The sequence below is a fragment of the Mustela nivalis genome (assembly GCF_964662115.1).
Source record: "Mustela nivalis genome assembly, chromosome: 12".
Taxonomy (NCBI): Eukaryota; Metazoa; Chordata; class Mammalia; order Carnivora; family Mustelidae; genus Mustela; species Mustela nivalis.
The window spans coordinates 55,834,149-56,410,864 of NC_139031.1; the positions used below are offsets into that span (position 1 = coordinate 55,834,149).

At 36.7% G+C, this 576,716-nt stretch overlaps 2 protein-coding genes, 1 long non-coding RNA gene and 1 pseudogene across 10 annotated transcripts; all 4 read left to right on the forward strand.

Annotated features, from left to right (window-relative positions):
- Positions 1–44,365: 44,365 nt before the first annotated feature.
- Positions 44,366–48,714, forward strand: SOSTDC1 (sclerostin domain containing 1). The gene is made up of 2 exons (XM_082692519.1): positions 44,366–44,738; positions 47,274–48,714. Exons 1-2 carry the CDS (start codon positions 44,534–44,536, stop codon positions 47,687–47,689), a joined length of 621 nt encoding a protein of 206 aa, XP_082548645.1. The 5' UTR covers positions 44,366–44,533; the 3' UTR covers positions 47,690–48,714.
- Positions 48,715–82,962: 34,248 nt separating this feature from the next.
- Positions 82,963–385,808, forward strand: CRPPA (CDP-L-ribitol pyrophosphorylase A). Of its 7 annotated transcripts, none has more exons than XM_082693007.1 (11): positions 83,036–83,473; positions 101,260–101,536; positions 120,722–120,871; positions 186,982–187,086; positions 194,383–194,428; positions 199,921–199,962; positions 219,238–219,335; positions 246,054–246,146; positions 246,630–246,722; positions 269,026–269,157; positions 382,695–385,808. In XM_082693007.1, the coding sequence occupies exons 1-11, from the start codon at positions 83,229–83,231 to the stop codon at positions 382,797–382,799; spliced, it is 1,386 nt and encodes a 461-aa protein (XP_082549133.1). In that variant the 5' UTR covers positions 83,036–83,228; the 3' UTR covers positions 382,800–385,808. The 7 variants fall into 7 exon arrangements, with proteins under 7 accessions (XP_082549135.1, XP_082549133.1, XP_082549131.1 ...); XM_082693005.1 differs by lacking the exon at positions 382,695–385,808 and adding an exon at positions 289,628–289,801; XM_082693009.1 differs by lacking the exon at positions 199,921–199,962 and having other exon boundaries at positions 82,963–83,473.
- LOC309845414 (heterogeneous nuclear ribonucleoprotein A1 pseudogene) lies at positions 160,354–161,618 on the forward strand (annotated as a pseudogene). The gene has a single exon. The product of its transcript is annotated as a heterogeneous nuclear ribonucleoprotein A1 pseudogene (transcript).
- A 49,914-nt stretch (positions 385,809–435,722) lies between the features above and the next one.
- On the forward strand, positions 435,723–493,497 carry LOC309844634. Its single transcript, XR_014300795.1, has 7 exons — positions 435,723–436,195; positions 436,397–436,503; positions 447,726–447,794; positions 448,609–448,720; positions 450,096–450,144; positions 485,519–485,554; positions 493,146–493,497. It is a non-coding gene; the product is annotated as an uncharacterized lncRNA (long non-coding RNA).
- The last annotated feature ends 83,219 nt before the right edge of the window (positions 493,498–576,716 follow it).

The following is a 576,716-nucleotide window of genomic DNA, read 5'->3' on the forward strand; positions in this document are numbered from 1 at the left end:
CCATTTTAGATAATAACTACAATTTTTTATTTACACAAAATGAAAATGAATGAAATATTGAGAATTCATGGAATTCTCTATGAGTCTTTCATGTTACTGTAAGTCTTACAGGAAGAGACACTGACTGCCTTTGTTCAGGACTACATTTTAAATTTTTATAATGAACACACTTGGAAGATATAGTGTCTATCTCCTGAGCAAATTGTGGGTGTGTTTTGGTTTTTTTAGTTTTTTCACTAAGCAGCATAATAAATTCAATGTCTCCTTCCCTTATAATAAAGATAAGATCAGGCAGACTTTTACTGTCCAGTATAAAAGATTTAGGTTTTCTAAGTTTAGCATTCCTCTCCTCTAACACAGTCTACTGTGTATGACCACATCACCTGGCCTGCTTCTCATTACCTTTTGGAAATTGTGGCTGAAGGATACCCAGGCTGTGCTGTTACTGTGAGTAGTAAACTGTCCTTAGTCTCTGACCCAGAAGTCTCATATCATCCAGCTACCTATGAAACTGTTGCTTGCTAACAACTTGTTTCTGCCTGTCTGGTTTTGTCTTCTTTTTTTTTTTTTTTAAAGAATGGAATGCGTCCTTCTATTTTTTTTTTTAATATTTTATTTATTTATTTGACAGAGAGAGAGAGAGAGATCACAAGTAGCAGAGAGGCAGAGAGAGGGAGGGGAAAGCAGACTCCCTGCTGAGCGGAGAGCCCGATGGGCTCCATCCCAGGACCCTGGGATCATGACCGGAGCCAAAGGCAGACACTTAACCAATGAGCCACGCAGGTGCCCCGGAATGTGTCCTCCTAATTTGTTCTTTAGCTTTCATGTTTCTCTTTACCATCTCGTGAACTTCCATCTTTCAACCTAAACTACTGGGTTGAATTGTTGCATTATGTTCCCTTGTAATGTTTCTTATGGTTTATTTATGCATTACTCTGCTGATGGACATTTATGTTGTCCAATTCTCTTTTCTTTTTGCTATGATAACCAATGCTATAAGAAGTGTCTTTGTACTCCTGAGTATTACATTAGGTGAAATTCTTTGATAGTATTAATGAGTCATATATTTGTTTCTTTCTCTACAGGATGGTATTTTGTTAAATTTTGCCAATCTAATTGGAGAAAAATTTTATCTTGATGTTTTAATTTGTACATACTTAGTGAAGTTGAGTATCATTCAAATGCTTATTGGTCTTTTGTATTTTCTTTTTCCGTGAATTGTGATTTCATGTTAATTGCTTAACTTTGAACGTGAAGATTGAAATGACTGAAACCCACACTACGAGCTAGATCTATGGAATTTCCCAGTTATTTCTTAAAGTCACCCAATGATTCAAGTCATCTTGTAACATCTTGCACAATTGTCTTCCCTTGCTCTCTCTCCCTGGCTAATGTCTGCTGCTTTCAGAATGCTGAGATAAACATTATTTCTCTGTCCCTGAAGTACTCTTTTACTGATCCCAGGGATCCATGCCCAAGATGCTATCACCTGATGTTCTAAGTGTTGCCATTGTTTAAATCATCCGTGGATTCTGAGCTAATAGGGAAGCATCACTCTCTCCCCAACCCCATGACATGTTTTGTCACCAAAATTCTGAAGGAATTTTGCCCATATTTATTAGTTCTTGAACTCTCACAAAAAAAGAAAAAAAATAGCCATTTACGGTTCTGCCTTTCATACCTTATTTCCTCTCAAAACCCACACACAATCCTCAAAATAGCTACCTGAACAGGAATAGGAAGTGGTTCAAGTTTGGAAACATTTCTATACTCTCTGGAAAACCTTAAATCCTCTAGATGGGACTATAACTTCATCAAATAGTGTAATTTTCAATTCCAAACCTGTGCTGATTTTGGTGTGATTTTACATATTCTCCCACAATCATTGGGTCCCATGTCTAAGCTCTATCCATGCCCTCACATAGCCACCCTTTGACTATTCGTTGTGCCTAGAGGAGCATATATGCCCATCAGGGTATATAGGTATAGAGTGTGGAAAAGTGTAGGCTCGTCTAGTTGTCTAATGGGGTGGGCAGGGTTGGAGGTGGTGAGTTCAGAGGAAGAGTTGAACAGGGGCTTTTAAATCATGGGGCCTAGTACAGAAGACCTCATGCCTGAAATTAGAAATTGTAACTGGGTGGAAAGGTTATACAATTCTTTAAAATTAATTTCTATTGTAGGATTTCATTGTGTGATATCATTAAAATTACTAACTGTTCCCTCACTTGGTTCAGTTTAGACTTCTTGAGTTACTGGTACAGAGAAATTTATCCTAAACTGGCAGAGAAGTCTTGATAATACTAGCAGGAATGCTGTGTTTTGTCACATATATAATATCACAATTAGACATTTGAAGCATAAATTCTCTCTCTATATAAATGTGTGGGGATTATGTGTATATATGCACATGTATGTATATGCGAGTGCATGTATGCATGTATGTGTGTGTACATATACATTCACACACATGTATGTCCATGCGCACACACACACACACACAAACACATAGTAGACAACCTCTACAATATCCCCGGTGATCCCTACTTCCTGGTTTTCACATCCTTGTGTAACTCCCTTCCCTTGCACATGGGTCAGATTTATGGGCTTCTGATACATAGAATATGGTAGGTGGATAGAATATCACTTCTGAGATTAGATTTCAAAAGGACCGTGGTTTCTGTCTTGGTCCGCTCTCTCTTGTTCTCTGGCCTGGTCTGAGGTAAAGTTGCTGTCATGTTGTGAGCTGACCTAGAGAAAAGCCCACATGACAAGGTATTGTTGTCTCTAGCCAAAAGCTGGAGAGGACCTGAAGCCTGCCAATAGCCATGGGAGTCATCCTGGAAATAGACACACCCCCACCAAAGCCTTCAGATAACTATAGCCCTGGTCTGGCTTGTAGCTTTGTGAGAGACTCTGACCCAGGGGCACCCAGTTGAGCCATACCCAGATTCCCAACATTCAAAATGGAGATAATAAGTGTTTGTTGTTTTGTTTTTAATTCTGAAGTGATTTGTTATGCAGTAATAGATAACGAATTATATATTTTAATGTCTATTTTTTATTCCATGTATATTAAATATGTATATATGAATTTAAATTACAAGTATGAAGAGATCTAAAAAGCTATCTTTCTAGTTGAAAAGCTATTCTTCTTAAAAGAATTCTTGTACCCTGTTACCATATGTAGTAAAATCTGACAAAATTTCTCCTTCTGACAATTTCCATATTAATATTTAAATCTGGAAAGCCAAATTTACCCTTGGAATGTTAGCTACATGCAACCACATGTTTAGTTGTAAAAATAAACCTAACTCTTTTATCATAATAGCCGGTAATTTAGTTGAAAGATAATTTTAAAAATATTTATTATTAAACAACTTAATCTAAGTTGTGTTAACTTAAAAAAAATCATTAACTGAATGAATACTATCAGCAAGTCAATAAATATTCTTTCATTTCTTTATGAAAACTTTTTCAAATGTGATATATACTTAACAATGGGACAGTATTAAGTATTATTATTTTGTCAACTTTGGGGTGTTATTTTGGGGCTCAGTTTTCACTTCTCAACATAATAGTTTTTTCCTACGCTCTTTCTAACTCAAGCATCTGAAACTGCTGAGATTTTCTTCATAGTCCCATAACTTTTAAAGTACATTTCAGGGGTTGCCTGTGCTCAGTGGGTTAAGCATCTGCCTTCGGCTTAGGTTGTGATCTCAGGGTCCTGGGATCCAGCCCCGCATTGGGCTCCCTGCTCAGCAGGGAGCCTGCTTCCCCCCTTCTCTCTCCCTGCTGCTCTGCCTACTTGAGATCTCTCTCTCTGTGTTAAATAAATAAATAAATAAAATATGTTTTTAAAAAGTACACTTCAAAATGAAGACTCAGCTTGGAAGTCATTTTTTCTTTAAGGCCTGGATTAGTTTTGCATAATAAGATCACTGTTAGCAGTGGCATCCAAAATTCCTGGGGACAGATTTTTTATTGGTCTTGTTTACATACTTACAGTGACAGAAAAAGATTCCCAAACTAGCTCCAGGAAGCTTGGGATACCATGTGTGGCCAGACTTGGGCCATCAAGCCATTTAAAGAGCTCTTCTTTCTACATGAGGAAGCTATTTTAGATGACCCGATATCCTTCATTTATGCACTCATTCCTTGAGTCAGGCATTGAAATTGACTGAATCCCTACCATAAATCACATACTCTGCCAAGGAACAGAGAATGTGAATTAAGACACTCCAAAGAAAGGGAGTTATGAAGCAAATAGTATTAGCTCCCATAGCTCTAAACATACTGTAATTGTGTTTGGTTCTGCTTGATATTGGCTGGCATTCAAATGGATCATTAAAGATGTTACTATTATTTGCTTAGAGCCTGAAGTGTTTCAATTACCCTTGTACAGAATTCCAAACTGTCTTATTGACTGTAATAACTGTGTGCTCTTTATTGCCTTTATTCAGTTGTAAGGTTCATATTAATGATGCTTTCATCACCAACTTTTCACACAAAACAAATAGGAGACAAAGGTTCAATAATCATTTTAATTATAGGCACTACATTTTGGAAAGTAGTTCAGAAGAAATCTTTTTCAGAAGAAGTACAAAGACATGAAGAGGTTTTTTTGCATTGCAAGTTTAATGCTTCTAAAGTTTTAGAAAATAATTTTCATTTCATGAATTCATTTTATGTTATAACAAAGAAAGAAAATGTGTTTCCACCACTAGGGTACAGTTTCCAAGAAGTTTAGCAATTTTTCTTAAATTCGGATAGAAAAGATAGACAAACAGCTCACTTAGTTTTGTCCAATTCTTTACCCTTTACCTCTAGTGATCTTACTTATGCAGTAAGCAGCAGAAATCCAGCTCAATGCCATCAGACTCCTACTATTTGTATAGGTGATGGCTGTGAGTGACTTTTGCTAGCATGAACTATTAAAAACAGGGGAGCGAGGTAAAGGGAGTGAGAGAATAGAACAAAGGAGAAGGAGGAGAGAGAGCGCAAAAGGGAAGAAAGACAGAAGGGGAGGGCTGGAGAAAAAAGAGAGACAGGGTGAAGATAAGAAAGAAAAGAGGAAAAAAATGTAAAGAAGCAGGTGATAGAGAGAAGGAAGAGAGTAGCAAAGGATGGGACATAATTGTGATTAGGAATTATATTATTGTCTTTTGATCACCCACATCTTACCTTTTGAAAGGCGGTGTCCTTCTTTGGGGGCACTGCTTTATCCCTGATTGTATGGCCCAGCTCTCAAACCTCTCAAAGCTCCTGGCATCAAAGGTGGGCCTATAATCCAAGAGACACGAAGCAGAATAATTACTCCTAGGTTTTCCCAGTTGGAATTAGGGGGAAGGATGCTATGTGGTATACGACCCAAAGTTAATATTACATGTTGCCTTAATATCTAAAACTGGGAAGGCCTAAAATGACTGAACCACGTGCTCCCTCCTTACTCTCTTCCCACAGATAAAGTCTCCTAGCCAAGTGATGCTCCTCATCCAGCAGAACAAATACAGTGCATATCCCGGGGTAGCTGGTTTCACTTCTCTGCCAGCCAAAGAGTTATTGAAACAACCCAATCACATCCTTGTGTGGGAACCAAGGCATCTCATCCTCTGTGCCAAGTCTGCCTCCTAAAGGCTCTGGCTGTCCACTCTGTTCCAGAGCACAGCCCCTATGGAGTCCTGCGTGGCCTGCAGTGTCCTCCTCCCCTGGGCTGTGAGGGCAGGAGATGAAGAAACTGCTGCCAGTCACATCTCTCCAGAGTCAGGTGTCATGCGTTTGGTCATCCCCAGAAGCCTGGGGTGGAGCTCCTTCCCTTCCCAACAATCTGAAAAGGAGTCAGGGAACTGGGTGCCGCCAGCCATGTTTGCAGCCATGTAAAGGGGCTGGGCTGGGCATGAAAAGCCAGCACATGACGAGCAGTAGAATTGGGAGAAAATGGGTGAGGGATGCCTGCAGATTTAGAATTCCTGGTTCTGTCACCACCGAGGTTCTGACTTCCTAGCAGTTTTTCCTCCTTTTTTTTTTTTTCTTCTTCTTCCCCTTTCTTGTTGGTGTTTCTTCCAATGACATCCAAGAGTTCAGATGGATGCAAGCAGCAAGGGAAAAGAGGGGGAAGAATGAAAAGAAAAGAAAGAAAAGTGGTACATGGTGAGTTGTCTTATCATTAAGCTGCTAGCCAATGAGCCTAGAAGATGCTATTGGCCATGTTTCTACATAGAAAGTGGATTTACAATAGAAGAGAATAAAACTACCATACAGAGCAAGAGAAGGTCAAGTCTAAAGGTAGTCCACCATTGTAGCTAACTCCACACCTGCTTGTGGTTGACTGCAGTTCAGATGCAAGTCAGTTTACTTTCCTTCTGCTTTAAGCTAGTTTGCATTAGATTCTTTACTTTAAATCAAGAGTCCAACCATGTTCGTTGATGTGAAAATATTATCTTGAGGGTGAACCTCATAATGTCATGTCATTTTCACATCTATGGGTCATTTCTTGGGTCTACATCTGGCCCACACTGACCCTAATTTTTACTGTAACACTTGCCCAGAGCTTGTGTCTACTGACCTCTGCCCCTTCCCTCCACTAAATTAATTAACCAAAGGTAAATGTGATATTATTTCTGGTAGCCTTGTATCCTTCTCTTTCTCTCCAAAAATCTACATTACAGTAATTGGATAGCTGCCAAGAGCTTGAAGTACAGCTGCATTTTTTAATTAATTAAATATCATAATCCTGTTTGCAGCTTCTATCAGTAACTGGAATGAATGTTATAGAAAGAGCATTCACTAAAAGGAATGTGTTGTGTAATCTAATGTATGCTAAATGTAGGTGGTCTGAAAACTATTTCACTGCATTCCTACTTTTGCTCATAAACTTTAAAAAATTTGTCACTACAATGTGAGTGCCATTCAACGAAAGGAAGTCAGCTAAGCCCTTTATAAAACATTATTTTAAATACTCTTTTCTACATTTTCCAAGGCAGATTGTATCGTTAGTTAATCCGTCTACCTATTGTAATAGTAGGTGGTAAAAAATGTCCTGCATCCTGTCTCCATACATTCTTTTTCAATTTCCCTTTGTTGATTTTTGTTATATTTTTATATCATAGCTTTAGTAACCAGGATGTCTTCAGGTGAAGAAAATCCCTTCTTTCCGATCTTTGTCAACTACAAGTTAGTGACTCAAAGTATTACATGTGCACTCCCATAATTGTTTATCTTGGTGTGGCCCATGCTGAATATTAGTGCTGCTATCAAAATTATTCTGTTCTCTGACATGATCTCTTGGTATTTCTTGGTTATGTTTTCTCTAAAAGTTCAGGAATTGCTTGTCGGAAATCCCTTGACAAGAAAATTTACCAAGGACGTTACTACATTGGTAAGCTTGACAGTTTCTTTGCTAGGAAATGCTAGCTTCCAGAGCTTAACTTCTTACCCTACAGCTATTTTTTCCTCTCGTGTCATTGTCTTCCTATACTATTCTGGTTGAATAAACCATTTTTTATTAACTTCATTTTATTACTTTGATAGGGATCATACCTAAACTGTACAGCTATGATAACATAACACGTTCATATTTTGTACTAATTAAGACAATTTAAGAAACTATTTAACTGGTAGAATGACCTTGAGGCTCTCATGTAGAACTCCACCTAGGAGGGACCCACTGGAAAATCACAAAGTCCAGCTATGGCTTTTTCCTAGGGCAGCTTCCATACCCTGGATCGTATACTGTTTATGTGTAAATGATTTTGGTTGTTGCTTCCAGTAACCCTGAGGGTTGGTCCCTCTGATTCATCATGGACAAGGCCTCTAGCAGACTCATTGTCAGGGACAGGGACCAACTTTGGAGTAAAGGGATTATCATCGGTTAGGATGTTTTGCATTATAGTATCAGAACCCTAAGCTTTACCTGTTTAAGCAGCAAGGCACTATCTTGTGTTCATGAACAAGAAGTCCAAAGGGAGATCAGTTCTAGGTTCTAGATAGTCAGGGCCAGAGTTCCAGATCTCTGCTCATTTTAAATCCTGCCCTCCTCTAAGCTGGCTTTCATTTTGGGTTTTCAGTTAGCCTTTCCCCTCACGAGACAGTAGGACCATCTCCAGGTTTTACAGTCTGACATGCCGCTATTAAGAGGAAGAAGAGGGCTTACTTCATGTTCGCCTTACAAGAGGCGCAACATTTCCCTAAGTGCTTCCCTTCCATGTATCCTTGGCCAAAATGGAGTCACATACCCACCTAAAATCAGTCTCTGGCAAGGGGAGTGGTATCTCTATGACCGGTAGATAATCAAGATCCACTCTGATGTATTCTCCGGCTGCCCTGCCAGGTGGACTCATCCCTCACTTCTCTTGGAAGCAGAGTTCACACCTATCAGCCTGGACCCCCACATAGATGCACATGGACGGCCTCCCCCACCTGCTAGAGCTTCTACACCACCCGCTGGGCTGCCCTTCTTCACAAGGACATGATCTTCCCGTGGCTTGAACTCTGACACTGCACACTCTTCCCATCTATCCTCCCCCACCCCCTGGAACAGTTCTGGCGATGTGCCAAGGCTCTGAATTCCCTGTATGGGTCGGCTGTGTGCGAGGACACCTTCTCCACCTGCTTGGGCTCTGACACCTGCACCCTCCTTCATCCTGTGGAGTCTGACTTCTTGCCAGCAGTGTTCTGTTCCAGAAAGAGTTAAACTTTGCTCAATGCAATTTTTATAGCAGTCTATTTAAAGAATAACAAATAGCTATCTATTTAAAGAATGGCAAATAGCTATGTACAAAGTAAAAAAAAAAAAAAAAAGCAATGAGATTTTTCCACTCACAGAAAAAAAAAAAAAGAAGGTGTCAGAAGAGCAAGCTGTGATAGTGTGTGCACACTGTTGCTATAGTAGAGACAGCTAATAAGTGTGGTTTTCATAAATTAAGAAAAATAGATAACTACTTCCCCCACCTATCAGCAGTATCTCAAGTTACAGAAATGGAGAGTAGCAATTTCAAATGACATTTCAACTCTTCAAACTGGGTGGTGATCCTTGTCAATTGGAAATGGAAGAATAAGAATGTGGTCCTGTTGTTCCCAAAACTGAATTTAAAATAAAACAGTTGTGTTTTAAGAGTTAACGTCATGGTAGTCTTGATCAGTCCCCAGCATAAGTACATTGCAAGAAGGTAACTTTGAGTGGCAACAAACCTTCGATTTACCTGCAAGATTTCCACACAGGCTCATTTTATGGAGGAGAAGCCTGAGGCACAGAGGGCTAAGTACCTGGTTCAGGGGCCACAGCAGGTGAGCGGAAAGCAGCCTGATTCCTTTGCCCTTCTTTTCTAGAATGTGTGCTGATCTGTGGGAAAAATACCTGACTGCAGTATTATCTTGAATAGGAGAAAACTGGGAAGTAACGCTAGAAGAGAGAGGATTAATGAGTCATCCGTTCTGTGGAAATGAAACAGCTGTTGAAGAATGAGGCAATCGAGTCGCCTTTATTGACGGGGAAAGATGTTTAGTTTATCACACAATGTTTGCTGTAAAAACTGGGTGGAGACCATCTATAGATTATAAAGAGAGTATTTGTATAAATCCATAAATGCCCGAAGCAGGGTAGAAAGATTCTAGCCAAAATGTCCACAGTCTGGTGGACGGTCTGGGGAGGAGAGCATGGGATGTGAAAAGAGCAATGTTAGGGGATGGAGTTGTAGCAATGGAAAGGAAAGGTCGAACAGGTCAGCTGAGGAAGAAGAATGCTCAGGAGGTCTGTGCTATTCAGAGGATGGGGCTTGATCCCACAGGGCAGAGGCAAGGGCTCTCCTATCTCGGTTTCATGCAGGGAGATCAGCTCCCAGGACCAGCTCCAGGGTGGTATCAGGCATATCTAGGCCAGGTGTGCTCAGCTGGGTCTCTCATCTTTTCAGGGTTAACAGGAACCCTGTGCCTACCAGCCCATCTCAGGTAAATGGTACACAGAGCTTGGGTCCGTGGAGGGTCCCTAACCAGATGAAAAAAGCTCAAATGGGTCCCAGGGACCCAGGTGTTCCTTTTGGACCTTCTGTTGGGGATTGGCCAGCCCTCGCTCATGGAGGGTCTACTCAGAATCTTCTCACCTGGCTTCAGGAGAAGTTTAGGAACCTCCATCATGTTCTGGGGCAGTGACTGGTGTGGGGGGCCTCACACAGCATTGAGACTCAGTTCTTGGCCGGTGGTGGGGTGGAGCAAGTGGTCATGGTTAATTTGTCAGTCTCTTGCCTTTGAAACTTGTGTCATTCCATTTGAGAGGTCATGTTTTCTTTCTGACAGTGAGGATCAGTTTCCAGAATTCTGGGTCAAATGGGTAAGCCTTGAAGCCCTTCTGTCAGAGTAGCTTCTTCTGTTTTCATATCAGTCATCAGATGATGTTACTTGTCAACATATGAGTAACACGGGGCCTCCCTGATGGAACTGAACTGCACAAGGGCAGATACTGTCCCCATGCAGCCCAGATTCTGAGCCCAGGATCAGAGAGGGAAGACAGCCTGGATCCTCCAAGTGGCTTCCTCTAACTCATCACAAGGTCCACAGGATAGTTGGGAGAGCTCTGGGACCTGGTAAATGGGGAAGGTCCCCTTGCTTGAAGTCTCCATTGCTACACTCTGATGGTGGCCCCAGGGTGGGAGAGGATAGAACTCCAAGGCTTCCCCCAAGATGACAGGGTCGTTATCCTCATATGGTTTCATCTCTTAGCAAATTCGCTATTCAGTTTCAGTATTTTCCTATATCAGTCTGTCTGTTTGGCAAATATCAGAGACAGTTTGGGTAGAATTTGATGACTTCTGGAAGTTAGAAACTCAATGAAATTCAAATGGAAATAGTTTTATGGAGAAAAAAATCCAATTGGGATTGTGTTAAATTTATAGGTTAATTTAGGGAAAATTCAGATCAATATAAATTATTGTGATTTCCCACCCAGGTGCTGGAGCATGAAATCTCACTTGATTTGAAATCGATATCTCAGAGGGTTAGATCATCTTCTTTGCTCCTCTGGCTCCTACCCCTCTTTTTAAAATTTAAATCCGACTTGGCTATTTGTGGTTAAACATCTGATATTGGGCATAGTCCATGACAGAATTTGTACTTGATCTTATTGGGGTAAGTCTTCTGGAGCAATTTGAGGAAGTAGTGATAGCATTATACCAAAATCTTTGGTGAATCATTTGACTCTGGAAGTTTCTTACGTGGTGATTTTTGGAATAATGAAGGGCAAGTCAGCCATAGGTGTTCTGTTAAATAACGTTACTGTTAGCTCTCTTCTTTCTGTCCACCCTTACTTCTCATGAGAATTTTATTTACCCCAAAATACCTGCTTAAGCTCTCCTATATTAAAATACTGTTTTAAGCCCTAGGAACTTAAATAAAAAATAAAAATCTCATTATGATTACATTTTAGTGAATACAGCTCAGAGATACAACATGATGTATCTTCGTCCATAAATGTGTCTGTGCAACATGGGAAGAAGTTGCCTCTTTCTTAGTGGAGGTATAGCACCATTTGGGCTATGTGTCATATTTCTGGCCCTTCCCCACTTCCTGGCATCTGGCTCAATTGCACTTCTTTGCTCCCTTCTGAATGAATGAGGCCAGGTGACAAGTAACTGCCGATGAGTCGTAAGTAGAAATAATTTGGGTCACTTCTGAGTGGGAGCATTTAAGTGGCGGTATGAGATCGTCCAGGACACTTCTTCTGCTGACATGAGGGAGGGCGCGATTGTGATGGTGGCTGCTTCCTCAGTCGGGGCTACCGATGACTGCTATACAAAGAGACCACTTCTCCCTTACCTACTCCCAATGGGCGAGAGGTTGGCTGAGACATTTTGAGATACTGATCTGAGATTTTGTGGTGGAGGCATTGTTTGTTACTGCAGGATAGCTCAGCCTATGCCCACTGATACAACACATTTAAAGGAAAACAAAGTGGAACATTTTATATGAGGACCTGCGAGCAGTTAGGTGCGAAATTATACTTGTACAGCATAGGTAGGCAGATAGTGATCAAGCTTTGTACAGTATTTCTTCCACTAGATATCACTGGAATCATCTAGTAACTGTCTCTTGTCCTTTCCATTTTCCTGTTCTTGATCGCTGGCCCCACATTCTGCACTCACATCTCTGGGTCCTTTCCTATTTAGTGCCTGAGACCGTCTCTTCATACACTCTGTAACACTGTTGAATTGAATCTGGTTTTGACGTTCTATTGTGAATACCACCTATTTCTGGTTTCAGTCTTTCTATACTCTACATTGTGCCAACTACAACATGAAAGTCTTTTTTTTTTTTTTTCAGCCGAAATAGTTCATTCAGTCTAGATGGCATGTTAATTCACTTGAGCAAGCTAAGGTGCATGGGTGGGTTCCAAACCAAGTTGATAGACTTAGGCTGACTAACATTTCCAGCATTATTACTTTATTAGTAAATGATATTTTAGTTATCTATGTTCAGTCCACTTTCCTCCCCAATTTAAATGAATGGGGATGGGTAATAGTGGTGGACCACTTAGGCAACTAGAACTCTGGGGCATGTTATGAGGTGGTATTTTTCAACATTGGCTGTATGATAAAATCAGGAGATCTAAAAGATCCCAGAGCCCAGGAAGCACCCCAACCAGTTGCAGAGGTATCAATGAGCCTAGGACTTGGCATCAGTATTTGTTAAAGACCACATCCACCCCTTGACTCCAATGGGCAGCTGAGGTTGAGAGTCACTCCTTTAGACATTAGTGCTGGGTTGGATGAAGGCAGGTAACCTTTGTAACTAGCAGCAGAAGGGCAGAGAGGAGAACACTGCCTAAAAGATAAAGTTTTGCAGGGCCTCCCAGCAAAGACTGACCTGTTGTAAGTGTTGTCCCTGACGTGCACTGAAGCTGGACTTAGACCCACATGAAGACGGCAAGGATTCTGTAATCCCTGCGGGCTTCTCCTCCGCTCTTCTGCTGAAGCCAGAGCAAATATTTAAGAGTCATATCTAGGGGAAAGGAATCACACTGCAAAGTCCAATGAGAAAGAGAGGCAAAGCCTAAAGTATGAAACACGGGGAAGACCCTGGAATGGAGTCAGGAAGCTGAGCAAAGGTGAGAGGGAAGGATAGAATTCCAGACGCAATGGTACAGCTGGGCTGGAGGGACCCAGCTCATGGCTGGGCCAGCTACCTTCAGAGAGTGTGCTGAGCTGGGCTGGGAGGAAATAGCAGATGGCATGGGGCAGATTTTGAAATAGAAACCAATCCTTAACAAGTAATAAAAACAGCCTTCTAGCAAAATTGTTTCTGTATTTATTCTCCTTGAATAATACAATAGGGCTATATCACAGGGCTTTTTAGGCAAAGAATATTTTTCATTTATGAGAAAAAAAACCTCAAGCAGTTGAATGTCTCATAAAAATGACACATCTTAGAGAGAAAGTAACCAGGGAGTCCACCTAGATATTGTACCTCAATAGAATTCTACTAGGGTATTTTGGGGAATAAAGGTTTTATGCTTTAAAGATGTATGAAGATATTCTGTAGGCTGGTTCAGCAGCCACTTCCATGCATACATGCTTTTCCTTTCTCTCCCCTGACATCCTTTTTGTTCCCTGGCATGTTCTCTCTTTTTTTTCCTCGTCTTTTTCTATCCGTCTGCGTTTTTTCAGTCCCCTGCCTGCCAGGGAGACTTCACCCAGCAGATCAGCACATTGGGCAGCTCTTGCCCTAAGCTCTGCTCACTTAATCCATTCATCAGTACCACCCTTTCTGGCCAGTTGGGTGTCTCCTCTAATCTCAAATTCTTGCCTAAATCCTGTGACCTCATTTCTCTGGGCCTTCCACAAGACCCCCGAGAAGCCTGAAGCTGCAACTAAATCTTCCAGGACTCCTTGCAGAGACTTAATAACCAGTGAAGCTTTGTTTAGCATTCCCCAGAAATGAGTCACTTGAGCCCTCCATGTTTGGGGAAAGCTCCTGCTTGCCTGCGGAGGCACATGCTCTGTGAACCTGAAATCTACAATCCCCACTTGAGAGCATCATTATTTCCTCTCCTTGATCTTCTTGCTTTGGATCTAGTAGATCATCTCCTTGTTCTATCTGTTCCAGCGACAAGCAGACCCTGCCAGAAATCTGTCTGGGCATGATTCCCTTGATTCTTTGTCTCTATATCCTATAGTGGGGGGGAAAAAAAGCGAGGTTTCAGGTAGAAAAGGTTGGGGGATAGCTCCCACATTCATTCTGCCTCTGTGTGATGAGGGAAGCTGAGGTAAGAGGGAGAGAAAACAGAACCTCTCAGAATCCTTGAAAGCAAGAAATCATTGAAAAACTTTTCATTATTATAAGAGTATTGTATATTTTTAAAATAAACAAAAAGTTTTGCTTTTTTTTTTCAAGTTATGCTCCAGTGGATTTTATATTGCTTAACTGTTAAAAAAAATTTTTTTAAAAGACTTCATCTACTTATTTGACAGAGATCACAAGTAGGCAGAAAGGCAGGCAGGCCTGGGGTAGGAGGGTGGGCTGGAAGCAGGCTCCCCGCTGAGCAGAGAGCCCAACGTGAGGCTCGATCCCAGAACCCTGGGATCATGACCTGAGCCAAAGGCAGAGGCTTAACCCACTGAGCCACCCAGGTGACCCAATTGTAAAAATTTTTAAAGGAATCTTATTTTTCTCAAAATAGAGTCAATTTTTTTAACGGGTCAGTATAAAATTCCTTACTTGGTACACATCTGTTACAAAATACATCATTCAGTTCCTAATGTCCTATCAAAGAAATACTTTATAGATGGCATTTTTTATGTCTTGTTACATCAAGACACACAGTGTCTTCTGACCTGTTTTTGGTGATCCTTCTTTTTTTTTTTTTCCCCAAGAGTTAATTTATTTATTTAACAGACAGAGAGAGAGAGTGAGAGCATAAGCAGGAGGAGTGGCTGACAGAGGGAGAAGAAGGCTCCCGGATGAGCAGAGAGCCCAGTGCAGGACTCCATCCTACGACCCTGGGATCATGACCTGAGCTGAAGGCAGACGCTTAACCAGCTGAGCCACTCATGTGTCCCTGTTTTTGATGATCCTAGGAAGGATCTGCAGATTCAGGAGATGCCAGTCAGATGATCCCATTGTAACATTCTTATCCACCTTCCCCCTAAAGGTTTAGAGCCTTTGATAGTGCCTAATTGCTTTATTCCATCAAGGGTTGCAAAATTATGACTTTTCTTGCAGTCTTTCCGTATTTATTAGCTCTCTGTATTTATTAGTTTTATAAATAACTTTCTCTTGTCAACGACTTGTTACCCAGAAAGAGAGTTCAAACCAGCACAACAGAAAAAATGCTTTATCTTTTTCGATTTATTGATTCATTTTCAGAACAGTGGATTGGTAGTAGAAACCTCTAAGGATGTCCAGTGAATTTTTGTTAAGGTTTTAGTATGACTACATGGATTTTCATGTATTTCAATCCACTGTGGTCATTGTTATTTTTTAATCTAGTCATTATAGATCAAATAACAATATACTAAGCTTTTCCAAATTTTCTTATCTGGTGGGCATACGCAGATGACACAGTAGAAATCCTTAAGGTGACCTGTGGGTCAGACTATGATGAATAGGGATTGGTGGGTGCCTTATGTTTATGAAAATGGGCTTGGGTATGGTAAAGCTAATGAAAGGTTATGGTAAAAGGTAATGGACCTATGGGTTTTCACCATAAAATTCTTTCAGCTTTGCTGTAAGTTTGAAATATTTCACAATTAAAAAAATAAAAACTGGCAAGCCTGGGTGGCTCAGTTGGTTAAGCAGCTGCCTTCGGCTCAGGTCATGATCCCAGAGTTCTGGGATCGAGTCCTACATCGGGCTCCTTGCTCCGCAGGGAGCCTGCTTCTCCCTCTGACTCTGCCTTCCACTCTGTCTGCCTGTGCTCGCTCTCTCTCTCTCTCACAAATAAATAAATAAAATCTTTAAAAATAAATAAATAAATAAATAAATAAATAAATAAATAAAAACTTGGCTAATAAGTTAATACTCTGAAATAAATAAGTGGGACTACATAAAACTAAAAAAAGCTTCTACGCAGCAAAGGAAACCATCAACAAAGTGAAAAGGCAACCTACAGAGTGGGAGAAAATGTTTGCAACTCATATCTCTGATAAGAGGTCAATATGAAAAAAAAATTAAAGAACCCACACAATTCAAAAAAGCCAAATAATCCAATTTAAAAACGAGCAGAGGAACTGAGTAGACAAGTTTCCAAAGAAGATATGTAGACAGCCATCGGGTATAAGAAAAGTGTTCAACAGTACCGATCCTCAGGGAGATGCAAATCGAAGCCACAGTGAGAGGGGCGCCTAGGTGGCTCAGTGGGTTAAAGCCTCTGCCTTCAGCTCAGGTCATGATCCCAGGGTCCTGGGATTGAGCCCCACATCAGGCTTTCTGCTCTGCAGGGAGCCTTCTTCCTCTTCTGTCTCTCTCTGCCTGCCTCTCTGCCTACTTGTGATCTCTGCCTGTCAAATAAATAAATAAAATCTTTAAAAAAAAAAGAAGAACCACAGTGAGATTTCACCTCACACCTGTTAGAATGGCTATCATCAAAAAGATAAGAGATCTCAAGTGTTGGTGAGGATATGGAAACAAGTTAACTCTTGTACACTGTTGGTAGGAATGTAAATTGATGCAGCCACCACGGAAAACAGTATGGAAGTTCCTCAGATTAAAAATAGAACTACCGTACGATCCAGCAATCCCACTTCTGGGTATGTATCCAAAGGAAATAAAAACAAGATTTTGAAGGGATACCTGCACTCCCATGTTCATTGCAGCATTAATCATAATAACCAAGATACATAAACAACCTGAGGGTCTATCAACAGATAAATGGATAACGAAGATGTGCTATATATATATGCCATGGAATATTATCCAGGCACAAGGAAGAAGGAAATCCTGCCATTTGGGATAACATGGATGGACCTTGAGGGCATCGTGCTAAGTGAAATAAGCCAGACAGAGAAAGACACATGCTTCATGGTGTTGTTTCTATGTGGAATCTCATAGAAAGAGAGTAGGAAAGTAGTTACCAGGGCTGGGAGATGAGGGAAACGGAGAGGTTGGTAAGAGGTACAGACATTCAGCTATAAGATGAATAAGATCCGAGAATCCATATAACATGGTGTCTATAGTCAATAACACTCTATTGTATAACTGAAATTCGCTAAGAGTAGAATTTAGATGTTTTTGCCCTTCCACCACCACAAAAAACGTGAATGTGTGAGGTGATGGCTGTGTTAATTAACTTGATGGGGAGACTCCTTTCAAAATATATATGTATGTCAGATCATTCTGACATTTGGTTTAAATATCTTACATTTGTGTTTAACAATTATACCTCAGTAAAGCTGGAAGAAAAAGTCTCATTTAGTAAATGTATTGAAAGTTGTAGCATCACACAGGAGAAAAGGAATTAAGGAGTTTTTAGATCTTGAGTATAAAGGAAGATGTATAGTCTGTCTTTCCCTTAATGCATTGACATTTTTTCACAGTGGCACTCACACATCTACAATGTCTGTTGACCTCTGATATGTGACATTTTTCTCAAATTAAATCAAGACTATTTAGCTATGCAGGGATAAAAGAATCTTGATTTGTTTGAGAAACACATTTTGAAAAGTTATGATGAAGTTTAATGGGAAACATACTTGTATAGAAGCCTGGGCATAAGGTTGAAATTGATCATCACATTGTTTGTTTAGAAAAGAAAACATAACATTCAAAGAATATGTTGGAAGCATTGGATTTCTTCACATGAGAACACACACATTGAAAATGATGAGGCTTGGATAAAGCATAAATTACAGCTCTTTTTTTCCTTGCTTAGAAGTGTTGAGCTTTAAAAATATGCATATATTATTGGGTATTCTATAAATCAGAATATTTTTGCATAGGAAAATACTTTGGGGAAGAAAAGATATAAAATAATAGAAGCATTTCTTGAATAATACTAATGATCAGAATCTGACAATTATTCTTCAAATGGAAGAAGAAGACGACAGACAATTTCCAGCAAGCCAAATACATAGATTCTAGGCTGTAGCCTATCATTGCTTGCCTGGGTGGTCTCCCATTTCCAAGAAGAGTGAATCGCTGAACTTCATGATAGTCATGATGTATTCTGCACCTAAGGGGCCTCTGTGTGTGGGGTGGGCCGAGAGGAGAGAGGATAACTTTGTAAAATGTCATAGAAAGGGGTCAAAAAAATCATGGAAGAAACTTTATAAGTTATATAAACCAACCCATTTACCCCTAAGAAAAACCACACCTAAATTCTTCCAGACAGATTAAAATCTTTCTTATTTTTAAAGACCTCCTGAGAAGGAGTTTCCATTTCCTTACTTTAGTATCTAACAGGCTTCACTCTCAAGAACACTGCTCTCTTGCCTATGTTAAATCTTTCATGGTACTGCCAAGATTTTATTTGTTCTTATAATTTCCTCTATGTGGAAGGAAGACAGCCGACTGAGCTTGCTTCAGGAACACTTTGTCCCTCTGTTTCCCTTGCCGCCCACCCCCCGGCCTTTTCTACACTTATAATTTCTACCTTCTGAGGCAGGGATTGCAATGCCGTTAGGGATGAGGTGGATAATATCTAACTTAAAGGATTTAAGATTGTAGGGAGTGTGGGGCACCTGGGTGGCTCAGAGGGTTAAAGCCTCTGCCTTTGGCTCAGGTCATGATCCCAGGGTTCTGGGTTCAAGCCCCGCATCGGGCTCTCTCCTTGGTGGGGAGCCTGCTTCCTCCTCTCTCTCTCTGCCTGCCTCTCTCCCTACTTGTGATCTCTCTCTGTCGAATAAATAAATAAAATCTTTAAAAAAAAAAAAAAAAAAGATTGTAGGGAGTGGTGGCAGAGTGGAGAACCAGTGCTTCTTTGAAGGCATTTAATTGCATAGTCATTATATGCACATTATATGACTTTGGGGTAAATTCTGCTTACGAGCTACACTTATATCCTTGCTTTAGACCTTCCTGAAAGGGTAGAACATGATAATAAGATTGCCTTTGACTGTGTCTACAAGTGGAAAATTGAGACTTGGTTTAACTCTGGTGAAAGATGTTGTCTGTATGCTTCAGTACTCTGAATACTCTCACTATAATATAATTTCTTCTGGACACACATATTCTGTAGGAGATTCTAATGTACACATTAGCTCCAAGATGGCCCTCGGTGATCCTTGTTGCTTGGTATTCATATCCTTGTGTGCTAGCGGTGTGTGACGGCAGGATATGGTGGAAATGAGGATGTGTGCCTTCTGATGCTAAGTCATGTAAGTCATGTGCAGCTTTCCTTTCGTCTCTTAAGTCACTTGCTCTGGAGGTCACTAGAGCTGTACTGTGAGGAACCTTCAACAGCCCTGTACAGAGAACCCAAGGTCTCCAGCCAACATTGGGATGAATTTGCCAGTCTTATGAGTGAGCCACCTTGAAAATTCACCTGCCAGTTCCAACCCAGCCTTCATATGCCTGCAGGACCAGGCGACAGCTGACTACAACTGAATGAAAGACTCCAAGTGAGAACTGCCTACAAAATCCCTGAGTTCTTGGGCAATGGAAACTTGAGATGTAAGACATGCCTATCGTTTTAAACCACTCCATTTTAGAAGACATTGGTTGGGCGGCCGTAGATGACATGGCAAGTAGCGTGGGTGGATTTAGAACCATCCTTCCACAGCAGCGTCTATTACTCAAAAGGAGGAGAAAACTCATAGGAGATGAGGAAAGAAGCCAATGTCTAAGTAGCTGTGATTTGTAAAAAAAAAAAAAAAAATGCTATCTGATTTCTCTACCACAAAATATGCCTACACATCAGATACCACAGTTACTTCAGTTTTATAAGTATGAGACTCCATGAGACCCTGCCGAAATCTCTTACAACTACACCACAGTCCAAGCCCCTCCCTCCCATCCATTTTCCTTGCCTCTCTCATTCATCTGAGGTGGGACAAGCATTAGGGTTTAAGAAGCACCTCCTTCCCCTGTACCTCTCCAGATTCCCCTCACAGGTGTTATTGCCTCAAATTTATCTCTTGCCTCAAATTTATCTCTTGCATATTTAGTTCTGTCTTGGCATCTGCTTCTTAGAAGGGATAGACTAGCATGTACCGTAAGCACAAGGGGTGTCTGGGATGACGGCATGACAAGAAGATGTCATAAGCAAGCCTAGAAGGACTTGGGGAAGATTCAAAAGATAAGTAAGAGGTTGTATAATTTTGGTTAAGCAGCACTGGTGCTGTGCTTAGAAACAAATCAAAGATTATTTATGAGGACGTTAAGAAGAGCCCTATTAGCAATGGAAGTGTGATCTGAAAAATGAAGATACATAAGGATGGGATGTGTGGTGTTCCGTCCGATAAAGGGAGGTAGATTTAGGCATGTGAAATAAAGAATACTCACATGTATTCTTGGGTGCCTGGCTTCATCTTGCCTTTGGCCCACATCTGACTTGAACTGTGGCAGGGGTGGACGATTCTGCACAAGCTCAGACTTGTGAAGACAGCATCCTTCACAAGAAGAAGGAGAGAAGAAGAAGGAGGAGGAGGAGAAGGAAGAGGAGGAGGAGAAGGAAGAGGAGGAGGAGAAGGACAGGGAGGAGGAGGAGGAGGAGAACAAGGAGGAGAGAGGAAGAAGGAGAAGGGGGGGAGACAGTTTGCCTAATTAAATTTGAATTTCAGATAAATAATGAATAATTTTTTAGTCTAAATATGTCTCATGGAATACATATAATAAAGAAGTATTTACTATTTATCTGAAGTCCTAATTTAACTTGGCATCTTGTAGTTTACTGGCACCCTCTAGCCAGGAAGTTCTTCACTTTTCTGTCTGGAGCTTTTTTAAAGCCACAGGAACTTTCTCAACCTGTACCTCGGCAGCCCAGCAGTGAAAAGGTTTTGATGTCCCAGCAGGAACCCTCAACTTAATGGAGAACCAGAGCTAAGGGTTCAACACTCAGCAGCTGTCCTTCCAATGGAGAAGGGAGCTTCTGTCTGTTCCTGAGGTCCCAGCAATATGGAGTCTCTGCTTCCCACAGCAGCAGTGTCAGGAACACGAGTCTGTACTGGCCTCTCCTTGTCTTCTCTCTCTTCCTGTTTTCTTCTGCTTCCTGTGACTGCCTTTCAAATAAATTTAATTCCATGTCTTAAGATCTGCATTGGGGGGGAATCTAAATTAAAATAACGTAATTATGGATAAAGGCGAGTAGATGCAATCCCATTTTCCAAAAATAATTTCCAACACCCATAACTTTGAAAACGAGTTTGCAGAAATAGATCGTTACCTAATTATATGAAGATATAATTTTAGATTCTAGTAAATAAAAAATTAGGCAATTTACATTTCAGGAAGGGACATTTTCCTTATTCAACTGTAAATAAAATAAACCACAATTAACTTACGGTTAAAAAAAAAAATTCTCATGAAAACACGGACCCACCAGTATGTAAAAAGTCAGCAACTAAAGCAAAGCAAAAACATTTTCTAGCATTTGCACTTTAAAGGCAGTACGAGTTTTGTTTAAAGAAGTGATAGAAACAGTTTGTAAAGGTATCTCTGGTGAGTTTGGGAAGTTTGTGATTATGAGCTCTCAAGTACTTCTGGTCATCGGTGTAAATATTGTGATACTATTGAAGAGTTACGTTCGTTTTTGGCAGTGTTTTGCGTTTCATCACAGTTTTCCAGTGCCTTCAGTCTCCGTGAGGTTGGACATAAAACAATCAATCATCCGCTTTTGGCTGTTTGGCTGAGACAACCAAAGGCTTGTTCTGTCATGAACTGAATTCATATATATTCATGAGGCCCAGAGAAACACTTCATTGTTTCAGATTGTTTTGTTATTTTAGAATAAATCATAAAGACACCCTCCCACCCATCGCTGGTAAAGAAATATTTGTCCTATGATCCTCACCTTTGTGGTTTGCAGTGTTTTAACTTGCACAGCTTAGCCCACATTACATGTTATTTTTTTTTTTTTTTACAGTAAATTGCATACCTTTTTTAAAAACACCATGCCTGTGTTCCCTGGTATCAGCAAAACTGAGAAACATCCAAAGACCGAAATGACATGTGTCCGAAGTTAGAATGATTTCATTTTCCCAGACTGAGGGAATTCATGGAATAGTAAATTTCTTACAGGTAGATATTGTGTAAGTTTCCAAACTTCAGCAATCTCAAACTTTTTGCCCCTCATTCATTTGTGCAGAACCTTCCAAGAATCAGTTGTAATTACATAATTTTGTATTCTGCCAGATGTCTGCGTGAACGTCAGTACGAGCCACACAACACCAGCAGCATGAAAACTACTTGCTGAGAAAGCTATTTTAACACCTCTGATTAACAGAAGAGGAGGTGGGTAGTTATATTTAAAGCCACCCAAATTCCTCACATTGTCTGTCTTTCCAGATTAGTCATCCTGCGCTGTAAAATCTTGTAAAATCGAGGGAAATAAAATCCAGAGACAGTGAATCCAGAGACATAAAAGCCGTTGAACACCCTTAATTGCCACCAATGGGGTTCTCAGAAGAGACAGTTTATTGGATCGTCCCTTTGAATTATGAGTTCAGTAATCAGACTTGATTCAAACAGTTACTGTCTTGGCTTCTAACAATGGCTATTTGTTTAGGTGGCACAGTGCCTATTGAAGACTTAGTCAAAGTCTTGCCATGGGGATCAACAATATTTAAGAGGACAAATGGTAATATAAATGTGGCTCCACACAGGGCTGGAATCAGACGGCTCGGGTTGAAATCCTGGCCGCAGACGTGTTAGCCGGTGAAAATCAGACAACTTACTTGATTATTTACCCTGGATTTTCTCATCTGTATAATATAGATTATAGTGTTTATCTTATTATTATGTGAATATGTGCGGGCCATACAGTAAGAATCTGTGCATTTTAGCTCTTGTTTTTATTCTTATCAATTGGTGTGCTTCACTGCCAAAAACAGCCTGCTCCAACTGGATTAAACAGAAAAAGAATTTTTTTAAAGGAGACCGAGTCGTTCAAATATTTTGGACGCATAGAGAATCAGACTTGGAAGTGACATTTAGGGGGCAACAGTCTACGTCATGATGTAGAGCTGCTGGAGGGCACATTCTTGGGGCTCACACAGGAGTTTCACAAACTGTGGAGCACAGTGCGAAGTGAAAATATGAGGTGTAAGGCCACATGTTCAAAAAGGAGTAAAATTTCCATTGAAGTCGCTGAAATATACAGCTCTCTCCTTTTTTTTTTTTTTTGGCAGTCTCTCGCACAACCCATCACAGTGGGATTTTTTGGTAGTTCTTACTGGATTTTGTTCTTGTTGCTTTTGTTGTTATTTCATGTTATTCTGATCAAAGAAAAACTAATTTTTTGAAATTCTTAATATGAGGGGCGCCTGGGTGGCTCAGTGGGTTAAAGCCTCTGCCTTTGGCTCAAGTCATGATTCCAGGGTCCTAGGATCGAGCCCCGCATTGAGCTCTCTGCTCATCGGGGAGCCTGCTTTCTCCTCTCTCTCTGCCTGCCTCTGCCTACTTGTGATCTCTGTCTCTCAAATAAATAAACAACAAAAAAAAAATCTTAAAAAAAAAGGATTATAAAAAATAAAATTCTTAATATGAATTTTATTCTGCCTCATGTTGTACTTTGTCAGTCTTAAATGCAGATACAAGAGCATTTGACTCATGCGCAGATGACCAAAACCACCACAATCCAAATATCATGACCTGTGTGTGCCTGTGTTTTTCATTCTTACCAGAAGAGTAGAAACACTGCCCCAAATTAACTCAACTTTTCATTTCACTTCTTGATATGTGGGCATTCTACCAAAGCTCTCTACCTGTGGCCTTCTGACGAGCAGGAAGAACTGATAAGAAAAAGAGACATGGGTTGCCCCATTTGTCCCTTTTCTTCTGTATCAGCCTTTTCAGTGTCATAGAGTTGGCGACCACAGAGGAATAACATGAGTGAGAAAAGCTATGAGAATGTTCCTTGGCGGTTGTATTTCTTGGAACAACATTGCCTTTTTTTTTTTTTTTTTTTCTGTTTTGGAAGTAAGATCTGGTTCAAATGGGGAAGTGTGGCCTCTCAGGGCTGTCAGCTCTCTTCACCCCCACACCTATCACCCCATGGTAGATGTGAACTCGTTCACTTTGTCCTTGCTTTGAACCTTGCTGGACTCCTACACATCGTGGGTCTGTGGACTGCTGTGCTTACTGGGTCAGTACATGCAATATGCAGATAGGCGGTAAGGAACTGTGGAAGACGTGTATATTGTGCATTATTACATGTAGCATAATCTGGTTGGGGTATTCCTTGAAAGGTTTTATTTTTAACCCAGAAAGACATATGCTTTACTGTTTCAGTGTTCTTTTCCAAGAAAGTAAATGCTCGTATCAGAAAGTGCATCTACTTGAAGAAACTCGTATTAGGCCACATGAGGCTAAGTGGGAGAAAGGTGTATATAAATCCATCCGTGTCCTCTTAAGTGCAAAGATCCTAAGGACAACTGTCATCTAACAGAGTATGTTGCTTGTGATCCAGAACTAAAAAAAATTCACTATTGAAAGAAATTGCAGGAGCTTAAGCCATCTTTGTTATCCCATAAAGTCAGTTGCCAAGGATCTTCTCTTTTGAGCTGTCACCAATATAAATCCTCAGTGTACACTGATGAGCTGAACTCGAAAACAAAAACAAAAACAAAAACAAAAAAACATGCCTCCCTTCCAATAACTAGGCTTGAATACGCAAAGTCATCATGATAGGCTGTCCTGAAATCTGAAATTCATTTTCAGATTTAATTTTTTATTATTTTAGTCTCATATTATTCTTTCAAGTCTAATTTGTTCTTTAACTTTTAAGGCACATTAATTTTGGTGCATAATATATTTCACTCTACCTGATGTATTATTCAAATAAATTATGTTAAGAATTTCTTGGCTGTAAGATTTTGGAATATTAATCTTCCTTTCTGCTTTGTTTCACTATTGTAAGGAACCTTTATGTTTTGCATGCTATAACAAAATGCTACGTTAAGTCAGAAATATACAATTCTTTTTTTCAAGATAGAAATACTATGGATAAACTGGCTTCTCTTTTTTCACTAGTATTTATCAATTCAGATGATTTAGATGAAATTATATAATACAGATACACACACCGCCCACTGGGAGCCTACTTTGTTACCTTATTTCTGGTGTGTTTTTAGAACTGACATAAGAACCTATTGCTCAATAAATATTTGTTAGGATATATAATTCTATGAGGAACTTATGAGCAACCTGATGAAGGTATTAATCTACCTCATAATAGATAAAGAAAGGTAAAGAAGCTTCTCAGTTTGGGTTACTGACATTTTCAATCACATTTTAAGAAAATTTTTAAAAGGGATTTTTAAAAAATTTTAAAAGCTCAAGAATTTGGAGAAAAAAAGAAACTTCTTTGGAAAAAGGGTCGTATGGGCATTTTTCGAAACTGAATCATGAAGTTATTAAGCACCACCTTGATAGTCTGTCCACTAGTTCTGCCCTTAATCCTCAGGTAAACAAAATATAGCTGGGCTCATGATGGCCCGTATTAAATTTCCCAGACCCTCTTGAAGCTAGATGTGGCCATGTGCCTGGATTTCAAGACCAATGAGATATGAGCAGAAGGGATGTGTACAATCCAGATTGTTTTATTAAAGGTAGAAGAATAAAAATCAATCTTATACAAGTGTTTGTGATTTTGAATTTATAGTATTTATGGCCACATTTTTGTTCTAAATAATGAAATACCCAAGATAGAATGTTTTGGGAGACAAAAATATGGCAAGAACTCATTAATGTTCTAGTGAGCCAAATTATTGTAAGATGGGAATAACACACATACATATATATGTGTGTGTATATACATACACACACAGAGATATGTGTTTGTATATGTTAGTTATAATAATTAAAAATTTATCTTCCAAATAATTTGCCTCAATTCTCTACTTGGTTTTGGAGCTCCAGTTTTCATCAAACACTTGCTTAGGCTGTCTCTGGCCTTTCAGGATGCTTGGGTGCTGGAAAGGTGGTTCTGGAGAGTTTAGAAAATAAAGCTGATTTCCTCTAGAACATGGAAAGACTTAAAGAGATTATTAAGAAAAACAAGTTACAAAATAATGTATTAAGTATAAATTCAGTTGAATAACAAGTATGGTAAATATATTTATATATAGCTTATTATGCCTGAATGCAAATTCATGTGTATTTGTCCCTGTGAATGTATAAATTAATAGAAAACGCTTTTAAGGATATCTGGAAAATTATTTATAGGAGTTACCACTGGAGAAGGACATGCATTTGGAAGGGAGGAAGATGAAGGTGAAATTTAATTTTTCAGTCCCTATGCTTGTTTGAATGCTGTATAAAGAGTATGCATTGAAATTATTCATGGAGTTTATATATGTGTCTGTGAGGTGAAACTGAGATATATTATCAAAATTAAATATGTATAATATATATACTTATTAAATATTTATATATTTATATAAGACAAAAGTAAAAGCAAACTCAAGAAGGCTTAGTTTAGTTATGTTGCCTGGGGAAAGAGATTTCAGATTATTTTATTTTTTGGTAAAAATATCCCTGGTTTAACTCTTGGTTCAATAACTTGCCAGCAACAGCTAATGGGTGAGTTACATGCATTATTTGAAAAGCATGGATTATAATGTAACCTTGAAAGTTGGATGTTAGTATTGTATGTAATATCACCAAACCATTCATGCACCATTGCCTGATGCATTAGAGGCACTCAGTAGATGCTATTCTTATTGAGATTATCCCTAAATGTAGCAAACTGGAATGAAATTTTTTAAAAAAAATTTTAAAGATTTTACTTATTTACTTGACAGAGAGAGACACACACAGCAGGAAAGGGAACACAAGCAGGGGAAGTGGGAGAAAACAGGCTCCCACCAAGCAGGGAGCCCCATGTGGGACTCGATCCCAGAACCCCAGGATCATGACCCGAGCCAAAGGTAGCCGCTCAACTGATTGAACCACCCAGGTTCCCCTGGAGTGAAATCTTTTTAATATACCACAGTTACAATTTCATTAAGCCAGATAACAATTATGATGAAGGAAAAGATGAAGCTTGATAGGAAAAATGTGGGCAATTTTTTAAAAGATTTTCTTTATTTATTTGAGAGAGAGAGAGAGAGCACAATTAGGGGAAAGGAGCAGAAGGAGGAAGAAGCCAACTTTCCACTGAGCAGGGAGCCTAATGTGGGACTTAATGCCAGGACCCCGGGATCATGATTTGAGCCAAAGGCAGTGAATGAACTACCCAGGCACCCTGTAGGCAATGTTTTAGAAATGAGCATACTTTGTAAGTGAATTCAGGAAAGTTACAATTAAAAATGCTTTATAACATACATAATATTATTTATAAGTTAATTTATAAAGCTATGGATCACATAGAAAATAAAATGAAGGTGTCTTATTCATAATAAGGAAACCAGGAAAGACTTTAAAAAGAAATTTTTCAATCCTAGACAAAGAAGAGAGAACCAGGAAAGACTTTAAAAAGAAATTTTTCAATCCTAGACAAAGAAGATCAAAAAAAGCATTGTTTAATCTTCTTAGATTTTATATATGGAATATATATATATATATATCATTAAAGTAAGTAATTCATAAATTATATAAAATTCCTAAAAATCTGGTATGTTCTAATATAGTGTTATCAGTCATAATTTAAAAATGTATGTCATAGAAATATTTGTCAGTTGCATCATTTGTGTGCGTGTATGTGTGTGTAAACTCTCACCAGATCCTTAACCAAGTCTATGTGTAAGTCTTTTGCCATTTACAGTTATTGTTTTACTCTGTTACTTTTGCAAATGTGCTCCTGACAAAATGCTTCATCTTTGAAGAGGTTCCTGGAAAAGAGCCTGACCAGTACTGTAAAATAGAAGATTCCGAGAACTTTAAGATCATTCCACTGAACTGGTTAGAGAATTTCTAAAACGCTAATGGAAAACTGATTGATTTATAAAGCTGTTAACCAAAGATGAAGCAAAACAAGAATTAATTACGTAAGATGAATGAACTGATGAAAATGTTACAATTTTTATGACTTCTTTATTTAAAACATTACTGGCTCATTAGTGCTTTCCTTTCCAGACTTAGAGTACTGCTTTTTCTATTCTCTTTTAAACTACCTGTAACTTCCTGTTATTTGGTAAAGTATCTTTGCAACCAAAGTTAAAGTATTTATCTTTTTCTCCCTACCTGATCCTTCCAGAATTCAGAAATCCTTATTAAATATTCTTATTTTCATGACAATAAATGTATTTGCATAAATTCGATAAGCATCTATTTTCCTTGTAACAAGACACAATTGGACAAGTCCTTGGCTTGGATTCCTAGCCTAAAGAGGCGTTTGAAAGTCCCATCTGAGATGCCTTATGAAAAGTTCCAGCAACGCAGATTTAAAAGTTCCCACATGATCAAATCACTGTTCTTGTTGTATTTATGTAAATACTCAAGCAAAGTTTATTGAAACTACACTGAATTTGCAAACAAATCAGTGTTACTATGGTTATCTTTGATAGAAATGAAGATATAAAGAGGAGAAAAATTATGTCTCAGTAATACCCTTTTGTGGATGTCAGATTGTAGCACTCTTAATTGTCTTTGAGGTTTTGCTTTCTACCTGTAAACAGGACCGAATCCTAAATTCCTAGGATTTCCTCTAATATTTGCCTGGAACATTCCAAACTAACATTTGGAACTTTCTCCCACTCTTTAATTTGGAATCCTTATTAAAATAAAACTGTCATTTTCCTGAAGCCATCCAAGGTAAAGCTAGATAGTCTGATAAAAAAAAAAAATTAGAGAAATCAGCACAATAGTTATGTGTGGACAATCTTCATGCCTGTTGCTATGAGGCTACTTAGTAAGATCACCAGAGATATTCATACTGCAAACTAGGGAAATCTGTCTGATGATCACTGTTTGCCTTCACTCAATCTCAAGATGCTTTGGAATTTTCTGAGATCTAGACGTTTTCTCAAGCAGGTGCTGTCCAAAGTCAGAAACAGAACTTTTAATTTGTTCAAACTATTAACCTTTGTTTTTCTTTTGTTTCCGTGGAAATGTATCTCATTAAAGTACCTGACTGTTCACATTATATAGAGGCCTATTCTACGTAGAAGCTCATCTACAACTCTGTCCCTTGAAATAAAATATCCTCATATTCATTCTGTCCCAAGTAATCACGAGGATGTACAATTGCTAATATATCACGTTGTGCCGATGTAAATAACATTTAAAAATCACAATTCATTTGAGTTATTTGATTCTTTAAATCTTGGCTCCTGGGGAATCTCTGCTCTGGGGAATTTTTTAATCCCTGGCTGTTGTTCTTAGAGTCATCATATTAACCTTTCTGGTGTGTTGTATACTCTTGGGGGCTTTAAATGTCTGTCGGCAGCAGCTCACACACCAAATGGTATCCATCAGGACTGAACAACTGGATGAAATCAACAATAACCACATAAATGATGAAGATGGTGACTACATGGCCCTCCGGCCTGATGACTCAATGATGGAAACAGCGAATATGGGCCTCCTCAGCCTGGTGACATCAAGGGTGCTGACCAAGAACAACGATTAATGCTGTTCTGGTTGGTCATATTCTCAGCTTGCCAAAAAGGGGAGAACCATTAAAATAAAAACAGAGACCAACCTTGAAAATTCCCTGAGCCGACAAAACCAGTGTGGTCTCACAAACAAAGCTTCATTTAGCCTATGTTCCAAGACTAATGTAACCTAGGCTATTTCTTGCTGATGCCTCTAAAAATCAAAAGCGAAACTTACACTGCTTCTCGGGCCAATACGAGGTTACCTCTGACCAATTCCTATCATTTAAGAAAATTCTAATTATTCTAACCAATGGCTGTGAAAAATAAAGTCACTGCTTCCTCACTATGCAAGCTGCTTTATAACAAAATAGCCCCAACGCTTCTTCTGCGTTTTGGTTTGAGTGCTCCTCCTTGGCAAAATGTCTTTTCAGTGTGTACGCAACAAAATTTCACTAATTACTACTTCTTGCTTCATGGGTTTCACTTTGGCTATTTCGGAACTTTTGACAGTTACCCAAAGGAAGTGGACTCTGGAAGATTGAGACCCCAAGGTGTTGGCTACCGGCTGGAAGGCATCTACGCCGTCCTCACAGGTGGGCGACAAGCCCATCCTTGAAAGGGCAGTTGGCAGGGTGCGGGGGTGTGTGTGATTCCATCCCTGTGTCTCCCATATTTTGGTGACAATTTGACAAAGCAATTTTAAAGCACAGTTGGAAGACTAAGCAAACAATAGCCAACAAATTGTGGAAAAAGGAGAAGAATGAGAAGGAATTTGCTCTGTTGGGTATTAAAACATATTTTAAAAGCCTCAGTGATCCCTGGGCGTACTGTCATAGGGAGAGAAGGAAAGTTCAATGACACAGATCTGAAGGCCAAAACAACTTCCTGCTCAGCTAAATATTTAGTGCACAATTGTGGGACAGCAGTTTTGTTTTTTGAGATACTCAGAAAGTGAAGGCAATGATATAATTTGTGAATATCAGGATCCTGTCTGGGAGACTCACTGATAATCGGGTTTCTAAAAAAAAAAAAGAAAGAAAGAAAGAAAGAAAGAAAGAAAGAAAGAAAGAAAGAAAGGAAACCTGGATAATTTAAGGCCTCATAAAAGTGTCCATCAATGGAAGCAATTAGGTTGTTGATGTAAGATCTTCTGGGATGAGGCTATAAGCCCCAAATATATAAGATATAAACCCTATACCTTTAAGAGTCATAGAAAAGCTGGAGGTGGGCTGTTCGCTCTGCTATGACAAGCCTCTGGGTGGAGGGTCACCTGCAGCCATGAGTCCAGTGTGGAAACCAAGAAAAAGCACGCAGATCTAGTGCATCTGCTCCTGTTCCGTGGAGCTTTGCATTTATGGATAGTTGGCTAATTAAATCATACTTATGGTATGTGTGAGGAAGAGTAGGAATATGAGGCTTATTCTCTTCTGATTAATCTGTAATGCTCCTGAAACTCTGAAATGCTAAGGGACAAAATCCATGGAAAATTTAGGTGTTCAGTAGACTTTATTTAAAAATTTACTGAGGGGAGCCTGGGTGGCTCAGTGGGTTAAAGCCTCTGCCTTTGGTTCAGGTCATGATCCCAGGGTCCTGGGATCGAGCCCTGTGTCGAGCTCTCTGCTTTCCTTCCTCTCTCTCTGCCTGCCTCTCTGCCTAATTGTTATCTCTGCCTGTCAAATAAATAAATAAAATCTTTAAAAAAAAATTTACTTAAAAAAATTTTTTTTTTTTCCAGAGGGGTGCCTGAGTGGCTCAGTGGGTTGAGCGTCCAACTCTTGGTTTCAGTTCAGGTCATGATCTCAGGGTACTGGGATTGAGCCCTGATTCCCTGATTGGGGCTCTACACTCAGTGGGGAGTCTGCCTGAGATCTTCTCTCCCCCTCTCCCCCTGCTTGCATGCTCTCTCTCTCTGTCTCTGAAGTAAATAAATAAATCTTTAAAAAAAATTTTCTGGGCAGGGAGGAACATAACAAAAAATATCACTCCTTGCACCCTATCCCAAATAAACCTTTCGTAATAAAGTCTGTGAATCAAAAAGAAATAAAATGTACATATATGTTTACCTGACTCTGGTGATAGGGAAAGCCTCTATAAGCTTGATGATAAAGTCAAAAACCATAAAATAAATGAATTATATATGTGATCATACATACCTCTGCCCATACACAGAGATTAAATCTTATATGCAAAAATCATATATGACTGCCCAATGGAAGTGGCCTTTAAGCAGAGTCTAAGACCAGGATCCATGTGCAGGTAGTTCATCTGGAAATGTGGTCCCAGACAGCAGGATGAGTGACAGAAGAAGGAATATAGATCAGCAGAATTAGTGCAAGCTTACATAACCCAGTTTGCTACCCTCTATGTGTTGGATTACTCTATCCCTAGCGATGTTCTGAGAAGACTCCAAATATCCACTTGAAGGTAAAAGGAAAAAGTTCCACTGCCCCCAGACCTTCTTCATCAAAGGTGACAGTAACCAGACATTATAGATTCCTCCACATTTTGAGGTTGCAAAAATGAGAGTGCGTTTCTAGGGATCCACTACTGTGAAGTAGTAGTGGAGCCCAGAGCAGGAAGCAAGAGGTTTGGGACAAGGGGTTTCAGGTGAACGCCCTCAGGCTATACCCAGGGAAGCTGGGTGTGGTCAGCAGGGAACTGGATTCCACCACAGTGGCTGGAATAGGAGAGGAGCTGAAGCCCAAGATGGCGCCCAGGACAGCTCAGAACAATGAACAAGTAAAACCATCAGCGTGATTAAACGGCAAACGAAAAAAACTGAAAAAATACTTCCTATTCATGATAAAGCATTAATAAGTTCACAGGTAAAAACCTTTCACAAATACATAAAAAGAATAAAGTAAATGCAATTTAAAAATGAAGAGGCAAGTTATCAAGAAAGAAAGCTGATGCCAAACATGAAAAATGGTCCCATTCATTGAGTTTCAGAGATGAAAATGTGATATTTAAGATACACAATTTTTACCTATTAAATTGGCAATTCAGTAAAAAATTATTCTTCTCTGTTTTAGGATGGATTGAAAGAAATGGGCACTTTTGCATATGGTTGATATATACCAATAGAATATTTTTGATGAGTGACTTGGCATTATTCACAAACGTGCTAAAATGGGCACATACAATAATATAGGAGCCATTCTTTTTATTATAGTTTCAGAACTTAAACTAAATAAAAATATGGAATAATTTAAAATAGCCAATTAATCAATAAAAAAAATCTGTAAGTGCAAAAGAAGTGCTATGAGCAAAGAAATGAAACATGTAGTATTTCTTCCCCATTAAATTTTAAAATATTCTTTATCAATTAAATATCTGGGATTTTAAAAATTGGCAATGCTAAAGACTTTTAAAGATGGAACTTCTGCACCACAGGTTAAGTTTGTACATGAAGCTCTGGAAACCACTGGGCATCAGGTCCTGAAAATCATGGAACCTATTTTAAGGAAACAACAAGAAATACAAATACTTATGCTCAAAGATATTTTCTTCAGTGTATTCAAATTATCAAAGAATTAGAGACAATTAAAAAATGTCCGTTTGAAATACAACTACATGCATGAACGTTAAGGATGAAATACTAGAGTTTCCAGGTTAAGACAGGCACAGTATAAAATTCCTCATCATCGCTGCTTTAAGTTAATGCTAGCGCAAAGTTTTAACCAGAAGGAAAATGCCGATATATGATGGGAAGAAATATAAAATATCAAAAAGACAAAAACAAAGTTATCATGATTGTCAGACAATGTGATTACCAGGAAATACTGAGTCAACTAAAAAAGTATTAAACAGTATTAGTACTGTGGTCCATCACAAGATCAATGATCAAATTCTGTAGCTTTTCAATCACATTGTAAGAAACTCATTTCAACCGCAGTCTAAAACTTAAAATAGGATTATGACAACACTTAAAAAACACATAGACCAATGTGAGAAAACCCTAAAACCTGGTGCAAGGACAGAAAGAAACAGAATACGTGGGCAAAAACTTAAAAAATAAAGGAGGTGGGAGGTGACGGGTAAGTGTATGGCCTTGACCATGGTGATAGTTTCATAGGTGTGCACTTCTCTGCAGATCGTCACATTGTATGGGTTACCTATGTACAGCTTTTTAAAAATGTCAATCATCCTCAATAAAGTGGTTTTTTTTTTTAAGAGAATAATTTGTGTCTTTTTGAAGAAAAAGAACACTATTGAAATACCCTGACTCTGCCCACCCTTTCCCTCTTCCGTCCCCAAGAGGAAAGCTAGGATTTATGTAGCAAGAGTTTTCCCCATATCACCTCTATTTTCTCCCCCTCTTGGTCTCCTCTTCTCGCTCTCCAGTTCTCCCATTCCCTTATTTCCCTCATTTCCCTGTCCTTTTCTGTTTTTCTTTATTAGTTTCTCCTTCCATAGAGGGGATGGTTGAACCCTCTGGTTTGGCCCAGCCTTGATTTCAAGCCTGGCTTCTTCCCTCCTCAGTCCTCCGTTTGCTTTGAGTTGTGTTCACCCTACACTAAATATTTCTGAACTTAAAATTCTTCTACAATCCCTCACAGTTATCTATCTAAAACCCCAAGCCAGTTGGTGTCATTTCTTTGCTCCAAATTCTTCTAGGGGTCTACACTGACTTTATTATTATTTTTTAAAGACCTTATTTATTTATTTGACACACAGAGAGAGAGAGAGAGCACAGAGGCAGGAGGAGAAGCAGACTCCCTACTACTTACAGGGCTTGACCCCAAGACCCCGAGATCATGACCTGAGCTGAAGGCAGACGCTTAACCGACTGAGCCACCCAGGCGCATCCACATGGACTTTAGAATAAGAGTCACACTCCTGAGGCTGACAAAATAGGGTTGATCATACTCTTGAGGTGCTTCTTTCTCCTGCCTCTCTTCTAACTCACCCATGGGAGGCTTTTCAAGCCAAGCAAGACAGTTTTGGTTTCGAAAACGCGCTGTACTCTGTCACACACTATTTCTTCTGTCTAGAATACTGCAACTTACTTGCTTTTTCTTTTGCCTGCTTCTGTTTATCTTCCCAGCTTCACTCAGAATTCACTGCCCTGGGAATCTTCCCGGTCCTCGCCAGTGGCTTTGAGCTCTACTTCTAGTCTTTGATTCTCTCCTCCCCTGACTTCGCTCCTCTCTGTAATTAAATGTGTAACTGTCTTTATCTTGCACCGTGAATGGAGGGAGGTAGCTTCGTTCTATCACTGCAGGGCAAGCCACAATCTCTCGTTCATCATAAGCACTCAGTCTGTGTTAGCTACAGCGATAAATGAAGGGGAACAAAGAAAGCAGATTATAAATCTCACGGGGGAGAAAAAAAAATAACTCATCCCTTTGGCATTGATAAGGGAAAATCAGTTTTTGGGTCGAGCATGGGGAGGTTGGGCAATGAGGATGAGGGTTGGAGATGTGAGTTCTTGAAAGGCTGTAGGCCTTGTTTTGAATCATAGGATGATTTCACTGGATCAAAGAGTGGTTTGGCAAGCAGTTGTTAGAGGAACACTGAAACAGTGCCAACATTTCTGAGCTGATCGACTCCAGAGTGAATAAATTTTAAGGAACTGTAATTACCACGTACATTAGCCACCTTTATAATTGGAAAGGTAAAATAGCACTGAAACAGCGCTGTAAATGACAACTTTTATGTGCTTAAGGGTTGCCTTTCAAGGCTCAATCTTAGGAAGATTTGATCTGCAGGGATGCGAGTCTTTCAAGTGTCTCAGCCTCCGACTTCCATGGTATTCGGAGACAGTCACCCCAGGGCGTGGCTGTGCACAGTTGTATTTTGTTTTGCTGAACTTCTGAGGCTAGCCAGACTCCTGGGACTACCAAGTATGGCAACAACCCCAGCAGGACATTCAGATGGCCACTAAGCAGTTTGCAATGTCCTGGCAGGAGCGGACTTTTCCCCAGCCTGTTTTAAGTTCTTCTTTGGCCGTTTGTCAGAGGAGCCTTGTCTCTCCAAGCACTGTCAGGCCAATAGCCCCCAACTGCTATATAAACAGGCTGCAGAATTAGACCTGAAGGCAATCGCAACTTAGTTGACATAATAAAATTCTAAGCCATAAGACATTTTAAGGATCTTCTCTGTCTTTCCTTGTTGAAAGCAATTTTAATCAATGCTGCTTAATCAGAGAATAATGGTTAAATTGTTTCCATGAGATTTTTAATTGACTTAATCTTTTGCCAACCTTAACCCAGGCTAAAGCCTTCAGTAAAGATTGCAAAAGTAGCAATTAAAGGTAAAAGCAATGGCAAACAAAAAATTAAGGGTCATAATGCAGGCATGGCTTTTCCATAAAGAAATTATTTTTTCTCTTCAAAATAAACTATTAAATCTTTTCTTTTCATATTATGTGTTCCAAACTATGCCTGATGTCAGTGTGAAATCAGAGTGATATAATAGATCCTTAAAGTAGTAAAGGCATGGTTTATTGTTGTTGGAATTATATTTTAAGAGAGCAAATGGATATCACAAAATTCCACATGTAACTATGTCAAGATAAAAGAGCACTATTTCAAAAGGGAATTTTCTCTTGGATCAGTGAAAAGAAACTATCCTCTTGGGGATAAAAAGTCTCCAGAATTGCAAGTTGAAAAATATCAAAATATATAAAATAACTTAGTATTTTGGAAATTGCAAATGTTTATGAAGATGGTATGAATTCCAAGGTAGGAGGTTAGATGTGTGAAAATATACACTAAATACAGAAAAATAGGTATGCATTTCTTTATACTTTTAAATCAATTTAATTTAGAACTCTGACCCTCATGTTCTTGACCAGAGCCAAAAACTGACTGAGTGACCCAGGCAGCCCATCAGCTAACATTTTTAAATGAGATATTCAGATACGCATTTTTAAAAGATTCTGCTGGATCTTCTTATGGAGACTGCATTTTAATGTGATTAAGAATGGAAGATGAGAGGGGCTCCTGGGTGGCTCAGTGGGTTAAAGCCTCTGCCTTCGGCTCAGGTCATGATCCCGGGGTCCTGGGATCGAGCCCCGCATCGGGCTCTTTGCTCAGCAGGGAGCCTGCTTCCTCCTTCTCTCTCTCTGCCTGCCTCTCAGCCTACTTATAATCTCTGCCTGTCAAATAAATAAATAAAATCTTTAAAAAAAAAAAAAAGAATGGAAGATGAGAGATCATTCATTGAAGATGTTAGTTACAGCAGCCCAGGCAAATAATGATGAAACCTTGAACTAAGCCAGTGACTATCTAGGCAATAAAAAAAGGGGATGTTGAGAGATGTTTATTATTTGGTTTCACATAAAACACAAGGCGTACGTTTTATAAACTTGTGGAAATATATCTACACAGTAGTTCATACTCCTTGGGAATTACTAAAAGTAAGGAATTAGACTTAAAAAAAAAAACCAAAAACCTAGGAGCAGGACTAGATGACAGTGGATATGTAAATCACAGTCTTAGTGCTACTTGAAAAAGATTTCTAAGCCAAGTTCTATCATTATACTCTAAGAAAGCACCCTACTGAATTTGCTGTCAATCACTGGACAGATTTCTTGAGCTCTGATTCTAGTTATTTCTTAGATTATTTCTTGAGTTCTGATTCTAGGTGTCAGATTTCCCTTGGCTTCTGACCAGCACCCTAACCTCATCTTAACCCAGTCTAAACTCATTATTAAACTCTAAACTCTTCCAATCCTGGTTCCCTCAGTTCACCTCAGTCTTCCTGGTTACCCAGCTTTAAGACTTTGTTTTTGCCTTTGTCTTCATTTCCAACCACCTGCAAACCTACCTCCTCAGTGTCTTTAACCTCTGTCCTACCTTTTCCTTTTTCCTTCCAAGTTCAGGATTTTATTTTTCACCTGAGCTCTTGAAATAATGTGCCCCCTTCCTGTGTTCCAGCGTAACTCTACCTAACCCATCTCCTACATTGTAGCTAGATTCAGTGTCCTGAAACAGTGCTGGCCTTGGCCTTCCCCTGCTTCCCAGGGCTAGTGGACATTGCAGTTAACGAGATCACTTGGGAAACTCTTTGTTATTATCTACTAAAGCTGAATATTCAACACCCTCTCATCCATTTCATGACCAGATTTATATCTAACAAAAGTGTATATCCATGGATGCATCAAAAGACAGGTACAAGAATGTTCATAGCAATTTTATTCCTGACATCCACAAGCTAGAATCAATCCAGTCTAAACTGGATAAATAAATTGTTGTTGTCTATGCAATGTGATAGTACACAACAATGGTGAAAGTCATTTTTATATCGAATACTGAAATAGACAAAATTAATAACTGGTTTCAGAAATCAGGATAGTCATTTATTTTAGCATGGAGGAAAGAGGTGGTTACTAGGAAAGGGGACAGGAAGGGAACTTCTGGGTACCAGAAATATCAGTCACATTACCTGGGTGTAAGTTACACAGTGTTTTTACTTTGTGAAAATAAAAATAAACACATACATACCATACACGTCCTTCATTGGTTCTCCATTGTCTACCAAATTATATCCAAACTTTCAAACCTGCAAAGCAGGATTGTAGTCAATAACCTGCTCCAATCTACCTTTCCAATCAATGTAGTCCCGCTCATTTTCCGTGTTCCCTTGGATCCAGCTGTATGGCCCCTTACACCGCAGCTCATCTGTACGTAACTTAGAAGCAAATTACTTCATTAAAAATATCAGAATTGAAAAAAATTAAAAATTAAATTAAAAAATTTTAAAAGTAGATCAGAATTGAAATCAGAAATTTCTGCAGCACCTTAATTTCCCAGAAAAGATTGCAGGGGTGTTGAGCCAACTTTTCTACTACATTCTTTTTGTTCTCCAGTTTTCTGACATATCAAGGAACTACAAACTACCAAGTCACTACTAGTGATGGAAGGACCTAACCAATTTAGGCTCTGCCAGGAGGCCTGTTAGTACCTGAATAAGAGATTCCCCCAGAAAGAGTGAAGCCATACCATGGGCTGCCAGGGCTAGGAGCCTGACGTGGCTTCTGGAATGGAGGATGACATGGAATGCTCCTGAGGTTAGTGGGCAACAGTCAAAAGCACAGTGATCAAAAAATCTTGCCTCAATCTGGGTCAACACTGATATCTATGAGAATCAGACATGGCTGCCAAAGTTTCTAGTGAGTGAGGCTATCACTGTAGGTAGTAATTGTCATGTCCATCTCCATGGAACTTTGTTCCATTTATCAGTCACTGGAAGACATGGAGAGTATCCAGACCCTAGAGAGAAATAAATACAAGAAAAGAAAATGGGTTCAGGTTTGGGCCAACTGAGTTAAGCTTTAGGGGCTGGCTGCCATCAGGCTGTGCAGACTGGAAGATCGGGAGAAGAGTCCTAGTTAAACAGATTAGGCAACTGTAATGAAGACCAAGGGGATAGAGGACAGGTGTATTCTAGAGCACTGCATCTCAACCTTCAGCATGTATTACAATGACGAAGAGAGTTTGTTAGAACACAGATTACTGGGTTCTGTGCCAGAAGATTCTGACTCAGGGTCTGAGGTCAGGCCCAGAATTTGCATATCTAACAGGCTGCCAGGTAATATAGGGTTTTAGAACAACTATCAGTCTTGTGGAACAAAACTAATTCTAGCTCCCACTAATGGGGACAGGCTATTTAATATACTACCAGCTTCGGTCACAGTGAGTTCATGGACTTGTGTGAGTGCAATCAATGCACAGTGAGAACATCAGTTCCTGCTATGGGAGGTAGCAAAGGCCAGTGGGAAGGATGACTTAGTACTCTCTCTAGTTTGTACAATTGTATGGAAGACCCAAATGTCTTCAGCTGTTCCCTAGAGCTTACATGGGGGTTTTCCTTAATAGTAGCTCGCTGGCATTTTTAGGACATTTACAGGAGAATTTGTGTAGACCTATAGTTTATAACCCAGGACTATTTTACACACCAGGACTATATTTGGCAATGACTGAAGATACTTCTGTTGTTCGCAGTTGGGTGAGGGAGGTGCAGTTAGTGTCTGGTGGACAGAGCCCAGACATACTGCTGAACACCCTACAATACACAGTCATTTGGCCCAGAATGTCAATAGCGCCAAGTCTGAGAAGTTCATCTAGAAATATATCCATTGGAGTTGGAATTTCCACTTGGGTTTTATTTCAGGTGACACTGGGCATTATGTCAATGAATGTTAACACTTCATTGAATGAACACTTCATTGTCAATGAATATTAACATTTATTCTGCAAATAATACCAAAAAACATTTAAACAAAATAAAAATAAAAAGACGACTAATAAAGGTGTTAAAGGAGGAAGGAAATCGTACAGAAGGATCAAGTTAAAGGGGAATTCCTTTAGTGGATTTCTAAATAGGAGCTTTTGGGAAAGGGGAAGCAGCAAGTTCCATGTCTCATTCAGCTTTGCAGACTCCGGCCTACAGCATCTTTGACAAATATTGGCTCAACACATAATGATATGAAATGAATAAAAGATGTTGATCCATGCTCTTTTTAAGGATTTTTATGTTCAAAGTTTCTGTAGTAGTTTTATTTTTCTTCTAAACTAATGATGGTCAACTATTTTGCCAGTTAACAAGCTCTATCTTATTAACTGGAACTCTCTGAACATAGTAATCCACAGAAGACCAGATAGAGCTCATTGTTGCTTTCAGTAAATATATTTTGTTTATATTTATTCTGGTTCTTCCCCTGTCAAAGAAAAAAAAATTGGTCAGGCTAATTATTTTTAAGCAAAAAATGTTTATACATTTTTTATTATTTATTTAATCAAGCTAAACAATCCTTCCTTTTAACTTTTGTTCTCCACCTTAAATTGAGTTAATTGTATTTGTTGGAGACCTCTCTAATCTTTCCAAACTCATTTTTAAATTCAAAGACTCTAATGAGAAACAGTACTCTTAAATTCATGTTCAGTGACTGTTTCTTCCACATTTCTTCTGGGCCAGGTTTTGCGCTAGACACTTTCATGTTTTTTATTCTTCATGAGGTAGGTATGTGTGATCATGTTTTACACATGAAGCAACTAACTTAGACAGTGTCAGGAACTATACGTTCAAAGAGATTATGAAGAGCAGAAATAAGATTCAAATTTAGATTTTCTGACTCCAGTGCTAGGAGTCACATAAACAACAATACTATTTAGAGCATTAAAGTTACTTTCCAGCTTCTGCACATCAGACCAATAGCAGTAATTCTTTATTGTTATTTGATAGTTAATAACAGAACAACATTGATGCCCAGCTGAGGACTGGAAAATAGGTTTCAAAGCCCCAAGAACGAAAGTTGCCCAGTCACCATATTGAATGGTTTCAATCTAAAGCTTCTAAGGCTCTAATGTTATTCACACAATTAATAATTACTATATCTGCATTTTTAAACAGATAATATCATATTATCTATGGATGTGTAACAAACTACCCTCAAACTTAGTTTAAACAACAATTATTACTTATAGTTTCTGTGAATGCCTCTGGCTTAAAGACTTTCATAAGGTCACAGGGCCCATGCCAGGTCTGCAGCCTCACCCGAAACATTGACTTTAAGATTTGTTTTCAGACTCACCCATGTGGTAGTTGATAGAATTCAGATCCTCATGGTTTATTTGGCTGAAGCCTTCATTCCCTTGTTGGTAAGAGACTTCCATTCCTTGCCACTTGCCACAGCTCTTTGCAGGAAAGCCTCCATCATGGTAGTTGGTTCCTAGCAAAGCAGGAGAGAGAGCTAGAGCAGGTAAGGAAGCCTGAAGTCACAGTCCTTTGGTAACCCAGTCGTAGAGCTCATATCTCATTACTATATTATGTTCATTAGCAGTTAGTCCCTGGGTCCAGTGCACACTCAAGGGGAGCAGATTGCTTCAGGGGTGTAAATACAATGAGTAGAAGGGTTTTAGGGGCCATCTTTATGATTGCTTGCCATAAATATTCACCAGTGTCTGAGCATGTGAAAGCATAGTTTTTCCTATTTTTCCTTTTTAAGATTTTATTTATTTATTTATTTGACAGAGTAGGCAGAGAGGCAGGCAGGGAGAGAGGGGGAAGAAGGGTCCCCGCCGAGCAGAGAGCCATCGGGCTCTCTGAGCAGGGCTCAGTCCCAGGACCCTGAGATTATGACCTAAGTCAAAGGCAGAGGCTTAACCCACTGAGCCGCCCTGGTGCCCCTCCTCTATTTTTCTTGAACAACTAATTTATCCATTTATTCAGCACTATTCACAAGATAAAAGTCATTCTTGAATCACAGGGCTTTCAAAGCCATCAGACAATTTAATCACTCTGGTACAATGGCTGGGCTGCTGACTGCAGACTCGAGGAGGTAGACAGCAAGAAAGCTTCCTTGGTCCTAGTTCCACCAAAAGTGACACTTGAAGGAAAGACTGTATTAGCTTACCATGAAGGGAATGAGGAAAATATTCAAGGAAGATCTTCCAGACAGAAGGAGAAACGTGTACATACAGGGTTTTGGAGATGAAAAAGAACATAGCTTCTCAGGGGAATACTTTCTTAATCAATTATATTAAATATTTTACCCATAGAGTTTGTGGTTATTCCTAATGAAGTAGTTTTAAACTGGATAGAAGAACTGTTGATATCAAATTTATGATTTTTTTCTATTTTATCAAAGTAGTTTTCTAATTTGGTCCCCAGGAATGTATTGGACCTAAGAGCTCAGAATTTTTCCTGTCCACATGCACCAACTCTATTGCTCTTGTCCCTAATTTGCTTCTGCCTGAGGTATTATCAGGCAGAATTCTAGGTACAGATTTAACAATTATAAATAAATTCAGTCAATATGATTAACCTACCATAATAAACTGCAAATTATAGTATCTTCTCCTCCTCTCACTCTCTGTGTCTCTCTCTCTCTCACACACACACACACACACACACACACACAATAGTAATGGGGAAGAGATTAGATTACTTTGACCCTCTTACTTCCTTTAGGCATTAGGTCTACTGGTCAATTACTTCATGTAATTAATAGTAAGTACCCTGATAAGTAGTCTAAAACTTCTTCTGTTAGTATTTTAGGAGGATGCCTGTTATATAATCGCCATGTGCATACAGTAAACTGGTATTTTATTTTTCAGAAAGGATATTAGAACAAATGACTAAATTAAGACAGAGATCTAATTATTATTAAGCCATAGACATTAAATTGAATTTTTTTACTTCAGTTTTTGACATTTTGATTATGTAGAATTTTGAATATGCAAGAGTAAATAAACAGAGTATCCACCATCCAGCCCTCACAACCATATGGCCCGTCTTGCCTCACCCACAGTTCTAACTAACCCCTACCAAACTATTTTTGAAACTTATTCCAGATACCACATCATTTCATCAAAGAATATTTCAGTATAAATACCTCTAAAAGAGAAGTAGTTGTTGATTTTAAACAACAAAATCACGATAATACTTTTCTTCTAAAAAACTCTCATAATTTCTTAGTATTATTAAATAATTAGTCTTTTATTCTTAATTTTACTTTCTTTTTATAGTGAGATAGAGAGAGAGATAAACTGCAGTTCTCCACTAGGGTGATTTTGGCCTGCAGGGGATAGTTGGCGAAGGCTGGAGACATTTGTTGTTATAATGGTGGGGTGAGGCTCTACTAATGGCATTTAGAGGGTAGAAGCCAGGTGTGCTGCTAAACACTGGAAACAGCCGCTCACAACAGAGAATTATCTATCCCTCATTGTCACTAGTGCTACTTGGTGACATGGATGGATGGATGGATGGATGGATGGATGGATAGATAGACAGATAGATATGATATACCAAATCTCCATGCTATGAAGTCATTTTAGTAACCACACGAAGGGCAAAAATAGACCTAAAACTGAAAAGAGGATTCAGGGTGTGTAATTATTCCAATCAAAATGTCCCATAAATCAGATGAAATTACATGATTTTTTTTAAGTGTTGGAGAATTGCCGTGTAAATGGCACATCTGTTGCAGATGTAGATACAGAAGTTCAGGAAGGTTCTAATTTCTTATGTGGGCAGGAGAGTTGAAGGAAGCAGTGAACAAAATACTTAGTAAATACAGGTAGAACGTGTGTTCTGCAGCACATGAAAAACCTAGCAAAAATTATTTTGAATCTGCTTAGCAATAATCTGTCAGAAATGGCTTTTTTCATGAATGTTCATGATTGTGACATATTTTTCAGATGAAAACTGATAGTAGTTACTTGAATGCAGAAAGGGCTGTGCTCATTACACAGAACCCCTGGCAATAATTTACCTAGCAGAGCAGCAGTTTGTGCAGATCAAAGCTGCATTATTTAAGTGTGTCCAGGGGGCAGATCTGAGCTCCGTATGCCTTATACTTTAAAGGGAAAAATGTATACATATATTGGTTTGCTTCTTGAGAAACAAAATATGTTTAATAGGTGCTCCGTGCAAGTCCCACAAAACTCACACGAATTCCACCTAGTATCTGGGACAAAAGGGCTCGCTACCCTTACTCTACTCCGTACTCTAAAATCTGAGGGGGGAGAACAGAACAACTGTGGGAATGTAAATCTCTTCAAAATGCACAGCAGTGTATTCTCATTTAAATTAAACCCGAATGCGAACTAGATTCAGGAGAGGAAATGGCAGGGGAGATAGTCTGGAGTTGCTATACAATGTGCCTGCCTGCTTCAGCTCCCAGAAACTGATGAAGCACAACTCGGAAATTTCAGGCAATTTGTATACCAAGCTCCTCCTTTTCTGTAGTCTTCTCTTCCATTGGTAAAATTCTTTTGCAGGGTCATGTAGGGATCCCACCCCTTCTCTGTGTTTTCACTCTGAAGCTCTATACAACTTTACACCTGAATGAACGCCAAACCTCACTGGATATATAAAGGGAACCTTGAGGAAGAATTTCACAGTTACAGTGCAGAAGCAGAAGGAAAGGAATTAACCAGCTCTCCAGCCAGGCAAATCCTCTCCTCACCATGCTTCCTCCTGCCATTCATTTCTATCTCATTCCCCTTGCATGCATCCTAATGAAAAGCTGTTTGGCTTTTAAAAATGATGCCACAGAAATCCTTTATTCACATGTGGTTAAACCTGTTCCAGCATACCCCAGCAGCAACAGCACGATGAATCAAGCCAGAAATGGAGGCAGGCATTTCAGTAACACTGGACTGGATCGGAACAGTAAGTGTCTTTTACTTGCCTGGTTTGGCTTTCTCTCTCTTTTTTTTTTTTCTTCTTTGGTAGCATTAGCTTACATTCCTATAGAATTGTTTCATTGCTAACTAACCTGAACCATGTATATTTTGCTCAACAATCTGGGAGTAATCTACTGCATGTGTAGATTGGCATTCTTCCCTACAAAGTTAATATAACTAAAACAGTGGTTTGATAATGCAGGCGTGGACTTAAGTTCTATCAGACATCCAAAAGAGAAAATGTTTTGGGAATTAAACTGTTGCTTTTTAAGAAGGGTGCAAAATGAGAATTTTTTTTTAAAGTGTGGTTCTAGATACTTTAAATTTAGGTGGTTTTCTGTGTGTTTTAGGACACGTACAATTGTGGTAAAATGTGTAAACATAACTAAGCAGAGTATGTATAGGAAATCACAGGCTTTCCGGAAAAAAAAAAAAATGGCTCACACAGATTTCTCAAATATGTTCAGTGAAATAGTTCAGAGTTTTGATGATGATCAGTGTAAAAGAGAGATGTAACTAAAAATACTGGAGAATCATATTTTTCTAAGATGTTTACTTCTTAACCAGATCAAGATTTGAGTAATTGTTTTATTTCTATGAAAGGCTGGGGAAGCTTTTGTAACTTTAGAGATTTAAAATAATAACAGTACAATAATATTTTGTACAGTGAGGATTTGTTTTCTTTTCTGTTTGCTCAGCTGACACCCTAATGAGCCACTAGTTAGAGGAATTCAAATTTTTTTCTCCTAACTTTTGCTTCACTTCTTCCCTTCAAGAAAAGTCCACATGCTAACAATCAGGTCTTAAGAGAGACACAGAGAAACAGTGCACAGGAAATCTGACACACATCTTTTGCTGCACTTCAACTCCATTCAACAGCTCAAAGTAGCTCTGACCTTTGAAAAGTCAAAGCAAATATGCCTGTGAATGTCTTTCGAAGAAAACCAAGGTGTTTTCACTTTCATGAAGAGAGTTGCTTTTAGGTACACAGGAAGCATCTCATTATTATTAGATTACTGAGCAATGTGGTGGGTATGCATTGTCAATGAGCTGTCACTGTAAAAATGCCCAACGTCTATGCACAGGGGAACAAAAAGCTAGGCAACCCAGAATCATCTCTGGTTGTTTCCAGGTGCATTCCTAAGGCAGATGCAGGAAGGGAAGCTGGAATCAGTCACACAGGCAGAGCAAGCACACTGACCAGCCCATTAGTTTGCTCTTTTCATTTTCCTCCTGCACTGTGTACGGATGTATGTGTATCTACAGAAGTTGTTTTACAACTACTACATCCCTTTAGGCTACATCTGTCACCTCAGAAGTACTGAGGCAGAGACACAAAGTATAACTCCTAAGTCAGTATCTCCTTCCAATTAGCTTTAGATTTTCCACTTCAGTACAAGGCTACTTCAGTGTTTCTTACAGTTTTTATCTTTCGAATTTCGGCAGTCTATACTTAGAAACGTTCTTTTTTTTCTGGCTAACGAGCTTTGATTTCTTTTCAAGTTTCTTACAGGCAATTCTCCTGGAGTTTAGGTAACAAAGCAATGGAAAGGAAAACTCAAATATTTCAAGATTAATTTTTGCTTTAATTACAGAAGGCACGTAATCAGAAACAGCCAATTAGAGAACATCCTTACCAAATTCAAATAACTAAACAAAAAGTTTGCCATGACCAATGTTCAGGAAAGGAACACCATGGTTCTTTTCGCAGTTGTAAATCAGACATGTTAGGCATTTTTCTGCCATAAAATTTGTGGAAATGTAGCCAAGTTGTTATGGCAACCATACGTTCCTGATTTGGGGGTCTTTTATATTCTTCAAATTTTGAGTTGTAGTGACATTTTGCATTTCAAACATTTTAATATTTGTTTTTAAAAGATAGCTTGGGAATTTATGTTTAAGATGTAGAGTTATTAAGTTTGATATGCAAAATGTCAGACTTTGTACACATATGTATGTATGATTCTCTGCAGATGAATTTTTAATTGAAACAAAATATTGTAGGGAGCATATGCATTATACACAATATTTAAATACTTTCCACATTTTCCCAGTAGATTAAAAAAAACTTAATTAAAAGCACTTGCAGATATTAACTGATATGACCTGTGAGAAAAAGAACATTAAAGTATACTATTTTTTAGATTACTAAAAGTGAATATTTTACACAAGTGTAAGAATTGCTTAAGCCTTATTGGGGAGTAAGTTAAAAAAATGGGGTTTTCAAATACTTTAGTAAGCAGTCAGCGAATATTATCCATGAAAACAGAAATCAGGCCTACTTTATTTTGTTTCAAAAAATGTATAGCCATGTAAACCGATCATTTTCATGAAAGTCTCTCTATAACCCCCCAGGCAGATTTTTACATTGTGAAAATAAAATAGGGGTTCGCTTTCTATTTAACAATTTGCTATGCTTTGGATACAATTTTTGTCATTGCAGATTACTTTTTTTTTTTTTTTTAATCAAGTGTTCATTTGCTTCTTGTCTTTAATGCACATTCTTTTCTTTTTCCTGCAGCTCGAGTTCAAGTGGGTTGCCGGGAACTGCGTTCCACCAAATACATCTCCGATGGCCAGTGCACCAGCATCAGCCCTCTGAAAGAGCTGGTGTGTGCCGGTGAGTGCTTGCCCCTGCCGGTGCTCCCCAACTGGATTGGAGGGGGCTATGGAACCAAGTACTGGAGCAGGAGGAGCTCCCAGGAATGGAGGTGTGTCAATGACAAAACCCGTACCCAGAGAATCCAGCTGCAGTGTCAAGATGGGAGCACACGCACCTACAAGATCACAGTGGTCACCGCTTGCAAGTGCAAGAGGTACACTCGACAGCACAACGAGTCCAGTCACAACTTTGAGAGCATGTCGCCTGCCAAGCCCGCCCAGCACCACAGAGAGCGGAAAAGAGCCAGCAAATCCAGCAAGCACAGCCTGAGTTAGAACTCAGACTCTCCCAACTAGACTGACTCGTAACCATCTGCTTTACAGATTCGACTGCTTGGAAGACTCGAGCCTGCCATTGCTATTTTGTTACTTGAAAATATATGCTTTCTGCTTTGATCAAACCCACCAAGCTGTCCTAAGTATCAAGACCTTCTTTGGTGTAGCTTTTCCCTTTCAAAGTTTTCAAGATGTATGCATATCCAGGAGGGCGATTTGCATTTAAATCCCAGGCAACCTGCAGTTTTAATTCCCCATGGTACTCAAAAGACTGGTGGTACTGTATACATCACTGAATCATTACTTTTTAAACAGAAAATGGCATCTCCGTCACCCTCCACACCCCAACCCATCCCCCACTCCCATCCCTAACAAAACCCCTTCAAAATTAAAAAGTTAAAAAAAAAGTTGCCACGAATCTTCACAGTAACACTTCAGAAAGGTGCTTTTTCTTTTCTTTTCTTTTTTTTTTTGTAATCTCCGGGGGAAGAGTTTAGCAGCCATGAGTGATTTCCTTTGAAAGAGGGCAAGATATTGTGACATTTCACTTCAGAACTCAGCCTCGTAGCTTTTGACAGTCTCATAGTATGAAATTATACCCTGCATGCTGACCCTTGCTTAGAATGGAATGCCAGAAATGCATGGCAGCAGCTAATAAGTACTGATGAACTATTTATTTGTCAATGTTATTATTTAATGAGCTTTCATGTGATTTTTTTCAAAATGTTAATTTTTTATGTTTTGAAGCTTTTCCATGGACCTAAATATTTTCCTATATGATTTGTGATTGATCTAGGAATATGAGAATATGTGTTGTAGATATGTAAAATAAATATTTTAGTCTCCTTATTACATATATGTTGCATCATCAACTTTATCAATAGTATGGATCTTTTTAAATCAATAAGATGCTTTGTAAAGCTGAAATATGTAATACTTTTTTGTTTAATCTGTGCAATCAGAAGGTGATTTAACCTTCAATTCCATCAGTTTCTTTGAACAAAAATAAACACTGCTAAAAGCTATTGTCCTTGCCTTTAACATGTATGGAAAAAGTACATGTTTACAAAGATTAGAATATATGTAGCAAGGTAACTGATTTTTTTGATAAGGCACATTTTAGTTTTGACAGAATGCTTGGCAGAAGAGAGAAGAGAGAGGAAGAGAGACAATCTTTTCCATAAAGGGTTGATTTAAAAAGTTAGGAGGCAGAGTTCCTGGGTGGTTCAGTTGGTTAAGCATCTGCCTTTAGCTCCAGTCATGATCCCAGGGTCCTGGGATCGAGTCCCATGTGGGGCTTCTTGCTCAGCAGGGAGCCTGCTTCTCCTTCTCCCCACTCTTGCTCTCTCTCTCAAATAAATAAAATCTTTAAAAAAATTAATAAAAATGTTTTTAAAATTAGGTGGCAATCCAGCAGTGAGTTGTAATGAGAATATCATATTTGCATACGCCCAGGAGGCCAGGTCTGCTGCCCATTACAGTCACCTGGGCGAAATAGTGCAAGACCCAGTGTCCAGGCTGTCATCCAAATCACATCACAATTTCTGGCGCTAGAAATCAGATATCAGCAGTTTTTAAGGTTTTCCAGGTGATCCCAACATGCAGCTAAGTTTGAGGAAAGAATTGTGAAAAAATCGCTTGCATGGCCCCCCAAACAACAAAGAAAACAACATAAAAACAGCAAAGAAAACAAAAGCTAATTTTTCAATGTTTTCAAGTCTGGCATGTTATAATATTAAGCAACATTACACAGCCTTGACCATACACACACACACACACACACACACACACACATACACACACACGACTGCTGTGCCAATTCATTCAAATGATTGATCCCATTGCTTCAAATGAGAACCAAAGGGGCTTGGTTATGTCCTGATAAGATCTTCTTGGTTTTCCCTTTTGGATCGTGAGCATCAAGGGTGCTTGGTACTCTTTTACCAGGTTGTTCTCTTTGTAATTGCAAGTTTAAAAGTCACTTGTATATTACACATGGCACAGTGAATTAAATAAGGACATTAATATTTTCCCTCTTCTATAAGAGGTAGGAGAGTCTCAACATATATAAAGACAGAAAACTTCTCTAATTTTATAATAATGCTAACTATTGTACCATTAGAAAAAGTGACAATTCATAGTCTACTATTGATTTATCTTCCAGCCTTATTATTTCATAGTATATCATCATATTAATATTTGAGACATTCATAATAATTATATCATAGGTTGAATATTCCAAAAATACATTGTTTTATATGGGTATTTCATTTGTTTATCATTGCTCCATATGGAATAGTTAACATAATAGAAATTTAAGACACTTCGGCCATTTCTTCTGTCTCAACTTAGTAGATGGCCTTAGAATTAATCTTAAAACTTAGTGTGTTCCAAAATCTGAGGCATAAAATGAATTTGACCTGACAATAGCTTTTCACAATCAAGAAGACTATATTTTTGCCCTTTAATCAGAAAACACTTGAAACCAAAGTTTTGATGATAATAAAATGCTAAAATCATCCCTGATTGGATGGCTAATTGTGAATTGGTAAATTAATATAGTAGGAAAAATGAAATGGAATAAAAGAAGATTATAAATAGGACTTCTCGGGGTACCTGGGTGGATCAGTGGGTTAAAGCCTCTGCCTTCAGCTCAGGTTATGATCCCAGAGTCCTGGGATTGAGCCCCACATCAGGGAGCCGCTTCCTCCTCTCTCTCTGCCTGCCTCTCTGCCTACTTGTGATCTCTGTCTGTCAAATAAATAAATAAAATCTTTAAATAGGACTTCTCTAGTCTCAGCTAAGTGAAGAATTGAATGTATTTCTCCTGGTCACATTCAATTTACTGATCTTTTCTGGCCTTGTTGCATTGATGATGCATTCATTGCCTGGTATTTGGCATCAAATGAGAGGAAAAGGTCAGCAATCAATAAGAAAGGCCCAGGATACAATCAAGCTTTCAGAGAAGTGCAAATTAAAAGTCAACAGAAAGAGTAGCTTTATAGTTATTATTTTAAAATGCTAAAAAGCACTTGCATATGAATTGCTGATTATATTTCAGGTTTTTTTTTTCCTCTGGTTAACTCACAAATTCCCATCTGATTAAACTCTGCATAATTGTCTTCTCGCCTTAGTAACTATCAGTTCAAAATGGTGAATTGTGATAATTTTAACAGAGTCTGACCTCTAGTTCACATTCTTAATATCTATCCATAACGGAATTTTGTTATCAAATTTATTTTTGTCACTGTGAATAAAGGACTTTTTAAAGAGACTCAACAGATAGAAGATAGATATTAATATTGATATGTATACATACATTAGATATATAGATAGATGTCAATAATAAGAATGAAAGAAAATTAATAACACATATGCAAATAAATAATATATATTGTGTGCTATACCCAAGTTAAACATGGACATACATAGAGCTTTTGGAAATATCTAGTGGCAAAAAAAAATATTTTAATTACAAATCCTTTATATTTATTCATTTATGTTAATTATAAGTAACTGCTAACTGACAATACTCTATTAACCATGTTTATTTTACCATGTATTTTTTGAAGAGTAATGACAATTAAGTCACTTTCTTTTAAATTAAAAAAAGACTGAATCTTAATCTACTTCAGCCCAATGTCAAATTAGTAAGGTTTTACTAGGAGATCTTGCTTTATCATTCATTCTATCTGCTACTAGAACTAGTATTTTTAAATTATGTAACATGACATGTCTATTTAGCATGAAATTTACTTATTTTTTAAGGTATTTTTGTTGGATAAAGAATCTGGGTTCATCAATTCCCTCCCCCAGCAATTAATTAATTAATTAGTTAGTTAGTTAGTTTGTTTGTTTGTTTTTAAGTAGGGTCCACATCCTATGCGGGACCCAATGTGGGGCTTGAACTTACAACTGTGTCGTGGAGACTTGAGCTGAGATCAGGAGTCAATCTGTCACTCAATGGACTGTTCCACCCAGGTGTCCCAATATTTACTTTAATAGGTACTGAACAGAATGGTTGCACTAGGCAGTTATGGTGGAAAGAATAGTATTTAGTCAAAGCAAGACCAGAAAAAAAAATAAATAAATAAAAGCAGGGGCACCTGGGTGGCTCAGATGGTTAAAGCCTCTGCCTTCCGCTCAGGTCATGATCCCAGGATCCTGGGATCGAGCCCCACATCAGGCTCTCTGCTCCACAAGCAGCCTGTTTCCTTTTCTCTCTCTGCCTGCCTCTCTGCCTACATGTAATCTCTGTCTGTCAAATAAATAAATAAAATCTTAAAAAAAAAAAAAAGCAAAATCAGGAAACTTCCACACAGTTGAATAAAATTTATGTCTTTGAACATTTAAATTTAGTATGTGAAATATCCTTTTTTTGCTATCACCATGAAATTTAGGTACCAAAATCGAATTCATTGTAGATGGAATTAAAGCATTTGGATTTGATGTAATTCTTGAAAATGTTTCTTAACACTGAGGTGGAAACTCACCTTAAATTCAGCATTTGTATGCTTCCTCTAGTTATACAGTTCTCCTATAAAGTGAAATGCATGGAAAATCTTTGATAAAATCCTGTAGACACCCAGAAGAAATTCAGTGGGAAAATGATTTAGGACCCTCAGTGCTAGAGTATGTTCTTTTGTTAGAATACTTTCTTCCTGGGACACCTGGGTGGCTCAGTTGGTTGGGCGACTGCGAAGTTCATGACCCTGGAGTCCCAGGATCGAGTCCCGCATCGGGCTCCCAGCTCCACAGGGAGTCTGCTTCTCCCTCTGACCTTCTCCTCACTCATGTTTTCTCTCACTGTCTCTCTCTCAAATAAATAAATACAATCTTAAAAAAAAAAAAAAAGAATACTTTCTTCCCTCTTGGTCTTATTGGAACCTATTCCAATACAACTCTGTGTTAAATTAAATGAATCTAGATTTGTGAACTAAGTCGATATTTGGCCATTATTGTTACGTCCACAAAGAGAGACCTTCTAGAATAGACACCCCAGAAGACGTGCTCCTTGTCAGTGTCATTTTCAATTCCATTAGTTTATCCGTACTCCTGACTCATTAGCTAACATTGCATTTGGTGCCTTAGCCTGCACATTTTGCAAATTGTCTAGAAGAGCTACAGGGTAGCAACTACTACAGAAATCCCAAAGGAAAGATGTTTTAGCTTCCAGGTTCAAGAACTGATTAAAATGAATGCCAAACTGACTGCATAATTATTTCCAGTGCAAATTAGACTGAGTGATAGTTTTTCATCTGCATTGACAGACTTGCCGAAGGATTTATTTTCTGTTACAAAAGAAGAATGAAACAGTTTGGGAAATTTATTAAGGAAACTAAATGTTTTCCTGTGCATTTTACTAACTGCACACTAAGGATTACCTTGCATTATCGACTTTATTTTTTAGTGGTGGGATTAGGCCCTTGAATCTGAGACAGGGTGTCTAAACTGAATGACATTGTCAGTGATACCAACATATTCAACCAAAATTCATTGTTATTCAAACTGACATTTTACTATTAAAAGAAAAATATTAGTTCTTTTTTCAGTAGGAATAAAGGCTTTTGGGGGGCATTTGTTATTAAATTCTCCTAAATTAACCTAAATTTGGCTTTGAAAGATAGACTAATACAAAGAAACCAGGAGTCTAGTAACCAGGACTTTTAAGCAATCCATTATGATCTTTAATTAGCACTATATATTAATAAAGGTGTCCCTCGAATAACATGGGTTGGAACTGAGCCAATCCAGGAATACACGGATTTTTTATGGTACAGTATTATAGATGTATTCTCTCTTATGATTTTCTTTTTCTTTTTTTTCTCTTATGATTTTCTTAATATTTTCTTTTCTCTTGCTTACTTTATCATAAGAAGACAATATATAATTACATATACACAATGTGTGTTAATTAACTGTTTATGTTTTTCGTAAGGTTTCCCATCAACAGTAGAGTATTAGTAGTTAAGTTTTTGGATAGTCAAAAGCTATACATGAATTTTTTACTGGAAGAGGTTGACACCCCCACATTGTTCAAAGGTCAACTGTGGCTGACAATTTTTACTAACTGGAGCTCTCTATTTTATTTTTTTCCTTGTTTCCTCTCTTACTTCTCATTTGTGTGTGTGTGTGTGTGTGTGTGTTTTAATTCCTCACACTTAAAGAGTTAAAGAAATAACCAAATCTTTCTTGCTACGTACTTCCTTATTGTAAACCAAAGATAAAAATTGCCAGATGAATTTAATAATCTAGTGAAAGGTTGCCCTTTGATCTGTTTGATACTATCTTTCCAAAGAATTGATTAATTTTGTCTACTTTGTGTACTAATTAAGAAGACTTTTACATTTAACGTGTGACAATTTGACATTTTAAAGAAAGTAATAAACAATAAAGTTTTCAATTTACTTATTTGCAATTTTTTTATGTAGTCATTTTATACAAGTGACTTCAAGACATGTAAACTTGGTTTTAAAGTTTTTTTTTTAAAGAATATTTTATTTATTTATTTGACAGAGAGAGAGATCACAAGTAGGCAGAGAGGCAGGCAGAGAGAGAGGAGAAAGCAGGCTCCCTGCTGAGCAGAGAGCCCAATGTGGGGCTCGATCCCAGGACCGTGAGATCATGACCTGAGTCAAAGGCAGAGACTTAGCCCACTGAGCCACCCAGGTGCCCCGGTTTTAAAGTTTTTATTTAAATGCCAGTTTGTTAACATACAGTGTAATATTAGTTTCATTTATACAATAGAGTGATTCGATACTTCCATACAATGCTGGGTGCTCATCACAACAAGTGTGTACCTTAATCCCCATCACCTGTTTAACCCATATCTCCACCCCCTCCCCTATGGTAACCATCAGTTTGTTCTCTATAGTGAAGGGCTGTTTGTTGGTTTGCACCCAAAAACACTTTTTCAGTTTGTTCTCATTTGTTTTATTTCTTAAATTTCACATATGAGAAATCATATGGTATTTGTCTTTCTCTGACGGACGTATTTTGCTTAGCATAATACTCTCCAGAACCATCCATGTCATCACAAATGACAAGATTTCATTCCTTTTTATGGCTGAGTAATATTCATTGTGAGTGTGTACACACGTGTGTGTGCCACATCTTCTTTATGTATTCAGCAATTGATGGACACTTGGGGATGTTTCCATAATTTAACTATTGCAGATAATGCTGCTTATAAACATCGGGATGCATATATCCTTTTGAATTAGTATTTTTGTATTCTTTGGGTAAATACCTAGTAGTGTAATTGCTGGATCATTGAGTAGTTCTATTTTTAACTTTCTGAGGAAACCCCATACTGTTTTCTAGAGTGGGGGCACCAGTTTGCATTCCCACCAGGAGTGCAAGAGAGTTCCCCTTCCTCCACATCCTCACCAACACCTGTTGTTTCTTATGTTGTTGGTTTTAGCCATTCTGACAGGTGTGAGGTGTAGTTTTAATTTGCATTTCCCTGATGATGAGTGATGTTGAGCATGTTTTCATGTGCCTCTTGGTTGTCTATAGTCTTCTTTGGAAAAATATCTTTTCATGTCTTCTGCCCATTTTTTTAATTGAATTATTCATTTTTGGGGTGCTGAGTTTTACAAGTTCTTCATACTTTCTGGACACTACTAATCCTTTATCAGATTTGTCATTTGCAAATATCTTCTCCCATCCTATAGGTTGACTTTCAGTTTTCCTGATTGTTTTCTTTTCTGTGCAGAACATTTTTGTTTTGATAGTCTCAGTAGTTCATTTTTGCTTTTGTTTCTCTTGCCTCAAGACCTATCTAGAAAGAAGTTGCTATGACCGATGTCAAAGAGGTTACTGCCTGCATTCTCCTCCAGGATTTTGATGGTTTCTTGTCTCACATTTAGGTCATTCACCCATATGAATTTATTTTTGTATATAGTATAATAAAGTGGTCCACTTTCAGTTTCATTCATTGCAAGTAGCTGTCTAGTATTCCTAACACTGTTCATTGAAGAGATGGTCCTTTTCCCAATGGATATTCTTTCCTGCTATGTCAACGATTAATATTCCATATAGTTGTGGGTCCCTTTCTTGGTTTTCTATTCTGTTCCAGTGATCTATGTGTCTATTTTTGTGCCAGTACCATGCTGTTTTGATCACTACATCTTTGTAATATAACTTGAAGCTGAGGTATGTGATGCCTCTAGTTTTTTTTTTTTTTCTTTTTCAGCATTTTTCACAGAGCTTTAACTGTGAAAAATGCTGAACATGTGAACTTGTAAACAGAAGACCTGGGATATAGTTTAGACTATGCAGCTGTTAATTGGTTGGGTGAAATTATACTTATGTCTTAATGTTCCTAGGATTCAACTACTTCATCTATAAAATAAGGGAGGTGAACTAGATAATATCTAATGTGCCTTCCAGTCTAAAATATTCATATTCTCTTAGCCCAATTTGTCCATATTTTTCAGTCACACTGACACTCACAAAAGCAGATATGATGCTATTCTTTGGTTCTGATGATATTTTCAGTTCACTCAATTGTGAAGTTTCAGAATAAGATTTTAGTCAGAATTGTTATGGAATTGATACATTCCATCATAATCAGTACCTTGTAAATGCAAGCAATGTAAGATGAAATTGGGGACCCAGCTCCAGGAAGGCTGAGGCTATAGTCTGGTACTGGGCATTTCCTACATTTTGTCTAACCTTGAGCAAACACCCAGGACAGATTAAGGACCAGGGAAAAAAATGAGACAATTTTGCACAAAAGGTATTAGAAATTTGTTCTTCAAAAAAGACTATTGCTATTCTATTGCCTACTCATTTCTAGAGAAAATAATAAGAGAAAGTGGTTACAACCTATACGGAGAATTGGGTTTTATTGTAAAATAATGACATTATGTTCTTGTTGACAGTTTTCATTTTGAAAATCTTAAATATGAATACATTTTGTGATGTATGTGGGATAGTGATATTTCTGGTCAAAATATTTTGTAATATTAGTATTTGTTGAAAATCTAGTCTATGTCAGGTAGGTTCTCAGAACACGTTGGTGGACAAATGGCAATTTAATTAAGAAAATAACAAGTGCCCTACTGCAAAATGCAGAAGTAATTATATATAATCTCATTTTGAGCAACATTCATAGGCAACACTGAAATGATCCATTACTTAAATTGCACTCTCTGGACTTAAAACAGGATGAATATATTTAAGAAGAGGATGCTAACCTTGCCATGAAAATTTGTGGTAGACTATAGCAAACGGTAGAAGTATACTGGAAAAAATGTTTTTCCTTATAATTGTCAGGTCTGTCAAATAGAGCTGAAGCTTTTATTTTTAAGGAAACATAATCTTAGCATTAACTTTCTGAAAAGAACCTATCTTCTTATATAAAGTTGTTATAAATTTTATAAAGATTTTTCTCTTTAATTTTTTAAATTTTTAAAATTTTATTTATTTTCTCTTTAATTTTTTTTAAAGATTTTATTTATTTGACAAGGAAAGAGAGAGCACAGGCAGGGGGAGAGAAAGATGGAGAAGCAGACTCCTTGCTGAGCAAGGAGCCTGATGCCCGGCTTGATCCCAGGACCCTGGGATCATGACCTGAGCTGAAGGCAGATGCTTCGCTGACGAGGCACCCAGGTGCCTCTCTCTTTATTCAGATATTCTTATTAGCTGCTTTTTCTAGACCATCTTTTTCTCAACACTGATATTAAATATAAAAGTTCCTAATAGTGTCTATAAATTAAGTGGAGCCATTTTATTGCTAATGATAGCACAAGTAAAGGCAATAGCTATAGATAATTCTAGCAAACCACATATTCAGATATTTTTTCATCTAGGACACCAAATATTGCTTGCACCTAACATTTATATAGAAATGTTAAAATAATCGTAAACTTTAAGAGCAATGTAACTGCAATCAATTTGCTTAGGAGAGGAGGAACATGCTGATTGGCCTGGCTGAGTAATGATAAACTTCCAGTGAAGCAATCTCCAAAAATATGGAGACTTTTATGGATTACAGCAGATGATTGCAGTGATATCATGCAACCCATACTGATATTGCATAATTTAAGCTGGTTCTCAGACATTAACATATGTTCAAGGGTAATAATATTTTAAAGACTTGAATTGCATTTGTATAAATGTACATTATATCCCCATTCCTCAATCCATATAATGGGGGGAAATCCAAGAGAATGCCTCTGGCAGATGTTGGAACTGGAACAAGGCTCTTTTCTGATCATGGTGTTCTTTTGGAGTTAAGATATTTATGATTCAGTAATATTATTAAGCTGAAACAGGTGTGCTTTCTGGACATTCTGGGTTAAGAATTTTCTATTGTGTTTTATTGTGTCTTTTATTACCAGTAGTCATGATAAGTACCTTCGATGGGAAGATGACCACAACGCCAGGACAGCTGTATGTGGAGCTGAAATTAAGAGCTGGAAAATGCTGATGACAGGGGAAAAAGGCTTGTAAGGACACACAATCAACACCATAGCATGGCTTTGGAATGAGTTCTGAAAAGCCAGTCTCTCAGGACTGCTGCCCAGAATAGGAACCTTCAGACACTGCTCAAGGCCATCAGAAGACCTGCTGCTCTCTGTCCCTGGTGAAAACAACAAACAAACAAACAAACAAAGCAACTATAAATGAAAGAAAATCCTCTCTCCAGTTCTTTTGTAACTACTGATACCCAGTACTTTACTGTAGAAGATCATTTCCATTTTTAAATTTTTTTCAATACTTTAAAAAATTTTGATTCAATTAGCCAACATGTATATCATTAGTTTTTGATATAATATTCAATGATTTATTAGTTGTATATAATACCCAGTGTTCTTCACAGTATTTTTTAACATTTTTTACCTTTCTCGAATACAAACATATCTGGAAGAGAAAATACATCAGGGGAGGGTTTGCAAAGTCAGTGCCTGGAAGGACCAGTGGCTTGGGAGTAAGACAAGGGAAAATAATGAGGATGTTAGAAAAATGGCCCTTGTAACAGAGTACTCTGACACACAGCAGGAAAATTCCACCAACAGTACAAATACTTTATATGAACTTTCTTAATTTTTAAATACTAGCAGTAGACTTAAAAAAAAAAAAATCCCTACCTGCCAAACTATGTGTACCAGTCTACTTGTTAGGTTTAAGTTTTTAAAGCTGTTTAAGATCAGTTTAAGCTGGTCTGTGGGCCATATGGGGCTACTTAAAGGATCTCTCAGGAGTTAAGAGACTTGGATTCCAATCTCAAAAGTCTACTATTTCTGAACAGCTAAATTATATACTTCTTGAGATCTGAGTTAACATCCTTGGCATCCCAAAAGAAAACAGACAACACACTCAGAATAAGTTAAGGTGGATTTATTTACAAGGGGACTAATTGTAAAAGTCTGGATGGGATGTAAGGAAAGCACAAGGCATAGTGGGGGATCACAGGGCCAGCACCAACAAAGTTGTCATAAACCTAGAGACCAAGAAGAGAGGGAAGGATGAGGTTATTGGACTCTGGCAGGGGAGGGAACACATTGAGAAGAATAGTGGACTATGGTCAATCTGAGGAGTTGGTCAGAGGATCCTGCAAATCTAGGGAGCCAGGGGAATAACACTTTGTCACTCTCCATTCTCCTTACTTTTTCTGATTGATCCCCTGCTAAGGCTCTTCATTGGCAGTCTCCATTGGAAGCCATGGGCTTGGAAGTGGTGAATGTTATCCATATAGTTAGACCTTGGGACAGAGAGCAGGGTGAAGGATAGAGGGTAGATATGCAGAGCAAAACATAAGCTGCCTGGCCCAGTCTCCTCAGGCATACTTTTCTTTACAACGTCTGTAACAGTGTACTAAATTAAGCAAGCACTGAATTGTTATAGACTCTTTCTTTGTTGGGGCACCTGGGTGGCTCATTTTAAACATTCAACTCTTGATTTCAGTTTAGGTCATGATCTCAGGGTTGTGAGGTTGTGTCCCATGTCAAGATCCATGCTGGGTGTGGAGCCTACCTAAGACTTTCTTTCTCCCTCTGCCCCTCCCCATCACCTCTCTCTCTCTGTCAGAAGAAAGAAAGAAAGAAAGAAAGAAAGAAAGAAAGAAAGAAAGAAAGAAAGACGAAGAAGAAAAATTTTTCTTTGTTTTTCATTTCTAGAATGTAGATACTAAGATGGTCTCCAAGGTCCCTTCCACCATTAATCTTCCCATTTCATTATTTTATACATGAGATGAGAATCTGAAAGAGACATTTGGGAGAAATCCTGAGATTTTAGATGCCCTAGCTTAAGGTTAGATATCATGTAACTCAAGAAGCCAACCAACCTAATAAAGCCAGAAAGATACAAAATCTGAGAAATTTTTTTGAGAAAATCATGTGGCACATGAAAAACTGGGGCATATTTACTGTAGAGTCTTCTAGCTTCTGAGACATTTTCATAAAGTTACTTTCTATGGATAGAGTCGGGGATAATTTTTAGATCTTTATTTTTGCTATTATCATTGTTATATAGTTTAATAACAACCAAGTCATGAGGACGTCCAGTCACAGGTGAATGATTAACTATAAATCAATTTTTTTAGCTTATTTCATGAAAGCCATTCAAGCTCTGAAATAGTCTATCAGTCAGAAAAAGAAGAAACCATCAATTCCATTAATCCCTTAGAAATTAACTGAGAATGACTCACCAAGTATGATAATGGTTACCCAATGGCATTATCTAGAATATCAATATATATTATGTTAAGCCTGTTCCACAGCATTAGAAAATAAAGCATTTGAATCTGGCAGTGTTTTAGCTAGGCAGCCATTGTGATCTATGGTGAGAAGAAACCTTCAGAACTGAAACTATAAGTTGAAGGTCTGTGGATTGAAAGAAGGCTGGCTACATCACCCTGGCATGATTTCAAAACGTGTAACTCTTGCCCATTCACATTGTACTCTCCAGCACTCATCAGTGTAACCCATGAACTCCACAAAGTTATAGAAGGATATCATCATGGTCCCATATGCAGCTAGTCTCTTCCTTTGGGACGGAGATGATCATATCACAGTTTCACAGAGTGGGACGGATCCAGGGAATGATGGCAGCAGAATGCCAAGACACTTTAAATACACATCAAAGCCAATTTTGAAACTTGGCTTAGGTGTGGAATGATGGGAAATGAAGCACTTGGCTTTTAGAATTTCAAAGACTCACTTTAAGAGGAAGCACTACATAGATAAAAGACGATGAGAAAGAATGAACAGCTGTGCCAGGCTTTGCTTAGTGGTTACACTGCCTAGCACAGCCTTTAGATGTACAAAGGATAAGAAACAGTGCCAACTTTGTAATTTCTTCTTCACCTACATCTGAATGCACAGCAATAACATCTGTAACTGGAATAGTTCCCCGTTCTTCTTCTTCCATTCCCTTACACTTGAAAGGCCATATGTTGGGTTTAATCCACTAATGATAATATTACTCGATCAAACAAAGGTTGTAGAATGTTAGCGTCCTAGGAATGGGAATATAAAGAAAGATTAAATGGGGAATCCATTTAAATTACTTTTATTTTATGTTGTGTATTGTTAGATAGTATTGCGTTATAGTTAAGAGTTAAAGTACTGGAGTCATAATACCTGGATATGAATCCTGGCCTTGCCCTTAATAGTTTAGTATTTAAGCAATATGTATCTCAATTTCCTCCTCTAAAATGGGTAGTTAAATCTGCCTTAAACAAGTTTCTGAATGTAAGGGTTCACAATGTTTGTTGTTACTGCTAATATTATTGTTATTATTGTGTTTCTTAGTTGAGATGAGCTTGCTGAGTGGGGGTGAATGTAGACCTGAGTGGGGGTTTCTTTTCTAAGTCCTTGATCCAGAAAGTAGACTAAGAGTAAGGCAGGGGGAGATATAGGAAAAATGGATGAGTTAGTAAAGTAGAAGAATGCAAGGTTAAGAACAGAAACATTTTTGGAAGATACTCTGGTTTGATCTTATTTAATTTTAAGTAAAAATGAAAAGCTCTGGCATTTTGATAGCTTTCAAAGAAGGAGCGTATGTATGCTCTCTCAGTCTCTTACTGTCAGTGCCTTTATCCAATGCCTTTTTGAATCATCCTAAGTTTGCTTTTCTTATGTTGTCTTGTGTTGTCATTTCCCATTTATTTCATGTATTTTTTGACACAAAAGTTGATGTAGGAAACATTTTCATGAACTTATGCTCCTTTTGCCCCTATTGTTAATCCTGAAAACAACTGGATTTGCTTACTTTACCAATATGTCACTCAAGGCTTTCTCATTCATTTCCTCAACAACAGAAATCGTAATTTTCCACTTTATTTCTGATTTTTGTAATTCCATTGCAATACATCAATCCAATTTCAAACATTCAGACTATTGCTATATTCTCATTTCTCTTCTTATAATTTATGTTAACTGATGACTTATAACTCTCTAAGGTCATTCTCTAAATGTTTTGAGCATGCCTCCACAAGGGGAAAAAAGAAATACTTCGAGTACCTTAATCCAACACATGTTTATTTAATTACAAATTACGCAAATATATAATCTACATTATAAAACAAATTTAAAAACAGGAATAGAATTAAATGAGTTAAAATGAATACAAATTGTTTTTCCTGTAGCCCAATGGATCATTAAAACAATAATTATAAAAATAATAATAGTGATAATGACAAAGAAGAACAATAACACGTGAACTTGCCTAGATTCTCTGAAAATAGTAAATGTCATATAATTTTGGAAAACTGGTGCAAGATTTCATAGTATTTACTTAATCTATACTTCTAAGTGTTTCTTGCACATTTCTCAGTCCTCCTTTACGACCCCCTTAAAAGGCTCTAAGCTCTTAGTAATTGTATTTTATAAATTATCATCCTCTTTGACAACCTGATTAACCTCTCCCTTATTTACTAATTTCTTTGTTAACCATATTTTCTTCTAGATGCCAGGAAAATTTTATAAGGAGAAACCCAGAAGACAATGACATAAATGGAAGTAAAACATTTAACACCATTCTGAAAAGTAATGGCAAAATTCCAGGTTAATGTGCCTGCTGTATCTGGAAGTATGTCTTATCCTTGGCCGCACAAGAAGATATTTAGAAGGTATCAATAGAGGCTTTGTTACTAAAGATTCTTTCAACATAGTTTACTGGCATAAAAAAAAAAAAGTGATGAAACTTTTTTTATAGTATATGCTTAATATGCCTGGCAAATTTGTTTTATATCTCTCAGAAACATTACGTTCCTAATTAATGCTTATATTTGATATGGATATGAACTCTCCATTTGTGTCTTTTTTATATGAAGAAAGGAAGAAACATGAGAAACATTAGAATTTCCATTTCCATAGGTGAAAAACTTCACTTTTTATATTATTCTGTACTAGGAATAAAGTACGACTTGGTCATTTTAAAATAGGAGTTAGAGGGGCACCTGAGTGGCTCAGTGGGTTAAAGCCTCTGCCTTCAGCTCTGGTCATGATCCCAGAGTCCTGGGATTGAGCCCTGAGTTGGGCTCTCTGCTCAACGGGGAGCCTGCTTCCTCCTCTCTCTGCCTGCCTCTCTGCCTACTTGTGATCTGTCTGTCAAATAAATAAATAAAATCTTTAAAAAAATAAAATAAAAGAGTTAGATATTGATCATTTTTTGGTCTCGTTTTGTAGTTGCTTTCCATTGGTGAAACTATAAGTTACATACAAGTTATACCAGCTCTGATTACTAAGCTATTTCTATTATCATACAGCACATAAACCTTGGATGAACAATCCAACTCTTTCGAAATGGAAATAGAAATCATTCTACAGAATGCCTATCTCATCTGTTGCAACCACATACTCGACCATTTAATTGCACGAGGTTTTGTGTACATCACTTTTTCCCCCCTTCAATTAGATTGAAATTTCTTGAAGAGGTAAACCATGTTTTATACCATCAGCATAGTTCTTATGTAATAAGTGGGTAGGCTCCTGGTGAGGAAGAATTCCTCTTGTTTTTCCAAACCAGGGAATTCCTTAGTGGATGAAGGAGTTGGGATTGACTATTGCTATGAGATAGATAGAGGCTGTTGAGACCCTGTTGACAAAGCAAGATGGCCAGAAGTGCCACCTCTTCTTCTTGCCACCATGGGAAATGTCTCCCAAACTGTTGCAAGAAGGCGTGGCTACAACTCCTCCCTCCTGCTGATGGTAGGCCTTGCACAATCCCTGATTCCTGGCTGGTTGGGATCTCACTGCAGCAGACGAATGCTACACAGATGGCTGTAAATTAATTAACAGAAAAACAAAAAGTGCTGGTGAGGTTTGTTGGAAGAGGCCGTTCGGTGCGAAGATTGGATCCAGTCTCTGTCAAGGATTTACGGAAAGTCTATTTCATGTGGATGGTGTTTCCCCCAATGTTTCTTATTTCTTTCCAGCTTTCTCCAGGCTCATTATTTCAGCTCATTATTTCACACTTGCAGTTCCCATCTACATTTCTTGATTCTATTGTTCAGTCCTTTTGAGAGGTGAAATCAGCATCTCAAGCAGATTTTTGAAGCCCAGACAGATGACTAATTACAGTGTGTATACCCTGCTCTTAACACAAGATTCATTGTCTAATAAACCAGAAAAATCTTAGCAATGTGGATAAAACAAAGTAGGTTTTTGTGCAAGTCTAACTGACGCATGTTCTCTTTGATATGGTTTTCTGCATCAACATAGGGTTAGTTGAGTCAGGCAGTAGTATTTTGATTTTTTCCTTCTTTTTTAGTCCTACACTTATTTTAAGGATGTTCACACAGAAATCTGTTTTCAAACCATAACCAAGAAGGTGTCAATATTGCCATATTGTTTTAATTCAATGAAACCTGGGAGAGTCTAGACAGCTCTTCACTGTAGCCCTTACTTTCTACAACATGTTATTTCTTGAAACAGTTGTCTTTTTCTACTAGCGATGAGACCTAAGATCTAATGGGCCCTAAGAATGGCCTAAAGTGAGTAAGTGGATTACTCCTACACAGGATCTGGTCTTTTTCTGGAAAGACAAACAGGGCACATAAAATGTGTTAGTAGTAAGATTAGAAGGGTAGAAAGGATTCCAATCTGTAAGACATTTATAAAAGTCATTTTTGAGCTAGTGGTATGCTCCATGACCTCATTTCTCTGGTAGATCTAAAAAGACTTGTTGATTTTTTAGTTTGTTTGTTTTTTTCCTATTGCTAGAGGAGAATATAATCTCTAAGCTCTTCATATGCTGAACTGTAGGCCTGTTTTTAAGACTCTCTCTAGTTATAACTTGGATAAGCCTCTTACCTACTGGGGCGTCTGGGTGGCTCAGTGGGTTAAGCCTCTGCCTTCAGCTCAGGTCATGATCTCAGGGTCCTGGGATCGAGCCCCGCATCGGGCTCTCTGCTCAGCGGGGAGCCTGCTTCCTCTCCCCTCTCTCTGCCTGCCTCTCTGCCTACTTGTGATCTCTGTCTGTCAAATAAATAAATGAATCTTAAAAAAAAAAAAAAAAGCCTCTTACCTACTGACAAGTCGCCCTTGCTGTGGCACCTGCCCCTTTTACCATCTTTTGGGAAACATGTGGTAATCAAGCTATGCATACCTAATGATCCTGTGTCATTTAATTATCTCTTCAATGCCACTCCATTACAACAATCACAAAATTCCAGTGGCATAAAATAGTAAGCACTTATTTAGATCACATGTCTAAGGATTTTCTGGAGGTCAGTTGATCTAGATGGGTTTTGGATTAGCATGGTTGAGAACAGCTGGACTCATTTCTTCATCTGGAGGACAATGGCAGTTGACCTGATAGAGACTAGGCTCAGCTGGGGTAGTTGGGTTCTGTTCTTCATGTCTCACAGCTTCCTGCATGAACCGGCCAGCTAGCTGGGTATCTCATGGAGAGGCTTGTAGAAGAGGCTCGAGTAAGCTCAGTAGCACAGGTACTTCTTAAGCCTTTGGTCACTCATGTCCTCCTACATTCTATTTTCTAAAGAAAGGCATATAAGTAAATTTTAAGTGTGGGGAACTATACTGTGTTTCTGTACTGGGGGAAACTGCAGGTATTTTGCCAGAGGCTACTGATAATCTAGAAGGGGTAAAGATTCAATGCAATTAGTAGAATGTACTACACATACCTTCATCTGAATCCAGTCTATCTCAGATCTTGGAACTCTTCAGACTCAACCCTCCTCAGTGTATTTGTAGTTGTTGAGGAAGAGCATAGTAAATTTGAACTGAATTTCTTTCAGTTTTCATTTATGTACTATAAGGTACCTATTCTTTAGATGAAAGACTGAAAACTGGATTACTCTTCCACATGATTTTGTTAGCTGCATTTGATAAAAAGAAGTGAACAAATAAAAAGATCATCTGGGACACCTGGTTGGCTCAGTGGGTTAAAGCCTCTGCCTTCAGCTCAGGTCATGATCCCAGGGTCCTGCGATCTAGCTCCACATCAGGCTCTCTGCTCAGCAGGGAGCCTGTTTGTAATCTCTGCTTGTCAAATAAATAAATAAATAAATAAACAAACAAACAAACAAACAAATAAATAAATAAATAACAATAAAATAAAGTAAAAGGTTTATCCAAGAAAACCACTGATCCGTAGAACTGATTTTGATCAGACTGTGTAAAAAAGAGAACAAATCCCATCCCAAAGAGAAAATCTAAGCAATATTTTACACTGACAAAAATGATTTATTTTATTTAAGAAAGGAAAAGGATGAAAGTGTTTTGGAGGGCAGTCAAGTAAAAATATGAATTGTATAGTAATGAAATAGAATATTCAATCTGTTCTTGGCAAAACACATTTTATACAAATCAAATGATCATTTAACCCAAAGTTTTAAAGAAATAAAGCATATATCCATTTATGAATCCCAAGAACACCTTTTTAGTTTTAGAGCACGTACTCTGATTTATTAAGGTTGCTGTAACTTCAACTATATAAGGAGAAGCTGGAAAAAATGAGACTAACATGCTCTCTTGTGCTAACATATCCATATTCTGTCAAAGCGCTATCATTTATTCCATTGCATGAGCTATTTGTGCCTTCAGTCAGGAGATCTTTTTGCAGGGGTGTCTTTCGGCAAAATTGTGAAATGGGCTAGAAACTGCTTTGGCTTTTACAAACCTGAAACATGAATGAAAAGCCAATAGTCACTTGGGTACCTCTAACACCTATGAATTAAATGTACTCAGCCATAACTTCTTGAGTGCCTGCTAGGTGCTCAGTACTATGAAAGGTGCAGGATATACACTGATGAACAATTCAGATATGATTCCTCATTTGCATACTCCTGGTAAAAGTGGAAATCGGTTTAACTATTTTGGAAAACCGTGTGGCATATCTACTGAAGTTGAACATATGCATACCGGATGGCCCAACAATTACAGTGCTTCGTGTATTTACCACAGAGACGCATACATGTGTTCACCAAAAGACGTGTTTCTTATGAACATATATTTATAGCAGTATTATTTGAAATAGTTCCAAATAGAAATTACCCAAATGCAAATCAGCAGTAGAATGGATAAATGGTGGTGTCTTCACACAAGTAATAACCTAGAACAATAAGGGTGGTTTATAACTATACAAAACAATATGATTCTCATAAAAATTATATTGAACAAAAGAAGCCCAACTCAAAATGGTACACACCACATAATTTTATTGTTAGTAAGTCCAAGAAGAAGCAAAAGAAATCAGCTTTTAGAAGTCAGAAACATTCACCTTTGGAGTGTAACAACTTAGAACAGTACCAAGAGTCTTCTGGCATGTTGTTAAAATCTTCTGTTCTTTAATTTGGGTACTTGTTATACAGTTGTGTTCAATTTGTGAAGGTTTGTCGACCTCTGCACTAAGGATATGTGTACTTCTCTTCATAAATATTATAATTTGATTTAAAAAATGTTTCCCTCCCTAAGAAAAATGATCACGGGTAGTTTACAGTTTAGAGTGGCAAATAAGAAATTTTTTAAAAAGATAAATAGCAGAAAGTGCAAGGAAGGAAGTGAAGAGAGTGTAGCAAATCTTAATCAAGTATCTACAATTGGGATAGCACATAAAACAAAGCAAACGATCCTTTGTTTTGTTGATGATCCCTTGTTTGACAATGGAAGTCAATATAAACAGAACATCTGGCTATTCAAAAGTGCCATTTGCCTTCTGGTACTAAGAGTACTCATTAAAAGGGAGGTGCCCCATCTCTAATGGAAGATGTTGTAGACTGGTCAGTGGATTGTTGTGATTGTTCAGTAATGTGTGATTATGCAATGCTCCTTGCATATTCCTGGTTTAAGATCTCTAATTATTTTGTCCAACGTGCCTATGGCGTCACTTCCCCATTCTGCTAGCATCTGTTCTCTTTTATATCTCCTCTGCCCCAGAGGAGGTACTGTCAGCATTTGAGGACTTATAATGGGATGGGTGACATTAAAAACATCTGGGAAGCTGGTACTTTGGCTTCGTTGTAGATAAGCATAATTTAGACCTATTAATTAATTAAATTTTGCTAGCTGAGATCTAGATATTGCACAAATGTCTTTTTTCTTTCAGTTTTCAAAAGAATTTTTTTCTTGACTATATTCTTTGGTATCTGTAAAATCTATTGCATATATTTAATAATGAGAGTAGCATCTGTCACTTAAAAAATAACTCCACTGTATTGTAGTAAATGAATATTTATATATTAAACTCTAAATTAAGTTCTTTTTGAGCCTAATTTAGTCATCCACCCAAAAGAAGTTTAATTATGCCAATCAGCCAGTGAAAATCCCTGGCATCTTAGGATAAGAACATGAGTCAATAACTAAGACTTCATCATCACTTTTTCTCATCATTAATGTGTGAGCAGGAAAAAAAATCTCTTTTTTATAATTACAACAGTTTTAAAAAGCACAAAATCTGTTTAAAACATGCTGTTAATATGTAACAGGCTAAGCAATGTCTAAGAAATGTAATCCTCATTAGAAAAAGATTCATTTCTACTACTCTATGCTACCAAATTTCTTGACTTGGTCACCAGTCCCCTACATGTTGCTTACTGTCAGTTTATATTATCTGCACGAGAATCAACTAATCTTGGCAAATTGAATTCTCAAGACTGGTAAGGAGATAGCAATTTAAAGTCCTCTTTGAAAAGAGCTATTTTAAGTCAGCTCTTGGATCCAACTACAGGATCTAACTATCTAGTTCTTTTTACCCAGGACTTTGCCTCTCCTCTCACTCCTTGACTTTTTGGTCAATCCATTCCTTATTAATGGACTCACCAAGTGGTGGGCAGGCTGAGAAAAGAGAAAGAGAAAGGAATTTAATTGGTCAATTGTGTAAATGTGCACAACTGTGAGACTCTTAGTATTCTTATTTTATAAACCTTGTAGAGATAAGTTTCAAAAAAGTGAAATTTAACAAAGTAAGAAATTTTGTATCTGAAATTTGAGTCTTAAAGAAAGCATATTTAAACAGTACCAAAAATGAGATATTTTCTAATCTTCAAGTTCATGATACCATTTCTGAAAGTAAAGATAATGATATCTTGAATGGTTAAACCACAAAATTCATTATATAGCCTCTTTGGTTTTTGTGTAAAATAAATTTGGAAAAAGGTGTAATTGGTTCAAAGAAAGATCCATCCTTAAGAATGGATGTTCAAACAGTGAATGCTTTTTTTCCTTTCCCTCAAACATGAAATTGTGGTCCTTAAAAAAATAGAAGCTTAGCTAGAACTGGGTTTTAACTGAAAAGATGTCCATTATTTATATACATTTAAAATACAAATACATGTACATGTAAATGCAGGACAGTAATTGTAATGTTATTTGAATATGGGGAGGTACCTGAAAACACTGGAAAAGAATTTAGCACAAACTCCAGTTGTTGACTTTTATTGTTCAATCTTTTCTATAAAGACAGAAATTGGGGGGAACTTTTACTGAACTAAATCAAATTAATGGTTTTTAGTTAAGTACACAGAGTCTTCATTCCAAGTTTAATTCATTTTCCAACAAGTGTATTTTTGAGCACCTGGATATATCAGGCATTTCTCTAGCCCTGGAATTGCTGTGGAGATACAGATAAATTCTCTATCCACAGAGATTTCATTATGGGACAAAATGACAAAGGAGCACCATTATGGAGCAAACTCGAAGGATCATGAACAGAGAATAGAGCAGAAAAATTGCCTTGCTGATTAACTGCCAAACTACCAACACTCCTGTGGGTGGCAGGTTGATTGCCTAGGCAGGTATAAATCAAGCATTCTCTTCAGTACATGCTTTGCCTTTTTACTGATAAAAAGTGCTTGGGGGGGGGACACAAGTTGGTACTGGTTGGAACCCCTCAAACACCACAATCTTTTTATTCAAAAGCACACGCAGGCTTGAAAACAGAAGGCCACCATTCTTTAACCTCCCCATCCCCCCCACCCCACCACCCCCGGCTTTTTTTTTCTTTTCTTTTGTTTTCTTTTTCTTTCTTTCTTTCTTTTTTTTTTTTTTTTTTTTGAGAATTTATTATGAGAAAAGCATTGTGTTAGATCCTGAAGGGAATGCAACAAAAGCATGAGGCAGGCAGGGAGGAACCTTTCCTTCCACTTGAGCACAATTTAGCAGAAGATGATAGAAACCACAAAAATAATCACCAATGTTAGTGTAGAGTTTACTTGAGAGCTTATGGCAAAATTTCATCTCTAAGACTCACATAAATTTTGTTCTGAAAACTATCCTGTGAGGTAAGAGAGGAAAATGATATTATCATGGCTCATTTATGAAGGAAGAAACCGAGCTCTGCCAAAATGAATGACTTTTTCAAAAATCGAAGAGCAAGGGTTGAAGCAAGACTTACCTTGTTCCTTCTTATTTATGACCATTTATGTGTCAAACCACATCTTGCTCTTTCCCATAAGAATATTAATGATATGCAGACTCTCATTCATTCATTTATTTGTCTATTTATAGAACACGTTCTATTTGCCAGCCCCTGGAAGACGTCTCCGGGATACAAAAGTGAGCTATTGTCTGCTCTCACGGTGTTCCCACACATTTGAACTGCACTTTATCTCTTAAAAAACTCTTCATGAAAAGGATACCGTCATCCCTACATCCTCCGTAATACATCATTATTGGTTATATTTTGTCCATAAAGGAATTTAATAACTCACCTAAAGTCATAAAGAAGGTAGGGGCCTAGAAAGATCCAGTCATTACGTAAGTGTTAAAATGAGTACAGAACTACCGACCACTGGCTTTAAATTTTGTTGGACGAGTACCTCTATCACTAAAACATTTTGAGCATGCACTAGCAATATATACATGTAACACATTTTTAGCTAAGATACAACTGCTGTTATACTAATGTTACTACATTGCAAAACTCACAAAAAATAAAATTTAAAAAAGATGAAAATGAAAGCAAATGCAAACAGAAGCTTTAGTATTTACTTTCTGGTGCCTAATGGATGATTTTGCACAACTTTGAGGGTATGCATACCTTTCTTTGGAGGTCCTTATTTATAATAGATGATTATAAACAAGTATTAAAAGGGGGCAGTCAGCATGGGTGAGTGGTACAATGGACAAGGTATTGTACTGAGTCCTAGGCATCTTTTAGACTATGAGTGAATAATCAGCAATCTAAAAAAAACCTTGATCTTCAGACTCTGGTCATAAACGCCTCTATCAAACACTCAAGAGATACAAGTTTGTTTGTTTTGTTTTGTTTTTAAGATTTTATTTATTTGACAGAGAGAGAGAGAGAGAGAGAGAGATCACAAGTAGACAAAGAGGCAGGCAGAGAGAGAAGGGGAAGCAGGCTCCCTGCAGAGCAGAGAGTCCATACAGGGCTCTGTCCCAGGACCCTGGGATCACGACCCGAGCCGAAGGCAGAGGCTTAACCCACTCAGCCACCCAGGCACCCTTATACAAGGTTTTTATGTTCAGTTCTGCTAGTTTGTGTCTCAGTTGTGCTTCTCAGCTTGTTGATAACATGACAACGAAAGAGTTTGAATGCTAATGATTATAAGCAAGAAAATTTTGAACGAATGGATCTCCGTCCCAGAATCACAAAAAGGAGAAATCGTTAGATTTTATTCCATTCATGGGACAAACTTAATTAAAAGGGGAACGTTTGAACCAGCAACATTTTATTTCAATGTCCAACTAGCTATTAATATAATTTGTGCTGTTGCAATAACTATGCTACGTTATGAAAATATTTAGCTATCATTCATGAAGGAGAGATCACTTTCTCTCCCACAACAAACTCCTTAGTGGAGCTCCATTTTAATTACTTTTTAATAATTTGAACACAATCTTCCTTCACAGAAAACAATTTTCCACTTCCAACCTAGGGTACAATGCAATTTTTTAGATGTTAGCTCAGTGAATAGTTTTTACCAGGAAAAAGTAAGCAAATTTCAATTCATCCTTTCTTTGAGGGATTTAAAACATGTGATTTAGGCGTATAAAATCAGTTTTATAAAATCCCAAACCTAATATACACACACAAAAACTCTCGCAGCCTTCTAAAATTAGTTAACAAGCAATAGAATAATAAATGAAAGTTTTTGTCTGTACCACTGCATTACCCCACTTTAGGACGCAAAATGTGCAGTGTATTTCCTAGGCCCTGTGTCTCCTGAAATTTTGCAACACGGTGGCTTTGGTCCCTGGGTATTATGCTAGGACAAGCTAGGAAATGAAAGTATTGTTTTTGTAAAGGGTACTGATGTCTCTGTGTTATACCAGGGATGTTTGGAAAAAAAAAAAAAAACAATTGAACATGTTTAAGACTTTTAAAAAACTTTTTTCAAATTGAACAACAAAGGCCATTAAAAATTGAGTCACTGTGAAATTTGGGACAATATTTCATCATGAACGTGGAGCTCAATTTCAATTTATTTGTAATACACTTCTATTCAAGAAGAGTTATGGTGGCTTATGTCAGACAATTTTTGAAATGAAGATTTAGAAATAATAGAAAATGTTGAAGTCAGGTAAGAAAATGGGGAAGTAGTAATATTTGGAGAAAAAAATTTAATTTATGTTCTGGAATGATGATGTAAGGGCCATCATTCACAATGAAAAGAAATCTTGATTTCTAAGGCATCTTATACTTTTCTATGCTTCTAAGCTTAAAAACTTAGCTCATCAAATTTTATGAGTGTGTGCTGTAGGAGATATTGCTTATCATTCACTGAAGAACAGTTTATTGTAAAATTTGGTCAAGATCGGTAGTAAAGAACTGAACTTCACTATGAAAAGTACTGAGAACAACCTGAAAACCTTGACCTCTTCTTTGGAGGTCTGCATAGTTTACACAGCCCTAGCATCACAGCCCACCACATCTTTTGTCAAGTCACTAATGTCAGGCTCCCCGTCAGCAAAAAGGCAGCAATGATCAACTTCGTTTCACACACACAGTTGTGAGATCTGAAAGAATTATTGATATAAACACATAAAACTGTCCTTTGCAGGCAATACCTATAATTAGCTGTAATTACTCAACAAGGTTATGGAACCACAGAGAAAAAGTGGACCTCTCCCTTGATTCTGTGGTCAATCCACCACGCCAGCGAATCAGGTTTTCTACCTTTGTGTATAATCTAGTACAGTGACAGCCAACAGAGGTGCTTGTAATTAGAACTTTTAAGCTGTCCCTTCAGAATCCCATTCAGCATTTGCACCTGTAAAAGTCCAACAGATGATTTCAATGTGTAGCCTCTCTGAGAACTCCTTATCCATATTTTTGCCAAGAAGGACGTGGAACTGTTTTTTTACCTCCCAAGTTTCTAGTTCATCAGCTGCTGTTGCCTTAGCAGCCGTTATTACGATGGGGGTCTCTGGTTCCACATGGAGTAGGATCAGAAGTTTGAATAGAGCCAAAGTCAAAGTCATCCTCCCTCTCTGACACCATCTGATTTTCCCCATCTGTTGACCGTTTCTTCCACTGTTTCCTGGCCTGACACATTTACTCATAAACTTGCCACTTACTCTTCAGAAAATTTGGAACTGGGGACCAGGCTCTCAGAACTGCTGAATCCAGTTCTAGTCCTAAAATATGAAGAAGCAATTCACAGTTCAAATGTGGCATATATGATTTGAAAAGAGAGGTCTAATTCAGAAAAACAAGGTAGCTGAAATAGGATCCCCTGTCCATATGAAAAAAATTAGGCACGTGCATTATTTTTCTCCAAGTGTTACCACCAGGGTGTTGTTTATAAAAAATTGAAAACCAGGGAGTCATTCCAATGAATCAAGTTTGTGCATCTGTAATAGATATTAGATGCTTTGGCCCTCTTTCCAAGATAGTGTAGGTTTAATATTTAGAAATTCCTGGTTGACTGAACCTCTAACTATAGCTGAAGAAAATGAAAACCCATATCATTTTGTAGAAATAATTTTTTTTTTTTTTTTTAAGAATAAATGGTCACAACAGATTGTAATAGAGCTTACAGTTTTCAGTTTGGGAGTAAAGAAAGTCGCTTTCCAAATTGTTCATAGACTTCCAAAGAATTGTGTTTGTCATCTCTGTTATTGCAAGTACTTCCTCATATTTTTAGTTTTATTGGATTCTAAATTAAGAACACCATTAACACCATTTGAAATAGTTTTAACTGATTAAAGTTGAATTTAGCACTTGTGATTAAAATTTAAAAAGTGAAAGTAAATAAAAATAATGAAAAACTGTCACCATCACCATTTGCCCTATTATAAAGTGCTAGCTGACACAGTAGGGTTCTGAGGAAAGCTTCTCTTATGAGAGAGACCGAAAGTTGTCAGATCTTGGAAATCAGTTTTTGGACTATCACTTGGTATGTGTAACAATAGGGACTTCATTTAGTAGTAGAAATGATTTCTTTGGTACATGTTCACTTGACTAACACTGTAGCCCTAGTTTTGACTTTTAGGATGGTAGAAAGGATGGTTTTGGACAGTTATTGGTAGTTTATAGTAAAATCAGTAGGAACAAATTCCAAAGAGCAGATAAGGCCATTGGAATCACCCTGCATTTCTTTGACCCTTTTCTCTCTTAGAAATTACCCTTAGAGTCCTCTGCTCTGTTGTAGCCAGGAATCTATGGAGTCTGTAAATTTGAGTAGATGTTACCCTGATCTAAAGACATATGAATCCCCGTAATGGGTGACTGCTGCCTTTAGAAGGTTGTCTGCAAAGATGATCATTACTAATTCCTCCTTTCCCTGTGTATGCTATTCTTTGCATCAAGGTATAGATCCATTTCCCCTTTTGTTGGATTTGGGCTGGTCTTGTGACTTCTTTTGACCAAAAGAATGAGAAAGAAGTAATTCTCTGCCAGTCCTGGACATAGAATCTAAGAGGCCTAGTGCAATATACTTTTGATTTCTTAGAACCCATTTGCTATGTACAGAAGGCAAAGGTTATCATGTTAGAGAAAGATCACATGAAGGGAACTGAGATGCCCCAGCCAGTAGCCCAGCACCAAGGCCCCAAACCTATGAATGAATCCATTTTTGGATCCTTCCACAGCCTCAGTTGAACTTCCCCGGTCAACCCCAAAGGAGAGGGAGATGAGCGTCTTAATTCAACCCAAGCCAGATTCCTGATTTACAGAATTGAGAGCGATATAATGGTTATTTTAAGACTCTGAGTTTAGGAATGGTTTGTTGTAAAGCAGTAGACAACTGGAAAGAAAGTTCTAAAATAATATAGTTCTTGTTCTCCAGAATTTAATCTGATTTAGCAATTACATAGCACACTTATCTTTGACCATCCATTGAAAATAAAGACTAGTAAGTGGATAATCTTTAAGATTAGACTCGCACTGACCTCATGCGTAAAGTTTGTTCCTTGAGTTCTTGTTATTTTTTCTAGGCCTTGGAAGTTTCCGGAGTTAAAAGAAGATGTTTTTATTTTTATTTATTTTTATTTTTTAAGTATTTATCTCTGAGCAGGAGAGAGAGAGGGAGAGCACATACATGCACATGAGTGAGGGAAGGGCAGAAGGCTGGACTCTTTAAGCAGACTTCCTGCTGAGCGTGGAGCCCAACATGGGGCTCAATCCCCCAACCCATGAGATCATGACTAGAGCTGAAACCAAGAGCTGGATGCTCAGCAGACTAAGTCCCCCAGGTGCCCCAAATATCATGTTTTTAGATTATGATTCTGATATTTACTAAAATAGGAATGTCTCAACTTTTACTAGTTGTCATTTCCCAAGATAAATGAGAAGATGAGATTTTCATCACTTTGAGATCCAGGTTTAGTTGGGTAGAATGGCCTTAGTGTCACAACTCGAACAATCCTTGATCTTAGCAGCAGCCGCCAGTGGCTATGGGAGATAAATTAAGGCCAGTTTATAGAACATCCCAAGGAAACCCAGGCATCAGAATTCGTAGGCTTGACCCTGTGGTGGCATCTGTTTTTATGTGATTAATTTTTTTGGAGAAGTTATCCAGCCAATTAATTGGAAATTAGCCTTTTGGTGACTTGAGACTTTCCATTCAATTTGGGGTCCTGTTTCACCTTATACCAAAGAGATGGGAAATTGTATATATGTTTTTAAAGATTTTATTTATTCATTTGAGAAGAGAGAGACAAAGAGCACACACAAAGGGAGAGAGGCAGAGGGAGAGGGAGAAGCAGGCTCCCTGCTGAGCCAGCCGGGAGCCTGATGTGGGGCTCATTCCAGGACCTGGAAATCATGACCTGAGCCGAAGGTAGACACCTAACCATCTGAGCCACCCAGGTGCCAGGATGGGGAATTCTAAGCAAGAAGAAAGTTGCCAGAAGGTGGATACACCCCATGAACAGTAAGGCAGTTCTTCCAGGCAATAAGATAAATTCAGAATGGAACCTTCCCACAGGATGGCGCTGCTAGTCCTGGTCAGGACTGGCAGGGTTGGGCCCACAGGTAAAGTCACAGATGAACTACTGGTCAGCAGAACTGATGGTGAGATAGATACCCAGTTCAGGAGATAGTGGGGAGAAAGGGAAAAGGATCAGGAAGGCAAGGTGCCAGGAGGGCCAACGACATACATAACAGAAATGTGAACATTTGCCCAGGACCAGTGTTGGCTAGTTTGTGCATATTTTTGTTATTGTACTATAGCAGTTAATAATAATCATGGGTTTTTATGAAGTTAGGAGAGATTAATTGCTAAGGAAAGATTTGACAAAAGGGGAAGTGTTTTTCCTTTTAATCTTTTGTCAAGGTCTTGAGGTCTTTTAAGAAATGAATGATAGAAGAGCGAGAAGAAATATGAAGTTGGGGTGAGAAGAATGAGTGCAAATTTTAAATTGAAATTTTTTTTTCATTTGGGAATAGTTTTAAGCATTCAAATGTTTCTGAAGACTAAGTGAAAATTGGTCTTTATGCATTTAGGTTTATATCCACTAGCACATTTAACATTCTTCCATTTATTCATTCATTCTTTCACTTCTGTCTTAAACCAATTAGCAGTAGCCATGGTCACAAATGGAAATACTTAATTTTTCTATTTAAATTATTTCTATTCGCATACAATATAAACAACAGAATGACCTAATTTCTCCCCCTTTGCGATCTGCCGCAAGTTATTTCTACATGAAACATTGTCTCTCTGTCACCACTAAGTGCTTCTTGTCTAAGCCTGTCTAGGTTATTGTTCTAACTAGAATTTCCAGCATCTGCCCAAACTCTGCATCCTTCTTGTCCTCCTCCTCCTCTGCTTCTTCTTCTCTTCATCTTTTTCCTCTTTTTTCCTTCTTCTCCTTTACCTTCTCACCTTCTTCCTTGTCACTAGCCCAGTAAGTACCCCAAGCTAGAGAGCAATGAAGTGGCACTTTTTAATTTAATTTTTTTTTTTTTTTTTTTTTACAAAAATTAGAAGCTTGTTTCGATCCTCATATTCTTTGGATGTCACTGAAGAAACTGAATTACCAGTGTCTCAGTCTTCCTTCTCTCCCTTAACCTGGCTATCCCACTGGTCTCTCTCTTCACCTGACCATAGTCTCTTTTGATGTGTTTAAGATTTGGTATCCCTGTGGTTAAGGGATTATTAGGCAATGATGTCCCACATTCAGACTCTATCAGACAGCTCATCTCCTGTCCTTATTCCGTGCTTTTTCAGGGTGGTGGTGGTTGTGGTCATAATGCCATGTCCAAATTCTTACTCCTCGGAAGATAGTATTAATAGAATTTTCTGGAAGCATTAAAGCTTATTAAAAAAATATTTTGGGGATGCCTGGGTGGCTCCATCAGTTACACATCTGCCTTTGACTCAGGTTATGATCCCAGGGTCCTGGGATGGAGCCTCACATCGGGGCTCTTTGCTCAGCAGGGAGTCTGCTTCTCCCTTGCCTGCCACTCTCTCTGTTTGTGCTCTCTCTCTCTCTCTGACAAATAAATAAGTAAAATCTTAAAAGATAAAATTATTTTAGTAATGAGTTGCAGTTAAAATGTATAAGGATAGCTGCTGTTAATGTCTCTCCCGTATAAAAGCAAATCCTCCTCTTCTAGCTTTTGCTCTTCTTTGATGATTCTGATTATTCTTCCCTTCCACAGATTATGAAAAATAGTCACGACCAATTCTAGACTAGTCATTTGTTTTCTAAACAAACTTTTCAAAGATATCTCCCCTCCCACATTCCTTATGTGTAGAGATCATTCCCCTCTTTTAGTTTCTGAAGTTATGTGGCACCCAACAATAGAATTGTACCCTTTAGTTCTGTGTCCAGAAGCAGAATTCCAGGCAACAATTTCAATTCTGCTTAAGTTGTGGTCAAAGATATGGCCTTTGGTAGCTCTCAGAGGTAATTTGTTTTTAAATGACAGTTCTATAGAAATATGAGGCAGATAATTCCGTTCTCCATTTCTCTAACATCATTCTCCCTGCTACACTTAAATATTTTTCCCTGGTGTTTTTCTCCTTATAAATTAACAAGGAAATAAAACACAACTCTTTTAATGGATTTCTTAAGCAAGTTTTATTTGGCATGTTTAATGTATTATATGTCCTTGCTTTAGGTCTTGAAATTAAATGCATTGAATATAAAGCAAATTGGGGTGTAATTTTGTAAAAATCTGGGTTTATTTTTATTTATTTATTTTTAAAGATTTTATTTATCAAGAGAGCACACATGTGCACGAAGGAGTAGGGAGAGAGGGAGAGGGACAGCAGGGACCCTGACCTGGGGCTCCACTCAGGGCTCCCACCCAGGACCCTGAGGTCATGACTTGAGCCAAAGTCAGATATTTAACCAACTGAGCCACCCAAGCACTCCTTAACTGTAGGTCTAGTCAATATTTACATAGACTCACCTAAGGGAGAATTTAAGAAAAGCAGATTTCTGGGCCTACTCCAGATCGATTGTATCAAAATTTCTGTCAGAGAGTGCCAATAATACATTTTCTAAGATTATTATATGATCTATAATACGTAAATGATATTATATAAAATACATAACAAATACTATATATGTTAACAAATGTCTTGAAATGATTCTTATGTCAAGTTAAACTTTGGTAGCATTAATGATATTAAGTTTATCGTTCAGTCCTAAGACTATTTATCAGTTTCCTTTCTTAGCTATAATAGGAAAAACAAAGTAGACAGTGGAGACAGCTGAATATTTGCTTTGTGAGAAAATGAAAGCTGGTATTCTTGTTGTCGTATGGTGTTTAGTTTGAATTATCCACAGAAAGGCCTCATTGTGGAGCATCATTTTTTTTAATGTATAAAAATGAGTTAAAGGTCAGAGGTTAATAGACTACAACATAAGACAAAATGGCAAAACAGGAACTGGGATTCATAGACTGATGGAAATACTGGGACTGGCCCATGGTAGAGCAGTAATACATCCTGTTTGGCTCCTATTTCAGCAGTTAAAGGGTAAACCATTAAGCTGTTCATTAGCCTTTGTGAGCAACAGCCCAACTAACCTCTAGAAATGCTTTTAAAATGCTAAGTATGGATAGGGAGGGGGAATGATTGGCAGTGATAATTATGCTTGGATTAACACTAAAAAAAAAAATAAACTCAATCTAATCTAAAATTTAGTAGTAATCATAATAATGTCCCTGAGATACTCTTCCAGGATACACTGCTAAAGAAACAAACAACAAGGGGGAGTTTTAGGCCTTTCAGATATGAAGATGAGAGCCACTTTCATCCAATGGGCACTTCTATACACATTAAAAAAATGAAGACATTTTAAGGTGAGTTTATTAAATTGTGGTACACATTTAACAAAGCTATGCTTTGAATATTTGCAGTACATTGAAACACATTTTATTATTCACAGGATAGTTAAAGAGTATGTTAAAAATCATAGTGTACTGAGAGTGTAGTTATGGGACATAAGTGAAGTCAAATGGACAGTGTTTTCTTTCTTGTCACATCACTTTATTTCTACCATGTATAACTTCATTTGAAGATTAGCATCAAGTTAGAAGTTTGAAGGTTTTCCTGAGTATAAAACTGTATTAGTTTCCTGTGTTTGTTTTAACAAATCACAAATATAGTGGCTTAAAACAAACAAGTTTATTATCTAAGTGTTGTAGATGTGAGCAATCTCAAAAATGGGGTGGCAGGGCTACGTTTTTCTGGAATTTCTTGAAGAATTTGGTTCCTTGCTCTACCCAGTTTCTAGAAGCTCCTGGAATCCTTGGCTCATAGCTTCCTACACTCCCTATTACTGTGACCTACAGTTCAGTTCAGTCCTCACACTTGTTTCTTGGATTCTGATCACTCTCTTTAAGGACACTTGTGATTATATTGGGCACACCTGATCACCCAGGATACACTCCACATCTGAAGGGCTTTCATTTAATTACAGCTGGAATGTTCCTTTTATAAGGTTGGGTAACATATTCACAGGTTTCAGGGTTTAGAACATGGGCAAGTTTGGGAAAGCATTATTTTTACCTACCATAGACGCCCAGACCGAAAACGACTAGAAGAATTTTCCCCTTTCTGTGCTCTGCATTGTGATATGGTTGGGGTTTATTTTCTCTAAACTTACCAGCTGACCATTGTTTACTGTAAAGTGGTTATTACCAATGGGTCACAGAGGTTTTTATTTTCCAAGGTAGGCACTTTTAGCTACTTGTTGCAGAGAAGATAATTTCATAATGTAGCTGTTACAACCTGGTATAGGACTACATGGAAACTACCTTTTTTTTTTTTAACCTAAAGTATGCATAATAAGGAACTAATTTTTTATATCTGTATAAAAAGATAGAGGAAAAAATGTTGCTTCTGGGGGCGCCTGGGTGGCTCAGTGGGTTAAGCCGCTGCCTTCGGCTCAGGTCATAACATACAGTATAAAAGCTCTAAAATTCATAGTGAACAGAGCAAAATTTATATATTTCTCTAAAACAAAGCTAAATCAATAAAACATGATTCTTCCAAAAATTTGTAAAGATTTAATTATTTATAATACATAGCAATTGATATAAGACTTTTATTACTATGCTTGCTTTTTTTTTTTTTTTTTTTTTTTTTGCTGAAGATTAAGGAAAAATAGGGATGCCTGGATGGCTCATTGGGTTAGGTGTCTGCCTTCGGCTCAGGTCATAATCCCAGGGTTCTGTGATGGAGCCCCGCATTGGGCTCCCTGCTCAGCCGGGGGTTTGCTTCTCCCTTTCTCCCTCTGTGATTTCTCTCTCTCTCTCTTTCTCCAATAAATAAAGGAATCTTTAAAAAGTGAAAAATAATTTTTAACTTCACTATTAGATTAAGAAGGGAAGCTAAAATTAATATTAATAGAAACAATTATTTGATTTGCATTTCCTCCTCTGTATAGATTCCTTTATTCATTTACCCATTCAGTTTGTCAACAGGCTTTGGGTGTCTAGTATAAGCCAGACACAGGGGTGGTGGTGGTGCTACCAAGTTAAGTGTATTATGAAGCTTATTTTCCAGCTAAGAGTCAGTGCTATGATAAACTGCAATTATAATGGAGCTAAACACTAATTATAATAAAAGTACTTTCTTGTTACTTTTTATTGAAAGTACTTCTATATTGAAACTTGTGTGCTGAAAATACAAGTGTACTGAATGTATTAAAAACATGTTCAGGGACGCCTGGGTGGCTCAGTGGGTTGAGCCTCTGCTTTCTGCTCAGGTCATGATCCCAGGGTCTTGGGATCAAGCCCAGCATTGGGCTCTCTGCTCAGCGGGGAGCCTGCTTCCCCCTCTCCCTACTTGTGATCTCTCTCTCTGTCAAATAAATAAATAAAATCTTAAAAAAAAAAAAAAAACCCATGTTCGGTCACTGATAAATAAAAGAAAAATTATATTTTAATTTAAACTGGGGAAAACGGGTAAAAATACTGTGTTGGAATATTACAACCTGATAATATTTTCAGCACTTAAAAGATTCCTTTTTTTTTAAAACAACCTTACATTAACTATTTATAGGTGAAGATTAAATTAGCAAATATTTAAAAATAAATATATTTCAATCATGATAAACTGACTCAATCCGCTCATTCAATACATATTTATTAAACTTTATTTTTAATTCCAGGAGCTGAGCACAAAACCCAAACCAAAAAATTAAGTATCCTACTCTCATGGAGTTTACATTCCAGGGACCTAAAACAATGGGCTCTGACATTGCAAATACTGAACTCGATTTCTCTGGTGAACACGACCAGCAAGGACAGAACTCAATAAGGGCATATATGCTCCAGGCCTGGAATCCCTGAACTCTGCGTGCAAGGGCCTGAAGGCAGCTCTGCCATTAGGTGTGCAATTTTACACAAGTTATTTCAATAGTACCACCTTTATCTTTCTCTGTAAAAAAACCAAAACAAACAAAGCCCCAGTAATAGTAGGGTTCTCCTGGGGATTAAATGAGCCCCTGTGTGTGGGCTTGTTCAGCGATTATTGGTATCATTGCTTTGCCTCTGTGGGCCCATTAGAATTAGCTGGGGATCTTGAAAAACAGGCGAACACTCCGGCCACACCGCGGACTAATTAAATCCCAGTCCCTGAGGGTGGGACCTAGGCGTCAGCACTTTCTGACCTCCCCAGATAGTTGCAGTTTGCAGACAAATTTGAGACCCGCAGCAGTCTGGTTTTAAGTAGATGTGGTTCATAATAACATTTGTCCATCCACCTGTCTTTCCTGAGGGGGACTCAGGAAGCCTCACGAGCTTAAGCACAGGTAGAAATTTCTCTGTCCCAGCCCGTGACTTGAATGCCAATGTCTCCAAGGGGAGAGGGGCTGGAGGGCGTCCCGACCTCCACAGCCTACGCGTAGCTGTGAAGTTTCCTGGGGCCCGCCGGTGTGTACCGAGGGCTGCGGCTTCCCCCTGAGGCGACTGCGGGGCCCGCCAGAGGAGCGAGGAGGCGCGGAACTCAGGCCTGCCGGGGGCGCTGGGCTCGGAGCAGAGGCCGCGGACGCGGCCAGAAGGAGCTTGGCGGCTGGACCGTCCCCTTCGAACACGCCGCGGCCTGGCCCTCGCGGCTGCCTGCGCTCTCCGTCCGTGGGCGCCGTCCCCGCTCACCCGCTCTTCCCCCTTTTCCCCCCTGGCCCAGCCGCGGGCCCGAGCACCCGCCGGGCGCTCTGGCCCAGGGCCAGCCAGGCCTGCCGCGCCGCTCGCCGCCATGGAGCCCAGGCCCGCCGCACCGGGGCCTTGTCCCGGCGACTCCCGCGTCGCGGAGGCGGCGGCCGCGGCTTCTCCGCTGCACCCGGCCGAGGCCCGGGTCGAGCCCGGGCGCCGCGCTCCCAGCGTGGCTGCCGTGTTGCCGGCGGGGGGAAGCGGGGAGAGGATGGGCGTCCCCACCCCGAAGCAGTTCTGTCCCATCCTGGAGAGGCCGCTCATCAGCTACACCCTGCAGGCCTTGGAGAGGTAATGCGGCGCCAGGCGCGCCCCCGGTTCCCGGCCCGGCCTCCCGCTCCCTCCCCGGCCCGCCTAGGGCGGCCCGCGACACCTGCCCCTCGTGGTGCCTTCGCGCGGGCGCCTTCTCTCGGCGGACGGCGGGGCCGACTCCACCGGCTCTGTCCCGCCGACGCGGGTCCGGGCTCGCTTGCCCTTCAGAGATGGGCGGCTCTGCCCCTCGGACAGGCCGGCAAACCAGCGGGGCTGCCCCGCCGCGGCAGGCCTTGGCGGAGGGGGTGGGGGGAGCCCGGCTGGCGGAGCTGGACTGAGGAAGGAGAGCCTGGCCTGGGACTAAGAGGCGTTTCGTTTCAACAGTAGCCCCAGTGTGGCCCTTTGCGGAGTCTCTCCTGCCTGTTTGCCTCTTGCTCTCTCTCAAGCACTCCGTGCATGCGTGAATTGGAGTTTTAGACGAAACTTTACTTTATCCATTCATGGGTAAACGCCAGCTGAGGATCTCTTAGGGCCCCGTGTTGGTTACGAAGTGTTGAAGGTGGGCCGAGGGGCAGGATTTAATCCCAGCTTTTCAATGGTGTATATGGATTTAAGAGAGCGAGATTCTGAAGTTAAGGCCAATATATGCCCTATACAGTTACAAAATGCACTGACGCGTAGGGGAAAGGGAGAGGGAATGAGGGTAGCGAGGATTAGGGGAGCCTCAGGGAGGTGAAAAGGGGGCTTGTCACTTATGTGTTAACACCCAGTTATATGACTGAGCGTGCGGTGAGGCTGGAGGGGTGGAAAGAGGGCAGTTTCGAAGGTCCACAGACGTGCTGGAAAGGGTGCTGAGATGGCTGGAAGCCAGTGTGTTGTGATAGGATGTTAAACCTTGAAATAACCTTTGTAGCTCAAGAGAGATGACCTCTTTTAGCTTATCATTTGGAGGTGGCTATTCAGTTGCTACTAATCAAAGGACAGAAGCCCATTTTTCCAGAAAAGATCTCTCTGCCCCACCATGCTGTACACACCACAAAAGCCCAAGGGCCCGAGTTGCTTTGTGTATGGTTATCTTCCTAAATGTTGGCGTTTGGGAAAAGGAAGCATGAAGAGTCCTAATCACCCTTGATTCACGTAATCAGGCCTGTGGTTCCATCTGAAACCCAGACAAACCCTGAAACAGCTCCAGATGCTTCCCCATTCTGTAGTCTACCTTTTCTCTACGTATGCATCATGTAACTACAGGGATTGGATCCTAGATCTTGTGACAACATAGCTCATTATGTAGGTGGTATTACGGGACACAATGGAATCTGGCCCTCAGAATCTAACTGCTGAATTACCAGGTGTAGCGAAATACAGTGTTTTTTACATTTAATTTTCCTTCCTGTGAAGGAAATTAGCATTATTAGCATGTTCGCATCTTCTGAGGGAGCCTGAGATAGGTGGTTACTGCAAAAATCTTTAAAAGAATTTTCTAGAAAGGCCTTATTTATGGAAGATGGGGAATACAGTTTTCTTTTAGTAACAGGAGTGATACAATTCTAATAGCAACTGCTTAAATCTCCATTTTGAAATACTCCGGGGCGTTTTTTTGGTCACTGTTACAATGCCTGAACTTAAGGAATGCTTATATTTGGGTTGTGTTTCAGGAAGTTCTTGGAAACCTTGCATTACAGGGGTTTAGGTATGGGTACTTCTGAGCCATTTCCTAAACGAAGGGCATTCTCTTGACTGCTAATAGACTTCCTAGAGCATGGTGCTAAAAGACCCTAGGTTATTTCATCCCCCTGAATTATTCAGGGTCAAATAAGGAAAGGAAATGGAAGCATAAAATGTTGTAAAATTCTTGCCTTTTGCTCTTTGGTGAAATTATGCATGTTTACCATTACTGTAGGGGAAGAGCAGCTCTCATTGTCCCAAATAAAAGCTGTAATTGGGTATCACCACTGTCTTGTCATTTCGTTTATTTTAGGACAGTGTCTGCGCTGTGAGTATGGGTTGTGTATGAAATTTCATTTCAAATCTCTTTTGTCCTTTGTAAATTAAGATTTTCCTTTCTCAAACTTTTGCCATCTTACCAACAGAGGTTGCTGTGAGTTATCTTTATTTCTTCGTTAATCTTGAGTAAGAAAGATAGTGATGGAAAAATGACCCTTACGGTGTGATCTGTCTTTCAGAATTTTGAGCCAGTATAAAATTACAGGGAATGAGAGATTTTGCCTCTGAAGTTTGGTCCACAGTTCTTCAGAGTCCAGAGTGCGAACCATTACACTATGGAACGGGTCCACAGTTCTTCAGTTGAGATGGGGAAATGTGAAGAAATGTAGCTAGTCTTGGTTTTAGTTAAATACTTGTTTAGATGGCATTATTTCCACTCTTGCATTTTTCCACCCAAAAAGACTACACAAGGGAAAATGAATGTAAGAGGTGCTGGAGTCCATAAAAGATGACAACAAAATGTTAGAAGAACAGAATGGTAATCAGTCAGACTGACCAGTCCTAAGAAAGTGGGAACAGTCCCAAAGAAGCATGTTGGTTGAAATCCCAGGATCTTGGAAAGGTTCAGGAATTAGGGGTACAGGATACTTCTGAAGGTGAGGTGGACAGCTAAAAAAAAGCCCCCAAACCCAAAAACCCAACTGGTTGAAACCTTTGAAAGAAGCATTTAAACTCCGAGATTGCTGTCAAAATCCTGGAGGTTTATTCTCTGACTCCGCACAGCCAGTGGCTGAGTAAGGGGTTCCATGACCATAGAGGAATTAAGAGCAAAGATTCTTACGTGGAATGGTAAGATCCTTAGCGTCTAAGGTTAGCTCAAGGGAGTTTCTTCTCAAAGAACATGGTGTATATTAAAGTACCTGTTCTTCAGTCACAGAAAAGAACTCTTTTTGCCCCCATTGTACTAACAAGAATCTGAGGTCAAGAGTCCTATGCCCTTATCTAACTATTGATTTGTGAGCAGTTTCTGAAAGAATTACTGATTTAAGAAAACTTAGGTGACAATGGCATTGGTGGCCTAAAGCTCTGACAGTTAAATTGTAAAATACACTTAAAATTGATCCACTCAATTATTTTACTATCTAAAAAATGTATTCCCAGGTCTTAGGTAGAAAGTAAAAATTCCTGCCAGCAGTCTTACTTCTCTTTTCAAATAATTAAAGAAACTCTCAGAGTGGTGAGTTAACCTAAACATAGCGGAATGAATAAAATGACAACTGTAAGAAAAGCGAGCTAATGAGGCAAACTTGGGCTTTTGCTGCTTAAGATTCATGGTGGAGTGGGCTGGGAGTGGGAGTTCCTCTGCTGATACATTTGAACAAGGTCTCTCACAGCCCCTCTCTATAGTTGGTGAGGTTACTTGTTTCCTGAGATAGGAGAACACTGCCCAAGAGGACTTGTTCCTTGATACCGGTTCAGTGCACATCAAAACATTATAATAAACTGGCAGCCCATATAAATCTAATGGAAGAAAATGGGCTGTCCCACCAATAAAAAAGCACTGCAAATTTTTTATAGTAATGCCTATATCATTGTATATTAACATGTTGGCCTTCTATTTCTAGTTTGTCTCCTTTAATTTGGCTAATGTGCATTAGTCAGCATAAGTGTGGTAACATCGGATAAATTAGAAATCTGTTTTATTGATTTATATGTGTTTGTCTTAAGTAAACTCTGATTTTTGTGGTTGAGTTGGGTTGCTTTCTTGACACTTGGAAAATCAGTGCAAGTCCAATTTTAGCAACTTAGACTCCATGGTATGTGTGTGTGTGTGTGTGTGTTGATTTTGGTTTAGTCTGTGTTTTTAAATTGAGGCAAAATTGACGTATTACCTTCAGGTGTACAAAGTAATAATTCTATACTTCTATATATATTTTTTTGTTTGGTTTTTTAAATCTACTTTTTTCATTACAAGTATAATTTTACTATTTTATTATTATTATTTTTTAAAAAAGATTTTATTTATTTATTTGACAGAGATCACAAGTAGGCAGAGAGAGAGGGGGAGGCAGGCTCCCTGTTAAGCAGAGAGCCCGATGTGGGGCTCGATCCCAGGACCCTGAGATCATGAGCGGAGCTGAAGGCAGAGGGTTTAACCCACTGAGCCACCCAGGCACCCCGCAAGTGTACTCTTTAGTACCCATGACCTGTTTCACTTATTCTCCAACCCATCTCCTCTCAGGTAACCATCAGTTTGTTCTGATGGTTAAGAGTCTGTTCTTTTTTTTTTTGTTTAACCTTTAATTTTTTATTTTTTTTATAAACATATATTTTTATCCCCAGGGGTACAGGTCTGTGAATCACCAGGTTTACACACTTCACAGCACTCACCAAAGCACATACCCTCCCCAATGTCCATAATCCCACCCCCTTCTCCCAAACCCCCTCCCCCCAGCAACCCTCAGTTTGTTTTGTGAGATTAAGAGTCACTTATGGTTTGTCTCCCTCCCAATTCTTGTTTTGCCCCTCTCTTTTTTCTTTTTGCTTGTTTGTTTCTTACATTCTACTTATTTATTTTTTATAGATGTTATTTACTAGAGAGGTGGAGAGAGAGCACAAGAGGCAGAGCAGCAGGCAGAGGGAGAAGGAGAAGCAGGCTCTCTGCTGAGGTGGGAGCCCAATGCGGGGCTCCATCCCAGGACTCTGGGATCATGACCTGAACCAAAGACTGAGGCTTTAACCAACCGAGCCACCCAGGCACCCTTTACATTCCGCTTATGATTGAAATCATATGGTATTTGCCTTTCTTTAACATATGTCACTTAGAAATATATTTCACTCTTTAGCTCTGTCCATGTTTTTGCAAAATATCATGATTTCATTCTTTTTTATGGCTGGTTAATATCCGTACGTGTGTGTGTGTGTGTGTGTGTGTGTTTGTGTGTACCAGTTCATCAACTGCTTTCATAATTTGGCTATTGTAAGTAATGCTGTGGTAGACATAGGGGTGCATGTATCCCTTTGAATTAGTGTTCTTTTTTTTTTTTTTTTTAAAGGTAAATAGCAGTGGTATGATAACTGGATCATAGTGTAATTTTAGTTTTACTTTTGAGGAACCTTCATAGTGTTTTCCACAGTGTCTGCCCCAGTTTGCATTCCCACCAGCAGCGCATGAGGCTTCTTTTTCTCTACGTCCTAGTCAGCACTTGATGTTTCTTGTGTTACTAATTTTAACCATTCTGACAGGTGTGAGGTGATATCTTGTGGTTTTGATTTGCATTTTGCAGATGATGAATAATGTTGAGCATCTTTTCAAGTGTCTCTTGGACATCTGTATGTCTTCCTTGAAGAAATGTGTGTTCACGTCTTTGCATTTTTTAATTGGGTTATTTGTTCTTTGGGTGTTGAATTTTAGAAGTTCTTTCTATGTTTTGGATACTAACTCTTCTACTGGTTATGTCCTTTGCAAATATCTTCTCCCATTCTGTAGGTTGATTTCTGGTTTTTTGTTTTATTTACTGAGGAAGGGGAGAGGAGAGGGGGAGAGAGAATATTAAGCAGGCTCCACACCCAGCCCAGAGTCAACTTGGGCCTCAATCCCAGGACTGTGAGATCATGACATGAGCTGAAATCAAGAGGTGGACTGTTAACTGAGCCACAACTTTTAGGTTTGTTGGTTGTTTGCTTCTGTGTAGAAACTTTTTATTTTGATGTAGTCCCTCAACTCAGCAAATATAAGTAGAATAGTGTTGCCATGGCCACTGTCAGATTACTGCCTGTACTCTGTTCAAGGACTTTTGTGGTTTCAGATCTCACAATTAGGTCTTTTATCTATTTTGAGTTAATTTTTGTGTATGGCGAAAGTGGTCCAGTTTCATTCTTCAGCATTCCCAACATCATTTGTTGAAGAGACTGTCTTTTGCCCATTGTATATTCATTCCTCCTTTGTCAAAGATTAATTGACCATGGAATTGCGGGTTTATTTTTGGATATTTTGTTCTATTTTATTGACCTATTTTTTTTTTTGACCTATGTGTTTTTATGCCACTACCATACTTTTTAAAAATCCTTTATTTCTTTTTAAATTTTTTTTTTAAGAAATTTGTACACCCAGCATGGGGCTCACACTTATAACCCCAACATTAAGAATCACATGCTCCACCAGTTTAGCCAGCCAAGTGCCCCCATACTTTTTTAATTACCACCACTTTGCAATATAACTTGAAGTCTGGAATTGTGATACCTCCAGTTTTGTTTATCAAGATGCTTTGACTATTTGGGGTCTTTTTGGGTTCCATATGAATTTGAGGATTGTTCTAGGTCTGTGAAAGATGCTGTTGGTATTTTGATAGGGATTGCATTAAATCTGTAGATGGCTTTGGGTAATCTAGATATTTTAACAGTATTCTTCCAATCCATGTACACGGAATGTCTTTCCATTTCTTTGTGTCCTCTTGAATTTCTTTCACTAGTGTTTTTTCAGAGTACAGGTCATTTACCTCATCAGTTAAGTTTATTCCTAGCTCTAAATCTGTGGCTAGGACTTCCAGTACTGTGTTGAATATCGAAATGCTCTTGCATCCCATGCATATACCCCACTGATAATGGTGTATGATTTTTAAAAATACATTGTTGGATTTTGTTTGCTAGTATTTTGAGGATTTTTGCATCTATATTCATGAGAGATACTGCTCTGTACTCTTTTTGTGGTGTTTATATCTAGTTTTGGTATCAGGGTGATAATGGCCTCATAGAATGAATTTGGAAGTATTCCTTCCTCTTGGGTTTTTTTTGAAATACTTTGAGAAGAATAGGTATAAAGTAGAATTTGCCTGTGAAGCCATCTGGTTCTGGACTTCCATTTGGGAGTTTTGTTTTTTTTTTTTTTTTTTTTTGATAATGGTTGACTTCCATTGCTGGTGATTGGTCAGTTCAAAATTTCTATTCCTGCTTTAGTTTTGGGAGGTTATATGTTTCTAAGAATTGATTCATTCTAAGTTGTTCAATTTGTTGGCATATCAGTTTTTATAATCTTTTTAAAATTACTTGTATTTCTGTGGTATTATTTCTCTTTCATTAGTAATTTTGTTAGGGTCATTCTTTTTGTTTTGTTTTTAATCTTCAGTGAGTCTTGCTAAAGGTTTATTTTGTTTATTTTATTTTATTTTTTTCTAAAGAACCAGCTCCTGGTTTCCTTGATGCATTTTATTTTATTTTATTTTTTTAAAGTTTGTATAGTATTTATTTCTTCTCCTGTCTTTATTTCCTTTTGCTAGATTTAGGTTTTGTATGTTCTTCTTCTAGGTCCTTTAGGTGTAAGGTAAGTTTTTTTGATTTCTCTTGCTTCTTAAAGTAGGCCTGTATTACCAGAAACTTCCCTGTTAAGAACAGCTTTTGCTGCATCTTAAAGATTTTGGAGTATTGTTTTCATTTTCTTTAGTTGTCATCTACTTTTTAATTTCTTTGTTTCCTGGTTGACCCATTCATTGTTGTGTAACATGTTATTTAATCTCTATGTGTTTGTGGTCTTGCCAGATTTTTTTCTTGTGGTTGTTGACCAGTTCCATAGTATTGTGAGAAAAGATGCATATTATAACTGCAATCTTTTTGTGTTTGTTGAGGCTTGTTTTAAAGCTTAATATGTGATCTATTCTGAAGAATGTTACATGTTCTCTTGAAAAGATTGTGTATTCTGTTTTAGGATGGAATGTTCTGAATATGTTAATTTCATCTGTTTCAGTGGGTCATTAAAAGTCACTCTTTCCTTATTTTTGGATTATCTGTCCATTGATGTCAGTGTGGTATTGAAGTCCCCTATTTCTATTGATTATTTCCTTTATGTTCATAATTATTTTATGTATTTGAGCACTCCCTTTTGGGTGCATAAATATTACAATTGTTATGTCTTTGTTGGATAGTCCCCTTAATTATTATATAGTGTCCTTCTTTGTCTCCTGTTATAGACTCTGTTTTGAAGTCTGTATTGTTGGATACAAGTATTGCCTCCCTGGCTTTCTTTTGGCCTCTATTTGCATGGTAAATGTTTCTTCATCTCCTCCGTGTCAGTCTGCATGTGTGTTTAAGTCTGAAATGAGTGTTTTATAGGTGGCTGGTAGATGGTTCTTATTTTTTATCCACTATGTCACTGTATGCCTTTTGTTTGGAGCATTTAGTTCATTTATGTTCAAAATAATTACTGATAGTATTGTTGTCATTTTGTTAATTGTTTTGTGGTTGTTTCTACAGATTTTCTCTGATCCTTCTGTTGCTGTATTTCATGGTTTGTTGGCCTTCTTTGGTGATACACTTGGATCCCTTTCCCTTTTTTCTTTGCATACGTATTACCTGTTTCTGATTTGTGGTTACCATTAGGTGTGTGTTTAACAACTGTGTATAGCAGTCTATATGAAGTTAATGGTCACCGAAGTTTAAATCCATTCTTTACTCCTCTTCTCCTATGTTTCAGGTGTATTGTGTCATATTTTACATCCTTTTTTTCCCCCATTAATGCAATGTTTAATTTATACACTCATGAATTAAGTAAAATACATCAGACAGCAAATTTTGAAATTTTAAAATCACCACTGAAGAGAGAAGAGAAATTTTAAAATCACCACTGAAGGCCCATGTAACATGCCAAGGGAGAGACTTTTGCTAACCTGATCTCCTATACTGCTTTTAAGTCCATCAAGCAGCTACTGGTTTCCAGGAGAGGAGAGGGAGGCCAGGAGAAGCCAGGTGACTTTGGCCAAGCGGTGCAAACCAATTGTGTTCAGTGAGCCACACTGCCATCAAAAGTCAGAAAACACTCTGAAGACAAGGAAAAGCAGAGAATAAAGTTGTGGTGATTGTGAAAATCATCCCCACAGATAGAAATATGGTGTGATGTTGTGACTAAAAATTGAGAACACTGAATCTTAATCTCAATCTGTGAATAAATCACAATGGAATGTTTAGATAACTTTCTGCCATTTCAAATTCTGAATGCTTTGGGGAGGGACATTTTTGTATTTCTATGGCCATTATAGAAAATCTTGGTATTTGGTTGGGGCATAGAGATCCTAAAAGCAAAGAACCCCCCCCCCCCCCACATTTTTGTTTGTTTGCTTGGAGAGGGAGGTGGGGGTAGATGTTGTTAATATGCAAATCTTCAACAAAATGACAAATGGGCATAACTAGTTAAGCATACTTTTACTGGCAAGGGGAGAGTTTTTAAGTGTTTTTATGTGCTGGATACATTCCCTCCTCCCCCCAGATTTTCAGTTTCTTCTTGAGTGAGTCTTTTTTTTTTTTTTTTTTAAATATATAATATATTATTTGTTTGAGGGGTATGGGTCTGTGATTCATCAGTCTTACACAATACACAGCACTCACCACAACACATACTCTCCCTAATGTCCATCACCCAGCTGCCCCATCCCCCACCCCCCTCCCCTCTAGCAACCCTCCATTTGATTCCTGAGATCACAAGTCTCTTATGGTTTGTCTCCCACTACATCCTTTTATTTTATGAATCCCTTGACTGTTTTTTGTTTTTGTTTTTACAGTAAAAGTTATTTTTATTACTTTATTGTTTACTTTTCATACTGCAACTTATGATCTTCCCTTTCACCTGGAGTCCCTTTTAATATTTATTGTAGTGCTGGTTTAAAAGTCTTGAACTCCTTTAGCTTTTATTTGAGTAACTCTTTCTCTCTCTTTTTATTCTGGATAGCCTTCCTGGGTAGAAGATTCTTGGTTGCTGATTTTTCCCTTCCGACACATTGAATGTATCCTGCCACTGTGTTTTGCCACAATATCAGTATAGCCTCAAAGTTTCTGCTGAAAAATCCCCTGATAGCCTTATGAGTTTTCCTTTGAATGTAACTTTCTTCCCTAGCTGCTTTAAAATTTTTTTCCTTTCACTACTTTTTGTAGTGTACTTTTAAAAAATCTTTAAAATTACATTTTACTTACTATATGTTTTGATGTGGATGTATTTGGGTTGAATTTTTTTGGGTGGGTGCATGGATCTCTTTGCCTCCTGAATCTGGATGGGTTTCTTTCCACAGGTAAGGTAAGTTTGTAGCTATTATTTATTGAAATAAATTTTCTGCCCCCTTATTTCTCTCTCATGCGAGATCCCTGTAATGCAGATATTATTATGCTTGGTGTCACAGAGTTCCCTAAGACTGTTCTCAATTTGCATAATTCTCTTTCCTCTACTTTGCTCAGATTTGGTTATTTATGTTCCATTACTCTTCCATGTTTGTAAATTATTTCTCTGCTTCATCCAGCCTGCTATTTATTCCATCAAGTGTATTTTTAGTTTCACTTACTGTGTTCTTGATCTGTGATTGGTTCTTTTTTATCTGTTCATGGTCTCACTGATGTCTTCCACTCCTTTCTCAAGTTCAGCAGGTATTTTTATGATCAGTACTTTAAATTATCTTTTAGTCCTATTACTTAAATCTGTTTTGTTTTGGTTTCTTGCTGTGGTTTTGTCCTGTTCTTTCATTTGGGAAATATTGCTGTGTCTACTCATTTTGTCTGAATTTCTGTGTCTTTTTCTCTGTGTTAGGAAAGTTAGTTACTTCTTTTGCTCCTAACAATAGTAACCTTATTAAGAAGAGGTCTTATAGTGCCCTGTTTCCTTATAGTGTTCCCTGTTTGCCAGGTCCTGGTGCTCTAGAAACTGTCTCCTATGTGTGTCATGTGTGCTCTGCTATTGAATCTTAGCTTCTTTTTCCTTCAGTTGTTTCCAGAGGCCCTCTCTGCCTGTCATGGGCAGCAAGGTGTGCAGTGGTTGGCTTGTGAATTGAGACTTGCCCCTGCAGGAACTGAGGTCCTGCAGAAGCACAGGTCAAGAGATGGGGTGTTGGCAGGGTTTGTACTGGTCTTTTGGGGCGGGGCGGGGGCGCCACAGTGGGATGAAGTAAGAACGATTGGAAAAGGGTGGGTCTGCTGAAATGTGTTGGGGTGGCATGACATGGTGGGGCTTTGGGCAAGCAAGTTAGAGTCTGGGGATTTAAAAAATTTTAGGCTTTAAGTCCTGGTTTTAAGAACTGAGGGAAGTTGGGCCATTTCACATTCAAAGGCAAGTAGTAAAGAGATGCATCCTCCCATTGCATGGGTTGCTGTTGTGAAATCTGTTTTTTGCCCTTCTCAGTGCCACCAGCTCCCTCCCTAATACAGGCAGCAAGGTTCCTTTTGCTCTCAGACTGTGTTGGCCCTTCTTACCTTCCCTGTGGCCTCTTCCCTGCCTTTAGTTGTGAAGTTTGTTCTGCCAGCTTTCCAGTCACTTCATGGGTCATTTACACTGATTGGGTTGTTAACTAGTTGTTGTTAACTAGTTGTATTCGTGGGATGAGGTGAACTTAGGGTTCTCCTACTCTATCATCTCCTCAGATGATAGGTGTATTTGTGAAAGTTGATGAACTCATGGCTTATTAGACTTTCTGACTTACTGGATTGTCTCTGATTTTCGATTTTTTTGTGTACTTATTCTATCATACTCTTTCTGAAAACCCCTGTAAATTCTATGGAGAAACACCTAAATGTAAATTTAAATGAGCTGTATTGATTGCTGGAGTTGAGCTGAAAGTCAGAATGGAGTAGGGAAGACTGGAGAAATCTGTAGACAGGATTGACAGGTTTTAGTGACTAATTGGATTAAGATTCAGAAAGAAAAGGGCACTCTAGGTTATTATAGTTGAATGAGCATGTTCAAATACATGAATTTGACATTAAAGAATTTTCTTAATGCTTCATTAAGAAAGGGGTCAAATCTGAATCAAGGGAAGCAAGCAATAGGCCTATATAATGTATTAAAAATACAATAGAACTGTGTTTTGTGTAGGTCAGATGACTAGATGTTTTTGTTAAATTCCCGGTGGGAAGGCCCCCATGGGGCTCCTTCAAGAAGAGATTAGGACTGGTAGGTTGGGCTTGTCATCTAGGAATCCTTCATGGGCCATCATAAGGAGACCTGACCTTGTGAGGGCTGTTAGGAACCAGCCCCTTCACATCCATTCTATACTTTGTGGCTAAAATATGAGGGTGGGTATGGAGGGATGTAAATCTACCAGTTATGGCCACAGGACAGTCCACTGACCTAATTTCTGTGAACACTGTCATGGCAGTCAGCCACAATCACCACTGTCCCTCGGAGCTAAATACCTACAGCCTGGTAATAACCCTTTAGAGAATTTAATAGGACCTGATTTTCCATCTGTTTGTTTAAAAATCATTTGTTTAAATCTTCTGATTTCAACTGATCATATTAAACTGCCCAAGCAGAATATTCAAAGTGATTTTTTACAAAACAAGAGACCAGCCAAAAAACAAGAAAGCAAGAGAGCTGAAAATTTTCCTCAAAATGTCTATAGGTGTAATGGAACTCAAGGTTAGATTTTAAGTGTCCATAGAATGTGCTAGGAAGGAAATAAGAGAACTTGATAAAATCCGTCTATAGGAGTTCAGTGTGGACTTGCCTTCAGCTGAGGAGGTCAACCTCATTCATTTATTCAGCAAATATTTGTTCGGTAGGCACTGCGTGAGGTAGTTAAGGTTTTTCTCAGTTGCATGATTCTGCATTAGTAAGCTTTAATGCTGTAAAAGACTCTTAATTCTATAACTAGAAAAGAATGTGAATAAATCCTTTGAAATATAAACAGTACTTAAAAAGGCTTGTAAGTGCTGGGAGTATGCTTGGATGCTGAACAAAATAGCATAACAATGTCATCTCTTGAGAATGGTTTAAAACTATGTCTTTTAAAATTTTTTATTGTGACTTGTTTAAAAGAATATTTTGCACAATGACTCCATTAAACATGTGCTTAAATACACATATGTGCACATATTTGAAAGGCTTTCAAGAAGGCCTGTCCTTACTATTTACTGTGCATTCTAACTTGACGGTTCTGTTAATTTCTATTTCATTTAACCAAAAATGTTAATCTAAACTCATTAAATTGACACACTAATAGGCCTTAATCTGAGAAAGACTAGTTTAAAACACTTTGCTCTTCAGAGTCTCCTATAACTTTTGGAAATAGTCAAAGGCCATGGGTATATCTAATTATTTACATCTATTTTGACTGGCTTTGTTTGGAAATTAATTATTTTATCGCTCTTTGAAGGCATTCTCATAAAATTGGAACTTGTCTTTGGGAGTTCATTAATTCATTGACTCATTGTGCAAATATTTGAATGACTATTTAGTCTAGCAATGTCTTGCCTATCTCCCTCTTATTCAATATTAAGATTTAATTGAGAGTAATATTTGTGAAAAAAAGCAACATGAGGCCTTTACAGTTGCTTTGGAGCTATTTTTATGGTAAAATTCACTATGAAAAGAGATGAATAGCATAAGGTACAAGTTAAGCTCTTGACTATAGAATAGTCTTGCCTACTGATTAACTTGAGCATGTACTTAAAGGTTCTCTAAAAAAATGAAACCAAAAACTTTAATGTGATGTCATATTAATAAACTGAAACATATTTGATCACTGTTAATAATTCTTTCCTCTAAACTCAGATGAATCGTAGACCATTATGTCAAATACTTTAAACGAATCCATGAATAGAGAAAAGGCTTAAGCATGTAAACTAATAATTTATTCCTTTCTAGTTATTTAAGTCTTCTCTATTCATGGATTCACTTAACAGATATTTAGTAACATATGGTCTGTGAGGTCAGGAATTCTGCCAGTCTTGGTTCATTATTATATCACAATTGTCTAGTATACTGCCTGGCAAATGTTAGATGTTTATTTTTGCTTGAAGTACAGGAAATTACAGGAAACTCGACATTTTGACCACAAATGCAACAATATTATATGGTTCATCACTAATAAGATGAATGAAGTGCTAGAGACACAGTAGATGTGGACATGCTCTTTTTGCTCCTGGATTTTGCCACATCCTTCTCAGAGACTATTAGTACATTGGCAGTACTATGTGCTCCAAAATCAGACTTGGGTCTACCCAAGTCCTTTCATTTCTTAAGTGTGAGATTATGGTCAGGCCACTGCTTCTGTGCCATCTATAAAGTGGTGATAATAGTGACTTCTTGGAATCAGATAGATTTTGCAGGCTAGTACTCAACACAGTATGTGTCACCTAGCAAACCATCAGTCGTTGTTGCTGTCAATATTACTAATATTGATTGGTATAGAATGTGCCAAGCTATAAGGCGTAGGCTCCGTTTGCTATGAGTTGGCTTCTTAGTGAGGGAGATAGAAAAGGCAAACTGTAGAGTATGATGCTAAGTTTCTCTAGCGGTAAGAGTACACTGGGAGGGGAAACCAGGGATGCTGCCCCCCAGAATGACTACTAAAGCTTCCTAGGGTAGCTATATCTGAACCAATAGGTAGGTGAACAAGTGGGACTGAGCCTCCCACTATCCTCCCAACCCAGGATTGGTGATAGGAAGTGGAGGAGGTAGTATAAGCAAAGACTTGCGTGTGTGAGAAAATGCCCTCTGAGTAAGAGGGGTATGGGAAAGATGAAGTAGTGTAGGAATAAGTGGGCCGAGGTCAGATTTTGAAGGGCCCAGCTCAAAAATGAGCAGGGGGTGACCTTCAGTTTGCATGTGAGAAAAATCCACCGGGAGTGGTGAGAATGGGTTGTGTTGGGATAAGATGAGAGAGATAAGCTAAGAGAATGGTGCAATAAACGGGGATTAAGTGCCTTGATCACAGCTGTGTCTGTGAAGACAGAATCTTGGGAAGCTCCACATTTAGGGGACACGAACTGTCACTTGTCACTTGTAGAGGGGCTTTAAGTACAGTGTAAATTCTAAACTGGCAAGTATGCTATGATCAGTTAGGTTTGCAAGGGAAGGAATGGGGGATGGATGGGCTACAAACTGAAGAGCAACCCACCCTGAGTCTTTTTTCCTAATTCTTTCTATTGCCTGCCCATAATAATCCATATGCGACTCTGGTATTCTGTGAATATTACTGCATTGTCTTAGTTTACTTGTGATTGAAATTCCCCACAGTGTCTAACAAAACATGAATAACCCTGGCCTTAGAGCAGCCTAATGTTCTAGAAATGAAGGTAAGGAGTCAAATGACTCAAAACGCAACCACATCACATAGGGAAAGTTAAACTCATTACTGAGTTTTTGGAGCTAGCCAGGTTACTGAAGAGCTTCTTGCATTTTCATAACCCTTGAGACAATACTGTGTTGTCAGATTTACACTCTTTCTGGTAGATAAGACTGACCATGGTCATTTACCAACCAATTAGTGTTTATTTGGTACTAGATGAAAAGCAATGGGCAAAACAGATGTCCTTGCCATCATGGAACCTACCTTCTGGAACACGGAATGTCTTCTTTTGATGAAGAATGGTAAAACTATTTAAAGTACTGAGTGTCATGCCTATATCATATTATAATTATTTCCCATTTAAGTGATAGTAGAGGAGGAGGACTTACAGGAGGTTAAAACTTCACTAAGGCTCAAACCATAGTAAGTGGTTAATCTAGGTTAGCTATTTTATATTCTGTCATAATTGATTTGTTTTGCCAATCTTACTAGGTTATTATCTCTAATTTATCCTTTAAATGCCATCTACAAGCTCAGTTTGGTAGCCAGGCTGTAATCACTGTATTCCCCAGAATGCAGCAGCAGCTCCCTTCTATCTGGTCTACTTGCATCCTTTCTCTCTACTAAATCTCTTCTCCACCTTGCAGCAAAAGTAAAATTGAGGCTCCTAAATTAGTTTACTATTGCTGCTGTTAAAAGAAAAAAATAGTCCATGAACTAAGTGGCTTAAAGCTACATGAATTACCTTGCACTTCTGTTAAGTCAGAAGAGTCAAAAGTTTGAAATAGGTTTCACTGGGCCAAAACTTAAAGGTGTTGGCAGTACTGTGTTCATTCTGGAAACTCTAGGGGCAATCCATTTACTTGCCATTTTCTAGTTTCTGGGGGTCATTCACATGGACTTGTGGTGGTCCTCTATCACACTGAGCACTGCTTCTTTTAATTCCTCTCCTCTTTTGACTCTTCTGCCTCTTGTTCATGTGTAAGGACTCCTGTGATTATGTTAGACCTACTCAGGTAGTCCAGAATGATTCTTCCATCTCAAGATCCTTAACTTAATCACTTTCATGAAGTTCCTTCTCTGTGAAGGGTTATAACTTCACAGGTTTGGGGAATTAGGAGGTGGTCCTCTTTAAGGGGCCTTTCTGTCCTAAAACAATGCCTAGAACATTTGGGTGGGTGAGGTTTTCTTTTCTCTTCTTGTTTTTTCATTTGTTTGTTTGTTTGTTTGTTTTTTAAGGTATAAATGTCCTCTCCTGCATAAAGGTTTTCTGTGGTTTTCTATTATAACATTAAAACCCATAACATGGTCTGTGATGTCCCCATGGCCTAGCCCAGTCTTGCTCTTGCCTGGACCTCCAGCCTCTTCTTCGGCTTCCCCACTAGCTTAAAGGATGTGACTCCAATGGTTTCCTGGCTCTCAGGAGGTTGCCATGGCCTTTGCTTCCACCAGCCTTTTGTACCCCTTTGTATTTCCCCTGCCACCACTCACCGTCTGGATCCTACAGCAAATTCAGCTTCCTTAGGGAGTATCATCCTGGCCTTCCCTGTACTGGTCAAAAAGTCCATTTGCTTGCAATCCTGGAGCCTGGCTTTCTTTATAGCACTTGATCACAGCTTGTATTTGTTCTTTGATGTTCTTTGATCCGTAAACTCTGCAAAGGCAGTGTTTATTTTCATTGTGTACTCAGTGCTGATCATTGATTCAGTGTGCAATAAGTACTTATTAAAGAAATGGACTTAAAATGAAAAGGCAGTGTGCCTATAAAGTAGCTCTTAGTGTGTTCATCTCTGTACTATTGTTGTAGCCACAGGCACATTGGGGTTTCGGATTATGGAAAGGGTTGATTGAATAACTGAAGATTGGAGTTTAATAATTGAGTAAATCAACCGAATGTTCATATAAACAAAGTTAATTTCACTAAGTAATTTTCAGACCCTTCCATTTCGTAAAAATGTGCATAAGACTTGATCTAACATGAGCATGTAGCATGTCATAGTCTAAGAGTTCTTCAAAAGATGTTTTTGAGTTCTACTAAATTTTAAAGTGACCTTCATTCAGAGTTGATAGCATGGGTCAGAGGCAGTTTGCCTGATTTGGGCCTGTTGGCGGTGGAACAGAAGAGTTTAATGACATTAAGCTCTGTTAGCACTGCTGTTCAAGAGAAGTCAGCCAAGATGTAACACAGTTGCCACTCAATGCCGTGGACTGTGAGAGCAATAGGTCAGCGAGTCTTTAGGAAAATGTTGTACAATAGAAGAATGGCTCAATACTTGGTATGACTCAATAGGTTAATTCTTTAATTTTATATTTTATTACAAAGTTTATTATTTTGAGTCCCACTTGTATTTATACAGTCTTAGTTGCCCTATTTAAGCTATAATGTTTTACCTTGATGTAGGCAAAGTTTGTGTTAGATAAGTGTTCCAGCTTTTTAAATAATTTTATGGACTCAAGAGACAGACTTTTGAGATTGTTCCTATTCTATTGAACAAATAATTTGGAAAGAATAAATTTAAAGGCCTATTACTGTATTCTTTTTTCTTGATGTACTGATAGTCTAATTCAAACTTAATTACTGAGAAATCTGTATGTGTTGTATGATATCTATATAGACGTAATGTTTTATAGTCCATAGCGAAATTATATCTGTTGTTATATAGAGTATGAAATATTCATCAGCTTCTTTACTAGACCTGATAAAATGCATCAGACTGATTTACTTTAGCGTTCAGTTTTCCATACCCCTAAGAAGTTACAGTAGTACTTATTAATTCACTTTCTTACTAGCTTAACTCGTATAAGTCCCAGTTTATGTTAAATGTATGCACATTTTTCTTTTAGGGTATGCTGGATAAAAGACATTGTTGTGGCAGTAACTGGAGAGAACATGGAAGCGATGAAAGGTATCATTCAAAAGTACAAGCATCAGCGCATCTCCCTGGTTGAAGCTGGAGTGACCCGCCACAGGTCAATTTTCAATGGGCTAAGAGCACTGGCAGAGGACCAGCCCAACTCTAAACTCTCTAAGCCAGAAGTTGTGATAATCCATGACGCCGTGAGACCATTTGTCGAGGAAGATGTCCTTTTCAAAGTTGTCACAGCTGCTAAGGAATATGGGGTAAGTGGTTAAACTTCTGAAAAAGGATAAAAGAGACAAATACTGTAGTAAGTGTTAATTTGTTGGATTTTGACGAAATCATATTTAGATGTCTGTTTGTTTAAAATAGGCATATTGACTTAAAGACATAATGCAAAATTTTTTAGGAAGCTTGGCGTATTCTGAGACTGTACTAGAACTTATATTTTCTTATAGTCCCTCATTGTAACATGAGCTTTTTTACTACATGAAGACATGTAGTAATGTCTTCAGAGTATAGTTTTGAATGTACACTGAAGGAATGAGAAGCATTGTGCACTTACCTGAAAATACCTAAGGAAACTCTCAAGTCTAAGATGCACATAATAATAAAAAGTCTGACTCATCAAACCCAAATTGTGTTTTGAGTTTTCGGAAGTGGTTTACTTTCCAGCCAGACAAGATTTTCACACCCTTTAAACTAAAATGTTTTAGGATGACACAGAATTCTGTTCTAATTCACCAGAACATAGGATAGCCAAAGCCATATTATAATCTCTAGAACATCTTTGTTTTGTTCTTATATTACTAGATAAAATCCTAAAAATAAGTTAATAGGTTTATAGTCTAAATTGGAGACAGAATGAGAGTTGCTGTACACACTTGGTACAGCATGATAGCAACAGGCTATGGAGTGGGACATGTGTAGGCCCAGTTCTCAGGCTTTCTAATTAGTGGTATATGAGCACCTTGCGCAACCTCTTTGAGCCCCTTTGCCTTGTAAAAGTACAGATGCTAATCCTTGCGGTTTTTTTAGGTGTTGGAAATTAGGTGTTAACTGCTCAGTAGAGTGCTAAGTACTTAAAAATGAAAAGGTATTAAGATGAATTACAGCATCTAGGATTGTAGACAAATGGAAGGAGTCCTCTAAGCCTTCTTTGCCATGTGGGTGGTGAGTTAAAAATTACCCATCTGGAAAAGATAGTGTGATTTCTCTTTAGTTTCCTATATGCAACTGCAGTCTCTTCCTCAGGGAATTGTTGCTAATGTAATCTCCTCTCCCTACAACATGAATTCCTTTTAAACCTGTATAAGAATTCTTTAAATCAACAAAAACCTTTTTCTTCAATGTAACTTAAAAAAGATACATGGAATGTATCTTGATGGAGTGAAACTTGAGATAGAGGTTATATTAGGTGACCTCAAAACTGGATTTGGGCTCCTTCCTGTTCTGCAGGCCCCTCAGCCATGCTAGAGGCCATGTGATCAGCTAGAAGTGCCCCGAGGAGGAATGAAGCAGCACAGGATTTAGAACTTTGAGGAAGTAGAGAGAAACCTGACAAATTTCTTAAGCTCCTAGGGAGCACTAGATAGTTGGGGCAGATAATTAAAAATTTATAGTACCTGGTGAGTATAATTAGATGCCTTTGCCTTTATTACCTTTTAGGTAACTATTATGCTCACTATAGAAATTACACATTTGGAATTTTTGGTCAGTTGCTCTTTTTGAGGTCTTATTTCTAAGCTTGTCAGTAAAGTGACAGTTTTGGTAGTAGGTCTGAAACTGAAGAGGACTCTCCTCCTGCTGCAGTTATAAGCCAAGATACCCAGTATAAGTGGTGACTTAATGAGACATTAACATGTATAGCAGTTACTGACTTTTTTGGTTGCAGATTTGTGGGAATTTTTGACTATATTTATAATTAACATTGATCAGAATAACTTATGTACTATGTATATGATTAAAACTTACATATTTTCATGAACTCACGGAAAATTTAAGAAGCTAGTTTTAAGTGGAATCTTCACAATTTATTTTGGAGCTTTAGAAACCTGGTGTCTGCTAGAAATAATATCTTGTTTTGATGGTGTTAGGGAATAAGCTTTAAGAAAGTAGAGAGTGAGTTTCATACAGATACGTGAAATCCTTAACATGCTCTTGGTGTTAATGAAGGAACCAGGCACATGTTAGACTCAGAGAAGCACACCTTTTTGTGAAGCAATACTAAAATGAACTCACATAGACAAAACTGTATTTTTTCCTCCCCATGTGAGGGGTTTCAAACCTCCACTAGGCAGAGTTTATTTGCATCTTTATATGCAAGAATGATTTTGCATTGTTGTCAGTTACCTATAACTTGCGAAGTTTGTAAAAGAGCTCAAAGGCAATGGAATGTTACATTCAACTAATCCAGAAGGGTTGTCTCTAAACAATACATAGTTTTACACTGAAGATACTCAGTATCTCTTGGTTATCCTAAGTTATAAAGGTTAGGCTAGTAACCTAACAACCTTATACCCAGGTATTACTTCATGCCAGCACTTTCACACTGTTTTAATTTCTAATCGTAAAAACTAAGTGGAGTTGAGACTTGGCACTTCGTTGTTGAAGTTTTGTGTTGGAAAGGAATGACACCTTCTTAGCCTATAGGCATTAAATTGCCCAAGACTGGTCTGAATTGGATACCATCCCAAGGCAAGAAAATGGTGAAGACTTCACTTAGTCAGAGACACTAAACCACTTGTTTTCCATGGCTTCTTGAATTAATTCTCCTTTGTTCCCTTAAATTGTGTTGCATAGATTCTTAATGGATTCTCTTTTGTTCTCTTAGCTCTCAACTTTGAGGCTGTACCCAAAGGTCAGACAGCCCCTGAAGGGCATACATGTTAAAGGGAATTGTGAAATTTTAACTTCTTTGTTTAAAATATGTTTTCAAGTTGGAAATAGATTACCTCAGAATACTAAGATGTCCCAAACTAAGGCTGATAATTGAGTTATCTGCATACAGGAACTCAGAACTGTCACCAGAACTCAGGTTATATTACCTCTGTAAGCTTTGCTTCAGGGTTCCATGGAGGGGAGAAGACTTTAATACAGCTAGCAGGTAAATCCTTTCTGGGTTATTTCTGCCTTTCATATTATCACTTGCTGGGGTATAAATTTCTAAGTTTATAAGTATTTTCTCTTTCCCAGTACTTTGATAATATATCATTGTGTCCTGGCTTTAATTTTGCTTGTGAGAAGTTTGTTGACCAGTATACTAGTGTCCCATTACCAGTCTTATTGTGTCCCTTGAAGGTTACCTGCCTTTTCTGTCAGGCAGATTTTATTGTTATTTATTTTATTCAAGTTTTAATTTAAATTCCAATTAACGTACCGTGGAATATTAATTTCAGGTGTAGAATTTAGTGATCCATCACTTCCATACAACACCTGGGGTTTATCATAACAAGCGCCCTCCTTAATCCCTATCACCCACTTACTCCCCCAACCCTCCTCCAGTAACCCTAAGTTTATTCTCTATAGTTAAGAGGCTTTCCTGGTTTGTCTCTTTTCTCCCCCAGTATGTTCACCTGTTTTATTTCTAAAATTCCACATATGAGTGAAATCATATGGTATTTGTCTTTGTCTGATTGACTTAGTTCACTCTGTATAATACTATCTAGCTTGATCCATGCCCTAGCAAATAGCAAGATTTCATTCTTTTTTTTTTTTTTTTTTTTTTTTTTTGGTTGAGTTATACTCCATTGCACATATATACCACATCTCCTTGATCCATTCATCAGAAGATGGATATTTGGATGTTTGGGCTCTCTCCATAGTTTGGCTATTGATAATGCTGCTATGAACATCAGGATGCATGTTTCCCTTTGAACCTGTATTTTTGTACTCTTTGCATAAATAACTTGTAGCATGAGTGCTGAATCCTAGGGTAATTCTATTTTAAACGTTTTCAGGAACCTTCATACTGCTTTTTTAGAGTTACTAGCTCTAAGAGGTATCTACATTTCTCTGCAGCCTTGCCAATACCTGTTGTTTCCTCTGTTGTTAATTTTAGCCATCCTCGAAAGTGTGAGGTGATATCTCCTTATAGATTTGATTTGAATTTCCCTGATTATGAGTGATGTCAAGCATCTTTCTTGTGTCTTTTAGCCATCTGTATGTCTTCTTTGGACAATATCTTTCCAAACTTTATCTCTCCTTCTATTATGAATGATAGCTTTGCTGGATATAATATTCTTGGCTGCAGATTTTTCCCTTTTAGCACCTTGAAGGTGCCATGCCACTGTCTTCTGGCTTGCCAGGTTTCTGTGTGGAGATCTGTGGCTAGTCTTATGGGTATTCCTTTGTAAGTTAAGGACTTATTTTGATGATTTGCCATTTTTTTTTGTTTTTTACTCCATTTTGCAAATTTACAGTATATCCTGATGTGGCATGTTTTTGTTGATTTTTAATAAGAATTTTCTGTGTCTCCTGGATTGGGATCTCTGTTTTCTCTCCTGATCAGGGAAGTTTTCATCTATTTCTTCAAATAAGCCTTCTGTCTCCTTTTCCCTCTCTTCTTCCACTGGGACTCCTATGATATGAACCCTACTATGTTTGGTGGAGTTACTGAATTCCCTAAGTCTACTCTTGTGATCCATAATTCTCCTCTCTTTCATTCAACATTGTTTATAGCTTTTATCCTCTATATCACTTACTCATTCCTCTGCTTCTTCCATCCTTGTGGTCATTACATCCATTTCAGTACTGCTGTTTTAATTTCTGCCTGATTGTTTCTTAGCTTCTTTCTTCTCTGTTGTAAGGTTCTCCCTATTGTCTTCCATGTTTTTCTCGAGCCTTATTATGGTTACTTTAAATTCCCCACCAGTCATATTACTTGTATCTGTTTTGATTAGATCTCTGGCCACTACCTTTTCTTGTTCTTCCTTTTGGAATGAATTCTTCCATCTTAGCATTTTTATAGGTCTCTGTCATCTTGTGTGTGTTAGAAAAGCCTGTTATGTTGCTACTCCTGAGAGTAATGACTTTATGAAGAAGAGATTATATAGTTTCTAGGACCTGGTGCTTCAGGGAGTGCCTCTGGTGTGTATTTGGTGCTCTGTGCTCTGCTGCTGAGTTTTGGCTGCTCTGACCCACAGGTCAGTCATCTGCAGAGGCTCTTCTGGCCTGTAGTGGGCAGTGTTGGAACCTTGGCTAGAGTGTGGCAAGTTTAAACTAAATGTGCTCTGGTCTGCTTGTTAAATGAGACCTGATACTACTTCCACTGACACTGAAACCTTGTAGAACTCTATGGTTGGAAGATGTGATATGCACGGATGGAGGGATGGGCTGTGCTAGTCTTTTAGGGGGAGGGTCTTGCCATGCTGGGTTGGACACAGGTTTTACCTAGACGGGCAGTCACACCAGAGCCCGGGGGCACGGAATTTGCACAAAGCAGGCTAAACAACCAGTGTCTGGGCTGGCTGTCCTCAGTAGGTATCTCTGCATCTATGCCGAGGGGTGGAGGAGGGAAATGGTGCCCACTGGCTCCTTTGTCCCTAGAGAGACGTTTCTGGAAACTCTACCTCTCACAGATGCTAGAAGAGCAAACAGTTTCTCCCTTTGTGTCTTAGGTGATCCTCAAATCATGCAGTATTCCCCAGGGTTGTCTCCAGCAGCAGGGCAGTGCCCTGGGGCTCTATTCCAGCCTGACCTCTAAAAATGTCAGCTTTGAGCCCGTGCTGGTTGTAAAAACTCCAATCAGCCTGTCTAGTTTTTCCAGCCAGTGGCTTTTGGGAAATATTCTCCTCCTGCATTCCCCTCTGCATTCTTCTCTCTCTTTGAGCTCCCTCTGTGACCAGGGCTCCCTCACCTCTATAGTACTTATGAAGCGTTTCTTCCCAAATGACATCTCCACACTGTGTGCTTTCCTCAGTGTGGCTTCTTCTCTCACTTTAGTTGTGCAGTTGTTCTGTCAGTACTCAGTCAATTTCTTGGGCATTCAGAACGATTTGATAAGTACCTAGTTACGTTAGAGGGACAAGGAAAGTCTAGGGTCCTCCCAACGCATTGCTGTCTTAGCTGTGGAGTGTCTGTCAGGTGGATTTTATTTTATTTATTTATTTTTTTTGTCAGGTGGATTTTAAAGTCCCTTATTTTTCTCAGGTAATGTGCACTCCCTCTAATATGGGACTAGATAAGAATTTTTTTTTCTCTTGCTTTGGATTTATTCAGAAGTTTTGATTTACATCTTACCATTTCTAGAAACCTCTGTACCATTATCCTATAAATATTGACCTTGCTCCAGCTTTATCTTTTACTTCTACATCACTGTATGTATGGTAAACCTTACCCTGTCCTCTTACCACCTGTGTGTGTGTGTGTGTGTGTGTGTGTGTGTGAGAGAGAGAGAGAGAGAGAGAGAGAGAGAGAGAGAGAAAGAAAGAAAGAGAGAGAGAGGTTTCTTCTGGAGAACTTCAGTTTTCATTTTTTCGGCCCTAATGTAATCTCTTGTTGAAGTAGTCTTCAATTAAAAATTCAATTTCTAGAAGTTTGACTCAGTCCTTTTCAAATGTTATTGGCCTCCTTTTTCTTAGGATTATGTATTCTTTTTTCAGTGTTTAAAGATGAATATTTAATACATTATAGCTAATGTAATTTTTTGTAGTTTTTCACTTCATTTGTTCACTTGTGATTTGTTTTGTCTTCTGTTGAGTAAACTATATTGTAGGCCCATGTTTGGCAAGACAATGTAAGTAGGAGTCCTTTGGGCATGGGATGAGGATGTGTTTCTGGAACAGATTTGTGTTGGTTCTGCTGGGGATCCCAAGGGTTTTACCATTTAGGGATCTCTTTATGTTAATTTTTGGCTTGAGGTTTTATCCATCTTACGGTAATGTTAAGCCGAAACGTGAACTCACATCAAATTAAGGTAACAGGGAGATTCCCCTCCCTGTCAGAATTCCAGCCAGGACAGCAGAGAATTCTGTGCAGTGTTACTACACTGGATACTTGTACTTTGGGTGGTTTACCTTTTAAATGGTTACATGCATCTTTATGTGAGGGCCACAGTTCTAACTGGCCAAGCATGGGCTCAAAATGTCAGTCCTCATTCCTTCTCATTTGTTTAAACTAAAGCCTCTTACTAACCTAAAGTATCTCTGCTGTTTTCCTTGGATTCTGGCTCTGATGTTAGTCCTAGGGAGTTAATCAGTGAATCCTCATTCTGAAAAACTTTGTAAAGAAAAAAACCTTTTCAAGTCACACTGGGGAAAAAAGCTGTTAGTAACATTTTTCCTGAACTACTTAAAAAGCAAGATGTTTTGCAAGATAATTTGTCAGCCATTTTGCTGAAAGTACAAGAGTTTTACTAAGTATAAATTACTTGTATATTTCTGAATAATTAAAAGTCCAGAGGTGCAAAAGCAGTAACAAGGACATTGTTTTAAGAGAGATGTTGGCAGGGGCGCCTGGGTGGCTCAGTGGGTTAAAGCCTCTGCCTTTGGCTTAGATCATGATCTCAGGGTCCTGGGATCAAGCCCCACATCAGGCTCTCTGCTCAGCAGGGAGCCTGCTTCCCTTCCTCTCTCTCTGCCTGCCTCTCTGCCTACTTGTGATTTCTCTCTGTCAAATAAATAAATAAATAAATAAATAAATCTATCTTTAAAAAAAAAAAAAAGATCTTGGCAAAGGTAAAATAAGTTGGAACACAGGAATGTGAGAGAATCATGTTAGGACTTCTAAGCTAGCTATCATATTCGAAGAACTGCCTGGAATAACATGAATATGAAAATGACAGTGTATCAAGGAAGCAGCCTCCTTGAGATGTGCTCCTGAGGGAAGACACTTCCTTAATTACTTGCATGAATTTAAACCCTCTGTTTTTGTATTTCTAATCATGTTTCATCCTCTCCTCCCTAATCAACTTCTGACAATAACAGTCACATTTATTGCTCCTGCTTTTGCACCTTCAGTTTATTCCTGTGCACAGCAATCTCGTGTTTTTCTTCTCTAACTGCTCTGTCCAAACTCACCTGTGGCTTTTCAATTCCCAAATTAGATAAGCATTTTTAGTCTGTTGTAAAATAAGGAACTTGACTGGCTTTTATACTTGGTTCCTTGAAGGGATAATGGAAATAACTGGGATTTTCTGAGTAGTAGGATGGTTGTTATTTTTTATGAGTCCCATAGCACTCCCCTGAGTTAATGAGATCACTCAGGATGGAGCATGGTCACCAGAAATACTAATGATTTCTAATTACCAATGGTGATTGGAGATTTGAGGCTTTGAATCAGCTCTACCTCTGGGAGAGAGGAATCAGGCTGGAGACTGAATTCAACCACATGGTCAGTGATTCAGTTACTCACACTGCCAAAATGATATCCCAGTAAAAATCTTGGATGCTGAATGAAGCTCAGGGGGGCTACCTGGTTGAACAGTTATGTGCTGACAACATAGCAGCTGCTTATTCCACAAGGAGAGGGCACCCAGGAAGCTATGTTGTTCACTCTCTCAGACCCTACCCTATGTCTCTCTTCATTTATCTGCTCTGATAAAATATCCTTGGTCATAAATGTGTAATCTGAAGTAATTACAATAAAAATGCAGTCCTAATCATTTTCTGGAGTTCCAGGAGTTTTGATGTACCTCGGTGGGGGCTGTGAGGACCTCCTGGACTTGGAGCCAGTGGGTCAGGAGTGTATGTGGTGTGAGAATCCCACTTGTATCTGGTGTCTAGTTGTAATAGCAGTCTGGTTGTGAACTGTGGGGGTTGTGGCTGATAGTAGAAATGAATTGTATTATAATACACCAGTGTATACAGAATGGCTTCATTAATTTTGACAGTTTTAACCAGATCTTCCTTCTGCAACTTTCTCTACCTTGTCTTCTGTGACTGTAGTCTTTACTACTTTTTTCTTGACTGCTTTTTTCAGATCCATCTTCCATAAACATTCCCTTTAACTTGTATTATAACTTAATAAAGTACTTCTGAGCAATCAAAATCATGCCCACATTACTTAATTGAAAAAAATGACATACAGTAAAATTTGCTTTAGGGAAGGTGCATAGTCTGAGTGTTTATAACTGTATAGAGGATTGTAATCACAATAGAACTTTCTCAAACTACAAAGAATTGCTTCCTGGTGCTGCTTGGTACTCAGACCCTTGCTCTGTTCCTAATCCTTGTCAACTACTGATACTGCTGTTTTTCTCTCTTCCAGACTACTTTATGAAAAGAATGCTACACAATATAACTTTGTGAGATGATTATTCTACTTGGTAAAAAGCATTTACATGTAACCATTTTAACTACTACTTGACATGTTCTTTCCAAAATCTCTCATGCTACACCTTCTCTGCTATAATTCCAGACCTTGTATGTTCAACTTCCAACTGAACAGAACCACTTAAATTTGCTTTTTTCAGCATGTCTGAGATCATGTGTAAGTCTGAATTCATTAATTCTCCCTGATCTCTTTCCTTGAATTAGCTTCTGGATACAAGGGGGGAACCATTGATTTCCTGTCTTTCCCCTCACTCCTAAGAGGAAATAACCCAAGACTTGAAGTTTAGAAAGATCGCGGTCTCCCTGGTTTAATATGTGGAGTACAGGAGGAGATTGAGAGAGCTATCATTAGTTTGGGATCTGCAGTATTGTTCGCGCTGAGTGATGAAGGTCTATTTCAGCCAGTTGAAACAGAGAAGTAGAGATTGGGAAAAAATGTTGAGGGAACTGGATTGGCCGGACCTGATGGGACAATGTGAGTCATAAGGTAATAAGACATGTGTATTTTTGTATGCTTCAGTTTCTCTTTGCCATTCCCTGCCAGTACACCTGATTTTCTTGTGCTCCTGACCTCCCTGCATCCTCCCAAGGTTTTGTGAAATTAGTTCAGACACTGAATTGCTTGTCAAAACTCAGCAGACCTGCTGACTGATGGCTATAGTACTTAAAGAGTTTCTTTTTAAATTGTTTTTTTTTTTTAAAGATTTTATTAGAGAGTGAGTGAGCTCACAGGAGCAAGGGGGAGGGGCAGAAGGAGAGGGAGGAGCAGACTCCATTCTGAGCAGGGAACCCCAGTGCTGATCCCAGGACCCTGAGATCATAACCTGAGCCCAAGACCGATGCTTAACTGACTGAACCACCCAGGTGCCCCTAATTAAAGAGTTTCAACTGCTTGTGAGCTAATCAGCACTTGACCAAGGTACATCTTACTGCTTACCTCATGAAAGAGTCCCCTATGCTTTATATTGGATGGTTTTTCCAGTATTTAAGGCAAAAGGGGTTTTTATAAACTTGGAAACCTTATTATTATTATTATTATTTTCTATACCTGAATATGGAAGTGGCACAGTATTCCCCAACCTTGGCACAACTGACATTTTGGGTAAGATACTCTCTGGGGGCCTATACCATGTCCTGTAGGATGGTTAACAACATTAGTTTTTAGTTAGAAAATCTGAGTCCTTTTCTGAAGAGAAACAGCGTGATTTAATAACCAGAAACTCTGACATGGGAGGGGGGTGTGAATGTGTGGGCAATCTGTGTTTTATAACAGGGCTATACTTAGTAATGATTAAAGAGCACTTCAGAAGTAAAAGTTATTATGTGTACATCAGGAACAATATACTCATTGATAACCCAGTATTAGAAATTTATGGAAAGTATTTTGGGCTTATTTTATTTTTTTTATTTTTTATTTTTTTAAGATTTTATTTATTTATCAGACAGAGAGAGGGGGAAGAGAGCAAGCACAGGCAGACAGAATGGCAGGCAGAGGCAGAGGGAGAAGCAGGCTCCCTGCCGAGCAAGGAGCCTGATGTGGGATTCGATCCCAGGACGCTGGGATCATGACCTGAGCCGAAGGCAGCTGTTTAATCAACTGAGCCACCCAGGCGTCCCTTGGGCTTATTTTAAAAGAGCTGAAAAATGACTTGACAGGTGATGATATTTTCCAAACAAAGTATCATAAGTAGAATTGACCTTGGCTAATAGTAACTTGTGCTGGCTTTCTACTGGTTAGTTTTGAGCATGATCAAATGTGTTGAAGCTCAGAGTTCAGTATTAGGTGGGTGTCAGGTAATACATGCTCCTGGGCTATTGGATTCTGTATCTTACTGGAGGGAAAGAAATATTGGTATTAAGTGCTACACCTAAAGAAGCCATTTAATTTGGGAAAAGCAGTGAGTTCTGATTATCTAGTGGGAAAGTTGAGACTTACTTTCACAAAAGTTGAAGTGCCAAGGGCACATGGTGAATTACTCCCTGATTACTATGGAATGAGGTAAAACTTGATCTGTTCTTGAAGTTGAAAAGCCCACTACATGAAAAGGGTTTTTTTTGGTTTGTTTGTTTGGTTTTTTTTTTGCTTTTTAAAAACTACTATCCTGTATATTCCATGTATTACTCTCAAAGTTGGAAGGAGCACAGATCAAGGAACTATGGTATATCTAGGGCTTAAAATGCAATAAAGCTTATTAAACATTCAGAACATTTAAGAAGAACACTTGAGATCATTTTAGATATAAGTTAAATGGTACTACTTTGATTTTCATGAATTAAAGTTGAATATATCAAATGAGGGTCTTATTTTTGCTGCATATCCTTTTTTAGGGGCACTTGCAGTGATGGAACAATTTGTACAGATTCTTATAATATGCTTGCATTTCTGTATTGAATATATTATTTTTTATGGAAGGAGATTGGAGGTAATCTGTTATCAAACTATGAAATAGTCAAATTCTCAAAATGGCCAATGATTACCTTTGGAGATGGGATTGTGTAAACATTTATTAAGTAGTCTTGGAATAAAGACAACTCAGCTAAATGAAATTGTACTTATATACTCAAGATTTCTATAGTGCAGTGTCATAATTAGCTTGAGTACAGATATGTGAATAGGAATGCATGTCAGTACCTGCTCTGTGTATGGATAATTATTGTTTAAATGTGCTTTTAAAAGTAAACAAGAGGTGGGGTTCATTTTTCCACATTGTTTGATTTGTATCTATGATGATATCCCTGCATTAACATGTGGAAATACTTGGATAGATTAGCTTGAGAGGCAGGTAATCAGTGTGGTGCTGAGCTGTTAAGCCTCCATTCAGGGCTTATTAGGCTAATTCCAAATGAGACAATATATTGGACAAATTCAGACTTCTGCTTCATATAACAAACTATCCAGATGGCTCTATTCTAGAAGCAGCTAAATGACTCTATCCATACTTGTGTTTTAATTTTGAACCTTTAAATTTCAGAAAAGATCAATATAACTGATGATTTATATCTGAATAAAAGTCTCTTTCTATGGAAATAGCTGTGGAGTACATGCCTGGCAATTTTAGCATCTTTCTTCTCCATTTGTTTAAACCAAATAGCTGCGTGAGTGGTAATTAGAAGAAAAACAGGGTCAGCCAAAGAGTGTTTTTTTGTTTTGTTTTGTTTGTTTTTACATGTGACCCTTTTCCTGGGCATTTTATTGTAAGCCAGTAGTGACTTTGTATTTTAAGTGGTCTTCCTATTGTGTTCCTTGATATGACATCTCTAGACTTCCATTAAACCAGAACCTTACTAAGTCTGGAATATTACATCCGAAATGTGGATGGGTTTTTTCTCTTGAGAAGTTTTTAGTAGTCAAAATGAGAGTCCATAAATCCCCTTTTTAAATTTCTTAACAGTGTAACCTGAAAAGTGCTTTGGACACCTCTAGATCTACCACCTGAACATTATAGTCATTTAAAAACTATATCCCGCCTTAGGGTGCCTGGGTGGCTCAGTGGGTTAAGCCTCTGCCTTGGGCTCAGGTCATGATCTCAGGGTCCTGGATAGAACCCTCATCGGGCTTTCTGCTCTGCGGGAGCCTGCTTTCCTTTCTCTCTCCGCCTACCTCTCTGCCTACTTGGGATCACTGTATCTATGTCAAATAAATAAATAAAATCTTAAAAAAAAAACCCAAAAAACTATATCCCTGCCTTGATCCTATTAATTTTCCCCATATGTATAAACATCCTGAAATTTGTTTTTCTTCTTTTTTTTTTTCTTGTTGCATGTATCCCTAAAGGACATATTAGGTTTTTATGCCTTTTAATATCCCACTATCAAGTATAAAGTATAAAGGTCTGTATGCTTTTTAGTTTCCCTCTCTAAAGTATAAAGTAAAAAAAAAGAAAGTGTATCATTTAACTTCTGTTTTGCTTTTATTTTGACAGTACTTTTGCAAAAAAATACATTTAGGAAAATTATTCATATGAATCTTTGCCGCTATTATGTGTTCATGATCACTGCTTTATATCACCATTCATCTATTTGTGGTTGGTGAACATGTTTAATTTTTGCCAGTGTAAGCATTGTTAGCATGAACATTATTATTGTCCTAAGTACATGAACAAGGATTTCACTAGCGTCAAGATAAAATGCATTTTACCATTTTGATCAGATGATGCTAAATTACTTTCTGAACATGTACTAATTCCCCTTGATAGAGTATAACAAGAGTTTGAGTTAAAGCCATATCCTTACCAATTGATTCTGTTAGACTCACTTTTTCCTAATCCAGTTAGTAGGAAATGCTTTCTCTCGGTAGTTTAGTCTTTTGTTAATATCTTGGGTAATTTTTCAAGTACTTAAAGATTTATATGTTCTCATTGATTTGCCCATGAGAGTCTTTTGTCCCTATTTCTGTTTTTTTTTTTAAATTTAAATTTTAGATACATACATGTATTTCTCAAGTAAAAACTGATTTCTAGGAAATATTTCCATATTGTACATACAAATACTCTGCTAGTTATATGCCTCATAATAATTTTCTTACAATTTATTTTAATGTAGTGAAAAACACTGATGTCTTCTCTTATGGTCTTTGTTCTCTGTATGAGGTCTGAGGGAGGAAGGATGGGTACCTGGGGTTCAGATGGTGGCTTTGGAAACATTGAAATATATGCTGATGTGGTTGAGTTTGAAGGTAATGGGGCTTGCTGATGGATTCAGTTTGGAATATGGGAGGAGAGAAATCAATGATAAGCAAGGTATTTGACAAGAACAGCTAGAAGAATAGAGTTGACCTTTATGAAAATAGGAAGTGTATGGAAGAGTAGGTTTGGATTGTGTGCTATGTCTGAAATAAAAACTTATCTCAGTATTTTATAGTTGAGGTGTATCTCTTGATCTGAGAAATTAAATAGGGTATTTGGTTATGGAAGTCCAGAATTTGAGGATTACATGGATGGCTGTATAGATTGGGAAGTTCTCATATAGATGGTATGTGAAGTGTTGTGGCTCGATGAGGTCACTTACAGAATGAGTGTAGCTAGAGAACTTTGAAGCCCCAGCATGGGAACAATTGACTATTTAGAGTGAGGTTTTAGAGTGTGGGAATGAGGTGGTTGAGAATGTTTCAGAAAGCCAAGTGAACAGACGTTCTTGAGAAGACTGAGCTCTCCATTGAATTTGGCCATGTGGGGATCATAGGTGATCTTGGTAAATATGTCTCTATACATTTGGGGAGACATAATCCTCATTTGATTGCAGAGAACACGGGAAGAGGCAGACATTGCAGTACTAAGTAGTACAGGTAACTTGGCTGCTTCAGCAGACTTTTGTTTGAAACTGACTAGGAGAAATGTGGTCCTACTTGGAAGACAGGTGTGATCAGAGGAGGAATGACTTGACTGGAGAGGTCCTAGAATGTCTGGACAATAATGAATATAGTTGAGAGAAGAAATGAAAATTGATCAGGCAGCATAGAAGGAGTATTGTTGCTGTAGAGAAAGACAGGAGAGGGAATGAGTGCCAGACAGTAGGTAGGGATGCTGGCTTCTGCAAAGGAGCTTGGGAATTTTTATAGTTCGCAGAGAATACATTTTAAACTTTGTTGTTAAATCATACATGTTTTCTTTCTGACACTACTGTAAATAATTTTGTTCTTTTCCAGTGCTTCACCGCTAATGTAGAGATAGAAGTGATCTTTTTTTGTTTATTCCTAGTTTTTTTTTTCTTTTTTAAGGGAATTCATCAGAATTTTTTAAACAATATTGTCTGTAAATGGAGATAGTTTCACTCCTTTTGGATACCTTTATTAGTTTTTTTTCTTTGACTAATTTTTCTGACTAGAATTTCCAGTACAATGTTTAACAGAAGTGGTGACAGTGGATATATTTCTGTTCCTGATATTAAAGTGAAAATACAGAGTATTTTTCAAACATGATGTTACCTGTGGGTTTTTCATAATTGGCCTTTATTGGCTAGAGTTCTATTCCTAATTTTGTTGCATTTTTTTTTCATGAAGGAGTGTTGCATTTTATCAGATGTTCTTTCTGTATCTTTTGATGTGTTCTTGTTTTTGCCCTTTATTAATGTGATAAATGACATTGATTTTTGGTATGTTTAATCAGTTTTGCATTCATGGGATAAATCCCACTTGGTTATGGTATGTAATACTTATTATATATTGCCAAATTTGGTTTGTTAGTATTTTGTTGAAGATTTATGCCTCTGTATTCATCAGGGGTTTTAGTCTGTAGTTTACTTTTTTGTGATACCTTTGTCTGGTTTTGGTAATACTTACATTACAGAGTGAGTTAGGAAGCATTCTCTGCTATATTACTTACTGGAATAATATGAGGAATTAATATTGAAGAGGGTTTTTTTTTTTTTTTTTTTTGGTGTGACCAGAGAAGCTGCCTGGGCTTTCCCCCCATACAAAATAAAAATTGCTAATTGTGTTTTCTTACTTGTTACAGGTCCATTCATATTGTCTGTTGTTGAATCAGTTTTTGTAGTCGATGCCTTTCTAGGAAACCGAAATTTCATCTCATTTGCCAAAATCCAGTTGTTCATAGTTCTATATTCCTTACTTCTGTGAGGTTGGTAGAAACACCATCACTTTGATTCCTGATTTCACTAATTAGAATCCCCTCCCCCTCCCTTGGTTTGTCCAGTTAAAGGTTTGTCAATCATGTTAATTCTTTCAAAGAACTGATTTTGAATATTGATTATTTTTTTCTATTTTTATATTCTACTGCATTTATTCTAATCTCTATTTACTACTTATACTTGATTTAGTTTGAGGGTTTTGTTGTTGTTGTTGTTATTGTTTCTTTCCAAAAACTCAAGGTAGGAGGGTACCCTTTAATGTAGAAGGTTTTTGCCTTGAGAATGTCTCTATACATAGACATTCACAGCTATGAATTTCCCTCTTAGAACTGTTTCAGCCGCATGCTGTGTTTCATAATGTATCTTTTCATCTCATTATCTTCTATTTTCCCAGTTTCTTCTTGAATTCATTATTAGTATGTTCACCTTCCACAGTTTTGAAATTCTGACATGTAAAAGTTTTTTGACAGATTTTTTTGAGGTATAATTGGTATACAACATAAATTGCAGGTGTACAACACAATGCTTCAGCATTTGTTCACATTCTGAAATGATCACCAAAATAAGTTAACATCTGTCACCAGACATAGAGAATCCTTTCCTTAGGATTTTTAAGATCTCTAGGCAACTTGATACTATGCAGTATTAATCATAGTCCATGCTGTACATTATATCCCTGGGATTAAGTTGTCACCAGAAGTTTTACGTTTTGGCTACTTTCACCCATTTTGCCCACCTCTGTCCTCCCACTTCTGCCCACTACCAATCTGTTGTATCTTTGAACCCCCTCCCCCCTTTTTTTGATTACATATGTAGGTGAGATCATAAGGTCTTCTCTGACTTGGTTCACTTAACACATTGCCCTCGAAGTCCATCCATGTTGTTGTTGAAAATACTTTCTTTGTTGAAACAAGTTCTTTATAGCTGAAAAATATTTCCTTGTGGATATATGCAGCACCTTTCCTTTATCCATTCATTGCTTGGTAGACCTTTACGTAATTTATTATTTCTGTATGATGATAGTCTCCCTCCCAATTTCTCAGACTTACTGTTACTGTATCCTGTGACTTTGCTGATCTGTTTCAGTGAAGTCGTTTTCTCCCCCTACCCAGTGAAGTCTCCACAGTCCCTCACAGAGGGTGTAGTCTTGGTGGTGAATGTAGCTAGGCTGGAATGAAAGTAGTTTAGTAGGGTTCCTTTTGTCTTTCTTTGTTAGTCTCTTACTGTATCTGATGTCACACTTAACTGATAAACTGTATTCATTGCCTGCAAATTGATTTCTTTTCTTTTTTCTCCTTCCTTCCTTCCTTCCTTCCTTCCTTCCTTCCTTCCTTCCTTCCTTCCTTCCTTCCTTCCTTCCTTAACAATTCCTGAGGTATAAAATGCTCTATACTCTGATTCAATTAAACTTTGGTTCCATTGCAAGGATAGTTTTTGAGGTCAGTATTGGAAGTTTGCTCTGATTCCATGGGGTTGTTGTTACTTTTCTCTTTCTGTAGTTCTCTCTGGTAAACTAGCTTGCCAGCTGTTGAGGTTTTTGCTGTTTCATAGCTACCATCTTCCTCTTAATTGTCTAGCACGATAGTCTCTGTTTCTTCTTCCAGGGTACTTAGATTTAAACTTGGTCATTGTCGGATACATACAAGGTGAGTTTTCTTCGGGGGAACTTGATAGCTCTATTCTTGCACCCCGTCTCTCTCCCTATAGAAAATTACCACACCGCTGCTTGGTGGGGCATGATGCCCTGTTTTTCTAGGTGACACTCCTATTTCATGAGCAGCGTGGTCCGTAGAGACATTTGAGGACTCTAACCTTTTGTTATGCTTCTGGTGAAAACCTCTGCCCTATGTGAGATTGGTTGTTAAGGGTTTTCAGGGCCCAGGATTCATTCTGTGCTTACGATGACTGGGTTAGATACTTTACTTGGGAGTGGAGCCTGTGTAGTGGGAAGGGAGTCTCCAGTCTCTTGTCCACAGTTGGCTTTAATTTAGCCTCTGTGACCTGGAGCTGAGTGGTAGTGGGAGAGAAAGGCCCCATCTTTTCAAGCCGTATCTACTCCTTGTGGAATTTCCATCACACTGAGCTGGATGGATGATTAAGGAAGAAATAGATTGCGGCTTTGAGTACCACAAGCACTATTTTTACCAAGATTTAGTTGATATTCTTGAAAAATGTTTCATCTGCTGCATGCCCTTCAAGGATTTTAAATGGTTGTTTTAAAGTATTTAAGTATAAAATATTAAGTAAAAATAAGTATTTAAAATATTTTTCACTAGTTCCTTTGCTGGAGAGAGTCTGCTCAAGTCCTCATGCTGACATTTTGTGACTCATTCTCTCTTTCAAATAGATTTGCTTCATGGCTTGGTATAGAATTCCAGTATTATGTATATATAGTTGCAATATAAATAGAACTTTTACCTTAAAAGCTGTGTGTGTGTGTGTGTGTGTGTGTGTATGCATGCAAGTCTGTTTCTTTTAACTTTTATTGATATGTGTCAGGCTTGACCAATTAGGTTTTCTCCTTATTTATCTTTCGCCTACATGGACATCTCTCCCTCCCTGTCAGCCCTGGCGATCTCATTTTTGCTTTTATTTCTAGGCTCCAAACTCCTACTTGAGTCCTTGGAAATGGTGACAGTTTATAAACTGTCTACTTGGCTCACATATTAGCTTTGATTTTCAGCCAGTCGCTGGGGTTATATAAGCTAGTTTATAGGCTGTCTATCTTGCACAGATACTGGTCTTCTCCAGACCAAATTGGCTGTGGCTCATTGATTTGATGTGCTGTAATACCTACGTGTTTGTTACATGGAAGATAAGAACTTTTGGAGGTGGTTCCTTAATGGCCTACCACAGAAACTGTGTTTTAAAGCTGCTTCTCCAAAGCATTTGTCTGGTAATGACCTTCCAGGCTACAATGAAACACTGCTAAAGATGAAAGGGATAAATCATCAGGTATCAAGGTGCCTTTCTGTTTTGTTTAGATGCATCTATAAAGGAGACAGCTTTTATCAGAGCAATTGAAATCAGTCATTACTTTATCTGAGGGAATGTTGCTCTGAGAAGGTTTGAAAGGTATGGTTTTTTAAAATAGGAATTAGACATAAATTTGTTGTTAATTAGGCTCAGTCTCATTTTGGGGATCTTAGGGAAGAGCAGTCTTATTCCTTAATTATCTGTGTTGAAAGTAAAACTTTTGAAGTCACACTAATACATACTGATGTGTAATCCATGTCCGTTTTTTTGCACAGTAACTCTTCCTTCACCCTTCTGCCTTCATGGAATACCCGCTTGGATCTCACCATTCTGATCTAGTATTAGATTTCAATGTCCACTTACCAAAAGGATTTGTGAACCTATAATGAAAAAAAAAAATCTCTATCTCTTATATAGAACTGTAATATTAAGAAAGAGGGTTTTGATTGTGAAATACTGATTTATGAGCCAAATCAACTCTTGTTTAAATATTTTCTTGAGGTTATTTGTTCAAGCCAGGAATAAAATCTCCTCAGAATGAGGGAGTTCAGTGTTTGACTTTGAAATTTGCTCCAGGTGAAATAAATGTTAACTGGATCTCTGTTTGTTCTTCAGGCAGCAGGAGCAGTTCGACCTCTTGTATCTACAGTAATCAGTCCCTCTGCAGATGGTCACTTAGACCATTCACTAGAACGTGCCAGACACAGAGCAAGTGAAATGCCACAGGCTTTTCTGTTTGATGTGATCTATGAAGCATATCAGCAGGTAAGAATCTTGGTTTCTGAAAATGGCTGTGTGGGGGGTCTGCAAGAATATTCCCCTTTCTGGGAATTTGCTGGAAGATACTGCATATAGTTGGACTCAAGTTAAAATTGCTACCAGTGAAGTAGAGAGACTTCACAGCTGAATCATAGGAGAAGCACATGCAGAGTCTGGGAGAATCCATGTGTCCTCTTGCTTAGGTTCTTGGCTTCCCCTGAAGGGTCACACAAAGCATCTTCTTTCCCACCAGCTATGAAAATTCAGCAGCATGTGGGTGATAGTTCTCTCCGGGGAAGCCCATTAGAGACTAGTGTTCGGGGTATGACTTGGGGTTGGTCATAGGCATCCCCTGTCTTAGCATCTACAACAATTTCAGATTCCTGGAAGGAAAGCAGGTGTCTAACAGTAGCAGTGTTGTTTATGCAAATAGTATGACCATAGTGAACCACACTTACTGTTCACTGAGAAAAACTGCATGAGCCAATTTCCCATATCTAGGTGGAAGGGTAGTCTTTCTAACCATTTAAGGCCTGGATGGTAAGTTACCTGCACAGCTATAGATACCTTTAACATTTGAGTTCACAAACCAGCTTCCTTTAAAATCTCACATAATCACTTCGTGTTTAGATTATCTAGATAATTTTTTTTTAAATTTTAATTTTTTATAAACATATATTTTTATCCCCAGGGGTACAGGTCTGTGAATCACCAGGTTTACACACTTCACAGCACTCACCAAAGCACATACCCTCCCCAGTGTCCATAATCCCACCCCCTTCTCCCAAACCACCTCCCCCCAGCAACCCTCAGTTTGTTTTGTGAGATTAAGAGTCACTTATGGTTTGTTTCCCTCCCAATCCTATCTTGTTTCATTTATTCTTCTCCTACCCACTTAAGCTCCCATGTTGCATCACCACTTCCTCATATCAGGGAGATCATATGATAGTTGTCTTTCTCTGCTTGACTTATTTCGCTAAGCATGATACGCTCTAGTTCCATCCATGTTGTCGCAAATGACAAGATTTTATTTCTTTTGATGGCTGCATAGTATTCCATTGTGTATATATACCACATCTTCTTGATCCATTCATCTGTTGATGGACATCTAGGTTCTTTCCATAGTTTGGCTATTGTGGACATTGCTGCTATAAACATTCAGGTGCACGTGCCTCTTTGGATCACTACGTTTGTATCTTTAGGGTAAATACCCAATAGTGCAATTGCTGGGTCATAGGGCAGTTCTATTTTCAACATTTTGAGGAACCTCCATGCTGTTTTCCAGAGTGGCTGCACCAGCTTGCATTCCCACCAATAGTGTAGGAGGGTTCCCCTTTCTCCGCATCCTCGCCAGCATCTGTCATTTCCTGACATGTTGATTTTAGCCATTCTGATTGGTGTGAGGTGATATCTCATTGTGGTTTTGATTTGTATTTTCCTGATGCCGAGTGATATGGAGCACTTTTTCATGTGTCTGTTGGCCATCTGGATGTCTTCTTTGCAGAAATGTCTGTTCATGTCCTCTGCCCATTTCTTGATTGGATTATTTGTTCTTTGGGTGTTGAGTTTGCTAAGTTCTTTATAGATTCTGGACACTAGTCCTTTATCTGATATGTCGTTTGCAAATATCTTCTCCCATTCTGTCAGTTGTCTTTTGATTTTGTTAACTGTTTCCTTTGCTGTGCAAAAGCTTTTGATCTTGATGAAATCCCAATAGTTCATTTTTGCCCTTGCTTCCCTTGCCTTTGGCGTTGTTCCTAGGAAGATGTTGCTGCAGCAGAGGTTGAAGAGGTTGCTGCCTGTGTTCTCCTCAAGGATTTTGATGGATTCCTTTTGCACATTGAGGTCCTTCATCCATTTTGAGTCTATTTTTGTGTGTGGTGTAAGGAAATGGTCCAATTTCATTTTTCTGCATGTGGCTGTCCAATTTTCCCAGCACCATTTATTGAAGAGGCTGTCTTTTTTCCATTGGACATTCTTTCCTGCTTTGTCGAAGATTAGTTGACTGTAGAGTTGAGGGTCTATTTCTGGGCTCTCTATTCTGTTCCATTGATCTATGTGTCTGTTTTTGTGCCAGTACCATGCTGTCTTGATGATGACAGCTTTGTAATAGAGCTTGAAGTCCGGAATTGTGATGCCACCAACGTTGGCTTTCTTTTTCAATATCCCTTTGGCTATTCGAGGTCTTTTCTGGTTCCATATAAATTTTAGAATTATTTATTTTATTTCTTTGAAAAAGATGGATGGTACTTTGATAGGAATTGCATTAAATGTGTAGATTGCTTTAGGTAGCATAGACATTTTCACAATATTTATTCTTCCAATCCAGGAGCATGGAACATTTTTCCATTTCTTTGTGTCTTCCTCAATTTCTTTCATGAGTACTTTATAGTTTTCTGAGTATAGATTCTGTGTCTCTTTGGTTAGGTTTATCCCTAGGTATCTTATGGTTTTGGATGCAATTGTAAATGGGATTGACTCCTTAATATCTCTTTCTTCTGTCTTGCTGTTGGTGTAGAGAAATGCAACTGATTTCTGTGCATTGATTTTATATCCTGACACTTTACTGAATTCCTGTATAAGTTCTAGCAGTTTTGGAGTGGACTTTTGGGTTTTCCACATATAGTATCATATCATCTGCGAAGAGTGATAATTTGACTTCTTCTTTGCCGATTTGGATGCCTTTAATTTCCTTTTGTTGTCTGATTGCTGAGGCTAGGACCTCTAGTACTATGTTGAATAGCAGTGGTGATAATGGACATCCCTGCCGTGTTCCTGACCTTAGCGGAAAAGCTTTCAGTTTTTCTCCATTGAGAATGATATTTGCGGTGGGTTTTTCATAGATGGCTTTGATGATATTGAGGTATGTGCCCTCTATCCCTACACTTTGAAGAGTTTTGATCAGGAAGGGATGCTGTACTTTGTCAAATGCTTTTTCAGCATCTATGGAGAGTATCATATGGTTCTTGTTCTTTCTTTTATTGATGTGTTGTATCACATTGACTGATTTGCGGATGTTGAACCAACCTTGCAGCCCTGGAATAAATCCCACTTGGTCGTGGTGAATAATCCTTTTAATGTACTGTTGAATCCTATTGGCTAGTATTTTGTTGAGTATTTTCGCATCTGTGTTCATCAAGGATATTGGTCTATAGCTCTCTTTTTTGATGGGATCCTTGTCTGGTTTGGGGATCAAGGTGATGCTGGCCTCATAAAATGAGTTTAGAAGTTTTCCTTCCATTTCTATTTTTTGGAACAGTTTCAGGAGAATAGGAATTAGTTCTTCTTTAAATGTTTGGTAGAATTCCCCCGGGAAGCCGTCTGGCCCTGGGCTTTTGTTTGTTTGGAGATTTTTAATGACTGTTTCAATCTCCTTACTGGTTATGGGTCTGTTCAGGCTTTCTATTTCTTCCTGGTTCAGTTGTGGTAGTTTATTTGTTTCTAGGAATGCATCCAGAATGCATTTGACAATTTCTTCCAGATTGTCAAATTTATTGGCGTAGAGTTGCTCATAGTATGTTCTTATAATAGTTTGTGTTTCTTTGGTGTTAGTTGTGATCTCTCCTCTTTCATTCATGATTTTATTTATTTGGGTCCTTTCTCTTTTCTTTTTGATAAGTCGGGCCAGGGGTTTATCAATTTTATTAATTCTTTCAAAGAACCAGCTCCTAGTTTCGTTGATTTGTTCTATTGTCTTTTTGGTTTCTATTTCATTGATTTCTGCTCTGATCTTTATGATTTCTCTTCTCCTGCTGGGCTTAGGGTTTCTTTCTTGTTCTTTCTCCAGCTCCTTTAGGTGTAGGGTTAGGTTGTGTACCTGAGACCTTTCTTGTTTCTTGAGAAAGGCTTGTACCGCTATATATTTTCCTCTCAGGACTGCCTTTGTTGTGTCCCACAGATTTTGAACCATTGTATTTTCATTATCATTTGTTTCCATGATTTTTTTCAATTTTTCTTTAATTTCCCGGTTGACCCATTCATTCTTTAGAAGGATGCTGTTTAGTCTCCATGTATTTGGGTTCTTTTCAAACTTCCTTTTGTGGTTGAGTTCTAGCTTTAGAGCATTGTGGTCTGAAAATAGGCAGGGAATGATCCCAATCTTTTGATACCGGTTGAGTCCTGATTTAGGACCGAGGATGTGATCTATTCTGGAGAATGTTCCATGTGCACTAGAGAAGAATGTGTATTCTGTTGCTTTGGGATGAAATGTTCTGAATATATCTGTGATGTCCATCTGGTCCAGTGTGTCGTTTAAGGCCTTTATTTCCTTGCTGATCTTTTGCTTGGATGATCTGTCCATTTCAGCGAGGGGAGTGTTAAAGTCCCCTACTATTATTGTATTATTGTTGATGTGCTTCTTTGATTTTGTTATTAATTGGTTTATATAGTTGGCTGCTCCCACGTTGGGGGCATAGATATTAAAATTGTTAAATCTTCTTGTTGGACAGACCCTTTGAGTATGATATAGTGTCCTTCCTCATCTCTTATTATAGTCTTTGGCTTAAAATCTAATTGATCTGATATAAGGATTGCCACTCCTGCTTTCTGATGTCCATTAGCATGGTAAATTCTTTTCCACCCCCTCACTTTAAATCTGGAGGTGTCTTCGGGCTTAAAATGAGTTTCTTGGAGGCAACGTATAGATGGGTTTTGTTTTTTTATCCATTCTGATACCCTGTGTCTTTTGACAGGGGCATTTAGCCCATTAACATTCAGGGTAACTATTGAGAGATATGAATTTAGGGCCATTGTATTGCCTGGAAGGTGACTGTTACTGTATATGGTCTCTGTTCCTTTCTGATCTACCACTTGTAGGCTCTCTCTTTGCTTAGAGGACCCCTTTCAAGATTTCCTGTAGAGCTGATTTGGTGTTTGCAAATTCTTTCAGTTTTTGTTTGTCTTGGAAGCTTTTAATCTCTCCTTCTATTTTCAATGATAGCCTAGCTGGATATAGTATTCTTGGCTGCATGTTTTTCTCGTTTAGTGCTCTGAAAATATCATGCCAGCTCTTTCTGGCCTGCCAGGTCTCTGTGGATAAGTCAGCTGCCAATCTAATATTTTTACCATTGTATGTTACAGACTTCTTTTCCCGGGCTGCTTTCAGGATTTTCTCTTTGTCACTGAGACTTGTAAATTTTACTATTAGGTGATGGGGTGTGGGCCTATTCTTATTGATTTTGAGGGGCATTCTCTGAACCTCCTGAATTTTGATGCTCGTTCCCTTTGCCATATTGGGGAAATTCTCCCCAATAATTCTCTCCAGTATACCTTCTGCTCCCCTCTCTCTTTCTTCTTCTTTTGGAATCCCAATTATTCTAATGTTGTTTCGTCTTATGGTGTCACTTATCTCTTGAATTCTCCCCTCGTGGTCCAGTAGCTGTTTGTCCCTCTTTTGATCAGCTTCTTATTCTCTGTCATTTGGTCTTCTATATCACTAATTCTTTCTTCTGCCTCATTTATCCTAGCAGTGAGAGCCTCCATTTTTGATTGCACCTCATTAATAACTTTTTTGATTTCAACTTGGTTTGATTTTAGTTCTTTTATTTCTCCAGAAAGGGCTTTTATATCTCTTGAGAGGGTTTCTCTAATATCTTCCATGCCTTTTTCAAGCCCGGCTAGTACCTTGAGAATTGTCATTCTGAACTCTAGATCTGACATATTACCAATGTCTGTATTGATTAGGTCCCTAGCCTTCGGTACTGCCTCTTGTTCTTTTTTTTTGTGTTGAATTCTTCCGTCATGTCATTTTGTCCAGATAAGAGTATATGAAGGAGCAAGGAAAATACTAAAAGGGTGGCAACAACCCCAGGAAAATATGCTTTAACCAAATTAGAAGAGATCCCAAATCGTGAGGGGGGAGAAAGGGGATAAAAAGAGGTTCAAAAAGGAAGAAAGAAAGAAAAAAAAGAAAAAAAAAAGAAAAGAAAAGAATTAAAAAAAAGAAAACAAATAAGAAAAATATAAAAAAGAAAAATATATATATTAGATAAACTGGTTAAAAAACGTTAAAAAAAAGGTAAAAGTTAAAAAAAATATTTTACCAGAAGGCGAGAAAAAAAAGACAAAAAAATGAAAAAGAAAAACATTAAATTAACTGCAAGACTAGAAAAAAAATCACAGGGAAAAAGCCATGAGTTCCGTGCTTTGCTTTCTTCTCCTCTGGAATTCTCCTGCTCTCCTTGGTATTGAAACCGCACTCCTTGGTTGGTGAACTTGGTCTCGGCTGGATTTCTTGTTTGATCTTCTGGGGGAGGGGCCCGTTGTAGTGTTTCTCAAGTGTCTTTGCCCCAGGCGGAATTGCACCGCCCTTACCCAGGGGCTGGGGTGAGTAATCCGCTTGGGTTTGCTTTCAGGAGCTTTTGTTCCCTGAGCGCTTTCCGTAGATTTCTGGAGGACGGGAATACAAATGGCGGCCTCCTGGTTTCCGGCCCGGAGGAGCCGAGATCCCAGGGCCCCACTCCTCAGTGCGCCCTCAGAGAACAGCGCCCAGTTACTCCTGTCTGCCTGACCTCCGGCCGCGCTCCGAGCTCATCGAGCCTGCGACCGGTTCAAGGTAACACCGAGCTGCGAGCTTACTGTCGGCTCTGTCTCTGTAGCCGGCTTTCCCGTTCCAATACCCACAAGCTCTGCGACACTCAGACACCCCCATCCTTCTGTGACCCTGCGGGACCTGAGGCCACGCTGACCCCGCGTGGGCTTCGCCCCGGTTTAGCCTCTGGAGCGATGTCCCTCAGCAGAACAGACTTTTAAAAGTCCTGATTTTGTGCGCCGTTGCTCCGCCGCTTGGCGGGAGCCGGCCCCTCCCCCCGGGGTCTATCTTCCCGTCGCTTTGGATTCACTTCTCCGCCGGTCCTACCTTTCAGAAAGTGGTTGTTTTTCTGTTTCCAGAATTGCTGTTCTTCTTCTCTTTGATCTGCCGATGGATTTTCAGGTGTTTGCAATCTTTAGATAAGCTATCTAGCTGATCTCCGGCTAGCTGAAGCAGTCTCAGCCTGCTACTTCTCCGCCATCTTCGCAAGCGGAAATCTCTAGATAATTTTTTTTCTCATGTTCTAAAAATCTTTGGGACCTTTTACTGACATTTATTGCATATTTATGGTTTAAATAGTTACTGATTATTAGGTATTATGCTTGTCAGAAGCTTGCCAATGAAATAAGTTAGAACTGTTTAAGCTGACATTAAACAATCAGTGGAGAGTTTGGAACAGACAGATTTGTAGTGGTGAAGGTAGTGGTAATAGGAATATTGACATTTATAATAAAATAATGCCTCTTACTTTAGATAGAAGGTGGTCACATCCATAATAAATTGACTCAATCTTAATTGGTTAGTTTTCAAATGAGATGATGTCAATAGAAACCATTTTAATGGTATGAGTAGCCTGCACGGTTTATACTGTTTTCTTAAAATAATGAATTTGGTGTATTGGAATTTACCTGTATATGGTCATAATTATGTCAATGTTAAGCTATCATAAATATTTTTAAATTTTATTTTATTTAAATTCAATTAACATATAGTGTATTACTAGTTTTAGAGGTAGAGTGCAGTGATTTGTCAGTAGGATATCACAACCAGTGCTGATTACATCACATGCCCTCCTTTAAGGCTCCAATTATTTATTTAAATACTGTATTTTATAGCCTAAATGTTGCCGAGTTAGACGATAAATACCGTATTGCCTGAAATTTTTCATCCTTAAACACCTGAAGTTACCACCTCCCATTCTTCTTAATATATTTTAGAAGATAAATTGAATATAGTCTCATGTTCTGCACATCAGAGAAACATTTTCCCATAGTTTTTGCTGGAGAATTAAGTGCTAATGTACTGAGGTACTGGTTCTCAAAGTATGGTTCCCAGAGGGCATCGGTGTGCTTTGGAACTTAAGGCTCCACCTCAGACTGGCTTAATTAGAAACTATGTGTATGGGCCCCAGTAATTGTGTCTCAGCAGACATCTCTGCCATGGGATCCTAATGCATACTGCAGTTTGGGAACCACCTCCCTTAGACATTCACTGTACATTCACTGTATGTAACTAATTAAACAATTCTTCTGCATTCTAGGGAGAATTAAAAAAATAGTAATATATGATAATTATCTGTGTTCTATGGCTCAGATGAGGAATTCTTAATTATAGGATTGTTTTTGAAGGTTTTGCTATAAGATCTTTAACTTTTTCCCCCAAGGTTTTGTTAAAATTCCAGCTAGTTAACACCATGCATTGTTAGTTTTAGGTGTAGAACTTGGTGATTCACCATTTATATAGAACACCCGATGTTCATCGCAGCCATTGCCTTTCTTTAATACTCATCATCTATTTAACTCAACCCCACCCCCAGTAACCCTCAGTTTGTTCTATGTAGTTATGAGTCTATTTCTTGGTTTGCCTCTTTTTTTTCCTCCATGTTCATTTGTTTCTTAAGTTCCAACTATGGGTAAAATCATGCTATCTGTCCTCTGACTTGACTTCACATAATGCTCTAGCTCCACCCATGTCATTGCAAATGGCAAAATTTCATTTTTTATGGTAATAGTCCATTGTATACATATACTACATATGCTTTATCCATCAATTGTTGGACTTTTTGGGCTCTTTGCATAATTTGGCTATGTAGATAATGCGGCTATAAACAGTGGGCTGCATGTATTCCTCTGAATGAGTATTTTTGTATATCTTTGGGTGATTACTTAGTAGTGCAAATGCTGGATCATAGGTTATTTCTGTTAACATTTGAGGAACCTCCATACATTGTCCAGAGTGGCTGCACCAGTCGCATTCCCGCCAACAGTGTAAGAGGGCTCCCCTTTCTCCGCATCCTCTCCAACTATCTTTTTTTCCATTGGATATTCTTTCTTGCTTTGTTGAATATTAATGTTCATATAGCTGTGGGTTTCCTTCTGAGTTCTCCATTTTGTTCCATTGATCTATGGGTCTGTTCTTGTGGCAGTAACGTACTGTCCAATGACTCCATCTTTGTAATAGAACAGGAAGTCCAGAATTGTGATGCCTTCAGCTTTGCTTTTCTCTTTCAAGATTGCTTTGACTATTTGGGATCTTTTGTGGTTCCATACAAATTTTAAGACTGTATCTTCTAGCCCTGAAAAATGCCTGTGATACTAGGATAAGGATTGCATTAAATGTGTAGATTGCTTTGGGTAGTGTGGACATTTTAACAATATTTTTCAATCCATGGGAATGGAATATCTTCCCATTTATTGACTTTCTTTCATCAGTGTTTTATTGTTTAAGAGTACAGATCTTTTATCTCTTGGTTAGTTTTATTCTTACATATCTTACAGTTTTTGGTGTAATTGTAAATGGAGCCAGTTCTTTGATTTCTCTTCCTGCTGCTTCATTATTGGTGTATAGGAATGCAATAGATTTCTGTACATTGATTTGTATCTTGTGACTATAATGAATTTGTGTATAAGGTCTAGCAGTTTTTTTGTGGAGTCTTTCCCATTTTCCATATAGAGTATATCGTGCTATCTGCAAATAGTGGAATTTTGACTTCTTCCTTGTGGATTGGATGCCTTTTATTTATTTTTGTCTGATTTCTGGGGCTAGAACTTCGAGTATTATGTTAACTGTGGTAAGTAGATATTCCTGTCTTGGTCCTGACCATAGAGGAAAATCTCTGGTTTTCCCCAGTGGAGATGATAGTACCTGTGGATTTTTAATATGTGGTCTTTATGATGTTGAGGTATGTTCTCTCTAGCCCTCCTTTGATGAGGATTCTTTATTATGAATGGACGTTGTACATTGTCAAATGCTTTTTCTTCATCTACTGAGAGGATCATATGGTTCTTATCCTTTTATTAGTGTGGTGGACCATGTTGATTGATTTTGGAATACTGAACCACACTTGCAACCAAGGAATAAGTCCCACTTGCTTGTGGTGCATGATTCTTTTAATGTACTGTTGGATTTGATTTGTTAGTATTTTGAGAACTTCTTCATCAATGTTCATTTAGGGATATTGGCCTGTAGTTCTATTTTAGTGGAGTCTTTGGTTTTGGAATGAGGGTAGTGCTGGCGACATAGAATGAGTTTGGAAGTCTTGCTTCCATTTCTGTTTTTTGTGTAACAGTTTGAGGAGTCTTTAAGTGTTTGGTAGAATTCCCCTGGGAAGCCATCTGTTCATGGACTTTTGTTTGTTGGGAGATTTTTGATCACTGATTTAATTTCTTTGCTGGTTCAGATTTTCTGTTTCTTGCCATTTCAGTTTTGGTAGTTTTTTTTTCCTAAGAATTTACCCATTTCTTCCAGATTGTCCAATTTGTTGGCATATAATTTTTCATACTATCCTCATATAATTGTTTGTATTACTGGGGTGTTGGTTATTTCTCCTCTCTCATTTGTGATTTTACTTGGGTCCTTTCTCTTTTCTTTTTAATAAGTCTGGCTAGGGTTTTTATCAATTTTAATAGTTTTTTCAAATACCCAGCCCCTGGATTCATTGATCTGTTCTTTTGTTTTGTTTCTATATCACTAATTTCTGCTCTAATCTTTATTATTTTCCTCCCTCTGCCAGCTTTAGGCTTCATTAGTTATTTTTCTAGCTCCTTCAGGTGTATGGTTGGGTGGTTTGAGATTTTTCTTGTTCATTGAAGTAGGCCTGTATTGCTATCTACTTTACTCCTAGGGTTGCTTTTGTTGCATCTCAAAGGTATTGGGCTGTTGTCTTTTAATTCTCATTTATTACCATTTTTTTTTTTTTCCATTTGGTTTCCTGGTTAACCTGTTCTTTCTTCAGTAGCATGTTGTTTAACCTCCATGTATTTGTAGTCTTTCCAAATTTTTCCTAGTGTTTGACGTGAAGTTTCATAGCATTTTTGTCCAGAGAAGATGCATGGTATGGTCTTAATATTTTTGTATTTTGAGCTCTGATTTATGACCTAGTATGTAATCTGTTCTGGAGAATGTTCTATGTGTACCTGAACAGAATGTGTGTTCTGCTGCTTTGGGATGAAATGTTCTGAATGTATGAAGTGCATCTGGTCCAGTACATCATTCAAACGCATTGTTTCCTTGTTGATTTTCTGCTTAGGAAACCTGTCCATTAATGTGAGCTATTAAAGTCTCCTAGGATTATTGTATTATTAATGAGTTCTTTTATGTTTGTTATTGTTTTATGCATTGTTTATGTATTTGCTTGTTGGGGCCATAAATATTTACAATTGTTACATCTGCTTGTTGGATAGTCCCCTTTATTATGATACAGTGTCGGTTTTCCTCTTTTGTTATAGTCTCTGGTTTAAAATCTACTTTATCTGATAATAAATATGGCTACTTGGGCATTCTTTTGACATCCATTAGCCTGATAAATTGTTCTCATCCACTCACTCTCATTCTGCAGGTATCTTCAGGTCTAAAATGCGTCTTGGGTAGACAGTGTATAGATGGGTCTTTTTTTTTTTTTTTAATCCATTCTGACAAAATCTATCTTTTGATTGGAAAGCTTAGGCTATTTACATTAAAAATAATTACTAATCAGTATTTAATGCCATTTAATATTTGTTTTATCATTGTTTCTGGACATTTTCTCTGTTCCTTTCTATTGTTTGTCATTTTTTGTCTTTGTTGCCCACTCACAGTCCCCTTTACTACTTCTTGCAGGGCTGGTTTACTATTTGTGAATTCCTTTAGTTTTTGTTTGTCTGGGAAAGTTATTATCTCTCCTTGTATTCTGAATGTAACTGTGCGGATAGAATATTCTTGGCTGTGGATTTTTCCCATGCAGGCTGTTGAATATATAGCATGCCACTCCCTTCTGGTTTGCCAAGTTTCTGTGTAGAGATCTGTGGGTAACCTTATGGGTCTTTCATTGTAAGTTAGGGACTTCTTTTGTCTTGCTGCATTTAGGATTTTTGTCTTTACCACTATATTTTACAAATATGTCTTGGTGTTGGCCTGCTTTTGTTGATTTTGCTGGGAATTTTCTGTGTCTCCTGGATTGGGATGTGTTTCCTGCCCCAGATTAGGAAAGTTTTCAGGTATTTCCTCAAGTAAATTTTCTCCTCCCTTTATCCTCTCTTCTTCTTCTGGAGCTCCTATTATAAGAATGTTAATCTGTTTGATGGAGTCAGTGAGTTCTCTAAGTCTATTCTCATGATCCATAGTTAGTCTTTCTCTTTTTTGTTTAGCTTCATTATTTTCCATTATACTGCCTTCTATATCACTTACTCATTCCTCTGCTTCTTCATCCTTGCAGTTGTTACATCTACTCTGTCTTGAATCTCAGTTACTGCTTTTTTCATTTCTGACTGGTTGTTTTTTAGCTCTTTATCTCTGTGAATAAGGGCCTCCTGAAGCCTTACATGTTTTTCTCAAGTCTGGCAAGTATCCTTATGACTATTGATTTAAATTCTTCATCACGTGTATTACTTGTATCTCTTTTGATTAGATCTCTGGCCCTTTTTCTTCTTCGTTCTTTTGGGATAGATTCTTCAGTCTTGGCACTTTGTCTAAGTCTCAGTCATCTTCTCTGTGACAAAAAAGCCTGTTATATTTCCTGCTCCTGAGACACCTCTCAGGAGGTGGTATAGTGTCCAGGGCCTGTTACTTCAGGAAATGTCCCTGGTGTGTGCCACATGCACTCTGCTGTTGTGCTTTGCTTCTCTGTTCTTTAGGCCACTTGTCTGCAGAGGTTGTCCTTGCCTGTAGTGGGCAGTGTTTAATCCTTGGTGTGAATGTGGAATTTTAACTAGGTGTGCTCTGGTTTGCTTGTTAAATGAGACGTGGTGGTGCTTCTGCTAATTATGAAGCTTTGTAGAACTCTGTGGTCAGAAGACCTGGCCTATGTGGAGATTTCTGCTGATCTTGTAAGGAAGGGGCCTGCTGCACTTGGACTCAGGCATGTTTCCTTGAGAAAAGTAGAACAGCAGAGTGGTTTTGCTGTAAGTTCTTAAGAAAATGGACATAAGTGCATACAAGGACTCTTAAATACTTCAAATAATTTGCTCTTGGGTTTATATAATTATACATGTTTTGATTTTCACAAGCTAATAAAACAATACTTGAACACTTGGGAAGAAAGTGAAAGTGAAAAAAAAAAAAGGGCCATACTTAAGTTATAAAAGAAATACCTGGGGCACCTGGGTGGCTCAGTTGTTAAGCATCTGCCTGCAGCTCAGGTCATGATCCCAGCCAGAGTCTTGGGGTCAAGCCCCATGTAGGGCTCCCTGCTCAGCAGAGAGCCTGCTTTACCCTTTCCCTTTGCCTGCTGCTCAGCCTGCTTGTGCTCTCTGTCAAATAAATAAAATCTTAAGGAAAAAAAAAAATGAAAGAAAGAAATAACTCCTGCCCCCACCCCCAGAAAACAAACCCATCCTGATTTTGATCAAAATGAGTAGGTTTTAACATGAAATAACTACAGAGAAAGCAAAAACCCACCGGAGAACTCCTATACAAGTGAACTGATTAAAGATGAACATTTTGAACTGTTTTTCAACTTCTGCTATATTTTGCGGAAATGTATTAGTAAACATTGAATATATATTTGATACTGGGATGCAATATTGACTAAATAGACTTTTATGAATATTTTTATTTCAAACATAGCTTATTAAAGCTGAAAAAATGAATAAATTTTCAAGATTATTTCCCAGCACCTTTTTTTTTTTTTTTTTTTTTTTTTTTTGGTAGAGAGTCCTTCCCCATTGTGTAGTCTGGCTCTTTCTTCAAAAATTGACCATATATACCTGGTTTTATTTTTAGGCTGTTTGTATGTATTTGCTTTTATGCCAGTACCATACTGTTGATTACTACATCTTTGTAATACAATTCTAAGTCAGGAAGTATATTACCTATGGCTTTGTTCTTAAGATTGCTTTGGCTGTTCAGAGTCTTTTGTGGTTCTGTGCAGATTTTCAGAATTGTTACTATTTCTATTAAAACTGCCATTGGCATTCCGGTAAGTGATCTGTCAAATCAGTGAAATCCTTTAGATTATATACATATTTTAACAATAATCCTACTAATACATGAACACAATATTTTAACATCTGTTTTCAAATTCTTTCATTAATGTCTTAACGTTTTTGGTGTACAAATGTTTTACCTTTTTGGTTCAATTTATTTCCGAGCATTTTATATTTGATACTGTAAATTTTTTTTAATTGAGATAATTTCTAACAGGAAAAATTGATTGTGATTTTTGTAAATATAGTTTCACTGAATTTTCTCAGTTTTTTTGGAGTCTTAGGTTTCTTTATATAGTACCCACAAAGATCATCAGTTTTCCTTCTCCAATTTGGATGCCCTATTTCTCTTGCCTACACTTGGCTCGGCCTTTGAATACTACATTGAGTAGAAGTGGCAAGATTGTGGGTATCCTTGTTTTGTTCCTCAATTTTGGAGGGAAAGCTTTCAAATCATGATAGTATGTTGTTAGCTGTGGGCTGGTCATATATTGGCTTATGTTATGTTGAGGTAGGTTCCCTGTACACCTACTTTGAGACTTTTGAATTTTGTCAAATGCTTTTTCTGTGTCTATTGAGAGGATCATGTTTTGTTTTTTTATTCTTAATTTTCTTAATATTTTATACAACGCAGAACCATTCTTGTCTTTATGGGATAAATCTCCCTCAGTCATGGGTATATGATACTTTTATGGATTGTTGAATTTGGTTTGCTAATACTTGAAGGATTTTTGCATTTGTGTTCATTAGTATATTGGTGTGTAATTTTCTCCTAAAGTCCTTGTTTCGTTTTGATATGAAGGTAATGCTGGCCTTATAAAATAAGATTGGAGATATTCTCTCCTGTTTTTTTAGAGTTTGAGAAGGATGGGCATTAATCTTTTAAGTATTTAATAAAATAATCCAGTGAAGCCATCTGGTTTTGGACTTGGGTTTGCGATCCTTTTGATTACTGATGGATTCTCCTTACTGAAAATCATTGTTAAGATTTTCTGTTTCTGGGGCACCTGGGTGGCTCAGTGGGTTAAAGCCTGTGCTTTCGGCTCAGGTCATGATCCCTGGGTGCTGGGATTGAGCCCCGCATCCAGCTCTCTGCTCAGCAGGGAGCCTGCTTCCTCCTCTCTCTCTGCCTACTTGTGATCTCTATCTGTCAAATAAATAAATAAAATCTTTAAAAAGAAAAAGATTTTTTGTTTCTGACTCAGTCATGCATAAATTCCTAGGAATATATAACCTACCATTTCATTAGGTTGTACCATTTTCTGGCATATAATTGTTCAAGGCGATGATCCATAGTCGTGTTATCATTTAACTGTTTTAAGTTATTTTGCTTACAACTGAGACTTCTCTTTTCTTGATAAGTGTAGGTAAAGGTTTCATATTCTACTTATTTTTTTAAAAAACCAGTTCTTGAATTGATTTTTTCTATTGTCTCTGTACTCTATTTCACTTACTTCTATTCTGATCTGTGTTATTCCTTCAAATGTTGAACTTACTCTGTTTCTCTTTCCTTGAGGTATAAAGTTAAGTAGTTATTCTTGTTTCCTTTTTTAAAAATTTTTTATTCTTATTTTTTAATGTAGGAACTTAGAATTGGTTTTGCTCTACTCCCTAAGTTGTATTTTGAAAAATGACTGCACTTGCTGTGGGACTCATGAATGCGTGCCCTGTTGGCTATCAGAGCTTCTAGATGTTTTGGGGCTCCATATGAAGAAGGAGCTGAAAAATTTTGGGCATCCAAATATGTGTACAAGCTTCTTCTATGGAGATTCTGGTGACTCTTTTATTGTTGGAGCAGTCCAGAGGGTGGGTGTGAGGGAAATGTCTACTGGCTTCCCAGTCTACAGAAAACAGTAGGCAGTCTGTAGGTGTGCTATATTAGAAATCAGATTGTCCTTAGGCACAACTGGTAAAGTTTGCAGTTAATTCCTATCTTCCATCTTTCTTGAAATGAGTCCTTCCCTCCTCTGTTTTCTGTTTGATATAGATGGGGTTAACTGCAGTTGGTGCTAACATGTACATGCCTGTTTAAAAAACAGCTGTTCAATTTGCTACAGTGTAGTGTTCTGGGTCTTGTGACCACAAGCTTAGTTGTTCAGAGTTCAGTGTCTCCGGATATTGTCTGTCAGATGGGGTCTTAAAGATGTGTGATCAAAACCCTTGCCCATTAGGGAGAAGCTGTGGGTTGGGAGTATCCCCCTGATTATATGAAGCTTTGTTGGGTTGGGAATGATTTACGGTAAGTTTACAACTTTTCTGACTCCTTTGATGTAAGCATTTTTCTTACTTGACCACTATGTAGAAGTCACTCAGCTGTGTTCTAGATAGCTTTCAAAAGACATTGCTTCTGGTGTGGCTATACATTTGGTACATCTGTTGGAGGAGGGAAACTCAGGAGTTTATTTTGCTGTCCTGTTTGACTCCGTCTGTGAGGATTGCACTCTAATGGGGAGAGTCTGATCTTTCTGCATTCCTCTTAAAAGACTCTTAGTGACTATGTCAGGCCCACAATGGTAATCCATAATAATCTCCCCATCTCACAATCATTAATTGAATCATACCTGCGAAGTCCCTTTGACGTATAAATTACTGTACTCAGATTCTGGGAAAGAGGACACAGACATCTTGGAGGGGACTTAGTAATTCTACCACAGAAGATAAGGAGGACAGAAGAGAGGTTGGCCATAGGGTAATGTCATAGAAGCCTTGTGAAGAACATGTTTCAAAATTGAGCATTTGCAGTAAATGCTGCATATTGATTGGTTTAAAAAATAGAACTGATTATAAGTCTTGGCAGTGTGAGCTTACCACTGTGAGATGACAGTGGTCAATAGGGAAGCCTGTGTGGATTTGGTTTACTAGAGAAAAGGAGGGCCTCCCTTTGGAGAAGCTTCCATAAGTATTGAACAGAGAAATGGACGGGGTGGGTGAAGGAGGTTATATATAAATTAAAACAGAGAAGGGGCTGCTGGGTGGCTCAGTGGGTTAAAGCCTCTCCCTTCGGCTCAGGTCATGGTCCCAGGGTCCTGGGATCGAGCCCTGCATTGGTCTCTCTGCTCGGCAGGGAGCCTGCTCCCCCCTTCTCGCTGCCTGCCTCTCTGTCTACTTGTGATCTCTGTCTGTCAAATAAATAAATAAGATCTTTTAAAAAAGTTAAAACAGAGGATATAACAAACTGATATTCTGACGGAATGATTTAGAAGGGGGGGCAAAAAGTGATGCCATATTGAGAGGTGATAGGGTATAATGTATTAATGGTTTGGAGTTGATCTTTACTAGGAAAATGGGTAGTTTATACACAGGGACAGGAAGGAATACTATGTGTATAAAGTTGAAAAGAGATATAGTGAGAGGGTGTGAAGTTTGTCTACTCATTTATTTTTCTGATAGAGGAAGTAAATCATCAGCTGACAGGGAGGTAGGTGAGATTTGAAGGCTTGAGGAAAGAGAAGGTTGGGAATGCTAATTATTTGTTTTTATTCTCTTCTATTTAGCATAAAATTAAAAAAAAAATTGTCCCAAGGGGAAAACAAATAGATCTGTTTTCCAGGGCTATTTCTGGGTATTTCTGGAATAGTGATTAAAAGCTTGCCTTAAAAAATGTAGAAAGCCTTTTTTATCCAGGGTTTAATTTGTCTTTGTGGAACTCATGTAGAAAATGTATAATATTATCCTTTTATGGGGAGTTTAGCAAAAATTGGGCTGTTGTTACTAAAGTAATATAAAATTCAAACATGTAGAAGAAACACCTCTTAGTAGGATATGAAAAAAGTGGAAAATGTGAAGGTTGAGGTTATAGATGACTTTCCCAATTAAATGATACTGAGAGGCCATTGGTGTCAAAATGATATTGTGTATTTCACCTGCTGGGCTATTAACCCCCCCCTCCACCCCCATTTCTGCAGTCTGCTCTCCTTCCTTCTCTCATTTGAGTTTCCTCCTTTCTGGAACTTGACTTTCTTCCTGTCTTGCTACATATCTTTTAGATAATGCCTAAATTATTACTTAGGGAACCCTTTTCCTGTCTCCCCCACTCCCATACCCCAAATAGATTAGGCCAGCTCCCTACAAGTTTCCTAGTGCCCTGTTCTGTTTTGGGTTTTTTTTTTCCCCCCTGCCCAGATCAAAATTAAAATGGAAAATTACCTGGGAATTGGCATATAAAATGTTTAACTCCCCTGCTAGATTGGGTCCTGGGCATTAATCTGAGTTGATAGCACCTTGCCTGGTATGTTAGTCCCAAGTAAGTATTGGTTGATTGGAAAGGATATCCCAGAGTGTGTGTGTATATAGATACACAATAAAAGTCTATTTAGTGGTTCTTCTAGACCACTTAGTCGAGATATGAACAGTGTTTCCACTGTTGATTGATGTCCCTGTGCAAATGGCACCTCCTAAGAAGCCTTCACTTTACTCGTGTAAAATAACCTGCTCTATCATATACCTTGATTCTGTTTTACTTTTCTTGATTAGCTACCAGTATTTTACATAATTGTGTTTTTGGTAAGTACTTGTGGCTTCCTGATGATGGTATGCGAGTTCCATGAGTGCAGGATCTTTGTCTTTTAGCACCTGGAAAACTTCATGGCTTATACTAGGTTCTTAATACTGTCCAGTGAAAGAATTTCATATACATACCTATGTATATGTAGATAGGTAATATTATGTTGATACTAATGTAAATGATGTGTTGAGATGGAGATAATATATATGTACATACTTCTGTATTTATAAATGCTTCCTGAAACCATTAAAAAATTCATCTGAGGGCGCCTGGGTGGCTCAGTGGGTTAAGCCTCTGCCTTTGGCTCAGGTCATGATCCTCAGGGTCTGGGATAGAGGCCTGCATCAGGCTCTCTGCTCAGTGGGGAGCCTGTTTCCCCCTCTTTCTCTGCCTGCCTCCCTGCCTACCTGTGACCTCTCTCTCTCTCAAATAAATAAATAAAATCTTTAAAACAATTCATCTGAAAATATAATATGGGGGAATATTTATGTCTAAAGTTGGTGATTGGCAGCATTTTTGTAAATGTGAGCATCTCATGCTATGTTTCTAGAAATCAAATAGCAGACTTTTGTTAGGAACTTTAAAGGTCACCTAAAGTTGTGGTTTTGCAAAATTTAGTGGAACATGAAAATGCTCATGATTGGATATTGATGGGATAGGATATAAAGTTATATTCTCTACATATGGTACATACTTATACTTATGTTTAAATGTAGGTGTGTGTCAGTATGTAAAATGGAAAAACAAGTAGAACATATGAATAGTGAAATGTGTGTTTGGATTAGTATTAACTTAAAGCTCATTAAAAACCTATAGATATGAGTTAAGATAAATAGTTGCATATTTGTTATTTACTTTTCTATGTAATTAGGTGCTTACTCCTTGGTTCTTAAGATCCTAAAATATATTTCTTAGGAATATTTAATGACCAATTAGGATGTTGCTACAGGAAAACTGGTAACTTGAAGAACAAAGAAACTCAGTAGTAAATGATGCTGTCTCCAGGAAAATGATGAAAATTTCATATTGGTCCAGAGAATTCTCATTAGATAACATGAAATATTTTTGTGCAGCTTTATGAAATAGATTTTCCTCAAAGGAGTTTTTCAAACTGCATAAATCCATTGCTTGAGAATTGGTGTAGATCATATTCTGAAATGATATACATACTGTGTTTTAAAATCTCTTTACAAGCCTGGCCTTATTTCTAACAGTCCAGTTTTTAGGTTTTCAGAGAACTTTATTTTGAGAGAATTTTAGAAGGTGATTTGTTCTCATGAATATGTACATACATGAAATACACAGCAGGACTCAACCAGTGATAGGTGTCCTCTGTGGTAATATGTACTTTTTGGTTTGTAACGTAAACTTTACTCAGGAGACAGTTAATATTCAACTATTATAATGGAGATTGAAAAAGCTCTATTATATTAAAAAGTGTTCTTTATCTAGAAAGGTTAAGAAAAACGTTAAGAAAAAAAATACTCAATGGGAAAAGAAAATCCTTTTGCTTAAGTCTCTAAGTACAGGATATAATAACCATAAAATTAAGGGAATATAATAGGAATTTCCTGCTGTAATACATATCCTGTACTCACACCCTACAGGCAACAGAATAAATAAAACTTATACCTTATACTAAGTGCTAACAAATGTGGGCTTTAAATGCTAAGTTGCCCAGAAACTTATCAAGAAGACAGAATTTTGTTAAGAGTGTCCTTTCTTCATATCCACGGCATTGGAATTTTTGGAAGTTTTACGGCTGTTTTTAGAGTTGCCCATTTGTTCTCCCTTATCTCTAGTGTACCAAAGGAGAGGGCTTTGATGGATGTTGACTTGGGCCTGGATTGAATTAAGAGGTGATCAGGAAGAGCCTCAGAAGGAAGAGTCTTGGAGGAAACCTCACGTTACATGGGGGTTTGAAAGGAAAAGTAGGAAGGGATAAGAAAAGGGCATCAGTCGTTTAACAAACAGAAAACTGAGGAAGGGATAGAAATTAAAAGATCCTCAAGGGAACATGCACAAAAGAAGAATATAGGAAGAAAAATGCATTGGAGCGAAAGGATCTAAACATGAAGCATGCGGGGTAGGAAGGAACTGACTTGACTTGTTCACTGAGAGTAACTGCCTACCATCAGTTTGCCTCATGAGTGTTCACTGTTAACCACAGTAGCAAGTTGCACATCTCCATCACTAGTAAAACCATGATCTGTGCAGTGTGAATAGTACTCCAGACAAAGTAAATCCACAATCCTGCTGTGTTGGGAGAATTATCAAACACTTTTCAAATTCTGCTTCTCCCCATTTGTCTTATTTCTCTTGATTTTTGTTGTTGTTGTTGTTTTTCTCCTTCACACTTGTATTTTTTTTCTTCTACTAATTCTTCTAGGTAGGCTCATAATGCCTTGTCATTTTTCTGGTCCCATTTGGGCAGTTTTGGAAGTATTGGGAAAAGTATTCTGACCTTCTCTGGGACCTGCTTTGAGAAGAATAATATCCTACATCCAGAAAGTAATTTCTTAGGTGTTACTCTGAAACTAATTTCTCTCCCTTCCTTTTTATGTATGGAGACCATTATATAAATGCTACACAATCTTGCTTTTTTCCTGTATTTCCCTTGATATAAAACTGCTGCTTCAAATTTTAATTGGTAAATATCTTGACTTAGCTCTTACTCTCTTAAACATGGACTTTAGGGGTATGGGGGAAATCTTATGACAGTTTATCTCCTGCCTCTTCCACCTTTATTAATGTTTCACATCAGTAAGCACCCCCAAGTGATATATATAACCTGCCAGTCTGTCCGCGTTGCTCCACAGCTGGAGGACTTCATGTGGCCCTTGATGGCCACAGCATAAAGTACCAGCTCCTTAGCAGGGCCTGACATTATCTTTTACTGCTCAGACTGCAGTCTGCGGGGATCTGAGACTTGTGGTTTCCCTACTTGATATGTACATTTTTAACCTACCATCTCTTTTTTTGTTATAAACTTTCAAATTATATTAAATAGAGAAAACACTTCTACTTTGGGCTTCACCACTCTCTTCTCCTCCTTTACTGAACCCCTGAATTCCTTATAATTATCTCATGTATTAAAACCATTGAAATTTGTACCTTTGCACCCCAACATGTTTTAATATTGAAAATAGTACTTAATATGTATTAAAAGACAAATCAAAGTACAATTTTTTGAATGTTTCAAGTTTTTATTTAAATTTTAAGTATTGTTATATTAGTTTCAGGAGTACAATTTAGTGATTCATATAAAGTACAAACTTCTGCATTCCATCTTTTTTTTGTTTGGTTTTGGACCTTAGATCTATAAGATCTATAGAACTGAGTTGATGATCTGACTTCATTTATTGTTGGCTGCTCTTGTTTATCTGTGCTAGCCGCCATTTTAGATTTCAGATTTTTTTTTAGGATTTTATTTGTTTACTTGACAGAGGCAGAGTGAGAGAGGGAACACAAGCAGGAGGAGTGGGAGAGGGAGCAGCAGGCTTCCTGCTGAGCAGGGAGCCTGATGTGGGGCTGGATCCCAAGACCCTGAGATCATGACCTGAGCAGAAGACAGAAGCTTAATGACTGAGCTACCCAGGTGCCCCTAGATTTTAGATTTTAAACTACTTTTTCTTCACCTAAAATCACAAGATTCCTTAAGAACTTCTGTTGAATGTTTTTCTTTTTAATAACTGTTATATATATTGTTAAAATGTATCTTGTTATGCTTTCAAAATTGCCATAAAAGATTGACTTTTACTCAACATTTATGAAATCATGCATGTTGAAGAATCTAAAACTTTCTGATTGCTTGATAACTTTCCATCATGCACAAATGGCATTTTATCTTCGGGTATCATCCAGCGGCGAGCCCCTCCATTGCTTCCTATCAAATATGCAGAAAAGAATGTTTTCATATATCACTTTGTGTCCTTAGTACAAGAGCTTTCTTTGGGATATATATATCAAGAAGTACAATTGGGAGGTCACAGGGCAAATGCCTTCTTATTTCAGTAACCTATTACCACATTGCTCTCCAGAATACCTGTGCCCGTTTAAGAACCCATGAAGTGAGAGGACACGATTATAACTTTAGCCACATGTTCTATAGTTTTAACATTTGAACTATTTATTGACCTTTATTACTTAAAAAAAATTTTTTTTAAAAGATTTTATTTGAGAGGGAAAGAAACAGTGTGTGCATGAGCAGGGGAGAGGGGGCAGAGGGAGATGCAGACTCCCTGCTGAGCAGGAAGCCCAGTGTGTGACTCCATCCCAGGACCCTGGGATCATGACTTGGGTCGAAGGCAGATGCTTAACTGACTGAGCCACCCAGGCGCCCCAACATTTATTACTTTTATATAACTTTGAAACTTTAAGTTTCCACTAATTGGAAGTTTTCATTGCAATGGTTGGAAGCTATATATCATTTTACAGATCAGGTTGATGTCTTTAAACAGTGGGTTGTTTCACTCATTAACATAATATGGCTTATTTAGATATTTCAAGTTCTTCGAAGGATTTTTACTTCGCTCTGTATTGTGTATATAAGTGATTTCTTAGTTTATTACAGCTAATATATATAATCCATCTTTCATACTTTATAATTTTTATTTGCTTTTGGGTGTTATGTTTTCTCACAGTCCATTTTGGTAGATTGCACTTAAAAAAAAAAAAAATCATTGAGCTCTGGTTTTAAATTTTATGTGAAGTCTTCCAAAGTGTCTTACGTAAATGATGTTACTTGTAACTAATGACAGATATCCTTCGAATCCTTAGTTTATTGTCACTTTTTTTTAAAAGACTTTATTTATTTGACAGAGATCACAAGTAGGCAGAGAGGCAGGCAGAGACACAGGCAGAAGCAGGCTCTCCACCGAGCAGAGAGCCTGATGTAGGGATCGATCCCACATCCCTGAGATCATGACCTGAGCCAAGGGCAGAGGCTTAAGCACTGAGCCACCCAGGCGCCCCTTGTTGTCACTTTGGTCAGGACCACTGGTATTACGTTGTAGAAGAGCAAAAAAAAAATGAGGTTATGGTTTTCTGGGTTCTATTGTTAAATGGACTTCATCTTATTTCTTCAAATCTTTGCTCTAAGTTTTTGGTTGGGAAGTCTCTAATCTCTTTTCCAAGAAAGTTTATTTCTTTCGAAGTTTCATAGGAAGGCATTACATTTTTTGAAAAATTATTTTTTTGTATCTTGTAAGATCATCTTGTGACTTCTCTTGCTAATTGTGAATTCCCATGGTAAACTTACTGATATTGAGCTATCTTTGTGATTCTGGAATGAACAGTACTTAATAGTATTTTTTATATTATTGGACTTAGTTAACAGGTATTTTATGTGGGATTTTTTTCTGTTTATAAGTGAAATTTTCTTATCTTTCTTATGTTGTCCTTACTTGATTTTTGTAGAACACTGTATTTCAGGAGATGGGTCATTTTTCCTCATTTATTCTCTGGAATAATTTTTGTAAGAAACAAATTTAATCTTCAAATTTGGATAGACTTCCTAGTAAAACTGCCTAAGCTTGGAGAATTTTTTTAAGGGGGTGGTAAGCTTAGGAGAATGGCATTTTAGTGGTTATTAAATTAACATTATAATTTCTGTAATGGTTATTGAATTATCTAGGCTTTCTTCTTTGAGCTCATTTGACACATTATGTTTTTAGAAATAGACCTGTTTTATTGATAGGATTATTTATTGACATATTGATTAAATATCTGTAAGACACTATTTGTTTACAGACTCCAGATTTTCTTTGGGTACCTGTTTATTCCCGTTTTATGCCCTTTTAAAATATTGGGCTGGTTTTTTCATTGTTCTCAGTTTTTAAATATTTTAAATATCTCTGAATATTTAACCCCTTACCAGATAACTTGCAGACATTTTCTCCCCTCTCATGGACTGCCTTTTCACTTTTATCGTGTTGTCTAATACAGAAGTTTAATTTTAATATGGCCTAGTGTACCTATTTCTTATTTTACTGCCTGTGCTTTTGGCATTAAATCCAATAAATCATTGCCAAAGTGAATGTCATATAAAGTTGTCCTCTTAGAGTTTTACAATTTTTATTCTTATAGGTAGGTCTTTGTTTCATTTAGAGTTTTTGTGTACGGTATTAAGTAAAACCCTACTTGATTCTTTTGCGTGTGGATATCCAGTTTTCCCAGTGCTATTTGTTGAAAGGTTGTCCTTTCCCAATGAATAGTTTTTGCTTCCTTGTGAAAAATTAATTTTATATAAGCAGGGGTCTATTTCTGGGCACTGTGCTGTATTCTGTTGGTCTATATGTCTTTATGCTTAGGACCATACTTATTTAATGACTGTAGTTTTACAGTAAGTTTCGAAATAATTATGAGATGTCCAACATTTTTTAGTTAAAGAATGTTTTGGCTACTTAGACTAATAAACCACTAATACTACAGACATGAAGCATTTTCTCTTTCGTTCTTCTGTCTTCATTTTGAGGCACAGTGCCTCAAACCTGGTAGGTATTCGATACATATTAATGTGAGAATTTAAAAAATTAGAGGATTTCTTGATAATATAAGATTTGGAATGTTCTTACAGAAAAAGGAAATTGTTTTCCTTATGTACTCTGGAATAGAAAACTGGACTTAATGTGGAAACTTTATAGAGGAATACTAGCAAATTTTTTCTTATTCTTACTTGTTTTTCTTATTCACACTTGTTTCTTAAGAATCATGTCTTAAGATATGAACTGCTATTTTTACATGCGTTGTATAGTTACAAAAACAGTGTAGATTGGAATCTAATTGCAAATGTCCACAAGAATAAAAAAAAAAGATGAGGCCAACAGGGGACCCCGAATTAGACTGGCTAGAGTATATTAAAATAAAAAAAAAAAGGTTCTGTTCATCCAGAATCAAATGATGACATAAATTTCAATCACATTTTAGTCTTGCAACCTTTTTTGTTACTTTGTGTAGTGTAGGCATTAACATCCAGGTGGTAGCTTAGCAGCTGATGGCCAAAATAAAACTAACTTCTTTGGTAGATCTAAGAAGCTTGAATCCTGTTTGAAGCTCTTTTACTTCAGAAAAACTAGAGAGTGACGGAAAAAGTATGGTGAGCTGTTTTGAGAATACATTTTCTAATGAAGGAATATGGATTTTAAAATCTTAGAATTATATTCACATCTTTTCATACCCTATGTGTATTTTGTTAAGCAGAGGATGACTTCATAAATTAATTTTTGTGTGTATCTAAATTAAATAATACTCATCCATGGTAGGTATCCATATGCTTGTTTGGTTAAATTGGGAACTCTTATTTATTTATTTGGTTACATTCATCAAAGGAGCATGAGTGAGATTTGAAAGGCTGAAGTGAAACAGAAGCCATTTTTCCTCCAAGGTCTTTGCCTTCAGACTAGGGGACCAACAGACAGATGATGCCTGGTGGGTTCCACCCTGTCCTTCCCATCTCGGTCCACCATCTTGCTCATCCTCATGATGGCTAGTCATCAGTGCTGTTTAGCAACATCAGTCTTGGTTCAGCAGATCCCCTGAGGCAGGGGTTACACAGGAGCACCTGTTGGTCACAGACCTTTCCTCAAAGTCCCCCTTTGGTGTCCAGGTAGGTTTGGTTTGCCAGATTGACAACTTTATGGTGACTCCACTTTTCCTTCTCTCCATCCTTTAGTCTGTGCCTTCCCCAGCAATTCTGACAGCTTGTAAGTTCTGATTCCTTTGTGACAAGGGGTTAGATCACTTACAGTACTCCTGTTCCCCAGACTAACAAATACTATAATTCAGGTGTGGAGGTGTGTCCACACTTTCTCTGCCTATCTGAGGTACAGCCAGCTCTTCCTGAGTGGTGAGCACTGCTAAATTTTCTTACCTTGTTCACAAAAGAATACATTTTTAGAAGACACATAACTCTTTCACAAAAATATCCTGTGGTGTTTGGTGCCAGAGTAACTTGATTTTGTAATACAGCTTCCTTATTGTTTCACAAAGTTTTGCCACAAGAACTAGAAGGAAACTTTTGCTTTCAAGTGGTTCCCACAGGGTTGTGGTTAATTGGTCTGCTGCCTAGAACTTTGAAGTCCTATATAACGACATAAATAAGATTACTAGCTATGTAATATTAAAGTTGGCATGTTTAGGAACAACCTTTGTTACAGAGAATACTCCCAATCCAAGTGAGTTTTGTGTAATCCATCCCTTCGAACTCCATGTCCTTTTAACATGTACTTAAACTTTATAGATTTTAATACATAAAAATAGTGACACATGATTTTAAAGTTTGTTTCATTTTATGGACATGATTTTTTTTGGACTTCAGTATCTTGAGAGTATTTTAAATTATGAGGTAGGAATGTGACTTTGGGGAGGCCATTTCATATGTGGTTGAGTAAACTTTTTTTTTTTTTTTTTAGTTCTTCTTTTTAGGACTAGTGGAAATCTGATTTTTCCCCTGAGAATATCTTGGATAAGGGTGTGTCAGTGAAACTTAACGTGTACCATTGAATGCCAAGATGACCATACGTTTCATAAACCTCACAGTAGGTGGTCTGAAATATTAAAAAAGGGGTAGTTCTGTGCTCAAAGTATTGTCTAGATTCTATATCAAATCATAATCCAGAGCTTTTGCCTCGTGCTAATGGCAGAATAGCTCAAATGACCAACCATCATGTACATAAAAAATAGAAGCTGTGCTACCTGTATGTATTAAGAGATACAAATAGAGATCTATCTGTGTTACATGTACCTGCATTATAGATACATTTGTATGAAGGCAGTCAATAATAACTAAAACTAGGCAGGAAGTAGAAGAGATTCAGCCCTTGAAGGGAATCAACCCTGGGTAAGATCCACATTTACATGCAGTGCCACTTAATTATCTGCCAACTCTAAATCTACTTTTCACTGTTATGCTACATCCCATGGGCATCCCTCCTTTGCGAAGACAGTTTTAGTTTGCTCAGTGGAGGGTGCTGAAGGGACTCTGTAGGAGGAAGGTGTTTTTCTTCCTAATCCTGGTATGCTTGCATTCCTGCTGGCTCCAGAATGGCCATTAGCATGTGTGCCTGCAGCCCTGAGCGTTACTGATTCCCTAGCAAGTTTCTGATGGTAGTTGGGGCCCTCATTCACTGCCTGCCAGCTTTGTTTGCTGACATCCTAGTGGAGGTTTTCCCATTGGCCAGCCTCAGCGTGTGGTTTTGTGCCTGCCAGACTTACTTCCCTAGCCCAGCAGTAGGCTCCATCTTGGTGGTCCCGTGTGTCATGCTCTGTTGATCAGCCTTCAGTTCCTGGCCATCTAGTCATAGCTCATGGTTTCTGCATCCCAGCCTTGGCTTGCTGATGGTGCACTATCTCTAACCCAGATCAGGCTGCTAAACTTCTTGACCATCCAGTGGGCTGCAGCCAGACCTTTTTAAATGAGGTTTGAATTTCAGTATTGGAGAGTGGGGGCCCCTGCTTTTTGTTGGCTCCTGCCTTGGGTTTATTTACTCATTTTTTTTTACAGTTTTATTCATATCATATATAATTAATACTTTATATTAAACCTTTCCTGTTCAAATTATGTGTAGTGTACAAGTCCTTACTGAAGAGTGAACGATATAGTCCTTGTTGTTTACCCTGAGGCCACTTCTTCATCCTTGTAGTGGCAAGGAAGAAAGTTACAATTTTTGTCCTGAGAAGCCAGGCCCTGGAACATGGGGCTCTCAGGGCACTTGGGAACTGAAGGAGTTTAGAATGGCCACAGAGGAGGGGGCGGGACCATACATACACATAACAGCTTAAAGCCTTTGCTGACTCCAGAATTGTGTATACATGGGGCAGTATTCCAAGGGACCTAGGGGGGAAAACATCAACTGGAACACTGAAAGATGACCAGATACTTAAGCAGGCGCTCACCCCAGAGAAGACAGAGTTAGTTGGGGGCTGGAGTCCTGCCATGTTAAAGGGAGATAGTAAATACCTTTGGATTTTCATTAATACAACAGAAGGACCACATCTTAGGAGTAGAGCCTGCTTACCAGGCAATATCACCACCCTTCAGAGGAAGATGAAAGAATCTATAGTCTGTAACACATGTCTACAGTGCCCACTATATAGTTCAAAATTACTCTATGTTCAAAAAAAAAGGTGATTCATATTAAGAGAGAATCAGTCAGTTAGAAAAAGACCCAGATGTTGGAAACAGTAGTATAGGATTTCAAAATAATAATGTTGGAAAAAAACCGACTCTATAAGAAAATCTTGACGTAATAGATGAGATATGATGAATTTCAAGACAAATACAGAAATTATAAAAGAGAATACAGTGAAAACTGAGGACTGAAAAAACATCCAGGTTAAAATTTTATTGAAATCTATGGGCTCTGGTCAATATGAACTGAAGAATGGAGTGAACTTGAGAACAGAATGTGTTCTATGATACAGGGGTGGAAGCTGCCCGTCTTGTTATGGCCCGGGCACGAACCTCAAACCTAGCACTTCTATGTTACTGGGTAGGTCAGAGCAGTCAGAAGACAGCCAATGTATTTACAGAGAGGCAAAGCCAGACTTTGCTCCCCCCAAGAATTTGTGGCTGTTAATCTATCGCAGTCATCCTGTCATAAGAGTAAGAAATGGGGAAGACAGCTGAGTTTTTGCTAGTTTTAGCAACTTACTCATTGTGTTTAGTCAGTTGAGATACTTCTTGGAGTCTTGGTATTCTTGTCCATGAAAGGGAAAAATACTGAAAGTAAACGTCTAGAAGTAGTATACAATTAATGAAAGCTACATATTATGAGCAATTTCATTGTTTTTTGGTTCAATTGCTTCAGTCTCTACTAAAGTTCACATGTAAATGTGGTTAATTATGTAAGCTTTTTCCTTTGTTCCATAATTTTGAGATGGGCTTGGAAGTAATGTAGAGTTTTTTCTGTGAAACTTTTTTTTCTGGTTTCAATTTTACTTTAATATTGACAATAGATAACAGTATTTAAGTTGTTGAACCAGCCATTATAACTGTGGTCTGAAATTTTTATCTAAGATGATGTATTAAGGAATATAAACATAATAGAGGCAGTAGTACTTCCTTGAGATGATCACAGTGAACACAAATCTTGGTACGGTAACACTAAATCAATCTGGACCTTGAGCAGGTGCCCACTCAGGCCACTTTTCCTGTGGATATTCATTCTCTTTGCTGGGCTCACCTGCCTTGCCATTCTGGCATCCTAACATACCTTTCCTGTACAAGCCTGCTTGCCAGTATCGGAAGGAATCAGAAACAACGGTGACATTGGGAGTCGAAAAATGCCTTACCTCTATTTCTAATTCTGTGTCCTTGAATAGCTATGCATATAGCTTTTAGTTTTTCTGGGCCTATATTCACACCTATAAATATTAAGGTTTGGACTAAATGTCTAAAATCTCTTTTGACTCTGATTTTATGGTTCAGAAACCGGTAAAGGGCTAGGCATGGCAGTGATTACCTATTAAGAAAAACTGACTAGAGGTTGAAAAGATGCCCAGTGTTCATTTGGTTGGTGACAGAAGCCTAAATTAGTATGAAGTATTAACACCGCCCAAACACACTGAGCTGACGGAATGATGCAGTCAAGGTAAATGAGAAGTTGTAGTAGTAAAGACTTTGTCACGTGAATCATGACAAGGTGCTCCAGTTTGTGTTAGAGAATAAACAGTTGCTTTGAACTAGATTTCACGCTTTATTTCAGACCACTAATTTCAAAGACTTATTTCAGTGACTGAAATACTGGTCTCAGAAAGCTCTAGTAATAACTGATCTTCTAGCTTACAGAATTAAAACAGATTTAGCCACATATTTCTATTCATTGTTAGATTTGTTACAATAGCAATTAAATATTAAAATGCATTATTAATTGAACAAAAAAATTAAATCCCTATTGCTTGATTTAGAGTTGCTTGCCTTTTTCTTTGATTGCAGTTCTCATTTGGGTGTCTGTTGTGTGTCAGCCTATTTTCCTGCAGCATGTATTGTCATCTGTGCTCTACTGCTCTGTTAGCTGGGAGTCTGTATAGAGCGGAGACTGACCAGGGAGAAGTGTACCTGTGTTTTTAAGATTATTGGAGACGGATAGAAAGTGTCCTTATCTGTCTCACTCTACAATACACTTAACTGGTTAAATTAACACACCATTACCCATTCATACAAAAGGAAAGGGAAACTACTAGTTCACAGAGTACACACTTTATGGATGCAGAATAAATACTATGTGATACATTCCTGTTTTGTAATTAAGAAGTTAAGGTATGGGGCGCCTGGGTGGCTCAGTAGGCTAAAGCCTCTGCCTTCGGCTCAGGTCATGATCCCAGGGACCTAGGATCAGGCCCCACAAATTGTGCTCTTTGCCCAGCAGGGAACCTGCTTCCTCCCTTCTCTCTGCCTGCTTGTGATCTCTGTCTGTCAAATAAATAAATAAAATCTTAAAAAAAAAAAAGGTACTTGCACAGGGTCAAAATCTGTTAAATGGCAAACACAAGATCCAAATTGCAGCATCATTATAATAACCTGTTAGGTTTCCTGAAATTGATAGTTAAAACAATGTCATGCTTTATTCTACTACATCCTGCTTATAAAAAAGTATAATTACTTATACAAATATCTTTTCAACAAGATTGGCAGTACAGTGTAAGGACTGGAGTATTTCCTTAGCTAGTTAGTTGGAAGTATATTCAGCAGTTCAGTTTTTATTAGCATATTGTCTGTCTTTTTATCTCTGGTTTTCATCTTTTTGGTTTAACTTTGTGGGTTAGTCTTGATGTTGAGTATGTTTTAGATATACATGCCTTAGGGGAATAAGTGTATTTGAAATGGAAGAAAATTGGATGACTAACTCCATTATTTTCTGATAGAATTCATTGAAGGAGGTTCAGGAAACAGCCTATTTGTGTTTAATGATACTAAATTCCTTTCTTGGGAACACACCTTTTTCTTAACCATAATGGTCTGCAGAGTAATGAGAAAACTGCAAGGAATAAATGTTTTATCCTCCAATTCTAAGAATAACTAAAACTTCTAAAATGCTTTGGTCAGGGTTTTTTATTTTTCCTCAAGGTAATTGGAAGTTTCTTTAGATGTTAAAAAAAAAAATGTGCAAAGCCTGCCTTAATCTGATGAAGATAGGTTATATCATTGGTACAGTCTGTGTGTTCCCTACCACAAAATATTAAATGGAATTAAGAGTATAAGGAAGTTAAACTTTTTCCCTTTCATTACAAGCAGGCTAGTCTACTTACCTACCCAATTTCGATGTATTTGGGAATGCATAAATGCCCTTTGTTTTCAACTGTCCTCTAAATCATGTTACATCATGTCCTGGTAGTCTATAAAGCAATATAATAATATGTGAAAAAAAATCTTAAAATGTAGCACTCAATATACAGTTCAGTAAATTTTACTTTTTTTAAAAAACTTTTTAAATCAACAGAATAGGAATCATACTTTTTTTTTTAAGATTTTATTTATTTATTTGACAGAGATCACAAGTAGGCAGAGAGGCAGGCAGTGAAGGGGGGGAGCAGGCTGAGCAGAGAGCCCAATGTGGGCTTTGATCCCAGGGCCCTGAGACCATGACCTGAGCCGAAGGCAGAGGCTTAACCCACTGAGCCACCCAGGTGCCCTAAATTTTACTTTTTATATTCACCATGGCTTTATTTATTCAGGTGAAGGGATTTATTAACGTTTATTTCTAAAAGGAACATGTTTTCTCACATAATTTTTCAAGAGGAGTTGTAACTATCAAGTTGTATAATTAAAATGTCCTCTTATTTTCAGTAAGACATGGTAGAAGCTTAATTTACTAAAAAAAAAAATTTATTCTCATCCAATGTAAATGATAAACAGCATAATTATATACCCCTCCTATTCCCAGGGTAGCTGCTTGCTTCTTGATTCTATTTTCTGGAAGATAAAACAGTGATAGCACTTAAAGTGGTATTAAGGTTTGGTAGTACTGTTTAGTATGCACCCAGGTAAAGTAAAGCCTGAGAAGGCAGGAACAGAAACAAACTAGGAGATCCCAATTAGAGTTCTCAGGTTTCTCTTCTGTAATTGCCATCGTAAGTGCTAGGCTAGAAACAGGATGATATATTTGTTAATGCTGTTGTTAATATACTGAAGCCAACCATGAAAATAGGGACTATCACAGTAATAAAAATCCACAGATTTTGAAATTATGCTGCTGGGTTTGAATATTGGTTCTTAATCTCTCAATCTGTGTCCTTACCTCATTTTCTTCGTGGTTAAATAGATAGTACTTAAATCCCTATCTCAAAGGGAACCTTGGATGAGCTAACCCATGTGAAATTTTCTAGTGCTTCATGTTAGAAGTGATTGCCCACTGTTAGGTGCAGAGATTCCTGAAACTCATAGCCTGAAACAACAATTATTTATTCTTGCTTCCTGTCTTCAGACAGGCTGTTGGTTGATCTAGGCTGGGCTTGACCAGATTGTTGTTGCCATGTCTGGTATTTTACTTTTGGTTCCTTGCTTGAGGGCTATAATCAGGTTTGTTCTACATGTGTTTCTTGAGCCCAGGCTGGGGGCGAGGGGCAGCAGCTATCTTGGAGAACTTCGTATAGCACTGGCAGAAATTAGATGAGAAGTGGAAAGATGTGATTCTTCATAAGCAGTAGGCATGCACCTCTCACAATGACATTTCCACTCCTATTCCCTTGGACAAAGGAAGCCTTATGACCAATCACTGAATCAGTGCAGTGAGCAGGACACTTCACACTTGAGATGGTTGCAAAGGGATGTGTATATCATTCTACTACAGGAACAAGAAAAAATTATGACCAATATTTACGTCTTCAGTAGTCAACAAATACTAGATGCTGTTTCAGCCTTTCTTTTAAAAATTATTTTTAACTTCTTTAATTTTTCTTCTTACCATAAACTTTTTTGCTTGAACAAAATAGGTGCTGAACCCGTAACATTCCTGTGGTATTAGCAGCTTTACAAGTCTGACTAGTCATGTATCTTTTTTGCTGCTGACACAAGTGCTTTTTCTCATACTGGGGCTTAATTTCATCCTTTAGATCACAGCTTAAGTATCAGCTCCTTATGAAGCCTTCCTGTCTGTTTTCTCCTTATTTTCTAATTCCCTTTTTAACTTCCTTTACTTTGATCTATAATAATTTGGTTTGTGTACTTGTTTGTTACCTTTATTCCCTGAAATTACATTGTCCATGAAATCAGGGACTTTGTCTTGTTCATTGTGTTTGCTTCAGAGATCTTGGTTGGTTTTGATAACTGACAGTTTTGACCAGGGCCATTTTTCACTTGCTGTGCTTTAAAGTATTCCTTTTATATTTTAAGTTCACTAATAAAGAATGAACCTCTAGAACCTTAGGCCCCCATGCTTGACCCCAATACAGCAGAACCATTGCCCCGTGCATTCCTGCTCTCTACCTGTGACCATGCTGTGAAGCCCTGAGTGTGCTGCATCATTTCTAAGTCTTGTAAGTGATATACCTTTATTTTCCCCCCACTGTCCTGGATGCTTGATGCTGAAGGGTATCTTGGAATTATAGTAAGAACTGTCAGGGTTGGTCCAGTCATAACACTTTTGGAGACAGGAGATGTCTGTGGGAGGCTTCCTGGGGCCCAGGTGAGCATCTCTGGATATTGGTAGCTGATAGCATTACTATCAGTAGGCTGAGACTGGCACAAAACAGAAAGAATAATAAAATTGAAAGAAACGATAGAAGAAGTTTATATTTTTAGTTGAAATGAATTATCTTTGCTCTTGTCTCATGTTGGTATAGCATTTTACTACAAGCATTTATTAAACAACACATTAGAACACTGAAATATACAGTGGGCTCTGAGGAAGCATTTCTATAGGGAAGTGAATTTAGCAACACCTTAGCAAAACCTTTATATCTTGATGCAAAGGATTCAAGGAAATAAATTGCATTCTGGAAAGAAATAACCTGTCTCTAGCAGCAGTTGCTTATACTTTTAGAAGGTGGATTTCTGATATATAAAATGGGCTAATTCTACATGCTTTATAAGTCTTCCAGGCCTGCGAATGACATAGTTTCCAAACTATAGACTTGAGAGTTGAGTGCTGCCTGCAAATATGTGGGTGTCTCCTACATTTTCTTATAATGGAAATTTTTTTGGCATTAAAAACAAACAAACAAACATGTTCTTTAACAACAAAAGATTCAGCAATACTGGGTTCTTCGTATTCCTTTGTGCTATATTGTCATAGAGATGACATCTTCATACACTGTATGCCCTTCAATACTCATTTATAATTACTGTTCTGTTTAAATCAAATGCGAGGATACAATATACCTGTCTTTTTTTTTTTTTTAGTAAAGACTTCATTTATGAGAGAGAGTGAGAGAGAGCGAGCGAGAGCGAGCACACGAGCAGGGTGAAGGATAGAGGGAGAAGCAGATTCCCTGCTAAGAAGGGAGTGTGATGTGGAACTTAGTCCCAGGACCATTGGATTTTGACCTAAGCTGAAGGCAAATGCATTACTGACTGGGCGCCACCCAGGCCCACCCAGGCGCCCATACTTGTCTTTTCTATTAATTTTTGTATGTAGTTACTTTTATTCGTTAGTGTCTATTTTTTCAAGTTAGCCTCAAAAACTCTCTTTGACATTTCTTCCAGATCATGCTGGCTAGTAAAACATTGTATTACTGTTTGCTTCAATTTCTGAAGGAGTATTTTGTTGGATATAAAATTCTTGGTTGACAGTCTTTTTCCTTTCAGTGCTTAGAGTATGTTCTGTGATCACTGCTTTCAGGGAGTTCATCAGACATGCTTCCTTTGGCTCATTAAACATGTTTAAAATCAATTGAATCTTTATATAGTAAGTCCAAAGTCTTGTCTGTCTCAGGGCAGTTGTATGTTTTTTTTCTTCACATATGCTCTTGTTTCTTGGCATGTCTCCTAATTATTATTAAAAACTGGCCATTTTTAGTAGTACGGCAATTTTGGAAGTCAGACCCATTCCCCTAGAGTTTGCTGTTGAAAATGCTTGTGTCTATCATGGATTTATTAAATGACTTACCTGAATTCTGTAGTACATATTTTCTTCTCTACTATGTCATATGTAGCCAGTGAAGTCTCTGCTTGGATAGTTCAGTGGTCAGTTAATGGGAAGAGAGTTCTGTAAGTACCTGGAACAAACCATGTTCTCTGCTTTGCCTGGTGTCTTTGTGTGTAGAGGCACATTTGCTATGCTTAGGAAAATAGTTCACAATTCTGGCTTCATTCTCACTTCCTGCTTGTGAAGCACAAGATGAGTCTGAATTAAGAGCACAGGACCTTCTCAGGTCTTTTGTGGGCTTGTGGTCAGCCCTATGCATGTTCATGGTCTTTACTAGATACCTAGGAGTAGCATTTGAGCTTTTCAAAGCCTTATCTGGGTATCTCATTCTTTAGCTTTTCCTTTTAATGGTTCAGGTTAGCTTTTTGTTTGCCTCAGTTGTTACCACCAATTTAGGCAGCTGCTGCTGTAAACAATTACTGTTGATACTTTTTAGCACATGCTTGCAGGGAACACTCACTTGGAAGTCTGACTTAAGTCAAAAAACAAACCAAAACAAACCTTGAAAGTTGGTTTTTTTGTGGGACTTGTGGACAGGCGAAGGGATGAAACTCTGACCGCTACTTGGAGATTAGGATTTGGAGAAGCTCCAGTTTTGTTCTGTGTTACCCAGTGGCTGCTAGCCTTCTGTTTTTCACTGTGGACGTAGGCTGTTGGTTTTTAAGATGACCATGATAGTCAGAGTAAACTGTGAAGTTGGGGTTGGGGAGAACAGGGTAGGTTAAAAATGGCATGCCATTCACTTTCTGTTCGTTTGTTTGTTTTCTTTCTTTCCTTTTTTAACCAAGCTTCAGTGTTAGCTACAGGAACAAACATTCCATAGACTTTCACATGGCTTTGATTAATTTCCAGAGTTCTGAAAAAGTTTATTTTTGTAATATATTTCAATGTTCTTGTTGCTTTTATGGAGAAAAGAATTATGGTGTCTTCAACAACTGTATTTATTTGATTTAGTGCCCTTAACAAATAACAATATTACTTGATTTTTTTACCTGACTGCTGTTTCAGATGTCTGAGTTTGAGTGTCAAGTCAAATATGGAACCAAATATACCATGGTTGATTCTTGATGATATACTTTTTATTTGACATATCCATCATGTTCCTTATTAACTATATTTTGATACTAAACACACATCCTTTAAATGTCTTTTCCTTTAAGTTGGAAATCTATTTCTCTAAAATTTACCTTTGTGCTGGTTTTGCCTTTTAATTACCATTAAGGAGATCTGATTTGCCTGATTCAGTGGGCTGGGGATTTTGAGTGTATTCTGTAGAAAAAGACTGAGTGAAAATGCTGAACTTGGAAAGGTAAAATCATAATTTTCTAACCTGTGTTCCATGGAATATTCTTTAAGGTAAGTAAGTTTTTGGGAAAGAGCCTCATGGTAAAATATATTTGGGAAATAATAGACACAATATCCCCTATCTGAATATTTAAAATGGGTATTAGTAACCAAAGACTGTCAAGAAGTTGCTGAATTTAAGGTAGCATTTCCCAAACTTATTTGCCTAAGGAGCATTTTCTGTGAGTAATACCCTGAGAAACAAGTACATTTCTACACAAGAAACCAGTGCACCTCTAAACAATAATATTCACTTATGTTAACATTCTATTTCAACTGAAGTTACAGAGAAGATCTGCATCGGTGAATAGAGGTGATAAGTTGAGATAAAGGCAATTTTACTTTGCTGGAGAAAAGAAATGTACTTAGTTTGGCTAAGCTATTTATTAACCATACTTTTTCTGTAATGAAGAGTTAACAAATTGACAGAACTAAACTTTTATTTGTGCTATATAGAACCTTAAGAATGCAGTGAATTGGTTCTTCTTGCTTCAAACAGTTCTAAACATATAGAAATTTTTAATGTGTGTATATATGTGATGGCTTAGTGCATTTTATTGTCTTTAAGGTAATATGATTTCATAGACTTTATCACTTGGAAGAAAGAAAGCTACAGGAAACTGAAATAGAATATTAAGCTCCTGATTCTTGGTGATGGACAAGTGTAATACCTGCAAATTGAAGTGAATGTATTGTTTTTTTTTTCAATCAAATATTAAGTATATACAATCTGAGGATCTGACAATATTCTGAAAGCAGAATGCATGAATTTTTAAGGAATATTAACCCTTCTCAAGGTCATCCAAAAAATAGAAAAAGGAAATATTCCAAACATATTTATGAGACCAGAATTACCCTGATACAGAAACCAAAGATGCCAAAAGAAAATCAAATTGTAGGCCACTATCTCTAATAAACATAAACTCAAAAATTCTGAACAAAACATTACCAAACTGAGTGTAGAAACATATTGAAAGGATTCTTCACCACAGTCATGGAGTGTTTATTCCAATGACGGAGGAAACGATCACCATCTATGATTGAGTCCGTGTGATATAACACATTAACAAAATGAAGTATAAAAATCTTGATCAACCTCCATTTTTAATAGTCAACAAAATAGAGGGTTTATAGAGGAGATCTACTTTAACATAATAAAGGCTATAGATGACAAGCCCAGATAAATCATACTCAGTGATGAAAAGCTGAAAGGCTTTCCTTTAAGATCAGGAAAAAAAACAAGGATGCTCACTATCCCCACTTTCATGCAACTTAATTTTGGAAGGTCTAGCTAGAGCAATTAGGCAAAAAGGGGCGGGGGCATCCAATTGTAAAGGAAGAAAATAACTCACTATTTGCAGATGACATGGTATATGTAATAAACCCTAAAGGGTCTACTGAAACAGAATGAATACATTCAATAGTTAAAGAATTCACAATCAAAACACAGAGACTTGGTTTCTATACACTAATAACGGAAAATTCCATGTACAATTGCATAAAAAGGAATAAAATATGCAGGAACAATTTAACCAATGAAGTGAAAGACTTATGTATTGAAAACTAGGATAAAGAAAGAGATTGAAGGAGGGGGGAGAAGTCAAGATAGCGGAGAAGTAGAAGGCTGAGACCACATCAGGTAGTAGGAGATCAGCTAGATAGCTTATCAAATCATTGCGAACACCTACAAATCCAACAGGAAGTCGAAAAGAAGAAGAGCAACGATTCTAGAAACAGAAAATTGACCACTTTCTGAAAGGTAGGACCGACAGAGAAGTGAATCCAAAGCGACAGGGGCTCCCAGCAAGTGGCAGAACAACAGAGCACAAAATCAGGACTTTTAAAAGTCTGCTCCACTGAGGGACATTGCTCCAGAGGCTAAACCGGGGTGAAGCCCGTGCGGGGTAAGCATGGCCCCATGTCCCTGGGGTCACAGAAGGATCGGGGGCATCTGAATGTTGCAGAGCTCGCAGGTATTAGAGCGGGGAAGCTGGCTACAGAGACAGAGCCAAGGAGTGAGCTCTCAGCTCAGGGTTACTTTGAACCGATCACAGTCTGGGTGAGCTCAGAGCCCAGCAGAGGCCAGGGAGATGGGAGTGATTGAGAGCTTTTCTCTGAGGGCGCACTGAGGAGTGGGACACCGAGCTCTGGGCTCCTCCAGGCCAGAGGTTGGGAGGCCGCCATTTTCATTCCCATCCTCGGGACCTCAACGGAAATCATTCAGGGAACAAAAGCTCCTGAGAGCGAACCCGAGAAGATTACTTAGCCCTGCCCCTGGTAAGGGTGGTGCAATTCAAACTCGGGCAAAGACACTTGAGAATGACTACAACAGGCCAGAAGATCAACAAGAAATCCAGCCACGACCAAGTTCACCTACCAATGAGAACAGCAGAATTCCAGAGAAGGAGAAAGTAAAGCATGAAATTCTTGGCTTTCTCCCCATGATTCTTTAGTCTTGCAGTTAATTTTTTTTTTAAATTTTATTTTTTTCTTCAATTTTTTTTTAACTTTTACCCTTTCCTCTTTTAACGTTTTTTAACTAGTTTATCTTAACAATACATTTCATTAAAAAAAACAAAACAAACAAAAAAAAACAAAAACTTTTTTCTGCCAGTGGAGGCCGCCGAGTAAGCATCGTTAAAGTCTCCCCTCCCACCGCCCTCATGTCTAAGTCAGAGTCTCCCAAAGAGCCTGAACAGCTGCGGAAGCTCTTCATCGGAGGTCTGAGCTTTGAAACAACCGATGAGAGTCTGAGGAGCCATTTTGAGCAATGGGGAACACTTATGGACTGTGTGGTAATGAGAGATCTGAACACCAAGTGCTCCAGAGGCTTTGGGTTTGTCACATATGCCACTGTGGAGGAGGTGGATGCATCCATGAATGCAAGGCCACACAAGGTGGATGGAAGAGTTGTGGAACCAAAGAGGGCTGTCTCAAGAGAAGATTCTCAAAGACCTGGTGCCCACTTAACTGTGAAAAAGATTTTTGTTGGTGGCATTAAAGAAGACACTGAAGAACATCATCTAAGAGATTATTTCGAACAGTATGGGAAAATCGAAGTGATTGAGATCATGACTGACCAAGGCAGTGGCAAAAAGAGGGGTTTTGCTTTTGTAACATTTGATGACCATGATTCTGTAGACAAGATTGTCATTCAAAAATACCATACTGTGAATGGCCACAACTGTGAAGTAAGGAAAGCGCTCTCTAAGCAAGAGATGGCTAGCGCTTCATCCAGCCAAAGAGGTCGAAGTGGTTCTGGAAACTTTGGTGGTGGTCGTGGAGGTGGTTTTGGTGGGAATGAAAACTTTGATTGCGGAGGAAACTTCAGTGGTCGAGGTGGCTTTGGTGGCAGTCGAGGTGGTGGTGGATATGGTGGCAGTGGGGATGGCTATAACGGATTCGGTAATGATGGAAGCAACTTTGGAGGTGGCGGAAGCTATAATGATTTTGGCAATTACAACAATCAATCCTCAAATTTTGGACCCATGAAAGGAGGTAATTTTGGAGGCAGAAGCTCTGGCCCTTATGGTGGTGGAGACCAATACTTCACCAAACCACGAAACCAAGGTGGCTATGGTGGTTCCAGCAGCAGCAGCAGCTATGGCAGTGGCAGAAGGTTTTAATTATTGCCAGGAAACAAAGCTTAGCAGGAGAGGAGAGCCAGAGAAGTGACAGGGAAGCTACAGGTTACAACAGATTTGTGACCTCAGCCAAGCACAGTGGTGGCAGGGCCTAGCTGCTACAAAGAAGACATGTTTTAGACAATACTCATGTGTATGGGCAAAAAAACTCGAGGACTGTATTTGTGACTAATTGTATAACAGGTTATTTTAGTTTCTGTTCTGTGGAAAGTGTAAAGCATTCCTACAAAGGGTTTTAATGTAGATTTTTTTTTTTTGCACCCATGCTGTTGATTGCTAAATGTAATAGTCTGATCATGACGCTGAATAAATGTCTTTTTTTAAAAAAAACAAAAAACAAAAAACAAACTTTTTTGAACCTTCATTATTATAGTCATATTTTATACTTCAATGTATCTAACTTTATTTTTTATATACACATAAGTTTTTTTCTTTTAAAAAAATTTGGGGTACAACTTCTTTCATCTATTAGATGAAAATATGCACTAAATCTAGCTCTGGGCTTGTTCTAGTCTCCAGCCTGAGCAAATTCTCTCTACTTTCTTTTTCTTTATTCTCCCAACCAACTTACTTTATCAACTCCTTTTTTTAGAAATTAAAGTTTATTTCATCTTTTTTTTTTATTAAAGATTTTATTTATTTATTTGACAGAGATCACAAGTAGGCGGAGAAGCAGGCAGAGAGAGAGAGGAGGAAGCAGGCTCCCTGCTGAGCAGAGAGCCTGATGTGGGGCTCGATCCCAGGACCTGGAATCATGACCTGAGCCAAAGGCAGAGGCTTTTAACCCACTGAGCCACCCAGATGCCCCTTTTTTCCATCTTTATAGGCATATTCCATCCCTTCATTGTGTTTGCCCTTATATATGTTTTTCATGCTTTAAAATTTTGGGAGGTAGTTTCTTCTAAGAGACCAAAATACTCCCAGAATTAAGCAGGTGACCCTGTTCTAGTCACCACTCTAATATATGTATATATATATATTTTTTTTTAAATATATTTTTTCTTTGTTTTCTTCTTTTAATTTGTTTTATTCTGAACTTCTTTTTATCCCCCCCCACCCTGGCCATTTGGGGTCTCTTCTGATTTGGTTAAAGCACATTTTCCTAGGGTCTTTGCCATCCTTTTAGTATTTTAATTGCTCCTTCATATATTCTTATCTGGACAAAATGAGAAGGCGGAAAAACTCACCCTGAAATAAAGAACAAGAGGCAGTACTGAAGGCTAGGGACCTAATTAATATGGACATTGGTAATATGTCAGATCTAGAGTTCAGAATGATGATTCTCAAGGTTCTAGCTGGGCTCGAAAAAGGCAGGGAAGTTATTAGAGAAACCCTCTCTGGAGAGATAAAAGCTTTTTCTGGAGAAGTAAAAACTAAAATCTAACCAAGTTGAAATAAAAAAAGCTATTAATGATGTTCAATCAAAAATGGAGGCTATTACTGCTAGGTTAAATGAGGCAGAAGAGAGAATTAGTGATATAGAAGAACAAATGACAGAAAATAAAGAAGCTGAGCAAAAGAGAGACAAACAACTACCTGACCACGAGGGGAGAATTAGAGAGATAAGTGACATCATAAGACAAAGCAACATTAGAATAATTGGGATTCCAGAAGAAGAAGAAAGAGAGAGGGGAGCAGAAGGTACATTGGAGAGAATTATTGTAGAGAATTTCCCTAATATGGTGAAGGGAACAAGCATCAAAATCCAGGAGGTGCAGAGAACCACCCCCCTCAAAAACAATAAGAATAGGTCCACACCCCGTCACCTAATAGTAAAATTTACAAGTCTTAGCAACAAAGAGAAAATCCTGAAAGCAGCCCAGGAAAAGAAGTTTGTAACATACAATGGTAGAAATAGTAGATTGGCAGCAGACTTATCCACAGAGACCTGGCAGGCCAGAAAGAACTGGAATGATATATTTAGAGCACTAAACAAGAAAAACATGCAGCCAATAATACTATATTCAGATAGGCTATCATTGAAAATAGAAGGAGAGATAAAAAGCTTCCAGGACAGGGGCACCTGGGTGGCTCAGTGGGTTAAAGCCTCTGTCTTTGTCTTAGGTCATGATCCCAGGGTCCTGGGATCGAGCCCCGCATCGGGCTCTCGGCTCAGCAGGGAGCCTGCTTCCTCCTCTCTCTCTGTCTGCCTCTCTGCCTACTTGTGATCTCTGTCTGTTAAATAAATAAATAAATAAAATCTTTAAAAAAAAAAAAAAAAGCTTCCAGGACAAACAAAAACTAAAAGAATTTGCAAACACCAAACCAGCTGTACAGGAAATATTGAAAGGGGTCCTCCAAGCAAAGAGAGACCCTCAAAGTAGTAGATCAGAAAGGAACAGAGACAATATACAGTAACAGTCACCTTACAGGCAATACAACGGCACTAAATTCATCTCTTAATAGTTACCCTGAATGTAAATGGGCTAAATGTCCCAATCAAAAGATGCAGGGTATCAGAATGGGTTAAAAAAAAAAAAAAAAAAAAAGACCCATCAATATGCTGCCTACAAGAAACTCATTTTAGATCTGAAGACACCTCCAGATTTAAAGTGAGGGGGTGGAAAACAATTTACCATGCTAATGGACACCAGAAGAAAGCTGGTGAGAATCCTTATATCAGATCAATTAGATTTTAGGCTAAAGATTATAATATTTGATGAGGAAGACACTATGTCATACTCAAATGGTCTGTCCAACAAGAACATCTAACAATTTTAAATATCTATGCCCATAACATGGGAGCAGCCAACTATATAAACCAATTAATAACAAAATCAAAGAAACACATCGACAATAATACAATAATAGTAGGGGACTTTAACACTCCCCTCACTGAAATGGACAGATCATCCAAGCAAAAGATCAACAAGGAAATAAAGGTCTTAAATGACACACTGGACCAGATGGACATCACAGATATATTCAGAACATTCCATCCCAAAGCAACAGAATACACATTCTTCTCTATCTAGTGCACAAGGAACATTCTCCAGAATAGATCACATCCTGGGTCACAAATCAGGTCTCAACTGGTATCAAAAGATTGGCGATTCACAGACCTCTACCCCTGGAGATAAAAATACATCATATGTTTATAAAAAAAATAAAAATAAATTAATAAAAAAAGAGATTGAAGACATAAATCTTTCCATTGAAAGATTTTCATGCTGATGGAATAGAAGAATCAGTATTGAGGATGTCCATACTAAAAGCAAAGTACAGATTCTGTGCAATCCCCATCAAGCTTCCAGTGGCATTTTTCATAGAAATAGAACAAATTATCCTAAAATTTGTACAGAACTACAGAGGATGATGAATAATCAGAGCAGTCTTGAGAAAGAACAAATGTGGAGACATTATGCTTTTTGACTGCAAACCACATTACAAAGCTTAGTAACTGAAACACTGTGTTATCAGCATAAACACATAATATCAATATCAATGGAATAGAGCCCAGAAATGGATACATGTAAATGGTCACTTTATGACAAGTCAGGAACATAGGGGGAAAGGACAGTCTTTCCAATAAATGGTATGGGTGACACTAGGCAGCCATATGTATAAGGCTATTGATAGATTTAAGATAGAACTAAGATAATTTAAAACTATCTTGTACCAAACACAAAAAGTAACTCAAAAATATGCTAAACACTTGAACATAAGATCTGAAACCATAAAACTCCAAGCTAGTCTCAGTGGTAGGCTCCTTGACATTGATCCTGGCAATGATTTTCTTGGATCTGACCCCCAAAATAAGAACAGACACAGAAATAAGTGAGACTACATCAAACTGAAAATCTTCTACTCTGTGAGGGGAGAAGACAGACCAAAATACTGCCTACTGAATGGGAGAATGTATTTACAAATCATGTGTCTGATAAAGGGTTTATATCAAAAATATATAAAGGTGAACCCCTACAATTCAAAAGAAAAATATCTTAAAAAATGGGCAGATAATCTGAACACATTTTTCAAGAAGACCTGCAACTGGTCCATAGGTATGTGAAGAGATGCTCAACATCACTAATCAGGGAAATGAAAATCAGAACCACAATCAGTTATCTATCACCTCGCACCAGTCAGAATGACTAGTATCAAAGAGCCAAGAAATAACAAATGTTGGTGAGGATGTGGAGAAGATGTTCTCCTCCTCTACTGTTGATGGAATGTAAATTTGTTCAGCCACACTGGAAAACTGTATGGAGGTTGCTCAATTAAAGAAATACCACGATTCAGCACTTCTGCTTCTGGATATTTATCACAAGGAGTGGAAAACCTTCTAAAAGCTATCTGCACTCCTACATTCATTGCAGCATTATTTACAATAGCCAATATATGGAAACAACCAAAATGCCTATAGATGGTGAATAAAGATAGTCTCTTTCGTGGAGTCTTAAAAACAAAACTCAAGTTCATGGTTACTGAGAAGAGATGAGTGGTTGCCAGAGGTAGGAGTGAGGATTGGGTAGGAGAAATGAGTGAAGGGGGTCAAAAGGTAAAAAAGAAAAACATTAAAAAAGAAAAGCCCTAACGATTAAATTACTGTTTTCTCCCTCAAAACACAGGAGGGAGGAGTTCATCAACAAAGCATAGGTAAAGAGTTACATATTTATGATTGTTAGAAACAAACCTGCAACTTATGAATTGTGTGCAAGAGTATTACGACTTAATCTAGGTGTAGCACTTAAGTGCTTCTCCCAGAATTTGAAGCAAGACTGGTGGTATTGTGTAGTCTGTTCAGATTGTTCTGCATTTAATTGGCACAATGAAATATTCAGGATAGAGAAATCCTTTAGTTAGAAGTTAAGGCAGGGTTCTAGAACCTCTCAGGAGACTGAATAAAGTTTAAACAAGGGGCGGGGGGACTCATTAAAAAACACTCATAGTATCCTGGTTGAATTGGAAGATGTTTTCTCCCCCTAAGTGTTCTACAGTGAGTGTGGTTAATTGCTGTCTAATGTGAAATACACACGTGGTTTTTAAAAATAGATGAGAGAAGTTAGAACAGGAAGCCTCTTTGAGCTTTCTGGAAAACTGAGAAGAGACTAACATTATGCAGAGTGTCTTAGCCTGAGGTGAAAGCAGTGCACGTTGGGGAATATGGCCTGGCAGTTTATAGCAAGTTAGTGATGGGACACACCCTGTCAGCTTATGTTGAATTTCCACTTCTGTGTAAAGTAAGGTTGAATTCGTGTATGTTGCACATGGCACCTTTGTTGCTGAGCTTAAGAACTTCTCCCTCCTCTTTAGTGCATATATTGATAAATTATATGTGGATAAGGGTACATATATAATGATATAAATATAGTGACAAAAAATTCAGGATGGAAAGCACTTTTTACCATAAGGAACATTTTGAATGAAATGAATATATGAAAGAAAGAGCATTTGAACCTGGAGAGAACACGTGCTTATTTATCTCCAGCAACTACTCCCTTGGAGTTTCTTTCTTTCTTTTTCTTTTTTTGGCTGCACAAGATGCACTCAGAACCTTGGTGTTCATGGTGCTTGTTAGTTCACACCATTGAGTCCTGGCCACCTTCCTTTTTTTTCCCCAAGGCTGTGATCTATTTGAAGATAATAAGTTTCACCTGGAGTGAACTGGCGACCTCCCCACTCTGGGAAATGAGAAAGGAAAACTCTTCCCGGTGGGTGATTGAAAGGATGCTATGAAATATTTCTAAGCTTTCAGGAAAAATGTGACAAAGTTAAAACATGAAAATGAATTGGAAGGTCCTATTCCAGGCACTTATTTTCACTTTATTTTAACCCAGAAAGACATCAAGATTCAAACTCCTCTTTTTCTTTGACATTGCAACAAGGCAGAGAGAAATGGTACTGGCTGGGGAAAATAAAAACGGCTTTTTCATGATTTGGTAGTTTTCAGGCACTAGACAAAATTGGTCCCAAATTGGTCCAGTTTAGAGTTAGGTCAGGAAGGATGTTTTACATCTGTTTCTGTGTGTATGAGTGGGCAAGAGATGGTCTGTAGTCTCCAGTGTTACCACTCTGAAATCTTTCATAAGCACCCTTTGTGGGAAAAAACCCCACACAACAGAATCTCCACAAGATTGGGAAAGAAGTCTTCAGGTATGTTTTGAATTTCTCTCTCTCTCTTAACCTCAAAACATAACACATGCAAAATTAATGAAATATATTTAACATAGTTTAGTCACTTTGTTCTAGGAATTTTGCTCCAGCTTTTCTGTGGTCCCAATGCCTACAAATTAAGATAATTTTAGCTCATAATGAACTTGATGACTCTTCTTCTTATATGAGTATTCTCTAGAGATATAGTACTTCTGTGATGGGCTTTGTAGGGCAATCTATTTTGATCCTAGGACATCCACATTTTGAGAGATTTCTTTCTTTAGCCTCTACATATGTTTCCTCCTACTCTTGATATTTCCACAATGAAAACTAATTAGCTTTTTTTTTTTTTTTGGTTTTGTTTTGTTTTGGTTTTTATTAAGCCTCTGTCTGTTAGATGTCTGTTTAATATCATGAAAATCCTTTGGGGGAAATAATGCTTTTGCATACATTGAATAACGGGAAATAACTGTCAACACTCAGGGAATAATAATTATTAATCAAGATGGGAATGCAGTTCCTTCAGAGGACTGAGACCTGGGAGCAGGTAGTAGTCCTATATTTTGTTCTTAGTGCTGTCACCAAACTTTTTTCCCCTCTAGTTTTTCTTGATGAATAAATATTCTAATTTAGCTAGGAAACAGTATTATTAGACCTTTTTTTTTCTTTTTTAGCATAAAGACTAAATTTCCAACAGTTTTTGGACAGACTATCCTTTTATGTTGCTAAGTCCACTCTGTGTTACCAAAATGTTACTCTAAAAGGAGTAAGTACTATTCCTTGTGATGTTGGTTGGATAGTAGATGTGTTCTGTATATGTTTACTTAGAGATAAAAAGGAAATCCTAGGAACCTCAGATAACTTAAGGTGAGAAGATATTAGCAGTGTTCATGCCAATGTGAAGCTGAGACTGCCGACTTCACATGTATGTCCAAGAAGAACTAGGGTGCACTCTTGCAGAGTTTCATTCAAATATTCATCATTTTGGTTTGGAAAAGGTTTTTGGATAATTTGGCCATAGTTACAAATGATCATCAGTGGTGTTCTTGTGGTTACACAATCCCCAGTTCTGCGGGACTATTTTGAGGTAATTGCCTATAATAAGAATTCTTACTCTTGCTGTACTTTCGCAGTGTCAAGGGAACCTCTCTATCTCTTGTTTTTGCAAAGAAGAGAGACTTGATGTGGTTTTTTTTTTTTTTTTTTTTGAGACTTGAAGTTTTTTAAGAAAGATCTGTGAGTTTCTGGAAAAATACAATTGGTAGCTATAAGTTGTTGAGACCTTTGTTAGGATCGGGTTTTTTTGCTTTATGATAAGTACTTTTTTTTTTTTTTCGCTATTACTCTGCTTCATTTATGAAGCTCAAGTTTCTTGTAACTTGAGCTTTAGTTGCCATAGTTCTTTAGCCATAAGAAGAATATGTGCCATTGTAGGCTTGGCTTCCTTGTCCAATTTACAGGTTCTTTTTTTATGTTGTGCAATTTTTTTTGCAGGTGGAATGTTATTTACTCTGCTTTATTCACCCAGATCATAAGCCATGGATCATCTGACAGATGGGCAACTCTGGCTATACATCTCCACCAGTAGACAACAACAGAATGGGGTTGGGAAGGGAAGAAATCACAGGAAATAAAACAAGGTTGTTGTTGCTTTAGCTAGGACTGTGGATTAGATATTTCCTTAAAAACAAAAAATGAGGGCAGAGTAAGCGCCCAATATATGTACTATACTCAAAACAAGTTCAAGTATACAGTATGTCATTTGATGATTTCCTAATCATGGGAGTAAAAGCAGACAAATGGAGGCAAATATTGAAAACTAAAAACCTCACATTCTTGTAGGCATTTCCACTACTGAGATATAAATGAGGAGGACATTGGAATTGTAATTCGACAACTCGGTTGTTACATTGTGAACAGATTACACAAGGAAAATGACTGTGTAATGGAGAATGTACTAGAGGCAAGGGCCAGTGCAGTAGTATATGAAATGCAAGGGTCTAAGCACATCAAAGGCTGTGTGAAGGTCTGGAGCCCTTGCTGTTTGCCAGTGGCATACTCTGCTGATGCATGATGCAATCTATAGAACATGCAGGGAATGTGCAGAAAGTGATCTGCTTACTGGGCTGTGTTTTTATTGCCTTGTTTTATACCTGTTGATAAATAAAATCTCAACTTCTTGTAGCTAAGGGGATTTATTAAATTCCTTAGAAGAGGATGTTAGCTATTATAGAAGAAATACTACAATTGAGGTGTTCCTAGATAGTCTTCTAGTCTTCCCAGATGATACTGCTATAATAATTTCTTTCCAGTCTCTAGCTGTCTGTGCTATGAAGTTCATTCTGCCCAGGGTCCATAATTAAGCTCTCTGCGGGTGAGGGACAGGTATACAGGTCTTAGTGTGTGTGTGTGTGTGTGTGTGTGTGTGTGTATATATACATGCTCAACAAGCCTTTTGTGGATGTGTGTGTTAATATGCATGTTTGGTATAATACCTTCGTTAACATGTATTTGATAAAGACAATTAGGTATTTAATTTTTTTTCCATCATCCAGCTTATATGGTGTAACATAATGCCAGGGCATTTGAGATCTTCAGTGTGAGCTTTTTTTGCTTGCATCCCTGTCCTGATCCTCTTCCCTTCCCTGCTATTATTGTGTTTAATTTTGTGTTAGTAATTTTCTTGCCTTTCTCTATAGTCTTAACACATAAGTAGAGTGCCCAAAAATTGCTTGGTTTTGAATATTTTTATGAAGATCATCAGCATGCTCGCAATATTTCGCTATGATTTTTTGTACAATGTCTTTGAGACTCCTGTTGCATATATTTGTGGCTTATTATTGGAGTTGCTTATTATACTATAGACTGCTCATTGAAGTCTTCCTAGCTTTTGGTAAATTTGAAAAAAACTTTTCAACAACTTAGTTTGCCATTGCTATATCATGGGTGTGTAATAAAAATTCCACAAATGTAGTAGTAGTTCAGTGTTAATTAATTTACACTTAAGTTTCTGTGGGTTAGCTGGGTTCTGATCTTCAACTTGACTAGATAGCTCTGTTTTGGGGTAGCTCTGCCTCACATTGCTGGTGTACATACATAGTCTGAACAATTTCCCCTTCTTCACCCTTCTTTGACCAGCAGTTTATCCAGGTGTGTTCTTTTTATGGAGATGCAGAGGTACAAGAGAGTGGAAACACCCAGTGTTTCTTAAAGCTTAGGTTTGGAACGGGGACACTGTCCCTTCTGCCTCCTATTGGATAATGCAAATCATATGACCAAACTTGCAGTGAATTAATTTTCTTCATCCTCAGGCTTTAGCTATCATGGATCTGTTTTGTGTCTCTATAGTTTCTCGCCCTCTCGAATGTCATACAAATGGAATCATAGATGTGTAGTCTTTTGTATCTGACTTATTACAGTAAAGCATAACAATTTTGAGGTTCACTCATGCCGTTGCACAGATCAGTCTTTTGTTCTGTTTTATTGCCGAATAGCTTTTTGAGGGTTAATATTCACCTCAGTGACCTACTCTTCAGGAAGGTTTAATTCCCAAACTTAGTTATGACTTGTATTATGATATAGATCCGAAAGAACAGAGCTCATTAAAAAAAAAAAAAAGAAGAAGAAGCTACAGAGTTTCATAGATAATGTGTTACTTAAGAGTTAGCACTGGGGGAACTAAATTGCAAAGTGAAAGACTTGTAAAGGTGTTAAACTATCATGGGAAATATGAGAAAACTAGAGACCAGGCTGAAGATGCTAAATTTTTACAAGGAGTAGGCCAGAAAGAGACTATTGGGCAAGTTGTGTAGAAGGTGGATTAATTTTAAAACTGTACTTCTGGTCAGTAAAGGACTTTGGGTAATATCTAATTTATGTTTAAAGCGGATTGTCAAAGTTTTGATTGTTTACCCTGAACTCAGGTTAAGATTTTGGCAACTTACACAATGTGTCAATTAAAAACAAATAACTAATCTCTTGAAATGATGGATGATTCTTTTCAGCTCTCCCAGGCTATGATATGTGTGGGATCTCCTTGTGTTAAAATTACCTGTGTGATTTTCCCCATCCTTTCTCCTCCTTCTCAGTACCAATTCATTTAATGCCTGGTAAATTTTCCACAAATATTTGCTTCGTAAACGTATAGGTGTCCTTCAGCTTTTTCTGATCATCCCTTTTCATGGTTCCCCCATGAATGTTTGGTATATACTTACAACTTCTTAGAAGTATTTTTACTAGGTGTCCTACAGGTAACTTATATCTAACTGATGCCATTAGCTTAAGCAATAGACCTACTCTTTTTTCTCCATCTTTCAGGTTGGGTAACTATGTCACCAATTCTGTAGCTACTGGAATAACTTGTGGTTTTGGATTCTCCCTTCTATTTCCTGGACTTATAATCACAATCTCTTGACATTCTGGAAGCAGCCTTGTAACAGTTCTCTTCTGCATAAATTGAGAGCTGCCTTGTGTCTGGGGTTGGATAGTGATAATGATTCACATTTTCCCCTTAGTTTATATTGGGGCTAGATATTGGATGTGTAATATATCCAGTCAATGTGTTTCTGGGTAATATTCTAATCTTAATTTTATTGCTTTTAATCAGTTTATTTTTCAGAAATGATCCATAAGAGAGAAGAATAGAATATCCCAATGAAAGTTTTTAATAGTGTTTGACAATATTTGATTGTGAAGGTCAACAGAATGGCTAAAAATACGGTTTTAGAATTACTGGTGAAACTCATTTTCCCATGTTAACTTTTCTCCCCATTTAACCAAAAGCCAAAAAGGAAATAACATCTTCTAGGTGGTGGTCAACTGTTAAGTTTGGTGTCTTTAAGTTCATAAAGAATTTCCTTTGGGTAAGGTTGGCAAAAATATAATAAATTGACACTTTTGTTTTTCAGTTGATAGATACTTGAAACCTCTTAGGAGTATAACTTTATGTAAACTTACTTAAAAACTTGTGCACAAAGAAATCCTGTCCTTAGCCAGGTCATTTGTGTTTTGTTTTCTGAAGCATGTGAGTGGCTTCTATATTATCAGCCTCATATGGGCTTAGTCTGAAATTGCTTATTTATTCATAAAATGATCTGATAAATTGTAAGAACCAAGCTTCTTGGATAACTGTCTCTCATGCAATTTTAGAATGCATTGCATAATTCAAACAATAAATGTATGCAAAATGCTTAAAGTTTGATTTTCAGATGATAAATGGAATGCAGGTGTTCATTGTTTACCTAATTGTAAGATAGGCTATTTTGTTTCTACTTGAAACATTCTGAGCATGGATCTGTAACTGCAGAGTGAGAAACCTGTGCAAGCATGTCTTTGATTGAGTTTCTTTCTAATGTATATATTGTTCTTTGTTGGGCAAACTTCCCAGGCTGCCTTGCAAAAATAATACTGTGAATGATGTTAAAGCTGGAAGGATAGATAGGTAATTGGATTATTTGTAGCCATGGACCATGACATGATTACCATAAAACAATGGATCCAAAGTTGGATGTGTGTTATAAAAGTTCAAACTTGTGGAATCCTTTCCCAGAAAAATAGCCACATTATACACAGAAGATTTTATTCAGAGGTTTTTCAGTCCCTCTGAGGCCTATTCATTTACCTCATGTTAACAACTTTGCTACATTCTCATATACTGTTTATGGGAATATAAATTGAAACCACCTTTATGGAAAACAATTTGATATTAAAATGCATACTCCAGGGCGCCTGGGTGGCTCAGTGGGTTAAGACGCTGCCTTCGGCTCAGGTCATGATCTCAGGGTCCTGGGATCAAGGCCCGCATCGGGCTCTCTGCTCAGCAGGGAGCCTGCTTCCTCCTCTCTGTCTCTGCCTGCCTCTCTGACTGCTTGTGATCTCTCTCTGTCAAATAAATAAATAAATAAATCTTAAAAAAAAAATAAAAAAATAAAATAAAATGCATACTCCAGCTTCTGGGTAAAGATAAATGACTGAACACTTAGATAATGTTGATCATTTTTGAAACCCAATTTAAAGCTACTAGAAAGCCAGGGTGCCTGGTGGCTCAGTCAATTAAGCATCTGCCTTCGGCTCAGGTCACAATCTCAGGGTCCTGGGATGAAGCCCAGCGCTGGGCTCCCTATGCTTCTCCCTCTCCCTCTTCCCCCTTGTCCTCTTGTGCTTGCTCTCTTTCTCTCAAATAAATAAAATCTTAAAAAAAAAACCTATTAGAAAGTGATTAAAAACATAGACCCACAAAATAAGGAGAATAAGAGGGGACAATGGTAAACAAATACCCTATACCAAATAGCTAGAAAGCAGGTAAATTAGTAGTAATTGGCACAGTAGATATGATAAGGCTCAATTAGAAGAATAGTAAGAAAAGCTAGGAATTAAAATTATCTACAGTAGAGTTCTCCCAAAAGTTGAGGGTCCAGCAGCACATTTAGAATTGAGTGGAGGGGGTACAAAATATGGAGGGTTCACTGGACACTGTTAGAGAGGCAGTCTGGTGTATAACTCATTATTTCCTCTCCATGACCTACCCCTAAACAAAGGATGGTGGCGGGGGAGGGGGGGAGTGAAGTATTCCCTGTGGCTGGGAAAAATATTGGGTACAGTTGAGAAAATGAGCACTTTGCCTAAAATAGTGACTCACAGACCATGTGCTTAGTACTGGCTAAGTAGGAAAGGCCATGGCCCCTTATCACAGCAGCTGGTATCATGGTAGCTTTGCTTCCATCTTGGCTGAAAATTGGAAGAGTTTTTTTTTTAGAGAGTCTGTCCAGTCTACAAATAAAGACCTAAAAATACTAATTTCAGAGGTTCCCCTGTAAGCATCTTAACCCCATCATGCTGCTATGAAGCTTACTGTTCACAAACTCTAACTCTGCCATCATTGGTTAACAGCTCTTGAATCTTCCACTCTTAAATAGAGGCTGATGAGTATTACTGGACCATCTAGAGAATGTGCTTAGTGTGGAGGATAGAGACTGAGACAGGGAAGAGTAATGTAGAAGATGCAGCAAACAGGCTGGGAAACAGAAAGATTTTAGAAGTTAATATCATTACAAAGATCAAGTAATTGTAAACAGGAAACAAGTTCACAATGCTAAAAAAAAAATTAGAGAATAAAAGATCTGGGATAAAAAGCAAATCTGAGAAACTCTTTCCCAAAGGACAAAAGGATGAAATACAGGAAAGAAGAGAAAATTAGAAGTGCAATCAAAGAGAGTCAATATTCAATAACAAAAATTGTCAAGAAAGAGAAAATAAAAGGGTGGAAATGGCAGAGAAATGAGGCAGTAAAAAATGATTTAAAAACTTAACTCTTAGGGTCTCTTTCTCAGAAAGCTATTAGAGGATTTTTTTTTTCCACAAAAATGAGGTAGTCATTGAAGAAAGATTCCATGGAATACAGAAGATAAGAGACCCATGACAGAAGGGAGATGTAGATTATTCCCACAACGATGGTATAGGAAGATTTAAAAATCATAACTATGTGAGTGGCAAAGGACAACCAGGCCATGTTGAAAAAGCTCAGAAGACTCCAAGGGGTGATTACTTCAGGAATATAATATTGGTGAAGTGTCTTGTGTCTAAACATCTGAAAAGCAGAATTAAACAAATACCTCAGTGTTAGCTGTTGAATGAGTCCTAAGTATCTGGAAAACGAAACACTTAGTTTAGAAGATAAGTTCTAATTCCAGGGAAGACAAAGGCTTCTGAAAAAAAAAAAAAAAAAAAAAAAGGAATTCTAATCTATGACTTACCTGGGAGGAATGTTTATATAATGATGTAAACACTCAATACTGACTTAACCAAAATTATGACATTGAATGGATGGGGAATAGTAAGTATTAGTGTGTATCGTGGTGAGGTTAGGAGGATGACAGAATTCTTCAATAGAGAGCCAATTCAGAAGACAAAGAAGCAGCATGCCAAGTATGTTCAGAGATGCATTGTGATAAGCAGGTTAGGTGACCCCAGTTTTTCAGTCCTTGGACACTGTTATATTTATGTGCCCTTGCCACAGTCTCTTGGTGAGTGAAATCGATTTTCCTGGTTGGTGATTCTGGATTGGGCCTTCTAACTTGCTTTGGGATTTTTAGCAGAAATGATGAGGTAGAGGCTTAACTGTGATTTTCTGTTAAGCTTGTGGTCCTGCGGTTTCAAGTACGGCAGTATGAGGAAGGCATACACTGGTTGGTTGTAGCCCTTCCAGTTTGTCTTGCAGAGGGTGCCCAGTAGGCCGGAGCTGCCACAGCCAACTCTCAGCAGCACAGCTAGAAGCACAGTTGTCTCTGCCAACTCAGAGTGTTGTGAGTGAGACGGAAGCTATTACTGCATACCACGGAGGTCTGATACTTGTTCCTCCGCAATTGTTGACTGTTAAAAATGGAAACAAATAATAAATTAATCAGTTGAAAGAAGGAGAAGTAATTGCATCTGGGGACGACAAATTACAGTGAAGAGGGTGATGTAAACTTGTAACGAATCTTGTAGGGATATTTGGTTCTTCAAGCCATGTACACCTAAAACTGATAAAAATATAAATTGAAAACTAAGGGAATGAAACAACAGGATTAATCGATAGTTGAAGTTCATAAAGGAGATCCAGTAGGTAGATAATGGATGGAGGCAGCTAGGATGCTACTGATAAATTTTTAATGCCTTCAGTTGTACTTCCCTGATTTTTTTTTTTTTAAGGGCTGTCTAAGAAAATAGAGGTTTTCCAATCAAGATCACATGGTAGTTTTATGGTGTTGGATGCCTCAGTGAGTCAAAAGGGCAAGATTAATGGGCGAAGAGAGTACAAGAAATGATAGATTGGAGGTTCTGGTCAGAGACTTGAATTGAGGAAATTAAACATGTCAGAGGAGCTACAGATAGGGGTGAACTCAAATTGGCAGGTGGCTGCCGAAGGGGAGGAGATAGGAATGGGGGCCTGGCAGAATGGGTGGAGGTGAGCTCGAGGCACGCAGATGAAAGGCATGGCATAGGGAATATAGTCAGTGGTGTTGTTATAGTGTCCTGTGGTGACAGATGGCGGTTCCACTTCTGATGAGCAGAGCATAATGTACAGACTTGTCCCATCATGGTTGTGAGCCTGAAAATAGTGGAACATTTTGTGTCTGCTGTACTTGAATTATAAAAGAAAAAAACAAAAACAAAACAATTGAAATAAAGAACGGATCAGTAAGGGAAAAGGAAAAAAAAAAATCAAGTTTGTAGGGTTGGCTTGGTAGGGGAAGCCCGGAGTGGATTCCAGGCTATTACTGTCACACTCAGGGAGGAGCTGCAGCCACCCACCCAGTGGCTGGCCTGGTCAGTGTCACTGCCACCTTAGGCAGTGAGGACAGGACCCACCAGCTGCCGCCGCCACCCTGCTCGGTGCTGCCTAGGAGCCCTGGCAGCATGGGCAGTGGTGCAGGGGGCGGCGGCGCCTGGCAGCCGGGACAAGGAAATAATCCCAATGAAGGTTTGGGGAACAGTAAAAGGGTTCAGAGTAATGGATATGGTTTCATCAGGAATGACGACACCAAGGAGTTTGTATACCAGACTGCCATAAAGAAGAACATGGGCAGTACCTTCGCAGTGTAGGAGATGTAGAGACCGTGGAGTTGGAAGATGTCGAAGGAGAAGAGGGGCAGGGACAGCAAATGGGACCGGCTCTGGTGGCGCTCTGGTGCAAGGCAGTAAATATGCAGCAGACTGGAATCATTATAGACGCTATCCATGTGGCAGGGATTGTCCACACAGTTACCAGCAGAATTGTCAGAATACTGAAAGCCAAGGGGTGGGGTGGGGGGTGGCGGAGAACGAGGGCTAGGAGAGTAGGCACACTTGGGTGGGGGTGCGGGTGTTGCCCACGGCTCAGGCTCTATCGCAGACAGTGGTTCCCATCTTACTATGTATGGGGAGACCCTGTGGGCACCCACCCCCTGTATTCCGGCCCTGCTGGGCAGGGAGAAGTGATGGAGGGTACTGGGACAGCCAGGGCGCAGGAGAACAAGATTGACCAGTGAGGCAGAATGTGTATTGGGGTCATAGACCGAGATTCCGCAGGGGGCTTTCTGGCCAAACACAACCTGGACAGGACAGCAATGAAGAACACAAGGAAAATCAAGGAGACGAGACCTATAGTCAGCAGCCACCTCAGCATCTACTGCTGCAACTTCAGCTACTGATGCAGATTCCCAGAAGACCCTGAACCACAGGATGACAAAGAGACAAAAGCAAACCATCCAGTGGCTGCGGCTGAGAGTTCCTCTTCTCCCGAGGCTGAGCAGGTCAGGGCTGAGTAAATGCGGGCTTACTCTATCTACCTTCATCAGGTTTAGTGATCCAACACAGAGAAATGAAAACGACACTGAAAAAATAAAGTTAAAAAAAAAAAAGAAATGAAGATGAAATTCCAGCAATAAGAAATGAACAAAAGACAGAAGCTGAAGACCTTAAGTCCTTGCTTTTTGCCCAGTGACCAGATAAATGGAACTGTCCGCATTATCTCTGCAGTGTAGGATTTTTATGACTTTTACCTAAAGATTTCTGTTTTTTGTAATGACAAATGTGTTTTTTTTTAAGAATGCCTTGTTTTTCTCAATATCTCTTTAAAGATTTTTAGTTTCATCTGGTCAAGTTAAGATTTTTAAGAACCTCACTTTTAATTTGTAATAAAAGATGATAAACTTTTTTCTTTTTCCAGCCAAAAAACAGCAAACACCTGTTAATAAAAGTGTTTAATAATTGTCAAAACCCCCATGTTTCTAGGATTGATTATAGTAAGTAGTTGTTCAGGTGAAGATAAAAGGTCAAGGAAACTTCTAGAGAATTTGAAACTTTTTGTGTGTAAACTTGGAATTTAGCCAGTGTAATGTCAGTTGTTGGAACAAAAAGGAAGACTGATCCATCTGCCTAAAACTGCAGAGCTGTGAAGTAGTGAGAGATGATAGTACTAAGAAGATCAGAAGATTTTGCCAGATGGCATAAATTCTGGAAGGATAGGTCTTTTTCATGGAAGAACAGTGGAGATACAGAATGTTAAGTTTGACTTCAAGCCCTGTCAGTAAGTGGTGGTTGGGAAAAGCAGTAGATACCTCTTGCAAATGATGTCAAGCAATTGATATACCTTCAGCTCTAGGGGGTGAAGAACCTGTTACTTAATGAGTTTGAGTGTACTTCAGCGTGACAGAATGGTATAGTAGAAAGGGTAAGGAAGGAGGTTAACTGTGGGGTAAAGATCCATGAAGGACTGAAAAATACGGGTGGTTTATTACTTTGGCATTACTCATAAAACTTTACTACACACAGAAGAAAACAGTAAAGCAGTATATACATAACAGAAAGCTTCAACTAGGTGTGATTTACAGAGTACTTTAAAATGGGTAGAGAATATCCATTACTGTAATGGTCACAATTGAGAATTCATAATGGTTATACACACTTTTCTTTTTTTTTTTGTTTCTATCTTTAGTTTCCCAACTATGATTTTAATTTTCCTCATATTTCTTAAAGACTTTTTTTTTAAAGATTTTATTTATTTATTTGACAGACAGAGACCACAAGTAGGCAGAGAGACAGGCAGAGAGAGAGAGAGAGAGGAGGAAGCAGGCTCCCCGCAGAGCAGAGAGCCTGATGTGGTGCTCGATCCCAGGACCCCGGGATCATGACCCGAGCTGAAGGCAGAGGCTTTAACCCACTGAGCCACCCAGGTGCCCCAATTTTCCTCATATTTCTTGATGGAAACAGGGTGTAAGGGAAAGCAGAAGGAAAAGATCAATACACGTGGTCAGAGCTAGTCCAATATTAGGATAGAGGAAATTGAACTTAACATAAACATTAGGTGTTATCGAAAAGCTTCTGACTACTTATTAAATCCCAGTTTGTATAGTTAACTATCTCAATTCATAATCAGTATCCGGTTTATCAAGGAATAGCCATAAACTAGACACTAAACCAGATACCCCATCTATCTGTTCCTTTGAATAATTCTCATTCTCTGTTTCTCCAGATGGAGCAAACTGAGGAACAGACTACTTAACTTCTCCGCAGCTTGTCATGTGGAAAGATCACAGTTAGGATCCAACTGACTCTATTGACTTCAGGGTCCATGCTCTTCAATACTTGGCAATAAGGTCTCAACTTCATGAGAGTATACATATACTTCCATCCATTCAGCAAATCCATTTAAGGACTTGTTATAAATTTTAATGGGCAGTTTGCAAATTTCTTCAAGCTGTTAAAAACAACAAATTGAAAATTAATACTTCACACATACAGTTCATATTTCATGATATAGTAATACACATAAACTATTATTTTCAAATTCGATGTTTAGATGTTTAAATGTTCCATAACTTAATTATCACCAGAATATCAGATTGATTTATCAAAAGTATTTAATACATGTGTTTTGGAAACAAAGTCCTTAACTTGGAAGCGTCTATTTCTTGGGAATACTGATGTTGTATGTAACATTACACTACATAAGTGTTAACATGAATTTTTTTGAGTAGCTTACACAAGGACAGCGTACATGTACCAAGGATAAAAGGAGAGCCTGAGTGTCAATTCTGTTCCTTGTTCTTCCTTCTTAGAGGCGGTTTCCCCTGAGACCTTCCAAAGAGATTCTATTCATTCTTAAACTGTGCCTATGCATTTCTTTCCATTTGTAGGTACCCTTATCAATCTGCCATGTACATAGCAATCATCTTGAGACTCTACTTCACTACTGTGTTAGGATATCCCACTTTTTACAACTTTTTATATCCTAGGTCTTCAAGTGACTCATTACCCTTCTCAATTTTGTGGAGCACCATATCCTGAGAAAGAGTGCATGGGGAAACTCCTGTTTTCCTATGACTGTAGAGAGCTTAGAGACTGTCACTCCTTTCTAAGACCAACTAAAAAGTTGAGTACATTGAAAAATTGGCAGCTCTTTTTAGATCTGTCAGAAGTGAGGTCACATTTTAAATTTCATTTAAAATATTTTGAACTAAACACAAATGAAAACACTTGCCTTGAAATATGCCAGGAGCAGTCCTTAAAGGGAAATGCATAGTGTTGAATGTACACAGTAGAAAAGAAAATGCATCTAATTAATAATCTAAAACTCTGTATTAGGGAATTAGAGCAAATAAATTCCAAAGTAAGCAGAGAAAAATGGTAAAAATATAACAGAAATGAATAAAATAGAAAACTAAGACAAAACCCCAAAAGCTGTTTTTTTGGAAAGACTAAGAGAGTATCCTTACCACACAAGGAAGAAAATATTCAAATTATAACCCACACAGGAAATAGGGAACATCTTTATAGAATTGCTAGAAATTATAAGGATAAAAGAAATAATATGAACAACTCTGTCCTCAAAGTTGATAACCTAGATGAAATGGAATGATTACGTGAGAGAGACAGTCTGCCTAACTCACATGAGAATAGACGAACTGAGTAGGCATATGTCTATTAAAGAAATAGAATCAGTAATTTTCTAAAGTAGACTGAAGTCCAGATGCTTTTGCTTATAAAATATAACAGATGTTTAAAGAAGAAATTTCAATTCTCTATATTCTCCCATAGAGGATAGCAGCAGAGGAAGGGATTGCCAACTCATTCTGATGCCAGACTAATTGTAAAAGCAAAGACATGGTAAGAAAATAACAGCCCACTGTCATGAACATAAATGAAAAATCCTCAAGAAAACATTAGCAAGTAGGTCTGACAATGTATGTAAAGAATTAAAGACTTTAGCCACCTGGGATTTATTCCAGGTATTGAGGGCTAGTTCATCTTTTAAAAATCAACTACGGTACATCACATCCACAAGCTGAAGAAGAAAAACAAAATATTTCAATAATGCAAGAAGAGTATTTGACAAAGTCTAGCTACTCATGGTAGAATCTGAGCGAACTAGAATAGGGGGAGCACTTCCTCAATTTGATGAAGATGAGGTACAAAAACCTATAGCTGACATCTATTCTTCCTTCCTTCCTTCCTAGATTTTGTTTTTATTTAACACTGAGAGACAGCACAAGCAGAAGGAGCAGCAGGCAGAGGGAGAAGCAGGCTCCTTGCTAAGCAAGGAGCCTGATGTATCAGGGACTTAATCCTAGGACCCTGAGACAGGACCTGAGCCAAAGGTAGATGCTTAGCCAACTCAGCCACACATGTGTCTCAATACTATTTTCTTTTTTGAAGATTTATTTATTTTAGAAAAAGCATGCACACGAGTGGGGTGAGAGGCAGAGGGAGTGGGAGACAAGCAGATTTCCTGTTGAGCGGGGGGAGCCCAGGTGGGGCTCGATCCCAAGACCCCAAGATCATGAGCTGAGCTGAAATTAAGAGTCAGATACTAAACAGACTGTGCTGCCCAGGCACCCCTGCTAACATCATACTTAATGATAAACTAGAAGCTTTCCCACCAAGATCAGCAACAAAGCAAAAATGTGCTCATGCCATTCCTTTTCAACATTGTATTAGAATTCTTAGTAATAAGAAAGGAAGTAAGTACTCTGATTGGGAGAGGCAAAATAAATCTTTCTTTGCAGATGACATAATTGTCTTTGAAGAAAACCTGGAAGAATTAAAGTGGAAATAAATGATTGTAGAAAAGCTGCATAATTAAAGGTTAATAAATAACAGTCCACCGCTATCTTACATAATAGCAAAGAACAGGTGGAACTCGAAATTAAATGTTTCATTTACACTTAGTGCTCCAAAACTGAAATAAAATACTTAAAATTCTTCCCCAATACATATTAGATCCATAGGAGGAAAACTACAAAACTCTAAGCAAAATAAAAGCACTGAATAAATTGAGATCTAGGGCATGTTCATGAATGGGAAGACTTAGTATTACCAAGATGTCAGTTCTTCCAGTGTGGCCTCTAGATTAAAGCAATCCCAGTGAAAAGCCCAGCAAGTATTTTTTGTGGTTGTAAACTGATTTTAGAGTTTATATAGAGAGGCAAAAGATGCAGAACAGCCAGTGCAATATTGAAGAAGGATAAGGTTGGAAGACTGACTACTCAACTTCAAGACTCACTGTAAAGCTACAGTAATCAAGACAGTCTAGTAGGTAGAAGAAAGGAGAGACACATGAGTCAGTGGAACAGAGTATAGAGTCCAGAAACAGACTATATAAATGACAGATTTTTGTCAAAAGTGCAAAAGGAAGATAATGGAACAAAGGTAGTCTTTTCAGTAAATAGGGTTTTAACAAGTAAACATTCACATAAAAAAAAAAAATCCAGGCACAATTTATACCCTTCACAAAACTTCAGAAGGGATTATAGACCTGAATGCAAAGCAAAAACCCCACAAAACTCCTAGAAAAGAGAAAACTTAGATGACCGTGGGTATGGTGATACCTTTTTAGATAAAATGCCAAAGGTGTGATCTATGAAATAATTGATAAGCTGGACTTCATTAAAATTAAAAAGTACATGATTTCCGGAAAAGGCAAACTGTGGAAGCAGGAAAAAATTCAGTGGTTATCATGGGTTGCAGGCAAGGAATAGGATGAACAGGAGGAGTGTGGAGAATTTTTAACACAGTGAAAGTGCTCCTTATGGTACCGAAATGATGGATATACATTGTATGTTTGTGCCAACTCATTAAACTTAAAAATGCTGAGGGGATCCTAGTGTAAACTGTGGACTTGGGGTGGTAATGTGTGTGGGGTGTAAGCTCACTGATTGTAACAAATGTACCACTCTGGTGTAGAATTTGAGTAGTGGGGGAAGCTGTGTGATGTGAGGGTAGGGGACATGTGGGAAATACTGTGCTTCCTGTTCAACTTTCCTGGGAAACTAAAACTGCTCTAAGACAAAGCCTATGAAACTTGGAATGAAAAAGAGTGCATAGGAACTAAAATTCTGTTGAGTCCTGCAGTGTTTGTGGAAATCCATATTCTATACTCAGGTGATAAATAAGTTTTTTTGAAGTACAGTTTTATATTGACAACAATTATCTTCAAAATTATGGAGAAACTGCTGCTTTGTTTTTTTCATTTTCATTGTTGCTATTAAAGCTCAACAAATTTGGGTTCCTGCTTTTTAGGAGACTTTGTTTCTTTTAATTGGGTTTGGTGTATTTTCATCCATTAGCTTCTAGATTCGGTGAGACTTTTTAATTTGGAAACTCATGTTCTTTATTATTGTAATTTTTGGGGAAATATTTGGTTATTTCTCCTACTTTTTATGTTCTTTCCTTCTGGTTTTTCTTTTTTCTTTTTTACATATTGGACTTTGTGGTCACTGTTTTTTTCTCTATTTTCCACCCTTTTAAAGAACATCCTATTTTACGAATACTAACACTTTCTCAGTTACCATGCTGAAGTCTTTTTTTAACTGCAGAATTCCTCCAAAAGATTTTTTTTTTTTCCTTTTTGACCTTATATTTCATGTTAGTCTTGGTTTCAGTTAAATCTGAGTTTTCTGGTCATGTTTATGTATTGGACACTGATTAGATTGGTGGGTTATGTAGGTGGAGCTGTTTGACTTTGACTTTGAGATTAACTATATTTGGGGAACTCTGACAACAGTATCCTTAGAGCTTCTTCCTGGGAGGAATATTGTTTGGCATTCTTTCAGGCTACAAGTTTAAGGGCACAGAGGGTTCTTACTATCAGTGTGTGTATGTTATGTGATCAGTGATATTACTATAATTCCCACGGTAGATGATAAAGATAAAAATTTCCAGCAATTACACACTCACAGTGACTTCTTCTTTTAAAATCTATTGTGCTAGTTGTTTTCTGTTTGTTCCCTATGTTCAGTTTTTCTCTTGGTTTGCCTGCCTTTGTGTTAATTACTCATTTTTAAATAATTCTATATTATCATTATTGATTTATTTTAAACTTAAAAATGTTTACTATATGCCTTGAGCATAGAAAGTATATGCAGGCAGAGTCACCTTCAAATAGTAATATACCATTTATGAGCCCCTAGTAGTACACTACTGAAGGGGAGCCTGCAAGGGTGTAAACACTCCTGTTGAGTATGTGACCTCCAGCAATTCTATATTCTCGAGGTCACCTTCATTCACTATTTAGCAATGTGTTGAAATTCTCCATTTATTTCTTTTTACCTGCTTGCGTGTCATCTGCTGTCTTGTTCTTGTGCTGTTAGTAGGTGAGCAGGTGATGGCATCCTCTTTGTCCTTGGTAGAGGCATGCGTTTTCTTAGATTTATGGCTACTTTGTCACCTTGTGATCTCAGCTACAGTGGGTTCAAGAAAAAGTTATGCTTTTGTAGTTTACATGATTTTTCTTCAGGAAAGAAGAGTACTTTTTCCAGCTTTCCATCTCTTACACAAAAGTAGAAATAATGGCCAGTGTTACTGAGAAATGTAGAAATTTAGAATTTGGTAGGTTATTAATTATGTATTTTTTGAACTTACTGCAGAAGTAAAAATTTTATTATAGAAATTATCAAAACCTCCACAAATAGTTGTAATAGTAATCTATACAATAAATGACAAATTCATGGTACTCTTTCTGCCAAGATTGCTCAGCCTCTATTTTCAGTATATATTTCATATATCCGTCACTCAACATTTTCTGTTTCCCATTGGCTCTAGTGACTTGTATCCTAAAGACTTCATACAGTTTGTGGGCTGCTGCTATCAACATATGAGTGGCAGGAGTAGAGCATCAAGTAATTCTCTTTTCACCATCTAGACAGGAGGAAATACCTGTTCCTGTGGTCTCCTCTCTACATGTACTTTGTGAGGATCTTTAAGGCTTTCCACGAATGTGTTAAATATCTTGGCTTTGAAAAGAGTCAGGAAAAGGGTTATTGCTGGCCATCCTCAAGATTTGACCATGTGTTAAAGAGAGCATTCTGTTGACTGATATAGATCTCACATACTGCTAAATGAGTCTGTACAGATGGTAGAAATACAAAGAAGAGGGTTAGCATTTGTCTTACTTGAATATAACAAATGTCGATAATACTTATTTTAAAATTACGTTGTCTAAGAAATATGTGATGTTAAGTAGTGTATCAGAATAGAAAATTTAAGCCGAGAGACCATTCTGGTCAATTTGGGACTATGTATATTGGGTGGTTCTATTTTCTTGTCCATTACTTTGACAACCCATTATAATTAGAACCTTAGGATATCTAGTACAGCAAAATAGCCCTGGCAGTGGGTGCTGAATGTAATACTGATATTTGTGGCCTTGATGCAGTCTTTCTCACCTGGGTATGTTTGTTCTAAAACATAAATCTATCAGATGTCTGAAACTTCTCTGATTATATACCACCTTTTTCCTTAAGTTATGCCTCTCTCTAGTTTTATTCAGTCTGTAGAATGAGATCTCTGATCTCACACAGTATTTTGTTTCCACGTCTACTTGTAGATATTTTAGTGTTGCATCTATCATAGCCTTTAGCAAAATATTTGTTACGGATCAGCTTCCTCTTTAAGTTTTGAGTCCTTGGGGTGCCTGGGTGGCTTAGTCAGTTAAGCAACTGCCTTTAGCTCAGGTATGGTCTCAGAGTCCTGGGATTAAGCTGAGCTGCTCATCAGCCTCCCTGCTTAGCAGAGGCTACTTCTCCCTCTGCCCCTCTCCACCACTTGTGATTTCTTTCACTCTCTTTCTCCAATAAATCAAATCTTTTTTTTTTTTCCAATCTTTTTTAAAGATTTTGTTTCCTTGAGGATCTAATAGACCTCTCATTTATCTTTAAATACTTCTGAGTATAGAGCTTGGACATGATTGGTACCAGTATTGTTCAGCTGAATTGTTTTGATCATTTAATAGTTTTGTTTAAAATGCTTGAAAAAAGCTTTACTAAATCTACGAGAGACCTTAACATTTTCTTTTAAAGATTTACTTATTTGAATGGGAAAGGGAGGGAGCATGTGCACAAGCAGGGAGAGGGCCACAGGGAGCTGATCTCAAGCTGACTCCCAGCTGAGCATAGAGCCCAATGGGGGGCTCGATTTCATGACCCTGAGATCATGACCTGAACAGAAACCAAGACGCTAAACTGTCACCCAGATGCCCCAGGCCTTTCTATTTTTGTCTAATAATGGCATACTGAACTGTTTTCATGTTCAGAATCAAAATATAAATTTGTAAAACAGGTATTGTTATGTAAAATATTAAAATGAACAAAAGCTGTGACTTGCGAATATCTTAATATAAAAATAGCATCGGGTTGGAGTTCAATGGATACATTTATTTGTCAGATAATATCCTGATATAAAAAAATTTCAGCCATACTTGCAGGCATTTTAGAAACAGGTTGGGAAAGGTAGCTTATAATCAAAAAAAGTATTCTGTTTATTTGGCCCCTGAAACTATTGAGTTTCAAGTTGAAAACTTAAGTTTCAAGTTCAAAACTTAAGGTTGCAACTTGCCTACTTCCTGTATCTTTTGACATTTCAAGCATAGGGACAATTATTATGGAACCTGATGTATCAGTAGTATCAGAGTTTGTGAGTTCTCTAGGCTTTTCCTTTTATATATTGATATGAAATAGAAGTTTTGCTTAAAAATGTATTTAAACTTTTTTTTTTCCTACCCAGTGTAGTGACTATGACTTGGAATTTGGAACTGAGTGTTTGCAGTTGGCTCTAAAATATGGTCATGTTAATGCCAAACTTGTGGAAGGATCACCTGACCTCTGGAAGGTAAGGAAGTTGGCATTTTACTTTGGATTTTGGCTGTGTTTATATGTAATTCCCAAGATACATTCTATAAGCATAAACACTTTCCAGGTGCTTAAGAAAATAAAGAAATGTATAAAAATGCTTGGTTTCATACTGAACCAGTATTTTGAGGTATAAGGATCCATATGTATGTATACTTTAAAGGTATTGAGAGTTTTACTGGGTTTCCTGAGAATCAAAGTATGTATCATTTCTATTTCTTGGTTTGCAGAAAATATACTTTGAGATAATTTATTCAAACAGATTCCATTTTAGCTGATAAGATGGTTTGATTCATTTTTTTTTTTTCTTTTCTCTCTCTATATTCTTATATTCGGTTTCCTTAAATTCCATTGGATTGAGGATGCAAATCAGCTTTTCACAGTAGCAAGCTTTCCTTCCAGGTCCTGAGGAGGTGGTAGCTCCAACTTAAGTGGGTTCAGGAAATATCTGCAGAGTCCTGACTTAGTGGGATGGGTGACTGGACCCACTTGGTAGCCCCAATAAGGTGTTAGGCTCTTGAATGTAAGAAGGATTGACTCTTTTTTTTTTTTTTTTAAGATTTTGTTTATTTATTTATTTGACAGACAGAGACCACAAGTAGGCAGAGAGGCAGGCAGAGAGAGAGGAGGCAGCAGGCTCTCTGCCGAGCAGAGAGCCCGATGTGGGGCTCGATCCCAGGACTCCGGGATCATGACCTGAGCCGAAGGCAGAGGCTTTAACCCACTGAGCCACCCAGGTGCCCCGAAGGATTGACTCTTGATGACAAACTTTTTTGTTTTCGAGGGAATGAAGTGATTGTAGCACTATCCTACTAAAATGTCCAGTGGACGCTGGAGTGTTTCACAGTGTGGCTTTCCTTTGTTCAGGAGGTAGAAATGTGTTGAACAGTATATTCTGAAATAGGGTAGGATATTTTTATTGCTGCTTTTGAAGTAAGGAGTGAAATCTTTATAATGCTTCTACCTAAATCTGATAAGTTAAGATTCATCCTAACTCTAAGATGATAGGAGTCCAAAAACACATTTCCTCATTGACTTAAAAACAAAACAGAAAACCCTATAATTTTATTAGGTATTCGATACAGTAACATGATGGTCCTTGCTGTATGCTAAGATTGTCTCGTATATACTTAAAATGGTCTGAAATTATAAAATACTGGTATGCCTGGATTATTGCCTGGTAGAGAAGATTCATGCAGTATTATTATTCTTTTAAGGGTAACCAAATGTCTTCATCCCAGCAGGCAAACATTTTATTCATTTTGTGTTTCCTTTTTTGTCTATGGTTCAGATGATAGTAAACATATTGTAAGGATTACAGTGTTTACCAATTAGGTGTTTTGTTACAGATCCTGGCTTGCATCTCTGTACAGCCCCTTCTGACTGTGTGCTAGACTTACTTAGCAGACAACAGGAGAGGGAAGTGGAAACTCTCAGACAAGTTTTATTGCTACTTACATGTTCATTTAATACTCCATGGCCTCATTTTTGATGTCTTAAGGGTGTGTGTGGTGATCTATTTCTGTGAGTGTTCAGAGCCTTTTTGAAATTTGTCAAGCCCCCTGAGATGTGCAGATGAGAGGAAAGTAACACATTGCTCTTGAAATTTTCCACTTGTTCCTCACAAATTTGAATTTTGTTTTGGATTTTTTTTTTTTTTTTTGAAATCTTCCTCTTTCACTGCTTTCTCCAACAACACAGTATTACTTCTCACGTCTTGGTGCTCTGCTTCCCTTTCATGGGCACCAACTGTCTGTGCTCTAAGGCAAGGGATTGGCTTTCCCAGGGCGTCTCCTCCTCACTCTGGTAAGTCATTTCATCACGCCGTTGTGGGCTGGACAGTGTCCCCTTTGAAGGAATGTTCAAGTTCTAACTCTGGCACTTGGGAATGAGGCCTTATTTGAAAAGTGTCTTTACAGATCTGATCAAGTTCAGTTGAGGTCATATTGACATGGAGTAGGCCGTGAATTCAGCATGTAAGAAATGCATGAGGAGGACAGAGAGAAAGGGAGAATACCAGTGACAATAGAGGCAGGGAATACGGTGCTGTTTCTAGAAGCAAGGGAAAGCCAAACATGGCTGGCAAGCACAGCAAAGTAGGAAGAGGCCAGGAAAAGTTCTTTTACATACAAAGCCCTGCAGATCCCTGCTTTGAGACTTCTAGTCTCTACTAGTGTGAGAGAACAAACCACCCAATTTGTGGTCCTTCCTTACAGGAGCCCTAGGAAATTAGTAAACACTCCCCACACTTAGGCCCCTGAGGGATCATCATTCTAGTTTCACTTTAGGGTGGGTAGGGTGGGGTGGGGTGGGGTGGGGTGTAAAGAAGCCTTATTCTTTACAATGTGTGCATAATGGGATCTTGCATTCTAGGAGGGCAGGTAATGCAATGGATTGGGGAAAAAGTCTTTCAAATGGCAGATAGGAGGTCTTTTTTCTGATACCTTATTTTTTCTGACAATTGAGGTGAAATTATTTTCAGTTCAAGTACTGTAGTTTTAGGGTCCCTGTTTCCTCTTTCTGCCTCCTTTCTTCCCCCACCCCCTTTTCTTCTTAGCTATTGGTATAGCTCTCTGAACCTTCTTCAGGACCCTGTATGAATTGTCTTCAGTATAGGCTTCTCATTTACTTTGTGGCCTTGGCGTTTTGTAGGATAAACTTACTCAGTTTCTGTTTAAACCAAAGCAATGGAATCTACACTAGAAAGTAGTGTTCAAATTCTATACTAATGCGAAAGTGCTACCATTTTTTTAAAATTGAGATCTGAAAAAGATTTAGTACAATGCGGCTAAAACCAGTACTGGATTCAGGTCACTGAGCCAACGACCTGGCTCATGACGCATAAATCTTGAAATGGTAAAAAAAATGGGTTTCGGGAGACATTTTACTACCATAAAAAGTAAGATAAGGAAGGATTTTGAAACACAGATCCACGATACCTTCCCTTACCCCTTAGAAGTCAGGGAGTTAGCCCACACAGTGGTGTGAGGAAAGACGAGAATGTCTCATGCCAGTCTCAAATAGGACTATTTGAATTGCCACCAGAAATCCTGGGAAGGTTATTTAGTATTTTACATACTCTTTTGTAGAAGTAAGTGCAAGAAGTAAATGTTCACAGTTATGTCACATCTCTTGCAATGGCTCCTTTGGTGTCTGGAGGGAACCTTAACGGCTTTAAATCACCATGCAGAGTAGAGGACATCCCTCACTCCCCATGACAAAGACTACCCAATCACAGAAGAGAACAGGACTGATTTCTGGGATAGGAATTGGCTCTCGTGCTTTTCCTGAGGGGTGGTGCCTTGCCAGACATTAGTGAACATACTGTTAATTGACAAAATTTCATCCAGTGGACATAAAAACTTCCATTCCTGTCATTTATAATTGTACTATATTTTTGCCCCAATATTCTTACATACTTGCCCACTTTCTACACTATACAGAATTGAATAAGCCTTTTGTTTCTAAATGTTACAACTATCCTTAAGGCATAAAAGATTTATAACCAGGTATTGAAAAAATTAAACTGTGTTCATTGTCTGAAAATACTTGTTTAGGAAGAGTTTCTGAAGTGTTTCAGTCATCACATGTTATTGAAATAACTGACTTTTCAGGAATCCTTTTGATGGGAACTTTTTTTTTCTTTTTTTTTAAGATCCAAGTGTCATGGCATCCTTGTTTAAAAACAAAAACAGGGACGCTTGGGTGGCTAAATCAGTTAAGTGTCTGCCCTCTGCTCAAGTCATGATCTCAGGGTCTTGGGATGGAGCCCTACATCAGGCTCCCTGCTTGGAGCCTGCCTCTCCCTCTCCCTCTGGCTGCCACTCCTCCTGCTTGTGCTTGCTTGTGGGCATGTGCTCTCACTCTCTGACAAATAAATAAATAGAATTAAAAAAAAAAAAAACCCAAATAGTCTCACTTCTTTTAAATCTCAAAAATACAGTGTGGTAACATTATTTCTTTTTAGAGATTTTTCATCCAGTCTAGAGGAAAGAAATATTTTCTAGATAGACCTAATGGATGAAATGGAAATAAATAAAATAGATACTTTCCCAAATATAAATCTGTATCTAATAAACATGCTCTACTTTTTTAAAATTTAGGATTTTCTGACTTCTGATTATTGGAGCTACATACTCATTTGCTCACAAGTAAAAAACAGGAAAGATGGGGACTAAGTGTTGTGCGATTCGTGTAATGTGGTGGCCAACAGAACGAGGCTCTGAAAAGTCTGAAGTTACTATATTGTCACCACAGAGTGACCCAGGTAGGTGGGATAGTGTCCTCTGGAACCCACCTTGAGGCAGCTGAGGGAGGCCTGGCCTAAGAGACAGAAAACTCGCTCTGGCCCCGAGTTCCAACTCTCTCTTGTATTGAATACACTTTTCTTTTAGTTACACACTTGACTCAGATGAAATACTGCAGAGAAGCACAAAGAGACAAAAAGTGAGTTTAACTAGGAGACAGGAAGATGGGGACCCTGAGCCCTGGTCTTTCTGTGGCTCCTGAGCCTGTACTGAGCAATGTGACTCAAGTGAATCCGAGGATTGAGGGCTTTCTTCTGTCACTAAAGGGTTGATTTTTTTTTTAAGTAACTAATTTTCATAATGTATTGCGCAAGGTCCAAGGAAAACTACAGATCATACTGACAGAAGGAAATCAACTTCAAAACTGATTTAATAAACTTTTGAAAATTAAAAAAATAAGGAAAGGGCAACCCATATTACTGTAAAATTTTGACAGAAAAAGTGGCAACTCCTCAGTTCAGAATTGCAACATTTTCCAGTACTGTTCCCTTTGAAGTGCATTAACTGTTTCAATTAGGAAAAAAAAATAAAGCTATTTTTAAACATTGTACTTCACCAGCTTGTGAGAAACATTTTATACTTCATTTTTGTTAAATCCGTGTTTGGTGAGAGGTGGAGTTGAAGTATTAAATAAGGCTCTATGTAGAAGATATTAGTAAACAATAAAAAACCTTTAATATAATATATGTATAGTAGGTATCTACAGCCTACAAGAAAAAGTAGACAAAAGAAAATTTAGGATGATTTCCTGTTTATACAGTTAATAATTTTTTAATAATAGTGGAGAAAGTATCTTTAGGTGATGTAAGTATGTATCTTAAATAAGATTGATTGCAATGCAAAACTGTTAAGTCTTGCAGGAATACTAGAAAAGGAAGTTTAGGATTTGAGACCAATTTTTCTTTAACTTAAAAAAATTCATCATTAAGATATCTTTGGGAAAAAAAGGAGAAGGAACTTTCACAGTTCCTCCATATTGTGATTTTGAATGCAGTTTTATTCCTCATAGCAGAAGGAACACAAAATGAATAACGGTAATTAGGCCTCTTCCTATTTCAGTTTTGAGTTTACCTTATACAGCAGAAAATTTTTTTAAAAAAGATTTTTATTTATTTATTTGACAGAGATCGCAAGTAGGCAGAAAGAGAGAGGAGGAAGCAGGCTCCCCGCTGAGCTGAGAGCCCGATGCGGGGCTCGATCCCAGAACCCTGGGATCATGACCTGAGCCGAAGGCAGAGGCTTAACCCACTGAGCCACCCAGGTGCCCCAGCAGAAAATTTTTAAAGAAAAACACTGTTTTCTTATTTGAATTACAAATACTGAAGCCTGATTTCAGTGATCTAGTTAACTTTGGGTTTTCAAGAAAACTTAACCTGATAGAATTTTTATAAGATAATTTTTCTACCAAAATATTGTTTCCACAGATTAAGGAATTTTGTTTATTCTTTTCATTGCTCTATTCTCAAAAATTAGAACAGGACCTAGAACAGAGTAGTTATTTGATAAATTTGATTGAATGAATGAATGAGATCAGTAGATTGCTTAATTGGGTGAAATACATAGCATGGACCTTTAAATGTCTGTTTTCTACTTTCTATCCAAGTACTGGAATTACACTGTGGATCAGTAACTATAGTACCAGTTTTGGTTCTCATGTGCTTGTTTTGTCAATAATATAACAAAGTTATACGTGACTTCAATAGATTAACTGAAGGCTACTGCAGTTTTCTACCTAACTATCTTGTCAAATTTTTGTTCAAATTTTTGAGTGCAGGGTGGGGAGGGGTGGAGGGAGAGAGAGAGAGAGAGAGAGAGAGAGAGTTAGTTAGTCTCAAGCAGACTCTGTGTTGAGGGCAGAGCCCGTTGGGGGTATGGGCAGGGGGCGACTTGATGTCATGATTCTGATATGAGGACCTTAGCTCAAACCAAGAGTTAGACGCTTAACTGACTGAGCCACCCAGGTGCCCCAGTTTTCTGTGTTACATGTTAGCTGTTACTTAAATTGTAGACTATAGGGTAATGTTTTCCACCAGGATTTATCGGCTAGGATAAAGGCATAGCAGGGGACTCTAGTTTGGGTAGAAGTTCCCTGAGCAACCTGAACCGAACAAGGTTTTTGTACGAGACTAGTTACGAGATAATCTGAAGGGAAAAAGTGTACATGAATTATAGGCACAGAAATGTACTCACTTGGTAAGTACTTTCCAAAGTGGATTTTTAGACCACTTACATCATAGTAGTGTAGTATCTTCTAGGTTTTCCAGTTCTGACATAAGAACTAATACTGCATTGCCAAAAACCTGACATATTCTGTGCTTGAGCTCATGGGATATGTTCTGGGAAATCTCTGCCCTAGGACTACGGCAGGTTACAGTTAGAAGAAGGATGTACCTTCTACATCCTTCATGAAAGATAATGATTGCTCTTATGTACATGAAGGCACACTTTAGTCTCTGTCAGATGCACGTATTAATAAAAAACAGGAAGGATGACCTTATCTACATAAAGATACCTATCTCCTTCAATTCAGAATGAAGTCCCTCTTGATATGAATTAATCTTTGAGGATTATCTCATTTCAACTAAAAATGCGATTTAGTGATTTTTGTTATACATACTTTTTCTTCCTTCCTTACAATATACACCTTGACTATTAAACAGTAATAACCAGTAGTGCTAGTACTCTTATTTAAACACTACCACATTATCTTTGAAATAATACTTATATTAATAAGATTTTGGTAACCACTGCCACATAATATCTCAGTTTAAAGATCCAAAAACCAATATTCAGCAATTTGCAGAAATTGAATGTATTTTTCTGAACTTGCTAATATTATAATTTAGAAATTGTCTGTACTACATGTTTATAGTTTCTCCAAAATAAATCATTTCCTTTGGGGCATAATTTTATTGCTCTCACATTCCTTCCTGCTCTGTTAAATCTAATGAGGTTTGTTTGTCCTTTAGGTGACCTACAAACGAGATCTGTATGCAGCTGAATCGATTATTAAGGGTATGTTTGGCCTTGTGACTGTCAGTTCCTGTGTTTCAAAAATGTAAGCCTGTTCAGAATTTCTCATGACATTTTAAATCCCAGAATTCTCAGAAGTATAAATGCCTGTAGGCCACAGAGGTCTGTGATTTGTTTTTTTGGAAAATAATTACATTTTATGTTTCCTGCTTGTGAAATATCATTTAGTTATGTCATATTAGTTTTAATTTTTTAAAGGAAATACTTAATTTATGAAAAGTATGGTACATTGACACTATTAGAAATAAAAAATGATTTTAATAAATTTAAGATACTTATTTTTACTAAGAGGTCAGGTTGTCCCCTTCCCCCTCCTTCCCATAATACCACCCTATCAATATGTGATGTAACATCTTTCATATGAAAGTATTTTTTCCCCCAAATACAGAAATAAGACTAGATGATATGTTAAATTCCTTTTCAATCTTGACAATGACTGCAGTTTTGTTTTGCAGTTTGAATACTGCATATGTAATAACCCCTTAATCCATCTCTAGGCCTCACAGCAACACAGAGGTAGTTTATGTAATAATCAACAAGTATTTGTCGTTGTGCTTAACACTGTACGGGGAATGTAATCATGATGCACAGGGGGCATTGATTATCTACCTTTGCAGCCTTCGTCTTTTCAGCCAGGGTTTCTGAACCCCAATACTCTTGGTATGTTAGTCCAGGTAATTCTTTGTTTTAGAGACTGTTTCGTTCATTGTAGGTTATCGAGCAGCGTGCCTGGCCTGTATTCACCAGATGCCAGAAGCGCTCTTTCCTCCCTCCTCCCCTCTGTTCTCCCTGATGTGACATCAGAAACGTGTCCTGACAGAAACACTGTTAAAACTTGTGGTCCTGGCATGAATGACAGCGTCAATCCTGAAGCAAGTGTGGGGGCTTCACAATCTGATACTGTTACCCTCAAAATAGATGAAGGTTAGCTCTGTGTGCTCAGGTTTTGACTGAGAGGTGAACTTGGCATTCAGACTTGGAAGTTGGAAAAAATGCTGAGTCTGAACTCTGAGTGCATCAATTTGTTAAGGAGGTTTTCCCCCAGATTTTGAATAATCAATTGGCTTCATATTTTCAGAGCTGAAATCTTTATGCTGGTCATGACATTGTATATTTGTGGCCTATCCTCAAGGTTTTTGTCCTTCAAGAATATTGTATTGCAAACCATTAATGTACCATAATTTATACATTCATGTATCTGTGTATGTAAACAGATCATCTAAGGCTATAAATCAAAATGTTGACATGTATTTACACATCAGCCAGGCATTGTATAAACATGACTGTGGAGAGGCTGGTTAAAACTATGATGTGGTTGGTTATGTTCTCAGCAGAAGCAAATAGAAAATGTGTTTGGTTTCCACATACAGTCATACCTTTGTTACCTAATACAATGGACTTGACCTACTTTGTGAGTTGTTGGTCAGTGCCCCTACTAACAATTAGGCACATGATATTTGCCTACAATTTATCAGAGCAGGCTTTTTAGAACATAAAAACCTACACTTTAATTGTACTTAAAATAACTGTAGTTTTGGAAATTGTATATGGAGAGAAACTGTTTTTCTTCTGTAATGTGTTTCAGTGTGCTGTTTTTAAGTATTTAAAAAGTGTTCTTTTATTCTTGGGGAAAGTAATCTGACTGGATATGAATGACTGATCAATTATCTCCAAAAATTTCCTCATGCTCTAGGATTTACATATCTAATAAGTTTCCAGGAGACTGTGATGTTGCTCATATACTTGGAGGCCACTCCTCTGGGACCTTCCCACTCTCACTGTGTGTCTCTGGATCAGCAACATGGTGAAGACCTGAGAATCTGAATGCAGATGTTTGGCCCCATCATATAAAGTCAGAATATGCATATTCTGATATGCATATTATCAGTTATCAGAGTTAGAGCAAAAACTCTGGCTGAGTAGTTTGCATGATAAATTTTGGAAACATTCCTCTAGGCTGCTCTTCAGTCTTTCACGGATCATTTCTTTTTACATAATATTTTTATTGCATTTAGATATCTAACTGTGCTTTATCAGCTCCAAATGCTTGTTTGCTTACCTGGGATTGCTACCTCCCTCTGTGATTTGCACTAATGCTATCTCAGATGGGAGAATCAACACTAGGCATAGACAAATGAACACCCTTGGATTTTTTAAAAATACAATTACAAAATAAAATACATATAGTAGATTGTCTGAGCTAGGTATTCACCACTTTGCCTGTTCCTACTAAATGTTCAAAGTATTTTTCTAGGCACTACTACAACGCAGTATTTATTGGGTACTTACTTGTGTCAGACATTGTTTGAAGCATGTTACATGTATCAGCTCATGCTTCTTCAAGTACTTAATGATGTAGGTTATGTTACCGTGTCCATATGATAGGATAATCGGGGGTTCTAAGCAATTACTGCTATATGAAGGATAGAAAATACATTCTTAACTCCAAGTTTCTGTCTTTGGTAGTTTATCTCTTTTTATCGCTATTACTTCTTTTTTTTCTTAAGCAGAGATTTTCAGATTGCCTTCTCTGAAATCTTTGAGCTATGTATGTTTTGAAATTTGGAATATTTATATTTTCAGAAGTTAACGCAGTACATAACATGTTAAGTCACATCAATAGTTGGATTAAGGACCGTGCAACATAAGAAAACTTATAATGCATGAACGTTTACATTCAGGACAGGAATAAAGACTATAGAGCCTCTAGCCCAAGTTCAAGTCTGATTTTACCACCAAATTTTTATATGAAAATAACTACTAAATTTTCTATTTAAAGACAGTTCTTGGATTTTAGCATTGCTCATAACTCAGTATAAGCCTCTTTTAGACTGATTCAGTGAAGGTGAGAGGATATCTTGTTTTTTCTCTTTCTTTTGTTGTCTATAGTGTTTAACACTGGGTTTAATTGAATGTAGTATATTGTAGGGTACAGCTACATTTTTTTCCCTTAGACTAAAAAAAATTTAAATTATGGGGATAGGTGGCTCTTTTCTCCCAACACACCACTTGACCTACTCCTGAGAGATGCAAATTGTGACCCGGCGTATCTGTCGCTATTATTATATATCTATTATATAATAGATATAATATATTATATATATATAATAGATATATATATTATATATCTATATATAATAGATATAATATATCTATTTATGTATCTATTTTTCAAAGATGATATAAATTAGGTGTAAATACTTTTGTCAAAGTTCAAAATCAGGATTTGGAGTACATGCCTTCCATGCCAGCTGTTTTAAATAGGTAACTGTCATCTTTTTACTATAATGTTGTAACAGATGTAATACTACTCCCATTTTGAAGCTGGATAAACCATGGTTTAGATGCATTATTTTTCTCTTGATCATACAGTAAGAGCAAGATGCACAATTTAGGCCCATGTGTGTTTTGTCTTTAAGCCTGACCTTACTCTAGGGCACGGCCACTTGGCACCTCTGAGTCATAAGCTACTCAAGCTGGCTGCTGTGCTGGATACTAGATTGGTTAGTGCTGTTTTGGTCAGTACAGCCAATGGCTTGTAGAATTCAGCCTACCCAGCTCTGATTCTGTTGCCTTACAACTGTCTGTACAGCTGGCCCAATGAGGAGTGAGCACACAGTTGTGACTGGATGTATTTTCTTACACTGCTATGCTAAGCACACGGTATAATCTTCTAGAGAATGTGAGAAAAACATAATACTGACACAGCAGATTTCCAGACATGCCTAAAGATCAGTAAAAATTAAAACTCAAAATCATAGATTCAGAATGACTGGTTGGTTGAGTTTTCTTCTTTGTTAATTTTGATAGTTGAAGGCTTATGTGGCCATAGCAGTCTTCGTTTTCCAGGATGAAGCTTTTTTTAATCTGGTGATCTGAGTGGTTAGTATTCTGTGTCCTTCCTGAGCTGCTTTTCACTTGAATGCCAATTATTTGTGGGTCAACAAATTACATTCTCATGAAAGTATTTTCTCGTTTAGATATTTTAAGGCTCTACAAAGCATTTCCTTGATAAATGTCATGTCTTGCAGGTGTATTTTGTTCTCCCAAATTTACTTGTCACTGGAACTGCATGTATGTTTGGATGAATCTTAGCGTTTGTTTAAGTCCATATCTTTTGTTCGGTATGGGAATTTTGATATAACTAACTTTAGGCAGGCTTTTGACTAAAATCTCTACATTGTGGTATCCAGCAAGTGTCAAAATCTGCCTTCTATTTTTGTGTTTGTAGATAAGTCTTATTTTGAAGCTTAATTTATTTTAGTATATTTATATGGATTTCCATCTATAGTGAAGTATTTGATAATAGGAAATGTATATATAAGGTAGTCTTATATTCATACAGTTGTCTGTATTGGAAAAGGTACAGTTAATCATAAATTTACTATGAGGTAAAACAAAGCATTTTTTTTAAGTTTTTATTTAAATTCCATTTAACTTACTGTGTAGTATTAGATTCAGGTGTACAATATAGTGATTCAACATTTCCATATATTATCTGGTGCTCATCACAAGTGTGCTTAATTCCCATCACCTATTTCACCCATTCCTCCATCCAGCTCCCCTCTGGTAACCACAGTTCTCTATAATTAAAAGTCTGTTTCTTGGTTTGTTTGCCTTTTTCTGCCTTTGTTCATTTGTTTTGGTTCTTAAATTTCACATATGAGTGAAATCATATGGTATTTGTCTTTCTCTGTCTTATTTCAATAGTATTATGCTCTCTAGCTCTATCTATGCTCTGTAAATGGCAAGAGTTCATTCTTTTTTATGGCTGAATAACATTCTATTGTATATATACCACATCTCTATGTATTCATCAATGGATGGACACTAGGGCTTTTTCCATAGTTTGGCTATTATAGATAATGCTGCTGTAAACATAGGTGTGCATATATCTTTTTGAATTAATGTTTTTGGACTCTTTGTGTAAATACCCAGTAGTACCATTGCTGAATCATAGGGTAGTTCAATTTTTAACTTTTGAAAAATCTCCATAACTGTTCTCCAGAGTGGCTGCACCAGTTTGCATTCCCACCAACAGGGCAAGGGGGGACGGTCTCTTTTTTTCATATCCTTGCTGACACTTGTTGTTTCTTGTGTTCTTGATTTTAGCCATTCTGACAGATCTGAGGTAATAACTTATTATGACTTTGATTTGCATTTCCCTCATGATGAGTGATATTGAGCACTTTTTCACGTGTCTGTTGGCTGGCCATCTAGATGTCTTCCTTGGAGAACTGTATGTTCATATCTTTTGCCTATTTTTTAATTGGATTATATATTTTGTGGGTGTTTAATAATTTCTTAATATATTTTGCCTACTAACTCTTGAACAGATATGTCATTTGCAAATACCTTCTTCCATTTCATAGATTGACTTTTAGTTTGGTAGATTATTTTCTTCGCTGTGTAGAAGTTTTTTATCTTGATGAAGTCCCAGTAGTTTATTTTTGCTTTTGTTTCCTTCCCCTCAGGAGAATATGCCCAGAAAAATGTTGTGACAGCTAATGTCAGAGGTTAGTGCCTATGTCCTATTCTAGGATTTTTATGGTTTCAGATCTCATATTTATGTCTATGATCCATTTTGAATTTATTTTTGTGTACAGTGTAAGAAAGTGGTCCAGTTTCATTCTTTTGCATGTTGCTGTCCAGTTTTCCCAACATGATTTTTTGAAGAGACTAGTCTTTTCCTCATTGAATAAGTCTTTTCTACTTTGCCAAAGATTAATTGACCATGTACTCATGGGTTTATTTCTAGGTGTCCTGTTCTGTTGATGTGTGTGTCTCTTTTTTGTGCCACTACCATGCTGCTTTGATGACTACACTTTGTCATATAACCTAAGGTTTGGAATTATGATCTTTGCTTTTCTTTTTCAAGGTTGCTTTGGCTATTTGGGGATCTTTGTGGTTCCATACACGTTTTAGGATTGTTTGTTCCAGCTCCGTAAAAATTGCTGTTGGTATTTTGATCAGGATTGCATTAAATATGTAGATGGCTGTGAATAATGTAGACATTTTAATAGTATTTGCTCTTCCAACCCATTAACATAGAATATCATTCCACTTGTTTGTATTATCTTGAATTTCTTTTATCAGTGTTTTATAGAGTATAGGTCTTTGACCTCTTTGGTTAGGTTTATTCCTAAGTGTCTTACTATTTTCGGTGGAATTACAAATTGGATTTTTAAAAAAATTTCTCTTTCTGATGCTTCATTATTGGTGTATAGAAATGCAGCAGAGTTTTGTACATGGATTTTGTATCCTGCAACTTTACTGAATTCATTTATTAGTTCTAGCAGTTTTTTGGTGGTTTTGGAGTTTTCCTATATATAGTACTATGTCATCTGCAAATTGTGAATGTTTTACTTCTTCCTTACCAATTTGGATTCCTTTTATTTCTTTTTGTTGTCTGATTTTTGTGGTTAGGACTTTCGGTACTATGTTGAATAAAAACAGTGCGAGTGGACATCCTTGTCTTATTCCCCATGTTAGTGTTTTACCATTAAGGATGATATTGGCTGTGGATTTTTCATAAATGGCTTTATTATGTTGAGTTATGTTTCCTGTAAGCATTTTTTAGGTTTTTTTTTTTTTTATCATAAGTGGTGTAGTTTGTCAAATGCTTTTTCTGAATCTTTTGAAATGATCATAAGGTTCTTATCCTTTCTTTTACTGATGTGATGTATCACACTGATTTGTGAATATTTAACCACCTTTGCAACACAGTAGTAAATACCACTTAATCATGGTGAATTATATTTTTAATGTATTGCTGGATTCTTTGCTAGCATTTTGTTGAGGAATTTTGTTTCTATGTTCATCAAGGATATTGGCCTATAGTTCTTTTTTTAGTGGTTTCTTTATCTGTATTGGTATCAAGATAATGCTGGCCTCATGGAATTGAATTAGGATCTTTTCTATTTGAACAGTTTAAGAAGAGTAGGTATTAAATCTTCTCTAAATATTTAGTAGATTTGCCTCTGAAGCCATCTGGTCCTGGACTTCTGTTTTTTGGGAGGTGTTTTTTTTCCATACTGACTGAATTTCTATGCTGGTTTTCAGTCTGTTCAAATTTTCTGTCTTCCTTTTTTAGTTCTGGTAGTTTTATGTTTCTAGGAATTTATCCATTTCTTTCTGGTTGTCCAATTTGTTGGCATATAGATTTTCATAATCTGTTATAATTGTTCAAATTTCTATGGTATTAGTTTTTTGCTCATTTGTGATATTATTTGAGTATTTTTTTTTCCAGATAAGACTTGGCTAGAGTATTATTATCAATTGATAATAATTGAAGAAACATCTCTTGGTTTTATTGATCTTTTTTTTTTTTAGTTTCTATATCATTAATTTCTGCTCTGAACTTTATTATTTCCTTCCTTCTGTGGGTTTTAGATTTTGTTTGTTCTTCTTTTCCTAGTTTCTCTAGGTGGAAAGTTAAACTTTTTGAGATCGTTCTTGCTTCTTGAGGTGGGCCTGTATTGCAATATACTTCTCTCTCAGAACTGCTTCTGCTGCATCCCCAAGGTTTTGGAACATTGTGTTTTCATTTTCATTTGTTGCCATATACTTTATTTTTTTTTTTTAAGATTTTATTTATTTGACAGAGATCACAAGTAGGCAGAGAGGCAGGCAGAGAGAGGAGGAAGCAGGCTTCCCACTAAGCAGAGAGCCCGATGTGAGGCTTGTTCCCAGGACCCTGGGATCATGACCTGAGCTGAAGGCAGAGGCTTTAACCCACTGAGCCACCCAGGCGCCCCTGTTGCCATATACTTTTTAATTTTTTCTTTTATTTCCTGACTGAACCATTCATTGCTTAGTAGCATACTATTTAACCTCCATGTATTAGTAGCTTTTCCAGATTTTTTCTTGTGGTTAACTTCTAGTTTCCTAGTGTTGTGGTCAGAAAATATGAATGGTTTGACTTCAAGCTTCTTGAATTTGTTGAGACTTGTTTTGTGGCCCAATATGTGATCTATTCTGGACAATGTACCAGGAACACTTGAATGTGTATTCTGTTTCAGGATGCACTGTTCTGAATAAATCTTTTAGATCCATCTGTTCCATTGTGTCATTCAAAGCCATTGTTTCCTAGTTGAGTTTCTGTTTGGATGATCAATGGGTTGTTAAAGTCCCTTACTATTACTGAATTATTGACTAGTTCCTTTATGTTTGTTTTTAACTCTTATTGTTTTGGTGCTCCTAGGTTGGGTGCCTGAATATTTACAACTGTGTTGTCCTCTTGTTGGGTTATCTCCTTTTATTATTAGATAGTGTCCTTCTGTCTCTTGTTAAAGTCTTTGTTTTAAAGTCTATTCTGTCTGATACAGTGTTGTTACTCTGGCTTTCTTTTTACATCCATTTGCGTGATCGTTCTCCATCCCTTCCTTTCAATCTGCAGGTGTCTTTAGGTCTAAAATGAGTCTCTTGTAGGCAGCATATAAATGGGTCTTTTTTTTTTTTAAGATTTTATGTATTTATTTGACAGAGAGAGATTGATGTGGGACTTGGTCCCAAGACCCTGAGATCATGACCTGAGCCGAAGGCAGCAGCTTAATCCACTGAGCCACCCAGGCGCCCGGGTCTTGTTTTTTTAATCCATTCTGTTACTCTTTGTTTTGACTGGAGCATTTAGTCCATTTATATTCAAAGTAATTATTGATAGACATGTATTCATTTCTGATTCTTGTGTTATATGGTTGTTCCTGAAGATTTTCTCTGATCCTTTCTTGTTTGCTTTCATGTTTTCTTTAATAATCTATTTGGATTTCTTTCTCTTGATATATGGTTACCATTAAATTTGTATATAACCTCTCCTGCATATAGCAGTCTATGTTAAGTTGATGGTTGCTTAAGTTTGAAGCCATTCTTTACTCCTTTCCTCCTGTTTTAAGTACATGTTGTCATGTTTTCCACTGTTTTATTTTGTGAGTTTCTTGACTGAGGTTTTTTAATTTAATTTAATTTTTTTTACAGAAATACTCATTTTTACTGTTTTGTGTTTCCTACCTTCAAACTGTCACTTGTGGTCTCTCCTTTTCCTTCAAGGAATTCCCTTTAATATTTGTTATAGGACTGGTATAGTGCTCATGAACTCATTTAGTTGTGGTTTGTCTGGGAAACTCTTTATTTCTTTTTTTATTCTGAATGAGAGCCTTGCTGTATAGAGTGTTCTTGGGTACATATTTTTCACATTCGGCACTTTTGACTCTATCCCTTCTGGCTTGAGAAGTTTCTGCTGAAAAATTCTCTGGTAGACTTATGGCTTTTCCCTTCTATGTTACTGTTTTTGTCTTGCTGCTTTAAAATTTTTTATCTTTTTATTTTGCCAATTTAATTGCATTATGTCTTGCTGTGGATCTGCTTTGTTGATTTTGTTGGGGTTATCTGTATGTCCTGCATCTGGATATCTATTACCTTCCCCAGATGAAGTTTTCAGCTATTTCTTCAAATTTTATTTTTGCCCCCATTCTCTTTTTCTTCTTTGACTCTTGTAATACGGAGTAATATGGAGTTACTGTGTTCCCTAAGTCTATTCTCATGTTACATAGTTCTTTTCACTCTATTTTGTTCAGCTTGATTCGTTTCCATTACTCTGTCTTCTAGTTCATTAATTTGTTTTTTCATGTAGTGAGTCCTTTATCTCTGCTATGTTATTCCTTATCTCTTTGTTAAGGGTCTCACTTGTGTTTTCCACTCTTTTTCTCAAGTCTAGTGAGAATCTGTATGATCCTTGCTTTAAATACTCTATCCAGTGTGTGACATATCTATTTCACTTAGATTCTGGCTATGGGCTTATCTTATTTCATCTGGGATAAATTTTTCTGTCTTCTCATCTTATCTAAGTCTCTATGCCTATTTCTTTGTTTTAGGAAGATCAGCTACAACTCCTGTTCTTGAGGATAATGGTGTTAGGAAGAAGATGTCCGGTAGTGCCCTTCTGTGCAGTATTTCCTGTTCCCTATAGCCTGGTGTTTCTATGAGTGTCTCCAATGTGTGCTGTGTGCACTCAGCTGTTTTGTCCTCTCTGCTTTATCCTTCAGGCCAGTTGTTTGCAGAGGCTTTATGTCTGCTGTGGGCAGGGTTTGTTTCCGGAACTGTGGCTTTTTCTAAGTAGGGGTGCTCTGGTCTGCTTGTGATGAGAACTGTTGTCACCAGTACTGGAACCTTGCAAGGCTCTGCAACGTTCCCAAGGGATTAGGCTGGCCTTCAGGGGGCAGGGCCCACTGTAATGGGATTGAGGCAAGTGAGACTGGAAAAGGTAGTTCTACTGAAGCCCAGGGGAGTTAGGGCTTGGTGTAAGCAAGTGAGGTATAGGTGCTGTGCTAGTTCCTATATGTGGCCCTGTGCTTATGCTGAGGGATGGGAGAGGGAGATGGTGCCTGCCAGTTCCTTTGTTCCAGGAAGGGTCTGTCACTGAACACTGCCTCTCTGGGAAGTGCTCTGAGATGAGCACCTTACTTCTCCACTGTGTGCCCTGGGTTCTCTTCAGATTGCTATTTCTAAGCTGTCTATGTTCACGGATTGTTGGTTTTTGCCTTCTCTCTAAGAGCGGCTCAGTGCCCTCAGGGCTCTATCCCAGCCACACTGGCTGACTTTTAAAACTCCAGTCTTTAAGCTCTACTCGTTGCCAGAAGTCATGAAATGGGTCCCCTCCTGCTTTCCAAACCAATTGCTATGGCGATTCAAAGCAGCATTTTACTCCTACTTTTCCTGAAGTAAAGAGTTGGTTCTGGTCGTTGTTCTTTATTATTTAACCCTTATAGGCTTCTGTAAGTGAAATTTAAAGCAAACTTTTCTAGAGAGTAGTGTGATTAATAATCTCAACAAGATACTGAAATTACAGGATAAGTTTATAAATAGCTACTTAACAAAGAGGACACACAGCTGGTTGAGCCCCCCTACCCCCAAGCCTCTTCTGCTTGCTCAGACGTACCCAAACCATTAAAATACTAACAGATGCCAGCAGTAACATATTTTATCTAGATTTACATATGACATACAGTCCCAACCAAAACTTAATTTAACATGCTGACAGATCCTATCTTGGCGAAAGGAGCAGTATTTTTAAATTTTCATAGTACCCCCATGGAATTTTAAAATAAGAGATTACATTTATTTTCTACCATCATCCTTCAACCAATCTTTTAATATATTTAATTTTGTGGCTAAAAGCTGTTTAAAAATTGTTTTATTCTCTCTGGATTATAATTGTACAAACCCAAGAAAGCTTTGTGCTATAAAAAAAGCCTCATGATGCCTCTTGTCATATGATGGTTTATGTAAACATGAGAAAACAGTGAAAACAAAATACTTTAATTTTTCAATGACTTTAGTTAATAGTAGTTAAAAATAGTTAATATTCACATAAAAAATGTTTCCTATTTGTTAAATTAATGGACTTTGATTTCTCAAATACAACATCTGTTGATTCAGAAACTTAGAATATTTTCTGAAAATAGTTTTTTTTTCAACATCATGGATAGAAAAGTAATTCTTTTATTATTAAGCATTTTTGAACAGGTAAATTATGAATCCCCATATGGCTGCCTTTGTTTGTTTGTAGAAAAGCATTTGAATCATTTTGTGCTTATACATTGAAAGTAGCTGAATGTACTTATAAATTGGCTCTAACTGAAAGAAATAAAATAAAATCACATGTGAATAAAATAGATTCAGTGTTAATGAGAACTAGGAAGACTCAGAACTAGAAAGACTCATTGTGATATTATGTGTTTTATGCATATGAAGAAACTAATGCCTTATTATTTTTGTGATTCATATTTACACTTAATATCATGGTAGTTTAAGTGCAATATATTTTTAATCTTCTTAATCAAATTGAAAGAATGAGAAACTTTAAATCAGGTTTTCTCCATCTGTAACTGGACAGTGTTCTGCATCTGTGGTATGTCTTCATCAGGTTTTTCTTGTTAAATATCCAGTGATGGCACCATTTATGTCATTAACCATGCTTTTTGAACAATGCAGTGTGACAGCTAAGATTTACGTAGAAACTATAATTTTTGATGTATCTGGCTTTTGACTGTGATTCTTTATTTTCCACATTTTCACATTAATACCATAACTTCTTTGTACATAAGTTTTTGTTCTTCACTGTCTTGAAAGTAATACTGTGAGTGTATCTTACGTGAATCTGTAAGAACATTTGCGTCAAGCTTTAATTAGTTAGAACAGGAAGGTTGCAATATAATTTAATAGCAGTTTGGTTTCCTTGGAATCTTACTGTAAAAAAATGTAAATTAGAAAGTTAAATATTTGGGTGAAGATTAGAGAAAGTAGAGTGCACTTTAGTTTTATAATTTCTTTTATTTGTCACTAGTGAGATGTTAATTAAAACATAGGGATGTTAATTTGTCATATTCAAAAACTTCTAAGGTCACAGTGAGTTACTAAGCAACTAGCTAAATAAGACTTGATAAGACAAAAGCCAGCCAATTATACTTGACTCTGATGGAGGTAGAATTTAAAACAAAAACTCCAAACAAGATGTTTATGCTTAAAGAACGATACACTTTGTAAATATACTGGTGAGTGATTAGGCTTTAAAAATTGTATTTCCTTTAAGTTAATTTCTTTTAACTCAGAATATATACTTTGGAAAACAATATATATATATTGCATCATTTACTTGGAAAATAGTAGTATGTTACATGTAAAAACATGTTCAAGAGATGAGGTGTCACGTTAATGCTCCTTACTTGTAGTTGTAAGGTAGGAAACTTAATCCTGATTTCAGTGACTCATTTAAAAATGTGGTGAAGATCTGATCTAACAAATCTTGAAAAAAAAAATCTCCCTGTGGGGGCGCCTGGGTGGCTCAGTGGGTTAAAGCCTCTGCCTTCGGCTCAGGTCATGATCCCAGGGTCCTGGGATTGAGTCCCGCATCAGGCTCTCTGCTCCGCAGGGAGCCTGCTTCCTCCCCTCTCTCTCTGCCTGCCTCTCTGCCTGCTTGTGATCTCTGTCTGTCAAATAAATAAATAAAATCTTTATAAAAAAAAAATCTCCCTGTGTATCATTACCAATGCCCTTCATTTGAAATATGTATAATCAACAGTAGAGATAACTTCTCTGAAGACCATTTTAACCTTTCAAAGTGGGTATGTGTGATGTCTTTTACAAGTCTCTCTGTATCATCCCTGTTGTCCACTTGTCCTGTAGACATGGCTTGTTGGTTTTTTTCCTTTATTGGCCATATGCTGCCTCCCTCTCTATTCTAAAATTTTCCTCTTTTAAGATGTTTAGGGAAATCTGAGGCCTTTTCCTATCTATTAAAATGAGACATGGACCTCAGGGCTCAGCAGTTGTGATTCTGTTTAATACTATTTTACAGTCTTTGCTGTGAGAGAGAAAATATACTCAGATTGGCTGCTGACTGAAGGAATTAAAAAGTGAATGGCAGATGACTGTCATTTTGAATGGTTTAGGACTAGAAATATCTTTTGGATGTGAATGATGTTGGATTTTATACAGTTGTTTATTTATCTAAGAATACTAAAATTTTGGCTTAAGAGGTCAGTGTAGTGAATAATGAGCCTTGATGAAGTCGTGGTTTTAAGATCTAAGAAAACAATGCTGACCTGGATTTTTTGGCCACTTGGTGGTGGAACTAACTGGTATTTAGATTTGCCTCTACTCGGCGATATTTGAAACCTTGTAAAACACACCATCCAGACCACTCTTGAACTGTTACTGATTATTATTTTTTTAATAGATTTTTATTTATTAGAGGGCTGGGGGAGGAGCAGAGAGAGAGGGAGAGGGACAAGCAGACTCTACACTGAGCGCAGAGTTCGACGTGGTGTTTGATCCCAGGACCCTGAGATCATGACCTGAGTGGAAACTCATGGCTGAGCCATCCAGGTGTGCTGAGTCCTTACTGATTATCCATTGTAGGCATATTTCTAGGTATTCCTTGGTCCTCTTAGTGTGTCTCTGAGTCTTTCATGTGATACAGAGAAGGGTGCACCTGTTAGAAAATTTTAATATTACTGTTTTTCTGAAATTCAATGGGAAGGCTCCAAATTTACATGTATTTTCTAATAGTTGGAGGAGACCCATATAGTTCATGTACACTAACAGGTCCAATGTTCAAGGACAATAAGAGGAACCTTAAAAGATGAGTATATTACATTATTATTTTTTAAAAGATTTTATTTATGTATTTGTCAACAAGAAAGAGCACAAGTAGGGTAAGGGATGGAGGGAGAGGGAGAAGCAGGCTCCCCCCTGAGCAGGGAACTCTCTGTGGGACTCAATACCAGGACCTGAGCTGAAAGCAGACACTTAAGTGACTGAGCCACACTGGCATCCCACATTATTAGTTTGACCTTATTCATAATCTTCTTTATATGGCATCTCCTACTTCCTATAAAGGACTTTGGAATAATACTGGAATTAAATATTTTTGACATATTGTAAATGAATATATTTTGCCAGACCACATACCCATGAGTATATTATATACTAGTTTTTAGACTCATTTATAAACTTAAAAATTTATACATGATAGCTCCCGTTTCATATAAAAGACTTTAGAATAACACTAGAATTAAACATTTGTTGACAACATGTTGTACGTGAAAATATTTTGCTAAATCATGTATCCTAACAAAAGGTGGTTAAGTTTTAGATTACAAAGCATATTAAACCAGGGAATTAGAAGTCCTGAAGAAATTCCATTGTACTTATGACTTCAGTGAAGCTTGAGAGAATTTCAGGAGTTTGTCGGATGAATCTGGTGATCTATTGAAAACATGGACATTCTGGCTATCATGCTAGGAGTCCTTTCCTGCACTTTCCAGGGTAGATGGAGTACTGATAATGTTTCTGCCTCTCTGCTACTATCAACTCTGTGAAGAGCAAAGAAATTAGCAGAGGCAGAGGACCATTTTCTGTTGAAAGGAAGAACTTCCATGTCTTTTCTCACTTTAATTTGGAACCAGTAGAACGTAGTTGTACCATACGAAAGTCTAGCACAAAATGACAACTGACCTTGTGAGAAGTTGTCCCCTATTTTATATATCTTCATGTGTTTCAGTAAATGCTTAATTGGTTTTGAGATTTGAGAATTTTGTCTCTCCGGTACATTGTGAACCACTGAGGCAGCTGACTTCTAAGTAAAATTCTATGTCTTGAAGCATCTGAATTAGGGTTCTGTTGTTAATAAATATGCAAATGAGACTGTGGGTTTGATTTTTTTTTTAAGATTTTATTTATTTATTTGACAGAGAAAGATAATAAGTAGCCAGAGAGGCAGGCAGAGAGAGAGAGAGAAGCAGGCTCACCGATGAGCAAAGAGCCTGATGTGGGGCTCGATCCCAAGACCCTGAGATCATGACCCGAGCCGAAGGCAGCAGCTTAACCCACTGAGCCACCCAGGTGCCCCTGTGGGTTTGATTTTGAAATGTTTACATGGTCTCTTCTGTAGTGGTGTAGCGTGGATAATATTGTTCTGTTCTGTTAGATAAGCAGCCAGTAGTGTAATCTTTTGTGACTGGGTAGGCATGTAACGAGCACTTCATTTCTACCATGTTTCAGTGACTCTGAGGTATAGTTGATTGCAAGCAATATTTTTATACTAAGGGGTAAAGATAAATGATATCAATAAAACTAGGGTAGAAAGTTTTATGATTTAGAAGCTTTATTTTTTCATTTTAAAGAGAGCGTGTGCATGGGGGTGTGGAGCAGAGGGAGAGAGTAACTTTAGCAGACTCTTTCCGAGTGCATAGCCCAATGTGGGGCTCAATCACAAGACCCTGAGATCATGAACTGAGCTGAAACTGAGATAGACACTTAACCAAGTGCACCATCCAGGTGCCTCTAAAAGTTTAGAAACTTTCATAAAAAATCAATTGAGTTCTATATTACGGCATAGAATTTTATTATAATTGTTCTTGTGTAAAAAGACATAGGATTCTGGTTCTGGGTAAGGTGGAACAAGAATACCCTTATTCTCCACTGAATGAACATGAGCAGAGTAAATAGAATAGGTATTTAGGTATTTGAGGTTATAAATAAAGTAATAGCAGGTAGAACAGTGAATAATACCCAACTTTCCAGTACTGTGTAATGATCAGTGAATATTATCATTTTGTTCCTCTGCTATATCCTGACTTGGATCCGGTGTGGCCCAAAGCTGCCAAGTGAGCATTGGAGTAGGCAGAGCCCCAAGAGAAGCCCCCTGAATCTGGCTACATAGGCAAGAAGGGATCTCCTAATGTTCCAATAGTGAAGATTACCTTTTTTCCCCCCCTCCCTCCTCTAATGATTATCTCCCCAAGCAAACCTGTGGCTGCAGTGGCACTGACAGTGGCAACAATGGATGCCCAGAGATTTATAAAATTCTGAGAGAAGTGACATTGTTCTAGCATCAGGATTGCTGTGGCTTGAAGAGGTGGGGTGAACACTGTTGCTGTTCTTGCTGTCTTTCTTTTGCTTAACTTCGCTTCTGGGTATAGTCGTGGGAGGTGTGCAAAGTGGGATAAAGTCCCAGCTCTCTGGTAGAAGTGCTGAAAAGGGGTACACTAGAGAGATGGAGTGTACAGGAGAGACTTATGCAAGAGAATATTACCTAGATATTCAGGATATAATCCAAGATGAGTGGGAATACAAAGAACTATGAAAATAGAAACTTAAATTGGGAAAGAACCATTTAGAAGCTCATGCTGAGATGACACCAATGTTGGGAATTACCTGGCAAATATTTTAAAGTCCTGATTATAAAGATGGTGCAAATAAGGGGAAATTCTCTTGAAAGAAAGGCATAGAAAATCTAAAGAAAAGCCAAATAGAAATTCTAGAACTGAAAAATACATCAACCAAAGTGAAAAACTTACCAAATGGCTTAATAACAGAATAGAGATATCAGAGAAAGTTCTAGTAAAGGTAACATAGATCATTGGAAAATTTTCAGTCTGAGCTACAGAAGCCAGAGGTTGGGGGGAAAAAGAATAGTGCTCCAATGTCATGCATTGCTGGTGGTAAGGTAAAATGGTACAGCCAAGCTGGAATGCTGTTTGAGAGTTCTTAAAGAGAAAAGTGTATATTTACCATATGAGCCAGAATCCTTTTCCAGTGCATTTACCCTAGAGAAAGGAAGCCTTACACCCACATAGAAAACTATGAATGTTTTATGGCAGTTCTGTTCATAATCTTCAGAAGTATTTAGCAGTCAAAATATTCTCCTTTGGATGAATTGATAAAATGTGGTACATCCGTATAATGGAGTACAACTCAGAAATGATACAAACTGTCAATATGTCAAATAATTTAAATCTCAGAGTAATTCTACCCAGTGCTGGATGATATTCTCAAAAGGTTACATTTTGAGTGATTCCATGTGCGATAGTCTGAAAGAGACTGAACTATAGAAACAACAAAAATCAGAGTGTGCCCACCTTGTAGCGGGGTGAATACAGAGATGACATGAGGGATTGAACAGCTTGGTATGCTGATGTGGTGGTTACACAAATTCATAATGTGTTAAACTTAGGGAAATGACACAGAGGTAATTGTAGTGCATACCCATGCAGAGAAAGTTAGGGATCAGTATATCTTCATTTGGCCCTGAAGGGTAGCATTTCTAAGATGTTATTTAAATTTCAGGAAGTTACACAGCGGAAACATGGGGCTTTTAATTAATGAAATAAAGTAAGTGTTGGAAGTTTGCCAGGTACTAAATTAAAAGCAATGAAGAAAAGACTATATTTTCCCCTACTATAATGTCATTTTTCATTAAAACCTCTTAGGCCTTAGCATTTGGAAGAGAAGGATTTGCTAGAAACTGCAGAGAATCTTTTTTATTCCATGAATGTATGAGACTACCATTTGACATGTGTGGCTCCAGTTAAAAAAGTGGGAAAACTCCTGAATTTGGAAATTCCTTATTTTGCTTATAGGTTCTATCAGCATGTGGAATGTTTGAGGTTTTCATTCTAGACCAGAGTGCCTGATTTGAATCTTGACTCTTCAGTTTGTTAGCTGAATATAATCCCAGGCAAACCATTTAAATCTTTATCTGTAAGGAGCACATGATAATTCTGCCTGCATCGTAAGATTTTGGTTAGAATGCACATTTATTATAACATTTTACATAATATTTGTGAATTACCCAGTGAGAAATCATCCAGTGTTTGGCTGAGTTACTCTGGTGCTCAATTTTTCTTACTGAAAGGGTGCTAATATCATTTATTTATTAGTAACAGCACTTTTATGAACTAGAATTTAAAGGACTCTGTGGTAAGTTGAATTTGTAATGCTTAGCACCCTGTGAATAAAAATAATGTTCTTGTTATCGATACTTTTAGCTTTTTACTTAATTTACTATTTTTTAAAATTATTCTTATTTTATTATTATTATTTTTTTAAGTAGACTCCACACCCACCAGGGGACTTGAATACAACTCCCTGCATCAAAGGTCAGATGTCTACTGACTAAGCCAGCTAGGCACCCATCGCCTTCCTCTTAATTTAAATGTTTAAAAGTTTACCTATTGTTTTAACAGTTTGTTAGGTATCGTTATGTGATATACTGAAGACCTTTATCTTGTCCCTTGATCTTATAGAAAGATACTTCCTGAATGAGTAAAACTATAGACAAAAGGACTGGTGTGTTTACATAAATATTTTTCTACTTCTGTTTTTTAAAACGTTTTGCTGTCAAACCACAGACAACAAAAATCCAAGCCAGATCTGTAGCTTAAAGAGTAATATGCTTATCTGTGTAGTATCACACAGATCACGAATAAAACTTTGCCACTCATACCAGAGGCTTTTTCTTTCAATTTTATCCAGTTAAAACCTGTTCCCTCTTCAAAAGTAGTAGCTATCAAGATTTTACAGCAATTTTCTTACTTCTTCCGAGCTTTATCACTCAGATTTACATTTCTAGACACTATGGTTTTGGTGTGTGTGTGTGTGTGTCTGTGTGTGCGTGTTTCAAAGTCCTGGTAAGTCTCACTTACTCTACAGGTTCCCCATCCTTTTATTCCTTTTATTTTGCTTATGCTTTGTCTTTTGCTGAACCCAACCTGTTTGATCTGTAGATTTTTGTCCTATTTTGAATTTTGAGGAGTATATTCTTGCATGGAGCAATTACACTTTTTTTTTTTTTTTTTTTTGGTCTTCTACAAAGTGACAGCTGGCTCTAGAAGCTTAATCAGATTTAGTTTCATCTCCTTAGTAAGACTAGAGGTGGTATGAGTTTTTAATTAGGAGATACCAAATGTCTAGCTATCTTTTATTTTCTGATGATAGCAGCCATTGATATTCATTGCCTAGATTTGTTATACATAGTGGGTGTGGGCACTGTAAATTATGTTGACAAGTTCAAAATCTACAAAGCCAGTGTTACAGTTCAAGCTATAAGGCTGGCAGGCCGCTGTAGAACCAGGAAAAGCCAGTATTTGGGTTCTAATATGATTAAGCAGGAAGTTCCTCTCTTACACCTGGCAGGCAAAATCTTTGTTCTATTCAGATCTTCAACTAATTGGATGAGGCCCATTCACATTAGGGAGCGCAATCAGCTTTGCTTACTTTACCAGTTTAAATGTAAACCATCTAAAAATACCCTCACAGAAACACCCACATTATGTTTGACTAAATAGTTGAACACCCCATTACTCAGTCAAGTTGACATATAAAATTAACCAGTATAGTCAATAAAGTAAAATCAAAGAGTACCTTATTTTTAGCATAATTACTATTGACAATTATATGTATACCTTAACCCTTTAAAAGTTCTCACACATGGGGATGGCATAATAACTGAAAAACTTGGGTTTATTAATTAATGCTTACAGCTTTTTAATACTAACCTGTAGACGACAGGTCATGTTCCATTGGAATTTTCTATTAAGTCACATTGAGTTGTGTGATACCTGGATACTGTATGTAAATAGTTTTCAATAAATACAAGTATGTGTTTTAAAAAAAGATTTTTTGAAGGAAAATTACCCTCAGGTTCAGGTATTGAAATACCTCATTTGCCTCATTTAAACCATCCTTTTAGGAAGATTTTAAGAAGATACTGTATAAAAGAGTGCAGTGACTAAAACTTAAAAGTTAATATTGGCAATAAGGTTGACAGGTCAGGTGTGATCTGAATTTAATTCCAGTATTTTTCTAATTTATCTTTGTATCTTTTTGAGGGGCAAGAACAAAGATTGGATTCTTGTAATAGAGTTTTTATGATTCCGGGAAGCAGAACGATTTTATGGTCCTCCCCCATGCTATTGTTGTGTTTATTTTAACCTGGAACAATTTCTAAGAAGCGGTTTACTAACAGTTAGGAAAACAGTAACATTTCTAAAGACTCCTGGTTTTTTTTATTTCATTATTAACCTCAAGGAAGTTGTTAAATTCTTTGCTTTGAGAAATAATAAATATTAATCATATTTGGAAAGTTTTATGCTTCATGAAAAAATGAATTTGAAATATTATATATTTTTTCCTCTTTCAGTTGGGGGATATTAGAATAAGTGTGGAACTAAAGGAGTTTGAATTTATTTGAGCCCTGCTTCTCTAGCTACATTCTTTTCAATTTTGAGTCTCCACTTGCTTTGCACAAGCATAGTCTCTGCTGTTATCTGTTGTTGGTGAAGATTTTAAGTACATTAACATTCCCAATTAGGGTTGTCTGTGTATGTTTGTGGGATTATTAGTAGACATCACATGAGAGAGATGCTTCACCCTTGATCTAATGGGTAAACTCATATGTGAATGATCAGTAGGTATCCATTTTAGTTTCAAGTTCAGGGATGAAAACATAGGACTGTTACTCAAGTTGTGTATTTCATTGTTATATATAAATACTGCATTTAGGGTAAATATTAAAACTTGAGAGGTATTAGTGGGATAAAATTGAGATGGATTTTAAAAATATATTATTGGTTTCAGAGGTAGAGATAAGTGATTCATCAGTCTTATATAATACCCAGTGCTCAGTATATCGCCCTCTACCCAGTTACTCCAGCCCCTCCCCTCTAGCAACCCTCAGTTTGTTTCCTGTGAGTAAGAGTCTCTTACGGTTTATCTCCCCCTCTGATTTCACCTTGTTTCATTTTTTCCTCTCTTCCTCTTTGATCCTATGAGTTGTTTTTTAAATTCTACAAATGTGTTTTTTAAAAAACGATTTTACTGTTTGAAAGAGAGAGAGAGTGCACACTTGTATGCATGAGTGTGAGCATGGGAGAGGAGCAGGAGAAGTGGGAGAAGCAGACTCCCCACTGAGCAGAGTGCTAGAGGACTGGGGGCTGGATCCCAGGACAGTGAACTCATGACATGAGCTGAAAGGAAGGGTCCAATGCTTAAGGGACTGAGCCACCCAGGAGTTCCCCCTCTCTTTTTCTTCAAACAAACACTGAGATAATTAAGACCACAGGGAACAATTGAAATGAGAGATGAGTCATATCTTCAGTCGACAAAAAGAATTTTAATTTGTAATTTTTGTTGAATCCATGTGATTGTAATAACATTTATTATGTGAACACTTATTAAGGATTTACTTGGAGTAGGCACTCTATGTAACTTTAGGTATATTAACTCATCTAAATATTATCACAATCTCATAATATTGGGTCCTTTATTCAATGTTTCCCTCATTTCTTTTATATTTATAAATTCTTTGTAGAAAGTTCGGCTCTACATAGAAATTAATTTTTCTATGAATATGTGAATATAATCATACATCAAAATATTGTTAAAATATGAATGTGCTATTTACAGAATTTTTGGATATTGAATTGGATTCCTATAGCATTTTAAAAATTGCATATGGCTTAATAATTTAACAAATATTATTGAATGCTGAAGAATTGCCTTGTATCTGTAAGTGATGAATGTTGCATATTTTTTCTTATATTACCTTTATAACATTGGGCAAGAAATTGTGAACTCCAGTGAGCCATGCAGGTCAGAGTAGGAATTGGGTGGATTTGGGTTCTTTAAAAAGTTTGACACTAGAAATCTCAAAGGCAATTGACTAACAAAACTTCTTTCTCACAACTCAGGAGTTGTTTCTGATGGGCAACTGGTGTTGAGAACCGTTCAATTTGGGAACTGGTGAAGATTCAACCTAGTGTGTAGAATGTGAATGGCACTGGATAGGTCGAGGATTTTATATTACTAGAGGAAAGGACATCTCAGTAGGGACAGTGGACACTGTAAAGAAAATGACAAGTCTGGCACAGACTACTGTGGAGTACAAATAACTGGGAATTACAAGACATTGGCAGACAGTGTAGAAATCACCACGATAAGAGATTTACCTTACTTATTTTTACATTGCCTTAAATCTAGGTTTTTAGGTTTTTTCAGTTGGTCTTCCCTGAATTGAGTGGTGAAATTATTTTTTATCCAGTTTCACTGAGATATAATTGACACATAACATCATGTAACAGGATGATTTGAAATAAGTATGTATAGTGAAGTGATTAACACAGTAAGATTAATACACCCACCACATCACGTAGTTAAAATGTTTTTTAAAAGATGAGTTTTAAGGTCTCCTATTACATGCATGTGCATGTGTGTGACACATACATATACACATGTACATATACATATACATTCTTTTTTATGCTTTATTTGTTTTGGAGGGTAAAATATTTTTTATTTTAGTATACTTTGAAACAAAAGATGAAAGAATAGTACACTTAACTTGCATTTGTCTTTCACCTAGATAGGCCAGTTCACCCATTGTTTATAGATTGTCCCCTTTGCTTTATCATGTCTATCCATGTTTTCTTTTTCTTGTTTAGCCAACAGAATTGGGATTTAGTTAGAGGGTGTTTGCTAAATTTATGGTAATTTGTTGTACAACAAACACAAAAATAAAAATATGCTATGTAATTCATGAAACTTCATGAGAAATAACAAATGAGAAATTACAGTAGAAATTACAAAATGTTAAATGAGAGGAAAAGTGAATGAAATCTTTTAAATGGAAAAAGAAATAATTTAAACTGAATGAAAATATCACAATATGTGAAATAAAGCTGAGGCTGTGAATTAGAGGAAAATTTGAGGCTTTATATGTAATCGGATAATAAAGGAAAAGCTGGAAGTAAACAATTTAAGCACCTTTTTCAAGAAAACAGCAAACGAAATCCAAAGATAGTTGAAGGAAGAAGATAATGGATAGTAGAAATTTAAGAACTAGAAAATAAACATACAAGAGAATCATCAAAGCTTTTCTTTGAAAATGTTAATAGAATTGATAAAGCCTTGGCAAGAGTGATCATGAAAAAAATTCTTTCTGTAAAGTCAGGTTCCTGGACTCTCTTACATGGCTTTAGGAAATAAAGTGTCATCATGAAGATTGGTATTGATCAAACATATAGCTAGCTCTAGCACCATAAAATATTCTTGATAAGTGGGAAGAAATAATACTAGGAGTACTATTAATTGGTGAGATTGTTAATATTTTAAAAGGTCTATTCTCCCCAGCTTTGTTAGGGAAATGATAAACTATCACTATATCAATGTTTATATACACCAAATTATATAACCCTGTCCATGAAGAAGCGGCTGGGTTAAATGTTAATCAGATGGGTTTCTTATTTAAAATTCAGCCTTTTTTCTTTATTCTTCATTTAATACCATGCAGCATCTTCTTATAGATATGACTTGCTTTTTTTTTTCTTTTTTTAAGATTTTATTTATTTATTTGATAGAGAGAGAGAGAGGGATCGCAAATAGACAAGGAGTCAGGCAGAGACAGAGAGGGGGGATGCATGCTCCCCACTGAGCAGAGAGCCCGATGCGCGGCTCTATCCTAGGACCCTGAGATCATGACCTGAGCCGAAGGCAGAGGCTTTAACCCACTGAGCCACCCAGGTGCCCCCATGCAGCATCTTCTTCACTGTCAGCAATATAGCAATTTCTTAGCCTTTTAGATCTGTCTACTATAGATGAAGGCTACATATCTTTTCAGAGTTTGCATGCAGGGTTAACAAAGGTGAATATTATTAGGTCATATGTTTTTTTTTTTTTTTTTTAAAGACCCCATTTATTTATTTGACAGAGAGAGATCACAAGTAGATGGAGAGGCAGGTAGAGAGAGAGAGAGAGGGAAGCAGGCTCCCTGCTGAGCAGAGAGCCGGATGCGGGACTCGATCCCAGGACCCTGAGATCATGACCTGAGCCGAAGGCAGCGGCTTAACCCACTGAGCCACCCAGGCGCCCCTAGGTCATATGTTTTTGAATCAGATCATGTCAAAGAGGTCTAACAAATTTGAAGAAAATTGGTTTAGCTCTTTTTACTTGTGGTAACACTTAAACGGGCAGGAACTTAATTATGTTTACCAAATTGAGAGGAATGCTAAGGAAATTGCAGTACTCACCCAGGGCGCTAGGTGGCACAGTGAGCTGAACACAGCAGCTATTGTCTAGCCAGGCAAGGGGATCTGCATGGGAGATGGGTTTTTATTGGATTCCTAGAAGACTCCAATAAATGTAGGAGGATTGAATTGTTAAGTCAAATGGCCATCACTTCCAGTTAGTCCTTTCCAAATGCATACTAAGATGGCTTATTTCTGTGGCTCACACAACTTTCTGGTTAGCTACCTACATGAAGTTGAATACATAACTTTATTGATGGGTGGTAATGGGTCAAGGACTTAGCAGTACAAACTCCAAGTGATTTCACTGGCATGAAGGTAAAACCTTCATAGTTAGACAGTTATGAATAGCAGTTAAGCCTTGATTTTAGTATACTAGCACTTTGTTCCATTTTCTGTTTGAAACTTAATATATATTTTTTTAAATCTCAGAAAGAATTTCACAACACATTTGCATAATTATGGACACAAAAGAAGATGAGAATCAAGTAGGCCATCATCTTGAAGAAATACTAAAAAATGAATTAAATGTAAGTATTCAAAAGTTGAGTTTCATGACATCAAAAAGTTGAGTTCCCTTTATTTCCCATTTTTGAGCTGATGAACTTCTTAGTTGAATTCATAATCGGGCTAAGGAAATGGAAGAAGGAGTAATAAGTGTGAGGAAGTCCATAGGAATTATTTGTAACTTTTACCACTAATGGCTTGGTCTATTTACTTCATTGACAACTTTTTGTCTTGAACTGTTTTGTTGGACAAAAGGATTTTATTTAAGTCATTTCCCTGTTTCTCTTAAAATATGTAACCATCTATCAGGGCTTATGATGAACAAGTGACAACCTTTCAACAGTGTACACAAATTCTACTTAAAAGCCAAAGGAAAAAGTTCATTTTAGTTAATTTTATCATGATAGTGCAGTTAGAAAGGGAACGGGCTCTGTTAGTACTGTCTGTGCTCAGATGGCAGCTTTTTTACTGCCTAATTTTCAAATAACTATAAAGTTTGAATTTAAAGTTTTAATTTGAATAAAACTTCAAGTACTTCAGAAAGCATCTGGCTTGTAGTAAATTTCTGGTGAAGATGAAACTGTAATAATTAAACTTTTGATGATGAGACAGATGTGTTTTAAGTAATGAATCCTATTAGTTTCCAAACTGAAGTCCTGATTTAGATATACGAACTGTAAAGCACATAGATCCCTGGAATATATAAAAATTTAGTGAACAGTAGTTTGGGATTAGTTCTGGAATCCAAATTTTTACACTTGATATTAGCCAAAAGGCTGAGAAGAGATAGAATCCAAATTTTTAACAAGGTCCTCCAGGTGGTATTAATGGCACTTGGTACAAATTCTACCAGTAGCACTTGGAGCAACAACTCAAAGCTGAAAGAAAATGATCACCATATCCAGTGTTTCCTAGGTACAAATGTTATACTACAATCTACTCTTCTTTATCACTTCTATCCATTGACTTTTTGGACATTTTCCCTTCATCCTTGGAAATTTTAGCATCTTGTGCTCTCTGCTTTCTTCCTCAAGTTCACCTGTTAAGAATCTATTCTTAAATTCCATTCCCTAGTTGCACAGCTGCATCTTGCAGAATATTTTACTGTCGGTAACTTTCCACTGTTTGACCCACTGAAGCACTCTTTCTGCCTCAAAAATAATCTTTTACCTTTAGGTAATCTCTTTTATTCTTTATCCAGTCAATGCAGAAGTCACTGAGATGGGACCGTGAAAGAATATCACTGGAGCTCTGGATATCAGTCACTCCGAAGTTTAGAGCGTTGGGTTTTTAAACTCTTGTTGAGCATCCAACTATTGTATTCTGTATGACTAATTCCTTTATTGATCTTTCTGGTATTGGACCCTGCAAGAAGTCCTTTTGATTACAATTATCATAGTATTCACTTTCTTTTGCTTCTTTTTCTGTATCTGTTTAGTGATGAAACACTAATTTAATACTAAATACTGTGTGTATTTAGGGATACACATAGTAGTACATGATTGGCCTGGTGTGATTTATTCATCACTCTGACCTCTTTTTCCTTTTTTTGTCCTTACCTTTTTCATTTCCAGAGATCTTCATCTTCCTACCCATTGGGTCCAGTCTGCATATTGCCATCATCTTAACAGTGTTGACAAAGTAAATACTAAGGCTATTTCTAAATTTCTTACTAGAATGTTTTGTCATTCCATATCTTTTGCTAACTTGCCCCTGCTCATATTTGAATTTTATTTTATTTTATTTATTTTATTATTATTATTATTTTTTGTTAGAGAGAGATACAGAGCGCAAGCACAAGCAGACAGAGTGGCAGGCTAGAGGCAGAGGGAGAAGCAGGCTCCCTGCTGAGCAAGGAGCCCGATGTGGGACTCGATCCCAGGACGCTGGGATTATGACCTGAGGCGAAGGTAGCCACTTAACCAACTGAGCCACCCAGGCATCCCTCATATTTGAATTTTAAAGGAAACTCGAGTTCACCATCTTCTCCCTTTCTTTTGGCTACATTTTGTTTTATACCCTTCCTTGCCTATTTTAGTTGTCATGTTCTAGCACTTCAGTGGATCATGGATCTTCTACCAATATCCTCAATTCCCTTGTCCTTCAAATGTACCTCCTTGGTTAAAACTTCATCTATTAGTCTAACTTTTAACTTCTTTAAGCCTTAACTTAAACTTCATACTGCTAGAGAAAATTAAAATACAGAGCAGATTGTTACCATTAAAAAATACTGGTCTCCATTCTCCAGGGGGCACAGAATATTTTAAAGCAAGTATACTATGATTGCATATTCAACTGCCCATTTCCTCTGTGAATATTTTAAACCTCCTGAACTTTGCTCAGGTTTTCTTAACCTCACTGTTGGTATTTTGAGCTAGATAATTCTTTGTTGTGAGACCCTGACTTCTGCCTTACACACTGTTTAGCAGCATCCTTGGCCTGTATTTACCAGATGCCCCTCGTTGTAGCAAGTAAAACATCTCCAGCTATTAGTAAATATGGCCTGGATGGGGCAAAATCCCCCTTTCTGTTCAGGAATGCTGGTCCAATCCTACTATCTTCACTGCTATTGTTAGACATGATCTTGTCTCCAACTTCAGAGCATAATTATGCACTCCCACATAGCAACATCCCTGTCTTCTTGACTCTAAAACTCTGAAGAGTCCTACATCAGTAGCAATCTTACTAAGACTGTTTCCTCTTCAGAGCTCTGGTTCCCCTCCCTCCGCTTATCCTATTGCCATCAATATCCCAGCATATTCAAGTTCCTTCCACTAACTGAAATTAAACAAAACAAAAAATCCTCTTAAGTCAGGTTACCCTGAAGCCATCCTTAATTAGAATAATTTAATCTCTCATTCCTTATTTCACTCTAGCCTGATTTCCAGTCCCACCTTCCGCAGGAGTTACTCTCAGCACGATCCTCAGTGACCCTTTGGGCAGTCCACAAGACATTGATCAGTCCTTACCTTGATGTATTGCAGCACTTGACCCTCTTGTCTAATACTTTCTTTCAGAAGGAATCTCATCCCATTTTTATAACATATTGTCTTTCTGAACCTCCTTTTTTGTTTGTGGCTTCATCTTAGTTTTGTTCATAGGATCCTGTTCATAAATTTTAGGTTTTTCTATACAGGTGAGCGGTTTTCTCTGTAAAACCATGATGATGGGTTCATATATTGTCTGCTTACTAGAGATAAAATCATTCTCTAGCCCTGTGTTTAATTATTCACCAGCCTGTGTTTCAGATCTGTAAATTCAATTAGAAGTTCCTTAGACCCTTAAACTTCCATGTTAGAGATTAGTTAATATTTCACAAATTCTTGTTCAAAGCAGTTGTCCTCCATCTGCTAAGGTTTCAGCCTCTGACATGTGTATGTTTTGCCTAGTCCCTTAAATCTGGTGTAATCTTTCACCCATTCTCTGTTTCACCCATGAAGCAAGTAAAATTCCAGAACAGGTTTTGTGAGACCTAAGTCTAGGCACAGCACAGCCAGTTGGCCTTGGTTCAGGGTCTTTAATTTGATTGTCATCAAGCTGTCCTCTGCAGGCTGAGGCTGTAATCTCACCTGAACCATCCATGTCCAAGTGGATCTTCTCCCAAGCTTATGCAAGTAGTTGTTGGCAGACCTCAATCCCTTGCCGTGTGGCCTTACCCACAGAGCTGCCTCACAGCATGTTATTCAGGATTGAAGGCATGGTCTTTTCCTAACTTGATTTTTTTTTTTTTTTGAGAGAATTTTTTTTTTTTTAAGGGATTTTATTTATTTATTTGACAGAGATCACAAGTAGGCAGGGCAGCAGGCAGAAAGAGAGGAGTAAGCAGGCTCCCTGCTGAGCAGAGAGCCCGATGCAGGGCTCAATCCCAGGACCCTGGGATCATGACCTGAGCTGAAGGCAGAGACTTTAACCCACTGAGCCAGCCACCCATGCGCCCCTCCTAACTTGATTTTATAAGTAACACCCTGTCACTTGTGTCCTATTGTCTTCATTCAAAGCAAGTCAATGTATCCAACCCAAACTCAAGAGGAGGGGATTCTGTGAGATTGTAAATATTGAGAGGTGGGGGAATTGTTTGTGGATCTTTTTTAGAAGTTGTCTGCCACAAACATAAATTTGTTCCTAAGTTAGAAAAAAAAATACCCACTACTGTGGACATTGTAGCCTCCTGTACATGTGACATAATACTGTATTTAAGTCTGAGTCTTATTTATTAGAAATCATTAACCAAACCAAACTATAATTCTTTAGTTAAGTAAATGGAAACCCAATCTGTTTGATATGAAAACTAGTCCTTAGAAATTGAGTTTATCAGATATTCTATATGACAAAGACCAAAGTTGATCAGAAACATATGAATAGTTTTCAAATCAGTGACCAACAAATGGAGCTGACTAGCCAAAACCAGCAGCCTAAGGACATATGCTAAACAAGGAGTGAGTTTAATCTCCTGAATTAATTATAGTTCTATCCAATATAAATCAGCCTAACAAATTTTCAAATTCCAATAGGGAAAATAGTCAATGACTACTTTGTTTAGATTTTTATGTTGATCATTCAATAATATAACCCTAGGTGCCCTATTGTGTAATCTGATAAAACATACTAAATATTGACTTAATTTTAAAAGAAACGAACCCAGAAAAGAGATAATAGTCTACACATATTGTTCACAGCTTCAGAAATAGTTTCTGAGCTTCTGCTAGGCTTCCTTTCTATATTTTTTTCCTTTTCCTTTGCCACTCCCTCCCTCTGTCACCCTTCTTGTTTGTTTGTTTGTTTTAAAGATTTATTTATTTTAGGGAGAGCACATGTGATCTCGGGGTGAGGTGACCAAGGGGAAATACCAAGAAGCTCAAGGATGAGCTCCTTGAGCATAGAGCCTAACAAAGGGCTTGACCTGATAACTCTAAGATCATGATTTGAGTCAAAATCAAGAGTTGGATGCCCAACCTACTGAACCATCAGGTGTCACTTATGATGATGGAAATTTTCAATTACATACTTAAAAAGAGAGACCATTATTATGAATTCTCATGTACTTATTACTTAGCTTCAACAATTACCAACGCATGACCAATCTTGTTTTCTCTTTACTCATTTACCACCCCCCAATTATGCTGATGAAAATTTCAGCTATCCTGTGTTTTCATCTGTAAATGTCTCAGTATGTATATGTACAAAAAAGATTTCATCTTTTAAACTGTAATCATAATTACACTCTAAAATATCTAACTCATGCCTTAATATCTTCAAATGTCCAGCAATTGTTCACTTTTCTCCAATTGTGCTATATATTTTATCCTTTTTGTTTCCCATTTTTTGGAATAATTGTATCTTTCAGTGTACCTTTCATTCTCTTTCAAAATTGTCCACAAACTGTGTACCTAGATGGCTCTGTTGGCTAAGCATCTGCCTTTGACGTAAAGCATGATCTCAGAGCCCTGAGATCAAGCCCTGTATCAGGCTCTCTGCTTCCACGGCTGCTTCTCCCCCTGCTGGTTATCTCTCAATCAATCAATCAATCAATCAATAAATTTGTCCACAAATAACCATTGATTTGTATGTCTCTTAACTTTCTTGTAATCTATAGCTTTCATCTCTATTTCTTTTCTTTTCTTTTCTTTTTTAATAGAGTAGATTGTCTTTTAGAAATGCCCACATTATGGGCTTTACTGATTGCAACTGCATGGTGTCACTTAACATGTCTGTCTGTCACCTGTATATTCTGGAAATTATAGTAATGTCTAGAGGTTTGTTTGGATTTGGATTAAAGTTTTTCTTTGGCAAAATTAAATTTTTTCAAAGGTGGTGATGTATGCTTCTCCCAAGAAAGTACATTAAGTTTGGTCTTTTGAATTTCTTTGGTGTATGCAGACATTAGTGCCTAGAATCATTATTATTAAAGCATGCAAAATGATATGAAGTAAAATTCAAGAAAGTGGAATTGTGACTTCTGCTCTTGAGGGTATCATTGGGGTTTTTATTCTTAAAGATTATACAGAGTCGTGATTTTAAAATATATTTGATGTGATTCAGTCCATAGCAGTTACAATTTTACTAGTGCTCAAATAGTCCAGTTTTGGCCATTCATTAGAAGCCTCTTCAAGTTAGCTTTAGTCCTTTTCTCATTATGCTAATATTTTGATAACTTTCCCACTTTCTGGTCTGACCTTGTGTTCTAGATTCACAATGACCTCTAGACTGATTTCCTGACCAAACCTTAAATCAACCAATTCTCTAGCTGGCTACTACTAAATTGGTTATTGTTTCTAGGTTTTATTTTGTTGAATAGAGGTAAAAAAACAGTTTCTGTCATTGGTAAAAATAAAACACATCCTTTTGGGGGGGGGTTTAATAAATTTTTTATTTTTTTATTACTTTTCAGTGTACTGAAATTCATTGTTTATGCACCACACCCAGTGCTCCATGTAATACGTGCCCTCTACAATACCCACCACCAGGCTGGCCCAACTACCCCCCACCCCTTCAGAACCCTCAGATTGTTTTTCAGAGTCCATAGTCTCTCATGGTTCATCTCTCCCTCCAATTTCCCTCAATTCCCTTCTCCTCTCCATCTCCTCATGTCCTCCATGTTATTTCTTATGCTCCACAAATAAGTGAAACCATTCGATAATTGACTCTCTTTGCTTGACTTATTTCACTCAGCATAATCTCTTCCAGACCCATCCATGTTGATATAAAAATTGGGTATTCATCCTTTCTGATGGAGGCATAATACTCCATAACATTGGGGTACAGATGGCCCTTCTTGACACTACATCTGTATCTTTGGGGTAAATACCCAGTAGTGCAATTGCAGGGTCATAGGGAAACTCTGTTTTTGATTTCTTTTTTTTTATTTTATTTTAAAGATTTTATTTATTTATTTGACAGAGAGAGATCACAAGTAGGCAGAGAGAGTGAGAGGGAAGCAGGCTCCCGCTGAGCAGAGAGCCTGATGTGGGACTCAGTCCCAGGATCCTGAGATCATGACCTGAGCTAATATCGAAGAGATTACTGCCTATGTTCTCCTCTAGGATTCTGATGGATTCCTGTCTCATGTTGAGGTCTTTTATCCATTTTGAGTTTATCTTTGTGTATGGTGTAAGAGAATGGTCAAGTTTCATTCTTCTACCTCTAGCTGTCCAATTTTCCCAGTACCATTTATTGAAGAGACTGTCTTTTTTCCACTGTATATTTTTTCCTGTTTTGCCAAAGATTATTTGTCCATAGAGTTGAGGGTCCATATCTGGGCTCTCTGCTCTGTTCCACTCATCTATGTGTCTGTGTTTATGCCAGTACCATTCTGTCTTGGTGAACACAGCTTTGTAGTAAAGCTTGAAATCAGGCAACGTGATGCCGCCTGTTTTGTTTTTCTTTTTCAACATTTCCATAGCAATTTGGGGTCTCTTCTGATTCCATACAAATTTTAAGATTATTTGCTCCAGCTTTTTGAAAAATACCGGTGGAATTTTTATCAGAATGGCATTAAAAGTATAGATTGCTCTAGGCCTTATAGACATTTTAATAATAATAAAACACATCCTTAATTCTTACTGATGTTTCCAACTGAAATTAGAATTGGGAATGCAGACTTTTTTTTAAAGGTGTGTTTTATCTCTGTCATTTTGTCTAGTGGTAAAATTTAGTGTTTTACATAATTTCAACATAACACATTTGATTTATTTCATGCTAATTGATTCCTGAGAATAATGTAAGGTATTTTTCCTCCACTGTCTTGAGGGTATATCCTGGTTAGGATGTACAATCAAATTAATGTGTTTTCCAGTCAATTCGAAATAGTACTTCTAATTGGTTATGATGCTGTCTGGATACACTAAATTATTTGGCTTATTTTCAGACATTAAAAGAAATTTATTTTATAATTTTACATGAACTTTTATCAAAATCAAATATATAATTATACTCAAAGAAGTCTAAGTTTTGTCACTGTCTTCTGTACCCTGTTGCTTTCCTCTTCTCTGGGTAATCAGTTTTTTAAGTTTTATGGTTTATTTCTTATACTGTTTATGAGTTTCTGTATAATGTGTATTTTTTTTGCATTTATAAAGATTTTCCTCCGTTCTCCTTTGGTGACTACCTTTATATAAATATTCCTGTGAAATACCTTTGTCTTTTATTAACATTAATTTAAATTCTTTTGGCTCTTGTCTAATCGATCTCCTGGCAGCAAGGAAAATAACTAGTCTTGCTACCTCTGCTTTCAGTATCCAATTTGAATTGATGTCTTTTAATTAACTACCAAGTGACACTTGTAAAATGACAGCAAGCCTTTTTTATTTTCAAAAAGATTTTATTTATTTATTTGATAGGGAGGAGAGATCACAAGTAGGCAGAGAGGCAGGCAGAGAGAGAGAGAGGGAAGCAGGCTCCCCGCTGAGCAGAGAGCCCCATGTGGGGCTCGATCCCAGGACCCTGAGATCATGACCTGACCCAAAGGTAGAAGCTTAACCCACTGAGCCACACAGTCATACTGTAAATGTTTATTTTTAAGAAGACTTAATGTTGGTACTTCGCAGATTATTTTGGTTCTCTGAAACTATGCTCCAGGAGATTTCTTAGGGAGGGTTCCTTGACACAGTATTCCAAGTTCTTGCATGTGAATAAAATTATTCTGTGGTTAAAAATGTACAAGTTGATTTTGGCTTAATGAAAACATTGGTTCAAAACTTTCTCCCTGAGCATCTTAAATATGGTTCTGCATTGTCTTCTATCATGAGTTGTTTGGATCAAGCGTGGTTAAAATCTGGTCTCTGCCTGGATGCCCAGTGAAATATTTTTTCTTTGAAGTCCAGTCTTACTAGAATTTTCTTACTGTTGGCCCTTTTGGGTTAATATTACTATATATACAATGTGTTCTTTTACAGTAAAATTTCTTGTCTTTTTATTTCATGAAATTGTGATGGCATTATTATATTATTTTTTTTCATTCTGTTACTTTAGTTTTCTTTTTTTTTTTTACATTCTTATTTATTTGCCTATCTTTATAACTATACTTTCTCTTGGTTTTTAAAAATTTTTTTAGCTTAAGTTTTTCATAATTTAAATTTTATATTTCTCTTGAGGTGTTGTTAGCTGTGATACTTACTTTCTTCTATCTTCTTCCTAATTTACCCTTCATTTCTGAAACAGTATTTTCTTATTTTCCAAGTTTCTTGTTCTAATTACCTTGTTTCTGATTTATTCCAATTCTGACTTCTGTAGTTTGTTCATTTTGTTTTAGCTTATTAAGTGTTGGGTTGTGGCTTTCACTTGTTTGGTGAATGTATTTCTGATGTGTGTGTATTGCCTGTAGGGACATTATTTGACGCCTCATTCATTCATTCATTTGATAGAAAATGCAAGCATGCAAGAGCTGGAGGGAGGGGCATAGGGGAAGAGAGAATCTTAAGCAGACCCCAGGGCCAGTACTAAGCCTGATGTGGGGCTCAATCTCAAAACCCTCAAACCCAGAGGTCATGACTTAAGCAGAATTTGAGAGTCAGATGCTTAACTGACTAAGCCACCCAGCTGCTCTATTTTATTTCTTACGAGATTTGAGGTCCTCTCTACTTGCCACTTTTTAAGTAAGAAATATTTTTATCTACTTTTAGGAGGAAAGGATGGGTCAGAATAAATTTTATATCTCAATGGCATATGCTTCTTATTCACTTGTTCAGGAAAAGATGGAAGAAATGGCCAGGCTCTTGATGAACTTCCATCTCTCTTACCTTTCTTCTTAACTTGGACCTTCTCTTTGACTTCTAATGCATCTCTGTCAATTTAGACATTTTGGGATGATGCTTTGACTCATAAAGTGCTTTCTTAGTTTGGGCTCAGACTCCCAGTAATCTCCAACAGAGTGAGAACCTTCATGTGGCTCCTTTGTTTTCAACTTTGAACTGGAGATTAGATGGCCTCTTTTGAGTTTTTCTGTTCTTTCCAGAATGGCCTGGTAAGCGATCCAGAGAGTACCTGATGATGGTTTTGTATTACTTTCTTTGGACTCCTTCTTTCCCCCTCCTCTTTGGTGGGGGTTTTTACAGTTGCTGGCCGTTTATCCCTACCCACTAATACTGGTTTTGTGGTAAATAATAACTACAGGTTTTGCATTTTGAAGTTTCTTGTACTGTCTATTTTTATGGAGAGATCTGTAGAGACTTGAAAATTAAAGCAACTCTTCCCAGAATCTTCCCTTTATTCGTTATGTGTGTTCTGCTTGTTATTTCTAATTTCTAAGCACTTAAGTTTATCTCCAAATTTCTAGTATTTAATTGATCCATAAGTATACATGATAACTTTAGAACTTTAAAAAATTAGGCTTGATTTGGAGTTAGGGATTTTATTCATTTAATAAAGCCAAGATGCACGTGGATGTTCAAAAGAAAGAAGTACCACCAATGGGGTGCTTAGGTGGCAGTCTGTTAAGTGTGGGAATCTTGGTTTCACTCAGATCATGATTCATGGGTGGTGAGATTGAGTCCTGCTTTGAGCTCCATGCTCAGCATGGAGTTTGCTCGAGATTCTCTCTCCCTCTCCTTCTGCTCTGTGGGTACACTCACTCTAAAATATTTAAAATACTTAAATAAATCTTTTTTATTCATTTTTTAAAAAGATTTTACTTATTTTTTGACAGACAGAGATCACAAGTAGGCAGAGAGGCAAGCAGGGAGAGAGGAGGAAGCAGGCTCCACACTGAGCAGAGAGCCCGGTGTGGGCCTCGATCCCAGGACCGAGGGACTATGACTCAAGCCGAAGGCAGAGGCTTTAACCCACTGAGCCACCCAGGCACCCCTAAAATAATTAAATAAATCTTAAACAACAGGTATTTCTCAAGCCCTCTTAATTGTAATTTACTCCTTTGAGGAGATATTTTGGACTTTTGTTAAACTAAAAGTTACTATAGAACTTATAAAGAAGAGTTTTGTGTGTCCTGTAAACTTAGAGGATCTTGGTTGATTTGGAAGGGGATGTCATTCTTTAACTGCTAAGTCTCTCCTGGCTTCTAAATTTGACTAAAAACCATTAAACCACAGAAGGACTTCACAAAATGTTTTTTCTCAATCAGCCACAACACTAAGAATTAGAGTGCCTTTTATGTGCCAAAGACTATGCTATGTACCTTAATCCTTTAAATTCATTTATTATTATTTCTACTAAATATTCTTCTAAGAAAGGTAAAATAAGAAAGGTAAAATATAAGAACTAAAAAATCCCAGATGCTTAACAGGGTTTATTCCTAACAGCAGGAAGAAGTCCCCTTATAAGGAATAGCTTAGTTTTATATATTTTTCTCTCCCATAAGGGAAAATTTATCTTGTGTCATTGTTCAGCCCATAACTTACAGGCAAACACAAAGCACCCCATTTTCTAATATCTTTATCTCCCAGAGTGCTTTTGTCTCATTCTGAAAAGAATGTAGATAAAAAGCTGAAGTCATCAGTGTTGAAATCAAGGAAACTATTGGGCAGATCAGTGGGGTGTCGATCTGCTCTGTACACAGTGGGAGGATTGTCTCATTGGCATGAAAAGGAAAAATGATTCTCATTGATATTAAAGGAAGAGATTGGGTCTGCGTGTTAAAATTATTTGTCCAAAATTTTTGAAACCTATGTTAGGAGGTGAACTATATGTCTAAATTCTAAAATGATATACAAAAAATACATGAAAGGGGTTGGTTTAAAAAATAAAATAAGGAACTAAGTAAGGACACCCTTCCCACCCTCCATACACATGAACATTTCACTCATACTTGAATTTCAACGCTTTATTATCAGGATTGTTATATTTCTTGGATTTCTTAAGGAGTTTGAAATATTTCCACCTACTTTAGATCTAGAGCTCTCCAGATGTACATGAGATAGTAGTGGAAGAGTCCGTTATCATTGTTTTCTAACTCAACAAATGTTGAAAAATAGTTTATGATACATACTGTGCTGAGTAGTAAAGGATTGATAAGTAAGGGATTAATAAGAATGTGGTCATTCTTCATTATTCCTTAATTCCCTAATTTACTTACCAAATAATACATGCCTGTTAAAATTTAGTCACTGGATATAGGGAGTTGAACTAAACAAGTATGGTTCCTTCAAGGACATACTGTTGAGTTAGGGATAACATAGAAAATGAATACAAAAAAATGTTTAGTTACTAATGGTGATAACTATTCTAAGCAAAAAGTGAAGTATGCTAATGTGAGAGAGAGCCCAAGAGAATCATTTAGATTGCAGGAGGAGGGCGGTGAGCTAGAATCTCTTGGCAGATGGAACATTTAGTTAAACGTGTAAGTGCGATCAGGAGTTAGCTAAAAGAAATCCAGGAGAAAGAGTGTGTGAAAGGCATTCAGAGAGTTTGCTGAGTGGGCTAAAAGAAGACTTGTAAGGTTCAAGTGGAGGTCAGAGTTGGCATGTGGGGACAGGCTCTGTGAAGGTTACCACCACCGCCAGTGCTGCTGCTGTTGTTACTGACGTTTTGTCCTAAGAGCAAAATGAACTGTTGGAAAACTTGAGCTGGAAATGACATAAACCAGTTATATCTGTAAGAAGATTATATTGACTATTGCTTCTTAAAGTAAAATTCTTTAGAAGATGACATGTAGTATTTCATGTTTTCTTACATCATATTTACCCCTACAAGCCCAGGTCTTTTCAACCCATTTTTCATTCATATAAGAAAAGAAAAGAGGTTCTTAAAAAAAGGTGCTTATCTTATATTTGGAACAAACAGGATCTATAGGAGATTTGCTTGTATTTGCTTATCCACTCCTTCCTGTTTCCTGGAGCACATAATTTAATTACTGTTCTGTGCAACCACCAATAACTAGCAGAGTACAACTGAGACCCATTTGTTTTCCTGGGTCTAAGGCATCCTTTGGTTTTGTTGAGGCTGTCTGTGATACCTAGTTTTATTTTGCCTAATGCCCTCAAGTTTATGTCCAGTGAATGTAGGGATCTGTGCTTTTTCTTACAGACCTAACTAGACTCAGTGTATGGCATACTAGTTTAACCAACATCAAAAATAGCAAATGAATTAGAAGGGCAGAAATTAAAGAAACAGAACAGATTAAGTCATTGCAACATGGTAAGACTCATTGAAAGTGGGGTTATTTTATGCTGATTTTGACATATAACACAATATTTTGTTTAAAGATAAAGGATTTGTTCATTTTTTGAAGACGAACACTGTGAAGTACAGTGAAATAACACTGTAAACACTATTGTGGGACCTCTGACTGAACAATACTGACACAATTAATTCAGTTAGAGTATGTGGTTTTGGTATATATACAAGACTACAGAAATTAGTTGAAGACCATCCAATTACTTTGTTTGAGTTTATTTGGGATGTTAGCCAGATTTCCTGATCAGATTTCCAGAGGTAAATAAAAAAAATGTTCGAAATTATTGGACCACCTAGTTGCTTGGGATGGTATTAATTATATTCACTCTGTATTGAATAAAATTAGCATTTTATAATTGCAACTGCTTGTCATAGTTTTAAAGTCATTATTAATGAGGGAGTAAGTATAATCCTCCTTAAATATCACTTTGTGTACTTTATATGCATATCTGTGTCTTTTGTCTTTGTGTATGTTTTTGAGTCACAGGCACATAATGAAATATTACCCTTTCTCAAGGAACCAGATGGTTAATTTGGGAAAATGCTTTTCTGCATCCTTGTCCACTTAAGAATGAGGTCATTGCTCATAAGTTCTAGACAACTGTTATGCTGAGTTAAAAACAAATCAAAACAATACCCAACATTTACTTTGGGGCATATATTGGTTAAAAATCAACTCTTCTAATTTGGGAAATTGATTTTACATACATACATGGTAAACATGTTTAGAAGGAAAGTCTTTATAAAAATCTGAAAAAAATGTTTGGGAAAGACTGTTTGGAGTGTAAGTTATAGCTTCTATACTTCATCCGTTGATATTGATTAATATGTACTTACTAGTTTTCTTAGGCTATTTTAAGTGAGATCAAATTTTAGAGCTTATTTATTGTGATTTCACTTCACTTTGATTTTTTTTGGTTCCAAATATAGGATACATGTTTTTAAAAAGTCATTTTATACTTTGAATTACTGTGTCTCCCCTAATGAGCTTAGAGATGAATTTCATTTCAACTATTTGCTTACAGTATAAGTCTACTTTGTAATACCATGAAGTAGTTTATTCTATTGTTCTGGTGGCTTTAGTTAAATAATGGCTCTGGGGTTTTTGTTGTTCGAGGGAAAATGAACCAAATATATCCATTTGAGCTTGTGGTCCTAATAAATTATCCATGGCATCTTGTTTCCAAAGCCTGGAAGTACTTGCCTGCTTAAGTTCAAATCTCTTTTTCTCTTGGATGGATATTATATCCTTTCAGTGACTGTTCATTGCCTGCGAGTTAAAGTCGATACAACTTGGCCAGTTATTTGATCTCTTTCACAGTTGGTACTGAACCTTTACTCCTTATGTTCTCTCCATTGTAGTGAAACATATTATCTTGCTCATGCCTTGAAATTCTGTCATTTTCTGTCCTTTTCACTCAGCATTCTGTTTAATTGTATTGCCATCCCTACTAGTCAGCTTCAGATTTCATTTGAGGCTCAGTTTAATGTAAGTCTTTTCATGAAGTTGTCCCCATTTTTCTCGTTCTTGGACTTCTTAAACTACTCATCAGTAGTGGTATGTCACTGTGCATGTTCTGTCTTTTATTGTTACATTCTTATACCCGTCTCTTTCACCATTTCTTTTATCACTGATCCTTGCACAAAGCTGTGTATATGGTGAGAACCAGATACATAGTTGTGGTTAATGGTGATAGGATGATGAACAAGCAAGCTTCGGGAAAACTTCTCCACCTGGACGTCAGCCAAATACATTTCTGGAGATAAAGAGGTAGCCGCTGGGTATCCATCAATCACGTGAGCTGTTGAGAGGAGTTTAGAACATAATGTACACCCAAGAAATTCTAATTGATTGCCCAGTCAGAAGACAACTATTTTCACAAAAGGAGGGAAGGGAAGGCCAAAGAGCAGATGTTGGAGAGGTGAGATGAACTGGAGTCAGCAGCAGTGATGAAGTTGAAGTTGGTGTCCAGTGGCCTTCTGACAGGAAAGAAGAGAGACAGAGAAAGTGAGTGATGAGGAAATGAGATGTGCAGAGGGCCTCTGAAGTGGGGTGAAGAAATAGGTCCATAAGCAACACTTTAAGGTTTGTTTTTTACAGTAGAAAATAGGATTCTACGTCAAGATACAAATCTACCTTTCTTTATTATCTGGGCCTATATGGCTTAAAAAATATCCTGAAGTGTACATGTGTTCACACCCTTCTGAAATAAGTCACACGATCATGTTTTAGTTACTTTTGCCTAAAAAGTAATTTATCTTTAATATTATAAAAGCATTTTGGACCTAGACACTAAATAATGTATATTCAGTAGTTGTACTTCTGCAACTTATAATGAAAAGTTGTATGAGACAGAAATTTTATTTTCTACATAAATATGGGAATTACACATCCCAGTAGAGAGAAAAATACAATAATGAAAAATTTTTGGCTTTACTATGTAGGATATGAAAAATTACAATGGTACCATTTGGATTGTACAAGTGTTGGAATGGTATTAAGTATTCCCTAAAAGTTAATCAAGTGGAGAGTTCCTCTGTGATAGAAGAGCATGTAAATTCACTAATCTGCTTATACATAATTGTAGCTGATAATGGTTTCTTAAGGTATATTTCATACCTAATTTAAAATGAAATAAAATGGAAAAGCAAGGTACAGAGCTTACTGAGCTGCAAATCTGGTTTTAATATATACCTCCTCTTTTTACTCATTTTGAAAATATACACCTGACATATTAGTGGTATAAAAATATTAAAACACTTGCTAAAAATAAATTCTGGTATTTCCCTTATAAAAAGAATGACAATATTGGGGCACCTGGGTGGCTCAGTGGGTTAGGCCGCTGCCTTCGGCTCAGGTCATGATCTCGGGGTCCCGGGATCGAGTCCCGCATCGGGCTCTCTGCTCGGCGGGGAGCCTGCTTCCTCCTCTCTCTCTCTCTGCCTCTCTGCCTACTTGTGATCTCTGTCTGTCAAATAAATAAATAAAATCTTAAAAAAAAAAAGAATGACAATATTAAAGCCTTAAAGTTGCTAGAATATTACTGCTTTTAGTATTACTTACTGATTCTCAAATAAGTGCTGAGTACCCAAAACTAGATTTCTCCATCTAATGTGGGATTTCACAGTAGCTATGCTTTTGACTTACTTGTATAGATAATTTTTTTTTTTTTATCTTGGAGGTTGGCTGGTGTTTGCATCATAGAATATGAGATAATATCCCTATCCTCTATCCACTAGGTGCCAGTAGTACTTTCCTATTCTACATGTGACAATTGAAAATGTGTCCTGACTTTGCTGACTTTTCTTGAGGATGGGCAGTTAATACAACCTGTTACATTTCATGAGTGCTCAAAGTTTACAGTGGGTTGGGAGTAAAGTCATAAGTATTGTATTTGTAATTTCTAATGAGTGTATAGTTACATGTAATAAACTATAGTGTTTAGTAGACTATTTAAATCATCTATAAAATTGACTTGAAATTTTTGTTGGTGTTGATTCTCATTAATTTAAATCCATATTTTGGCGAATATAGCTTGTACATACTTCATTAGTGCATAATTATATAGGAAATGGGCTCTAATTATACTTCTGTATACATCTGGACAGTGTCTATGTTACTTAGAAAAAAAGTTAAAATTTTGTAAAAGTGAATTAGATTGTGCTATGAATTTGGTTAAGAATTTGGAAAAAAACAGTTGAAGTAATTCTTTAAATTTACTCATGTATACTTATCATACTGATTAAATCAAGATATGGGTAATTTCTTTTAGAAAGTATGGAAATGCAATGGCTTCAGAAGAGTCAGAGTTAAAATTATCTTCTGATAGCTGTATGGAAGCACACTCTTGAGTATATCTACTGAAAATGAGAGTGGGCTTTTAAATTAAAGTGGGTTCAAGTTCTCTAACCTCTGGATCATTCAATGGTACAAACTGGTTTTAGCAGTATCAGCTGGAAGCTATCTAGAAATGCAGATTCTTAGATCCCCAACACACATCTAATGGAATAAAAATCTCTATTTCTAACAAGATTCCTGGGGATTCTTATGCATACTGAAATTGGAGAAACACAAGTCTAAACCTGATTTCATCTTTCCGGTATGAGTTAAGCTCCACAAGGATAGAAACTTTGTTTTGTTCATTGCCACACTCTCCATGTACAATCCATGGTCTAGCTCAGAGCCCTCAATAAATACTTAATGGTTGAATGACTGAAATGCTAATCTGTCAGTGGATAGGATACCCTCTTCTTGCCTTTTTTTTTTTTTAATTAACACAGAGATTTTTTTTTATGTAATCATGCCAGTGCTTAGCTTCCAAATGTTTTATGGATTATCAGGAAAAAATAAAAAGGTCATATTACTGCACATACCTTTTTAACGTATTTTTTGTCATTTACAAAATGACAGAATGGGTAATACAGAAAATGCCTGCCAAAGAATACTTACAAGTAAAAAGCAGTAATTTCTCATTTACTGCAAAATTGTCCATTAGTTATATAAAGCATAACATTCTGTAGTGAAGCTTAATGGGAAGAGAAGCTTGAGTAGATGTGCTTTTAGTAGCTTTACCTTTTTTACAGACACAGTATCCAGCTTTGGATGTATAATTTGTAAGGTGAAATGGGAACCTTGAATTTGTTGTGATAGTGCTCAGGTTTGTAAGGGTTGAGGTCTGTATACTCTATCCCACAACCTTTGTAGTTTTGCATCAGAACCATAATGGCCTTCAAAGGAATTTTAACAGAGGGGGATATATAAAGGGTGGACTTTTTTTTTTTTTTTTTAAGGTTTTATTATCGCAGTAATCACTTCTGCTACATTGCCAGCTACTCGGTATGTATTGAATGTAGTGGTTCAGATACCCATGACTCTTTTCCAGGATAAAGTCTAATAAACAGCTTTGGAGGAATTTTCTTCAAAATGTGGTTCCCTGTCCAGGACCCAGAAAAATGATCAGAGTTAGAAGATTGTGTATGGCAGCAATTAAAATTCTTAGTATTCTGGACTTTGTCCAGATGAGGTGTTTCCTTGAGCTGACTTTGGAATCTGTAGTATCATTCTCTTTGAGCACAGGTCTTTTGACTTTCATGATGAGGTAATAGTCACCTGGAATGAACAGACACCCAGTGTATTGTGGAGGTGAAGGAAATGGCCCTGGGGATCCAATAGACCTTAGTCAGAGTACTACCCCTTACTGGTTGTGTGATCTCAGACAGGTTATTTAAACTTTTGTGTCTCAGTTTTCTTAACACACAACCAGAGGATAATAACAATGTTACATGTGTATTCTTTGTGATTTCAATAAGATAATTGTTTAAAGTATTTAGTGTCGATTCTTAAAAGGGGAAAAAATCTCTAATGTAAGGTATAAAATGCCAAGGGGTAATGGAGGTATGGCGATGTGTTAACGTGCTATTTAAAAGTGGGAGTTAAATGAGAAGTGAGTGGAATAATTATAACAGACATTAAATATAGTACTATGTGCAGAGATGGTTATTTGTGCTTTAAATATAGCCAAGCAAACAAAGATGAATGACAGGACAGCACTCACACTAGACTTCATACTTTTGTAACAGTGATTATTGGGGGAAGTCCCTGGACTCAGGAATAGAGGTAGTGACCATTGCATTAATGGAGCACTGCAGAAGGACCTTAGGGGCTAATGTTAAACTTCAATCTTCATGCACTGTGGCTTTTAAGCTATATAAGCAAGGGAGTACCAGCCGTTCCCCTGATGTGATACGGTCCTGGGATCCAACATAATTGTGACATGGCAGAACCTTGGTTCTAATGCTGTTGTGTCTGCCCAGCATTTAGGACTAAGGGTAGGTATATCCAGCAGGCTAGGGTCCGAGCTTGTGAGCCAGCAGGCTCCTGGTATGGTGTAGCAGCTCACTGTTCGTGTTTGGAGGTCCATAGTTTACATAATATGGCAGAATGGTTATCTGATGATAGTGCCTTGAAGCTTTTTTCCTCTAAAGCTTCCCAGGAAGCTCACCTATAGTGAAGAAGTTCTGGAAAAGTTAATCCTTATATATTAATTAATCTTTTTATCAGTTCTGAAGAGTTTATTTTAATGATGAGTAAACTGAGCTACAGGGCTTAAGCAGTTCACCCAAAGTCACACAGAAAGATGGTTGCAAGGCAGGCTCAGTGGGTTAAGCCTCTACCTTTGGCTCAGGTCATGATCTCAAGGTCTGGGATCGAGTTCCACATCAGGCTCTTTGCTCAGTAGGGAATCTGCTTCCCCCTCTCTCTCTGCCTGCCTCTCTGCCTCCTTGTGATCTCTGTCAAATAAATAAATAAAATATTAAAAGAAAAAGAAAAGAAACCTGGTTGCAAAGCTAGATTCAGAGCTAGAGAGCTTGGCTCCAAAGACCATGTTCTTAACTGTAAAAAGAGTTTTAATGCTGAATCTTAAAAAAATTAAAAATAGTAAATGCTCAGTGTTAGGTGGACTAAAGCTCCACAAAAGCCTAAAAATAACCATGAAGTAAAGATTAATTGGTATTTCAAAAGTAGAAAATAATAAATGCTTATTAAATGAGTTTCTCAGGTGAAAATTACTAAAAATGGAGAAGAGGATCTGGGCTGGTAACTTCTGAAGGTCCAGGCACAACATTCGTACACTAGAGATAAACACATGGAGTGATGATTAGCCCAGTCTCAACAGTTACAGACAGCAGAAGATGCCTTTCAAAAATGTTCATTGGTTGGGGTGCCTGGGTGGCTCAGTGGGTTAAGCCTCTGCCTTTGGCTCAGGTCATGATTTCGGGGTCATGGGATCGAGCCCTGCAGCAGGCTCTCTGCTCAGCAAGGAGCCTGCTTCCTCCTCTCTCTCTGCCTGCCTCTCTGCCTACTTGTGATCTCTCTCTCTGTCAAATAAATAAAATCTTTAAAAAAAAAAAATGTGCATTGGCAGCGGTGCCTGGGTGGATCAGTTCTTAAGTGTCTGCCTTCTGCTTAGGTCATGATCCCAGGGTCCTGGAATCCCATCCCGCATTGGGCTCCCTGCTCTGGGGAGAGCCTGCTTCTCCCTCTCCCATTCTCCCTGCTTGTATTCCCTGTCTCACTGTGTCTCTCTCTGTCAAATGAATGAATAAAATCTTTAAAAAGAAATGTGAATTGGTAGTATAGAAAGATACTTTTTCCTTGGCTTGAGGTAGAATTGACAAATAAAAATTATATATATATATAATGTGTGTGTATATATATATACACACACATTAAGATGTACATACATACTTTGAAATGATCACCAGGGTCAAAGTAGTTAACATATCTATCACTTCATGTAATTACTGTTTTTTTTTGTGTGTGTGTTTTATTTATTTTTGGGGGGGTTGTCAGAACTTAAGATCTATCCTCTTAGTAAATTTCAGGTATACAATAAGATATTATTAATTATGGTTAACATGCTGTACATTAGACCTCCAGCACTCAGTTACCTTGCATAACTGAAACTTTGTACCATGAGATTGACATCTCTCCATTTCTTCCCCCACAGTCCTTGGTAACCACAAGCCTTTTGTTATTATTGTCCACAGAGTGGAAAGTGTATCTTGCTCTGATTTGCTCATTTATACTCACATTAGTTCCATTGCTTGGATGGGAGGGATGGGAGAAATTAACAGAATCAGATTCAGAGATAATCTAGCCAACATGTTCTTTGAAAAGAAGGTTGACTTTTCAGAAACAGTTTTTGGAACCTCTGACTCATGGGACTTGAACCAAAGTCTTTCTGACTTAGTTAAGCTTTAACTCTTCTTGAAATGGAAAACATTTTTTGACAACCCATCTCCTTTTCTAATAGCCATGCTTTAAATAGAATTTTCAGTATGCAGATGGTTGTACATTTCATTAATAGTAAATCTTTTCTAAATTCTTATTTGTCATGATGTAAGGAAAGTACTTCATGGTTTTTTGATTTTTGGTATACCTCTTTAATTTTACTGAACATACTGGAAGGTTGTTTTAAATTTTGTTAAATGTTCTTTGAACCAAAATATTTACAGAACAAAGAGTTCTTCTAGCCAGCAGGTTGTTCCATTTGTTGTGTTTGAGTGTGGAAAAATTAGGAATAACAGCATGAGATGATACCATAGAGCATTTTCATAAACAACCTAATAGCATTGTCTAATGTGGTCTTTGTTTATTAAAGGTGTCCAAGACTCCTTTGCTATATTTAGGTAAATCTCAGGGTTTTTTTATTTGTTTGTTTTTAGGGTTTTGTTTGTTTGTTTGTTTTTTAAACTCAACCATGGAAAATGTTTTCTGGTTGGGAGAAAAGGAGTATGACCCCCCCCCCCCCAAAAAAAATTACACTTAACTGAAAACAGTTTTTTAGAGTGTCAACTTTAGGAAGAAATCAATTGCAGTGTTTTTGTTTGTTTTTAAAGGTGGTAAAAAGAAATGCTACTATTTAATACTTGTATGTGCATTTCTGTCTTAGTTTGTAGGCCCTAGATCATGACCCTTTTATTAACTGGTTATAATTCATGAAATAATAGTAGAAGAAATATATTTAATAACAACAAAAGTTAACATTTGCTGGGTACTATGCCTGCATATATCTATATCTCATACTCTAACAGCTTATGTTTTATTTATTCCCTGTTAATTTAAGAAACAAAGCTTTAACAAGGAAGCAAGTATATACTGAAGTCAGTATGGGCTGAAGCCATCACAGGCAAGAAAGAGTCCAGTGTTTGTGATGATAGAAGACAGTGACTATAAAGAATATATTTTTTTGACATGTCGTGTTGATGAGTAAAGTTGGATGGTTAAGATTTGAACAGAATAAACGTAGATTATGGAGGACTTTAAGAACAATTTTACAATTTGAGATTTAATCTAAACACAGGTATATATGTCATTGTATGTTCTTAAATGTTTTCTGTTGAAAAAAATGAAATGAAGCTCAGTTTTAGGAGTATTAATCTTAAAATGCTCTAGACATTTATTGGACACTTTTTTTTTTTTTTTTTGAGAATGTATAAGATGCAAGTGCCATAGACTGAATGTGCTCTCCCCCACAATGTAAATGTTGCAGTACTTATCCTAGTGTGGTGGTGTTAGGAGGTGGGGCCTTTGGGAGATGATTATGTCATGAGGGTGGAGCCTTCACGAAGGTATTAGTTCTCTTACAAAAGAGACCCCCAGAGTTCCCTTGTTTCTACCATCCTGTGATGACACAGCAGGAAAACTGTTGTATTTGAATCACAAAGGGGATCCCTGAATCTACAGGAACCTTGATCTGGCTCATCTTCTAAACCCCACCCATGGATCTGCAAAACATTGTAATAGGGCAATGATAATTATCCAGACAATTCTTAAGTTATAATTGAAGGAAGAACACATTGACTCTGAAATCAAGGCCAGGAAGAAGTCAGAGAAAATCCTTTAAATCTTTGTGATACAGCAACAGAGGCAGGGAAAATTTTCAGTGCTTATCATGTTTTAGCTCTGCAACTTGTGAAAAAAAAATTACAGAACTGCACAATTCATACTAAAAAGAATTGCAGCACATGCCAATCAGATTTTAAAAATATATAAGAACATCAAGGCTTTCCCTACCCAGAAAATATTCTCATACCTTTAGTTCTATAGAATTCGGTAAAAATTTGAATTCAAGAAGGTTAAAAACAAACTTCAAAGATGGTATTGAAAGAGTTTAATACAGTTATCAGAGGAAATAAAATTAAGACTAGAGCAACACACTTTTAGAACTATTGAGCAGATGAGAATTAGAATACAACTGATAAGAGGTTATTATCATAGTGGGAAACTTGAGATAATTACAGAGTGCTCTAAGTAGAAATTAAAGAGAATAGATGTGAATGGTGCTTAAGGCATCCAACATATGGATAGTGCTTATTTTCTAAACTAGAAGAGTGTTTCCTTGAAATGACTGATTCTGTAAGACGAAATGGACATAGCCTTGGGAAAAATTTAGAAATAACAACTGCCAAGTAAGCATGTGCTGATTTTGGTTAGGATTTTGAATTTCCTCATAAAGAGTTCTTCAGATAAGGACCTAGGAGCAAAAACGCAAAATCAAAACTTAAAGAAAAACTCTACCTGACCTCTTGCATCTCCACAGTATTCGCTATCCAAATACAGTGAAGCTGTGCCTGTGAACTTTGGAGGGAATGCAAGTGGAATCCAAGAATATGACTGTCAGCCAAATTGTCTGTTATAAAGATGATGAGAGGAATAATAAAATACAATGTCTACATGTATTATTTGAACTCCTGATGTTGATATTGATCAGGTTACATAATGAATGGGGAATAAGTGAACGATAAATGGAATATAAGTTTCAGGATAGGACATAATGCTTGTGGATCATTGAACAGTGACTACAAATCTGTGAGGGGGAGAGTGAACCAAATGTTTATTCCCAAACAGGCTCTTCTTGGAGTCTAAAGGCAAAAACTCAAAGAACGTAAAAATGTCAACATTTTATAAAAAATAAAACCAATTACACAAACTCCTTGAAGATAAAGTTAATCACATGAAGAAGTGAATTAAAACGAAGAACTTAGAAATGGAGAAATTTTGTATAAAAAGTGTTTCAGGGTATAGATATGTCTACATTATGGGTATTACAGTTCTAGAATAGAATTTGAATCTAGTAAATCTTGTCTGGGTAAAAACAATATGATTGACCAGAACCAGGCTTGAGGTAGAAGTTAAAATGTGCTATTTGTTTCCCTCTCATAGAAGGGGGTCAACAAATACTGACAAATGAAATGCATTGCTATTCAAAATCCCAAGTCTTAATCTTCTCCATGTTCCCTTTTCTTAACATTTAGAAGCTTAGTTCTCTGGAAGTGAAAAATGATCTGAAGCTTAGCATCATCTTTGGGTTTACTCTATTCTTTTTTCATTCCTAACTAGTTAAAAAAAAAAAAAAGGCACGAAAGTCACCTCATTAGAATGCATTATTGCTTTTGTTTCTGCATCCTTTTCTCCTACTGCATATGTTAATATTGTGGGAATGGTGTTTATCTAACTTTGAATTTATTAGGTAGGTAGTGGTATTTTGGGATTTTTAAAAAATCTTTTCCAAGTTGTTGGTTTTAAGAACACAGACTATTTTTCTTGAAATGATTTTTTTCCTTTAAAAAAATTGTCATAAGTTTAAAATACCTATTAAGTACTTGCTAATGGTAAAAACAGGATGTTTTTGTACTCAAGGATCTCAACCCTGTCCTTAAGAATTTTCTCCATTTCAGTACTCACAAAGCTAAATATCTCTCATGTTCTCATCCTAGACCTTATTTCTGTATATGCAAACTAATTTTTTAATCAATCATTTTTAAAAATTCAAATTTCACTCATATTTGTTGAAGTTAATAACTGATGATATGATTATCTTGTTTCACATCTGTTAAGTCAAACTTGGCAGGATCTGAGGAATTATATGGTACTTGCATGCACACATTCTTGCTAATACCTTAAGTATTAGGGTAAGACCTTTTCTCTGTGGTCAGAGGAAAGATAATTTGTTACAGCAGTAGCATTAAGAAGAATAATGACAGTGTAGCAATGACTTTCTGAATTGCAGTTTCTACAGGGAAATGCAGTTATAACTAGGTGCAGTCCCAAAGGGGTGCATTAAAGAAGAATTTTGATATTGGGGAGCACTTGTATTGAGGGACTGTGAGCAAGTCAGCGCATTCTCCTCTTACAAAAGAGACATTGTCTTTATTATTTTGGAATGTCAAGCAGATCTGCCCCAGGGAGAGAGATGTCTCTACCTTTATTTTCTGGAACATAAGCAAATTTGCTCCAGGAAGAGATGTACCTATCTTTGCAAATCTGCCTGCTATGCAAACATCTTTGAAAAGTCAATCTGGAGTAAATTAGCTATTAATGCCTTTTAAAATGTTTGGGTATATGAGAAACCCTTTGCAAAATTGTCTCCCTGTAATATCTAGAAGATGTGATTCCTTGAACAAACTTAATGTTGCATAATGAAATCCAGTTTCTTCCATATTTTATTATCGATATATGGCTGATGCATATGGAACTATTTTGTTAATTTTTTTAATGTTCTCTCTGAAGTTTGTACTCAGTAACAACTTTATTTGTTTTTAAGATTTTATTTATTTGAGAGTGAGTTAGTGCGACAGAGAGCACAAGTGAGGAGGGGAGGGAAAAACAGTCTCCCTACTGAGCAGGGAATCCCACTTGGGACTTGACTCCGGGACCCTGGGATCATGAACTGAGCCGAAGGCAGATGCTTAATCAATTGAGCCACCCAGGTGCCCCTCAGTAAGAACTTTAAACTATAAGGAAAGTCTTAAAATTCATGAGCCAACTAATTTCTAGCATTGCTAAGACCTCAAAATCGTTACTTCCCCTTCTCTAATACTATGTCAAAACTGCATAAAATTAGGATGAATCCTACTTACTATGTAATGCTCTTAAAAGTACAGGGTTTAGGGCGCCTGGGTGGCTCAGTGGGTTAAGCCTCTGCCTTCGGCTCAGGTCATAATCTCAGAGTTCTGGGATCGAGTCCCGCATCGGGCTCTCTGCTCGGCAGGGAGCCTGCTTCCCTCTCTCTCTCTTTCAAAATAAAAAAAAAAAAAGGAAAAAAAAGTACAGGGTTTAATGTTTTACTAAGTGACAAGCTTTGTATTTTAGAACTGTAGATTTGAAAGAGTTGTAAGTGTAATGCCAGTGCGAACCATGGAAATGTGACTTTCTGGGGAATTACAATACTATAGATAAAAAAAAGTCCCTAGTTTAATAAGTAAGTTTTTGTTCATATTTGACATAAGAAGGAAAAAATGGAAGTTTATTAGAATATTGAGCTATATGGAATAAAAATGTTAGGAAAATTTTTCTTTTTTTAAAGGTCTTAATTGTTTGAGAGAGTGAGTGCAGGGGGAAGGAGAGGGATAGAAGGAGAAAGAATCCGATGCAGACTCGCACTGAATGGGGAGCTCTTATGAGGACTCTGTCTCACAACTCTGAGATCATCCCCTGAGCCAAAATCACAAGTTACCCAGGTGCCCCCAATTAGGGAAATTTTTGTAATATATGTGCTATTCTAATTCTAGTCTGGGACCACCTCTAGTAGTAATCTCTTCATCTTTCGCTATCAAGTTCAAGTCTTATTTCTCTGTCTTACACTATAATAATTTCTTAACAGCTTTTCCTGGTTCTAGTCTTTATAGATTTAGTTACATCTACGTAACTGTAGAATTTAACATGTTTTCAGAATCATCCAACAACCCTGTCTAACCAACCTTTTAATAATTATCCACCATGTTCTGCGATACATCCTTTGAATAAGAAAAAACAGTTACTTGGTTGTCCCTGCATATATCCTATACCTTTTTTTTATTTAAAACTATTTCCTTTAGCTATATCTGTGTTTACCAAAATCGTAATCATTAGTCACGGACTAGTTCAAATGCCTTTTTCTCAGTAGCTTTATAAACTTTTGCCTGAATTATGTTGTTTTTATATATGATTCTTGGCTTTGTGTGTCTCTAGCAGTTTTGTGCTCATTTTTAACAGTCATTTAGGTTTTGGTTTGGTCTTCCTATCTAGTTTATAAACTCCTTTTTCTTCTTTCTTTTTTTTTTTTTCCTCCTAGCATGTAGAAGTCACGTCTGGGGCTTTGTGTCCTGCGGGCAGAGATCTTAAGCAAATCATCTTAGAGCAATGCTATAATTATGTTTGTGTGAATGTAAGTAGTGAATTTAAATGATTGAAAGCACTTGAGCCTCTGTATAAGTGTAATGTGGAAAATAATTTTTTCTTGATTCTTAATTATTTGATTTTAAGTTCTGATAGATGAGTTCTGTTATTCAGTATGTATTTGGAAGTTTTGTTTTTTAACTTTAGAAATGGAAAATAATGTTTTCTAACAAGGTAGAGAGGAGGGATAAGAGAAGAGGGTGACATTTCTTTAGACACGATTTTCAGTCAGCTGGTATGAAGCAGGTAAGATGAAACATGTTTGAATTAATGAATAGTTCAAATTTTAATAGGTAGGACCTTATGGGTATCCTTTAAAGTTTTTCAAAAAGTGAAAACTAAGCTTGGTAAATGTTTTGGATGTTTATGTGAAAGTTCTCCATTTTTTCCCCCTTTAATTTTTAATTATCCTTGGATTAACTTTTAAATCATTTAAGAACTTGTTTTCACTTTTATTTTTCTGGTCTTTCAGGTTATGTCCTCTGATTTTGAGGAAACCCAGAGATTACTGAACATGCTCGAAGAGAGTAATCTTTCCATTCTCTATCCTGTTGTTGTTATTTCAGTAAGTAAATTAATGCAAATATTTAAAAAAATAAATTGAAGTTGACAGTCTAGTGTAGTATTAGTTTCAGGAATAGAATTCAGTGATTCATTACTTATATATAATACCCAGTGCTCATCCCAACAAGTGCCCTTCTTAATCCCCATCACACATTTAGCCCATCGCCACCCACTTCCCTCCATGCATGAACCCTCAGTTTGTTCTCTATAGTTGAGTCTTTATGGTTTGCTTCCCTCTCTTTTTTATTATCATATTTTATTTTTCCTTCCCTTCCCTTAAGTTATCTGTTTTGTTTCTTAAATTCCAGACATGAATGAAATCATATGCTATTTGTCTTTCTCTGACTGACTTACTTTGCTTAGCATTATGCTTCTTGATGCGTCCACATTGTTGCCAATAGCAAGAGTCTTTTTTTTTTTTTTTTTTTAATTTGGTTGGGGAGAGCAGAGGGAGAGAGAGAATCTTAAACAGACTCCATACCCAGCGTGGAACCTAATGCAGGGCTCAGTCTTACAACTCTGAGTTCATGACCTGAGCTAAAAAATCAAGTCAGTTGCCTAACCACCTGAGCTACCCCTTATTCTTTCTTTCTTTCTTTCTTTCTTTTTTTTTTTTTCCAAGATTTGATTTATTTATTTGACAGCTAGAGATCACAAGTAGGCTGAGAGGCAGGCAGAGAGAGAGAGAGAGGAGGAAGCAGGCTCCCTGCTGAGCAGAGAGCTCGATGTGGGGCTCCATCCCAGGACCCTGGGATCATGACTGGAGCCAAAGGCAGAGGCTTTAACCCACTGAGCCACTCTGGTGCCCCCTCCCCCCCATTCTTTCTGATGGATAGTAACATTCCACGTATAAATATATCAAATTTTTTTCCTAGTGCAGATTTAACTCTTCATACTTAGGCTTCCTTCCTTGAAATTCAACATTTTTTTTTAAGGATTTAAAAAAAAATTTTTTTTATTATTTATTCATTTGACAGACAGAGATCACAAGTAGGCTGAGAGGCAGGCAGAGAGAGACAGGGGGACGTAGGTTCCCCACTGAGCAGAGAGCCCGATGTGGGGCTCGATCCCAGGACTCTGGGATCATGACCGGAGCTGAAGGCAGAGGCTTTACCCACTGAGACACCCGGTGCCCCTCAACTTTTATTTTTAACAAAATTTCATCCTTGAGGAAATTTATCCAAGCCTCAAAGAAACTCTTCTTTATGGATTCTTGAGCTTACTTTCTTGCTATGACCTCTATGACCATGTTCCAGTTTTTTTTTTTTTAAAGATTTTATTTGTTTATTTGACAGACAGAGATCACAAGTAGACAGAGAGATAGAGAGGGAAACAGGCTCCCTGCTGAGCAGAGAGCCCGATGCGGGACTCGATCCCAGGACCCCGAGATCATGACCTGAGCTGAAGGCAGCGGCTTAACCCACTGAGCCACCCAGGTTCCCCCATGTTCCAGTTTTAAAACTGTTCTATTTATCACCTATTGTATCTCAACCTCTGTTCTTTGTATCTTTTCCATTAATATTTCAATTCAGTTTTCTGTTTATTCCTTTTGAGTTCTATTTTATATATCCCAGTAAGTACCAGAATTTTTCTTTTCCTTTTCTGGTGTTCTGTATTAAACTAAGGAAAAAGACAGATAAACCTCTAGTTAAGGAGTAAATGTCTCCCAGCACTACTTTGAGGATAGTACTATTATAAGTCTGTATACTATAAACATTGTAAAATATTTACTTAAGATTGGAAAGTTGTTACTACTGCCTGAGTAAAATTTGTTCACCCATTCTTTTCTCATTGTATATGAGAGTATGTAGACTCAGTATAGGAATATTAAAGTTATTATTAAACTTCATAGGAAAATGTCATTACAATACATCTAGAATCTGTATCCTTAGGATGAACTGAAGCATTAAAAAGGTAGAATAAGAAATTCTCCTTTTGGGGCACCTGGGTGACTCAATGGGTTAAAGCCTCTGCCTTTGGCTTGGTCATGATCCCAGGATCCTGGGATCGAGCCCCACATTGGTCTCTCTGTTCAGCAGGGAGCCTGCTTCCTCCTCTCTCTCTTTGCCTGCCTCTCTGCCTACTTGTGATCTCTATCTGTCAAATAAATAAATAAAATCTTTAAAAAATTTTTAAAAATGCTGCTTTCTTGGATTGACAGGCAAGTAAATATGTCTGGGTTTTTGAATTGTCCTGTAAATGATCATAAAAGGTATCATGCTATTGCTTTCTGATAGTACTTGCCCCCAAATGGCTAAAAGGACATATCAGTGTTCCTAGGACTTAAAATTGAGCAGAACCAGTCAAATATTCCCCAAAGTAGTAGTTTGTATAAAATATTATTATTCCAAAATACGTAAAAGACTTAAACTTGGATGTAAATATCTGGGGACATAATTTGCACATAATCAAGTGGAAAAATACATACATATATACATATAATGTCTGGGGGTATAAGTAAACACTACATATGTGTGTAATTAGGAAGATGTAATAGGAAGCTCATAGACTATGATGTGCCTACTTTGCTTTTATCTGAATTGATTTGCTCGAAGATTAAATCACATCATGGAAAGTTTATTTTTTGTTTTGTTTTAAGTTTTGTTTTTAATAAGGCTTTTGTTAAGCAATTCTAAATTCTGAGAATGGTCAAAGAGTTTATTTGCTTCCCTGGACAGGTAGGTTTTATTTACCAGAAAATCTAAAATGACATCAAAGTCATGGAAAAAATACATTCATTTTTATTTTGGAGTTATGTGATTCAGTAGTTATTGAACACATGTATTGTAAATGTTTAAAAACCTATTTGTCCCTGCTGAACTGTAGTACAATGGTCTTTTTTTCCTCAGCGAGGGTTTAACAACTTCCAGTTTCTGTCCATCTGCGCAGAGGAAGACTTAGTAGGAATCAGGCAGGTGCAAAGTAAAATTGTGCTTAATTAGGTGTTTGTGAGGGTTTTTTCAACTGAGAGCCTAGTTAAGGTGGTCATTTGCAGTGTGCCCATATTTCACTCTACAAGGACAAATTTTTGGAAGAAATGGGCCTGAAGTTAAGCTGGGGCATTTGTTTGGCAAACAAACAAACAAAAAAAACGAACAAAAAAACTTGATCAGGTTTTAAGTGCCAAAAATTGGTGGATGTCTGCCATGCTGGTGAAGTCCACATTATCTCTTATTTTCTCAAGGAGTTACAGAAAAATATTCTGGAATTATCTGTTAATTGTCATTCAGTAGTCATTTCAAAAGTACAGGTAACCTTCAACCTCATCTGGAACGTTTATCCCTTGGAGGGAGCAAAACACTTGTTGGTTTTTGGTACGCAGGTATTTAGCGTAATTAGATTTTATTTCAGGATGTTGATTGTCTGAAGATTAACTTCTCCTTGACTTTTATGAAACTGAAATGTGTTAGGAAAGACTGACTGTAGGAAGTTTCTGTTGTCCCGAGATAAACTGACAGGTAGGATGCTTCTATTTTAAAGTCTACTTAAGGGGCGCCTGGGTGGCTCAGTGGGTTAAGCCTCTGCCTTAGGCTCAGGTCATGATCTCCAGGTTCCTGGAATTGAGCCCCGCATTGCGTTCTCTGCTCAGCGGGGAGCCTGCTTCCCCTCTCCCTCTGCCTGCCTCTCTGCCTACTTGTAATCTCTCTCTGTTAAATTAAAAAAATAAAAACATAAATAAAATCTACTTAAAAGATTCACCATGAAAAGTAGAAAAACATAGGACTTTATCTACAAAAAGCAGCTGTTTATAAAAAAAAATCATCTGTTTAAAAAAGGAATATCTTTGCTTACTCTTATGAACATTGTAAGTTGTGACATGCTTCATTTCAAGTGGACATTTTTACAAAAAATATTTTTGGACATAAGTCTTGTAAAAATATCTTTTACAAGATATTGTAACAATATCTTGTTCAAAATTCTCTTTGGCACTGTTACTTCATTATTCTTAGTTTTTTTTTTAAGCAGTCTAACTTGGCCAAGTTGTCATTTGTCTATGGTGTTGAGTAGGATTTAAAGTTTACCAATATTAATTTGATCAAGTTGATAAAAGCCAAAGTTTTGGTAGATTGTAACTTAATTTTATTGTAGTTATATCAAATCATCAGAATTGTTCAAATTTCTGTGATCAGTTAGAGACTGGGCTAAAATAGATGTCATTCTTAAAGTTGGCAGATACATTTGGGTTGGGTCAATTTATGAATTTTTATTTCTGATTGAATTTATGTTTTAGGATGACATTTGTTACACTACGTAGCCTTTTAACTGTGAACCTTTGGAAACACCTAATCAGATAACAAGCATGTTCTGTACTAGGAAAATGCTCCTAACTTGAAAGAAAAAAAAAAAGTTTTTTTTTTCTTTTTTAATTAGAGACTGGCAAAAAGGAATTTTAAAAATATAGGTTCTTTCCTATGTCTTTTAACAAGAAAAACCTTATAAACATGAAAACCAAAGCTTTCTTTTGTTAAGCTAAATTGTGTAGGAATCACATTTTGAGAGCCCTTTCTAATGTCATTTCTGGTGCTATTTAATCTATCACTCATTATAAGTTATCAAGGAATCAAGGTTTTATCTTGAGTTGACTAAAGTTACTGTTTGCCTTCACTTTTTCACAGTTACCAGTGGGGGGATACACAGTTAGCACCTTCTTCAGATTGCAACTCTGAAGAGGATTTTCTGAAAGCTTTCTTTGGAATCACCTGATATAATAGCAATCAACATGGGGCATGTTCATTTCTTTATTTTCTACTCCTGTCATGTTCATTCACTGTTCAAATAGTGATGAATATTTAGAAAAACAGAGTAATATATTAAAATAGTAAAAGGTAAATTCATAGTTTCTGACATAAAAATCACTCCCTCCAGCCACCAAAGGTGGGGGGGAGGCTTTTACGTAAACTAAACAAGACTCAAAAGTGCTAAGAATCTGAATTATAGGTTCAGTTTTTTGCTTAGTAATTAATGATCAGGGCACTGTTTTTCTCCAGCATTGGAGAAGACAATATCAGGAAGCAAAAGTATAGCTGTTTCCCAGCCAAGATTATGTAAAACCAACTGTAAAACTTATAAAAAATTCCTTTCCAGGTGCAGAAAGTGAAAGATTTTAATTTATTTGGCTCTGGAAAGGTTTGTGCAATACATCCTTTCCTACTATTATCAGATGAGAGAATGGGCAGTTTATTCTTATTTAAAGCTTATTTTTTCAGTGAACAAAGCTGTTTCATATAATAGACACCAATGAAATGTTTAATTTTCAAAAGCAGAAATAAATTGGCAACAAACACAATTAGAAGTTCAAAGCTGAGAAATGAAGCAAATTCTTTACTTTTATTTGATAAAAATTTTTTTATCACTTCCTCATTACAAAATAATTTCATGGTAATTACCTGGATAATTACATAAGAGCTCTAATTTTTTTGGCTATGTAGACAAGAATTTTATTGGTGCTTTATGAGAGATAGGAATCTTTTCATGAATTTACTTTAGTAAAAAAACATAAATTACCATATGGAATTTTAATGCTTTGAAAAACATAAATAAACCTTCATAAGTGCCTAATTTAGTTCTAGTTACTGGGAAGTAGTTTATTGACATAACAGATCAGAATATATGATCTTTAAAATACTTCAAAATGTTTAATATTTGAACATGTCAGCAAATAAAAAAATAGAAAACCACCATCCATTGACACTTGATACTTCCACATCTGGGGAAATTGTCAGTGATGCAAATTATTTCCAGAAGTTTCCACAGCTCACCAATGGCAGAGCTAGGAACAGAATCAATCCAATGTGCAATGTATCCTATATATTGTTACTTTTATGCGTTCGTGAATGTGTTAAATAATATGGAAAAAGGTTAAAAATACACATACAGACATATATGTATTTAATATTCCTTCCTAATAAAGAACAAATGACAGTTGGAAAAACATTGATTCTTTCTTTTAAGTACTAATGGTTTCTTTCTTTGCTTCACAAGGTATTGAATTTAATTTATAAAAATCTGTGGTCCTGTTAAATTTTTTACCAGATCCTAAACATGTACCTTTGTCACCTTTTACTTAACTGTTTATTCTGTACAGTTGCTCCTGTTTAACCCTATTACTACTAGACTGAGAAAATTCGTTTTTAGGTCACAAGTTCTTAAAAAACAAAAGAGAGCTGGCTGTTGTAATTCTCCCTGGCATCATACTGTATTTACTTTTTATTATGTGTATCTTTCAGGCCCTTAGTTTGTGTTTAATTTTGAATAGATGTTTTGTGTGTGTGTTTGTGTGTGTGCATACACACATGTGTGTTTAGTGGCCAAAGAATGACCAATAGAGTTGGTCTAAATCCTTCTATTCCAGTCTTAACCATTTTGCTACTGTAGTTTTTACTTTTCCTTTAGAAAATATCTTACTGTTTACTGAATTTTTTGATATTTTGCTTAAGATGCATTAAGGTTTTCTATTTCATGGTGTGGATAGATTTAGTGGTAGAAATGCAGTCATTTCCATGAATTCTACAAATGTTTCCATTTGTTTTCTGGTAATACAGTCTAAAATATTTCCTGCCTAAAATAATAATAGCTCATTCCTGGTTTAAAATACCTTGAGAACCTTTTTGAAATTTTAGTTGTGTAGGGATTCATACTGAACTCCAAAATGAAGAATGATAAAGTTCTTGTATGAGATGATGAATAGAATTGTTTGTTATTACAAGTTTTAGGAGATCTTTGCCTATGGATAAATGGTTACTAGGAAGTTTTTGTTGTAGTATATTAAAATTCCCTGAGATTAATTGCATTGGGCATATAACTTATGTCAAGATATCGTTCTCCTGGGATACACCTTGCAAGTTTTAAGTGATTCTTGTAATGAATTATAGTTATTTTCATATAGTGATGTTCTAGCAGAATATCAAAAGGAACAAATTATGGAGTTCTTTTTCTAGTTTAATGAGTTAATTTTTCTTGATTAAGCATAGGGCTTGAAATTACTATTTATTTTCCTAATTTGGGAAGTCCACTGAATTCAGTCAGATGAACAAAATTGTTTATGATTTATTTTGCTGGTGCTTTCCATCTAAATCAGTTCCTTAAATGTAACATGAAATGCACAGGAACCAAATAATGAAGCTAGTCTTATTTGTTAGACAGCTTACGTTAACTTTAGGCCTAGAAAAGGAGTTGAGCAATTTTGATCATTCACTTTTTCAAAAAATAAACCTGGGGATTTCTCCTACTAGCTTTTTGTTTGTTTGTTTGTTTTGTATACTGGATTCTATTTTATAATTTTTTAAAGATTTTATTTATTTATTTATTTGTCAGAGAGAGAGAGAGAGAGCATGCCAAGTGCACAAGCAGGCAGAGTGGCAGGCAGAGGCTGAGAGAGAAGCAGGCTCCCTGCCGAGCAAGGAGCCTGATGTGGGACTCAATCCCAGGACTCTGGAATGATGACCTGAGCTGAAGGCAGTGGCTTAACCGACTGAGCCCCCCAGGCGTCCCTGGATTCTATTTTAAATAAGGGCCTTAAGCTCAATTGTGTTATGCTACTTCTTTACAAAAAGGGAACCAAATATGTTTTCACTATCATTTATTTTATAGTTACTTGTCATACTTTATACGTATTATGTTGACTTCTTGTATGGGTTAAAGTCAGGCTTGATATATATATATACATATGTATACATATATATGTATATACATATATATATATTAAGATTTTATTTATTTTTTTTTTAGATAGAGAACATGAGTAGAGGAGAAGGACAGGAAAAGGGAGAAGCTGATTTTATTTATTTATTTTTGATTTTATTTATTTATTTTTTATTTATTTTGTTTTATTTTTTTTTAAGATAGAGAACATGAGTAGAGGAGAAGGCCAGAGGAAAAGGGAGAAGCTGATTTCCCACTGATCATGGGGCTTAATCCTAAGACCCCGAGATCATAACCTGAGCTGAAGGCATGTGTTTAACCAACTATGCCACCCAGGTGCCATTGGGCTTGGTATATTTTTATTATACTATTTTACAAGATTGTATTTGTTGTAGAAAATAAATTATATTGTTACAAAGGTGGTATTTAAAACAAATATTTGACTATTGTTTTAAGTTTTAGGAGATCTTTGGCATAGTAAGGATGATATGCCTGGAATGGGGTTCAAGGTACAAGGAGTAGGTCTGAAAATAATAAGTGTCTATTTATCTTCATGTCTCTGAGCTTTAATTCAGAGTCTTTATCTGAAAACAGAGTGGGATGCCCTTAAAGCCATTTAAGTGACTTCTCTTTCTAAAAATATTTTCTGTTAGAACATGTTGTCAAGGCCTTTTGCTGTTCTATAACCTGTAATGCATGTGCCTTATGTACAAGTATAGGAGAGCAGTTCTGGTTATAGCAGTCATATTAAAAATGAATCAGGTGGTATAGAATTCCTACCTTGAGCCATTTTGAGAATTTTTTTTGAATTTTATTTTTTTTTCAGTTTACCAATATTCATTGTTTATGCACCACACCCAGTGTTCCATGCAATACGTGCCCTCCACAATACCCACCACCAGGCTCACTCCACTTCCAACCCTCCCTTTATTTCAAGATTTCTGGCTTATTGATTGCTTGATTCTTCTTCTTGCACCTGTCCCTTTCTTTCTTACCTTCTTTTGGTAGTCCACTTTTTATTAGGTTACATCCAAATCTTTCCTTTTTGCAGTTACTCTCCCCCGCCTTTTTTTTTTTTAACCCACTGAGCCACCCAGGCGCCCCATCCCCCACCTTTTTTTTAAATCTCTTTAAAAAACACTTGCAAGATTGCAAGATTAGTCTTCCTTTCATTTCAAAGAATCTTTCCATTTATGTCTATCCCAGACCCTGCCTTCTGAGAATGATTCCTTAATCATTAAAGCTCCAGTGCATTGTCTTTCCTATTCACGTTAAACTTATTTTAGGTGCAACATACTTAATGCTTTAGAGTGAACTATCCTATTATCTTGATTACCTAACTGATGACTTAATATAGATAAATATAACATTTGTTGAACATCTGTGTGACAAACATCTTGATGTATATATGTGCTATTTATTACTGTAATATTTTAAAAAACTGCATCTTTAAAAGAGTGTTCCATATTATCTTACTCTATTGGTAAGGAAATACTTTTATTTTCTTTCAAAGATGAAAGGTTTTCAATAACATAAGTTTAATCCGATGGCCAGTGTTAGCTTGGGAAGTGATCCTCAGCCTGGGAGTTGACAGCATATCTTGGTCATTGTTCTTTTCATTCACCACCTCCAAGTTGAGAGTTTTAACTACATCTCTTTGAAAAAAGGACAGAAATGGGGCACCTGGGTGGCTCAGTCCGTTAAGCATCTGATTCTTGATTTTGTGTCATGTCATGATCCCAGGTTTGTGAGATGGGCCCCTGCATAAATTCTTATGGTTCTCTCTCTCTCCCTCCTTCCACCCTTCCCCCTCCCTCTCTTAAAAAGAAAATAAAAAGGGTCAGAAAAGCCTATGCTAGGTAATCAGAAGAGATCTTGAAGGATATGAGCAGAGTCTGAAATTGGGAAGACTGAGCAGGTCCACATCTTTTAAGAGTAGGGAGAATAGCATTTCTCTATGGCCAGAGTAGCACATGGAATAGTCAGCATTAGAAAGCTGGTGGATCGGAAACAGACTGGACCACACACTGGGTAGGAAAAGGTCAATGTGGGCCTTGCAAGTTTGGATTCTAGGAAGCAGCCCTGCTCAGTAGAAACTGATGTGAGAACATTTGCATTTACATTCTGGATACAGCACAGAGAATAGATGAAAGTGACCAGAGAGTTTCTTTGAAGCATTTGGTTTAGTTAGGAGGCTATCACAGTAGTCCAAGAAATAATGATGGTATCTGGGACTAGGGTTGTTTTAGAGTGACTGGGCAGGAATTGTTGGAATCGAACTATATATTTAATGAGAGAGAGGAGGTATAATCTCAAATTTTATATCTTGTGAAACTGAAGGAATGGCTATAAGATATGGGACATTAGAGAAGGATCTTTCTGGTTTGTTTCTGAAGGTTGAGTTAGGCAAATGATTATTGCACCTTTGTTCACCTAGATAATGAAAAGATTCCACTCATATTAAAAAGCTTTTTATTCATCTGTGTGTGTGTTTGTGTGTGTGTGTGTGTGCGCGCGTGCGTGTGTACACACAGAATCTCTTATCATAAAGCCAACTCGGAAAGTCAAGCTACGTTCTTCCACGGCTTCCTTAATACTTGAGTTTTAATAGAATTCCAGTTAAAGGCATAATTTTAAAAAACCCTTCATATTTCAATGTTTTTGCCAAGTCCTACATAGATTTGTATAATGGATCATGTTGTTTTATGAAATCTTTCCTGTACCACCATTTCATACTATGCAAAGAAAAACAGAATTGAGAGAGCCAAATCCTAAGCACTAGACCACCAGGGAGCGTCGAAAAACACAACTGAAAACAAAAACAAAGATCAAAACCTTGTTCATGGATTGAAGCATTAATAGGCAGGAAGATGGTAAGAATATTATCAGGCCTAAATGCTATTCCTTTAGGATAAAAATTTATAGCCACCTAAAAATAGATTACTTAAGCATTTTCCTGGAAAGGCTGGATTGTTCTTTTATAAAGTATAGAAAGGTATTGGAATCAGTGCAAAAAGCTTTTTCATCCAAACATGCTTTGGCTTGAACCCTGCTTGCAGTTAAGTTTGTATGTGATACTTTTGGAAAGTATATTATGATTAAATTTTCAGGCAGCAGAGGTTTTATTGTATGGGATTTTGAAGCTTATACTTGACCTAAATGCTGGGATACTTGATTCACTGGTGCCTGCTCAGGTGGAATGCAGCTAGTATTGCCAAGATAATCCTTGTGCTGGCATTGGAAAACTCTTACTTGGAAATGACTGGACTGGTTAGTCACCTGCATGTTTCTTTTAAGTACTTCAAGTATTGTGCCATTCTTCGATTTTTTGAGAGAGAATTACAGATTCCAATTTTTTAGTTTACTCTTTTTATGGTAATGACTGAGTTCTGGATTTTTGCCCCACCAGTGAGAACTGTGATCTTGTGTGTTTTGCTCTTCCCATTTCTAAGAAATGGAACTCCCACTACATTTATAATCCTCAGACCCTCTTCTGCCCCTGAAAATGTGGCCTGCTAATTCTTATTATTAGTATAATTATGTTAATGTTGGTAATAACAGACACTTAACTGACTGCTTGAAATAATGAATCACAATTCTTTCCTTTTAATATAAATGATCCCATTTAATCCTTACAGCAGTCCTGAGAGTTGAGTATGGTACATGTCATTATCCCTGTGCTTATTTTACTTTACCAAATAATGTTTTGTTTTTAGAGATGTCAATACTTGCCCCCCTTGAGTAATAGAGACCTAAGTTGTTGAAGAAGAAAAGGATCTGAAAAACCACTCAGTAGTATGCTCTTACTTTATAGGAGATAATTGATGTCATTTTCTGTGCCTGCATTGAGATAATTTTTTTGTATTAGGGGTTGGCAAAGTTTTCTTATACAAAGCCAGATACTAAAAATGGTAGGCTTTTTGAGCCAATTTGGTCTTTGTTTCAACTCCTGGACTCTGCTGTTCTAGTGCAAAAGTAGTCATAGATGAGATGGAAAGGATAGAGTGTGTTTGTGTTGCAGGAGAAGTTGGTTTACAAAAAAAGGCAGGAGGCTGGATTGGCCCCATGGACTGTAGTTTCCTAGATTTTGGTTGAGCTTCTCAATTCTAAACTGTTTGCCACTGTTAATTAGTATCTTTACCTAAAATACATGTTAGGTGTTTCTGTAGTAGGCATATACTCTCGGGGTCATCGAGTCTCCTGCTTTAAAGTATCACTCATGTGCCAATTCATATGTTTTTATCTCCAGTCTAAATCATTCTTCTCGGTTTTGAGAGGAAGTGTTCAAGTTCATGATGTTTAAAAAAAAAAAAAATTGGAATGTATTGTCCTCCCTCCAAGAGCTGGGTCCCTCCCCGCAGTCTCTTTTTTGTTTCAGTCTGACCTCCTCATTGCTACCATGACAGATTTTGCTGATTGCTAATGAAGAGGTACTCTCTCTATCAGAACCTTCTGGAGGCTTCTCATCCCCTTACTGGACAAAGCTCAGTAAGAGCATAAAGACTTGGTCTCAGCTGGTTTTTCTTGCTTTTATCACCCTGTTTCTCATTGCCTCACCACACAGTTGGCCTTCTGCTGAGGAACTCTTGTAACCTGTGTGCCATATTGTTTGACAGATGTATGTTGATTCTGGTGAGTTTTTTGACCCAAAACACCATTTTTCTAGTGTTTCTCCTGCCTTAGAATTTTAGTGATCATATTTCTTCTTGGAATCCTTCCTTAACACTCCTGTGCTCAGAGTCTCTTCCCTTTTCCCAACGAGCATGTGTAGACATTCAGAAATGTTTATTGATTTGAACTCGCCTTGGCATTTCTAGTCATGATGTCTCCTACTCCATCCTGTTGCAGTGTTGCCTACCATAAATAGATGCTTTGTGGTGACTTGCAGGAATGAAGGTGGCTAGGTATGCATCTCAAGGAATAGCTGTGTTTTCTTAAGGAGAATAATACTGCATCTATCTGAGTTTTTAGGGTATTACTTACCATGTGTAAATTTAAACTATGAGTTTTATGATCTTGATTTATGTTATCCTTCTTTTTAGTGTAGTTCAATATTTTTCATGTTATCTTTTTAGAAAAATTGTGTTTCCATTCAGCAAGTATAATTGTTTAGTTTACATATATGTTTTTAGATTTTGTGAATCATATCTTTATTCTTCATGTTTGGAAGCACATCTTGTTGTGTCTAAGACTGATTATGTCTTAAGTTATTTTCTAGATTTATGCTAAAAAGTAGCATTAACCTTTGAAGTGTTGCTCATTCCTAAGAGAAAATCTATTTTTTCTCTTAAAAATTGAATTTGGGGAGTAATTCTCCAACATTTTTGGAGGAGACTTACCTTTTATATTTATTTAATTTTAAGTGGCTTACTAATATATTAAGCAAATTTTAAAATATGTGTTTATGATCATTAATTTTATTTTTTGGTTCATATGGATAGCATTGCCCAATAAGTTTAAAAAGAAATACTAAGTTATTTGATGAAGACAAAAGTTTGAAAGCAAAGAATATGGATTATAGTTGGAAGTTTCTTTTTCCTAGTCTATTTCTGCATTTTATTTGGATTGTGTGATACACTGATTGACTTCCTAGATAACTATAATGTTAACAGGTGAACTAGGGTTTTTTCTTAGAATCGATCTTCTTCAATTAAATGAATCTATAAGCCTTTTAAGTAAAAAGTTTGTGCACCTGTCATAAATATAAAATTGAAGAAAAAGTTACCTTCAAACCTGTAATAAATGTTAAGATTGCAATATATCAGTAGAATGAAGTTTTCACTCATTCTTCGGTATTTCTCAGTTTATTCTTAATCCATGTTGAAAGCATGTGCCAAGCAGATGTTTCTAGCTCCCCCTGGCCATTGAGTTGAGCCCAGTACACATATGCGCTGTGAGGGTGTACCTCCTTGTGCCATTCTGTGTTTGCAGACTTGCACAGGCCTGAATTTGGAAAAAATACACCGTGTCTTTCATCTTAGGCATTACATTTTTCATTTGTAGAAGTTTGTGTCCTTTTTACCCTTTATATTTTCTATTTCCCTAGTTAACGTTTGAATAAATGATAAACAGTTATGGTACCCATTTTAAGATCCTTGTCTGCTAATTGGCACATTGATACCAGCTCTGAGTCAATTTCAAGTGATGTATTTATCTCCTTTTTATGGGTACTTTCCTGGTGTTTTTATGCCTGAAAGAGTGTGTGTGTGTGTGTGTGTGTGTGTGTTTAAAGTGTGCTGTGTGGATTTTTAGTTTTCACCTAACTTGGAAAATTTTCCAGCTATATTGCTGGAACTCCAATTAATCTGTATTTTAGATTGTTTGAAGTTGATTCATATCTCACTAATGTTCTGTTTCTTTTTCTTTTTTTCTGTTTCATTTTAAATAGTTGCTATCATTATACTTTTAAATTCACTGATCTTCAACAATGTCTAGTCTGCTGTTAAGCCCCTCCAGTGTATTTTTGAAAAATATAAGATGATGATATTTTCATCTTTATAAGTTAGGTATAGGATTCTTTTACATTTTCTTTTTTCCTACTTAACACATACATTCTTTCCTGGAGCATTGTGAACAATGGGCCATAGTTGTAAATTTGTTTTAATGTCCTTTTTCATTCTAATAAATGTGTCATTAATGAGTTGGTTTTGATAGGTTTTTCTCCCTATGGGTCATATTTTTCTGATTTTTTGGACATTTTATATATTTTGATTAGCTATTAGAATTTGTGAACTTTACCTTGTTGGGTATTGGTTATTTTTTTTATTACTGTGAATATTTTTTAGCTTTTTTTCTGGGACGTGAATATTTTTTTAGTTTTTTTCCTGGGACACTGTTGGAAACTATTTGATCCTTTTAGGCATTGTTGCTATTTTTAGATCAGACTAATTAGTGTATTACGTAGGTCTTATATTCTTCACAACTGAAGCGAAACACTTGTTATTATTTTACCTAATGCCCTGTAAATTATGAAACCTTCTATCCTGGCTCATGGCTCCCACCATTATTCCTGACCTGGGGGGTGCATCAGGCACCATTCTATCTAGTCTCCTCCATTGAATTTTTCCCCCACCTCAGCTTGTTTTTATTCTCAAATGCATGCACTGATCAGTACTCTGCTGAATATGGGAGAGAGTTAGCCTGATAATCACCAGCCTTCTCCCTCTTCATACCTCTTTCCTCTCTGGAATTTTGCCTTGTGAACCCTACCCACCTAGGCTTTGAAACCCACATATCCACCTTTCCTTTCAATGTGCCATGGCCTGGAAACCGTTTTAAGGAAGTAAATTGCTGCAGACATAGGGCTCATCCCATCTGTTCTCATCCTTCAGAGCTGTCCCTTGTTGCCAGGTGTGTCATGTCTTAAAAATCTTAGTTTGGTTTAGTTTGTGTACTTAACTTATTTGTTTGAAGGGGAAAGGTAAGTCTGATCCCTTTTACTCCTACTTAGGCAGAAATAGAAGCTGGAACCATCTCAGTTTAAGAGTATTATGTTCATACATTCATACTGATCCACATTTTCAGAAATATATGTAAATAAGAAAAAGCTCAGTCGGTTTTAGGTCAGACTCTATATTAATTTTGTATATGAGAGATAATTTTTCTAGCATTTTTAATTGTAGGATTAAACTAGTAACATAACATTTAATCAGGAAAAAATAAATCCTTTTTATTACACAGACACATAAGTTAACGACCAAAACAATTAATGAGATAAATGATGAGCATGATATTTTACAATCTTCTTTTGTTCCAGGCAAGTACAGCCCATTAGCACTTTCTGCAATGATGAAATAATGTTTGATTGCTGGATTCATGTCTATGGTAACTACTAGCTACCTGTTGCTATGAGCACTTGAAGTATATCTACTGCATTTTCAGTTTTATTTGAATTTAATAATTTTGAATTTAAATGTAAATAGTCACATATAGCTAGTGGCTACTTTAGTAGACATTGCAGTTTTAGACTATGTTTTATTTGATCCCCCTTTATAATGGGTCAATTCTACTTTTTTTTTTTTTTTTTTTAAGATTTATATATTTATCCTTTGTGGGGAAGCGAATGTGCAGAGGAAGGAGAAAGAGTCTTAAGCAGACTTCTGCATTGAGCCCAGAGCCCAGCATGGGGCTTGATCCCATGACCCTGAAATCATGACCTGAGCTGAAGCCTCATTCTGATGCTTAAGCAGCTGAGTCATGCAGGTGGCCCAGGTCAGTTCTCTTACATGATGTAGCTTCCTGGAAAAAAAAAAATGTTCTCAGAAATAAAAGGTTAGTTAGCTCTATATTTTAATAAAAAATAGTCCATAGGAAAGCACCATTGATCTTCTAATTTGTTATTGGAAGCATTGTAATCGGAATTTTTGAGAATTGCATTTTCCCCTGAGGCTGATTTTTTGTTTTGTTTTGTTTTTTTGAGGCTGATGTTTTTAAGTTCCCTTAAATTAGCACAGTTTTTCTGTATCCTTTATATAATTAATGTAAGCTTAACATTATCAAATAATTCAAAAGAAATTTTGATAAGACCATAATTTCCTGTTGCTTTTCTTTATTATAGTATGAATTTCCTATTCCTGAAGTTGTTAAAAAAAAGCATTAATTGCTAAAATTATTAAAGTATTTTTGCCATACTTAATAAAAGACATAGGATGAATCTGTGGAGGCTATGCTAATATGTTTTATGTATATCATATACCTGTGTTTGATCCCCTTGATCACGTTTTTGAATACTTTTTGTTTTTACCATATAGTATTCAAAATACCTTATCTCCTGAAAATGTTTTTTATTGTTTTTGCCTGTTGAAGCATATTAAAAATGTCAAGAATCACTTGAAAAAGTAGGTATATAAAAATAGAACAAATGTTTATAAATTTAAATGGACTTTGTAGTGGTTAGCATTTATTTGTGAACTCCAAAGATACTCATTATTTATTCTTTAAACATACCATGTAATGCTTATTTAAATCACCTGCCTGCAGACAACCTTGATAATAATTATAGATTGTTGGTTAATGTGTAATAAGCTTGATCATGTAAAATAAAATTTTGACAAGTCATTAAAATATATAAAGAGGATTATGCCAAACTTAGTGAAGAACCACATACCTGGTTTTTGTAACTTACTTTAGTGATTTAATATGTTTTAAATAATACTAGTTTAGCTAGTCAGTGCTTCATATTAATCATTGTGCTTGCTGTTACCTTTTGATTCTAAAATTTGTTACAGATGGTACAGATGTTAATTGAAAAGATATATAATGTTTCAGGTAATTGTCCCATAATACAACAGTGGCAGATTTCTATTCCTAAAGGAGAAATACCTTGTGGAATCAGAAGAAAAAGATCATTTCTAAGCATGTTCTCAAACTATGTTACGTTTTCCTACTGCCTGTTTAAAAATGTGAAGTCATTTTGTTACTTTTTGATCTTTTAATAAGGATCTGAAACAAAATGGGTATACAAATATGACATTTGTCTTGATACTATAAAACTTAATTACTTTTTAATTCTTTGAATCAATAAAAATGTATAAATCTTTTCTATGGCTAATATTTTAATGTGAAATATTCTTTATTTACTACTTTGGTTAAATGCCCTCATTTCTCAACCCAATAGTTTTGCTGGTATTTTAAGATTTATAGATGAGTTGTTAAACATGTGCTCCGAATTTTCATGATAGCTTACAACTTTTAATGAGCTTCTATTCATCAGAATTATACATTGAATTGCTTGATGGTGTTAATTTAAATTTGTTCCAATATAGGGCACCTAGGTGGCTCAGTTGGTTAAACTGCCCTTTGGCTGAGGTCATGATCTCAGCATCCTGGGATCTAGTCCCGAGTTCCTGGTCAGACTCCCTTCTCAGTGGGGGCGTCTGCTTCTTCATCTCTTTGCCCCTCATCCCATTCATGCTTGTTCATACTTTCTTTTATTTTATTTTCTTTTTTTTATTTTTTAAAGATTTTATTTATTTATTTGATAGACAGAGATCACAAGTAGGCAGAGAGGCAGGCAGAGAGAGAGGAAGGGAAGCAGGCTCCCTGCTGAACAAAGAGCCCGACGCGGGGCTCGATCCCAGGACCCTGGGATCATGACCTTGGTTGAAGGCAGAGGCTTAACCCACTGAGCCACCCAGGCGCCCCCACACTTTCTTTTATTAATAAATAGAATCTTAAAAAAAAACTTGTTGTAAAATGAAATGATTCAACATTAAAAGTTCCTTTTTCTTTTGAAAAGCACAGTAAAAAATGAAAATACCGTTCATTAATTTTCATTAATAGAATCTATGTACTTCATAAATAGTTGAGGTGAGATGGAAGTTTCTCTAAAGTTATTTTTTATTATTAATTATTTTTATTAACATTTAATGTGTTATTTGTCCCAGGGATACAGGTCTGTGAATCATCAGGCTTACACAATTCACAGCACTCACCATAGCACATACCCTCCCCAATGTCTCCATCCTCTCCATACTCCCTCCCCCCAGCAACCCTCAGTTTGTTTTGTGAGATTAAGAGTCTCTTATAGTTTGTCTCCCTCCCGATACCTTCTTGTTCCATTTTTTCCTTCCCTTATCCCCAAGGTCCCCACCCTGCCTCTCAAATTCCTCATATCAGGGAGATCATATAATTGTCTTTCTCTGATTGACTTATTTCACTCAGCACAATACCCTCTATTTCCAACCACGTTGTTGCAAATGGAAACATTTCACTTCTTTTGCTGGCTGCATAGTATTCCATGCATGCTCTTACTTTGATCTGTTTAATATTGACCATTTTCATCTTTTGTTATCTCCCTGTATTTCTTTTGAAAAACGGTGTTGTGAGATGCTGGACCTGAGTCACACAATGTACTTTTTCTGTATAGATAGGTAAATAATTTTGCAGTATCTGTTGTGTGGATTCAGAGAGTCTCTGGTCTATCTACCAATTGTTTCTAATTTATTATTTGATAAAAACCATAACTTTGATTTTGACCATCCTTCCTTCCACTTTGGTGGGCATTAAGCAGTGCATATTTATATATATACTGGAGCTTCAAAAATTGACTTCTTATTCAAATAAACAAAGACTCTGTTTCCTCTCCTACCACAGTTCTTGATCCCCTTCTCTGGCCTGTTAACATGGGTTCTGGAATGAGGCAGAAGTGTTAAATGTGGGGTTGTGGAACATTCCTGAGGTTTTAAAGAATATTGTACTTGATATTAATTATTGTCCTTTAATTAATGTACCTGACCTCTGAGACAAATGAAAAATTACATATTAAAGTATGAAGAATTAATTGAAATTCATCTGGGGCCAAGGATATATTAAATGGTTACTAGACAAATATAAAGCATGTGTAGAACTGAATGTAGAAGACGTGAGGCACAGAGGAGCATTTTTCCAAACTCTGAGTGCCAGAAACGTTGCCCACCCACAAAGCCATGAAGCTACCCATATGTTAAATGTTGAAGCAGTTTACTAGTTTATAGGAGTCAATTTACTGTTAGAAAAAAATAAAATGAGAAATTCTTTTGGGAGGGGTAGGAAGATATTCTTACCTTTTTCTAATGTATGCATGGAAAAAAACCACTAGAAATGACATCCTAAGGGGGAAATACTGTAACGATAATTTACAAGTAGTGAATGAGTGAATAGTTCAAAAAGAGATCAAAGAATACCTACTTGATGCAGCTATAAGCAAATCTGCAGTACTCAACCTAGATGAGATGTTTTGCTACATTTCAATGGATACAAGAGTGTCCATGTTGTAAGTTTGTTTTATTAAGGCAAAAACGTTTACATTCTCTTGAGCTATCATGATCGTTTTGTAATCCTCTCCTGTAGTTATATAAACCTGCCCTGTCTTTAAAATTAAAATTGATTGCTTTATTGTACCAACTGAATTTTTTTCTTGGAACTCATAAGTAACTGGTGTATTTTAGAAGTTCAAAAATTAGTATGCAATGTAAAGTGTATGCTTAAGTTTCATGGTATTGGTATTAGGAAATATACCTTCTGAAGTGTTTCTTCTGTGTCGGCTCAGTGTAAGATCATTATTTTCTGTCCTTTTTAATAAACAAAACACAGATTCAGCACATTTTATCTCTTGAGCCTTCTCATTCCAATATAGTTTATTCTTGTTGAGAGTTTTAGTTCTACCACTTTTAAGCTCCCAAAGTTATTATTCATTTTAGGCTCTCTTTAGGATACTTTTTAAGGAAAATTGAAAAATGAGCACTGGCTCCTAGCTTTGACTTTGCAGAGAGGTTCCCCTGGCAGGTGCACTTCCTCCTAAGCCAAGTTCAATGGTACTTTGCAGGGCAGAGCTCCATTCCCGGCTGTATCCATCATTCCTTCTTCAGTTCATATGTTACTAGCATTTCCGTTCTTTAATTTCTGTGCATTTTAAATCTATAAGGAAGCTGTAATTACAAAGTAGAGTGGTTTCATCTTTTCTGATCCTTGTGCTATTTTTTCCATAAACCCATTCTGCAATGCCCTTTATTTTACTGTGAGATTTATCAGAGCTGAAAATTTTTTACGAAGACTTGTATTAAACAGGAAATATCTGTTTGCCTCATTAAGTATCTAGGCTATCAGTAAGGTTGCCTGGATTGCGTGCATTGCAAAACTGTGGGGCATTCCATTCACATCAAGTACGTTGGGTATGGTGGCTCCTGGCATTTCATGGTATCTAAATAGTACCGAACATTGCACAGGTGAAAGAGTTAAATAGTACTGTGAGACCTGGAGCACCAAACAGCAGTGTTGTTCCTTAGTCCATCTTAGTCCAGATGGGGTATTTAATGACTTGGCACTATGGGCCCAGGAGAGAGTCTTAGTCTCAGCCACTCCCCTAATTATAGATTCTTAACAGGACTGCAGTTTCATAAATTGCCTGGGGTTTGAAGAATTAGCCTGCCTTTTTTTTTCCCTCCCAAACTCACAACCAGGAATTTTAGCTTCAGGAAATTATTTTAAACTCACAAGACTAGGAGAAGCCTGTGGCACTAGTTTATGAAATGTCATAAAGCACTACAGGACAGGAGAAAAGGCAGAGATGGACATGTCTCTTCAGCTTCCGCTCTTGAGCTCATAATTTCACATTAGCATAGGGCCCGTCTTTTTTCCCCCTCTACTTTTCCTCCACTTTCTCAAGGGGGGGTAAGGAGATCACAGAAGGTGGTATGTGAGCCATCCTTCTAGAAGGCTCAGGCTACAAAGGGGAACTAGTATCTTTTTAACAGCTAATAGGTGTTTAGCTTCTAGGTCTCAGCTGGGGAACAACTGGTCATAAATTAAATTACCCTGAAGGAAAGTCTAATATTTATAGTTCATTCATAATTGTTCTAGTCTGGCTGTAGGTCACCAGTTTCAGATTATATTTGCTCTAAGTATTGTTGCATGGTAGAAAATCTTTGTAAGTTTTCAGGGAATCGCTGTTAGGGGAGGGTGTGCTGAAGGTCAGAGGGCACATTGTCTTCCACTATTTAGTAGATAGTAATGCCCGAGACCCTTTTTTGGGGTTCCGTTATTTATTTATTTATTTATTTATTTTTTGCTTTTTTGTCTTTCTATTGGTTTCTTAATGGATAGAGCATTTTCTTTATTGTCACTTTAGATTTTAGGAGGAGGCTACTGTATGTGTATGTCTTTGGTTAATTATAATGAAAAGGTCTGAGAAACAGTGAATGAATATCTACTGAATTAATATTCATACGTGTCCTCACATGATTTTCTTTTAAGAATGGATTTTAAGTGCCTTTCCCTGGAAAAGCAAAATACAGTGTGGTAGGTGAAAACTCATTCCCTTGTGTTACACAAAGAACATAGTAAGATTTTGTTTTGCATTTTCTAGAGGAAGGGAAAGGATTAGTATACTAGTTTTAAAATGCTTCTAGAGAATAAATACAGGGAATTGAACAAATTATAATTCTTGAGAGTTTCTTAAATTTGTTATTGTGAAAGAATACAAAAGTTTGAGTATAGTTTGTTCCTTGTATACATTTGCATCTTGTTTTGATACTATTGTGATTACATATTTTATGTCCCACAAAAGATGAACAGTACCATAAAACTTCAGTAATTTGAAGGAAGAAAGCTCACCCTGAGCTCCTTAAAATCTAAATGGAAAATAATGTTTAAAAAATAGTCATTGAATAATTTCAAGAAAAATGCTATTTAACACTGCTGAAAGTTACATATAAAATTCTGGGTTTACTCTGAGAAATAGATGATTTATTAGAAATTAAATTATTTGAAAGGGGTTCTTCTAAAAATCTTGAGTATAATAAGTACTCCCTTGAATTTTATTGATATTGGTAATTAACATATTTCTATGTAGCTTAGTTTCAAATAATAAATTGAACAAATGGTTGAAATCATATATTCATTATACATTTGGCTCTGACACAAGTGGAAATATGATATTAGCATTTTGTATTTTTTAGCATTGTGTTCTCACTGACTGCTTACTGCTTTTGTATTTGTAAAGGAGGATTCAGCTTTAATAAGGATTTATGGTTGAAATGCTTGTCTAGAAATTAACACAAACTGAAAAAATAATAACAAACTGATAAAAATAATACAATTGTGTTTTGAACTTCTTTAATGTTAGATTTCTCAAAGAAGGGTGGAAAGAATGGTATTCTAATGTTACATTTTGTATTATTTTACAGGTTTATTTTCTTGATTATAAATCAGTACATTTTGATCAGAAAGTGGAAAACCTAATGCAGATTAGGGAATATGCAAAGGAAGTGAGGAAAAGAAATATTTTATTATGTGGTCTTCTTATATATTATCCACAGGTAAGTAAAATTTTTTGTTTTGTAGACTACAGTTTGAATATAGGAAGCCCAATTTGTTGAAAGCAAAAAATAAATTAATGGTAAGAAAAATTTTGGCTGGAAAATTGTGTGTGTTCTCTCATAGGTAGAACCTCTTTTGAGGGGACAAACAAAAATCAAAACAAGTGTTCTGATGAAGAAAAAAAAAAGATGAAATTGGTGAATATCTTCTACAAGGTAGCCCACATGGGGCTGCCAGATTTATCAAATAAAAAAATACAGAATACTTGGCTAAATTTGAATTTTAGATAAATAATAAATCATTTTAATTATGTCCTAAATTTGGAATTTGAAATTAGAAATTCCCGTTGAACCAGAATTTTGTATTTAACTGTGTTCAGAACTCAGCCATTTGTATAATTTGAAATGGCTTATTTCTTTTATGTTGTGCTAAAGATGTTGGTGATCAGGTTTTTAATTACTTGAAAGCAATGCTTGACATTCCTGTAACAAGAGGGCATACTATTTAACAAGAGAAAAATTCTTACTGTCACTCTATTAATAGCAGAAAGTTAAGCTGAAGGCAAAATGAATTAGCATTATAGATTCTTAGTGCAAAGAAATGTTATTTAAATCAAACTATTTGGAGACTCTGTTAGGGAAGATGGATTTTCCCTTTGTGTGTAGATACCTTTTATTGAAATTGCAGAATGCTTTGTAGTGTTTTGGAGGTACCCCACAAGAATCAAGAAATTAAAATAGTCGATGGGGTTTTTATTGGTCTGGAATAAAAGTGATTTGGTACTGACCAAGGAATGACAGGCATTTAAAGTTGAATTGTTGATGAGTAACAGTTATTATTTGTGAAATGTTTAGGGTACCCTTTTAGCCTGAAGGCAACAACATTTCTTTTGAAACAAATGGATTTTAATTAAATATAAGGACCATCTTTTAGCCAGTTCCTTGGTTTTTTTTGAGGTGGTTTTCTCTGCTTCCACAATATGTGAGTATGACCTCTGGTTAGTCATCAGGAATGAGGCAAAGCTGAATTAACTTAGGTTCATGAAGTATAATATATTAGTTTAGTAAGGGCTATTGAAGTCAGGGCAGCCACGGCCTGAAGATATACACATACTTGCCCAAGAACAATGCATAACTGGAAGAGTAAGAATAAGAACTTTGGTCTGTATCTTTGTTCAGGAATATTCCATCTTCAATAGATTGTCTTTGGTTATATTCCAGATTACTGTGGCTGGAAAAATCCTTTCTTTCTCTTGTGCCATGTGAAGGAGTCATGGATCCACACTACAAATGCTACACTAGGCAGATACAAAAATAGTTCATTGAGAAAAATCTTAGAAGCTAAGAAATGGAAAAGCACATGCAGTCCCTGGGACTTGCTTTTTCCTGTGATTTAGGCTAAACTCAAAGGGTCTTTATGCACTGTAGTTGATATTCAAGTGGAAGAGTATGATCCCAATGAAGTACAGCATGCCGAGTGAGATCTGAATTTCAGATAAACAGTAATTTTTAGTACAAGTATTCTGAAATATTACAGGAAACATACTTGCACTAAAATTCTTCATTATCCTGCCTGAAATTCAATACACCTGGGCATTCTGTGTTTTTATTTCCTAAGCCCAGTAACTGCTCTGGAGTTCATAGTCACAGTAAGATTATTCATTTCTACACACCTGGCATTCTGTACACAAGAGTAACAAGGAGTTGTGTATCTCTATGACTGTGCACCTGTGAAGGCTCCCTGGTTGGGAAAGTGGCCTTGTTGAAAAGGACGAGCCTTTGCAGCTGACCATTTTTATTTTGAGCCAGTTTGGACCCGTTAAACAATCTGTCTACTTAGCCATGAAGATGATGACCTTGTGAAGCCTCCAAAATATGTCTTTCATCATTTTAAGAAGCAAAAATAGCTTACTTGGGTGTTGCTTTTCTTTCCTTAAAAGAATGAAGATGTCTGAAATATGTTAAGAATGTTTAAAATACAGGGTTTACTTTTGTCCTTAAGGACACAGGTGCCAGTTGATGCTTCCTAGGCTAATACATGTCCAGTGCATGATTCCACATTAAAGAGCACTTACCAAACAGTTCTGTGATATTCATCAGACAGGCCATTAGAAGGAGGCTATGGTTAAAAAATTGGGGAGGCATCAGTGAGTAGAGTTAAACGATGTCTTCCATGAAGGGTTTCTCACAGATTCTTATTATGCTGTTGAGCATTTCATATCTCCAAATTGGGGGCAGGGGGGATATCATTTTCCATTTTCTACTGTACCCTTTAAACGTAGGCAACTCAGGCTAATACTCTCTAAATGAAACTTGGGGACAGTCCTCATTAATGGGCTCTACATAAAGAAACCACTGCCTCTGGACAGTCTTTTACTTTTTTCTTTTTTTTCTCTTACTTTTACCTTTTACTTCAGTACTAATTTTTCCACTTAGTCAAATCAGTATCTTTAATTTTGAGTGCCTACTTGACCAACATTGTATCAACACTAAGGATATGAAGATTAATAAGGTAAAGCTGCTTCACTCTTAAGCAGGAAGCGTTGGTTTGTGTTCTCCATGGTGCGGTCAGATACAGTTTGTTATGGTGTTCACACATTGGACTTCATTCCCTAAACTAATCCATTGCTGGGATAGCCATTATGGTGTTTTCAAAGATAGTTAATGTGTTTCTTTTCAGTCTCTGATTAGTGAAACATAGATTAGTGAAATCTGGAAAGTTATTTAACCATAATTAAGAGCAGAGCATCAAGACAGAGCATCAAGAGCTTCTTTGGATAGGCTTTCAGTTGATTGGTGACCCCTCCTTGGATGAGGGAATACATTGGCTTCAGTGCCTGGGCTAGACATACTGTCTTGCTAGTTTCAAGAAGACCCACATTGTATGTGTGTAGTATCTCTGGTGATGTGGATGGTCTGGGTGGCTTGGTCGCTCCTTCATAGTATATGAATGTGTGTATATGATATATATACGTATATATATACATATATAATTATACAAAGATGTATATGATATCTATAGTTAAATAGAATTATGGGAGCTCTTTTTGTTTTAATACATGGTGCTGTTAAGTCTATTTTTTGTGCTTCCATAGAGTTTTACACATATGTAAGACTTTCTGTGTTTGAATTCATACTTGTTAGTTACATTTCAGTTTTTTTCTTTTGGGATTTATAATATAGCCTCTGATTGATTAGCTGTACTTTCTTCATAATGATATATTTTCAATTTGTATACATGTTTAGGGGAGAAATTGATTTGGAAAAGGATAAGGATTGACACCTTCTTGAATATCTGTAAATGTTTTGCAGTGTTGCCCATGATCAATTATTGGTAATTCTTTGGTAATTCAATTACCAAAAAATGCATCTAATTGTATAATGTTTCAACTCCATTTCTCCATATATTCTTTATTGATATAAGAAATTTCAACAGGTCCTTTGCTTAACTCGAGATATGCTCTGCATGTGTGCATTTTTTCTGGTCAGAGACATCATTTGTGAAAATACTGAATATGCTCCTTCCTTAGCTGTATTAATGGAGTAAAACAAAAATTGTTTCCAAAATTGACTTTAAAATATTGTGCTAGCCTCAGCTTCAAAAAGTTAATAATTTAAAATAGGCTCTTAATGGGTAGCTTAAACTTAGACTTAGGGATCAAGTGGCTGGCTTGAGCATTTATGTATAGTATAAAGTTTCCTGACTTAATTATCTAGTGCTCAATTTCTCAAGTTGTAAATAAATAAGGAAAGACTTGAAATTTATGCTCTAGACTAGAAATGTAGCATAAAGGTTGCCCTTATAATTTGTTGGATGAATTTTAATCAAATCCTGTTTCCCTTTCTAAAATAACTCTACAAACATAACTATGAATAATTAAAACTTATTTTATAGCTTAATCCTCATTAAGGATCTTAGTCCTTAAGTATTATTTTAAGATTATGTGTAAAATATTATTCTTCATCCTATTATTATAAGTTTGTCTAAGTCACCCTTGAAATCTGTGATACAAAATGATGTATTTGGGGAACCTGTTCTAATTATTTGAAAATCTGTATCTGAACAGTGAAGTTATAGACACTTAGTATTTCTGGCATGGACTGTTCAAACCTGTAGTTCAGAGCTTTCAGTTTTAATTTGGGTGAAGTTAAATATTTTTATCCTTTGTTTTTTAAGGCAAACATTTTACAAGGAGAGAGATATATTGTAAAATGTTTGCCTTAAAAAACAAATATATATATATATATATATGCACACACATTTAAAAAAAGATTTCTTATAATGAACAGTGATATTATATAAAGTATTTTCCTGAGTTCTGTGAGCCATTCTAGCAAATTATCAAAGGCAAGGAGGGGGGTTATGGGAGGCCCTGCTCTATGTATAAACTGTTGGTTAGGAGTACACATGGTCCTGACTTGGATTATCATGTGAACTGGAAGACACTCATGTGGGACTGAACCCTTAACCTGTATGGTCTGTGCTAACAGGTAGCTAGTGTCAGAACTGTTTAGTCTGGAAAAATAAAACTCCACACATTTGGTGCCCGAAGTGTTGAGAGTAGAAAACAGTTACCTATTTAGTCAGTATAAAACTTGATATATCTGTAATCTACTCACTGCCACTAGAGATCTTGGAAATTGTGGACATTCTTTCAACTTAAGTCCTTAGTGAAAATGTTGTGAATCCGAGCCCCCAGCAAATTAACAATGGGTGTATAGTATGAAAAATAAACTTTGTTGTTACTGTACTACAGCTTAAGCTATAGTGAGCATTTCACACCAATATCATTCCATTGGTAAGTGTGTTTTTTTTCTTTTTTGTATAGATATTACTCCATTGAATAATCGACCCAATTTTGCATTCAGCTTTATTTGTCTAGCTTGTTCACCAAGATATCATGAAACATCTTAGTAGATATTTTCCTGAGGTCCAGATTGAAGATTTATATACTTTTCTCTTGCTTGAGTAATCCTACTGTTATTCTCAGAGGAAGAAGTAAGTTTGTTTGGATGAACTTATATTAGGCCCAATTGATGATTGATTTTCAGAGGCCAGTGGCTTCTAAATACTGGTTTTTGGAAAAGCCCTTAGCTGGCAGTATTGTAGTCCCCTGAGGAATTTAATAAATATAGATTCCTAGTCTATACCTTAGAGAATCTATTTCAATAGATCAAGCTTATACTGGGAGCTCTATATATTTCATAAGCTCAACCTCTGTTGAAAGTTTAATGTAAACCAGATTTGGATGACTGACTTAGGTCAGTGGTTCTTAAGTATATTGACATATTGGAATCAACTATTGACCCTCTTTAATCTATAAAGGACTGTCACATCACTCTTGGATACCAGGTGGCAGTTATGGAATGTTCAGATGAAGCTGAGTAAGGGAATGAAGAATGACCATTTGAGAAAGTTTCTAAGCTAACTATGAGATCATCTCTTCTTGCTCATTAAGGACAAACATTCTAAGCAATCACATGTTATCTGGCTAATGGGTCAATTCTGTTGATGAAGGCTCTTAGTTTTAAACAAAATGTATCTGTAATTGTCTAAAAGAAAGATTTATTTTAGGGCATTTTGTAACTTATAGAATTTCTGAAGGGTCATGGAACCAAATTAGAAAATACCTAGCCAAGAACGGTGCAAATGGCAGAAACGCTCAACCCTTCTGGGACTGAGCTAGCAAAAGTGCCTTCCATTACTGACTCTGGGTACATGGAATGCTGGGGAACCACAGATAGAAACTCTGCCATAGATGATCCAGGAAACACAAAGTCTCTGTCTTAGACCTAGTTTCCCATTTCTGGCACCAAGCCAACCTTACTGCCACCTTTCAAGTCTCCTACATGTACATAGTAGATAGAATCTGTGGAATGTTGATAAAACAGAATCTTAGGAAATGTAGTTTCTTTTCCTCTGTGGTGTCTATAGCATGGAAATGAAAGTTGGAATTCATTTGGAGAAGGTGTTTGTTGAGCCGCTTTGCAGAATATTAGCCCCATCAATCTAGGTTATAAAATCTTGTCCTAGGTTGAAATCAGAGCACCGTTAACACATTATATTTACTATCAAGGGCTTGTAATTTGCCTGCATCCAGGATTTCTGTATTGTGTCTTACTATCCCAATTACGCATTTTTAAATAAAATTTTACACATGAACTTTTATGATAATGTATGAACTCTATAAGATATATAAAGTCCTTTAGCAGTTTTTCATTTAATCTATGCATTATACATGATCAAGGATTTAGAGATAGAATCACACAGGTACATGTTTAAAGAATTTTCCAAAACTGGGTAGCCTGGGTGGCTCAGTGGGTTAAAGCCTCTGCCTTAGGTTCAGGTCATGATCTCTGGGTCCTGGGATCGAGCCCCGCATCGGGCTTTCTGCTCAGTGGAGAGCCTGCTTCCTCCTCTCCCTCCTCTGCCTGCCTCTCTGCCTGCTTGTGATCTCTGTCTGTCAAATAAATAAAAAACAAAATTATTAAAAAAAAAAGAAAGACTTTTCCAAAACTATTATAACTGATTATTTCTTGGTTTAAATTTTAGCATCACTCCATGAAATTGAAACAACTAGCTATGTGATTGATCTTGAACAAGTGATAGAAGTTGTGTAGTCCTCTGATTATTCATTTATAAAATGCATAAGTCAAATTTTTAAAGCCTCCACTGGATAAGAAGATGAAGACCTAGGAGATGGGCATTCTCTGTCACAGGCACCATCACTGTTTCTCACTCTGACAGGGAAATTCTGAAACTGAGCCTGAATTTTCTTTCCTTATATGACCACAAACTTTACCCATACTCTTATTTTGTTGAGAAATTATTTTATTATAGTTCGTATGTTTCATTATGGTTCAGAGAGGAAATTTTTTCTTTTTTGGTTTTTATTTTGACACTTCAAAGTAAAAGCCCATGAGGAGAATGTCTGAGTCTATTCTGTTGCTATAACAATGCCACTAATTTGGTGGCTTATAAACAAAGAAGTTTATTTCGTATGTTTCTGGAGGTTAGGATTCTGAGATCACAGTGCCCACATAGTCAAATTCTTCGCTATTGCAGACCACCATTTTCTCATTGCATTCTCACATATCAGGAAGAGGGTGAGGCCTCTCTGGGGTTTCTCTTTATCACTGCACTAATCCTATTCATGAGGATTCCACTTTCATGACTTATTCCCCAACCAAAGGCTTCACTTTTTAATACTATCACATTGGGGGTTAGGATTTCAAGAGAAGTTCTCAGGGACACACACATCCAATCTGTAACAAGGAAGGAATCACCATCCTTGATAGCATGGCAGGGAGTGTGTTCCATTTTAGCCTATTCATTTTCCTATCTCCTTTCTTCTCTGAGCTGTGATTACCCTGGGTTTGATGCAGCGAGAAATGAGACTTTGGAAGCAACATTTGGCTTATTGAGTATTTTTCGTAAGATGAGGCCATTAGAAAAGACTGATGTATTTGACAGAAATAGAAGATCCAGGTCCTGGAGAGGTCAGGAGGTAAAGTAGATGAGCTCAATGACCTTCTTATTGCTCTTGGACACTACTTTTTCTTCAACTACAGCTATGGCTCTGGAAGGCATACAAACAAGAAAGAAAGTTACCAAAGCAGGTTTGTGATTCTGTGTTTTTTGTTTTTTTTTTTAAATAATTACTTGTAAAAGAGTAGAGAATTCTTCTAAAAGCTTTCAAAATAAGCTATGGAATGGTGAGATGAAATGGTTTGGCAACAGATTAAATGAGATAAAGCTGTGTAAATTGATTTTCTGTCAGAAAGTATAAACCAGATCTCTCTACTTGATGAGTTAAATATTATTGTCCTTCTCTATTGTCTGAATTTTAAATGTTTTGCATGTACTATAAAGGATGTCCAGAACACATTCTTGTCGATGTATCTTTGTAGTTAACCCCAGCTAAATTCATAATGAAACATTAAGAACTGCATGAACAGTCCAACTGCTGTAGGATACTTTTGTGCCAAAAGATCTGAATTTGTAGGATACAGGGATAGTACTCCTTCCCTTTTAAATACACCACATTCGCTGTGTATCTTCTGGGAGTGTCATCCTTTAGTGTGCCTATTTAGAGAATTGGCTATGCTATCAAATAGCAGAACATCATGTTTTTTTCTTTTTAATGATAGTCTTGGGGGAAGTTAGACTTAAAACTCTACTTTCTGCAATGAGCAATTACTTGTAGTTTAAATAGGAATTATTTACTAAACACAGTACTTATTGTGGCACCGAATCATGTGGCATGCACACCAAACATGGAATACTAAATCTGTTTACAGACACTCATAATACCCTGTTCAGAGCAATCAGGCTTTTTTGATGTGGGTATGTTTTTGAGACTAAATATTTTTCACTTTCAATATTGTTTTGGCTTCTAATGTTTAGACTTATTCATTCTTTGGGAAAAATTGAAAGTCATAAAATAAAATGTCTCTTTAAAATTGTGTGAGTTTGAAAAACAAAACTTTTTAGTTTGGGTAGCTTACTTATGAGACTCATTCAAGTGGCTATATGCTGTTAGACAAATGTAGATGAAATAGAGCATTAGATATGAACTTCTAGTACAGACCTCCCCTTAATTTTCTTGGAAAAGTGAAGCAACGTTACAAATGAAAGTGGCCATGGAAAATTAATGCACTTACTCCTTTCAGCAGTGTATTATTTAGCTATTACTGCATAACAAATTACCCCCCGAACTCAGTGGCTTAAAATAACATTTATTATCTCATAGTCCCTTTGGTTTCACCTTCTCTGGGTCTTTATCAAGACTGTAGTCACCCCAAGGATCCCTTGGGAATAATCTGCTTCCTAATTCACTTACCTGCCTGTTGGAAGGACTTGGTTCCTCTGAGCTGTTGCTCTGAGGACTCAGTTTTTCACAAGCTTGTGGTTGGGGGCCAGTTGATAGAGTATCTCCCAGTGTTACACATACAAGAGAGAGGACTGAGACAGATATCATCTGTACATATTATGTACAGAAGTTTCCTGTAACATATTCAGCAAGTGACATCCCATCACCTTTACTGTGTTCTCTCCATGGAAAACAAATGACTAGGTTCCAGCCATACTCAGGGAAGGTGATGACACAAGGACATAAATACCTAGAGGTGGTTATCATTAGGAGTCAAATCGGACACTGTCCCCCACAGTGATACCAGAGTGTTAATATTAAGTTTAAGAATTAACCTTAATGTAATGAACCCCATGAAGGGGTTGATAACTTAAATTGGGCTAGAAATGTTTAAATGAAAACATATATATGTGTGTGTGTATGTATATGCAGTACACATACACATATATATAATATCTAATATATGTACCTACACTAATCATACACACTTTGGATATGTGAAGAGAGTAATAACAGCTGGAGATGCTATAGGAAGGAGATGGAGAACCCCCCAAAATGCACATGTATTTTAATGTTTATAACTTTTCGAAGAGCTTGATTTAGGTCATATCCATATCAAATATGTTAGGAAACATATATTTATAGATAAGCTATCTTAGTTCAAGTTAGTGAATCTTGTATTACCAAATAATAGCTATAAAATGGTGGTATTGTCTTTGAAAAGTTGAGACCAGTTACATTAAGAACTTATAACCCAGAAGTGTTGTGTCTTAGAGGCTTGGAAATGAGTTTCTAGAAAAGAGAGGTACTGTAGAAAGCCTAAAAGACTAGAAATAAAAAGAATCCAATGAATCTGACATCCTATTGATAATATTCAGGGAAGACAGGTGTGTGGACTTACAGAAAATACTGAGAAACTTCAGAGAGAGTCATGATTTTCTATAAAAAAAATTCCCCTAGTAAAACTGCTATCTTACTAATATCAATGCCAAGTTGAAAATAAGACTTAATTTTAGTCTTTGTCCAAGTTCTGATATTTTGACTAATGAGACAAACAAACAAACAAAAAATAGGCACAGCAAGCAGGACGGAAGAGCAATCTAAATAATTAGTCCTTGGAAAATTGAGGGTTTTCTAATGTATGTGGCATTATTTCAGCCCTTTGAAATAAAATGTGTTGTATATATGTTGTGAGTTTTATGTAGACTTTTCCTTAAATAACATTGGAGGGAGATATCTTTCTCTGTTTATTTTCATTTTATGGAAGACTAATTATCCAAACTTCAAAAGCAGCTGTACAAAGAACTAAAATTGCAATGTTTAACTGAATCACGTGGAGGACATCCTGTGCCCACTGGTGGAGTTGAAAATAGCAAGTGGGGTGGGAAGTGAAACTCCATAAGAGAAATGCAAAATCAAAATAAGTATTTGAAGATTCGACATTCTCAGTCAATGGCGGTAACTCTGAATACTTGGAAATATTTGGGATGTATTGACTATTAGGTATTTCATATCATTAAGAATTAAAAGTAATATTTCTAAGAGACTATTAAAGGGCTGTTTTCCTGAATGAGAGTTGGTTTTATATTTTCTGCCTCAGTCCCTATTTTGGAATGAGGATATTTTGTAAACTGAGAACACGTGTTTATTGTCTCTGAGAATTCTGTCAGCATTTGATTTTGATCATAATGGAAATACAGAGGGACCTTCTCCACTGAGAGTCAGGGAGATATGAGTAATTTTTGGCAACTAGATTTGTGTATAGAAAATGGTAGGTTTATTAGTTTTCCATCCATCTCATTACTCTCCTTTGACAACTGCTAAGGAAATATATTTTAATTAAGCTTTAACTTCCTCTTACTGAATGCATAATGGCAATTATATACCAATGCTCTTAGGATATGAGTTGACAACAAACATATCTACAGTCACTTTTTGAATCTGAATTTTAATGGACAGAAAAAACAGATATTTTACTAAGATGCTATTCATGACTAATATTAGGCTTCTGTTATTGTTGACATTTTGTATGTTCCTAAACACAGTATCTTGCTGAAACCTTCTGTTTGGAAGATACAGAGGGAAATACTCTGCAAAGAGTACCACAGATAACGTACCACTTTTCAACTAAAATTACATAATTTAGTCTTTTGCATATTTATTCCTTAAAAAATTATTCTCAGTGTATATTTATGGCCTAAAAGGTATAAATCATATACTTTTTTTTTAAAACTAGGCCTCTATTATATGAACAAATTTTTTAAATGAGGTTGTTCAGGAGCACAAGAGATTAATTTTTACTATAGGATATGCTCAATTTTTGTTTACCAAAAGAGCTTTTTCCATTAAAATTATTGAATGAAAAAAGTTTTTTTTTAAACATATATTTGCAAGCTGAAATTGGGGTGTTGTGAAATGTATTAAAATAGGGACCATGAAACTAATCTATATACCTACCACCTACTGGCATGTTCTTAAAGTCAGTTTGCAGGTCTGAGCCAACTGTATGCTTTTTTTTTTTTTTTTTTTTGGTAAAAGTGTGTTTATTTGAGAGAGAGTGCTAGTGAATGCACACAAGCAGGGGGAACAGCTGGAAGAGGGAGAGAGAGAGAAACAGGCTCCCTGCTCAGCAGGGATCCCTTGAGGGGCTGGATCCCAGGACCCTGGGATCATGACCTGAGCCAAAGGCAAATGCTTAACTGAGTGAGCCACTCAGGTGCCCCCTACTCTCCAATTACTCTAGAGATAATAAACATTTGAACTCTCTAGTGAAAATATATGTTTGTGAAAAGATATAAACTTTAAATAACAACCTACATAAAATATTAATGTATGAATGTGTATATTTATGGTTTTCTGATGCATTTGCATTATACTCTGTTAGTTCTAGTTCCTTTGTAGTAAGAAGTCGGGTCATTTCTTTCTTGTCTACTGGGCAAATGTCTTTGATTCTGACTTGATCTGTTTGGTTTTGAATTTTAAATAGAAATAATAGCACACACTTGTGTTTAAAATATGCCATATTCTTCACCATCTTAATCCTCTTATCCCCTGATTAAATTTCTGACTTAATATTTAAAATGTTTTGTTGTAATTAAAGGATTTAGGTTCTTCGGAGAGGGTGGTCTCTTTCTCTCTCTCTCCAATCTCTCTCTTTCTCTCAAAAAGTCAAGCATTGACATCAACGTACCACGTTTTTTTCTGACCTTTATGAGTAGAAATAGTCTAAAAATGTAGATGGGAGATTATGGAAAATCTAGTTACTGAATTATCAATTCTGGCCCATTGGAGAGAATAGGCATATTCCCTAAATCTAATTTGTTTTATTTGGATGTTACATAAAACTTTCCTAAAATATGCTGATCAAAGCCCAAGAGCTGGAACATGCAATGACAAATATTTTTGAACCTTGGGATAGCAACTTTAATAATGAACACATTACATTTTTAACCTAAAAGTAACCAGTTTGAACAACTGTATAAACACAGTTGGGGAGGGTCTTAATGATTGTCAACAATGATCTGGCCAATAAAATTTCAAAAAAACCTCTATGTATATTATGTATATTTTCTAAATTAGTGCCTTCCATTTTATGGTTTGTTTATTCATAAACTATAAGGTTACCAGGCTTTGTCAACATCATAAGAAAGTGGATTTTCTTCACCAATCAAGTAAATCACAAGTGAATGCTTCCAACCATTCCTCAGATTTTTGCAGATTGTTTTAAAACCTTGGAAAGAAAGACAAGTTTTGTTTTTGTTTTTAAGTATGTACAAGTCCCTTTGTAAGGGGCTTTGAAGAGGTCAAATGATGGCTGAGATGCTTACCTTCAGGCAGAGGCTTCAATGAAGAAGCTCTGTCAGGTTAACTGAGTGGTAAAAATGTATCACTTTTGCTTTTTAGACCTCAGTTATTTCCCCACATGGGTGTTTCCAGCAGGTTAGCTCAGCAATAGCAGAGGCAACCCTTGTGGTAAATTCATGAAAATCAGTAATAGGGAAATAGTTGTTTTGCCTTCTTCCAGCAGCGCTGGTTCTAGGGAAGCCTCTACCTTTCTAGAACCCTGTATATTGCCCTTGAGACTACAGATCTTTTCAGCTAGTGGATCTTAGGGACTTAATAAGAAGGCATGTGTACTAAGACAAAATAGCAGAGCTGTGCTCTTGTCTCCGCCTTTGAGAATAGTGAACTTCATGGCTAGAATGTACAATAAAGGAAAATAATCAGCAGAAATTCCCAGAGCTTACCCAGATACGGTTTTTTAAAAGAAGTCTTCGAAAAGTTTAAGAAACTAAATTTGAAAAAAAAAAAAGAAAGAAAGAAACTAAATTTGCTTCTCCAGTAGTTTTCCTTATTTTTAGCAAGGCTTATGAATGAAAGGGGATTTTTCTTTCTATGGCATTTCATTTAAATTGTCTCAAGTATCCAAAGTTTGACTTAGATATGGTGGCTTAATTACTGCTAATTTAAGGCCTTCTCAGAGTTTATATCAGTTGGTGTTATTTGAATATTAATTTGATTGAGGTTCATTTTGTGTGTGTATCAATCTTCTTTATCCATTCATCAATTGATAGACACTTGGGTGGGCTACTTCCCTAATTTGCCTATTGTCAATACTACTGCAATAAACATAGGGGTGCCTGTATACCTCTGAATTAATATTTTTGTATTTTTTTGGTAAATAGTGTGATAACTGTATCATAGTCTTTTTTTAACTTTTTAACTTTTTGAGAACTCTCCATACTGTTTGTTATAGTGGTTGCACCAGTTTGCATTTCTGCTAACACTACAAGCGGGTTCCTTTTTCTCCATATCCTTGCCAGCACTTGCTGTTCCTTGTGTTGTTGATTTTGGGCATTCTAACAAGTGTCTCCTGTAATTTTTTAAAATATCAGACATAGCCATCAGCTGTTACAAGTTTATATTTCTTTAGTAAGCTCCATGGAAAAGATGGTCTTTATTCCAGTATTATTGCCAAAAGTCTTGGGTTTTGCTTTCATTAAGCTTGTTTATAAAACATGTCTTTATTTTCTGATCCAATTACTGTGGCCCAAGTGGATATCCATTCTTTTAAAAGGCTTAGTTAATATGTCTGCCTCTGAAGCCAGGTCAGCTCCCAAACGACACGGTTGATTACAAGGACTGGGTTCATGCTCAAAAGAAACTTGTGGAGCCATTTCACACAGATTGAGGAATAGATGATGGACAGACCCAAATTCTGTATCTGTTAATGCTATGGACAGTGTTTTTGTCTCCCCCAAGTTCACACTTTGAAATAGTTACCCCTAATGTGATGGTATTAGGCAGTGACGTCTTTGGGAGATAATTAAGTAATCAGTGTAGAGCTGTCATGAATGGAATTGGTGTCCTTATTCTCTGCCACATGAGGATACAAGAAGACAACAACATGCAACACTGGAAATGGTGCTCACCAGATACTGATCTGCCTACACCCTGAGCTTGGACTTGTCAGCCTCCAGAACTGTGAGAAATAGTTGTTTAAGCCATCCAGCCTATGGTAATTTATTATAGCAGCCTGAATGTTTCATTGTTTGGGGGTATTTTTCTATCTTAGTAAATATGTAAGATAAAGACACTAAAATATTTGTGTCCACATGATGTAAATTTGAGTGCTTGTTTCCTCAACTGTGGAATTACAGAGTATCATACAAGATTTTTAGAAGAACTTAAAGTACAGCTAGGCAGGCTCTTCTTGAAATGTTGCCAACCAGTTATTTTTAGCCCCTTGTGAAACATACTTTAAGTTATATATTACTAAAAATAGTTTCAAAGTTTAGAAAATATTGACTTGAATTAATAAAAACCATTAGCCACTACAATAGTAATACCCATTTGTCTTATGTTCATTCCGGCACGTTCCTGGTGGAGGAGGGAGAGAATAGGTGACAGACACTCTGAACATGATTCCTTATTTTTGTTGCAGTGGAAGGAAATGGATTGAAAACTGCTTTTCTATGTATCTATCATTCTTACCATAAGTGCCTTTTTTTTCCAGAAAAACAATGGTTTCTGTATATTTATGCTATTTATCATAATACTTTTGTTGCCTTTATTAAATTTATTTCTTTCCAGATGGGATTAGTAGTGAATATGTAATCACCTTGTCCTTCCACAACTCAAGTACTCATTAACCATCCTACTTCTGCACAGCAATTTAACACAATCTGGTGCACAGTGTTTTTTACTTACATATATTATCTATCTCCCTTACTTAAAATGGGAGCCCCAGGAAGGGTATGTGTGTGTTTATGTGCATATGTGTGTTTTGTTCTGGTCTACCAATTTATTTCTAGCATCTGTAGTAGTGCTGGAAATAAGTACCTTGATACCAATGCTGATTTATTAAAATGTAATGTGTTAAAATGTACATATACTTTGAGGTATTATCAGAATATCACCGCAAATATCATTCTCAATGGAGAAAAACTGAAAGCTTTTCCACTAAGGTCAGGAACACGGCAGGGATGTCCATTATCACCACTGCTATTCAACATAGTACTAGAGGTCCTAGCCTCAGCAATCAGACAACAAAAGGAAATTAAAGGCATCCAAATCGGCAAAGAAGAAGTCAAATTATCACTCTTCGCAGATGATATGATACTATATGTGGAAAACCCAAAAGACTCCACTCCAAAACTGCTAGAACTTATACAGGAATTCAGTAAAGTGTCAGGATATAAAATCAATGCACAGAAATCAGTTGCATTTCTCTACACAAACAGAATATCATAAAATTGAGAAATAGCCTTGTTTACTGTACTTCTCTCATTAGTGTCCATGCTATACCTGTTGTATTCCTGAAAGTGTAAAGCATTCACAGGAAGGTGGTTAAACCATATATAAGTGTTATCAGTTGAATTTATAGAGAGGTAAAAGTGAATACATTCCAACGTGAAGGTCAATGTCATTCGTAAGTAAGTGCCAGTTGGTTTATTCCAGGGATACAGAGATAGTTTATTCTTAAGCCCAATACACTAATTTACCATTTATTCAAACTAAAAAAGAAAAATATCTGAAGTTGGAACAAAAGTGTGATAAAATTCATCACCCAGTCATGATGAACTTTTAACTAACTGGAGGTATAGTTTCTTAACCTGATGAAGTGACTTACTGAAAATTTAAAGCAAACATCAAACTGAGTATGTATTAGGAATGTTGCATCTAAATTAAAGAGCAAGAAAAGCATAGCTATAATCACTATTCTGGTTGACTTCACCTGGATGTCCTACTGGAGCAGTAAGGCAAAAGAGAATAAAAGGTTAGAGGATTGGAAAGTAACAACAACAAAAAAACCTACCTGTATTTGTAAATAATATGTTTATCTCATTAGGAACCTCAATAATTTGTAAATTTTCAAATTTAAGAACTCAGGAATATGTGTTATATGATCAACATACTAGTAAACTTTTACTTCAACATGAAAGCAACAAACTGTTACAAACTTTAAGTGCTACCTTTTATAGACTTACACTAAGTAGGTATGTTCCCTTGATCTCTTCTTTCTTATAGAATCTCTAATGAGTATTTCATTGACCCTGAATTAATGTGTTTTTCTTCTTTCCTATAGAATCTCTAATGACTATTTCATTGACCCTGAATTAATGTGTTTTTATATATCTGTTCAATTATCTTCATTCTTAGCTCAAAAGTAATGAGGGAAAGATATTTAGAAAAACATAAGAGCACTAATTAAAAGTGGAGAACGAAACTCTTTTTGACCGAGAAGAATTCAGTACTAACCTTTCCCTGGTGAACTATTAAGCAACAACAACTTTTGATATCTACGTACTGGATGTTTCTGTTTCAGGTTTCTGCATGCTTTCTTACCACATTACCGTGTGAATGTTCATTGTCAGGTAGTTGCTTTGTCGCTTAAGGGAATTGGTGATATGCCAATTTATTAATCTTTCACAATATTAGGAATTTAAAAAAACATGCTACTTATATTTTGTAAAAACCCTTATACTGTTTTTTTTTAACAATTTTTCTGCAAGAAAACTTTTAAATGAATTATAAAACATCCCAAGATGCCGTAAGGTAATGCACCTGGATTAATTATGTGGTGTCTTCAAATCAGGTTAGTCAGTAACTTAAATTTTTAGTTGAAACTCTGTACCTTGAATCATTCTAGAATTTTTGAATTTGTAGGAATGTGAATGCCATACAGAAAATATTTAAGGTAGCTCATGTTTATAGTATTTCTTTCTAGATGCTCATTATATAATATAGCTAATCTTGTGATTAAATAACTTGATATAAAAATTTTTTTAAATACTATGTAGATGTGACATTTGTAGATGAACATTACCAATTTCTAGTATGAGGCAGTGCTTTTCAACATCCATGACTTTTAACAATTTTTTGTCACACTGAGGTATGAATTTAAATCACTGTAAATCACTGTAATGATGAGGAATGTGTTCTTAGTATTTAAGCATAACCATGCTGCTTTTTGGCAAAAGAATTCATTTGAAGTGATAGAAATCCATTTATTTGTAGAAAAATATTTATGTCCATCAAAGTAAATCCAGTTCTTTTGGATGTTTACAAATCTTAAGGTGATAGTTTTGGATTCATTTAGAGTAGCATGTCTGACTTGGGTCCATGAAAGAATCTGGAAACGTGGAATACCACCAATGAATCTGTCATAATGAAGACTTTAATCAGTGTAAAAATACTTCAAGTGAGAAAAATCATTACTGAAGTTTAAAAAAATTTATGCTTTGAGCATATACTTAGAAAACATAGGAATTCTCTATGGAAGTATGATTCAGAAGAATTTTATTTTTATGGTAATATAAAAATGATTTTCGTTTTTGTTTACAGAATTAATTTTTCTTTTCTGGGCTCATTTTACAAAGTTGGAACTTTGTAGAATCTGATTAAATGGCCTACTTGAGTTAACAGAATTGTTGGAAGATTTATGGCCTTCAAATAAATATTTTAGTTCTTTGATTAGTTCTAATCTATTTTATTGGAAAATTTCATCTTGTGATGCTAATCTAGATTTTAAAAATTAATTAGCGTTTTGGACATAATTTTTACACATAGCAAAGTCACTGCTGTCAGAGATAAGCACAGCCAGACATTAGGTAAAGCCATGAAAACAGATTTTTTCAGTAACTCCTGACAGTAGGAGAAATAGCTGAGCTCTGTTCTGATTTGTGCAGAGGTGACGGGGACTTTTAAAGGCACATGAAAGAGTAGGAAGGAGCAGAGAGTGGGTTTCAAGTAAAAAGTTACAAAGGATGTCAACATAAATGTGATTAGGCTAGATGTGTCTGCTTCTGGTGATCGTTGGGCTACTGTCCTCCCCCAGAGTCTGGGAGACCAATGATCTGCCCCTCCTGATGATTATTACATGGAAGAAAGGACTTGAGAGGTACACTCATGACTTGTAGGAGATGCACCTGCATCTCAAAGGGACAGAGAAAGGATTCTTGATTTTAAGCCCTTTTTAGTAAATGCTGCGAAGAGAGATCACGGGGCTTATCCTCTGGTATTGGTTAGAACAAGCGGTTAAATTCTACTGGTGGTGTTTTCTTGGGCAGGCATTTTAATAGGGGCTAGGGGTCATCCTAGGAATGTGGTCTTAATGCTGCCAGAAGCCATTCTAAAGTCTTAGCATCTCTTTGTACAGTGATGTGGGCAGGGTCTTAGGTACAGTTCTTATTACTTAATATATAAAATTCAAATGAAAAAGGATATTTCTAATTTTCAATAGAAATTAGAGTATTATTAATTTGACATCTAAAGGAATGAAGGAGCTATATTTTTCTGAATTGAAAGATTTTTTTTCATGACACAGTGTTAAGGATTACAAATATATTCCCCCACCCCATTTTTTTTCCTTTTGAGGAAAGTGAATCCATGTGATTCTAAACTTAAACCATATACAATTTAACCATGCCTGCAGTGGAAAGCCTCCTACCACCATGCCCTCACTATCCTAGTCCCCAACTCCCTCTCCTGACAGTACCATCTGTGCTTCCCAGGTGTGTGACTGGGTTTCATCACTAAGCATTCTGTGCCCTCAAGCTTTCTTCCTATTCACAATGGTGTGTTCATGATGTGGGTGTGTCACTTTTAGCATGTTTCCCTTACTCTGTTCCACCTGGGTTTGGGTAGGTTTTTGCCTTTTTAAAAAAGGATTTTCCCAGCTATGTTGTCAGACCAATAGACTTTCTTCTATATTTCACTGAAACATGATTGTCAGTATTTGAGTCATCAGCAGGCTTGGCATATTTTGTGTATGAAAATAGTGAACACCATTAGAGTATAAGAGACATTATGATGGAAACAGCAGCAAAACTCTCAGCGTAATTTAGTGTTTGCTGTCTTTGCTGTTCAGGGAGTATGTAAAGAGTGATGGCTACTTTTGTGTGACCAGTTTGATATAAAGGAAACAGACTTCACCTCATCAGTGAAGGGGACTCTTGTTGATAGTGAGTTTTAGAATTCTGGAGTCTCAAACCCGAGTGTCTGCAGAGATACTCTATATCTTTGAGTCTTTGAAGTTTGATCAGCCACATTATTTAGAAGACAGAACTGCATTTGTCTTGAATGAACTTTGTCACAGTATTTGTAGTATTCCTTCTACAAGTAGCATTACTTGTAGTAATACTGTAGGATTACTTCTCTTAAAATAACCCCACTAACTCTGATTATTTATCTTTTGCCCATGCGTAGCTGAGTGACACTGCTAAATGAAAGGCATTTGTTAAAATTAGCCTTTCATAGAGGATGGGAAGAAGACTTACAGTTTTGAGCATGGTATGCTCTAGGTACTTTTGTATACACTCTCACTGTAACTTGAGAACAGTCCTGTGAGATGGGTGTTGATACCTCCAGTATATACTGTTCAGGAATGCCAGATCTAGCACCTTAACTCATTATGCCATGAGCTAATGAGTGGTTGAATTGGGTTTGGACCTCAAATGCACCACCATGTGCCTTGCTCAGCAATGCTTCAGTAGAAGAGTTTCTTTTAAAAATTCCTCTCAAAGGAAAGCTATGTTATATTATTAACATTTAGTGGACTTCTGAATTATCCTAAAAAGCAAACTTCAGTTTTCTAGATTATTTTGAGATCCGATCTCTTCTTCTTGGCTACGGAGGGCATGTGGTGTATGGAGGTTGGCAGGGTCTTTCCTTGATGATATAGTGTGGAACTGGGAAGAACAAAAGTGATCCTGGCTTTGCTATTCTTATAAACCCAGAACCAGTCGTTGTCATCAGTCTTTACAGAGGAGTGAAGAGCAGGAATTGGAGCTGAAGCAAGTGGTCTATTCCCATGGAGTGGCAAGAGTGGATGTGCAGGGTGGTAGGGGCCTTGGAGAAGAGAGCCCAAAGGCAGCCCCTAGGAAAATGGCCTATCATGGAGAGAAGGCTTTTACACAAGAACACCTACAGCCTGGCCCCAGGGAAGAGGAGAAAGATACTAAAATTGCTTGACTATCTCAGGTATCTCAGAACTTTCTCAGTGTCTAACTCATGGCCAAGATGAAGCTGAGGACTTGGCAGGACTAGTTTTGCAGCCCGAGGTTGTAGGCTGAAGCCCTTTTCTGCTCTTCTAGGAAATGCCTGTCTCTGCATTTGGATCTGACATTGACAGTGGCATCATCAAGATCCAGAAAGATTGTTTCCTAGTCTGTGCTGCTTTGACCAGTGCAGGTGAGGCCATATTAGGAAGAAAAAAAGTTTCAATTTTTCAAAAAACTAGAGTAAAATTTTAAGTCAGTTTAAAAAAATAAACCCTGTTAAAAAGGCAAAGCTTCTATGAAATGCTTAGTTCCAGGAAGAATAATTCTTAGGTAGTTAATTTGTTTCACTGCCAGAATTGGCTTGGTGGGATACATTCCAGAGAGTACTAGGGAGCCATAACACTGCTTTTTAATAATGCTCACCTTAATTATCTGCTTATCTTAATTATCTTTGCTTCCAGGGATCATTGTGTAGCTTACTTTGTTTTGGGTTGGGCTCCTAATTGTATATTACAAAGAACATTGTAAACAGTGTTTTTCATGCTTTGCTTTTTTTTTTTTTTTTTAATTTGCCTCCATGATTCTTTGTGAGGTATGGTAATAATTGGTGTTGGTGAAGGAACCTATCAGAATGACCTGGGGAATTTTTCAAACTGCAGAAATCTCTACTCTTGAGGTAATATGCCACTGTATTTTTTTTTGTGTGTGTGATCGGAATTTCTTTTAGCCCCTTTTTAAAAAATTTTATTATGTTAGTCACCATACAGCTACAACATTAGTTTTTAATGTAGTGTTCCTTGATTCATTGTTTGCGTATAATACCCATTGCAGTGTATTCTTTACTTAAGAGTGCTCCCCACTGTGACCCTCCCCACCAAAAAAAAAAAAAAAAAAAAAAAAAAAGCTCACTGAAAGGAAAACAAAATGTTTAAACTTACAGAGGATAATTGTGAAAGTTTGTGCAAGTTTCAGAGTGTTAAGGTAGATCAAGTTACTGTTCAATCTGATCATGATTATCTTTAGTACTCTTTATCTTCACTCTGAAGAGAAAGTATAAGTATACCTTATATTCCTGGAACTTGAATTAAAAAAACAGACAAACAGAAAACCTCATGAAAACTGTAGTAACATAAAACACGATATAAGAAGTGAATTCAAAATTAGTTTCTTTGTCACCTAGATTCTTTGGGGGAGAGAAGTATTTTCCATAGATCTCTTTCTTTTCTGATACATGTAGTTTGGTTTGTGATGACAGAGATTCTAGCTCCATGATTTACTACTTTGTTTAGAAGCCTTGTAATCGTATTTAGGAAAAGATTAAGAGGCAAAGGAATGTGGATAGACATGGTACGGGAACTTGAAACTGGAAAATAAGTACTAACCAAAATACGTGTGGAATTATAACATCTCCTTGCGGGGAGAAGTAGAAAATGTCTGTCCGGAAAGACCCTCCTTTGCGGGCTCATTGGAGGGCTTCTGTGTGAACAGAGTAGGCACCATAGTTTAGAAGGAGCTTGAGGTAAGAGCCCTGTCTTATGCACTTGTAGAAGGCTTTCCTAGTGTATCTCAGGACAGTGGTGGTATATCTGGGACATAAAGGCCTATCTATGTTCATAGCCCTCTCTGCTTACAATGTAGCTTAAAAGGCCTACATTAGTTTTCCTCTAGGGCTGACAAAAGAATCCTCGCGTGATTTTTTTGTTGTTGTTCTTTTTTTTTTTTTTTTTGATTGAAATTTTAGGTAGTTAACATACAGTACAATATTGGTTTCTGGAGTGGAATTATGTGATTCATTGCTTACACATAGTACCCAGTGCTCATCAACACAAGTACCCTCCTTAATATCCATCATCCATATAGCCCCTTCCCCATCCACTTTCCTCCATCAACCCTCTATTCTCTATCATTAAGAGTCTCCTATGGTTTGTTTGTTTCTTGCCAAATAGAGTTGTTTATTGAAGTAAATTTACATTGGAGGTAAACAGCTTTTTTCTCTATCATACTATATAGAATATTCCATAAGTTTTAGTAAGTATTTCATGAAAAAGTCCCATAGTTAACTAACTTTAGAAGGATATTAAATTTCTGTAGCCATAAGGTTAATACAGAAAAATCAATTTTATCTTCATATGCTAAGAATGAAAAATTGTAAACTAAAATTAAATAATAAAACTCATTATAAAAAATGAAAAAGTAAATAGAAAAATGTTGAAGATCTCTGTACTTAGAATTACAAAATATTGAGAGAAATTAATACCTAAATAAATGGAGATACATAATGTGTTCATGGTTTGTCAAGATGACAGTTTTATACCAGAGGAGCAATATACTTGAGTGCAATCCCAATCACAATACCGAGAGTCATTTATTCTTGAAAATAGAAAACTGATTCTCAAATTTATATAGAAATGCAAGGGTCCTGGAATAGCCATAGCTTTTTTTAAGAGAACAAAATTGGATGACTCACTCTTCTATAAGGGCTTGTAAGTCTATAGAATCAAAACTGTAGAATTGGTGTAAAGAAGAGAAATGGAACAGAATAGTCTAGAAATAGATCCACACATAAATAGGCAATTGATTTTTACAAAGGCATCAAGGTGACTTAATAGGGAAAGGAAAATCTTTTCAGCAACTATTTCTGAAACAATTAGAAGGAGTTATCAGAAACATTGAACTTCAACCTCTTTCTTTCTCTGATACAAAAGGAAATTGAAGATGACCAGAAACCCAAGTATAAAAGTTAAAAACTAAATCTGTAGAAGCACACACAAAAACACAGTTCCATTTCAAAAACAATACGTCAAACATTAGAAACCGTTTATGAAAAGGGTACCTGGTTGGGCTCAGTTAAGTGTCTGCCTTCAGGTTAGGTCATGATCAAAGGGTTCCTGGGATGGAGCCCTGCATCAGGCTCCCTGCTTAATGGGGATTCTGCTTCTTCCTCTGCCCCCTCAACCCCTCCCCTTATTCTTGTGTGCACCTGCATGCTCTCTCTTTCTTTCTCTCTCTCTCTGAAATCTTTTTTTTTTTAAAGCATTTATGGAGGAATACATATATGTGAACTTCTATGAAGTTCTTTTTGATAGGTAAAGCTATGGTAATAAAAATCAGAGCTATGGAAAAAAGCAATGCATGGGTTGATGGAAATATTCTGTATATTGATGGGGAGGGTGGATATACAGTATTTGTCACAGCTCATTATACTTTATACTTAATATCTGTGTGTTTTATGGTGCATGATTTATGTCTCAAAAGTAGTTTCCTTACAGGGTACCTGGGTGGCTCAGTGGGTTAACGCCTCTGCCTTCGGCTCAGGTCATGATCTCAGAGTCCTGAGATTGAGCCCCACATCTGGCTCTCTGCTCAGCAGGGAGCCTGCTTCCTCACACTCTCTGTGCCTGCCTTTCTGCCTACTTGTGATCTCTGTCTGTCAAATAAATAAATAAAATTTTTTTTTAAAAAAAAGTTTCTGTAAGTAATTACTTATTAAATCATGCATGTTGCCTTTGCCTCTCTAAGCAGGCACATCTCTACCATTGTTTCTAAAACTTAAGGTGCCTCAGAGTTCTATTATATTAATGAGGGTTTTCCAGAGAAACTGAACCGATAGAAAATACATGGGGAAAGAGAGAGAGAGATTGCCACTTAGTTGTGAGAACCAGCAAGTCTAAAATCTGTAGGGAGGCCGGCAAGCTGGGCAATGAGGCAGGATTCCCATGTGTCAGTTTTGAGGTGGAACTTTCCTTCCTCTCTGAAACCTCAGTCATGGCTCTTAAGGCTTTCCAGTGATTGGAAGGGGCCCATCCACATTATGGAGGATAATCTGCTGTGCTTAATGTCAATAATGATAAATGTTAATCACATCTAAAACGTATCTTTATAGCCAATCTAACCTTAGTCCAAAACAACTGGGCAGGTCAGAGAGTTTTCCATTCCTTCTTCATAGATGAAGGATCAGGATCACCAAGATGGCATGATTGTCAAAGATGTGATCATTAAAAAAAAAACAAAAATCAAAAACCAAAAAACCATGCCAGGTGTTATTTGAGAAGCTTGGAATGCACCAGGGAACAGAGGAAAGGCTCTGAACTTGTGGAGCCTGCATTCTAGTGGATAGAAGACAGTAAAAATACTAGAAAATTCTGTAGTAATACAGAGAATAAAAATAATAAATGTTTGGGAAAAATAGGTGGGCTAATTTAGGGGGCACTGAGACTTTCCCATGGGGAAAGTTATCTCATGGGGTTTGCCTCATTTAGAAGGTGGCATCTTCAGCGGAGGCTTGAAGGACCCTCATGGATATCTTGGGACAGCCAGTCCACTAGAGGAAGCTGCTAGTGGGAAACTCCAAAGCGTCCTAACTAATGCTAGAATCCTGGTCTTACGTTGTTCATTGTTTAAGCCTGAATACTGAGCACACTCTTACTGCGACATGTGCTAGACATTGGAACTACAGTAGGAAAAACACATATTGTGCCAAGAAAATTCCTAATTTTTAATTTTCGTTATAGGAGTGGTTTTCACCCATGAGTAAGAAAGTCATTCCAAAGATCTTCAAATCTATTTTGTTCTCAGAATTTTCTGTAGATAATAATTATATTGCCTTAAATATATGTGTTATTGATAAAAAGAATGTGGACATTACTAAATTCATAATTATGTGTTATTCCGTTGATAAATATCAAAAGTTCCATTATGATCCTGCTGGGTGATATGTAATCTTTTGGCTATTTTGAAGTTGAAAAGGGCCCTCATTCTTGAAAATGTTTGAAACCTCTATTCTATGCCATGCATTTGCTGCATTAAATTGGCTCTAAAAGCCACACCAAAAATTTGCTGTTCATAAAGACAGGGAAGGCCTTTGGAAATTTTTAACTGGAGGAATAGCATGATGAGACCCATGTTTTGGGGAAGATATCTTTTCATTGGGAGGTGTCCAGAGGAAGTCAAATGGAGTGAATCAGTTGAGGAATGCTCATGGTTTGATTATAGTTTCTTGGTTCATAATGCAGTGCTGCACACTTCACTATAGTTAAGTCTTTGTTCCTAATGCTGGAAAGAACTTCCAATTCTAATTTCTCTGCAGTACACATTGCTTAACGCAGTATTTCCAAGTTACGGTTATCATCCGTTAGAAGTCAACAATTAAAAATTGATTTCTAGCTTAGTCAGACCTGGAACACTTGAAATGTTAGCAGCAGTTAAAACAGACCTTTTGAGGGTATATGTACATGCTAGCAGGTAGATGTCTTGTTTATGTGTCTGTAGGCTATTTTGACATTTATATGTTGGGATGAACTTTCATTTTATCCTTATGTTTAAAACTCTAGCTTTCAGAATCTGAACTTACTTACTTTAATTTGATCTTGATGGAGAACCAAAGAATTACTGTTGAGAGATTTCAGAACATCCACTTACTATCAGTAAAGGTCCCTCTACTGGTAAGTAATACCGAAGGTTTTAAAGTAGCAATAAATACTTAAGAAAATTCAGAAAGGTAGAAATCAGCATACTCAGATGTGACAGGGTAAATCATTCATATCTTTGTAAAGGATTTCCAAAGCCTGCATTTGATCTTGGATACTTTTACTTGGGGTTCTCCATGTGTTCTGTATTCTATTCCTCTGCAGTATTCTTTCCCAATCAGAAAGGCCATTCCTTTGTGATTACTACTCTGCTTCATTTCTTCACACTAACTAAATAGGCACTCTTGATGCATTATCCTATATCATGCTGTATTTTGATCTTTGATGTTGCTGTCAGACAGAATCTCAATATGAAATTGTAACAGTTGTTTGCATTTGTGTTTAATTCAACCTGTGTGGTACTGGCAACCATATGAATATTCATTCTTTGGCAGAACGTATGCTTCTGTCTTTGTTGCTGATTCAGATTTTCCATGCATCTGGGTATGTGGTGGTTCTTGCTCAAACATCTAGATGCTGTATTGCTAATGCTTCCACTTGCCAGATGGTAAATATATAAGCACAATTTTCCAGACGATTGTTGCCTGGGTAGAAATCTATGTGCATTCTGAATTTTCTTGTATTCATTTTTTTAATCACTCTGAATATTAAATCTCTCCACCACAAAAATGGCTCTCCTGTGCCTAACCCAGTTCTGTTAGTCCTCAGGATTCTGTATTTGCAGTGGTTTTATTCACCATTAGAGAATCTCTTTCCTTGTTAATACCCTTGTTGTTACTGAGACTAGTGAGATAGGCTCAGAAGCACTCGTGCTGAGACTGGCTCTAGTACTGATGCCTCTATCAGGTAGAGAGAAGTAATTGCCATCATTGAAATCTACTTAGGATTGTTGATGTGTGTCTGTTCACCAAGGGCCACGAGTTGCTGGACATACATGCCAGATGTATGCCGGGGAGTCAGTCACTGAGTCTGCGTTCAAACTGCCTTTCTTTTCTTTTGTTTTTCTTTTTGATTATTATGATTAGAGGACCTGCAATAATGGTCCTTTATATTTCGGAACTTGTTAAGGAACTTGTCAAGAGGCTAAAAAAATTTGATATATACTAGTTGATTATTTATAAATACATTTAGATTGAAAAAATGACAGTTAAAATTTCCAGATTATCTTTGTAAAATAAGGCTTTTCATTATGAACATTAAATTAGTTTAATGTGTACAAATGGGCATTTATTTTGAAATATGTGCATAAAAGTATATAATTCAATATAGATTATACAATTTTTGAGAAATTGGGTAGATGATGATGAAGAATTACATTATTATTTACTGAGGGGCTACTATGTTCTGACACTGAGTCTAGTTTGCAGGTTCATTATCTAATGTTAGGCTTACAGTGACCCTACTAGGAAAAGTATTACCGTAGGTATGAAAACTAAGGCTCAGAGTTTCTGTGACTTGCCTAAGGTTTTGCTGTAAGAAGAGACAGAATAGAATCACAAGTCTGTCTGATATCTAAGCCTATAATATAAGCAACTACAATACTGTATGATACATTGTTTTAATATATATGTAGTACACATATGCATAGGTATGTGTGTGTTTATATAAACAAAATAATGTTTTGGTCGGTGAATATGGTTTTGAAACCTTACTGTCATCTGTACCATCAATTATGCCCTCTAATAGTTGACCATCTGTCGTATACCACTGCCTCCTCTTGTCCCTCTTTGTATCACCACCACACATTTGTTCTTATTGCCCTGGTTGTAAAGTAAAACAAAACAAAGATTACTGAGGGGTTGAAATAATGACTTCATCCAAATCCTTCTTCTATCTTGTCTTGGCTTTGAGACAGATCCTCATTTACCTCAGACCACAAACTGGATAATATTATCACCGGAAATGTTTATTTCTGTGTATTTGCTCTTACCAACCTCAAGTGGGAATACACCTTAAGGTGTTTTTTTTTTTTTTTTAAATCTTCAATATAACTGTGTCAGCTATATGATCCCCAAACTCTACCTAACGCTGTTACTCCTATCTTTGCTTCTGTGAAGGTTTTCTTCTTCATCCTCTTATCCAGTCCATGTATCTTAATCATTACCTTCCCACTTCTTAGAAATTAATTCCTATTCATCCTCTTTCCCCCTCAGACTGCTGAATGATGTATCTATCAAGTTATGGTCATATTTCTCTTTATATGGAGGATTTGGTGTTTTTCTGTTGTTTTGTGTCTTTATTTCCTTGGTGGTATATATAATTATGTCAAAAACTGAAGATACTTATTTATTGTTGAATGAGTTGCTTTGGAACTTTTAAGATTTATTGAAAAATGAAATATCTAGAATATTTTAAAAAATTGATAAGCAGAAATTAGGCTTGAAAAGATTCAGGAAAATGCCTCATTTTATATAGTTTATCTGTTACATTCCTTCTGCAGGTGTGGGATATTAAAATGCTAATAAAATGTCTTTCTGTCTAAAGGAAACAAAAAACTATATGGGCTTATTGGGCCATAACTCAGAAATGTTACCATGAGGTTCAAGTTTTAGGAACAGAAAATCCCCTTGAAATTTATGTAGAGACTGGGCATGTGTTTTTACTATACCATGACTAATTAAACACATATGAAAAGAACACAAAGAAAGAACTTGGTACATATGCTTAATGGGCCTAAAGTAATGAGCTAGATACCCGGAAGGTAATACCTAAAGAAAGAAGACCTTATCTTCATAATTTAGTCTGTAAATTACTGAATATTATTTGGTGGTACATACTAAAATTATTTGATACTTTGTTTTTTTGGTATCATTATGAAATTGAAAGGGAAAAGTTTCTATTGAAGTTTTTCTTCTAAATGATTACTCAAAACCCTTTTCTGAAAAGTGGAAATTACAAAAAGAGGAGCTCACTTAAATATCTGCTATTTTTTGTACATGAAAATCAGTTATAAAATTTTGGTCTAAAATTAATATTAAAAATCTTTCCTAGATCTTTTCTGATAAGCACTTTTAGCAAACTTGCCATGTAAGTTTACTAATACTGCTAAATAGATTGCAGCCCTGAATGATGGCCCCAGGTCTTTGATATTTCCATTCTCTGAGTCTGTCGTTCAAGTGACTGCTCCTCTGAGTCCAAAAGTGTCCTCTGAGTGTGCCTAGGAACCTCAGGACCACCTTTTGGTCTTGCCCTTATTAGTAGTAGAAAACCAGTACTCAAAATTTTGGATAAACCTAGATTGTGTTGAACCATATCCTAAGGCTAAGACTTCTTTGGTAGTCATTACCATTTTTCCTTGTGTGAGTAGGCTATCATTGTTAACGTATTTGCTGAAAAATAATAAAGACATCATACATCAATTAATAACTTCCTTTTAATACCATTTTTTCCCCCAAAGATGACGATAGGTAACATTTTAGTGAGTGTCTACCTGGATAAATTCCTTTGCATTATCAAATCTGTCTGTATTTACACATGTATACATACATTTTTACATCCTGCAGGACCCTTCATGCTAATGTGTTTCAGTCAGTCATTTGTTTTAACTGCTATCAGCCATTTCTTAGCCTTTTGATTCTGGAGAGAAGAATAAGGTATGGGAGCACATGCCGTCATGCTCCTGTGTGTCTATTTCTGTGAAAGAGAAACAGTCTCTTCTCAGGAATGCAATACTTAAGATTCATCCCATGTGCGTTCCTCACTTTTCCAATGCCTTGGAGCTGTGCCAGTAGCCATTAAAGGTATTTCATATATAACTTGTCAAATGGAATATTTACTTTTGTCTGATTTTCAACCCTCCCAAGGAACATAAAATAAGTATTTTAAATTGTTCTCATATTGTAATTATTGTTCCCCTCCTAATCATCAACTGACCATGCAATAAAATTCAATAAATGATCCTTTAGAGTGTAAGCTTTACACATCTGTATTGGGAGGGGTCACATGAGTTCACTGAATTTTTTATTTCTCTTACGACCACCTTTGTTGGGCCACAATTAGACAATTATAAGAGCAAAGGTATAGGGTAGTAAAATGAGTCTTAGAACTTTATATATATCTTAAATTGTCTACATGATGTAAACCCAGTTATTTTACTTTGGACAGTCTGTCCTATTTATCTTAAGTGCAAAAAACTATATGCATAGAAGTGTCCTAAACATTGGAAATCACTTGAAAGACTCCATAGAAATGGTTAAGTAAATTGATATACAACCTGAATAGTAGATAATAGATTTATTAAAAATTGCTAATTACAGTTATAAGAAACATGGTGATATTTGTTATGTCAGGTAATCAACAATCAAAATTATATGAAAAGATGATTCTAGCTATAAAACCTGAAGCCATCTAGAATAAAAGAATGGGGATAATTTTTTTTTAAAAATTGAAGACAAAACAAAACTAAACCCACCTAAGCACTGAGAAAAAAAGACAAAGTTACTACCAGCAACTATCATATAGTGGAGACACAGACTGGGAAACTTTGTGTTTACTTAATGTTCTTTAAAACTATAATTATTTTACATAAAATCTATAATAACCAGCATGTGTATTTTGATTTTATCTCCCAGAGTCTCTTTGCCATTGAGAAGCAGTCAAAAAATTATTTTCCAGACAGTATCTTCTGATTTTCCACTAAAACTACTATGGTTGGTGTATTCATATTGTTTTTAGTTCATATGAGGCCGTTTACTTTTTTGTCAAATTTGATACTTGTTAAGTAATTGGGATATCAAGAAAATGTTAAGAGAAAAGCAAATTAGTTCTGCAAGTTAAATATGAATATGGGATGAGACTGCAAGAGCATATATTTTATGCATTGCCTGCTAATGTTTTATATTGTTTTGGTAAGCCATTTACAATATTTAACTGGAAAAAGAGATGATGTTTGGTAATAGGTTGCAGATCACTTTATGTGTGAGAAAACCTGAGGTACTTTTTTTCCTCTTGCTTGAACTGCTTTAATAATCAAGTGTTGATAGTAATTAAATTATGTAATGTGGATTTGTGCCTTAGTAACTATTAAATTTTACAAATCTGGGAACATCATAATATGGCTTTTAAAATAATTTTTACTGAATAGATGGGGAGCTTTAGATTTCTTTTTTCCTTTCTCTTTCTCTCTCTCTCTCTTTTTCTTCCTTCCTTTTTTTTTTTTTTTTTTGCGTTTCTGCAGTTTGACTTACTACACTGACTCTGACATAATCATTGTTTGCAAAAAAAATAAAAAATAAAAAAGTGTGCCTTGGTGGAGATATATATGTTATATATACGATAGTTCTTTTTTGATGAAGTACACTTCAGTAAGATGTTTTAGACAGCAATTTTGGTAATGGATTTTGAAATAATTTAGTAACAATAGGGACCTACCCTGCTAATGGGATAACTTAGTATTTTATTAGAAAACTTAATATTTGTGGGTAGTTATGCTGTGTGAAATGGATTGATTTAAAATGAGGGAATTGATGAGAAGAAATCATGTTTAGGAAATGAAAATAAATAGAAGTTCATTATCAAGTGTGTACAAGGTACTATGCATATGCATTGTGCACACTTTTGCTTGAAGCTCTCAAGCATTAGTATCCCTGTTTAACTGATGAGGAAACTGAGCCACAGGGAGTTTAAGCCGCTTGCCTTAGATCGTCCCATGTGTTCTTGGAACCTCCCATTGTACTGGAACAGGAAGAATATCCAGCCCTAAATAATGGTAGTAAACAATCATTGTAATTGTTTATTATATTACCCTGATTCATAATTCTTAGAAACGCTTGGGAGATTCTGATGGAAAGACTATGATGGAGGCAAATCATGTTTATTTTGCAGATAAACTCTACTATTCAAGGGCTTTTGTTTCAGAATTGTTCTCCATATGTTCATTACATCTAAAACTGAAGAGTGAGCAAAATATTTGTTGTGGTCTGGTGGTTTGCTGTCTACATCAAATCTATTCAAATTGTTAGTCTAATCTAATCATGACAATCCTATTTTCCATGCTGATAATTTGCTTAACAATGGGCATTGAAACTAATCCTATGCATTGAGACTTAAAGGGAATTCTACAGGATTATGGTGAAGTTTTCCTTGATCACAAGAAAAAGTGATAGAGAAAAAAGGTCTTCCTTCTTTCCCTGTACACTGTTGTGTCAAGATGTGGTTTCTATAACCATTCTAGCTGTCTTGATAGCAGTTTGTCAGTGGAGTTACCATTAAAGATCTCAAAGCAGACAGAGAACATTAACATTGGACCTTGGTATCATAGTCAAATTGCTGTATCGGCCAACTCTCCAGAAGGTAGTCTACATTTGATTTCTGTTATGTGACCTAATAGAAGTCTTTCTTATATAATATGACTGGAATAAAAAATATTTGTTCTTTGCACCAGGTACCTTTTTTTTTTTTGGCATAGTATTTATGGAGTTTATGGAGTTGGGCACTGCCAGTCAAACATTCTAAAATGTACTCAAATAAGTGGAAGATCTAGGGAGTAGAACATTGAGGCTTTACTTTTACAGACTGGTATGTAGGTGACTCTTGTTATTTGGTTTCCAAAAAATTAGAGAAGTATTGCTTGTTGCACCTTTGAAAACTGACTAGGTACCTAAAGATGCTGCAACATTAGAGGAAATGGTGCAAAAAATTAACAGTACTAGACCACCTTGACTTTTTTTTTTTTCCCCAATCCACAATAAAGAAACAAACATAAGCTGAAGAGTGGCTCATTTGAAAACCGAAGGGGGGGAAAAAAAAACATGACTTTACTTGGGCAGTATCTTTCTATGTGTGGCCTTAAAATTAAGTTGAAGGAGAATTTGAAAATTTGAAACTCTCAGGGTTAGAACAATTGAATTCTGTGTCTTAAAGTGCTGGCAGTGATTATAAGGTTGAAGACTTAGCAGGAGATAAGTTTGGGAAAAAAGACAAACCTTATTTCTCTGTCTTTTTTACAAGTACCTTACATTATCTTCTGTCCCACCAAAGGGACAGAGACAGGATTGTATGTTACATGCAATAGGAGGCAGTTTTTTCAGTTGGCTCATGGTAGAGACTATTCAGCTGAAGGTGGTGGAATAGATAGTTACAGAGCCCTGGGCCAGTGGGAGACCAGAATTTGCAGGCTTCTGGACTGGGTCTAAAGAAGCTCACTGGTTGTCATTGGAAGCCCCTAGGTTGGATCAGATGCAGATACACTAGAAGTTTTCTGGTTGTGTTTTTGTTTGTTTTGTTTTGTTTTGTTGTTGTTGTTGTTTTATGAGAAACATATAACCAAAGAAATGCAAGCTTGGTAACAGCCTGTGCCTTTTCAACCCATAAAGCAAGTTCACAGGCTCCCCAGTCTTCCAAGGAAATGAGCTAGTAAGTATATAGCTCCCTCTGCCCCCCAAAGGCATTCTTCACCAAACTTTGTTCATTGTGGCCACAGAGGAAAATGGATGAGGGTAAGCAGAAACGTGAGCTAACCAAGAACATATGTACTTACCTTGTCCAAGAACATAAGCTGTGAGGGTGCTGTGAATCAGTGATTACTTTGGGTTGCTTTTTATTGACCCCTTTACTTATATTTTATGGTTGCCTTTTTTTTTTTTTTTAATTCCACTGTTAATTTGTGTGTGAAAGTGAGGGACTGGGTACTTCATCATTCAGGTAAAGTTCACTAAGCAACTTAGAGCTACTGGAGATAATGGCTACCTGGAGATAAGAGCTACCTGGAGATCCTGCACTTAGACTTTGATGCATTTACTGGTTGAGACTTCAGGCCTTGTCCTTCAGGGAAGGGATAGAAACAGGCAGGGCTGGGCAGTTTGGATATTAAGGTATTGAGGCTGGGTATATGTATTGGTTAGCTGAAGGAATAGTTAACATTGATCGCTGACTACCCAATAACCATGATTCCCCTCTTCTTTTTCTAGTAGAACCGAAATTTTGCTCAGTATCTGTCCCTGTTGCAAAAAGTCATGTGTCTGAGAGAAAACCATGCAATTCTTTGTCTCAGAGATAGGCTTGTTTAAAGATAATGTCATATACCTTGTGGATGATTGCTTCTGGGCATGATTGAAGTCTGGCTGTGGGGAGGCAACCAGTTTTCAACCATATCTTCTTTATGCATTCAACTGTTGATAGACATATAGACCACAGTTTGGCTATTATGGACATTGCCAATATAAACATTGGGGTGCAGGTGCCCCTTCCAATGGCTACATTTCTGTCTTTGGGGTAAATACCCAGTAGTGCAATTGTTGGGTTGTAGGGTAGCTCTACTTTCAACTTTTTGAGGCACCTCCATACTAGGGGACCTGCACCCCAATGTTTATAGTGGCAATGTCCATAATAGCCAAACTGTGGTCTATATTTCTATCAACAGTTGAATGTATAAAGAAGATATAGTACAGAGGTGCCTGGGTGGCTCAGTGGGTTAAAGCCTCTGCCTTCGGCTCAGGTCATGATCTCAGGGTCTTTGGATCGAGCCCTGCATCAGGCTCTCTGCCCAGCAGGGAGCCTGCTTACTCCTCTCTCTCTGCCTGCCTCTCTGCCTGCTTGTGATCTCTGTCTGTCTAATAAATAAATAAAATATTTTTTAAAAAGATATGGTACACACACACACACACACACACACACACACACACACATTGGAATGTTATGCAGCCATCAAAAATATTTTTTCACTCTCTTAAGAGAAGTCTTTGGTAAAACATTCTTTCCCTGTTAGGCGTAAATAGGGAGATCTCCATTCCCTCTATGTCAACAACTAAAAAATAACCTCAAGATGAAGTCAACACTGTTGACAACAGATGGAATTTTGGAGAGAATCCTTGAGAGAGAGAACTGACACTCTGACTTGGAGTGTCCTCATTCTTTAAAAGTTGAGTGAGTTCATGTGATCTAAGATTTTCTGTTATGTGAATCACAAAGGTATCTACTGATAAAGCCATCCTTTGGCTATTTACAGGAAGTGGCATAAATCAACCTAAAGGCAATTTTTCATCCTCCTTTGACTCTGTGTCACTGGAGCAGTTTATGAGTATGCACTTAATAAGGGTAAAGATGGATTTGTCAGACCTTTTTTGTCTTGATGGTTTTCGACTTGAGTTTGAGCAGTGTTTTGCAAGGGGAGAGACATAGAAATCCAACAGGGTAAAAAGAAGAAAAACTTGGCACAAGTCACAAATAAAGTTCTAATTGATTAAAAAAGTTGTGAATCAGCACAGTCTTGATGTGGAAATTAGGGAAGGACTGATGCTTCACTAACAATAATCTTGGTTGTGAAAATAATTTTTTTTTTAAGTATCTGCTTTCTTGTCTTAAAATGAGAGGGCTGAAGTAGATGCTCTGTAAAGTCCCATCTACCCCAAATTATTTTGGTCAAGTTAATACTGGGGTTTTCCTTGTGATAATTTATGAAATACCTCATTTATTTAACAGTTTGCTACAGACGGCTTTGTTTCCAATGGGCTGCCGTATGATGTAATTGAAATGTTTATGAACCTTGATGACATTCTATACTTTCGTAGTTCTTAAATCATTTTCTGTTTGAACAAGGCATTTTGCTGTGGCTTGTTTACCAAGAGCCCCTTCCCTATCCACCCCAAAATAATTCTTATTAAACCTCTCTGTAGTTCATAAAACTTTAAAGTTTTAAACTTAAAAAAATTTAATACTAATGAAATTTATTTCAAGTATACCATAGTTGATACAATTTAACCAAGAAAAAATATTTTTCCTGTTACCCCTGTTAAGATTGCTTAACACCAACTTGTTGGCCAATTATAGAAGAATCTGATATAATGTATTTCAACCAGATGCCAAGAGATATTTTATGAAACAGATCCAGAGTATGGATTACCTATGTTTTTACTTATTTTTTGGTGGTAAATGTTTATTCTTCTTTATAATAACTGAACATTAGGTTTAAAGATAGAAAAATATTTTTTTAAAAGATTTTATTTATTTATTTGATAGATAGAGATCACAAGCAGGCAGAGAGGCAGGCAGAGAGAGGAAGTGAAGCAGGCTCCCTACTGAGCAGATAGCCCAATGCCGGGGCTCAATCCCAGGACCCTGGGATCATGACCTGAGCTGAAGGCAGAGGCTTTAACCCACTGAGCCACCCAGGTGCCCCTAGAAAGACAAATATTGATGAGAGTCAAAATTACACTATTCTGTTGTTCATTAGATATTAATTATGTTGTATATATTTATGAATTATCTCTTGAACAATTAAAAATTTGTATAAATTACTTACTGTAAATACAATTGTCTTAAACTATTTTTGTCAGTAGATACACAGTGCTTTTTTGTTTGCTAATATTGAGTATTTTTAATATTTCTAAAAGTTTTAAAGTATAAAAGTATCTTAAAAGCTGTTATATATATATATATATATATATATATATATATATATATATATATATATATTATTTATTTACATATTGGGGAATAGGAAGTACCACAGCCTTGCATTAATAATTTCTACTTTGAGAAAAGGGTTCCTTTATTTTCAAAGGGAATATCATTTTTAAAAAAAAAATACTCTGACAGAATTTGGATTTTAGCAGTGAAACTGTCAATGAGTTTGTATTTTTTATTATTTTGGTGCATTTGATTTCACAGTTTTTTTTTTTTTTATATATACCTTGAAGTGAGAGGTATAGTATATAAGTCCCATAAAGAGTAATAAAACTCAACAATTTGAACTGTTTAGAATCGCATATATTCTTCTACTTGTAAATGTGATTGTGGTGATAACTGATTAATGATAGGACATATTCTAAAATTCTAAGATGTTCCAAAGTTAGAACAACTTAATGGATATTAGTACATTTTAAATTCCTTTGGAAAGTATGTTCTTAAAGGTCTCTAATTAGTATATAAAGTTTTTTTTCTCTTTTAAGAAAAAGTCTAAGTTCAAATGTAGTGTTTTCTTAAGAATGATTCCCATATGCCTCAACCAATATTTCATATAATGTAAAATATGTTCAGTTATATAATTAGGTTTTTTAATCTTATAGAATTAGAATTTCTGTATCTTGACTTTAGTGAAGATCAAAACACTTAAGAAAAATTACCAATAAATTACCAATCCAAGTAAAGGCTTTGACTTTATATCATACTTTTCCTACAAAATTATATTTACAATTAGAGTGAAGCTTTTCTAATTATTTGTATCACATCTCTTCTTTCCATAGAAATAAAAAATGATGAAAGATTTTTCTTTTTACCTGAAACTGTGCCTTATGATGTAATTGAAATGTTTATGAACTATAATGACATTCTATACTTTCGTAGTTCTTAAATCATTTTCTGTTTGAACAAGGCATTTTGCTGTGACTTGTTTACCAAGAGTCCCCACCCTATCCCCCCTGTGGTTTGGAGACACCAGTACAACCTTCTAAGTCACATAGTTTTGATATTCTCCAGGAATAATACCTTAGAAATACTCTGCTTTTCACTTTTATGAGAAACCACGTGTAGGCATAAGTCCCAAAGGGTAGATTACTAGTTTATGAAGTAGAGCTTTTCTTAAATCTTTAACACAGACTTTGTAGCTCAGTTTTTCTTCAGAAAAAAAAAAAAAAAAAAGCTGTAACAATTAGAGAATTGGCATCATGTGGTGAAACTTCAATTTAAGAATAAAATTACAGAAAATGTTGTTAGAAATGTATATTCAAGTATATGATTTTGAAATAGATGCATATCTATTATGTGGTCGACACATAAATGCCCAGTGGTTTAGAGAAATCAGTGCACCCGCCATTATTGCAGTGCCTGGGTGACTCAGTCCATTAAGAGTTTGCCTTCAGTTCAGCTCATGATCTAGGGTCCTGGAATCAAGCCCCACGTGGGCTTCCTGCTCCGTGGGAAGTCTGCTTCTCTCTTTCCCCTCCTGCCCCTTCCCCCAGTTTGTGTGCTCTCTGTCTTTCAAATAGTCTTAAAATATATTTGCCACTATCATCCTCAATAAAGTAAGGATGGCATCTTCCAGTATAGTAGAGAGCATGACAAATACGCTCCCATATAGTACGTTGGTTGCTTTCATATATTGTTAAATAACTGAACATTTTATTTCCCTTAACATATTTTGTTACTAAGTGTTATAGAAAGTGTTATAGAAAATAGTATTTTAGGGAAAAAAATACCTAAATTGCTGGTTCCCAGGTCTGACTGTATATTAGGATCACCTGAAGGGCTGGTGAATAAATATTAATATCTGGGTCCTACCCTAAACAAATCAGAATCAGATTAGGGTCAGGCAGTCAGGTTTATTTCTGGAATTGCCCAGGTGATTCTAGTGAGCAGTGTAGTTTGCAGACTTGTAATCAATACACTGTAAGATTGGGGTGCCTGGGTGGCTCAGTGGGTTAAAGCCTCTGCCTTTGGCTCAGGTCATGATCTCAGGGTCCTGGGATGGAGCCCCGTATCGGGCTTTCTGTTCAGTGGGGAGCCTGCTTCCCCCTCTCTCTCTGCCTGCCTCTCTGCCTACTTGTGATCTCTGTCTGTCAGATAAGTAAATAAAATATTAAAAAAAAAAAACACTGTAAGATACTCATCAACTATTATATCATTTGGTTAGATTTAATGTGGTTTGATTCCATGACTTCCGTAGTTCTTAAAAACAAGTTTAAAGTATTGACCTATAATATTATGGTTTTATTGCTCATGTTCAGAAAGTATAACTTTCTTCATATAAATATATGCTAAAATGAATATAATTTGACAAAATAGAAATTCAAACACTTGGAAGGTAATGGATATGGCTACTATTGCTGCTCAGTCTTCGGGATTTTTTCTTTAACCATTCTCAATGTGAACGGCCTAAATGCTCCCATAAAATGGCACAAGGTTGCAGATTGGATAAAAAGATATGACCCATCCATATGCTGTCTATAAGACACTCATTTTGAATCTAAGATACATCCAGACTGAAAGTGAAGGGTTGGAGAACCATCTTTCATGCCAAAAGACTTCAAAAGAAAGCTGGGGTAGCAATTCTCATATCAGACAAATTAGATTTTAAGCTAAAGACTATAGTTAGAGCTACAGAAGGACACTATATCTTTTTTAAAGGATCTAACAGTTGTAAATATCTATGCCCCAACATGAGAGCAGCCAACTATATAAGCCAACTGTTAATCAAAATAAAGAGATATATCGATTATAATATGCTAATAGTAGGAGACCTCAACACTGCACTCTCAGCGATAGATCATCTAAGCAATCAACAAATAAACAAGAGCTTTGAATGACACATTGGACCAGACGGACCTTATAGATATAAACAGAACATTCCACCCTAAAACAACAGAATACTAATTCTTCTCAAATGCACATGGAACTTTCTGCAGAATAAACCACATACTGACTCACTGTCAGTCTTAAACGATACCAAAAGGGTGAGATTATTCCCTGCATATTCTCAGACCGTAATGCTTTGAAATTGGAACTCAACCACAAGAAAAAATTTGTAGAAATTCAAACACTTGGAAGGTAAAGACCATTCTGCTTAAGAATGTTTGGGTCAACAAGGAAATCAAAGAAGAACTTAAACAATTCATGGGAACCAATGAGAATGAAAACACATAGGTCCAAACCTATAGCATCCTGCAAAGGCAGTCCCAAGGGGGAAATACATAGCCATCCAACAAATAAATAGAAAAACCCTGACTATACAAATTAATTTTTACACCTTAAAAAGCTAGAGAAAGAACAACAAATGAAGCCTAAGACACACATTAGAAGAGAAACAGTTAAGAAAAGAGCAGAGATCAATGAATTAGAAACCAGAAATATAGTAGAGCAGATCAAGAAAACTAGAAGCTGGTTCTTTGAATGAATAAGATCAATAAATCACTGACAGGTTTATCAAAAAGAAAAGAGAGAGGACCCAAATTAATAAAATTATGAATGAAAGGGGAGCAATCATGACTAACACCAAGGAAATAGAAACTATCAGAAATTATTATCAACAATTATATGCTAATAAATAAAGCAACCTGGAAGAAATGGGTGCATTCCTGGAAACCTATGAACTATCAAGACTGAAACGTGAAGAAACTGACAACATTAATAGACCAATAACCAGTAATGAGGTTGAAGGAGTGATCAAAAACCTCCCAAAAGGGGCACCTGGGTGGCTCAATGGGTTGGGCCTCTGCCTTCGGCTCAGGTTGTGATCCCAGGGTCCTGGGATCGAGCCCTGTATCGAGCCCCGCATCGGGCTCTCTGCTCAGCGGGGAGCCTGCTTCCTCCTCTCTCTCTCTCTGCCTGCCTCTCTGCCTACTTGTGGTTTCTGTCTGTCAAATAAATAAAATCTTTTAAAAAAACCAAAAACAAACAAACAAACAAAAACCTCCCAAAAAATAAGAGTCCAGGGCCTTCCCTTGGGAATTTTACCAAACATTCAAAGGAGAAAAATGTCAAGAATGGTTTGTGGATAAAAAAAGACATGGGCAAATAGAATGAACGCTATTTACTGCACAGATGTAGGCCATAGTGTACTGGTTTCCCATTGATGCTATAATAAATTACAACCAATCTAGTGTAGTGTCTTAAAACAGCAGATTTATTGTCTATTCATTCTGAAGGTCAGAAGTCCTAAAATCAGTATGTCAGCAAGGTTTCATTCTTTTTCCAAGACTCTAGGAGAAGATCCCTTTTCTTGTCTAGCTTTTAGAGGCTGTTTGCTTTTGATTTCTGGCCCCTTCCTCCATCTTCAAAGAGTGTTATTACAATTTTTGTTTCCGTGGTCACATCTCTCTCATTTTCTCATCCTCCTACTTCCCTCTTAGATGTTCCTTTATTATGCTTTCTCTTCACCAAGATAAAGATGATCTAGGATAATCTTCCCATTTTGAGATCCTTAACTTGATCACACTTGCAAAGCTCCTTTGGCCATCCAAAGTAACAAGTTCACAGGTCCTGGAATTTGGGTAGGAATAGCTTAGGGAAACATTATTTCATGTATCACAAGCAACTGTGAAGTAGTATTTTTTCCTAAAACAGAGCCTTTTTTTTTTTTTTTTTTTTGCTTTGAACAAAGTATTTGAAAAGAAAGAAACAAAAAGAAGGTGCTGGAGTTTCAAAAGGAGCAGGACAGTGACAAGTGAGAAGTTGCTCAAGGACCCCTTTACCATGATTTTTATGACTTTGAATCTAGTAGAAATATTTTAATTCATTATTTCACATCACTTCTCTCATTGGTTTGTTACGCAGTTTGAGTTTTCTAAGAGTCTGACTTGAAATAAGTATTATATATGCATGAGACATCTCAAGATACACTCTATGGTTATATTTCCATACCCCTTTACGTCTTCATATTCTTCATCAATAACCAGATTAAAATTTATGGGGGTCTTGATGCCTAACCGATGTAATTGGTTACATCAGTAACTCTTTCTCTTCACATAGCAAAAGCAACATAATAAATGAACAATAAATGGTAGTACTGCTTATCCTTAAAAAGTGCCTATGCAGACATTGCATTAACATTTAATTTTTGTAAAAAAAAATTTAATTTTTGTTACATTGGTAGATTTGTGTATTTATTTGGCAATGAACATATGTCTATTGGATGCTTTTATGTGTCTGTGCTTTTCTTTTTTTAATGTTAAGAGGTAGATAAATGGATACAAAAATAGATCATTGATATTCTGCCCTCACCTGAATATGTAATACCCTATTTGGAAATGAACTTAAAGGCTCTCTAAGAGAGGTGCAGGAAAATGATTTTAGTTTGGAGGATACTACTAAAGGATATACAGTTTTTTATAATAGTGTATGCATGCTACATTTGTTTCTTAAAACTAAAATTATATTTCCCAGTAATTCATGTGAGAGTTTGTATCTGTATGCATGAATTATTTTTTAGTTTTGATATTCTACCAATTCTTTTTTTGAAATTCTAAGGCATTATAGACATCAGTATGACTTTTCAGAAGTTCTGCTCAACAACTGTGCTTCATATGGCTTTAGAATCATTAATAAACCATTCTGAGTTCCTCCCTAAATATCCCTGCCCATGTCCAGACGCCCGCAGACAAAAATCATTAGCAATTATACTATTCTTTGTGTAAGTCACTTCCATCTTTAATTGCCCTGAAACACATCCTACTTTGTTTCCTAGGTGACAAAATCTTCTAAGTAAACATCCTCTCCCTAAAGTCAACAGCGAGATATCTTCAGCCATAGCCAAGGGAAAGGCCTCAATGCTGTCTTCAAAAACATTCAAATGTCTTCAGCAAGTTCCAGTTAGACCTTCTCCGCTCTGCCCCCTGCCTTTTTCCCTCTATCCTAGGCAAAGTCAGAAGTGTTAATCTCTTTTCTGCTGTTTACACTTTACTGAAATTATCTCCTGGCTCTTGATTTGATGGGAAAAGTTGGTATAATGGCTTTACAGAAAGATAAAAAAGGAAAAGTTAGTACTTACAGTGCTTGGAAGAACTGCAGTTGCTAATAGTAGGTCTGCAAAAATTCTAAAGGGAAGATAGCTCTTCAGTTGATGGCCTATGTAAATGAAGGCCTGTTTTATAAAACAGCTGTGTTTTTAAACATTGCTATTTAAGCTCCTGTACTTCTATTTAAACAGGAAATATAGGTTTATGAGAAAAACATTTAATTGGGAGTATGTGTTTTCTCAATTCAGTACTCTAAATCTTTTACTAATTTGCCTTTGAACTTTTTGGTGTTGAAAAGTATTTGGTAGAAATGTATACATTTATTATTTTCTTCTCTGAGTTACTACATCGATTCTGTTCATTGGCTGGTTCATCTGGTTTATTCATGTGAAGACAACCTTCCACTGATTATCTCCAAATCTAACTGATCGTCTGATTGCCATAATCTTAGTTATAACTGCTTCATAGAATTAAGATGCTGTATGTTGCACAGAGGCTGTTGAACAAGAAATTCTCCGTCACTGCTCGTTTTTTTTTTAACATGAATTATTATCCCTCTCTTTAAAAAAATGAATTAATGAATGAGTTTGAACTCAATAGAACATATTGTATACTTTATCTTTTTGAATAATACTTTTTTGCTTATTTTGAAACTTATGTTCAATATCTATATGTTTGTCTGTAGTGTACAGTTCCATTAGTTGTAAGAAAGGTATCCAGGGCACCTGATGCCTCAGTTGGTTAAGTGCATGCCTTTGGCTCAGGCTATGATCCCAGGGTCCTGGGATGGAGCCCCAAGTCAGGCTGCCTGCTCAGCAGAAAGCCTGTTTCTCCCTCTTCCTCTGCCCCTCCCCACTGCTTGTAAGTGCTCGCTCTCTCTTGAATATACAAATACAATCTTTAAAAAAAAAAAAAAGTGTCCAGTAACCACTAGTTCAATTAGAATAACAAAACAGTTCCCTTACTTAAAAAATCCCTTACCTTGTCCCCTTTTAGACATCTTTCTATATCATTTAGCACATATCTCTACGACCAACACCTGGCAATAGCTGATTTCCATCCCTAAAGTTCTGGCGTTTTCGCAACGTCATATAAATGGGATCAAACAGTATGTAACCTTTTGAGTCTCCTTTCATTTTGCCTTACACATTTGAGATTAATTTGAGTTGCTGATTGTATTAAGCTTTTATTGTCAAGTAATATTGTTTTTTGTTGATTGTGTTTTGTTTACCATGTAGGAGTGTATTTGGTTTGTTTTAAGATTTTGATGATTATATGTAATGTCATCACAAATGTTCCTGTGCAGGTTTTTATGTGGTCAGATGTTTTAGTGTTTTTAGAGTAAATACACGAAATCAGTAAATCATTTCTGGGTCATATGAAAAGTGGATATTTAACTTCATAAGACTTGTTAAAACTGTTTTTCGAAGTAGTTCTACCATTTTCCATTATTATCAGGAGTGTATATTTCCAGTTGTTTCACTTTTATTCTAGCACTTGATGTTACCTGCTTTATTTTTATTTCAGCCATTATAATAATACAGTGTAGTGGCATCTCATGTGGTTTTAATTTATGTTTTCCTAATAGCTATTGATCTTTAACATCTTTTAATCTCCTTATTTGCTATCCATATAGCTTCTTTGCTGAATTGTGTTCAAACTTTTGGCCCACTTTTTGTAGTCTTGGTGCTTGTGTGTTGAGTGTTCTTTAAATATTCTTCATTAAAGTCCTTTGTCTGACACTTGACTTATCCTTTTTTTTTTTTTTAATCCCAGTGTGTGTGTCTTCTTGTTCTTACACTGAGATATTTTACAGAATAAATATACTGTTTTATATGAAATCCCAATGTATTTTTTTTTCTTTTATGGAGTGTCTTATATAAGAAAACTTTGTTTAATCCAAGGGCATGAAGATTTTCTCTTATATTTTCTTCTAAACACAGGTTTTAGGTTTTACCTTTACATATATGACCCACTTTGAGTAATTTTTATTTGAGACATGAGGTGTAGGTTTGGTTCTTTTTCTTTTTCTTTTTCCTTATATATAATAAAATCTACCACTATTTGTTGGAAAGACTATACTTTCTTCCTGGAATTGGCTTTGCTCTATTTTCAGATATAAACTGGCAATACTCATGCAGGTATTTCTGAACTAATAAGATGTTGTCTTGATTATCATGGCTTTATAATAAAACTGTTCATTCAAGATTCCGAATTTTATTGCGCCTTTTCAAAATAATTTTGAGTGGTCTGTTTCTTTTCATTTTTATATAAATTTTAAAAAGAGCGTGTCAGTATCTATAAAAATTCTTTCTTGGGTTTTGCATTCTGTAGATCAATTTGAGGAGAATTGATATCTTAACATTGTTCTAAACTGTGAACATCGTGTATTTGTACATTTACTTAGAACTTTTATTTAGCTTTTTATTAGTGGTGTGTAGTTTTCAGCATATGGATCTTAAGAAGTAATTCCTGAGAATTTCTTGGTTGGGGAGGGGTAGTGGTTAGGAGAGCTTTAGTGAGTAGTAATTAAAAAAAAAATTTTTTTTTCCTGGTCATTGACTATGTTATTGCATAGAATTATCACTGATTTTTTAAAATATATTCACCTTGTGTCTTTTGATATTACCTAACTCACTTATTAGTTTTAGGATCTCTTTTGTATATTACTTGAGATTTTCTGCAAAGGCAATCAAATCATGTTGTTTACAAATAGAAAATTATTTTTTTCTCAATGTGTACATCTTTTATTGTTCTTTCCTTGCTGCATTGGCTCAGACCTTCAGTCACTGTTAGAGGAAAGTTGTCAGCAACAATATCCCTTGACTTAGTTCCAGTATTAGAATGAAGGCGCTCAGGCATTCATTATTAAGTATGATGTTAGTTTTAGGGTTTTCATAGGTCATTGTATCAAAGTGAGGAAGTTGAGGTTTTTCAATTTTATTCTTTTCAAAGAACCATCTTTTGGTTTCATTGATTCTTTTTCTGCTGTTCTCTAATTCTTAATTTTTTATTAACCTCAGCTCTTTATTATTTTCTGCTTGCTATGGTTGTTTCACTTTTTTCTTTTTTCATTTTAAAGTGGAAACTTAGATTATTAAGTTACGACCATTCTTCTTTTCTAACATAAGCGTTTACCATTATAGATAACTATTGTCACTCTTTAAGCTTTGTTTCAAAAAATTTATTTTCATTATTTTAGTTCAAAATACTTCCTAATTTCTCTTGAGACTCCCTTTTTGGTTCATTCTGTGTTCGTAAATATGTTGTTTAATTTCTGGATATTTTGGGGATTTTCGGGGTGTATGTCAGTAGTTGATTTCTTATATAATTCTATTAGGATTAAAAAATATACTTTATGTGATTTCAGTCCCTAACGTTTGTATTAAGACACAGGATATTGTCCATTTATATGCAAGTAAAAGAATGTGTAATCTGCTTTTGTTGGGTGGAATGTTTAAGTTGGTTAGTTGGTCTTTTCAGGGCTTCTATATATTTATAGTTTCTATGTATGTTAATGTCTTAGTGAGCAATTTTATTTCCAAGTATAATTGCTCATTTGCCCGTGTCTGCATTTATCAATTTCTGCTTCATGGGTTTTCAAACTCTGTTGTAAAGAGCTACCAAATATAGCTCCATCTTCCTGGTGAACTGACTTTTACCATTGTATAATGCCCTTTTTATCCCTAGGAATTTACTTTTACCTAAAATCTTCTGTGTTTGAAGTTAATATTTTCATTACAGCTTTCTGTAAGTTGGACTTTTCATGGTTTATTTCTTTTTCCTATCATTTTACTTTTATCCTAACAATAAATTTTTAATTGGTTTCTTATATGCAGTATATTTTAATTTTTTTATTCTAATTTCATTTTTTTTTCTTTTACCTGTTCAAATCATTTGCATTTAGTGTTTTTCTCGACGTGGGTGAATCCCATTTATAATTGTTTTATGTTTGTACCCTTTTTTTTTTATTCTTCGACTTTCCCTTTCCTGTGTTCATTTGTATTGTTTCAATATTTTTAATACACCTATTTAATTATTGTTTTTTAGTTGTCTCTGAATATTTTTGGTTGGTTGATCATGACATACTTATTGTTCATCATCTGCTTAAGGTTGATGTTTTATCAGTTCAGATGAAATGAAAAAGGTGCAATCATGGATTCTCCTTAGACCTGTATGTTAACAGTTGTCCCATGCCTTGCACCTGCACACTGAAACCCTTCCAGCAGTGTCATAATTTTTACCTTATACAGTCATTCATACTTAATAAACTTGAGAAAAAAGTTTGTTATATATACCTAGGTGTTTACTGATTGTATTGATTTCCCTCTGATCCTGAATTCCAAGCTCATTGCTTCTAGTATCATTTCTCTTCTGCCTGAAGAACTTTCATTAGCATTTCCTTTAGAGCAGATATTCTATTCCTGAATTCTCTTTTCATTCATTGGAAAATGTGTTCATTTTGCCGTAATTTTTGAAAGGTATTTTTACTGGTTATAGAATTGTTAAATTGTCAGTTATTTTCTTAGAGCCCTTTAAACTGCATTCTCTTCTGGGTCTTTATTTTGTGTTAGTAAATCTGAAAGCATTAAATTTATTGTTCTCCTATATGTAATGTGTGTCATTTTTCTTCTGGCTGTCTCTCAGATATTTTCTTAATCTTTAGTTTTCACCTGGGAGATTATTTAGTTTTTACCTATGAGATGCAGCTGGTCATGATTTTCTTTTTATACTGTTTTGGGGGTTTGCAGGGTTTTTTAATCTGTAAAATATCTGTATCTGTATTTATATCTCTATATATGTACATATATATATATATATACACATACATATATATGTGTTGTGTTTTGGGAGATATTTATTGAAGTATAATTAACATAATATTAGCTTCAGATGTACAACATAATGATTCAGTAATTTGATACATTACTCAGTGCTTATCAAGGTAAGTGTACTCTTGGAAAGACAGAGATCACAAGTAGGCAGAGAGGCTGGCATAGAGAGAGAAAGGGAAGCAGGCTCCCTGTTGAGCAGAGAGCTAATGTGGGGCTTGATCCCAGGACTCTGGGATCATGTCCTGGGCTGGAGGCAGAGGCTTTAACCTACTGAGCCACCTAGGCATGATAAGGTACGTGTACTCTTAATCCCCTTTATCTATTTTAACCATCCTCAACCCCCCTTCCCTCTGGCAATTGATATTTTGTTTTCTGTATTTAAGAGTCTGTTGTTTGTATGTCTCTGTTCTTCTTTGTTCCTTGGTTTTGTTCTTAAATTTCACATACTATTATATGGTATCTGTTTTTCTCTTGACTTACTTTCCTTAGCATTATATTCTCTAGCACTATACATGTCATTGCAAGTGGCAAAATCTCATTCTTTTTATGGCCGAATAGTATTCCTTTATACACACACACACACACCCCCGGCATCTTCTTTATCCATTTATCAGTGAATGTATTGCTTGGTTGCTGCTATGTATTGATTATTGTAAATAATGCTGTAGTAAATACAGGGGTGCATATATCCTTTCAAATTAGTGTTTTCATTATTTGTTTTTGTTAAATACCCAGTAGTGAAATTGCTGCATCATATGGTTATTCTATTTTTAATATTTTGAGGAACGTCTGTACTGTTTTTAAAGTGATTGAACCAATTTGCATTCCCGCCATCAGTGCAGGAGAGGACCTTTTCCCCCACACCCTAGCAAAAACTTACTCTTTCTTGTGTTTTTGATTTTAGCTATGCTGACAGGTGTGAGGTTTTGATTTTATGGTTTTGATTTTCATTTCCCAGATGATCAGTGATGTTGAACATCTTATCATGTGTCTGTTGACCATTTGTGTACCTTTAGTGCAAAATATCTTCAGGTCCTCTGCCCATTTAGAATTAGATTATTTGGTGTGGTTTTTAAATATATTTTGGATATTAACCCTTTATTAGAAAAATCATTTACAAATATGTTCACCTGTTCCATAAGTAGCCTTGTTTTGTTGATGGTTTCCTTTACTGTGAAAAACTTTTTATTTGGTGCAGTCCATTAGTTTAATTTTGTTTTTGTTTCCCTTGTCTGAGGAGACATATCTAGAGGAATATTTCTTGGCTGATATCTTTTGCCTATGTTTTCTTCTAGGAGTTTTATGGTTTCAGGTCTCACCTATAGGTCTCACAGTAGTCTTTATTTTCTAAAAAAAAGTTTTCTTCGTCAGTCTTTCCTCCTGAAACTTTAAGGATACTTACAACAGATTTGATATTTATATTGCCTTACAGGTTTCTGAGTCTCTGATGAACTGTTTTAATTATTTTTTTTATTTGACAATTTTTTAAAAAAGATTTTATTTATTTATTTGACAGACAGAGATCACAAGTAGGCAGAGAGAGAGAGGGGGAAGCAGGCTCCCTGCCAAGTGGTGAGCCTGAAGCGGGGCTCGATCCCAGGACCCTGGGATCATGACCTGAGCTGAAGGCAGAGGCTTAACCCACTGAGCCACCCAGGTGCCCCTGATTTGACAGTTTTTTAATGGTCTGTTTTGACAGGAACTTTCTTCTCTTGACTTCAATCTGTTATTGAGCTCATCCAACCCAAATTTCAGTACTTAGCTTTTAAATTTTAAAATTCCATTCTTTTTTTTTTTTTTTTTTTTTTTTTTAATAAACATATATTTTTATCCCCAGGGGTACAGGTCTGTGAATCACCAGGTTTACACACTTCACAGCACTCACCAAAGCACATACCCTCCCCAATGTCCATTGTATATTTTATAATTTTTAAAACTATTTTTTAAAATTGTGATAAATATACATAGTAAACATTTACCATTTTAAGCATTTTTAATGTGCAGTTTGGTGACATAAGTACATTCATGTTGTTGTACAACCATCCCTGCCAGACATCCAGAGCACATTTGTCATCTTGCAAGACTGAACCTCTGCACCCCATTAAACAGTGACTCCCTATTCCCCTTCTCCCCAGTCCCTTGAAAGCCCCATTATACTCTCCATTTTTAAAAAAAAATTATTTATTTGACAGACAGAGATCACAAGTAGGCGGAGAGGCAGGCAGAGAGAGAGAGGAGGAAGCAGGCTCCCCGCAGAGCATAGAACCCGACCTGGGGCCTGATCCCAGGACCCTGAGATCACAATCTGGGCAAAAGGCAGAGGCTTTAGCCCACTGGACCACCCAGGTACCCCTATACTCTCCATTTTTATGTAATTGAATATTCTAAATACCTCATCTGAGTGGAATCATACAGTATGTTTTATGACTGGCTTATTCAGTTCACATAATGTCTCAAGGTTCACCCATTTTGAACTGTACATTGGAATTTGTTTCCTTTTAGAGGCTGAATGATATTCTGCTGTGTATATATGCAACATTTTGTTGATCCGTTCATTCATTCTTTGATGGACGTTGGGTTGCTTCCACCTTTTGGCTGCTGTGAGCATGGTTACACAAGTAACTCTTCAAGATTACTTTCATTAATTTGGGGCATATACCCAGAAGTAAAAATGGTAGATCGTATGTTTAATTATTTGTTTCACTTTTTGGCAAACACCCACACCATTTTCCCTAGCAGGTTCAGCACTTTGGATTAACACTAACAGTGCCAAGTGTTCCAATTTCTCTACATCCTTGCCTACACTTTTGTGTGTGTTTATTATCTATTTTTGATGACAGCCATCCTAGTGGATGTGAAGTCGTATCCTATTGTGATTTTGATTTCCATTCCTCTGATAATCAGTGATGGATGTTGCATATCTTTTCATTTGCCTATTGCCAATATGCATGTTTTTAGAAAATTATCCGTTCAAGTGTTTTGCCTTTTTTTAAGTTAGATTTGTTGCAATTTATATTTTCTCTGCCAAGGCCATCTACCATTCCTGTAAGAGTTTTTGTTCTCACTTCCTGGGGCATGGTTATTGCATCCACTTAAAAGTCTGATAATTCCACCACCTGGGTCATTTTGAGGATGGCGTCTTTGATTATTTTTTACTTTATCAGTTGGTATTTTTCTGTTTTTTGTGTGCTGATCTTATCAATAACGTTGATTTATTTTTTATAGTAGTCAATCCACCTAATTATTTTTAGCTTACAGTTCTCTTTTGCCTCTGGAGTGCTATGGTTTCAACATTCAGTTTAGTTTTTCAGACTTCTCTCTAATGGTATCAGGTCATTGTGTAGATGTGCCACCAGAGCCAACTCTGGTACCTGAGCAGTGTTCTCTTTATAGTTCAGTTTTCAAATATTTTGCAGTATGTATTTAATTGAGTCCACACATATGCAGTTCAGAATGTAGGCTTCATATGTAGATTTAGAGAATCCCTTTTTTGTACCCCATCATCATTGTTTCCCCTGTATTCCTGAGTCTCAGGGACTTCTTTGAATTTACATTTCTGAAAGACAAAAGACTTGGATCTCTGAGTTTTGGATAAAGGCAAGCCATTGTGAGAAACATGAATTTTGTGTATATTGTAAAACAAATTCTTGATGATATATCCATTAAAGCCTACACATGACTTTTTTTTAATGAGAATTTTAAGGTAAAAAATACCCCCCCCCCCAAATTGATGAGTTCATGTTTCACAATAATTAAAATAATGGAAAATTTTAAGACTGTCTATATTAGAGCAAAATCTGGTTTCGTATTAAATTTTAGATTTGAGACAAAGTATTGCTTTGGTGATGTCAGGGTTCAGAGACATTGTGACTGATAACAAAACTTCAACAATTTTAAGTCCAGAGTGACTCATAGTTACAGGCAAAACAATTTCTTCTAGTAATTACATAGGCATTCCATCTCTTCTATTCAACATTGTATCTTAATTGTGATCTTTGCATTTTCCTGATGTTTGAGAATACTGTGTAACTCCATTAAATCAGGGTTTTGTTCTCAGGTGGCCACTTATTTTCCCTGGAAGCATATCTTCAGTGTATCATTCACACTGCACTTAAGTATTTAAGCCATTGTCAGGGTTGTAGTTGCTGTTTCAGGGGTGTCTCTTCATTTCATTTGATTTTTCATTCTTGCCACCAAAAAACTCTCTGCCTCAGTAACCAGCTCATTATGTCTTATCATCTTAGTTGACTACTTTGTCTTTGTTCAGACTGACAGCCAGCTTGATTATTCATTTATTCAATTACATATTTATCTACTTCTGTTACATTCATTTTCGTAATGTTTAGGTTATATGAAACAATTTACATTTTTTGCATTTTTTGGTACAGTAAGGAAGGGTGCATAATTAATGAGATTTTATTGAGTGGAATCATTGTGACTCAGGAAGTCTCTGTGTTACTGATACTCTAATTCACTTACATCTGTTTTCTGAATAGTTTCAGTGGAGAAATTGCCTTTTCCTTGAACTAAGAACATTATATAGAATTTTAACCTTAAATTGTAAATATATTCAAATGGCAACCTGGTGTTGTTTAAGATGTTAAAGTGTGAAGTATGTTTATTAATTCAGAAATATATCCTGAATTTTTCAATATTGTACGCACTGTTCGAGACGTAAGAGGTAAAGTAGTAAACATAGTAGACAAGACCTTCTGACTTCATTGTGGTTCCATAGTATTGGGACAGACAACAGCGAGTACTGGAAGGTGAGGAGTAAGAAGGAGAAAAAGAGAGAATGAGATGGAGTTAGTGGCGTATAATCTGATATATTAAAATAGAAAGTCAGTCTCCAAATCTCTCCACTAATCTACACTTCCACCAACCGTGAATGAAAGTTTCTAAATCTTCACCAACCTCCCACTTCTGACAATATTCAGTCTTGTAACCTTTCCTAAGTGTAACTGATATCTTGTTTCACCTTTTCCATGTTTTTCCATGTTTTTGGACGTTGCAAATCTCTTTTCTCCAAATGCTTCTCATGCTACCCTTCTTTGGATATAAATCTTAATATTTATGTAGCAATCAATTTTAACCTTATGATTTAAAGCAACTTTTGTCAGGCTTAATGAGGTATAATTTGCATTCAGTATTATGCATTTTAAAATTTACAGTTTATTGAGTTTTAACAAATGTATATAATTGTGCAGTTACCATCAGAATCAGTATATCAAACATTTCTGTCATACCAGAAAGTTTTCTTGCATCTCTTAGCAGTCCTTCTGTCCTCTCACCTCTAATCCGCGACAACTACTGATGTGTTACCTTCTGTTAGTTTTGCATTTTCTAGGCTGTTTTATAAATGGAATCATAAAGTATATAGTTGTTTTTGAAGTTTATAAAGAAGTCTTTCCTCACCCGTATATAACAAAAGTTATGTATCCTCTAATATATTTTTTTTATTAACACATCAATTTACCTTCCACACTTAGCAACTTGAATCCATCAGGTCTCCAATTTTTATGTTTAGTTAAGAATTGAATTTTTTCAGAATATAGGGATGGGCTTGTTTCAGTACCATCTGCTAATTAGTATTCCTAAGGAAATGCAGCTGGGATTTTCATTGAGAATGCACTCAATATATAGTGTTACTTAGAGAGCATGGCTATATAGAATCATCTTATCAAATAACATGAAATATCTCTTTATTCAGTTCTTTATGCCTCTTAAAAAGCCTTTAATTTTTTTCCTATAGAGATCTTAAATGCTTTAATTAATTCCTTCATAGTGAATTGTTTTTCTTAGTATTGTGAATTGCTTCCTACATTCTGTATGTATTTATTGGTAAATCACAGGAATGCTGTTGATTCTTATAAATCAATCTTCTACTTGGCCTTAGCACTGAACTTTCTGATGAGTTTTAAGAGTTAGTTATTGATTTTATTGGCTTTTGTGAGCAGACCATGTAGTCTGCAAATAGTAACAATCGTATTCTTCCCTTCAGGCTGTTATATATGCTATTTCTTCTTTTCTGAAAATATTGATTAAGACTTGCTCAATTAAAACTAGTGATAAGAATAGAAATACTTATCTTATTCTCTATTATTTAAAAAATGGCATCTGTGAGCTTCACAGGGATTTATGCAACCAGTTTGAGAATCACCAGAGTTGTCCTGATTAATGTCTGAAATTAATGTCTGAAAATGATGTATCTAAACTAGTTTAAAATTTTAAATTTTGACTCCATAGTTGAAAATATATTGACAAAACTATAGAGAATTGTGTATTACTTCATGGATATCATGAATTTTAGTATGTTAGGAAATATAGTTAGTTGGGGAATTCTATGTTAGGTATACTGATGGCATACCAATACTTAAATTGCTGGGGGGGGGTTGTTTGTTTGTTTTGTTTTGTTTTTTTAAGATTTTATTTATTTATTTGACAGAGATCACAAGTAGGCAGAGAGACAGGCAGAGAGAGAGGAGGAAGCAGATCCCTGCTAAGCAGAGAGCCCAATGCAGGGCTCAATCCCAGGACCCTGGGATCATGACCTTAAGCTTTAACCCACTGAGCCACCCAGGCGCCCCTACATTGCTGTTTGTTAAAAGGTCTTCTACCCACCCCAGGATCCCTCATATCCTATTTAAAAGTTTTTCTAAAATGAATAGGGGTTTAGATTTACATGTTAAGTATCTTTTATCCAATATTGTCACACCTATTCTAGATCTGTATGATTGTCACGTACGATAGATAATGTGTTCCACAGTATGAAATATTTATAACCACACATAAATTCATAAAAGTAATTCATAAAAGAAAATCTACTTAGTGGTATTAATTTGTCTGCATTATCAGAATATGGGTTTACTCACCACTCAAATATTAGCAATCTCCTGTTTAAAAGACCTTCCCTAGAAATGATCCCTATGTCCAGATTTCAAAGCTAAAGTTCTTGGTCAACAGCGCAATCTCTACATGAAGAAGTATCCTCCCAGATTCCCTGTGTTATGGGATGTATGTGTCTTCTACTTTCTACCCGTTTTAGTCCCTGACTGCCCATTTCCCGTGTTGCAGTGCTACGCAGCTTCTGACTCTTGGCCAGTCTCCCAGGATGGAGCTCCTCTCTGCAGCTGCCTGGTAACCATTCTTTCCCTCTAGCAGCAGCTACAGTTTCGGAACAATGAGCGCCAAACTCCTCCATGTCTACTCTGCTCCCTTCCCTTTTATGGTTGTGGAGAAGAAATTCTTCATTGTCTCTACGGCCTTATCTATGTTGGGAGAGGAATTGGGCAAGAATCCCTTGTAGAATAGCAGCCTGACTCTGCCAGTCAGGTTGGGAGGTGAAGCAAGTGTGTGGGACTTAAGTGGCAATTTCAATAGGAAAGGAAGGAAACTATGGTGGTATATGTAACCTAGTTCACCTTTATTATCTGTTTAAATCAACTACTTGAAAAAATTATACTGTGTGTATCAAGAGGGTTGGTGCAAAGAAGGGGCAAGTGAACAAGTGTGCCTGTTAAGAGCATATGCTTCTTCTTGCGTGTCTTGGCAAGGGAGAAGTATGGAGAACCATGGATATGAAGCAGTTATTTCTAAGAGAAAATTCATCCTTTGTCCTAAACAGCTTTTCTTCAAAAGTACTTTTTGATTAGATTCAATTAGGGAGTTGGGGCATAAGCTTTGAGGTTAAAAATCAACCAGATACATTTTAAGCAAAAACTATGTAAGAAATATATATAAAAATTCATAAAACATATTTTATTGTTAAAATTTCAGTAAAATTTGTTTTTTAATTATAAAATGCTGGGCAGTCAGTTCTGCATTATATAAAAATAGAGGTAACATTTTAAATGTTTTGCTGATGCTATACAGGTACTTCATGATACGCAGTAGTGGAAGATTTAAAAACAATGTCTCTCAGCTAAAAATCTGTTCTGTAAAAATTTTCTAATGATCTTGGGTTGAAATGTATATTCTCTGGCTTCCTGTTCCTTAGTTGTTGGCTAATTAATTATATACAGCTTTAATTGCTTTCTGCTGCTGCAAAGGAAATGGGAAAATATGGGTGAATAATACTCTCAAAGAGATTATGTAAAGAATCAATTCTGTAAGTTAACAGAAATGATTATATTCTACTTAATGGGATGCTTGTGAGTTATGCTTCCATATTTTATTTGGTTATAATACTTAATTTAAAATTAGAGTCTAAACATTCTCTTTAATAATATCTGGTCATGAAAATGTAGAATTTTCTAAAACTAGTATATCATCATGTCTACCAAGAGAACCTAAATTATTTAGTAATGCCAACGTTTGTATTTATCTTTATATTACCTCAGTACAGTGGTTTCATTTGTCTGGGTCTAAGGAGGGGTTTTTTCCTTTCTTTTTTCCTGTCATCTGAGTAGACAAAAAGACCAGTTATTGGAAATAACCTGTTTTGCCAATCATTGAGAAGAAGCATTTTAATTTTATAATTTCCTTTCTGGGTCTAATCCTTGAGAGGCACCTTGTGAAGTGGTGATGCACAGTAGGGAGGGGATGAGCAGAGAGAGCTCTGGCTCAGGACCGGGGATTCTTAGGCAAGTGAGTCACACTGTGAATTAGCAGGACATTAAATGTCACTGAATTCACTTTTCTTTCTTGAGTTTTAAAACCTTAGTATTTCATGTTTAAACTTCCCACGTTTAAGTTAAGCATGCTTCTTTATGAATGCTTACTGTATTGTAAAAGGCAGTCATTTTATCACTTTATGAGAAATACTTAAGTAAATTCACTTTCCTGGCTCTCAGTTTTAGATTATGTTTAGCAATGTTCAGTTATATAAATGTTTGAGACAAAAGGTAGAGTTAGAGCGTATAGCTCAATTTTGTTTTCTTTCAACAAAATTTTTATTTCTTGGAGAATGGATTGGATTTTTTCTATCTTATGAATTCCTATCCCAACTTCATTTCTTTTTTGTTAATATAATGCCTGTACTTTTTAATGTGCCTCAGCAGCATTTTTATCCATCCGAATGATGGCTTGCCTTTTATAAATTAGGGAGTATATAAACCAGGTAGTAAAGTGGCAATAAGAGCAATAAGATGTAATTCCCGTGGTCTTTTTTTTTTTTAAATCTGTATAAGACCAGCATCATGGTACAGCTCTGCCCGCTAAGGAGTACAGAAAGTCATGTTTCTGGGAGTTGGAGTTTAATTTTTAAAATCTTAGGTCCTCGAGATTTCCCTTAAAAATTTGGCATACATATGAACATCAACCACAAGTCTTTAACTGTGTGAGCTTGTGATTTTATTTAAGAAGCCCCCCCCAGGGACCATTGGTTTGCCAGGTAGTGTCAGCCAAATCTTACTAACAGCTTGGGTAGTTATCATTACCTGTTTGTTGAGAAAACTTTATTTGCATTAACAGTTGTGTAAATAAAATAACACTGTATATATTTCTTTCTTTTCCCCCCTGCTTTAAGATGCACCAGTTAACCTTAACCTTCAGTCTGACTAAATTGAACAAGTGAATGTATTTGTATAGACTGAGGTTCTTTAGAATTTTAGATAAATTATTTCTGACTCATTGAAGTTAAAACTCTTTTTAAAAATATCTGTTTGTTTATGTATTTATTTATTTATTTTAGAACACTCTTGTTTTCTTAAGTGTCTAATTTCGTTGAGAATCTCCGCGTCCATTCTGATTTTGGTACCGTGTTAGTAGGGTGTGTGTGTATGTGTGTGTGTGTGTGTGTTTTCATTGGTCTTAATAACTTGTATCAGTCCGGATTCTTACTTATGCAGGTTGAATGAGACTGAAAATACTGGTGCTAGGTATGAAAGTATTTATACCTCTCAATTTGCAATTCTTATAGTCTTACTCATGAAATCTATTCCTGTATAGCACAGATTAGTAATGGTTTATATACAAGAAACATTTCATATCTCATCACGTAGTGTTTTCTGTCTGTTCGCTTAATCCTAAGTAGCTTCACATTAAGTCATTTAAAAAAAATTTATCTGTCATGATTCAAGTTGTAAGAGTATGTATAGGTATTAAAATGAACAGTTAACTTAGATATTCACCATAAATCCTCTGTTTTTCTGGTTCATACAAAGAGGATGTGGACCCGTGTTTGTACTGTTTGGCCTGATCTTATCATTTTCCCTAAACAGCATAATTTTGTGTTTTCCCACTTCACGTTCTGGCATGATGGTTGATGAGCATCCTTAAATGCCAAGAAACACATCAAGGAATAAGAAAAATCACTATGAGATTTTAACTACAAATCCTACAAAAAAAGGGAAAAGAGGAAAAGAAACAAATATTCAGTAATGAATATTCATATATTTACATGGTGCACTGGATATACAGTGTGGACTAACACTATGAGAACTATGCTTTTTAGCAGGGTACAGTTAACCAGGGAAGATAGCCATTGAATAAATAAAATAATAGGAGGAAGGAATAAGAAGGAAAGCTTCTGTAAGAATGTTCCATTTTAGGATAGGAGGTAACTAGATAAACAGATGGAAAATAAATAGACAGAGGGAAAAGCCTGAGGCAAGATATGATCAGTATATTCAAAGAAATCAAAGAAGTCAATGAAACTTAAGGATCCTTATCCTTGAATTTAAACAAAGGTGTTAGTGGCTCAGAGGTGACCTTGCTTGCCTAAGATAAGACAGCTAACAAGTAGAAATCCTTTTTTCTTACTTCTTGGAAAATCTCGGGCAGAAACTGTTTTTGGGTTGCACTTTGGGGGAAGCAGAAAATGTTTTACTCTTTTACTATATTTGAGATTATCAATCACCTTCCATGTAGGTAAGAGATGTCCAAAATAAATTTTAAGATATATTTCTTATGCTTACAGAGTAACAAAACTGAATCAAGTTAGCGCAAATCACTACAACAAATAAATAGATGGCAACAAATAAATAGATGTTAGTTTGTCCTTTGACCTAACGAATTTTCCACGAACTTGTAGAAGTTGGTGATGAAAGTAGGTTGGAAAAGATGGAGAAAGCTTTCTTTAAGAGATGATGAACCATCTTAGGACTGCATTGTTCTATTGAAAAAAAGCGACTAGAAAGGCATTGACAAAGGTAAAGAGACAGGAAGAAGCAGGACAACTACTGTCAGGGTTTGCTGAATTTCTCTTAATGAACAGTGAGACCCAGTCAAGCCCCATGGAGAGTCTTGTGAAGTAGTCCAAAGAGTTTAAACTTAGCACAGTAGATAGTACAGAGATACTGGAGGCCCTTGACAGGCCAACACATAGCTAACTGATAAGTAATGAAATTCATAGAGTTTCCTTTCCTTATGGTCTGTAGTTTAGGCTATAACAACAGTTTTGGAAACATTCATTAAAAAGAACTGTTTAAACAGAGAATTGCTTATCATTTACATCTAGTATCTTTTAAGAGTCTGCAAATAGAAACAGGCAAAGCAGGTATAGTTAACAAAGACTCTTGAACAGAAACATAGGCTTAATTTTGTACAGAAAAAAGGTTATTATAACCTCTAAGACATAGTGAATGAAGGGGGAGCCATAAAACTTGCATGTTTAGACAGAATGTGATCAGGGGAGTTTTGTGCTCTGTTTCAATTGAGAAAAATTTAATATGGGCTTTTGAAGCTTTTAAATGAAGAAGGAATGATGATGATAATGTAGCTGGAACCTCATGGCCTCCTTTGTTCTGAAGATTTCACAATGTGAAGTTAGACTGGGTCTGACCCCTAAGTCTCCAGAAGGCTTTTCAAGTAAGTATGCCTGGCAGGACCACTGTAGAAGTGTATCTGGCCAGGCTTACCAGCATGAGCCATGCGTTTTCTTGTTTGGGTGCTAGGGATCTTTATAGCAATCTGATTGGAGTATGTGTTGGAGGGGACAAGAGAGAGGGAGAGAAGAAAGCAATTATGGCATTTTCAAAACCTCATCCTAAGTATTTTCTAAGGAAATGGCTATTTTTGATTATGCATTTGCATGTGGGCTCCATCTGACAAAATGAACATAGGAAGTGAATTAATTGGTGCCGGCTCGTGTGTGATGGTCGTATCCGCGGATTGCTCCTACAGCACATCCAGTCATGTTGCTCTTCAATGGCGAGAATATGTTTATGGCATTGATCTAGTTCCTGGAACTGATGATGGCTGAACACATTTTAGAAATATGGCTCTTTCTTACATGTCAAAAATCAAGTATCTGGACTTAATTTATAAGACGAATTTAAATACACTATGCTCCTAGTACTATTGCTAGTTCATTTGTATTACTTAGATCATTTAATCTCTCAGTGTTCCTCTTTTGTCATATGTAATCATAAATAAAACTTACAGCCTTAATTAATTAAAAATATCCAGATGGTTGGGTTTTTCTTGGAGAGAGGATTTGAGAAGATACTTGAGAAGAATTGTCTGTATATCTTAAGGTAAGAAAGAAAATGATAGAAAATAAACTTCTGAAATCATTCTACATAAAAGTAGCTTCCAGAGTCTGCTCTATGTTAGGTTTTTTTTTTTCTGTTCTGCTATGTTTTCTATAAATAAGGCTCTGGCACTGCTATAGAAAATTGTATTTAATAACAATGAGTTACAATAACAATGAGTTAGTTTGAAATACATTATAAATTTCTCAATCACTATAATATCAGCTATGTTCAAAAAACTCTGCAAAACTGAGAATTTTTTTTGAGAAAAAATTTTAAAGTAAAACACTCTTTCTTATGAAGTTTTTAGAAACAAATTAAAGTGAACGTCCTACCACTGGGGTATTTGGTCAGTTGAATGATTGCCCACTGGAAAAACAAATTGGGTTTAGATCCCTACTCAGTGAGATTAATTACTAAGAGCAAGAATAATTAAGAGAAGCTTTTAAGGCTGACACACTTGAGTTCAAATCCTGGTTCATATCCTCAAATGATTGGCTTTCTCTCTCCATGCCCTCAGTTACCTTATTTGAGAAAAAAGGAGTTTAATCACATGAATGTTGTAATGATTAAATAAGATAATGTGTATAAATGTATTAACTAAATGACACACCACAAAATAAACATCATAACTATTCTGTGCCTTTGGGCAAAGCATTTAAACTCTTTGAACATAAATATCTTCATTTATAAGATGGGTACTACAGCCTCACTAGACGGCTACAATCAGAACACTGAGATGATATTACAAAAACTTTTTGGTATTGTCAAGAGGGAGAAATTGAGGATGATACCCGTGTTTCTGCCTGGACTTCTAGTTTATGATGGATTCTTTGACCGTAATTGTGACACAAGGCAGGAAGCAGGTTTGAGGGAACAGATGATGAGTTCTATCCTGGACATGATGAATTGGAAACTGAAACAGCTTTAGAGTAGCAAATCTCAACTGAAAGTCACATACAAGGCGCAGGTCTTGTTAAAAATAAAATGATAAGAATTTCTGCTTCGGTCATGTGCATACCTATTATGGGTAAAATGTTATTTTGCCAGCTGCCATGACTGAGTGACTTTTTCATAAATCTGTGTACCTAAAATGGACATTTTTAAAAAAGATTTTTATTTATCTATTTGACAGAGATCACGAGTAGGCAGAGAGGCAGGCAGAGAGAGAGGAGGAAACAGGCTCCCCGCCAAGCAGAGAGCCTGATGCAGGGCTCCATCCCAGGACCCTGGGATCATGACCAGAGCCGAAGGCAGAGGCTTTAACCCAATGAGCCACCCAGGTGCCCCTGGACATTTTTTATTACTACTCTTTTTTCCTGAGTTGGAGAAAATACATATATTCCCCTGTGAATGATCTTTGGTCTGGGCCTTTCTATGTTGTGATGGTTAATCAGTGTGCAGACCTAGTGGTGCCATTAGCTCTGCATGAATCACATGCTTAAACAAAAGTGAATATTACGTGTATTCTGAAATGTCATGGAATTTAGTTCCTCTAAATGACCTGATGTCTGGCATCACAAATTGATAAAGTATTTTAAAACGTAATTTTCACCTTGGAAAGGTCAGAATTAAATATATATTTAAATTATGTATTCAAACCATATTATGTAAATGAAGTCAGAACATATTTCCCTTTAACTTGATTAACATTCATCTTGATTGTGTTTAGGCCTGGGCTTATACATTTGATCTCACTTGAGGCTCTCTGTTGACCAAAGGCTTTACATGTGCCTGTCCAGCTGGTCATGTGGTTGATATTATATAAAAGTCAGCTGTATTTGGTGAAGATACACCAGAGTCATGTATTAAGATTGAAAGTCCAAAAGGCAGTGTGGATAAGGCTTAGGGTATTGAGTTGGAGCTAGACTTGAAGTTATGTCACAGTAAGGTTATGGGAAACATCACAAGGACATTTGGAGGTAAATATCTGATTTGAGTTGTGGCTCTGCCACAGACACTCGTCTGTCCATGGCCATGGACAGGTTGCTTAAAGCTCAGAACTTAAGTATGTTTTTGAAAGTGGAATAAAACTGGAATAAAAATAGTACTCTCCTCATAGAGTTGTTGTGAGGATTGGTTGTGTTATGTTAACATATGTAAAATGTGTGGTAAAATGTGAGAATAAGAGAAACTGTATCTGCTAATACTATTATTAGAATATGGTCATAGGTGTTATCTATGACATCTAGGACAGAGTCCCAAGGAAGGCAACATTTAAGGGATGGGTAGAGGTGTAGAGACCTGCTGAGATGTAACCATACATGTAGGGAAAATATCAGACAAGTAGAATATTGTGGAAACTAAGACAAAAGGACATTTTAATTAAAAAGAATTGGCTAACATTACCAAATACTAAAATGAACATGCAACCCCCCCCAAACAAAAGCAGATTGCAACATTTTGCACCTCCACATACCATTAGTTGGTTGTAACCATGTAATTAGAACCTACTGTCTGATAATCAGGTATTACATAGTGAAGGGTTTGCTCAAAGTTGTTTTTTGCAAGGGATTCTCAACAAATTGTCTAGATAAGTATTTCCATACATTAGCTTTACAAGGTAGGAAAGTGGACACCTTGACAAGAGCTGTTGGAGTGTAACTGTTAGGGACAAGTCCAGTGGCAGGAAGCTGAGTCTGAGCCTTGGGAAATTGGAAGACCATAGTAATACCTATGGAGAGGCAGGCAGGAAGGATGGGCCTGAGGGAGACTGGCAGGTTTAGGAAATTTTTATTATTCTAGGATGGGAAAACATGCTGGTGTTAAGGAGAAGTTAAGAAGGTGGCAATATGGGGGAAAGAAGAGATACTCACCATAAGGATGTCAAAGCAGTAGGATACGTAGTTAAGCAGTGAGACTTCAAGGGACAGTGATAGAAGACACTGTTGTGGGTAATGGGATACATGGAGAAGGGGTGGTTCTGGAGCAGATACTTTGTAACTTGGTACCAAGTTCAGGAAGCTCCTGATGGCTAGCAGGCTAGCAAGCTCCTGATGGCCAGCACTTTCTCTTTGAAATGAAGAGGCAAATTTTAAGAATTTCATAAGAAGTCAATATCCAACTGGGAAGCCTTGTACCACTTGGTACTCAGAAGTAAGATGTAAGAGTCGTAGAGCGAGTCCAGTTCTCATTTAATGGGGCTTACTTACTTAAACTACCAGACCTCGTGGTTTAGCTCTCTAATGGACCCTGCTGGTGCCAGGGCACAGCCGGAGCCCTTGGAGTGGTGTCTTGATAAGCATCCCCAAGGAGGCAAAGTCTGCTTTACAAAAGGCAGCCAGATTACGTAAAGCCATGAAAACAATACCAGAAATGATGCTGTAGAGCTGTCCGTTATGTCTTTCTCACTGCATTTAAAAATGCTAAGACATGAGTACTCAAAAATGACTTATCTCTTTACCTATTTATTTGTAATAGCAAAAAATTGCCTTCTTTGAATACTTTCCTACAGAAAATCACTTTTTCTTGATAGCCCTATTTTATTTTTTTTTAATGAATGAACTTTGGCCTTAAAAATAGAACAGAAACCTGTTCTATTTTCATTTCTGGAATTAATTACAAAAAATGCATAATTGAGACAAAAATGGAATTTTTTATTCTGAATGATGTCACCTTGAAAATTAGAGAAACTAGATTTTAAGTAACTAGTATTTTCACTGGTGTGTCTTTTGAGGAGCTGGTGTTCCATTAATAATTACGTATTTCACGTGTAACAAAAGAAATTGTCAGTCTTCTTCTTTTTTTTTTTTTAATGACTCAGAAGTTATACTCAAACTTCAAAGATTTTTTAAGGTAATATAGCCATTTTTGGAAAACATCAGCTTGTTGGGGTTTGCATTATATGGTTCTTTTTTTAGCATCTTTACATTCCTCTTTCTATAGGGCTTCCTATAGGAAATTTTATCATGTCCATTCTACATAAAAGGTTGTTTACCTTTGTCAGCAAATCATTTATTATTACAGACACAAAGCTAACTTTTTTTTTAATATCAGGTCTTACAAAATTAGCTCTCCAAAATCTTTATACTTTAGAAAATGAGTTTCTCATAATAAATATTAATATTTGCTAGTTTAAAAGTTCTGCTTTGAGGATTTATTTAAATTGGGTAAAAATATAATAGATATAGGAATATACAAATATTTGTAGTCTTGTAGTTTCTGATACTGTATCAGTCCACGTAAAGGCTAAGCTCCTCTAACAGAGACATCTGGAAGCAGCAGCTCAAATAAGACAGAAGTTTATTTCTGTCTTGGGTAACAGTCCAGGTAGATCATCTGGGTCTTTTAGCAGCTCTGTTTCATGCAGGTCATGCCTCTGGCATTTTCAGTGTGTAACTTCCTAAGTCCCTGGTTGCCACACCTATAAATAAAAATGGAAAGGAAAGAACATAATCCTTGGGCCAAAGACTTCCTTTTTAGCTAGTCAAATAGAAGTTGCTCACATTTTTCTTGCAGTCCATTAGCAATGAGGGATGAATCACATGGCCAAGCATGTACCAAAGGAAGCTAGGAAAAATGGTCAGCCAGCAGCCATGTCTCAGCTACACTTTTCTGCTAGAGAGAAGGAAGGAGAAAGTCTTTAGTGGACAGCTAACAATATCTGACACAGATACAATGAGTGGAAAAGAGAAACACTGTTGTGAGAGCAATATTCCACTCCTAGAGATTTTTGAAAAGTATGACTTTGGGTTGTCACATTAATAGTCCAGGTTACCCTGTGCTTTGTAGATTTGATTATAAACTGCAAAGTTCATTTAACATGTCTTATACAGAACCAACAAACCTCCTTAAGGAGAGAATAACAGTGTATCCTGAGATAAAAAGCCATGTTATACTGAGAATTTCACCTCTATCTATTTTATGCATACCTCCTTTCCAATTGCTTACTTTCCCAAATTAACTGTGCATTTGTAAATCTATTCATATATATTCATTTCCCCCATCCCATGTTTGGTATTGGGCTCCCTCCTACCTAGAACTTTAGAGTTCAGAAGGGGAACTGTATATGGAGACAGTCATGTATAATACATGAACTAGATAGGTAGCAAAAAGGAGGTGTTTCAAAAAGAAGAGATGAGCCTACTTGGGGGTGTGAACAATGACTAGAAGTATCAATATTTACAAAAAGGAAAATCACAGTGACGTGACAGGAAGAAAAAAAAAGTGTGTCCAAGGACATTGGATCTGGGGGACTGCAAATTAGGTGATAGCAGTAGAGTGAAGGGTTCATAAATGGGACAGAGTGTTCAAAAGGACCCTGGGTGCCATGCTGATATGTCATCATGACCTATTTGGTGAGTCTAAAGCCCCTGGAATATGAGACTGTATTTCTGGGATTTATGTCACTCTGGAGATGTCCTTGCAAATGGTAGTCTAGAATATTTTTTCTTTTTTCTTAACTTCAAGCATAAAACATATCACAATAAAAAATAAACCAGCTGATTTTTTAGCTCAAAATATGAAAATGCAAATTTCAGGATATAATAGTATTTTTTAAATCTGTTTTTCATTATGTAACGGAATAAAAGTTCAGTTTACATTTTAATATGCAATATGCTCTAAATCGTTTTTTAAAATAGTATATAGCAATACAATTGCATCCATCCTTTTTCCATGAGAGGAACACTTTATTTCTACATATAAAATGAGTGTAAAGACCATATGAGATAACTTTTGTTATACAGTCTCTGCTAATCTAGTGATATTAAACAAGCATTCTGTTTTGTATTCAATCATACAAAAGAATCAAGTATTGTATGACATGTTGAAAATATTTTTGAAATCGCATAAAACTTTCAAAGGAAGTTTGTATGTAATGGGTAGTCACTGAAGGTGTTCTAGCCAGAGAGTGATTTGCTCACATTGCTTTATAATTTATTTTTTTTAAATATAGATTTATTTATTTATTTGACAGAGAGAGAGAGAGAGGAAGATCACAAGTAGAGAGAGAGGCAGGCAGAGAGAGAGGGGGAAGGAGGCTCCCTGCTGAGCAGAGAGCTTGATCGGGGCTTGATCCCAGGACCCTGGTCGTGACCTGAGCCGAAGATAGAGGCTTTAACCCACTGAGCCACCCAGGTACCCCGATTATATTGCTTTATAGAAATATCACTTTCAAAGCATCTTGGTAGATGAATTGAAAATAAACTGAGATAGAAAGAGAAATGAGTAGAAAGAAGGTAAGGCCAGGTGAATGTGAGTGTGGGAGGAATGGGAGGGAGCATGGAAGATGGAGTCAGGAGACACCCACTAGGAGCAGAAAATAGAAGTCTTAGAGAATGAGAGGGTCAAGGAGGGGGAGGGAGTGGGGCTCTGGAGGGCTGGAATGGTGTGGGCTGCAGCCTTGCAGCCACTGCTGGTGGAGACAGTGTTGACTAGCGAAGATTCGGGGGAAAGGGAACATCCAGAAGGGAAGCTCACACATGTGTTTTGTTTTTGAAATTTAATTAATATTATCTTATTAATATAATGACAGTATTCATATGACTTGGTTTTACCCTAATGCTGACTTGTTGCAGAACATATTGTTTCCATGTGAGAATCTTCTCCCAACTCTTAGATGTCCTTCCAAGTACTTCTTTTAATTCTAGTTCCTTATCTTACTCATGTCTGTGTCTCCAAATCAGAATAACAAGAACATGCTTACAAGTCTCACTTCTTGGCTCCCTTGGGTGTTTTGGGGGAGCATTTGTGCCCTGAAAGATTTCCCAGTGCCTCAGAAAGCACTAGAAGTATTTCTTCTCTTTCTCAGAAGCTTCCTATGACTTGCTTTTGAAGTCTTTATGATCAAGAGAATTAATCTGAGTCTCTGAGGGCATTGGATGTAGAGTGAAAAACTTGTCTTTGCTGTTAACTTGCTGTGTTGTGTTAGGCAGAAGACGTCACCCTTTTGGAGCTTTATTGTGCCATTCGTAAAATGAAAGGTTTGGGTTTGATGTGAGTTTCTTAACTTTGTTGGTTGGCCTCCTTTCAGGGGATCTATGAGCTCCTTAAATAATATGGAAAATTCCATGTCTCTTTATGCGAACACTTATCTACAAGAAGACCCACAGATTTCATCAGATTCTTAGGGTTCTGGAGCCCCTCCCCCCAAAAAGCCAAAACAACAACAAAAAGCACTATCATGATCATTTGACATAATGACTGGATTTCTTGCTGTAAAATGTCCATCTTCTGATGGCAACAAAAGTACTCCACGTGACATGTTACGGAATTTTCTTAGCTGTAGACCTATCATTTTATGAGTTCATTCTTAAGTTATGCTGTACCTTTTAGTGCCTCTGTGACCATCCAAGATGCCACCAGTAATATCTGAGCATCTGGTTTCTGAGGGCGACGTTGGAGTGGGGAAAATCAAGTGAAAGTACAGAGGTCACCTGAGGAAGGATTCTGTGTGGTCCAAAGTTGTGCCACTTGATTCTTGAGACTAGGAACATATTTAGATTTTCTTCCTTTCACTTATGCAAGCCACAAAAAAGGATGTTAAACCCTTGGCACTGTCCTTTGACAGAGTTGCCAGTGTCTGTCCTAGACACAGAAATTGGCTGCAAACTACAAGTATGGCCAAAACTGGCCAAAAGCTTGTCTAACTCTGAGCAGTGACAGTTACAGAGATCAAGTGAGTGAGTTAAAATGAGAATGAGTGTTGACCCTACAGCTATTTTTAAGTCTGACCCTTGGCCAGTGCTCTAGTAAACTAACCCAAACATACTTTGTAAGTTCCAGATAGCATAAATATCTAGTGATTACTTTTCCCTTCTCATTAACTCAGTAAGAATATACAAAGTTTAACTTCATTTCTGTGTGCTTAATTTATAAACACTGGTTTAGTCTTTAAGAAATTTATGCAGGACCTATATTGCCCTTAATCATATTTATTTATGCTGTCCCCTCCCTTAACTTCCTCTTACATTTCTCCCATATCCTGGAGACTATTGCTTTCAAACTAACTGAGGTTAAATGACCCGTTTTTGTTCATTTGTTTGTTTATTGTAGTTTTCCTAAAAATTTAGGAAATTTTGTGTTTTTACCATACATAGCTGGTAAGGAACTTGTCATGTGACTCACCACATTAGATTCAGCAATGTTGGAACTGGTCCATAGCCTGTTGAGTGACGTGAGTCTACTGATCACCTGGCTGGAATTTGCAGGAATATGATTTGCAGGAATTTTTGCAGGATTGAAATGAGAGGACAGTTTATATATGTGGAATATGTATGATGGTGATTGCTGGCCCATGGTTTGGTAGAAGACATAATTAGGACAATGCACCCAAAGCAGCACTGCCTTAGTATTCAAATGCGATAACGTTTTTCAGATTCATAAGTGAGAATCAGTGGTAAAATATAAATACAGAAAAGCTTTAATCAAAGAAGCTACATTAAAAAGACTATTACGTTTTGCTATAAAGTCTCAAGAACAAGAAAATCACAAAATGTGATCTCTAATTTCTAAACTGGTTGACAAGTTAAAGAAGAAATTATTTTATTGGTGATGATGTATGTAATACTCAGGCACACATTTTTACTCTGGTGTGGCTGAAGCTAAATCTTGTTACTGTCAGTACTTGGACACGATATATACAAGCATCTCTTTACATTCAGCATGTAGTTCCACATACAATTCACAATTCACATGGGGAATCAAGTCTATTAAACGTAACCAGGGCTCAATAAATATATTTATGTTAGATTCCTGGACGTGAAAACCTTGAGTTCTGTTTCTGTTCTGTTTCGGCTCACTGCATTATAAATAGGAACAGGCAGGCCATGCCCCCTGCTCACATCAAATCAGAGCATTTGAAGTGAGATGGAAAGAGTGATTTTAAAGCAATTTAAAATTTAATAACTTTTGAGGTGTGACAAAGGATTCATTCAGCTTCAGTCCTAACATTTGGCATCCTCCACCTGGTGATTTGTCACCAGGATCACTTCAGCGTCTTCCACCTAACAGTCATCTTATCAATCTTTTTATTTATTTACTTATTTTGGCCATCCTATTACTATCAATAACACTCTCCTTAATAAGACAGAAAGAGTTTTTTTTTTTTTTTAATTTTATTTATTTATTTGACAGAGATCACAAGTAGGCAGAGAAGCAGGCAGAGAGAGAGAGAGAGGAAGAAGCAGATCCCTGCTGAGGAGAGAGCCCCATGAGGGGCTCAATCCCAGGACCCTGGGATCATGACCTGAGCTGAAGGCAGAGGCTTAACCCACTGAGCGCCCCAGAAAGGTGTTTGTTTTAATAGTTAAAGTAAGTTTTAAAAATTCTAAAGCACAAAGGAAGTTGCTGATTTTCCCCAAATTGAGGGGAAATAACACTACTACGTAAAACCTAGTTCCTAGGGCGCCTGGGTGGCTCAGTGGGTTAAGCCGCTGCCTTCAGCTCAGGTCATGGTCTTGGGATCCTGGGATCGAGTCCCATATCAGGCTCTCTGCTTGGCAGGGAGCCTGCTTCCCTCTCTCCTCTCTCTCTGCCTGCCTCTCTACCTACTTGTGATCTCTCTCTGTCAAATAAATAAATAAAATCTTTAAAAAAAAAAAAAAAACCTAGTTCCTAAAATATTCTGCTGAAATTGTACAATACAGTTTTTGATAAGTTTGTTATTAAACAGTCATTTTGCTCATTTAAAGTATTTATTCAAGTATAAAATGTTTTTAAGTAATGATGGCTCAAAAAAGCACTCTATTGAATTGCACCAGTTCTATTGTGTAGAATGTTCCAATGAGGTGAAATGAGCTTCTATTAATATTTGATGATTCTATTTAAGGCTAAATGACTAGATAGATGTATTTAGAACTTGCGGGTCTCCTAAAGAACTATCTCAGTTAGTAGGGATACTATATATTGTCTTTCTAAATAAAATTGTTAAGCTTGAATGCTGAATTTTGAAAAAATGGAGAATACTAGATAAAGGTCTTGATATTCTCAGTACTGAACACACTGCCTATACTTCGGGTGACATCATGTTTATTCTCACGGCTTCTATGACCTTAGTGAGAAACCAGTGGCACTGGCATGGGAGGGCTATCTGCCTGTTTCCGGTGCATTCCCTGCAGAATGCTCTTGTAGATCTGGCATTTCATAATATTATCATAGCCTTGGTCTGTCTTTCCATGCTGTGGCAAGACAGGATGCAGGTCTTTCAACTTCACCACTTCATGGCCTCTCTGGAAGGCATTTAAAATAGAGATTTTTAGAGGTTAATAATAAAAACACAAGTAAATTTTAAAGACCTAGTGGGTTTTAGCAATCGGTTTATGAATTAGCAGCCAGTCTAGCAAATAAAGGGGAGTTCTGAGGAGTTGTACAAAATGGAAGGATTTTATGGGACAGGACAATTAGCAAAAGAAAAGAAAAGATTGTTTCAAGGAAGGTCAACTTACCTTAGGGTAAGTAAAAAGGATCTCATTGGGTGGTTTACCTCATCATCCTTTGGGGGAAAGGAGAGGGGTCCCTATGACAGATGACCTCATTGGTGCTGACCAGAAAAATCCTGACTGACCTCTTAAGACTGTTTCTGTGGGAGGTTGAGATTGCAAGTAGGTTAGTATTAAGTAAGCCCTGGTTTGGTGACTTGGCCTAGTATAGGTGATTCCATTGGAAGCATGAGAGAGAGAGAGAGAGAGAAAGAGAGAGAGATGGAATGAGAGAGAGTGAGTGTGATGTGTATGTGTGTGTGTGTTCAAACAGTGGAATCCATCCCAGGTGAATCTGAGTCAACTCAGTTCCTTCCAGATCACCAATGACTTGGTTCATGGTGATGCGGGGAAACAAACCATATGTAGACCTATTTTTTTTTTTTAAGCCCATGTTTGTTTTTCTAAATTCTGGTTTTGTTGTGCATACATGAAATCATGATTTAGGTTTGCTCTTCATTTGCTTTTGCTTAGAGCAATGTTATCAGAGTCATCATGACTCTTAGAAAATGCTGCTTATGATAATGGAGGGGCTGCTGCAAGATTAGTTTTCTTCCTTTCTGGAGATAAAGTATAAAGGAAATAAAATGCAGGAAATTTTGAGACTTGTAAAGAGTAAACTTTAAAATTAAATTTCAGGGGTGCCTGGGTGGCTCAGTGGGTTAAGCCGCTGCCTTCGGCTCAGGTCATGATCTCAGGGTCCTGGGATCGAGTCCCGCATCGGGCTCTCTGCTCAGCAGGGAGCCTGCTTCCTCCTCTCTCTCTCTGCCTGCCTCTCTGCCTACTTGTGATCTCTCTCTGTCAAATAAATAAATAAATAAAATCTTTAAAAAAAAAATTAAATTTCAGGCTTTACTGACCTTAACACGTAATATTCATTTTTCTGGATACCAATTGCTTCAAGTCTAAAGGGTACATTAAGATGTTTCAGAAACTTCACTGAGAGGGCTTTATTTTTGTTTACCACTTAAAATTGTTTTCTTCTGTGCATGAAGTGAGACATTTTGGACGTAGTTATTGCTTATCTACTTGTTTCACTGTAACATATCAACTAGGTTTTTATTGTATTTGCCAGGTTTATTTATTTAAGAAAGCCTTAAAGGACATTTTTTTGAAATATTGGTTGGCAAGAAAATGAAAAACACCAACAATAGCAAGAGAATTGTCCCAACTCAGAGGTTTGCATCACTACGCTCCCTGAGGCGACACAGTGTTGTTACTTACTGGAAAGGTTAGAGAAAGAGCTGACAGTGGTTTGCAGATCAAATCCTACTTCACTTGGCACCTGGCCCCATTCTCTTGGGCACAGTCTGCCTAGTCTGAGCCACGCACTTATTGTCATTTAATTTAAGGTTTTTTAAATTAAAAAAAAAAAAAAAAACTCCAAGAAGGGCTACCCTTCCCTATATGTACACACAAAATTATTGTGCCCTTTTTGTGTTAATACCATAAAATATTAGAGAAAACATCTTCATAAGCTTTACAGAAAAACTTAGAGATTTCCATATAACGTATACGTCTTGCAATTTTTTAAAATTCTAATTTTAGCTGTTTTGTACTGCCTTTGCTCCATTCCCTTGTGCTGGCAAGTGTGGTGGGATTAAATTATTGTTAGTACAGCTGACCCTTGAACAACACAGGTTTGAACTTTGCGGATCCACTTATATACAGATATTTTTTCAATAGATACAGTACTGTAAATATATTTCCTTTTTCTTAGGATTTTTAAAATATTTTCTTTTCTCTAACTTTATTGAACGATTGTAGTATGTAATACATACAATGTAGAAGATATGCATTAATAGACTGTTTACATTCTAAATAAGTCTTCTGGTCAACAGTAGACTACTAGTAAAATTTTGGGGGAATCAAAAGTTATATGCAGATTTTCAACTAGGCAGGGGTTTGATACCCCTAACCCCCACAATGTTAGAAGGTCAGCTGTATGATGATTGCTATATATATCTATTATTGCTAATACATCATTAGGGAGAACAGATTATATTCATCGCCCATTGGACGGAAACTTAGTGTTTTATAACTTCTCTAAGATACAGAGATAATTGAAATGAATATTGTCTATCTGCAGAATAATAATTACTGTGTATCTACCCCTAGTACCCCAGTTTTACTTTATAATTGTACTCTAAATATTTTCTATTGGCCAGAAATGCATAAATATTCCACTGTTGATAAATAGAAAAGAATTAGTTTCAGACTAGAAAACACATCCTTCCCAAGTTTTTGTGGAGATTGTATTTTTTTTTAAGATTTTATTTATTTATTTGACAGAGAGAGACAGTGAGAAAGGGAACACAAGCTGGGGGAGTGGGTGAGGGAGAAGTAGGCCTCCTGCTGAACAGGGAGCCCATTGCAGAGGTCGATCTCAGGACCCTGGAATCATGACCTGAGCTGAAGGCAGACCCTTAATGACCAAGCCACCCAGGAACCCCTGAAGATTGCATTTTTAAGAGAAAAAAGCATGTATGTCCAACTATGCTGAAAATGTGTATGTGTAAAAATAACTTCAAACCAGTTATATAAGCAATTGCACTGGGGGAGATGCAGTGTGTATATAGTAAGCCTGACAGGATGTAGTATGAATGGCAAGTGGAATAGACGGTCTTTCATTTCTCTGTGGGGGGATTGAGAGATGCTTCGTGGAATGAATATCAACATCAAATGTACTAGGATCAAAAAATCTGAAAGACCACAGTTACATGAATGAGGTCAGGAACTAAACTGTCATTGTGTTAATTCATCTTTTTTTTTTAATTTTTTATTTTTTATAAACATATATTTTTATCCCCAGGGGTACAGGTCTGTGAATCGCCAGGTTTACACACTTCACAGCACTCACCAAAGCACTTACCCTCCCCAATGTCCATAATCCCACCCCCTTCTCCCAAACCCCCTCCCCCCAGCAACCCTCAGTTTGTTTTGTGAGATTAAGAGTCACTTATGGTTTGTCTCCCTCCCAATCCCATCTTGTTTCATTTATTCTTCTCCTACCCACTTAAGCCCCCATGTTGCATCACCACTTCCTCATATTCATTGTGTTAATTCAAAGGTATGAGGAACCTTGTGCATAATGGGCAGTAAATAAATATTTGTAAAATATGACCACATTTTGGATTTTTAACTATAGCAGAACTTGCATAACGAGAGTAGTAGGAGATTTTGTTAGGCAAGTAAAGACAAAAATGGCAGAAAACTGGAGTTACTATGTTACTATGCCTTAATTTATTCTTGAACAATGCTTTTTTGGGTCTGTAGTATGTGCTGGGATTGGTGGAAGGCACTGAAATAAGGCAGACACATTCCAACCATCAAAGAGCTTAGAGTACAACTGGGTTTAAGTAGAGGAAATTCAATTTTTTTTTCGCAAGGGAAGTTCTGTTGTTTAATTCTTGATTGCAGGTAATTAAGCCACTACTGCATAAATGGCATCTGTCGTATGAAGGCCATGCTCGGTAGAGATAGCACAGAACACAGGTATGTGTGATGACGAAGTCAGAGTATTCTTGGGACCACACGTATTTTTATCAGGTTACCGATAGAAGGTTGGATTTAGAAGGTGAATCCTTGAGTATTTATGAGGAGATAGATGAAAGCATGTGGCATGCCTCAGGTGAATGCTTTTCTGAAAACCCGGGGGTTGCCTCTTTATAGAAGAGGGTGGGGTGTCACTTGTGACATCATCCCAGTTTTAGGATTTCAGATGAGTGTAAAATTCATTGGCTTCTATTAAAATTTCTAAAATGGTTATTTAGGCACAAGATGCTAAGTTGCTTAAGGCTTTTGTCCTCAAGTTTTAGTACAAAGCGTGTTCTATTTTACTTTTTTTGGAGCCTTTATCTACTACGCATTCTTTGTATAGAAATGCCTTTGATGATAAACACAGATACCAACTGGCAGGATATAAAATATAAGCTTGTAGCCAACTTGGTAATCAAAATAGTGCCCCCCCGCCCCCAAAATATATCCAGGTCCTAAGTCCTGGAACCTGTGAATATGTTACCTTACATGGCAAAAGAAAATTAAGGTTGCAGATTCAAATAAGGTTGCTAATCAGCTGACCTTAAAGAAGGGAGATTAACCTGGGTAATCTGAGTAGACTTAGTGTATTCACGATAGTGTTTAAAAGTGGAAGAGGGAGACAGGAGAATCAGAGAGATGCAAAGTGAGAAAGATGTGACCAACTAGTGCTGACTCTGAAGCCAAAGAATGTGGGTAACTTCTAGAAGCTGTAAAAGGCAGAAAATGGTTTCTCCCCTAGAGCCTTTAGCTCAATGAGATCTGTATGAGTTCTGACCAATAGAACTATGAAATAATAAATTTTTATTGTTTTAAGCCACTGACTTTGTGGTCATTCATTATGACAACAAATCGAAAATTAATACATCAACATTGAATAGTGGTAAGGAACATTTGTAGCTTATTGTTTGAAAATGCTTGAAACAAAATGCTGTATATTAATGACAAGGAGTTGGAGAATAAAATGTCAAAAGTATTAGAATTTAATACCATAGTTTAAAATCATGATTTGTTTAATGTTAAGTGTGAGTGTAACTTTAGTAAAAATCTTAGAATAGTTTAGTTGTTTTGTTTTTAAATCCTTGCAAATGAAGCAAAAACAATTTGAGTCAAACCATAATGAAGTTTAATGGCATAATTAAGTGATTTTAAAAAGGAGATATACATATTTTTAAATATAACAGAATTAAAAATGTCCTGGTACCCAGATTAATTGGATATTAACAACATAATAAAGTACTTCAAATCTGAGGAATCATGTTTTTTATAAGTCATGATCTTGGTGAAAAGATTTCACCAATAAGTCATATTTTCTTCAAGTTCCCAAAATTCATAATGAAGTGTGTATAAGTGTCTGGGGGTGGGGGATGTGCTTTAACGAAATAAGAATCATTTTTTCTGGGTTGAAAATTACACCATAATGAAATTTCCCAGGAAAGGTTTGGTGTTGAGGCCAGGTCTCTCACATAAGCGATTAAATACATGACTATGTATGTTTCTGCAATTTAAAATGAATCATGTGCAAAATGCGTTTTGACACTTAAAGCAAATGTGCAGTTACTAATTTAAGAATTTTAAAGAGCCTCTCATGAAGATTGCCAGTAAAGAACTAGTAGCTGTTTGTCCTTTCAGAAAAGTTTTACTTATGTTTTGAAAAGCTTTATTTTATCCCTGTCTTCCAGCCACCAGTCTCTCCTAAGAAAACCTTGAATCTAGATTATTACAGAATATTCCAGGAATATCAAATACCAAATACTTGGTACTTCAGTGTCATAGAGTGCCTCCACATTTTGGCTAAATTTATGAAGTATGTTTCCAAAAGCTTAAATATTTTTAAGTTAGCCAGTAAGCTGCACTGTGGCTGTTGTATATACTATAATAGTATGTCCTATTTGGAAGGGACATTAATTTCTTCTACTTCCAGGTTGATATTCTCCTTAAGATAAGAAATTTTGTCTCAGTTCATAAAATAATATTGCTAGATTGATATTCAGTACATCTAAAAGTAAATCACACTTGCTACTTGTATTATCTCCTTGAATTTAAATTTACTTACCTCTAATTAGACCCTTAATTGTCCTTCCTTCTTTGTCGTCGTGTGCCTCAAATGACATAATATATTAGAAATGCATGTGAAATAACCTAAGACATGGATTCCCAGAATTCCCTACCCCCCACCCCCCACCAAAAGAGTTAATGACAACATGGTGAAATTTATTTGCAAAATTATGTTACTGCATTGCACTGATAGAGACTCAGGATTTATATTAACTTATAAAACATTGTGAGTAGTCAGGCAACAAAGAAGCCAATTTACCCCAGCATTTCCTACACTTAGTAGACTATGATGCCCAGAACATACAATACAAGTTACGTAACGTTGTTTGGAAAATACCTTCACACAGAATTTAGACATGAGGAAGCTGACGCCTCAGGCTTACAGCTTGGTCATGGGGCGGAAGGTACTACATCTTTACACTCAGCAGAATTGCCTTTATTTTCTTCTTTACATTTTGTAGATAGAGAACCAGAGAGGTTTAATAGGTTTTTTTATGGGATTAGGGATTTTAGAAACAATTCTTAGTATCTTTGATTGCATAACTTTTTTTTTTTTTTTTTAAGATAGGGATAAAGAAAAGTGGGGAGGGACAGAGGCAGAGAGAATCTTAAGGAAACTTCCCACTGAGTTTGGAACCCAACATGGGCTCGAACTGATTCACAAGACAGATCATGACCCGAGCTGAAATCAAGAGTTGGACACTTAATTGACTGAACCACCCAGGGACCCCTAATTGCATCTGTTTAAAATTTACTTATTGTTGTTACTATTAGTATCATCATCATTATATTCCATTTGATCCTAACTTGCCCGTTTTCAAAGTGTTTGTGATGACTCTAGTAGAAATTGTGTGTGATATTTACTTTATGACTGCATACTAATAATTTTACAGAACCATACTTGAGTCTAAAAGCATAATGTGATAGCTTTGTGGAAAACTTAATAGAGGTTCAAAAACTCTACTCATTTCATACAATTATTTCTATATATTGTGTGTTAATTCTGTGACACCTATTGAATAAATTGTATGTAAAGTTTAGTATATGTGACTATAAATCAACCACAGGAATCTTCTTCCTCTTGATTACGAACATTACTGTAATTATGTTTCCCGAGGACCATCAGTCCTATTCAAACAATAGAAGCCAGCAAGTTGAAGGCCTGATTTTGTGTGCTATTGTGCATAACCTTGTTTCTATGGATACTTAACTACTACTGAACTCCAGCTAACGTGAATCTCCTGCATGTCCGTAAGTTTCTGTGCTGTGCTTTTCTGGCCTTGGATTTTTACTGACTTGTGTCTCAAAATTGTTGCATAGAGAAGTTTTTAATTCTCTGGGTGTCTAACGATCAAATTTTTCCTGAATAATGTAAAGTTTTACCCTCTAAATACCCAGAAGCGTATATTTCAAACCCATTTAACCTTCAAGTACTTGACTCTCAGGGAGGAAGCTTATATATAGGTAAGGTTGTGTGTGTGTGCTTTTATTTCTAAGATGGGGATGACAGTCATGGTTCTGATGGTCATGATGTGGACTTGTATACTGTTTGTCATATGGCAGTGCTATTCTCAGTACTTTGTATTCATTAATTCAGCCAGTTACAAGATAGAGAATATCTTCTATTTTTCCCAACCTCACTTTTTAATCGTGAGCTTCAAATAGAGTATAAAACTGACAAGCCTACCCTGTTACAAATATTTACTGTAGTTTTTTTCTTGATCTATTTCAAGCACTTGTTACTCATTTTTAAATCATCTTGGTGAAATCTTACTATAATTTTTATTTGAGGAAGAAGAAACTAAGTTATAGCTGAACTAGGTTGAGATTGATTACTCTTTGCTCTGGTGATTTTATAATGCATTAATGTGCTAAAATCTAGAAGTACTTAAAACCTCATTAGAATTTGACACAGGATAGGATTTTGAATTATACATTATTCTCAAGAAGAGATTTATTACAGACCTATACTTATAATGTAGATGGTACATTTTGAATAGACTAGGAATGTAGCCAAAGATATTTAAAATACTAGTGTATGGTTATAATGTGGAAAACTCTTAGCACAGACTTTGTTTTTTGGAAAGGGGGACTGTTTTGAAACAATTGTTTTCCCATGACTAGCTCAAAATCAATAGTTTTATTAGCATTTATATTTAATTACCAGAATCTCAGTGTGTAGTCTTTCTATTACTATATAACCTTTTTTATACAATATAGAACTTAATTCTTAAAATTAGAAACCTTTTCACATTAAGGTCGTCCTGTATTTAAATTAAGATGAGTACGTGAATATTTTGTACTCAGTGGAAGATCCAGGCTTATCTACAATTATTCATACAAAGACTTTGCTGGCATTTTCTCATCAAACAATTTGAAATGTAGTTAAATAAATAATATTCCTAGCACTCTGATGATTACTAGCCTGGGGAAGATAAGAATTATAGTGAATGGTAGAATATATGATGCCTTTTTGGTATGCCCTTTAAAATGAAATATTTTAATACTCATATTTACATAGCTCACTTAAATCTCTTATGTTTAATATTTTAGATTTGTTAGTCTCTGTAAGAAAGTAAATCAAAAGTTCTGTACAGCTTTTAGCTCTTTTAGAGTTATATTTGCTTAACTCATTTACATATATTAGAGAAGACAAATACAGAAAAGTGGGTTCTCGGTGTTTTACATGAATTCAGACATCAAGTGTTGATAAAATATTTAAGAAATTGTATAATTAAAGCATAGGTGTCAAAATATTTTTTATGAATTATTATAAAGTAATTTTTCTTATAAAGGGTGAGAGAAGATAACAAGGGTTTTGGGTGCTCATCTCTACTATTGTAGCACAAAAGCAGCCACAGGCAAACTATAAATGAGTGGTTGGCCATGTTCCAATGGCACATTTCAAAGAGAAGAAATAACACTGATTTGCTCTGAGGGCCATAGTTTCCTGACCCCTAGTATGAGATCACAACTGTCATGGAAGGAGGAAGGTACAGGAAACAGAATGCAAACTTAACAATTAGGAAGGATCAACCCAGCGAAGGTTCTTCAGCTCAGGTCCACTGACGGGTTTTAGGCATTAACATGCAGCATGTTGTATGCTGGTTTTGTTGTGTTTTGTTTTGTTTTTGACTTACATCTCTTATTCCATTTCAGATGTAGAGTTCAATGTTTAATCAGTTGCTTATAACACCCAGTTCTCATCACGTCACTTGCTCACCTTAATGCTCATCATCCAGTTATCCCATCCCCCCACCCACCTCCCCTCCAGCAACCTTCAGTTTGTTTCCTAGACTTAAAAGTCTCTCATGGTTTGCCTCCCTCTCTGGGAGGACTTCCCATTCAGTATTCTCTCCCTTCCCCCATAGTCCACTGCACCATTTGTTATACTCCACTGCTTTCTTTTCCTTGTGAAATATGTCATGCCTGTCTTTACTGCCTGAGGCATATCCTACCTGAGGGTTTGTGCACCCTAAATGTTAAAAACCATTCTGTTTGTTGGGGCACCTGGGTGGCTCAGTGGGTTAAAGTGTCTGCCTTCAGCTCAGGTCATGATCCCAGCGTCCTGGGATCAAACCCCACATTGAGCCCTACATCAGGCTCTCTGCTCCATAGGGAGCCTGTTTTCTCTCTGCCTGCCTCTCTTCCTGCTTGTGATCTCTGTCTGTCAAATAAATAAATAAAATCTTTGGAAAAAAAAAAATCTGTTTGTTAAAAATGGCAGCAGTTTATAAATAAATGTGTCCCAGATTACTGAAACACATATGTAGGAAATGCTGAGAAATACTCCAGCCTCACCAAAGTTTTCCATGAATTAGAAAGGCTGTTCCTATAAGACTGAGATAAAAAGGATTATAAAAGGCCACGGTTTTGAAACTGCTCTAGGGAAAAACTGACAGGTTGGTCAGGGGCTTCTGTGGATGGTGAGGTCAGAAAAGAGTGTCATTGCTGCTCCCGATTTTTCAACTGAGGCAGTTCAACTTTATTGAGCATTTCAAGTCTCTGCCTGTTAATGTATATGAATAAAAAAATAAGATAAAACTTCTTAAAAACTACTGTATAATAGTAAATTGATAATATAAATATAGTATATATGTTTTCTTTTTTCTGTCCTAGCCTGCACAGTATTTCTTTGGATATACTTTATCATGGGCAGTAATTCTGCTTGGCTTTTTAAACAGGGTGTATGATAATGGCAAAATAATATTAATCTTTAATGAGGTCTGTGGGAGATATGGATGACCAGACTATGAGTCTGTTAAGCATGGCACCTCTTTGTATTTTGTTGCAGGTTTTCTGCTCTGGAAAAACAATGTAACTATTGATGATTAATCTTGGCATTCCAGTATAGAAAGTTCTGCCAAGTATCTAAATTGAGATTATTTAAGTAATGTTATTAACTCTTAAGCCATATAGTATTTCAGTCTGGGTAACACAAGAGATGCATTTCCCGTTCCTTCCTTCCTTTATTGATGAATTTTTCTTAAGTGCCTACTATATGCTAAGTTCCAGGGATCTGAAGGAGAATATATAGTTTCATTGCAAGAGAAAAAAAAAAAAAAGTATTTGGCTGCTGTATCACATTTCTATTTTGAATTATTTTAGTATTAATCCTATCCACTTGGAAAAAACTCATGATATTGAGTAATTTAATTTATAAGCATTAACTTCTTAAAATGTGATATTTGATCAGGACTTTTTCGAATCTCTCCTTTAAACCTTAAAATAATTCTGGTGTATACAGGGAAGGCTCAGGGGTGGACCTGTCAGATTTTGTTGTCTCTGTTTTGCAGATGATAAAGAAAATGAGAATGGAGAACCTTAATGAGATACCCAAGGGCACACTGTTCTTCCATCAGAGATCTACTAGATTGCCCATTTCTTCCTCCTCCTATTCTTGACTCCACTCTACTCTTCCTCTCCCTCAATTCCTAGGCTTGTGTCTTTCTCATATCTACTCAGATTGAATAGGCCCTTTAAAATGTTCAGTAAATGTTTTGACTAATGATTCTCACTCTCTACCACTCATCAAAATACAACATAATTTTAAAGAAGAATATGTGTTTTTAAATGTTTTCAGAATATATAGGCAATTTTATATAACTAGAGAGTATATTAGGCTCATCAAGTTCCTTTTATCCTTGTGTTTATGTTTTGATGCTCCTATAGGATTGCAGTTATAATAAGCTCACACACCTCATTGATGTAAGATAAAACATGAAGCACAGGTTAATACAGGTAAATGGAGACTTACGGCATAATTTGGATACCCCTGATGATCTCTTAAAAGCTTTAAAAGAGTCTAAAATCTACTTGGTTAATAGCTTTTGCATGTACTTCAAATTTATTTTTTCTGTTTTTCAGGCTCTACAGTTTCATGTTTTTCCCTCACTCCAAAATACAATACCTTTGCCAGTTCTACCCAAATCCTTTTCTTGAAAAATTATAGATAGTTAAGCTATAAATGGTTTTTCTATCTGAAAGATTATTGTAGGTGGTAAGTAAACAGCAGACATTCTCTAGAAATGATGATCTTGTTTTCACATAAATATGTTCAGTTAGAGAAATATGCCAGAGATATATGAATAGTTGGCATAGTTTATGTTCTATTAACCTTGCTTATTTTTATAGCATGTTTTATTGTCTTAAAATTAATGTTATCTATTTTTGGCCACTTCAAAAATGAATAAAGCTTATGTTGTAAATAGTTTTCCTACATGGTATTTTCTTGAAGTTTTAATAAAGCATTACTGGTTTAATAAAGCATTACTAGTTTAATCATCACTCACTGCTCATATTTTGTGCAAAATTATAATTGCAGGCATGTACTGTACGATTCATCATGGGTTGTTTATGTACCCCAAACAGTATGGTAATGAAAAAGCAAAGGTCATGGCTATCTCTAAATCTAGCTCAGAATTATTCATTAAGTTTATTCTCATTTTTGTGTACAAAATTCTTATAAAAAAATAGAACCACCAAAGCAGTGGATATATTTTTTTTTTATTTATTTGTTTATTTGACAGAGACATCGCAAGTAGGCAGAGAGGCAGGCAGAGAGAGAGGAGGAAGCAGGGCCCCAGCTGAGCAGAGAGCCCGATGCAGGGCTCAATCCCAGAACCCCAGGACGTGACCCGAGCTGAAGGCAGAGGCCTTAACCCACTGAGTCACCCAGGTGCCCCAGAGCAGTGGATATTCTAACGAAAAACTGAAATATATTGTCAGTGGAATTTGAAGGGAAAATTCAACCTCTCTTTGGAATAAATGATTGAAAAGTAAATTTAAATAATATATAGTGTTTGGGGTCCCCCCCCCCCATCAGACAGGTAATGTGCCAAGGTCATTACAACGTTTGAAGGAGGCCCATATCACACAAATGTGTGAACACCCAATCATCAAGCTTATGAACTACAAAAGGATCTACTGATCTTAATCATATGCTAATAAAGGGAGATTTAGCTGTCTCTAAACTTCAATCCTCCTTTGAGAATTTAATTTTGAATACCATGTCTATAGTATTGTTATCATTAAAAATATATACAGTTAATATATGAACCCATACATTTCATAAAACAATTTTTAAAATACAGAAGTGTAATAAAGAGAAAAATCCCTTTTTGTCCTCCTAGTCCCCTCCCTTTCCATGCTTAATCACAACAAAAAGGTTAAAGTATAGATCACTACAGTTGAATCTCAGTTATCCTTTCTGAAGTAGTATCTTAATCTTGTCTTCTGTAGTATAACATTTCAAGAAATTACCTTACAGATTCAAGTGGCACAAATTATAGATCTCAGGGCTCCCAGATATTGGGAATACATTTAAAGGTCTTAATCTAGACACAGATCTTAAACTAAAATGTATACACACATATATGAAGGTATAGGTAATGTGTAGATGTATCTTGTATATACGTGTGTGTATTATATATGTGTGTGTAGCAAATACATGGAAAAATCACTTCAGAGATTTCATGGAAGAAAGTAGGTATCCATTGGTTATTGGGCTGGAATGAGAGCTGGGTAGTGGAAACATAAAGCTGATAAATCAGAAGTATACATGTGTGTGTATATGTATATGTGTGTGTGTGTGTCTGTGTGTGCGTCCACGCGCGTATGTATGTCTGTATAATATAAACTATAAATTTGGGGCTCTATGTATTAATCATAAAACTTTATATTCTATGCAATGTTAATACAATATTTTTAATACATTAAGTTATTTATTATAAATATAATGTTATTTATGATATGTAAATATATATTACCCATAATATATGTTACTCTATATATAAAATCTTCCCATTACCCTCCTCTTATTCTACCCCAGTAAATAATGGATACCTACTTTGTTCCATTAAATCTTCTCCATATAATGCTGGTGTTTCATGCATTTGACACAATGGAGACACCATAAGAAAAAAAAAAAAATATTTGTCTCCAACACTATAAGTTCCTTAAGAGTAAAGAGCATTTGTTACTTAGCAATTATTAGCATTAATTTATAACTGTTTCAAGTTCTACTCATTTGAAGTCATTCTAGTTGGTAATGAGTACTTTTTGAACTTAAGAAAGAGTGGCGCTTAGAATCATAGAAAAATTATTTTTGAAATCCAGATGGAACTAGACTTTTACACAGGACACTCAGTTATTTGCTCTGTAAACTTGGAGAGATACTTAATTTTTTTAAGTTTATTTTCCTCATCTGTAGAGATAAAAGAAAAGTTATATCATGCAGTTATTAAGCATATTAAATGAGTTAATTTAAAACATTTGGTAAAAGTCGGGTAAGAAACCCTAGTTCTGATCTATATTGAAATATATTGAAATGATTCCTGTGCTTTAATATCAGTTACCAGTTTATAGCAAAATATTTAATACTTAAATTTTATACATATGTGGTCAAGGTGAATTAAGAATTTCATTTGCCATTTAATCTACTCTTCCGTAGTAATTGGCCTCAAGTATCACACAGTTTCATTTTTTATCTAAGAAGATAAAATTGAAGAGTGACTGAGAAGTAAGCAAAAAAGTATGAGAATTTTGGACACAAAAAAGGGGCCAGCGGAGGGGTGCCTGGGTGGCTCAGTGGGTTAAAGCCTCTGCCTTCGGCTCAGGTCACGATCCCAGGGTCCTGGGATTGAGCCCTGCGTCAGGCTCTCTGTTCAGAAGGGAGCCTGCTTCCCTTCCTTTCTCTCTCTGCCTGCCTTTATACCTAATTGTGATCTCTCTGTCAAATAAATAAATGATAAATAAATGAAATCTTTAAAAAAAAAAAAAAAAAAAAAAAGGAGCCAGTGGAGAAGAAAGCCATGTGCTTCTCAACTTTTCTTCTAGGAAGAAGATAGGGATACTTGCCTCTGCCAAGGACATGGAAGGGAAACAGTACAAAATACGTTATAAAGGGCACTGTAAGAGTTTTCATGCTTCAGAGATAAACAGATAATCATTGCCATATACAAGTTAAAAATAGTATGGAAATAGTTTTTCATGGAAGATTAACAACTGAAGCCAGAAATGTTTGTGGTTGCTCATATGGAAATTGCTTTGTTAGATGAATGTCCTGACTGGGCAAGAAGTAGTCAGTAATTTGTGTGAGCTGTTAGACTCAGAGTTCAAAATCCCGTACCGAGTGGTTCTGATTTCAGATGACGTTGCATATGTCGGTAGAATTATCATTTCTCTTTTGGCTTTTGAATCATTTAGGAACAAGATTTTTTTTTTTTTAAGAGAAAAGAATAACCTTCCCTCTAGCCTTGTTTATTATCAGAGTGTAACATTCATGTGCGCTTGCTTAAGTGTTCATAACAAGCTTGTAGATCCCAAAAGGAGCTGAAGAATAGTTTCTGGTGGTCTTTGACTGTGTAATTGCTGCCAGCTGAGGAAACGAAATTCCAAATCAGTTTCAGGAACTTTCACAAATAACACTTAACGTAATTATGAGGCATAAAGCTCAGTATATAGTTTATGTAACAGAGTCTTACCTAACCACAGAATAGTCAAAGAACAGTCAGAAGTCTTCACAGAGGTATATAGTAACATTTGGCTTGGCATGATACTTCTTTAGATTTATTAAACCTTCTGGTTGTGCATTTGAAATTATGCCTGTTTAAAACATCCTTGTATGAATTTTCTATTTTGCTGTAAGCATTTCCAGGAGCATCTAACAATAATGATAAAAAGGTGATCATCAAGAGGCAGAAAATCCTCCATCTTTGCTTAAGCATGTTGGAATAAAGTAGTTTTAAGATCTTGGCCAAGGACATTTAGTGTTATTTCTTTACTTTTCAAAACAGTGTATTCAACTTTTAGGGAAATAAAATTTTTAAAATTCAGATTCCTAGATGGGTATATTACTAAGTAATCATACTACAAAATTATTATTACTTTTCAGAGATGTTGAATACAGTGTTCACTTAAGTAGGGAACTTCTCATGATAACTTTGCTTTTATGGTTAGATTTCATTTTGTGCAACTTTTTAAGAACCATTTCTAATATTTTGACAAAGGGTAAATTTGTCCGTGTTGTGACTAAAATTCAATCATAATTTGCAAAAGCAGGTTGAGAAATGTCAGCATTGCCCATATCCTTCCCGTATACATTTCTGTATCATTTACTTCTATGGTCAATTTTACATATGTTAAAACTTCAGAGAATATTCTGGAGGTATTATCATTATGTACAGGCAGGTTTCATATGAAGAAATCATCCACTTTTTGTCTCTTTTTCTACACCTCCCTTGCCTCATTAAAAGATGTGCAGTCTTATCTACTTTTTCTTTTTTGAGTAGTATTTTCCCATTATATAGACTAGAAACTGGAATCATTGAGGAATTCTGAATGTTTTCTTTGCCATGTGTGTAAGACCTACATTGATCGTGTGCTCATCATTTTAGCCAAGGTCTCCCTTTATACCTACAAATAATTTCTCTCCCTACCTTTAATACAGTGGTTTTCAGCCTGAGGCAAATTTGCCCCCAGGAGACTTGTAGCATTACTATCTGGAGACATTCTGAGTTGTCATGACTGGAGGTGTGGTGCTGTGGGCATAGAGTGGGTGGAAGTTATGGATGATGACAAAGTTGCAGAAAGCATAGGACAGCCACCAGGGGGGCCTTCCTCAGCCCACAGAGAAAACCATACTAAGGTTGAAAACCCCTGCTCCCATTTCTTTTTGGTCATTTCTCCTCCAGATTTTTTTTTTTTTTAAATACTACTTTTGCTGCTTAAATCACCTGATGAGGCATCTTTAAGAGTATAATCTTGAGTATAAGATCTAAATTCTGTACCCTGGTTCCAAACTTGATCAAGTTATACATTCCAATGCTACTGCTGTGGGATCTTCTGTGGCCTTTGTTAGGGTGTTGTCTTCATAGTCGTCCTTCTCTGGCATGTATTTTGGGCCCCCATATCTTCACAGCTTCTCCCCACCCAACTCCTGTTCAGTGGTGCCAGAGAATTCTACTCCCTGCATTTCTGGACTCCAGCTCAATCCTGGAAGGTTTAGTTGACCATTGCAAGAAATCGTTCCAATGAGTTTATGCCATTATCTCTATCTAATTATTAACCACTTATTTTCTCATTTCTGTGATTATCTTTGCTTAAAAAAAATCCTTTCTATTGCTGAAATCCGTTTTGCAGTAATAATATGGAGTAGTTTCCCTTTTGAAACCAGAAGTCTCACATACTTGAGGAGCAGAATGAAAAGTGTTAGCCTCCTTGACTTTTTGCTAGATTTCGGAGCAGCCTGTGAGGCATTACCAGAGAATATTAAGATGTTAACCTTTGTATTATTCTTTAACTTTGTGACGTATGTTTCACCATAAAAATCTTTAGCGATTATAAATCTTTTATGACAGCACCTACCTGTTAACACATTGCTTTATATATCATGCTTCCCTATATAGCACTGTATATATGCACAACAGATAGTTACTGTGTCAGCAGAGTAATGGGGGCCAAGTCATCAAAAGTAGTACCAGAAACAAAGTAAACAGAATGCAGAATCTTGGCTATGGAAGATTTGTAGATTACAAGGGCTGAATAGATAAATATATTCATCTTTTTTGCTGAAAATTTACTAAAAATAAACCAAAACTAAAAACAAGATGTATGTTCCTTTCTGAAAAGAGGGAACCTGCCTATCCTTAAATCACAAACTTCTAGGAATACCTTCCAGATGTTATTCAGCTTGGACCTAATTTTAAAAATAGGATGCAGAGATTCATTACTTATGTCCCTTGGCAGTTTACAAAGGAAGAAAGTTTGTTCAAGGGAGTTTCCCAATTACTGCACTTGGCAAAATGATACTGGGTCAGTGTTAAGAAGTTCATACTTACCCTTTGAATATCCATTCTCCACTTTAGGAATGGGCAGTGTAAGACGGAAGGATGGATCTGCAGTCATAGAGTTGTTTAGGTTTTTGGGTTTTTTTTTTAATTGGTTTAATTCTGTCATAAGGATTAAATAAAACAAACAAGACAGATGGTGCTAGATGCCCATCTCCTCACTTCAGAAACCCAATTTTATTTGACACAGCAGTATCATTTCTTACCCATGCAGCTTGGGATGGTCTCTGTGATGTAACTGAAGATTTTCTAGACTCTTTATTTAAAGGGGCCCTTTTCTCTCTTTTCTCCTCCTATCTGGAAAATATCCAGTATGCACCATTAAAGGAACATAAATAATGCTGACTTCAAAAAAGAATATCATCTCTCTCTAGTAACCAAAATATCATAGCATATCTATTAGTTTTAACATTATAGTGAACTATTACAGGTTTTTTTTTTTTTGTTGTACCCAACTCCTATCAAAAGTTTGATCAGGACAACTGATTTTCTGGAGGGTATGATAGGCATGCAATAGGTACAGTCTGAGGTGACCTTAGGTAGAACGTGGGGGAAAAATTAAGTTCAGTAATTATTTATTTGAATGTTGTGTGCATACCATTCATTGGCTCAGGTCTTATGTGAAGCTAGGTCATTACTCTGCAAAAAATAGGTCCTGTGACTTAGAATGGTAATGTGTCAGAAATGGTGGAAAATTCTTTCAGCAAAGAGAATGTCCTTTCTGGTCCCTGGAATTACTACGTGTTGAGAATGAATGGGAGAGAAGAGGAGGGAGATGAAATGTAAATGTAGACTAGAAAAAGAGACAGAAAGAATTGCAGAAATTTACTAACAAATAGTGCCAGAAACCTAAATTTCCTTCCTTACACATTTTCTTTTTCATGCAAAATATGTGCTTCCCTTCACAAATATATGTTGGCTCCTACTCTGGTGTAGGTGTCACCAGAGACACTTTGGATGCAATGCTGAGGCTGAGCCAACAAGATAAAGTGGTATCTGGTATGAGCCTAAAGCTTCAGGCCAGGAGAGAATCACATTAACCAACACCATATTGGAACAGAGACAATTGCTAAAAAGGAGAGGTAACTACGAGAGCCGTTATGGATGGATTTCAACTCAGCAGGCATGTCAAGAAAGACTTTTTTGAGCAAGAGGAATGAAAATAAAAGGCACTTTGTCACCCAACCTGAAACCTCAAGGAAAGTACTGGTGGAAGAGAACATTCTAGAGAAAGGTTAAGAATGCCTATGACTGAAGAGAACTTAAACTCAAAAGGCTTAAAAATAGGTTAATGAGGTTAGAATGGAGAGAAAAGGAGGAACATAATTATAGAGAAGCACAATGTGTGATTGACAAGATGGATTGAGTCATTTAATGGATTTGATAGTACTAATTAAAATTGGATGGGTTGCTAAAACTTTGAACCTTTTGTTTTATGCTTTTAAAACTAAAACTTTTTGTTTTATGCTTTTACTCTCATGGCTTAGCTACAATAATCAAAGCAATATATACCAGTGTTTCTTATTTATAACTACACTAGAAGGCTGAAAATAATTTATATATTATACATTTAGTCATGAAGTAAAACTAATTATTTTCTGATGTCTACGAGTTGTTCATTACTGTTCACCTTTCTTCTACTCATCTTATCCTTAATCATAATAACTTTATTTCTATGACTGTCTTAGTGTTTTATAAATGAAACATATTTGGCACGTTCTTAATTCCATCCATTAGAGGAGACCCCTACTAAGGTGGTATGTTATATTGGTCTAATTTGTCCTGCCTTATAACTTGGAAATGGCAAAGTTTCTTCCTTTTCTTCATTGCCATGTCTTATGTCCTAGCCAGACTCTAGCTTTCTTGCCAACTTACTCCTTCAGCTCTGTTATTTGTCATCTGGTTGGTTGGTTGGTTTCTTTCTTTCTTTCTTTTTCTGTATTAGAAACCCCTTTTACCTGATTTACCATTTATCTGAAAGTCACAAATTAGTGCCAACCCAGGTTAGCAAACTTCTCATTTAAACACAATTTTGATTCTCCTAACCATAGATTTAATTTCTTAAAGTTTTCTCAATCACTTTGGGAAAAGAAGAGAAAATAGCTTTCTTGATCACTAGTATTGTTTGGAGGAGGTTGAGATGAATTTTAGTAAACTTGTAAGACTATGTCTCTATTCTTTTTCTACATAACCCCCGAGAACAGGAAGAGTGATTTCTGTTGTTTCTCTTGTTGCGGGGTTATGGCAACCTCAAAAATTGCATAAAATTATTATTCCTGTAACTGAAATCTTGACCAAAATTAACATATTTTGCAGTCTAAAAATGAAACCATTAACTATAAAACTGCATGAGCAAAATTTAATATTAGAATGTTAATTTTGTGTGTGTATATGTGTGTGATTTAACTCTTTTTGAACATCCTACAAATGTAGAGTCAAATTACTGGTTATGAGTACATTTATTAATATTTGTTGTTGAAAATTGTTTTAATTCAGAAATGTCAATACTTGGGGCGCCTGGGTGGCTCAGTGGGTTAAGCCGCTGCCTTCGGCTCAGGTCGTGATCTCAGGGTCCTGGGATCGAGTCCCACATCGGGCTCTCTGCTCAGCAGGGAGCCTGCTTCCTCCTCTCTCTCTCTGCTTGCCTCTCTGCCTACTTGTGATCTCTCTCTCTGTCAAATAAATAAATAAAATCTTAAAAAAAAAAAAAAAAGAAATGTCAATACTTTACCTGTCACTTTTCTAGACTTAATTATGACCATTTTATGGGTTTTTATTTGTCTTGCTTTGTTTTTGTTAATGTAATAATTATCTTTTTTATTATATTTCATCATTGGTTATTGCCACTATTTTGAGAGCTACCAAGTTTTGTGAATGGGGTCTTTGAAAATATTAAATTTTATAGTTGGTTATTGCTATTATATAGGAAAGTGCACATTATTGTGTGGAATTGATTTTATACCTAAGTACCTCCTGAACTCTGTGAACAGTCCACAGTTCTTTTATATTTTTAAATGATTACTTTTTATGATTAAGAAGGAGGCTACATTGTATCTTATTTTCCAGTATTTTACCCTTCTATTTATTGTTCTTGTTACATTAGCTAAGAAACCAGTACACTGACATAGGTTAGCAGTGAAGCAGTGACGTCAGTTATCCTTGTGCTTTCTTTAAGGTAATTCTTAAAGAAATTCTTCTCCCCACTTTTTTACTTCTTTTTGTTTTGTTAGGAATAGTTGTTGAATAGTACAAACACTAAATGTAATTAGAAGTTCACATTGTAGGGGTACCTGGGTGGCTCAGTTTGTTGAGCTTCAGACTCTTCATTTTGGCTCAGGTCATGATTTCCAGTAATGGGATCAAGCCCTTAGGGCTCCAAGCTTGGTGGGAATCTTCTTGAGATTCTCTCCCTTACCCTCTGCCCCACTCTCTGCCCCTCCCTCTGTTTGTTTACACACACAAGCACACTCTTTCTAAAATAAATAAATCTTTTAAAAAGTTCCTATTGTGGTTTCCCTTAATTTCATAATGTGTTAAATTACAGATTTTTATATGTTGAAACTGAACTAGAAACCTTCGTATAAATTCTTTTTTATATCATATTGTGATGAGAAAATTATATGTATATTATCATAACTTTGAGTTAATATAGTATGTTCACATGATTATTACTGTATAAATATCATTTATTTCTAATAGTTTGTTTCCCTTTTTATTATTATTATTATTCTTTTTTAGTTTGTTTCCCTTATAAGGAGGATCCTTTTTCCTTCTGTAATTTCCTGACAACTTAACATTGTCATTTCACTAGATTAAGTGCTCACATGATATGCTTCAGACTGTGGGTAAACATCTTCATTGCCGCTCTTTCCTGCATATGGGGGTTGAAGGATCTGCACCCGATTCCTGAGAATATAGTGCTTGGTTACTTACTTTTAACATTGAACGAGGATCTTTTTCTGCACCTTGAATTTGTTCTTTCTCAGCTTGAATCATCCCAGGATTGACTTCAGTGGAGCCCTACCTTGTACATTTTGGTTGCTGGTTTTTATTTCCATTCTAATGCCATCTCTCTCTTAGAAATTCTCCAAAATTTCTAGTCACATCATAGCATTACTCGTTATTCCCAAGTGTTATATATGTGTATTTGTGTGTGCATCTGTGAGCTTCCAAGTGCATTTCATCCCACCAACACCACTAGTACACATCTTTAGGGATTTTAGATGAGGAAGATGTGTTCTCAGGCTACCACCTTGATCAGCTTCTCAAAGATTTATTATAATAAGAAACCCTTACAAAAATAGTTTTTTTCTTCTGATATATTCTTAAATTATCATCCATTAGACAGCCTACTTCATAAAATTAAAAAGAAATTGATTTCTTCCTTAAAGGTGCACTTAGAATTTATAACACTTTCTTTGGGAGGGGTCCCCAAAGAGTCCACCATTATAATTCTTATTACTTATAATGAGTAAGTGTAATTATAAGTAATTACTTATAATGAATAATAAATGACTCTCATTACTTATAATCCCATCATTGAAAGGTCATCCTGTCTTGGCTGTTATCTTTCTCATATTATCTTCAAATTTGTGGTGATTACTCTCTAGTTGATTGATTTAGTTTATTCTTAATGAACATAGAAATGATTCTATTGGGTTGCATGAAAGAAATGAGCTATTTTTAGATGAATTGTGTTTTATATAGATGTCTCCAGAGTAAACAGAGGAAGATATGCTTGTCTGTTTTACAACTGGAAACAAAAAATAACTAAGTTATTTACTTAGTTACTGTATCTAATGTAACAAAAACTGTTTTATCTTTATTCAGAATTTTAAAAGATCAAGTTTTAGTTATGGTTTCAAAAAAAGTAACCCCTTTTTTTGTTGCTTTCTCTCCTTACCCCTTAGTAAAATAAGAGATTATATTTTATATGCCATATGATAAATTGTTTTGAGTGACACTTGAGAAGAGGTGATAAACAGTTTAATATCAAGATGAGTGTTAAGTCAGATTCAGTTTAAATTTTTTGTTTTGCTTATATTAATTAAAATATTTTGTCAGTATTTGGGTGCTGGAGAAAATTTATGTATTTGTCCCTCATTTGTCAAGCTATTTTGTAAAACGATGAAAGTTATATTTAAAGCAGTTAAAATCCCACAAATTCAGTATCACTTTTAAATCCAAATCCATGGATTTTTGTATAGTTTAATGTGGTGCAATGACTTCTTCCCATACCTCTTTAGCACCATATAGCTTGGCATACTATGCATATTAAGAGTTCATTATCATCATCATATTATATTTATTGGGTGGCTTAGCAAGTTGGGTGAGCTTCTGCTTTGAGCTATAAAAATACTATTTTTGAAAAATATCTTTGGCTTCTTGTGATTTTTAGGCCAGTAGATGTTGCTGGACAGAGCTCTGAGTTACCGGGGCTTTTGAATTGTGTTTTTTAACAAACAAGATAGGTCTTCATGAATTAACATAGTCTACATTTGAACTTACCTGAATTTGAGTCCCTTGTGCCTTACTATATTCACTATTCTTCCTCTATAACTTAATTAGATCTTTTGCTCTTTTATATCCTGTGGGAATTTGCAATGTATCAGACTGCAGGACACAACTATTTCTTTTGTCTTGAAGAAGAATAAGTATTTAGATTCTCACTGTCATTTTTTAGGGTGTTTTAATGCCAAACATATTAAAATATAGTATTTATCAATTATATTTACATTCTTCTTTTAACTATAACTTTTTTGTTTGTTTGTTTTGTTTCATGAGCCTATTTTAAATGACCAAACTAATGTAACTCTTTTGCACTCTGTTGTGTTCTCTTAGAATCTTATGGCTAGTGGTGCCTGGATGGTTCAGTGGGTTAAAGCCTCTGCCTTTGGCTTAGGTCATGATCCCAGGGTCCTGGGATCAAGCCCTATATCAGGCTCTCTGCTCAGCAGGGTGTATGCTTTCTCCCCCACCCCACCCCCATCTTGCCATGCCTGCCTCTCTGCCTACAGTAATCTCTGTCTGTCAAATAAACAAAATCTTAAAAAAAAAAAATCTTATGGCTGAAATGTTCCTGGTTGAAAACAAGGGCTATTTTACTATTCAATTAAATCTATTTTGTTTCCCTCTTAAAACATTGACTTTTTTTCCCTTTGATTCACCACATAATTAGTTGAAGGCAGAAAGTTAACATGCTATAAAGAGATGTACAAGAAATTATTACCTCAGAATGAAAATAATTATTATAAATTAGGCTGTTACTGTAGTATTTATTATCAAGAATATGAAAGACAAGCCCAAAGGCTTCTTCCATAATAATTAGACAGACTTCCCCTACCCTCTTTTTCCTAAACTTCACAAGACTTATTTTTTAAAATGAGTGGTATAATGTGTAGAATAATGTCATCATGAGTGGCAATTTTCATAGGGAAGTTGTGTGAATATATGTTTTTGTTTTTTTTCTGCAGTGCCGAGAGCTTATATCCAAGCAAAGTGTTCAAATCTAAAACGAAACAAATCTAAAACAAAACAAAGGCAAACTTTTCTTTCATCTTTTAAGTCAGGAAATATTTCAGTCTATCAGATTATATTTTTAGAAGAATAATGTATATAATAATTTCCTATCATTGAATTTGACATTTACTTTTAAATGCCTTTTAATATATTCCTATAAAGATTATCAATCAGTTTTACTTATATGAATTAGTGCTCACTATTCAGTAGTATCTCTCACTCCTTTCGTTGGACATGTGTATAATCCAGACTGACATTTTCTTTCTTATAATTATTACTCCTCTTTACTGGTATTTTAATTATTTATAGCCGCAAGCATTTATTTGTCTTTTAAAAGCCTTCCAATTCCAATCAGAATGAATAAACAATTAAAAGGAAGAAAGGTTTTGTAGTTCTTCTTTTCCTTTTGATTGTGTGTGTTCTATATAACACTTAAATTATTCTTTATGAAATTAGTATATCCAGGAAACTGGAGAATTACGCTTTAGGCTGAGTGAATGGAAAACATGTTAGTGTTTCCTTTGTAAGGTTTCCAGGATGTCACAGGAGATTTCTAATGTGCTGCTTCTTTGTGTTCTCCCTAGACCTTTTTCAGTTTATTAAAATGCTGGAACAATAATTAAAATGTTGTTTAGCTTTTCCTATGTTCTACACCTCACTGAAAACATGTCGGTAGAGAAAGCAAACGTTCATCAGGGCTCAATATAAAACAGATTCCGCAAGAGATTGTGCCAAATCCAACCAACCATAGCAGTCAAATCAATGTATGTTTTGTTTTAATTTTTTATTTTTGCCTTTGCTTTAGCAACTTGACTCTGGTATTGTTGTTCCTTATGCCTTATCATTTTATGGCATGATAGTTCCTAAAATTGACAATGTTTCCTATCTTTGCAGTGTATATGTTTGATGCTATAAACTGTAAGAGAAAATGACATTTAGACTCAGTAAATATTTGCTTTATGTCCTCTACATCTGTTTTACAGAACTCCTTTTTTTTCTTTTTAATTCTTCCATCAATACCTACTGAAAACCGCTTGCTTCTACCTTTTGTCTAGATGTTACAAATTCTGCAGTGTCCTAATTTGCAAGTTAGGATTTTTATTATTATTAAGCAAAGAGTTGTTCTTCTCTCATCAGTTTGTAGACACATCATAAAACATGAATTACCCTAGTGATTTTTTTTTCTTTTTTGCACTTGTGGAAGAAGAATATGCCTACTATGGAGGTGTGAGTGTATGTTAGACCACACACCCAACTTATTGCTGTTGAGTCATTTAAAAATCTCAAGAGGCATTATATTTTTTAATTTGGTATTTAATTAGGCCCTCTGAAAATAATGGATCTTATCTTGAAATTGTCATTAAGAGCAAGTTTTCTTGGATAATTCTCTAATGTTAAATGTTTAGACTCTATGGATTCTGATTCTGGCTTCAGATCTGAGTTTCTCGGTTATTATCTGTGTGGTGGTAGACCTATTATTCAACCTTTGTTGGTGTAAGTTTTTCAGTAATGGAATTTACTTCATAGGCTTTGTTCTATTTTCTTAATTTTAACCCCCTAATGATTCTGTGAGATATCCTGTTTTATACTACTGCTGATTTTTTTTTTTTAATAAAGATTTTATTTGTTTGACAGAGAGAGAGAGAACACAAGTGGGGAGGGGCAGAGGGAGAGGGAAAAGCAGACTCCCCTCTGAGCAATGAGCCCAATGTAGACTAGATTCCAGGACCTTGAGATCATGACCTGTGCTCAAGGCAGATGCTTAATCTGACCTACCCTGATGGTTTTTGACTTTTATGTTCATATTTACCTTTTCTTATTAACTTAAAATCAATGATGATTTTATATTCCTTGACCTTGTGTAAAATGAGAAATGCAGTATGATTTTCAACCCTGCTTATTACCTTTTCACATTCCAGTGCTCTACGATGCACTTTAACTATTTTTTAAATCTTATCTTTGCAGAGTAATTGTTATTATTGAAGCATTGCTTTGCTTCATAACCTATTAAAAGCAATTATCCTTATCTCTGTATAACTGATTTTTTCTTTTCCTATAACAATTTGTACATAGTAATGGATAAGTAGGTACCTTTTTCTTTTCCATGGCCTTTTTGTATCAGGTTCCATAATATTACACTCCTCTGATTTCTTTTTCTAAAGTGTTTCTGCTCTTTCTCAGCCTCTTTACTTCTGTTATATCCCTAACTGCTGAAGGTTCTTAGGACACTGTCCTATGTGATTCCTAAGAGTTCTCACTTACTCTTGGGTTTTAAATACCCTGCACATGTGTGCTTGACTCATTTCCATACTCCAAACTCCCATGTACAACTGCTTATTTGATATTTTCTCTTGGATTCTCCCTAGCATCTCAGATTTAACCAAACTAGACTTTATAACTCCCAGTATCCAAAACCTGATTCTGGTGAATCGAACTTATTAGATAGTGACTATTTATAATAATTGCTTTTTGTCTACAGTCTCTATTTTTCTAGTGAATATACTGAACATAGTGAACAAAACTCACTTTTGGCTAGTGCTTATTTGGGATACTTTTTTCAGTCACTTGACTTTTAGCTTCTTGTGTCCTTGTGTTTTAGAAGTGACTATAGAGCGGTGTTTAATTTATAATCCAACCTGAGAATCTCTGTGTTTCTATCAATGAGTTTAGTCATTTCCATTTATTGAAATTAGAAAAATAGTTGAAACAGGTGCTCCCACTTTTTTCTCTTGACTCCTGTCTGTTGTGCTTTTCTCATATTTTTTCTTACTGAGATTTTTATTTGGTTGCTTTGCATTTTTTCTCAATTATTCATTTTAACTTTCATCTTGAAATAATTTCAGATTTATAAAAATTTCAAAAAGAGTACAAAGCATTCCTGTACACCCTAGACTCAGAATCCCCAATATTAACATCTAATATCACCATAGTATCAAAATCAAGAATTAATTGATACAACACTATAAACTACAAATCTTACCAAATTTTGCTTTTTCTCCCACTGTTGACTTTTTCCTGGTTCAAAATCCAGTCTTGAAACATACATTGCCTATTGTTGGAACCACTTATTCGTCTCATTTAAGCTGGGATATATCAACAGTATTTGTCTTTTATGACCTTTCCTTTTTGATAAATATTGGCCTGTTTTGTTATACAGTGTCTGTCATTTTAGGTTTATCTGATGAGCTTTCATGATTAAATTCAGGCTATGGATTTTTCACAAGAATATCACTGAAATAATGTATTCTTCTCAGTGCATCATATCCAGGGGTCACTTAAAGTATTTAGAAACCAAGATCTGGGCACCATGGGTTTTCCTTGCACCTGGTATGTCATTATTTGCAATTCCTTTCAGTAGATATTACTGGGAAATATACATGTTTTCATATACTTACTTCCAGATCTATATATGTGTGTTTATTTATAATACATAATCTATCTCAAATCAATTGAGTTCATACTGACATCTCTGTTTTCAATTCAACATTATGGATCTTAATAGCTTCTCCATTTTCTTATATATAATCCCTTTCTCCACCAGTGAAGAATCTTTCATTCTAAGCAGTAAATTTCCTTCCTTTTTTATCCCTGGAATATACCCATGTGTAATTCCAGAAATGCCAATCCGTACCTCTGGGAATACACATTAGAATGAAAAACTATCTTCCAAAATTACTTAGTTTAATTATCTTCTTTGCCATCCTTTTTAGGTTGGTTATTATAACATGTTGGAGTTAATTTGATCTTGTTAATAATCCACTTTGGAAATCACCCTTCTGGCTTAGTTGATTCTAATTGCTTATTTTTTTGAGTATGTAGAGCATTAGTGTGGTTCTAAATGTTACAACTGTGCAACAATTCTATTTAATTTGGAGTGTTATCTTACAGTCTTCTGCTTAACATTTCTTGGATGGAAGGTGGTTCATTAATCAAGGTAGTTAAATCCTTCTTTTGTGTAATAACTCTGCATGGATGTATTAAGTTCTCTCCTATTTGTCTGCTGTGAATTTGGCTAGTTTATAGGGGACCTAATTCAGTGCTACCCTCACCTGTCAATATAGCAAAATCAACTTTCTTTTCATTTCTGTTATTTAATGGTGGAAGAAGGACTTTTGTGTCCTTTAACTTTTTCATTCTCTTTGATATTTCAGGAGCCTGTGTTTTCCCTTTTGCTTCTTTCCCCTTCACCACTTGGTTGACAGAGATGGCTTCTCTCTTCCTTTGTATGTTTTTCACCACCAGGAGAAGACTGCCACTTGGAATCCAGCATGATTTCAAGTCCCTTAAAACTGGTCATGCTGGTCAGATATGCACCTTTTCTTCCTATTTTCACAGTTAAGGCAGGCTTACCCTTTTTGGTGATAGTTTTATATCAGCTTTACATTCATCAGTAGCTCCCCTCTTCCTTCTAAGCTTTTGCAGACTACCTTTTGGCACCATAAGGCTTGTGACAAGGCACAGGAGTATGAGAAATTGCTCATTTACATTTTATGATTTTCTCTTTTTATTTTTTAACTTAAAGTTATTTTGAAGTTCAGAAGTTCTGTCTTCAAGTTACACTGAGGTGGTTGTATATGTGTGTGTGTTTCTGTGTATGTGTAGTTTTATTTGGTCTTCTCATTGTTCAGTTTTGTTTTTCTTATCAGCCTCTCTCTCTCTCTCATTCTCTCTTTCTCTTTCTCTTTTAAGGTATTGTGGGAGCTGCCTTTAGCTTTAGCTGCCTGGAAGCCCTAACTCTTTCTTACTCTATTTTCTCTCAACTGATAAAGAACACATCCTATTATTAGACATTTGTAGGCATTCTGAAATGTACTTTGCGTATGTAAGTAAAAATCTAAACTGTGTGTTTTTGGTATTTTTAAATTTTTAAATTTTTAAATAAACATATAATGTGTCTTTATCCCCAGGGGTACAGGTCTGTGACTCGCCAGGTTTACACATTTCACAGCACTCATCATAGCACATACCCTCCCCAATGCCCATATCCCCACCACTTCTCCCATCCCCACTCCTCCCAGCAACTCTTAGTCTATTTTTTGAGATTGAGTCTTTTATGGTTTGTCTCCCTCCCGATCCCATCTTCTTTCATTTTTTCTTTTCTTACCCCCCAAACTCCCCATGTTGCATCTCCACTTGCTCATATCAGGGAGATCATATGATAGTTGTCTTTCTCTGACTGACTCACTTTGCTAAGCATGATACGCTCTAGTTCCATCCACATCATTGCAAATGGCAAGATTTCATTTCTTTTGATGGCTGCATAGTATTCCATTGTAGATATATACCACATCTTCTTTATCCATTCATCTGTTGATGGACGTCTAGGTTCTTTCCATAGTTTGGCTATTGTGGACATTGCTGCTATAAACATTCGGGTGCACATGCCCCTTCGGAGCAACACATTTATATCTTTAGCATATATACCCAGTAGTGCAATCGCTGGGTCATAGGGTAGCTCTATTTTCAGTTTTTTGAGGAACCTCCACACTGTTTTCCAGATTGGCTGCACCAGCTTGCATTCCCACCAGCAGTGTAGGAGGGTTTCCCTTTTCTCCACATCCTCGCCAGCATCTGTCATTTCTTGACTTGTTAATTTTAGCCATTCTGACTGGTGTGAGGTGATATCTCATTGTGGTTTTGATTTGTATTTCCCTGATGCCGAGAGATGTGGAGCATTTTTTCATGTGTCTGTTGGCCATCTGGATGCCTGCTTTGCAGAAATGTCCATTCATTTCCTCTGCCCATTTCTTGATTGGATTATTTGTTCTTTGGGTGTTGAGTTTGCTAAGCTCTTTATAGATTTTGGATACTAGCCCTTTATCTGATATGTCGTTTGCAAATATCTTCTCCCACTCTGTCAGTTGTCTTTTGGTTTTGTTAACTGTTTCCTTTGCTGTGCAAAAGCTTTTGATCTTGATGAAATCCCAATAGTTCATTTTTGCCCTTGCTTCGGTTGCCTTTGGCAATGTTCCTAGGAAGAAGTTGCTGCAGCTGAGGGCAAAAAGATTGCTGCCTGTGTTCTCCTCAAGGATTTTGATGGATTCCTTTCTCACATTAAGGTTCTTCATTCATTTTGAGTCTATTTTCATGTGTGGTGTAAGGAAGTGGTCCAATTTCATTTTTCTGCATGTGGCTGTCCAATTTTCCCAGCACCATTTGTTGAAGAGGCTGTCTTTTTTCCATTGGGCATTCCTTCCTGCTTTGTTGAAGATAAAGATAAAACTCTAAGACCATAGAGTTGAGGGTCTATTTCTGGGCTCTCTATTCTGTTGCATTGATCTATGTGTCTGTTTTTTGTGCCAGTACCATACTGTCTTGATGATGACAGCTTTGTAACAGAGCTTGAAGTCTGGAATTTAAACTGTGTATTTTAATTGCTCTCCCAACAATTTCATTGATCTTAGAACATTTTGGTCACTTACCTAACACTTTTTATGCTACTGTTCTTAACCACTATTTTTATCTTTACTGTCTATTTAAATGTTACAGTTGTTGATTTTCTGAACACACTGCTTCCAGATTTATTTACTTATTTTAAAGCTCTTCAATTTTCCAAAGCAGTCTACCCTATTTGACCTTACTTTTGAAATTACTTTTCTTCCACTTGAGATACATCCTTTACTGTCAGAATATTTTTAGGAATAAACTTATATGAAGGAGTTCATATTTTATCTTCATTCTTGATATGTAGTGTTTGTGGTAGGAAGTTAAAAAGTATTCTAGGTAAACAGAATAGGGAGACTATTTGCTTTTTGTCTACAGCACTTTGCAAATACTTCATTGCATTCTTGCTTCCATTGTTGCTGTGAGGAAGACTGTAGTGAGTCTGATTGTTAGTCCTCTATCGGTCTATTCTGTCTAGCTGCTTTAAGATTGTCTCTTTATATTTAGGTTTCACAATTCATTTATTCATCTACTTGTTGAATTTCCTTTTTATGAACCTTGGAATTTACTGGGTTTCCTTTATGAATGAGTTCATGTATTCTGGAATGTGTTCTGGAAATTTTTTAGCAATAATTCTTATTTTTATTTTTCCCCATTGTCTCCATTCTCCCTTTCTGGAGTTCTGATTAAATATATATTGGGTATTGTTATCATATTTGTGAAATTCCACAACCTTCTTTTACACTTCCTATTTTTTTTCATTTCTGTTACGAATTTAGAGTCATTTCTCCTACTCTGCCTTCAGTTTCAATCATAGTCTTTTCAGTTATGTCTAATCTGTTTTCTGACCCATGCTTCCAGATTTTTTGTTTGTTTAAATTCAGTAATAGTTTTCATTTGTAGAAGTTCTATTTCTTTTATATTTCAAATCTACATATTTGAGAATATAGTTCTGCTTTTTCGTTTTTATGTTTCCCTCTTCATTTATTTGTTTTTTTTTTCCATAGTTTTAAGAATATTTTGTGCTTAAGAAGTTTAATGCTGGTTTTATTTTCATAATGAATTGGTCTTTTGTTTCCTTCATAACTTGTTATTATGAATATGTGTATGTGTTTGTCTGACTTAACTGACTACATACTACATAAAATAGACAAATGGGTGTCTGTTCACATCTTAATATATAGCCTACTATCTGGTGTCAGGTAATTTTTTTTTTTTAAGATTTTATTTATTTATTTGACAGACAGATCATAAGTAGGCAGAGAGGCAGGCGGGGAGAAAGAGAGGAAGAAACAGGCTCCCTGCTGAGCAGAGATTCCCAATTCGGGGCTGGATCCCAGGACCGTGAGATCATGACCTGAGCTGAAGGCAGAGGCTTAACCCACTAAGCCATCCAGGTGCCCCTGGTGTCAGGTAAATTCTTAAATAGTTGTTGAAAGGAGTCCTTATTCTCATTGTGTCATTGGTTAAGTAAGCTTTTTTTCCCCCTCATTTCATCATTAGAAGTTAAGTTTTTAAATACTTCCTGTTTAGAGAAAATCTCCACTGATTGGTAATTTTTAGAGCCCTTGCATATCACAAATGTCTTCTTTTTTATTCTTCTAACACTTAGAATTCTAAGTTAACGATCTTTTCCTTAAATGCCATTTTCTTGTGGTACTTAGCATTTCACAAAAGGCCGTCCTTGCCTATTGGAAATAATCAGTATTCTCTGTGAAGGCTATTGAATTTTTATATTTAAATTCGAAGGTAATATGTGAATATGACTTCTTTGGGGATTGTCTCTAATTTTGCCTGGCACTTAATGATACCTCTGTCTATAATTTCTGATGTTAAATTCAATTAAGGGATTTTTTTTTCTGCACCATTATGACTTCTGCAATATCTATTGTGTTTTCTCCCCAGATTTCCTTTATATAATTTTTAAACTAATGCCTTGACTTTTCATGAACTATTTCAGTCCTTTATTCCATTGAGTTCTAAACATTTTCAAGTTTGACTCCCACTAATTGAATTCAGCTTCATATAGAAGTAGGTTGTCTCCCACCTCCAGTGAGATTGCTAATTCAAAATACATTTATTTAATACCTACATGAAATCTCTTATGACATAAAATTTTTCCAGCTTTGTTCCCAGGCCTATGACTGAAGAATCTTCTTGAATCTTACTGTTGTCCTCACTTAGTAGGGTTACTTCAGAGAGATTTAATTCCAGTGATTCCATATCCCCCTAGAATATTATTTTGCACATCTGATTTTTTTTCTTTCTCCTCACTGGGAAGAAGCTTTCTAGGCAACTCCTACCATTTGTGATCTCCTCCATGAGACAGAACTCCACTCTGATGTAGGAGGGACTTTGCCAGTTTAGTTTTTTGGTAGTTAATACTGATAAAAAGAATACCAGTCTGGTCAGGATAGGACTCTATTTATAAATTGTGATTTAAAGTTTCCGTCTTGGGAGGCGGTTGAGTTTTTAATGTAATGGTAAACTTTCCACTTTACTGTGGAACTTGGATATTAAAATTTGGATACTAACTAATCACGCATTTAACCAATATTCAGGAGTCTAATGGTTATTAACTAGGTGTATTTTTCTTTTTAACTGCTCAAAACTATTCCAACAGTAATTCTCTCTCTCTTTCTCCTCTCTCATTCTCTCTCTCTCTCTTATACACACACGGCTACCGAGAAAATATGTTTGCATTGACCCTATTTAAGTTTCTCCTGTATGAAATTTGTAATTAAAATTTTGAATATAAATTTTATGGGAAAAACTTAGTCTTTCTGCTCTAAAAGAATTATCAATATTTTTGTATTAGTAGTTTTTCTACCCAGACCATCCACTCAAGAACAAACTCTTCTGGATAATCTTTCTGCCCCTCCTGTCACCTTTCATGCGTTATGGAAACAGTATCCATTCTTCACCATTCACACCTAGTATGTGTTGCTTTTCGCCTTATGCAGCCATCCTACCTCAGAATGTTCGCCTTGTCATCTGACTTTATCCCCTTGACTTGGGTATATTAGTGTAAATTTATCCGTGTTCCTTACATCTAACTTTCAGGCCAGTTTTTCTTTCGTAAAAGGGGGAATCATGTAGTGCAAAATTGTAGCTTTGACATCTTTCCAGTTTCTAAGTACAGATACAAGTTTTTTCTTATTTTTATTTTTAGGAAGTTATTCCCATAAGGATATATCCTTTATCTAAATACTTTGATATTTTGGGGCGCCTGGGTGGCTCAATGGGTTAAAGCCTCTGCCTTTGGCTCAGGTCATGATCCCAGGGTGCTGGGATCGAGCCCCGAATCGGGCTTTCTGCTTAGTAGGGAGCCTGTTTCCTCCTCTCTCTCTCTGCCTGCCTCTCTGCCTACTTGTGATCTCTGTCTGTCATATAAGAAAAAGAAAAAAACTGATATTTCATAGATGTCTTAATAGTCATACACAAAGCCAGATCTTTAGAGAATTCATTAGCAATTTAACCCAATTAGTATATATTTATTGAGTACCTACTATGAATTAGTACTTTATTTGAGGTTATAATATAATTTGGGAGAGTTGCCTTTTACTATCTGCAGTTTAGCTAAGAGAATAAGACTTATACATATGGAAATCTAATAAAAATTTTAGTAAGGGATTGTGAGACAGATTATGATAATGTAAATTACTGATGTTCAGTAAAGCAGATACTAGTCATCACAGCCAGGTTTTCAGAAATAGATGTGAAGTAGAAAATTGCTAGGAAATCATTTTACTAAAGAAGGAATGACTGATGGTACCAGTATGGCTACAGAAGTAGATTCTGTAGAGAAGTAAGAACTGTGGCTAGAAGGGTTAATTAGGTTGATTGTGGACAATCTTAAATGCTTAAGTGAAGAATGTGCTGAAAGAAACATGAGTTTGATCTAAGGGAAATGGTGTCCTAGTTGAGTTGAGAGCAGTACCCACAGGCCAGAAATGTAGCCAGTTAGGACATCCTAGAGGAATCAAGCTCCAGGATGATATGAACATAGACTCGGAGCAGTTGGAGTGTGACTGGTGAGGGACATCACAATAGGAAGCTAGGAGGACTTGGTAACTGCTGGGAGGGTGTGTAGGATCAAAACATTTTGCTAACTAAAGGGATATTGTAAACGAGACCACCTTTTCAACTTTATTAAGTTGTAGAATTGATTGTATGAATGATGTTATAAGAAAATAAAGTATGACAGTGTGACAAATCCCAAGTCTAGAAATAATTGACACAATAATGAGCTGCTTGTTTCTCATGGTAGACAGCTGCTTTTTGGCTGCCCGTGTTTTATCCCCCATACTCTGGCACTCAACACTACATGGTTTGGGTCTTTCTTATCTTTATTCTCTATTTCTATTCAGCAGAGTAACCATGCTGTGTCCCAGAATTTTGGACCAATTACTTTTCTTTTCTTTTTTTTATTTAAGACTTTATTTATTTATTTGAGAGAGAGCGAGCGAGCTTGTCCATGCATGCAAGCACTAGTGGGGGAAGGGCAGAGGTGGGGAAGCAGACTCCCCACTGAGCAGGGAGCCCCACATGGGGCTTATCCCAGGACCCACATCTTGGGTTTTTTTGTTTGTTTGTTTTTGTTTTTTTGTTCTTTTTTAAGATATATTTTTTTATATATATAGTGAGTGAGTGAGTGAGAGAGAGAGAACATAGCAGAGGGTGGGGCAGAGGGAGAGGGAGAAGCAGACTCTCCACTGAGCATGGAGCCTGACCTGGGGCTCTGCCTCAGGACACTGGGATCATGACCTGAGCAGAAAGCAGATGCTTAACCGAGCCACCCAGGTGCCCCCCAGGACCCATACCTTGAGCTGAGCCAAAACCAAGACTTGGACGCTTAGCTGACTGTTCCACCCAAGGGCCCCTGACAAATTCCTTTTTCTCTTAGCTCTTTCTACAGATACGTATTGAGCACCTATAGTATGGCAAGGCATGGAGAATAGAGGAGACTGCTGTGTGAGAATCATGTTAATAAGGAAAGCCAGGTGCATTTTCATAGTATTGTATTACCGAGGTATTTAGGGGGTCATAGTTTAACTCAAATGAGAAGGAAGCAAACGCTTTTTATTTGGAGAGGACTGTTTTGTTTTTCTCACACTCTGCCAATAAGTGCTTTTTCCTCAAGTTTTGAATTTTATGCACACCAAACATTCATCTTCATCTCCACTAGGGGGCAGTGTTTTACTGTTAGATTTTTTTTTTCCCCCCTTCTGTGTGAGAAAAAGGTATATGAATTTTTTGATTTGGTATTATCTTACAAATGTAATAAAAAATGTTAAAAGATTTCTAAGTATAATTTAACATTTTTACATATCATATATTCTGTATTTTTGTATATTGTACATGCTTTCTATAAAGATATGTAGATATAAATGTATGTATGGATATAGATTGTATACTTTTATTTTTTTGGAAGCTTTTGACATTTTCTGGCGTTTAAAAAAATTTTTTATTAACATATAATGTATTAGACATTTTCTGGCATTTTGATAATTTTTGCATGAGTTCACCAAAATAAAGATTGATGGCAGAAGGATATTAATGTCAAAATGAGGGCGACCTGGATTTTGGACAGTTTTGTAACTCATGGAAACTGAATTAGACTTTAGGAATGGAAGTTGCTGAGACAATGTACTGTTTACCTTTCAAAAAGGACTGTGTAATCTCCTGAGACATCTAAAACCTAAATATGTATATACATATATCTTAACTTTATAGTTTTCCTTTTCACAGAGGACATTGTGTTCTTTAGGAGTGATGTGTGTGGAGGATGAATATCTCTAAAAGATTTCCTTTCAGGTTGTCTATAAAGATTTGGACAGCAATGATGTCATAGCTTTTCCTGCTATTCTTTGAGAGCATATTCCACAAAATCCACATAAATTTGATCCTAACAGCATACTATAAATTTATGTCCCATTAATTCAAATACTGAGAGCTGTGTAGTACAGTAATATAAATAAATATATTAAAATAAGCCTTTTAACAAGTTCTTCAAGTTTATGTACACTGGGAATAGTTTTGCCCTAAGCTGTCCTTGAGAAAATGGAAGGGAGCATTTAGTGAGTAAGGAATTTTGAAGATGTAGGCATTATAGAAAATCGATGACTTATACACACTTCTGAGATGTAATTTCTCTGGAACTGCAGTCTTGTCCAAATAGTAATAGGTGATGGGAAGGTGGGAATGAAGAGCAACTATAAATTATGGAGGTTTTTCCTGTCATTCCCAATCTTCTATGAAAATAGTGACATCTCCTACTTGTCCTGATTTCCCAAATTTTGCCAATGGCTTAGAAGTCCCATGAGAATTTCTGCATCAAAACTCTAGGACTCCATTGAAGATGATAGACACATAAAACTGTCATAAGGAAACCTACCTATCAACCGGAAAACAAAACAAGTCACATACAAAAAACACTGAAGTCCAGGATTCAGTTGACAAGACTTAATTACTCTGGAGTAAATTTAGAATTACCTTATGTGTTTAAGAGAGAATATTAATTAGAGCTTTTGTAGTGTCTTTCATCTAAGCATAATATATGTCATCTTAATCTTGAAATGACAAGGGATAGAGAAATAGCCAAATTTGGTGTTTCTCGATAAAAGCCATGTGAATTCCCATTCTAAGTAATTCAGTTTGAGGGTATAGAAAACTTAAAAGAGCTATTATATATTTATATTTCATCTCGTGTTTTTCCTAATATTTAAAAAAATCTGACTATTGAGAAACTCTTCAGGATATGAATGAGCAATTGTTAATGTACTGAATAAAATTAAGTATAAACTTTTTGTTGTTTCCTTTAGCTTGACTTCCACAATGTTTTTCTTAACCTCTAAGTCAGCAGAAGAAAGCTAAGACCTTGTGAATTATTAATATAATTCTTTCTTGGACCTTTTATTGAAGACTAAAGTATTCAAAAAAAATGTGTTTTCTTTGCAGATTTTGAAGTTTTTTTATGGAGATGAATGTTTCCTGGAAATTTGGACAGTGTTCTGTATTATTGATTTTATGTGATAATAAATGAAATTTAGTTCCCAGGATTTAAACAGTTTGAAACTAAATTTTAAAACAACTTATTTTTCTTATTAGAAGAATAAGTTATGTTCATTATGGAAATTTTGAGAGTAAAACACAGAGAAGAAATGAGAACAGCCATGAATCCATCATCCAAAAGTAACTCTTGTTGGGGCCCACAGTTAAGTGTCTGCCTTCCGCTCAGGTCATGATCTCAGGGGTCCAGGGATTGAGTCCCAAGTGGGGCTCCGTGCTCAGCAGGGAGCCGGCTTCTCCCTCTCCCTCTGCTTGAGCTCTTTTGTACTCTCTCTCAAATAAATACATAAAATCTTAAAAAAAATAATTCTTGTTAACATTTTGATATTTCCCCTCCTAGTATTTTAAGAAATCAGGCCCACCCGTTCTTTATTTCCTTTCTGACTGGCTTCTATTTTTTAAATACACTTGTAACCAAGAAAGAACTTGAATGCTGCATTTTTGAGCTGGAAGTTATGTTTTTATTGTTTTATGACAGGATAGAGTTAGTATTTTTTTTTATTTTTGCCCAGTTTTATTGGGAAGTAATTGATAAGAGTTAGCAATTTTTAAGATTTTTCTCAAAAATTTGACATAGCTGTGAATAGGATAATAGGAAACAAGGCATTATGATGAAGATCTTTTAGATTTAAGAGATAATGCAGACTAACTCATCTTGCCTCACTAAATAGCCTTCTGTTTTTCCTTAAATTCAAGAAATGTATTCCTTTGAGTTTTATGTGTGATTATGTCAAAATTGGTGTGCTGCGTTTCAAGTTTATGCTCTTTATGGCTGGAGAGTAGAAATTAAAGTAAACCTGAAGCCTGGATATTGCTACAGTTACAGATAGGAAATGAACTGTTGATAAATTTAATTTTAGTAGATTTATTTTGATATTTTTTGTGGGAATTTGGGTGCTCACTTTCCCTGCAATATCTTTGTGAGGTCTAGCCTATCACATTGTTACGCCACAATGAAAATCAGCCGTGATTTCTTGTTCCCTCAATATCTCTTGTCCGTTCTGGACTTTGAAGTTTTTGCCTCCTCTTCTCATCCTTCCCCACCTCCTTCAGGCGTCATTCCAGCATCACGTGGTCTTACCACACTCTGAATTCCCTCATCCCTTTATGCCCAGCTGTAGCAATATTACCTCCTGGTTCTTTGAATATTTACATACATGATGTTGTATGTAATAGGTTTTTTTCTAGAAATGGGGTTGACTTTTTTTTTATGCTTGTTATTTTCATGTAGTAAACACTCCCCAGGTGACATGGCTAATGAGAGAACCCATATGTGATTTTCTAAATGTCCCAAACAGGTGTTTTGATGGTGGCAGTGGGGTGTAGCAGTAGGTAAGAAAGCAATAGGAAGTGGAATGGTAATGTGGCCCTAAGTAGGAAGATGGTTATAGTGGTAATTCACCATTTTTCTCTGTACTTCAGTTTGGATATATATGTATCTATTTTAACCTGTCCTCAGGCTCACTGATACTATTTTCTGCTCTGCCCATCTCATGTTAAACCAATCCATTATTAATTTCAAGTAGTATATTTTACAGTTGTAAATATTCTTTATTATAGATTCCCATGCAATGTTGAAAATAAGTCCATTTTTCATCAGTGTTTCCATCTCCTTCTCTTTTTTAACATATTAATCATAGTTATTTTAAAATCCTTGCATGCTAATCCAACATATGGATTACGTTTGGAAAAGATCCTATATACGGATGATTTTCTCTCAAGTTTTTTTTTTTTTTTCCTGTTTGCTGCTTCTTTACTCATCTAGTAAGATTTTATTATAAGCCATACTTGAGTAATAAAACTTTTTAAAGGTTCTAGCTTATTTTAGCTTCCTCCAAAGAATATTAAAAATTTGTTCTGGCAAACATTTCTATTATTGTGAGATCTACCTGATCTTCTGAGGCTGTTTAAACTTTGTTAGGGCAGGTTCAATTCCGTTTTGTCTTTATTCCCAGGCTGTAAGCATGACCTTTTCTAGCCGTCATCAAAAAGCCATGGATATTCACCAAAATCTCTTCATTCTCTCTGGACTCATATCTAACCTCCTTGTCCTCGGCACAGTGTGGCCTCTGAATCTTTGCCCAACTCCCCAGCTCTCCAGCAGCTCTTCTCTGCAGGGCCTCCTGAGTTCTTCCTGCAGAAGCCTGGCTTAGAAGCTGACCAAGGAAGGAAGGAGCACTTAGCAGATTTTTAGAACTTCTCAGTAACTCTCCATGGTCAGGGACCTTATCAGCACAAATCCACGCCACCTAACAACTTAACAACTCTAAATTGTAATCTGTGTCTTTTCTACCTGGAGAGGCTGTCATTCTCTTCTTCGGCTTTATTTCTCCTCTTTATAGTTTGGAAAAATTCTCTCAACAAGACAGCTGGGGTGAATGTTACGTAACAGGCTTTTCTTTCAAGGATTGCAGGCACTCGCAGGTTACTGTCCAAGAGCCGCAGCAGTGTCCCTACATATAGTAGATAATCAGATTGAACTGTTACGTGTGATGAGAGGATAAGCGCAGCTACTGTGTCACGGGTGAAGTTCGTGCACACCACAAAAATAGTTCTCACAACCCTTGTGAATAGATGCTTACCTGGTCTCTGTGGTTTGTCTTGTCTGATTTAGTCCCCACAGAAAAGTGGTGAGGCAACAAATATTGTTAACGTGGTTTTAGCTGAAAAAAAAAAATGGAGAGCTGTGAAACTTAAATAATTTGCTTGAAAATCGTCAAAACCTTTATTTGAATACCAACATTCTCATTCTAGAGTTGGTGCCCTTATCGATTGCATAATTTATGAAAGAAATAGTATAATTTAATTAAGGAATATACAAATGGGCTGGCGCATGTAAAATAACTTTGTAACTCAAGTTTTGCAATTCTGGCACAGAAACATCGTTAAAATCAAGAGAAATATTTTGATATTGAGCATATACTTTTTGACAAATAATACACTTCATATTATTCCGGATAGCAGAGAGTTCTCATATGCCCTCTACCTATCTCCTTATTTTTGGCAACTAAAGTCCATAGTTCATTCAGATTTCCTTCATTTTAGCTAATGTGTATTTTTTATTCCAGGATGTTATATTACTTTTAGTTTGTCACGTCTCCTTATGTTCCTCTTGGCTGTAACAGTTTCTTAGACTTGTTTTTGATGAACTTCACAATTTTGAGGAGGATTGTTCAGATATATTGTAAGATGCCCTTCTTTTGAAATGTGTGTAATATTTTCCTCATGATTAGATTGGGGTTATGGGTTTTGGGGAGGAAGACCACAGTAGTCAATGCCATTTTCATTACATCGTATCAAGAACATGTACTGTAAATATTTTTCAATATTCATGTTGACCTGGCTTTCTTAATTTTAACATTGACATTTTTGTTATATCATATTTGGAATACACAAAGGAATATATTTATATATACGTATATATACATATACACATTTTTGTGCAGCTAATCATAAAACGATCAGCTATAACTCTCCCCCACCCTGTTCCCCCACCTCCTCAATTAAAAACACTGGCTTTCATATATACTGGCAGCAAGAAATGATTTTTTAAAGATCTGTTTGAATTTGCCTTAAAAAAATTGAATTAGCAATGCTTTTATAGAGATAGTGAGTTTTGAGATGAGTTTGAACTCCATACATTTTTGAACACCTCTTTGTACAAAATAGAATTTTCTGAATATAGGTGGTTCTCACCATCTTGCTTAATCACTTTTTGAATTTCTGCATTTTTCAGAAATAAAATGATTGAGCTTAGGCAGAAAGGGAAAATAGTGGAATAGCATAGGTTCTTCTCACTGAATTAAACATCATTCCAAATGATGCCTATAGATATTGCAGAAATAAATTAACCTTTGAAAGAGCATTCTTAGGGGCGCCTGGGTGGCTCAATGGGTTAAAGCCTCTGCCTTCAGCTCAGGTCATGATCCCAGGGTCCTGGGATCAAGCCCCGCATCAGGCTCTCTGCTCAGCAGAGAGCCTTCTTCCCCCTTTCTCTCTGCCTACCTTTCTGCCTACATGTGTTCTCTGTCTGTCAAATAAATAAATAAATAAATCTTTTTTAAAAAAAGCATTCTTACATCCATTAGTGAAAGATATATAAGGTAGGGAGCTATCAAAATGAAAATAGAAGATTTGTTCTAAGATTTAGAAATACAATTTTTCTAGCCCTAGGATCTTAAAACAGATTTCCCCCTTCTTTGTGTGTTGCTCTGCTGCTTTCATTATGACAAGTATAAATTGGTTTCAAAGAGGCTATACAGATAGTCTTTTTCTGGGGCACCTGGCTGGCTCAATCAGATAGTCTTTTTCTGTTTATTTTTAAAGGATAAACTAATTTTCATCATCTGTTCTATGCTTCAATTTAATAAATGAGATGGGCATAGATGTGTATTATAAACCCTGCGTTATTGTAATTAACTAATCATTAAGAGTTACAGATTCATATTCAGAGTTCATTTATATTTTGTTCAGTTTAAGAATGTTCATTTATGTATTTATGAATGATATCTGCTCCTGTATAAGTGTATCACATTTTAAGCCCAAACATATTTGGCTTTAGAATGGTTACGTGTGATTTAGGTCTTGTGATATTAAGGAAACCAGTATAACATTTGAAATCCAGTACTGCAAGATGCAAAGTAGCCACCATTCAATCCCTTGTGGGCTTTCCCCAGGTCTACGCCTTAGAACACAATCAGGGAAATTGATGGAAAAGTGTAGCTTAAGCAGAGGTGGTCTCTCATCACCGTCCTCATAGATGGCGAACCTATATGCCTCTGTGCTGGTGAAGGTGTACTAGTGGAAATGTTTTGATAATATTCTTTGTACCATTGCCAGGCTTCCTGCCAAATATGCAAATAGGAGTAAGCAAAGTAACCCCAAAATGGTCAATGTTAAGAAACGTCTTAAACAGAAAGGGTGATGATATCTCTATCATAGCCTTTTTTGTTCTGAGTTCATTATAATTTATGGAGAGTGCTGCCATGTGGTGGGCATTGAACTAAGTGTTCTTTATTCAAAGACAAAATGAAAAATACTTTACATAAAGAAACTCATCATCTGGTGGAATAGATGGTCAACTAAAAAGACTATTAGAATTCAGTGTGCTGGAGGAATTAATAGCTATGGAAACAGAAAGTTGCCTCACCCAGCTGGCCTGGGGGCTGGGGCCCAGGTAGATTGCAACCAATGATAACTGAGTGGAACCACAAGGAATAACTAGGGTCAGCTAAGCTAGAAACGGTGTGAGATAGCTTTCCTGGCAAAGGGATTCGCTGGGGCAAAGGAATGGAAGTTTAGAAAAGTACCTTGTTTGGGCAATCTTAAGCAGTTCTGTGTGGCTTGGGGAACTGAGTGAGTATAAGGGAATGACAGGAAGAGGTTTGAAAGATAAAAAGGTAGAGTTCTGACTTGATCCTGAAGTTCGGAGGTAGCCTTGAAAGGATTTTAGGCAGAGTAGTGATCAGATCTCTATGTTAAAATAAATATTCTGACTGCTGTGTGGGAAACAGGGCAGAAGAGGACATGACTTCAGAGAGACTGTTTACAAGATTGTTCCTGTAATTTAGGATAGAGATGTTTTGCTGGCAGCACCAGTTTGAATGGAGTAAATGGATTCAAGAAATATTAAGAAGGTAGACGCAGTAGGTACTGGTGATACACCTAACACTAGGAAAGGCTATGAAGGATGATGTTGGCATTTAGAAGTTGATTACCAAGTCCCTCTTTTTGAACCTAGGAATACAGAGACTCTAAAGATAATTAGCTCTGTTTTGACTTTCCCTTCCCCTTCATCCCTCTCAAGAAACTTAAACAGTGTTAAATATATGTTGGAATAAACATATATTCATAGGCAATATGATTTCACAGGCAAAACCACATTTTAGCAACTTGTGAGAAACTCATTTCACTAATGTGCCTGACCTTACTTCACAAACAACAAGCCTTTTTTATTTTTCCTCTCAGACTGGTGTTCACAGTTTATAACAAAGTCTCTTATTGGGGAACACTCAGAAAGATGAAGGAAAGGCTTGTATCATCGATGAAATATTCACACTTGTATAAAGAGCCAGAGTTGGTCAGATACAGGATTAAGGGAAAATCTTTTGTTTCATGCTGCTAGCATTTGAAAGTGTGTCAGTGTTTTCCTGGTATCTGCAGGAGATATATTTTGTATATAATGAACAGTGCTTGTGAAAGCATTTCTCCTTTATTGGAGGGACCACATACATACCAGTGACTGGTCCGAGTTCCACAGAATGCCAAGTCCAGAGAGCAGGGGACCTTGAAAAGTGTCTCCCTGAACTCATAAAAACAGGAGGATAGTAGTTGAGATAGGCTGATTGGGAAGATGTTGATCAAAGAGTGCAAACTTCCAGTTGTGAGGTGAATAAGTTATGGGATTATGTATAGCATGGTGACTATAGTTAATATCATATACTTGAAAGTGGCTAAGAGAGTAGATCTTGAATGCTTTCACTACCCTCTCAATGGTATGTATGTATGAGGTGATGGATTAATGAATCTTTGTGTAGTAATCATTTCATAACACATAGGTATATCATAACATTACACTGTACACTTCACACTTACATGTTATGTGTTAATTATCTCTCTATAAAGCTGATGGGGAAAAAACCTAAAAATATTTTAAAAAACCCTAAAACCCTAAAAAAATATTAAAAGAGTAAAGAAACCGTTAAATTTAATGTGTGACATATTTTCTTTTTAAAATAATCATTGTTTAATCTTTTTTTATTTCCAGGATGAGCAGAAGCTACAAGCAAGTTTAAGGGAAGGAGCCACGATTATTACCACTTTAATCAAAGAAAGAAATTCTGGACTTGTTGGTCAACTACTGATAGCATGAAGAACACAGAGAAAATTACGTTGTGGGTTTTTAGAAACATTTACCTAGGCATCTCTGCCATTTTTCCCACCCTACTGCATATGGTAAAATGTTTAAGTTGTCCTTCATGTCTCACAATTTGTAGAATGTGATGTTTGGGTTATAGAAATGAATCTGTGTTTATATCTGTGGGGAAAAAACCACTTTTGTACATGTCCAATATAAATTAATCAGAAAATATGCAAAATAATAACCTTCACGTAATCTTCTGCAAAGGCATGAAAAATCAAACAGAAAATGTGATGGGTGAGCTAATCCTCCTAGGAATGAAAATTTAGAAAACTTCAACTATAATCTTATTTCTGTGTTAACTAGTAAATCACAGTATCATAAAACTAGTAAAAAAAATTTAGAATTATTTTTAATTCTAAAATTGTCCTCTTATCACGTGATATTTTGACTTGTTTTCTGATTTTTGACACCTTAAAAAAATAAAGAGATAACAGGGAACTCTAGTTCAAGTATTTTCACTGTTGGGCTCATATAACTCTAGATCCATAAAGGAGATTTAGTTCCCTCCTGCTTTTCTGTTTTAAAATTGTGTGTTTTCCTCGGTTTATGAAAAATAATTTTGACTTATTTTAAAAAGTTTCTGATTTTTCTGATTATACTTAAAAGAAGACCAGAAATCTTCATAAAGGTGAAATTATTTTGGTCAGTCCCAAGTTAGTCTTTTCTGAAAGGTAGAGAATCATAAATTATTTTTGATACAGATACTGCTGTCTTTTTTTTTTTTTTAATTTTAATTTTTATTTAAGTAGGCTCCATGCCCAGCATGGAGCCCAATCCAGGACCCGAACCCACAACCCTGAGATCAAAACCTGAGCTAGATCAAGAGTAAGACTCTTAACCGACTAAGCCACCCAGGTACTCTGATCCTTTTAAAGTCTTTTAAAATCAAGTTCTTACTCTTTCAAATTTCCACTGGTATGTACATGTTAAAAGTGTAAATGATTTTCCCTTACATTAAATTTTGCAAAAAAATGTATATACTATCATTAGCAATAGCTTTTATTCTATTTTTACATTTATAAAATCACATTAGGACAGATTCCAAGGCTTAGGTTACTTGTGGAAACTATAAAAGTTGCATGAGGTGTTACCAGTTAAAAATAAACTGGAAGAATTTCTATGAAACCTCTTCTTAACATGTTGGATGATTTTCCCTGTTTTTATCTAGGACCTATATTAGTAGGAGAGTTTATATTTTACATTTAAGTAATAGTAGAATATAATGGATGTAAAGTAATTTCTTCAGTTCATTCTCCTAAATGAAATGTTTTATTTTAGTGTAGCTTAGATCTAAATTCCTGGGCTTGCCACTTTTTTTTCTTTCTCTTTCTCTAGGGAGGATAAAAAATTATAAATGATTTAATTCAGAATTTTGATGGTGAAATATGTGGGCAATATGTAGATTTCTGCCTAGAACATCTGTGTCATTGTTAAGGTAGTGGGCTGAGTGTGTTGTGAAAAGGTCCACCCCTACACCTTCTGAACTCTTCAGGTGAAACTGTTTTAAGAATTTGGAAGTGGTTATAAAGGCAAATAGGAAAATATTGTCAGGGATTTAAAAAGAAAGTGGTTTTGAGTATAAGGCAAAAACTGTGTCTGCGACATAGCAAAATTACTATATGGATTGAGTGCTGGTTATGTTACCTTAAATTGCAAATTATTAATGGTTTGTTAAGCCAGACAAGAATTTATCTGGAAGTGATGACTAGTGACTTTACCCTAGGCAAAGGGAATATTTAGTATAATGAGATTTTAGGTAATAAAATATTAAACTATGACTGAAATAATCACTGTTGTCATCATCACCATTATCATAGCATTTGATTTTTTTCCTTACAGTTTACAAAGTGATTGTCAGCTTTGAAAATAATTTAAAGAAGTCTCCCCACATCCTTTATTGTGTAGGTGGAAATTGAGGTTCAGTGATCTTAACTACCTTGTTGAGAGCCATGTGACTGCCTAGTAACAAAAGGTAGAGATTAAACGTAGGACCAGTGAAAATAAGTTTGAAGCTCATCTCCCTGTTTAATTATGATGTTGGCAAAAGCCATCCAACTGAGAGGCTCTGGGAAGTAAGCCAGAGGCTCCTGATGAGCCTTGGAGGAATGGTCAAAGAAGGACAAACCATCCCAATGACCATAGGAAAGTTCTAAAGCTTGTGACTTTCCAGCCATCTTTCAAACATACAGAAATTTCAGGTAGGGGTGAAGGGAATGGAGAAAAATTTTGGCCAAGAGAGAGGGATAAACTCGTTCTTAGTGTTGAAGAGATCCAGAGACAACTTTGTGGTAAATTTCCATCACTGCTTCTTTCATGGGAACTGTCTATTTTCACCTTACTTTCTAAAATGTCTTTTAAAATAATGGTAAGTTATGCTTCAGCATTGCTCAAATTGTTTTCTACCTGTGCAAAATTTTGTGAATGACTATTTACTTTTGGAATGTTTGCTAATTAATTAAATGTAATTTAGTTAGACTTTTGTGGAATTTAACAGTGTGATCAGTGGTTTGGTTCATGACATATTGGTCAGAGGTACAGTATTTTTGTTGTTGTTTTGTTGTTGTTGTTGTTTTTTCATAAAACTGCTCAAGTTAAGAGAGAACTTGTTGCAAGTATATGAATTTGCAGGTAAGAATTAGACCCCTCTACTCTACCCAGAGCCGTTCTTACTGTGGTCACTTCAAACGTTTTACACTGGTTTAATGGGTAAACTCTTTTTTTAATGCTGGTTATCATTATCAAATTTTACTTAGTACATATAAATATAATGATCATTTTATAAATATCAATTGCAGTAGAATATTTTCTTATATTAAATCTGTAAATTCTATTTCCTTTTAAAGTTGAAGCTAATTAGGCTGAGGAAGAATAAATATTTGAATTAAAATGTTACATGTTACAGCCATTTTGATGAAGAGTGAACTTATTTTCAAAGTTTAATTAAAAAATAAACAGAATTGGGGCGCCTGGGTGGCTCAGTGGGTTAAGCCGCTGCCTTCGGCTCAGGTCATGATCTCAGGATCCTGGGATCGAGTCCTGCATCGGGCTCTCTGCTCAGCAGGAAGCCTGCTTCCCTCTCTCTCTGCCTGCCTCTCCATCTACTTGTGATTTCTCTCTGTCAAATAAATAAATAAAATCTTTAAAAAATAAATAAATAAATAAATAAATAGACAGAATAAATGAAAAAAATATACATGATTTTAGGATTTATTAGTATGGTTTAAAATTAGTGAATTAGAACCAGCTGTGTGGATAGTTTGGGCATTGTACCATTTATATATGTTCTTGTACATTTTTAGTTTCAAAATTGTAAAAGATATATTCATTTTTTAAGTGAAAAATAACACACTATTAAAGATTCTCACTGTATTCTTTCCTAACACAAAATATTAGTGATTGATAACTAAATGCTAACTGGTATTTTAAAATCCAATGGCAACTATCATTGATATTTAGTGTGTGTGTGTGTGTGTGTGTGTATATATATATACATATATGTATATATATATATTTTATACTAACTCAATTACAATGAAATAAATATAACATGTAATCTCAAAAAAATGACAATGTGATGTTTATATTACAGATAGAATTTGAGATCAGATTTATTATTCTGTAGGATATATTAAAAATCTGCAAAATCAAAGTCTCATTTAGATTTTTTTTCTTCTTCCCCTCATATTTAGCCTGTTTCCTAGCAGTTACAGTGGTCATTAAGGATATAAAAGCTCTCTTCAGTCACAAGTGGAAAAGAGTGTTGTGATCACGTAACAATGTCTGCATGGGCATAGTGGATTGAATCCTGGTTCAGAAATGTTATTTCTCTCCACTCAGCTCCCATGGGAGGAATGTATGTGCAGTTGTTGACTTTGTGATTCCTCGTGTAACCTGCTCTGACCAGTAGGGTGAGGCCGAAGTGGCTGTGCATGACTGAGCTTAGCCTCAAGAGACCTTGCATGTCACTGCTTGCTTCTTTCCACTTTCCGCTTTGCCCCCACCTTGCGAGAAACATGTCCTACCCGGCCCGGTGTCTCCAAAAGGAAAACAAAAGCCCCAATCAGTTGATCTCCAGCTATTAAATCAACCAACAGATGAAGAAGCCCACCTGAGATCAGCAGGGCTCCCTAGGCCAGTTGAGGTGACCTCCACCAGACAGGTGAGCTCAATAAATACTCCTTGTTTTTTGCTAATATTGAGTTCTGAAACTTTTTGGTGCATGCCAAGTGGAGTCAACGAGAGAAGCCCTGTGTAGGTGCATGATGTATTTATCCTTTAGAGCCTAGGATGTATCTGGAGACGCCCATGTTGCTAAAGCAGAGTGCTTATGAGGAGAATTATTGGTCAGAGTTGTGATCCCAAAGTATGAGAAGGTTCCGAGGGTTACCTCCTTCCCTTCTCAATACTTAGGAAAAGAGAAAAATAGACCTGAATGTTTTAGAAAAATATACAAAAGAGTCTAAATTTTCTTAGGCCTAAGATGATTTTGAGTTAAAATACAGGCACTTAAAAAATAATAAAAGTAGCTAACATTTATTGAATGATTACTATTGTTCTAGAAACTGTTTTTCATGCTTTTCATGTACCTTTGTTTTTTCTTTGTAATAACTTTGTGTACTAGGTACTATACCATTCTCTATTTAAGAAAAAAAGAGACCAAAAAAGGAAAAAAAAAAAAAAAAGAAAGAAGGAAAGAAAGAAACCATATTCAGACTCACCCTAGCAGCAAGTGGGAGAAATGAGATTCAGTTAGGCTTATCTCACTTTAGAGCTTATATTCCTAAACACTGCACAATGCAATATTACAAAACATGCTATCCTAAGATCCCTTAAAAAATGACCCCAAATATCTTTTTTTTTTCTTAAATAGCAAGAGAAAAAAAAAAAAGGCTCCATCCCACTGTCTTTCATTGTTTCTGTAGTGTTCCTTTCCTTTGCCCATCACTACCCGCAACCCCCAAACATATTTTGAAACATCCCTGGATCTGTATAGGCCAGTAAAATCAACAAGGACTTGTAGCGACACACAGTTGCTCTCAGTGCCATCTCTGTAGGCTCTAAAGTTGTAAGAGTTCCCTCAGGCAGTGAATGATCAGACGTACTTGAGTAACAAAAGTGTAAGATGAAAAAGTAGAAGTAAGTACTTTCTTGACGAACCAGAGTTGCGTAGAGCCATTTGTGTCCCAGCAACACAAACCAACGTGAAAAGAGAAGTAGAAATCCATTCTTCATGTTAATGGGAGAAAGGAAATTCTAGAAAAATGCCTGATCGTGACAAAAGTACGAAGCCTTCCCCTTCCATTAGACAGCCCAGAGCATATATCACAATTTTTGCTCAGTGGGAAGATTTGGGGGTGAATGCTGTCCAGTACAATGAGCTAGACCTGAGAGAGCCAGATTGTTTTCTCTTACCATCTGAAATCCTGGAATGTTTGATTTTTAAAAATGTCTTCACAGCTGAAATGCATGTAAATTCATTCTCTCCTTGGTTGAGGATGCTACCAGATAACCGGAGCAGTTGTTACAACATCTGGGTTTCTTTAGCAGCACAGATAAAGCCTGACTTGGCAAATGCACTTCTTTCTCCCAGTTTAACCTTAATTAACCCTTGCAGGGTCTCTGTGAGGTAGGTCTGGATCAACCTTGTGACATCACAGTTGCAAAAAGGCACGTGCAGAGTTTAAGGAACACTCGATGGCCCAGCACGCTGAAGGCCAACCTGGGTTTGGGAACGCAGAATTTCTGACTCTGTTGAGGACAGTTTCTCAGGGAATTAGATTATGACTAGGAACGGTTGTTCTTTACTTACGGTTTAAAAAAAAAAATGTTATAACTCTACATCCAGAATTTTACCTGGATGCATTCCCTCATTTTCCATTTTGCAAAATTACAGTTGAGCCCAGAGGCAAAAACTTCACCAAGGCATTCCTAGTGATTTTTGACCTGAGTGGAGACATGATTTGAGATTCCACAAAGAAGCCAATTTTGTAAGAATTTCCACTAGTCTGTAGACTGTAATAATTGGGTTATTTGGATAAGGTTTGGCAAAGCATCTTGAGGATTAACTGTCTGGAGTTTTGCCATTTTGGAGCTATCCATTTTGTTCTTTGTTCTACCTCATTATAAAATGGTCTATTGAAATTGGTTGGTTTGTTGGTATGTGAGGTTTTTCGTTTTTTTCCCCTTTCTTATTCTTTACATCTGCGCCCTTAATTTGGTTGAAGGCAAGCTCTTCAGTCTAAGTGGATAACAAAACATCCCTTTGCAGAGAAGGAAATGGATGATAAAATCTGCATGTTACTAATTTTTTCAATAGTTTGAAGGAATTTCTCTTCCATCCTGTCTGTGTTTTTAAGACCCTGTTAAGTTCATAGTTCCTTTTTCTTTTCTTGTTTGAATAGGAAATCATTCTCTTTAATCCCCCCTGAGTGTTAAAAATGTATTATTGAACTGCCCAGTTCAGGAATTCAGTTCCCTGTTATACTGAATGGAGGTATGTATGACCTGATAGTAAAAGAATGCTATTCAAAGACATTTCCGCCTGTTTGTTTCTTGGATCAGTTACTGTTCACATAAAATCTGGAAAGAAGCCAAAATGTGTAAACAAATTAAGAATTTTGAGTATCCCAGTGGGAATATCCGTAAATTCTACCATGAATCAGGAATTGAAGATCGGTGCAATATGCTTTCATGAGACAGCCAGGACGAGCAGTTATAGACCACATATTCTTGGCTTTAACTTGGGAATCTTAATGGATATTAAAAGATTTGGGTTAATCATGGGGTTATGCATACCACTACTTTTCCCCAAATGTATGTATGTTGCCTAAATAGAATTCATTTTAGTTTCACTAACTTTTAGTTCCTTAATAGCAACAAACTTTCAACTCTGAGGCTACTGCTTGATATTATTTTAACACATAAAATATATAATATGTGAATTATTTATCTTTATCACTAGTAATTAGTAATGCTACTCATCTGCATAGATCTGTGACTGCGGTGAATGGCAGTTTGATAGATTGGGGATTTTTCCTCTAGTGTTTTTTTGATATATTCTCTTCTTCCAACTATCTTTCTCAACATATGAATTGAAAATTGTGGTCTCTTTATTTCCTTTGACCCAGAAATAAAACTTAAATGTAAAACTTCCTCTTAATTTTAGTTTCCTTTAAGCTGTTAAAAGTTTTATCACCATTACGATATCTTCATTAATTTCTTTGATATTCTGTGTAGTGTGTGTGTGTGTGTATGGACATATATGTGGAGGCTGAGAATGTAGAGAAAGAGAAAAAAATGTAGATATGTTTTTCTCATGTCTATGTTTTTTTTTTAATAATAATTGTTTTAAAATAATTGTATGGTGACCTTATGTTTTGTATGCATGTGTAAAAACTTATAGAGATCACTGTCACTGATTTAGCAGAGTGTGTCTCAAATAGGGAAAATAGAGAAAATATATTGTACCTCCTCATACATAATAAATACATATTTGTACATAGTAATTTGCATTATTAGCAATACCAATTAACAATGCAGATTCAACACAATTTTTAAGTAATTGTATAAATTTAGTAATGGAGGCTTGACCTAGCCTCTGATGTCAAATGATTTTACACTCTTTTTTTTTTTTTAAGGCTTTATTTATTTGACAGAGAGAGATAGAGACAGAGCACAAGTAGGGGAGCAGCAGAAAGAGGGAGAGGGAGAAGCAGGCTCCCCACTGAGCAGGGACCCCAATACCCAATATGGGGCTCGATCCCAGGACCAGGGGATCATGACCTGAGCCAAAGGCAGACGCTTAACGACAGCCATCCAAGCGCCTCTACACTCGTTTTTTAAACCCACGTTGTTAAAATGGACTCGTGTGGTTTCCACCAGTTGCCAACCTGAGTCATAGTATCCTCCCTGCAATTTCATGAAAGCTCTAGAATTAGTCCCTTCGTTTCTTTTACTCTTTATTTTTCACTGTGTCGCCATGCTATAACCTCTCTTACTAGTGATGCTCATGAGACAGCCACTCTGGGCTCTGCCACCCCTCGTCTTGGCTCTCCCTGTGTGTCCCACTGCGGCCCCAGAGGAGGGACTGTCGTCGCAGGCAGGGTGTCAATCTTGGACATTCTCACACCTCACTTAAACCTCACTCTTACACTTACCCTCAGAGAGCTAGATCAGGGAGCGAGTCAAGAAGATAGAGGCCAGGGGCACCTGGGTGGCTCAGTGGGTTAAAGCCTCTGCCTTCGGCTCAGGTCATGATCCCAGGGTCCTGGGATCGAGCCCCACATCGGGCTCTCGGCTCCGCAGGGAGCCTGCTTCCTCCCATCTCTCTCTCTGCCTGCCTCTCTGCCTACTTGTGATTTCTCTCTCTCTGTCAAATAAATAAAATCTTTAAAAAAAAAAAAAAGAAGAAGATAGAGGCCAGACGCTCCCTAAAATTGCAGTCATCTTTCTGTTGCTGCATGGATATGTTCTGCTATGAGTGAAAAGCAGAGGTAGGTTTGTCACTCACATCTGGCCTGTCTCCCCTTGGCTCACTCTCAAAAACACTACGTTGCTGAAGGTTCGGGCTCCTTTACTTCTAGACCAGAGAGCAAGCAGTGCCTACCCTCTACTGCACCCCCACTTGAAGGACCTGGCTTATGTCATATCTCAAGATGAGACACTCTCTCAAGTGGGTGACAGCATGCTCATCCCCTCTCTTCAAGACAAATGGTCATGTGGCCAACACATTAACCAGAAAATAGTGTGAAGATTGATACATTTTTTGAAGTCTGGATTTTTTGAGTCCTAGCCAAAACTTGCAACACTAAGAAAATGATCTTTTTTCTTTTTCTCCAAAAATATCTCCTATCTAACTGGGAGAGATAGTTTATGAGACTTGAATAAATTAAAGAAGACCATTTTGAAAAGTGACACCAAGTAAGGGTGAAGTATGTAAAAGAAGGACTCTGCCTCTTTTTCTTTATAGAATCTCTGTCATCTTTATTAGAGCAAAAGAGTAGCTTATTCTATACTAGTTACCATTAAGTTGCATTTTAATCTTTTCCTAATAGTTTTTGCATATCTGACATACTTGTCATGAGAGCTCAATTAGCTCACAGCAGAAGAGCTTGAGGCTTCTACAGGCCAGCGAGGTTCCTAAGATCACACAACTCACAGGTTGCATGGCCAGTACCGAGATCTGACATGTTTTCAGTTTCCTCCACACTTCTCATTAATAGGGTTGAAAAATTATCAGTAACTATAAGAGATGTTGTAAATGACACTAAAAAATGACTAATAATAGATATGGTGATAAAAACTGTCGAGAATCTGCTTAATGAGTTGTGTTCCAGTTTTCATTTTGATTTCTTCTGTGGGCCTCAGGCCAACTGGCAGAGTTAGTCGTTAGCAACAGATGTGTGTCTCCTGGTGAGTAAGATGAGAACTACGCAGGAGACCAAATCCCGAGTTACGGAGTGTCTCTTATGTTCAAGACCTCCAGGTCCTATGGGAATTCTGCAAGGAAATAAAATAGGATTCCTATTCTCCATGGCATTTTCTCTTGAAAGGTGAGAAAAACAAATGAAAATTATGACAATGGAGAATATTGTAAAGGGAAGTAAGTGATAACATGGTAACATGGTATTTCATGTTGATAGGAGGAGAGAAACCTTGGACATTTGAGGTAGAAGATCCTTTGTTTCATGATGGCTTTTGTTATTAAGATTTCACTTGGGCTCCTACTTAATTTCTCCCCAACCTTTCAGGTAAGGCATCACAGTCTCTCTTGACAGTCTTCACATAGTACCAGTAGATACCTTCACTTACTGATTACATATTTTATTGAAATGTTCCCTTTATACAGCTCTGTCCACTTTTAAGATGTAATCTCCTTGAGGCTAAGCATTAAGTTTTTACTATCTGGTTAATTCCAGTTTTCATCAAATGTAACAATAACCTGCTAAGGTCCCTTTCAGGCATGAAATTTAATTTCAGTCTCTCAACAGTATCAACACTCTTTAATTAAGCCTTTATCTGTTGGGATATAAACCCTTGAGAAATGTATAGTCTTGTTTAGCAGGAGAGATGGAACACCTAGATCACGTGATCTCTAAGAATCCATTGGAGCCTCTGTAATGTGTTGGAATCTCAACTCATAAATTCATGTGTCTAAAAATACCTATTTTTTTTTTTTTTAATCAACTTAGCTCTGATTTCAAGCCTCAAGCCTATGGGGTTAGACTAAAAGTTGACTTCAGGGATCCTGCAGGTGCCTCTCACATCAGGGATATAGGAAATCCATGAGTCTCAAGAAACATCAGAGCATTATAAAACTGCTCCTCTGGTCCTGGTCCTCTGCTCTCAGTCCCCACTGTCCTCACAGGGTCAATAGTACAACCCCAGCCTGGGTCCCATCACCACCTTCCTGATCTCTAGACCTCTTTCTCTTCCTGCCTCAAAGTCCTTCCTCTGTTCCCCTTACCCAGGGATCGTTGGTAAGTCTAATGGAATTTGGTTTTTACAGCAGAACAGCAGAACCTGTAATTTTGGGTTCTTCCTGCTTTCCCCCTTTCCAAACTCCCTGCAGCAAGCATAAAGCCAAGGTACAATCTTTAAATATAAGTGGGAGGAAAAGCACAAAGAACAACATACAAATGAATTGCTCAAGTAATCCCGGCGTCCATATAGTAGGTATTAAAAGAGGGCTGCCAATGACAACTGCTACTTATTTCAGTGTCGTTGTCTGGTCTGTCCCGAACCCTCCTCACCCACCCAGCGAATATCATGTGAAGTTGGTCATATTGCCAATCGCTTACCGGAAATGTTTACTCTTGGATTTGTTACTATGAAGTTAAACTTAATAAAAAACAAAGGTTCTTTTTTCCTTCTCAAGTTTGATTTGTTCCCCATATTCACTTCTTGTCGATATGACTAGTGCTCGCTCTTCTCCCTCTTTGGGAGTTTTGGACTGTGTTGTTTAACCTTGTTCCACAGTTATCCTATGCAACTCTGTATCTTTCTTTGAATTATCCATTAAATCTAGGCTCATGTCTCCATTTCTGTCATCATTTCAGTTTCTGCTCTTATAAGCTACTCATGCCTTACATGCCACACGCACCAGCAGACCTCTTACCATGTCCTGGTAACGCAGTTCTTTTGCCTTGCACATTTTAACACATTGTTACTGCCTGACCTTCTCTGTTCTGTTATCTTTTTTTATTCACATTTTAATCATTACCTCTGCATCTATATTTACATAGTTCCTTTCTGGCCATTACAGAACTTACAGTATTTTACCACTAGACAAAAGTAGAGGATGTGTTTCACACACTTCTATTTTCCTTGAATCTAGAACAGTAAATGATAACAGGTGTAGCCATTACACTTGGTAACAGATGTAGAAACAGTTTGGCCATCAAACATACTTAATACTGAGTAAACCTCTCAGATTTTCTTTCCCTTCAGTAAGCCACATAAATGATGCTCTCCTCACTCTGCATTACTGACCCACAATCTTCAGGAATGTTCTGCCTGCTTCTCCAGCAAGCACACCCACCCTTTGTTCTTCACCAGGCCCCATCATCTAAATCCACCTCCCTATATCCTGTCTACTTCTGCTCTTTAGGCCCAAATGCACCTGCAGTGCAATCGGACCTGTGGGCTTCCTGAGCACATACCTGCTATCACTTCAACTTCTGTTCGTGCTCTCCCCAGGAATGTGGCTCCTGTCCTCTGTTGATTAATTTCCCATTCTTCCTTCAATTAACGGCCCTTTTTCCATTCTACTAGTATACCTTCTCTGAACTTTCCATTCAAAGAGGACTTAGAGGATATCAATTCCTAACACTCAATTTACATGCAGAGTCAGCTACACTAATTTATATAGCATTTTTCTCCTTGGTTTGAGGACAAACACCATATCTGGGTTTGCAATTGGTTGCTCTCCAAGGCCTACATATGCTTTGAGCACACAGTGAGCTTTTCGTAGACGTGGAGAGCCTTGACTTGGCTGGGGTTAATCATGAAACGGTTGTCTCATTTGCAGCTGTAACAGAAGTAACTTTTATTACCAGCTTTTTCAGGCACTGCGTTAGATGCTTTATGCACTGAAATTTAATTTCATCTAACATGTTCTGATGGGTAACTTACACTTTCAGTCTTTGCATAATTTTGTAATTAAACTCTTTTGTAATTTTCCTCATTAGGTCCTGTTACAGTAGTGTCTGTGATTTTTATTTAACAGAGAGGGCTTAAATGGTTAGGAATTTAACAACATTCTCCTAGGAGGAAAAGGAAAAGGACAGGAAGGCAGTCAGTTGTCAGATCATTTATGAGTGGCCCCTGTGCACTCTTAAGAAAAGTACTTAAAGTCCTCGATAACTGGCATTTGTAGTGGCCTTTTAAAGCTCAGTCTCCTTTAAAGTGTACCTTTTACTTCAATCTTTTCTTTAGGTGCACAAGTAATTCAAACAAGCTCTTGAAATCTTTTTATGGATCTGATGCTTTAATGGAAGCTAAGCTCCACCTGGTGGTAGGATTTGCGTTTCTTGTTCAGCTGCCATCCTGTACCCTGATTGTTTCAGCCGGAAAACAGAATATGTCCACATCTCTGTCTGTGCGTGCATACATGCTTATATACGGTAGTGTGTGCGTGTGTGTGTGTGTGTGTGTGTGTGTGTGTGTGTGTGTGTGTGTGTGTTTTGCAGACTTTCCTCTGTCAGAAAAGTTGTGAAATGTATTTGTACTTATTTTACTGACATTGACCTTCAAAACATGGGATTCAGCCCTCGATGATCTTCAGTGATTTATGATGTTCAGTCTCTCGGCAATGACTGTAATGATCTTACAATGAAAATCACAAGCCTAATCTTTCCTCTCACACATGTCTCCTATCAAAATTGTTTTCTGAAAGAACTTGATTTATGCTTTGATAGAGAAGGACTTTTATTTAAAGGTGTGTTGGAGTCAGAGGAAATCATAAAAATAAAATGGAGAAATGTTTGAAAAAATTAATTTTAAAGGTTTCATTTTCTTCTTTCTTCATATTTTCATATTGGATACACAGCTATGTTCTTTCTCCCAAGCACGTGAGAACATTGTTATGTATACCTGTTGTGTTGGGTGATGTTGGATGGCATTGAGCTCTATAAGGACTAGAAAACTCAGAATTTGGAATTAAATCCAGAATTCATGCACTGGAAGCCCTCCAGCTGGGCTTTACCCATGGGTACGGTTTTTTTTTTAGTATTTACATTAAAATATGAAATTGTTGCCTATGTTTGAAAATTGTAACGTTTCATTGTAAAAATTCAGCTATCTAACAAGAAGGGCACTCCACACCCCCCGCCACCGCAAGGCAAGTGATCCCAGGCTGAGGGGTAGTTACTCCTTTTTTACTGGGGCACATGCTCTCATCTTCCATAAGCCCTACAACTCCTTAATGATCAGATTTGGTCCTCGTCTTCACTGCCAGGCTTCTATAGGTATTAGCATGTGTGACCACTGTTGTTCGTTTGTGATGCCTCTCTGAGAAATTTATAGTCTAGTAGAAGGAGAAAGTGAAAAAGAATGGACCAGTAACCATAAAAACATGAAGGAAGCCACCCAGACAAAAGCTCAGAATCGTCATCCTACAGATATTACACATGGCCTCAAGAGTGGACTGGGGTGCTTCACATGTAAGATATTTGAAGAAAAGAAATACTTCCCCTAAATAGTGGCTGACACAAATTTTAAAGGTTTCATTTTCTTTAAAATACAAAACTTCTGGACTGGAAATAGCCAAAGCTATCTTACTTACTTTCACTTTGAGATTACTTGAGTTGGTTCAGGCACCATCAGATCCAAATATTGACTTCAGAGAGGGACCCGAACTCCCGATGGAGTGGCTTTGACAAAGGCACACAAGTCCTGTGTTGAAGGCTCAAGGCTAAAATCCAAGCTCCCACAGAAATGTATTTGCCTTCTCTATCCAAACAAACCGTCTCCTGAACAGTTAATATTATCACTAAGCCACTTGCCCAGTCTTCCTGACCTGGTCCCACCACTTCTTTGAATTGCATCTTGCACCTCCCTTTAAAGGGAGGGCCTCTTTGATGACGAGTAGTTACCACGTTACCACGACCCTCCCTAGTGGTGGTCCACCAGAGGGTCCCAACAGAAGTCCACATCCTAATCCCCACAACCTGTGTGTACATTACCTTACATTGCAGAGGACAATTAGGATTGGAAATGAAGTTAGGGTTGTTGGTCAACTACTCTAAATAGATTGTACTGCATTATATTTCGGGGGGTGGGGGTGGTGGCAGAAATCACAAGGGTCCTTCAAAGTGGGAAGAGAGTTCCAGGAGGAGAGTCAGAGGGAGGCTTGACAATGGAGGGATGGTCAGGGAGATGGATCTCTGCTGGCTGTGAAATGAAACAAGGGTCACAAAACAATATCCACGTGTCTTTTAGAAGCTGGAAAAGGCAAGGATATAGATTTGCCCTTGGAACCTGTAGAAATGCAGCCCTGCTACTGCTTTGATTTTAGCCTTTTGAGATCCATGTTAGAATTCTGTCCAATAGGACTGCAAGATACATTTGGGCTGTTTTTTTTTTTTTTTTTTAAGATTTTATTTATTTATTTGATAGAGATTACAAGTAGGCAGAGAGAGAGAGGGGAAAGCAGGCTCCCTGCTGAGTGGAGAGCCCGATGCGGGGCTTGATTCCAGGACCCTGAGACCATGACCTGAGTTGAAGGCAGAGGCTTAATCCACTGAGCCACCCAGGTGCCCCACATTTGGGCTGTTTTAACCCACCAAGTTTATGGTAATTTATTACAGCAACAATGAGGCACTGATATACCAACAAATAAGTTTTAGATGAAGTTTGCTTTCTGAAGTCTTTGTTATGAAAATAATGTTTTTTCAAGGTAGAAAATTACAGTGCTAAATCATAACTTTTATTTAATTTTTTTAATCAGAATTTTTAGAAAAATGCCAGATTCTTACCATTCCCTTCTGCTTTATCTTCTCTCAAGAATTTTCTTCTCACCCATTCCTTCACCCAAGGAGCAGGGGATGAAGATAAGATTAAAGAACCATGGCCCTCAGGTGTGGCAGGGTGGCAAGAAGGGGCTAGTAGGAGACATGGCAAAAAGAACTAGCAATAGGTAGAGGATATAAAAAAATAAACTTTCTTTTATTTTCCCCAAAGCTAGTATTGTCTGTTCATAGATCACTTTGCTTTAAAAATGACACATGGACAAATTCTCAAAATAATACAGGTGATGTTGCCACAGTTTTATCTAATGTTGGAGAGGCCACGGCCCAGTGGTACTGTAGACACAGGGTACTCGGGGATTCAAGTTTACACAGGTTTTTGAGGAAGTAAATAGAAGGGGTTGAGAAGGAAGTGTAGTTGATCTGTAGTGCAGAATTTGGAATTAAATGTGAAGGCTTAGACATCAGAATATTGAGGATTTGTCAATAGAAGTGGATTGAAGCACACATGAGGTATTTCTTTGTAAATACATAGCAGAATGTTCTCTCCCATTTTAAAATGCACTTCTAGCAAAAAAGAAATTTGTATCAGTACTCTTCAAGGTTTAGGATTGAAAGAGTGCTGAGAAAATAAAAACATAAATTCATATAGCTCTTTCAATGCCCCTACAGTTCACTTCCTTATGAATAGAGAATGTGTTTTTTATTATAATCTCTGTGGCCACACTATTGCTGTTTCTTTGGAGATGCACGATGTTTGTTAGGAAGATTTTCTTTTTCTGTTGCTTTTGAACCACAAAAACTGCTGACATTTTGCAATGCACTGAAAGTGATGCTGTGTAAGTTTCTCCGTGAGACGATGGCACGGTAAGACTATTTTGTGGTCTATATGATACTATTGATGGACATAGTGGCTGTCAGGTGTGTGGGGGGCAATGATGCATTTACATGTATTCAAGGAACAGAGAAGACAGTCAAGTCCCCACATCCAGTGATTCATGTAAACAGACCTTAGAGTATTCAGAATTCTATGCCCGATTTATGAGAAGATTGGCAATAACTATGAAATATTTAAATAACAAATAACATCAAGTAAATAGGCCAGAAAGCCATGACACTTTAAAGTGACTGATTAGATCATTCCTATAGAAAAATGGGTTTACTTCCTTCTTTGATCACCTGTGAAAGATTAAAACTCTTCTCTCCACACAGCTGTCCTTAGGGTTTTCTTTCTCTTAACTCATATTCTTAACACATTTTAAAATATTATATTGGAAATAAAGTATCTGTTAAGAGGTTTCTCACCCTAAGTTTACAAGTTTTCATGATGCCGTTTTCTGGAAGTACAACAAACTCTCATTAGTTAGGATCACACTAATTTAACTCATCATCTTGATATTGTGTCATTAAACATAACTCCTATATATAGTTGTTGCTCAGTGACTAAATGAACTAATAAATCAGTAAATCTGTCTTTTTAGTTCATTGGCACTTTCTCTGGCTTAGCCAAAACAAACAAACAAACAAACAAAAACACTAAATCTTCCGCTTTCCCATCTGGTCTTTGTTCTGCAAGTTTCTCAGAGTATAATTTCTCCAAGCCCAAGATAGTTCTTGATTTTGAGGTAAATATTTTTCAATATGGTCTTCAAATGTTAAGACAATTATGTAATCTAGTGCTTAGTCAGAAAAACTAAATTCTCTTCCCACTTAGTGGGGAAATCTAATTGAGAGAGCATGTTGGTATCCAAATGGCAATTTCTAAGGTATTTGTAAAGGTTTACGCATGATTTTCCCCTTAGAACTTGTTTCCTCCGACCCCATTGCTTCTATGCTAAGTTCTTTTTTTTTTTTAATTATTATTTTTTTTATTTTTTTAAGATTTTATTTATTAATTTGACAGAGAGAAATTACAAGTAGATGGAGAGGCAGGCAGAGAGAGAGAGATAGGGAAGCAGGCTCCCTGCTGAGTAGAGAGCCCAACGCGAGACTCGATCCCAGGACCCTGAGATCATGACCTGAGCCAAAGGCAGCGGCTTAACCCACTGAGCCACCCAGGCGCCCCTATGCTAAGTTCTATATAAGAACCTGTGAAGATCTTTTTTAAAATCTCTGGCGCTGAGATTCTTACACTTGAGTATTTGTACAGAAAATCAGCTGGGATCTTGTTAAATGTGTTGCTTATCAGACAACATCCCTAGAAATCCAGACTGAATAGATCTTGGATTGCGCTTTGGAAATTGTATTTGTATGAGCCGCAGGTGGATGTTGTAGGGGACATCCCAGGCCGCACTTTGAGAACTGCTGCCTTAGATGGCTCAGCACGCTTGTCTGGTTGTGTGGTTGTACAAACATCAGTGCACGCGCATGCAGTCTGGTCTACCAGTCTGCTACCATTTAGTTGTCCGTATCCTAGTATCTCTGCTCTGCCTCACACTGCCTCTTCACCCTTTCAATTATGTCATAATATTACAAAGTAAGCTTCCCAGGAGACTTACAGTAGATAAAATTAATATTATTATAGAACAGTCCTATAATTTTCCTCTGGGGTAGGCGACCCTTAGTTTTTGAAAAAGGCTGAGCTTTTTTTTCTGAGGTATAGTGGAGCTGGACTGCCCTTGGTAAGTATGTCCCTTGGGGATTCCTGCCTTTCTTTAAATTCCTCTCTTTCATCCTACATTGGTAGGGCTGTGTCTGACAAAAGTTTCTCTTCCACAATGCACCCTGAGACCTGTCCTAATTCTCACTCGTTTTTCCAAAACACTTCCATGAGCAGCAGATAGTCTGAAAAGCAAGTTAATCTGTTACAGGGTATAAATGGGAATTAGTAAGTATTGGTGACTCCAAGCATTAAACTGGGGCTACATCTTTACAACATTAAGTTATAGGTTTTGTGCTCACTCAGAGAGGTAAAGGAACAGGGGTTTTCCAGCTCAAGGGGCTTCTAGTGGTGGGAATTTCAATATGAAACCTTAAGACTGGGGAGATGAATTTGAGCAAATGTAGGGTGGGCGTGCTCTGCGTCCCTGTGCTGTGTAACTACGTTCTGCTCCTTTGTGCAGACGCTTTTGCTTCACCCTTGGGGCTGTAAGTCCCTCGAGGTCTCTCAGGTTCTATACACAGCTCCTCTACCACTGTGGACTAACAAAAATAATACATTGCACTACATCCCCCACCCAAGAGAAATTAATGATGTGTTTGCCTATAAAGTGAAAGGAACATTTTTCAAAAGCTTCAAATTAACACAAATTTATTGGGCATTTTTGTCTTCATAAACCGTTTGGTATTGGGTACAACACTCAGTGTAGGATATTATAGGCAGTGGTATTATATGATAGCAAATAACCATTTTCTGCTTATGATTCACTGATTATCAATTGTACATTCTTACTTTGTTACTTCTGCCTGAAACTATATACTTTTAAAATGGCTTCTTGATGCTATCGTTTTTCACTTGTTGAGTATCTGCTGCTACCGTGAACCATCTTCTAAATATACTTCAGGATGGGCAAAATCGAAAAGGGGGTACCCTTCTCCCAATTTCTTCTAGAGTCCAAAAGTACATGTTACAAAGACTGGAATTTGCATTCAAAATATACATAACTTGCTAAGTATTGTTACCCCAAGATGGAAGCAGTAGGTTTCTTGACGAAGTGAAACTTAGATCAAACATAATCTGGCTGCTTCTTAGGTTCCTGCTTTACAGGAACTGTTGACTAGACAATGTGCAAAGACCCTTCCCATTCAGGATCAAGAGAATCCTGAAGCCAGAGTGCATTGGAGTGTGCCTGGAAGGTGTTGAACTTTCCATTTACAAGATACCCACTAGAGGGAGTATAACATCATGAATATTTCCTTCCAGGTGCCGCCTTTCTGCGAAGCTTTAGGGAAAGCAAGATTGAAATGCAGTACCTAGAATTTATTTCACCCTCTCTTTACTATTTCTATCACTGAAATCTTATGGAATATTTTGATAAGCAAATATGTTTTTCTTAAGAAAATTTAGGGCAATGTACAGTAATGGAACATCAGTATCTTTATTGTATTTGTGAAAAGTTCAGAATTTAAAATCATGTGAGCAGAAAATCTACATCAGTTATTTGTGCCTATCCATGTAAAGCATCTTTATTCTACATTTGATTATGTTTCAGCAAATATTCTAGGTTTGTTACTTTATTTGCCGTGGATATGATTCCACTATTTACCTGTAAGCCTGCCACTTTGTTATAGCTTTCTCAAACTAAGATGCACTTTTTCACTGTATAACTTGTTTGATTATACAGTAACAAAATCTGATGTTTAATTCTCAACTTAAAAAAAAATCTATTTGTCTTGGGAAAATTAAAAATGAAAATTTCTCAAGGATAAAAAGTGCTGCCCATTCTTGTATGAACGTTTCTGCATTTACATCTTATTTTCTCATATTTCTGTTAAAATATCTTATTTTTTCCTAGTTTTCTAGGTAATTTGAAATATAGACAAAATTCGACACAAATAGCCAAGTTTTATTTTGAACTTTTTATTTCTGAATATTTGGAGAAAAAAATAAAAAGAATTTATAATTTCTTTGAAGCTCTGAACCTTAAAACATAATTTTAAAAGTAAAATATCAAAAACTCAGATGATAATAACTGTATTGGTACAATACATTTTAACTGGATTTATGTAATTCTCATCAAATTAATAGTATATGTGTAGTATTTGAGATACTTTTTAATTAAAAAAATTAACTTCTTAACATCTTAACTATTAGAAAAACATGTCCATCTGGTTTTATCACTCACCTTACTGTCAGCATCAGTGGCCAAAAGAGAGTTTTCCCCTAACCTCTCAGTACACTGAAAATTATTATTTATTTAGATTGCATTTTTTAATTTTCTTTTTCCACTGAAGTAAAAAACAAATAAATACCACCATTTTTAAGTGACATGTCAATGTGGAAATAGCTATTTTGACTTTACATTGCCTTTTAATAAGTTATTTGGGGCCAGGGTGACTTCTTGATCTCTTGATCTGGTTTTTTGTTCCTTTCATACGTTTGCTTCTATTCGCCTGAATGATGCTGTCACTGGGTCGACTCCCTCGTTACCTCACTGGTAAATGAAATCAATCTCCCAAATTTCTTCAAAAGTCAGGCTTATTCACTGTACTTTTATTTATGTTTAGAAATGTTTTTATAAATGTTTGGAAAAGTTTAGTATGAAATTAATACATACTTGTTGTAAACAACCAAACATATGTAAATGGTACTAAGGACAAAAATTAAAAGGTAAATTTTTTTCTCCATCTCTTAGACTTTGCTCTCACTATGTGGAATTTGAATCTTCCCAGATATTTTCTAATACATGCAATTCTGTATATATTACACATTATTAAACGTGTATATTTCCTTTCCTTTTTTCTTTCCTTCTTTTTTTTTTTTTTTTACAGAAAGGGAATCATATGAAAAATACTTTTTTCACTAACAATGTATTTTTAAGATGTTTCTGTGTCAGTACTTACAGAACTACTTCATTTTTTACAGTTCCATAAAATTCCATATTTAGGCTCCAGTTTCCTACCAATTGACATTTAAACTATTTCCAACATTGTGTTATATTATAGTGCAGCAGTGTAGGATTTGAACAAACAGTTTTGGGATCTTGTGCATTTCCTATTTTTTTTGTAATTAAAGTGCTATAGATGCTGAAAAATGGCTGGCTTACTATTTATGTTTTATTCATGGCCTATTTCCACAAAGTCTATAAGATGTCTATGTTTTATATTGTTCTGTATCTCTAAAAGGCATTTATTTTTAATCAACAAAGCATGTTGGATGCCAACAGTCAGAATTCAAAACAAGAAGTATTTATTTCTCAGAGTGTATCTTTACTAGAAAGTGAAAGGATCATTTGTCTTAATAATTCAGGTGGGAATGCTTATATAAAAGACTGGAGGAAAAATTCCCTCAGTAAATTATCAGAATCACTGTGACTTTAGGTCAAGTTGATCAAATATAAAATTAACTATTAGATGTTAATATGTTTGTTGTTATTTAAATGACAAGCATTGAATGGTCAGGTAAAACTGTCATAATACACTCTGGAGTACTCTAGTAATTAAAAGCAACAAATTATATGTACATAAAGCAACATGAATACATGGTAAGAACATTATTAATTATTAATTAAGAGAATGAATCAAAATCTGTATAAATCAACATTTGTTGATTACGAAGTTATAAATCAATCCATTTTACATTAAAATCACCACAAAATATTGTGTACGAAACAAAAATTCTTAGGAATTCAAGGCTGTCCAACATGTTGGTGTGGTTCTAAAAACAAAAGTGAAATGAGATTGAGGAATAAATGAAGGAAAATAAAACAAAGAATAAGCATTTTAACAATGTTTTCATGATTTGGGTGATACCAATATGTCTTTGTTGAAATCAGTGATTTCCCATGAACACTTTCTAAATTGTTCTGTTCTTTGAATGTTTTTGTTTTTCTTTTTTCTTTTTCAAGTGGACAGTTGGTGGAATGGGCAGGAAAGATGCAGTACTCACATTCCTCAAATGCAGTGACATGAATTAGTATCTAGCTATATTTCTGTGGCTGGAAAGATGGTATATTTCAGAGATGACTGTGGTTGGAGGTTACCTGTATTCTGGGTATACCTGGGACTTGTTTGAGGTGGTTAAATTGCTAGCAAGATAGGAGACACATGATTGTATTAAAGCTTTTTTAGAACATGACCCCAAATTCAGGATACAAGAATAGACCAGGTAGCTCTGTTGATACTCTTCTTCCAAGCTCTCTGAGGTGATGTTCCAAGAGATGGGACCCGGGCCTGTGGTGGGAAAAACTGTCTAACAGTCAAAGTTCAGAGCTAAGGGGAAATAAAGACTACATCAGGAGTGAATGGTAAAAACTGGAAAGCTAAAATTTGCATTGCATTCCAAATTGCCACACCTGGTTCTAACCAGGCAACACATAACTGTTCAATATTCACAACAAAGTCATGAGGTTATAGATGAGAGAACTGGGCCACAGAGAAGTAAAGTACTTGGCTCAAGATTATTCTATAGTGAATGGTGGAAATGATACTGAAATCCAGGATGATTGCTAAGAGGTCTAACGTTCTTACCCAGTATCGCCTATTTGAAAAGGATGGGGATAGTGAAATAACCAACAGAACCCATTTCACAGGGTAGGTTCCAGTGGGCTTGCAGAAGCAGTGGTGGAGACGGAATCCAAAGATGTTTAGGGAAGGCCTGATGGAAAGGGATAGAAGGGTCGGCAAGAAATCCTGAAGCCATTGTCTGGCGGGAGGTAAAGGGTCATGTTGTATGTCCTGGTCTTGCTGGGCAAGGCAGGAGCCCTGAAGGCTGGTCAGCCCATTTGTGTAATAGGAAGATTTCAGTTCTCTTGGTCTCTCAAGACTTAAGAGCAGATTTCTGAATAATAAGTTTGGCAGTGTGGAGGCAGCCAAATCAGGATTCTGGAAACGTGATATTCTTTGTTTTGGTGAAGTTGGCAGCCCTTTCTGTATCTTCTTTCTGGATGAATTAAAAACTCGAAATATCATGAGCCGGATGTTTGAATGTTTTTAAACCTTGTAATTTTGTGGATTGTTCCTGGCCCCTTTCCCCAGACTCCCACCCCAGTGATGTCACGAAGCTTGTGCGTTCAGTTTCTTCATTTCTATTGACCTTCCAATGAAGAAAGTGTAATTCGAGTTTGTTTTCTCAGCAAGGTGACGGCAAAAGCGTATTTATAGTGCTGAAGATTTTTTACTTTCTTGCAGACATCTAGGATGAGTAGGATATTTTAAACCTTGCTCTCCAGGATATCTCCCTTCTGCTGAGATAATAAAATTGATCAGATGTTTTGAGGTTAAATAAACTGTTGTAATAATCTGGCAGCTGCCTGCTGGCTGTGGTTTTCAAAAGCAATTACTCACTCTGGAGTCAACTTTGAACTCTACATTTTAATTGTAAAAGCTAATTGTGGGCTATTGCTCCTGATTGACCATTTGATTTGGCAGATGACGAAGTAAAAGGACATTGAGAAGGGAGGGGAGAGGAAGAGAAAGTAAAGTGTTGTGGAGCTCAAATTCCTGTTTATGTATGATTGTTTTCACACACAACACGTCGTGTGCAACCGGAGAAATGGCAGTTGGACTAAAAAGTCTCTGAAGCATCCGTCTGAGACTGGTCTGCAAAATCCTTATTTTTGGTTTATTTGCTTATTTCTCAATCTCCTCTCTCTCGCCCTCTCTCTCTCTCTCTCTCTTTCTGTGTGTGTGTGTGTGAGTAGAAGATGCTGCAAATGTTAATTTCTTAAATTTAATTCAAATGTGAAATTTCAGAAAGAATTTTCAAGATAATCATCGGGCATTGCTCATGTGCCTCATCAGGGGCTTTTTTCTTAGTTTTGGAGCTGCTAGTGGGTAGAGATTGCTATTTGCTTTCACCAAAACGTAGTTAACTATTTTATATCTATTCAGTACGAGGTGGGGATTATCAATATGAGTGTCCAAAAGGACAAATCAAACCTTTATGAAATCATTACTAATCTGTATTAGTACAGGAAAGACACCAAACATCCAAAAAGAAATATAGCTACACTGAAATTTGCATCCAGGACAATTAATAGCCTTATTAAATTGGCAAGAAAACAGCTGTTAGAATGAAGCCAAAAAGTGTGAGATTTTATATTTTTGCACTCTTGTCCCCATCTAAAAGCAAAGTCAGTCCTTTTAGGTTTATTTAGCGCAGGTGATACTGTGCATCTTATAAATATACATCCTATAAATTAAAAAGAAATATAGGTGTGAAATATATAAAATATATATATATATATATGAAATGCATACATGTAAAAGTCATATATCTATATAACTCCTTTGGACTTTACACCCTAATATCAATTGGCAAACTGTGCTGGGAATTTCCTGTGAATCTAGTAAAATGTAGATAGACTAAATTATAGCCAAAATGAAATGCATGGGTATATGAATAATTTTACACAATGTTTAAAATGCTAGTTACATATCACTGAGGAATCTAATTTATTTTTAGACTTCTTTGTGGAATGCAGATTTGGCTCATCACAGTTCTGTTGATATTTTCATTGACCTCATAAATATAACTTAATCTCTATGCATCAGCTTTCTGATCTGTAAAAATAAGATAAATATTCTTCCCACACACTTTGTGCTCAAATTCCTCTGTTGAAACAATAAACAGGGTTGTAATATATGAATTTGAGTCCTGCTTCACAATCCAGTGTTCTCTTTATCAACAACAAAGGGGGGCTGACATTTATTTGGTGTTTCAGTATCAAATTTGAAGATACTATAGTTAATGAAAAAGAGAAACATCTGTGTTGATATTATGAGGATTATTCTGAATTATGGATATCACTGGAAATGTCAATTGCCTGCTACGTGATTTCCGAGAGCCATTTTTATGATCTCAGTCTTCACAGAGGTCTCCTCGAGTAAAAATGACAAACCAAGGCAAGCCCTTAGATAGAAGACTTTAATTAAACACACTTAGTTCTTTTAAAATGTTTTACAACAGAATCTATTTATGCATTTGGACTCATAGACCTAGACTTTTAGCAAAATACTTTCTTGGTTTAGAAATTAGGAAAAAAGATGATTGCTCTGATAAGATTAAGGAAAATTCTTCTTTCCTTTGAAAGAAAAGATTGAAGAAAGAATTAAGCTTTTTTGATAATAGTAGAGGCAGAATTTAGAGAATAGTGGATTAATACTTTAGTCATGGGAAAGATTCACTTCTGGAGAAGGAAAAATATTCAGTTGCACAATTCTTTTTTCTTTTTTTAAAAACTATGAATTATTGAGGTAAATAGAATTTTCTCCTTTGCCGGTCTTAGGATGTAGGGAAGACATGTTTGAAATGACAGCTCTAGAGTCTGGATTTCAAAAACCAAGCAAAACCAAAGACTCTTCCAGCATGATGGTGTAATCAACATTCCAGAACACTAGTTCTGGAAACAAAAGATGGGATTACACCTCAGCTCTACCGGCTACTTTTGACCTTGGATATGCTTCAGAATCCTGATAAATCTCAATTTCCTCATCTTTACAATACAGGGATAATAATAATAATGCCTATAGTACTAGATTATGGTTAAGATTAAATGGGTTACTACAAACTGAGATAAAACTGCTTAATATGCAGTGGCTATTAGTCTGCTACACACTGTCTCTGTTTTGTAAATAATGGTAAATGGAGTTTCTGCAAAATAATCACAAATTGTAGAAATCAAAACACAAACTTATGTCTGATATGAAAAATAAAACAAATTTTCAGAAAAGTCACAAAGAAGTAATACATATGTTGAGTATATAGAAGGACTTCAGTTCTCAAAGCTTTAAGAAAAAGAAAATTGAGAATTAAGAAACTGTAGCTATAGGAATCCTCTTAACCCATTAACAGATATACACCATTATGAAAAAATTATCAGCATAGAAAAAACCTTTTAAAAAAGAGAAAAAATTTCAAACAAGAATAACTTCATGTCTTTGGGTAATTTCCTAGTCTTTCTATAAATACATCAGATTATGGACTAAACTAATGGAAAATGTGTTCCTTTTCAAGAAAAATGAAAGAAAAGACCAGAATTGATCTTGTTGACATAAATGGAAATTTTTCAAGGACCAGTGGCCGTTGGGGTTTTATTGTAGTTAAATCTCATACTGTTAGTTTCTACTGCAGGACTTTACTGATTTGGGGGACAAGATAAGCTATTCTTTTTTATTGTTTGTCCTACAGACTTTACAGTATCTCGCCACTAGTGTTCCCTGAATATCTCCCCACCACAGAAGACTGTGGTGTGTGTGTGTGTGTGTGTCCCTCAAGAGACTTCTGAGAATGGTGTGCGGGTCACTAACTACTACCTGCGGCCGATCAGGTTCACCGAGAGTGTTAGCCCAAGCAGAGGCACAGCGCAGTGTCTCCGGTTACTTGGTCCATCTGCTCTCAGTTCTGGGGGAGGTTTGATTGTGAAGACTGCATTTTGTTTTGCAGACATGCACTTGAGTCTTATTGAGATAATTTGCTGCAAAGAAACTCTGGCTACTGCTCAGGTGAAACAGCTTTCTTTCCATACGGTTTCACTTTACTGGAGGTGAGATCCAAGAACTGCTTTTTAATGGGAGAAGAAGGATTTCTCCAAGATGACTGCTAGGATTTCTTTGTTCAATCTACTCTCTTTCGTTTTGAGTTGATGGAGGGCCTTCAGATAGGATTCTTGTTTTACTCTACATGCTTCTTGTCAACTTTCTTGCCTTTCACAGTCTGACTACACAGGGACATTTACAGCCTTCCAGTGGAGTCTGCCAGACTTAGGTGTTATACGCCATACCTCCAGGGATCATTACCATATGGTATTTTAGGAGAGGACACAGTTCATTTCAATGCAATTCAAATGAGCAGATTTCTTTTCTTTATTGCACCACTGCATTTGGAGGCAATCCACCAGAGGCAGAGTCTAACTCTCAAAGGAATGCTCTGCCCACTCTGTCCATTTAACAGGACATTTGGCTCAAAAATCTAGTCGGTTGATCACACATGTGCAACAGATGTGTGAGCATGCGTAGCGAAAATAAAAAATAAAAAATCCCAGCAGTGTACTGTGGGAAATGTAGCAGAACTACTGGAAAACAGGACACAAAGAAGTCTGGTACTAAAACTTTGATTTTTGTTGTTGGAAGGGCAATGTTTCTTATTAATCTTTCCCTCCTTTCCTAGGAGGAAAAAGTGTAGGTTTCCACTATTATTTTGCAGTGATTATTCATGTAACACTGGTGAGGAAAATTTGTTCATTTCCACAGACCTCATCTTATGAAGATATAATTCTAAATATTTTGACCAGACTTTCTTGGGCCTCTGCTTCTCAGGAACTGAGTGTTGGCACCCTTCCACCAAAAAAACCACCCATTTACAAGAGAGGATATCAGAAATATACATCCTTTCATCCATGCCCCACAGGCTTACATGGAAAGAGAGAGCACCAGCTGTTTTTCTCATGGTGAATAAGGGTTACTTGGGGAAATCTCTCTTCCTGTTTTTATATGGACAACTAAATTGTTGCATAGCCAGTTAATTTTGGTTAGGTCAACAGCACAAGGTTAATTATTGGAACCTTCCTCTTTTGCCTGTGTGAGAGTAAAAGATTAATAGGGACCAAAAGAAGATAATGAAATATAGTGACTTGCTCTAGAAGAACTGTTTATTTGGAAAATATATATATATATATATATATTTTTTTTTTTTATATTCAGGAAGATTCTACACTTGCTTGTCTTTGTCTTCTAGGAAATAGTAGCAATTTGAAAACCCCAGTGCTAGGAAATTAATTGGTTTCAGAAAAGATTTTACATTATGTTAGAATATGTCATTTTAACTTTTTAATGGCAGCATCTTTTTTAAAAACCAGAACAACTGGCTAACCTATGCAGTAACTTTGAAATTGTCTTTTCTGGCAATCTTTTGCACCCCAAGTTGGCTTAAATAATTCTATATCTTTTTTTTTTTAAAAGCTCTGTTAAGATTTTACATTTTCTTTTTAACCTTCGATTTAATTAATGCATCAAAGAACACATGGGCTGATTTCTTTCACTATACCATATTTTGACCCAGCTGCATGTTATTATATAACCTCAGAATAAAACAACCATATCACGGTTGATATATTCTACTTATGTCCTTTGGATTTGGTCAGCATTACATATGGAAGCAGAAACCCACCCTGTATTGTTATAAGGATGGTTTTTCATTCATATCCTTGTTACTCTTAATAAACGTCCCAAAGAAAAATATTCCCCAGCAGCCACTCATAAAGAAGCAGAAAATGGCAAAACCACAGCATAGAAGGAAACCTATGTGAAAACACTGGTTGTGTCTTCCTGGATACAGAAAACAAATAGAGCTTTTGAAAGAGCTTGCCAATATATGCCTGCCAAATAAAATATTGTTTTATGAAGTCAGGAAAAAACTAATTTTAAAGGTTATTGTAGGTTATTTGTGGTCACTTCTGGTGTGCATACAACATGATGTCATCCTGAACTCTTCTCTATTTATATTTCAGTCTTAGAGGTCTTTTGTCTAAGACTCAATCTCAGCTACTAGAGACATTGAAAATGCTCTTATTCAATACTCATAAAAATCTAGACTGAAAAAAAAATTAGAATAGATGGGAAAAAGTCCCAGCCAAGCTAGGCAAGAAATCATTTAGGCAGATCTATCTTCTGAAATCATACCTACACTGTAGACATCTTCTCAGGACACATTTTCTGGAGAGCTTCTCAGATGCCTGGAAAGTAGCCATGTGTCCAAATGGTTCTGCTGGAAAATTATTGCCCTTTGAGTGGGGTACACGGGACCCTTGCCAGAGACATCTCATCTGAGGATGGGGAGCAAGGGATTCCTTGGCTAGTCCAATTTCTTTCTCTTCTGAGTGGACCACTGCTTATAATACCCAGATATCTTTCACTTGTTTACATGATCTCCTGCAGCAGATTCTTTTCTTCTCTATATCAGAGTTGGGTTTTTTTTCTTCATGGGAATTTTTTTGCTTGGAAAACCCCTCTTTGTTGAGGTAGTCCTTGGTGAACTAGGAAATGTCAAATAAATACTGGGTGCAGACAGAGTGGAAGGCCAGAAAGATGTTAACAACTGCAAATGGGGGAAGCTAAGAAGTCTCTTGAGGAAAAAATAAATAAAACAATGTTTGATATTGGAAAGAGCACATAATTTTACTAAAATATAAAAGAAAATGCACGTTTATAGTGGAAATATGACCTATAAAAGTTTTATCAGGATACCAAGCTGACATCATTTGCATTGTCTTTAAATTCATATTGATAAATTCAAAGAATGTTTTTAGAGCATCTTGATGTTCCAGGCATATTGTGTTGGAGAACAAGTGAAATAAAGCAGTCATAGTAGAAGATAGTCCAATGGAGAAAAACGAAAAAGGAAAGAAATACATGGAGTTCTGTGATGGAGGAGTTGTAATTTTAAGTTTGGTGATCTGGTGATACAGCGCTAAGAAAGTGACCTTTGAGCAAAACATTAAGCTGTGGAAGGGGTAAACCATTATGCTGCCTTCATCTGGAAAGCATGGTAGATAGAAATGGTGAGTAAAAATCTCCAAGGTAAGGGGACATATGGTGTATTCAAGGAAGAGCATGGAAGGCCAGTGTTATGGCTTGCATGTCTGTGGTTATATTAATTTCATCTGCATTTGCGTGCAAGTGCACACCCCTGCCCTCCATATGCAAGAAGGCACTCTAAAACGCCCAAGACATTTTGAGCAGATATACATTTCAATCACATAATTATGTCAGTGAAAGTTAAGGTGTACTATAGACAATTCAGGTGTAAGGAAACTGCTCTTTGAAGATATTCCCTTTACATGAGAATGGGACGCATCAGCCAAGCCAGTGAGGTTAGAGATGATTCTGATGTGTTTTTAATTGTATCATCACAATGCTTGTATTGTGCTCATGTTCTACAGTATAGTAAATACTCCAAACCCATAAATAAATTTCATCATGAGATTGACAATGATTTCTTACCCATCCTTTCTTTTTGGGAAACCTTGTCTGTAAAGTGATTTTCTCATCTCTCTACATAGCTTTGAAGATGATGGAAAACACAAAATTCATTCAGTTGATAGCTTTAGAGAATATATAGTAAAGAATATAAAGAGAAGATGTACTGTAACATAGGAATATGTAATGAGTTAGTAAACAAAATATAGGGAAGTCAAAGCTGTGATATTAGTCATTCCTTAATGTAATTCCTGACTTTACTGTATGCTTGTTTGTTTGCCAACATGGGGAGAGTTTTAGAAAAGTGTTGTTTGGGGTTTCCACGCTCTTGGGTTGCTTTGTATCAGGAGTAGTCTCTTGGAAAGAAAATTGGAGGGAAGACTCAATTAAACCTAACAATAAGATTGGAACTGCGCGGGCGCCTGGGTGGCTCAGTGGGTTAAAGCCTCTGCCTTCCGCTCGGGTCATGATCCCAGAGTCTTGGGATCGAGGCCCACATCAGGTTCTCTGCTCCTCGAAGCGCCTGCTTCCCCCTCTGTCTCTCTGTCTGCCTCTGCCTATTTGTGATCTCTGTCAAATAAATAAATAAAATCTTAAAAAAAAAAAAAGGTTGGAACTGCCTTTTTCCCCCCTCTCTCTCTCTAGTAGAAGCAAGAGAATACATTGGGGCCCTTGATAAGATTGATAATGTCTAGGGGATTGTGTCCTTTTGACAGCATTAATAGCAAACTACCCAAGGAGGCATCAGGTGTGTCGCTACAGAACAGATTTGCAACTTGTCATTCCTGTTTCTATGTGAAGAGAAGAGGAAAAAAAGAGGTTCTGTCCTCTAAGGTTTTCTTCAGTTGAAATAAATAATAATATAATAATAATATAATAATAATAAATAAATAATAATAAAAAATAAAATAATTAAAAATAATGATGATGATGATGATGACAATGAATAAAGACCAAGGGAACATTGTGCAGGGCTAACTAAGGACATAATGGGACTGACCCAGAGGTGTGTCAGATTTTCTCTTACCTGGTCCTGGATCACTGCAAGGTTCATTGAATGAACCTCAGACCTAGAGCATTATCATCTCTCTTAGAGTGTGTACCAGTTAAGGGGCAGTGCTGTTAAGATGGATGAGCTGCCAACTCTATGGCCTTGAGGATCTCCAAACCCGACTGTGCTCTGGCTATAAATTAGCTGAAATGATTCCAGGGACTCTCAGTTGCATCTTTCTTTTTCTCCTCTATGATTGATAAGCCAACTCAGCTCACTTAGGATGATGTTTATAAAATATTTTTTACAAGCTACTGAAAAAGTGTCCTGCATTTAGCCCTGGCGTTTATTTGGGTTCTCTTCTTGCAAAAAAAGATACATACCATATACCTAATGATATGGGATAGATATCTTGACAAAGAAGTGAAAATAGTACCTAATGGAGAAATAAAAGGCTGAGGTAGCCATTAGTTACATGAATGATAAATGTTCTGAACAAGAGTCATTTTGGTTTTGTTTTATGTATCATTCATTGTTTAGATGGAAGTGGTTCATTTTAATAGAAAAAAGATCACCTAGTACAGGAGGGCTTACAATGAGAAACAGCAGTTCTCTAACCCACATGTTTTTCTCTCCACAGTCCCATTCCAAAGAGGTAGCTCCTTGTAATTTTTGGTTTTGTTCTGCTGCATGTTTATTTTTTAAAATCTGAAACATTCATTTTCCTACACCTTTATCAGAGTATTTTACAGGATATATTCAGTACTTAAAAATGAAAAAGGAAAGAAATACATGGAGCTCTGTGATGGAGGAATTGTAATTCCTTAAAAGTTATTTGTGGCTCTGTCAATTCATCTTTTTCCCTCCCCCAACCCATGGCAACCACTGATCTTTTTTAATGTCTTCATAATTTTGTCTTTTCTAGAATGTCATTGAAATCATACAATATGTAACCTTTTCAGACTGACTTCTTTTACTTAGTAATATGTCTTTAAGGTTTCTCTAAGTCTTTATGGCTTGATAGTTCATTTCTCTACAGTGCTGAACAATGTACTATCAATTGGATGTTCCCCTATTTAAGTATCCATTCACTACTAAAGTACATCTTGGTTGCTTCCGAGTTTTGGTGATCATGAATAAACTGCTGTGCAATATGTGTTCAGGTTTTTGTGTGGATAAAAGTTTTCAACTCCTTTGGATAAGTATCAGGGATAGTGGGGCACCTGGATGGGTAAGTCAGTTGAGGCCCAACTCTTGATTGATTTTACTCTTGATTTTACTTGAGGTCATGATCTCAGGTTTGTGAGATCAAGCCTGGTATCTGGCTCTGTGCTGGGCATGGAGCCTGCTTAGGATTCTCTCTCTTTCCCACTCCCTCTAACTCTCCCACTGTGCTCTCACACTCTTTCTCTAAAAAAGTAAAAAATAAAAATCAATCAATCAATCAGTCATTCAGGGAGAGTGATGGCTTGATTATATGGTGAAGATATGTCTAGTTTTCTAAGAAACTGTCAAGCGGTCTTCCAAAGTAGCTGATCCATTTTATACTCCCACCAACAATGTATGAGAGTTCCTGTTGATCCACATCCACATATCGGTTGGTGTTGTGGGAATTGTGACCATTTCAAAAGTGAGCAGCTGTGTCTCTCTATTGTTTTAATTTGCATTTCCCTGATGATGCATGATGTGGAGAATCTCTTCATATGGTTATTGGACATTTGTGCATCTTTTTTGTTGTGGTGTTTCTTTTTCTTTATTTTTATTAGCAAATAATGTATTATTTGCCCCAGGGTTACAGGTCTGTGAATCATCAGGCTTACACACTTCACAGTGCTCACCATAGCACATACCCTCCCCAGTGTCCATAATCCAGCCACCCTACCCCTACTTCTTATCCCGCAGCAACCCTCAGCTTGTTTTACGAGATTAAGTCTCTTATGGTTTGTCTCCCTTCCAATCCCATCTTGTTTCATTTTTTCCTTCCCTACCTCACAAACCCCTCACTCTGCCTCTCAGACTCCTCTTATCAGAGAGATTAAATGATACTTGTCTTTCTCTGATTGACTTATTTTACTTGGCATAATACCCTCTAGTTCCATCCACATTGTTGCAAATGGCAAGATTTCATTTCTTTTGATGGTTGCATAATATTCCAGTGTGTGTGTGTGTGTGTGTGTGTGTGTGTGTGTGTACATATATAAACACACATACCACATCTTCTTTATCCAGTGATCTGTTGATGGACATCTAGGTTCTTTCCATAGTTTGGCTATTGTGGACATTGCTGCTATAAACATTCAAGTGCATGTGCCCCTTCGGAGCACTGCTTTTGTATCTTTAGGGTAAATACTCAGTAGTGTGATTGCTGGGTCATAAGGTAGCTCTATTTTCAACTTTTTGAGGAACTTTTATACCGTTTTCCAGAATGGCTGCGCCAGCTTGCATTCCCAACAAAAGTATAGGAGGGTTCCTCTTTCTCCACATCCTTGCCAGCATTTGTCATTTCCTGACTTGTTAATTTTAGCCATTCTGACTGGTGTGGGGTGATATCTCACTATGGTTTTGATTTGTATTTCCCTGATGCCTAGTGATGTGGAGCACTTTTTAATGTGTCTGTTGGCCATCTGGATGCCTTCTTTGCAGAAATGTCTGTTCATGTCCTCTGTCCATTTCTTGATTGGAGTATTTGTTCTTTGGGTATTGAGTTTGCTAAGCTCTTTATAGATTTTGGATACTAGCCCTTTATCTGATAGGTCATTTGCAAATATCTTCTCCCATTCTGTTGATTGTGTTTTGGTTTTGTTGAGTGTTTCCTTTGCTGTGCAAAAGCTTTTGATCTTGATGAATTCACAGTAGTTCATTTTTGCCCTTGTTTCCCTTGCCTTTGGTGATGTTTCTAGGAAGAAGTTGTGTGGCTGAGGTCAAAGAGATTGCTGCCTGTGTTCTCCTCAAGGATTTTGATGGCTTCCTGTCTCCCATTGAGGTCTTTCATCCATTTTGAGTCTATTTTTGTGTGTGGTGTAAGGAAAGGGTCCAGTTTCATTCTTCTGCATGTGGCTGTCCAATTTTCCCAACACCATTTGTAGAAGAGACTGTCTTTCTTTCTTATTTTTTTTTTAAGATTTTACTAATTTATTTATTTGACAGACAGAGATCACAAGTAGGCAGAGAGGCAGGCAGAGAGAGAGAGAGGGGGAAGCAGGCTCCCTGCTGAGCAGAGAGCCTGATGCGGGGCTCAATCCCAGGACCCTGGGATCATGACCTGAGCCAAAGGCAGAGGCTTTAACCCACTGAGCCACCCAGGTGCGCGAGACTGTCTTTCTTCCATTGAGCATTCTTTCCTGCTTTGTCGAAAATTAGTTGACCATAGAGTTGAGGGTCCATTTCTGGGCTCTGTTTTCTGTTCCACTGATCTATGCATCTGTTTTTGTGCCAGTACCATACTGTCTTGATGCTGACAGCTTTGTAATAAAGCCAGAAGTCTGGAATTGAATGCCACCAGCTTTGATTTTCTTTATCAACATTCCTCTGGCTATTTGAGGTCTTTTCTGGTTCCATTAAATTTTAGGATTATTTGTTCCATTTCTTTGAAAAAAAAAGGATGGTATTTTGATAGGGATTACACTAAGTGTGTGGATTGCTTTAGGTAGCATAGACATTTTTACAATATTTATCTTCTAATCCCTGAGCATGGAACATTTTCTCATTTCTTTGTGTCTTCCTCAATTTCTTTCATGAATACTTTATAGTTTTCCGAGTACAGATTCTTTACCTCTTGCTTAGGTTTATACCTAGGTATCTTTTGATTTTGGGCACAATGGGATTAACTCTTAATTACTCTTTCTTCTGTCTTGCTGCTGGTGTATAGAAATGCAACTGATTTCTGTACATTGATTTTATAGCCTGACAATTTACTGAATTCCTGTATGAGTTCTAGCAGTTTAGGAGTGGAGTCTTTTGGGTTTTCACGTAAAGTATCATATCATCTGCAAAGAGTGAGAGTTTGATTTCTTCTTCAGATGCCTTTTCTTTTTGTTGTCTGATTGCTGAGGCTAGGACTTCTACTATTATGTTGAATAGCAGTGGTGATATGGACAGCCCTGCCATATTCCTGATCTTAGGAGGAAAGCTCTCAGTTTTTCCCCATCAAGAATGATATTTGCTGTGGGTGTTACATAGATGGCTTGATTCCTCTTTGCCTGCACTGTGCAGAGATTTGATCAGGAAAGGATGCTGTACTTTGTCAAATGCTTTTTCAGCATCTGTTGAGAGTATCATATGGTTTTTGTTCTTTTTTTTATAAATGTATTCTATCACATTGATTGATTTGCAGATGTTGAACCAAACTTGGAGCCCTGGAACAAATCCCACTTGGTTTTGTTGAATAATCCTTTGAATGTATGGTTGGATCCTAATTGGCAAGTATTTTGGTGAGAATTTTTGCATCCGTGTTCATCAAAGATATTGGACTATAATTCTCCTTTTTGATAGGGCCTTTGTCTGGTTTGGGATCAAGGTAATGCTGCCTTGTAAAATGAGTTTGGAAATTTCTTTCCATTTTTATTTTTTGGGACAGTTTCAGGAGAACAGGCATTAATTCTTTAAATGTTTGGTAGAATTCCCCTGGGAAGCAGTCTGGCCCTGGGCTCTTGTTTTTTTGTTTGTTTGTTTTATTTATTTATTTATTTATTTTTTTGGAGATTTTTGATGACTGCTTCAATCTCCTTACTGGTTATGGGTCTGTTCAGGTTTTCTATTTATTCCTAATTCAATTTTGGTAGTTTATACATCCCTAGGAATGCATCTTTTTCTGCCAGATTGTCAAATTCGCTAGAATGTAGTTGCTCATATTATGTTCTTATAATTGTTTGTATTTCTTTGGTGTTGGTTGTGATCTCTCCTCTTTCCTTCATGATTTTATTTGTTTGGGTCCTTGCTCTTTTCTTTTTGATAAGTCTGGCCAGAGGTTTATCAATCTTGCTAATTCTTTCAAAGAATTAGATCCCAGTTTCATTGAATGAAATCAATGAAATAGAAACCAATTTGATTTTTATGATTTCTCTTCTCCTGCTGGGTTTAGGCTTTCTTTGCTGTTCTTTCTCCAGCTCCTTTAGGTGTAGGGTTAGGTTATGTACTTGAGACCTTTCTTGTTTCTTGAGAAAGATTTGTAATGCTATATACTTTCCTCTTAGGACCACCTTTGCTGTGTCTGAAAGACTTTGAACAGTTATGTTTTCATTTTCATTTGTTTCTATGAATATTTCCAATGCTATAATTTCCTGGTTGACCCATTCATTCTTTAGTAGGATGCTCTTTAGCCTCCATTTATTTGAATTCTTTCCATCTTTCCTCTTGTGATTGAGTTCTAGCTTCAGAGCATTGTGTTCTGAAAATATGCAGGAAATGATCCCAAACTTTTGGTACCAATTGATATCTGATTTGCTACCCAGGAAGTGATCTATTCTGGAGAATGTTCCATGTGCACTAGAGAAGAATGTGTATTCTGTTTCTTTGGGATGGAATGTTTTGAATAGATCTGTGATGTTCATCTGGTCCAGTGTGTCATTTACAGCCTTTATATCCTTGTTGATCTTTTTCTTGGATGATCTGTCCATTTCAGTAAGGGGGTGTTAAAGTCTCCCACTATTATTATATTATTATCAATGTGTTTCTTTGATTTTGTTTTTAATTGGTTTATATAGTTGGCTGCTCCTATGTTAGGGGCATAGATATTTAAAATTGTTAGATCTTCTTGATGGACAGCCATTTAAGTATGATCCTTCCTCATCTCTTATTACAGTCTTTGGCTTAGAATCTAATTTATCTGATGTAGGGATTGCTACCCTGGCTTTCTTTTGATGTCCATTAGCATGGTAAATTGTTTTCCACCCCCACACTTTAAACCTGGAGGTGTTTTTGGGTCTAAAATGAGTTTCTTATAAACAGCATATTGATGGGTTTTGTTTTTTCTATCTATTCTGATATGCTTTTCTATCTATTCTGATATTCTTTTATATGGGGCATTTAGCCCATTTACATTCAGGGTAACTATTGAAAGATATGAATTTAGGGCCATTGTATTGCCTGTAAGGTGACTGTTAGTGTATACTGTCTTTGTTTCTGGTCTACTACTTTTAAGCTCTCTCTTTGTTTAGAGGACCCTTTCAATATTTCCTGTAGGGCTGGTTTTGTGTTTTCAAATTCTTTTAATTTTTGTTTGTCCTGGGCCTTATTTTTTTTTATCTCTCCTTCTATTTTTAGTGATAGCCTAGCTGGATATAGTATTCTTGGCTGCATATTTTTCTCATTTTGTGCTCTGAATATACAATACCAGTTCTTTCTGGCCTGCCGGATAAGTCTGCTGCCAATCTAATATTTCCAGCATTGTATGTTACAGACTTCTTGTCTTGAGCTGCTTTTAGGATTTTCTCTTTGTCACTAAGACTTGTAAGTTTTACTATTAATGACAGGGTGTAGACCTATTTTTATTGATTTTAGGGGGGATTCTTTGTGCTTCCTGGATTTTGATGCTTGTTCCCTTTGCCATATTAGGGAAATTCTTTACTATAACTCGCTCCAATATACCTTCTGCCCTTCTTTCTCTTTCATCTTCTTCTGGGATCCCTATTATTCTAATATTGCTTCAACTTATGGTATCACTTTTCTCTCAAATTCTCCCCTCATGGTCCAGTAGTTGTTTGTCTCTCTTTGGCTCAGCTTCTTTATTCTCCATCATTAGGTTTTCTATATCACTAATTCACTCTTCTGCCTCATTTATCCTAGCAGTACGAGCCTCCATTTTTTTTTTTTGCACCTCATTAATAGCTTTTTAAATTTCAACATGGTTAGATTTTAGTTCTTTTATTTCTCCAGAAAGGGATTTTAATTCTCCAGACAGGTATTCTCTAATATCTTCCATGCCTTTTTCAAGCACAGTTAGCACCTTGAGAATCGTTGTTCTGTGCCCATATTGTCGGTATTTCCTCTTGTTCTTTTTTTTTTTGTGGTGAGTTTTTCTGCATTGCCATTTTATCCAGATAATGATATATGAAGGAGAGAAGAAAATACTAAAAGCATGGCAAAGACTCCAGAAAAATGTACACTAACCAAATCAGAAGAGGTCCAAAACCAGGGGGTTGGGAGGAGGGGAGAAGAAAGGGGAAAAATAAAAATAAATAAATAAATAAATAAATAAGAGAGGATATAAATAATATATATTATATATAAAATATATATACTATATATATAATATATAAATAAAAAAGAAGAGAGAATATGAACAGGCTGGAGAGTAGAATAAAGCCATGTACTGGATTTAGGGTATATTTAGATCTATTAGAAAAAATTGTATCCCAAAATTTTAAAGGAAGTAAACATACGTATTCAAAAAATAAGGCTAAATACAATGAAGGGTTAAAATATGACTATAACAATGAAGATTTAAACATTTTTTTAAATAAAGCTTTGTTAAGATAAACTAGTTAAAAACATTGAAAGAGGAAAAGTTAAAAAAATAGAATAAGAAAAATAATAAAATTAAGAAAATTTAACTTTGCAACACTAAAGGATCATGAGAAAAAGCCATGAATAATATGCGTTGCTTTCCCCTATCTCTGTAGTTCTGCTCTTCTCATTGACTACTGAACTTGTTCTTGGCTGGATGTTCTTGCTGATCTTCTGGGGGAGGGGGCTGTTGCAGTCAGTCTCAAATCCCTTTGCCTGGGGCAAAATTGCACTGTCTTTGCCAGGGGCCAGGCTAAGTAATCTGCTGTGGTTCCCTCTTAGGAGCTTTTGTTCCCTGAATGCTTTCTGCAGAGCTTTGGAGGATGGGAATGAAAATTGCGGCCTCCCAATCTCCCGCTTTGAGGAGCTTAGAGCTCAGGGCCCCAGTCCCAGTGCACCCTCAGGGAAGAGCAGTCAATCCCTCCCATCTCCCTGGTCTCTGGCCACACTCCATCCTCATCCAGCCTCTGACCAAGTGTTTCTGTCTCTGGCACACAGCCCAGTCTCCAAACCCTGCAGATTATTGCTGCGTGCTCCCATGCCACTCCCTTGGAGGAAGAAAGGGGAGAGGGGTGTCTCTCTGGATATTCCACTTCTAGGGTCCCTGCTCAAAGACCAGTGTCCCGACTATACCTTGGATCATGGTTTAAGGTAACACTGAGCTGAGAGCTCACTCCTTGGCCCTATCTCTGTAGTCAGCTTTCTTGCACTGATACCTGGGAACTGTGCCACAATCAAACACCCCCAGTCTTTCTGTGACCCCGTGGGACCTGAGCCCACACTGTCCCCACAAGTGCTCTGCCCCACTTAGCCTCTGGACGGATGTCCCTCAGTGGAGCAGACTTCTAAAAGTTCTTATTTTGTGTTCTGCTGCTCTACCACTTGCCGGGAGCCAGCTTTTCCCCCTGCAGTCTATCTTGCCATTGTTTCAGACTCACTTCCCTGAATGTCCTACCTTTCAGAAAGTGGCCTATTTTCTGTTCCTAGAATTGCTGCTCCTCTTCTCTTCTATCTCCTGTTGAGTTTGTACGTGTTCAGAGTGGTTTGATAAGTACCAGCTGAACTCCTGGGACCTGACGTCATTTCAGTCTGCTTCTCCTCCACCATCTTGCCTGCACTCTGATGTGGTATTTCTTTCTTTTTTTAACTTTTATTTATTTTTTTAAATTTCTTTTCAGTGAACTCATTGTTTATGTACCACATCCAGTGCTCCATGCAATATGTGCCCTCCATAATACTCACCACCAGGCTCACCCAACCTCCCACCCCCTGGCCATCTAAAACCCTCAGATTGTTTTTCAGAGTCCACAGTCTTTCATGGTTCATCTCCCCCTCCAACTTCCCCCAACTCCTTTCTCCTCTCCATCTCCCTATGTCCTGATATTATTCCTTATGCTCCACAAATAAGTGAAACCATAAGATAATTGACTCTCTCTGCTTGACTTATTTCACTCAGCTTAATCTCTTCCAGTCCTGTCCATGTCGATACAAAAGTTGGGTATTCATCCTATCTGACAGAGGCATAATACTCCATAGTATATATGGACCACTTCTTCCTTATCCATTCATCCATTGAAGGGCATCTTGGTTCTTTTCATAGTTTGGCCACTGTGGCCATTGCTGCTATGAACATTGGGGTGCAGATAGCCTTTCTATTTACTACATCTGTATCTTTGGGGTAAATACCCAGTAGTGCAATTTCAGGGTCATAGAGAAGCTCTTTTTAATTTCTTAAGGAATTTCCACACTGTTTTCCGAAGTGGTTGCACCAACTTGCATTACCACCAACAGTGTAAGAGGGTTCCCCTTTCTCTATGATGTGGTGTTTCTAAAGGTTCTGGCTTGTTTTTTAATTGGGTTGTATAGTTTCTTACTGTTGAATTTTAAAAGTTCTTTGTACTTTTTAGTTGTTTTAAAAATAAGATTTATTTATTTGAGAGACTGTATGTGTGTATGAGTGGGGGAAGGGTTGAAGACAGGCTCCTGCTTCAAGCTCAATGCAGGGCTTGACCTCAAGACCCAGGAGTTTCTGACCTGAGCTGAAACCAAGAGTCAAGACACTTAACCAACTGAGCCACTCAGGCACCACTGTATATTTCATAAAACATTCCTTCTCAGATTTAGCTTTTAGAAATATTTTCTCCCAATCTGTGGCTTGTCTTCTCATTCTCTTTACATAGAAGAAACTAGGTTTTTAAAATTAATTTATTTTATTTTAATGAAGTCTAGTTTATCAATTCTTTCTTTTATAGATTGTGTCTTTGGTGTTGTAGCTGGAAAATCATTCTCAACCCGAAGTCTTTTAGGTTTTCTCCTATGTTATCTTCTAGGAATCTTACAGTTTTGTGTTTTGTATTTAGATATGTGATCCATTTTTAGTTAATTTTCATGAAAAGTATAGGATTTGTCTAGACTTTTTAAGCATGGATGTCTAGTTGTTCCAGCACCATTTGTTGAAAAGATTATCTTTTCTCCTTGTATTGCCTTTGTTCTTTTGTCAAAGATTAGGTAAGTATATTTGCATGGGTCTCTTTCTGGGTCCTATAGTCTCTTTTATTGATCAGTTTGGTTATTCTTCTGCCACTATACCTGTCTTGAATCCTGTAGTTTTATAGTAAATCATAAATTGAGTAGTGTCAGTCTTCCAACTTTTTTCTCCATTTGGAGATTTTGTTGCCTCTTCTGGGTCTTTTACCTCTCCATATAAACTTAAGAATCTATGTATTGATAATCCACAAAATACCTTATTGAATTTTGATACAGATTTCATTAAATCTTTGGATCAAGTTGGGAAGGATTAACATCATAACAATATATCTTTTTATCCATGAATATGGGATATCTCTTCCTTTGTGTATTTAGTTTTTATTTCACCAGAACTTTTTTTGTCTGTTTGTTTTTTAAGTCCCACACCCAACATGGGGCTTGAACTAATGACCCTGAGTTTAAGAGTTTTGTGTTCTACCAACTGATGTAGAGGACACCAGCCTGGTGCCCCTCATTCATCAGAGCATCTTAGTTTTCCTCATAGAGATGTTATACTTTTTTTTTTTGTTGTTGTTATTTTTATACCTAAGTATTTCATTTTTGGGATGCTGATGTAGGTGGTATTGTGTTTTTAACTTCAGATTCCACTTGTTTATTATTAGTATATATGAAAGTGATTGACTCCTGTATATTAACTTTTTATTCTGCAGCCTTGCTATAATTGCTTATTATTTACAAGATTTTTTTGTTGTTTCTTTGAGATTTCTGATTATGTCATCCACAAACAAAATTTTGTCTTATTTTACAATCTCTGTACCTTTTACTTCCATTCATTTTCTTTTCTTATCTATTAGCTTAAACTTTCAGTAAAATGTTGAAAAAGAGTGGTGAGAGGAGACATCTTTGTCTTCCATCTGATCTTGGTGGAGAAGCTTTGAGCTTCTCATCATTAATGATATTAGTGGCAGGTTTTTATAGATATTATCTATTTAAGAATGCTACCCTTTTATTCCTTGTTTACTCAAAGTTTTTGTCACAAGTGAATGATGGATTTTATGAAATGCTTTTTAAAAAATCTATTGATGTGATAATATGATTTTTCTTATTTAGTTTGTTAAGGTGATGGTTTATATAAATATTTTTAATGTTGAACCAGACTTGCACAGATGGAATAAATCCTACCTGGTTGTGGTGTATAATTCATTTTATACATTGCTGGGTTTGTTTTGCTGATATTTTGTTCAGAATTTTTGTAGCTATATTCATGAGAGATATTGATCCGTAGTTTTCCTTTAATATTTTTGTCTGGTTTTGATATTATGATAATGCTGGCCCCATAAAATGAGTTAGGAAGTACTCACTCTACTTTTATCTTCTGAAAGAGTTAGTGGAGGGTTGATATAATTTCTTACTTAAATGTGTGATAAGATTCACCAGTGAACCCATTAGCATCTTTTGTTTTTGAGGGTCAATAATTGATTCAATTTCTTTAATGGATATTGGCCTATTCATATAATCTATTTCTTCTTGTGTAAGTTTTGGCAGATTGTGTCTGGGTTTTCAAATTTGTTGCCATAGAATTGACCATAGTCATACTTTATCCTTTTAATGTCCATGGAATCTGTGGTCATACCCCCTTTTTCATTTCTGACAATAATAATTTGTGTCTTCACTCTTTTATTCTTAGTCTGTCTAGAGGCTTGTCAATTTTATTGAGCTTTTCAAATATCTTTTGGGTTCATTGATTTTCTCTATTGACTTCCTATTTACAATTTCATTGATTCCTGCTCTAATTCTTATTATTTATTTCCTCCTTTTTACTTTGGATTTAATTTGCTCTTCGTTTTCTAGTTTCCTAAGATGGAAACTTAGATGATTAAATTTAGATGGTTTTTTTTCTTTTCTAATATATACATTAGATTTTTATCTAAGTGCTATAGATTTTTCTTTTTTTTAAAGATTTTATTTATTTATCTGACAGACAGAGATCACAAGTAGGCAGAGAGGCAGGCAGAGAGAGAGAGAGAGAGAGAGAGAGGAGGAAGCAGGCTCCCTGCTGAGCAGAGATTCTGATGTGGGGCTCTATCCCAGGACCCTGAGATCATGACCTGAGCAGAAGGCAGAGGCTTTAACCCACTGAGCCACCCAGGTGCCCCTAACTGCTATAGATTTTTATTTAAGCATTACTTTTGCTGTATCCCACACATTTTGATGAGATGGGTTTTCTTTTCTTTTTTTTTTTCAAGATATTTTTATGGCTTATCTTGAGATTTCTTCTTTGATGCAAATGTTAGAGGTGTATTATTTAACCTCCACTTATTTTGGGCTTTTCCAGTCATCTTTCTGTTACTGATTCCTAACTTAATTCCACTGTGGACTAAGAGCATACATTCTATGATTTCTATCCTTTTAAATTTGTTAAGGTATGCTTCATGTCCCAGAATGTGGTCTGTTTTGGTGGATGTTTTTTATGATCTTAGGAAGAATGTGTATTCTGTTGTTGGATGAAGCAGATTGTAGATGTCAACTATATCCAGCTCATTGATGGTGCTGTTGAGTTGAGTTTTTTTTTGGTTTTGTTTTTTTTTTACTGATTTTCTGTCTACTGGATATTTCCATTTCTTTTTTTTTTTCTTTTTAAGATTTTATCTGTTTATTTGACACACAGAGAGAGAGATCACAAGTAAGCAGAGAGGCAGGCAGAGAGAGAGGAGGAAGCAGGCTCCCTGCCAAGCAGATAGCCCGTTGTGGGGCTTGATTCCAGGACCCTGAGATCATAACCTGAGCTGAAGGCAGAGACTTTAACCCACTGACCCACCCAGGCGCCCCTTTCCATTTCTGATAGAAGGATGCTACAAACTCTAGCCATGATAGTGACTTCATCTATTTTTCTTTGTATTTCTATTAGTCTTTAACCTCACATAATTAATGTTCTGTTGTTAGGTGTATATATTTTAACGATTGTCATGTCTTCCTGAAGAATGACCCCTTAATCATTATGTAATGCCGTTCTTCATTCCTAAGAACTTCCTTTGCTTTGAAGTCTGCCATTTGAAATACACCTATTCTTGCTTTCTTTTGATTGGTGTTACAATGGTTTATTTTTATCTTTTCATTTAATCTATATTCATCTTCATGTTAAAACTGGTTTTCTGGCAGACAGCAGATACTTGGGTTTTATTTTTTGATCCTCTCTGACAATCTCTGTCTTTTAATTGATACATTTAGACCATTGACATTCAAAGTGATTATTAATGTAGTTGGATTAATATCTACTGTGTCCATTACTATTTTCTATTTGTTGCCCTTGCTCTTTCTTTCTGTTTTTGTCTGATTCTATTTGTTAATTCTGCTTGTTCTCCTTCATTGTGTTTGATTTCTTACATATTTGGTGACTTTTGAGTTTAAGTTCATATTTGTTAGATGTTTATCTGGCATTTCGTTAAGTCCTTGGTTTTGGATTGGTGTGCATCAGAAAAGATAGGAAATTTTTCTACCAGTGGCTATACTTAGTACTGATCTAAGACCACCTCAAAATAAATTCATGCTTTAAGATTCTTTACACACCATTATCATTGGTTTGTAAAAGTCAATGAGAACATATTTGTATTTATAAATTCTTAAGAAAGTTAACTTTTGGGGTGCCTGGGTGATTGTGGGTTAAAGCCTCTGCCTTTGGCTCAGGTCATGATCTCAGGGTCCTGGGATCAAGCACTGCAGTGAGCTGTTGGCTCAGCGGGGAACCTGCTTTCCCCCCACCCCTCTCTCTGCCTGCCTTTCTGCCTACTTGTGATCTCTATCTGTCAAATAAATAAATAAAAATCTTAAAAAAAAAAAAAGAAAGTTAACTTTTTTCCTCTGCCAACACCAAGTTTTGAGACACATTCTTTTTTTTTCTTTTATTATTTGCAGAAAAGGTGTAGTTGGTGGTGAAAGATGGAGGTGTGTGGTGAGAGTACAAACCTAAGAGACTATAAGAGACAGAGAACACTTGTATAATAACTAAGAATATGGCACCATATCCTTTCTATTTAGGAAAAGCATCTCTCAGGATTTCCATGTTAGCTTGGCTCTAGGGTTTATTCATGCTTCCCATGATTGTGAAACTTTGAAATCAGAAGCTCAAGATTACCTGGGTTTGGTAAATATCTTCCAGGTAAAAACATGTTTCTTTTGCTTAGTTTCTGTCACTTTATTTTTAAGCCTCAAATAATCCTTACTTTTTTATAGCATACCCACAAATTTAACTAATGCTATATACATTGCATTTTTAGTTATTTTTAGAACAGGTGGTGTTAGGGTATCTAGGCTGTCAGAAAGAGAATTTGCCTCATCTGCTTCTTATTTTTAGTAAAATTTCTAGTATACTACTCATTCTCCTTCCATTTCTTTAACTGTTTATGAGGGTGTTCTTTATTTTGTTCTTGTTATTATTACTGTCATTTTAAGTGGTTACAACAGGAAAGCAAATATGCATGTTTAGTCAAATTCGCTGTTACTAAAAAGCCAAATTTTAATTACTTTGAAAATCTTTATTTTCAAGATAGAAGGCATTTTTAAACATTACTATGAATATTATTCATTTTTCATTATTTTGAAAGTAGATTTTTAAAGTGGACTAGTGGGAAAGTGTTTTGTATTAGATTGGATATATGACAATTTACTATATCACAGTTCTTATGCTATGATTAGTTATTTTTAAGCAGTTATATACTCAGTTTGTTCTTTCAGCAAATTTAAGTCTTTTTGGAATATAAATTAATTGCCAAATGCCAGATAAATATATTCACAAAAGTACATTACTTTTTCAAGAATGAGAATTTTTCTTTTGAAATGTATTTAAAGAATAATAATATTCTTCTATTTTAGTATGTTAGACATATTTTAAATTCTATTTGAGGTTACTTATATAACTGAATTTTTAAAATGCATTGTCATAATATCTGGATATAATATGGAACTTTTTATTTTACTGTTCATTTAAAATCACTGGCATGGCAGAAATTTCCGGCCTCTGATCAAGACACATATATTAACATTTCATGGAGAAAGGGAAATGTGGATCGTATTTAGGATATGCCAAATAGTAAAATAAATATACACTAGATAAGAATATTTCCCTGTGGTTTGGCCCACATAGACCTATCCCCTGGCAAGCTGACAACTACTCTCTTGGGAAGTGTAAACATTAAAAAAAAAGCTGTATATGTATTTATTTGGTATTATCTGCTCTAGAGTAGGCTTGGCTATGGCTGTAGCAATAGCAACTGTCAGAATTTGTAGTCTTCTAACAGATAAGATTAGATGGAGAAATTAGGAAGTATTTATTTTGGACTGATATAAATCTGAGTTTGGCAAACTTTTTCACAGATTCTATGTTTGGGGTACCATAATCCCTGTCAGTTCCCTGTAATTAGATTTGCATCATTTGTCAAGTAGACATGTGTTATATTAGAGAAAAAAGGAAGAAATAAGTCTTCAACAAGGTATTCCTTTATTGAATTAGTACTACTATAACTCTGGTCTGACTCCAGACTAAAATTCAGTAGGCTTGACTCACTGTTGAAATTTAAAGGTATTTCAAATTATAAAAAAGAAACCTTGAAAATCCAGCTGGCTAATATTTGTACATCTATTATCATCTGTTCCAGCTGTTAGCTATCTTAATCACTAGAATGAAGTTCCTGTGGAAAATTTTTCTAATCCAGCTGATAGCAGTAAAGATCCATTAGCAGAAGTAAGTGTTCCTTTTCATTCAATTTGATTGTTGTTGCTTTTCAAAATATGAACTCAAAGCTAGGATTCTTGCAGTGGAGGTTTGAGGATTCTATCACAAGCTTTTTTCCCTGGAAGGCCATCATAAACTCAGTATGGAATCTTGCCGAGGGTTTCTTGGTTACTTCTCCTAGAAGCACTCAAAATATTTAGTGAGTTATAGAAGGTAATTTGTAATGTACTACATTCAGTATTACTTTTTGAGTATTAACATAATTTGTAGGCTATCATGATTAGCTTCTTAATAATAAATTTAGGTGAGCAATTTGAAAATGTGATATCTATGGTATGAGCATGCTAAAGCACTGACAATCTTATAGAATAATATAATTTCTTTATTACATTTAATATAGATGAATATTAGCTGTTGCTATCTCCTACCAGGAAATTTTGGTTGGCTTTGTTTGCTCATGAAATTACAGCCTAAGTGAATTCAGTTTAAGACATGGAAAAAAGAAGATAAAGGTTTTTGTTTTGTTTTAAAGATTTTATTTATTTATTTGACAGAGATCACAAGCAGGCAGAGAGGCAGGCAGAGAGAGAGAGGGAAGCAGGCTCCCTGCTGAGTAGAGAGCCCAATGAAGGGCCAGAGCCCAGAACCCTGGGATCATGACCTCAGCCAAAGGCAGAGGCTTTAATCCACTGAGCCACCCAGGCGCCCATAAGTATCCAACTCTTGATCTCAGCTCAGGTCTTGATCTCAGCTCAGGTCTTGATCTCAGGTTTGTGAGTTTAAGCCTCGCACTGGGCTCCATGATGGGCATGGAGCCTACTTTAAAAAAAAAAAAAAAAGTATTAGCATGAAAGTGTATGTCTTTTGATTTTAGTCTAAGCTAATGTTCAAAATGATCTCTTATATTTTAGAAAGATGACATCAGAAACAATGTGACAGCACAACATTGTGATTAATAAAATTTTAAATATTAAGAGGTTTAAGTTTGAGAAGAATCTACATTTTCTCTACATTATAATAAGCTCAAAGTTATCCTTATAGTAATGTCTGTCTGTCTGTTTATTTATTTATTTGTGCTGGTGTGCATAAGTGTGTGCAAGCAGGGCAAGGGTACAGAGGGATAGAGAGAGAATCTTAAGCAGGTTCCTCACCCAGTATAGAGGCTTGATCTCACAACCCTGAGATCATAACCTGAGCCGAGATCAAGAGCTGGACACTTAACTAACTGAGCCAACTGAGCCTCCCAGGTGCTCCTATCCTTTTTTACTTTTATTTCTCATCCTTTAAGAGCAGAAGAAAGCTTGAGTTGAGTTAAACCTGATATTTAGTGGATCATGTTTAATCTTAGATATGTCCATGAGAATGTTTTGTTTTTAATTACTTCATAGAATCCTATATGTCCATTATTGCAGCACTTACATTTGCTTTAATTTTAATTTTTATTTTTGTACATTTCCATAGACTGTAAGCTTTATGACAGCAAGACCATACTTGTCTTGTTCATATTATATCCCTGGTATTTATCACAGTGTTTCTCAGAATAAAAGTTCTCAATAAATATTCACTATGCAGATAATTGATTTAACACATTACTTCTTGGTTTAAGAAAAGGCTCAGCATTTTTTTTTCTTTAATGTATAAATTCAGAATACTTCTCTCCCACAAAGATGGCTAAGAAAAGCAGAAAAATAATCAAGGGAAAATTCAGGCATACATTATTCTTAAGCTTACAGCTACTTACACCCTCATCTAGAAAGTTTGTTTTTATTTGGGCTCTGGACGAGTTTACTCAACCTAATTTTTGTAGTTGAACTAGGCTGATTCTTATATCTATGCATGGAGCTAAAATTAAGTAGAAATAGGGGGAACAGCAGGGAAGAACTGGATTTTTTCCACCAATCTTCATCCTTCACCAGCACTGTAGTCCATTTTCCAGGACTGTGGTGATATAGGTCTCCTTAGAAATAACTGATGAGACAGAGGAACAAAGAATACTAGCCAAATGTCCTGTAAATCTAGAAGCAAAAGCCCTCTGATCCAAGCAGACGATGTTATGACATCCTGTACCTGGCTTCATAAAATTCCCTAAGGTAAACACATAATTCAGGCAAAAGATACATCTGAAAGCGTTCGTCAGTTGCTCAGTTTTCAAGAATGGCATTGTGTTAGATTTGCAGTGAATAGCATTGAATATTGTAGTTTTGGTAAATGACCTAATTGTTGAGAGTAATGTAATATAAATTGCTTATTTCAGACAGATATTTTTCATTACCTTTGTATCTTCTTAAACTTTTGCCAACAATAATAATTAAATTCAGAGACATGTCTAACGGGGAGAGAATTCTCTCTCTCATGAGTCACTTCAATCACCTTCCTGTTGATGGGGCAAAAATACCCATTTCAAAAGTGAGAGTGGAAGTGAAGTACCACACAGTGAATAAAGAGCTGGACTAGAAAGCAGAAGATTGAATTACAGTCTTGGCTCTGTCGCTTGTTACATGTGTGATCCTGGCTGAGTTCTAAATACTGTTCTGGTGCTCAATTTCCAAATTTGTATTTATGGTTCTCCCTACCTGGCCTACCTCATCAGAACTAAGGTGATGAATATGAAATCTCATTTTGCTCTATGGTATCACTCACATTTGAAATATTACACTTATGTGTCAAAGTTAAATTTCAAAGAATATAAGAATGTTGTCACTTGGAAACAGGTTTTGGAAAGGTAACAGCGATGCAAAGAAAGAGAATGGTGGTTGGAAGGGGGAAAAAGGCACTTAGAATAGTAGCAGAATCAGAAGTCCTAAGCTGAAAATCTTCAACTGGAGAAAGAGAAGGATGCAAATGGTAGAAACATGTAGACTTTTATTTCTTTGGCAAAGAATTATATTGTAGTTCTTAAGTGATGTCTGGTGTTGCTTAAGATTTTCAATCAGGGACTAAAAGGCCTGGAACATCATATCCTAAAAGGTTTTGATGGCTGACTTTTCTAGAATGGTAATCAATTGAAAATATTTTTTCTTGTGTCCCCGGCACAATTTTGTTAAATTTGGTTATAGCCAAAAAGAAAAACCAAACTATCGGAAGCATCTCAGGTACTTGTTCATCATTGGCAACTTGATTTTTCCACTTGAAAGATGATACCCTCAAAGAGACAATGCCAACTAATTCAAGTAATTGGATTGAGTTGACTTGTTAAGTGAAATAATACAATCTTTAAAGAAAATTGCTGAAAAAGTATAGGTTTTTAAAATGGATAAATTCCTTAGAATGTCACATTTTTTAGAGACCATTTGATCATGTACTTTTAGCTTTTTGATGTTATCAATGATATAAAAATTCTAGGCAACATTGTAGCCTCAATTTTTAGAAGGAATTCTTACGATGTATACAATATGTTGGCTAATTGAACTTAATTTAAAAAAAAAAAGGAATTCTGATGATAGTCTCTTTTTTCTTTTTATTTCCTTTCATTTTTCTTTGGAGAAAGGAAATAGGAATTATTAAAAGCAAAGAGTGGGTCCCCTTTATTTCTTTTATCTATAGGACTATGAAAAACACAAACCTTCCTTGTAGGTCCCTAGTTAAGAGGTCCTGTGATATATCTTAAAGTGTTTTCTATATTAAAACTACCTATACTCTCAGAATTATGTCCTAGATATTCTTTATGTTCCAATGGAGTAGCTAATATAACAAAAGAATAAAGGGTACCTCAAGTGCTTCTTTTTTTAATTTCCCACTCCTCTGCTAGTGAAACGATTTGGAGAAGTCTCAATGAATCAGTGCTTAACCATTGACAGCCTTCATATATTGTAGCAACCCACAAAATGTAAAACTTTCAAACTCTCAGTCAATCTCTCAGTCTCACATCAAAGAATTAGGTCTTACCCATTTTTTGGCTATTGAAAAATGAAGATTTTTCTGGTTATTGAAAAATTTAAAGTAAGTCAAAGTTTTTTAAATTTCTGAAGTAGTTGCGTGATAAACTAAGAATGCAGAAGATAAAATATTTATTGTGACTTTATTAGAATTGTTTCTTAAAATGTACATTAATATCCCCACAGTCAAATATTTTTTCAGTTCCAAAAATGAGTAATGGCGGTGTATTAATCTGCATTGTCAAATATGACAAGGTTGCATTACGCTACCTAGAGACTTGTAAACCAAGGGTGTATACACTGCATGGATAAGTTTTTATGTCAATTAAGAATTGTATTTGGCAAATGGCAAGATTTCATTTCTTTTGATGGCTGCATAGTATTCCATTGTGTATATATACATCTTCTTGATCCATTCATCTGTTGATAAGTGACTCTTAATCTCACAAAACAAACTGAGGGTTGCTGGGGGGAGGGGGTTTGGGAGAAGCGGGTGGGATTATGGACATTGGGGAGGGTATGTGCTTTGGTGAGTGCTGTGAAGTGTGTAAACCTGGTGATTCACAGACCTGTACCCCTGGGGATAAAAATATATGTTTATAAAAAATAAAATAAAAAAAAAAAGAATTCTATTTGGCTACCAATGATAGACTGTTGAATAGAATAATTTAAATATATATTGTTTTATTTTTGTCCATCAATGAAAAGTGTGGAGACGGGCAGTTACTGATATCTGTTGAGTAGCATGAGAGTGTCAAGGGATCTTGGATGTGTTTCTAAGCCATCCACTCATGGTCCCCAAATGGCTGCTGGACCTCAAGACTTTAAAACTAGGTTTTGGGGAAGAAAAAAAGAAGAGGGAAATGCAAAGTAAAGGAGCACCTGTTAGGTTAATGAAACTTTTCCAAAATTCTCATCCAGTGCTTTATTATGCCTTGCTTATAAGATATGCTTACACTTAATTGAGCATCCTCTGAGCAAATGAATTTGAGAAACGTATTTTTAGCTAAGTCCATTTTCTGCTCTCTCTATCTCTTTATCCTCTCATACAAATAAAGGAGTAAAAACATGGATATTATGCTGGTAGTGAAGAGTAACTGATACGTATATGTTACATTTCAGGACCCTCTTAGATGCTTCTTTTGAGTTAGTCATGCAAAGCAAGTGGGAAGAGACAAAACTTCATCTGTTACCACCTTTGTTATTGCAACCTGAGTTTCATCTCCTATTATTAATGGAGCAGTATTTAGACTAAACTCTCCATGGTGGTGGGGTGGTATGGATAGGGTCATATAGTGAAACTCTGGTATAGGACAGACCCTTGGCACTTAACATTTGAGATTTTCAAATGTTCAAGGTTGTTCAAGAGCAACCTTGAGGATCCATCACATATAATGTCATATCAGTTTTAGCCTTCTTCAAAACAAGAGGTATAAAATTTCCTTATACCAGAAGGTGTATTAGTTTTCCAGACCTGCCATGGCAAAGTGCCACATACTAGGTGGATAACAATAGAAATTTATTGTCTCACAGATCTGGATGCTAGAAATCCAAGATATTGATAGGTTAGTTGTGAGAGACATTTTGTTCCATGCCTCACTTCTGGTGGTTTTCTGGAAATCTTTATTTTTTCTTGGATCATAGATGCATCACCCTTATCTCAGCCTTTATCTCTAAAGGTGTTCTGTCTTTATCTTCATGGAGTCCAAATTTCCTCTTTTTATGAGGACACTAAATTAGGGCCTAATGACTTCGCCTTAACTTGTCTGTGAAGACTTTATTTCCAAAAAAGATTGTATTCTGAGATACTAGAGGTTAGGACATGAACATATCTTTTGAGGGGACATAATTCAACTCATTACTGAGTGTATGCAAATTACTTAGAAAATGAACCTGTGGCAGCCACATTATGACATTTTTTCTCTTCTTCCACTTTATCAGGGAATTTTAGACTATAGGATTATTTAAGAATTTGCTTTTAGTTTACAGTGCTTTTTTAGCTTTTGGATTTATTTTTATTTTAACTTTAATTCCAGTATAATTAACATACATTGTTAAATTAGTTTCAGGTGTGCAATATAGTGATTCAACAACTCTATGTATTACTCAGTGCTCATCAAGATAAATATACTCATGGGGTGACTGGGTGGGTCAGACACTTAAGTGTCTGCCTTTGGCTCAGGTCCTGACCTCAGAGTTCAGGGATCAAGTCCCTCGTCAGGCTTCTATCTCAGCGTGGTTTTTTCCTCTCCCTCTGCCGTCCTGCTCATGCTCATTCTTGCTCAATCGATCTCTCTCAGATTAATAAATCTTAAAAAAAAATAAGTATACTCATAATGGGGTATTTAAGAATTTTTAAGAGCCTACTTAATAACATACATTGGAAATACTCCTTTAATACATTATCATGAAAATATATAATGTATCTGAGTCATAGTTGAATTGTTCTTAAATCTGAAATACATATTTAACATTATGTCTGTTTAACGACTTTTCACTGCAACAGCTCATTTTTCTCAACACTTTTTTAGGAATAACAACTTTTTTTTTTTTAAGTTTTGAAACACACTGAAAACAATACACCGAATTAGCAATATAATTTCAGGAAAAGACACACCACTTACTTAACACACTAGTTTCTTCAATTTGTCATAGCCTTAAGGAAAAGGAAATTCTTATCTGGGGGGTTGGATTGTGTCCACCAAAAAGATAGGATCAGTTCTAAACTCTAGTACCTGTAATTATGAGCTTATTTGAAATAGGTTCTTTGCCTGTGTAATCAGGTTATGAGGGAAATCATAACGGAGGTTGAATGTTCATCTAATGACTGATACCATCTTAAGAAGAAGGAAATCTGTATACAGAGACAGAGAGAGAAGGCCATGTGAAGACAAGTAGAGATGGGAATGAGGTGTCTATGAGCCAAAGAATGCCAAGGATTGCCAGCAATCACCAGAAGCTACAAGAGAAGCATGGAACAGATTCTCCCCCAGAGAATTCAGATACTTGCCAAGACTTTTGGACTTGATTTTGGACTTTTGGCTTTCAGAGCTATGAAAGAATAAATTTGTTTCAAACCACCCAGCTTGTGATAATTTGTTATGGCAGCCCAAGAGAATTAATGAATCCAGCATATCCCATTTTGATAACAAATGGCTTGTCTAAAGATAAGCTCCAACTGCCACCTCTTATCCAATCTTATCCAATCTCTTCCATCCTTGGTGAGTAAAATAAACTTCATTACAATTTATATCAAACTTTATTTAATGTTCATATTGTTGTTTATTATGTATATAGATTTGTTTTCTTTGTTCACAAGTTTATATATGTATTCCAATCTATGAAAACTGAGTATTTTGGTTGAGATTATTTCCTTGTGAAATTAATGACTTTTGTTTTTGCTTGATGGCTTTTCACTTTAGAACAAGGGTTTCAGGAGAAAAAAGAAAAGTATTAAATGAGACATCACCATTACTATGATTCTTACTGTCACAGCATGAGTAAAGAAAGTATTTCCAGCAAGGATAAGGTAAGTGGCTATGTTGGTTTCATGGAACAATAATCCAGTAGTCCCCCCTTATTCACAGTTTTGTTTTCTGTGCTTTTATTTACCCAAGGTTAATTGCAGTCCAGAAATGCATCCTCCTCCTGAGTGTACATAGCTTGACAAATGTTACTTAGCACTACATCATAATGCCTACGTCATTCACCTCACTTGTCTCCTCACATAGACATTTTATTGCTCACTTCATCACAAGAAGGGTGAGATCAATACAAGATATTCTGAGAGGGAGCACATTTGTATAACTTTTTAATAGTATATTGTTCTAATTGTCTTATTTTATCTTACTGTGCCTAATTTATAAATTAAACCTTATTATAGGTATGTATTATAGAGAAAGACACTATATGTGGGGTTTGGTTCTATCCATGATTTCAGGTATCCACTGGGGGTCTTGGAATGTATCCCCCCCACACATGGATAAGGGGAGACAACTGTAATGTTTTATTGGAAACAAGTATAGTTATTCATATAGTTTTTAAAAATGCATGTAAAGAGAGAGAGAAAGCATGTACATTTTGGGGAGGAAAGAAAAGAGAAAAACAGGAAATGAGGGAAAATAGAGTTGTGGAAAAAAGGCTGTGGGGAAGAGAAGAGGGAGAAATACTTGAATGTATTTTTTTCCATCATTCTTGCTCTCTGATACTTTATTACTAGTCTTCAGCGGTGTTTGTCAGATTTTTGTGCAATTTATCAGATTTATCCTTTAGACTTTCATTTTTAATTGATTATTCATCATTAAAATATGATTGTTATTCCCCAATTATCCTTTAAGTGTTTTTTCATTGCACTTATCACCTTTTAGCAAGATTTGTAATTTATTTATTATCTTTGTTTTAGCCTGCTTTTGCTGCCCCCGCAATGCAGAAGTTCTCCAAACTCAGGCACCTTAGTCACTTATAAATTCCATGACTCTAAGGCAGTCTCTGGCATACCACAGGTGGTCAGTGGTTATTTATTTACTTTTTAATGAATGAGTATATTTTCTTCAAAATTAATCAGCTATTTTAGTTTCAGGACTTCTTTTGTAATCATTCACCTTGTATTTTATATACATTTGTAATAGTTGCATATTGGACAAGGAGTTTGGTGACTTGTATGTTCTCATTTTATCATTTAACCTGGAATTTTGCACACTTAAAGGAAAGTTGTTGTTGCTTGACCTCATGTTGCCTCCTAAAATATGTCTATAGCATAGTGTAGTAAGATGTTAACACATCTCAGTGAAACACATCTGCTCTACTGTTGTCTCCAACTCCTGGTCTCTTCAAACTTTTAAAACTGTCATAGATTACTGGAAACAGGACTGCATTTGAAATTAGTTCAATAAAACAGTAGTTGCAGATGCTCCATTAAGGGTTTAAAAACAAAATTGTCAGCCAAAGAAAATGACTTGTAAATGTCTGGCCATCACTCTAGTGCTGCAGAAGTAAGTTTTCTGGCAATGAGGGAAGTGGGGCTCCCTGCTTGCTGACACATAAATGACTAAATTGGAGAGATTTCTTAGTCTGTCTGCTAACCAGTGGTGTGGATATGTAACTGGATGCTGACATTACAGTGCAGTTGTAGGTAAAAATCCAGAAGGTGATGAAAGACAATCTGCGGTAATAGAATTGGAAGAACTCGGGGGATTGGATTAACCAGGTACAGTCTTTCTGCTCCCTCTTTTTCAGTTGTATAGCCATTTTTCTACAATCTAGAAAGTATAGGGTGATGCTTTCCAATTTAATTGATGGCATAGTCTGGCATAAGTGATTCCACATGGTGGTTGACGAATGGCTCTTGAGTTAACCTCCCTCCTTTTGTTTCAGAAATAGACAAACCCAACACAACTTTCTCTTTTCTCACTGGAACTATCGCTTGCACATCAATTTATCTATTTTAGATGAAATTTTAGATATTTCACAAACTGATGAAACTTCCTGTTCCTGGTTTTGAAGGAAATTGCAACATCATAAACAGAGTTTTCTTGTATTCTCAGTCATTGAGTTGATGGATGGTGAAACAGAAAAGCAGCATCCTGGGTTTTTCAGAGGCATGTCTATGCTTCAGTCAGTTTATATGGTGGCTTGCAGTGTTACTATACTAGTATCCCTTTACACAAGAGAAATTTCTTTTAAATAACAATATCAATTTGGGGTTGCTCAGGGATTTAATAGAAAGGTTTGGAATATGGCAGTGGTAATATATTCTCAAAAGGTCAAAAATTCTCAGCTAGAGGCTAGTTCAATATGCTCAATCATCACATTCCATTTTTGCTCACGTGAAACAAAGACATAGAACTAAATGTAAGTTAAAGCACTGTATTGAACAACCAGGCTTTTAAAAAAAGGTACCAAATCTCAACTTACTACTGTCAAGTCACAGGCTTAATCTTGAGATAGTCTTTTTTAATACATAATTCTGATTGTATTCCTTGCAAAACTCACAGGCAAAAATATGCTGAATGACAAACAATGTTGATATTCTTCACATATATGACACATTTCATCTAAAAATTTCCATGTACTATATCATTAACCAGTTAATAATTTTATGTAAAACATTGATTAAGATATCCTGAAATTACCAGGAATTAGACAAAGACAATTGAGCAGAAACAAAGTTAAAAATGTCTTTAATCTGTTGGGTAAGCTAGGTTGGAGACATGGCTTTTGCAATATTCTTGGGGTAATGCACAGTTTAGGGTTTATATAGGCTGTGATCTTCAGATGGGGACAGCTGATACTCATATACACCACTGAAGCCAAGTGGTGAGATGGTACACTGCATCCAAGGTACTTCTGTGAGTGAGTAGGCTCTAGACTTTGTGGCTTGCTTTCTCAATGCTGGAGGAGACACCACACATTGTTTGGAAGTTGAGTCCAAACCAGAATTCCACTAGATGTCCTATCCTGCCTCTGTGTGGTCCTGGATGACCCATTTTAGCTTGAAGAAGCTCTGGGAAATTTGGTATGTCTACCTCCAGTTTAAGGGCTACTTCTGGGTGGTCCTTAGTGGTTAAGAGAGATTGATTATGAGGCCTTCATAAGAGATTCAGAGAAGTTCAAGAATCTGGGCCTGGACAAGATCCAGTCTATTAAGAATGATGATTCCTCCTGAGTGTCTCAGTATATAATTTGGAAGAACTAGAATAGTTCTGGTATATCAAGATATAGAGATCCCACCAAACATGCATCACCAACTCTGCTGCCAAACTTTGTTAACATCTTACATAGCCAAACTCAAGGCACCAGGTTTTCAGATTGAGCAATAACTGGGTTGTGCCACAGTAGGTGGTCAGAACTTTCTAGGAATTGCCTTATGGCTAGGCGGACACAAAGAAATTTGCTTTAATATAGTTTAGTCCAATAGTTTCTCTAATAATGTCAGCTCTTAATTATATATACATTAATAAGAAGAACTGAGTCTGGATAATATAAAAATCATTTCTGTTTTACATGGAAAATACTGTAGTGTCATGGAAAGAACATGTGCTTTGGAGACAACCAATTCTGGCTTTCAGTACCCACTCTGCCATTTCAGTCCCTGACAGAGAATGACTGGCTGAGACTTGAGACATTGTCATCCCAAAAGACAGTATATACAAAAAGTATCAAGAAATATTCAAAAAGTGTTTAGACATATTTGTATGTATTGATCTTTAGGAAAAAAGTAACAGCATTTCAAAGGTAAAAAGAGTGCAATAGCAAAATCTGGAGTTTGGGATTGGAAAGTTTTGGGTTGACACTGGTGTGACTATGAGTAATTTCTTACCTGTAACCTGAATCAGGGATCTTCACATATAAATGAAGTAAATATTATGTACCCTGTGGAATAGTTACACAGACTAGATGTTAAGTGACTAGCAGGATGTCTAACACATTTTAGGTGCTAAATCAGTGCTAGCTTATATTTCCTCCTTTTTCCACTTTATAGCCTCACATGGCTACTTGGGGCCTCTGTTGGCAAGAAAATATTGAGCATATAAAGTGGGGGTATGGACTATTTTCACAATTTTTTTTTTTAACATCAAGAAAGGGCAAATAGAAGCTTTGTGCTCTTGGCGTGGAATCCACAATATACAAGTCTAAGGCAAGAGTCAGGAAACAGGAGGTTCCAAGAAGATCCTGCATCTCTTGTGACATGGGCATTATAAACTCCAGTGAAGGTTCTTCGTTTTTACAACTCCTATAGACTGAGTTCTTAGCAGAGCTCTGGGAGCAGGCAGTATTTTCACTGGTACCTTGACAAGAATTTGACCATCTTACAGCTGCCTCTATCCTGGTTCAAGAGCCCAAACCACTGATGTTTTCACTGTTCAGGAGATTGACATCATAGGAAGTAAACCCCATGGTTGCACCTGAGCTTCAGTTAGCACCACAAGGAATAATATGGCTTCTTAGGAGGCCATCAGACAAAGAGTAGAGCTTCTGGAGAAGAAGGGACCATTTAAATTAACACAGTAAGAATAATAAAAACATTTCAGGACATTCACGTGAAGCGTCTGTGTGCACATATATATACTTTTTTATCTTGGATTACAGACATGATTTTAAATTAAAAATCAGGAGAAGTGAGGGTGAGTGTAAGTGCCATTATGATATGAAAAGCAGAAGAAATATCTGAAAGCATAGAAAAAAACATAAATAGATGAAATATGAAAGAAAAAAAATAAAAAGACTTCAGGGAAAGTGGAGGAAATGATGAAGGGATAAAGGGTCTTCCTAGGAAAACTAAATCACATATTGTTTCCACATCTCAGTAGAAAAATCTGTGCTTGTGCTGTCCATAGAATTCCAGACTCATATTCCCCTTGTGACATTAATTCTTCTTTTGACATTCAACTTGAATGGGTAGCAATCATTTCAAACTTAACAGGTCCAAAACTGAACTTTTGATCCTCCCCTGGCCCAATTTTACTTGCTTAGTCTTCTATACCTTTGTTAATGGAGACCCCTTGTATCAAGTTATTGACATTTAAAAAAATCTTGGATTGCTTTTGACATCTTTCACATATCTGATTGAGCAACACATTTGTCAGCTACACCTGTGCTGAATTTGTTCACATCTAACGTATCCACTGGTGGCATTGTGTTGAGAATGATTATCATCTGTCACTCGCTCAGATGATTTTAGTAGCCTACCAACATATCTCTCTTTCCCTCTTCTCAACACCCAGAGAAATCCTCTTAAGTAAGTTAGTTCATGTCACTCCGCCAATAAACCCTTCAGTAGCTTTCTACCTCACTAAGAACCAAAGTCCTGGCCATGACCCTAGGACCTTATGTGAATTGCCCTTTCTGCCTATCCCCACTTTCTTATCCTGCCCACAACCTAGTGGTCACACCTTATTATGACTCTTGACTCACTGTTTTAACCCCATTGGTCTCCCATATTTCTTAAACATGCCATGTATTTACCCTCCTGGAACTTTCTCCCATTGCATATCAACAAGCTTTGCACCCTTCCCTCCATTAGCCTATTTAAACTTGCAGACCTCCTTTGCTTTGTGTATCCATAACAATTATCATCATCTAACGTATTACCTGTTTTACATATTTACCTTGCTTGCTTCCTATCTCTTATCCCTACCTTACCCCTAGCACTAAAACTTCATTATTGCAGAAATTTATTGTCTGATATGTTCACTGTTGCATCCTCAGGAATGACAGTAGAAACTGTCACATAGTGTTGGTTGAAATTTACTGATTGTGGTAGAAGTTAGTCAATGCCTGATGGATCATTTCTGGAGTGATGTTGTAGAAGTTGTCCTGTGGGTCCACTTGAAGTCTACTCTATTGCCTTGCCAAAATTTGTTAAGTGTTAACTGTTGTCTTCACCATCTTTACTAAATTCATCTTGAGTCCCTTCTTTACTCTTTATCCTACAGTAGGCCCTAACTGGGGGACTGAGTTTTGATTACTGAATATGAATAGATCTTCTAATTGAGCCTATTTGTAGACTCAATGTAATAGGAGACTTTCTTATTATTCATAAGCTACCAGTGTTTTATAATAACAGACTAGAAATATCATGTAAAAAGCTTGCCATAAAATAGTAACTACTTGGATGTTAGAGATCACCCTTCTGGTAGCTATTGAGCCATACTGAAAGTCAAGTGAGATTTGAGAAGCAAGTCTGATTAAGACAAAAGAAAGGAGCAAATATGCAGCAGTGGGCATGAGATACGAAACATTACTGGAGGGGTGATTAAAATAGTAGTAAAATAATCAAGCATTTGTACAGACAATTTTATAGCAACAAATCTGAAATCCTTCTAGACAGCAAAGATGCCTCTGCAACAAAATTTAAATTTCTAAAATTAACTCAAGAGAAGGTAAAAGACATAAGCCAATGATTATAAAAGTGACTGAGGAGTTAAAAAATCTGCCATTAATAAAAGCCACTGAGACCCCAGATTTTCATGAGTGCTATCAAATCTTTGGGAAAAAAAATAGATAAACTCATGTTATTTGATCTAGTATAATCCACTGGAAAAGGTCCTTAATATAAAACCTCATGAGGGGCACCTGTGTGGCTCTGTGGGTTAAGCCGCTGCCTTCGGCTCAGGTCATGATCTCAGGGTCCTGGGATTGAGCCCCGTATCAGGCTCTCTGCTTGGTGGGGAGCCTGCTTCCCTCTCTTTCTCTCTCTGCCTGCCTCTCTGCCTACTTGTGATCTCTCTCTGTCAAATAAATAGATAAAATCTTTAAAAAAAAAAAAATTAAAAAAAAAAACTCATGAAATTAGCAAAAAAAAAAAAAAAACCCAAGTGTAGTTTAATCTTACATACAAATGCAGATGCAAAAATCTTTAGAAAATAAGAGATATTTTAGTATTTATAACCTTTCAATATAATTATTTCAATATACAAAAAATTAGTCTTATGGCAATATCAATACATCTTGAAAAATATATATAATTTAATTAGGAATAAAAGTAAATTACACAATAGAACAAAATAATTCCCCTCAAACCAAAACTATCATTCTAAGTTATAAAACTCTCATTGCGATTAATATAAAAAATGAGATGGAAATTTCTACTGCTGTCAATGTTTTAGAATAGTGAGTTCAAAAAAATTGAAGTCAGTATAAACCCTGGAAAATACAATTAGTTTCCTAATGAAAATACTGTATGCCTAGAATTCTTAAGATTCTAATTAAAATCAAGGGAAAATTTCAGTAAGATAATTTTTAAAGATAGAAGCAAAGTAAACATGTAAAGGTAAACAGTTTTTATTTATATTATCTGTAGGCAAATGATAATACAAATTAATGTATCTGTAAATTAATATATATCTATTTACAATAAACAATATTCTTAGGTAATTTTAGGACGAAAACCTCAGATATATATAAAAATATCTATGAACCTTACAGAAGGACATAAAACAATATTTGAACTACGGAAAAATGTGCTCTTAGATGAGAATTTAATTTAGTAGAAGATGAGATGATGAGAAGTTAATTTAGTAAAAATTTAATAAAAATGCCAATTCTTCAAAATATTCTATAAATTTGAGCTGTTTCTAAATAGAACTTCATCAAGGTTGATTCCAGAATTGGATACAATGACATAAAAGTTTTCTTGGAAAAATATATATCTGCAAACAGCCAAGAGAAGTTTCATGTAGAAGAATGAGAAACTGGGAAACTTTGCTTTACACATTATTCATCAGACTATAAAGTTACTATAATCAAATCAATATGGTATTAATCCTATGGAGCCATAAAAAAATGAAGAATCTAGAAAATAGATAGTTTTATATATGGCACATTCAATGGGAAAATAATTACTTATTTTATAAATAGGGCTACCAATTAGTTCTTTACCCAGAAGGAAACTAAGTTGGGCCCATTCTCACTGTACGGGCTGATCAGTACTATAGCCACTATATATTAGTGCTATTTAAATATAAATTAATTAAAATTAATTTTTAAAATTGTGTTTCCCAGCTATATCAGTCATGTTTTAAAGTGCAGCCAGTGTCTACTTTATCAGGCAGTGCAGATTATAGAAGATTTCCATCTTTGTAAAATGTTATATTGGACAGCACCAATTTCCTCTTTCTCTCCTTATGCATGTAACATTTGCTATATAATATTTAACATTTATATGTATACATATATATATACATCAATATGAACTAAAATATATCCTTAAATATATATATGAATATGTACATTTAAGTGTACCCAATTCATTTAAAATTTAAATATGAAACACTTAGAAGAAAATCATCGAGGCTACATAAACAATATAGGAGTTGAGGGGAAACTTGATAGCATGACCAGAAACTCAGAAAAAAATAAAAAGAGATGTATTCGACGTTAAAAAATTATAACTTCTGTATGTGCCTAGATACCAGTATCAGTTGGAGTTCTTGATTGAAAACAAAGGCATCTATTTTAGGTATATGTTGCAGAAAAAAAAAAAAAAAGAATTGGAAGGAGCTATGCTCACTACTAAGATAGCCAGAAAAACAGTTTGGAAGAGAAAACACCCAAACCTCATTGAGAGACTACTTTTAAGAAGATACCGCTGCTACCTCCTTAGGACATCAATACCACAACTATTGTTTCAACTTGATCATTTCCAAGTTGAAGTAAAGTGCCGGTGAATCTGATAGGAGGAGGTTGGGGCCTATTCTGTTGTCCTAGCTGCAAGGGAGCATGTGAAGACATGTTTCTGTTTTCTAGTTTAAGGGACAAGATTCAAAAGTGAGAAGTTCTCACCTAGAGAAAAGGTGTTCGGTATTTCCTGAAGGAACCACAAGCATGACAAATGTCCAGCACACTAACATAAAGTCAGCAGACAAATGATCTAGTGACGGTGGGACCACTGCAACCCAGATGAAGATGAATGTTTAATGTTTCTATAATGTGGAAAAGGTCCCTACAAACTGTAAAGAAAAGGATACACTATCTGATACAAAAAAAAAAAAAAGCACATCAAGGATATGAAGAGGGAATTCACAAAAGAGTAAATGCAAATTTTCCAAACTTAAAATAACAATGAAGTGGCACTTTATTGAGCAGACTGACAAAATTTGGAAGTTTTAAAAAACCTGCTAGTGGTCTGTGAATGAAATGGTATATTCTTTGCTACTGGATTATAAATTAATCTCCCCTTTTAGAAGGCAGTTTAACAATGTAAAATTTAAAATAACCAGTCTTAGAAGCAACCCCATTCCTTAGAAGTAAAAGCACCTCCAGATAAAAATATATATACAAGGATGTTTATTGTCCTTTCTTTGTGGAGGCAAAAGACTGAAACTATGAATGGACTGTGGTTTAAAAAAATGCACGATACATTCACTATGAGCTGTTAAAAAAGCACCTACAAGGAATGAGATAAAATCTATGTTATTTCTCTGGAGTTATTCTGACAATGACTTACTGAGTGAGAAAAAGTAAGATGTGGAGAACCAAACAGAACAACATACAAAGCACACTGTAAGAAACTGGAGACAGTGAGTTTTTAACAAGAATCACAATGGGTTGTGGACATGAAAGAGGGTAAACTGATGCCGGTGAGGAAGGGGAACAGAGAAGTGGGGAGGCAAACAGAAAAATGAAACAAGAGTCGCAAGTTAAAAACATAATGATGAGCACTGGGTGTTATATGCAACTAATCATTGAACTCTACATCAACGAGTGGTTTACTATATGTTGGCTAACAGAACATAATAAAAAATAATAATTAAAAAAATAACCAAAACTCTCATCATGGAAAACTGCTTCTGTGAATTACATGTATACCTATTTCAAGAGAAATTATAAAGGAGTTTAGATTTCTAAACTTCAGACATGTCTAAAATATAATCAGGTGAAAAATAACACATAATATTACAAAGTAATATGTAAAGAATGATTCCACTGAAAACCAAGTAAACAAGTGTGTGTGAGTGTGTGTGTGCGTGCGCACACCGTAGATGACAGGACACACTTATTAATACTGGTTTCTTTTGAAAAGATAAAATTGGAAAGCAAAGAGTGATTGTACATATGGTCATCCTAATTCTGAAATTCAAACATAGTTTTAAATTAAAAATATACTTTAACATTTCTGGAATGTATTATAAAGGCAATAAGCTCTATTTGATTCAGAGAATAATTGGAAAACATCAAGTAAGAGAGGCTGGTTTGGGATAGCCTTGCTAAGGAGAATATCTAAGCTGGGACCCGAAGTATAACAATAAGCTGTATTGTGGAGGGCTGGACAAAGAATGTTTTCAGCTGAGTCCACTGGCCTGATAGCTCCTCTGCAGGGCAAGAAGGAAGCCAGGACACCTGCTATGTTGGGAGCAAGTGGGTGTGTCGTGTGAGTTAAGGTTAGAGAGGCAGGGCCTTGTAGACCCCTGCTAATAAAAATTGGGTTGTAGACCACCTCTCCTCAGCAAATAAGTAGGTACTTAAATTTAAAACCTTTGTAGCAACTTCACAATGCTGAGGCTCCAACATGAGATTATCAGTTCAGGTATTTTCAGACTTGCCTGGTGCATTTCATGTTGCAGACTGCTGCTGGTTATGTGCAGCGGCCCACATCTCAGTCCATGATGAGTTAGAACAAAGCAAAAACAAAACCAAATTCATCCTCTCCACAGGTAGGGAGAAAAGTACTGCTGTAAACTGTGAAGCGATATTTTGTTGTTCTTCTTAGAGTAGTGGGAGACCATTACAATTTTTAAAATGAAATGAGCCTTTAGGGGAGGCTGAGTGACTCAGTCAGTCAAACAGCCAGCCAACTCTAGATTTTTGGCTCAGGTCATGATCTAGGAGTCCTGTGTGGAGCCTGGAGTTGGCTCTGTGCTCAGCAGGGAGTCTGAGGATTCTCTCTCTCCCTTTGCCCCTCCCCTTGCTCATGTGGGCATGCTTGCTCTCTCTCTGTCTAAAAACAAAACAAAACAAAACAAAACAAACAAACAATAAAAGCCAAAAAGATAAATTAAAAAGAAATGAGCCTTTATATATGTTTTACAAAAAAAAAAAAATTAAATCGTTAGTTTAGAACTAGAGTTAACGCAGCTTAACTCACTGTGCAGAGTAGATTGGAAAGGATCAAGGGTTAAAAAGAGGAGACACTTGTGGTGTAGGTAGGAGATGATGCCACTAGACTGGGTGGCGGCGGCTTTATAGGGGAATGGAAGAGGAAGAGTCAGGGGGAACCATGCAGGACTTCTGATTTCTTTTCTTTTGCCTTAGGAACTGGTACCTTATGATAACAACTATGGAGATAAGGGATGATAATAATAAGAGAAGAAGAATTTGAAGGTAAAAATCAAGAGTTCTGTTTCAAACAGATTTAAATTTGAAGTGTATATTACAAACCATGTGAAAGTACAGCTCCTCAGAGAGATCTGGAATTAAAGAGCACGGTTTGGGGCTTTATAGCATGTTGCTAAAGGGTGAACAACTGTTTGCCCAGGGCTGTCTCCACTGGAGTATTGAAAATCCCAAGTCCTGGGGATCTTCTCATTCCTTGGCAGACTGGGGCAGTGGTTCACCCTGTATAGATGCTATTTATACCATGGGATTGGATAAGAGCAACCTAGGAGAGCACACTCAAGGATTGAACCAGGCAAATTCTAGGAGGAAAGAGAATCTTAGAAGGCTGAAATTAGTGAGGTAGGTAAGCAGAAACAAAAACGTGTCAAATACCTGGTACCAAGGGAATAGAGGATGTCAACCAAAGAAAACTGATGGATGTCATGTAAAAAGAAGACAGAATTGTAGATTTGGCAAGACGGTGGTCACAGACGACCTTAACAAGAAAAGATTCTTGAGAGTGATGGGGGGGAAGACCGCAGTGTTGTTGTACATTAAAGAAACCAGCATGGCAGAAAGGCAGAGAACAGGCTTAGTATGTGCTAAGAAAAAAAAAAAAAAAACCATCATCCCAGCAGCTCTAAAATGAAGGGGTAGGGAATGGGCAGTACTTAAAATAGGCTGGAGAGAGTATGAAGGGTTGTTTTGATTCAATGTTAGAAAGTTGAATCTACTATACGAGTGCTGGGGATTTGCCAGCATTGGTGTCTGTATGAAGATTTCAGCATAAATTAAAGTGTTTTTTTTTTTTCTTTCCTAGTTGGTGATCTACAATTATATTCAGCCTCTCAGAAGCTGGCATGAGAAAACTTTTACAGTGGATTCAACGAATGTATCCCTTTTCCAGGGGAGGATGCTAGAGAAAACAAAAGGCAAGCAATAATTAAAAGGGAATAATTTCAATTAAAAAACATGGACCTGAGGCCAGGTGAAAGAGGGAACAGGACACAGAAATAGATGAAAAGCAGAGTCAGGGTTTTAGATGTTTCACTGGAGTTGAAGAATGCAAGCTGAAACAACAGCCGGTGGCAACCAGAGAAAAGAGTGATTGATTTTAAGATTTCACGTGCAGTGAGTTACTGCTGTTGCAATGTCAGCCCCACTGGCTGGGAAGGGGGTGGACGAACAGGTGATTAGAGGTGAGGAAGAGAAGGATCCGTCAGTCAGGTGAAATGGTTCATCCACATGAATTCTGAAGTCACCAGAAACAATGGCGCGAATGAGAATGGAGAAGAGGAAGAGAATGAGTCCAAAGCAAATTTGAAGGAGTGGTTGAGTCAATATATGAGAATAAGAAGGTGTACTGGGTGATTTTTGTCTGATGGTGCAAGCTTCAAATAGGAGGGAGGCACACCAAACTCCTTCCCTTCTGGTCCTATGGTATATGGGCTATGATAGAAAAAAACAATTTGCTTTAGGCTAATGCAAGGAAAGTGATGTCGCTAGGACTTAAGAAGTTAAATATTCACAGAAGAGTTTGAGGTGGTAAGAGAACCTCATATTGCCATTTGCGACAACATGGATGGAACTAGAGGGTATCATGCTTAGCGAAATAAGTCAAGCAGAGAAAGACAACTATCATATGATCTCCCTGATATGAGGAAGTGGTGATGCAACATGGAGGCTTAAGTGGGTAGGAGAAGAATAAATGAAACAAGATGGGATTGGGAGGGAGACAAACCATAAGTGACTCTTAATCTCACAAAACAAACTGAGGGTTGCTGGGGGGAGGGGGTTTGGGAGAAGGGGGTGGGATTATGGACATTGGGGAGGGTATGTGCTTTGGTGAGTGCTGTGAAGTGTGTAAACCTGGTGATTCACAGACCTGTACCCCTGGGGATAAAAATATATGTTTATAAAAAATAAAAAGTTAAAAAAAAAAAAAAAAGAGAACCTCATATTGACATATTGACTACATAGTTTGAAGGGCCCAATACAAAATGGAAATGTACTAAATCGTGTCCAAAAATCAGTTAGAATGTCACGATGGTGACACATGAACATTTACATCAAACACAAGCCCTTGTAAGTGTGGCATCCTGTGTGGCTGTACAAGTCGCCACTATGGGTTTTTTTTGGAATTTCACATGGCTAGGAAAGAGATTTGGGAGGGAGGGCAACATTTGCTCAGGTTACAAGATATGTGACATTTCTTTGTTTGGAATAGCTCTGTGCATAAATGCTTAAACACTATCACCATTTAATGCTTCTAATAGATGAGGTGAGAACCATTTCCTCATGTTACAGATAAGGAACGTGAAGCCCTGGAAATTCAAGTGATTTGCCCAAGGTCACAGTAAGTGGCAGCTTCATTCTAAATCTGTGTTCCTAACTAGCAAGCACTTTAGCCTGGCTGGGGGCCTAGAGATAACTGATGGTTTAGGAGACTTTGACCTTCGGTTGACCAAAGTGAACAGGAGTGAAAGAGGTGATAAGATTAGTTCTCATTAAATCCTTAGAGAAGGAAGAAGATTCAGCTGCAAAGTATAGTTTTCTGTTTCATCTTTCTTTCAACTATATTGAGGTACAATTGACATGTAAGATTTTAGGATATTCAAGGGGTACCTGGGTGGCTCGGTGGGTTAAGCCTCTGGCTTCAGCTCAGGTCATGATCTCAGGGTCCTGGGATGGAAACCCCGCATTGGGCTTTCTGCTCAGCGGGGAGCCTGCTTCTCCATCTCTCTCTGCCTGCCTCTCTGCCTGCTTGTGATCTCTGCCTGTCAAATAAATAAATAAAATCTTTAAAAAAATTTAAGATATTCAAGTATACATTGTGATGATTGGACCTACACCATGAGAGGTTCCCGCATCTGACTTGTTAACACATCCATTACTTCACACATTTATCTTTTTGTTTGGTTGTTTTCTGGTGAGAACATTTAAGTTCTACTCTATTAGCGAAATTTCGTTATACAATACAGCGTGATTAGCTATAATCACCATGTTTTACATTAGATTCTTAGACCTCATGTGTCCCGAGAAGATGGAACTAGGATATCAAAGAGGTATCTGCACAGAGAAATATGCTCTTTGCAACACTATTCACAATAGCCCAGATATGGAAATAAGTGTCCATCCATGAATAGGTAAAGATGTGGCATATATTTTCTAAATAAATATACAATAGAATATTATTTAGCTATGAGAAAAGGAAATTCTGCCTTTTGAGACCACAAGGATGGACCTTAAAACATTACGTGAAGAGAAATAATCCATAGAGAGAAAGACAAATATTGCTAGATATCACATATACATGGAATCTTAAAAAAAAAAAAAAAGTCAAACTCATAGAAATAAAAAGTAGAGAAGTGATAGCTGGGGCTTGATGGTGGGGGAAATAGGGAGAGAGTGGTGAAAAGGTATAGACTGTCAATTCTAAGGTGAAATAAGGCGCGGTAAGTGAAATCCTAATTGACGGAGGTGTCACAAAGAGAAAAAAAAAAGTCCTCACATATGGATGAATTTTTACGCATTGAAAAAATGTTTAGGTCCCTTGGGAAAACTTGTGATCTAATTTATTAGCACTCTGGTTTACTTTGGCTCTTTACATAAGAAACCAGTCATCCTACCAGGTACTACTTGGTTTGTAGGCAGAATTATTTTATTTATGACTAAATTTCAGTTTATTTTTTGTCTTCAGATTTTTTGACCCTGGTTTGTGTGTGAAGGACTGGGGGAAGAAAAGATGCGATTAATTTCAGTCCAACTGATTATTTACCAATGCTTTTTGAAAAAAGACAGCTGGTTGCCTGATTTATTGGCCTACGTAATCTATGTACTTACTGAAATATGAATTGATTAATGTTCTCTGTCTAAACTTTGCTTTTGTTTTAATAGGCCAATTATAAATACAAGTTTTGGTCTATTTGATATAATCCAAGGTAAAAAACAAAGAACAAGGAGAACATTAGGCCTCCTAATGTTTTTAATGCTTTCCCTGAAGTCTACCATTTCCTTTCCAGCTCTGTATTTGAGATGAGTGCATCTGTTCGCACACTTGTATATCTGACACCTTGTAAAGGCCCAGCTAGATTAAAAATGAAGGAAATACACTCAACCTCTTCCATTTGCAGCTTTAATGAAACGAGGAATCCTCAATTAATTATGTTTCTTAGTTAATAAAGTCATAGATGAATTTTCCAAAGCATTAGAGTATAACAAAATACGGTGCTACCCAATGAACTTTATCACTATTTTGATGTCATTTTTATAGAATTTAAGTTTCATTTTAACTTAAAAAGTATACTTAGACATTGTTACAGACTCAGCTGTATTCCCTTCAAAATTCCTATGTGGAAGCCCTAACCCAACTGTTACCAGGTATGCAGATAGGACCTTTAAACAGGTAATTGAGGTTAAATGATGTCACGAGCGTGAGCCCTAATCCAAAAGGACTGGTGTGCTTTAGGAAAAGAGGAAGAGATACTGGGGCTGTCTGTGCACAGAGGAAAGGCTATGTGAGAACAGAGTGAGAAGGCCAAGCAGAGAGACCTCAGAAGAGGTCAGCTCTGCCAAGCCTTCAGAGCCGTGAGAAAATTAACTTAGGTTGTCTAAGCCTCCCAGTCTGTAGTATTCTGTTATGACAATCCTAGCAAACTAATGCAGTTCAAAACAGTCTTATCTTTCAGAATTTAGTGCAAAAAATAATTTACATCCATCTTTTTTTAGAACTAGTATACATGATTTTGCATACTGTCAAGTGAAGACTCTTTAAAAAATCTATTTGAATGAAAATAGACATGGTTTCCTTATTCTGAATTTAACATGCTACTTTACATTAAGGCAGTAAAGATTTTCAGCTTTACAAATAATTTTAATCTTATAACTAAAGTTTATTATATAATATTCAGAAAATATAGAAGGATAAGAAAAAAGTAAAACAATTTCTTATCCTACTATATAAAAATAATTTCTAAAAATATTTTGACATATCAATATATCCAGTAAAAATAAAAGTGTGAGGACTGACTATACACTTTAATTTGTTTCTTGAATTAAAAATTGAATACATGGATATTTCTGGGTCATTAAATAGACTTCATACAGACACACACACCCACAGTATTTTTTGCAACGATGGAATCAAATTTTATTGCATGAATTTAGCATAACTAATCTATTCTTATTGGATAATCAGGTTTTCAAATATTATTTACGATTAACAGGACAAATATGATAAATTCACTCTGAATGATAGTTTCAGAAATTAACATAAATGTTCTGTCTTCTACAGCCTCTCTTCTGCCTTGTAAAGAATAAGAATACTTTATTGTTTAGGCAGTTGCAGTCACTGGTATTTGCTGTGTTGATCCAGGAAATTATTGATTAGAGCAGTGCGTATGTCTGGGGGGCTATCTTAACTCATGTGAGGAAGATACATGCCAGAAAAAGAAAGAAAATTGAGCTGTGGAGGTAGAGAAAAGAGGTGACAGAGAAGAAATGGCCAGCAGTCAGTTGGAGAAAAACATTTTGGAGAGTTTTAGTAGAGAATCAGAGGTGTTGGGAGGAGCTGCCAAATTGTGATGAATAAGATTTCTAGGAAAGATGGGAGTGCAGGATTTTTAGAACTTCTGCAATGTAGTATGACTAGAATGATCCATTCAGAAGTCCTTTTGAGAAATAGTAAAATTTACTATGTCTTACATTGTACACCTGAAATTAATATACATTGTGAAATTAATAAACTATACTTTAATAATAACTATTTTAAAAAGTCCTTTTGAGAAAGAGTAAAAATTTTAAGTAGTTTTTGGATATTTGCAGATTTGGAGTGTTTTCTTTAAAATTAAAAAAAAAAATGCTAACAACTACTACCTCATTTTCAGTACAGTAGAGATGTACATATTTGGAGCCCAGTTCTTGAATGGACCATGATTGATTACTAACATGCTTGATAAAAAGAACGTGCAGAGGCACCTGGGTGGCTTAGTTAAGTGTCCAACACTTGTTTTCCACTCAGGTCGTGCTCTTAGGGTCAAGAGATCAAGTCACGCCTTGGGCTTTATGCCCAGTGTGGAGTTTGTTTGAGATTCTCTCTCCCTCTCTCTGTCCCTCCCCCAGGTTCACACACTTTCTCTCTCTTTCTCTTTCTCTCTCTCTTAAGTAAATAAATCTTAAGGAAAAGAAGAATGTGCAAAATTTAAAAGTTTTGATCTATATTTAATCATCTTTTATCTGCACCAGAGCTATTTAAAATGCTTTTTTCTTGTTTCCTTGGCACTTCTTTGACTTTGCCAATCTGATAGTGATATCAAATTATTTTAATTTGTACTTTTGTTAAATTTCTTTTAAGATTGGATAATATGTATATTTTCTAAGGTTACTTTGTAAAATTTTTAAACAATATTTTCAATTCTAAGTGAAATGCAAAGCTTATGTGTCATCTAAAAATGTATTTCAGGTTATGGGGCAGATCTAATATTTTCAAAAATGACAAAAATGTCTAATTAGGACTCTCATGTAATATTTTTCTTATCATTTTTCTACAAAATGGGTTACATTTTCTACAAAATGTAAACAAACAAACAAAAAAGTCTTTTAGATGTTGACTGACAGATTCTAAAACTCTGTCTAGCTTCAGAAAAACTGATGATTACGAACTCATTTACATTTTGCTTTTTCTGATATCTTCTGTAATTTCAGAGTGTAAAATTCCCTACCTCCAATTTAAGCCTTAAGCTTTCATCTGTGTACATGATCTAATTACTTTTTCTGTGTTTCTTATTTCAAGTAGCAAAATCTATCAACAAACGAATCACTCAAGATAAGAACTTGGGAATTATATTTGACTCTAGTACTTTCTCTTTCCCACGTGAAATCCTAGTGATTTTATTTCTTTATATATTCAGTGTATTTATTTTTCCTGTTCATGCCAAATAGTGCTTAGCACAAGTCCTTATTATCTCATCATGAGATCCTTTTTAATAAGATGTTTTTTTTAAAGATTTTATTTATTTATTTATTTGACAGACAGAGATCACAAGTAGGCAGAGAGAGAGGGGGAAGCAGGCTTCCTGCTGAGCAGAGAGCCCGATGTGGGGCTCGATCCCAGGACCCTGAGATCATGACCTGAGCCAAAGACAGAGGCTTTTTCCTCTGAGCCACCCAGGCACCCCTTATAAGATTTTTAAAATGTATCTTCTTATCTCCTAACTTCCAAACTCTCTAATCTGCTATAAAAAGCCCTCCTTTATCAGTCCCAGACTCCTCTGCTCATTTCTTCTTTCATATTTCCATCACTTGAATTTTGTACTGAGTTATTTTTTCCCTAAAATCCAACATACTTTACATCTCTCTTCTTTCAGAAGGTATTTCCTTAGAAGTAGAGTGTATTTCATTCCTATTTCTTTTATTTCATTAATTTTTGTTTTCTTTTAAGAATAGTATGCCTTCCTTCTGAGAGCTTCTCTGCAATGGGTCAGGTGCTCAGTCTGTATATTTTTTTTATGATGCACTTCCTTCTTCTAATCTGTCTATATCATGATTAAGCTCTTGGCTTAATTTTGGCTCATTTTCTCATTTCTTTCTTAATCTTGGCTCATTTTCTACTTCATTAGTGATTAGAAGTAGCTTGATGCACGAGACTGTCTTATTTTCTTTATTTTTGTAATATCTCATCTTAAAGGAGTTAAGATATGCTCACTAAGTGATTTTTGAACTGAACTGAATTCTACATCTTTATTTCTCATCTGTTATATATAAGAATGGGGCAGCTCTAATTAAAAAAAAATTAAAAAGAAAACTGTCACACTTCAAGAAATTTTTACTATTCTTTTTTTATTATAATAAATAACAGGAAATCTTTAATTCTTATCTTCAGATATATATATTCAGAGAATAGAGATCTATTTTGTAGGTGTCATTGGTCAGATAGAAGTTCATATTTAAATCCAGAATTTTTTTAAAATTTTGAATTGAATTTTGTTAACTTCATTTTTTAAAAACCCTATTTTATACACCATGCCCTGCCTTCAAATAGCAGCACAGCATTATCCAGTAGAGAGGAGAAAAAGGAGGGAGACCTAAAATATGGACAGAAAAAAAACAGGAGCGCATAGGGGAGATAGACAATAGGCTTTGAAATTCATTGTTCTTAGGTAGTGAAAAGAAGGACCATAGGCACCCCAATGTTCATGGCAGCAATGTCCACAATATCCAAACTGTGGAGAGAGCCAAGATGCCCTTCAAAGATGAATGGATAAAGAAGATGAGGTCCATATCTACAAGGGAATATTACTCATCCATCAGAAAGGATGGGTACTCAGCTTTTGCGTCAACATGAATGAGATTTGAGGAGATTATGCTGAGTGATGTAAGTCAAGCAGAGAAAGTCAATGATCTGGTTACACTTATTTGTGGAACATAAGGAATAGCCTGGAGGACATTAGGAGAAGGAAGAGAACAATGGAGGAGGAGAAATCAGAGGGAGAGATGAACCATGAGAGGCTATGGACTACAGGAAACAAACTGAGGGTTTCAGAGGTGAGGTGGGTGGGGGGATGGGTGAGCCTGGTGATGGGTATTCAAGATGGCACGTATTGCATGGAGCACTAGGTGTTACACGCAAACAATGAATCTTGGAACAGTACATCAAAAAGTAATGATGTACTATATGGGGACTAACATAACATAATAAAACATAAACAATAAATAATGGGCCCTCTAGTACTTGAAAAAAATGAAATCCACTCTCTTGATCAAATAAATTTACTGGCTGCATATAACAGTGTAAATTTACACTCTACTTCTGGATTTCTTTTTTTTTTTTTAAAGATTTTATTTATTTGACAGAGAGATCACAAGTAGGCAGAGAGGCAGGCAGAGAGAGAGAAGGAAGCAGGCTCCGTGCTGAGCAGAGAGCCCGATGAAGGGCTTGATCCCAGGACCTCGAGATCATGACCTGAGCTGAAGGCAGAGACATAACCCACTGAGCCACCCAGGTGCCCCTACCTCTGGATTTCACATAGCCTTTCCAGTGTCTTATGGTTGGAGGGGACCCTTTTGAAAAACATCTTAAATTAGAGGCATATCATGTGAGGTGATGAGAATCTCAACTAACTCCATCTTTCTTGACAATTCTAAGCTAAGAGTTGTCATATACCTAAAACTCGTGATTCTAAATTTTGTATCAATTATGTAAGTGTATGTACACATACATACTGCAATTCACTGTATTCTGTTTTTTAATTTATTTGTCTTGATCTTGTTTTCCTGACTTGGTTGTGAATTCTTGGAAGATAAAATGTAGAACTTATACTATGAGTTTTTTTTTTTTTAATCATGTGTGCACTATATTGGTTATACTGTAGATATCTAGCTCATAATTTTTATTTAAATTTTTTTCTCAATGAACATTAAGTAGTCAATAAGTCATCATCGTACTGGTAATAACATATCTAAATAGTTCTCTCCTATCTCACCAAGTTAGCAAAAAAGCTAGAAAAGCATTATGACAGTTTTTCTCTCACTTGTATAACTTACAGCACCACAGGACTAGCAGATGAACGGAAGGGAAAAAGAGGAAAAAGGGATCTCTCTTCTCTTACATTTAGAAAATTATATGCTTCCGAACCCCAGTTTCCTTGCGTGCAGAGATTGTGATTCATTAATATTTTATTCCTAGCACCTAGTGCATAGTAGGTGCTTAAGACGCATTTGAATGAATTAATGAAGCAGAAAAATTTAGGTCCCTGACTGTGAAGAAACATCTCAACAATATAATAAAATGAACAGATTCTGGGGTAGGAATTGCAATCAATCAACACAGGCAAGGAAGAACAAAGTTTTAGATTAGTTACAAACAGAAACAGTTCCCCCTTTGTGGAGTAGAGTTTGGTTCCATCTGAAGAAGTTTCAAATCCCATTTGCCATTTGAATTGGGATCTTGACAAAGTGACAAAGGAGTGACCTTCAATGACATGATAGAGAAAAGGATCTCTTCACAATTACCTTTTTTTTTTAAGATTTTATTTATTTATTTATTTAAATTTATTTTTTAGACACAGAGAGAGATCACAAGTAGGCAGACAGGCAGACAGAGAGAGAGGAAGAAGCAGGCACCCCGCTGAGCAGAGAGCCCAATGTGGGGCTCCATCCCAGGACCCTGAGATCATGACCTGAGCTGAAGGCAGAGGCTTTAACCCACTGAGCCACCCAGGTGCCCCCACCATTTCCTTTTGGTATAGTCCTTTATTTCCTTGTCTTCTTCCTACTTACAAACATTTCCTAGCAAAAAGGAGCATTATCCGCATAATCTCTCAATGTCATAACTGGCCATAGAGTTGACTGTTGTAATACTAACCAAAATTATATCTGTGGCATTTTCAAAGCCCTCTGTGAGATGAAGCTGACTTGGCAGCTTCGGCTGTTGCAAACAGTTGAGGTGTGATATATTTGCACATACACAACCATTGAGTTGAGCTTCTTGGCTGGGAGAAATGTAGACCACAGTATGGTGTCTAAGTCAAGGCACATTGTGAATAAATACCCAATGCTAACATTAATATTGGGCCAAAATCAGCAATTTGTTTGAATTATTGAACATGACATTCATTCTCTTACTGCTGAGTAAAGGAAGGTAGAAAGAAAGGCTTTCCTGAGCTGGGCCTATCACTTTGAAATTTAGCCCCACTCATCCAATGCAGGAAGAGGGAATGCTGAAATTTACCAAGGATATTCCTTAAGATAAAGGAAATGTAGTTTATAATGTTCAGAAGCCAGAGAATTCAGCTAGGCTTCTTGCTTGTTTTTCAAGTTTTGCTTAAATTGGCTTACAGATTTATCTACAATGCATTGCACATGGATATTTTTGTCACCGCATATTTTACAACAGCTGTGATCCTGATGGGGATTTAGTTAACCAAAGGCCCCTCTGCATGCAAGCAGTCACCAGGCAGCTAATGGATTGAGGGCCGAAACGACAATAAAGTGAGCAGAGCCATGCAGCTGTGGACCAAATGTAGGATAATAACTAGCAGTTGGCCATTACGGGGTTAACTGCTGGTGTTCTGTTAAGTGTAAAAAATGTTGATGTCCTGCTTAAAAACACAGCCAAAATCTGAACATTTCCATTGGGTCAATGTAAAAAATGCCTCTGCTTCCTTTTAAACTGGTGATTAGTTTTAGGACACCGATCTTGTTGGAATGTCTAACACATATATTATTATAATTATATATTTTTTGATAATTATGTTGTACTTTTCCAATATGCTTTTAATCTAAGTAAGGATCCTTGCAGAATATCAGCTTCTTAGTCTCTGGGGTTTTAGCCACCGGTGCCTGTGCCTTTATAATTTCCAGACTTGTTACATTTACTCTGGGAAGAATTTTCACCTACATTTTTTGGGTTAAAGAACCATCCATTCTGTTGTTTTAAACAAATGAAATTGTATCACTATAGTGTCAGTCCAAACATGTGTAATTAACATGGAAAATATGTCTGAGCCATATTGGTCAAGATAGATGACTTCCTTACATGACTTATAAACAGTAAGAGGCATACAGCCAGGATGTCAAAACCAACTTGTATATCGCAAAGGTTTATCTGGGAGGACTTTCAAATTACAAAGGAAAAAGAAAGAATCAGCCTGCCATACTTTCTTAACAAGGAGAGCAGCTTTCTGCTATCTGTATAAAAATAAGCCTTCTGTCCTTCTTTTCGACATATGTTACTCACACTGCAAAGGTCAAAAGAGACATTTTATTCTTTTGGAAATGTTCTTCAAACAATATAATGGTACATGTCAGTGTGTTCAAATTATTCTGGCTGGAAATGGGTCTCTAATCTCCTTTTAAATTTTAACAGTGACTGTGCATAGAATTCTCTTTGGAATTCTTTGATTAGTGGCTTTGGCTCTAAAAGAAAGAGTTCCAACTCTGTCTCCTATGTGTTTTTCTGAGTCCGCTGAAAGCCACAAGCTCTGAGTTTTTTCTAGTGTTGTTTTCCTAGGTAATGATTCAGTAGTACTACTGACTAGGTAGGAGACTTGTAGCCCATAGGAGCTTATCTATTCCTTTGCTGGGTAAAATGAACTCTTCCTGAGTATAACTGAAGGTGCTTTTTATCTTCAAGTATATGCCAGTCCTTATTTTATGTCATCAGGAGCATCATTTAAATAATTAAAATTAGGTGTGCCAAGAAGCTCCAAGGAAGTCCTGTCTGTGAGTGAATCACATCCAAGGGGTCACCATAGGTGACTCAGGACAAGGAAAATGCAGTTCGCAAGAGCCCTGCAGCAAGCCCTCCCATTTCAGGCAATAAAATGAATTGTCACTGTAGAGGTCAGTAGACTTCCTTATTAAAAATAACGTAAATTGGCGAGGGTATGTGCTTTGGTGAGTGCTGTGAAGTGTGTAAACCTGGCGATTCACAGACCTGTACCCCTGGGGATTAAAATATATTATGTTTATAAAAAATTAAAAATTAAAAAAAATAACGTCATTAGAAATTCTTCCTTTGAGAACAATCCTCTGGTTCCCTTCTGGCGCAACCCTAAGAAGGTTCTTGACCACTTGGTTCATGAAAGCATTCCCTTAATGAACTAAACCCATTTATCCTCTAATTGCAAATCATAATCTTAAGATATGTAATTCATTCTGTACTTGTCAAGCAGCTTGGGCTCTGAGTGGTGTTTGCACACATGAGAGAGAGGAAGAAAGAGTGGGAAAGGATGAGAGAAAGCGATACTTAGGAATGTGTGGCTGCACTGTTTCCAAAGGAAAACTAACTGTCCTATCTCCTGAGGTTGCCTGAAGCAGGGTGCCCTTGAAACAAGACTGCTATAGAGGTCGCTGTAGATTGCCTGAGAGTTTTAGATGGAATTTTGGTATTTGTCAAGGGGTTACTGTGGTGCCACCTAGATATTCTCATGGACAGGAAAGATAAACATGCTGATACAGTCAGGCGCTCCTCAGGAATTCAACAAAACCAGGAATTAACTTGTCCTTGGGAATGTGGTAAAACAATGAAAGCAGAAACATATCTTCATCGCTCTTTCTTGGCTTTAGTCACATGTCAGTCTTCTAGAAAACCTTCCTGTTCTTCTTACTCTCCATTCCACACCCCAATGAGCTCTGACATGATCAGTAGGATAGAGTTGAAAAAATCTTAGAAATTATAGAAAATCATTCTTTTCTGTCTTTATCCTTCTGCGTACCTCAGTAGGATTCAAGGAAAGACACCTTTATGCCAGGCGCCATTCCTCAATTACATCCAAGTGAAAGCTCCTCTTTAGGACGTTGACTGGTACGCCTTACGTGAGAATGAGTTAGCGCCCTCAGTACCTTAATCAGCTGTCCAGGTCCCCAGCAGCTGGGTAGTTTCACCCTACTTTTCTAAGCTTAGCTCAACTCTGAATATTGTAGTTCAACAATACCCACTTTTATCTGGATTGAAGACCTAACAAAAGAGTGGGAAAGGTATCAGGCATCCTTAGCAAGGGAAAGTAAAATCTTAACAGAACAGGAAGATGGTTTCTATCTTGTAGCCATAAGCCCAGTTTTATTTTTTGAGGCACAGCCCGATGCTATCTTTCATGTAAGTAGTTGCCAACAAATCAGTAATTATCAAGAGATTTATTATTGATTTTTTTAAAAGTTGAAGATATAAGGTAGTAAATTACCATAGATGTAGTCTCAGCCAAAGCTAACCCGGGGATGTGTTATATAAACATGGTATATACCCAGGGGAATATGGTCACATATGCATAGTTCAAGATGAATATGTCATCCTGAGTAGTTTCAACCTCTTGTGAAGTACTGGGCAATGGAAGTTGGTAGCTGTAACAACCGCAGCATATGCTATAAGCATTTCAACTATTAAAGGATCTGACGCCTGGCAGGTGTGCACAAGAATGACAACTCTTGGCAAGTTCATCTTATCCTTGTGCACAAATAATAAAGAGAAAGGAATACTTTCAGTCTGGCAGAAATAAGCAACAGGTGCTGAAGACCCCGTGATGTAGTTTAACACGACAGAGTATATTAAACAGTGTGAAATAAGCAAATATAATTATAACATGCTATAATGAAAATGATGGCTCCCAGTTAATTCTGGTCTAGACTGGTTCAAAGACCCCAGGGCCAACACACCTTAGAAGGGATTACACCCTTTAAAAATAACAGAATGCATAAAATATTTAATAGTGTACCCTTCAATAGTAAAAGTCCTTCAGGGATTCTAAAGTTTAAGGGCTATTTTTTTCAGATGTGGAGCTTTAAGGGTTATCCCATATGTTCAGGGCTGTAGATCCTCCAGTATGTCCTTATCTAGAATCTTTCAAACTAAGGAACTCAGTCTAGGAACAAGTTTACTCTCATCTTTTATTTATTCTGGTTCGTGCAAGATGCAACATTATTTCGTGCATCAAAACTGCTATTCACCATGTACTTAAGATTTCTAATGTCAAGAGCGGTGATCCTTGAGTAAATCCTGTTCTAAAGCTAATGACCCTGCTGCGCCCCAAAGTTTATACAAAACTGTATCCCTATTGTATCTTTTGTATTTATTTTGTTTATTTCTTTGGGACCTAAGTAGGAATGCAGTAGAGCAGTCTTGATAATTATAGCAACACTGATTAAAATATCTAGGCTCTGGAGTGATATCTACCAGATTCAGGATTCTGTTTCTAAATCCTGCATATGTGAGTTTGACTTGATAAATTAAATTCCCAACCCTGTTTCTTTTTTCTGTAAAGTGGAAATAATAAAAATAATTACTTCATAGGCTCTTTTGAGGGTTAAGTTAACTTAATTATTTATCTTAATAAAATGGTACATTGTGATTATTTGAAAGTATTAGCCAGAGAGAGATAGAGAAAGAAGAGAAAGAAGAAAGAAAGGAAGGGAAGAAGGAAGGAAGGGAGGAAAGAAGGAAGCCGGCTACTTTTATTTCTGTTTTCTCGAGTGGATTCCATTGAAAATTAAAAAGTGGTAGCAACATTTGGTGAAACAGCTCCTTTGATTTTCAGATTTTCCTAGGTGCATATTTCTAGGATAAACATTCCTTCCCTTGTCATGATCTGGTGCTCGAAGTCTGATCCTTCGACCAGGAGCCTGAGCATGGCACGGAGGTTTGTAATAAGTGCACTCTTGGGTCCCACTCCAAATCTATTGATTCAAAATCTGTATTTGAATGAGATGCCAAGTAATTTATGTGTACTTTAAAACTTGAAAAGCCTTGGTCTATCCATCTAAGTTCTTTAAATATGTTTTCATATTTTCTTGATCTTACACCTAATAATATCTGTTATTATACCTGCATATTTTTGTTAGCCCAAATACTTGCTTTTTGAATTCCTGGATTACTCTGCAAGTCCTTCAGATGCACATTATTTTAATTATGTTTTTAATACATGCTAGGACCCAAATAGCCAATTTCAATGCCACCTCCTTCTCCCTCTCTTACTCTGAAACACCTTACTATTCTCATCATCTGATTCCTAGATTTTGGTTTGTGTGTTTCTAGAGAAATTACTAAAATAAATTTTTAATCTCTTTTTCTGATTTTGAAGTTGAAATAATATCTCTGTTGGTTTTTATGGGAGAAATGTAAGAGATATATGGATCATTATATGCTTCTATAAATTATTTTTCTTTTGTTTTTATTAAATCATTGATAAATTTACTTGTACCTAGAAGGAAATGTTTAATTAAGAAAAACACCTCAAGGGGCTCTTGGGTGGCTCAGTCGGCTAAGCATCTGCCTTAGGTTCAGGTCAGGATCCCAAGGTCCTGGGATTGAGCCCCAAGTCTTCGTCTTCGGGCTCCCTGCTCTGTGGGGAGCCTGCTTCTCCCCCTCCCACTGCTCACATCCATTCCCTGGACCGCAGTTTGTGCTCTCTCTCTCCCCCCCTCTCTCTCCCATAAATAAATAAAATCTTAAAAAAAAAAAAAAAAAGAAACACTCTTTGAGACAAATTTTGGTCATGCTCAATAGAAGGCAAATACAAAATAAATTGGAATCAAATCAAATTAATTATTTAAAAGAACAGGTATTTACAAAAAAAAGATGATTGTAAGTTTCTCCTAAATTTACATTTCTTCCCTCTTTTAAATAATACTTTAGAGTTACATATTGTGTTTTGTTTTTCTGACTTTAAGACTATCTTGATTTCAACTGATAGCAATATTGTCCATACTTTTCACTTGCAATATGAGTGCTATCTCATAACAAAGACAACTTGAGAATGCATGTTAACAAAATTGAACACTACAAATGAATTTCACAGTACTCTGCACTACTCATTCTCACCTCATGAATCCAGAAGTGTCTATGAATTTGAAAGATTTCTGTTGGTAGATGATCTCATCTTCCATACTTACATAGTCTCTGGTTACATTTTTTCTCCTGTAAATGGTTCCCTATACTTGAAGTTGTAGTGCCAAACCTTCTAGACAGGCATAAATTATTGCTACCTCTCCCCTCCTCTTTTTTTTTTTTTCACTTATTTTTCATATTGTATGACAAACTAAAACATTGAGTGATGGATAGTGCTAAGGGACAGTGACTATTGTGTTTCTTCATACTTGGGATATTATATATGTCTCACATAACAAATTGTATGATACTGGAGATCAAACAAGAGGGCTTTAAAAATTTCATTTGTAGGTGGGCGCTTTGGTTTTGTAAAGGCAGCTGCAAATTTGACTTTAATTGCTAACTGAAAGGAATGGTTGCAATATGTAGCCAGACAAAATATGAAAAATATAGAAAGGTCAAAGTAGTAAAGTATACATTTCCTTTTACAGAGAGCATAGACTCATTCACTGAGCTGATGTTCCTGCAATAAATTCTCACTTCCATGAAAAAAATTTTTTTTTCCATTTTGAGAAAAAGGAAGATGACTGTGTCATACCAGCCCTAATATCTAGCCCATGTTCATGGGGAGGGCAACCCAGCAAAAGCCTTTCTCTTACCTGGTTAATTTTTAATTTATAGGCTCTAAAACTACATATCAACTAAGTTCCTTCCTCCCTTTTTTCCTTCTATTTTACCCCCAAGTAATCTTAAAACTTCTTCAAGAGGAACATCAGTTTTTTTTTTTTTTCTTCTCACTGTTCATGTGGTACATATTCTCTGTAAGCTCTTTATTTTTACCCTAATGGTAGAAGCTGTCTTTTTCTCTAAGACAGACTGGATTCTAATTAAAAAAATGTTTTAAAACAGCTAATAATAGTAAAACTCTTTAATTTCTTTCCTAATTTTTTTTCTAGAATTAAGTCTTGACATTATATTTGAACTGAAAATCTCAAGTTAAAAGAAGGACATACTGTATGGTGACTAACATGACATAATAAAAAAAATAATAATAAGGAAGGAAATGAACATTCGTTGAGAGTCTATTGTGTGCCAGAAATTTTCTGTGCATGATTTCTTTTAGTCCTCATGACAATATCGTGTAGGACCTGTTATTCTCTCTAATTTGCTGTTTAACAACTGAAATTCAGACATTTAGTAGCTTGCCTTAATATCAAATAACTGCTAAGACTGCATGACTCTGAAGTGTTCTTTCTCACTTTACACCAGTCCTCATTCTTAATTTTGCAAATGAGACACCTGAGGTATGAAAAGACTAGGGGATGAATTGCTGTCTGAGTTTGGGTTGGAGAGTAGGTCCTCTGAACACATCCCACTATACCACTGGGAATACAAAGATGTGGAAAATACCTGTGAAATTTGCCTTAAAATTAAAATTCACATGAACAAATCTGTAAGAAAATTTACCATGTTTGTCTTGGAGGAATGGAATATATTATGTTCTGCTACTAAAAATAAAATCTTGCGTGATTCCTTGTGTTTCCATCTTTTCCTTTCTTCAATGCCATGAGACGTTCTGACCCCAGGGATGATGACTGGTATCCCTAAGGAATTTTGTATGTGATTATAGAAAAGAGAGCTTCCTCTGTCTCCACGGAAGAACTGGAGCATAGGTCAGATTATGCTAGGCCAAACTCCGAATCTATAACATAGATTCTCTATTTTCCAACTACTAAAGCAGACTGTCCTAGAAAATTTATGTAACAGTTCAGTGAGCCTTATCTTATTCATATTTCTTTACTTTCTCCCTCTTAGCTCCACAACTGGCCCACAGCAGAGACTTGCATTGCAATGAATATTTTTGCATACTTATGTTAATCCTCTTTTTCCTTTCATCAGAGTTTACATAGAACAAGCACTCCACAGATGCTAAACAGATAGAGATAGATGTTTTACATAGCTATTATTATAGTTACAGCTGAAAATACAAAGTGTGGTAGCTGAGAGTTAGACTGGGGGTAAAGGATTGAAAATAGTTTCAGTATTATGTTGATTTCTTATACCCATTGTTGCTGGAGATTTGGTAAATACACACACACACACACACACATGAACACACACACACACACGAACACACACAGCAAATTCTGAACATCTTTCAGCTCTAGGAAACCTGCCTCAGAAGTATGTAGGAAGTGGGCTATGCCTTCTGTACTCCCAAGCTATCTTGAACTACTCACTATGCCTCAAATATACCTTTGTATTTTTCCTTCTCAGGACTTCTTCATAAGATGTTCCCTCCAATCTAAATCTCTTCTCTTCCTCTCCTTCCACCAGTCAGGTTTCCATCCTTTCAACATTGGGTTTAAAACCTTTTTGTAGCACTTACCACTTACTAATCTTCTTTATAAGCTAAAGAATTGTTTGCATATATCCCAAAGTATAATCCTCCTTTTATTTATTTATTTTTTTCACTTGCTTTCTAGGACATCGTGCTTTCTCAATCCCGCTCCCTCCTTCCCCACACAATGGCCATTTCTTTTTAGTTTTGGGGGCTCTGGGGGTCTTGGGGGGGGCTTTGTTGTTATTGTTTAGTTTGTTTGGCTGGTTGCTTTTTTTGGTTTGGGCTCGTTGGTCTGGACTCTTAACAGACCAGCAGTTAGCCTTGTAATGGTGAAGTGCTAGTTATTTATCCCACAGTTGACCCACAGCTGTGTGGCTGTGCTTACTTTATTGTCCCTTCAGCCCTCAACCCATTAGCTGCCTATGGTCCTATATATGTATGAATCATCTGATGGCTCGCAACTATGTATGTCCAGCCTGTACCTCTCCCTTCAATTCCAGATGGTTGTCTCCACCTTCATGAGGAATCATCTTCCCTTGCATCTCTACTTGGCATTGCAAATGTAATATGCCCAAAACAGAAATACCAATTTGCTCCCCCACCCCCAAATCTGTTAATGTTAATATCTTAGAATCATCATTGATTCATCTCTTTCTCAATTCATTCATCCAAACTTTCAACAAATTCTACTTATTTTTTTAAAGATTTTATTTATTTATTTGACAGACAGAGATCACAAGCAGGCAGAGAGGCAGGCAGAGAGAGAGGAGGAAGCAGGCTCCTTGCTGGGCAGAGAGCCCGATGTGGGGCTCAATCCCAGGACCCTGGGATCATGACCTGAGCCAAAGGCAGAGGCTTTAACTCACTGAGCCACACAGGCCACACAGAATCTATTTATCTGCAAAATAGATTCAGAATCTGGCCACTTTTCACCATTTTTTGTCTATGATCTTCATCCAAGCTATAATTATCTCAAATCCGAGGTGCTCAATGGCTTGCTAATGGTTTTTTCTTCTTCTGCACTCATATCCTATAGTGTACACATATTCAATAGAGCAGCCATATTGTTTGAGGTATTATATTAACTTGAATAAAACACTCTCTCCCCCATTCAACTCTTCTAAAAGATCCCATGTCACCCATGGTAAAACCACAAGTCTTTATAATGGCTTACAAGATCCTACATAATTTGGTTCCCTGTTCCTTTATGTGTTCATGTCTAACTGTTTCCCACCTCAGGCATTTACTTGTGACTTCACTGGCCTCCTTTCTTTTCTTCTCTCTCTCTCTTTTTTTTTTTTTTTTTTTTTTTTGAGAGTGTTTGTGTTCATCTACCCTTAAGGATCCCTTATGTTGGTCTTCCCCAAAGACCTGTGTTGCTTCCACCCTCACTTCCTTCAGTCTTCCTTCAGATTTACCCATTATAATCTTATTTCTCCAAACACAGAGGACCCTGATCATCCTATTTAAAAGTATTTCAACCCCCCAGGACTCTCTACTTCCTTTCTTCCCCACTTATTATTGTTTCTGTTTCTGTTTTTGTTTTCATAGCCTACTTTTTAGATCATGCAAGAGAGCCTGACCCAGAGTGGGTGCTCAATAAACATTTCCAGATTTATTGAATGCTATAGTAGCTTCCTTGAACATAGTAGGTGCCTGCTGTATTTTTTCTTTTAATCAACAATGTGAAGCTCCAAATTTTATTTTACACCAGCATGAGGAACACAGATTTTTTCCATTTCATGATTTTTTCACAGCTAACAAGAATTGAAAGTGGTTGTATATCAGAAACAGGTGTGTTTCATCTGTGTATAGTAAAACACTCGGTTTCAAAGAATGGAAAATTTTGGTCGTCCATAGCAAAAGGAACTATTGAACCAACAACAGGGACAATGAGCCAATGGCCATGTTAAAAGAATATAGACAGTGCCATATTACTAGGAAAATACTCCTTCAAATGGTCTAAGGGCAACTTTGATCATGTTTAATTAAAGAAATTATAAAAAGCACTTTTTATTTAATGTCTTGCCACACCACAGTTAGGCAATTTTTTCCCCCAAAAATAGGAGCCAGGAAAAGATAAGGCATGGTGGCTTTCTGCTCTAAGCCCCATAAATAATTTTATAACCCCCAAATGAAACAGTTAACAATATAACTTTTTTTTTTTTTTTTCAGGAAAAGGAAAAGAATTTTAAGAGCCATTCATACCATAAAAGGTGTTCTGTCTTGGATTGACTTTAGTCTTTCTTTTTTTCCTTTAACCTTTCCTCTCATGGCGAACCCTATGGCATGAAATTTCATTTCAAAGATTTAAAATAGGACATAGAATCCTAAGCAGACTTAAGAGCCATTGCACAGAACAATCTATCATGGATTTTGTGACTCTTACACACCATGCATAATTTCCATGGGACCAGGATATTTTTGCCCTCAAGCTGGCCCAGTGCCCCTGAACAAGATCATTCTCCTTGCCCCAGGAGTAATGGTAAAATTGAAATGGATACCACTCAAATCAGAAGAGCCAGTCAACTCTAATCCAGTAAAAACCATTAGCAATTCTCAGAGGCTGTAGACTGTAGGATCTAAGAGATAGAAATTTTCAACATCGCTTGTCAGAACACTGATGTGCAAAAAGCTCCAGATACAATTTTGAACTATCCAAGCAATTTTCAGCACCTTCAGTGTAATCACATGGAGGATTTATTGACAAAAGCATGCTGTGCATGTAATTTTTTTTTTTTAAAGGGAGATTGGAAAAAATACCCAGGATATCTGAGCATAGGCTCCTTTGTCTCTTTCCCTTAACCCTGCCAGACCTTCCTAAGATATATGCCAAAGAGAAGCTCCCATCCTTCTGTGTCCATGATGAATGATTTGGGAACAGTCCAAGCAGTAAGGGAGGGATTTAGCCCAGTTTCCTTGACTCTAGCCCCATTTATTTATGAGAAGGTTTGAGAAGATTTGCAGGGAAAGTAAAATATTCCATAGTGTGGGTTTTCATTCAAACCTGTACTTAGCAATAATCATTGCTGTCACCGCTTCAGTGTTGAAGGGGAGAGAGATCTGCAACCCACACAGAGGGAAAAAAAAAAAAAATAGAAGAAAAACTAGGCGCTGTGTAGTTCAGTACTTTCTAGCTCCCTATTTTATCATTAAACCTTTTGCTCAAAAACTTTTTTCTTTTCTTTTTTTTTTTTTTAAGATTTTATTTATTTATTTGACAGAGATCACAAGTAGGCAGAGAGGCAGGCAGAGAGAGAGGAGGAAGAAGGCTTCCCGCTGTGCAGAGAGCCCATTGTGGGGTTCGATCCCAGGACCCCGAGACCATGACCTGAGCCAAAGGCAGAGGCTTTAACCCACTGAGCCACCCAGGTGCACCTTGAAAACTTTTCTTTAAATTATATCAAAGATAATTTATTTTCTCTCTTCTCAGGTGTGACCGTGACTGTGTATGTGTGTGAATGTGTATAGTAATTGTTAAAACCCATAGTACTCTGGGGACACCCGGGTGGCCCAGTCGGTTTGGTTCGTCGGTGGCTCTGTCTGCCTTTGGTTCAGGTTATAATCTTGGAGTCCCAGGATCTAGCCCCACATCAGACTCCTGCTCAGCATGGAGTCTGCTTCTCCCTCTCTCTTTGCTCCTCCCCCTAATTGTACTCTCTTTCTCTCAATCTTTCTCAAATAAATGAATAAAATCTTAAAAAAAAATACCCATAGTACATTATTATTTGTCAGAATTACCCTCAATGGTATATGCCAGCAATCCCCCCCATTAGGTAAATGATAAAAACAAGATTTAGTAAAAATCAATAACCAGTCGATAATAATTTTAAAAAGGTTGCTCAATAACGCCTACAGGGAAACAAAACTAATAGGAGGAGAGCCTGAACTTAAATCTAGATGTCCCTGACTTAAAAGCCTTATTTATTATTTAGCATAGGGTTTTATCATTGGGTCTTCCCACCCTTATATATTGAAGAACTTCTGCCATTTGCCCATTGGCATGATGTAGGTGTGGATGCCTGTATGCTAGGTTCATCACACATTCCCTGCCTAACCCACATTCTTCATTGTTTTCTGTGTTCTCTGTTGTTAGAGTTCTTCTGGGTAAGAAAATCATTTATTTCTGTGTTAAATAATCCTGGGGATGCTGGTTTAAGCCAAACAGGTAGCAGGACATCACAGCCTTACTTAAAGACAGCTAGAGTTAATATTTCTTTTGTTTTTGTTTTTTTATTTTAACTTTTAGTTTTCAGGAGCAATGCAGATGAAAAGGAAAAAAATATCAGCCTGTTTTTTTTTTCTAATGTTATGACAATTTCCAAATATATAGAACATGTAAAAAGTTTTACATGGTGACTACCTCATACTATAGATTCGTACAGTGTGTTCTATAGTTTTGCTGGCTCTACTTTTTACCTATCTATCCAGTGGTTTCTCTATCCATCCATCTTATTTTTCTGATGCATTTTTAGATTAGCTGAAAATAATGAATATTCTTCACCTTAAAAGACTCAGTATGCATATCATCAGCTATAGTTCAGAAAAGTTCACTTTTCTGATGAGGTAAATTTTATTTAAGGTAAAATACAGAAATCTTGCATATCATTTGATGATTTTATAAAATTGATGTATAGTTGACATATAATATTAGTTGTAGGTGTACAACTTAGTGATAGAAAATTATTTACATTACAAGATGCACACCATGACAAGAGTATTGCAATATTATTGACTATATTCCCTATACACTACATTTCACCCCCTGGCTTATTTATTTCATAACCTGGAAGTTTGCATCCCTTAATTCCCTTCACTTATTTTGTACCCATTTGGAAACCAGTTTGTTCTCTATATCATGATCCTATTTCTTTGTTATTGCTTATTTGTTCATTTGTTTTATTTTTTAGATTTCACATGGAAGTGAAATCAAATGGTATTTGTCTTTCTCTGTCTGGTTGATTTTACTTGGCCTAATATCCTAAAGGACCATCTATGCTATCTTGAATTGCAATATTTTATTCTTTTTATGGCTAAGTAATATTCTGTTGTTTATATCTAGTATGTCTTCTTTATCCCCTTATCCATCAGTAGACACACAGGTTGCTTCTATGTCTTGCTATTATAAATAATGGTGCCACAAATATAGGGGTGCATATGTCTTTCTGAATTAGCGTCTTTTTTTCCAGGTAATATGCAAAAGTGGAATTAATGGATCATGTGGTAGTTCTACTTTTTGTTTTAGAAGAACTTCCATATTGTTTTCCACAGTGTATGCACCAGTTTGTATTCCCACCAACATTGCATAGGGGTTCCTTTTTCTCCACATCTTCACTAAAACAAATTATTTCTTGTCTTTTGGATACCAGCCATTCTGACTCTTGTGAGGTGATATCTCCTAGGTTTTTGATTTGCAGTTTCCTGATGGTAAGTGATAATGAACATCTTTTCATTTCTGTTAGCCATTTGTACATCTTCTTTGGAAAAATGTCTGTTCAGTTCTTCTCATTTTTTATTTTTTTAATATTTCAAGTCTTTGTTTAAATTCTAGTAAGTTAACATATAGTGTGATATTAGTTTCAGCAGTAGAATTTAGTGATTCATCACTTATGTATAACACCATGTGTTCATCACAAGTACCTTGCTTAATACCCATCACACAGTTAGCCCATTTCCCTACCCACCTCCCCTCCAGTAACTCTCAGTTACAAGTCTTCTGCAAATATTGACAGTTTAACATCTTCCTCACCAAACTGGATGCATTTTATTTCTTTCTGTTGTCTAATTGCTGGCTCTGACTTCTAGTATATGTTGAATACAAAGGTGAAAATGTACATCTTTGTCTTGTTCCTGATGTTAGGGAGAAAGCTTTCAGCTTTTTACTGTTGAGTATGATGCTAAAAGTATGTTTGTCATATGTATTAGCCTTTATTAAGTTGAGATATGTTCACTCTAAACCTACTTTGTTGAGGGTTTTTTTTTAAAGATTTTTATTTATTTATTTATTTGACAGAAATCACAAGTAGACAGAGAGGCAGGCAGAGAGAGAGAGAGAGAGAGAGAAGCAGGCTCCCCGCTGAGCAAAGAGCCTGATGCGGGACTCGATCCCAGGACCCTGAGATCATGACCTGAGCCGAAGGCAGCGGCTTAACCCACTGAGCCACCCAGGCGCCCCTTGTTGAGGGTTTTTAATCATTAATGGATGTATTGAATTTTTTTAAAGATTTTATTTATTTATTTGACAAACAGATCACAGGCAGGCAGAGAGAGAGGAATGGAAGTAGGCTCCCCGCTGAGCAGAGCGGGGGGGGGGCGTAGGGGGGGTGTGGGGGGGTGTGGGGGGGTGCGGGGCTCAATCCCAGGACACTGAGACCATGACCTGAGCACTTTGAATATGTCATGTTATTTCCTTCTGGCTTGCAATGTTTCTGCTGAAAAACCAGCTGATAACCTTCTCGGGTTTCTCTTGCATGTAACTGTTCTCTTGCATGTAACATGTAGTGACCCCTTGCTTTTAAGATTATCTCTTTATCTTTAATCCTTGACATTTAAGTTACTATTATCTTGGGTTCATCTTGTGTGCGGAATTCTGTGGTTCCTGGACCTGAATGTCTGTTTGCTTCTCCAGATTAGTGAAATTTTCAGCTATTATTTATTTCTTCAAACAGGTTTTCTGGTCTCTTAGGGCTCTGTTATCCTTGTGGGATTCCTATAATGTGAATATTATGATGCTTGATGATGTTGTAGTGACCTCTTAACCTATGCTGATTTTTTAATATTCCTTTTTTGTTGCTGTTGTTCAAGTTGATTACTTTCCATAGCCCAGTCTTCCAGATTGCTGATCCATTCTTCCGTATCCTCTAACCTGCTGTTTATTCCCTCTAGTGTATTTTTCATTTCAGTTATTGTGTTCTTCAGTTCGGACTGGTTTTTAAAATATTTTTTCTTTGTTGAAATTCTCACTGAGTTCATCCATTCTTATCTCAAGTCCAGTGAGTACCTTCATGACAATTACTTTGAACTCTTTATCTACTCTATTGCTTGTCTTCGTTTCTTTTAGCTCTTTTTCTGTGCTGTTTTCTTGTCCTTTCATTTGAGACCTATTCCTCTGTCTCCTTATTTTGTCTAACTCCCCATGTTTGTTTTTAAGAATTAGAGAGGTCACCTAAATATATTGGTCTTAAAAAGATGTGGCCTTGTATGGAAGGAGTCCAGTGGTGCTCTGTAGCACCGTCCTCCCTGGTAACCAGGACCAGGCATTCCAGAAGTGTCCTCTATGTTTGGACTACATGCACTTCTTCCCTTTCTAGCCAACTGAGAAGCCCAGCTATAGGAGCTGTGGGAACACTGGTGTGCAGAGTTAGTGTTCCTCTTTCCCAGGGCAGGGGTTGCTTTGGAGGGCAGGTTCCAGCTATGGTGGCCTGCCACGTGTGGGTTTGGGAGCTTCTTTGGAGTGGTGTCTGCCAGCACAGGCAGGTTCAGTGGGGCAGGTCCACAAGGGATGCTGGGGTGGAGCATACAGTGCTAGTAAGTTAGACGGAGAATGTTAGCACAGACGCCCACAAGTGTCTGGCTGTCTAGGTTGTGGGGGGTGGGCAAGAAAAATGGTGTTCACCTACTCCTTCCAAATTTCTCCCAGAGAAATTTGCTGTCAGTGTCTGTTCTTCCATCACTTGTCCTAAAATTAGTCAATAGATCTCCTTCATGTATGCACCAGGCATTTTCAAACTGATGCTTGGTCTTGGTCTTGGGCTTGATATTGGGTCTTGGGCTTAGTTAGGTCTTTAAGGGTGGGGACTTAGTTTTCTATTGCCCTTTAGTTCTCCTGGAGTCAAGCCCACTGTTTTTTTTTTTTTTTAAATATTTTATTTATTTATTTGACAGAGAGAGAGATCACAAGTAGGTAGAGAGGCAGTCAGAGAGAGAGGGAGGAAGCAGGCTCCCTGCTGAGCAGAGAGCCTGATGCGGGGCTTGATCCCAGGACCCTGAGATCATGACCTGAGCCAAAGGCAGAGGCTTAACCCACTGAGCCACCCAGGTGTCCCAAGCCCACTGGTTTTTAAAGATCCTGGAATGAAGCTTCACTGATTTTTCAAAGCCTGACATTATGGAGGCTCAACTTCCTAGTGCAAGTTCCCAGGGCGGGGGGTACCTAGTGTGGAGTCTAATATCCTTGCTCCTCCATGCTTGTGATGCCCCTCCCATTTGTGCTTAATCGCAGTAGAGGTTTGTCTCCCAACCACATCTCCACCCAACCTGTCCCTTTTAAAGGGGCCTTCTCTCCATGACTAGCTGGGGAAGATCTCCTCTACCAGTCTTCAGGTTTTTTCAGGGATAGTTGCAATACATGAGTTGTTGCCTCAGTGTGTCTGTGGGAGGAGTTGAATTCAGGATCATCCTCTACCACTGTCTTTCTTCCCAGCAGCCACTCATTTCATTTTTAATGAGTATATACATCTGTGTAACTAAAATGTCTTTAAACGTATAGAATATTTGTATGTCGTATCCAATGTAATCTTTACCTGCTAGCCATCTCCCCACAGAGACAGTCATTATTCCAGTTTTTATAGCATAGGTCAGTTGTACTCACTTTAGAGTTCATGGTCATTCCACTGAATCATGTAGTACCTACTCATTTATGTAATAACTTTCACTCAGCATAATGATTTTGAGATTTATCCATGTTGTTGTAATGATTTGTTCCTCTCTATTTCTGAGTAATATCCCAGTGTATGAACATACTACAGTTTGTTTATTTATCCTTCTCCTGATGAAAACTTGGGCTAGTTTTCAGCTTAAGCTTTTACCAATAAAGCTGTTGTGAATATTCTTGTGCAAGTCTTTTTGGTGTACACGTGTTTTCATTTTTCTTAGGTAAATACCTAAGAGTAGCATTGCTGGATTACAGGGTAGATGTTTGTTTAGTTTTATAAAGGAATTGCCTGTTATTTTCCCAAAGTAGTTGTACCATTTTACATTATCATAGACAATGCATGAATATTCTCGTGGCTTTATGGCTTGCAACATCTGACATTTTCAGTCTTTTAAATTTGGGGTTTTCTGGTAAGTATTTAGAGGTATCTAATTGTGGTTTTAATTTACATTTTCCTGATGATTCATGACATTGAACAATTTATTGTGTGCTTCTCAGTCATTTGATTATCTTCCTGGTCATTACTTTTGCCCATTAAAAAAAATTAGGTTGTATTTCTTTTTCCTTGCCTCATTTTGAAAACTGAGAATATTGAATCCAAGTGAAATCACTGTTATTTAATTAGTTTTTTCTAAAACTCAGTCATATAAAACTATCCAAATTGCAGAGCAAATATATATAAATCATGTAAAGGACTAATAGTCTATAATTTTAAAGAAGAAAATAATTTGTTTTTATTGAAGTTACCAAAACGCTGATATGGGCTTATCTTATGGGGAGCAGATAAGTGACATGGTGACACAAACCAGCCTGAGACCTTTAAAGCTATCTTTAATTTTCAGTTTAACTTTCAGAAATTGTAAGATAACCATCTAATTAGGTTAATGTTTCCCTGAACTTGTCCTTCAAACCTGGAACTCTTTCTCCACCATTTATTATTTCCTTGTGAAACTCACGTGGCCATCTCACTCATTACCCTCCATATTATTTAATAATTCTATATTATTGATAGCCAAATGCTAAACTTAACAATGGGGGATCAATTTGAGAAGGAGCAGAGCAGTGATAAATGCATTCCCCTTATTATCATAAAGTTGGAAAATTCTGACCATATGCATGGTCTGAGCCAGAAGGGCAGAGAATTCCCTTTGTCTCCTTATTATTCACCCATTGTGCTGTTATAAGTTCCTTTAGTGGTCAAAGGGTGACAGAAGCAATACATCAGGCTTTTGCTGTAAAATGTTATCTAAAGGCAAAAAGTGGACCTGTAGGACAGATAGAATTCTACACTGAGCCATGGGATTTATGACAAAATTCTATAACCATATAAAAAATATCTGTGACTACATTTATGTGAAGCAATGGTGCCATTCTTTGGCTGGTTTAGGTAATCACAGGTGCACATTCTTAGTTATACTAGAGATATATCCCAGTAGACGTTTGGGGATCTGTTTTGAATTTAAAGTGGAAGTTCCAAGGCAGCTTTGGCAATTCTTTTCAAATTCTCTTTTCCAGGGGAAAATACACATTATCGGAAAACACTGGAAAAATATAGATTGTGGTTCAAAAATAGTGTGCTACGATAGATACAAAGCAATACTCTTTTGTTTTCAATATATTATTTTTTTGTAACACTTCTGGATGTGCATTGGGCCATGTAAGAAGGAACTGGAAATAAATGAGTTCCATGACTGTGAAGCAGGAAGCTTAGCAATGAGCACAAATGGAAAACAAAGCAAGGACTGAAGGTCAGAGGGATCCAAATTCTAATTCAATATTTGATGATACTTTATGACAAAATAGCTGCAATAGTGTTTATAAATATGCAAGTTGATTATCTGGGGAGCATCAGCTATTATGTGTCAAAGATAAATATTAAGGTGTCTTAAGCAAAAGAGCAAAATACTAATTTTTCTTTCCTTATCCCTTCAGTTAATAAGCCTGTTTTTCTATCATTATAAATTTAATACCATCATCTGAGTCAGGCCATGAAACTGTTCTTCCTGAATTAATTAATTTTTTCCCTACCTCAGCAGGGTAGAGAAGAAATAATGGATTGGGAGCATTTTTGTATTTTTTCTGAAGGAGGCCAGCACATGCTATATTGTAAATATCAGTCACAAATATGTATTAATGAGAAAATGCTGTAGTCCTCTTGGAAAAGCAGTCATTTAACCTCTCTCCTTCATTACACTCCTCTTCCCTTTCCCCTTGGCCTGTTGGGATGAGTATATCAAAGAGAACTGCCCGTTTATACTTCTTTTGGAGCATTGCTGGGTGTATATGGTTCAGAGTCTGGGTGTGCATGTAGTGAGGTAGCTTCCTGGTTCAGTGACTATTTTGTAAAGTAGAACTCTCTAACACATGGCCTCAACAATGAGTCGCAGATTTATGCAAGTTATTCTCTCAGGCCTGGAAGTCCTGCAGGTAGGGCCAGAGGTGGGTGACATCCTGGTTCATTAGCCTCCAATGAAGAGCAACCCTGAAATTATCCATGGGTGATGAACAAGAAACACATGTTTGAAGGAAGGCCCCACTAGTAATATCTGCAGCCATCTGATCTTCTGCCTAGTCTTTCTTCATGCTAACTGGGTGTTCTGTCCATTGGTATGTATCCCTTCAGGACTCAGGCTCAGGTTGTGCTAGTTGTGGGACCCTACCTGTTGATAGCTGAGTTCAGGTCTCAGATACCCGAAGACTATGACATACAGCCTGTGGTGGCAGGGGAGTTTGCCAAGGATTCTTAATAAGCCCAATTGTGAGTGGCAGTCTCAATATCTGTCTTCGTGTATATGGGATACTTAGATCAGCTTTTGACATTTGTGCTCTCTTAGTGACATTTAACTTGTTGAAAGCTCTAAACATGTGTACACTTTCTGAGGTTCAATTGGATTAACACTCATCTTGCCCTCTGAAATGCCAACACTCTGTAGGTTTTGTCAGTGAAAGACCTAGGTGAGTTCTCCAAATGCAAGTAGTTTAAAAATGAATGCTAGGGAAAGCTAGCTGGCTCAGTTGATAAAGCATGCTATTTTCAGTCTCTGGGTAGTGAGTTGGGGTAGAGTTTACTTAAAAAAAATAAAGATGTGGTGTGCCTGGGTGGCTCAGTGGGTTAAGCTGCTGCCTTTGGCCCATGTCATGATCCCAGGGTCCTGGGATCGACTCCTGCATTGGGCTCTCTGCTCAGAGGGGAGCCTGCTTCTCCCCACCGTCCTCTCTGCCTGCCTCTCTGCCTACTTGTGATCTCTGTCTTTCAAATAAATAAATAAAATCTTAAAAAAAAATAAAGATGAAAGTTAACTTAAGTTTTTCATAGGAAATTTGAAAAGATTTTATTTACAAACATGATAGAAATTGAACATTGAATATTTTCCTTACTGATATGTGTCTTTGTAATTATATAATGTCAAGAAAGTGTAATACTCCTTTTACCCCCCCCAAACATATTTATAGACACCCTTAAATCCCTTCTAGTTTCCTCTAGTGAACTATACAAATGTCATCATTTTCTCTGTGTGCCATGACAAGAAAGGGGTAGGGAAGACCCCTAGCAAGACATATTGGTTACTGGTCTTCCCTTTATTGGTATCAGCTACTAATAACTTACAGACCAATACTGTTCATCTTCTTCCCTTTACTAGTGAAAGATTTCCTTCTCTCAAGTGAAATTATAAAACACAAGCAAGTCAATAAACACTAACATGTACTTTATAGCAAACTATATGTGGTTCAAAGTGCAATCCTATATCAACAGCAATTATTAATGATATACAGACATGACTATCTAGTAGCATCTACCAACTGCTACTCCCAGGACCCTGGCCCTGGGCTTGGCTGGGAGAGCAGACTTTAATTTTTTTTTTTTTTTTTACAGAGAGTCCTTCAAAGAGTTTCTAATCTCTCTGGTCTCCTCCTATGCTCCATGCTCATGCCTTCCTTCTTTGATCTGATACCAATTGCAGAGTCTCCAGACACACTTTTTAAATGATTTAAAAAATAAAATTTAAAAAAATTTAAAAATTAAAAAATAACTTTTTTCATTGATACAAAATACATAGCCATGAATGCATGTTGTTTATAAAAATAATAAACAAAAAATGTGTAGAAGAGAAATGAGTCAATTTTTTTTTAAAGATTTTTATTTATTTATCAGGGGGGGGGCGGAGAGCAAGCACAGGCAGACAGAATGGCAGGCAGAGGCAGAGGGAGAAGCAGGCTCCCTGCCGAGCAAGGAGCCCAATGTGGGACTCGATCCCAGGATGCTGGGATCATGACCTGAGCCGAAGGCAGCTGCTTAACCAACTGAGCATCCCAGGCGTCCCAAGTAAATTTTTTCTAAACCTCTCCCCAATCTCACACGAACCAAGCTCCCCCTTCCCCACATAATATATAGAACTTCACCTCAGTGGCTCACTTTTCATCAGCTGCAATTATTGACCAATGGATATATAACTGCACCTCATGCCACAAAGATTTGAAACCACTTTAAAAACAGACATTGCATAAGTAATTCATACGTGTCCCTGAGTTCTGTACTTCATTAAAACAGTTAGAAAACATACACACATTAAACAGTTAGAAAACATACACACATTACAAGCACACACTTTGTACTCCACCAGTTTATATACTTTCCCCACCATGGAAATGCTGGTGGGAGAACTAGCTTTTCTGACTAGAGAGTTGAGGGTAGAAAGTCATTGACTGAAACACTCTAACCAGAAGGTTGGGCTGCTATTTCACAAGGACAAGTAGGCTGAGAGCCTTGCAGGGATTTCTCTGGGGACATGGTGGGTGTGAGTCACATTGCTTTCATTTCTGTTCACCTCTACAGATACTACTCTAACTGAACCACTGTCAGCCTTCACTTGAGCAACTTAGCGCTGACCTAGCTGGTCTTCTTGCTTCAGTTCTTTCTCACAGATCCAGTATTCTCCCCAGAATACCCAATTACGATGTGCTTCTCTTCTCCTTACTATGACTCAAAGTCTTGTTTCATAGGCTCTCATCATTGTATGTTTTGTTCCCTGCTTACTGTGGTTCAGCCATATTGTGTGTTTCCTACTTCTTAACATCCACTTTCAGCTCTGCACACCTTTGGACTTTCATGTATGTTTTTCTTTTCATCAGTCATATCTTCTCCATCTACCTAATTCTTTAATGGCCTAGGTTTTTGTTTTTTATATTAATCATATCCCAAACTTTATATTACTTCATTGGAGAGTCTTTCCTGATCGTCCTACCTCAATAGCACTCTTATTCAGAAATCCTTTCAGCCTTTTGTTTGTATTCTTTATAGCACTATCACAATCTGCCTTTTCTTTATGTGAATGTGCTTACTTATATGTATTTCCTATAAAGGTAAGAATGCTATCTCTCTTATCACTGTATTTTCAACATGAGAAGGAGTAGCATAGTTGATGAATAATTCTTACAAAAGAAAAATAAACTCTTTTTACCAAAGAATTACTGTGGGTTATAAAAGAACATAGATATAAGAACCAACAAGGAAATGATATTCACTTTCAAGCGTATCAGTTACTATCAAGTATAAAGAATCTGAGGGTAACTGAGCACCTCTCTTTTTCAGCTCTCTATCTTATCTGCTTCTATCCCTGCACCACCACCCAGGCACTAGGTGTATTTTTGCATCAGTGCAAAATCTAACTCAGCAGTATTTCAGCCAAATCTTTGCTATAAATTGTCTCACGATCTAGAGTTTTTGTTTGTTTGTGCTTTTCCCTGGACTTATTTTTCTAGTATTAAAAAGTCCATGTACTCAGTACCCATGATCTCTAGCAAGGGGGCAGGAGGAAAGCAGTCTGATTAGAATGGCTTCCCAATGACCAACAGATTTCACACCTTCTGGGCATTTCACATCTTTTCAAAAGAAACTTATTGATACAGATATTTTCCCTAATAGGAAAAATATATGGAGGGGCAATTTTGAGTACCCTTGACTCCCACATGTCTGAGTCTTGAGCTAGAAGAAAAGGATTTAGGAACTTGACATCTTGCATCTGAAAGATTGCCAAGATCTTGCTTAAAGCATACCAACCTACATTAATCCCCAGTGAAAGTATCGTGCAAAATTTCATCTTCCTTTTAAATTCAGCCTATCTTTCCAGCCATCTCTTTCTGTAAGTATTATGTCAGTGAGTTTGGTTTGTAATTAAATAATTGGACCAGATGCAATATTGGATGCATATTAACATTTTATTCATATGCATTATGCTTGTACAACCTTGGTGTATTTGTATCAAAATTCCACTGGCAGTGTTTTGCTTTTGATCTGTGAGCTATTAGAAGCCCTGTTACTACAGATGAAAGGAGTTAGAAAGTTCTATATCATAATGCAGTGTGATCAGTAATTCACAGAGCAGGTAATTTGCAATGACTTGCCAAGCCTTTGATTGCCCCGGGTTTATGGCTATTAGCAGTTTCCCCTTTCAAATTTGTATGGTTCCATACTTCCTTTTTGACCTCTTTTTCATCATTTATGGTCCAATTTGGTAGTGAAAAAACATAACTGCTTGCTTAGCGCATGGCTGTCATTCAAACCCCAGTGACTTACTGAGCACTTTGACATTTGTGATGATGAAAAAAACATTAAGCAGGTGTACAGAACACTAACCAGGTTCCTGCAACAATGCTTTATGGGATTCACAATGTACCTCTGGGCTATAAACCGATTCAGACTTGATTTTCTCTATCAATTTAATCTCAGTGTTCAAACTCCCATTCAAAGAAGGAGGCATAGTTTTCACTAAAATTGAAGTTAAATAAAATCCCCCAATAATAATGTTAATATAGGACCTCATAGGAACAATTGGAAGGGCAGCGACTGCTTGCCACTAAAATAATATGAAAGTAGGGCTCACATGTCTACTTTGAAGTCATGCAATTAGGAGTACTACTTGATACTGGACTATATAAAATTTAAGCCCTATAAAATGTCTTTAGCAATGAAAACTTACAGCTAAATCACATGCTTTAGCCCCTTAGCTGTCTGAATTGTATGTATGCCATGTGAAGGAAACATCATATTATTTTGTGGAGGTTTTTCTTTGCACATTTAAAATTGGTCATCTGTTGTACAGGTGTGCAGCACATCTTGGTGTGGGTTAGTCTGCCCTCACATGCAGTTTGTCTGGGTGATGTGGAAACCTGCAAAACTCAACATAGTCCAGGTCCCCAATTAGTGTGTTTGGGGAAGCATTCAAAGTCAGCACCACTGAGCACAGGGGACAAGTGTCAGTGAGTTCCCAACTCATTGCTGGTTAGACAGTTCAGAATCCATCATTTTAGGCCCAGAACACTTTTCAGTTCAAAGCTGTTAAAATGTCACATGACTGAAACATACAGACTGAAACACACCTAACAGCAGGAGAAAGATTTTCATCAGCATCATCCATTTCCTGTCATCATTCCAATGCGAAAAGAAATTACTTTTGCATATAATGTGGAATGGACAAGCATTGCACCTTAATTTTCTGGATGTTCAACTTGTTCAGAAAGTCGTTAGAAGAACTCCAAACTTAGGAAGTTTTCAGTTGTTTTCTATTTGTAACTGGTGGTTTCTGATAGGAAGCATAAAAGTTGCATCCATTTATATATAATGCAGAAATACATTATGGCATTCCATGGTATGCCGTGGAAGCGTATGCCCTGGAAGAGGAATTATAAGCAAATTGGGAAGACATGACTGCAGATTCATGCTCTCTTGTAGATCATGAGAACTCTTCCCATAGAATAAATGCACTTGAAGCTCAAAAGGCTTTATAAGCAATCTGCGTACAAAAGTGACTCATATATGCAAAACACTTTGTAAAGTTATGTGTGTCTTTTCAGCCACAACCAAGCACATGGAGGGCAACAACTTTAGTAGTTTCTTTGACTCTAAAGTCACCACAGTCATAATATCATAAAGTAAATTATAAAATCATATAATTATAAAATTATAAAGTCATATTCAGTGCTTGCCTACCAAAATACAACGATAGTGACAATGTCACGTGCCATTACCCTTTTGCTATTATATTGCAACATTTTTTCTTGTTTCTATCCGTAACCATTTCATACTCAGTATGATGACCATGAACTCTTGCTCCTCACCTTCCTCCTGGCCAAATATGTTAGTTAGAGAGCAATGATGTGAATGGGCCCAAACAGTTCAATTAAAACACAAGGCAATGGTGATGCGTTATGAGTTTTACAGAGATGGCAAGAAATATTATAACTGCTGTGTCCCTTAGGCTGGTTGTAATTTCAGTGTAGAGTGGAAATGTTCTTGAGAAATTATTGATCTTGACTTTTACCAGGCCTGCAGTAAAGTAAAGGTAACAAATAATGTCATGCTTGAAGTTGGTGGAAAAATATTTGCAGTCATGGTTGTAAGTTGGAGTCAAACTCAGGAGCACTGAACCCAAATCCAAAAAGCGCCCTTTTTCCAGCCTTGCATAATATTTTTATTTGTTTAGCTTTACTGATGAGACTTTTAGGTTAGTTAGCTCACGCTTCCTGCTAACCTGTCTTGATGTTTTCCCAGGTCTTCCCTAAGAACGCATGCTTGTTTTGAGTCCACATGTAGACAACTACTTAAATGCTTCCCTCCTTATTTATTGCAACCTCTGCCTGTGCTTTCATCTTTTCAAAGATTTGTCATGATCCTTTGGGATAATTTATTTAGAAAAAGTGAATAAATTGATGAGGTATAACTTTCCAGGAAAGAAAAATAGAAGCATCCTATAAAAGAGTGCAAATAGAAGCCAAACAGAGAAGAGGCAGAAACCATTTACTCCCATGTAGAAAACTAGTGCATTGCATTTAAGAGTTCATGGGACTATGGCTATGATTATATATTTGCATTATAATGTGAGATCCGAATGAATTCCTTCCTAAATTGGAAATACCAAGGAAAATTGTTCCAGTTTATGAAATTACACTTAGCAGGTTTATTTGTTCTCTCTCAACTTGAAACCCACAAGTTTTTATTAAGGCCGTGGTTCATATTTCAAATAGCAAGAAATCTTCAGGTCTCTCCCCTTTCTTCCCCCTCAAAATAAATCTACAAAGCACCTGGATTTAGAAGAACAACATAGATCTATTGCCCATGAACTCTGAAAACTAGCAAGCACTTCCATGATAAAAATAAACAGTGTGTACTGTAATCGATGAGGAGGCAATATCCCACATTGTTTATTGATTCATAAGGTTGAGATTAAAGTGGGATTCTTGCCTGTGTTTATCAACAGATTTTTTTTTTTTTAAGCAGTGAGTGAACCTGGAATCCCACAAACCAATCAATAAAGTTTAAAAGCTTCAGTGAATCTAACCCATAACAGGTCCTTGTTTGGAGAACACGCTCAAGAAACACATGTGTCTTTAAGAGGTCTTGAAAGACTTTACACCCATGGACCATTACCATTTCCAAACACCCTGCAGCATTACCAGCCCAACATATGCGGACTGTATATCACTGTGACCCTCTCACTAAAGCTCTTTTGACTGGAGTGCTTTTAATACCCACTTTCTCAGCTGAGCTCAGGAGTGATTTGTTTTACATGCCACATTAATCCTTTCCACATTTTCTGGATGAGGCAACCACAATTCCACTTGTGAGGTGTTTCTAAAACACAGTTATAGGAATAAAGCAGCAGGGTCCCAGACTTGACAACGTCCCTCTAGGCAGCTGACAAAGTGGGCTATCGTGCCTTGGTTTAACTCTTCAAATGAGCATTTGTGCCCAGCCACTAGGGTGGGCCAGTTTTCTAGGCCAGTAGGAGGCCCCATTTATTGAAGGCAATTTACTCTCAATTAAAACGCTGTGGGGATCTTTGTAGACGTGATGCCTGATTGATACTAATGCATATTAGTAAAATTAAAATCAAGAATAAATGGAAAAGAGCCGTGGAACTGAAAATATATAAAAAACACCTCAGTAAAACTGAAGGAAGTTTATACATAACACTGTAATTATAGGAAAGGAGGGTTTTAAAAAAATAAATAAATAAGTAAATACATGGGCAATTAGTGTTCAAAGCACAGCCTTTTATTATGTGGTAATTTTACAGTTTTAACTTTAAAGGCAACTTCCCCACCCCCCCAAATGTATTCCAAGACCAGTGAACTTCTATTGCATGCATACATGAACTTTTCTACATTTGCAGTGTTCATCAAATATAAGTAATGTCGGTTTTCAAAATTTCAAGTTGTCAACAAGGCTAACTGATTGGACCAACCAATTGTTAAAAAAAAATGTTTTTACATGTCAGCACTTGGCTGATTTTATTAACTTGTTAGTATTATGCTCCCAATTTTATGTGCTAAAATCTAACTGTATAAGCAACTTGAGGTCTAAAATTATGGCTTTATCCAGTCCTAATTTATTGTTCTTCTCTCATAAATTTTATTTGCAGCTTCAATGGCCTGGAAGAGCAGTAAATCAGAGTGAGGTGAGTTTTACATAGTTTAGATTGAGTTCCTTATTTTCACTTGAAATTAAGCTAATCCGTTCCTTCTGGTGTCATCATGATGTCACTCAGAGTGTGTCTCCAAGCAAGTGATCACTTGAGTCAAAGACCTTTCTTCTAAGGTACAGTTACACAGGTGGAAAATCCTTTACATGAATGATGAAATTGATGCAGTGTTTATAAAACAGAGTTCTGTCAATGAAGAAACACTCTCCTACTTGTTTCTCCAGTTGTTTTCCTTTGATAATCAGGAAAATGATTGTCACTCAGTTTTCCAAAGAAGCATTCCAGAGGAATGATGTACTAAGTTCACTGCCACTGTTGAAACTTTAGTTGCTGAACTGTGGCTGGCATAATGTAGGTGCTCATTAAATATTTGTAAGATTGTTGATGGATTCAAACACACCCCTTCACATTCTAAACAGCAATCTAGTTAATAACAATAGTAATAATAACACCCAATGTTTATTTTAACACTGGAATGCCTACCAAAAAAGTTAGACATATCCCAATGATGTTTAAAACAAAATCTGTTGGGTATGGAAAAGGACACTGAATTATTTATAATCTCACTCTCTTTTTCTCTATACACATACTCACACAGGCATACATAGAGACCACACTTAAAAGAAACTCTACTTAAAAAAAAGTAATGTATACTCATATGTAGAAAGCAGAATTAATACTTATATAATTTGCAGAACTGAGGCCAAACTGTCAATACTTTAAAGATATATTTTTAAATTTCAGAATTATGTATATTTTTAGAACGTTGAAAAGTTGAGTTTAAATGAATTGGCCAACAATTAACAAAGATCTGTGAATTCTTTCATCCATCTGTGTTTGAAATTGATTTTTAAAATAACATTTAGCTCTTGGACTTCTTATCTCAATATCTAGAATAATCTCAAAATGAGAGGATACTTTCAAGAGAAACAAAATGCCCAAGTATAAAGTTGACTACCTTAAACTTTATTTCAAAAACTTTGCTTTCAGTATCTTTAAAGAAAACCTTCTAGATTACTTTCTTTCTCTAAATTTGTGTTTAACAGGATCTAGAAATCCTTGGCTAGCTTAAAGGGATAAAAACATTGTTTTTTACCCTGCTTGGACATTTGCTCATTTGAGTTTGGGTTCAGATTTAGTTATATCCACTAAAATTGCCCATTCCTTTTTTGCCATTGGGCATTTTTTCAATCTTAACAAAACCAAGTCCATATTATAGGCCTGCTGGCCAACATTCCAGGTAAATGAATGGTTTTAAAGAAAAATGGTGCTATTTTTCAAAAGCCTGACATTTAAAAAATACAAGTCCAGAATTGAAGCCTTCAATAATTTTTCCATGCCTATATGCTACAAGAAGCAAATGGTTACACAAATGAATACATCTGGGATTATTTTCAAGCTGTTATTCCCCACCAGGGAAAATATTTAGAAATAAGTCTCAGTCTTTGTGCTGGAACTACAAAGAAGCCAGCCATCTTGATGCTTTTCCAGATCGTTTAATGATTTTCCTCATATTGTGTGGTGGCTTTACGGCCCTGTTTCGTATGCCTTCCCATTCACTGTTGGTAACCATTTATGTTGGGTGTGTTCCAATTACCAAATCTGTTTTGTGGCATTTATAGCTTGCAGCTAATAAGGCCATTCAGTATTTTTTATATACAATATTAAAAAATATACTTTACCATGGAAAGCTAGAGGAAATGATTTAAAATTAAAAAACAGCCCTAAAGGATGGAGTAACCTTGCCTTTAAACTGCTAAGTGAGGGTGAGTGTGGGTAAGTGTGGTTGTGAGGTGACGTTCTGCTTGTAGAGTCCAGGAGATATAGTATTAGGGGTGTGTGTGTGTTATGTATATGTATGTGTTATATGTATACATATATATAATGCAGTAAGTAAGGAATGGTAATCCTTTCTTGCCACCTCTGACTTTATAACATGGAGCCTCCAACAAATATGTGTATGTATGTGTCAGTTTATCTGTATCTATGTATCTCTCTATCTACCTATCTATTTCCTGGTGTTATTTCCATTATCAACTTGAATTTTAGAGTTTTTGAGTTTTTAGAGTTTTACCTTCCTGTTACTTTATGTAAAATGAAAATTATTTATAGTTTTTTAAGTTGCATAAATATATGTACAGGAAATGAAAATCTCCAAAATTAACTCCAAAGTAAACCATAAAAAATTAACATTACCATTAAGGTAGTCTTTTATTCAATATATTTTTAAGAAAATCACAGTGGGGGCACCTGGGTGGCTCAGTAGGTTAAGTGTCTGCCTTTGGATCAGATCATGATCCAAGGATCCTGGGATCAAGCCCTGGGTCAGGCTCCCTGCTTCACGGGAAGCCTGCTTCTCCCTCTCTCACTCCCCATGCTTGTATTCTCTCTCTCACCATGTCTCTGTCAAATAAGTAAATAAAATCTTAAAAAAAAAAAAAAGAAAATCATGTTAATCATACTTTTATTGACTCTTTTCAATCCAGTCTAGATTAGATATTTATCATATATTTTCTTGAATGTATTGGATTCAGTTAATAATTACTTTGATTTCTTATATTTAAAAAGTACCTTACTAAAAACTTGAAATATATAAAATGTACCTTACTAAACTAAATTTTTATATTTAATTTTTTCTTTAACTCCGAAAATTATGACCAAAGTCTGAAATAAGATAAAATCTTCTAAAAACCTAACTAAGTCTTTTTTAATATTATCTCCATGAATTTCAGTTTCAATGTCATAATACCTTATGGAAATAAAGTTTTTCACAAGAGAATATAAACTCTAATTGTTTTAGAGTGCATGTGTAATGTATAAGTGGAAGGTTCATTAGTAATGATGGGGCTCATCTTATTCTACACTCAGATTTCTGCAAAAGAAAAAGTTCTTAAGTATAACCACAAAAAAATGAGGATGGAAAACCCTGTCATTTCTTTTTAAAGATTTTGTTTATTTGTTTGACAGGGAGAAAGACAGGGAGAGAAGGAACACGAGCAAGGGAAGTAGGGGTGAGGGAGAAGGCCTCTCACCAAGCAGGGAGTCTAATGTGGGACTCAATCCCAGGTTCCTGGGATCATGACCTGAGCCCAAAGCAGATGTTTAACCACTGAGCCACCGAGACACCCCAAAAATCTCGTCATTAAGCACTAGATTTATGTTACTGACTAAGGGAAAAATAACCAGTTTTAGGATATGGGCATAGATGAAAGTGTTTGTAGTATGTAGGTCTACATAGAGTTAAGCTAATTTCAGTGAAAATAATATGGAAGTGTACCTATCCTTTCACATCACCTGAATGAGTGATGTGATTTTTGGAAATAAGAAAGATTTGAGCTCTTGGATATTTGTATTTTAATAAGAGTGACACAAATTAATAGGTACGTAACATAGATTAAGTTTCATTTGACTTTTTGCAAAGAAGACAGCATATTTAATTTCAGCCAGACATGCTTTATATTAATACATTGTGAGGACATCTAAAAACTTAGGTAGTTTTGAATTATCAATAATAGGTTCTTATTTTTCTAATATTAAAAGTACTAAATAATTATTTGAAAGCATTTATCAATAGGAGAGCAGAAATTTAGAGAATTTCTTTAAGTTTACCCTTAAAATATATCAAAGATTACATATGTATATTAATATATAACATATATATATTAAAAGATTCATGTATATTATTTCTGATTTTTTACATGTACACACCAACAGGATATAGATTAACTATTCATATTACTATTGTGCAAAAAATATTATTACTTTTAGGTCCTGTCCTACAACTTCTTAGTTTTTCTTACTCATTCATGGACCACTTTCTTTGCCAATACATGGAGATATGCATTCACACACACACACACACACACACACACACAAATAAAATATATACATTTATTTAAAAATATAAAATCTTTAATATATAATGTAATAATTATAATATATTTATGTAACATATAGGAACATGTATGCATTTGTGTGTGTATATATATATATACATGTGTATATATATATACACATATACTATGTATAAATATATATTTATATGTTATATAAAATATATGATATATATTTTCATATATATCACATATCATATATATGATATATATATCATATATTTTATATAACATATAAATATATAAAATATAGTACATATAATATAATATATAGTACATATAATATAAATTTTATAAATTTTTCATATTAATATAAATTCTATAAATTAATATATTCTATAATATTAATATTATATTTATTATATATTATATTAATATAATATATTAATTATGATTAATTATAATATAATATATATACACACATATACTATGTATAAATATATATTTATATGTTATATAAAATATATGATATATATTTTTCATATATATCATATATATGATATATATTTTCATATATTTCATATATTTTCATATATGAATATATATATCATATATTTTATATAAAATATAAATATATAAAATATAGTACATATAATATAATATATAGTACATATAATATAAATTTTATAAATTTTTCATATTAATATAAATTCTATAAATTAATATATTCTATAATATTAATATTATATTTATTATATATTATATTAATATATATTAATATAAAATATATAATGTATATATAATGGTGGGGGGAGGGAGGCCCAGAGGGAGAGGGAGAGAAAGAATCTTAATCTTAGCAGGTCCCATGCCTAGTGTGGAGCCCAGCAAGGGGCTGAATCTCACAATCCGGAGATCAGGACCTGAGCCAAAATCAGGAGTCAAAGGCTTAACTTACTAAGCCACCAGGTACCCCATATACTCCAATATTTTTAATATTGCACTCTATTCCCTTAATAAATAAGTCATAATTCATTTAGCGAATTCCTTATTGATAAAATATTTACGTTTTTCCAGGTTTTAACTATTAGAAACAGTTCTCCCATGGGTATTCTCTCATAAACAGTTTAGCATACTTGGGTTTATATATAATATATAGTATATATCTAGAAAGAGAAATATGTATGTATATAATTAGATTTACAATGCTGCCATAATAATTTACATTGCCAACAAAATTGTCAAAAGGGTGCCTATTTTATCACTCCTATAAAAGCATGACATTAGCACAATTTCTTTTTCTTTAAAAAAAATAATACAAATAGGGGTGGCTGGGTGGATCAGTCCTTAAACATCTGCCTTCAGCTTAGGTCATGATCCCGGGGTCCTGGGATCACCACCCCCACTCCCTGCATCCGGCTCCCTGCTGGGCAGAGACCTGCTTCTCCCTCTCCCACTCCCCCTGCTTGCGTTCCCTCTCTCACTGTGTGTGTCTCTCTCTCTGTCAAATAAATAAATAAATAAATAAAATCTTTAAAAATAATGATAATAATAATAATAATACAAATAGTATGGGCTAATGTTAAAAAACAAAAACAAAAGAAAACAAAGAACTTCTAACAATACAGAACTACAAATTCAAAGGCAATTTTGCTGTTCTCTCCACTGTCCTTTATCTTCCCCTTCCTGCTGCTCACACACCGATCTCACTCACTATCCACAACTATCATCTCTGTGCATTTCTAAAAATCTCAGTGTGGGCATGCGTTCTTAATTTACATACTGCTTTGCCTGCGTGGGGCTTTGTGATCAGCCTGGAGTCCGCTTGTTCCTCTCCGTCTGCTCCTCCCCCTTCCTCCTGCCTGCTGGCTCTTTCTCTCTCTTCCAAATAAAGAAACAAATGAAATCTTTAAAAATGTGTAAAACCTACTTGTCAGTCATAAATAGGATCTTATTCTGTGTTTTATTCTGCAGTGTCCTTTACTTTACCTGAAAATATATCATGCATATCTATTTTATTTTTAATGGCTTCATATTATTATGTAGTTTATATGTTAACTTATTTAATTCCTCCCCTTTTGAGCACTGCTAATGCTATTTTCAGATCTTTCCTACTGTGAAAGTTACTCCATATCAACCTCTTACAGAAATATTTGCCACTTGTGTATTTGTGAAAAATAGTTAGTTAGAATTGAAATTCGGGGTTTAAAAATGTGCACAACTGAAATTTTGGTAAATACTGCCAAGTTGCCTTATTCATCATTTGAAAGTATTTGTCAACCATATGGTAATAATATTTCACTCTTTGTGTTCATAATTTTTTGTATTGTTGAGGTGAGGAACATGATTATATGTTGTTAGGTCATTGGATATCTTTGGCTTTGAAATGTCATTTTGGGAAAGTTTGCTAAATTATTTTTCATGTTGATCTCTGCCTACATTATGATTTATAGGACTTTTTTTCTCTATTGTAATTATTACCCATTTGCCTATCATACTCTACTAAGGATTTTCCTTTTTTTCCTAATATATTTTTTAATTTTTATGTTTTAAAATTTATTAAACTTTTTGCTTTGTGCCTTTTGAATTTTACAACATATTTAGAAAAGGTTCTCTACCTCAAAGATGAAAGGTATTTATAAATGATTTCTTATAATATGTTTGTTGTTTTTTACATGCATAACACTTTGAAGTCCATTTGGAATTTATTTTGGTGCAAGTAAAGAGCTGTCCAAGTTTATTTTCCAGGGTTGCCCCCCCCCCTCAAATTATAAGCTATTTGGCTCAACATTACTTGGTGAATGATCTAGACTATGTAGAAATGCCAACTTTTACATATATTATTTCCCATGCATATTTGCATCTATTTTTAGATTCCCTCTTTTGTGCTATTGATACGTTTCTTTCCACATCAATATCAAGTGTTTCTAATCTCTTTAACTTTATAATAAAATTTAATGCTGTGTAGGACCAGGTCACACTCACTGTTTATATTTCAAAGAATTTTCTTAGCTTTATTCATGTTTGATTTGGGACCAAAGAGACAGAAATGTTTGCTTTCATTTGGAATGCATTGAATTTTCACATTAATTTAGGAAAGCTTGCTATTTTAAAATATTTTAAAATTTATTATCCGGTAATATATATCCCATTAAAAATCTTTTTAATGTTCCTCAGTAGGTTTTATAATCATATTAATGTGGACATTAACTATAACTTTTAAAGTTTCCTTATAGGTATGCTATATTTTTAGTGATTTTGTAAATAGGACATTTATTTTGTATGGGATACTGTTGGTAAAGGAAAGTAATTTATTTTGCAAGTGGCTCCCTTATTAGGATTTGTTATAATTTTGAATAATTTATCCAACAGTTATTTTGCTTTTCTAGAGAATTTATCATATAATCTACAAAAAATTAAAATTTTGTGTCATCCTTTCCTTGTATATGTATATATAAATATATATATATTTACCAATATATATTTACACACATATTTACAACAATGTGTTTTATATATATTTACCAATGGTTTTCGTTTTATCCTTTTCTTTTATATATACATATATATATATTTATTAATGTGTTGACTATTTATGGAATAATTATGTAATAGTGGTGATAATCAATACCCTTATCTTAATTTTAACTATGATGGTTAATTATGTGTATCAACTTGACTGTCTAATGGGAACCTAGATAGCTGGTAAATGTTCTTTCTGGTTGTGTCTCTGACAGTGGTTCTGGAAAAAATTAGCATTTAAATCGAAGATTTAGTAAAGAATATCTGCCCTCAGCAATCGAGGCTGAAGCATCCAATGTATTGAAGGAGTGAAGAGAACAAAAAGGCAGAGGAAGGCTAACTTCTCTTTCTCATATTGGGCTGGGATGCCCATCTTCTGTAGCCCTTGGACATTGGAGCTCCCGGTTCTTGGGTCTTTGGACTCTAGGACTTATATCATTTGCTTATACCTGGTTTTCATCCTTCAACCAAGCTATATCTCTGGCTTTCCTGGTTCTCCAGGTTGCAGACTGCAGACTGTGGGACTTATCAGCCTCCATAACCTCGTGAGTCAATTCTTGTAATAAATCTTCTCACATATACTTATATATATTTTAATAGTTCTGTTTCTCTAGAGAACCCTAACTAATGTATTAAATTTAATACTAATTAAACAATGTTTTATTCTAAAGTATGTTCTTCTTATTGGTTTATGATAGAAAAAATTAATGTTATTAAAGTACTATCCATATATTTTTGATTTATTAGTGGATATTGAATTTTATCAGATAGTTATCTATTTATTTTGAGATGGATGTGCCATTTTCATCATTTAATCTATTAATGTAGCATTAATCTTTGTTAAAAGATTTCCTAATACTAAATATACTTAGTTTTCATGAAACAAAAGTAAGTATAAATTAAATTTTTAAATTATTATATTTTCATATGTATTACTTTATTATCTTCATATTATAAATTAGATCAGAATATGATATTTTGGTCCTATACTGTTAGTTTGAATAACCTAAGTTAGACTGGATTGAAATTTTGCTTTTTGTATGCTATTTTTTAGAAATTACAAAATATGCTTATTTTGTGCTTTGATATATTTATACTGCAAAAGATTTTGTTTTATTGTTTTTCCTGAGAATTTCTACATATTTACCAATGAAATCATGCCTGGCCTTCTTGTGATCTAGTTCGTGACATGGAATCAATATGGAAGCTTACGTTCCAGGAAAAGCAAGAAGATGCACGTCACAGAAATATTACTGGGATGTTAAAAAATTTGGCTCTTGCATTACACAAGGTATTGCTTGAATAGTAGATTAAGGGCAAATTATAGACATTTACACCATGCTAATAATTTTGAGTTTCATACTGATAGTGTAAAGTCACTTAAAATTTAAAATCAGCATGTAACACAATTAAATCATTCATTTAGAAGAATAACAACTACATAGGAAGTGAATTGACAGAGAAAGAGTGGACGGTATCTGAGGACACTCGGTGAGAAACAATGAGGGCACATAGCAGTGCCATAAAGGATAGAGAGGAGAGGATGGATTCAAAAGGCATGATTGACTGGTATAAAGGTTAAAGAGAAAGATGAGAGGAACAATAAAGGAACTCAGCACAAGTGACAGACACAAGAGATAACACAAAGCCAGGCACTGTGTTGGGTTGTGGGAAAATGATGTGCCTTCTTCACTTAAGGAGCTCTTCATGTAGTAGCAAGAGAAATACTAGAACATGCATTTCTTTAATTTAGTATCGCAAGGATTTCAGCAATAATTATTCAATCAAAAGTCTCCTCAGATGGTATTCATTAATTCTGCTTTGTTACTTTCCAGGGGCAGAGGTGTGGAGCAGTATGGTGCATGTAGAATCCTGGTCAGACATGGCCAAACACTGGATGTCCTTAGGGAGGTGAGTGGAGATGTGGCTGGTAAATAGGAAAGGAAAGTAATTGTGCTAAGTTTGTGGGAAGCTCAGAAGATAATTGACTCTTCTAAATCTGGGCTGGAAATATGAATATGATGTCTTGATCTCTTCTCAATTTACCACTTTTCAATCTTAAAAAATAATATGTTACTCTCATCCTATGAAAGGTAGCATTTTTAGCAGGATCCTGACAGCACCATGTAATAAACCAAATACAAGTTCTGTTGGTGGAATGTATAAATATTCACAGGGCATGAGGTAAATAAAGGCTATTTCGTCATTTCAGGTAAGTTTTGCTGCCACAAGTTTTGTAGAAAAAAGGTGCTGTAGGGATTTCAGGATGACAGATAAGGGATTGTGGGTCTGTATATCCCCTCAGGAATAATACATTTTAATTATGTTTGGACTTGTGGCTTTGGGTGAAGTTATTCACTTAGGAAAATGAATTAGAGAAGAAAAAAGGGTTAGTGGACAAAAACTAAGGAAAATTATCACTTAAAGGAAAATTATCCACTAAAGAAAGTCCAGAGGGATAAGCCTGAGATGTTAGAGTAGGACATTTAAGAAAGAAATGTCAACCAGATCAAGTGTGAGCCAACAGCAGCCATGTGAACAAGGAAATATAAGGCATTTATATATATGATGATGAAAAAAAAAAAAAAACCCAAAACAAGATGTTGTAAAAAGTACCCAGGAGGCTGCTAAGTCAGTCAGAGAAACTGCTCTAGGGTGGGTGGTCAGGGAAACTGCTGAAGAGTTGCCATTGAAGCTGAAGCCTGAATGTCTTAAAGGAGCATGCATGAGAGAGAGAGAGAGAGAGAGGCTTGGTCAAGACAGGGGTTCTGTTTTGACATTTTTATGTTATAAATTAGATATCTATGGCATTCTGTAGAAGGTTATAGAGTAAAAATGTCTGTAAATAAATGACATAGAATGTAGGGAACTATAAAGGAAATATATCAAATATATTAAACATGCATTTGAGAAGTACTATTTAATTAAATTCTTAAAAATTCAGAGCTAGAGGCAGGTCTAAAAACCCACAGTATTAATTAATGTATAAAAACAGTATTTCAAGATATGTGTAATAACTGTAATATAATATGAAAATGTCTATGATTTCTATTAATGACCACAGGTAATGCCTAATGCAACTGTGGAGCATAGTTGAAGGAAATGCTAGATAAAGAGATAAAAGTTCATACACCACCAGCCCAAAGCAGAGTTTATTGATAGTGGACATTTAAATGAGTTTTCTAAGGAAGAAGCACAAAACTCTCTCTTCTATAATAATTGATTTCTGTAACTATAATCTTCAGCATTTTAGGAGTAATAGTGTTCCAATACATCTTCTGGATGATGGAAGACTACTTTTTTAGTGGGGCACAAAGCTGGAAAGGGCATAATATAGTGTAAGCACAATGCCACTTGAGCAATATTGTTCTGTGATATCAGAAGGGAGAATGAAGACATCACCCCTAAAGTACTGTTAAGACGGGAGGTATCACTGGTGGGAATACTAAAACATAGACTCCTGGGTTTCTGAAACAAGGACGTATCATTTATTGTAATGAACTCTGTGTTGTATTTGGCATTCACTTTGTGTGGAAAAAGAAATATCTCAAGGACTCATGCACCCATAGATAGTGGCAATAGCCCAGCTGGTTGGTCAAGGACATAGGAAAGGAAAAATGGAAAATTGAGGACAAGGAGATAGGGAGAAGTGACATGTATTTAGCCCCATGAAATAAGCACAAAATGTGAAGACCTTTGATTCATATGTCAATATCTATCAGAGAACACACATACCATCCTCAGAAGAGATACTAACCAACCAAACTGATATAGTGACTTGACCAGTAGACATCACTAGGGTTCATCATAATCCACCCTTGTACTAGCTAGCACAGTAGACAATGAAGAATGTAGTCATGAAGGCTATGCATAGACTCTATATCATGGGGTCCCACTTACCAGAGCTAATCTAATGACAATCTCAGCTGAATGTCCACACTGTCAGCAAAGAGATCAATCTTAGACCCTAGTACATCACTGTTCCTTGAAGAGTCAAGTCAGCTGCTCAGCCGACTACATTGGATCCTTCCACTCTGAAAGGAGCAGCAATTCATCTTGAAGATAATTGACACATATACTTGATATGGGATTGACTTTCATGTAAGCAGAGCCTTCTCTGGACACACTATCTGAGGACTTACAGAGTGTTTTATTCACAAATAATACTAAATAATTTTTATAATTATATTAAAGGAGGTTGGCAGTAGGAAAATGACCAAGAGATCCATTAGTTCTTTTCTATATAAGACTACACCACTTAGCCTGGGAGCACACCACTTAGCCTCCTAAAGATACCTCTGAAGCACAAGTTTAAAAGTATATCTAAAAGGATTCTCTTCCAGGACTAACTATTCTCAGGACTGAGTGTACACTCTAAATCAAACCATTATCTTAGTTTTTCATCTTCAAGGACAATACATGGATCTGAGATCCAAGTAGTTGAAGTAAGAATATTCCATGTTACCATCACTTCCAGTGACATGCTTGGGGTCCTTGTGCTTCTCATTGCCACAAATTTAGGCTCTCTGAATTGAGAGGTTTTGGTTCTCAAAGAAGAATTCTTCCAACATGGTATGCAGTAGTCATCCCATTGAGTTCTATGGTACAACTACCAGTCATTTATGTCAGGTTCCTCATGCCAGAGACCATGAGGAAAGAAAATGAGTCACAATACTTGTAGGAAAAGTTGACATCAATCTTGTATACTGGTAGGAATATTTGACATCAATCTTTAAGAAAAGATAGGACTTCTGCTACATGAATAACAGAAAATGTTAGGTTTATTCTGGGGTTATTCATTAAGTCATCTTTTAGACATTGATTAGTACTCTCATCTCCTCCTCTACAACCTGTTTTAGATGCCCCTTACCCTCAACTAGTAGCCCTCTTAGTCTAGGATGCTTTCCTCATGGGAGATTTAGACTTTTATCCCTGTGGAGTTTGAGGGGGAGGAAATTTTGCCCTGTGATTTAGGAAGATGGGTGTTTTGCAGAGAGTAAATCATGTAGGTATGAGAAGAACTTAAACACGAAGAACAATCTCTGGGGGAAATGGGAATTCCTATGAAGATAGCTCCAGCTAATATCATGTTTGTAAGGGCATTTATTAATGGAGTTAGGCCATTTAATTTTCCTGGTAATCACTAGTGGAAAGTAACAGAGAGTAACTGGTTGGAATGAGCCAGAGATGGAGATTGGCACTCTAAAAAGTACATGAAGATATTCAAGGGGCAAAGAATTTGGGGGTAGTATTAGGACAAATCATGGAGCCCGGTTTAAATAAGGAAGAAAATAAATACAGATTGGCAATTAATATGTGAGAGAAAGAGATCAAGGAACTAAAAATCTAAAAAGTGGGTTGAATAATATGAGACTGAGAAGAGAATTAAAAATTGTAATCCAAAAATATAAAGAAAGGGGATAAAGTAGAATATTTTCACAGCACATAATGGACAAAATTTATGATAGTAATGATCTTAGAGGTCTTAATAAAATATGTAATGTGATTATCTATGTTGGTCTTCACTGGTATGATAAAGAAGGTAAATTGCCTTACGCTATTGATATTAGAAGTATTTTTTTTAAAGGATTTTATTTATTTATTTGTCAGAGAGAGAGGATAGGCAGGGGGAGTAGCAGGCAGAGGGAGAAGCAGGCTCCCCGTTGAACAGGGAGCCCAGTGCGGGACTCAGTCCTAGGACACTAGGATCATGGCCTGAGCCAAAGGCAGACACTTAACTGACTGAATCACCCAGGCATCCCAGAAGTAATTTTGGTGCAAACTACTCTGTGCATGTGTAAGTCTAAATTAGATAAATGCATTGGGAAAAGAATGCAATTCTGGTGTTCCATACATTTAGTTTTAATCAAGAAAAGTTGAGAAGATCTTAATAATAAACCACACCTTAGAGTTTTACTGACAATAACAAAATTTTTTAGCTATCACAACTCAGCCCTTCATGATAGAATGTGTAAGTTTTGTTTTCCTTAATCTGAAATAGATTCTCAGCTTTAATCAAGGGAGATCAGTTACTTTCCCTAGAGTTTGTCTCCACATAAAATGGATATAATTATTGAACTAAATCATGTAATATTCTCTAAAACTGTCAAATGATAGCTTAAAAAATAGTTTTTTGTTTTGTTTTTGACTCACCGTAAGATATACGGATATAATCTTTATTTCAAATCCATGTCATAAATTAAATGAGGTTATTATGGATAGTCTCTTAAAGAAGGGTTTGAGTTTTTTCCTGGGTCACAAGTAAATATCATGATTTTATACACTGATTTGTGTTTTTTATAACAAAGTCTCCATTTTTTTAAAATTGAGGTTAATTGTTATGCATTATATTAGTTTCAGGCAGGCATAATGATCTCATATTTGTATATTTTTAAATGATCACAATAAGTTTGGTTAATGTCCATCACCACACACAGTTAAACAAATTTTTTTTTCTTGTGATGAGAACTTTGAAGGTTTACTCTCTTACTGGCTTTCAAACATGCAATATAGTGTTGTTAACTGTAGTTGCCATGCTTTACATTATATTTTCCTGATTTAATTATTTTATAACTGGAAGTTTCTACCTTTTGACTTCCTTTACCCATTTCAACCACACCCACACCCTCCTCTGGCAACCACCAGTCCCTTCTCAGTATCTATGGCAAAGTCTCTACTTTCATAGATTTTAACTATTCTGCTTGTCATGACTTTTGTTTTTTAATATTTATTTTTAAGTAATTTCTACACCTGATGTGGGGCTTGAACTTACAACCCTGAGATCAAGAGTAGCATGCTCTACTGACTGAGCCAGCCATTTTAAATCTGATGACATCATCTCTTACTTAGATCAATCTAAGCACATCCTTACCACCAGGGAACTTTAATAGGCCAGTCTACACATCCCCTTGGTATATAATCCCAAGAATGTATTATAGGCTTTGAGGTTTGTGCTTCCTATTCTTAAACACATTGGCACTCAAAGCTGCTTAAACAAGTATCAACAAAGGTGCCTGACTTCTTTGAAGTTATTTTCTGCGGAAATCACAGTCACTGACCAAATGATTTGGAAAGATTAAATTGTGCTTATTTTATGGCATTCTAAAACAGCAGGGTTAAATACTGGGCCAGCTGCCAGCCACTCAGCACCCACACTTTCATGTCTGCTGCCAGATATATGCACACGAATTATTCTGGAACAGAAATGTGCAATGGCGCCGTTCTGGAGGGTGAAGTTAGTTTTTGAGTTTTATGCTTTGATGAATAGATAATTCAAATATTATCCATTTTTATATGCATAAAAATACTTCTCAGGATTGGATTTTAGTTGCTAGAGGAAGTTCTCTGCTTTCTCTTGGAGGAAATATATCCCCTGTACTGGTTGATTTTCCAGTTTCTCTGTTCCAGAAGAATGTAGGATCCATTTCTCCAAGTCTATCAAAAATCAGGATGTGTACTAAACCACTTCATTTATAAGAAAAGCTATATATAAAAATATATATTCATATATGTATACATACATATATATGGAACATATTTAAGATATTAATGTAATATGTGAAAATGATAAAGGAATCAAATGACTATGCGTGCTTTATTCTATGTTAATTTATACTGGAAACATTTGTTCTCTAAATTCTGCCATGGTCACCAGGCTGAGGTGGGGCTGTACATTCATATCAGACATCTTGAAGGCAGGATGAAATAGTTTCACAGGACATGCAGATCTCTGTATGGAGGCCTACAAAGAAGAATCATAGCCTCAAACTCAAAGCCCACAGTCTAAAGACATATAGATAAGCCTTCATCAATAATATGAATAATTTAAACATATAAGTGCAAAAAAATTAAAATAAAAAATAAAAATAGAGGAAGTGCAATAACAAGATGCCTCAAACAATATATACTCAGGGAAATACTAAATGATTGCAGAAAAGCAAAGCTGGGAGTTTTCAGACAAGAGGAGCCACTGTCTGTAAAAAAATTAAAAAAAAATTGAGGAACACTTTTTTGGAGAATGTAGGTCTTGACCTGGACTTAGAGAATATTGGAGGTTTCCCCAGGTATAGTAGAAGAACCATACCATATCCTAGTGAAGTAATTTCCATACAAACAGAGAAATGGTGATCTCTAGGTTGCTTAGGGGGCACCTATGAGTAATTGCCTACATAGATTGAGTTATTTTGGTTTTTTCGCTTGTTTATTTTCTTTAAGAGATGTCTCAGGACATACCTTGGCAGTGCAGTCATCAATGCAGCAAAGGGAGGAGAAATTACTGGATCGGGGAGAGATTAGAGAGTAAAGTCTAGTGAGTATTAAAGTCAATTTTAGTTCGAATTCAAAGAAACCAAACAAAAAGTAATGGGAAAAAAATTATTTCATGTGCTCCATGACCTCCTAGAATGGGTTGTATTGAAAAGATAATATAAAATATCTTGCATATTTTGGCTCAGTATTAAAATTTTTTCACAAACTTTTCATTTTTTAAAATCATTTTTCTGACAATATTTAGATTAAATATTAAATAACATTTGTTCTCCCTAGAAATTTTTCTCTTTTCTTCATTCTAGGTAGACAGCTGACTTTGTTACTCATTTCTGGGGGTCTTTGCAGGGCGGAAAATAGAAGCTGCATGATGTGGACTTCTAGAATCAGTGAAGGTACATTGCTGGGGTTCTCTGGAGGTAGAAGATGGGGGTATTCCTTTGAAAAACAGAAAAATATGTTTGTTTGTTTGTTTGTTTGTTTCTATGACCCAAGAGGGGGCATAAAAATCCATAGGTGACACAAGCCTCTGGAGCTTTACTGAGAAGCAGATTCTCAAGCTTTTTCCAAAAACGCCTAAGAGGAGCACTAGGGCTCCTGAAAGAAAAACATATCAAACCTAAGGAAGCTAGTCTCAGTTGCCAACAAGTGGCCAGAGTTTTCCCATTTTTTTTTAAGATTTTATTTATTTATTTGACAGAGAGCGGTCATAAGTAGGGAGAGAGGCAGGCAGAAAGAGAGGGGGAAATAGGCTCCCTGCTGAGCAGAGAACTTGATGCAGGGCTCGATCCCAGGACCCTGAGATCATGACCTGAGCTAAAGGCAGAGGCTTAACCCACTGAGCCACCCAGGCACCCCAAGTTTTCCCATTTCCTAACATTGGGACCTTGTACTACTCTGTGTAGGGAGACTCCCAGAAAAACTGAGATGGTATCTTCCAACATCCGTATAGGATGGGAACTCAATTTTTAAAGTAGTTTAATTAAATAAAAAACATCTCGTACCATCTATCAATGAAAATTGGTGAGTTGAAAAATTAAAGATCCAAAGTTGTAGATTTTTTTCCAGTTATTTCTTCTACCTATCAATAGACATAGTATACCTCTCCAAATTTCTTTCAGTCTTGGAATTTGTGTTCTAATACTTTGCTATATTAAGGACTGAGTGGTGACATAGCTCAAACATCTTACTTATTAGTGGTAGCAGCATTTTTTGATGTTACCTCAGTTCCCATCATTTTTTAACCCTATGAATGAGGTAAGTACAGAACAATTTCCCAAAAGAATTCTTACTCAAGTTCTGAGTCGCATGGTCTTGTAGAAGAATAGTTGAATGTTTCTGGTATTGGATCTGATGTCACATGTGTTGACAGCAACACTTCTCTTTCTGAGCAGAAAACACATGGTGAGATAACACTTTTATCCTTTGACCAAAGTACTCAAGATTCTCCTCTCCCAAGTGGCTTCTGATAATTCACATTTTAAAAACATTAATAAATAAATAGATAAATAAATAAAAACATTTTTAGTTAACATGTGTTACATTATATTTATGCTAGATATTTCAAATCATTTCTTTTTTAAAAGATTTTATTTATTTATTTGACAGAGATCACAAGTAAACAGAGAGGCAAGCAGAGAGAGAGAGAGAGAGAGAGAGAATGGAGAAAGCAGCCTCCCCGCTGAGCAGAGAGCCTGATGTGGGGATTGATCCTACGTGCCCCCCTTCAAATCATTTTTAAAGACAGCTGAATATAAGCTATAAATTCAATAATAATGAAACCACAGAAAATGATGTTTTTCTTTATATAAAAATCTTTATTCATTCTTTATACTTTTTAAAAAAGATATTTATTTATTTATTTGACAAAGAGAGAGAGCAAGAGCACACAAGCAGGGGGGAGCAGCAGAAGCAGGCTCCCCACTGAGCAGGGAGTCCTATGCAGGGCTCAATCCCAGGACCCTGGGATCACAATTTGATTTGAAGGCAGTTCCTTAACCAACTAAGCCACCCAGGCACCCCAATTTTTTCTTCTTAAATTGAACAGGGTCTCATGGAATCACTGTTCCTCTTATTATAAATCATTCACTGTCTTTTCCAATTATTCTATAGTATTACTAACGGCTAATAAAGTGTGTATTACATTATAATTGAAATCTTAACTGCATTGGGAAAATGTAAATGTGTCATATTGTCTGAAGCAATGTTGAAATCTTGCCATAAATAGTCCCAGTCAAGCCTGAAAAACTGTTATTAGTATTTCATTTATTAATGTCTGCATTTTTGATAACTTGACTAAGTCTTATGCCTGTCAACATTCACCATTTACTTTTACTTTCCTCCCAATTATTTTTGACATTCTGTTTTTTATTTAACAAGTAAGCAAGCTTCCATTTGTGGGGATGTTACTTAATAGATACCACATGTACAAGGCCATAAGTAAACACCATTTACTGGAAAACAGGTTAATAACTCAGTGCAAATATTTTGCTATAGTTCTATATCATGCAAATAACAGCAAACTGTTGTAGCAATAATCTGAATTCATCAAAATACAACTATCTTGCCTCAGGTGGGGATTAACACAAACTTAAATTTGTACTAATCTCCCTTTGAGAAAGGAAGCATTAACAAATGCTCTGTGGCAGCTACTCATTTTACCATAGAGCCAAATGCCACCAACAGGAGGGAATACTTAGGAGACCAATTTGAATTAACACATTGGGAAAGTTAGCGAAAGTATAAATACATACATTAGAGAGCAAAGGAAAGAAAAGAAGAAAGAAGAGGAAAGAAAAGAAAAGAGGAAAAAAGGACCTATATATACAATTCTTACTTGGAGTCACACTTTTCTTTTTAAAATTTCCCTGATAGCTCCATTTCTAGAAATACTATTCAGGTCTGTACTCTAGATGTGATTTCTACAATGACAGCTTATTGATACATCAATAAAAAAATCTGAACTTTTGTAATCCAGGTTAATAAACAAAATGTGATCACGTTTCCTAAAGAAATTCACGTATGCCTCTTGGGATTGATACAGAATAAAAATGGTAATAGTCTCTTTGGGACTATTAGCTGAAAAGAAGCCAAAGAAGGAACCTATCATATGCCCCCATTTAGTATGAAAGGATCCAATTTTGGACTAGGGAAGGAAGGCTGAGGAAGGGAAATTGTAAAGAATTATAAAGAGAGCAGGGAAAGCCACAAATAGTCATTTGTATAAAGAGGATATTAGAAAATTGGTTTTATCAGACCAAGAAGAGGTCCATGTTACTTACAGTAACTTTAAAAGTTGGAGAGCATGTTAGATAATAAGCCTCTGAAAAGAAATACTTGTTGTTATAGCCTCATCTCTTTATGGGATTTTAGAAGAACATTGGTTGTGAAGTTTATTTCTGTGGGTAGTTTTATAATTTGTTTAACTTATATGCCCTTCTTACATAACAGACACTAAGCGCTGGTATATGGTAGGTATTGAACTGGGAGCTGGGAATTTTCATACAATTCCTGCCTTCACAGATTTTATAATATCTGATAATTGGGTAATAATTTAAGTTTGAAGAATGCTTTCACTCACTTTAGATTGTTGCCTTATTCCATTTTCCTATGCATTCTGTGGGCAACATGACCTTGGTATTCATGGCAATGAATTTTGTTAAAAGGAGGGTGATTTTTTAAATATGAGGAATTATATTACAAATAATATACAGATTGTCTCCGCTTGTGTTTCCATAAGAAAATAGCATGAACTGGGTGGATTAAACAACAGAAATTTGTTTTTTCAAAGTATAGGAACCTGGAAGTCTGAGATGACGGTGCCAGTAGGGTAGAGTTTGGGTGAGAGCTCTCTTCCTGGCCAGCGATTGGCTGCCTTCTGGGTGTAATCACACATGGTGGTGAGATAGTGAACAAGTTCTCTGATGTCTCTTCTTATAAAGGCACTCAGTCCATCATGAGGGTCCCACCCTCCTGACCTCATCTGGACCCAATTACTACCTAACTAAAGACTCCATCACCAAATATCATCATAATGAGTTTAGGACTTCAGTATATGAATTTTGGTATGACACAGTTCAGTCCGTACCATTGACTCACATGCCACATTTGAAAAATGTAGGGTTTTCCCCCCATATTTGCTTCAGAATTTTTCAAATAAGTTTATAATTGAAGGCCTCTTCATACCTCTCTCCAATCATATCACTTTGCCTATTCAAAAATAACCTTGTCCTTACATTTTATGTAACTTTTCTGTCTAGGTTTTAATAGTTTACTACTTATTTATGTATCTATTATTAGATATATTTTATATATATATATAGACTATAATATGTATGACTATATATATTAGATATATAATATATATAAGGCTACTTATTTATATATCTTATTTATATATCTATAAACAATATTTATTATCATGATGTGTGCTTTCATATATAAAATGGTATCATGGCTCATAACTCATTCTTTAATTTGTGTTTTACTTTTAGTATTTTCAAGATTCCCTGGTATGTATGTACATATGTATGCCTATGTTTGCATATATAATATATATATAACATAACATAGCATAATATATATGTTATATATGATTTATATATCATATATCGAGGAAACTTAAAAATCAGCGCCCAACATATGATGCTATTTTTTTCATATCCAGGACTCATGCGCCCAAGGATCTAGGGGTGGAAATGGAAGCAGCTCCACTCACTATGACCCATAGTAATCCACTAGGAAAAATTTTCTTCCCTGTCCTCACCATCTTATGTTTTGCTGGTCTAGGGGTCTTCGTTTCCATGGAAGAAATGCTTCCATCAGGAGACACAGCATGGTTCTGTTGAACTGGAAGTTAAGATTGCTGCCTGGCCATTTTAGGCTTCTCATGCCTGTAAATCAAAAGGCAAAGTAGGGAGTTACTATACTGGTGGGGGTGATCGATCCTGACTTCGAGGAGGAAATCGGATTGCTACTATAACATGAAAGTAAGGAGAGAAATGTTTGAAATATGGAAACTCTTTTAGGCTTCTCCTTCTACTACTAAGCTCTGTGATTAAAACTACAACAATGCAATTCAGGCAGGACCACTGATAGCCTAGAACGTTCGTGAATGGATGTTTGGGTCACTTTACCAGGTAAGAACCATGATCCTCTAAGATGCTTCCTGAGAGCTAAGAGAATATGGAATATGGTGGAGGGAATAGGTAGGTAGAAATACCAGTCACAACCAGCTGATCACTTATAAACATTGTAATTGTTATGACCCTTTCTTCCTTCTTTTATTACAAATATATCTGTGTGTGTCTCTACATGTGTATACATACTATTTTTTCTTCTTACGTAAGATTATTAACTTCACATCATAGTATTTAAGTTTTGTTAGCTGTACATCATACTATTTCAATTACAGGATACCAAGGGAAGAGTGATTATCACCCAAGGATTTTTGCATCATCTTCTGATAAAAGAATTAGTGGATTCTCGGTTGCACACAGGATAGCTGTATCATATTAGGTAGAAGTATGATTTGTTTAAAGATCAAATACAGATTAAGGAGATGTGTAAGGTTGCCAAGTTGACAACAAAAGGTAGGCTGTGATAGTTAATTTTTTTTTATATTATAAAAATAAATTTTATATATTCATAAAGCAATATGTATGTTGTTGTTGTTGTTGTTTTTATTTCTTTTCAGCCTAATGGAATTCATTGTTTTTTTGTTTTTGTTTTTGTTTTTGTTTTAAATTTTTTATTTTTTATAAACATATATTTTTATCCCCAGGGGTACAGGTCTGTGAATCACCAGGTTTACACACTTCACAGCACTCACCAAAGCACATACCCTCCCCAATGTCCATAATCCCACCCCCTTCTCCCAAACCCCCTCCCCCCAGCAACCCTCAGTTTGTTTTGTGAGATTAAGAGTCACTTATGGTTTGTCTCCCTCCCAATCCCATCTTGTTTCATTTATTCTTCTCCTACCCACTTAAGCCTCCATGTTGCATCACCACTTCCTCATATCAGGGAGATCATATGATAGTTGTCTTTCTCTGCTTGACTTATTTCGCTAAGCATGATACACTCTAGTTCCATCCATGTTGTTGCAAATGGCAAGATTTCATTTCTTTTGATGGCTGCATAGTATTCCATTGTGTATATATACCACATCTTCTTGATCCATTCATCTGTTGATGGACATCTAGGTTCTTTCCATAGTTTGGCTATTGTGGACATTGCTGCTATAAACATTCAGGTGCACGTGCCCCTTTGGATCACTACGTTTGTATCTTTAGGGTAAATACCCAATAGTGCAATTGCTGGGTCATAGGGCAGTTCTATTTTCAACATTTTGAGGAACCTCCATGCTGTTTTCCAGAGTGGCTGCACCAGCTTGCATTCCCACCAACAGTGTAGGAGGGTTCCCCTTTCTCCGCATCCTCGCCAGCATCTGTCATTTCCTGACTTGTTGATTTTAGCCATTCTGACTGGTGTGAGGTGATATCTCATTGTGGTTTTGATTTGTATTTCCCTGATGCCTAGTGATATGGAGCACTTTTTCATGTGTCTGTTGGCCATCTGGATGTCTTCTTTGCAGAAATGTCTGTTCATGTCCTCTGCCCATTTCTTGATTGGATTATTTGTTCTTTGGGTGTTGAGTTTGCTAAGTTCTTTATAGATTCTGGACACTAGTCCTTTATCTGATATGTCGTTTGCAAATATATTCTCCCATTCTGTCAGTTGTCTTTTGATTTTGTTAACTGTTTCCTTTGCTGTGCAAAAGCTTTTGATCTTGATGAAATCCCAATAGTTCATTTTTGCCCTTGCTTCCCTTGCCTTTGGCGTTGTTCCTAGGAAGATGTTGCTGCGGCAGAGGTCAAAGAGGTTGCTGCCCGTGTTCTTCTCAAGGATTTTGATTGATTCCTTTCGCACATTGAGTTCCTTCATCCATTTTGAGTCTATTTTCGTGTGTGGTGTAAGGAAATGGTCCAATTTCATTTTTCTGCATGTGGCTGTCCAATTTTCCCAGCACCATTTATTGAAGAGGCTGTCTTTTTTCCATTGGACATTCTTTCCTGCTTTGTCGAAGATTAGTTGACCATAGATTTGAGGGTCTATTTCTGGGTTCTCTATTCTGTTCCATTGATCTATGTGTCTGTTTTTGTGCCAGTACCATGCTGTCTTGATGATGACAGCTTTGTAATAGAGCTTGAAGTCCGGAATTGTGATGCCACCAATGTTGGCTTTCTTTTTCAATATCCCTTTGGTGATTCGAGGTCTTTTCTGGTTCCATATAAATTTTAGAATTATTTGTTCCATTTCTTTGAAAAAGATGGATGGTACTTTGATAGGAATTGTATTAAATGTGTAGATTGCTTTAGGTAGCATAGACATTTTCACAATATTTATTCTTCCAATCCAGGAGCATGGAACATTTTTCCATTTCTTTGTGTCTTCCTCAATTTCTTTCATGAGTACTTTATAGTTTTCTGAGTATAGATTCTGTGTCTCTTTGGTTAGGTTTATCCCTAGGTATCTTATGGTTTTGGATGCAATTGTAAATGGGATTGACTCCTTAATATCTCTTTCTTCTGTCTTGCTGTTGGTGTAGAGAAATGCAACTGATTTCTGTGCATTGATTTTATATCCTGACACTTTACTGAATTCCTGTATAAGTTCTAGCAGTTTTGGAGTGGAGTCTTTTGGGTTTTCCACATATAGTATCATATCATCTGCGAAGAGTGATAATTTGACTTCTTCTTTGCCGATTTGGATGCCTTTAATTTCCTTTTGTTGTCTGATTGCTGAGGCTAGGACCTCTAGTACTATGTTGAATAGCAGTGGTGATAATGGACATCCCTGCCGTGTTCCTGACCTTAGTGGAAAAGCTTTCAGTTTTTCTCCATTGAGAATGATATTTGCGGTGGGTTTTTCATAGATGGCTTTGATGATATTGAGGTATGTGCCCTCTATCCCTACACTTTGAAGAGTTTTGATCAGGAAGGGATGCTGTACTTTGTCAAATGCTTTTTCAGCATCTATTGAAAGTATCATATGGTTCTTGTTCTTTCTTTTATTAATGTGTTGTATCACATTGACTGATTTGCGGATGTTGAACCAACCTTGCAGCCCTGGAATAAATCCCACTTGGTCGTGGTGAATAATCCTTTTAATGTACTGTTGAATCCTATTGGCTAGTATTTTGTTGAGTATTTTCGCATCTGTGTTCATCAAGGATATCGGTCTATAGCTCTCTTTTTTGGTGGGATCCTTGTCTGGTTTTGGGATCAAGGTGATGCTGGCCTCATAAAATGAGTTTGGAAGTTTTCCTTCCATTTCTATTTTTTGGAACAGTTTCAGGAGAATAGGAATTAGTTCTTCTTTAAATGTTTGGTAGAATTCCCCCGGGAAGCCATCTGGCCCTGGGCTTTTGTTTGTTTGGAGATTTTTAATGACTGTTTCAATCTCCTTACTGGTTATGGGTCTGTTCAGGCTTTCTATTTCTTCCTGGTTCAGTTGTGGTAGTTTATATGTTTCTAGGAATGCATCCATTTCTTCCAGATTGTCAAATTTATTGCCGTAGAGTTGCTCATAGTATGTTCTTATAATAGTTTGTATTTCTTTGGTGTTAGTTGTGATCTCTCCTCTTTCATTCATGATTTTATTTATTTGGGTCCTTTCTCTTTTCTTTTTGATAAGTCGGGCCAGGGGTTTATCAATTTTATTAATTCTTTCAAAGAACCAGCTCCTACTTTCGTTGATTTTTTCTATTGTTTTTTTGGTTTCTATTTCATTGATTTCTGCTCTGATCTTTATGATTTCTCTTCTCCTGCTGGGCTTAGGGTTTCTTTCTTGTTCTTTCTCCAGCTCCTTTAGGTGTAGGGTTAGGTTGTGTACCTGAGACCTTTCTTGTTTCTTGAGAAAGGCTTGTACCGCTATATATTTTCCTCTCAGGACTGCCTTTATTGTGTCCCACAGATTTTGAACTGTTGTATTTTCATTATCATTTGTTTCCATGATTTTTTTTCAATTCTTCTTTAATTTCCCGGTTGACCCATTCATTCTTTAGAAGGATACTGTTTAGTCTCCATGTATTTGGGTTCTTTCCAAACTTCCTTTTGTGGTTGAGTTCTAGCTTTAGAGCATTGTGGTCTGAAAATATGCAGGGAATGATCCCAATCTTTTGATACCGGTTGAGTCCTGATTTAGGACCGAGGATGTGATCTATTCTGGAGAATGTTCCATGTGCACTAGAGAAGAATGTGTATTCTGTTGCTTTGGGATGAAATATTCTGAATATATCTGTGATGTCCATCTGGTCCAGTGTGTCGTTTAAGGCCTTTATTTCCTTGCTGATCTTTTGCTTGGATGACCTGTCCATTTCAGTGAGGGGAGTGTTAAAGTCCCCTACTATTATTGTATTATTGTTGATGTGTTTCTTTGATTTTGTTATTAATTGGTTTATATAGTTGGCTGCTTCCACGTTGGGGGCATAGATATTTAAAATTGTTAAATCTTCTTGTTGGACAGACCCTTTGAGTATGATATAGTGTCCTTCCTCCTCTCTCATTATAGTCTTTGGCTTAAAATCTAATTGATCTGATATAAGGATTGCCACTCCTGCTTTCTTCTGATGTCCATTAGCATGGTAAATTCTTTTCCACCCCCTCACTTTAAATCTGGAGGTGTCTTCGGGCTTAAAATGAGTTTCTTGGAGGCAACATATAGATGGCTTTTGTTTTTTTATCCATTCTGATACCCTGTGTCTTTTGACAGGGGCATTTAGCCCATTCACATTCAGGGTAACTATTGAGAGATATGAATTTAGTGCCATTGTATTGCCTGTAAGGTGACTGTTACTGTATATGGTCTCTGTTCCTTTCTGATCTACCACTTGTAGGCTCTCTCTTTGCTTAGAGGACCCCTTTCAATATTTTCTGTAGAGCTGGTTTGGTATTTGCAAATTCTTTCAGTTTTTGTTTGTCCTGGAAGCTTTTAATCTCTCCTTCTATTTTCAATGTTAGCCTAGCTGGATATAGTATTCTTGGCTGCATCTTTTTCTCGTTTAGTGCTCTGAAAATATCATGCCAGCTCTTTCTGGCCTGCCAGGTCTCTGTGGATAAGTCAGCTGCCAATCTAAGATTTTTACCATTGTATGTTACAGACTTTTTTTCCCGGGCTGCTTTCAGGATTTTCTCTTTGTCACTGAGACTTGTAAATTTTACTATTAGGTGACGGGGTGTGGGCCTATTCTTATTTATTTTGAGGGGCGTTCTCTGAATCTCCTGAATGTTGATGCTCATTCCCTTTGCCATATTGGGGAAATTCTCCCCAATAATTCTCTCCAGTATACCTTCTGCTCCCCTCTCTCTTTCTTCTTCTTCTGGAATCCCAATTATTCTAATGTTGTTTTGTCTTATGGTGTCACTTATCTCTCGAATTCTCCCCTCGTGGTCCAGTAGCTGTTTGTCTCTCTTTTGCTCAGCTTCTTTATTCTCTGTCATTTGGTCTTCTATATCACTAATTCTTTCTTCTGCCTCATTTATCCTAGCAGTTAGAGCCTCCATTTTTGATTGCACCTCATTAATAGCTTTTTTGATTTCAACTTGGTTAGATTTTAGTTCTTTTATTTCTCCAGAAAGGGCTTTTATATCTCTCGAGAGGGTTTCTCTAATATCTTCCATGCCTTTTTCGAGCCTGGCTAGAACCTTGAGAATTGTCATTCTGAACTCTAGATCTGACATATTACCGATGTCTGTATTGATTAGGTCCCTAGCCTTCGGTACTGCCTCTTGTTCTTTTTTTTGTGTTGAATTTTTACGTCTTGTCATTTTGTCCAGATAAGAGTAAATGAAGGGGCAAGTAAAATACTAAAAGGGTGGCAACAACCCCAGGAAAATATGCTTTAACCAAATTAGAAGAGATCCAAAATCGTGAGTGGGGAGAAAGGGGATAAAAAGAGGTTCAAAAAGGAAGAAAGAAAAAAAAAGCAAAAAGCAAAAAAAAAAAAAGAGAGAAGAATTTTTTAAAAAAGAAAACACCTAAGAAAAATGTAAAAAAGAAAAAATATATATATTAGATAAACTAGTAAAAAATCGTTAAAAAAGAAAAAGGTAACAGTTAAAAAAAAAAATTTTACCCGAAGGCGAGAGAAAAAAAAAAAAAAGAAAAAGAAAAAATTAAATTAACTGCAAGACTAAAAAAAATCACAGGAAAAAAGCCATGAGTTCTGTGCTTGGCTTTCTCCTCCTCTGGAATTCTGCTGCTCTCCTTGGTATTGAAACCGCACTCCTTGGTAGGTGAACTTGGTCTAGGCTGGAGTTCTTGTTGATCTTCTGGGGGAGGGGCCTGTTGTAGTGATTCTCAAGTGTCTTTGCCCCAGGCGGAATTACACCGCCCTTACCCGGGGCCGGGGTGAGTAATCTGCTTGGGTTTGCTTTCAGGAGCTTTTGTTCCCTGAGCGCTTTCCGTAGAGTTCTGGAGGACGGAGAATACAAATGGCGGCCTCCTGGTCTCAGGCCCGGAGGAGCCGAGAGCCCAGGGCCCCACTCCTCAGTGCGCCCTCAGAGAACAGCGCCCAGTTACTCCCGTCTGCCTGACCTCCGGCCGCGCTCCGAGCTCACCGAGCCTGCGACCGGTTCAAGGTAACACCGAGCTGTGAGCTTACTGTGGGCTCTGTCTCTGTAGCCGGCTTTCCCGTTCCAATACCCGCAAGCTCTGCGACACTCAGACACCCCTGATCCTTCTGTGACCCTGAGGGACCTGAGGCCACGCTGACCCCGCGTGGGCTTCGCCCCGGTTTAGCCTCTGGAGCGATGTCCCTCAGCGGAACAGACTTTTAAAAGTCCTGATTTTGTGCGCGGTTGCTCCGCTGCTTGCCGGGAGCCGGCCCCTCCCCCCGGGGTCTATCTTCCCGTCGCTTTGGATTCACTTCTCCGCCGGTCCTACCTTTCAGAAAGTGGTTGTTTTTCTGTTTCCAGAATTGCTGTTCTTCTTCTCTTCGATCTGCCAATGGATTTTCAGGTGTTTGCAATCTTTAGATAAGCTATCTAGCTGATCTCCGGCTAGCTGAAGCAGTCTCAGCTTGCTACTTCTCCGCCATCTTGACTCCTCCCCCTGTGATAGTTAATTTTAAGTGGAAACTTGGCTAGGCTATGCTCCCCAGTTATTTATTCAGCACCAGTCAAGATGTTGTGAAGCTATTTTAAAAATGTGATTAATGTTTAACTCGTTAGGCTTTGAGCAAAGCAGATTGCCTCCCATGATATGGGAGGACCACATTCAATAAGTTAAAGGCCTAAGAGCAAAGACTGAAGTTTCCCCAGAAAGGAACAATTCTGCCTCAAAATTACAGTATAGAAACTCTGACTGCTAGCTTGCCCTGACGATTTCAGACTCAAGATTTCAATATCAATTCCAAGCTGAATTTCCAGCCTTTTAATCTACAGATTCCATACTTGCCTGTCCCTACAATTGCACAACCCCATTTTCTTAAAATAAATCTGTTTGTCTCTCTCTCTGATTTTTTTTTTTCCTCAAGAACCCTAGTACAACTTTCTATCCAGTTGCCCTGTTGTACTCACTCATTCTAATAATTTACATGTAGATTTCTTGGATTTTCTGACTCTACGAGTAACAGTTTTGTTTCTTTCAATGCCCTATACATTTTATTTCCTTTTTTGTCTTATTGTAATGGCTTGGGAACCCAATAAAATGTTGGCTTATAGCATTGATAACAGGATATTAGTGAGAAAAACTTTTAGTATTTATAATTTTATATTTGGCTATGGATTTTTGTAGATACACTTACTATAGAAAGAAGAATTTTTTCGTTTTGTTTTTACTTGTTTTAGAAGGAAGTTTTTTTACATTCAATTTTATAAAAGTTGAGTAATGAATATTGAAGTTTAGCTCATTCTTTTTCTGAATAATAAGGTATTTCATTTATTCTATTAATGTAATTAAATCCACTGATTGGTTTTCAAATGTTGAATCAATCTAGCATTACTGAGATAATACCTTCCTGATTGGAATATTGTTTTTATCATTTTGCTAGATTGGGTCTGGACATTTTTAAAATTTTTACATTGTGGTTTATATTATTTTTAGTCCTTGCTTTATAGCTTGGTATATGATTATGATTTATAAAATATTCTATTATTTTCTATTTTTCCTAGAATTTTTGTTAATTTTTATCTCATAAAACTAAAGCTACAAAATAAGGTATCTAGAATTGTTATATCTTTCTGACCAATTGAAACTTTTTTCACCATGAAAGTTTTCTCTTTATTGCTACTAATGCTTTCAGCCTCATAATACATTTTGTTATTAGTCACACAGTTGCTTTGTTGTTTCTGTTTTTCCTATTTTTCTATTTTTTACTTTTAGTTATTTTCGTTTTTAGGTATATTTCTTGCAACTTACATAGAGTTGTGCTGTTCATAAATTCAGTATGAAACTCTCTGACTTTAAGAAGGAATTTAATATATTAACATTTACTGTGATTACTGACTTATTTGTGTTTAAAGCCACATTTTACTATTTTCTTACAATATTTTCCATATTTGCCCAACTTCCTATCTTTTTTTGGTTTGATTTTTTTAATTATTTAATCTCAGAGCTTGAAAATATAACCAATTATACTGAAGTCAGAGTTTATCCTATGCATAACTTTTTACCAGTACTCAAGACTTGAATATCAAACTCTCTTTGACTGGGAAGTCAGCAATTAGCTGTTTTTTCAGAAAGAACCAAGTGACAAATGCCAATGAATAAAGAATGCAGGGCTATGAGGGTGTAATTGAAATAGCCAACTATAAAAATGGTATTTTCCAGAAGCTTGAAATTATACCTTAAAAATTCCTATTATTTTCCTCATAGTATATTTGTTTTAATATTTTAAAAGTATGTAAGATAACCGTTAAGGAAAAAATAACTTAAGAAATAAAAACAAGCCACTCCTCTTTGTTATTTAATGCAATACTATATCATTGTCTCAGTCGATTCCCCAAAAGTGAGATGAATGGTGAGAGATTTGATCCCACATTTTAAGATCATCACCTGCATGGTTCTACTTTTCAGACTCAATATTACAGTATTTAAAAGAGTTAGGTTCACAGAAGTGGAAGCTTACAAATGTGTGTTTTTTTATTCACTGTTTTTTAGGCTGTCAGAATACTCATGAAACACTAACAGAAATATGCTGGCTTTGGCAGAGATAAAAGTTGTATAATTTTGGAGTTGGACAGTCTTCTATCTCAGTCACTTCCTATCTAAGTAGCCAAACACATTGTTTGGCACAGCCAAGGTACTCAGGAAAAGGACATTGTTGTGGTGGTGTTTTTCATTATGATTTTCTTTCGTTTTGATTTCTGCATACCTTAATCATACCTAGCATCTTAGACCCAGAAGGAATGGGATGCCCCCTCCTTTAGAAAAGCTAATATCTAACTTATGATGTAAGTTGCCTATATTTTTTATTTTTTTCATTTACTCTTCAAAAATATAGTTAAGATAATGAACAGGCAAATGACAGCCTGGTAAGAGCTATTCAAAACACATCTATTAGACAAAAGATTTGAATCAAGAAGATGTAGAGTTCCTACAAGTTAATTATAAAAAACAAAAACCAGGCAATCCAATCCAAGAGACAAAAGACATGAACAGATCCCTTAGGAAATAGTTTAAATACGAATAAAGATATGTTCAGTGTTAGAGAAATTCAAATTAAATCCACAATGATATAGTAAGTACTACACACCTGAGAATACCTCAAATTAAAAAGACTGGATATACCAAGTGCTTGTGAGACTATGGAGCGATTGGAAGTCTCATGCAATGCTCAAGGGAGAGGAAATTGTACATTCACTTTGGAAAAGAGTTTGGCAATTTCTTAAAAAGTTAAAAATATACTTTTCTCTCATTCAGTCATTCCACTCCTCGGCACATGACCAACAGAAATGAAAGCTTCTATTCTATACAAACACTTGCACATAAATGTTCCAAGCATCTTTATTTGTAGTACCAAAGACTTTATTTGTAGTACCAAGTGTTCCTCAACAGATAAATTGATAGACAACTGCAGTGTACATGCAATGTAATACTATTCAGCAATGAAAAGCAATTAACTATGGGTGCCTGGGTGGCTCAGTCATTAAGCATCTGCCTTCGGCTCAGGTCATGATCCCAGGGTCCTGGGATCGAGCCCCACATCAGGCTCCCTGCTCAGCAGGAAGCCTGTTTCTTCCTCTCACACTCCCCCTGCTTGTGTTCCCTCTCTAGCTCTATCTCTCTCTATCAAATAATAAATAAAATCTTAAAAAAAAAGAAAAGAAAAGAAACTAACTACTAAGGGACAGCTGAGTTATCTGGCCCTCATTGGTAGCTTCATGGTTGGAGAGAGTGGCTATAAATAAAAATACAATTAATTATGAAAATGTTGACTGAGTATGAAACAAACTGAAATGTGGTTGCGACTTAGAGTTCTCAAAGAAAAATTGATTTCCTGGCAAGTAGTCATTCATACTTGTGAATCTTGAGGATACACACAATAAACTTACCTAAGTAGACTCAGACACTAGTACATATGTGCGTTTCATATTTCAACTCTTTTCTTTTGGTGCTAATTTGAAGCCAATAATGAATGAATGGTCTTTGTGATTTGTAGTATTACATAAATATAAGTGTGTTTCACATTCTTATGATAGTCTTTTCACATACAATATTATTTTTTGTGATTTTTTTCAAGTATATTTATTTACATTAAAAAAATCTGGCCCTGGGGCACCTGGGTGGCTCAGTAGTTTAAGTGTCTACCTTCAGCTCATGTCATGATCCCAGGGTTTGGGATGAAGCCCCTTGCTGGGCTCCCTGCTCAGTGGGGAGCCTGCTTCTTTCTCTCCCATGGCCCCTCCCCCTCACACTCATGTTCTCTCTCTCACTTGCTGTGCTCTCTCTCTCAAATAAATAAATACGAATCTTTTTTAAAAAATCTTGCACCATTACAATGTGGTTTTAAGCAAAACTGATATGAGCAAAGTTGCAGAATAAATAGATCTCCCTCTTATATCTGCTTTAACAACTGTTTTTTTATTTGTTTGTTTATTTGTTTCCAAATAAGCAGGGTTCCTCTCCCTGGGGCTCCCACCCCAGGAAGCTTCCCAACATAGTGAGACCCGTTCAACTTTACCTCTGCGTATTCAGCATTTACTCTTCAGAATTTCTCAAGCAGTAAGGTAAAGGATCTTTCCAAATTTAGATCTCTTTTGAGGTATCTGTTGGTGTCATGAGGGCTCTTGCTAAATGCTGTTCCCACTGCTTCTGGCTCATTCTGGAAGCACTTGCAGGCCTCTGTGGGGCTGTGGGCTTTGTGAGTTAGGAATACAAGTGGCATGTTTCAGTGTGGGCATCTGTGTATCGATTTGCGATCACAAGACCCTTTTAGGATTTCTTTTTTCTTCTGCAACGATGATGAGAAAAGTCTCTGAATGACTTGATGAACAGAATCCCTGTGCCCCAGATTCCATGCTGGGAAATAATTGGGGCAAACTGAACCCACATATGCACATGAAACCATGTTACATCAACAGCTACATTTTTAAAAGTATGTTATACAGTACTACCTACATGGTTGGGTCCTGATGATGGTTATTTTTGTGTCTTCATTTTTTGATTGAGAACAGAAATACAGGGTGTCAGCTGAAGACTGTGTCTGCCTCAAATCCTTTTCTTTCCACAGCAATTTCTTAACATTTTGATTGTCAGACATTAAAAACAAAAGAAACCAGTGGAAACCATTGACTGCAGAATCCACTACTCAAAGTACAACATAGCAGGAGAGGTTCTGCTCCCTCTGACAATTGGGCTTTAGTGTAAGATGAAATATTTGGAAGCTACCTTGCAATTATCAAAAGGCTTAGAAATAAAACTCCAGAGTTTACATGGATAACATTCCCCAAGCCTCCCTGAAAAGAATTTCTGAAGCTTAAGTAGGAAAAATGAATCACATGAGTGATGACAGCAACTCACCAATAATTCTGTAAAATATGACTAATAGTATTGGAACAAGAATAAAGATTTTAAATTTGAGGGGTGGAGGGAGGGAATGAACACACACCAACACCATGATTGGTTTTTGGTTATAGACAAATCAGATCTAACTGCTTACCTGCCAGAAAGCCAGAAACTTTTTTATGGTCCATTTTTCAAAGATAACATCAAGTCTTTCCCTAAATAAAGCAAGATATCAAATCAGCAGAGAATTAAAATATATTTATTTTTAAAAAGCTCGAGCAGAAGGGCATCTGATGTTTTACAGACATTCCAACACCTTCAGGAAATTTGAACTCACACCAAAGGATCTGATAGTCATTTGAATCTCCATGTGTACCAGAGCACATGTGCACACAATGCACATTGAATCACTCCAGTGGAGGGGAAAAAAAAAAAAACCCAAACCCTGGTTTTAAATTATAGAAGTCTTCTACCATTCTTCTTAACCACAAAATCTTTGGCAGCTCGAAATAGAGTGACTTCGAGTGATCTGGTCATAAAGCTTCCTTTGGTGCTCGAGGCCACAATGCTCAGCTACAAGCAACTGTCAGTCCAGGGACACAGTGACTATAAACTGACCCAGAAGACATCTAAGAGTGAGGGACAATTTTGGAAGCAAACAAAGAAGGAGGCATGACTTGTCCTGATTTCTCTCAGGGAATCACTTCTCAGTTATATCATTTGCTTCATGTTGTTAGCTAGATGCCAGAATTTGGATGTGCTAACATTAATTTTCATACTTCTTTTGTGAAACCAAAAGCATCCCTGCCATTTTCATTCTTGAAATACATAGAACAATCTTCTAATATAGATTGTGTGAGTGGAATACTTAGGAAGTTTAGATTTCATGGGAGAGTAAATTCATTATAAAATTGTTTAGGAGAAGCATATACTAAAGACATTAAATTAATTGCTTCCATTTATTATAATTTTATTGTCCTGGGTATGTGGTACCTAACATCCATCACCCCATTTATTTTTTATGGTAAACCTGCTATTATTGTCCCCATTCTACAGATGAGAAAACTGAGTTTTAATAACATTATTATTTGTTCAAGTTCACGTAGCTTGGAAAGAGGCAGAAGACAGGATCCAACTTAGTTCTAACTCTTAGCTACCGTTCTCTGTTGCTATCTTAGATACTTCTTCCTTTTGTACTTTTATAAAATGTTAGTTTCTTTTAAAAGGAGCATTGATGCATTTTTGAAAATGATAATTAGTATTCACATCAGGGTTTTCTTTGAAAAGAGACACAGATGGTTGAGTCTTGAAAGCGCAGAGTCTGAAGCAAAGACCACCATTTCCCAGCTGTGAGATGATAAGTGAATCGCATACATCCACTAGGCTTCCATTGCTGTGCATATAGCCTTCTTGTGGAGATGCATTCATTTTACATGTATAAAGCTCTACACATGCTCAGTGGATAGTATGCAAATGTAGGTATTATTATTAATTTGTGAAGATCATATTCATGTATTTAAATCATAAGTTATTATTACATAATTATATAACATTTATGTAATTATATAAAATTATTATTATTATTATTATTATTATTAAACCACAAATAACTTATCCCAGCTCAACCACCCAAATGACACCAAAAGTCTTTTTTTTAAGAGGTTAAATAGAAAGACGCACTGCAGCTTTGACTCAAAGAAGTCCCAGCCCAGGGCAGGACGCCATGAAAAGGTGATGGTGTGCCACATTGACTCATAAACTTTTAACTCAGGCTCTGCCCCTTCGCCCCCCACAAAGAGAAACATAACATAGTAATCCCGTGCTGAACTTTATCCCACATTTCAACAGCTCCGTGAGCCATCTCAGTTGATACAGTTCAAATTTCCTGCTGGTCAGGTAGCACTAATATCTGCTTTTCCCTTTTAGTCCTGCCACATCATCTCAGGGCTTTCTTCACTGAGGAGGCACTTCCAGATTGGGGTGAAAATTGAAACTGTAGAGCAGCAGAGGGGGCAGCAAAGCGAGGAGCTTGGAAGGACTCATTAATCAGGATCCAGAACTGCCACTGATTAGAACTCTGGGAAGTGGGGCACATTCTTCCCCCCAGGGTGAATGTGGAAGTGCTTGCCTTCTTTCTTCTTTTCTCTTTTCCTGTGGTGCCTCAAAAAATGTGCAAGCTCTGGCTCTGAGCCAGTGGGGTGATTTCTTTGTTTAAGGGAAAGTGTAAAGTATTTTCACATTAAATGAAGAACTTCAGACATCTCCAGGAATCTGTCCTTTGAGGGCTTGTTAAAATCCAACAAAGACCCATTTATACTGTAAGAGAAGCTCTTCTTCCTTCTCTGAGTTGCTTGGAGATTTTCATTTCTTTTTGCAATACCACTCCATTTTGTTTTAGCTCCTCCTCTCAGAAGAAGTATGGTCAAACGCATTTTTTAAATTTTTAAACCCTCAGATCCTTCTTATTTAATCTGTGTTATTAGTACTCATGTTAAAAAAAAATAAAACCAAATACATTTGAGTTGATTTTAACCGCCTCCACCCTTGCTACGGATGACAGAAATGTTTATTCTTGATTTTTTTTAAAGATTTTGTTTATTTTTTGACAGAGAGACAGTGAGAGAAGGAACATAAACAAGGCGAGTGGGAGAGGGAAAAGCAGACTTCCCACCTAGCAGGGAGCTCAATGCCGGGCTTGATCCCAGGACCCTGGGATCAGGCCCTGAGTTGAAGGCAGATGCTAATGACTGAGCCACCCAGGTATCCCTATTCTGATCTGTTGTGATGTTTAAAGTCACAAAAACTGTGAGAGATTTACTAAGAAATCTAGTTTTCTCTGAGTTTGTGATTTCCCATTCTAAATTTTTTAAGACTCTATGTATCTTAAGTCTTCACAAGAGGTATCAGAAAATAAGTTTAGACCTAAATATCCAACTGAAAGTTAATTCCTGCCCCCTGTAATTATCAGGACACACATACGTATCTTGCCTTTTTGAACAGTAAATAAAAAATATTCTTGGGAATGCCTGGTTGGCTCAGTTGGTTAAGTGACCAACTTTTGGGGGCACCTGGGTGGCTCAGTGGGTTAAAGCCTCTGCCTTCAGCTCAGGTCATGAACTCAGGGTCCTGGGATCGAGTCCTGCATTGGGCTCTCTGCTTGGCAGGGAGCCTGCTTCCTCCTCTCTCTTTCTGCCTGCCTCTCTGCTTACTTGTGATCTGTCTGCCAAATAAATAAATAATTTTTAAAAAAGAAGTGTCCGACTCTTGGTTTTGGATCAGGTCCTGATCTCATGGCTCTTGGCATTGATCCCCTCATGGGGATCTATGCTCAGTGGGAGTCTGCTTGGATAGTCTCTCCCTCGTTCCCTTCCCCATCTCTCTCTTTAAAAAAAAACTTTAGGGATGCCTGGGTGGCTCGGTTGGTTAAGCAGCTGCCTTCGGCTCAGGTCATGATCCCAGCGTCCTGGGATCGAGTCCCACATCGGGCTCCTTGCTCCGCAGGGAGCCTGCTTCTCCCTCTGCCTCTGCCTGCCTCTCTGTCGCCTGTGCTCGCTCTTGCTCCTCTCTCTCTGACAAATAAATAAATAAAATCTTTTTAAAAAAATAACTTTAAAAAACTTAAAAAAACTTAAGAAAATCTCTTTAAAAAAATAAACTTTAAAAAAATATTTTCACAAGTGTGAAGATTGTAAACTTTGAGTTCATTTGCTGCTCCATGCCCATTAACAAGCAGAGTGCCTTGCTTATATTAGACTCTCAAAACTTGTTGTCTGAAGGAACAAATAAATACATTAAGAATGATACAATATCCACTCTTAAAAACAGTTTTGAATTAGTTCTTCTACGTCTTATTATTTTTAAATTTTTAAATTTAGATTCAATTAATGAACGTATATTAGTAGTTTCAGAGAGAGAGAGAGAGATCAGTGATTCATCAGTCTCGTATAATATCCATTTACATCTTTTATATCTTATTATTAAGCACTGGAACTTGTTCCCACAGCCATTTGTATGTTAATTCAACATAGATTGTATGCCATGACATCTCATAGAAAAGGAAACAAATGTAGCATTTCTCACTAATGTGGTAGACTCCCGTTGTATTTCTAGGTCTTCTTGGATATTGTGCCTGTAAAATCTATGCACCATGGACATTTAGATCTACATGGCCTATGTGACCTACCTGCAATTGTTATCAGTAGCCATCTTAGAATTGTACCCAGTGACACACTCGATTCTATACCTTTGGTGTAACATCTGAAGAATTAGACTTTATCATTGTTGGAGGATTCCCACTTGCTACTAAAAACATATTTAAGTGAGATTATTTCCTGCCTAATTACATTTCATTAATTCCTTTGACATAATATAAACTGATTATGTGCAGGACAGTGGTTAGTTGTCTCACTACATAAAGAACATGGACATACTGTCACTCATGCAATTTAATTGACTATAAAATTACTCACTTTAACCATATAGTAGACATTCTATGAGAATTTTTATAATTATACTCTTTATTTTATTTTTATTATTTTTTTAAGATTTTATTTATTTGACACAGAGAGAGGGAGAGAGAGGGAGAGAGAGAGAGAGAGAATGAGAGCGATAGAGCACAAGTGAGGGAGCAGCAGCAGGGGAACAGCAGGCTCCCCACTGAGCAAGGAGCCAATGTGGGGCTCCATCCCAGGACCCTGGGATCATGACCTGAGCCAAAAACAGACACCGAGCCACCCAGATGCCCCTCTATAAGAATTTTGAATTTTGAAAGGAAAGTTTCAACAGTGAAACTGGAAAATATTTATCTAAAATAAATCTATCATCTGTCTGTCAATCGATCACCTGTCTATCTACCTATCTATCCTATTTATAAGATGAGAAGCCAAAGTTGAGAACAATGCCCATAACAAACTGGGTCTCCCTTGAGGACACTGTTTTTCAAAAGCCGTCTTGATTAGTGGGTTTTTCTCTTCCACACTCTCATACCCCAAGACCTGGGGATGGGGCAAATGCACTTGTTTCTCCTTGCCACTCCCAGGTAATCTTTCCTTGTTCTTTCCTCAGTCTTTCCAGTTTTAAAGCTCATGCTGTGAGCTCATACTTCCCTTCATTTACTGACCTCCAGGTCTTTCTCCCTTTTTCCTTCAAGAGTTAAAATCACTGTGTCCTACACTACTCTTATCCTTGATCTTCCAAAATCTGTGTAGCTACTGCTTCAATCTAGCTTCTCTGTGCCTTGACCTCATCCCCACTAAATGATCATCTTCCATCAACATAGGATAACCAGTCCTCAGGTTATATCATATAGTTTCTATTAACAACTCTTAATTTCCAAAACTTTCAATTTCAATAATTTCTCTCCATGACATTACTTTTTTGTCTTTCCAGTTCACATATATTTCTATCCTCGGGCCAAAATCACTTAATCATATGACTTTTTCATTGTCATCCTGTGAAATTCATTTCTTCTTTACCCAACTTTTATTCCATGATCCCATCGTTATAATTACTCTCTTTTTCCTTGCATTGTATCGGAATTACAGAATTTTATCCATGGTTAATCCATGAGTAAATTCATCTTTCTGCCTACTCTATGTCTGCTCTCATACAGCTAAATATGGCTGCAGAAAATCACAACCATGATTGTCTTCCTTTAAATTTACAACCTGTAATCTCAAGTGGGCTCTTAATGCTGCCTGGCAATCATATTCTATTTCCCCAGTCCATTCATTTTCCCACTCTCCCTGAAAAAAAATTTCCTACTTTTTCTTCTCTCCTCAAACCCTTAATACTTCCTCTTAAATCCTAACTCACAGCTGATGACTGTTTCCAGAGAAAATAGAAACAAGCAGAAGAGAGCTTCCATAAGCTTCTTCCAAAATAACGAAGCACTACTTTCATCTGTTCCTTTGACAGTGGTTGACTTAAGGTGTGTCTATTTAAAGACATGCCTCCGCCTCCACCTCCACCAGGAGACTGCTTGCTTTCTCTTCTACTTCTTGAAGTAGAAAGATTGTTCTCCCACCTTTCTCATTTCCCTCCACTTTCTACTAGATCATGTATATCAGCATACAAACATGCCCTTATTTCTCTGATCTGAAAAAAAAATGATTTTATTGACTCTGTCCTCAATTAACTACCACTGAATTTCTTATTCTTTTATATAAAAACTTTCAAAATGTTGTCTAAATTAGTAGTTCCCAGTTCTTCTCCTATCTTTCTCTCTTTTAAGAGAGAACCTTTTCAGTCAAACTTTGAACTTAACAATTCTAATGTGGTACCTTTTATTAAATCACCGATGACCTCCCTGCTGCTCAATCAAAATCAGTTTTCATGTACTGTCTCACTTGACCCATCATCAGAAATTGATACAGTGGATCATTCTCTCCTTCTTGAAAATTTCTTCATGTGGATCCCAGGATACTACACTCTTCAGGTTTTCTTTCTTCTCCCTGTCTGCTCCTTCTTCTGGGCTTTGATGAATTCTCGTGATCTCCCTGACCATGAATTACTGGCCGCAGGACTAAGCCCTCAGACTCCTCACTTCTATTCTTACACTCAGTAATTTGACAGTCTCATCTTTTTCATGATTTCAGAAACCGTTTCTTCACTGCAACTGCTAAAGAGGTATCTCCATCCTGGCTATTCTCTCAACGCAAGGTCTCTCCAGTTAGATATCTAATATACCTCAAATCTAGCAGCTTTAGGGTCATACTCCTACCCTTCCTTCCAGTCCTGCTCCTCACAAAGCCCTCTCCATATCAGTTATTGCAGTTCTACACTTCCATTTGCTCAGGCCCGAATCACTGGAATTAATCTCACTCCTTCTTTCATAACCGAGTTTCTGCCTGTCACAAAGTACTGCTCTCTCCACCTTGGAAATACAGCTACAATTCAAATGTTTTTGCATTTCCTTTCCTTCTTTCGGTTTAGTCCAAGTCATCATCATTTCTTGAATGAATAATTGTGTTAACCTTCTAGATGGTATCCCCATTTCTGCCTTCATTACCCTTATAGATTATTATCAATATAGCTGACGTACACAGCATAAATTCAAACGTGTCACTCTTCTACATAAACACTCCAGTGGCTTCTCATCTCACTTGGAGTAAAATCCCAAGTCCTCACATCAGTCTGCATAATCACATAATCTGTCTACATCTCTGTGGTCATCTTTGCGGGTTTCTCCAATCCGGTCATATGGACCATTCTGCTCTTCTTCTCACATTCTCACATACACTATAACCTGCTTTCAAACTCTTGCACTTGTTTCCTCTCCAGCTTTCTACCATAAATGCACATGACTAGATTCCTGTCTCTTCTGCAGTATAAACAGCCTCCGTGAAGCATTTCCTGCCCACCATAATTAAAATTCCATTTCTTAGTTCTCTTCTTCTATTTTCCCCTATAATCCTATCAATATCTAGCTTATTATATATTTTACTCATTTATCTATTACCTTTCTCCTTTTTGTTGACCATGGACTTCATTCTCTTGTGTTAACTACTGTACTTCTAGGCATTCAGTAAATACTTGTTGAGTGTATAACTGAATGAATAAATGGATATAGCAATGCTCCTGATTACCAAATGGCTATAGATATGATCGAAGTCTCAAGGAGGAAAATGATAACAAGATAAAAAAGGGAAAAACTCGGGGTGCCTGGGTGGCTCAGCCTTTAAACAGATGCCTTTGGCTCAGGTCATGATCCCAGGGTCTTGGGATCGAGGCCCACATCGGGCTCCCTGCTCAGCAGGAAGCCTGCTTCTTTCTCTCCCACTCCCCCTACTTGTGTTCCCTCTCTCTCTGTCAAATAAATAAATAAAATATTTTTTTTTAAAAAAAAGGAAAAACTCATTTTAAATGTTTAAAAAAGGTTGCCGAGAAATAGAAGGCTCTTTACCTGAGAACTGTGTTAGTATATTCAAAGAGCTAAAATATGAGTACAAATTGTGTAGGATTCTTTCCTATATTTACAGCTCTAATAGCTTAGATGAGAATCAGTAGTTTTTAAGAACATTTTGTCTTCATAAAAGTTTAATGGAATATTAAGGTGAAATTCAGTGAATTCCCTAATACTCAATACCTAAACACCAATTTAAATAGAACAGAAAACTTACAAGTCTCTGCAAGCAAAAAGAGAAATAGAATAAGATGATATGGGACATCTTAGCGGTATTTATTAATTTTATGCTATTTTCTCTTTATGGACTAAAATGGATAACCTAACATTTAGGGCCAAAATGAAGTACCACATGAAGTGAGGAAACTTGTCACACGTGACGTAAATTTTGCACTTGGATTTTGTGTAGAATATTGCACAATTCCATTAGGTGGTACAAGTTCCTTTTTACTCTAATCAGCTATTAGCACTTTCTGTGCTTGCAGGATTTTTGTACCACATTGTTAATCAGTCTGTGCTGCTTCTCCTGCCAGTAACTATAGAGTTACTTCTGAAGACTAGCTCTTCTTTCTTCAGTGAGTGAAAAGCAACCAGAGACAGCTTGAAGAATTCCAAATCCTGTCAAAAAAAACAGACGGAGTTAGCTGAGGGAGGAGAAAGGAAGTGGAAAAGAGCAGCCACATGAGTTCATGGGCCTGGCTTTTTATCATGCCTACTCTTGGGGCCACATCAGTGGCCTTGCTTTTGTGCCAGAAACAGTGCAAGTCATAATTAGAATATGGAATATTGCAAAGAAAGGGGAAAAGGCCCCATCTGGGCAGGCACTTTAACTATAAGCCCAGAACCTGTTTTACAGCTGAGGCACAAAGACTGTATTAATACATGTGGTTAGTTCCTTCTCCCTCCATACTGTAGATTCATTGTGTCTGTTTTTCCTAGGTGGAGCAAACACAGACATATAATATTTTGTTCTCTTTTTGCTGTTACACTTCCTTTCTCACCAGATGCAGCCAACCCCTTCCTAAGCCTTTCTGTCTGTACTGCTCAGCTTGTTGACACCAATCAGCTTGCAAGTGAGTGCGCTGTCAGCACTGGCTGTTTTCTCCTGCATTGTCACTGGTCTAATGACATCCTCTGGTTTATGCACTTTTCTCTCCAACACCACCGTGAGCTAGAATAACTCACTCAGTCTGGGTGTTAGGCACCTCTCCTATAATTCATGCCAAGTGAAGGAAATCCTTAGACTTAAGGACAAATAATGTAGCATATGTACAGAGCACTGTGCAGTCTCCTATGTGTAAACTTTCTGTTTAATATAATGAAATAAAGCATTTCAATGCTCATGGTGCTTTTTTTTTTTTTTTTTTTTTTTGGTAGATAAAGAAGCAATTAGGGATAAGAGATCCTAGCACAATTGGACCATTATTCCTCAAATCACCATGAGAATGAGAGTCATATATTTAAATGGATTTCCGAGTGCAGAATGCTATGGGAACTAAACAAATGATTGTTAATTATTAGTTAAACACAAGTTTACTGAATCTTAATGTTAATGGATCTCTGTGGGAATATTCCTAAGAAAATAATAATTTATTAGTATCAGTGTTTGGAAGAGAATAGAGAGCCCTGAAATTAGCCCTTGCATAGGCTGTTAACTAATTTTTGACAAAAGCACCAAGGACAGATAATAGGAAAAGGATAGTCTCTTTAATAAATAATGTTTGGAAAACTCAATATCCACATGCAAAAGGATGAAATTGGACCCTGAGGTTACACCAGACATAAAAATATAAACTCGAAGTGTATTATAACATTAAATGTAAGACCTGAAACTGTAAAACTTCTACAAGAAAATAGAGGGGAAAAGCTTTTGACATTTCTATTGGCAATGATTTTTTAGATATTTTACCAAAACACAGGCAACAAATGCAAAGATAAATAAGTAGGACTATATCAACCTAAAAAGCTCTGCTCAGTTAGGAAACAATATACAAAATGAAAGGCAACCTGTGTAATGGGAGAAAATATCTTCATTCCATATATCTAATAAGGTGTTGATATCTAAAATATATAAGGAACTCATACAACTCTATAGTACAAACACAAATAACATCATTAGAAATTGAGCAAAGGACCTGAATAGACATTTTTTTCCAAAAAAGACATGTATAAAAAAGTGCTGACCAGCATTAATCATTTGGGAATTGCAAACCCAAACCACAGTAAGGTATTACTTTATACATGTTAGGATGATTTTTTAAAAAGGTAGGAGACTGGGTGTGGTGAAAAAATAATGAATACTGTTATGCAGAAAATAAAAAATAAATTTAAAAAATACCTAAAAAAAAAAAAAAAAAAAAGGTAGGAGACAATAAGTTTTGGTAAGGGTGTGTGGAAAAAGGGGAACTTTCTTATGTTGTTGGTGGGAATGTAATAGTAATTATAGAAAACAGTATGAAGGTTCTGAAAAAATGAAAACTAGAACTATTACATGAACTATCAGCAATCTTGCTTCTAAGTATGTATCTAGAAGGAATGGAATCAATATGTTGAAAATATATCTGCCCTCCCATGTTTATTGTAGCATTATTCATGATAGCCAAGATATGACAATAGCCTGTGTATCCACTGAGAGATGAAAGAAAATGTGATGCATATATACAGTGGAATATTCCTCAACCATAAAAAAGAAAGACATCCTACCTTTTGAGACAACATGGATGAAACATCATGAGGACATTATGTTAAGTGATATAAGGGAGATTCAGAGATATAAATACTGCACTTATATGTGGAACTTAAAAAAATTGAATTCATAAAAATAGACTGTGAAAAGGTGTTTGGAAGCCGAAAGAGATACACTTGTTGCTCTGCTCATTCCCTCAGGTCTCTTAAACTAGTCCGTGAGTCTGTGTCACAGGTTTGACATATCTTCCTGCTAATGGCTGGCACCTTGACTTCAGACATTTGCTTTGGGTACTAGTGCTTCCTTACCTTCATGATGTGGAAATACCTAGGACTTTTCCAGTTCTTTGACCTCACCACATCCAAAGGCACAGCGCATTATAAGTGACTGAAATTGCACATGTACTTGGCTCCTATTTCTCACATCCACTTCCCAAATAAATAACTTGGATTTAAATCCTTGCCCCAGGTTCTGCTTCTCAGAGAAACCAACCTAAAAATAGTTACTGAGTCTGATAAATGAAACTATAAAAGGAAGCATAGCATTTCTAACCAGAGATATTTAAGAGCCAATGAGCCTCTTCAATGGCTCTTTTCTCCCTTGGCAGCAAATCTGGAGGCCATGTTTTGGAAAAATCATCCTGTATACTTGAGTCACAGTTTGGTGGGGCATTGCTCTAGAGAACTCCTTTCTCTTTTACAATTTGATGACTGATAAATGAAACTTTATTATGGAAAGCCACTGATCTATCAAGGTGGTCCTTTTTAATTCTTTAAACATAGCCTAAGCTATCCTAATAAAAGCCCTTTTATTGCTTTTATATATTAATATCTTATTCCTTCCACTAGATTTTGGGAAGAGTACATGTGACTTGGATGTCTTTATATACTACTTCATGCCTAGGCCTAATTAATGCCCTGTATATATAAAACAGTGTCTGAATAGTTGGACAGTGAATGCTCAAATGAATTAATGAAAAGTAAGCAGCAGGAATAGTCACACAATCCAGGTAGAATGACTCTTTCCAGTGTCAGAAATAATAGTTCATATAGTTCAGCAAAGTCTGTTACCATGTAAAAATAACCTCATAAAGTCTCGTAGTTTTAGGATAGAACCAATACTTAAATCCTTAGAAACACACTGCCAATTCACAATAGTTGACTTAGAAAGTCTTATGAGAAGCTGAGCAGATTTGTTTTTCAGATATTATACTATTTTCTTGGCCTCTGATCTTGGGGAAGTGTTGGCACATGGCTCCAGTTCCTGCTTCTTAGATTTGCTTCCTGAATGGAGAAACCCTGGGCACTGTTTTCCTTTGTTTGGGTGGTTAATTATGTTTCAGGGTGGTACTCACAGGGCAGAACACTTTTATAGCTGCTTGCTTCAATCTGGCCTCTCTGCCAATCCTTGTTCCACTTGTGGTCAGTGAACCTAAACTCTGGAGGGGTTACTTTCCCACCCAAACTGCCCACCCAGGCTGGGAGTTTGAATGTAGAATTTGCTTTTCCTGTCAATTTCATCTTTTTCCATTTGCTTTTACCCTCCTCTGGTTCTCATCGAGTTGAACCCAGCATGGTTTTCCCTTAGTTAACTGCTGTGTTGTTCTAGGCATTAATATCATTGTCAGCACAGTTGTGTGAACAAGTTTTATTGGTTATTTTGGGCTTTTTCTGCCAGTAGGAAGACTAAGTCTTAATAGCAATCAAATGCCTCAGAGAACTATTCATTCCATATTTGTCACTTGCCAATTCCGTTGAAGAGGATTTCAACTTCCTATTTGGAATAATACTATTTCTGATTTAAAAAATTAGTAGAACATGAATGGAAAGTACAGAAAAGAAATTAAATTTCACCTATAACCCCATCACTCAGAAATAAACACAACTGAAATTTTTAAATCTTTTTCAGTCCCTTATATTCCTTAGCATTTATGAATAATTAATAAATACATAACACATATGTACACATACCCAAACTTTTTCTTCAAAATTGAGGTTGTGGCACATATACAATTTTTAATTTAGCATAATATTGCATGAATTTCCAAAGTCTTTAATTATTATTACATGATAATGTTTCTAATGACTAAAATAATTTCATATATGAAGGATTCATCTTATATGGAAACCACTCATTATTTTAAATTAATTATTTTTATTATAATGTAATGTATTATTTGCCCCAGTGCTACAGGTTTATGAAATTGTCAGGCTTACACACTTCCCAGAACTCACCATAGCACATACCCTCCCCAACTACACTCTCCACAATCCCCTTCCCCAGTGACCCTCAGTTTGTTTTGTAAAGTTAAGAGTCTCTTAGGTTTGTCTCCCTCCCAATCCCATCTTGTTTCATTTTTTCCTTCTCTACCCCCCAAATCCTCAACTCTGCCTCTCAAATACTTATATCAGGGAGATCATATGATAATTGTCTTTCTCTGATTGACTTATTTCTCTAAGCATGATACCCTCTAGTTCCATCCATGTCATTGCAAATGGCAGATTTCATTTCTTTGATGGCTGTATAGTATTCCACTGTATATATATGCCACATCTTCTTTATTCATCTGTTGATGGACATCTAGGTTCTTTCCATAGTTTGGCTATTGTGGACATTGCTGCTATAAACTTTCAGGTGCACATGCCCCTTTGGATAACTACCTTTGTATCTTTAGGGTAAATACTCAGTAGTGCAATTGCTGGTCATAGGGTAGCTCTATTTTCAACTTTTTGAGGAAACTCCATGCTATTTTCCAGAGTGGCTGCACCTGCTTGCATTCCCAACAGTGTAGGAGTGTTCCCCTTTCTCCGCAGCCTCGCCAGCATCTGTCATTTCCTGACTTGTTAATTTCAGCTATTCTAACTGGCGTGAGGTATATCTCACAGTAGCAGTGGTAGTATCGTAGCCAGTGAGGTTTATCCGAGGCGGGATTATTGCTAATTGATTTGTATTTCCCTGATGCCAATTTATGTGGAGCACTTTTTCATGTGTCTGTTGGCCATCTGGATGTCTTCTTTGCAGAAATGTCTGTTCATGTCCTCTGCCCATTTCTTGATTGGATTATTTGTTCTTTTGGTGTTTGGTAACACCAAAAGAAAACCAAAACTTTGTAGATTTGAATACTAGCCCTTTATCTGATATGTCATATATGAATATCTTCTCCCATTCTGTCAATTGTCTTTTGGTTTTGTTGACTGTTTCTTTTGCTGTGCAAAAGCTTTTGATCTTCATAAGGTCCCAATAGTTCATTTTTGCCCTTGCTTTCCTTGGCTTTGGCAACATTCCTAGGAAGAAGTTGCCTTGGCTGAGGCCAAAGAGGTTGCTGCCTGTGTTCTCTTCAAGGATTTTGATGGCTTCCTGTCTCCCATTGAGGTCTTTCATCCATTTTGAGTCTATTTTTGTGTGTGGTGTAAGGAAAGGGTCCAGTTTCATTTTTCTGCATGTGGCTGTCCAACTTCCCCAACATCATTTGTTGAAGAGACTGTCTTTTTCCACTGGACATTCTTTCCTGTTTTGTCGAAGACTATTTAACCATAGAGTTGAGGATCAATTTCTGGGCTCTGTATTCTCTCCCACTGATCTATGTGTCTGTTTTTGTGCCAGTACCATACTGTCTTGATGATGACAGCTTTGTAATAGAGTTTGAAGTCTGGCATTGTGCTGCCACCAACTTTAGTTTTCTTTTTCAACACTCCTCTGGCTATTCGGGGTCTTTTATGGTTCCATATAAATTTTAGGATTATTTGTTCCATTTCTTTGAAAAAAAAAAAAGGATGGTATTTTGATAGGGATTACATTAAATGTGTGGATTACTTTCGGTAGTATAGACATTTTCACAATATTTGTTCTTCCAATCCATGATCATGGAACATATTTCCATTTCTTTGTGTCTTCCTCAGTTTCTTTCATGAGTACTTAATTGTTTTCTAAGTCCAGATTCTTTGCCTCTTTGCTTAGGTTTATTCCTAGGTATCTTATGGTATTGGGTGCAAGTGTAAATGAGATTGACTCCTTAATTTCTCTTTCTTCTGTCTTATTGTTGGTATATAGAAATGCAACTGATTTCTGTGCATTGATTTTATAGCCTGACAGTTTACTGAATTCTTGTATGAGTTCTAGCAGTTTAGGAGTGGAGTCTTTTGTGTTTTCCACATAAAGTAGCATATCATCTGCAAAGAGTAAGAGTTTGATTTCTTCTTTGCTGATTTGGATGCCTTTTATTTCTTTTTGTTGTCTGATTGCTGAGGCTAGGACTTCTAGTTTTATATTGAATAACAGTGGTGATAGTGGACAGCCCTGCCATGTTCCTGACCTTAGGGGAAAAGCTCTCAGTTTTTCCCCATTGAGAATGATATTCACTGTGGGTTTTTCATAGATGGCTTTGGTGATATTGAGGTATGTACCCTCTATGCCTACACTTTGAAAAGTTTTGATCAAGAAAGGATGCCGTACTTTCTCAAATGCTTTTTCAGCATCTATTGAGAGTATCATGGTTCTTGTTCTTTATTTTATTAATGTATTGTATCACATCAATTTGTGGATGTTGAATCAATATCCTTATATCAGATAAATTATATTCTAAGTCACAGACTATGTAAGAGTTGAAGGGCACTGTGTCTTACTTAAAGGGTCTGTCCAACAAGAAGATCTAACAATTTTAAATACCTATGTCCCTAACATTGGAGCAACAACTATATAAATCAAAGTCCCTCAGTGGAGCAGACTTCTAAAAGTTCTGATTTTGTGGTCTCCTGCTCTGCTGCTCTACCAATTGCCGGGAGCCACCCTCTTCCCCTGAGGTTTATCTTCCCATTGCTTCGGATTTACTTTTCCATATGTCCTACCTTCCAGGAAGTGGTCGATTTTCTATTCCTAGAATTGCTGCTCTTCTTCTCTTCTGTCTCCTGTTGAGTTTGTAGGTGTTCAGAAGGTATTGATAACTATCTAGTTGAACTTACGATATTTCGGTCTCCTACTCCTACACCATCTAGCTCCTCTACCCTACTCCAGATTTCTTTCCTATAAGCCTTTGTCAGTATATTTCACACCTTTTAGGGTATTAATAATTAATACTCATAATTGTCATTAATTATCTTAAAGTTAGATGTCACTGTGTATGTGATTTGCATTTCTTTAATAATATATTCTTCATAGACTTATGAAGATTCAGTACCTCCTTTAGATTCAGTACCTCCCTTATACTATACGTTCTTTTTTCATTCTCTTTTTATCAAATTGTTGTTGTTTTCTGTTTGGTCTCTTATCTTTCATATTAAAGGTTTTTCTAAAATGCTTGATAATTCTGGTTTCTTTACTGTGTTTAAGAGTGAAGAGCCTAAAAATCTGATTATAAAATCTGTGTTTAGGATGGAACCTATTGATCTTGAGTTTCACAGAAAACTCGAGCCAGCCTTTCACCAGCCCATTCCTGGGACTCCCTTAGTGTCAGTCTCCTTAGCCCTCTTGTATTGGAGTAATGAGATTTCCTATTGAAAACTTCTCTTCCAGCATACCATAGGTGTTCCTCTTGTCTCCCTGGGTTATTGTTGGTGGTGGTGGTGCTGTTGTTGTAATAGCACACCTGCCCTAACTTTTCCTCATGTCCCCCAGTCCAAGGATCCTCTCCTACATGTTTCCAGGGAGTAAGCTCTTAGATCTCCCAGAGGACGAAGAAGGGGTGGTTACCCAAGGTGGAGTGGGAGAGGGGTCTAGGATATCTGTTCTCATCCAGGTTTCCATTTCCCAGCTACCTCCCCCTCACTCAAAGGTGTGTGTGGACATTAATTCCTGAGTCTTTTGAAGATTCTACTCTGCATGTTAGGTCAAGGCACTCACTAATATGCTTTCCAGGTTGTTAAGTACTGTTGCTGTTCTCTCTATTCCTACTTTCTCTATACTTGTGATTTATGTCTTGTAAAATAATGTCTTTACTGATGTAACAGTGAGGTTTCGAGATGGCAATATTGGATGGCCCAAAGCTATCTTTGAAGTTAGGCATTTTCCTTGTAACAGCATATGTTAAATTTTTTTCTAAAATGCAAATGGGAAGTTTTATAATTTAAGTGGTTGAACTTATTGATCTTTATCATCATAGGCAATATGACTAGACCTACTTTAGTTATTGTCTTATGTATTATATTTAAACTACCTTCCTATGTCTTTTATTTTGTCCTTTGCTTTCCTTTTCTTTCATTTAAAAAAAATCTATGATGGTTTCTAGACATTTATTTTACTTCACACATTATTATAAAATCAAACACATTAACAAATCACCTTAAGCTCTTTTTAGGTAAATTTAAAAGCTGAGAATGCTTTTAATCTTACTTGCCCATCTTTGTACAATTTATAAATATAGCCCCAAATGAAGAAGATTACCTTTGAAGTAGTACTCTATATTATTACTCTATATTATTATTATTATTAAACTATTGAAGTATAGTTAACACACAGTTACATCAGTTTTAGGTATACTAGATGGTAATTTGACAAGTCTATATATTATGCTATTCACCACAAGTGCAGCTATCATCTGTTAGCATACAAGGCTATTATAATACCATTGACTGTATTCCCTATACTGTACCTTTTATCCCCATAACTTATTCATTCCATAAGTGGAAGCCTACCTCTCCCATTCTCTTTCATCCATTTTGTATTATATTTAATTTATAATAATTTGTTCTTTGTTTCATAGTGTCTTTCATCTGTATGTCTTCTTTGAATAATTGTTCTTGTGTTGATTATCTTTTTGGAGAAACATCAACTTTTTAACATTTAAGTACAATAATATTTTAACAAACATTATTTAGATTTAATTTTAACTGCTTTGGGGGCTTCCATGTGATTTCTTATTATATAGTTTGCTTTCTAATTCTTGAGTTTTTCCTTTGAATCACCTCTAGATCAACTAACAATCCTTTAAGCACCTTTTTCAAGAATGCTGTTATGTTTTCTGAATTTTGGAAATATTGGACTCTCTTTGATGTTCAACACAATAATTTAGCACAGTATAGAATTTGAGGCTAGTGATTTTTCCTTAGAAAGCTCTATTGACATTCTTTCCTTTTATTATGGTATTCAAATATTACAGATATCACTTTCTTTCATAAGCTTTGTTGTAAAGATAAAAAAAAAAAGAACTTCAGTTTTCATATCCCCTTTTGAAGTCTGACTCTCAATCCCCATTCCTTAGAACAGGTGAAAAGTTTAGTTCTTTTTGAAATATCCATCTTAGACTTGTTCCATATGCTCAAACATTGTGTTCAGTGGGAACGGAAGCTTGGGGCAAGGTCTGGTTTGCCCAGAACTGAGGAGTTTCCCAGACATGGAACTTTCTATGCTAAAACTGCAGAAGTCCTATGTAACCGTGGACATGTTGGTCATTCTAGATGTAGACTGTGGTCTTTGGTTCCATTGGTTTGCTTTTCTGATGACTATTATAGAGGGCTGACAGGCTCTTCAGGTTCAGCGGTTCTTTGTTTATCTGCTGCTTACTGTATGTGCTTGGCAGACAAAAACTTTCTGTGCACCTTCCAAGTGCATGTGCCTGATTGACTAACAGAGCTATTCATTCATTCATTCATTTGTTCCTATATTTTTTTAAGATTTTGTTAGCTCCACAGAAGAACTGCTAAAGAACAAGATGTGGTTCCATCTATTTCTTCCTCATAACCTTGAGGCATATCTTTCTAGTCTAGGGATAATCCTTCTGCCTTTATGGTCAGAAACTTATGTCCCTGAAACCAAGGAAGTCTTGGGTTTTATCATAAAATCCTCTACATTCCCCTAGGAGCTTAAAATTTCAGGAAAAATGTCCACAAATGCTTGTGGCTCCTTCCATTTTTCTCTCCTGTCTCATGACTTTCCTGGAAAGATCACATACAGGGCAGTTTACCTGTTTGACAAAGAAAAGAGAAAAGTTGAAATCTCAACATGGCATCCAGCCCCATAGCTTTGAAAACACTGATTCTCTACTAAATTTTATCCTCCACAAGAAACCTATTTATGGTTAAAACATTATTGGAAGCCCTTTTGAGTTGGTTTTAGATTCCTTGTTAACCCAGCAAATTTGCCAATTAATCAGCTACCAGGCTATGATTTAGCATACATTCCAAAGTGCCAGGGGCCCATGTAAGTGTCATCCATGATCTTTGGGATCCTTTGGCCATAATGGATTCTTTTTTACTTATTTGACATCATGTGATTGATTTTTCTCTTTTTAAACAGTACGTAGAATGAATATAAGAAATAAAATGAAAATTATTTTTCTGTAATCAGTGGTCTTACACCCCTTTCTGCTTCATTTTGCAACCTTACTGTACATATAATTTCAGGCTATTCTCTACCTCAAAAAAAAAGTCAAGCAGTTTAACTGTTTCCTAGGAATAGCTTAACTGAAGTTAATGATAGAAGACTTTAAAGACAGAGACCTTTCTTTCTTCCTTCCTCCATTTCTTCCTTCTCCCTATCTCCTTTCCTCCCTCCCTCTCTTTTTTTCTTTCCTTTCTCTGTTTTCTCTTCTCTTCTCTTCACTTCACTTCACTTCTTTCTTTCCAATTTTCTTTAACGGTAGTAGAAAATCAGCCCCCTCCAAGTAGTCTCAGAAAGTTTCCCTTAACTATATGCTCTTTCTCACAAATCTGCCTATACAGCTCTGCTAGTTCCCACCAGAAGAAACAATTCTAGTTAAGAAAAAATAATAAATGTTCCTTGGCATAGTTGAAGCTTCCAGTCACATAATGTTGCTTTTCCTAATTTCTACTTCATTTGGGAGGGTTGATGGGTACTACTTAGTGAGGAATAAAATTCCAAGTTTGCTGTGGAAGACCTTATCTTATCTATGTTGCTTCTGAATCTAATCAGGTAAACTGAAGTCTTGTCCATTCTCACATTGATCTCTTGCCTCCAAATTCCGTAATATTGTGACCAGTAAAGGTGCTAATGTTTTGGTCATAGACATTCGCTGCATCTGTCAACCCTTCCAGTTTTGCAACTATATTCCATGTACATTTCAGCCTAAGTTTATATCCATCAATGCCTGCTAAGTGTTTTTTTCTAATTTCTGATCATGTCTGTGGTTTCATGTTGAGTATTAAAGTGTTCTGCCAATCACAATGTAAGATATGTATCTAGGAATTAAGTTGCATGTCTTCCCTTTTCACAAATGATGTGTTATTTGCCTTTCATTCACTCCTCCCCCAACTTTGACTGATTCCATTAGATTTTATTTACATTTATCTTAACAGACTTATGCAGTTAATCAAATAAATTCAGCAGTAAACCCAAAATGACTGTTAAAATGATTAAACTTTCTTAGCCAAATGCAGTTTTCCAGTCACTACACCCTTTGCCTGAATGTATTTATAAATAAATGCCTGCATCACAGCTAGCCAATGTCAGTGGTTATTCTGGTAGGGAGAGCTGTTTCATGTCATGTGTTTTTATTGGAGATTTTTTTACAATGGCTTCTGTTTGGTAGCTCCTCTTTGAATCCAGGATTATAGTATTAAGATTAAACTGTTCATTGAAAACATTTGGACATAGATACAACTCACATCACCAAGCTTCTACAGTATGTAATTCTTCATTTCTTTCTTTGTTTACAACAGATTGATAATAAGGTTATTATCATTCTCTTTTTACTATTGAGAAAAGAGATCCAATGGGGGCTACTTAAATTGTCTAATGGACTTGAAGAGTCAATTATTTGGACTCAAGTTTCAGTGTTTTTTCAATTTACTTGGCTCCCAAATTATTTTGATGATAATACATTAAGGTGCTCAAAATCCTCTTAAATCTCCCACTTACACTTTCTATATTGGTAGGGGAAACAAGAACATTTATGATTAAAACAAAATGTCACAGTCAAAGCAAAATTTATTCAGGGTGGTTTGAAAACAGAATTTATTAAAAAGCAAGAAAAGCACATGAAAAATATATCCAACTCAATATATCATAGATGGTGCTCTGCCTTCTTAACACTGCCAAATTTCTAGTGATGTCTGTGAGTACTGCGTAACAGCAGCTTTGCAATACCGCTAAATGTTGTCTAGGAGCCAGACTTCATAGCAGAAAAAAAAACCCACTGTAAATACCAGGATGCATAAATTTCATTTATAAAATTACATTTAGTAAAGCACAATAATTCACTTAAAAAGTGATCCTCAGTTTTACATATATATGTACTTGTGTGGAGTTAACTGTTGAGTTATAAGAACAGAAGAAGAAACTTGCATATTGAAACATTTCCACCTATTGGGTAGATTCTTTCTGCTCAACAGGAGAGATTACACCATGAAAATCGTAAAGAGCATAGACTCTAGTACCTCTCAAATATTATAACATCATGACACATGTAGAAAATCATTATCTTTAATTGGCGTACATTACCTGGAAGTGGTGAGAAATACTTATATATTTTGTTTACATTATATAATAGTAATAAAAACCATGAAAGCCCGAAGTCTAAATTGATGTTTTTAAAAGTTTTATTGAGTAATTTAAACTTGCTAAACCAATATAACTATTTTTTGCATTACTTTTAATGCCTGAAATGGCTACCTGCAATAATTTCAACTGATATATTTTTTAAGTGACTATGAAGTTGATTTAATTGTGTTATCTCTTATAAACTCTCTGTAATGCAGTCTTAGCCCACTAATAAGCCATGGCGCTTTGGTTGTAAAATGGTACCTCGTGTTCCCTGGCTTCATACTGGTTTACTCTTAGAACATTGTCTGCCCTGTAATACTTTGCAATTGAATAATAGTAATAAGAAGAGCAAGCCATAGAGAGTCTTAAAGGGAGCTTACAGGTCTGTTATAACCCTCAGTGCCGTTCTTCAATCCCTGTATTTTTTCAAATTTCTTTCCCCCACTTGTATCAGATTTTTCCTCCAGCTCTGACTTTTCAAAAATATTTACAGATATTTGTTGAGCATTTATCTGGTGCTAAAAATTCATCTCAATGTTTTCTGTTGAACTTAATTATCGTAAACCAATATAAAATAGGTGGTATTATTATCCCACTTACATTGAAAGAATATTAAAGAACAGTGCGTCCAAGATTGCAGCCTCAGGCAGTGTGCCTGAGCATTTATTCTCAACCACAGCCTCTCAGACTGCTGCTTTCCTGCTTGAAGCCTTCCAGGGGTGAGAAACTAGCTCACTTGCAGAGATACCCATTCTTTTCTTAGCTACTTCTCATGTTTACACCTATTTTTCTTCATGTTGAGCTGCTGATTCCTAATAATTACCAAAGTCTTTTTTTTTTTTTTAAGATTTCATCCACTTATCTGACAGAGAGAGAGAGAGAGAGATCACAAGTAGGTAGAGAGGCAGAGACAGAGAGAGGAGGGAAGCAGGCTCCACACTGAACAGAGAGCCCGATGTGGGGCTTGATCCCAGGACCTTGAGATCATGACCCAAGCCGAAGGCAGAGGCTTAACCCACTGAGCCACCCAGGAGCCCCATAATTACCAAAGTCTTGTTCTCCTTACTAGGTAATGCAAAATGATACCTCTTTGAAGATTGCTGAGTTCAGGGCTGCCTGTGAAATATTTGGACACAACTTTTCAAATGGTAGTTTTTCTACTCCCGTCTTAATATGCCCCTTGTTATTTCTTTTGGAATGTCATTGAAACCCTTTACCTCTCCAGCAGTTCTCCAGGCAAGAGTAGTTGCCTGGAAATGATACCAAGACTTTAAGCTAAAGTCTCTGGAATGCTTTGATTCTTATAGAACAAAGTCATACCTGAGATCTCGAATTCAGGCACCCAAATTCCCATTGGTGAAAAATCAGATTAGATGGCGCCTGGGTGGCTCAGTGGTTTGGGCTGCTGCCTTCGGCTCGGGTCATGATCTCAGGGTCCTGGGATCGAGCCCCGCATCGGGCTCTCTGCTCCGCAGGAAGCCTGCTTCCCTCTCTCTCTCTCTCTCTCTCTGCCTACCTCTCTGCCTACTTGTGATCTCTGTCTGTCAAATAAATAAATAAAATCTTTAAAAAAAAAAATCAGATTAGCATTTTGGCAGCCTTGTTACAAAGCTGACAACAATTTTGCATGGATAGGAAGGAAGGACCAGGATGCTTACTTAAGGTCTTGTGATGTGTAGGGGGTTTATGTTATCACTCCACAGTCATGGAGTCAGTAATGGAATGTCATGGATTATGGAGTCCTCATTGTGAGTTCTGTCCTTCAACCCTGCTGCCTACAAATGAACCTATGGCATCAACTGTGCAAGTGAGAGAAATAGTGTGGTCACAGTGGGAGGACATCAGCCAAAACAAATTGGGGAAGAGATGAGAGATTGTGAGACTGAAGGCTCTTGTTTGAACTTGGAGCTGAATGAGACCTTCCTGGGACAAAACTAGCACATGAGACAAATTAAGGAAATAAAATATTTGGAAATGTACTGTTGGAATAATAGGAGACTTCGAGGTCTGGCTTTTACCCAGGGCCTGGAATTGGTGGTTCTTTGGTCTAAATGAAACATTCAGTCATTAAAAACTGAACAAATATGGTTAAGTCATGTTCAGAAGGAGAGTTTGACTCATTCTTCAACTCCTAATTCTCTGCAAACAGAGTATACAATTTTCTCACAATGTGATTTTAATGGCATTGAAATGAGATTTTAGTTTCTAATTTTTAAACCATTCTCGGCAATTAAATTGAGGGTAGCCATAAACAATCTATAAAGAAAATGCCCATTTTAAGTCAGAAAATCTAAAATTGTACCCTTGTAGTACCATTAGATATTCTAGTTCTCTGCTTTAATTTCTTCTATGTAAATTGGGATTACTTGTTTCATAGAATTAAATGTGATGTTCTACAGGAAAGTCATTTGTAAAGTATAACCTATTATTTAAATGTCTGTTATTATCATCAATATGTATAACATGATCTATATTTCTTAAAGACTCTTCTCTATGTATGAAGTTCTCCAATATTATAAACAATGGTTAAATGGGAAGTCTTTTAAAAAGACTCATTACTTTCATATTAGAGATTGGTGGTCAACCAGCAAACCCTTTCTTCTCTTCTTCCACAGCAATAGAATTGTAGTTGATACAGTTTCCAGACTTCCTTATGCTAAGATGTGGCCACATGTCTTAGGTTATATGAGTAAAAGTGATATGTGCCACTTCCAGGACAAGTTCTTAATAGCAGGTTGTTCTTCCTGAGTTGTGTTGTGTTGTTTTGTTTTGTTTTTCTGACTTGGACATGGTGCTATATCACCTGTGAGGAAGATACCTTAACGGATGGTAGAAAAATATAGCTATGAAACCTGGATCTCTGAATTTCCCTGTGATCCAAAGTTTCCTGATACCATGGAAACTTCGTTGGGCTGAGAAATATAGTTTTTCAGCCACTGAATCTTTAATGCCTGTTTGACACAAGAGTTTAGTTGATCTTAACTATTAAAAATTATATCCATGGTGTTCTGAGATATTTCCATGTTTTCTCTATAATCCCAGAAAACACACAGAAGAAAATTAGGAAGTGTCCTAAATAATAAAAACTCACACCGGCAGCATGGAATGAATAGCATTGATAACCTACTAATGATTAAATGATCAAGAGGTTTGATATTTTTAATACTGAGATAATTTTATACTTACAAAATAATCGTAAAAAATAGTTCAGAAGTTTCCGTTTACCCTTCACCCAGCTTCCTCTTTGTTAACATCTTATTTAACTCCAAAACACTTATCAAAATCCAAGAAATCAACCTTGGTATAACTTTATTAACCACAGTACAAGCCTGATTCACATTTTACCAATTCTTTCATTCATATTCTTTTTCTGTTCCAGATCTAATCCAGGATTCCACATTGCGTGGGCATTCCTACGCAGTCTCCTCTAATCTATGAGTCCTCCATCTTTTCTTGTCTTTTATGCACTCGGCATGTTTGAAGAGTATTTTTCAGCTATGTTGTAGAAGATCCTTCAACTTGGGTTTGTCTAATGTTTTCTCACAATTAGATTGAAGTTGTGAATTAATGAAAAGACTATCACAGAAGTGACATGTCCTTCCCAGAACATTGTATCAGGGAGACAAAGGGTTGATGTAGATGATTGGTGATGTTTGATTTAATCACTTAGCTATGCCTGCTCATGTTTTCCACTCTAAATGTAGTAATTTTTCTTCCTGTTGTAATCACTAAATATTGTGGAAGAATAATATGCAAATATCTTCTTACAGCGTAAACTTTCGCCCACCCATCTTCCTATCCATCTGTGGATTTTGTCCTTAGCAATTTTAACTACAGTCTTCTAATGATAGTCTTCTATTTTCTTGTAGTACTTTAAAATTTGTTCATTAACATTCTTTTTATTTATTCTAGGTAGATATCAAGGAATGGAGTTGCTTGGTCATATAAGTATATGTTGAATTTAAAAGAAACTCTCAAATTCTCCCCCGGTTTGGAAATGGCTGATGCCTTTGGTAAGCCTGCCACTAGGGTTTGAGAGTTTCAGCAGCCCAGCATGATCACCACATTTTGGTATTGCTAGTTGTTTTGATTTTAGACATTCTAATAGGTGTGTAATGATCTCTCATTATGGTTTTAATTTGTTTGATTAAGGACTAGTGATCTTGAACATATTTTCATATGCTTATTCCTGCTATAACCACAAAGTCCATTCCTTGAAAATGAGCTAATAAGGACTTTTAAAAAAAAATTCATATTTTGCAGAATCGCAAATGATGGAGAATTCACAAAAAGAGTGTTGAACTAAACCTGAAATAAGTGTTACATGTCCAAGAGAAAGAAATGCCAAAAGCAGAACTAAGGAATATGCAAGGACCCTCTAGTTTTTACATTCCTGAGTGACCTGAGGGAGTTCCAAACATATCCCATCCAGGTCTGTTTATTATTAGTATGAGAACAATCTGGGAATATAAGGATATAAATAAACTTAGTGTGTATTATGGACAAAATGGTTAGATAATGATAGAATGTAGAACTTGAAAGAGATCAAGATACCTAGACCATCTTTTTCATTTAGCCAGATGCTAGTGATAATCTGGAATCTGGACTATAATAAAACATCTCTTGCCTGGCTCTGGTGGGATTTTTTTTTTTTTTTTTTTTTTTTTTTTGCTCCTAACTTGTACATAGCTTATATGTCCATATTTGTTTACCCAGTTACCATTCTAGACACTTCTTAAGCCTTATCACTAGGAAGAGTAAACTGATCTGAGATGTCCTTAGGCATTTCTTAGCTAGGATGATGCAGTAATCCTAGAGAGAGCTCAGTGTCCTTTCATTTCCTCAGAGTGCCAGTCAGCAGTGGAGACCTTAAACAGCTTTCCGTTGTTTATTTACTAAATATTTATCAAGCATCTGTGTCAGGTCCTGAGTTGGCACTGAGATGACCAGAGTTAATAAATTAAAGGTCTTTTCTTACTCCTAGTGACCTTTACACCTAATTCATTAAAAAATATATATTGCAGGAGGAGAAAAAACATTTCTTTTCAAGAATGCGTTAGTGTTTCTCAGCCCAGCTACACACCCATGTTGGATTACACAACAACTATTACAGGTTTCTTTAAGGAAAAAGAGATAATAATCACTTCAGATCCTCACTTCCTGAGCCACCAGATGCAAATATTTTCAGCAAATTGTTGAGATACTTCCCGTTGGAAAGCAGTTTTTAAAGACTTGGAAGAGTTATTTGCTTACATCAGATTTTAGGAAGTAATTCATAGGAGAACAATTCAAATACAAGGCCTAATATTGTTCCTCAAGCTAAACCCTCTCTCCCTTCTTGCAGAAAAACACTGCCCAGACTTCCTATTAAATACAATCTTTTCCTAAAAGAAGGTGAGTGGCATCAATTCTAAAACAATGGAATGCCATCTGGGATGATCGTTTATAGAAGAGCAGCTAGCTAAAAAAAATGAAAATTATCATTAGGGAGACTGTACTTAGAGAAAATGAGTATTTTGTTAGATTCCAACAAATAAACTACTTATAATCTTATTCAAAATATAAACTTTTCAAATTGAAAGTCCAAGCAGAACAGAGTAATATACAGAAAAAAATAGTCTCCAAAGTGTATATGTATATACACATATGTATATAGTATACTTACATACATTTATTGCACATATAGTTATATAATATATATAAATAAGATACATTTATAGAATGTTTCTGAATCTTCAAACATGATTCTGTATAGGTGCCATAAGAAATTTAGAAATAAAGAGGAAAATAATTTTAAGCACTTTAAAATAATTCAACATTAATTTTGGAAAGATGACTCAGCTGCTATCTTTTTGTGAACTTGTAAAAAAATACAGTTTCCAACTTGCTGAAAATATCTTCTAGTTACTGTTGGGAGTTCTCATGAGTTACATGTATGATATTTCCTTCAAAATGGTATGTTTAAATCATAAAGGTACTTTAAAATGACATGTGGAAAATAATTTACTAGAGGTACATTAGCTGAAAGAGATGGAAGACTTGATGATTCTCACATTCACTAACAACTGTGCGGTCATGTGTATTCAGACGCTGGCAGTCATCTTTGTATGCAATGAGTTATGAATATTCATCCTTTGTCTTTCACTGTGATGTATGTGACAGTATTATTTGCCACCTTGACCTCTGACCATCACCAGAGATTAGAAAGATGTTATGCTGAGTGGCAATAGATTGAATTTCATAGCACACCTTCTTATGACAAGAAATAGTGAGCCCCCACTAGATGTAATGAGTGAGAGAGTTTTGTGTTTGGAAGTGTCAGGAAATACGGAGAACTACCTCAGGACATGCAGGTCAAAGTCTGAAGGAAAATATGTCTAAAAAATAAGAAGAGTAGAGGTATGGGCAAAATAAATACAGTAACAGAAATCATGTTAACAACACCCATTTTAGAAGGTGCTTCATACATATAGTCTCACATAGCCACATTTCAGTCTCTATGGAGATTTCAACTAAAATGATTCAGTGTAAAGCTGGAGATTTTAGACAGGAGATAAAAGTATGGGTCCAACTGAGATTCCATGAAAACATGTTGCTAAGAAATTTACTGATATTAACCACTTCTTGTGATGTTCCGGAGGAATGCTTTCAATTCCATATTAACTATTTAAATACATTTGCGAAAAAATGCTTTTCTTTATAGTTTTATAATCCTCTAATTACTGGCTTTTACTTTTAATATTCTTTTTTTTTTAAGATTTTATTTATTTATCAGAGAGAGAGAGAGGGGGAGAGAGCGAGCATAGGCAGACAGAATGGCAGGCAGAGGCAGAGGGAGAAGCAGGCTCCCTGCCGAGCAAGGAGCCCAATGTGGGACTGGATCCCAGGACGCTGGAATCATGACCTGAGCCGAAGGCAGCTGCTTAACCAACTGAGCCACCCAGGCGTCCCCTACTTTTAATATTCTTATCAAGTCCAATAAATACATTGAATTTCATGACCATTCAAGAAAGGTAGATATAATGCTGAATTCACTAAGGTACAAGAATTTTTATACATCACCCTACAAAAATTATTGCTTAGAAATTGTTTTATGGACCTTTCATTATTAATTTATGAAATTTTGGTATATCCCTAAAATAGTTGCTGTTGCATCTAGTAGATGATCATTGTATTTGGTGACTAGGAGGACATCAGATCTATTACTAAGGGGGACTAAATGCAGTCTCTAAAAAAGTACAGAAAGACTTTTCTTGTCTAATAAGTTATTTTCTATTATATTACTTAAATGACTTGCTCTCATCGATAATTTACACTTTTGTTCAAACCTTACCTGGTTAAGCATAATAGAGATTAACCTTCATATTCAGTTAATATTCATTCTGTATTTTATTCCATTATGAGTATTCATAATGTTTTGTTTTCTGCTTCAACGTTTGCTACAGAGAAGACTGAAAGTGCCACATTTGTGAACTTTTGTAAGTTTATAAATACACACATTTAAATAGAAATTACAGAAGGTTGGGTGCCTGGGTGGTTCAGTGGGTTAAGCCGCTGCCTTCGGCTCAGGTCATGATCTCAGGGTCCTGGGAGCGAGTCCCGCATCAGGCTCTCTGCTCAGCAGGGAGCCTGCTTCCCTCTCTCTCTCTCTCTGCCTGCCTCTCTGTCTACTGTGATCTCTCTCTGTCAAATAAATAAATAAAATCTTTAAAAAAAAAATTACAGAAGGATCAAAGTAATCCGAATTGTCCTCTCTTCTCTCTTTTTTGACTACAGGGGAGAAAATTCTGCGTTCGGTGGACACGGGTATGACTATACAGCATCAGCCATGGGAACATCAATTGCCTTGGGAACCGATGTGGGGAAAAAACTGTAATGTAAGTATATTAAGAAACGTTGAAGAAAATAATTCAGATCATATGCTTTTTCTCTAAAATATCTATTTTTTTAACCAAATAGTCTTTGTAAATATGATACTATACTATCACTAAGTCACCTTGATTTAATCTATGTATTCAATGCTTTTTGGAGTTAATAATTCATATCTTTTTTCTTGTCCCTTTCCGTCAATTTCCTTTTACATGTTCTGTTCTGCCACCAACTTTAGCAACTGCTAATCTCATTTAAACTTTTTTTTTTTTTTTCAGTGCTTCTAAGTTGCTTAAAGGAAGCTCTCAGATGCTAGAATCAAGCTCTGGAAATAGACTGGAAAGGGCTGGAATGTCACAATGAAACCTGTCTGTTCAAGGTAGGACAGAGGCATCTAAGCCAGGTTCCTGTTTGACTGCATGGGATACAGCAATGGAAAAGCCTTTCTGGCTTTGAGAATTTTATACATGTTCAGGACTCAAAATAATAAATTGTATTTCCACATTACCTTAATAATGTCTAAAATCAGTGATTTTCAGGTTTTTTTTGAAAGTGGTACATAGAATAGCTGATGTTCAAATGCATCATACTGCTTTGAGAATATACAGAGTTGTGAGCATTTCTATTCCAGAAGTTACTGGTTGTAATTCCAAAGTGATGCTTGTTATCGTAGAGGCTATAACAGATTGGCTAGATATTATGGAGGACAGCACTACTTGCCATGTATTGGCAAGTACTAGGACTAGACCTTAGTCTCTGAAGCAACATGATTAATATAAACAGGACCAAATGTTATTGAAGGAACTGAAGTATCGGGTCCCTCCTGAGAGAGGAGGACTCAGACACAGCCAACTAGACATACACACTCCTGACTAAAACTAATATAGAGGTCAAGGACTTGGTCTTAAACCTAAGACAGAATCTTTGAATTTAGAACTATCATTCTTGGTCAGAAAAGATCTAGTGAACCCAGTGATTTGAAAACAAGTCATGGTTTAGACTTCCTCTTAACTAAAGGCAGGACTTGTTGAGGATCTCAGGAACAATACTGTTAGATAGGACAATGTGCCTGAAAGCACTTGGCCCATAGTCTGGCACTTGATCAATATATACATAATATATATATATATATCCACAAAAATTTCAGGATAGCTCTGTAAAGGAGTAATTAATATTATTATCTCCTAAATCAGGGGAAATTTGACTCAGAGAAGAAAAAATGCAATTTATGTCACACTTCGCCCTGTGGTAGAGATGCTACTCTATCAACTGCTTTTGAAAGTAAATTGATTTCTTATTTACCAATATATTGATGGAGAAAATATATCTCCATCAATATATTGATGGAGAAAATAAAAGAAATATGTTACTTAAATGTTATTAAGCTAAGGAATCCATTCAAATAATATTAATTGTAGGTGACACTTAAATTATTTGAGTTGAGAAATTCTCTCTATCCCATTCCTTCTATAGAACTATAAGCTATGGGCACTATGGAAAAGGGAAAGATATTTTCAACTCAAAGCTCTCTGAGGGAAGCCAGCATTATCAGGGAACTGAATCCTAGGCTACAGAGACAACCTGCACATTCCCTTTCTCTTGTAAATTTCCAGTGTTTGTCACAAAGCAACACCCAGCCAGCACCATCTGACTCCCTATGAAAGGTCAGTAAGTTAAGGCCACAAGGTTCCTACCACTGATTTTTTCCCCCAGAAAGAATATCATTTCAGCTTCATGACTCATGGTTTACATTTAGTATGTAAGCATTTGAATATCGCTCTTGTTTTATGTGTATATTTGAATAACTCTTTACACTGACATACTTTCAAGAAAATTCTTCCTTAGAAATTTGAACAAGATGTTCAAAAATGCAAAACTGGTTTTTAGTAAACCAAGTTGAACTTAAAAGTGATGCTGCATGGAAAAGAGCAACAGAATGTTTCCTAGTGGTTATGTACGATTGTTTTATTAGGTTTGATAAGACTAAACAGTCCAAAGATTTGACAGTCCTGACACCTGGCATATGAAAGATGGAATTCCTGAATGGAAATTATTCTTACTGAACTTCTCTGAAGAGTTTTGGCTGGAAAGAAGTATCTTTTCCAATGCCAGTACATTCTCGGTGCTCCTTCAACTGGCTGAAAAATGAGGTACTGAATTCTTTGCTTAATGGGAAATCTACTGTTGTTTTAGTGCATTTTTTTGGAACTTTTTTTTTTTTAATTTCTGTCATCACATTTTCTTTGTGGAAATAAATATGACACCATATGGGAAAAAATGTTGTAGTTCCATATGTATAGAATAATATTCTGAATTTCAAGATGAACTAACTCTAACCTGCATTTAGTGATCAAAAAATAATAAAAACCCATACGGTTTATATGCTTCATGATTACTAAACACCAAGGTAGTATGGCTACTCTGCACTTGGCTGTGTTTACGTAAAATCCAAAGTGTTTATAACATGAATAATAAGGTATTTTTATGCAGCTACATTATTTATCTTACTGGTTCTACTGTGTGATGCACAACAGACCCATTATTGTACTTCAGTTCAGATATTTATATGCAATGTAGCTCAAAGAATGGATTCCTATTCTTCCACCTGCAGCTTAAAAAATGTAAGATAGAAAACCAAATAAAAAGAGGTTCATAAATCACAACAGTATAGATGCTGAAAAGGAAAAGTGGGGTTTCTTTTGGCTTGTCAGCGTATCGCATGAATTTTTCAGTTCTGAAACACATAAATAGTAGTTTCATAATTGAAAACAAAAAATGAATAATATGGATTAATATAGGATTCTGTAGAATTAATTTAGAGCCCAGCTGAGGAAGCTATCCATTTTGGAAGGTCTGAGGCACAAAAATGTTTGTTATTCTGAATACTTTCTCTTTTCAGCCTAAGTCTCAATAATAGGAGGCAATATAGGACCCCTACTTTGGGTAAAAGGCTAACAGGCACCCTGAAACATCTGCCTCTTTAACCCATTTGAATATTGTTCCATGAGTCCAATGTGGTAAAAAAGTGGCGGACCCGAATTCATGAACCCCCAAAAAATGAGCCAAGGGAAATTCTATCCTATGTATGACTAACATCTTGTATCAAAACACCTCTGATGGCAGAGAACTCTTTTCCTCCTAAGATACCTCTTTTTTCTTTGATCCAAACATGCTCTCCTTTTACCTTTTGCTCATTTTTCTCTGGTCTTAGAGAAACATTTATGTCCTGTTTCTCTTCTGTCTCCCATCTCTACGGTAGTTTCAAACATGTAAAAATAGTACTTATGTTCCTCAGCCTACATGTCCAATTGAATACTGTATTCTCTAGAAAAAACATTCTCAGCTCTTCCCATCGTTTTAAAAATGTGAATTCCTGTCAGGTTTATTCTTCGTCTTAATTTCACATCTTCAAATGAGTTCATAAGTTGTTCATCCTATTTCAAAATGTGTCAATGAAGACACCCCAAATACACTTCAGTTGTTATAAAGGATGAGAACACTACTATGACCTCACTTATATTACCTGTTACCAGGAACTATCATCTGTCCTACACATTTATAGTGAACCACTTTTCCTCCAATATTGCCAATCTGACTGATCAATAGAATTACCTTCTTACCATTAATGAACTCTCTCTCTCTCTCCCTCTTTATATATATATATATATATATATATATATATATATATATATATAGACAAATTCTCTGACAACCTGAAACAATAAAACATGAGAAAAATAATTTTGAATTGAACTAAATGAATGTTCGTCATGTTTGAGGGAAGTAAGTGCCATGATTATTTATCCATTTGGCAGTTGAAATATTTCTTTTCTTCTCTTTATAATAATTTATGTATAAGACTACAAAACAAAACTCTCATGTATAATGGAGTTCCCTCTCCACATGAGCTTTTGTGCTTACTGGCTTTCAACTTTACATTTTATCTGAAGTCTCAAGTAATTGACAATGTAGTCATTTTTTATATACTTCCTTATTCCAATACTTGTTTCAATTCCAAATTCCTGTTAAGATGCAGGTATCAAGTTTCAGCTCTGAGACCCCAGGTAAGTGTTTCAGAACGGTCCTTGTCTTCCTCTTTTGTGAATTGAAAAATAAATGGTTCACCGCTGATAAGGAGAATCCTCTTTTGTGATTGTTCATCACATTATATAAATAAGGCTCAGAGACAATCACTTGACATCAGATATTAGAGAAAGAGAAAGAAAGGAAGAAGAAGAAGAAATATCTTAGAGATGATGATGTCAGAGTATCTCTGGGAATAGCCAAAGATTGGTAACTGTGATTATTGGTTTTGTTACATTCATCTTCAGCAAGATTTTAAATTTCCTTTTGAATGCACCTAGTATGTCCAACGAATGTTAACAATAGTGCCAAAGATTTACCATCCACTGAAAATGTTGTCAGAGCTTTCAGATACACTGAATATTAGGAGAGTGAGGTTTTTAAACTCCCATTCTCCTTGCTTCTTTTTTGCAGTGTTCAGTCTAAAGCTGATCTAGGCCAAAGATTTATGTTTAAGCAAGTTAAAATTTCTAACTAAAGTCTTATTCTGGACATGCTAATAACTGAAATAAGACAATGTTTGTGATAAAGTGACCAATTACATAAAGAACAGAAAATCAAGGGCTCTGTTGAATTTTTTGTCCAAGAATGGACAAGAAGTCTCCTATGGAGTAAGTTTCAAAGGGGCTTCAGGAAACAAAAGTAAAATTACGTTTCAATTAGTTACTAATACATGATTCTTGCTACTTTGGAGAGGGTGGCAAAACCTCAAAAGTAATAGCCTTGAGACACTCCTAGGAAGACCAGATCTTGAGCACTGAAGTTGCAAATTTGAGCAAAATGCCCTCTCCCAAGTCTGGAAAGGTCCTAACCCTCAGGAGACCATTCCCACTTGATCACTGTGTATTGACAAATGGAAAATAAAATCCAAAAACCCAGGAGGTCCTCTTCAAATGTTCCAGATTATATACAATCCTTGGAACCTGGGGAGCTGTAATATGATCAAATTTCTCGTCAGTGACTCAGAGTCAGATGTATTTTGATTTAGAAATATGTTTTGATACCTAAAGGTTATGATTTTATTAAAAAGAAATTATACTTTCTTCATTCCAAAAAGTCTGTGGAAAAGAAAGAATTGCATGGCAACAGCTGAGCTGGGACACATAGTGGGTCGAAAGGTCATTGGGTGGGCATGTGTCAGCAGTGGGTAATATTGAATCAGTGGTGTCTAAAGACAACTCCTATACAGCCCGGTCTTTCCGTGCATCGCTCTATCTCTCGGGCCCCCTAGGATGCCTTGCCCGTTCTGCAGCATAGTTGCAGCACAAACCCTATAAGGGCATTAGAGAAGATTTCTGATCTTGATTCACTTTCATTCCTGGCAAATTCTCTGTGAGTTGTTATTTTTTTATCCTTAAGAGTAGGAGTTTTATGCCTCTAGAAATATACTATAATTTTATGGCTCTTTCTGATGAGTGAATTTTTCAGCAACCATATGGTGTGGCTGGCTCTGACTCTGTCAGACTCTAATGACCTCCAGAGTCTGCAGAGCAGTTTGTTCATTCCGATCTTTCTTAAGCCTCACTGTATTGATTGTAGTCTTTGATAAGTCAAGTTGTTGAGTTTTCATTCTGTGCCAGAAGGTTTAAATAAGAAGGTTTGAAAGTCATCCTTTGGTTGAGCTGCATTTTGCAGAACTCGCTTTCTCCTTTGCCATAGGCACAGTAAATGTATGGCATAATTTCTCATTTTCATTTTGAATATTTTAGAAAATACTTCTCAAGCCTTTTCATGTGAAGTGTCTGGGCTATTCATACCATCCCTTCTCATTTATATGTATCGGTATATTTTCTCCTATAATCTCGGTTTTTATTATGGATCTTCTTTGAAATATGCTTATTTCTGTAATTATTTCAGAGCTTAAAGTAGTAAATATTAGGTAGTATCCTGGGTTTTTTTTTTAATAAAGCAGAACTTTTTCTATCCACACAATAATCACTTTAATTAACAACCACTATATGCTTAGCATAGCACCTTCCCTGAAGAAATTTAATGTCTAGAATGAGATAGTACTACTACCGTTAGTAATAATAATAATATTAATAATACTAAGTATAGGTAAAATTTGTTGAGTGGTTCCTGTTTGCCAGGCAGCATTGTAGAATTTTACATGTCACATGTCAATTAATTCTTCCTTTGCATAATTCTTCTATGCATACATGAATGGATTATAACAAAATAAGATGGGAAAATTTGTTCTCTTGCTTCATAATAAATGTCACACAGATGGTATGCAGTAAATATATAATATATACAGATTGAAATATATACAGATTGATTCCTTGAAATTATCCTAACTTTCTGGACAAGATAGAGAGGGAACTTTAAAATAAAATATTTCTGGAGTGTTGAGTCAGTTAAGCATCTGCCTTTGGCTCAGGTCATGATCTCACAGTCCTGAGATTAGGCCTCACTTCAAGTTCCCTGCTCAGTGAGGAGTCTGCTTCTCCCTCTCTCTCTGCTCCTCCCTGCTTGTGCTCTCTCTTGCACTCTCTCTCTCAAATAAATACAATCTTATAAAATAATAATAAAATAAGTTAATTAAAATAAAATATTTTGGGGGTGCCTGGTTGGCTCAGTTGGTAGAGCATGTGACTCTTGATCTTGGGGTTGTAAGTTTGAGCCCTGCACTGGGTGTAGAAATGATTTTAAAATAAAATCTTAAAAAATTTTTTTAAAAAACGCAAAATGTTTCTGAGTTTTCAGGAGTTTAGCACCTGAAAGTCCAAATGAGGCAAATAAAATGGGGCTTTCTTAGGGTAATGTAGATCAAGGAGGGCATTTAAGGGAGGGGCTGACATAATTGACTATAATTTCAAAAAGCTCTGTCTGGTAGTTGTGTGGTGAATTGCAGGCAGGAAAGGTGAAAAACAGTTGAGAATGATTCCCAAGTTTGTGGCTTTGTTGCTTGAGTAAATGGAATGTTATGACAGTCCAGGAGGAGTGAGAAAGAGAATGAACTCAGGTTTGGAAATGTGGGGTGGCACTGAGGGGAGTAGGGACTGGAGTAGAACTTGACACTCAAAGAGAGATTTGTGGTAGTTCTGGATAGAGTAGAAGAAGCCAAGGAACTGAATGGGGTTCTCCTTTGAGCATTATAAAACACTGAAAGAGAGCCATGAACTCAGGAAAACTCCAACAACATGGACGTCCCAGAAGACAGGGAGTTGACACAGTTGCCTGACAACCATTCTGAACAGTGATGGGAGGGATTCAGAACAAGCAGGTGTTGTGAAAGTCAAGAAAGGAGGCGTATCAGGAGACAGGACAATGGTCTCCCCCCCCCCCCCTAAGGCTTTGGAATCTGATGATTGAAAAGATTCTGTTGGATTTATTACCCATGAGGTTGTTGGCAATCTTAGTATGAGTAATTTCAGTAGAACAATAGATTCCACAAAGCAAGCTGAATTTGACTGGGGAAACGAGTGGGAGGTAAAGAAGCAGAAATAGTAATGTAACAACTTTTTAAGAAGCTTGTCTGGGGGCGCCTGGCTCAATTGGTTAAGCATCCAACTTGCGCTTAGGTCATGATCTCAGGGTCCTAGGATCAAGCCCTGCTTGGGACTCTGGCTCAGTGGGAAGTCTGCTTCTCTCTCTCCCTCTGCCTTTCCCCCTGCTCCTGCTCTCTCTCTCTCTCTAATTAAATCAACAAAAATCTTGAAAAAAGGAAGCTTGTCTGTGGGGGAAAAAAGAATATTATCTCTGGGGATGCCTTGGTGATTCTGTCAGCTAAACATCTGACTCTAGATCTCAGCTCATGTGTTGATCTCAGGATCGTGAATTCAAGCCCCACATTGGGCTCCACACTGGGCCTGGATCCTACTTAAAGAACAAGAACAAAACCAAGCAAACAAAAAAACTTGTCTGTGAAGGGCCAGAGCAAGAATACATGTCCACCAAAAGGGACATGTAACAACAGTGCCAATAAGCTTAGACCAAAAACTCAGCTGATTTTGGCACCAAGACAGTAGGTATAGACAGAAGCTTAGGTGTTTATGTTTTGCAAATGTAGATAGCATGGAGAAGCTGAAGGGTTATAGGGTCAGCTGTAATCCTTGTTGCTGCATGTGAGCTCTTAGGAGTAACTGATACTTTTTGCCCTCCTCTACTACCTATCCCAGATTTTTCTCATTCTCAGCTAACTTTTTTGCTTGCTGATGTTTTGCCTCCTGGAGTGCCTGAGATTGTTATGCCTGAAGGATCCCTGATTACCATGCTGTTCTTAGACAATGACGGCTGTATTTGTTCATTATATTTAAAACTGGTTATAATTGCTTCTCAGGCTTTTGGCCAAGATGGAGTGTAAAACTGCTTACAGAAGCAAAAGAATACCCAGCTGAAGCGCCTGAGCACAAAATTCATCTTCATTTTCCAGTTTTGAGATCAGGGTGGATCCCTTGGCAAGATGCCTGCCAAAATGGCGATGACCTGTTTTCTTGATGTTTTCATGGTGCAACTTTCAAAGCCCAACTGATGAATATAATGAGACACATATTTAAAAGACCTGTTCTGCCATTCATCAGGTCGGTCATTTCCAGGTGGTTTTATGCATGGCCTGTGGTCATGTGCCCATTGCCACAATTTGGTTGCTGTAAAGTTGATTCCTTTGTTTGAGGCATAGTCATGTGGGATGCTGTGTTGTTAGATAATACATGTTTCTATAAGTCTTCAGACATGTAGGATGGCCAAGGCCTTGTGTGTAGGAGAAGCATATGTATAATCAGAACATGTCTTCTGACATACTGATCTTTCCACATGAGAGAAGTCCAATGCAGTCAACTTCCCATCAGGTGGTTGGCTGGGCTTCTTGAGGCTGGAAACATATCAGAGGCTTGAATCATATCAGAGGCTCAGCATTGCTCTCTGTTGTTGGCTAGTTAGACACACAGCAGGAAGAGTATCTAGAATAGTCTTGGGGAGGGATGGCCCACGAATAACCTTGATCCCTGCCATCATGGCAACTACATTTATGATCCCTTTGACCCAGCACTGGGGTGACCATTCTCTTTGCTTTGCTACTTAGTTTCTCTCTGGTGTTTATGCTGGCGACTGGCATTGACGTGTAATACAAATATCTTCACACTCTGTGCCCTCTCACATAAGTCTATTCACATGTTTCTTCCCTCCATTTTCATTATATTATTAAGAATGATACTTCTTGGCTGCCTATCTGTCTTGTCTACAGTAATATTATGTTTTATTAATCCTCTCCAAACCTCTCTGTTAGTAGAGTGGCCCTGTTTTAAAACCTCATTGTGTTGCTCATTGTGAAAACTGTACCCATTTTATTTCTGACAGTTAAGAGGTACCACCTGGCTTCCTGTTATATCATCCCATTATCTGAATGGTCATCATAAGGCCTTTATCTGTAACAGAATATCCTCCCATTTGTCATTGTCTATAGAAGACATGTTCTACTGAACTTAATGATGATGGTGCTCCTCTCACTAGACATCCCTTACTCATCTAGTAAATGGAATTTTCCCCGGGCCCTTCCATGGATTCACCTGGTAGGTGTTCTAGGCTTATGTAGCACATTTGTTCTGGAATGTTTACTTCTCTGAGTCTTTTGAACCTTTCTTCCCCAAACTTGCTGCAGTTCTGACATTTATACTTCACCTAAGGTAGACCATTGGTTTTTGCAAGTTCCCAAGAATTATCTCAGCCATGTGTTAGTACTCTCTCCTTGGCGCAGGAGGACTGCGCCAAGCAGATTACCTGCCCTCCCTGGTGGCCCGTCCAGAGCAGGTCCCAACCCTCCCGCCTGGGGAGCTCCGGGACTCTCAGGGTAGAAACAGTTGTAATGGCCACAAGGCCTGACCAGACCTGCCTCCTGTCACCTCACTGCCCGCGCCTCGCTCATTGATCAGCCCCAGGGACCTCCTGGTGGTTCCTCCCCTTCACTGGGCCCAGTCCTGCCGCAGGGCGTTTGGACATGCCATTCCCTCTGCCTGGGTGGCTCTTCCCACAGGTGTCCCTATGGCTCGCTCTTTTACCTCCTCCAGTTCTCTGATGTCCCCTCCAAGAGGCCCACGACTGCCCTGTTAAACTTCAGTCCTGCCCCACACTCAAAAAAAAAAAAAAAAAAAAAAAAAAAAAATGTTCCTCTCCTGGGGTCCTTGGCAGAATTTTAAATATACTACAGAAATGTATCCCATATCAATAAACTTTTCCTTATCAGATTTATGTCTGCTTCTCTCAGTGTATCTGAGAATCCTCTCCCATACATTCTTGCCCTGCTCCTGCTGGTATATATCAGCCAGATCCTGGAGTTCCTTCAGTAAAGGGCCCCTCTCCTTCCTTGACATTCCTATTCAGGCTATGCTGGATTTAACAGTATTTTTAGTGATACAGCTTTAAAATGGTTAACAGGATGGTAGATGGGAGTAGATCATTGAAGAGGTAAGCATTGTCTTGTAAGACGTGCTTTAGTGCTTTACTTCTAAGGTTCCTCCATAATCTTCATGCAAGGGAAGCCATTACGTTCTAATACAGAGGCTATAGAATCTGCTTTGCAGGTCTAACAGTTTCTGGGAGTTCGGGAATTCAAAGTTCTCAATAGCCTTTATCTAGAAATCCTCATTCCTATCTTAGGGTCCTTCTCTTTTCCTATTTCAGCTGTGACTTTGACACATAAAATATGCTGAACTGACAGTGCAGCCTTGTCTAAAATTCTGTTATTCTTAAGATAAAGTCATGTATCTGTTCCTCTGTTCTGTATTCCCTTCACTGTGTGAAATTAGGATTTTTTCTGTGTGAAATTAGGATTTTTTTTTTTAATGCAGCTGATGAGGCCCTGTAGCTTTTGCATTTTTGCATTAAATTGGGGATTAATGACCGAGTCACTGGTATCCCGTTTCCCTCTCGTAACTTCAGTGATGGTAACCTTATTGTCACCTAGACACTTGGCAGTCCTGCTTTAATGATTTACTTTGTAGTTGCTTCCTACCACCATTCTTGATACTATTAGAGGTTGGATTTCCTGGAAATAGATTCTGAGGAAAAAAAATGTATTCTGAAAGTTTACTGGGAAGAGTTCTAAGGAGATAAACTTGTAAAGAAGTGGGAAGACAGTATTGGATTGAAAGAGATGTTCCTCATGCAACTAATACAATCAGTCTTTGGTGAACATTTGGAATTTTATTGAAGCAAAGAGCCAGACATTTTTATTCTTGCCTCAGACATGGTATAGCATTCTGTGGATGACCATTTCCAGTGAAAGATGCAACTATGAGCAGTTGATAGCTGTTATCAACCGATAGGCAATAGCAATTTATCTCACCTCTGAAAAAGGGATCTGCATAAAGCAGGCAGTATTTATTATGAGAGGATTCAAGGTAAGCTTTTCATTTTATGAAGAGATATATAAAGATAATTAAAAGGCAATATAAAGGCAAAGGAGAAGGGCATTTCAGGCAGAAGGAAGATAATATGTAGATCCCAGAGTTAGTAAAGAGCCTATCCTTCCAACGGACTTAAAAGACATCCACTGTGAAAAGAAACAAATAAGAGAGAGATTGGCTTCAACTTGTCTGGAGAGAGAGGCAACAGCTAGGTCTTGTAGGATCCTTTAGATAATGTTAAGGATTTTGAATTTTAATACAATGGGAAGCTGTTGAAGAATTAAGAGTCAAGAAGTTTAACTCAAAGTAACATCATCAGCTCTGACTAAAAAAAGAAAGCTCTTTGGATGGCAGTATAGGGAATGATTTGAAAAATGGCCAGAATCAAAGTAGAGAGGCCTCATAGCGATTGTGTAGATGAAGAACAATGGAAAAAGATACAAAACTTATGACAAAGTCCAAATGAACAGGACTTGATAGTGGATTAGATGTGAACATTGAAGGACAGGGAAATATCAAGAAAGAAAAGCGAAAACAGGTTTCTGCCTTGAAAACCAGGTAGATAGGTAAATGGTATTGTGATCTAGGGGCACTGGAGGTTGAGACTGAAGATTTAAATGGACCTCATTTGAGTCCACACCTATGAGACGCCTGATGATGGCATCAAGGCAGTTGATATATGAGTATGAAACACCAATAAGACTATTAGGCCAGGAAAATAAATTTAGGAGCTATAGACTATATTTAAACCTAAGGGAAAGAATGAGTTCAAATATGAACGGGGTGTAGAGTGGGAACATAAAAGCTGAGATATAATATTGTCAAGTTGGGTAGAGGTCCCAATTTCTAGATACTCAAAGTTTTGCTGTCTTTCTACTTTTTTGTTTGTTTTTTTTTTTCTTTTTAATTTCCCTCTTTCTCTCTCTACCCCAAAGCCCTCCACCTCTACTTGGTAAGCTCCAGACACTATCAAAATACAGAACTCAGCAACAGATTCTTACAGGAATGTCACCAGAAACCCTTGTCATTAATCCTGAATGGATTCTAGAAAGCCTTGTGTTTAATTCCAAATGTTTGTTTGTTCTCAATCTAAAATATTTCAGAAAGTTGCTTTTTTTTCCAAAGTTGTCTATATAACAGTTTATTTTTTCAGTTATGTTTATGTCAGAGAAAGATATTATTACTGCCATTTTTCTTGTCTTTAACATTAGTTTCTTCTTTTTGAATAAGGATGTGCCTCAGGATATGTAGACTTCTTGAATGTGGTGACCATGTCTTCTTCATACCATGGTTCCAATGTTTGTCCTAGAGTATGACAGATAAGCAATGGTCAACAAATGCTGATTAAACAAATAAATGAATGAAAACTGAGTAAATGATGAGGAAGTTACTATGAAACAGGGAGAAAATTATCAGAGCACCAAAATAAATAAATAAATGAATAAATAAATAAATGTGGGGGATAGGGGGGTAGAGATAATCCAAGTCATTAGAAAACCATTATAATAAGACAAGCCTTTCATGTAGCTTCATCTGATTCTTAGGACAGGCCATGGATTTGGGGATGTTGTTACATATTCTACATACATTAAGGTATTAATTAAATTTTTAAAATAGGCATGTTTCATAATACTATAAAAGACACATGCTAAGATTCTGGTAAGGATTTTTTTAAACAGCTGCATGATAAATTTAGAGGCACCATGAAGAATGCCTGAGGTTACAGAGAAAAAAAAAAAAGGCAGAGAAGAAATGAATCATTTGACATAATATGACTAAGAAAAGAAGCAAACATTTTTCTATTAGTCAAATGTCAAAATATGTAGCAAAAATCAAAGAAGCTTAAAAACAAGCAAAACCAATGCAGCATTGCCACAGGCAGAAAAGAAATATCAACCAAATGATAAAAAGCTATTCCCAAACACAGATTTCAGCTCTTTTCTATGTTAACAAGCAAGCTGGCAGCAACTCAGATTTCAATAATTTGCTTTACCACAGATGATAAAGGTGCTAGAAATTTGTTCTGTCATAAACAGTGGTGAAATAGTAAAATAGAAAAGCAGAGGACCACTGTTAGAGGGTGTCAGGAGGGGGCTGTCTGGCACCCTATGGGGAAGAAAGATGCTGTATTTGAGCAATCTGTATTCTCTGAAAGCCAGATGCTAGGATACATCCTTTTGCCTTTTTTCTTTTCTTTTCTTCTCTTTCTTCTGTTTTTTTCTTTTCTTTTCTTTTCTTTTTTTTTGTCCTTTCTCTAAATGAATTTTCTTATATGAGTAAAAATAAATGTATTAATAAATGAATTTAAGTAATATTTAGCTTGATCACAGCAAGCTTCTGTTGTTAAGTTTCACATAAATTTGAAATTTAAATTTGTAAATTCAATTCGTAATTGTAAATTACAATTTGAAATTGTAAACAAAATATTAGGGGTTTTTCTGTCCAATATTTTAGGGTGTTTTGAAGTGAACTTTTTCATTATCCAAAATGGAAAAGATTTAATTTGCTTCTGTCCATTGCTAGATGATAATATGATTTTTGTTTATTTAAGAATAGACTTAAATGTGGAAGGAAGATAATCCTTCCTATTTGTGATGTATCAGTAATTTGACTGAATAGAAGTTATATACTATGAAGTTATGTATTAGATTCATTTCTTTTTTCTTCCCTGAAGTTGCCACAAATAAACTGCCCCCAAAATTGTATTATATGCTGACAACTTTATGAGACTATTCAAATATCCTTTCTTGAAACTTTTTTCATAGTAAAGGATCTTTTTATATTTGGCTTTTTAGACCTTAAATGGCATCTACAATACTTCACTTGACTATGTACTATCTGTTAGAAATAGGTAGATAATTCATTTTATGGAAAATATTTCTTCTTGGGGCACCTGGATGGCTCAGTGGGTTAAGCCTCTGCCTTTGGCTCAGGTCATGATCTCAGGGTCTTGGAATCGAGCCCCACATCAGGCTCTCTGCTCAGTGGGGAGCCTGCTTCCCCCTCTCTCTCTGCCTGCCTCTCTGCGTACTTGTGATCTCTCTCTCTGTGTCATTATAAATAAATAAAATCTTTAAAAAAATATTTCTTCTAGCACTTTTATAAATATAATTCAAACATATTTATTTGGAAGAGAGTCAATTTTGGAATATCTGTTTCACTAAAATTACATTCTATTATAGATAATACACTTCCCCATGTATATATACATATATACATATATATTGTCTGCATTCAGATCCTTAAGTTGCTTAACTAATATAAAATTTTAAGTCTGTTAGGATTTTTAGGAACATAAAAAAATTCTGCTTTGAAATGAATAAGAGAGTACCTATAGTTCACATTTCTAATATAGTTATATGAAAATATGTTGAAATTCTTTTTATCATCATTATTATTATGAAGTGAGGTATTTAAGCTATGGGAAAATCCAAGCACATATGCATTTCAAGAGAACAATAAAACAAACTGTATCTTCATCACTCAGGTTCAGCTACTATTTTCTCTGGATCAATCATCCTTTATATCTGCCTCTCCTCGCAAGACTTCTTAAAATGATTTTGAATTAAAATCTCTGCTTCATATCCTTTTATTTGTAAATAATAAAAGCTATTGGGTTGCCTGGGTGACTCGGTCGGTTAAGCATCCAACTCTTTTTTTTTTTTTTTTTAAACAAGATACCGACTTTTAAGCATCCAACTCTTAATCTTGGCTCAGGCGCGAGTCATCCAGCTCTGTACTGGGCGTGGAGTCCGCTTATGATTCTCATTCTCCCTCTCCCTCTGCCCCTCCCCCCCACTTTAAAAAACATGCAATAAAATAAGTTACCCAAAGATACTCTTTTCTAAGAGATAAAGGAACAAAACAAAGGATAACTGATTCAGATATATCTGATCCCAGCCATTCAGCTATGAGGCTGAGCAAGGGCAATATTCACCCTGAAATCTAGCCCTAGAAGACATTATTAAATGCTACTTAGTTACCTGTTAACCATTCTTAAAATCAAAGACCAAAGTTACCAGTAGTGAAAGTCAAAGTATATTCAATCCATGAGTATATGTTATATGGTTTCCAGGCATTCTGGGCAATTTTTACGCCTGTAACAGGGTGCTATTTCGGTGTCGTGTCATTAACTGTTTATGTTTAGTCCTTTGGTTTGGGATCTAACACAAAGCACTTCAGTGCAAGGCAAAACCCAGAACCCTTGAATAACAGCCATTGGGTGCTTTCAATGACAGCAAGAAAGTCTTACAATCAAGTTGGTCATTTATAGGATTTCAGTCTTTCACTTTATAAAATCAGCACATCATCTAAACTCATGTACTATTCGTTCAACCATTCAACCACTTATCCATCTATTCTGTACCTACTCATTAGAACCACTCATTCAAAATGAACATTTGTTGTGGGTCATGCCCCAAACTAGGTGCTAAGGTTACAATGGTGAAGAAAATCTATGATCTCTTACATGCAGACTATGAAATACCACTCAGCAATAAGAAGAAATGAGCTATCAAGCCATGAAAGACATGAAAGAATCTCTCAAGCATCCTGCTAAGTGACAGGTGCCAAACTGACAAGGATACAGACTGAATGATTCCAAGTATATGACAATCCAGAGAAGGCAGATGGAGACAGTAAAAAAGATTAGTAGTTACCAGGATTTGGGAGGAGCAAGGGATGGATAGGTGGGGCGCCAGATCTTTTTAGAGCAGTGAAGCCAACCTTCATGATACTGTAATGGCAGACACATGTTGTGATACATATGTCAGAACTCATAGACTGTAAACACAGAGTCAGCCCTCATGCAAACTATGAACTGTAGTTGCTAACCATGTGTCATTGTTGGCTCATTAATTGTAACAAACATGTATCACTGATTCATGCTGTTAATACATAATGGGGGAAACTAGAGGAGGGGGGTGGGTCTGTGAGAACACTCTGTACTTGCTGCTCAGTGTTTCTGTAAGCCTAAAACTGCTCAAAAAATAAGGTCTATTAATTAAAAACAAATTTCCTGCCTAGATTTCAAGATCTGGTTTGGGGGAGATGTATAAATAACTAGTTTCCTTGGTTTGCCATAGCAAGTTACCACAAACTTAGTGGCTATAAATGACAAATGTTTATTCTCCCACAAAAGGCCAGAAGTCTGAAATTAAGGTGGGGATAGGTCATTCTCCCTACAAAGGCTCTAGGGGAAAACCTTTCCAACTTCTGGTGGTTCCAGGAGTTTCTTGGCTTCCGGTCAATCCAAACTCTGACTCCACCTTCACATTGTTTACTTTTCTCCCCGTGTATCTTTCCTCTGAGTTTTGTGAGGACACTTATATTCAATGTAAAGCCCACCCATATGATCCAGGATGATCTCATCTCAGGGATATTAATTTAATTGTATCTGCAATGAACCTCTGTTGAAACAAAGTCTTATTCAATGGTTAAGGACTTAGGGAGTGGATGTACCTTTGGGGAGGTTTCCATTCAACTCATTGCACCCACCCATAACATTATTTGTACTATAGAATGTAGAATTGAGTACAAACAGTGCTGTGAAAGGGAGGTATGAGAGCATCATAGGGAACATGACATAAGATGGATGTTGAAAGTCCCACTGGAACGGTGCCTGGGTGGCTCATTAGGTTAAGCGATTGGCTCTAGACTTTAGCTCAGGTCATGTTCTCAGGGTTGTGAGATTGAGCCCCATGTAGGGCTCTATGCTGAGTGTAGAGTCTGCTTAAGATTCTCTCTCCTCCTCACCCTCCCTCCGTGCCCTGCCCCCTTCCCTCAAAATCCGCATTAGAGTTTGCTACATTGAGGTAGGAGTGCTGCAGTGTGAGAGATAGGGGGATGCCGTCTCCAGGGAGATGGTCCAGGCAACAACAAGATAAATTTAGAGAGTGGTAAAAAGAGCAATGTCCCAAGAAGGGGGGTGGATAAGGGCTAAAGGAAGCAATGGGATATGAGTCCGAGATGTCAGAATGCTAGGTTATAAAGGAACTGACAATCTTAAGAGAAAAGCATTGGTTCTTCTTCCTATTCACAAAGTTTCTAACTACAGGATTAGATTAGTACTTTAGAAACAGGGCTGTTTCCAGCAGAGTGAGGACTTCAGGAATCAGAGGCTAGTGGCCAGGGGATTAATAGGCGGCACTCAAATGGTTTACTACTCTCAGATCTCCCAGCCGGGAGAGAGCCAAAGGATGAGAAATGGGAGCTATTTTGGAGGTCGAATAGATAGCATGCATTAAATAACTGGATTTGATGAGCGGGGAAGGAGGTGAGGGTGAATCTTCAGTTTACGGTTTTAAGACTCAGTTTGATGCTATTCTCCAAAGTGAGGGTTTTTGGAGGAAGGGAGTGGTTGGTTGTGGGGTGTAGAAAGTTATTAGCTAACTTTTGGATATATTTAATTTTCTTTTATCTTGTACCCGAGCTCTAATTTGGTGTATCCAAAAGTTTTGCTTTGGAGCAGTAAAGGGCTCTGAAAAAAGAATCTTAAGTATTTGGGGAAATCTTCAAAATTATTTTTAGAATTGCCCACATGGGTCTTTCCTAGTCAGTTTCTGTCACAGATGACAAGCTCAAACAGACACATGCCCCTGAAAACAAAAAGAATGAGAGAATTATCAAACATCAAGAGGTTTTCCTGGTTCATAGAGGCGAGAAAAGAATTTCTTCTTTTTGAGAGGATAGAAGTCTGAAATGACTGCTACAAAGTAGAGACCTCATCTTCTTATAAAGAGGTTGTAAAAAGAATTAGAGCATAAGTTTCTGCCATGGGAGGTGATTTTCAAGCTTCAGGAATGTTGCTTTATTACCTATTATTTTTATCTCTTCAGAGCCAGTGCAGTGAAAGAAGAAATCTATGTTCCAACATAAAAAATAAACATAATATCATTGTGACAGGGACTGATTCAGTGTGGAAACATTGACTGTGGAGGCTTTCTGGCTTACTTCAAAAGACTTGCATTAACTGCCAAAAGAGTTTATTTGGATAGTTTCAGTTTCATGTGTTTAATCAACTAAAAACTCAATCCAGAGTTGAGAGCCTGACACAGCATGTGTTCAGAAGAGGGTGTGCATGTGTTCATATTTGTGGAGCCGTGAGTGTGTTTGCATGAGTAGATGTTTGACCATGAGCAAAGGTGTGTGTGTACATGCACGTGTATTATAAAATTTTGGGCTGTTTTATATCACTCGTTATTTAAATAGGACCTGTGCTGATCATCCTCCAGCTGTGATCCTATCAGGTCTAAATTTCCATGATTTCTGGAACACTTCATCATGCTCTAGATCTTACAAGAGTACATCCCAAAGGGATTATCTGTAACTACAGATAGGATGGGAAAGTAGAAAAATAAAACTGCTTTCCCTCTAACTTCATTCAGCTTGCTTGATCACTAGGCCTTTCTTTTAGGGACTACTATGTTCTATCAGTTGGTTTCCATGTACTAGTATATTCTGGCAAATATATACAGTGCCATTCGGTTATACAATACAAGCAAAATAATGTTTCCTTAAAGGAATTTCTCTCTTAGATTTTTTTGTTATTAAAGTAGGCAAATCTACCAGAACCATTCATAGTGAATAAAGTAGGCAAATCCACCAGAACCATTCATAGATGAACATGTTCGTAACAATGCGCTGACTACCGTCTCTGACACCATCAGCTTTTTGAGGTTAGTGGTGGGGAAGTCAACACCTAAGCCAGTGTTTCTCCAATTCTTCTTTCATATCAGTTATTTGGAGAGTTAGATAAAATTATGGATTCACAGTCTCTATCCCTGCTGAATGTTCAGGAAAGAAGAACTGTGATTTTAGCTAGCTTTATGTGAGCTCATTAAGATTCTGTATGTTTGGGAAATAATAAACTAGTCCTTGTTTTTTTAATACCTTGTTTTTTGGACAGATTTTCAGAATATTGACACCACAGAAAATTATTAACCCATTTAGACCCTGTCTCTTTCTCCTAAACCATTGTGCTGGTCCACCAAGCTTTTCGGTACACGATACTCCTAGAAATTCTGACTTAGGGTTTTCAACATAAATTGGTTTCAAATGATTCTAGTATGCCATGGTTCAAATATACATATCAACATGCAGCCTAGTGGTTGTACAGGGTACACTTTTAATGATGCCAAAGTTGTGACGTTTACCCCTTTAGTGTTATTTAAAAACTAGTACTCTGCCCATCCTGCACCTAACCTTGATTTCAGCCAGTTGTCTTGCACATATTTCCTGCTGGTCAAAAAAAGGATCAGATGATGGGGTGTGGGTGACTCAGCACTGCCACTGCCACTGGAGGGCTAGAACTCTGAGGGTGTGGTGGTGGTGATGACAAGGTCTCAGGAGCAACATTGCTGCAGACAAAAACAAGTTCTTATTAAAAGTGGTGCCATTTGGTATTAACTGTTTTTAGCAGAAGGGTGAGACATGGTCACTTTGCCTAATGAACTTAAATATGAGCAGAAACACAAAGACTGACCCAGAAACAAGAGATGACAACTCAGGGTATGTGTGTAGACCTGTCATTTTGAACCAGAGCCATGACAACTATGTTCCCCCTCAAGCTTCATTCCATATACATATATGATAAGTTGTTATATCAACTGTTTGAAAAACTATTGTGGATAATGTTTTGGCATCGACAATCCATGGTTAAAGATTTATTTATTTGTTTATTTATTTATTTATTTATTTGAGAGAGGGAGAGTGTGGGGGAGGGGCAGAGGAAGAGAATCTCAAGCAGACGCTCCACTGAGCATGGAGCCCCACGCAGGGCTTAATCTCACAACCCTGAGATCCTGACCTGGGCCAAAACCAATAATTGTACACTTAACTGACAGAGCCACCCAGGCACCCCATTGGAAGTCAATTCAACTTTATGCTGACATGAGCCCTCTAAATGCTATATATATTCCTTCCTGAAGGAAACAACTCAGTAAATATACATGCCATTAATGATCCTTCTTTCACAGTTCATCTCAAACCATGAGCAAAAGATTACAGATGTTCCTTTTGTAGGAAGCGAAAGCAAGACTGTGTCTTCTTAGAAATGTTGCAAATTTGCATAAACTACTCAAAAATCTACACATTCCAATTTTTTCGGTCATTAATTGAGATCAAGAACAACTGGCTTGACAGGGTTTCACTTGGGGCACAATAAGCCACAGGTTCATCTGCTCTTTTATGAAACTACCCAGTATTAATGGTGAAAGCAGACACTGGTCTAGCAGTTGTCACCATCCCCTAGCTTGCCACTGTCTTTGGGCAGCTCAGAATGCCTGCTTCACTTCTGAGTTTATTAGGACTGGCACATTAGGCAACTGATTTGCTAAGAGAGATGAGGATGAATCCATGTTAAATTTTATCCGTCTCTTTCTGGTGTCAAAATGTTGGCAATTGTTATACTCTGGCATTGATCAGTGCATTTGTCCCTGCTCCCTCCCTTCAACCTCATCTCCTGGGGAATGATTGAACAACTTTTACCTTGCTCAGGGGTCTAAAATAAGTCGTTTATTTGCATGAATCTCATTGGGTCCAATGATCCCATGGTATAGGGTGGAATTTATTCCGTTTTTCTGGGGAAAAGGAAGGCTCGCAGAGGACAGATCATTTTCCCAAGTGTGTGTGACCATCAAGTGTAAAACCTGGGTGTTTGAACACTTTCAGTGTGATTCTGGAAGCCATACCTTTTCCCACTTGACTATATTCCCTTCCAAAGAAGAGCTATGAGACTAGAAACTATTAGGAACACCAATCCAAATGAAACACCAGGGCCTGTTTCAGAGACATGGAGTACATGCTCAGCGTTTGGTAGTCCCACTCCTTTTCCTCATTCTCTAGCTACAGATTTCTCCTAAGTCATTATTTAGAAAATCAACTAAATTATAAAGGAAAGGGTAAGTTTGAGTAATTTATGGAAAATGGGCCACTCTCAGGGAGAAAAGTAACTGGCATCCATTGAATACCAGGCCTGAGTGTTTCAGTTCTGTTATAACAAAGGCCATCTTTGTTATACGTGACATTGGCCCATTTTACAGATGGGACATTTGAGTTATTTAGATTTACCCTGTTGCATTGTTTCTGACACTTGACACAAAGGTACTGTTCCTACTCTCCAGAAGCCCTCTGCCTAGTCAGAAGTCAGATATGAAATATGAATTACACTAGAGAGGAATAAAAAAGATGAGAGAAATACATGCTGAAGAATCTATTTACTGAGACTTTCAGTTCACTCATTCAAAAGTCAGGTAAAAATAATAAAATATTTTCATGAAAATCTACTGAGTTCTAGAATTCTCACTTGGAGAACAGACCAATTATGTCTAGGCTGGGATTTAATTTTTGTTAAGGTATTCAAAATCTAAGGATACCATAAAAATGATATTTTCTGTGGTCTTGGATAGCTTCCTCCACAAAGCCTCTGTGAATGGTGCTGAACATATGACCGTTCGCAGGGTTAACAGGTGAAATTGAACAGACAATTTTCTGTAGGCAGAAGCAGTAAAATCAAAGCTATGACATTTTTATCCCATCAGGCTATTCCAGATACCGGTTCTACCTTTTGACAGGATGCCAAGGAGTTGACCATTAAAACAATGTATCTGGCATCACGATATCTGGCTTTTTAAATACTCGTTTCTATAAAACATAACAACATTGCACTTCAGTTTTCAATTGCTTTTCTTTTTGATTGTCTCTGAACAGACACATATTTGATTCACAGAACACACTTAAGTTTAATGTTCCCATAACCACAGACAAAATGTTGTGCTTTTTAAAATAAGTTTTAATAGAAAGCATGGATAATAGTAAGAAGCATGGTAAAATCTAGTGACTTCTCAAGACATCTATAGACTGTGAGCTATTTTAGGAAAATGTAGAAACAACGCACATAGAGAATATACCCCCAATTCAAGCTCCGGATATTCTCAAGTCAGATATAATTAGCAGGAGCAGTTGAAACTAAAGAAATGAATTCTCTGTGGAAAACCTACGAGCAAAGAAGTATTGACACCATTCCCCAATATTAATGAAACTCAATATCTGTAGAGATGAACACCATCACCCTGAAATGAATTACCAATACTAAACAGAGAGTATAAGTAGGACTCTAATTAAGAACTGTAAGGAAGGTCTCAATATATTAAACGAAACTAAGTGACCATATGTATTCTACAGGGAGGAATATGAGTGCAATAGAAGCCAATGCTACTCATAAATAATATTACAACTTTACCTTTTAAATAAATCAATGTTTTGTTATATCGGCTGTGTCTTACAGACACGTTATGATTGTTTTTGTCCTCAGTTTCCTCGGAGTGAAAAATCATGCTCTCCCTCTCTCCTAAAGCAAGAAAACAAGCCCATTCTTTCCACTGGCATTCCAGCTCACTATCCCCCACCTCCCAACATATCACCTCTTTTACTATATCCAGATTGAGGGTATTGAGAATGGAAACCAGCCCTCCTGTCTTAGAAATATACATAAGAAGTCTTTCTTTTAAAAAATAATAAAAAAAAATAAGTAAACTTTTTTTATTTTTTCATATTGGGATCTAGGGCACTGTAAGAAAGGTATTCCAATTGATGGCAGAAAGCCATCATGAGGAAACAAACTGTATAGAAGCATGGGGACACAGCCTTTGTAGCTCTGAAATGACTTACACAAAGAACTCATATATAAATTTGGCTCACCTCAGCAATGCTTTTTCTTTAAATTACACAGAAATCTGAAATGCATTGGGTGTGTGTAAGGGCAAACTGTGGCCCTGAGTAAAAATGTGTATTTAAAAGGGGAAATGTGGAAGTAATTATTACCTTGATGTATTTACCAGAATGCACAGAATGTATTCAGCATGTCTCACTTGGGCATTGAGGGTTTCACAGAACACCTATGACTCTAAAACTCCAGCATTTGGCATCATGTGATCCGGGACTTAGTGATAAACTGCCTTTACCCAGGCCCTGTTGTCTTGGAAAGCCTCAAGGAGCCAGGCTGCTGAGATGAACTGAAATCATTATTTGAAATGAATGAGTCACTCTTCTCTGGTTCAAAATGAACAAATTAGTGTTGCAGGCAGGCACTTTAGAGAAATAAACAGGAACTTTTGTTTCCTTCCACATAGAGGCTTAAAAAGCAAGGCAAAGGAAAGTGTGCTAAGTAACTACAAAAAGATCTAGTTGGATTTCACAATTACCGTTGGGTCTTTAAATTGCGCTTCTAAGTCAGCATTCCTATTTCCTGCAAACCAGACTTAAAAGAAGGCTCTGGTCAATATTAAGAAGTGTCCATGCCCAAGAGTGGGGAGGGAGTGTGTGTAAGGCGTGGGTTCCACTGGGCTGGCTATGGAAGATAGCCTCTGCAAAGTCATTAGAAGTGGGGAAAGTGCACAGAGGGAATCTGAGCCAGAGACCCTGAGGAAATGTCCAGAGTAGGAAGCGGATGAAAACATAGGAAAGTCCCTAATTTAGAGATGCAGAGACACGAGCAAGGCTACAAGTTGGGCCCTGGGAAAGAAGCCACACTGAAGTAGACAGCCTGGAAACAACATGGAGGTCCCCCTATGATTCTAGCACATGCCAGTGAGCATTTAGGGCTTATTTTATGGGAACACAAGTGCATGATCCTTGGATATATTGAGCCAGCCAAATAGAACAAGATCATGAGATATAAATGTTTGCATTTGTCTTGGCTTCTGGAATAACAGATAATAACAATTACCTTTTTACAGCAAAGTTCCAGGACACGTTTCTCCTTCTCCTGCTCGAATGTGATCCTACCTCACAGATTCTCCAAGTGAATTTAGGAAGAATGGATACAAAAAAAAAAAAAAAAAATGCTGAGCTTATGAAGTGAAGGATTTGGAGTTTTCAGGTTATACGGATTCTTAAAAGACCAGATCTGCTAGAAGGAAGCAAGGCTTAATTCAGTCTGGGAAAGGACACAGCAATTTTCTGCTGAGGACTAATGTTGGAAAGGCCATCTTAGGTAAAGAAGAAAGAGCATGTGTAAACAAACTAGTGTGCCTAAGGAATTGGAGGGGTTTATTATGGAAGGACCACAGATTATTGGCAGGGAGTGGCAAAAGCCCTGGTTAGAAGTGTTCAGGCTAAGGCCAAATTCTAAAGGAACTAGCTCACCCATGCTATAGAATTTGAACTTTATCTGTTAGACAATGATGAGTGATTAATGCTACTAATGGTTGATGGGGGGTGGGGTCGGGGATCATGTGCTTCAATGTACACTCCAGAAATCTCTGTCTCGCAACAAGAAGTAGTTCGGAAGTGAGCGAAACTAGAGGTAGGAGAAATCAGCTAGAAAAAGTCTACTGCAATATTTAAGTGAACAAAATAATTCAGTTTATGGAATAGGCAATAACATTAGATTGGAGACAATGGACTCAAGAATATTCTGGAGAGAGTATGGTAATACTTATGGAAATGGACCATCAGGGCAAGTGGGGTCGTTTTTTTTTTTTTTTTTTTTAATTCTTTTAAGATTTTATTTATATATTTGACAGAGAGATCACAAGTAGGCAGAGAGGCAGGCAGAGACAGAGAGAGGGGGAAGCAGGCTCCCTGCTGAGCAGAGAGCCTGATGCAGGGCTCGATCCCAGGACCCTGGGATCATGACCTGAGCTGAAGGCAGAGGCTTTAACCCACTGAACCACCCAGGCTCCCTGTAAGTGGGGCCTTCTGACCGGTAGTGTGGAATACAGGAGAAAAAGCAGATTTGTCATGGAGGAGGGGAAAAAGAGAGACAAATTTAGTCTTTAAAATGATGTGTCTTTGGGACATCTGAGTGCATTTGCTTGGGATGAGATGGAATTATTGCTTTCAGAATTAAATTCTATTTTTCAGTTCACTCTTTGTTGCAAGTGACACAAACCCAATTCAAGCTAGTTTAAACCAAATCAAGGGATTTATTAGCTTTTTCAAGTGGGCACTGCTGGATTTAGAGAACTTAACATTGTTCTTAGGACTTTAATCTCTCATTTCTCCTGGCTTCTGTTTGGCTTTAGTTTCAGAGCCTCTTTCCACGAGGCAGGAAGATAGCTCCATGCTCTTGATTCCTGAGGAAAATAACGTGTTTTTCCTAATAACTCTGTCAGAATTTCTGGACTCTGATTAGCCTGGTTTGTCATGCACCAGTTATGTTCCCAGGGTATAAAACATTCAGATTGTCCAAGCCGGGGTCAATCCCTACCTGGGGCCAGGTTCCAAGAAAGGCAGCCTGACGGACCATCCCCAAAGAACCACCTGGGATTGAGGGAGCTGCATCTGGGCAAATAATGCAAGTCTGATGAAACAGCAATTAGACAACTAGAATTTTCTCCTGCAGTCGAACTTCAAGACTCTGGAGAAAAGCAATGAAGATGACTCTAAAGCATGTGAACACAATAAATCTCTTCTGAGTTAGCACTGCCTTTGAAGGCTCCAGAGCTTGGCCTGTACTGGAAGGAGAACCAACACATGTCTCAAACACGGAAATTCACAGACTTTTACAATTTCTTTTTGACCTTCTAAGGAAGGTTTTTGAAAGTTTGGGAACCAATCAGACAAACAAACAGAATTACTTGGGAAGAATGTTTGGAACCAAACCATACCCACTACAGTCCTCTTCCCTCCCCCAACACACACACACACACACACACACACACTCTCTCTCTCTCTCTCTCTCAGGATGCAAGGTCGAGAAAAACCAGTGTAAGGGTTCCGGGGAGTGGGGGGACAGAGTCACAGAGGGCAGGGGAGAATGTCATAGTCCCTGCCCTAAAAGCCTGGGAAAGGGGCTGCTTTGTTTAAGCCAGCTGCCTCAAATCACCCCGAAAAGGTGTTTAGTCAGATTGGATTCTCCAAATAACTGAATTCCATCCCTCCCCCTGCTGGGGCAGTGTAAGTTTTGGAAGTGATTAGAACTGCCTGGAAATGCTGAGTTGGAAAGGTAATCAGAATGATAGGAGACCCTGCCAGCCCTAGCTCCAGGGGGAGATTTGACCCTGTCGGTCCCATCCTAGGCTTGGGCAAATCTAGTGACGGCCTGGCATCCTAGGTGCCAGACCAGCCTCTGCCTTGCTTTCTGCCAGCAGATCCAGGTGGTGGCCCAGGTTTTCAGGGAGCCAAGCAGCCTGGGGAGAGCAACAGCCCTTGAACCTCAGCTGTAGCGTGCTTGCAGGAGTGGGCTTCAAGGACCTGAGTGAGAACCAGGCAGGGCCTGGTTTATAACTTCAAACTATTTAGGCATGCGGTATGTGGGCCCTGCAAATGTTAGGGGCCAGCCCATCTCTAGCATTTACCAATTCAAAGCCTTTCATGGTATAATAAACCTTTATTTAAAATAAATCTAATTTTGATCATGGTGCAGAGAGAAATGTGTGTCTCCCAAAAGATGGCTCACTGTTACCAAAGAACTTCCCTGACTTTACTTTTTAGGTAGGTTTGCCATTAAGAGTCATGGAGAATCATCCACCATGAGGAACATTTACAAAGTGACTTACGTTCTATTTGGCTTTACTCAATGAGTATTTGATTTTATTCAGTGAGTATTTTAACAGCATATATTTCTCCTTGAGGTTTATAATTTTTTTGGTATTTTTATGGTTTGGAATGGATTTTTTTAAATTTATTTTATTTAAAGAATTTATTTGATAGACAGAAATCACAAGCAGGCAGAGAGGCAGGCAGAGGGGGGCGGGGAGCTGAGTAGAGCTGATGTGGGACTCGATCCCAGGACCCTGGGATCATGACCTGGGCCGAAGGCAGCAAGCTTAACCCACTGAGCCACCCAGGCGCCTATGGAAAGGATTTTTTTTTTAAGATTTTATTTATTTATTTGACAGAGAGAGATCACAAGTAGGCAGGAGGCAGGAAGAGAGAAAGGGGGAAGCAGGCTCCCTGCAGAGCAGAGAGCCCGAAGTGGGGCTCGATCCCAGGACTCTGAGATCATGACCTGAGCCAAAGGCAGAGGCTTTAACCCACTGAGCCACCCAGGTACCCCTGGAATGGATTTTTAAGAATTGAGGTGAAATTTGGAATATTTCACTTATAGGGAAATTTGTAAGATTTCACCTATAGGTCAATCCTATGAGTGATCATCGAGCGCAAACAAGCGACCCTTGTTCAGGGTCGCCTTCCAGTCACCACCCTTTGTAGTCACCTGTTCCAGTGCTTTCTGTAAGTGATCACTTGCTTGCTCCTACTGCCCGTTAGCCAATCTGTGGCCCAGCCACAGAGCAGCCAGGAACTTCACCACCTTGCAAAGCCGATTTCCGGACACATTCCCCTCCGTTGCAGGATTCTGGACCATCTTCAAAGGCCTTTGCCTGGTTTTTCTCAAAGCTTGAAAATGCGAAGGGACAATAAATATCCCAATCTACTTCAATTTCCAATGTTATTTTAATTATAAAAAGTATCCCCAGATACAGTAACTACACTTGGTGCTAGACTGATGGATAATAGAATAATTACACAAATAAAATACAGAAGGATAAGTTGCCTTAAGATAATGTGTTGTGACTGGTGCTAGTTTCTAATATGGCAATTTGTGTTAGAGTTTTCAAAGCTATTTGAAGCCTGTAGATGTTTTCGGTTTTCGTAACCTCAAAAACAGATGTCTAAAAAGTCTTATTGTGCTTTTCTGCAAATGGTATATGAACAGTGTTTGCAGAGCACAGATTACCTCAGCCGTATCCTGAGTCTCTGTCTTCGGTTGTATTTTTTATGGTCTGTGGTACGTGAACTTTTTAGACGGTGGGAGGAGACAGTAGCTAAAGTAAAATTAAGTGTCTTACCATGGGAGAACTTTTATTACAACTTCCTCTGTGACTAAGCAGAACCCGAAAAGAATAGACGATCTTGAGCCACAGAATGCTCTTGGGGCATTTTTCTGAGAAAAATGTTTAATTTTTATAACCACTGGGTAAAAAAACTCTTTCTGGTAACTAGTCCACACATCTAAGTGCTTTCAAAATCACACATAATTTGGGTTCATCTGAAACTATATCCTTACTAGCTATGTTTTCTCAAAGGATTTGGAGCCTCATCTACAAATTAGGGAATAAATACTGACCCAAGAGGGTTATTCTGCAGAACAAGTAAAGTAAGCCCGGCACAGACTAGTATATAATTGAGGCAGCACTCACTAGAGTATACCACATGCTCCACACTAATATGAGTGTCTGTCTGACCATGATTCCTCATACTCTTCCAATTAGTAGCACTTGACCTCTGACACATGGCCACTTTGAAAAAGCAGCAGTGCATCGGAAGCATTGCAGAGATAAAGCTGAATGACTGCATTACCATGGTATGCCATATAGTTTACTACGTTTTAACTCATGTAAATACTGGAAGAAATGACTATAAATATGATATTTTTCCATTTTAACATTTTTATCTTTACTTCCTATTGTTTTAATAGAAATAGACATATTCATATATTAAAATATTAATAGTTTCATTTAGCAGTTTTAGAATTAAGATACGGTTTTTCTCCCCAGTTCCTTTATTTTGCATTATTAACGTTTCACTTGTGACCCCCTAAATATTGTACTCCTAAGCTCTCCTTTAGTAAATCAAATCTAACATGTTCCAGAATGAACCTCAAGTTCGTTACCCTTCTTCATCTCCTACCCCAAAACAGCTATTGCTTTTGCTATTTCTCTTAATAGTGCCTTTTTGCCCATGTCACCTAAGCTTGAATTTCTCTCACATCTTTTAACTTCTTATCCAAACTAAGTTATCAAAATATTAATTTGAAATCATTTTGCCATATAATTTATACACATTATATATATTTGTATATGTACATGCATATGATAGCTAGCATGTATATGGAGAGTTGGTGTGTATATTTGTAAAAGCTTGCATATACGCATGTATACATGCTCACTAGCTCTCTCTACATGTGCTATCATATAGATGTATGTGCCTATATACATAACTATATACCTATTACATCCACATATGTGTCAAGAGCAAGTGTTTTTGTTGAGTGGTTACCTTATGAGATACGGAGAACCCATGTTACACGTTACAGAAGTAATGTTTCATTTAATCTTCCAGTCACCCTGTGAAGTTGATACTACGATTATTTCCATATTTCAGATAAGGAAAGAGTTTCTGGAACTTACTTAAGCTCAAACAAATAAGAAAGAAAAGAGCCAGGGTTTCAAATTCAGATCGCCCTGGCTCC

Coding starts and splice junctions, on each gene's coding strand:
- SOSTDC1 (XM_082692519.1), top strand. CDS start 44,534: ATGCTTCCTCCTGCCATTCATTTCTATCTCATTCCCCTTGCATGCATC. Junction 44,739..47,273: donor CACTGGACTGGATCGGAACA/GTAAGTGTCTTT, acceptor TTTTTCCTGCAG/CTCGAGTTCAAGTGGGTTGC.
- CRPPA (XM_082693005.1), top strand. CDS start 83,229: ATGGAGCCCAGGCCCGCCGCACCGGGGCCTTGTCCCGGCGACTCCCGC. Junction 194,429..199,920: donor AGCTGAATCGATTATTAAGG/GTATGTTTGGCC, acceptor CCTTCCCCTCAG/GAGAATATGCCCAGAAAAAT. Junction 246,147..246,629: donor ATAATTATGTTTGTGTGAAT/GTAAGTAGTGAA, acceptor CTGGTCTTTCAG/GTTATGTCCTCTGATTTTGA.